This window comes from Schistocerca nitens, chromosome 4, assembly GCF_023898315.1.
Source record: "Schistocerca nitens isolate TAMUIC-IGC-003100 chromosome 4, iqSchNite1.1, whole genome shotgun sequence".
NCBI lineage: Eukaryota > Metazoa > Arthropoda > Insecta > Orthoptera > Acrididae > Schistocerca > Schistocerca nitens.
The window spans coordinates 687,882,891-688,459,606 of NC_064617.1; the positions used below are offsets into that span (position 1 = coordinate 687,882,891).

At 42.9% G+C, this 576,716-nt stretch overlaps 2 protein-coding genes and 1 non-coding gene across 4 annotated transcripts; 1 reads left to right on the forward strand and 2 right to left on the reverse strand.

The window, feature by feature from the left end:
• The first annotated feature begins 25,626 nt into the window (after positions 1-25,626).
• Positions 25,627-25,704, forward strand: Trnat-agu (transfer RNA threonine (anticodon AGU)). The gene has a single exon. It is a non-coding gene; the product is annotated as a tRNA-Thr (tRNA).
• A 68,507-nt stretch (positions 25,705-94,211) lies between these two features.
• LOC126253102 (uncharacterized) lies at positions 94,212-460,015 on the reverse strand. 2 transcript variants are annotated; one of them, XM_049954208.1, is made up of 11 exons: positions 459,825-460,015; positions 306,640-306,739; positions 300,102-300,219; positions 238,387-238,597; positions 214,271-214,470; positions 199,064-199,256; positions 195,764-196,038; positions 176,268-176,430; positions 144,014-144,244; positions 126,585-126,785; positions 94,212-95,801 (listed from the first exon to the last, which is right to left on the reverse strand). In XM_049954208.1, exons 1-11 carry the CDS (start codon positions 459,919-459,921, stop codon positions 95,650-95,652), a joined length of 1,941 nt encoding a protein of 646 aa, XP_049810165.1. In that variant the 5' UTR covers positions 459,922-460,015; the 3' UTR covers positions 94,212-95,649. The 2 variants fall into 2 exon arrangements, with proteins under 2 accessions (XP_049810165.1, XP_049810164.1); XM_049954207.1 differs by having other exon boundaries at positions 300,102-300,222.
• Positions 460,016-510,241: 50,226 nt separating this feature from the next.
• LOC126252369 (survival of motor neuron-related-splicing factor 30) lies at positions 510,242-555,706 on the reverse strand. Its single transcript, XM_049953260.1, has 6 exons — positions 555,498-555,706; positions 555,277-555,415; positions 526,587-526,725; positions 525,399-525,560; positions 513,259-513,385; positions 510,242-511,001 (listed from the first exon to the last, which is right to left on the reverse strand). The coding sequence occupies exons 1-6, from the start codon at positions 555,549-555,551 to the stop codon at positions 510,858-510,860; spliced, it is 765 nt and encodes a 254-aa protein (XP_049809217.1). The 5' UTR covers positions 555,552-555,706; the 3' UTR covers positions 510,242-510,857.
• Positions 555,707-576,716: the final 21,010 nt, after the last annotated feature.

The following is a 576,716-nucleotide window of genomic DNA, read 5'->3' on the forward strand; positions in this document are numbered from 1 at the left end:
CCTCCAAAATGTTAAAGACATTCTACTTGTACATCTACATACATGCTCCGCAAGCCATTGTACGGTGCGTGGCGGAGGGTACCCTGTAACACTATTAGTTACTTCCTTTCCTGTTCCACTCGCAAATAGAACGAGTGAAAAACGACTATCTATATGCCTCAGTATGGGTCATAATTTTTCGTATCTTGTCTTCGTGGCCCTTATGCGAAATGTACGTGTGTGTTGGCGTCATTAGAATCGTTCTGCAGTCAGCTTCAAATGCCAGTTCTCTAAATTTTATCAGAAGCGTTCCTCGAAAAGTACGTCGCTCCAGGGATTCCCGGTTGAGTTCCTGAAGCATCTCTGTTATACTTGCGTGTTGTTTGAACCTACGAGTAACAAATCTAAGTAGCCCGCTTCGGAATTACTTCAATGTCTTCCTTTAATCTGACCTGATGCGCGTCCCAAACATCGAGCAGTACTCGAGGATATGTTGCACTACCATCCTTGTAACCATTGCATAAAATCTCTGTTTTTTGTCGGATCAGAAATACTGGTCCAGTATCACACATTTTTTGAGCAGAAATATGTTTTCCATTATTTGATAGACATCGCAGATAGCCCCTACTACAAATGAGATAAGAACTCAGCCATAGATCCGTCTCCTATGCCTCTCGTCTCTGTATACAGCAGAACCAGATGTTTCCGTGCTAACCAGCGTGGATCCCGAGAGCACGTACCATGGGAAATTCAATTTGTGCTTTTAGTACGAGGTCTCAAAGGCCCACTGATAGAGGTAACCAGGGGGATTCGCTGTTTCTAGACATTCTATAACCTTCAAATTCAGTATCGCATCAATACAAGGTAAAGAAAGTACATTCATATAGGATATCAGGTCAGGTTATGCATCTGGATCGAGGGCCTCTTGAAATGTAAAACGGAGCATGCTATCCTCTATTTTTTGGAACACAGAAGTAATTTGTAGTGTGAAAAGGAAAGTGAGGTAGTGCTACTACTGTCCATGTTATATTATTATGCTATTTTTTTGTATTTCTAATCTTTTCGAAGATGAGGAAGTATTATCAGATAAAAATTATAGCAGCGTCGCGCGCGCGCACGAGTGTGTGTGTGTGTGTGTGTGTGTGTGTGTGTGTGTGTGTGGTGTGTGTCATATCACTTTTCTGACTGTTTGATGCGGTGCGGCGAAACAAGAGCTGTATCATTGTAAGAGATACAGAAGCAAGCGAATGCGCCGGGACTTACCCCAGTTCACTAATATTTGCGCCACGTCATCATACCACACCTCTGCGTACTACACAAAGGATTGCACTTTAATCTAAGAGTGAAATTAAAAATTAAAATAACTTTTCCAAATTTTGTCAGTGTATGCTTCGGTATATTAATGTTAACATTGTGACGTTTCAGAATGATCAAGTGAATATATTTTGTTAAATATATTATTTTAAGAAAAAATAATTAAGCTGGAAAGCTAAAACCCGTTCAGAATATGCAAATGTGTGTCATAATTACAACCTACAAGTCTCGACTTGATCGGAGCCATATTTTGGTCAAAATCGGCGTTTTTACGACGAGTTGAAAGCGCTAAATATTAGATTCATAAAGATGAAAATTCGTACAGTATGTAGTCTTAACTTCATCTAAAAACCTTATATTTTGCCACCAAGAAGCTACCTCTATTACATTTCAAGTTATTTACTAAAAACCAAATTTGGAACGAAAACGTCCTTATTCATAGTAGATTAAGTATCATTTGTGTTTGTTACAGAAAGTTCTAATTACATCACCTCATTATATTGATGAAATAATACAGCTATACCAAGTTTCAAGACTTTATTATACATAACAACCATTACAAGGGATCTTAGAAGCAGTTCAGAGGCCGCGCGGGATTAGCCGAGAGGCCTTGGGCGCTGCAGCCATGGACGGTGCGGCTGGTCCCGGCGGAGATTCGAATCCTCCCTCGGGCATGGGTGTGTGTGTGTGTGTTTGTCCTTAGGGTAATTTAGGTTAAGTAGTGTGTAAGCTTAGGGACTCATGACCTTAGCAGTTATGTCCCATAATATTTCACACACAGTTGAACAGTTTTTGCAGTTCAGGTGTCATGCTCTAATGTCAGTTCCGTTCTAAAAATTCTAGCCCGCAAAGTTTAAATGCAGTCGAGCTAAAACTTTTTCAATAACTAAAGCAAACTTAACTCTACTCATATAAAAATTAAGAAGATGGTAAATTAATAAACGACAGAGATATCAATTACTATGTGTCCGAGAAGTGGCCATTAGATGGTGCTACCTGTGCCTAGGGCGGTTGAGAGCAGATATTCCATTTGGCGGCCCAGTGCGTCCATATACAGGGTGTTACAAAAAGGTACGGCCAATCTTTCAGGATACATTCCTCACACACAAATAAAGAAAAGATGTTATGTGGACATGTGTCCGCAAACGCTTAATTTCCATGTTAGAGCTCATTTTAGTTTCGTTCCACCTGCTCTCAATGGAGCACGTTATCATGATTTCATACGGGATACTCTACCTGTGCTGCTAGCACATGTGCCTTTACAAGTACGACACAACATGTGGTTCATGCACGATGGAGCTCCTGCACATTTCAGTCGAAGTGTTCGTACGCTTCCCAACAACAGATTCGGTGACCGATGGATTGGTAGAGGCGGACCAATTCCATGGCCTCCACGCTCTCCTGACCTCAACCCTCTTGACTTTCATTTATGGGGGCATTTGAAAGCTCTTGTCTACGCAACCCCGGTACCAAATGTAGAGACTCTTCGTGCTCGTATTGTGGACGGCTGTGATACAATACGCCATTCTCCAGGGCTGCATCAGCGTATCAGGGATTCCATGCGACGGAGGGTGGATGCATGTATCCTCGCTAACGGAGGACATTTTGAACATTTCCTGTAACAAAGTGTTTGAAGTCACGCTGGTACGTTCTGTTGCTGTGTGTTTCCATTCCATGATTAATCTGATTTGATGAGAAGTAATAAAATGAGCTGTAACATGGAAAGTAAGCGTTTCCGGACACATTTTCACATAACATATTTTCTTTCTTTGTGTGTGAGGAATGTTTCCTGAAAGTTTGGCGGTACCTTTTTGTAACACCCTGTATAAAGACAGCCAGAGAGCCATTAAGGAGAGAGACTTCGCACCGAGATATCAATCTGTCCGCGTTAGTCAAACGCCCGAGGCCTACGAGAAAGACAGGCAGCGGCGCGTACGTCACGAAGGTAGTCTTGCGCTCGCTCGCTTGCTCAAATCACCAGACAAACTACGTTTCTACAACTGTTAACTCGCAACTCGGCGTGTCCGTACCACCTGAAACTGAATCTTACTCTTATTAGTCCTATAATGATGGGAAGTCCATGGGCCTACTTATAATTTGTTACGGCTGGACTGGCGTACGCCGGCTGGGGTGGCCGATCGGTTCTAGGCGCTACAGTCTGGAATGACATTCATGGCTCTCGGTTTGTTTCAGACGAAGAGGTGCTCGCCTGGGTACAATCATGGTTCCATAAGTAACCGCAAATATTTTTTCATTACATTGACCACCTTGTCTCACAGTTTGACGACTGTGTCTTAACCGTTATGGCGATTATTTTCGAAATAAAAAACAGTTTACTTACTATTTCCATCTACATGAAAGATATTCACAGCTGGGATTACGAACAACCGTCAGCTGTATAACGGAATGAAAATTTGTGCCGGACAGGGACTCGAATCCAGATCTCCCACTTATCGAGAGCGGCCACCTTACCATTTGGCTATCCAAGCACGCTTCAAAGCCAGACCCATAACTTCCATAAGCAGTGAACCATGTGTCTACAACCCACATTTGCACATTCATTGTGTATATTATTGTACAGGGGAGACATTTTTAATTGAAAGTTGCTTGCCCGGTGTCGGCGGATAAATACACTACTGGCCATTAAAATTGCTACACCAAGAAGAAATTCAAATGATAAACGGGTATTCACTGGAAAAAAAAATGTTATACTAGAACTGACTTGTGATTACATTTTCACGCAATTTGGGTGCATAGATCCTGAGAAATCTGTACCCAGAACATCCACCTCTGGCCGTAATAACGGCCATCATACGCCTGGGCATTGAGTCAAACAGTGCTTGGATGGCGTGTACAGGTACAGCTGCCAATGCAGCTTCAACACGATACCACAGTTCATCAAGAGTAGTGACTGGCGTATTGTGACGAGCCAGTTGCCCGGTCACCATTGACCAGACGTTTTCAGTTGGTGAGAGATCTGGAGAATGTGCTGGGCTGGGCAGCAGTCGAACATTTTCTGTATCCAGAAAGGCCCGTACAGGACCTGCAACATGTGGTCGTGCATTATCCTTCTGAAATGTAGGGTTTTGCAGGGATCGAATGAAGGGTAGAGCCACGGGTCGTAAAACATTCGAAATGTAACGTCCACTGTTCAAAGTGCCGTCAATGCGGACAAGAGGTGACCGAGACGTGTAACCCATGGCACCCCATACCATCACGCCGGGTGATACGCCAGTATGGCGATGATGAATAGACGCTTCCAATGTGCGTTCACCGCGATGTCACCAAACACGGATGCGACCATCATGATGCTGTAAACAGAACCTGGATTCATACGAAAAAATGACGTTTTGCCATTCGTGCACCCAGGTTCGTCGTTGAGTACACCATCACAGGCGCTCCTGTCTGTGATGCAGCATGATGCAACGGGAGCAGCAATGTCGCGATGCGATAAACCGCAATCGCGATAGGCTACAATCCGACCTTTATCGAAGTCGGAAACGTGGTGGAACGCATTTCTCCTCCTTACACGAGGCATCACAACAACGTTTCACCAGGTAACGCCGGTCAGCTGCTGTTTGTATATGAGAAATCGGTCGGAAACTTTCCTCATATCAGCACTTTGTAGGTGTCGGCAACGGCACCAACCTTGTGTGAATGCTCTGAAAAGCTAATCATTTGCATATCACAGCGTCTCCTTCCTGTCGGTTAAATTTCGCGTCTGTAGCACGTCATCTTCGTGGTGTAGCAATTTTAATGGCCAGTAGTGTATGATATTGCATCGCCTGTGCCTCCAGAATTGGAAATTTGTGGTAAGGTCTTATGGGACCAAACTACTTAGGTCATCGGTCCCTAAGCCTACACACTACTTAACCTAACTTAAACTAACATACGCTAAGGACAACACAGACCCATATCCGAGGAAGGACTCGAACCGCCGACGGAGGGAGCCGCGCGGACCGTGACGAGGCGCTCAAGACCACGCAGCTACCCCGAGCGGCGTGCCTCCAGACGTGCACGTATTTCCGAAGGAACATTGCTTCGTACATCGGAGCAACACGTGCCCTGCAATATCCTATCTATCTGCCGACATCAGGCAAGCGACTTTCAGTTAAAAATGTCTCCCCTGTAGGGAAATATCCATAACTAATAGATGTAAGAGAGCAGGTTGTAGACACGTGGTTGACGACATACGGAGGTTTGGGCTCTGCCATGAAGTGCGCTCGAGTAGCGTAATGGTAAGGCTACCACTCAAGCTGGAAATCCGGATTCGGGTGCCGGTCCGGCACAAATTTTCATTGGCGTCTTTTCCTTACACAGCTGATAGTTGTTCGTATCCTAAACTGCGAATACATTTCATGTATTTCATAATTTCTGTAGTCGCCACATTGCCTGCTCCTTCGGAACTGCATGCACCTCTGTAGGAACATTGCATCGTGCTTGTGAACAACACAGGCACTGCAATATCGTATTTTCTTGCTTCTGTCTTGTTTTCATTTGACTGCCCTTTATAATTTTCGACATATTTCCCCAAACGCTTGGATTCTCCTCTTTTCCAGCTTCCGTACAACGTACAATGCTGTGCTACAAACATAGATTCTCTGGAGTATCTTCCTCAAATTGTGGCCGATGTTTGATGCTAGCAGATTTCTTCTGGCCAGGAATGCCCTCTTTTCTTGTGCTATTCTTCTATGTATGCTGTCCTTGCTTCTCCAGTCACGATTTATTTTGCTTCAAACGAAGCATAATTCCTTCACTTCGTCTACTTTTGATCCGCAATTTTATTGCTAATCTCATTTCTGCTACTCCTTATTACTTTCGTCATTCATCAGTTTACCCTCAATCTGCAGTGTGGAAGAAAGAAGGAAGATTGGGTGTAATGTACCGTCGACATTGAGATCAGAGACAGAGCATGAGTTCGGATTGTGTCAAGGGTAGGGAAGGAAATCGGCCGTACCCTTTCAAAGGAACCATCCCGACATTTGCCTGGATTGTTTCAGGGAAATCACGGAAAACCTAAATCTGGATCGCCGGACGCAGGGCTGAACAGCCGTCCTCCCAAATGCAAGTCCAGTGTGCTAACCATTGTGCCACCTCCCTCGGTCCGCAGTGTGTTCTCATTGCATTGTTCGTTCCAGTCATTGGGTCCTCCATTTCTTTCTCATTTTCAATTAGGATAGCAATGCCATCAACGAATCTTTCACCCTCATTTTTAATCACACTCTTGAACCTTTCCTTTATTTGCGTCAATGCTTTTTCGGCATATACATTGAACAGTTGGGGCGAAACACCACGTCTGTGTCCCATACCCTTCCTAATCCGAGCACTTGCTTCATGGTCTTCCAGTGAGGTAATGTAGTGCTAAAGTTAGATATTTAACGCCTCACGGAGTAGTATCTGATCACATTGCGTGTGTGAATGGATCAGAAAGATGCTTCCCTACTTGCTACAACAAAAAATAGCTTTCGATGCGCACTTCACAATGATTTATAGCGTATGGTGGCAGATTTTAATTGTAGTGGTGTCAAGTAATGTCTCACATCACCAACATTTACCAAACGATGAGGAAACTGTCCATCAGACGTATTTAATAGTCTTCTATATCTGAGCATATAGATTTAAAATAAGTTTCTCGTGCCAAATCTCGTGCTATGATTTTTTACAAACGAAGACTGCGGAATGCAGCTGGCTGAATTTATGACAAAACATTCTTTGAGCCAATGCACTTGTCGCACGTCTGTGGTGATTGTTATGCGAAGCCATACTATTTAGGTACATATTTGTTCATATAACTTGCAGCCCAGCGCGCTAGTTTTTAAGACAGGGACGTGAGCCAAAACCTAATCGAATCTGCATAGCGGATTGACTACCGCTGATCTGATAAGATGACTCCCCTGAGTGTGGATTTTAGGAAGTCTGCCACGATTGTTAAGGCTGATACAGATACTGGGCTTATGTCCCGTCATCGTCTCAGAAAATACAATACACAAGCAGTTAAAATACGATAGCTCACGGAACGAAATTGACACGATACACAGACAAATGGCGCACACGTTTGTGGCGAAAGGCAGGGCGTCCGACCTCAAAATTAAAATAAATTTTGCAAATCTCGAACACAGCGAATCCAGTACGAGTAAATAAACTTTAGGAAAAAGGAGGATTATCTGCAAGTATACGGCGTTAACTTCAACCAGAGCTGTAAGTGAGACATTACTACAGTTCATGTCCATGGTATTTAATAAAAGATCTAGTCTGTTTTAAGTGCTGTCGAGTTTCTTCTTCCATCAGGTACGAATCTAATTTTCTGCTGGAGGAAGGGGCAGACAGTTTTATTTAAGGATCGTCATTTTACTGTCATGTGGTATATACGGTAGCACGTGACACGCCCCGTGACTCGTGAGCGTGCAAAAGCTCAGGGTCATAACAAGTGGTTCACATGACAAAGCGTTCGTAACGTAACTAACTTGCTCTTGGGTTATCTAAAACCATTTATGGCCTCTGAGCTGCTCTGGCAGATAACGTATCTCGGTCTGCCTCTGTGACGGCTAATTATCTTCTAATCACGCGGCTTTACAAAAACATCTTCCCAGAAGCGGGTGAGGTAGGATCAGTGTTTGCCTCTACGGCATTGAAGCCCTTACAGGCTGGATATTTATTCGGGACCAGTAAGAATCAGACAAGCAATGGTCAAGCTCACACCTAAAAAATCATTTCCGCACCCGTGCGGGACCCGCTCAACACTAACATCATCCAAAGAAAGTTACGATTAAATTTTTGAAAATAAAATACATTCTGCAGGATGTTTTAGCTTCTCCTGTTTTACACACATTTCTTGGCAAGTTTTCTACCTTTATAGGTAACAATTTTACACTCGTATTCGTACTTACAGGGTGATTATAATTAATGTTTCGCTACTTTAGAGGGTACCCATGGAACCCGAATGATTGTAGGACAATGAAACTTTGTCGAAACGTTGTTATGACATGCAGAAAAGAAATGACGAACTCGCCATTGAAAGAAACACATTTTAATTTCCACACGATAGTGTAACATTTGTTGATTGCATACTCCGTTTACGTTACAGGTTACGAATTTTGCTCAGTGTGACGACCATCTGCATCTACGACAGCCTGGAACAGCTTTAGAGATTGCTATACTGCTGCCCGATGAACCTCAGGTGCGATGTTGGCTACCTCCCTCGCTACGCTTTTCTTCAACCTCCAAAGTGTGTTAGTGTCCCGTCGATAAACCGAATCCCTCAGGTAACCCACAGCCAGAAATCATACGTGTTGAAATCTGGTAACCTTAGTGGCAACGCAGTTTGGAACGATCGGCCGATTTTCCGGTTCTCTCCAAATGTATTACGAAGTAACACAGTGTCCTCATGAGCAATTTGAGGTGGAGCTCCACCGTGGATCAAAACAGCTGAATCCGAAGCACCTCTCTCCCATAGAGCAGAGATCACATGTTGGCGAAGCAGTTCACACTAACGTTTACCGTTCGTGCTTGCACGCCCTCGTTCCTTGGAGCCTGAGTTACTCGCTAGGACTGGCGCCTAGCGGCAAGTCGTGGCACTAACACAACTAACAACGCAGTTCCTGCAGTGCCCAGCCTCAACATCATTTCTGTAAAGTTGGGTATCTACACTCCTGGAAATGGAAAAAAGAACACATTGACGCCGGTGTGTCAGACCCACCATACTTGCTCCGGACACTGCGAGAGGGCTGTACAAGCAATGATCACACGCACGGCACAGCGGACACACCAGGAACCGCGGTGTTGGCCGTCGAATGGCGCTAGCTGCGCAGCATTTGTGCACCGCCGCCGTCAGTGTCAGCCAGTTTGCCGTGGCATACGGAGCTCCATCGCAGTCTTTAACACTGGTAGCATGCCGCGACAGCGTGGACGTGAACCGTATGTGCAGTTGACGGACTTTGAGCGAGGGCGTATAGTGGGCATGCGGGAGGCCGGGTGGACGTACCGCCGAATTGCTCAACACGTGGGGCGTGAGGTCTCCACAGTACATCGATGTTGTCGCCAGTGGTCGGCGGAAGGTGCACGTGCCCGTCGACCTGGGACCGGACCGCAGCGACGCACGGATGCACGCCAAGACCGTAGGATCCTACGCAGTGCCGTAGGGGACCGCACCGCCACTTCCCAGCAAATTAGGGACACTGTTGCTCCTGGGGTATCGGCGAGGACCATTCGCAACCGTCTCCATGAAGCTGGGCTACGGTCCCGCACACCGTTAGGCCGTCTTCCGCTCACGCCCCAACATCGTGCAGCCCGCCTCCAGTGGTGTCGCGACAGGCCTGAATGGAGGGACGAATGGAGACGTGTCGTCTTCAGCGATGAGAGTCGCTTCTGCCTTGGTGCCAATGATGGTCGTATGCGTGTTTGGCGCCGTGCATGTGAGCGCCACAATCAGGACTGCATACGACCGAGGCACACAGGGCCAACACCCGGCATCATGGTGTGGGGAGCGATCTCCTACACTGGCCGTACACCACTGGTGATCGTCGAGGGTACACTGAATAGTGCACGGTACATCCAAACCGTCATCGAACCCATCGTTCTACCATTCCTAGACCGGCAAGGGAACTTGCTGTTCCAACAGGACAATGCACGTCCGCATGTATCCCGTGCCACCCAACGTACTCTAGAAGGTGTAAGTCAACTACCCTGGCCAGCAAGATCTCCGGATCTGTCCCCCATTGAGCATGTTTGGGACTGGATGAAGAGTCGTCTCACGCGGTCTGCACGTCCAGCACGAACGCTGGTCCAACTGAGGCGCCAGGTGGAAATGGCATGGCAAGCCGTTCCACAGGACTACATCCAGCATCTCTACGATCGTCTCCATGGGAGAATAGCAGCCTGCATTGCTGCGAAAGGTGGATATACACTGTACTAGTGCCGACATTGTGCATGCTCTGTTGCCTGTGTCTATGTGCCTGTGGTTCTGTCAGTGTGATCATGTGATGTATCTGACCCCAGGAATGTGTCAATAAAGTTTCACCTTCCTAGGACAATGAATTCACGGTGTTCTTATTTCAATTTCCAGGAGTGTATATGAAAAATAGTTTTTTCCGTCTACATCGACTCAAGTAGCGAAAGCTAATTGTATCCACCCCGTGTATTTGCGTGTGTATTGTGTATTGAACCGGGGACCTAGAAACGACGGAGAGGCTTCTTCCCCGCCGTAGCCCTCACTGGTTCACAACCCCACAACAGGCTACCGCAGTCCACTCACCCCAACGCCGCCCCACACCGAACCCCGGGTTATTGTGCGGTTCGGCTCGCGAAGGGCAGTTGCCTTCCCTCTCACGGACATGTTGCACACATAATAGCGCAATTCAGCTAGGAGGAATGTATGACCGGAAATCACGTGACCGCTATTTTGGATATTTAGGGTATAAAAGGATGCATGACAGCCGCAACTGATCAGTCTTCTGTGGTAGTTGAAAGTGTCAACATGGATTCCTCCAAAGTGCTTAAAATGGCTCAGCTATTAGGGAGGAGGACGCGACCAACCGACGAACGCTTTGGTTTGTGGTTACTGCTGGAGAACCTGGACTGTCTTGTTTCTGACATTGGCAACATAAATTACACCGAAAATGGTACGCTCCTTAGCAAGAAGAATTCAAATGTGCTTACTCCTATTATAGAAACTTTTTGCGATAACATTTTGGTAGTTAAAATCTGTGATTAAGGGGACTGTCAGGAGCAGTTAGAGAAGGGACGATCTGTAATGTTAAAGAAGGAGATGTGTGGCTCATTTAACTATTATCTACGTAGTAAATTCTCCAAATGGTTTAATAGGCTCTGAGCATTATGGGACTTAAAATCTGAGATCATCAGTCCCCTAGAACTTAGAACTACTTAAACCTAACTAACCTAAGGACATCACACACGTCCGTGCCCGAGGGAGGATTCGAGCCTGCGACCGCAGCGGTCGCGCGGTTCCAGACTGAAGCGCCTAGAACCGCTCGGCCACACCGGACACCGGCCGGCGTAAATTCTCTAAGTTCGTCACTGAAAGACATGGTGTCAAGGCGAAGCTACCATTTCTCCTAGATGGAAGCGACAGTGTGACAGCGAAAGGAATATTGGGTAAAATCGACAAGGAAGCACTGGAAACCATTTCGAAGAAATATAAAAATCCTGTGGCTATACCATATAAAGTGGAATTAGCCGACGTTAAATTGGATGTTTTAGTGGAAGAGTTGCCTGGAATATTTCAGCAGCTACTTGTAGACGATTATTACCTTTCGGATTTAGACATAAAGCAAGACTTTGCCGGAATTTTTGATAAAATGGATATGTGCGACTATCTAATGTCAACCCACGACTTCTGCATGGAAGGAGACCATCAGGGTATCAGCAATGTGATTGTGGACAACGATAAGACAGCTCGAATAGACTGTTTAAAGTGGATGAGCTCCAATTGTAGAGTAAAGGTATATAACAAATTTATATGTCAGATCACAAGTCCAGGAGTAAACAAAGTTATCGGTAACCATCTTATAGACTTTATAAAGTGTCCAGACACGCGACTAAGAGAAACTTTTACGTCTTCTTTGGCTAAGGAGCATAGCATTACCAGGCTGGAGGCGACTACATACAACTACAGAATGGATCGTGTGTTCGACCCTTTGCAAAGCTGTTTAAGTGTATTAGACACCAACAAGCAGTATTTACAATGTGCTCCACTTTACTCTGTGCCAATTCAGTCCATGTGGTGTCAGCTAACTAATAATTTATAGAACAGTTGCTGTGTAGTGTTTAACAACGTTCTGCAATTTGTCTACTGGGTTAATAAGAACACCCAAAAATTGACTGGTGTGCAAGTAAGTCTGCCGGACTCTCAGGAACAATAAGTTAACAACCAGTCAAACAAAGGAGAACAATAGGTTAAGTACCTGTCAATCAAAGGAGAACAATAGGTTTGCCGCTGAGTGCATATCTGTCCCTGATGTAGGCAAACTGCACTAACAAAATACACTGACACCTGATTTGTCCCCCTACTGACGTAAACAGAGAAAGATGTTGAGTGATCACTGTGAAGGAAACGGATATGCCGCGCACTCGTTTGAGGCAGCGTTATCAGCACCTGAGTTCGAAAGAGGCTTCACTTTGCCTCTTCATTTGGCAGGCTGATCGAATCATGCAATATCCAGATTTGTGGAGCATTTGTATTTGACAGTGGCCCAGTGTTGGACTAAATGAGAATGTGATGACAGGCATACTACTGTTAAAGTTTCTGGTCGACCATGTCTGCCCACTACAAGGGAAGATCGCCATGTAGTCCATGAAACACATCATAACCCCTTCAGATCTGCATCTGTCTTCCATAATCAGGTAATGGAATATCTGAAACATCTCACACCATTGATAGAAGACTGGCAGCAGCTGAGCTGGACTAGGGAAGTACCATACCATGCGTAGGGTGCTGTTAACACAATCACACAAACAGCTGCACCCCGAGTCGTGTTGTGACTGGGAAACATGGACTGCTAATGATTCGCATCGCACTGTGTTCAGAGATGAAGTGCAGTTCTGCTCGAACCTGGGTGACCATGGTCGGCGAGTACGTTGGGGACCTGGGGAGAGGTCCCATTCTTCCATTGTTTTGCAGCGTCCTGGTGTTATTTTGTGGGGAGCCATTGGGTATGACTTCAGATCACAGCTGGTAGTAATTGAAGGAACTGTGATGTTAAAACAACACCTCACCAACATCATGTATTACCTCTCATGTGACACTATTGTGGTGCCTTTTTTCAGCAGGACAATGCCCCTCCTCACACGGCATGTGTCTTTATGAACTGTCTGCGTGATATTGCGCTTCTCTTGTGGCCAACAAGATTCCCTTATGTGTGAGACCAGCTCGAATGTCATCTCCCTCCCCGTGCCAGTAACCAATATCAAGGACCAGTTACAGTAATTGTGGGCCAACTTGCCTCAGGTGAGCATACAACAAATTTATAAAACCTGCCCACACCAATAAATGCACGCATCCAGGCCTGAACTGCTGCACTGTCATACTGATTGGTTTGCTCATAATGCCAAGGTCTTTGAAAATTTGACACAACATTGTAATCAGTCAAATAAAACAACACATATCCTTTTGGCATGCCAAGTGTCACTTCGTTTCCTCTTCCCCCTCTGGCTGCTTCACTTTTTGTTTTATAACCAGTATACATGATTGCTGCTGAGCACCATACAACCGAAATGCTGGTGCCCTTTACCTGCCAGTAGATTTTGCTCTGCTCATTTCGTGGCAGACTCGTTCCCTCAGTATGTCAGCAACTCAAAATGCAAGGACTGAATTGTACAAAGACCAGCCATGCAAGCACCATCGACTTTGTACGCTAACGTTGTGTGGATCTGAATTAAAACAGTCCACCTCACAGGATGAGATCCAGAAGGCTCATTTTGGACATTTCTCGGGTATTCAGCCATGGGGTGTCGTCCAGAAGGCGCGATATATTGGCAAGCCGACTTCTTGTCATCGTCAGGCGTTCGTGATGACGGTGTTTTCTGCTGTGCGCCGCCTTTGTATCCCCTCTCCCCCACCCAATGCTCCAGCAGGCAGGCTGTATACCTTAGCAATGAAGTTGCTGCTGTTACATCAGCGCTGTATTGGCTTCCTTCCTGCCCACTGTAGTTCTGCGACTATGACGAGTCTGAGAATGGTGGCGCCGCCATCACTTTCTACTGGCCGCCATCTTACTGAAAGTGTATAGGCCTGTAAGGCAAGTCGTGACTCAAACGAAGGACATACAAAGTTCGTCCACTGCAAACGAAATGGCTATATTCTTGTTTATCCTGCCTCCACCAAGAAAAAAATGTGTGCTCCATCAAAAGAAAACAGGGTACAGAGCTAGTCATGGCGACTTTTGTTTAGGGCTAACACGAATTTGCAGCTTATCATTCTTTTCTGTAATCTTTTTTAAGACTGCTGTAAATTTGTTTTAATTATTAATCACCATTTACAGAATACACTTCATCCTCGTGTCCTGTTTTCTTGTACTATCGTCACAGACTCGATAACATATCAGAAGTGCATGTATAACAATGTAATTATTTGATGTTGTCTGAATAGAAATTAAATATTAACCTCTTCGTTTCCCGCATTTCGTGAACTATACATGGAACTGGTGACTTTTGTGTGCATACGGATCCCCTGTGAGGACAAAAATACACGTGCGCCAGTACTCTACTCACCTTCTGTAACGTGTCATTACCTATTGCGATACGTTTCAGCGTTCTGTGTCATCAGTTATGGGTAATAGAAACATTAAAGGCCTAAAAAAAATTTCTATTACTGGAAATCAAGGGGTTAATACAAATTTAAGTTTTTATACAAATACATAGATACACAGGTTCATTCACGTGAAATATGCATTTATACACATATATATTTACATATATACATATGTACACATACGTAGATACATACACGTATATATACCTAAATACAAAAAAATGGTTCAAATGGCTCTGAGCACTATGGGACTTAACTTCTGAGGTCATCAGTCGCCTAGAACTTAGAACTAATTAAACCTAACTAACCTAAGGACATCACACACATCCATGCCCGAGGCAGGATTCGAACCTACGACCGGAGGGGTCGCTCGGCTCCGGACTGTAGCGCTCAGAACCGCACGGCCACTCAGGCCGGCACCTAAATACATAAACATAGAGGTAAAGGTGGATAAATGGGCCCCCACTCTGTTTTTTTTATATAACACCTTTTATTTTTAGTATAATCACCTGAAATTAACATAAAACATTTCTCTAGTATGTCCGGCAATAGTTACAACATGTTTTGGTCCAACTTTTTAATATTTAAAACAAAATTTTATTTTTTTTCCTGATACTCTGCATTTTGTTGCGTCAAGAATTTGTGCTGGTAATATGGGCCCCAAGGTAGTTTGAAATAAAAAGAAACAAAAATTTGAAAAATATAATTTTATTTAATTTTTCTGTATAATGAAAGAAAGATTCACTCTGAACATTGTCAATTAGTCTACTGGTGGGAAGATTTTCACAGCCCTCGCCTAGCCTATTTACAATAGTCACACACATAAGCATCTTTTTCGCATCCAGCGCATTCGTTTTGAGCCCACATCTCACAGGCTATACACTGGACCCAAAGTTCACCTTTTGTGTCCTTTGAAGAAATCCCTTCACAAAACAGACATACAGCGTCGTCAACATCAGGGACAGAAAGCTGGTAGGCCATGCGCCTGACGTCATTTCTGGTAAGGCCGTAGAATTTGGATTCCATAATGAGAAGATATTTAACCAGTTCGTCCTCAAGTCCATGTGGTAAAACCGGTGGAAAGCCTTTCGAGCGTAGAACACTTTTTTCAACCCCATTTTTTTCTCTTTAATAGCTACAATAGCATTTGCCATATTTGCTTTGTCCCACGATTGCCGTTTCGAATTTTTTGGGTGTACAAGATGTGTTCGAGGCATCTGAAACATAAAGAGTAGCAATATCTGATAGATTTTACGGGGCCCATAATACCAACAGCAAAAGGGGCCCATATATCCACCGTCGCCATCTTGGGAAAAACGATCTTGCCTACGGTTAGTTTGGTTCGCAACCGACGTTAATTAACGTAAAACGGTATCCCAACAGCGAGCCAAATACGTACCTTACCTTAGTTCTACTAATAACATGTTAGAAAAATTTGAGTTTTATTCAAGTAAACACTAACCTTTCAAACTTTTGATGACAGTGAAAAAATTCACAGCACAACTACTCACAAACCATGACAGCTACTACGTCTGCGCACTGTACAGTGAAGTTTGGCAACTAGTTTTAGTAGTTCATGTGCTCTCCGCTAGAATTCGTGGCCTGTACTTCCAAATATGTAGGGGGCCCATAATACCAGCAGGGGCCCATTTTTCCACCTTTGCCTCTACATGTATACATCACACATACCTATATTAGACAACAATTTAAAACTATACACCAGATACACCAAGTCAAAAAGTATTTAGGAAAGGGTGATAGAAGTCTGGAAATTTGTGGTAAGGTCTTTTATGAGACCAAACTGCTGAGGTCATCGGTCCCTAAGCTTACCCACTACTTAATATAATTTAAACTAACGTACGCTAAGGACGACACACACACACACACACACACACACACACACACATGCCCGAGGGAGGACTCGAACCTCCGACGGGGGGAGGGGGGGAGGGGGCGAGCCGTGCAGACCGTGACAAGAGACGCCTAAGACCGCGCGGCTACCCCGTTCGGCTGATAGAATTCTATCAGAACCTCATGCAGACAAAAAATTATCAAATGGCAAGTACTCTCGCAGAATGAAGTCAGCGCCAGACCGGAGACAGAGTGGCCAGAAAAACAAACATTCCACGCGGAAAAAATTAGAGGGCTGCTTGGAAACTGCGAAGATTAAAACATAATAGCTTTCGTGATCCGATAGGGTCTAATTGCACATAATAATAATAATATACATAACAAAACAATATTCACTGCTAACAAATCAGTCATTATATTCGTGTATTATAATCATCGTGCCCAATGGTTGCTAACGTAGCGGCAATGAAGTGAGTCCTCGGTTATAGCTACAAACCCATGTACTCGCTCTCCTTTCTACAATGGTAGAGTTCACTTGTATCCAACAAGGCTCAAAGCAACGAGTCTACAGCTATAAATGGGTGATGGAAGAGACTCGCGAGATGATGGGGTCATAGGACCCACTGGCGAGTTTATTGCGATTATACGAAGATTGTTTCTGATCTCCATTCTGGGCGCAGGCCAGGTGCGGTATTGGAGGAAACACGACGTCGGGGTACGGTCCAGGGTCTTAGTGGCACTGTAGCCAAGACTGATCGTGGGTTTCTACCAGCATGAAGACAATTCGTCCTTGTGTTCTTCAGTTGTCTTTATAGGATCGGATTTCTAAGCAGATTACCGCTGTTATTCGACTACGCTCTAGTCTGGTAACAGGGCGTTCATAATTGAAAGCCACTGTCTTTATTTATTAGTTTATCTAGTCGGATCTCCAAAACGTCTTCTGGAATACAGTCCCAGTTTTGGTGCCATCGCAATTCATGGCATGCCCTTATGAGATGCAGTTCTCTGCCATAGATGGCTTTGTCGGATGAGCCGGCCGCGGTGGTCGTGCGGTTCTAGGCGCTGCAGTCCGGAACCGCGGGACTGCTACGGTCGCAGGTTCGAATCCTGCCTCGGGCATGGATGTGTGTGATGTCCTTAGGTTAGTTAGGTTTAAGTAGTTCTAAGTTCTAGGGGACTGATGACCTAAGATGTTAAGTCCCATAGTGCTCAGAGCCATTTTGTCGGCTGTACGTTGTCTGTGTGGCGTTTGTGCACAGTGCATGTCTCCTGTACTGCACGGATAGCCTGGCTTACATACATTTTACCGCACTGGCAAAGGATGTGGTAAACTCTCGGTTTCTGGAGAAGTAGGTCATCTTTGACTAATCCCAACAAGGCTTCTTTCATCTTGGCTGTGTGCGGGACACACGTTGACGTTATGTTTCCGGAGTATTCTCCCGATTTTGCTGAAGTGTTCCCGATGTATGAGAAACTACCATCGCAACAGGTTTCTCTTCGTCCTCAGTTTAGCGGGCTATGGTCCAGGCTTCTTCTGTATTTAGGCGTGTAGTATCTGGCGGTTCCTGTAACTATGCATACGGAACATATCCTGTAGGTGCTGCAATTCGACTGCTAGTCAGTCATGGTCTGAGATTTCGCATGCTCGCTATTAACGCAATTTCGACCGATCCATAGAATTCCAAAGACACAGGGTGGACAGGTTGCACACTGCATTATTTAAAAAAAATTTAAGAAATATTGCTATAAAAACTTACGTGGCGTTAATAATAATGAAATAAAATCGTCGTATTTTATTATAATATCGAGAGGGTTTATTTGTATAAATACAGTGTTGTGGCAAGTTAGCAGTAATGCATCACATTTCCACTAGTAAAGTATATATATATATATATATATATATATATATATATATATATATATATATATATATACTTTACTAGTGGAAATGTGATGCATTACTGCTAACTTGCCACAACACTGTATTTATACAAATAAACCCTCTCGATATTATAATAAAATACGACGATTTTATATAGTGCGTTAATTAACAACAAAGTGCATTCCTGTCTGTACGTTCTGTAAGCACACCGACGAATATCTCATCCCTCTATTACTAATAACAAATTAGAATTTAGATGATTCTCCAAAGACAAACCCATAATAGCAATAATTAACTTACCACCAAGAGGATTAAACTTGCAAACACTATTATACTAGCCGGCCGCGGTGGTCTCTCGGTTCTAGGCGCGCAGTCCGGAACCGTGCGACTGCTGCGGTCGCAGGTTCGAATCCTGCCTCGGGCATGGATGTGTGTGATGTCCTTAGGTTAGTTAGGTTTAAGTAGTTCTAAGTTCTAGGGGACTGATGACCACAGCAGTTGAGTCCCATAGTGCTCAGAGCCATTTGAACCACTATTATACTAGCCGTTTAGTCGGGTAAGAACCGCCACTGCCTGAACATGTGGACATTGGTTGACAGTAACTGCTGGATAACGTCCTATGCAAAACTGAGAAAAGGTGGCGAATCAGTGACCTGTATTTCTCTGTAGGTAACAGTGGAGAAAGGCCTTTCCCCACCTGTCCCTACCTTCGATTGCAAACGTCCACAACACAGACGGCCGCTCTCTTACCGGTAACAAAGCGAGGAGGTCCCATGCAGTGGCAGCATTGCAGGAAGCCAACAGTTAATTTTTTTTCTTGTAATACTTCTCTCTAAATACCCAGAATAACGCAAGTAATGACATACTACTAACGGTAACAGAGTTTTATCTTGCAACATGAATTTTCTTTGTAGTAAGTCGATTGTACTACAAGAAACGTTCTGAAACGAATATGCGGTAACATATGTCATGTTCACCGACGCGATGGGCCTATTAAATACAGGACAGGTCTACAGGCTGCTTCCTACGAAGAAGAAAAACAAAGTTCGAAATAAAAAAGTTATAGTTAACCCGAGAGGTTTATAAGGTTGGTGGCTGTATTTCGTAGCAATGGATCTTTTATTGCTTGCGGAAAGGCTGTAACACAACCATTTCTAGGTAGACTTTTTCCAAAACCAATAACCAAATGCTGAACTTGTTACTGGTAAGCTCGATCCACACGCTAGTTTTACGTAAACTCAAACTGGACAACTCTCCGCGATAACACTATTGACAACTGACATCCGCAGTCGACATACAAACTGCATAAGATAAGAGAAATTAGGTCCTGTATAGATAGGAAATAGTCTATCTAGCTTCGTTTTTGCGAGTGTTTTAAAAAAGTTTATGAACAGATGTCATGGTTGCGCGACCCTCTTACAAGCAATAAGCGACCTAGAGTTCGGACAAGCATTAAAAAATGGTGATGAATGTGTGCGTAAGCGTTTGTCTGTATTTGTCCGGAAAAGTACACAAATATGTAACGGTGAAATATGACAGTGAAATAGGCTTTTATGGAAGAGCTACAACATAGTTCTCGGAAAAATTATAGCACACATCTTTTAATCCAATCTGGTAAATGTCCTACACTGACGAGCATATCCCGTATTTTTTCGTAACACACCACGGAAGTCCTAAACATGTTATGCATGTGATAAATAATTATACATTCTATGAGTAATCATAGAACTTTATTTACGACAGCAGCCTGACATTAGCACCGCATGGTAGAGCTATGAGACATTTTTACAAAAAAAAATGGCTCTGAGCACTATGGGACTCAACTGCTGTGGTTATCAGTCCCCTAGAACTTAGAACTACTTAAACCTAACTAACCTAAGGACATCACACACATCCATGCCCGAGGCAGGATTCGAACCTGCGACCGTAGCAGTCGCACGGTTCCGGACTGCGCGCCTAGAACCGCGAGACCACCGCGGCCGGCATTTTTACATGTGCAGCTATCTGCTGTAGAGCGTTACAGCATTAGGTTAGCAACATACCTGAGAAGGTGATGTTTCTGCCTCTCATAGATGCGAGTGCATGATAAAACTTGTTTCTCAGTCTTCGTTCTGTAGGATGTAGCCAGCTCATTAACGTGGTTGGTTCAAATGGCTCTGAGCACTATGGGATTTAACTGCTGAGGTCATCAGTCCCCTAGAACTTAGAACTACTTAAACCGAACTAACCTAAGGACATCACACACATCCATGCCCGAGGCAGGATTCGAACCTGCGACCGTAGCGGTCGCGCAGTTCCAGACTGTAGCGCCTAGAACCGCTCGGCTACTCCGGCCGGCTCCATTAATGTGGCTGACGAATTGATTTCAACCGTACGGCAGAGTAACATTGAATTTAATCAATAGACAGTCTACAAAACAATTGTCAGTAACACTGCTAGAGTAATCGATTTCCACGATATATAATTAAAACTATAGGCATAATTTTATAACCATGTCTCGGGCCTGATCGTTTTTAAGCAGAGTATCGCATCCTGCCATTACGGTATATTCCATTAAGACTACAGACTTCCACATGTACTCATCCAGATAAAATATAACACTTAATGTATTACAATTTTAGAAATCATAACAGGAAAAGACTTCATGGTCACGTGATGAACGTATAAGCTCGTATTACTTCCCAGTAGATAGAATTGCAGAACGACGTTAGGTCTACATATACGAAAAAGTTAAGAGATAGTGGTCTAAGGCTACTCGAAACATTGCCTGCTTACACATCAGGATGTATAATTTGCTCAATGTCATTGTTAGCAAGACAGTCAGGGCCTCTATCAATGTCTAGCTGTTATTTGCATTCTCAGACTTAATGCCACTAGAATTATCCATATTCTTATCACTAGCGAAAAACCGGATGTTGACGTGTGATTTGCTTACGATGAATGGGCATGACCTAAATGTACAACATAGTTCCAGCAAGATATAGTCGATATTAGAACTGTCAGCATCGCTGTTTAGCAGTTCGTGTAATCATTGATTTCTGGGTTCAGTAACAAACTAAAAATATACAGAGCATAGTTAGATAACCAATTATCGGGTCTGATTGCCTGGAATGTGTGTACATCCTCACAAGTCAACAAAATTAACTTCACTTCACCGGAAGATGTTGTTTAGGTTCCACGTCAGTTTGTCTTAGTATTCGTAATTGTATAGGACGAACAATGGAAATCGTTTTAGCATAATAATATAAGAATGACCAACAGAAAATGCTTTTTACTGATTATGTTTGTTCATACTAGTAAAAAAACCTTCAGGTAACAGTAAGTGATGACAACACTTCAAGTCACGTGATCTTCTCGTCATAAATTCTAAATGTGATTCGACTTGCAATCCAATTACATTGTTTTGTGTGTGCTGTGGCGTGGAGATCCCAGGGCCGGGTATAGGAAGGGTGCAACTTTTCTTTCTGTACGCATGGTGCTACTCAACACAACACAATACTTATTAATGGAGAAAATTCACTTTGAAGTTCCCCAGGTCCACTTATAGCAATAATGTAATATATATTTTTTTAAATAATAATAATAATAATAATAATGTATGACGGTGTGATGGGGAGACCCTGGCGATTCAGCCGCAAGAGATGTAAACTACCACACCGCAGCGATGAGATATGAAACAGCAATCAAACTGATTGCATCTTCAGAATGCTCTCTCTAGAGTGTGCGTTAATTCTACTCCAAAACAGTTGATTTTTTTATATGTCAAACGCATTATATAACCCACAACTGATACTGCCAGAGAGAGCTCTCCAAAAAATAGTTAAATGTAGTAAAATATTATTTTAAGAAATTAGACAAACGCCGAGCAATAGTTTTAGGAGCTAATCGAGGCCATGTAGGTAAACTTTGTGCTACCCTCATTGTGCACAGAGCTCCTTTATTCTCTATCAGCCAACTTCTTGCTGTTTCACATCTAGCAGTATCGATGTGTGATCCATATGTATCGCTTTATGCTGCATCCAAATATTTTTACGAGACTCTCGCATGTGCTGGGAGACAATACCACAGCATTCAGAATAAAAAGCATTACTGTTTCCTCATGTACACAGAATTAATGTGAGTATGACAGTTTCATTTTGTCACCATGTGTCTCCAAAATTAAAGTATATGTGTTGTCATTCTCTCACTTATATCTGCTCATTACATTAAAGACCTACAGCCCTCTATACTGCATGTTCCGATTATTCCATCAGTATAACGCTTTTTTTTATTTCTTTGTGTGTGTGTGACGTTGTGTCACTGCCTCCCTCACTGCTTCCCTCTGTATAAATAGCAAATTATTATTAGAATCACAGCTCCATGTGCTCCCAAAACAAGAAAATAACTGAATATCAGTATTAGAGGTTGAGAGAGGGAGAGCGCGCTCGCAATCCTCTCGGATGTATATATATATATATATATATATAGCTTTCTAGCAAAGTATTCAACATATCTCCAGACACTTTGATCTAGTGCTTATGTCACATAAAAATTCGGATACTTCCTATGCATAAACATGGATATCATGTATGACCTTGTAATACCCGGAGTTTTTGACATTTTTTATCGTTTTTCCCACTTTTTCGATGTTTGAATATTTTCCACACTGTTGGATGGTAAAAATGGCAACCCATGTACGGTAAGTAAGCAATTCGTACATATATACGCTTTTGCATTTACATATAGAATACGTGAATATATGGAAAAACATAAAAATGGAAAAAACGTGGAAAAACGGTAAATTATGTCAAAAAACCAGATACAACAGTCATACACGATTTCTATATTTGTACACAGGAAGTATCCAAATTTTATTCTTGACTTACGGACTACATCAAAGTGGCTGGAGATATGGTGGACACTTCCCCAGAAAGCTACAAGGTTGTACCAAAGAAGAGAACTATTAGAATTGCAGCATCATATATTCCCAAAATGACCGGGAAATCTGCGTTAATGGTTGACAGATGTCTCACAGACCCCTTGGGGAAAAAAAATGAATTTGCTATTTGTAAAGAAGGAGGGAGAGATGTGATGTCATAAACTTAGAAATAAAAAAGCATTATGCAGATGAAGTAATTAGAATATGTGGCAGAGATGGGCTATAGGTCCTTAATGTGACGACTAGATATAAAAAATAGAACGACAACACATATGCTTTAATAGCAGAAAGATGGCGCTTTCTAGAGAGAGAGAGAGAGAGAGAGAGAGAGAGAGAGAGAGAGAGAGAGAGAGAGAGAGGTGGTGACAAACTCCCACTAATTATGTGTGTATGAGGATATGGTAATTTTTATTTGAATACTGTGGCATTGTCTCCTAAAACATGCGAGTTGAAAGTCATATGTTTCTGGAATCGTAAAAATATTCGGATGCAGCGTAAAGCAATACCTCTGTATGCTATTACAGATGAAATCATGAGAAGTATGCTGATAGAGGATGAAAGGGCTTTATGCATAACATGGATAATATAAATCTTATCCACTTGACCTAGATTAGCACCTATTACTATTACTTGGAATTTGTCTAATATTTTATACCATTTATTCTAGATTTAACCATTTTTTCGATTTTTCTCTGTTTTTGACATACTGCAAAGCACACTGGAGAAAGAGATTTCTGCAGATGCTGTCAGCTTAGTTGCTGTTTCGCATCTCATCAGTACAATACGACGGTAGGTTACGTTTCTTGCCAGTGAATCACCGGAGTCTCTGATAGCTGCAACTGCCAGCATGCAACATCCTGTCGCAATCCAATTGGTTTTAATGTTTAATATTTTACCGTCATACATTGTCATTTATTTTAAATAAGTAGTTACACCTTTCCAGAAAGAGATTTTCACTCTGCAGCGGAGTGTGCGCTGATATGAAACTTCCTGGCAGATTAAAACTGTGTGCCCGACCGAGACTCGAACTCGGGACCTTTGCAAAGGTCCCGAGTTCGAGTCTCGGTCGGGCACACAGTTTTAATCTGCCAGGAAGTTTCAGTTACACCTTTGCTATAATTGGACTTGTGTGACTTTGAAGTGAATTTGCTGTTGCGGTGTGTTTTGAGTATCATCATACATGCTGGAAAAAAAATCACTTCCACCCTACTCCTGGCCGTCGGATATCCACGTTGCAGCACGCACATAAGACAGAGTAACTACATTTCACACTTAGCATGGTGCCATATTGTGTCTTTACTCAAAGGTTTTTTTTTTGCTACCAATACAAATAATAAACTGAACTGTGTTTGACATTTGGGGTCTAATGCAAAAATTATCTATCTCTAATTTTAATTATTTAACATGGGAATCAATTATACAAACTTGTTTAGTTGGTGTGCTCATATAAAATAAAGTATTCTGGGATGATTATTACTACAGAGGGTGCTTAAGCCCTGGACTGAGGACCAAGTCTAGATTGTGCATATTATTTTATCAAAACACACGTTGTAGCTCTACTCAAAATGATATCAAGTCATCCATTCATTATGACCCTCCATGCTGCGGTAGCACTATAAAGTTCATCCAAACGTTTCATATAGACTTCATTCTCCTCAGAGAGACAGTGCACGCGGACTGGGTGTTTATGTTGTCCTCATCATTCCATCATCATTCATGATAGCGGTTAGATTGGACTGCGTAAAAAATTGGAGCGTGAAAAAATTGGGACTTTGTACGGGCACTGATCACCGCACAGTTGAGCGCCCCACAAACCAATCATCATCATCATCATCATCATCATCATCATCATCATCACCAGAGAGACTGAAGTACATGGTCTGCACGGTGTCGTAGCTATGGGTTAACAGAGGTGGCGTACACTTGAGAAAGAGACAATTACCGAGATGAGAAGAAATAGTTTTCGTGTATGTGTAGAATGCGCTTTTCCAGTAGTCAATGTGCTTGTGTTGTTCGCAAGTTGAAACCCTTTGGGCATAGGTTAATTATTGTTACTATGGGTGCATATTTGTCGCTAATAATGGGGGGATGAGATCTTCATCAGTGTGCTTACAGAACGTACATTAAAGAATATATTTTCTTGTAAATTAGTGCATTGTGCAAAATTATCATATTTTTATAATATTAAGTCACTGTAATTGTTTATAGCGATGTTATGTGAAAGTAATTGATTCGCCTCAGTAGGCAATGGGCCCACAAACCTCACTGCAGATGTAAATATCGCTTGGCCTCCAGTGGGAATCTAAGATTAGAACCACGGAGGACATGGCAGGGAATGTGGATAGGTGGCGCTAAATGGGAATGTGTGTTGGCTGGGGAGCATGCCGAGATAGTCGGTGCATTTGTGATAAGCACTAAGCCCAGATGGTGCAGTGGTTAACACAACTGCCTAGTAAGCTGGAGATCCTGGGTTCGAGTCCCAGTCTGGCAAATGCTCCCGATTGCACATACAATCCTGATTCAGTTGATATCATCAGTTCATTCCCTTTCGTTGCCTTTCTCCCCCTCCACCTTCAGTTAACATAATATCATAGGAATGTGTTGTGGAAAGACAAAGGATTTCTTCCTTGCTATTTACGAGTCTTATAGTATTGTCACTAACTAATAATACTGCAGGATTTATTTGTGTTGTGGCAGGTTGGTAGTAATGCATAATGCATCAACTTCCCACTATTAAAGCAAACATATATATGGGATGTAACTCATTATTAATGACACATAAGTTTTTCATAGCAATAATTTTTTAAATAGTGCAGTGTGCTAGTTGTCCATCTTGTGTCTTTATAATTCTATGGATCAGTCAAAATTCTATTAATAGCGATAGACATATTCAGGTTTTTTCTGTTGTTAATGTACGAGTCTTACAGTAATGTTGCATGTACTAATAATATGGCAGAGTTTATTTGTTTAGATACCTTAATTGTAATTCATGTCTTATATACATGTGGGAGTGCTGACTGGAAATGGTATCTGCTAAACATAAGTGGTAGTTTTGAAAGCAGGATGTTTGGGTGGTGCTTGATTGCGATTGCTCCCCAGAGAAAGGGAGAGAAGAGGGGAGTGCTTGGCGATTATCTCCAATACAGCCCACATATTTCTGCTGACGTCTTGGGGCCTGTTTACCATGTGCCAGATGACTCTGCTTGGAGGGCCTTCTTTCATAAGTCATTTTTCTCACAGCTACGAAATGTGATGCATCACAGATGATTACACTCGCATTGTGCAAATTTATTAGTCATTGCTGGGTTGGAGCTGTGTGTTCATGGCCATACTCCGAATGTCAGTATCTGAGGTGTATCTGCACGCAACTTACTTTTCGCTGGGGGTTGGAGATACTAGTACACTCTCTAGGTGCGTATTCTGTAGCACTGTGCTGATTCTTATACACGCAGTATCTTCGACTGAAAATCAGTAAACCTCAGAATTTTGCTGTAATGTTATCAATGTACTATGACCTCATTATTTCCAACAACACAGTCATTTTAAAACATACCTGTGGTGTCATCCATTCTAGCAATGTTTTGGTGGCTTAGCAAGGATTTATCCATTGTAATGTGGTATTTCTTATACATACAACATCTTTGCTTCGAAATCGGTAGAAATGCAGTGCTTATGGAATTTGCTATGACATCATTAATTTTGCAGAATATGTCATAATGTCATTATTTACCAATAGAGAAACGTGTTCGTTTCTAACACACACACACACACACACACACACACACACAACACACACACACACACACACACACACCCTAGTAATGTAGTTATAGCTTAGCCATGTTAAATAATTCGGACACTTCTGGGTACATAGTACAATGTGATTGGCTGAGAGCATCAAGATGTTAATGTGACACCATGTGATGTTGACATGACATTGAGAGCAGTGAACAAAACTCACATAATTGGATAAAATACTAAAAATTGTGGAAAAAATACGATAACTTGCAAAAGATTTAGAAAAATACTTAAATTTGAGAAAAATATGAAAAAATATTAAAATTATAAACAATGTCGAAAAATACATAAAACTGTAAAGAATGTGGAAAAATGAGTTCTTACATATCTGCTGGGTTTACACTGATGCCTTGCGTGACGAACATTTGTAATATTTAACCTGATTTGTTATTAACAAATAGATCTCAAATGAGGTGACTTAACATACAGTAACATTAATTTGTTATTAACAAATACACCTCGAGTGATGTGATGTAATGTGATTACATTAATTTGTTACTAATAAACCGACAGAGCCTGATCCTCTCCCTGGGCTGCACAGCTCCAGAACGAAGGTACCCAGTAAAATGCCTCAGTTGTAACAGATGAGGAGAGGGAAGAGCTTAAAATTTATTGGCTCAGGATGGAGAGGATGGGAGAAGTAGAGGGGAAGGGGATGTGAGTGGGTTTCCCTGTGGATGAGCTAGATCAATCGCCAGTGATTCCCCAGGGGAACGGGAGGGGGGGGGGGGGTTTCGAGAAGACAATAATAAGTCATGCAAGTGTATAACCTGACACTGGAAGTCCTTACCAGCGACCTTGAGATAAGAGCGTTATCTACCTAGAATGGCCACAAAATAACTACTGCTTGTCACCGGAATCGTGTCCCTTTAAATCGTGTCCCCTTAAATCGTCTCCCTTTAAATCGCGCCCCCTTAAATCTAGAACTAGTACTGCTATCCTACTGTCGTCCTAAGTGATGGTTTACGCATGTAGGAAAAATTGGTCTGTGTTATAGAAGATCCATCCTAGACACTACTGAATTTAGTATCCCAAATTCTTTTGTAATCTCAGATATGGTACGGCCCAAGAGTCTTGCAGTGACTATCATCCCACGATCAAGTTAGATTAAGTCACAATGTTCACTACATAACTGCCTGGAACAGATTTCTCAGATTTTCTGTGAACGTTTGGGCAGGCACTGTTGGTGATGTCTTGATTGGGCCCCACGTTCTTCCACCTACGCTCAATGGAGCACGTTATCATGATTTCATACGGGATACTCTACCTGTGCTACTAGAACATGTGCCTTTACAAGTACGACACAACATGTGGTTCATGCACGATGGAGCTCCTGCACATTTCAGTCGAAGTGTTCGTACGCTTCCCAACAACAGATTCGGTGACCGATGGATTGGTAGAGGCGGACCAATTCCATGGCCTCCACGCTCTCCTGACCTCAACCCTCTTGACTTTCATTTATGGGGGCATTTGAAAGATCTTGTCTACGCAACCCCGGTACCAAATGTAGAGACTCTTCGTATTGTGGACGGCTGTGATACAATACGCCATTCTCGAGGGCTGCATCAGCGCATCAGGGATTCCATGCGACGGAGGGTGGATGCATGTATCCTCGCTAACGGAGGACATTTTGAACATTTCCTGTAACAAAGTGTTTGAAGTCACGCTGGTATGTTCTGTTGCTGTGTGTTTCCATGCCATGATGAATGTGATTTGAAAAAAGTAATAAAATGAGCTGTAACATGGAAAGTAAGCGTTTCCGGACACATTTTCACATAACATATTTTCTTTCTTTGTGTGTGTGGAATGTTTCCTGAAAGTTTGGCCGTACCTTTTTGTAACAGCCTGTAGAATACTTAACTTAGAAATAATCCATGTCACAGGACGACAAAATGTTTTCCTTGGTGTCGCTGTACTCTATAGTTTATCTATTGACACAACACAAAATAAGTCTCACCCCAGTGTACAATAGACTATTAACTTCGATATAATACTGACTTCTAAAAAAACTCGTACTGCTGGATGTGAAGTAAGACGATACTGTCGTCGAAAGCGATGAACTAGATACCGCGATGAATGCAGAGTGGCCCGGGTGGCGCGTGGAACCTCCTAAGGGCGTTTCTAAACCGACGCCTCTCATGCGTCAGGCAGCGACTGTCCTACTTCTGATTCCGCCACGAGGTACCAACTTTGACATGGGACTTCGTTCTTCGGACGACACCACACTGTGTTTACATTCGCGCCGTATGCCACATGGAGGCACAAATCCGGGCACTGCACACGTCACTTCTTCAAATGGAACAACCCTCTCAGTGACTTCTGACCACTTAGTTTATATGCTTTTGGCTTCTGGCTGCTACAGTTGCGAGCAGTAAAACTTTTCTTTTTCATGTTAGTTTCCCACAAAAAAATGTGAAGTGTGTAGCCATAAAAATCTTTGGCCATTTACCTATGATCTGAAGCTTCAACATTTAATGAAAACATTTTAAAGAATAAATTATACTACCAAGTGATCAAAAAGTCAGTATAAATTTGAAAACTTAATAAACCACGGAATAATGTAGATAGAGAGATAAAAATTGATACATATCCTTGAAATGACATGGGGTTTTATTAGAACAAAAAAAACAAAAAAAAAAGTTCACAAAATGTCCGACAGATGGCGCTGGACAGCAAAACGTCAGTGACTGCGCCTTACAATCGTGTATAAAAGGAGCTGTAATGTGAGAGAGAATCAGATGCACCAGCAGACGTAGATGAACTGAAGTATTTATTCTGTTACCCTCGGTTTCTTCGCAGTTACCTTCTTTGTACGACTGGTTGAGTAACGTGTTGTGGACCGACGAAGCTCATTTCACGCTCCGAGGGTCTGTCAATGCCCATAACTGCAGAATTTTGGCTACCGAAAATCCTAGAACTGTCGTGGAGACTCCATTGCACGACGAGAAAGTCACGGTATGGGTTGGGTTTACCACATCTACCGTTATCGGGCCTTTTTCCTTCGACGAAATGCGTGATTCTGGTTTTTTAACTGCTACTGTGACGGGTGAGAGGTACGCCGATATGTTACAGAATCGCATCATCCCCAGTCTGGCTGATAAACACCTGCTGGAACGTACGATGTTTATGCAGGATGGCGCTCCACCCAATATCGCTAGACGCGTGAAAGATCTCTTGCGCGCGTCGTTTGGTGGTGATCGTGTGCTCAGCCGCCACTTTCGTCATGCTTGGCCTCCCAGGTCCCCAGACCTCAGTCCGTGCGATTATTGGCTTTGGGGCCACCTGAAGTCGCAAGTGTATCGTGATCGACCGACATCTCTAGGGATGTTGGAAGACAACATCCGACGCCAATGCCTCACCATAACTCCGGACATGCTTTACAATGCTGTTCACAACATTATTCCTCGCCTACAGCTATTGTTGAGGAATGATGGTGGCCATATTGAGCATTTCCTGGAAAAATCATCATCTTTGCTTTCTCTTTCTTTGTTATGCTAATTCTTGCTATTCTGATCAGATGAAGTGCCGTTTGTCATACATTTTTTTGAACTTTTGTTTTTTTTTGTTCTAATAAAACCACATGTCATATCAAGCATATGTGTCAATTTGTACCTCTCTGTTGTTGTTGTTGTGGTCTTCAGTCCTGAGACTGGTTTGATGCAGCTCTCCATGCTACTCTATCCTGTGCAAGCTTCTTTATCTCCCAGTACCTACTGCAACCTACATCCCTCCGAATATGCTTAGTGTATTCATCTCTTGGTCTCCCTCTACGATTTTTACCCTCCATGCTGCCCTCCAATGCTAAATTTGTGATCCCTTGATGCCTCAAAACATGTCCTACCAACCGATCCCTTCTTCTAGTCAAGTTGTGCCACAAACTTCTCTTCTCCCCAATCCTATTCAATACCTCCTCATTAGTTACGTGATCTACCCACCTTATCTTCAGCATTCTTCTGTAGCACCACATTTCGAAAGCTTCTATTCTCTTCTTGTCCAAACTAGTTATCGTCCATGTCTCACTTCCATACATGGCTACACTCCATACAAATACTTTCAGAAACAACTTCCTGACATTTAAATCTATACTCGATGTTAACAAATTTTTCTTCTTCAGAAACGATTTCCTTGCCATCGCCAGTCTACATTATATATCCTCTCCACTTCGACCATCATCAGTTATTTTGCTCCCCAAATAGCAAAACTCCTTTACTACTTTAAGTGTCTCATTTCCTAATCTAATTCCCTCAGCATCACCTGACTTAATTCGACCACATTCCATTATCCTCGTTTTGCTTTTGTAGATATTCTTCTTCTGCCCTCCTTTCAAGACACTGTCCATTCCGTTCAACTGCTCTTCCAAGTCCTTTGCTGTCTCTGACAGAATTACAATGTCATCGGCGAACCTCAAAGTTCTTATTTCTTCTCCATGGATTTTAATACCTACTCCGAATTTTTCTTTTGTTTCCTTTATTGCTTGCTCAATATACAGATTGAATAACATCGGGGAGAGGCTACAACCCTGTCTCACTCCCTTCCCAACCATTGCTTCCCTTTCATACCCCTCGACTCTTATAACTACCATCTGGTTTCTGTACAAATTGTAAATAGCCTTTCGCTCCCTGTATTTTACCCCTGCCACCTTCAGAATTTGAAAGAGAGTATTCCAATCAACATAGTCAAAAGCTTTCTCTAAGTCTACAAACGGTAGAAACGTAGGTTTGCCTTTCCTTAATCTTTCTTCTAAGGTAAGTCGTAGGGTCAGTATTGCCTCACGTGTTCCAACATTTCTGCGGAATCCAAACTGATCTTCCCTGAGGTCGTCTTTTATCAGTTTTTCCATTCGTCTGTAAAGAATACGTGTTAGTATTTTGCAGCTGTGACTTATTAAACTGATAGTTGGGTAATTTTCACATCTGGCAACACCTGCTTTCTTTGGGATCGGAAGTATTATATTCTTCTTGAAGTCTGAGGGTATTTCGCCTGTCTCATACATCTTGCTCACCAGATGGTAGAGTTTTGTCAGGACTGGCTCTCCCAAGGCTGTCAGTAGTTCTAATGGAATGTTGTCTACTCCGGGGGCCTTGTTTCGACTTAGGTCTTTCAGTGTTCTGTCAAACTCTTCACGCAGTATCATATCTCCCATTTCATCTTCATCTACATCCTCTTCCATTTCCATAATATTGTCATCAAGTACATCGCCCTTGTATAGACCCTCTATATACTCCTTCCACCTTTCTGCCTTCCCTTCTTTGCTTAGAACTGGGTTGCCATCTGAGCTCTTGATATTCATACAAGTGGTTCTCTTCTCTCCAAAGGTCTCTTTAATTTTCCTGTAGGCAGTATCTATCTTACCCCTAGTGAGACAAGCCTCTACATCCTTACATTTGTCCTCTAGCCAGCCCTGCTTAGCCATTTTGCACTTCCTGTCAATCTCATTTTTGAGACGTTTGTATTCCTTTTTGCCCGCTTCATTCACTGCATTTTTGTATTTTCTCCTTTCATCAATTAAATTCAATATTTCTTCTGTTACCCAAGGATTTCCATTAGCCCTCGTCTTTTTACCTACTTGACCCTCTGCTGCCTTCACCACTTCATCCCTCAGAGCTACCCATTCTTCTTCTACTGTATTTCTTTCCCCCATTCCTGTCAATTGTTCCCTTATGCTCTCCCTGAAACTCTCTACAACCTCTGGTTCTTTCAGTTTATCCAGGTCCCATCTCCTTAAATTCCCACCTTTTTGCAGTTTCTTCAGTTTCAATCTACAGTTCATAACCAATAGATTGTGGTCAGAATCCACATCTGCCCCAGGAAATGTCTTACAATTTAAAACATGGTTCCTAAATCTCTGTCTTACCATTATGTAATCTATCTGAAACCTGTCAGTATCTCCAGGCTTCTTCCATGTATACAGCCTCCTTTCATGATTCTTGAACCAAGTGTTAGCTATGATTAAGTTATGCTCTGTGCAAAATTCTACAAGGCGGCTTCCTCTTTCATTCCTTCCCCCCAATCCATATTCACCTACTATGTTTCCTTCTCTCCCTTTTCCTACTGACGAATTCCAGTCACCCAAGACTATTAAATTTTCGTCTCCCTTCACTACCTGAATAATTTCTTTTATCTCGTCATACATTTCATCTATTTCTTCATCATCTGCAGAGCTAGTTGGCATATAAACTTGTACTACTGTAGTAGGCATGGGCTTTGTGTCTATCTTGGCCACAATAATGCTTTCACTATGCTGTTTGTAGTAGCTAACCCGCACTCCTATTTTTTTATTCATTATTAAACCTACTCCTGCATTACCCCTATTTGATTTTGTATTTCTAACCCTGTAATCACCTGACCAAAAGTCTTGTTCCTCCTGCCACCGAACTTCACTAATTCCCACTATATCTAACTTTAACCTATCCATTTCCCTTTTAAAATTTTCTAACCTACCTGCCCGATTAAGGGATCTGACATTCCACGCTCCGATCCGAAGAACGCCATTCTCCTGATAACGACGTCCTCTTGAGTAGTCCCCGCCCGGAGATCCGAATGGGGGACTATTTTACCTCCGGAATATTTTACCCAAGAGGGCGCCATCATCATTTAATCATACAGTAGAGCTGCATGTCCTCGGGAAAAATTACGGCTGTAGTTCCCCTTGCTTTCAGCCGTTCGCAGTACCAGCACAGCAAGGCCGTTTTGGTTAATGTTACAAGGCCAGATCAGTCAATCATCCAGACTGTTGCCCCTGCAACTACTGAAAAGGCTGCTGCCCCTCTTCAGGAACCACATGTTTGTCTGGCCTCTCAACAGATACCCCTCCGTTGTGGTTGCACCTAGGGTACGGCCATCTGTATCGCTGAGGCACGCAAGCCTCCCCACCATTCAGTTTTCAAATTTATACTGACTTTTTGATCACCCGATATATCTGTCTGACAATTCACGCTCCAGTGAAGAATCTTTTTATCATACATCAGTGTGCATAAATGTGTGTGTTTCTTCTGTAGCCGGCCGGAGTGGCCGAGCGGTTCTAGGCGCTACAGTCTGGAGCCGCGCGACCGCTACGGTCTCAGCTTCGAATCCTGCCTCGGGCATGGACGTGTGTGATGTCCTTAGGTTATTTAGGTTTAAGTAGTTCTAAGTTCTAGGGGACTGATGACCTCAGAAGTTAAGTCCCATAATGATCAGAGCAATTTGAACCATTTTTTTTTCTTCTGCAGCCTTCGAATTACTCGTTTTACGGAAAACAGTGAAGGGCATTTATGTAACTGGCCAGTACGTAGCCAAAGCCACATTTTAAAGCTGTAGCTGTGTTGTGACCTTGTAACATATGGGCACATTCCACATCGGAACAGAATGTTGCACATTTTACCCATAGAATAACCGGTAAGTATTGCATCAATACATTTTTTGGAAAGGATGCTCTGAACCAGGACACAATTTTTCTGTTTCACAGGTTAGCTCGTATTCCATCAGTAACATACCACCAATCGATTCTTATTATAATGTAACCAGTTGGCGTTTAGATAAAATGAAAAATAATTTGAATATTGACCAAGAAGACATACATAGGTTCAAGTACAGGATCTCGGTGGCCAACAGATTAATGCACATCTCGAAATAAAATTACCACTGCTTTTGGAACTAAGTAAAACAATAATTGCAACATAAATTATGTAAATTCCAGTGACTCTGTTTTAATTGAAAGTAAAGGATGGAGCGATGGAGGAGGTGATGGTGGTTGTAACTTTTTTTAGTTTTCTACCATATGATGTTTTTATCATTTATTTGAAACAAATCACATGGATGTGACGCCATCGAGACAATAAGTGTCACATTTCTGTTGCAAAAATGGTACTGAAGTCGAAGTTCTGTGACAAGATTATTTCGAGAAACGAAACGGTCAGATGGATTGAAAAAATACTTGACGCTATTTCAATTTTCCTTATTTGACCATGTTAAATATTTATTTTGAACGAGTAAAATAACACATCTTGGTGACGTGAAAAGTCTCGCGAACCGCAAAATGTCGTGTAATTTTGTTCTAAAATTGTTCGAATGAAAATAGGTCAATCGCGCTCTTTCCGTCATTCAGAGGTGATGTCCACTACCGTGTGATTGTGTATTGTATCAGCCGTCTCCAGTCTGTAAAAGCTTGTTATGTGCAATATTCCTTTAGTTTGTATTCTGAATGATTAATGCTTTTCTTATGAATTTATCTGAGCGTTACTTTTCCGTACTTGCCAATATCGGCATCAACAAGTTTTCATATCTGTATTCTCTAAGATTCAGTGCACAGGTCGGGAATCGGACTCTTTAGAGTACAATCTCACAAGACATCAATCGGGATGGCGCAGTCGTATCTCCGTCTGGTTATCCTGATTCTGGTTTTCCTCAATGAACTTCGTCATTTCAGGCGAATGTTTCCTTTGAAAAGACTAAAGTATATTCCTTCCTGCCTCCTTATGGTATCTGAGATTGTACTCCGTCTGCGATGACCTCAACGTCACAAGTCGCTAAAACATAAGCTTAGATTTTGAAATTTTTTTTACGAGCTGAAACTGCTTTCCTCATTTTGCTGTCTAAATTTGAGAAGCTAATGTTTTTCATCGTCAGAATTCAGAATATCCACTTGTATACAGGAAACGTGAAACGTCAGCCAAAGAGGAATGCAAATCCGCAACAAAATCTAATGTGTATGTTTCAGTTTACTTCAGCTCAACGTCCACCTTACGACCTGGAGAATCCAGTCTCAATAAACAGTTAGTCACTTATTATTAAATGAGTAATCACGACCGATTCTCCGTCAATAACTGCGCACCTACTCTGGGACAGATTCCAGTGAACGAACAAGCTACAGTGCTTATCTTCTACCTTGTCACTGTTTTCATCGTTCTTAATTGCATGAGTCGTACTTCTTGTTAACTGAGTCATGTGGCCCAGCAAATAAATATTGACCAGCTGATGAGGCTGCATGTTTACAGGAAACTGAAATCAAGCAACTGTGTGATGACTCGGTGTTTCTCGGTGCGACTGATTTATAATATACAACCTGGTCTTTAACACCAATTACTGTATTCAATTCCTTCCCGTTTACTAAACAGCCTATTGCATTTCCTCATCTCCATCATCCTTCCAGCCCTCTTTGTGTTTTATTGTATTGCTGTCTCTAGAAATACAAATTGGTACTTGCAACTGACGTATTGTGTTGTAACACCAATAACTGTAGAAACAACCTGAGACTGTCAAGTGTCAGTCTAGAATCCTGCAAAACTAGCATAGATGTTAAGCGAAGGAAACTATCAAGTGCGCTAGCAAGTTTTTTGACTGGTTCTCATGGTAATTAGACACCAAATACAGAAATGTAGTTCCTAAGTTTCACTATAATTTTGTTTCAATTATTTCTTTCATTAAATTTTATTTTGTTGTTCAGTCAAACGATCACGGTTTGAAGCAACACACAAAACATTAATTACACATATAGAACACAAGGACATGTAAATTAGTACTCACATTCATTGGTACGTCGCTGAACAATACATAAACTTAAGGAAGCACGGATTCTCGCATAAAAAATACACTGCCGGAAAAATGTTTACACCTGTAAAGATTACGTCGATTTTGGTCCGATGACGGCATATGCCAACTGGGATATGGTAGGTGTACTGAACAAGGAGGAACAAGACTGTTGGTCAGGTAAATAAAGGGTTATAAATACAAAATCATATAGGGGTAATGCAGGAGTAGGTTTAATAATGAATAAAAAAATAGGAGTACGAGTAAACTACTACAAACAGCATACTGAACGCATTATTGTGGCCAAGATAGACACGAAGCCCACGCCTACTGCAGTAGTACAAGTTTATATGCCGACTAGCTCTGCAGATGACGAAGAAATTGATGAAATATATGATGAGATAAAAGAAATTATTCAGGTAGTGAAGGGAGATGAAAATTGAATAGTCATGGGTGACTGGAATTCAAGAGTAGGAAAAGGGAGAGAAGGAAACATGGATTGGGGCTAAGAAATGAAAGAGGAAGCCGCCTGGTAGAATTTTGCGCAGAGCATAACTTAATCATAGCTAACACTTGGTTTAAGAATCATGAAAGAAGGTTGTATACATGGAAGAACCCTGGAGATATTAAGAGGTATCAGATAGATTATATAATGGTAAGACAGAGATTTAGGAACCATGTTTTAAATTGTAAGACATTGCCAGGGGCAGATGTGGACTCTGACCACAATCTATTGGTTATGAACTGTAGATTAAAATTGAAGAAACTGCAAAAAGGTGGGAACTTACGGAGATGGGACCTGGATAAACTGAAAGAACCAGAGGTTGTAGACAGTTTCAGGGAGAGCATAAGGGAACAATTGACAGGAATGGGGGAAAGAAATACAGTAGAAGAAGAATGGGTAGCTTTGAGGGATGAAATAGTGAAGGCAGCAGAGGGTCAAATAGGTAAAAAGACAAGGGCTAGTAGAAACCCTTGGGTAACAGAAGAAATATTGAATTTAATTGATGAAAGGAGAAAATATAAAAATGCAGTTAATGAAGCAGGCAAAAAGGAATACAAACGTCTCAAAAATGAGATCGACAGGAAGTGCAAAATGGCTAAGCAGGGATGGCTAGAGGACAAATATAAGGATGTAGACGCTTATCTCACTAGGGGTAATATAGATACTGCTTACAGGAAAATTAAAGAGACCTTTTGAGAAAGGAGAACCACTTGTATGAATATCAAGAGATCAGATGGAATCCCAGTTCTAAGCAAAGAAGGGAAGGCAGAAAGGTGGAAGGAGTATATAGAGGGTCTATACAAGGGCGATGTACTTGATGACAATATTATGGAAATGGAAGAGGATGTAGATGAAGATGAAATGGGAGATATGATACTGCGTGAAGAGTTTGACAGAACACTGAAAGACCTAAGTCGAAACAAGGCCCCCGGAGTAGACAACATTCCATTAGAACTACTGACAGCCTTGGGAGAGCCAGTCCTGACAAAACTCTACCATCTGGTGAGCAAGATGTATGAGACAGGCGAAATACCCTCAGACTTCAAGAAGAATATAATACTTCCGATCCCAAAGAAAGCAGGTGTTGCCAGATGTGAAAATTACCCAACTATCAGTTTAATAAGTCACAGCTGCAAAATACTAACACGTATTCTTTACAGACGAATGGAAAAACTGATAAAAGACGACCTCAGGGAAGATCAGTTTGGATTCCGCAGAAATGTTGGAACACGTGAGGCAATACTGACCCTACGACTTACCTTAGAAGAAAGATTAAGGAAAGGCAAACCTACGTTTCTACCGTTTGTAGACTTAGAGAAAGCTTTTGACTATGTTGATTGGAATACTCTCTTTCAAATTCTGAAGGTGGCAGGGGTAAAATACAGGGAGCGAAAGGCTATTTACAATTTGTACAGAAACCAGATGGTAGTTATAAGAGTCGAGGGGTATGAAAGGGAAGCAATGGTTGGGAAGGGAGTGAGACAGGGTTGTAGCCTCTCCCCGATGTTATTCAATCTGTATATTGAGCAAGCAATAAAGGAAACAAAAGAAAAATTCGGAGTAGGTATTAAAATCCATGGAGAAGAAATAAGAACTTTGAGGTTCGCCGATGACATTGTAATTCTGTCAGAGACAGCAAAGGACTTGGAAGAGCAGTTGAACGGAATGGACAGTGTCTTGAAAGGAGGGCAGAAGAAGAATATCTACAAAAGCAAAACGAGGATAATGGAATGTGGTCGAATTAAGTCAGGTGATGCTGAGGGAATTAGATTAGGAAATGAGACACTTAAAGTAGTAAAGGAGTTTTGCTATTTGGGGAGCAAAATAACTGATGATGGTCGAAGTAGAGAGGATATATAATGTAGACTGGCGATGGCAAGGAAATCGTTTCTGAAGAAGAAAAATTTGTTAACATCGAGTATAGATTTAAATGTCAGGAAGTTGTTTCTGAAAGTATTTGTATGGAGTGTAGCCATGTATGGAAGTGCAACGTGGACGATAAATAGTTTAGACAAGAAGAGAATATAAGCTTTCGAAATGTGGTGCTACAGAATAATGCTGAAGATTAGATGGGTAGATCACATAACTAATGAGGAGGTATTGAATAGAATTGGGGAGAAGAGGAGCTTGTGGCACAGCTTGAATTAGAAGAAGGGATCGGTTGGTAGGACATGGTCTGAGACATCGAGGGATCACCAATTTAGTTTTGGAGGGCAGCGTGGAGTTTAAAAATCGTAGAGGGAGACCAAGAGATGAATACACTAAGCAGATTCAGAAGGATGTAAGCTGCAGTAGGTACTGGGAGATGAAGAAGGTTGCACAGGATAGAGTAGCATGGAGAGCTGCATCAAACCAGTCTCAGGACTGGAGACCGCAACAACAACCACAACAACACTGATAATGGTTTCAACGTCGTCCGCCAACACATAACATAGTTACAAGGTACCAGAGCGCCATCTATGTCTATCCTTTAATAGGGAATGCTCACAGCCAGAAAGCTCAGTGTCGTGCAAATATTTGAAGCGAGCAGGCAACCATGCCATGGAGACTCACTCGTGCTTGCTACAGCCAACTGAGCGAATTTGATAGGGAGAGTTGCCACGGAAGTTGGAAGTGCTGCGTCAGTTGTGCAGTGATGCTCGTTTCAGTGGTCACATGAGCATTCTCCTACCTATATGTGACGGTAGTATCTGTTCCCGAAAGAACAGTTACCATAGATGACCATGCAGCTTTGCTAGAAATGAAATAATAATTAAATGGACACCCTAGCTGCAAACAGGCATTGATGTACTTCATTGGTGACATGTTGAAAACGTGTGCCCCGACCGGGACTCGAACCCGGGGTCTCCTGCTTACATGGCAGACGCTCTATCCATCTTCTTTTTTTAATCTCATTTTGTTCGCTTTTATTTGTTGCATCTGCTCGGGGCGGACGTCGTAAGACATCCTTTTAAGTTCGTTGTTGCTCGATTAACTCAGTTTTTTTTTTTATTACAGAGGGCAGCTAACCCTCTGACCGAACACGCCGAGCTACCATGCCGGCTATCAGTCTGAGCCACCGAGGGCACAGAGGATAGTGCGCCTGCAGGGACTTATCTTTTACACGCTCCCCATGAGACCCACATTCCCAACATGTCCACACCACTACATTCGTAGTGCGCCTAATAGATGTTTGCCCATCGCACTCATTACTCGTGGCAGATTAATCTACCAAGTCCCGTACGAGTTGGGGCATAGCGTGTGCGTTCGCCAAGAAGGTCAATGGCCGGGAAGCCATATTTTAACTATATGTAACGGTAGTATCTGTTCCTGAAAGAACAGTTACCTTAGATGACCATGCAGCTTTGCTAGAAATGAAATGATAAGCGATCCCCAATGAAGTACATCAATGCCTGTTTGCAGCTAGGGTGTCCATTTAATTCTCATTTCATTCTCGTACCTGTAGACGACGTTCTGGTCGTCCAAGCAGTACAGATCTTCGTATTGTAAGGGCAGCAGTGGCAGATCATACAGCTACCACAGCACAGGTACGAGGACTTGTGAGCCCATATGTGTCACAACGTTCTGTTGCGAACCAGTATTAGAACTGACGCTCTGGACACGCAGCCTCTACCCCGTCTTCCGCTCACGCCACGGAAACAACGTGCATGGCTCGAATGGTGCCCCCAGAGAATCACTTGGAAGATGGAATGGTGCGCTATAGTCTTCAGCGATGAAAGCAGATTCTGCCTGCATGCAAGTGATCGTCGTTTACACGTACTACATAGACCTGGTGTGCGCTGTCTCCTAGAGTGTATTCGGCCAAGACAAACTGGCCCCACCTCAGCAGGCCTTATGGTCTGGGCTGCAATAAGCTGCAACTCGCATTCACCTTTGGTGTTTCTGGAGGGGTCGCTAACCAGCGCTCGGTACTTGCAGAATATTCCTAGACCCGTTTTTTGCCGTTCTTGCAACAGGAAGGTGATGTGTCGTTCCAACAGGATAATGCTTGCCCTCACACTGCCGGTGAAACTCAACGTGCTCTGCAAGACGTGCAGCAGCTTCCCTGGCCAGCACGACCTCCAGACTTGTCTGGAGTCGAGCGTGTGTGGGATATGATACGACGAGAAGTGACTCACGTACATCGTCAGCCGACAACTCTTACGGAACTATATACACTACTGGCCATTAAAATTGCTACACCAAGAAGAAATGCAGATGATAAACGGGTATTCATTGGACAAATATATTATACTAGAACTGACGGGTGATTACATTTTCACGCAATTTGGGTGCATAGATCGTGAGAAGTCAGTACCCAAAACAACCACCTCTGCTCGTAATAACGGCATTGATACACCTGGGCATTGAGTCAAACAGGGCTTGGATGGCGTGTACAGGTACAGCTGCCCATGCAGCTTCAACACGATACCACAGTTCATCAAGAGTAGTGACTGGCGTATTGTGACGAGCCAGTTGCTCGGCCACCATTGACCAGACGTTTTCAATTGGTGACAGATCTGGAGAATGTGCTGGCCAGGACAGCAGTCGAACATTTTCTGTATCCAGAAAGGCCCGTATAGGACCTGCAACATGCGGTCGTGCATTATCCTGCTGAAATGTAGGGTTTCGCAAGGGATCGAATGAAGGGTAGAGCCACGGGTCGTAACACATCTGAAATGTAACGTCCACTGTTCAAAGTGCCGTCAATGCGAACAAGAGGTGACCGAGACGTGTAACCAATGGCACCCCATAGCATCACGCCGGGTGATAAGTCAGTATGGCGATAACGAATACACGCTTCCAACGTGCGTTCACCGCGATGTCGCCAAACACGGATGCGACCATCATGATGCTGTAAACAGAACCTGGATTCATCCGAAAAAGTGACGTTTTGCCATTCGTGCACCCAGGTTCGTCGTTGAGTACACCATCGCAGATGCTCCTGTCTGTGATGCAGAGTCAAGGGTAACCACAGCCATGGTCTCCGAGCTGATAGTCCATGCTGCTGCAAACGTCGTCTAACTGTTCGTGCAGATGGTTGTTGTCTTGCAAACATCCCCATCTGTTGACTCGGGGATCGAGATGTGGCTGCACGATCCGTTACAGCCATGCGGATAAAATGCCTGTCATCTCGACTGCTAGTGATACGAGGCCGTTGGGATCCAGCATGGTGTTCCGTATTGCGCTCCTGAACCCACCGAGTCTATATTCTATTAACAGTCATTGGATCTCGACCAACGCGATACGATAAACCGCAATCGCGATAGTCTACAATCCGACCTTTATCAAAGTCGGAAACGTGATGGTACGCATTTCTCCTCCTTACACGAGGCAACGCCGGTCAACTGCTGTTTGTGTATGAGAAATCGGTTGGAAACTTTCCTCATGTCACCAAGTTGTAGGTGTCGCCACCGGTGAATGCTCTGAAAAGCTAATCATTTGCGTATCACAGCATATTCTTCCTGTCAGTTACATTTCGCGTCTGTAGCACGTCATCTTTGTGGTGTAGCAATTTTAATGGCCAGTAGTGTAAACAGTCGAGCAGGCGTGGCGTAACGTATCCCAGGACAGTATTCTCCATCTATACGATCGACTGAATGCTAGTCAGCTCCTGCGTTGTCGCCCATGGAGACTACACCATGTATGGGTATTTCGGCATGGGTCAATACCTGGTTCCTCAGAATTGATTGTACTCCATATTCACTGTTTCAACAATAAATCTTGAGTGAAGTGGAAACCTCGCAAAGGGTATATTAATTTTTTTACGGTAGTGTATTTCGTACTCAGAAGCGCGTAGAACAAGACGCCACCTCTACCTCTAAGAGATAGGTAGTACCGAAAGAAGTCAGCCGTCATAAAGAAATAAACTGGAAATTATAAAGAAATAACGGGAGAAAATCCATTGTTATCAAATCAAATTGACTTAAAAAAACAGTCACGCTGCTTAGTAACGGCCGCACTATCGGAGTCACAATCGAAGCGCACCGCTCTCAACATTCGGAATTATTTGGATTACTGGGTCGAATGCGTATTGTATTTTACCACCGCCTGCTAGCCAGTTCGCTTTGAGTCGTTGAAATGTGTGGTCTTGCATTAATAAGTAACACTGCATTACCCGTCTCCGTGTGTTGGTGATATGCTGACGTTAAATTAATGTTCTCACCACGTTAAATTAGTGTTCCCGCCCTTCAGCAACCCGCCATATTTGGTGGAATCTATGGGGAGGTGAAAACTTTGAGCTAGGGTTCCTACCCACTGCGAAACCGACTACAGCAAAGCAACAGTCATCGGAAGGAATTAAGTCCAAGAGGGATTTGCGGTACGAGCCGTAGACTTTGACTAGTGACGTAATATGAATGGGTGTTGTGACGTCACTTGTAGATGCGTGTTTTGAATTGCATTACTTTATAGCGTTATTTGCTATCATTCCTCAGAGGTTTCGCGAGAAATTATTTTATCAAATCTCTGCTTTGCGAGAGAAACAAATGCTGTCACTTTTGTATCGTGAGGAATTATAATAATTCGTCACTTTATTAGTCCTTTTTATTGTGGAGGCCGTCACAGGTCCTAGTACTGCGTATGATACCAATCACATTTTTGGAGAGGGCTGAGTGTGAAACTGAAATGCTTTGTGTGCATTTCCCTGTACAGACATTGGCCGAGAAGACTGGGTTCGTAGACGACAATAAATTTCGTGAAAAATAACGGGACTAGCCTTGGTTGTCCTGTTCTGCATAGACCAGCTTGTAAAAATTACTAAATCCCTGCTGCAAGATGAATGTTTTGTAGGATAGAAATTACCGATCGCATCGGCAGAAAAATGGGTTCGCCGTGGTTGTGACCTAGCCTCACCTGTATTCAACCTGTATGCCAATGACCAACCAACACCAAATCACGCGACTCACTTAGCGTACGCCGACGATCTGGCGACTACAGCTCAAGGAGAGAGTTTTGAGGTGGTGAAACAAAACCTGGACGTGCTCTAAGCACTACGTCAGAATACTTGTCCAGCAGTCAGGTACTTTGTACATGGAAAGTGTTTCGAAAGTAATGATATTTTGGTATGTTGTTTGTGCGTACACTGTGGAGTAGAATTTGAGCTTCCAACCTTGAGGACCTTTTGCTAACTTGGAGGAGCCGAAAAACCTCGAAATTTTCTACCTTTTATTTCATTATTTTGGTTACAACTTCTAAACCCTGTGTTTTCAGACCTATTTACAAAGCTGAAGAGTATTAAATTTCCTGAACATTACACTCGTCAAAAGTATGTTTTGACACAGTAGTTACCGAGATATAGTCGCTTAAAAATATAACTTTAATTTGTCGACATTACTGTGACTATTGCGTTAGAAGTCCATGAATATGAAGATGTAGGAACAGTCCCTCAAGATGGCACAGCACCACTGACCTCATGGCCCCATGAGAGAGCCCACCCTAACCCCATCGACTGATACATGATAACTCTGCAGTTCACAATTAAGTGCTTGGCAGACGGATCATTGAACCATCTTCAAGTTATTTCGCTACCCTTCTTGAGGGCATTTTTGTTCTATTGTTGCAACTATAATGTTGCAGTGACGGAACAAAAATACTCTCAAGTATTGTAAAGCAACTATGGACAAACACAAATAGAGAATTTGTTTCTCTACCGTTCCACTCTCGAAGGGTGCATGGGACAAACAAACACTTAAATCTTTCTGTGTGACCTCTGGTTTCTCTTATTTTATGATGATGATCATTCCTCCCTATGTAGGTGGGCACCAACAGAATATTTTCGCAATTGGAGGAGAAGGTTGGTGATTGCAATTTCACAGCTAGATTCTGCAGCAGCGAAAAATGCCTTTCTTTTAATAACTGCCATCCCGATTGACATATTATGTAGGTGGTACTCTCTCCCTTATTTTGCAGTAATGTAAAATGAGCTGCCCGTCTTTGAACTTTCTCGATGTTATCAGTCAGTCCCATCAGATGCTGGTCCCGCACCACACAGCAATACCCCAGAAGAGGGCGGACAAGCGTGGTTTGTCTGAGAACCTGCTCTATGGTCATGTCTCACCAGATTCCTCACCGGATTCTGTCAGTACTGTGAACAGTGAAGTGGCCCTTAGTGGTGCAGTTTTCATGTGCTTGAGAATCCATTTTGTGTTTTAAGGTGATTGTATCCTGATAGTACAAGTGTCTGCTCTTGGCATAGTTTAAATAGCTTTCTGCATGGAAATAGGGTATGATTTCTTGACTGATTTGAGGTGGAGGTCCAGAAATCTGAACGTTTAGTTCTGATGAACTTTTTCATTAGTGTACGCATGTTAAAGTATTAGATCCATAGTGGAGCAGTTGGCTCCTTACATTTAGTTTCCTTCATCACTTTCTTGAATTTGACTTTCACAGCATACAATGCTGGATCCTCAGAATGTATCTTATATTGGTAAGAAGAATTGATAATTGTATCAAGTGTGAACAACTTTTCTTCTTTTTATCCCAAGAGTTCAATGATCAGTCCGCCCAAAGCAGCGTAATCAAGGCTGTGTTAATGTACAGCCCTGGCGTAAGTATGTACAGATAGTATCTTATCAATACTTTTGGTTGAAAACGTCTCACTTAACAGCTCTTAAAAACCAATCCCAGCCATAATCGTTCCTATGGCAGCCATGAATGACTTTAAGAGGTGGAAACCTCCTAGCCTCACAACAACGACGTTGCTCAACTATGGAATGAAGGCAACCACATCACGAGCCTTGGCTAGTCAAAAGTGACGGCATGTGTTTCCTGGTTAATTCACTTACAACCTTCAATTGCAGTGAGGATGAATGTATGTATGTATTGTAATCACTGACCGATGTATTGATGAATAGCAGCCAGTTTTGGAGCATTCTTATTTCTCTCCTCGTGTGAATCCACTCCAACCAAGTACTGATGCTGAATGTTTGTTATTCGCATGCAGTCAGGCAATATCATAAGCAAATGGAATGATATCCTGTGCAGGGCTGATATTTAAGGCAAACAATTTTACAGTTTTTAATCCTTCACTGAGTGATTACAGAAACTGCTCAACTTAAACAGTGCCAACTTTGCCAGTTATGTCTGATACTGAGGTGACTTTCATGAGAAGCTCTTGAATGTCACTGGTCACAGCATCTCTGAGGTGATGGCCTTTATTCCTCCAGTGGTGTGGAATGAGCCTTTTCCATCCAGCATGTTCACATTGAAACCAGCTTTCTCGAAGATGGAGTGGCTGAATGGGTTGGCTGACTCATCACCTATGTCTTTTTTTGCCTGCAGCACATATGCTTCTTCAAGCTTAGAAGCCTCATCATAGGAAGCTGAATGCTAATGTAGCCAGGGGGTATAGAAGAGGTTTTGATCCAAACCTTTTGTAAACATATGTTGCAACCTCAATTAAAATTGGAAACAAGAGTAACTTTTATCGTATGCCTAGTATAATGTTGTGTGCCAGAGCACGATATTTCTTCTTCCACAATTCCTATGAATCACAATTATATTTCAAAATGATTTAATTTTCAACATTGAACAATCAGGTTCATAAATACAAAACATGAAACAGAGGGGACTTTCACAGAGACTCTCACAAGAAAGCTCTTTATCAAAAAACTGTACATTATCAACCCAAAATACTTTTTAGTGCTTTGCCTACTACAATAAAGAAAATGAAAGAATTTCATAAATTCAAAATAGAGCTTAAGGAATTTTTAATAATGCATAGCCAACATTGAAAAAATCTGAATATGAAAAGTAAAATTATTTACATATACTGATGTAAGATGTTTTTATTTTTATGTAAGAAATTTTATTGTAACTAGCCCTGGCTATGAATTGACTGCATCCATACATTTGACATCGTTAACAAATGAATAAAGAAACTGCATTGAATTCTACAACCACCTTCGCTTGTCTACTGTCAACGCATCTCCTGCATATGACTATCAGTGTTGATCTACACTAGAAAACTACATTTAATTTTGATAATTAGAGAAATGTATGTCTCCATATCTGTTATCATTTCTTGCAAGGAAAAAAAGAGAATTCCAGCTATGTGAACAGCCTTTATTGAAAAACTGAGCAGGTCTGTAGCTTTAGTGCAACAGTGTGACCACCCGACTACATTACTGTTAGAAAGGCTTAGTGAACAAAGATACTGATTTCCCTTACATAATCTATTTCAGTTTAAGATGTCTAGGCTGCACTGTAAATATCATGTGTTTGACATAAATTGTTTAATTAGTTGCAGTGATCAGAAGGATGACAAAGATTTAAATAAAATATTATTACACGTTCCCAGTCGTCACTTAACTATACAATAAATCTTATGGTGTTCATATGAGTACATGGAAAACATTATTCAGTTACTTCGAAACTTTCGTAAATAACTTTGCCCTTTATGATCAAACTCTGAAAGTTCTGGGACCTGAATATGAGGAGTAGACATTAAGTTTAATTATCATCCTTCAAAACTAAAGTTACATAATGTAGCCTTTCCCTGATGTTATTCAATCTGTATATTGAGCAAGCAGTAAAGGAAACAAAAGAAAAATTTGGAGTAGGAATTAAAATCCATGGAGAAGAAATAAGAACTCTGAGGTTCATCAATGACATTGTAATTCTGTCAGAGACACCAAAGGACCTGAAAGAGCAGTGGAACGGAATGGACAGTGTCTTGAAAGTAGGATATAAGATGAACATCAACAAAAGCAAAATGAAGATAATGGAATGTAGTCTAGGGTATTAGATTAGGTAATGAGATACTTAAAGTAGTAAATGAGTTTTGCTATTTGGGGAGCAAAATAACTAATGATGATCAAAGTAGAGAGGATATAAAATATAGACTGGCAATGGTAAGAAAAGTGTTTCTGAAGAAGAGAAATCTGTTAACATTGAGTATAGATTTAAGTGTCAGGAAGTCGTTTCTGAAAGTATTTGTATGGAGTGTAGCCATGTATGGAAGTGAAATGTGGATGATAAATAGTTTAGACAAGAAGAGAATAGAAGCTTTCGAAATGTGGTGCTGCAGAAGAATGCTGCAGATTAGATAGGTAGGTCACATAACTAATGAGGAGGTATTGAATAGAATTGGGGAGAAGAGAAATTTGTGGCACAACTTGACTAGAAGAAGGAATCGGTTGGTAGGACATATTCTGAGACATCATGGGATCACCAATTTAGTATTGGAGGGCAGCGTGGAGGATAAAAATTGTAGAGGGAGACCAAGAGATGAATACACTAAGCAGATTCAGAAGGATGTAGGCTGCAGCAGGTACTGGGAGATGAAGCTTGCACAGGATAGCTTGTTAATACTGAACAGGATATAAAATCTGTTAAATCTGAGCTCAAGAGGGTAATCAGTAAGCTAAAAATTGATTATTTTAGGACACTCCTCAGAGACATTCACTGGACTGATGTTTACAGTGCTCATGGCATGAATGAAAAATATAACATTTTTGCTAATAAAGTGCTTACCTTATTCGAACACTGCTTTCCCCGAAAACTTACCAAGGTTAGAGCAAAGTCTACAAAGAAGCCATGGATTACTCGAGGAATAGGGGTATCTTGTAAAACAAAAAGAAAACTGTATCTGTCAATCCGAAACATTTCGAATGTTGATGCTATAGCACATTATAAGAAATACTGCAAAATATTAAAGACTGTAATATGGATGTCAAAGCAAATATATTACAAGGAAAAGATAGTCATATCAGATAACAAAATAAAGACAATATGGGATATAGTGAAGGAGGAGACCAGTAGAACCAGACATGAAGAGGAACAAATAGCATTAAGAGTAAATGATACAATGGTGACAGATGTGTATAGTGTTGCAGAACTTTTTAACAAACATTTTATAACTGTTACTGAAAAGATTGGGTTGTCAGGTTTGGTAGATGCTGCTATGGATCACCTTAGACCAGACATTTCAAGTAACTTCCATAATATGAATTTGACCCTCACTACCCCAACAGAAATAATGTCCATCATAAAATCTTTATAATCAAAAACATCTAGTGGGTATGATGAAATATCAACAAAGTTAATTAAAGAATGTGATTCTGAGCTAAGTAACATATTAAGCTATCTGTGTAACCAGTCGTTTATCAGTGGAATGTTTCCTGAATGGCTGAAATATGCTGAAGTTAAGCCACTGTTTAAGAAGGGAGATAAAGAAATAGCATCAAATTTCCGTCCAATTTCACTGTTGCCAGCATTCTAAAAAATTTTCGAAAAAGTAATGTACAGTTGTCTTTATAACCATCTTATCTCAAATAACATACTGTCAAAGTCACAGTTTGGATTTCTAAAAGGTTCTGATATTGAGAAGGCTATCTACACTTACAGTGAAAATGTGCTTAATTCATTAGACAAAAAATTGCAGGCAACTGGTATATTTTGTGATCTGTCAAAGGCATTTGACTGTGTAAATCACAATATCCTTTTAAGTACATTAGAATATTATAGTGTAACAGGAAATGCTGCAAAATGGTTCAAATCTTATATCTCTGGCAGGAAACAAAGGGTGTTATTAGGAAAGAGACATGTATCAAGCTATCAGGCATCATCCAACTGGGAACTAATTACATGTGAGGTCCCACAATGTTCCATTTTGGGGCCCTTAATTTTTCTTGTGTATATCAATGACCTTTCATCAGTAACATTACCAGATGCCAAGTTTGTTTTGTTTGCCGATGACACAAACATTGCAATAAATAGCAAATCAAGTGTAGTCTTAGAAAGATCAGCCAATAAAATATTTGTGGACGTTAATCACTGGTTCCTAGCCAATTCTTTGTCACTAAACTTTGAAAAAACACACTACATGCAGTTCAGAACTTGTAAGGGGTGTCCCAAGAGTATATGTCTAACATACGATGACAAGAAGATAGAAGAAGTGGACAGTGTTAAATTCTTGGGATTACAGCTTGATAATAAATTCAACTGGGAGGAGCACACCACAGAACTGCTGAAGCGTCTTAACAAATCTCTGTTTGCAATGCGAATTTTGTCAGACATAGGGGATATAAAAATGAAAAAGCTGGCATACTATGCTTACTTTCAGTCCATAATGTCATATGGGATTATTTTTTGGGGTAATTCATCAAGCCAAGCTCAAGTTTTCCGGGCACAAAAACGTGCAGTGAGAGTTATATGTGGTGTGAACTCAAGAACATCCTGCAGAAGCCTGTTTAGGGAACTAGGGATACTAACTACTGCTTCCCAATATATTTATTCCTTAATGAAATTTGTCATTAAAAATATATCACTTTTTCAAACCAACAGCTCAATTCATGGAATCAATACTAGAAATAAGAATAATCTTCACGAAGATTTAAAGTCACTTAGTCTTGTACAAAAAGGTGTGCATTATTCAGGAACACACATTTTCAATAACTTGCCAGCAGCCATAAAAAGCTTAACAACCAATGAAATTCAGTTTAAGAGAAGCCTAAAGGATTTATTGGTGGCCAACTCCTTCTACTCCATTGATGAATTTCTTAGTAAAACCAACTGATTTGTATGTAAGTACAACATAACTTCTACACAATTTCAGTGCAGTAATGTGTTCATTGAAAATATGTGTGTGTGTGTGTGTGTGTGTGTGTGTGTGTGTGTGTGTGTGTGTGTGTGTGTGTGTGTGTGTGTGTGTGTGTGTGTGTGTGTGTGTGTGTGTGTAAGTATAATCTAACTTCTTCACCATTTCAGTGCAGTAATGTGTTCATTGTAAATAAGTATTACAGTAGTTGTATTACATGTTTATTACCTTATAAATAAATAAAAAACTTTTTTATTTTAAATTCAGTGCATTAATATTTGTAAAATGACTCTTAGTGTTCATTAAAAATGACGATCATTCCACTTGGGACCTGTGGAATGGTACATTAGCTTATTTGTTTTAGTTGTAAATATTTGTCATGTATTGTTGTTTTTCTGACATGTTCCACATCCTGGAGGACCTCCTCACTACAGATCAATTGGAATGAAAGTAAATCTAATCTAATCTAGCATGGAGAGCTGCATCAAACCAATCTCTGGACTGAAGACAACAACAACAACAACAACAACAACAACGTCTTTCTTGTAGGTACCTTTCTGCAGTCTTGGTACACACTGAAATCCATGTGCTACATTGCTCTACAGAGATGGGCTGTACCATTTTGTTTTGACTCCTTTAGCACCATGCTGTAGTAATGTGGCATGGAAATTTAATTGTGTATGAGGGCTGCAGACATGTACCCTCAATTACAGACAAAACATTAATAATGGTACATAAATTTATTTTTTTTAGATATGATAATTGAAACCTTGTGACTATCCCTCGTAAGCAAAGTTATAGGCTGCACTGAGATGATTTTCTATGAGTTTGACAAGATGAGGTGGCACCACATCAAATAGAGGTTGTTCTAATTGTGCTATGGGGTTTAATGTGACAAACATAATGTGCTACATTGCTCTACAGAGATGGGCTGTACCATTTTGTTTTGACTCCTTTAGCACCTAGCCACCTAAATGTAGGCACCAGTAAGAAATGTCTCATGGAGTTCAACAACAGTAGGTTCAATGGTGTAATTAATCTGTACATAAGTAGTGGAAAGGTAAAAAAAAAGAGTTTAGTATAAAATTCCTCCATTTAATCATTCAAAGCGATCTGAAATGGGACTTATATGTTAACTCTTTAGCATGCAATTTATTTAAGGATACATTTGTATCCAGTATGATTAGCAAGTTTTGTAAGATACTGTTGTGCTAAAGACTGCATACAATGTTTTATTTTTCTCACACTGAAGGTTGGTTTGTGGGATTAAAGGGACCAGACTGCTACGGTCATCGGTCCCTTTTTCCAAGTACTAAAAACACCCACAGAGAATAAAAACGAGAAACAGAATAGAGCAAAGACAACACAGAACAAGAGAAACTGAGACAAAGACCAGACAAAACAAACTAAAATCACACAGAGTGTGACGGTGGTTGGCCGACCATAGAAATAAAAAAGGAAAAGCCAACCACGTAAAACACATTAAAAAAATCAGTTTAAAACCGGAGGCCAAAGGCCAGAATCAACACAAAACAACAAGATAAAACAGAAACACTCAGATTAAATGATAAAAACCCCCTGCCCGAATAAAACGTAAAACTAAGCCAGCCATAACAGAGTCATCAGATAAAAGGGCAGGGAGCGTGTCAGGCAGTGCGAACGACTGCCTGAGCACAGCTAAAAGCGGACACTCCAATAAAATATGGACCACAGATAAAACGGAGCCGCAGCGACAGAGAGGTGCGTCCTCACGGCGCAATAAGTGGCCGTGCGTCAGCCACGTGTGCCCAATGCGCAGCCGGCAGAGGACAACAGACTCCTTGCGAGAGACCCGCAAGGAGGAGCGCCACACACCGGTAGCCCCTTTGATGGCCCGAAGTTTGTTGCGCGTCGTCAGGTCGCGCCATTCATCGGCCCATAGCGCCAAAATTTTGCGGCGGAAGACTGCCCGCAAATCAGTCTCTGGGAGGCCAACATCAAGAGATGACGTATTTGTGGCCTCTTTCGCCAGACGGTCAACATTCTCATTCCCAGGGATCCCAACATGGCCTGGGGTCCAAACAAAGACCACAGAGCGGCCGCAACGGTCAAGAGTAGACAGGGACTCCTGGATAGCCACCACCAGACGGGAACGAGGAAAACACTGGTCGAGAGCTCGTAAACTGCTCAGGGAATCGCTACAGATAACGAAGGACTCACCTGAGCAGGAGCGGATATACTCTAGGGCACGAAAGATGGCGACCAGCTCAGCAGTGTAAACGCTGCAGCCATCCGGCAAGGAACGTTGTTCGGAATGGTCCCCTGGAGTTAGCGCATACCCGACACGACCAGCAACCATCGAACCGTCGGTGTAAACAATTCCAGAGCCCTCATACGTGGCCAGGATGGAAGAAAAGCGGCGGCGGAAGGCCTCTGGAGGGACCGAGTCCTTCGAGCCCTGTGCCAAGTCGAGCCGAAGGCGAGGGCGAGGACAACACCATGGGGGTGTACGTAAAGTGGCCCGGAAAGGAGGTGGAACAGGGAAAAATCCAAGCCCGGAGAGAAGCTCCTTAACGCGTACAGCGATCGGACAACCCGACCGGGGCCGACGCTCTGGCAGATGGACGACCGACTGTGGGAACAGCACACGGTAATTTGGATGCCCGGGCAAGCTAAAAACATGGACAGTATAAGCAGCCAGTAATTGTTGGCGTCGGAACCGCAGTGGAGGGACACCTGCCTCCACTAGTAAGCTGTCCACAGGGCTGGTGCGGAAAGCACCAGTGGCAAGGCGTATCCCGCTGTGGAGAATTCGGTCCAGCACCCGCAACGCAGACGGGGATGCTGAGCCATATGCCAGGCACCCATAATCCAGACGGGACTGGATTAACGCCTGGTAGAGCCGTAACAGGGTAGAGCGGTCGGCGCCCCAGCGGGTGTGACTCAAACATCGCAGTGCATTGAGATGCCGCCAACACGCCTGTTTGAGCTGCCGAATATGAGGCAGCCAAGTCAACCGGGCATCGAAAACCACCCCCAAAAACCTGTGTGATTCCACCACCGAAAGAAGTTCGCCGTTAAGAGAAAGCTGCGGCTCCGGGTGGACAGTACGTCGCCGGCAGAAATGCATAACGCAGGTCTTGGCTGCCGAAAACTGAAACCCATGCGCTACAGCCCAAGACTGCGCCTTGCGGATAGCGCCCTGTAGCTGACGTTCAACAGCTGCAATGCCAGTAGAGCTGTAGTAAAGGCAAAAGTCGTCAGCATACAGGGAAGCGGAGACAGAATTTCCCACAGCCGCAGCAAGCCAATTAATGGCTATTAAAAACAGACAGACACTTAAAACAGAACCCTGTGGCACACCGTTCTCCTGGACGTGGGAGGAACTATACGAGGCCGCGACTTGCACGCGGAAGGTACGACACGACAGAAAATTGCGGATAAAAATCGGCAGAGGGCCCCGAAGACCCCATCCATGAAGCGTAGAAAGGATGTGATGACGCCATGTCGTATCGTACGCCTTCCGCATGTCGAAAAAGACAGCGACCAGGTGCTGACGGCGGGCAAAGGCAGTACGGATGGCCGAATCCAGGCTCACCAGATTGTCGGTGGCGGCGCGGCCTTTACGGAACCCACCCTGGGACGGAGCCAGAAGGCCCCGAGACTCCAGTACCCAATTCAAGCGCCGGCTCACCATCCGTTCAAGCAACTTGCAAAGAACGTTGGTGAGGCTAATGGGGCGGTAGCTGTCCACCTCCAGAGGGTTCGTTCCAGGTTTCAAAACGGGGATGACAATGCCTTCCCGCCATTGCGACGGAAACTCCCCCTCGACCCAAAGACGGTTGTAAAGATCGAGAAGGCGCCGCTGGCAGTCCACTGAAAGGTGTTTCAGCATCTGACAGTGGATGCCATCTGGCCCAGGAGCGGTATCAGGGCAAGCAGCTAGGGCACTGCGAAATTCCCACTCACTGAATGGAGCATTGTAAGACTCTGGGTGGTTGGTGCGAAACGAAAGGCTCCGACGTTCCATCCGCTCTTTAATGGAGCGGAAGGCCTGGGGGTAATTCGCAGAAGCGGAACTCATAGCAAAATGCTCTGCTAAGCGATTTGCAGTGACGTCGGAGTCAGTACAAACTGCTCCATTCAGTGAGAGCGCAGGGACGCTGACAGGTGGCCGATAGCCGTAGACGCGTCGAATCTTGGCCCAGACCTGCGATGGAGTGACATGGAGGCCAATTGTGGACACATACCGCTCCCAGCACTCCTTCTTGCCTTGGCGGATAATGAGGCGGGCCCGCGCACGCAGCCGTTTTAAGGCGATACGGTGGTCTATGGAGGGATGTCGCTTATGACGCTGGAGCGCCCGCCGGCAATCTTTAATCGCTTCAGCGATCTCAGGCGACCACCAAGGCACAGCCTTCCGCCGAGGGGACCCAGAAGAACGGGGAATGGCAGATTCGGCGGCAGTAACGATGCCGGTGGTGACCGATTGAACCACTGCATCAATGTCATCAGTAGAGAGAGGCGCAAAAGCGGCAGTGGAGGAGAACAAGTCCCAGTCAGCCTTATTCATAGCCCATCTGCTAGGGCGCCCAGAAGAGTGGCGCTGTGGTAGTGACAAAAAGATCGGAAAGTGGTCACTACCACACAGGTCGCCATGCACACTCCATTGGACAGACGGTAAGAGGCTATGGCTACAGATTGAAAGGTCAATGGCGGAGTAGGTGCCATGCGCCACACTGAAGTGTGTGAAGGCACCATCATTTAACAGCGAGAGATCGAGCTGCGACAATAAATTCTCAACGATGGCGCCTCGACCTGTTGCCACTGACCCACCCCACAGAGGGTTATGGGCGTTGAAGTCGCCCAATAGCAAGAAAGGTGGCGGCAATTGGGCGACCAGTGCAGCCAGGACATGCTGCGAGACATCACCATCCGGTGGAAGGTAAAGACTGCAGACGGTAACAGCCTGTGGCGTCCACACCCGTACAGCGACAGCCTCTAAAGGCGTCTGGAGAGGGACAGACTCGCTGTGCAGAGTGTGAAGGACATATATGCAGACGCCACCAGACACCCTTTCATAAGCTGCTCGGTTCTTATAATAACCCCGATAGCCACGGAGGGCGGGGGTTCGCATTGCTGGAAACCAAGTTTCCTGGAGAGCAATGCAGAAGAAAGGGTGAAGGCTGATAAGTTGGCGGAGCTCAGCTAGATGGTGGAAGAAACCGCTGCAGTTCCACTGGAGGATGGTATTGGCCATGTCTGGGAAAGGCGTGACGGGACTGGGAAGGCAGATTACGCCGCCGGGTCACCTGCTGCCTCCGATTGAGCACCCGCGCTAGTGCTATTCATGGCGTCTGAGGGACCGGCGAGATCCATGTCCTCAGCGGACGCCAGAATCTCCACCTCGTCCTCAGACGCAGAGCTGGAAGGTTGCGGTGGGGTGGCTGCCACCGCGAGTTCCTTGGGCTTAGAGCTCTTCTTCTTTGGTTTCTCACGCTGCTCCTTGGGTTTAACTGACTGGGAGGGCTTCACCGATTCAGTCTCTGGGACTGAGGAGGATCGTGAAGCCCTTCGACCAGCTGATTGTGGGCACTTACGCCACTGTCGGTCGTCAGCCTTCCCGCTGGTGGAAACCTGGGAAGGGAGGGACCCAAGGGACCCCTTGCAAGCGTGAGAAGCCGAAGAAGTGGGACACTTCTCCGGCTTAGAAGCAGGGACGGACGTCCCTGATGGGGGGGATGGTGTTGCCCCTGATGTAGGTGGCGCAGGAGGAACCCGGTGGGTAGAGCCCCCCACTGGCAAGGGGGCAGGAGGAGTTGTACCACTCAGCGATCCGGCCGGAAGTCGCGAAACTGATGGGGCGACCACAGGTGTTGTAGCAGCGGCATAGGAAGATGACATTCTCACTGGATGTAATCGGTCGTATTTCCTTTTGGCCTCAGTATAAGTCAGTCTGTCCAGGGTCTTATATTCCATGATTTTGCGCTCTTTCTGGTATATTCTGCAGTCTGGCGAGCAAGGCGAATGGTGCTCCCCACAGATGACGCAGATGGGAGGTGGGGCACATGGAGTATCGGGATGAGATGGGCGTCCGCAATCTCGACATGTGAGGCTGGAAGTGCAGCGGGAAGACATATGGCCGAACTTCCAGCACTTGAAGCACCGCATCGGGGGAGGGATATAGGGCTTGACGTCACATCGGTAGACCATCACCTTGACCTTTTCTGGTAACGTATCACCCTCGAAGGCCAAGATGAAGGCAGCGGTAGCAACCTGATTGTCCCTCGGACCCCGATGAACGCGCCGGACGAAATGAACACCTCTACGTTCTAAGTTGGCGCGCAGCTCGTCATCAGACTGCAAAAGGAGGTCCCTATGGAAAATAACACCCTGGACCATATTCAAACTCTTATGTAGTGTAATAGTAACGTTAACATCCCCCAACTTGTCACAAGCAAGTAATCTGCGTGCCTGGACGGAGGATGCCGTTTGTATCAGTACTGACGCAGAGCGCATTTTAGACAAGCCCTCCACCTCCCCAAACTTGTCCTCTAAATGCTCGACGAAGAACTGAGGCTTTGTGGAGAGAAAAGACTCCCCATCAGCTCTCGTGCAAACTAAGAATCGGGGCGAATAACTGTTACCTCCAGCCTGAGACTTACGCTCTTCCCACGGCGTGGCCAGGGAGGGGAACGTTTTTGGGTCGTACTTCTGAGCGTTAAATTGAGCCTGAGAACACTTAGAGACTGCTGGCGGCTGGCCGCCAGTGAGAGATGATGTACCACGCTTCATTGCGGGTCATCCGCCCTGATGCCACCTACTCCGACCAAGGGCCCTCCCCACGGGCGCCACCCAGCCGCAGCAATAGCCACCTGGCAGGACGGCCATTGCCGGGAGTCCTGATGCCCCAAGGAGATGGGCATCTACTCCTTGGCATACGTGGGGAGTTAACGGCGCAGGCATCAGTAGAGCGATCCCTGTGTTGTCAGGGGGCTACAACCAAGAGGGTACATGGCGGCCCCACCACAACGGGCTGGCTACCGTGCTGGATCTTAGGTGCAAAACTGTCCAAGGTCGTCGTCGCAGTTAAAAGAAACACTGCAGAGGGCAGCGTGGTAAACGCCCAAGAGATCGAAAATGAGCGGGACACCATTGCAACGACGAGAAAGCCGGCTAAAGGTCTAGTTGCACGACGGATACAGTGCACCATGTAAGGCGCCCTTCACCAATTGGCTCGCTCTTCGGAATAATTTAGAAAGATGGAGGTCAAACCCGAGAGGGGCCATCACATAAGGCCGAAACATTTGAGACTCCTTTTAGTCGCCTCTTACGACAGGCAGGAATACCGCGGGCCTATTCTTACCCCAGAACCCGCAGGGGGGTTTCTCACACTGAACTATGGGATAGAAATTTGGTGAGCAATAACCAAAGCAAATCTAAGAAAATTACTTATTCTTCAGAAAAGCACTATAGACATCATCTGTGGAGCTGTATATAATGAATGATGCTGAGGCCTCTTTCCTCTGGTGGGCTGACCATAGTAAACTACTTCTAAAAGCCATACTGCTTGTCAAGAGACTGCATCTCACCATCTATTCTGATTTGCACCAGTACAGTACTAGAAATAAAAGAAACATTTTACACCTGCAGCCATAGAACAGCACCGTACGAAAAGGGTCTGCAGCATACAGAATTAAAATTAGCTTTTGCATTGCCCAGTATTATGACTTGTCCCTCAATGAAGCCTAAATTTAAGCTTAAGAAATTCCTTTTACAAAACCATTTCTACTCATTAGAAGACTGTCATTGTTACAGGCAATTACTTTGTTGTGTATCAGGAAACGTTCACTGTTCTTGTACATATGCAAGCATTATTCATTGTTAAATAAAGTATTGTTGTTGTTCTTATTATTATAATTATAAATTCACTACAAAGGCCACATAGGTGATAAGTGTTCCTGGGTGGAGCGAGATGGATTGTTGAAGAAGGAAACCTTATTTTAGAGTGTGACTTGACGAAATCATAGATTTGTTAAAGTAACTCATTAACATGTTACAAAAGAAGCTAGCAATGACAGCATAATATTTTCCCATGGCATTTATGAGATGAATTTTGGGTCTACTGGGGAAGTGAAGAGATCATTGAAGGTATTTTGGCAACGTTATAAACATGTTATAGGGTATAATTTTTCACAATAACAACTTTTAAAACAAATATGTTGTAGTGTTACACTTTTTGAGTAAAAGCTGTTATCAGTAGCATAGCAGTGCTGAAGATTAGTGAGTTTAATATCTGTAACTAAAGCACACATATGTACTTATATGTTAATGATATAATATATACCAACTGTTTCACCATAACTATAGTTGTATCTTATCCTAAGGGTGGAGTGAGTAATTTGTTTAGACATGTAAATATTCTTTTAGAATTCTTGAGTGCCCATCTGGGTCACATAGTAAGTTCTCTGTGATATTTTGGGAAGCTCATTGCCACCTTCAGGTGGCACCACTCTTGTTAATGTCCTATAAACATTGGCTCTTCCCACTCCACCACTCCACTCCTGTCGGTATCAATGTAGCTGCTGCAGTAGGTAGTGGTGGCAGTGGGTCTTGGCTGTGGACTCTGATCTCCAGTGTATGCACCATTTTTGTTGCGTGCAAAGCTCAGAGCGTGGAAGTGATTTTTTTTTCTAGGCTCAGTGCTGGGTTCCTAGCCTGACTCAGTTGTAGGCCAATATCTTTTTTAATTAGACCATCCATAACTCTAATTTCAATGGCCTGTTTAATCATCCAATTCTAGAAGAAGGAAGACTGCCAAAGTATCTTGGTTTTGTTGTGCTCCATAGTATGGCTACTTTAAATAATATCATCAGCCATGGCTTATGTGGTAGTCCAGCATAATTCTATGTGGCATCTATGTTCATAGGTGTTTCTTCTACTGTTGGTACATTTCCCCACTGTTTGCTTTGCTGCACTGGCAGGGGATTACAGGTCACCTATGGGAGACATTCAAAAATTTCTCTCTTAGCTAGAAACAGTTCTTACTAAACTTTATAGAAACAATAGTAATGTCATCGTATGTGGTGACTTTAACATAAACTTACTCACAAAAAATAACAACCAGAAACTATTAGAATCACTTCTGTTAACCTTCAATCTGCTCCCCATGATCTCATTCCCAACAAGAGTATATGGGCACAGCAAGACCCTGATTGATAATCTGTTCCTAGATCCCACAAATTACAATGAAGTGATGACACAGGCAGTAACAAATGGTCTGTCTGATCACGACGGTCAAATGACAACCCTAAAACTTGCCAGCAGAAAAACAACACATGGCCATTGTAACCTAGTTAAACATGTTTTATCAATAAATGCTGAATCTACTTGCGTGTTCAGAAATAGTTTACCAGTATGCCATGAACAATGGGAGAAAGTATACCAGGCTGACACAGTGAATAAGAAGTTCAACTCATTCCTGAACTTATTCCTTAAACATTTTGAAGCTTCTTTCCCCCAAAGACAGATTAAAATCAAACCAACCTGTAGTAAAAGGAAAGAGTGGGTAACTACTGGCATAAAAATATCATGTAACAAAAAGAGAGATCTGTATGTACAACAGAGGACTAGTACAGACCCAACAGTAGAGTTACATTACAAAAAATACTGTAAAATTCTAACAGGTGTAATCAAGAAGGCCAAACAGTTGCACTATGCACAAAAAATTAGCAATTCAAACAATAAAATGAAAACCATATGGCACATCATAAAAAGTGAGACAAACAGGAACATAAAACCTGACAATAATAAACACAAAGCTGCAGCCTCAGATTTCAACAATTTTTTTCTCTCTGTAGCTGAAAAAACAGTGAACCATAATAAACAGGCTCCCACAGAAGCTATTGAACTACTTAACCACATGCAAATAACATCTAAAGTATCAAATCATTTCAGAAGTACAACCCCGAAAGAAATTGAATAAATCATAAAATTACTCAAAAACTCATATTCCTGTGGATACGATGGCATATCAAGTAGGATTTTAAAATCATGTGCAGACTTAATCAGTTATACATTGTGCTATTTGTGTAACCAGTCTATGGAAACTGGCGTGTTCCCAGATAGATTAAAACATACAGTAGTGATGCCAATCTGCAAAAGTGGAGCAAGGGATGAAATATCCGACTATCGGCCCATCTCCCTGCTGCCAGTATTCTCAAAGGTATTTGAGAGAATAGTGTATGATAGGATTTATAGTCACACTACACAAAATGGCTTACTGGCTCCTACACAGTTCGGCTTTCGTAAGGGCTCCTCCATGGACAGAGCTATATTTTACCTAACAGATGAAATTTTAGGTAAACTAAATTACAAAAGGTATCCAATGGGGATATTTTGTGGCCTTGCCAAGGCATTTGATTGTGTAGATCACAACACGCTCTTAAAAAAGCTTCCACATTATGCCATTAAAGACAAATCTTAGACTTGGTTAGAATCATACTTACAGAACAGGAAGCAAAGGGTTGTCTTAAGGGCGACAGGAACAGCATTAACATCAGACTGGGGAAATCAAAAGTATGGAGTCCCACAGGGCTCAATTCTTGGGCCATTAATTTTCCTGATCTACATGAATGATCTACCAGTCACAATTAACAACAGAGCAAAAATAGTAATGTTTGCCGACGATACAAGTATCCTCATAAAAGGACCCAACTCCACAATGCATGATACAGCCATGACAGTCTCTACTCAAGTACACAAATGGTTCACTGCGAATAGCCTAATCTTACATATTTCAAAAACCAATATGATACAGTTTCTGACAAAAAAAAAAATAAATAAATAAATAAAAATAAATAAATAAATAAATAAAAATAAAAAAATAAACTCCTGAAATACATGTTAACAATCACAAAATTAATGAAACCACACATACAAAATTCCTAGGTATCCAGATAGACAGTCACCTAAGATGGAAAGAGCAAATTGATCAGCTGGTCAAGAAACTTAGCTCATCTTTCTTTGCACTAAGAGCTCTCCATCAGTTAGTAGACAGAGAAATAATCTTGTTGTTATATTTTGCACATTTCCATTCTGTTCTCTCCTATGGCATAATCTTCTGGGGAAATGCTGCAGGTATTGAAAAAGTCTTCAGAATACAAAAACGAGCAGTGAGGCTAATATGTGGGGTCCCTAATGGGACATCTTGCAGAGGTCTCTTCAAATCTCTCAGGATACTTACCATCACAGGTCAGTATATATACTCACTGATGTTATTTGTAGCCAACAACAGAGAACTGTTTCAGAAAAATTGTGAATCCACAACCATGACACAAAACAGATGAAAAATTTTCATCAAGGCTCTGCAACTCTCACTAAAGTACATAAGGGAGTTACTGAGTCAGGTATAGAGGTATTCAATAAGCTCCCCATCAATATAAAAAAGGAAATATATAATGTACAGGTTTTCAAAAGGAAACTAAAATTATTCCTCATCGAACAAACTTTCTATAAAATGAATGAATACTTAAGAGTTATTGAAGTAACACTGTTCTCGTTACGTCGCACTTCACTTAGCGTAGACCGGGACTGTGTCCTAGGCATGCCCGATGTTGACTGACTGGGCACGGCCCGTGCTGCCGGAGTTGTTGTTGCTGTTCTTGTTGTTACGCCGGCAGAGGTTGCGTCCGAATTCTTGCGTGCCCTCTGGTGGACGGGACTCTACTTGGGGCAACTACCGTCCGTGACGCGCCGTGCCAATGTGCGCCTCCCGCGATCTTTCTGGTGGCTACTACACTCCTCCTCCTCCGGGGGGTGAAGCCACTGTGATCCACTGCGTCGGAAGGTGGAGCGTCGGGCAGGAGCGATGACCTCCACATCCATTGGATGGCCGGAGTCGAGGGGATCTGCCAACCCTTGAGCCGGAACCTTTGAATACGGCTGGAAGTGACCCACACGAAGAGGCCCCCGTCGTCCCACAACTGGAGCCCGGGACAGAACGGGCGACAAGCTATCGAACTCCGGATCCTGGTCCACCTCGGGAGGGGCAAGACCCAGTGGTGGGGACGAAGGGGAAGGGACGACCACAGGTGAACTAGCCCCCTGAGAAACCGGGCCTGCTAGGGGGGCTGGCTCTCTCTGGGGCATCTCAAAAGATGGCGATGCCGGTGCTGGAGCTACTGGAGGCTGCCAAGGCTGAGAACCATTGCAGTGCAGCAGAGTCACAGCGGGGAGAGGAGGTAACGTCCCCTGGGAAACCAATACAGATGCCGGCAAAGGGGAAGCCGGTGTCCGAGAGGTCGGAGGGTGGGTGCCCGAACATGGACATAGCTGATTTTGGTGACGACGTACCACCCGAACCCCCGCCTGCAAGGTATACAGCCGGCGGCCATTTCGGCACAGGACCACCGCCGGTATCCAACGTGGATTGCGACCGAACCCACGGGCCCAGACAGACATACCCAGTGGAAAGCCAGGTACTCCGTTTTGTGAAGACTGGCGAGGACCAGTCCGGAGGAGGTGCAGCAGAGTCCTAGGTTGACGCCCATGGAGGAGCTCTGCGGGGTTGCGTTCTCCCATTGGTGTGGTCCGGTATGCCGTCAAGAAAAACGTCAATGCTTCCTCTGCAGGAAATTCGTGCACATACTTTTTCATCTGCGTCTTAAATGTGCGCACCATGCGCTTGGCTTCCCCATTCGATTGTGGATGGAAGGGGGGAGAGCAAACGTGCCGAATGCCGAAGCGCCTACAAAAATCCTGGAAGGTCGGCGAAATAAACTGCGGTCCATTGTCCGAGACCAGGGTGATTGGCAGACCTTCCACAGAAAAGATTTTTGCTAGTGCCTGGATTGCAACGTCTGAAGTGGTTGAGGAGCAGTGAACCACATATGGGAATCGGGAATAAGCATCAATGACAATGAGCCAAAAGCCATTGAGAAACGGGTCCACAAAATCGATGTGAACACGTTCCCATGCTTGGGTTGCCGGCGGCCATGAAGAGAACGCTGCCCTGGGAGATGCTTGTTGGCTCGCACACTGGGAACAGGCGGCCACCAAGTGCTCAATTTCTCTGTCAATACCGGGCCAGTACACATGTCTGCGAGCCAAGGTTTTAGTACGGGAAACACCCCAATGCCCCGCATGTAATAACGTGAGGACCTCCCTGCGTAAACTTGCAGGAACAACCACGCGAGGAGCTGTATCATCGGTAGCCAGAAGGAGAACTCCTTCCAAGACTGAGAGGCGGTCTCGTAGAAGAAAATAATTACGAAGAGGGTCCGAGGCCCGGCCCGGAGGGCGGGATGACCACCCCTGCTGAATGAGCCGAACTACTTGCCAGAGAACCGGGTCAGCCGCCGTTTCCCTGGAGACTCGAGAACTAGTGATCGGGAAGCCATCAACCGCTTGGCGGGACGCCACATCCAATTGAAAACACATAATCTCCTCTCGATCGAACGTAGGATCCGGGCCCACCGGAAGACGGGAAAGAGCGTCGGCGTTGGCATGCTGTCCTGTAGGGCGAAAATGAATGTCATAATGGTACTTAGAGAGGAACAAGGCCCAGCGCTGTATTCTGTGGGCCGCTATATCCGGAATCTGAGAGGCGGGGCCAAATAACGATATTAACAGCTTATGGTCAGTGATTAACTGAAACTTCGTGCCAGACAAGAAAGGGTGAAACTTGGTAACAGCGTAGACAATGGCCAAAGCCTCTTTTTCCACCTGGGAGTAATGGGCCTGCGCGGGACTAAGCGTTTTCGACGCAAACGCCAGTGGTTGCTCGGAACCATCGGCGTTGCGATGGGCCAGGACCGCCCCCACCCTATACTGCGAAGCATCTGTAGCCAGGACCAACGGCTTATGGGAATCAAAAGTAGCCAAACAAGGGGCTGACGTGAGGAGGCCCTTCAACGAGGTGAACGCTCGCTCGCATGCAGGCGACCAATCAAAAGAACACCCTTGTGCAGAAGGCCATACAGGGGGTGGGCTATAGTGGAAGCCCTGGGAATGAACCTGTGGTAATAGGCTATCTTGCCCAAAAAAGCTTGTAACTCTTTCAGCGAAGTGGGCCGAGGAAGGTTGACGATACCTTGGACCAAACTTCCTAGTGGCTGGATGCCATGCCGAGATATGGTGTAGCCCACATACTCAATGGACGGTTGGAAGAAGGTTGACTTATGCAGGTTGCAACGCAAGCCCACAGACCTGAATTTGAGAAAGAGGGTGCGAAGATTGTGCAAGCGTTCCTTCGTGCTGCGGCCTGTGACAATTATGTCATCCAGGTAATTAATACAATGAGGGATTGTCGACGTGACATGCTCAAGATAACGCTGGAATATCGCCGGGGCACTGGATATTCCAAAGGCCAACTGCTGGTATTGGTAAAGGCCAAACGGGGTGTTGACGACCGCCAGCCGTTTGGAGTGCTCATCAAGTGGTATCTGATGATAAGCCTCCGAAAGATCGATTTTAGAAAAATATTGGCCTCCCGCCACGGCGGAGAACAATTCATCAGCACGAGGCAAAGGATAGGTGTCCACCACCAATTGGGAATTAATGGTGGCCTTGAAATCGCCACAAAGACGTAATTTTCCCGAGGGCTTCTTGACAATAACGAGGGGCGAAGCCCACTCACTGGAAGAAACGGGAAGAACGACCCCTAGGGCTGTCAGCTGGTCTAGCTCTTCCTTTACCTGAGGGCGGAGAGCCAAGGGGATCTGTCTCGCGCGTAGAAAACGCGGGCGAGCCGACGCCTTCAACGTTAAGTGAGCTTCAAAATCGGAAACACGCCCCAGGCCCTCCTCAAAAATATCTGGAAAGTCTGAGATCAAAGATTCCAATGAGTGATAGGGAACGTCTTCGGAGACCAACTGTATGGTGTCAGCGATAGAAAAACCGAAAGCTTGAAAGGCATCCAGGCCAAAAAGGTTAGCGGAGCTCGCATCACTGACAACAATAAAAGTAATGGGCCGAGTGACTGATTTGTAAGTCACGTCGGTAGTGAATTGACCCAGTAGGGGAATGAACTGTTTACCATAACCGCGTAGACGCCGGTAAACTGGCGCCAACGGGGGCGATGCAAGGTCGGAATAAGTTTGTGCATTCAACAACGAAACTGCCGCGCCCGTATCTACTTGCAGTTATAACCGGCGCGACCGAACCGACACCTCGATAAAGAGTTTGCGTGCCGATGTGTCGGGAGCCTGGCCCGATGAAACTTCCTGAATGTCAACGTCCAAGTCCTCTGTACTTGCTTCCTTCGATTCTTTGGAGGCTGAGCAGCAAACTTTAGCAATGTGACTTTTATTACATTTGCGACAAACGGCCCAACGCTGGGGGCACTCTGACCGATCATGATGTATATAGCACGACGCACAGGACGGCAACAGGGGCCGGCGGCCGGAATTCTGCTTACGCGCCGTGCGGGAGCGGCCGTAACGGCCGGATTGTACCGCTCGCACGTCGTCCACCCCTGACACAGTGGACGCGGCCGCGTCGCCCTGAACCTCCGCGACGTCGCACCACGCTTCCAGCTGTTGACCTGCTGCGTGAGAGACTTCATACGATTGAGCAATGGACAGGACTTCCTCGAGGGAAGGGTCTTCTAACTGCAGGGCCCGTTGCCGGACCTCCCTATCAGGGGCCGAACGAACAATGACGTCGCGTACCATAACGTGGGCGTACGACTCTCGCGACTGCTCCGTGACAAAATGACACTTGCGACTAAGACCGTGCAGGGTAGCGGCCCACGCCCGGTAAGACTGATGGGGCTGTTTCTTGCATTGATAGAACTCGACCCTAGCCGCCACAACATGCGTGCGGCGGCGATAATATGAAGACAGCAATGAACACAATGCGTCGAAAGACAAGGACGAGGGTTCCTGCAACGGCGCTAGCTGCCGCAAAACTTGATACAGCGAGGGAGATATCCAAGACAAGAAGAGAGCACGACATACCTCCGCATCGGCAACATGAAACGCCTGGAAATGCTGCCGAAGGCGATGTTCATAGGCGTCCCAATCCTCCGCCGTCTCGTCATACGGGGGAAAGGGAGGAGGGAACTGCGCCGGAGCAGACGGCGTGGAGAGCAACGCCGGAAGCACTTGTTTCATGGTGGCCATGAGCTCCGTCTGCTGCGCCACCAAAACCCGTACCAAATCATCCATGCCGTGGAGAAGCTGCGAAATCGGAACAACGACGCAACACGCGAAAGAACGACCTTACTCGTCGCCAATTGTGAAGTAACACTGTTCTCGTTACGTCGCACTTCACTTAGCGTAGACCGGGACTGTGTCCTAGGCATGCCCGATGTTGACTGACTGGGCACGGCCCGTGCTGCCGGAGTTGTTGTTGTTGTTCTTGTTACGCCGGCAGAGGTCGCGTCCGAATTCTCGCGTGCCCTCTGGTGGACGGGACTCTACTTGCGGCAACTACCGTCCGTGACGCGCCGTGCCAATGTGCGCCTCCCGCGATCTTTCTGGTGGCTACTACAGTTATGATGTACAAGAGTGGGGGAAACTAAGAAAAGCACTCCCTTAAAGATAAAGTGTGATGCTGTTACTTGTAGTTTAACTGAAATTGGGGTGATAAAATGTAAATTTATCTGTTTCATTATGAGAAAATGCGAACTCCCATGTATCCCACTCTCTTGAGCATTCACTTAAACCTCTTCTTAAGGAATGCAGCTAAAACTTGTATTCATTCAAACCATGACCATGAAGAAATTTACTTCCTTATATATGTCAGTAGCATAAAAATATGCACTGTCACTTATTCTACTATTTTAAACAATCACTTAAACTGTTTTTGGCATAATGCAGGCTTTAATACTGAATGCAAGTAATTGTTCTTGTAAAATAAACCAATGTCTGTGAAATGTGATGTATAAATGTTAATGTACTACTGTAATTGCATCAATTGACTTGTCATATATTACTTGTACACTGGCTGTATAATATGTAATCAACAGGACCAAATAAATAAATAAATAAATAAAAAACCTGGTTACTGAACGTAGTAGTGTCAATGTCTTGGGTGTGGGCAAAATACATATTTAACACTGTGTCACTCCAAGGTTCTGCTGACTTTCTGGAAGTATTGCTGACAAGTGGGATACACACTAGTGATTTGTACTACTCTGTCTCTTCCTGTTGTTGTCTAGGTACAGTCTGTCTAAATGCAAGTATTGGCTGCTTGTGGCTATACCTATTTCTTCAAAATGTTATCTCCAAGTGCTTGAGCTCAGTTTGAAGGCTGTCTTGATCATTGGTGGATCACACCCATGAACCATTGTGTATAAAATGCCATCATACTGGGTACTGTGGTGATTGCTGGAGGCACATATAGATCACTCTAGTGCAGGCTTTCTGCAGATATTGTACCCCAGATTGTCATCTGGTTCAAATGGCTCTGAGCACTATGGGACTCAACTGCTGTGGTCATAAGTCCCCTAGAACTTAGAACTACTTAAACCTAACTAACCTAAGGACATCACACACATCCATGCCCCAGGCAGGATTCGAACCTGCGACCGTAGCGGTCTCGCGGTTCCAGACTGAAGCGCCTTTAACCGCGCGGCCACTCCGGCCGGCCTATTGTCATCTGGTTCCAGTTCACTGAGATGTCAAAAAACAGGAGTGCACCATCCTGTTGCACCTCAGTAGGAAACTATATGTTGGTGTGAAGCGAGTTCAAGTGATGGAGAAATTCAACTGAGCTGTCCCATCCATGTGGCCAAATAGTGAAATGTAAGTGATGTAAAAGTAGAAACAAGTTGGTTTTCATTGTGATTGCTCCAGGATCATCTTCTCAAAATCTTCTGTCGACAAATTCACCACAAATGGTGATGGGGGCATACCATGGTGATGCTGACTGTGTTTACCTCAGATTATATTCTGTTTGATGGGAATATTACCAACAGCAGTGCCCTCTGTCACCAGTTGTGATGATCTTGTTCAGGAAGATTTTGAGGATGAAGCCCTGGAGCAAGCACAACTACAACCAAGTTTTTCCTATCACGACTTGGATGACACGTTTGTCATTTGGCCACATGGGTGAGATAGCTTAGGTGAATTTCTCCATCATCTCAACTCACTTCACCCTACCACATAGTTTATTATGGAAGTGGAACAGAAACTCTTGTTTCTTGACATTCCAATGAACTGGAACCAGATGACAAACTGGGACACAGTGTTTACAGAAAGCCTACATTACAGTGATCTATATTTACATGTCTCCAGCAGTCACCAAAACCGCAGTGTGAAGGTATTTTATACAAAGTAGTTCACAGGGTGTGATCCACCTGTAATGAAGACAGCCTTCAAACTGAGCTCAGGCACTTCGAGACAACATTTTGAAAAAATATATATTGCAGTAAGCAGCTAATGCTTGTATTGATACAGATTGTACCTAGATAACAGCAAGAAAGAAAAGAGTAGCACAGACCACCAGGGTGTATACCATTTGCTGGCAATACCTCTAGAAATATTCACAGAAACGTGGAGTGACACAATGTTAAATGTGTGTTTCACCTGCCCCAAAGACCTTCATACTACTAAGTTCAGTAAAGGATGATCTAGGCCTTTGAAAACCAGGCACCTACCAGATTCCCTGCCACTGTGACCAAGCATACTTTGAATAAACAGTACATATGGTAGAATAATTCCAATCCCAAAGAAAGCAGGTGTTGACAGATGTGAAAATTACCGAACTATCAGTTTAATAAGTCACAGCTGCAAAATACTAACGTGAATTCTTTACAGACGAATGGAAAAACTAGTAGAAGCCGACCTCGGGGAAGATCAGTCTGGATTCCGTAGAAATGTTGGAACAAGTGAGGCAATACTGACCCTACGTCTTATCTTAGAAGCTAGATTAAGGAAGGGCAAACCTACGTTTCTAGCATTTGTAGACTTAGAGAAAGATTTTGACAATGTTAACTGGAATACTCTTTTTCAAATTCTGAAGGTGGCAGGGGTAAAATATAGGGAGCGAAAGGCTATTTACAATTTGTACAGAAACCAGGTGGCAGTTATAAGAGTCGAGGGTCATGAAAGGGAAGCAGTGGTTGGGAAGGGAGTGAGACAGGGTTGTAGCCTCTCCCCGATGTTATTCAATCTGTATATTGAGCAAGCAATAAAGGAAACAAAAGAAAAATTCGGAGTAGGTATTAAAATCCATGGAGAAGAAATAAAAACTTTGAGGTTCGCCGATGACATTGTAATTCTGTCAGAGACAGCAAAGGACTTGGAAGAGCAGTTGAACGGAATGGACAGTATCTTGAAAGGAGGGTATAAGATGAACATCAACAAAAGCAAAACAAGGATAATGGAATGTAGTCGAATTAAGTCGGGTGATGCTGAGGGAATTAGATTAGGAAATGAGATGCCTAAAGTAGTTAAGGAGTTTTGCTATTTGGGGAGCAAAATAACCGAACTAGGGAGGATATAAAATGTAGACTGGCAATGGCAAGGAAAGCGTTTCTGAAGAAGAGAAATTTGTTAACATCGAGTATAGATTTAAGTGTCAGGAAGTCATTTTTGAAAGTATTTGTATGGAGTGTAGCCATGTATGGAAGTGAAACATGGACGATAAATAGTTTGGACAAGAAGAGAATAGAAGCTTTTGAAATGTGGTGCTACAGAAGAATGCTGAAGATTAGATGGGTAGATCACATAACTAATGAGGAAGTATTGAATAGGATTGGGGAGAAGAGAAGTTTGTGGCACAACTTGACTAGAAGAAGGGATCGGTTGGCAGGACATGTTCTGAGGCATCAAGGGATCACCAATTTAGTATTGGAGGGCAGTGTGGAGGGTAAAAATCGTAGAGGGAGACCCAGAGATGAATACACTAAGCAGATTAGAAGGATGTAGGTTGCAGTAGGTACTGGGATATGAAGAATCTTGCACGGGATAGAGTAGCATGGAGAGCTGCATCAAACCAGTCTCAGGACTGAAGACCACAACAACAACAACATGGTAGAAGAGATGTGTCATGAACATTGATGCCACACTGAATTACATCAGCTGGCCAACCATAATATAAGATATGATGATGATGAGGTCCGATACTCCGCGGAGCATAAGGGGATGATGTGGGAGACCCACACCGCCGACTAGGCAAGCTCCTAGTGGAGGTGGTTTGCCATACTGATATGCCCTTCTGAAAAGGCCCAGTGAGTGCATGCGTTTTATGAGAGATGGTGTGGTGGTATTCCCCATTGCACAAGTGAAGTTATCTTCTTCACAGCAATTTCCTTATTCCTATAGAATTGTTTGCATTTTTCATTGCATGATGGATTCTTCCCACTCAGCATAAAGATGAAGTTACCAGATTTCTTTGTGCAGAAGGTGAGGATGCTTCACAAATTTGTCACAGGATGAAAGAGGTATATGGAGGCCAGTGTCTCACAACGTGCACAATATTCCATTGGTGTCAGTATTATGAAGTGGGGCATGTATTCATCAAGGACATGCCTTGCTCTGAGCAGGCACATGTTGTCACTACCACAATTTTGCCTGTGGAGGAGCTTATATGGACAAACTGTCACATCACCACATGTGACTCTGCTGTTGAACTGTCAATAACTGTGTATCACATGATTTATGAGAAATATCATTTTGACAAAGTTTGTGCACAGTGGATGCCCAAGCATCTTTCAGGAAATCAGAAGATGGTGAGAATTGGTGTTTGCCTGCCCCATATGCTGAGATACATGGAGCAAGAATGGATTTCATTGCTCATATTGTGACATGCAATGAAACATAGTGTCACCACTTCCACCCTGACTCCAAACAGATGAGCATAGAGTGGCGATGCCCTGGCTCCCATCATCCAAAAAATTCCACTGTGCCCCGAAGGCTGGAAAAATGATATCCAGTTTCTTTTTTGAGGGAGAAGGATCTCTACTCATTGACTCACAGCCACATGGTGTAACAATTAATGCTGAGCAGTAATGCAACAAGTGGGTGCGGCTGAAAGAAGCCATCAAGAACAAGCACAGGAGCACGCCCTCAAATGTGAGACACTGCTTCTCTAGGACAATGGTAGACAACATGTGGCCAAAAGATACTCAAGCACCAACAAAACTTTTGATTGGAGGTGCTGAACAGTCACCGTAAAGTCCTGTGACATCCACATTTGACATGCACATCTTGAGCCTTGAAAGGAAATCTCTGAAGGATCAGAGGCTCACCTCTGACTAGGAAGTGCAGCACACCATGGAAAACTGGATACGCCAGCAAGCAAGGAGTTTTTACACTGAAGCCATCTGCTCCCTTCCGATCCATTGGGATCAACGAATAAATATCAGTGCCAATTATATGTAGAGGTACTGATCCACATGAAGTGTGACTACAAAACTGTTATTAAAATTTCCTTATATGTGACTGTAGTCTCCTTTTCATTTGACTGCACCTTTGATAAAGATGGCCATACTCTGCATTACGACAGAATCTAGATACTTAGGCAGTCTTCCTCCTTCTGGGACTGTGTGATTAAAAAGGAAATTGAGTCAGAGTCTGTGATGGTCTAATTAACAAATATAGTGGCCTACAACTGAGTCAAGTGTGAAACACTGCATTGAGCCTATAAAAAGAAAAGTTTTCCCATAGCTCAGACACCGGAGACTAGGCTCTAAAACCCTTACCACCACCACCACCACCACCACCACCACCCACCCCAGCAGCTGCACAGATAGCAACAGGGGTGGGGTGGTGGAGGGGGTAATGGCCCCTCTCTCTCTCTCTCTCTCTCTCTCTCTCTATATATATATATATATATATATATATATATATATAAGATGATGTGACCCACCGAACGAAAGCACCGGCAGTCTGATAGACACACAAACAAACACAAACACACACACAAAATTCAAGCTTTCACAACAAACTGTTGCCAGACGAAAGGTTGTGGGTTTTAAGGGAGAGGGTAAGGAGTCATTCCAATCCTGGGAGCGGAAAGACTTACCGTAGGGGGAAAAAGGGACAGGTATACACTCGCACACACACACACATATCCATCCGCACATATACAGACACAAGCAGACATGTAAAGGCAAAGAGTTTCAGCAGAGATGTCATCGGCGGAAGAGGCAAATATGTTGTTGAATGACAGGTGAGGTATGAGTGGCGGCAACTTGAAATTAACGGAGGTTGAGGCCTGGTGGCTAATGGGAAGAGAGGATATATTGAAGGGCAAGTTCCCATCTCCGGAGTTCTGATAGGTTGGTGTTACGGGAAGTATCCAGATAACCTGGACGGTGTAACACTGTGCCAAGATGTGCTGGACGTGCACCAAGGCATGTTTAGCCACAGGGTGATCCTCATTACCAACAAACACTGTCTGCCTGTGTCCGTTCATACGAATGGACAGTTTGTTGCTGGTCATTCCCACATAGAAAGCTTCACAGTGTAGGTAGGTTAGTTGGTAAATCACGTGGGTTCCTTTCACACATGGCTCTGCCTTTGATCATGTACACCTTCCGGGTTACAGGACTGGAGTAGGTGGTGGTGGGAGGCTGCATGGGACAGGTTGTACACCGGGGCGGTTACAAGGGTAGGAGCCAGAGGGTAGGGAAGGTGGTTTAGGGATTTCATAGGGATGAACCAAGAGGTTACGAAGGTTAGGTGGATGGCTTGGTGGAGTGGGGAGGATTTGATGGAGGATGGATCTCATTTCAGGGCAGGATTTGAGGAAGTCGTATCCCTGCTGGAGAGCCACATTCAGAGTCTTTGTAACCTCTTGGTTCATCCCTATGAAATCCCCAAACCATCTTCCCTACCCTCTGGCTCCTACCCTCGTAACTGCCCCCAGTGTAAAACCTGTCCCATGCACCCTCTCACCACCACCTACTCCAGTCCTGTAACTCGGAAGGTGTACACGATCAAAGGCAGAGCCAAGTGTGAAAGCACCCACGTGATTTACCAACTGATCTACCTACACTGTGAAGCTTTCTCTGTGGGAATGACCAGCAGTAAACTGTCCATTCACATGAACGGACACAGGCAGACAGTGTTTGTTGGTAATGAGGATCACCCTGTGGCTAAACATGCCTTGGTGCACAGCCAGCACATCTTGGCACAGTGTTACGGCGTCCGGGTTATCTGGATACTTCCCACTAACACCAATCTATCAGAACTCCAGAGATGGGAATTTGCCCTTCAATATATCCTCTCTTCCTGTTACTCACCAGGCCTCAACCTCCACTAATTTCAAGTTGCCGCCGCTCATACCTCACCTGTCATTCAACAACATCTTTGCCTCTTCCGCCGACTGACATCTCTGCGAAACTCTTTGCCTTTACATATGTCTGCTTGTGTCTGTATATGTGTGGATGGATATGTGTGTGTGTGTGTGTGTGTGTGTGTGTGTGTGTGTGTGTGTGTGTGCGAGTGTATACCTGTCCCTTTTTCCCCCTAAGGTAAGTTTTCCACTACTGGGATTGGAATGACTCCTTACCCTCTCCCTTAAAACCCACATCCTTTCGTCTTTCCATCTCCTTCCCTCTTTCTTGATGAAGCAACTGTGGGTTGCGAAAGCTTGGATTTTTTGTGTGTGTTTGCGTTTGTTAGTGTCTCTATCAACATACCAACGCTTTCGTTTGGTAAGTTACAAAAACAAATACAAAGATGATGTTACTTACCAAACAAAAGCGTTGTTATGTTGATAGAGACACAAACACACACACAAAATTCAAGTTTTCGCAACCCACGGTTGCTTCATCAAGAAAGAGGGAAGGAGAGGGAAAGACAAAAGGATGTGGGTTTTAAGGGAGAGGGTAAGGAGTCATTCCAATCCCGGGAGCGGAAAGACTTACCTCAGGGGGAAGAAAGGACAGGTATACACTCGCGCACACAAACACACACACACACACACACACACACACACACACACACACACACACATCCATCCGCACATATACAGACATAAGCAGACATATCTTTCCTGATGAAGCAACCATGGGTTGCAAAAGCTTGAATTTTGTGTATGTGTTTGTGTCTCTATCAACATACCAACGTTTTCGTTTGAAGTTACATTGTCTTTGTTTTTAGATATATTTTTCCCAAGTGGAATGTTTCCCTCTATTATATATATATATATATATATATATATATATATATATATATATATATATATATATATATATATATATATATATATATATGGGATGCAGACAAGAGTTAAGCAGCAGTCATTAGTAACCGCCTGAAGATGCCAATGAGGCTGTTTACCAAAATATGGTGCAGAACTTATAACATTACTATGAGGAAATATCTGAGAATTCTCCAAGTTAGAAGTATGCCAGGGAAACATTAGACTGCATACAAATATCTCATTTTTGAATATGCAAGTATTATTGTCATCCTTTGTATTCTTTCAATGATAGTTCATGAAGCAGTATCAGCAGCTTTGAAATCATTTCACTCACTTGCATCATTAATTGCTAACATACATAGAATTCAATATCTTGTTGCTCATTTAATGAGGGGATAAAGAACACTTTTGATGGTGACTAGAAAATAGCCAAAAATGTATTACCTGCTCTCTACTGTTCACTTCTTGGCATCTCAGGTACTGCACTGACAAAAACTAATTTTTCTGTAACATGGAGTGGAATAAGGCTGAACATAGCTTTAAAGATGAGATTAATATTAATTTTCTGAAAGATTCGGTAAAAGAAATAATTTAGAAATATTATGTAACACCTGAATTCTGTTGTTAATTTCACCAGCAGAACTACATAGGAATGTGATACTTAATAGATGATATGTCTGTAAGCTACAATGTTTTAGATGTGCATCAGGTATTTCAAGACTGAATCAAGTCACGTACTGGGTAGCATAACACCTTTTCCCATTGATCAGGCTCCCCACTAAAACTTTCCACACTCCATTGTTGGCATATAAAACTTGTAAATTAAATACTAAACATCAGTATACTATCTTTAATGTCTATACTTGTATAATTTTGTAGCGTCCAACTTGTATTCCCATGATTAATAAAGAAAGAATGATTGCTTCATGAACCATAGTTACAATTATCTTTGCAACATACAAATATCTAAACTTAATAGATTACAAAGCAATTTAGATACAAATATTACTTGAGCTTTGAAAATGACCACAACTTGTATAAGAAACTGAAAAGCCATGTAAACTGGTGCAAAATTTAAAATGGTATGCAATGTAATGAAATTCTTAGCTTCAAAATCCACATATTTATAAACACTCATTAACTTTTGAGAAGTTATAGTTCATCAGAAAGCTCAGAGGATGATGTATTTACAATGCATTTAAAATTTTGTCAGACATGTTCAGTTGAGTTTCTATTCAATCATAAAATATTTAAACTATGTCATAAATCAAAATGCACTTAATATTGATACTAGAATCATACTTGGATTTTTACAACACTGGCAGCCAAGCACAGCACCAAGTAGCAGGCACGTGGTCAGCAGTGAGAATTGCAGTGGGGTGAATGGATGAACTGTTTTGTTTCTACTCCTACTTTTGTGTGCAGAGGATAGGGCATAGATGGGAGTGTCATTGTAACTTGAGAGTAGTTTTTACAAAGTGGAAGGAACCAGCTGATTTTATAACAATTTCATAACAATTCTATGAATCACTGCTTGCAACCAATAAGGTGCTCACAGAGCCATCTAAGCAGAGATCCATAAGCAGATGGTTATTATGAGAGGTGGTAAGGCATTGTACAGTTTATCTAATCCATCAGTGGGTTCAGCCATTGCTAATTTGATGACTCCCTTTTCTAGCAAGCCAGCTGAAGATATATTGTTCCTCCTGAATGATCTGAAGGGAGCAGTGAAGATTGGGTTTTGACAGATAGTTATTTGTTTCAAATGGATAAGCTGCAATTTTTGGAGAAGACAAAAGCATTTGTGATGTACAATGAGGAGTTGAATAATATAATGACATTTGAGCAGTTTGTGCAAGGGCTCAAGCAATTCTATAGGAAACAGAATGGTGTGAGGTTGATTTGGGAGCATTTGAGTGGAATGTCACAAAAGTACATGAGTCAATATTGAAGGCAAAATTGCAGTGTAATGACAGTTTAATCAATAAATCAGACAACAAATTAAAACCATATGGAAAATTGTAAGAAATGAAACTAGTATCATTTGAGAAGAGGAAAGCAGGAAATGGCAAATTATATTAATAACAATTTTTAAATACACCACATTCACTAAATTTTAAATTTAGAAACCAGAAATAATACAGGCTCCAAGGGTTGCCTGTAGCATGATATTAATAACAATTTTTAAATACACCACATTCACTAAATTTTAAATTTAGAAACCAGAAATAATACAGGCTCCAAGGGTTGCCTGTAGCATGAACATATCTTCCACAAATGAACAGGAAGTAATTAGGCTGACTAGAAGTTTAAAACCAAAAATGGCAAAAGGTTTAGATGAAGTACAGTTCCAGTCCTAATAAAGACTGCATATTGCAAAACCTCTAGTACATATTACAAATTTATCCTTTAGTGAAGGTTTGTTTCCTCACTAGCTAAATGTCTCGAATGCGAGACAACTATTTAAAAATGGAGACAGACATTAAATGGAAAACTACTTCCACATCACGTCTTTCTGCATTCTCCAAAATATTAGAGAAACTGATGAAATTGATAGTCACTAGGAACCTAGGCAACAATGAACTTTGGAATCATAATCAACAAAGTTTTTGTGCAAAATGCAGCACAGAAATTGCAGTCATAGACTACACCCAAGAAATAATCAAAAATTAAGAGAAAAATGAAAATGTAGTAGGAATCAATTTAGATCTGTCTAAAATCTTCGGTACTGTCTGCAGTGAAATCCTCCTTGATGAGCTATAGGTACTAGAGGAAGAGCTAAAATATGGTTTCAGTCATATCTCAAAAATAAAAAAATGGTTCAAATGGCTCTGAGCACTATGGGACTCAACTTCTGAGGTCATCAGTCCCCTAAAACTTAGAACTACTTAAACCTAACTAACCTAAGGACATCACACACATCCATGCCCGAGGTAGGATTCGAACCTGCGACTGTAGCGGCCTCGCGGTTCCAGACTGTAGCGCCTATAACCACACGGTCACTCCGGCCGGCCTCAAAAATAGATCTCAGATTTTACAGCTCACCACTGTTAATTCAAATAAAAAATATGTTTAGTTCTGAAAAGCAAAATAAGTTCCCTCAGGAGTACATCAGAGCAGCAAGTTAGGTCCACTACTCGTTCTCATATATGTGAATGATTTACAGTTACAACACCAATGTTGTATTATATGCAGATGACACAAAGCATGTAAGTTACATTGTATTAAGCTCTAAACACATTGCCTCAGGACATTAAAGACTTAAAGGATGTTAAAATTTTAAATTAGAACTTAGAAAATTTTTAGGTGTTAATGTTGCTACTCAAAAAATGAATATATTGAAGATTAAGAAAATGATTTTATAAACTAATCTCCAGTATGTGTGATGCAGTGTGTGACAAATCCTGTGAGCTACATTACTATTTGTTTTCAGAGTAGTTATTACTGGTAAATAAATTATTATACATCATTCATACACAAAGAAACTGTAAATTTACTGGTATATGTTGTAGGCAGTTCCATTTTGTACTTTCCATATTTTTAATTTCTGTGTATGACAAGTGCAGTGCCATTTGTACAATGACATATAAGCTAAATAAATAACTAAATAAATAAATATATAAATAAATAAATAGAAGGTTTCAGTGAAAAAATAAGAAAATTCAATGGGTATACTTACAAGCTAATGGGCTCTAGAATCTTTCCTGAGTGGTGATACCCCACCCCCTTTCAACCCCACCCCATCCCTACCCAATATGTCTAAGAGGGTTTAGGCAGGTACCTACAAAGAATTAAATGCTGCTATTAGAATGGCTACAGAACAGGAGAAGTTAGATATAGTGAATGGGGTAGGCAATAGGTGACATTCTATCTACTGACATGACATGTTACAGGTGTGAGCACTCCCAAAGACAGAGCCATCAACCACAACATATGCCAAAATTGCAATTTTGAAAGAAATAGTCTTTAATCATATGATGTCCCTAAAAAATAAAAAAATTCTTGATCATTACAACTGGTCCTCTGAAAATTGAGTGTACTGCACAAGGTCTAATGATAACATTGGAAATAATTCTGGAGGGTAAATCGGTAAATCAAACGGTATATCCTATGCCATTACATGCTTACTTGATAACAACCTGAATTGGAAACCACATGTTTTTAAATCTTCTGAAACAGCTAAGCCCTGAAATTTCAGATTTTGAAGATGAAAAAGTGACACACACAACTTACTTTTCCTGTTTTCATGCAGTACTATCTTATAGTGTCATATTCTGGGGTAATTCATGACTGGGGAAGAAAGTGCCTGTTTCACAGAAAGGTGTAATAATGATAATGTATGATGTCCACTCCAGAGCCTATTGTAGACAGCTCTTTAAACAGTTGGGCATACTGACAATGTGTTCACTGTATATTTACTCCCTTATGAAGTTTGTTGTTAACAATCAGTTACAGTTCAAAAACAACAGTAACATTTGTAAATAAGATACTAGTAATAATAGAAGGAGAAATGACATACTCTCAGCTATAATGTGGCACAAAATGGAATGATATATTAAACTATGAAAGTCTTTGACCACCTATTCAGTGATATAAAACATTTAATAGGCAATAAAATGAGCTATGTTTACTCAGTTCCTCCTACTCCACAGAAAAAATTCTGGGGGTGTAATAAAATGATGTTTGTGTGTTTGTTTTTAAGAGAGAGAGAGAGAGAGAGAGAGAGAGAGAGAGAGAGAGAGAGAGAGAAGGTGCATTATAATTGTGAAAATTATGAGTTCCTTATCATAGTGGGAGATCACAATTAAAATCCACAGAACATGAAGGTAACAAAAGTTCACTCAGCAAGAATTCATCTTTTGCAGTGGCTGTCAAACATTTTTGCTCAAGAGGAGACATTGACATTATGGAGCAGCACTTCTGGCCACATATGTACCAATCTTATTATTAATAGGTAACCTACATACTTTAGTATATTATGAGCCCTCAATAGACTAGCTATAGCTAACATACAAGTTCTAATAATTATAAGTCAACACCTTTTGGAACACTTCATGTTGAGTGTTCTGTGCTTTAGATTACTGCCTCCCTCACTGATCCCAAAATTGTTACACTGTAATTGCCTGATCAAGTGTTGTTTTCCTGAGTGGATGATTATTTGATTAGTAACAGCAACTGTACTTATATTTAAGTGCAGTACGCAACATGAGACACAATAAAAAACATTCTCTAAATATTTGAATGCCATTTTTTCTTCTACTCATTGCACTGTACAACAGCTGTAATTTTACTTCATATTTCTTGCTATAAATATGTACCACATTTGAAGCTAACCATCTCTATAATGTAGCAGCTCTGGTCCAGTGGCTAATGTTGCTGCTTCTGGATCACAGGATCCCGGGTTTGATTCCCAGCCAGGTTGGGGATTTTCTCTACCTGGGGACTGGATATTTGTGTTGTCCTCATCATTTCATCATCAGCAGCATCATTCATGACAGTGGCTAGATTGGACTGTGTAAAAAGATGGAACTGTGTAAAAATTGGGACATTGTATGGGCACTGATGACCACACAGGTGAGTGTCCCACACACCAAACATCACCATCATCATCATCTTTAATGTGCATTCACAAATCCATGTTGCAGCCATGTTAAAATTTATATTACAACAGCTCACCCGTACAAGTAGCACATGCCCCTGAGTTGTCAGTATTGGAAAACAAACAATAAAATATTCTGCCTATCATATCCTTTAATCCCGGCATGACCACGCTACTTACCTCTCTGTCCATGAGGTAACCAGCCAACTTTACTTATTTCACAGCTGAATGCACCAGTGTCAGTTACAATTAAGCACATCTTAAAATATTACCGTCTGTAACTGTTTTTTTTTTTTTTTTTTTTGTTACTGAGTAGCATATATCTATAATGTTCCTTACTTGCTTCTGTCTGCATGTATGGGCTAATCTCGGAAACTACTGTAGGGATTTTGATCTGGTTTTGACTGATAGATTGATAGCTTGAGGCACAAAAAAGGTTCTTTTATATATTTTATAAATGTGAGGATTTCATGGAATTTGGATGATCTGTGATGAACTAAACCCCACCAAGAAAATGATCACTTTGCCATCTAGTGGTACAGCCAGAGGAACTCCCAACTGCAGTGAAACTTGAGTTGAATCTTAGTTGGACATGCTGGTCTAGCCCATGCCTGACAACTGAAAGGTTGTGGGGTTGAATCCTGGTCAGATCATGGACTTCTCTGTTTAGTGAACTAGCAACACCACTCAATGACACTGGATATTTACCAGAAACTAAAAGTGTTTTGGATCCACGTACAGTTGTAGGTAGCTTTTTGCTGGTTGGCTAACTGGGCAGAGAGGTGCAAGTCATTGAAGTGATACCCGATTGAAAGATCTGCACCAGGCAGTGTGCGATTTGCAGGGGGGGATGGGGGTATTTCCCCCCCCCCCCCCCCCCTTCTGCATCAGACCATCACCTCCTCTGGTTTTAGTTAATGCATCCCAACCTGGGATGTTTATTTCCCACACACTGGAGTAAAACTTCACATATAATTTAAATTTGTTGAGACAAACACTGAAAGTTTTTAATACAGTCTTACTATTAATACTATTAATATGTATGCTTATTAACTTTCAAAAAGTGTTACGTAGTAGGTAAGTATTTCAAAACATTTAGAACTAAACGACATTTCCGTAGCATGCCACAATGTTGCAAGACGTCGCCCCAGCATAAATGAGGCCTTAGAGCCAGGTCTGTATTGTATGGTGGATGTGATGTGTTGCGTAAAAAACTAAAACCTGCAATCAGATCCAAACGTCGTGGAAAACTGCGAAGAGGTGTCATCCTGCAGCAAGATAACGCTCGCCCACATCCTACCAAACGGACAGCCGACGCAATAAAGGAGTTGAGATTTGAGGTGCTGGAACATCCACCATACAGTCCACACCTGGCTCCAATCGATTTTCACATGTTTGGACCCTTAACGGAAGCGCTACAGGGAAGAAGATTTGAAAGTGATGAAGACGTCATTGCTGCGGTGCAAAATTGGTTACAGATGGAACCGATAAACATATTTTCTGATGAAGTAAAAAAAAAACTCGTAAAACATCGGGAAAACTGCATTGAAGTCCAGGGAGGTTATGTAGAAAAATAACGCATGTTTCAGTTTTCTATCATCAGAATAAGTACAGCTTTTCCCAAATGTGCCTTTACTATTTGAATTCCCCTTGTATATCTGTATGTAGATGATTTTGTAAATGAGCTTTACCTATAATGTACTTTTAAAGATATAACAAGGGATGGCTTTTCTGATAGTGCTTATGCGTGAATAGTGAGTTTTGGCATTAACATCTATTTATAAATAACTGTTTAACCATGAGTAATGCCACGGTCCAAGCTAGTAACATATATAATTATACTAACCCCCTAAGACATCCCCCCCCCACTGGTAAAAGCACAAATTGAACACTGGCACCAGGACATTGAGCCACACAAAATTATTACTATTATTACCAAAATCTCAATTTATATACATGCATTATTCCTCTACACATGTTATAAGTTAAAGTTTGCCACCACATTTTTCTGTCTATAAGTGTGTGGGTTTAGTTGCTAGTTGCTATACCCATCTCTTTTCTTCTGTATGTATAAAAATTGAAGTTCCTTGCTCACTTCTGTCTGTATATACTGACTAATCTCATGAACTACTGTAGGGGTGTTAATACTCAGGGCAGACTGGCATCACCACCCTGCTGATAAGTGAGTGGATGAATAGGCACAGCGCTTTTGCATTGTTTGAGGTTCATGGTTGGGCAGTCTGCTCACATCTTAAGCCACTACAGTATGCTGGCACGTGGTGTTGCTGCTTATATTGTTTAATTTATATGAAAGTGATAATATTCATTTGCCTAATGATCTCCACTTTGTAACCATAGCTTTATGCAGTATCCTGCAAACAAAATTACTGTTGTGGCAGACAAATCACCTGGCAGTAGACACTTACAACTACTGCTACCCATGTGCAGCCAGGGCAGGTCACTAACATTACTAAAATATGGCTGAGAACCATGGGCTGCATGAATATTTGATTTGGGCTGCCTGTGGCTCACAGAACGCAGTTTGACACCACTGATATAGCAGCTACAAAATGCCTGTAATTCTTTACTTAATTTCTTATGGCTTTTACATTTGGGATTTTATTAAAGTGACGTACTTTTTTCAGAAAGACACCTATTTCTTATTTAATCTAGAGAAGTACCATCCTTACAGTTAAATAAGCTTTATTAATATAAAACAAAATGAGTGCTAAATAATAGCCAATCACATTAAACAGAATGTGGTTAAAATTCACTTTATCCAAAAATATTAAAGATAAAACTATAGAAGTTGGTACAACTTTTTGATTTGATCAGCTACCTACACTAAAATGACTCAGGAAATACTGCAGATATTCATAAATGATTTTTAGGATGATATTTTCTTGTTAAAACATTCACATTGTGCATATTTCATATCTGTAACTATTGCTTGCAGGGGCCCAAAAATAGATGAAAAGAATCCTTTGAAAATTAGTCAAACTTGGTATCATTTACTTTCACATAGAGCTGCACTGAATGAGATGAAAAAAAAATGATGATGTGTTACTGCACAATCTCTCCCAGCAAATGGCATGTCATGTTTATCATGCCATACTGCAAGAATGCTCAGAGGTCTACGAACCCCTGACTCATTGATAATTCTTCGTATGTCTCTAGAAGAGCTCAACTTCTACCAAAACCAGTATTCATTAACTCTGAAGTGTAGGAAGATTTTTATTGTGCTTCTGATTACAAAATATGATCAGAGGTAAATTATCTAGTTACAACTCATTTTGAACAGACTCCCAACCTCATAAAAACAACAAGAGTTTCATTACATCAGTATATACATTATTGTTATAATCTTCCAGTCATTGGACTCCTTGACCCCATGGTTTGCACAGAACATTCTTTGCTGCCTCTGAGTACTCTGCACACCATACTGAGAAATACAGCTTTAATGCTCTTTGGACAACAAGGACACCATCCAGAATACAGAATACTTCAGACAAATAATGGAATATAAGAAACAAGATTTTCTCCTTAATAAATCCTCTTACATAATAATTAAACTTCTAAGTTCTGTATGATTTTTCAGGACGATAAATGAACAGATCTTCTGCTAATAAAGCATGTTCATTTATATTCCAAATTAGTACAAATTTCACGTTTAGTCAATGAATTTATCTATTTCCAAAAACCTAAGGTACTAGAATGAGAAGATTAATTTCAGTAAATATATTATATGTTATAAATTGTGTCCCAGCCAATACCCCTTTCGTTTTCCTTTTCAGATGAATCAAAGGTCTGTATGCAGCACATACAAAATCATGTATAACCTTAAGTGGTTTTATTAATGTCTAGTATCACCAAATGAACCAGCTAAATCATCAATAAAACGTGTTGTCCTTTTTGTCCAGTACACTGTAGTAGTTCTATGCTGCACTGAAGTGCCAAAGAAACTGGTACAGGCATGCGTATTCAAATACAGAGATATGTAAACAGGCAGAATACGGCACTGCGATCAGCAATGCCTATATAAGACAACAAGTATCTGGTGCAGTTGTTAGATTAGTTACTGCTGGTAGAATGGCAGGTTATGAAGATTTAAGTGAATTTGAATGTAGTGTTAAAGTCGGTGCATGAACAATGGGACACAGGACCTCCAAGGTAGCAATGAAGTGGGGTTTCTCCCATATGACCATTTCACATGTGTACTGTGAATATCAGGAATCCAGAAAAACATCAAATCTCCAAAATGAGATTTTCACTCTGCAGCGGAGTGTGCACTGATATGAAACTTCCTGGCAGATTAAAACTGTGTGCCCGACTGAGACTCGAACTCGGGACCTTTGCCTGGTAGAGCACTTGCCCACAAAGGCAAAGGTCCCGAGTTCGAGTCTCAGTCGGGCACACAGTTTTAATCTGCCAGGAAGTTTCATCAAATCTCCAACATCACTGTGGCTGGAAAAAGATCCTGGAAGAAAGGACCAATAATTTCAATGCTGGGCCATCAAAAAGTGTCAGCGTGCCAACCATTCAACGAAACATCATCAATATGGGCTTTCAGAGTCAAAGGCCCACTTGTGTACCCTTGATGACTGTATGACACAAAGCTTTACACCTCACCTGGGACCATCAACACCAACATTGGAGTGCTGATGACCGGAAACGTGTTGCCTGGTCCCTGGTTGGACGAGTATCAAATTCAAATTGTGTTGAGTGGATGGACGTGTACAGGTATGGAGAGAACCTCATGAATCCATGGACCCTGCATGTCAGCAGGGGACAGTTCAAGCTCATGGAGGCTCTGTCATGGTGTGGGGCATGTGCAGTTGGAGTGATTTGTGATCCCTGATAGGCATAGACACGATTCTGACAGGTGACATGTACGTAAGCATCCTGTCTGATCATCAGCACCCATTCATGTTCATTGTGCATTCTGAAGGACTTGAGCAATTCCAGCAGGACAATGTGACATCCCACACATCGAGAATTCCTACAGAGTGGCTCCAGGAACATGCTTCTGAGTTTAAACACTTCTGCTGGTGACCAAACTCCCCAGACATGAACATTAATGAGCGCATCTGGGATGCTTTGCAACGTGCTGCTCGGAATAGATCTCAACCCCCTCATACTCTTACAGATTCCTGGACAGCCCTCCAGGATACATGGTGTCAATTCCCTCCAGCACTATTTCAGATATTAGTCGAGTCTGTGCCATGTTGTGCTGTAGCACTTCTGCATGCTTGCGGGGGCCCTACATGATATTAGGCAGGTGTACCAGTTTTTTGGCTATTCAGTGTATGTCAGAAGACACGTTACCACACTTGGTCTTGTAAGTTTCATTAATACCATTCCCCTCTACCAAAAGAGAAATCAGACTGGCAAATTTTATATGAATAAGCACAAGATACTGTACTTTCCCCTCACAAAGTTTATTCAAATTCAAATTACCTCGCTGTGGAAAATATACAAATCCTTCCCCAAGATTCAAGAAAGGGTAAAACAACGCCATATAAATTACAACATTTTACAAACTTCAAAGTTACAAATAAGTTTATCTTTTTTGGTAATCCTTTATTAGTTGTAGCCTAATATTTTAGATTATCTCACCAGCTAGGGCAAGACCTCCGTAGATAAGAGACCATGGAATGATTAAAATTTTATCCATATCCATTGCTCACAATTCTTACAACCACACTGGCATTCCTTGTTACCAGGATCCTTGCTCAACATCATGGACAGCCTCTCTCCCAAGTATTGTTATCTCCATGTGCACTCGTCTTGTACCCAACCATTACTCTTCTGGTACATCAATCCCTTCAAACCAATCTCTAAAATAAACATGATCAGTTCACTCCCCAGCACAACATAACATTCAAAAGTTGCCTATGAACACCCAAATTAACATCTTTACATTCATTAGAGAAGGCAACATCTCATAACATTATAATGAAATCAAGTGAAAAAATTATAAGCAAATTCACTCTTTATACGAGGGGCCATTTTTAATAAATTAGATGCCATATTAACTGAACTGGAGGGGAAAGAACAAAGGTATGTACAGAGTTCAAGACTCAAGACCATTCGTTAGAGAACAGTAATAATAATTCACATGTTTGAGAATTGTCTAGTATAATTAGTATGTTGCAAAGCATCAGAAATTTATTAATTTATTAATTATGGGAGAATGTGTTTACTTTTCAGTTGAGTCAAAAGAATGTGTAAGATCATAAATATTCTCATGTTGTACAGTGTGGAAGTATAAGAAGAAAAATAGCCGTAGGGAAGAGTTAATATGTAAAATCATCACCACTGTAGGGATACGAAGAAGGAGTATGTTTTGAAAGTGAGGCCCTTGGAAGCGATGGCATGTGATGTACTGTAAATGTTTGTCAGAAACTGTATCATATTGGTTTTTGAAATATTTAAGATTAGGCTATTCACAGTGAACCATTTGTGTACTTGAGTAGAGACTGTCATGGCTGTATCCTGCATTGTGGAGTTGGGTCCTTTTATGAGGATACTTGTATCGTCGGCAAACATTACTATTTTTGCTCTGTTGTTAATTGTGTCTGGTAGATCATTCATGTAGATCAGGAAAATTAATGGCCCAAGAATTGAGTCCTGTGGGACTCCATACTTTATATTTCCCCAGTCTGATGTTAATGCTGTTCCTGTCCCTCTTAAGACAACCCTTTGCCTCCTGTTCTGTAAGTATGATTCTAACCAAGTCTAAGATTTGTCTTTAATGGCATAATGTGGAAGCTTTTTTAAGAGCGTGTTGTGATCTACACAATCAAATGCCTTGGCAAGGTCACAAAATATCCCCACTGGATACCTTTTGTAATTTAGTTCACCTAAAATTTCATCTGTTAGGTTAAATATAGCTCTGTTTGTGGAGCCCTTACGAAAGCTGAACTGTGTAGGAGCCAGTAAGCCATTTTGTGTAGTGTGACTATAAATCCTATCATACACTATTCTCTCAAATACCTTTGAAAATACTGGCAGGAGGGAGATGGGTCGATAGTTGGATATTTCATCCCTTGCTCCACTTTTGTGGATTGGCATCACTACTGTATGTTTTAATCTATCTGGGAACACACCAGTTTCCATAGATTGGTTACACAAATAGAACAATATATAACTGATTAAGTCTGCACATGATTTTAGAATCCTATTTGATATGCCATCGTATCCACAGGAATCTGAGTTTTTGAGTAATTTTATGGTTTTTTCAATTTCTTTAGGGGTTGTACTTCTGAAATGGAGTGCTACTTTAGATGTTATTTGCATGTGGTTAAGTAGTTCAATAGCTTCAGTGGGAGCCTGTTTATTATGGTCACTGTTTTTTCAGCTACAGAGAGAGAAAAATTTTTGAAATCTGAGGCTGCAGCTTTGTGTTTATTATTGTCAGGTTTTATGTTCCTATTTGTCTCACTTTTTATGATGTGCCATATGGGTTTTATTTTATTGTTTGAATTGCTAATTTCTTGTGCATAGTGCAACTGTTTGGCCTTCTTGATTACACTTGTTAGAATTTTACAGTATTTCTTGTAATGTAACTTTACTGCTGGGTCTGTACTAATCCCCTGTTGTACATACAGATCTCTCTTTTTGTTACATGATATTTTTATGCCTGTGTATCAATGATCATTCATCATTAACATTACCAGATGACAAGGCTGTTTTGTTTGCAGATGATACAAACATTACAATAAACAATAACTCAAGTATAGCCTTAGGTGAGCCACATAATGAAATTTCATGGATGTTTATAAATGGTTCCTAGCCAATTGTTTGTCACTAAACCTTGAAAAAACTATATGTAGTTCAGAACTTGCAATAGGTTTCCTGCAGGCATATGCCAAAAATATGACAACAGGCAGACAGAACAAGTTGACAGTGTTAAATTACAGCTTGATAATAAATTTAATTGGAAGGAGTATACCACACAACTGCTGAAGTGCCTAAACAAATCTCTATTATGCAAATGTTGTCAGACGTAGATAATACAAAAATAAAAAAGCTAGCATACTGTGCTTACTTTCAGTTCCTAAGGTCATATAGGAATATTTTCTAGAGTAACTCATCAACAAAGCTAAAGTTTTCCACACCCAGAAATGCACAATACAAATTATTTGTGGTGTGAACTCAATAACGTCCTGCAGAGGATGTGTAAGGAACAGGGGATGCTAACTACTGCTTCCCCATATTCTTATTCCTTAATGAAATGTCATTAAAACATATTTTTTCCTCAGACCGACAGCTAAGCTCATGGAATCAATACTAGAAATAAGAATAACTTTTACAAAGATCTAAAGTGACTTACTTTGGTTCAGGAAGGTTTCCACTACTCAGCAATACACATTATTTGGTAATATACCAGCAGCGATAAAGAGTTTAACCAATACGGTTTGAGAAGAGTCTAAAGGATTTATCGGTCACCAAGTCCTTCTACTTCATTGATGAATTTCTTAGCAGAACCAATTGATGCATGTATGGTATTAATAATTTCACATAACATAAATAATGCATAGAGTCTAACTTGATATTTGTACAAATTTTATGCAGTAATGTGATCATTGTAAGTAAGTGCTGTTTAATATTGTTTTTATTTTATATTTTTTATTTGACAATGACAATGTATGGCTACAATAGCCTAAGAATTATCATATGCACCTAAGTATATTGAACATTTAATATTTGGTGATAAATTTTATATCCTTTTAAATGTAAATTCACTTAAGATTTAGTTTTTTAAATTTCATTTGGTATTTATGGAAGAATATTAGCATATCTGTTCTGATTTTATAAATATTTATTGTATTCTTGTTTCTGATATGTTCCACATCCCAGAGGATATCCTCACAATGGATCAATTGGAACAAAAAGTATATCTAATCTAATCTAGTCTAATCCAAACTTCATAGAAGCTCTCCAACAAAACGTGCAAGACAAGTGACTAATACTCCTGGAAGAAAGGATATTGCGAATACATGACTACCTGGAGGATGTTTCCAGAATGAGATTTTCATCTTGCAGTGGAGTGTGTACTGGTATGAAACTTCCTGGCAGATTAAAACTGTGTGCTGGACTGAGACTCAAATTCCAATTCTCTGTCTTTCACCTTTCTGTGAAGTCTGGAAGGTAGGAGACAAGGTACTGGTGAAAGTGAAGCTGTGAGGATGGGTCATGAGTTGTGCTTGGGTAGCTCAGTTGTTAGAGCACTTGCCCATGACAGACAAAGGTTGCAAGTTTGAGTCTCAGTCTGCCACTCGGCTTTTATCTGCCAGGAAGTATCATATCAGTGCACCCTCCACTGGAGGATGAAAATCTTATTCTGATAAGTATCTGGCTTTGTTTTGTTCACCCAAGTTTCTACAAAAGTTTTCTGTCTTTCTCATATATATTTACCTTAAGAAAATAAACAGCAAATTTACCTTTTTCCTTTACTTTTTGGTTCAATTTAAGACCTACTGGTAGTCTAGACAGTATTATATTATATTATATTATATTATATTGCCCCTTTATATATTTAATAGTACAGTGAAATTTCTGTAGAAAGAGAGCCCATCTTGTTAGCCTACTGTGTTGAAATTTGCTCTGTAGTAGAAATGTAAACATGCTATCAACCGTAAGTATTACCATCTTGTGTCCCACTAGTAGGTATTTAAATTTCTTGAATGCCCACACTACTGATAATGTTTCCCTTTCTATAATTCTATAAATTTGTTTATGCTGTGCAAGCATTCTACTGGTGAAACCTACTGGTTTTTTCTCCAATTTGCAGTCAATCACGTACTCCTGGAACATGTGACAGCCCATCCCATAATCCAATGTCCAACACCTTATGAAAAGGAATAGCAAAATTCAGGTGAACCAACAGTTGCCATGCTGCCAGTGCCTTTTTTATTCCTGAACATTCTTTATATCTATCTTTATATCCTGTTTTAACAACATTATCAAATGTGGTGCATAAGGCAGCATGCAGTCTTTGTAGATCAGGCTGAATGCCCAAGGTATTTACAATATATCCCAAGAACTTAACCTCATTTCTCACAAATTGTGATTTTGACAATGTAATGGTGACACCTTGGGACTCTAATCCCATGAAAAATTCATCCAATGTTTGCAGATGTTCTCCCATCTTGTGGATATTATTTCTATACTGCTGACATATAACAATACTTTATTTTGTAACTTGTTGCTATTTTTTTATCCAAAGCTCTTATGAAAAGTGAGACTTACATGTTTATGCTGAATGGCAGCACTTGGAACTGATAAGACCTTCCATCAAACAGGAATGCCATATACTTCTGTGAATCTTCATATAAGGCAATCTGCCCCATAACTTCCTGCCAGGCGTATTGTGCTGACTTACTCCCCCAAGCTTCACTACCATTTCCTCTATTATACAGGGCCTATCCCTCCCTGGCTCTATTATTCTATTTCCAGTTCATGCATCCAGCACTGTACATATAACCCCATCCAAAAACCACTACTGGCTTATTACAATTATAGCTTATTATAATTTCTATAATATTCCATTATAATGCCCTAAAATTTCTTTTTGTACTGATGGCTTCATAGATACTGATAGGCAGTAGGGTCTGACATAGGTTGGATTGTGTTCTTTAATCTTAAATCTAAAAACAAAGTCTTTAATAATGCCTTGCCATGTTGAAAATACTTTTTATAAGTCTACATAACAAAGAAATCAAATCCTTCTTTTCATTAATGCTTAGATTATTTGATCTGTTAATGTTATCAACAATTTCCATTTCATTCATTTGTAGGATGTCTGCACCTTATTGGTGCCTGTCGTCCTGCTCTAGTAGCTTCTGTCATTAAAGTGAGTCCTAATCTGGCTGTGTTGCTTTGTTTGAAACATAACAGCCAGTTACTCTTGAGGTCGATATGTGAATATCATTGTCCCAGTTTGGAAGTATAAAGATACATTATTGCCCAACAACCAGTCTATGCCTAAAATTATAGGTACATTTAAACCTTCCACTAAAAACATTGCTCGTTGAAATGTGTTTGTGTTTAATCTAAATTTAATGAACAATTCTGCATACACAAGTATGCCTGTCATGCCTGTTACCCCTGTTATCTGTATTCATGTGACTGATACCTGAGGGAATGCATCCAACAAACTATTTCTCTTGAACAAGCAGTGGTATTGATATGTCACTATCAGAATCTAAACTAACTTATATAGTTACACTACTTACCGTACATGTCAATTTTTGTTTCATATATTCTTTTGTTTGTTCATTATCTTCATGTATTGAGACATCAGTAAAACTTGGTTGTAAGCATACCTAATTAAGCTAGAAGAGATTTGTTGTGGCTCGCTTTGTATTGTTTCAGAAGACTGAAACTCTTCCCAGAAGCACATTAGTTTTCCCTCTCCATGGTAGCAGCACTGTTAAATGTGTTATTGTCATAATTGCTGTTATTGTTGCCTTTTCTGTATCTATTCCCTGAATTGTTATGATAATTCCATTATGTACCCAGTTTCCTCCATTTCTAGCATCCTCTCTAGTGGGGCAAGATTCTCTGTTGACATTACTGACACCACCATACAATTCAAATTGTCTTCAGATAGATAAATAAATAAAAAATAAATAAATCTTCTGGAATAATGATGATGTAGTATTGACACATAATTTCAGCCTCATATGACTTACAGGTTGAGGATTTGTGGATGGTGGGTAGAAAACTGTATCTGTTCCAAATGCTCATCCTAAAGCCAAACAATGAGTGGTTTTACTGTCTTTTATAAAGAATTAATATATTTATTTCACACCTGCTAGTATATTCCAGAATATAATGCAGTTTTATGTAATGTGGAACATGATGTGATATGCTGTGTCTTGCATTAAAAAAATGGGACTTACTATCTAAGCATCCACAGCTATACGCCTAGTTTAAGAAATTAAATTATTGATGTGGTGACTGATTTTTGCTGTCAAAGATAACTCAGTATGCCAAAGTTGATATTTTATTAACACAATTAACTAATATCAGTTTTTAACGACAATAAAGGGGAATGTAACATATTAATAGTGCAGTCAAGTGTGGTATATGCAGACAGATCATTTCTTTTTTCAGTAATATAAAATGCAGTATGATTACATTTAATTACATTCCCATAGTTCTTGTGAGAGTAATGTAAAAATGCTTCAAGAAACTTGACTAAATATACCAAAATCAAACTAATGATTTTGTTTCAGAAACTTTCCAGTAAAACCAGCACTTACAAAACCAGTAAATACCATTTGATATTGGTGTACCTTAAAACTCCAGACAAATAAAAATTTGAATTTCTCTCTGTACATAATTTAAATGTTACTCTGGTACTGAAATGTGTGTCCATCAAATGGAATTTCATAAAGCAAAATGATTTTAAAAACTGATTTAATAGTTAAGTGTCAGTGCAGAATAGTGTCTAATTAAGGAACTGATCAAAGGCCTTCATTCTGGATGCCCACTTATTATAGCAACAACACATTTAATCACATTTCATATTTATGTCCTGCAAAACATACACTATGTGATCAAAAGTATCCAGACACCTGACTGAAAATTACTTAAAAGTTCGTGGCGCACTCCATCGGTAATGCTGAAATTCAATATGGTGCTGGCCCACCCTTAGCCTTGATGACAGCTTCCATTCTCGCAGGCATACTTTCAGTCAGGTGCAGGAAGGTTTCTTGGGGAATGGCAGTCCATTTTCCATGGAGTGCTGCCCTGTGGAGTGGTATCAATGTTGGTTGGTGAGGTCTGACATGAAGTCGGCATTGCAAAACATCACAAAGGTGTTCTGTAGGATTCAGGTCAGGACTCTGTGCAGGCCAGTCCATTACAGGGATGTTATTGTCATGTAACCACTCCCCAAATCGTTCTTCAACAGTGGGAAGCAAAAAGGTGCTTAAAACATGTGCTGTGATAGTGCCACGCAAAACAACAAGGGGTGCAAGCCCCCTCCATGAAAAACACAACCTCACCATAACGCCACCACCTCCGAATTTTACTGTTGGCACCACATATGACATTCACTGGGCATTCGCCATACCCACACCCTGCCATCGATGTATGACACAAGTGACACCCAATCACCTGACCACGTTCAAAGTCCGTGAGTTCCACAGAGCACCCCATTCTGCTCTCTTATGATCTCTAATGACTACTGAGGTCGCTGATGTGGAGTACCTGGCAGTAGGTGGCAGCACAGTGCACCTAATATGAAAAACATATGTTTTTGGGGGTGTCCAGATGCTTTTGATCACTTAGTGTACACCTATAAGTATCCAAAGGAAATCTCTGCAATGAATGTGAAAAAGAAGCATTTTAAAAAAGGTAGCAAGAATACTGGGTGTTTTTTGAAGGAATCAACTAGTAATACCAATGTATGAGGGGAAAGCAGTGTCTAAACTGTGTGTGAATACGATCAGCTGTCAAACAGAATATCAAAACCCATGTGAAACAAAAAGCTATGTACTGTTACTCAAGAGCATCTTCCATTTTCACAATCCTCCAGGACTGAAACGTCACTTACACCATTCTTCATCAAGCCCCTCCGCTCCCCTTGCCACAATTCCTTTTTGTCTTTCCGTCTCTGGTCATTTTGCAACATATTCCTCTCCTGGAAAACACACGCACACACACACACACACACACACACACACACACACACACACACACACACACAGAACTGTAATATGTAACAATGGTAAAATTAAGGAGACCCGAATAAAATATTATTCCTGTTAATGAACAGTGACTACAGATATGGACAAGTAACCATTTGGAAGTCCATATTACCACTTTGGGTATGAGGCAATGTGAGTTATTGGGGAAGGAGTTACACTCTCAGTAGATTTCAAAAGCGTCCGTTTTTCCAAATTTTGATAGTACTCAAATGAAAGTTTTTGTTTTTGTTTTGAGCTTAGTCTTTAACTGACTTTATTTGATTTGGCTGCATATTATTCTGTTGTCACACATTTACGTGATATATTTACAAGGAAACAGTTTCATTTTATTTCTATAAAGTTTAACAGAAGTACAGTTTTCATAATATAAATAACTTAAAACACTGTCAATGAAAATTATTATTGTAATCTACTATGCTACCTGGGAAGCACTGAACACACAAATAACGCACAAACACATTAACAATAACTATCACAGACTTTTTTGTTGTAATATACAATATATAATTTGTATAGGAATAAAATGTGATGTTAGTTTCTGTTAGAACAAAGATAGTTTAAAATTTCCCATATGGAAAATACATAAAATTCTTATTGGTCTTCCATAATAAGCATGAGCAATCATAAATGCAGTTCTCTCTACATTGTCATCATAGTTACATTTCACATTTATATACGTTCTGATCCAAAAAATGTATTTCATTGCAGTTCCTATCTTCAACAACAACTTTCATTATTCATATGCATTGGTTCAATTTGGCTTACAAAAACATCATTATGTGATTGAGCAATGACTGACAAATAATCACAAATTTCATAGAATAATATCCTATGTACCATTATGTATCATTCCACTGATTATCCACTAACATCATGAGCAGGGCAAGACAATGGCATATTTGTCATGGCGCCTCAAAACACCAAGACACTTCAAACAAGGTGGATAGTGTTGACCTATTGAAGTTAAAATCTTTTAATTCAGTTATAGGTATGAAACTGTACTGGTGGTATGAGTTATACTGTTGTACAATTTGTTAAGCACTAAAACTATCTACATATCGAACTGCAGTTTAAATTTGCATTAAAATTTCAGCTGTTTTGACATTAAAATGTTATTTCTTTATAAACATACTGGCCTGCAGTGGGGAAATCATATCTGCACTTATAGTACATTGTGGCTACTAATACAGACCATGTAGCTGTAATAAGTGAAATGTTATCACTTTACTGAAGCTGTTGGTGTATTTCTGTTATAAAATGACCTATGTTCATCATTGTCTCCTGTCCTCAGACATTTAAAAAATTTAATAATGATTTTGGAAGCCATTATAACAAGAAGCAGATACACAGCATATCTTATAGATGTTAGAAATGACTCAGACTTCATTCTGCAGGGACAAGTTTCTCATTCATTTCTAATTAAATTCCATCAAAGCTTTTAATCATTTAACATAAAATCAACAAAAAAGGAATATTTATAGAATCTGAGGTATGGCAGAATGTCAAGTGAGAACCTTTCAAAGAGAACATGTTGACTCAATATTATAGCATAAACTTTAATGGTCATGGGCTAAGCTGCTCAAAACACTAAGTTTCAGATTCAACATCCTTAAAAGGATATGTAAAAGGCAACTGCTTCATGTTGTTGGTGGATGTTCTTCATGTAATTTTACAGGTACACAACAATTACCTTCTGCAGCCTATTACTTTATATAAGCAGGAACTCTGGTCCAACCCAGCTACCACAACGAGGAAAATCTGAGGGGACATTTGTGACATCTGATGATGATCCAACTTGCAGGAGGACTGCAAGACCTGCTGTCCAGTGGGATGGTCGTTGGTCGTGGATGAGCCAGTAACCTGCATGCAGATACATAGTTACTAACATTCTACCAGTTAACAACATACAAGCTATTACTCTCTCACATTGAAATAAATTAATTCCTTTACAAATATTTCTGAACAAAAATCAAATCTTTACATTACAAAATGAAAACACAAAATCCTTGCCGGTATGGCTCTAAGCACTAAGGGGCTTAACATCTGAGGTCATCAGTCCTGTAGACTTAGAACTACTAAAACCTAACTAACCGAAAGACATCACACACATCCAAGCCTGAGGCAGGATTCGAATTTGCGACTGTAGCAGCAGCATGATTCCGGACTGAAGTGCCTAGAACTGCTCGGCCACAGTGGCTGGCTACCTAGCCAGTATACATTGTAAAACTGTGTGTGTGTTCCAAATTTCCTTCTAAACCACTCAACGAATTTCAACAAAACTTGGTTCACATATCTATTATTATCAAGCAACAATCACTGTCAGGTAAGAACCATGTACCTATCGTGGTCCAGGAGATATGGTATCATAAACAGTGAGATGTATAAAAAACTGCCACATTTTGCACGATGTTTAAATTGATTACTTCTCTGCTAATAACTCTATTCACAATGAATCCCACAGACAGTACTCACATATGACGCTAAATGTATCTACAAAATTATATGATGATATGATACATAGATCAGGAGATATGATGTCATAAACCCTGAGATGCATCAAAAACTGCTGCATCATGCATGAAATTTAAATGTAGTACTTCTTTGCTACTTATGTTATTCACAACATATTTCACAGGCGATATCCTCATATGCTGCTGAATATACTTACATGAATATATCGTTATATGAAACAGGTCAAGAGATATGACATCATAAAAACTGAGCCAGCCGCGGTGGCCGTGCGGTTCTGGCGCTGCAGTCCGGAACCGCGGGACTGCTACGGTCGCAGGTTCGAACCCTGCCTCGGGCATGGATGTGTGTGATGTCCTTAGGTTAGTTAGGTTTAAGTAGTTCTAAGTTCTAGGGGACTTATGACCTAAGATGTTGAGTCCCATAGTGCTCAGAGCCATTTGAGCCATAAAAACTGAGATGCATCAAAAAATACATCAAGCATGAAGTTTTAATACATTTATTCTTTACTATTAAGACATTCCTACAGTTGAGTCAACTTAAGGAAATCCCTGACACCTGGCAGCACTTTTGATAGTTTTGAACTGCAAAGTGCAAATGGCTGTAGGTGATAACAATAACTGTCTATAGAGTTATGAAGAGGTGTTGCCATGGAGACATTTACAAAATTGCTTCGTAGACACGCAGAGCTGCTGTGCACAGCATACAGATACTGTTTCATAATTTCAGAGGTAGGTTTGTGTGTTTGTTTGCTACATGCTCCATTGCAATATTTGTAGTTCATGTGTGTGTGTGCATGTGTGCCTGCACGTATGTGTGTAATGTTTGTGTTGGATGATGATGATGATGATGATGACAGAAGGGAGAGGGTGAGACAATGTGGAGAGCTGTGGTGTCTAAACCAGGATATTGGTGCAAAGTGCAGTGATCAGGAACTTTATACCACCACATCTCCTCCCATTGCTGGCCAAATAATGGCAGTGAAAATTTTTTTCACCATCAGGATTCAAACTGGCTTACCCCAGGGTCCAGCACTACTGCAAAAGCATGTGTTAGCAACCTCGGCTATGGAGGCACATTATAATTTCAGTTTTTTTTATATTACACTACAAACAAAGTTCACTTTTTGTTTTTGTTTCTAATACAAAATACACAAAATGAATACATGGGTAATGCTGGGTTTCTCAGTTAGTAAAAAATAAAATTAAAAGCATAAAGCCATTCAGAAAAAGATAACAATGTATGGTTACCAGATTTAACCTGTAATATAATGAGAGGTGTTAGATGGTTCAGGATAGATATGAGAGATGCAAGGTAGGAAACAGTTCAGCCTAAGTCATCAAGACCGTTGTACTTCGTTTAGACACAAGGTTTGAAGCAGTTCATTTGTTGTGGTGGAGACTTAGGTACGTCCCTATTCCATATTTCATATATGAGCATGATTCTGTCTCTCTTTGCAAGTTTTGCCATAACATAGTCTTTGATTGTAGGTGCTGGGTCCTGTGAGACATACTGTGAAGCTTTGGATAATGTTTATGTCAAACTATAACTCTTCCATTAAATTTTATTAAAGAATGTGTTAATTTTATATACATCAACAGTAACCCTCCCACCCCTGATTCCTTACAGAATTAAACTCCCATGTGTAAAACAGACTAAAACACTGGATGAGTACAGTCTGGGTAATTTGTGCTATGTTTTAAAGAAAGCTAGTTTTTCAAGCATCCCAATGTTTATAGCATCACATCCCCTGAACTGTATGTTGCACAATCATAATTTTGCAGGTACATTCCATTGTAGGCTACATGTGGATAGTACACAAAAATTTGCTGTGGAGGGAGTTAGGGGTAAAAGAACACTAAATTAAAACATCATGTCTGATGCTGAAGTTACACTGCATGAACAGTGAAAAGATAGTAAGCGATAAACGTTTTTCCTATTATTATTTTTGGAGGTATCAGCAAGAAAAAATTTCAAAAAAGTTTAAATTATATATAAAGTTTGCTGGAAATCATTATGTGCTCTCATTATTAAGCACTGCATGAGTGAAGTCTGGATAATTTGTGCACCATGAGTTATGTAGCCTCAGGACACACAAACTAGCTTTAATACCTAACTTATTGTGTGAAATCTTTAGCTTACAACTATACATCCTAATGAGTAGATTATGACAGCATTTTTAATTTTTAAATTCGGTCAATAATTGTATGAAATACTGAAAATCAAATTAGTTGCCACTCTTAACCTTTAGATAGGCAAACTGCAACTGGAACTTGGTGACAGTTTGAACTGTTTAGCAGTGTGGAGTGTATAGAGATCAATTTAACATTTCACAAAAATTGTATAAGAACAATATAAAACAGATGTTATAATTTACCAGAGAATTTTTGTCAGAAAGTATATATTGCGAATATCAAACACTATGTGTTATATAAAATTAAGTCAGTTACTAAATCAGTCTGGTGTTATCTTTGGCAAATGCAAGTTTGTAAAGCAGTGGTTCTTTGATGTAAAGTAGTAGGCTTTGAAAGTATGTGGTCTTTGAAGTATGTCCATATTTATAAATTACAGAAATAAACCGAAAAATACTTTAAAAGAACTATTTCAAACCAATGTGGAAATTTTAAGAAAAAGGAAGAAATCTAACATGTAATTATCTTTTCATGTTGTAATGTGCTTCTGGGAGCATCCATATGCATTATTTTAATGTATCTTGTTTTAGATATCTTAGGCAGGCATAGAATTATTCACTGACAAGTCACCAATGTTTCAATCAAATGATTGTATATAACAAGCCATGTGACAATAAAGATTCTATTCTACTCTGGTTCTTTGAGAAAGCTCATGGAGAGTAAATGTAATTGATATACAATAAAGAGAACAGTCAAATGTGTACTGTATCATGCAGATGATAAATAAAAAAAATTACCATGAAAAAGATATTGAGTGAAAATTATTTCTTACAATACCAACAACCTATAGGTCATTCTTGTCATTTAGAGACATTTGCACAGAAAAGGTCTATAGTTAAACACAAAGAATGAAAATCATTCTGAATAAATACAGTAAGTAGTATTATTTTTGAGTTGCAGTAGTTTGGGTTAATGCAAAGTTTTTGCTTATGGAGTGGTTTGTGGCAAATTATGAAGTTACAAGTTCTGTAGGCAAAGAAAGAGAGAGAGAGAGTGAGGGGGGGGGGGGGGGGAGAAGACAGAGAAGAGAAGACTGAGTTTAAGTAAGTACCATATACATATATGGGCTCTCTCTTAAGAGTCAAAAGGGAATTTTCTCTGATGTTTCAGCAGATATTTGCAATTTTGTTATAGCAAAGTGTAGCTGAAGTCAGCCGAAACAAATACTGCTCAGCTGCTCAGTGTCTCCAAAATTAGTCTAGTGAGTTGTTAATTTTATCAATATATATTAACAGAGACAGTAAAATATGAAAAGTATCCAGTACTCCAGCAGCAACAGCACCACTGTGGCAGAGACTGATTGTGTCTGCCAGCAGTACTACTCAGTCACTGCTGGAGAACCCATCTGTTAGTACATATTGATATACTGCCAGCACAGCTGTCACAGCCCTACTTGCACTCATGGGCAGCACTAGTCTCTTCTGTAAATGCACTACTCATCCCAGTAAAGGTCACTGCTCTCCAAATATGCAGTCAGAGTCAGGTATTAGTGCTTGAAGATTGAAAGGAGTGTGAAAGAACTGGTCATATACCATCATGAGATTTAACAGTGCAGTTAGTAAGGCATTGTAAGCCATTTATATTCTTAGAGTTTACTGATAGTTGTCACTGAATAATGAACAGGAGTTGTAGATTAGTCTGTAGACAAAATTTATAGTCCCACAGTTGACCATCTCTGCAGTAATGAATATTTTCCTATGTTGTGGAAAAATGGGGGGGGGGGGGGGGGAGACATAATGGGATTAAATAGTAGTGCATGAACCAAAGATTTATTTTTGCAATAAGTTAGAAAGTAGAAACAGTGGATGTCTGCATCTGACTTATGCTCTACATATACATTATCAGGACAAATATGTAGATAAATGTATTATCAGCAACATATCTTAAGGATTCATTGTACAGTAATATCTGTGATAATTGCATCACCATGAATTATTGAAATGAAATGGATGAAATTTAAGGGGATACGGAATCACCTATCCCCGCAATGTTAATATATGCCTACTATAGGGAACATTTTCTCACAAACTACTGGAGACAGAGAGGTAAAAATTTTACTGTATGTGCATTCATATGTTACAACAATACTGAAACAACAGTTTATTGTCAAAGTATTTTCTTACAGAGATATTGTACATTTATTTTTAAGTAAATTTTTTCCATCGCTTTTTACTAGACTATCACCCCTAAGTCTTTTGTAAATCAAGTAATTAAAAAATCGTTGTTTCAGTATGTAATAGGGACCTATGTCACTACGTCATAAAAATTTCAGACTTCTAGGTTGACCAGTACCTGAGATAATGTTCCTAGATGAAGTAAAAAGTAAACTTACGGGAAACGGAGAAAGAAGATTAAAACATTCCTGATCCGTAGCTAATACCCCCTTCACAGTCTTCATAATCATCTTCAAGTCTTCTTTTGGCACCCCTCTGCACCTGTCTTGCTTTTTTCACTAATGTCTTGATTATATTATCAGCATGCCTTAGTCTGTGCTGATCTAAAAAGAACATAGCACGTACCGTACGGGAACCAACACACATACCCAACTTTTGAAGGACCTGGCATTTAGTTATATTTCCAAGATTGAAGGTTGCCACAGCATCATACACACCAAAATGTAGTGTATTAATTCCGACAAACACTGTTTTTGGGAGACGATGCCATATCACACTATTCAAGCACTCGTTGGGGTTCTGCGTTTTTCCGTGAAGACATTTCATCAGAAGACTTCTGTCAGCCAGATCTCTGAAAATGGGCTTTATTTCTGCCATGATGGCTGATGGTAGACTGTGGTGGTGAATGTATTTCTCTCCTGTTGTTAGTCCCCTATTGTATTTACACCAGCTGTTTTCACCTTTGGGGCACAAACCATGTTGTGGATGCTCATCCGTGGATGCGGTGTGGAAATACAGGGCGTTTCAAAAAGAAAGAGCAGATTTCAAACATTTATTTCTCAAAAACTACAAATGATAGAAACACAATTCCAACGGTCCTTCACTCAATATGAGTACCAAATGTTACACAACAAATATCAAAACTGTACCTCAATATGAGCACCATTTGTTACACGACAAATATCAAACCGGTATCTCATTTCTTGCCACACACGACGCAACTGGTCTTTAGTTACCGAATTCACGGCCGCAACAATTCGATGTCGTACCTCTTGAAGAGTAGCGGGCATAGGTGGGACATAAACACAGTCCTTTATGTACCCCCACAAATAAAAATCGCAGGGAGTAAGGTCTGGTGACCTGGGAGGCCACAGACGATGACATTGATCTTGTGCTCCTGCTCTTCCAATCCACCGTCCTGGAATGGTGTTATTTAGGTACCGTCGTACAGGTTCAGAGAAGTGTGGTGGGGCGCCATCTTGCATGAAGATGAAGTGATTTGAATCTTCCTGAAGTTGAGGAAATAGCCAGTTTTCTAACATGTCCAGGTAAATGGTTCCTGTGATAGTTTTCTCCATGAAAAAGAAAGGTCCATAAACTTTGTTTACCGAAATTGCACAAAAGACGTTAACCTTTGGTGAGTCTCTTTCATGTTGAATAACGTCCCTCGGAGTTTCACTCGCCCAAATTCGTACGTTATGCCGATTAACTTTACCAGAAATGTGAAACGTTGATTCATCTGAAAAAATTAATCGTTCGGCAAAATTGTCCTCTTCCATGTCCTGTAGAATTGCAGTTGAAAATTCGAACCTTTTGTTGTGGTCGTCAGGACGCAATGCTTGCAATAACTGCAGTTTGTACGGCTTCATGTGCAGACGGTTACTCAGAACGCGCCATACCGTTGTTTTAGACATGTTTAGTTCGTGACTTGCCCGTGCCGTGGATTTTCTAGGGCTCCTTTCGTAAGCTGCACGGACACGCTCGACATTTTCATCCGATGTGCGTGGACGACCCGTGCTTTTTCGCTTGCAGATGCAACCATCTTCTACGAATCTGTGATGCCACTCATAAATTTGCTTATGACGAGGCGGCTGTTTGTTGAATTGACGGCGGAATGCACGTTGCACACCAACAATGGACTCTAACTTTGCAAATTGCAGCACACAAAATGATCGTTCCTGTGGTGTCGTCGCCATTTTCCTACAAACAAACGCCAGCGCCACTGCGGATTTGCATGGAACTTCTGCGCGGACCATTGAAAAACTTTGAACCTTTCTCTGACAAGAAACGTTTGAATTGTGTTTCTATCATTTGTAGTTTTTGAGAAATAAATGTTTGAAATCTGCTCTTTCTTTTTGAAACGCCCTGTATAAAGCCCATATAGCTCTCCTCATTTCTTCAAGATTGCCTGTATTTTGCCTGATTGCAAGGCCATAGCAGTTCTGAATGTGGTCTATTATGGAATCAGTCAATCTTCCTCTGCCATCCAAGGTTTTCCCATCATCTAGTTTTTTCCCTTTCATAACTGATTTTAACCTTCTCAGCCTGGCACCCATTCTCTTCTGCACATGTCCTATACATTCAAGTTTGCTTATATTTACACTGTTCCCATATGGTTTGCTTTCCAAAACTTCTTTGAATGCTTTAGAGTCACCATCTCCCAGATATTTGACATAGCGAACATTATACCACTGTGAAGAGCGATGAAAAATTTTCTTCACCCCAGCAACCTCCATGCCACCACTACTACCATAATAATTAGCAATACAGTCATCACTGTGTTCATTTTTCAGCCTGCCTGTGCACCTACAGTATTTAGACATTATTGCAACATCAATAACCTTGCCAGTATCAACACTAGTTGCTGTTACAACACCATTGTTGGAGGTGTGGCCCCTTTTCTGCCACGTGCCATCAAACGCCACTGTGAGGTCACGACTGCCGTCATTTTCTTCCACTGCTTCTTCCACAGCAACCTGCATTGACTTCTGTGCTACATCTTCAACTGCAGATCCTAGTACATAATTGTAAGCTTCAAACTTTGAAGGTGCACTTGGAAGATTTAGAACACCACATAGCATATCACCAGCTGCTTTGCCCTTACCAATTGCTCGCAATCCATAAACTAACCTAATATTTACACTATAAAGTTCAGTTTTCTTGTATCCATTATTTACAGTTACTGAAACCGAACTTGGAAACTTACAGCTGTATTTACAAACACTGCATATTAAATTAAACTGGGCAGCCAGGCCAACATGGGATTCTACTTTCAGAGAAACGTTTCCATGACATTTTTTGCAGCACAAACTGTTTTCAAGAGCTTCACACAATATATTCGTATCAATGAGTTCAAAAACTTCATTCCCTCTATCAAGTAAATTATATTTCTCTTCCAAATCTCTTAGTTTTTTATGAGAAGCACTGTTTTCATTTGGTGTAAGTTCGTTCGGCAAATCAGTAATAAGTGGATTCACATTTTCCAACAGTGATGATGATGAACTGCTTTGCTTTGCTAATGAATCATTATTTCTTTTCTTTTGCCAGTTCACACGCTTTTTAAATACTTTTGCTTTAGCTCTAGGCATTTTCACTGCGAAAAATGAAGCACTAAATACGAAATAACTCAACAACAACTACTTCCTTATATCACACTGTTTACAAAACAGTCCCGCCACAAAGTCAAAGAGTAACTTGAGGAAACCAGAGAGAAACATTTTCGGGCAACTAGTGTATAAATAGTCGCTGGAAACCGGGATATTTGAATTCATGTCACTTTAAAGGTACTGCCAAAAAGTTCATGGTCAGCCACGAGAGACGTGTATAACTAAAGTGCAATACCCGATCTCACAAATATATAAAAATAAAATAGTTATAATTGTAGTAGAGCTATGTATGATACGTCATTTTAAAGAGGAAACATGGCAGAATATAATACGCCAATAAAAAAAATTCGATTTTTTAACCCAAAATCCGATTCCGTATCCCCTTAACCCTCATATGACCTACAGTAATATCAAAGAAACAATCAAATGTCAAGAGCAATAAAACTTTACTGTACTAGTGTACTGAAGAACAGTAGTGTTCTCTGTTATGTCATGTGCAGGAACAAGAGGACATCATGTATTCAAGCTGTCTATGAAATTTGTTAATTAGTTTTCTGTTCCTTGATCGTATTCATGAGAAGTGTCATGATGTGGAAAGCATCAAGTGAACAAACACATAGCACATATTTTTAGAAAATGGAATGTCTGTGCATTGTACATCTAAAGATTTTTTTCTATATAAATGTCTAAGTATTTCTATTCAAGAATTCATCCCTGGTATACAAGGAGATATTAAGTAGAAACTTCCATTCTCTAAATTTGAAAAGAGTGTACTATCTGTCAGACTTTTTATTTCCAAAACGTTTTATAGCTGCATATTTCACCCATTTCTATGGCAAAGATAGATAAGTTAAAGGATAACACAGATCATTTTTCCTTCTAGTGTTATGAATATCTCTATTACTCTAAAATTCAAATGTATATGGGTCACAGCAATGCTGTTTGAGATAGTTTTCTTTGAGATCAAAGTTCAAATATACAGGCTGTTTTTTTTAAGTATCATGTTTCCTACAGGAGATACTCATGGTCAAAAGTAGAAGAAAAGCTTCTATAACTACTTGTCTGAAAAACAATACCTGATGAATTATGGGCTGTTTCACCTATGTTGAGTAATGTCTAGTATTTGTTGATGTAAGCTGTCTTACTGTACAGTTCATTATACGAGGTGTTTCAAAATGAATATACGAGTTTTAAGGCTTTGTAGCATTTATTACGTTCACCTTACAAATATAAATAATAAATCAAGTAAAAGAACAATTTAAACAGTTTTTTTTGTATACCTGTAAGCAATGGGAAGTGACTGGAACGACCAAGAGTTACTGAAGAACATGCTGAACAAGTAAGAGCCTTTCACGCGTAGCACCAAGAAATCAGTTTGGATGGCTAGTTGTGATTTAGTATTTCCAGTGATGTCTCTGTGGAGAACTTTAAGGAGACACTTACAACTACGTCCTTATCATCTGCAGTTGTTACAAGCTGTAAAAAGCCTACAGCGTATGGTTTATGTGTCAACTTTGCAAATGAAACATTGCTGCATAATGATGAAGATATTCTGGAATGTGTCATCTTTGGTGATGACTTGACATTTCACCTACATGAACACTTGTAAGAAAAACTGTTTCAGATGATTTTTCATTTGGTGTATTATTTATAACTGTAAGTTGAATGTAATAAATGCTACAAAGCCTTAGAATTGGTATATTAATTTTGAAATGCCCTGTACAGATCTGAATTGTTGTAATTTGCAAGACATTTATATGCTTATATGTCACAGTAGTGCAACAATCTGCTACTTCAGCTAGTTTAGGTTGTACTGCTGATGCACTATGTTAGCAGAGCAAGATTAGTGGTTCCATGCAATCTGAACAAACTATACTGTAAACAATGAAATGGAGGCATACCATTCTACTCGAAAAATGGCAGACAGTTTATTCTGTTATGAGTTAGCCAATTGCAGTAATTACCAAGCCCATGAACTGTATATCAAATCACACCCACAATGCCCCATTCCATCTGCAATAATGTTCAGCAGGCTGATCTAGCAACTTGCTTATTTACAGCAGACAAAATGGTAGGCTTTGCATAGTTTCCACAATGGAGATGGAGGAGCAGACATTTTAACATGCAGAAAATGATCCTGCTGTAAGTGTGTGAAGGATTGGTGCTGCGTGGTCAATTTTGCATGAGCAGTTGCTTTATCCGTTTCATAAGCAATGTGTGTCTGGTATCGGGTTGTGCAGAAATTGAATGCCCGCTAGAACAAATGGATCTTGGTGGCTGATAGAGGGCAATATTGCTACAGTGCTGTACTCACCTAGTGGATGTGTCAGCGTCTTGCCATTTGAATACACCAACCAATAGTGTCCCTTGCAACTGGCATCAATACTGCTGCATCTCAACCACTCAGCCAGTTGTGTATTTCGTCTGATAGCATTTGCTTTCTATCTCCACTGTACTACTGACTGCTCACTGAAGACTTCGCTTTGATTTTGGTTTTTCTCTATGGTCTCATTTTGGATTGTGGCTGTACTTGATCTGTCGGCAGCATTGTGTTGAAGGTTCATCACACCTTGTTGTAGGCTAGACTGCTTTGCTCTCGTTGTGTTGGGTCTACCATTCACTTGCCCTGTTGCTCAGCTCCAGTGTAGGTTTGAGTCCCAACTGTAGGTGGTCTTTGCACCTTGCGTCATCATTGTTTCTCACCTGTTTGCTGACATATACACCGGTATCCGATGACTTGCAGATATAGCAGTGTGCAAGATCTTTGGCCAGCAGGCCACCATGCCTAATTACAGTTCTACCATTGGCTTCTACAGCAGATTTCTGAAGGTCCGCAGTTCACAGCCTGCATTTCATTTAGATATGAGGCCAGAACCACAAGAGATGGTATGGTAAATTTCCAGAATATGCACATGTGGGCAGACGCGAATCCTCAAGCCACCAGGATGACTTCAGTATCAATGTATGTGCAGAATTGTTGGTGACAGACCCATAGGGCCATACACTTTATGAAATGCATTAACAGCTGCTATGTATCACTGATTTCTGTGTGGTAAATTATCAGCACTCTTGGAGAACATTACCATTGTAGAAAGGCAACTATGGTTTATGCACAATGGAGCACCACCACATTTTCTATGGATCAAGTGACAGTACCTTACTGCAACACTTCATGGGTGAAGGATGGTTTGGAGATTGGCAGCATGGCCTCCCCATTCACTGGACCTGAATCCATTGGATTTCTGACTATGAGGGCACTTAAAGGCATTGGTGTATGCCTAACATATTGACAATGTGCAGATGTTACCGGGGTGCATGTGACACAACCTAAAAGGGCTCAAGTGAACTGAAAGTGTGTGATTCAGTGTGAAGAGAGGCTGAAGGATGTGTCAGGATTTATGGAAACAACATACAGTACTACCTATATTGTCTACTTCTATGTAACAGGTGGAGATCTTCATGTCAACTAATATTTGTTAAGGGACATATTATAAGAACTTTCCTTCTAGGTTTGAGCAATACTATCTCATGTCGGAATATGTGACTTTTCTTTTTAAAAATCCCAAATTATTGTTCCTGGAGGCTCTGAGCAACTATGTTGTTGACACCACAGATATTTAGTGGTTCATATGCCAAATGAATGGATTTGACAGAGAAGAAGAAATATCTATTACACATAGGTTGCCATTCCAGTACTCCACGAAACTTGTGGCTGAGCCTTGTCCTCTTGAAAGACAGCCACAGGAGTATTATGAAGGAAGGGAACCACTTCCCAGATGTAGCAGTTAAGGTTCATTATTTGCATTCGGGATCTGTCAGAATTGTCTGTGATACCATGCCATACCAAATACCAGACCATCATCCCAGCTGCTTGTCCTGTATTGATTGACTGATCTTTATTCACTCCAATCTGACTGAGTGTGTACTTGTACTGTAATATAAATCAGATCTACAGATTTATACTAGATCTTATTGTTAATTAGATACTTTTTCACTTGTGTGATTTCAGCACAGAAATGTATGATATCTACAACAACAACAACAACAACAACATGAATTAGGATAGATTACTAATCACCACATAGAAGAGGCATTCAGCAGCAGACAGGCACATTTAAAAGTAAATATTATCAAGCTGTCACATGAAGTCCTTCATCAGATGAAGGAAGGAAAAAATAAAAAAGTTAAATAAAATAAAGAATGGACATGTATCGTAATTCATTTTGTTGTTATTTCTGCACAGATTTTCCATTGTTTGATACATTGTTTATGAAGAGGTTCAGTAATAGATGATAAAATGTAAATCCCTGAGGCACATCATGTGTAACTAACTTGATTTCAAATCTACATCCAGATTAAGCAGTAACATACTGTTTTGCATTGCCAAATTATCATTTCAGTCATTGCTCTTCATGTGGATGCTGCAGATTTCACATTTTTCTGTCAGTGATGCATGGGTGATTGTGTCAAAAGCTTTAGATACATCCAGAAACATAGAAGATACCAAGTTTTTTTGCCTAATGCATTTATAATAGATTCTCTTAGGCTGGAAATATGTAGATTTCACTTTTGAAACTTGTGTTATTCCAGAATTAGAATACTATGTTCTTTCAGAAATTTAATCAATCTACTATGAGGGTGTGCTGAAAACTAATGCTTCTGAATTTTTTATTCGGTTCTCGATATTGGTTTAGGTGTTGCATAAAGCTTATTACTTAGTCGACTTTCCCACTTTGCTAACACTAGTTGCAACCCTCTACCACTAGAGGGCTCCAAATTGTAACATATGAGGTGATGTGAAATGTAACTATAAAGCTACAGTAGAGACCCTCAGAAAATTGAAAACGTGAATCTAAAGAGTTTGTCCACACATGGATCACCCTCTTAGTCATCCTGACAATGACATACCACACACGAGCACTGTGACATCTGCTACAATATACACCTTGTGTTCACTGTCACTAATTATCCTCTATACAGTCACAACTTAGCTCCATCTGATTTTCATCTGTTCACAAAACTTGTGACTCCATCTACAAAATCAAACATTTTGCAGTGATGATAGCAACAAACTGCTCTCTCATTGGGAAAAATGTACTCATCGCCAGAGGGACTAAGTTGAGAAATAAATATGTAGACATGAAGAATAAAGATGTAGAATGTTAATAAAGCTCATTTTATTTAAAAATCTTTCAGAGTTTTCACATATAATATTCAGGGGCATTACTTTTCAACATACCCTTGTATGTTTAAGCATCTCTAATACTTTTGTGGAATTAGGTATTACTTATTCTGGTCTGTAGTTGTTTGGGTCATCCCTACTATTTTTCTTGTAGATTGGTAATACTGTGCCTATTTTTAATTTCTCTTGAAATACACCTCCTCTGAGTTTAGTAGCTTACTGTCTCATATAGTGGTCAAGTTATTTCCTCATTCACATGCTTTGTTAGATGTAACGAAATTCCATAATCTCTTGCAGATTTTTCGACATTGGATGATGTACTGTGGGAGATCGTTTTCATTTCTGCAGCACACTGCATGAAATTGGCAATCATTGTACTCCAAATGGAAGTAATACTTATAAGTTTGTTTTAAATCAACATGCCACAGTCTATGTAGATGTGCTTATTATCACTCACAAAAGCTTCCATCTGCTGTCAGGGGTACCATGCACTTAAAAATAAGTTGATACAGTCCATGATACTACTCTGACATGTAATTGCACTCCAACATTACATACATACACACACACTCTCTCTCCCTCTCTCTCTCTCTCTCTCTCTCTCTCTCTCTCTCTCTCTCTCTCTAGAAGCATAATTTTATGTGATAGGTAGATTTCAATTTTTGATAAACAATCCCTATTAAAGAAAGTCAACCCATTAATGATTGACAATAAGGCTGTGCTGTGTGGTGTAGCTTAGCTTTGAAGAGTTATTAACTACCAATAGATGACAAAATACCATGGCCATTATTCATGTACTTTGTCTGTTCCAAAGATATACACACTGAGGAGTGGAAAAGACTAATGAGAATTGCTTTTACCTTGCACCAAACATACTGGATAGTCCTTCAGATATAGTATTCAACCTCCCACAGATTGGGACAGAAATTCAGCATGTATGGTGCTCGCTCAAGCTGTCCTGGAATAACTGTAAAATCTGCTAGCCCAGCAAGATGCATGACACGGTACACCAAACTTTCATCAAGTGCTTCATTCTCTGTTCACCATATGGAGGCTAAAATTATTTTCTTCATTGTTCGTCATCAGTGCCCCATTTTTATGTTTTATCTTAAAAGAGACGTTCATTTTTATGTACAAGTAGTATACCTGACAAGCAGTTCAAAATATCTAAATAAAATGTTCAATAGGAGACAGTTCAACAAGTGGCAGGTCATTCAGATAGTGTTGATGAGTTAACAAGAGTGTCATTTTGATTGCATACCTTGCTTTGATTGTCCTGTGGGTTTTATGCCATTTGCATGCTTTGTACATACTATTTTAGCACTGATAATTTAAATACAAGGCCCCATAAGACAAATCTTTAAAGCATGGTGCACACACATCCTGCCACAATCTAAAATCAATATCAGTTTTGCTGGTAAATGAAGGACTGCCTTTCAGAGAATTAAGACAATGAGAGTTTGTATAAATCATCAGTAAAGTGGAACAGTGGTAGCAATGTGGAACACTGGAGAGCAAATGTTTGTAATACGGTGTTTCAATGTACCACAAGTGACCAAGTCACAGACTTAAATTGGACTAGCTGAGTAACAAAATTGGATCATGTCCTGTTCAAAGAAACCATCCCAGAATTATCTTTAATCAGTTTAGGGAACCCAAGGAAAATTTAAATCTGAATGGCCAAATAGAGTTTAAATGTAAATACTGACCATACTGATATCATCTGTTTGATTTTTCTCATGAAATCATCAAAATGATAGACATAAGCTGCTCATCAAAATACAAAATTTTAAAATACACACAATAATAAAAATTACTGTTCCTCTCATTACATGAACTTAGTTGGTTTCAGTAGGTCAAAACAAAATTGTCACCTTACAACTCAACCCAAACCTACAGATCAGTATACCATGACAACTGAGATTTTGTACTTAAAACCAAACTGTTACCTTTTGGAGTAAGAAGGGGGACATGAATGATAATTCATTTGGTTGATCAACTGTAGCGCATCTTAGAAATGCTAAATGACCTAAGTGGCACACAACTGATATTTAACAAGTACATGAGGTGTTTAAACAGTCATACTTCCTGTGCTCCACGCATGGATGGAATGGAAAGAAACATTCATATGTGGTACATGGGAAGTACCCTCTGACATGCACTTTACAGTGGTTTGAGGAGCATAGACATAAATGCAGATGTGGGATCTAGACCTTGGACTACGTTACAGGCCAGTACGTCACAATTAAGAGTTTGTGTTCACAATTGTTGACTTTTCTTACTCATAGCCAGATTATAATATTTCAGCCTAAACTAAACCTAGGGGTTCATTACTAAACAGTATGTGACCAAAGCTGAAAACTTAAAGCTGTCATCAACTCAAAGGATGGCTGGAACACTAAAGTGTTTGACTAGGTTTAGTTCTATTGGATATGGTATGTCCTTGACTCACTCCATCCATAACTGACTTAGCTAGTTGTAGGGAGATCTAATGTTAAACATGGACTCTTAACCATTGTGCATCTCAACTCTTCTCACATTAAAAAAAGTTTCCAGGGGTGTAAGAAGCAGTAAGTGACAAGTAAAACTCCTGTGACTGACTGTGGATCAAAACAAACTTGGCAGGTAACCACTGAACCACACTGCCACAAAATACAGTCCAACCTACATGCCAAAAATAATATGAAAGAAAAATAAATTATTCTGTTGTTCTGTTCTGCCTTATGAAGTCACATGTCACAGCATAATTATGTCACAGATCAAAGTTTGTGTCCTGTATTGGTAGGTTCAACCCACTCAGTTGGAGTTCAACTCTTCCTGAAAGCTGGTCCTGTGACTTAAGCTCTACACCACTTGACTCAGTTATTGGAGATGAGGGTAGGAGGAAAAATAAGGGAACCTTTGCTCATGTTGCATGATCTGTTTGAGATGGAAACTTAGTTTGTAAATACCTGTTCAAAACATATGGAATTTTATTTAAACAATGTGAGTACATTTACCAGTCAGTTGATAAGTGCTGCACAAACAGCTCAGCTCAGTCCAATACCATGGAACAAGGTCAAGACTGAAGTTACATTAACCTACAAAGAATAAATGTAAAACCCCAAACAGAATTTTTTTACCATGAAACAAAATGTACAATAAACTGCCCAAGGAGATTAAACAGAACACTGAAACAAATTTACTTAAAAAGCACACTTATGAAATACATTATTTTCCTTAGAAATCCTTACTCCACAGTTCTGAAATGGAAACCTCTTTCTGAACTCAATACTTGATTCATTATGGAGAGATGGTGACTCAGTTATTCAGAAAAGAAAATAGGAAGTTATGGCATGTAAAATTGAAGAAAAACACCATCACCATGATCTTGACATCAGCTGGTGGTTTGTGTAGCAATACTTTTCAAAATAATCTAAGGTCAGGTGTGTGCATGATAAATTTTGAGAAATAAGGAACAATGTAGCACTAGCTTTAACATTATTAAATGACTTGTTTATAGAACAGTATTGTTAGATGTAAACTGAATGAAGCTGTGGTGTTTAAACAGAACGTCATATTTTTAGGATGGAGTTCCTAATTTCCATTTGGCCATCATTATTTAGATTTTCTGTAGTTTTGTGAAATTACTTAATTACTTCAGGCAAATGTCAGGCACCACGGATTACCTGTCCCATCCTCATCCAACTAGATTTATAAGTTATGTAAATAGTGTGTATATGAATTGTGTGTGTGTTTTATTACATAAACTGTGATATCATGATGCTGTAACCCTCCCAGACTATTGATGGAAGATGTGGAACTATCAGCAATTGTCATTACATCTACATCCAATAAGGGCACCGCCAGCAAGAAAAACACTGCATCACCAGCCAATAATTAATAAGAGATGTGCTAGCCAGCCAATTTTAACCCAAGTGACCACAAGCTGCCTCTGTTTTCCTGTGTCAGTCAATGATATGTTCTGTGTAATAAATAACTGAACTTCCGTAGATGATGACTATTCACGGAGTCTGCTTTTTTTTTTTTTTTGATTGATTGATTGATTTCTTTATTAATCCATGTAACAATTTACATTGTGTTTATTTCGTCAGCAAAATCATATACAATACAATATACCTACAATTATACACATAAAATTTGTATTTACACACATTTTTGAGGTATCTTAAATTAGTTTTATATCCTTGTGTAATTTGAAATTTCTTATACAATTTTTGATTTCCTCAAGTATTACAATGGAGGCTACTTTAATTACACTACATGTTTTAATTCAGATAGTCCATTACTGCGTAATAACTTTTATTTAGTAAAAAAAATTTAGTTTTGTTTTGAACTGTCCGATTGTGTCAATATCTTTTATTTTTTGGGGTAATTTATTATATAATTTAACAGCATTGTACAACAAGCTCTGCTGAGTTTTAACTTTATTTTTCCTCTTTAGATGCAGATTGTATTGGTTTCTAGTTTCATAGCTGTGTACTAAAGAATTTTTCATATAGCAGTCAATATTTTTTTTACATACATAACATTTTGCAAAATGTATTCACAGGGGACAGATAGGATTTCCAGCTTTTGGAAATGTTCAAGGCAGTGAGCCCTACTGCCACTCTTGGTTATTATACGAATTGCTCTTTTCTGTAATTTGAAAACTATTTGAATATTTTTACTGTTGACTCCCCAAAATATTATTCCATAGGTAATAACAGAGTGGATATAAGAAAAATATACAGATCTGACACATGTAGTATCACAAACTGCAGTCAGAATTCTCAGAGCATAGCATGCTGTAGCGATTCTGTTACTAAGTATTTTAATATGTTCTTCCCACTTTAACTGACTGTCAACATGCATACCAAGAAATTTTGTGTGGTCTACACATTCTATAGTTTCATTGTTTAACTTAAAGTTGTTATAGTGTGGTTTTTTGCAGACATAGAAGTTAACAGCATTTGTTTTTTTAAGATTTAGTGTTAGTTTATTATTGGATGCCCACTCACATACACTGTTTAGTGTTTGTTTGGCTTTTTCTTTTAGTGCATCTGGTGATTTGTCACTGATTAGAACATTTGAGTCATCTACAAACAATATTGTTTGTCCATGCTTGATGCTCTGTGGGAAGTCGTTTATGTAAATGAGGAATAGTACTGGGCCAAGGACACTACCCTGTGGGACACCTATATTTACATAATTTGGGTCTGAAGTATACTTTACAATATAGTTTGAGCAACTTGAAATATGTGAGATTTCAGTTATCTGTCTTCTATTTTTTAGATATGACTGGAACCATTTGTTCACAAGTCCCCTTATTCCAAGTTCATCTAACTTATTTAACAATATGTTGTGGTCTACTGTATCAAACGCTTTAGTTAGATCAAGAAATATACCTGTTGTGTAGTTCCCTTTATCTAATGCGTCTAGAATGTGTTTTGTGAGGTGTGCTGTTGCTGATTCTGTGCTTTTCCCTGATCGAAATCCAAACTGGTCAACAGACAGTAAGTTGTATTTATTTAAATAATTCATTAGCCTATCTTTCATAATAGTTTCTAATATTTTTGCAAAGCATGATAGTAGAGAAATTGGCCTATAATTTTCAATTATTCATGCATCACCTTTTTTGAAGAGAGGTAGTAATTTCGCATATTTTAAATAGTCTGGAAAGTAGCCCTGCTTGAAAGATTGATTTAGAATATCAACTAAAGGTGGAAGTAGACTCTTGATACAGTCCTTCATTATAAAAATGGGGACTTCATTCAGACCAGCTGAGTTTTTGTTTCTCAGTTTGCTGACCGCTTTATAGACTTCTTCCTGTGTTGTAGGGAATAACACCATTGAGTGTGATATACCATTATTTGGCTTTTTGACCAGAGGGGCTGTTAGAAAATTTTCCTGTAATTTTACTCCTATGCTACTAAAATAATCATTTATATAGTTTGCCAAATATATTGGGTCTTTTATTAGAGTCCCTTCCTCTTTGATTTTCAAGTTTGACAGATTTATTTTCCTGGTACCAGTTTCCTGCTTCACAATCTTCCATACTGCCTTATTTTTGTTTTCAGCAGAGTGCACTATTTTGGAGTTATGAGCTCTCTTTGCTGCAAGCAATATTTTTCTATATGTTTTCCTATATCTTTTATAAAAGAGTGAGAAAGCAGGATTAGTTTGGCTGTGTTTAATGGAGCTCAGGTACTTTAGTGTTTCAGATGATTTTTTGATTCCTTTTGTGACCCACTTGCTTTTTCCTGCTGTTGATAATGGGCATAATACTTTAGGAAATGTTTCTTCAAAATTTAATTTAAACAATGTCATGAAATTTTTGAATTTTTCATTTGCACCTACTTCTGAGTATACTGAGTCCCATGATTGTCCTGCTATCTGTTTGGCAAACTCATGTCTATTTTTTTTTTAGAAAAAATTCGTCTGTAAATATGCATTTTCTTTGTTTCTTCTGGAGCCACTTTTATATTAATGATTTGAGCTGAGTGATCAGATAATCCTAGCTCTGCTACCACCACCTCACAGTTATCTTTGCCTAAATCTGTTAATACCTGATCAACAGCTGTCTTTGAGTATTTTGTTATTCTGGTTGCACTGTTAACCATTGGAACTAAATTGAAACTTTGAGCAAGACTTTGTAATGAGTCCCATGTAGAATCAGGATTCAGTTTATCAACATTTAGGTCTCCACATATGAGAATGTGGTTCTTTGGAGTGGATATCTTGTTAAGAACATGATTAAGTTTGGAGAAAAAGATATTGAAGTCTCCACTAGGAGATCTGTATATACATAAGATAATCAAATTCCTACACCTGTATTGGTCCCTGATTTCAACTGCTGCCAGTTCAAAATGTTGCTCTTCACTGATTACACATAAATCGCTTCTGGTCTTATACTGATAATTTTGTTTTACGTAAATACAACACCCTCCACACTTCACAGAAGTCCTACAGTATGCACACGCTAAATTATAAGACTGCAAGACTAATTGATTAATTTCAGCCTCATTGCACCAATGCTCAGTGAGACAAACAACTGAGCACTCTGTAGACTCCAGCTCCACTTCTAGCTGTTGGGTCTTATTTGCTAGGGAACATATATTTTGGTGAACAACTGCTAAGTAATTTTTTCCAGCACTATTTGTATTCCCACTTTTTTTCGTTTTAATGTCGTTCTGTTTTGGTTCAACTGCTTCCTTATTATGATTACACTCACGTTTTTTGTTTGCATATGGTATTCTTGGATAGTCACCCCCTGCAGACCGTATTAGTTTCCCTTGTTTTTTATAATTTTACATAAATTGTTCTGCAAGTGAGCCATGCCTGTGTGTTACATTTCTAGGGTGATATTCTGCTTTGGTGACTTAGGATTGGTCTACTTATACAGCCAAGGGAACTAACTACTGCAGTGACTTCCATCACTGTCTGTCAATACTGTCACTCCCCTGTTACTATCCAGCAACTTGCAAGCATTCAGTTAAACCTGTGTGAACAGTGAAATAGTCCTGCAAGTACTTTGGATTTTATTGTGGCTCAGGACTGTTATTTTATTTTGAACTTTATGACGTAAGTGTAATAAATAATTGTTGCCATAGGAGAGCAAGACACAGAACTGGTGATGAGGAAGTTTTATGGTGTTGTCGTTATGGTGGTCTTCAGTCCTGAGACTGGTTTGATGCAGCTCTCCATGCTACTCTATCCTGTGCAAGCTTCTTCATCGGCGAACCTCAAAGTTTTTACTTCTTCTCCATGGATTTTAATACCTACTCCGAGTTTTTCTTTCGTTTCCTTCACTGCTTGCTCACTATACAGATTGAATAACATCGGAGAGAGGATACAACCCTGTCTCATTCCCTTCCCAACCACTGCTTCCCTTTCATGTCCCTCGACTCTTATAACTGCCATCTGGTTTCTGTACAAATTGTAAATAGCTCCCTGTATTTTACCCCTGACATCTTCAGAATTTGAAAGAGAGTATTCCAGTCAACATTGTCAAAAGCTTTTTCTAAGTCTACAAATGCTAGTTACGTAGGTTTGCCTTTCCTTAATCTAGCTTCTAAGATAAGTCGTAGGGTCAGTATTGCCTCACGTGTTCCGATATTTCTACGGAATCCAAAATGATCTTCCCAGAGATCAGCTTCTACTAGTTTTTCCATTCGTCTGTAAAGAATTCGCGTTAGTATTTTGCAGCCGTAACTTATTAAACTGGTAGTTCGGTAATTTTCACATCTGTCAACACCTGCTTTCTTTGGGATTGGAATTATTATATTCTTCTTGAAGTCTGAGGGTATTTTGCCTGTCTCATACATCTTCCTCACCAGTTGGTAGAGTTTTGTCAGGACTGGCTCTCCCAAGGCTGTCAGTAGTTCTAATGGAATGTTGTCTACTCCTGGAGCTTTATTTTGACTTAGGTCTTTCAGTGCTCTGTTAAACTCTCATGCAGTATCATATCTCCCATTTCATCTTCATCTACATCCTCTTCCATTTCCATAATATTGTCCTCAAATACATCGCCCTTGTATAGACCCTCTATATACTCCTTCCACCTTTCTGCTTTTCCTTCTTTGCTTAGAACTGGGTTTCCATCTGAGCTCTAGATATTCATACAAGTGGTTCTCCTTTCTCCAAAGGTCTCTTTAATTTTCCTGTAGGCAGTATCTATCTTACCCCTAGTGAGATTAGCGTCTACATCCTTACATTTGTCCTCTAGCCATCCCTGCTTAGCCATTTTGCACTTCCTGTCAATCTCATTTTTGAGACGTTTGTATTCCTTTTTGCCTGATTCATTTACTGCATTTTTATATTTTCTCCTTTCATCAATTAAATTCTATATTTCTTCTGTTACCCAAAGATTTCTACTAGCCTTCATATTTTTACCTACTTGATCCTCTGCTGCCTTCACTACTTCATCCCTCAAAGCTACCCATTCTTCTTCTACTGTATTTCTTTCCCCCATTCCTGTCAATTGTTCCCTTATGCTCTCCCTGAAACTCTGTACAACCTCTGGTTTAGTCGGTTTATCCAGGTCCCATCTCCTTAAATTCCCACCTTTTTGCAGTTTCTTTAGTTTTAATCTACAGTTCATAACCAATAGATTGTGGTCAGAGTCCACATCTGCCCCTGGAAATGTTTTACAATTTAAAACCTGGTTCCTAAATCTCTGTCTTACCATTATATAATCTATCTGATACCTTTTAGTATTTCCAGGATTCTTCCAGGTATACAACCTTCTTTTATGATTCTTGAACCAAGTGTTAGCTATGATTAAGTCATGCTCTGTGCAAAATTCTACAAGGCGGCTTCCTCTTTCATTTCTTACCCCCAATCCATATTCACCTACTATGTTTCCTTCTCTCCCTTTTCCTACTGACGAATTCCAGTCACCCATGACTATTAAATTTTCGTCTCCCTTCACTACCTGAATAATTTCTTTTATCTCGTCATACATTTCATCTATTTCTTCATCATCTGAAGAGCTAGTTGGCATATATACTTGTACTACTGTAGTAGGCACGGGCTTTGTGTCTATCTTGGCCACAATAATGCGTTCACTATGCTGTTTGTAGTAGCTTACAAGCATTCCTATTTTCCTATTCATTATTAAACCTACTCCTGCATTACCCCTATTTGATTTTGTGTTTATAACCCTGAAGTCACCTGACCAGAAGTCTTGTTCCTCCTGCCACCGAACTTCACTAATTCCCACTATATCTAACTTTAACCTATCCATTGCCCTTTTTAAATTTTCTAACCTACCTGCCCGATTAAGGGATCTGACATTCCACGCTCCGATCCTTAGAACGCCAGTTTTCTTTCTCCTGATAACGACATCCTCTTGAGTAGTCTCCGCCCGGAGATCCGAATGGGGGACTATTTTACCTCCGGAATGTTTTACCCAAGAGGACGCCATCATCATTTAACCATAGAGTAAAGCTGCATGCCCTCGGTAAAAATTACGGCTGTATTTTCCCCTTGCTTTCAGCCGTTCGCAGTACCAGCACAGCAAGGCAGTTTTGGTTGGTGTTATAAGGCCAGATCAGTCAATCATCCAGACTGTTGCCATTGCAACTACTGAAAAGGCTGCTGCCTCTCTTCAGGAACCACACGTTTGTCTGGCCTTTCAACAGATACCCCTCCGTTGTGGTTGCACCTACGGTACGGCGATCTGTATCGTTGAGGCACGCAAGCCTCCCCACCAACGGCAAGGTCCATGGTTCATGGTGGGGAGGAATTTTATAGCAAAGCCTAATGATCATGGTTGCAAAGTTTTTGAATTGTGGCAGTAACAACTCAAGTCATCAGGAACTTGTAAAGTCTTTAACTATTTCACTGCTCCAACAAGTCTTGCTGGCTATTCCAGCCTTTCAAATGCTCAATGACCCACTGAGAGATCGGGAAGGGTATCAGAAAACGTTAGCGTTGCATTTCAGGCAAATAATATCAAGTGTGTAGACCAGGGCCGCACAAACACGGAAAACCGCACGTCGTGCAAATCGAGGTGCAGCGAGTGCCAGCACATTGCATCGGTTCAACTCGGCATACTTCGCCTCACTGGTGCTCTGGCCATATTTCAAAGATTTTTTGAACAAGTTGCCACATGCATTTGCTACTGCATAAACTACCAGGCCTACATTTTGGTAACACAATGTATTAGTGAAGAATACTTACGTAGTTTGTATCTCATTTTTATGGTAACACAAACAAAATTCTCAAGTGTAATTTTTCAAATTTTTCCTTTTCCTTTTTCCAGCTTTCTGTTTGGCTGTGTTCTCAGTAAAGAAGGCCTTCAGCGTGCACAAGAGTATGTTGCAGTGACACAAAATGCTGGTCCCCAAGTCAATAAAAGACCTCCAAGCATTTTTTGGCTAGGCTAGCTGCTATGCCCAGCACATCCCACAGGCAGCTTCTCTTGTCTACTCACTGAATCAGTTATGTTGAAAGAATATTTCTTTTCATTGGCCAGACACTTGCCCTGCAACCTGTTTAATGACGCATCAGCCTTACTTACCATTAATTCTAGCAATGGATGCCAACTGCATAGCATCAGGACTGTCCTGTCTCATAAGCTTGCCAATTACGCTGAAAAATCTATACTGTGTGTGTCCAAAACGAATAAGTAAGGCACACGAACATTACTCCCAAATTGAAAAAGAGGCACTGGCATCCATTTCTGGTATGTAGAAATGTCGTATTTTTTTATATTGCCAGAAGCCATTATCATCACAGTTTGAGCCCAAGGGTAAGCTTCCATAACACACTGTCCATCGCCTGCACTTGTGGGCCTTGTATTTATCAAACTATCACTGTTCTACACACTAGTGGCCATCCACTTAACATTCTGACGTGGATGCCTTGTCTCAACTTCCCATGGGCCAATCCCTGGACCTCAACAGGCGAGAAACAGTGTTTCTGGATGGACACCCAAATCGCTCAATCCTTAGAAGATTTTTCAATCAATTGTAGAGAAGTTGCAGCAGCGACCCACTTCTTGAGCTGGTCCTCCAGCATGTCTGCATGGAGTAGGCTATTGAGCTGTTGGTCACAGCACCACCAGATCTTCACTGCTTCTTTATCTGATGACATCAATTTCAAATTCATCATGGCATCCTGCTACCAACGCAAGAAGATGACAACTGCCAGGCAGTGGTGCTGAAATCCCTGCAGCAACAGGTGTTCTGATACTCTACCAGTCACGCTGAGGGACCACATGGATGAAGCAGGCGCAGCTGTCATGGATGACAATGTAACACGGATAATCCATCACTGTACAGCCTGCCAATATGCCTTTGGCTGCCCACATAGTCTTTTTCTCTGAACCTTCTCCTGGACCTTGGTCTTGGATACTGGACATCAGTCCATGGCAGCCGAGTTCTGGCAGTTGTGCACCCCACCTATTCATCCAGCTTCTAATGTCTTAATGGAAAATATTGTTCACACTTTTAAAATGCAATTAGCAAAAGCTGTGGGGTCAGGTATATCACATTCAAATCTCAATACCTTCATCACTTCTCAAAAAAAAAAAAAAAAAAAAAAAAAAAAGGGTTCAAATGGCTCTGAGAACTATGGGACTTAACCTCTGAGGTCATCAGTCCCCTAGGACTTAGAACTTCTTAAACCTAACTAACCTAAGGACATCACACACATCCATGCCCGAGGCAGGATTCGAACCTGGGACCGTAGCGGTCTCGCGGTTCCAGACTGAAGCGCCTAGAACCGCTCGGCCACAGAGGCCGGCCATCACTTCTCACACATGGTTGAAGTCCAGTAGAAGAATTGCATGGACGTCCTCATTGGACATTGCTGGAACTTTTCTTTCCACCATTTGCGCGAGAAGATGAGGAGGTATGGTCGCCCCCTAGTGCTTGTGCTCTTTGAGGTACATCTTTGGCTGGATTCAGATGCAATCCCATCGCAACAGGGATGCCAGGTTGTCCTCTAAATGATTATGTGTGGGATGCTGTGCAGACACCACAACTAACATCTTTTGCAGAACCCTGGCCAGATGTTTCTATCATCTGGAAGGCCACCACAACAGCGACAACCTCCCAAAACTGTTCCTCAGTTCACCACAGGCAACGAGCATGTGGTTCTTCCATCCCTCCTTCTACAGGAGACCCCAAGGACACTAATCCATCTTCTCCTTTGGAAGAACCGAAAGGGCTGCTGATACCCACATTGATGCATTTTGCTTCTAAAGTTCCCACACTGCAACCGGAGCCTCTAGCTCTGGTTCCAGCATCATTGGAGTGAGTGAGTGAGTGAGTGAGTTAGTTAGTTAGTTAGTTTTGACCTTCTGTGCCGATTTTGATGATGTGGGAGGAGGGTACTTGCACCCTGCAGGACATATTGATGAAGACACAGAACTATTGACAAGTGACATTAAGTCTACATCTGGCGAGGGCACTGCTCATAAGGAAAACACAGCAGCTCCTGCCAACCACTCACGCGAGATCAGCTAGCCAATTGATACTAATTCGGGTGGTCACAAGGTCGCAATCATTCTTTGTAAATCAGCCAATGAAATTCTTTGGTCTTACTGATGCTTCCCTAGATGACATTGCTTTATTTACAGACTCTGCCATGTAAGGAATTGGACTGGTTTTGCTGCTGTGGAATTCAGTTATGCCAAATTTCTACAGTGAAGTTCGACTTCACTATCTACTTACTTATCCCAGCGACGATGTTTTCTGCCACCATGTACCAACATCGTCACGTGTGTTACTATCCGACAACTTGCCTGTATTCATTTAACCTGCAAGCATATTAAGGTGACCAACATTTGATCAAGGTTCTAAGGGAGACTTAGTCACAATAAATTTCAACTGTATAATTATATCGCATTTTCTTGGAATGGGTGACAATGGAGATATAAATAAACTGACATATTCTGCTTTCTACATCTCCATCCTGTCCGGCGTGATAACTGAGTGGTCAGCACCACAGACTGTCATGCCAAGGGGCTCGGGTTTGATTCCTGGCTGGGTCGGAGCTTTTCTCAGCTTAGGGACTGGGTGTTGTGTTGTCCTAATCATCGTCATCATCTCATCCCCATCGACACATAAGTCGCCAAAGTGGCATTAACTCTAAAGACTTGCTCCAGGCGACCGGCCTACCCGACAAGATGTCCTAGCCACACGACATTTCATTTCATCTCCATCTTGACTTCAGGTGAACATGATGAAAATTTATTCACTTTAGAAGCAAATGAATATACATATGAACGCTGAGTAGTATAGTAGGTACTCATACAGGAAGAAGACTACGCAGACTGGAGCATTTTGTGTTGACTGTCCTCTGTTTTCTATTGCTGCCAACTTATGCGATCTATCACTACTCTATCTTTCGAAGCACTGTAAAATGTTCTTGTGTTGTGTGAATCAGTTAGGAAATAAATGATGTAACAAGAATGATTAAACATGAACGTCTATGTGATCCGCTTTCGTGACTCTTTGTTACTTCCTTGTGTTATTTATACTTTGGCTGCTGATCTTTATGAGGCGAGCGCTTCCGTCAGTTACCAGTACTGAGTGAGAAACAAGCACTACTCATGTAAATTAAGTTAATTCTCGTGGCGGTGGCTGATGGGAGTGACGGTAAATAGAAAATGCCTTTTTCGGTCGCTACCATGTCATCGCACCAAATGTCAACTTAGTTTCCACGAATAATAAACATTTCTCCTCTTGTGACCCCTCTAACGCTTATACTATGTTATTCTTTCTCCATTCTATGCATTCCCTTGAACCAAACTGTCTTCTTTCTGGAGGCGCATGAGCAGAGGATTGGTTGGGTTGTTTGGGGGAAGAGATCAAACTGCGAGGTCATCGGTCTCATCGGATTAGGGAAGGATGGGGAAGGAAGTCAGCCGTGCCCTTTCAAAGGAACCATCCCGGCATTTGCCTAGACCGATTTAGGGAAATCATGGAAAACCTAAATCAGGATGGCCAGACGCGGGATTGAACCGCCATCCTCCCGAATGCGAGTCCAGTGTGCTAACCACTGTGCCACCTCGCTCGGTCGCATGAGCAGAAAGACTTTATGTCGACAATAGTATTGATTATTATGAGGGTCACTTCAAAAGAGATACACACTATCTTTTTTAAAATCCATCTTTTATTCTACATGTTTGAAAGTTTTACCGTGTGTAGATACATCCTTTAGGAACAATATTTTCATTTCTACACATAATTTCTATTCTTCTCAATTGTCTTACGCCATCTTGGAACCAGCGCCTGTATACCCGCACGGTAAAATTCTGGACCAACCTGTTGGAGCCACTGTTTGGCAGCGCGCACAAGGGAGTCATCATCTTCAAACCTTGTTCCGTGAAGAGAGTCTTTCAGTTTCCCAAAGAGATGATAGTCACATGGAGCCAGGTCAGGACTGTAAGGCAGGTGTTTCAGTGTTGTCCATCCGAGTTTTGTTCAAAAATGGTTCAAATGGCTCTGAGCAGTATGGGACTTAACTTCTGAGGTCATTAGTCCCATAGAACTTAGAACTACTTAAACCTAACTAACCTAAGGACATCACACACATCCATACCCGAGGCAGGAATCGAACCTGTGACCGTAGCAGTCGCGCGGTTCCAGACTGTAGCATCTAGAACCACTCGTCCATACTGGCCGGCCCGAGTTTTGTGATCGCTTCCATGGTTTTTTGACTGACATGTGGCCGTGAATTGTCGTACAACAGCAAAACATCCTGCTTTTGCCGATGGGGTCGAACATAGCTGAGGTTGAAGTTTCCTCAGTGTTGTCACATATGCATCAGAATTTATGGTGGTTGCACTTGGCATGATGTCCACAAGCAAAGAGTCCTTTGGAATTGAAAAACACCGTAGCCATAACTTTTCCAGCAGAAGGTGTGAATTTTTTTTTTCTTGGGTGAATTTGCATGATGCCACTCCATTGATTGCCTCTTCATCTCTGGTGAAAACTGGTGGAGCCATGTTTCATCACCTGTCACAGTTCTTCCAACAAATTCATCTCCACCATTCTCGTACTGTTCCAAAAGTTCGCTGCATACCGTTTTTCTTGGTTCTTTGTGAGCCACTGTCAACATCCTGGGAACCCACCTGCCACAAACCTTTTTTAACGCCAACAATTTCAGTATTCTGCAAACACTTCCTTCCCCTACCCCAACGTAGCATGACAATTCGTCCACTGTGACGCGTGTGTCAGCAGTCACCAATTCGTTAACTCTCCGCACATTGTCTGGAGTGTGTGCAGTACGAGGCCTGCCGCTGTGAGGACAATCCTCAATATTGCCGTGCCCACTTTCATCAGGTAACCTGCTTGTCCACCGACTAACTGTACTGCACTCGACAGCAGCATCTCCATACACCTTTTTCAACCTCTTGTGGATGTTTCCCACTGTCTCGTTTCCACAGCACAGGAATTCTATTACAGCACGTTGCTTCTGATGAACGTCAAGTGTAGCAGCCATCTTGAAGACATACTGTGACGGCGCCACTCACGGGAACAGGTTGAACTAAGATTGAAAACAAGCAGGAAGGATGTATCTATACACTGTAAAACTTTCACACATGCAGAATGAAAGCTGTATTTTTACAAAAATAGTGTGCATTTCTTTTGGAGTGACCCTCGTATACGAAGACCTTTCGGGATCTACCACTCAGGGAATTTTAACTTCCGATAGTGCTTCACAGGGTTGACATTTATAATAGTGAACATTGACAAAATATACAGGAGACACAGGAGGTCATTAATGAAGACTGGATGAGTTGGTATAAAACGAGAGGTCCCGGGAAATACGGGAGAGTTGGTTATCCTAGAGCACAGTGAGTTAGTTGAGCCAATCTGTTTACAGTGTGTTAACTGTAAGATGGTAGAGTTGTGAGGGGAGTGCGGGGAGAGGAGGAAGCAAGCATTGGCTGGCGAGGGGAGAGGAGCCGTTAATTGCGCGTCATGCTTACACGAAAGCAGACGATTTCAGTTTCGTTTACGAACAACATTTAAAGCGAGTTATACTATTCGCTCACAAACTGTTTGGAAATGTACTGTAATATGAATGTGTTTCGAAATAACACAGTAACCAGTGATGTTTCCATACAAAGCAATACAGTAGCAAGGAAAAATGAAATATAAGGTAATTCGGACGAAATAGGGGGCTCCTTCAAAGTGATCGCAAACAAAATATCTGAAATGGAAACTCAACTTTTCTTGCCAGGCGTTTGTGATGATACGCCAGGATGATTCTTGGAAAACTGTTTGAATCTTCCAATGCTACGCATGCTTTGTCCTGTGTATGTAGCAGCTCTCACTGAAGATTTGTAAATGGGGTGAAGCAATTTTTTCTGCTCGCTTTCCCTTTCGTAGCATTCAATCACACGCAATATAATTTTGCGAGCATCGCTACGTAATACTGGTTTCCTTCTAACCGTAGGCCTACCGGTAGGGGTTGTTGGCGACTCCCGAGATGGGCCAGCAACTGCCTCTTCACGCATTTTGATAATGTTTCGCACAACTGCACAATAAAAACACGCAGAACAGTATAGTGCAAAACAATAACGAAGCAGACAACAATGGCTACCTTGTACAACACAGTCAACTACGTAATGTTGGCAGCAGTCGAAACTGCGTGCCTACCGAAGCCTCCCGACGTTTACCGACTTCTACCGATTCAGGACTAGGGAGAAGTCTGCCATCTAAAAGTTTACACACTAATTTTCCTGTGGCTCTGGATAGTTACTTCATTTTATTGTGAACTTATTGACTTTTATTTCATGTTGCAAATAACTGTTGCTGCTTCTTCTACTACTGCTGCTGCTGCTACCATTAGGTTACCTGGGTTGTCGGCGACGAGTCGCAGCGCGACTGCGCTCCTGGCCGGTACGTGCACGGTGTCCTTGAGCGGCGGCTGCCGCAGCTGCAGGCGCGGCCTCAGCAACTCCGGCACCGACTCAACGGGAGTGCCCACCGGCACCTCGGCCGTCCCCACCACGTACCCGGGATTCCCGTGCACGTGGATCGTGCTGTCCGAGTCGTCTGCAGACACAAGGGGGCGTTCGTTAGTCGCTGTTCATCCAGGTCTATGGAAAGCCAGGATGGGTCCTTGGGTAACTCTCGTCGGACTGCCTGGCTCAACCAGAAAATGTACTCTGTAGGCCTATCTTTGTTAATTTTTTGAAGACCTGTAAGTGGGCTCTGAACCAATAAAAGCCTGTTTTACAACAAAAATTACGTGGACGTCGAACAACTTGCACATTAGAAAAGCATGTAGGATTTGTGGCCTATACTTAATTACATACTATACGAGGTGAAGCAGCTAAGACATGCCTCGCCAAACGTGTACAGACTAAGTAAATACAGGTTGTTACAAAAAGGTACGGCCAAACTTTCAGGAAACATTCCTCACACAAATAAAGAAAAGATGTTATGTGAACATGTGTCCGGAAACGCTTAATTTCCATGTTAGAGCTCATTTTAGTTTCGTCAGTATGTACTGTACATCCTCGATTCTCCGCCAGTTGGCCCAATTGAAGGAAGGTAATGTTGACTTCGGTGCTTGTGTTGACATGCGACTCATTGCTCTACGGTACTAGCATCAAGCACATCAGTACGTTGTATCAACAGATTAGTGTTCATTACGAACGTCGTTTTGCAGTCAGTGCGATGTTTACAAATGCGCAGTTGGCAGATGCCCATTTGATGTATCGATTAGCTCGGGGCAATAGCCGTGGCGCGGTACGTGTGTATCGAGACAGATTTCCAGAACGAAGGTGTCCAGACAGGAAGGCGTTCGAAGCAATTGATGGGCGTCTTAGGGAGCACAGAACATTCCAGCCTATGACTCGCGACTGGGGAAGACCTAGAACGACGAGAGCACCTGCAATGGACGAGGCAATTCTTCGTGCAATTGACGATAACCCTAATGTCAGCGTCAGAGAAGTTGCTGCTGTACAAGGTAACGTTGACCACGTCACTGTATGGAGAGTGATACGGGAGAACCAGTTGTTTCCGTACCATGTACAGCGTGTGCAGGCACTATCAGCAGCTGATTGGCCTCCACGGGTACACTTCTGCGAATGGTTCATCCAACAATGTGTCAATCCTCATTTCAGTGCAAATGTTCTCTTTACGGATGAGCCTTCATTCCAACGTGATCAAATTGTAAATTTTCACAATCAACATGTGTGGGCGGACGAGAATCCGCACGCAATTGTGCAATGACGTCATCAACACAGATTTTCTGTGAACGTTTGGGCAGGCATTGTTGGTGATGTCTTGATTGGGCCCCTTGTTCTTCCACCTACGCTCAATGCAGCACGTTATCATGATTTCATACGGGATACTCTACCTGTGCTGCTAGAACATGTGCCTTTACAAGTACGACACAACATGTGGTTCGTGCACGATGGAGCTCCTGCACATTTCAGTCGAAGGGTTCGTACGCTTCTCAACAACAGATTCGGTGACCGACGGATTGGTAGAGGCGGACCAATTCCATGCCTCCACGCTCTCCTGACCTCAACCCTCTTGACTTTCATTTATGGGGGCATTTGAAAGCTCTTGTCTACGCAACCCCGGTACCAATTGTAGAGACTCTTCGTGCTCGTATTGTGGACGGCTGTGATACAGTACGCCATTCTCCAGGGCTGCATCAGCGCATCAGGGATTCCAAGCGACGGAGGGTGGATGCATGTATCCTCGCTAACGGAGGACATTTTGAACATTTCCTGTAACAAAGTGTTTGAAGTCACGCTGGTACGTTCTGTTGCTGTGTGCTTCCATTCCATGATTATTGTGATTTGAAGAGAAGTAATAAAATGAGCTCTAACATGGAAAGTAAGCGTTTCCGGACATATGTCCACATAACATATTTTCTTTCTTTGTGTGTGAGCAATGTTTCCTGAAAGTTTGGCCGTATCTTTTTGTAACACCCTGTATATCTAGGTGCTGGTTTTGCTAAATTATAGCAGGCAGTGAGCGAATTTTCTGACACATGCAAGTACAGAGTGTTTCAAAAAGAATAACCTGATTTCAAAACTACATATCCTATTGGCCATTAAAATTGCTACTCCACGAAGATAACGTGCTACAGACGCGAAATTTAACCGAAATGGTTCAAATGGCTCTGAGCACTTTGGGACTTAACTGCTGAGATCATCAGTCACCTAAAACTTAGAACTACTTAAACCTAACTAACCCATGGACATCACACACATACATGCCCGAGGCAGTATTCGAACCTGCGAACGTAGCGGTCGCGCGGTTCCAGACTTTAGCGCCTACAACCGCTCGGCTACTCCGGCCGGCGAAATTTAACCGACAGGAAGAAGATGCTGTGATATGCAAATGATTAGCTTTTCAGAGCATCGACACAAGGTTCCCTTCACATACCCCCACAAGAAATAATCGCATGGGGTCATGTCGGGCGATCTGGGAGGGCAAGAATTCCCGTGTGTCCTCTCCAGTGTTGAGGCAGAACGTCATTGAGAAACTAACAACGTTGTGCCAGAGTGACAGAGCTCCATTCTGTTGTAAAATGAAGTCATCGGAGTCTTCCCGAAGTCGCGGAAAAAGTCAATCTGCAGGTGAAGATGGCTCATGACATAGAAGAAGTGAAGAACTGAATAACAGCCGCCATAACTTCTGTGAAAGCGGATACGTTGTGTAAAGTTTATAAGGCATTTAGCTATAGTCTAGATGTTCGTGCTGCTGCTGGTGGACACATAGAGCATTTGTAATAGCATAGTTAAAACTTTAAGATTTTGTGAATATTTTGCGATTAATCCCAACCCTCTAGTATGTGTGTATCAATAAACACGGAGTTCTGAAATCAGGTCATTCTTTTTGAAACACCCTGTAATTTTTAACGTTGATAGCTGCCAAACTATGACACAGCGTTTTTTGAATACTTTTTTCTATGGTATGGGAAGCCCGCCCGGTTAGCCGAGCGGTCTAGGGCACGGCTTCCGGAGTGGGAAGGAGCGCCTGGTTCCCGGCACGAATCCGCCCGGCGGCCTTGTGTCGAGATCCGGTGAGCTGCCCAGTCTGTGGATGGTTTTTAGGCGGTTTTCCATCTGCCTCGGTGAATGCGGGCTGATTCCTCTTATTCCGCCTCAGCTACACTATGTCGGCGATTGCTGCGCAAACAAGTTCTCCACGTACGCGTACACCACCATTACTCTACCACGCAAACATAGGGGTTACATTTGTCTGGTGTGAGACATTCCTGGGAGGGGGAGGGGGGGGGGGGTATGGTCCACCGGGGGCCGAACCGCACAATACCCCTGGGTTCGGTGTGGGACGGCGGAGGGGTGAAGTGGACTGCAGTAGTCGTAGTGGGGTTGTGGACCACTGTGGCTGTGGCGGGGACGGAGCCTCTCCGTCGTTTCTAGGTCCCCGGTTAAAATACAATACAGTACAATACAATGGTATGGGAAAGAAACTCCGGCAAGGACTTGAACGACTTAGCGTGAAATAACAACAAAATAACAGTAGTCGAAACCACTGTCCCAGCATTAGCAGAAGAGGTTCCATATATGAAAGCAAACACAATTCAAGTATGGTTAGTTTTTATACCTGTACGTTTTAAGTTCACCAGACTGTACTCTGCTCTTGTAGCTATCAAACAACTTGCTCGTGAAGCTACTCACACACATTATGTACACCAGTCGAAAATGGGGATATGATTTCCGGTTATGGTGAGGTTCGAAAAAGGTACCCTGATCGTGCTAAGCCCATACGATATGTCGTTGCAAACGTGTAAGAAGGTTTCAATAAACTGGAAATGTAAAGAATAAATCACGCCAAAAAAAAAAAAAAAACAGCAACTCATGAAGGAATGCAACTTACATTTCAGCAGTGTAACACACAATCCACATGTCATTAAAAGGCAGCTTGAATTTATGAGTATTGCTACCAGTACTATGTACTCTCCGACGCATTTCGTCTTCCCCACGTTTCCATTATCTGTAACTTCATGGTAGTGACTCTCAAAAACTGTTACAGTTACCCTATTTGTGTCTTCGAAAAACTGCACAGTGGTATCGCATTAATAAGTAAGATTTTGCTTGCCGATGAAGCATCATCTGCATACAAGTAGCATGCGTGTATCAATGTACGTGATAGGCACTACTGGTCAGCTGAAAACTCACTCCGACTAAAAGAACTAGGTAAATATCGACGTGTGGTGTGGACTATTCGACGTGTGGTGTGGACTATCCAAAAAAAAGCATCGTTGGTCTTTGTTTTATTGGTGGTACTAAACAGTCACAACAAATGTGCTTTCAAAGTTATTGGGTGACATCCTGTTGGACATCTATCTTTGTACATACATCAAAAGAGGTTTTGCATCAACCCTGTTCCCAGAACTCCTGAAGATAGAAGTTGACGGTGGATATTGTGTCACAGACACAGTTCCTTTGACTGTAGAGAAATGTCTCTATACCCGCCCAAAGATGTAAACAACTATGCATGAACAGCGCCTGTTAGACAGAGGGTGTCCGACAGCCGATCAGTTCCAGTCATTCCACCAGGAACGAGGTGCACAGCTCGTGTTGTTTGTAGTTCAACCATGCCTAGACGGTCAATATATAATCCATTAAACAACAGTCAGTTTCACAAAACGGCAACTATATATCAGAAAATTTGCCATATTGTCCGCTATAAGGGGGGGGGGGGGGGGGGGCAAAAACCGCTACTCCATATATTTACTCGTTGTGGCTATTTTGGGATAGGCTGTTTCACCCTGCATTATAACACATACATCGTCAAAGTTTAACTAACGAGCCAAGGTCGATTTGATGGCAATTACTCCTAAATCTCATAATCTGTTTTCCATAAATGTGAATCCTAGAACATTCTTTATTCTTTTTACTGTGCAAAATGATCTTCCAGCCTCGACCACATATATCGAGTGGTTATAGGTAAAGTTCTCCTACTCACAAGGGTCCAGTAATTATCGTATGACAGCAAAACTAGATAGATATTCTGATAGCTTAGTGCGGAACCGATTTACGCTGAAAAATTAGTTCCAGTTTTTGCCACCAGGTGCGAATCTGGCGCTGTGAATTCAATAAAGACGCACAGAAATGTTTCGTTATGGAATCGATTAGAAATGGGATGTGGGCAGAAACGTTCAAACAATTGAGAAAGCATAAAATTGAATTTATTATTAACTGCCACTCACATAATTTGTTCAATATGACCACAGGAGACGTCCAGGAGATGCTACACCCGTAAAACAATGTGATTAACGGTTGAAACATACCACACAATCATATAAGGCGAGTGTCGTGGCTCTTCATGCGCAACTCGCCGTTTAACTGTACCCAAAATTCGGCAGTTCTGTGTATTCGCTGCACCATGTAATGTAAAAAATGCCTCGTCGTTCCATATAATATTCCCCAGTCACATGTGATGAACTTCAATCCATTCCAGAAAGCGAAGAGAAGTTCGAAATGTTGCTGTGGATCAAGAGATTTCAGTTTGTAGGGAAGCAGCCTACTCACACCATAGAGAATTCATGTGCTTTCCATTGTGTGCCAGCCTAGTCCGCTCTAACTAGCTAACACGTCAAGAGTGTTGTGCAATACCTTAAAAGTAAATGATCTGAAAAGTTCATAGCATGTCAGGAATGATGCTAAAATAATAATGTGGTAAGCTTCAGTTTAGTAAATTTAACAGTTTTCGAAACTTGGACTTTTACGTAAAAATCATTGGCGCAACAGGAAGGAGCTATAAACTTCAAAATTAATATTCAGATTCCTTTTCCATTGTAATTTAACGGAAACAGCATGCTGGATCTCACAAACTAATATTTTGGTTGAAATTCATGATTTTTTGTTTTTGTGTCCTAAAAGTACGCAAGCAAGATAGATTAAGTAAGTGATTAGATATAGCTAGGATGTTTAGATTTAGGTAGAATGGTGGTATGCTATAACAAAAAGATGTGAGAAGTTTCAAAAACGTAACTATAAAACTATAGCTGTAGCGTCTCTCCAAAGGGCAAGTTCGGAGCTCATCTACTTCGTGCAGTGCAACTAAAATAATTCTCTCGCCAAAAGTATTTAACCTAGCCACATCAGAATTTTATTACAGATACTTACCTGTGTGCTGATAGCACAATTAAATTGAGAGCTTCACTGGCCTTCAGCGATTGAAGCTATTAATTATTTAGTAACTTGAAGTGGTGTTCTGCTAGCACCAGTGGCTACTCGGGAAGGCAAATGTCAACTGCGCCTTCAGCGGTCCGCACCGCAGCTATATAAATAAGAACGCTGCGAGCTGGATGGAGGCCTTAGATCTCTTCTAGATTCGTATCAGCGCGCACTCCGTGTCGGAAGCCGCGTCGCGTCTGTCCAGTTGCAAGAAACAGCCTTGGATGCCATATTATGTGACTCGGTATGCACGTAACAATGAGTTCGCATTGTGGTGAAGTGTTAATTGCGGAGCTACTTCAGTGATTTATTCTCAGTCTGCGTATATCATATTTTCACGTGTCGCCGCAGGACAGACCTTCTACCACTACTAGCATGGCATTTGATGAGTATTAACATCAAATTTTGGCGAGCATTCACTTTGAACATTTACATCGATAATGATTATTGAACCGTTTCGTTATCTAGGGATAATAGGATCCGTGCAATAGACTCTGAACACCTCTGATAGTACAATAACTGATAGTAGCATTGCTTGAGTAAACATTTTTCTGAACTTTACGCTTTATCGTTTTCAGAATATAGTGAAAATTGTTATAGCAAACTGCATTTTCTATTAATCCCAGACATCATCCTAAATCCTCAGTGTAATGAACTTCAATGATCAACAACTTTATTTCTCCATCAGAGTGGGCACAGTGAACTTTAATTACAGGCATCACGTTTTTACTAATCACTTTCTGGTTGCCAATATTGTAGTCAGAGAGCCTGTGTTGAGAACGGCAACATACAAGAGAAATTTTCCACCCGCTCCCTTCTGGATCTTGTAAGGTTACCAATGTAAAATAACCGCAAAACTTTCTGAGCTGTTGACCATGGGATAGACAATACTCTTGAAACTCCACTAACATTAGCATTACCCGCGCCACGTCCTGCATGGTCAGTTACAACAGCGGCCTAAAACTTCCACCAGAATAAGACGTCTTCCTTTTCCAGGTTCCACACCAAGCTAACCTATGTTTTGGAATTTTATTATCAAATTCTTTAAACCATTTAATGACATTAGGCCTCTTCTCAGGCCTTTCACTCAACGATAATACTCTCTCAAATCAGCGCTGTAATTGCTGTAATTCACAGTTTCATTAACAGTGCACGGTCTCTCTTTTAAATAGTCATACTGTTCACTCACGTCAGGGCTTGTCAATTGACGGCGTGAACCTTATACAAACAGTATACAGAGTACAGAGCCAGATTTGCACCTGGTAGCCACAACTGGAACAATGTTTTTTTCCAGCGTAAATCGGTTCCGCATTAACGCATCAGCGTATCTACCGAGTTTTGCTGCCATACGATACTTAACAGCCCACACTGGGCCTCAATGTGTAGCTGCTCTTTAATTATAACCACCCATTACCAGTTGCTTACTGAGAAGATGGTTTACTTCTCGCTATAAATGTAGACATCTCCTGTTACAGTATAAATGTAGACATCTCCTGTTACAGTCACACTTTAAACAGAAACTTAACAATCTTGCGGTTTGCACAGGCCACTTGCGGCAATCCGAGCCGTGGGGGGTAGTATCTTCGCTCTCTCAACCCCCTATTGGGCTTATGCTCATCAGCTATGGATAGAAGGTCCTTGCCTTATCTAGGTACGAGGGTTGAATGAAAAGTAATGCCCCCACCTTCGTTAATTGGGTTTGGATGGGAATATTTTAACAAGAAATAGTCCTTAGAATGTGATCTTTAATTACCAATATTCACTTTTCCACTAATCACCAGCCAACTGGATACATTTCTGCCAACGATGAACAAATTTTCTGAAGCCTTCAAGGAAGAAGTCGACACTCTGTTTCCGCAACCACAGTATGACATCTCTCTCAGCCTCTTCATCAGAAGCATAATGAGGTCCCTGCAGATCGTCTTTCATTATCGGAACAGATGGAAGTCAGACGGTGCTAAATCTGGACTGTATGGAGGATGCCGTGCGGTGGTGAGATTCAGCCTCTGAAGTTCTGCTGTGGTGGCACGTGACGTGTTTGGTTTCGCATTGTCATGCTGCAGGAAAACATTTCCCTTTTCCTTTCGGATCCTTGTTAGCCGTCGTTTCAGAGTTCGTAGCGTTGTGATGTAACGCTCTCAATTTATTGTTGTTCCACGATCAATGAAATCAACATGGATAACACCATCTGCATCCTAGAACACTGTGGCCATGCAGATGAGGGCTGCATCTTGAATTTCTTTTTCTGGGGCGTGTCTTTGTGTCAATATTCCATAGACTGACGTTTCGTCTCCGGGTCGTAATGGTGTACCAACGGTTCGTCTGCTGTCACAATTGAGTGGCGAAAGGCGTCACCTTCGTTCTCGTAACGCGAGAGGAGTTCCTGGCAAATTTCAAGTCTGTGCACTTTCATTTCAGGAGTCAGCATCCAGGGTACCCATCGTGCACAGATCTTCCGATAGCCAAGCAAAGCAATAATGTGACGCACACGTTCTTGTAAAATGCCGATGGTGCTTGCAGTTTCTCTCTGAGTGATACGACGATCGTCCTGAATCAATCTGTCAACATTTTGATGGTGAAACTCAATGGTTGCTGTCACACGACGTCCAACTCTTTGTTTGTCACGCAGGTCAGATGTTCCCGCCTCAACATCTTTAAACTTACTAGCACAACGACGCACAGTACTCACATCGACACAATCACCATAAACTTCTTTCATTCTCTGATGAATCTCCTTTGGTGTGACACCTTCCGCTGTCAAGAATTCAATGACTGCACGTTGCTTAAATCGCACTGACCGACCGTCTGCGCAGGGTTCCATACTTTACACTGTAACAACACAACCGTTCACTGCTAAGGCTTCCCGCCAACTGGGGCTGTGGAGAAGAGGCTACGGAGCAAGCCAGTATCTGCCACATACCAATGCTGCCAATAGTTGAAGAGTTACGAAGGTGGAGCCATTACTTTTCAGTCAACCCTCGTACTTCGTTTACTCCACTGTGCACCGCATTACCCCACTGTTTCACCCTGTGCTTTCAGCTACTGCTGCGATTGCCTCTTGAATATGTTCAACATGACATATCAAGTGGTTATAATTAAAGTGCAGCTACTCACGAAGGTCCAGTGGGGGCTGTAATTACCATCGACGGCGAAACTTTGTAGATATTCTAATGCGTTAATGCGGAATGTTGGAAAAATTAGCTCCAATTTTGGCCACCAAGTGCAAATCAGGCGCTATACAGCGTTTCCTCAACGGCTCCGGAGCTCATATTCAACGAACTGTGTAAGCGGTGGTTAATAATAAGATCAACAATATGCTTTTCTCACTTTTTTATCTTTTCTGCCCATGTCCGGTTCCTAATCCATTACATATGGAAGCATTTCTACACGTCTTCCTTGCGTATACAAGCACCTCATTTGCACCTTGTTCAAATGGCTCTAAGCACAATGGGACTTAACACCTGAGGTCATCAGTCCCCTACTCTTAGAACTACTCAAACCTAACTAACCTAAGGACATCACACGCATCCATGCTCGACGCAGGATTCGAACCTGCGACCGTAGCAGCAGCGCGGTTCCGGACTGAAGCGCCTAGAACCGCTTGTCCACAGCGGCCGGCTTGCACCTGGTGAAACTAATTTTTCTCCATTGTAAATCGATTCCACATTAACGCATTAGAATATCTACATCTTCATCTACATAGATACTCCGCAAGCCACGGTACGGTGAGTGGCGGAGGGTGCCCCGTACCACTACTAGTCATTTCCCCTCCCGTTCCACTTGCAAATACAGCAAGGGAAAAACGACTGTCTGTATGCCTCCATATGAGTCCTCTCGTATCTTATCATCGTGGTCCTTATGCGCGATGTATGTTGGCTAAAGTAGACTCGTTCGGCAGAAGTCAGCTTCAGTTGCCGGTTCTCTAAATTTTCTCAATCGTGTTTCTCGAACACCACGTCGCTTTCCCTCCAGGGATTCCCATTTGAGTTCCAGAAGCGTCTCTGTAACTCTTACCTGTTGTTCAAACCTATCGGTAACAAATCTAGCCGTCCGCCTCTCAATTGCATCGATGTCTTCCTTCAATCCGACCTGCTGCGGATCCCAAACACTCAAGCACTATTCAAGAATAGGTCGCACCAGCGTCCTATATGCGGTCTCCTTTACAAGTGAACCACTCATTCCTAAAATTCTCCCAATAACCATTTGCCCTCCTTAACACAATTCTTACATGCTCATTCCACCTCATATCGCTTTGCAACGCTACGCCCAGATATTTAAACGACATGACTGTGTAAAGCAGGACACTGGTAATACTTTATTCGAAAATTGCAGGTTTGTTCTTCCCACTCATCCGCATTAATTCACATTTTTTCACATTTAGGGCTAGCTGCCATTCATCGCACCAGCTGTAACTTTTGTTTAAGTGGTCGTGTATCTTCCTATGGTTCAAATGGCTCTGAGCACTATGGGACTTAACATCTGAGGTCATCAGTCCCCTAGAACTTAGAACTACTTAAACCTAACTAACCTAAGGACATCACACACATCCATGCCCGAGGCAGGATTCGAACCTGCGACCGTAGCGGTCGCGCGGTTCCAGACTGAAGCGCCTAGAACCGTTCAACCACCCCGGCCGGCGTATAGTCATTCAACTTCGATACATTACCGTACACCACGGCATCATCAGAAAACAATAGCAGATTGCTGCCCATCCTGTCCGCCAAATCATTTATGAATATAGAGAACAAAGGCGGTCCTATCACACTTCCCTGGGGCAGTCCTGGCGATACCTTTATCTTTGATGAACACTGGCCGTCGGGGTCAACATACTGGGTTCTATTATAAGAAGTCTTCGAGCTATTCACGTATTTGTGAACTTATTCCATATGCTCGTACCTTCGTTAATAGCCTGCCTGGGGGAGGGGTACCGTGTCAAATGCTTTCCGGAAATCAAGAAATATGGAATCTGCCTGCTGCTCTTCATCCATAGTTCTCAGTATATCATGTGAGAATAGGGCAAGCTGAGTTTCGCTCTAGCGATGCTTTCTAAAACCATGCTGATTCGTGGACATAATCTTCTGAGCCTCAAGAAATTTATTGTATTCGAACTCATAATATGTTCAAGGATTCTGCAACAAACAGAACTTTGCGGGTCCGTTTTTTTATGTTTCTTATATGCTGGAGTCACCTGCGCTTTCTTCTAGTCGCTTGGGACTTCGTTCTGGGCGAGAGATTCACTATAAATGCAAGCTAGGTAAGGGGTCAATGCCGTAGAGTATTCTTTGTAAAATCGAACTGGGATCCCATCCGGACCTGGTGATTTATTTGCTTGCAAATCTTTCAGTTGTTTCTCCACGCCAGATATGCTTATTTCTATGTCGCCCATACGGGAGTCTGCCCGATGGTCAAATGACGGTATGTTTGTACGGTTCTCCTGTGTGAACGTTTTCTTGAACGCGAAATTTGAAACTTCGGCTTTCGTTTTGCTATCTTCAACTGCCACACCAGACTGGTCAACAAGGGACTGATTGGAAGCCTTAGCTCCGCTTAACGATTTTACATTCAACAGGAATTTTCTCGGGTTGTCTGCCAGGTGTTTTGCTAAGGTGTGACGGTGCTAGTTGTTGTTTGCTTCGCGCCTAGATCTTTTCACTGACGCACGAATCTCTACTAACCTTCGCCTGTCGTCGTTTGTGCGACCCCTTTTGAACCGAGAGTGCAGCAGCCTCTGCCTTCTCAGCATCCGCCGAATTTCGTTATTAAACCATTCTGGGTCTTATATGGATATGGTGTATGTTCTTTCGGACATGTCCGAAAGAACAGACAACATTGATAATCTGCAGCCGTCTAGAACGAAATTAGTATTATATATTAATACCTTCAGCGGCTGACGGGCGCTGATATACACTACTGGCCATTAAAATTGCTACACCACGAAAATGACGTGCTACAGACGCGAAATTTAACCGACAGGAAGGAGATGCTGTGATATGCAAATGATTAGCTTTTCGGAGCATTCACACAAGGTTGGCGCCGGTGGCGACACCTACAACGTGCTGACATGAGGAAAGTATCCATCTACATCTAAATCTACATGATTACTCTGCAATTCACATTTAAGTGCTTGGCAGAGGGTTCATCGAACCACAATCATACTATCTCTCTACCATTCCACTCCCGAACAGCGCGCGGGAAAAACGAACACCTAAACCTTTCTGTTCGAGCTCTGATTTCTCTTATTTTATTTTGATGATCATTCCTACCTATGTAGGCTGGGCTCAACAAAATATTTTCGCATTCGGAAGAGAAAGTTGGTGACTGAAATTTCGTAAATAGATCTCGCCGCGACGAAAAACGTCTTTGCTTTAATGACTTCCATCCCAACTGGCGTTTCATATCTGCCACAATCTCACCCCTATTACGTGATAATACAAAACGAGCTGCCCTTTTTTGCACCCTTTCGATGTCCTCGGTCAATCCCACCTGGTAAGGATCCCACACCGCGCAGCAATATTCTAACAGAGGACGAACGAGTGTAGTGTAAGCTCTCTTTAGTGGACTTGTTGCATCTTCTAAGTGTTCTGCCAATGAAACGCAACCTTTGGCTCGCCTTCCCCACAATATTATCTATGTGGTCTTTCCAACTGAAGTTGTTCGTAATTTTAACACCCAGGTACTTAGTTGAATTGACAGCCTTGAGAATTGTACTATTTATCGAGTAATCGAATTCCAACGGATTTCTTTTGGAACTCATGCGGATCACCTCACACTTTTCGTTATTTAGCGTCAACTGCCACCTGCCACACCATACAGCAATCTTCTCTAAATCGCTTTGCAACTGATACTGGTCTTCGGATGACCTTACTAGACGGTAAATTACAGCATCATCTGCGAACAACCTAAGAGAACTGCTCAGATTGTCACCCAGGTCATTTCTATAGACCAGGAACAGCAGAGGTCCCAGGACGCTTCCCTGGGAAACACCTGATATCATTTCAGTTTTACTCGATGATTTGCCGTCTATTACTACGAACTGCGACCTTCCTGACAGGAAATCACGAATCCAGTCGCACAACTGAGACGATACCCCATAGGCCCGCAGCTCGATTAGAAGTCGCTTGTGAGGAACGGTGTCAAAAGCTTTCCGGAAATCTAGAAATATGGAATCAACTTGAGATCCCCTGTCGATAACGGCCATTACTTCGTGCGAATAAAGAGCTAGCAGTGTTGCAAAATAAACGATGTTTTCTGAAACCATGCTGATTACGTATCAATAGATCGTTCCCTTCGATGTGATTCATAATGTTTGAATACAGTATATGCTCCAAAACCCTACTGCAAACCGACGTCAATGATATAGGTCTGTAGTTCGATGGATTACTCCTACTACCCTTCTTAAACACTGGTGCGACCTGCGCAATTTTCCAATCTGTAGGTACAGATCTATCGGTGAGCGAGCGGTTGTTTTTGATTGCTAAGTAGGGAGCTATTGTATCAGCGTAATCTGAAAGGAACCTAATCGGTATACAATCTGGACCTGAAGATCTGCCCGTTTCAAGAGATTTGAGTTGCTTCGCAACCCCTAAGGTATCTACTTCTAAGAAACTCATGCTAGCAGCTGTTCGTGTTTCAAATTCTGGAATATTCCTTTCGTCTTCCCTGGTGAAGGAATTTCAGAAAACTGCGTTCAATAACTCCGCTTTAGCGGCACAGTCGTCGGTAACAGTACTCATCGGCACTGCGCAGCGAAGGTATTGACTGTGTCTTGCCGCTTGTGTACTTGACATACGACCAGAATTTCTTCGGATTTTCTACCAAATTTCGAGACAGTGTTTCGCTGTGTAACCTATTAAAGGCATCTCGCATTGAAGTCCGTGCCAAATTTCGCGCGTCTATAAATTTTAGCCAATCTTCGGGATTTCGCGTTCTTCTGAACTTCGCATGCTTTTTCCGTTGCCTCTGCAACAGCGTTCGGACCTGTTTTGTTACCATGGGGGATTTCTCATACACAAACAGCAGTTGACCGGCGTTGCCTGGTGGAACGTTGTTGTGATGCCTCCTGTAAGGAGGAGAAATGCGTACCATCACGTTTCCGTCTTTGATAAAGGTCGGATTGTAGCCTGTCGCGATTGCGGTTTATCGTAACGCGACATTGCTGCTCACGTAGGTCGAGATCCAATGACTGTTAGCAGAATATAGAATCGGTGGGTTGAGGAGGGTAATACGGAACGCCGTGCTGGATCCCAACGGCCTCGTGTCACTAGCATTCGAGATGACAAGCATCTTATTCGCATGGCTGTAACGGATCGTGCAGCCACGTCTCGATCCATGAGTCAACAGATGGGGACGTTTGCAAGACGACAAAAATCTGCACGAACAGTTGGAAGACGTTTGGAACAGCATGAACTATCAGCTCGGAGACCATGGCTGCGGTTACTCTTGACACTGCATCACAGACAGGAGCGCCTGCGATGGTGTACTCAGCGACGAGCCTGTGTGCGCGAATGGCAAAACATTTTTTTCGGATGAATCCAGGTTCTGTTTACAGCATCATGATGGTCGCATCCGTGTTTGGCGACATCGCGGTGAACGCACATTGGAAGCGTGTATTCGTCATCGCCATACTGGTGTATCACCCGGCGTGATGGTATGGGGTGCCACTGGTTACACGTCTCGGTCACCTCTTGTTCATATTGACGGCACTTTGAACAGTGGACGTTACATTTCAGATGTGCTACGACCAGTGGCTCTACCCTTCATTCGATCCCTGCGAAACCCTACATTTCAGCAGGATAATGCACGACCGCATGTTGCAGGTCCTGTACAGGCCTTTCTGGATACAGAAAATGTTCGACTGCTGCCCTGGCCAGCACATTCTCCAGATCTCTCACCAATTGAAAACGTCTGGTCAATGGTGGCCGAGCAACTGGCTCGTCACAATACGCCAGTCACTACTCTTGATGAACTGTGGTATCGTGTTGAAGCTGCATGGGCAACTGTACTTGTACACGCCATCTAAGCTCTGTTTGACTCAATGCCCAGGCGTATCAAGGCCGTTATTACGGCCAGAGGTGGTAGTTCTGGGTACTGATTGCTCAGGACCTATGCACCCAAATTGCGTGAAAATGTAATCACATGTCAGTCCTAGTATAATATATTTGCCCAGTGAATCCCGTTTATCATCTGAATTTCTTCTTGTTGTAGCAATTTTAATGGCCAGTTGTTTATGTCAACGGGGACAGCTGAAAATGTATGGCCCGACCGGGACTCGAACCCGGGATCTCCTGCTCCATGGGAAATTGATTAGGAACGGGACGTGGATAGAAAAGTCAAACAAGAGACAAAGGCATAATGTTGATCTGGTTATTATTTGCCGCTTACACAGTTTGTTCAGTATGAGCACCGGAGACGTCGACAAGATGCTGCATCCGTAGAACGACGTGATCAACAAGAGTTGCTCGCAGAAGTTCCGGTGGAATCTGAGCAGTGTTTCCTGCATATTGACATTCAGATCAGGTAGACACGCTCTTTTAGATATTCACAGAGCCAAAAGTCGCATGGATTCAGGTAAGGTGACCTTGCAGGGCATGCGTCTGGAAAACGTCTGGAGATAACACGTTAAAACAGTTTCACTAAAAGCGTACGGCATCTCTTCTCGATAGCCATACTGTTCACTCACATTATGACTTGTCAAATGGTAGCGTGGATGTCATACCGCTGTACAAACAATGTATAGGCTCTAGATTTGCACCTGCTAATCTGTTTACCAGCGTAAATCAGTTTTTCGTCAGAGCGTTAGCATTCCTACCAAGTTTCGCTTTCGTACGACAATTACAGGTACACTAGACCTCTGTGACCAGCTGCGCTTTAATTATAACATCCCGTTATTATTTAGGACAAATGTCATGAAGGAATGAATTGGGAAGTAGTAGCTAGTATCGCTGCAGTGTTGAATAGGCCTCTGCACAACGCCTTGAGTTCACGCCACAGAAAATTCACATTGGACACGGAAAACTTTATCTTGGTTCAATGAGTTGCCACAAAAACTGAATCCGTTTGACTTGGAATTAAAGTTATCGAAATATGCTAGCTTCTTTATTTTTGCACCACGCGTATCCGATAACACCCGCATTGCGCATAAAGATCTGTTTGGACGCAACACTAGTTCTGTGCTATGCTCCTCCCAGCTGAATTTATAGTCAAGCTGGAATACCAAGAATTTAACACTGTAGGCTTCTTCCGTCTGCTTGTCGCCATATTTTGGACATATGCTGGGAGGAAACCTCTCACAATTTCTGCAATGCAAACTGTGTCTTTTCAGAATTTAGTGAATTGGCTAGCAAAGATATATAATGTCCATAAAAGTTTTACAAACCAATTTTTCCAAAACTATACTTCATTCATTATTTATTGCAATGTTTCTTTTTTTTCTACTGCCTTTATCCCGCATTGTGCGCAGGGTCGGCAGGGTTAACGACGGAATTGGCATGGTTAATTTTTAGGGGTGGCCGGATGCCCTTCCTGCCGCCAGCCCATACCCCCAGGGACGGAATTAGTGTACCCCAGCTGTCTGCATCCAGTGTAAATCGTGAAATAGTGTGAATGTGTTACAAATGTCTGCGAGTCGTGTAACTGAGGCGGGACGTGGGGACCAGCCCGGTATTCAACTAGTAGGATGTGGAAAACCGCCTAAAAACCACATCCAGGCTGGCTGGCACACCGGCCGTCGTCGTTAATCCGCCGGGCGGATTCGATCCGGGGCCAGCGCGTCTACCTGAGCCCAGGAAGCAGCGCGTCAGTGCTCTCGGCTATCCTGGCGGGTATTTATCCAATGTTTGTGTCATCTGAAAAAAAAAAAAATAGCTTGATATCTTACACAAGAAGATGTGTCCTAAAAAGGAATCTTGTGGGACACCACATGTATCGGTAATTAGTTTCACTTCGATGACGACGGATAGCTTAATGCAAGAATCTTTTCTATTGACACCCATTGTTTCTCGTCGAGCATTTCCGTGGCATCTCAAAAACAGTAAGCCAGAGAACGGTGGTGAGATGTTACTGTGTGGCGTTTCCAGGTTGCCGGCACGTGTGGACAGGACTACAGCTTACCCTGGTTGACGAGGACGACCTCGAGGGCACTGCCGAGCGGGACCCGGCGCACGTGCACGCAGCGGCACGGCTGGTCCTGAGGGCAGCCACTGCGCGGCGCTGGTGTCGCCACCGTCGCACCGCTGTCGACGTCTGCGGCGCACACCGCCTCCGTAGGCACGTCCTCGGGCTGCGTCAGCAGCGGCGACGGAGGAGGCGCGAACGACACGCCGCCCACCTGCCGCGTCGCCCCTGCAGCAGCGGGTAGAACGCATTGCACACAAAACTACACTCCATACCATAAAAGGCCACCAGTTTCTCTTTATCGCATCAGCTACAACATCTGCTATAGCTTCGTCACTGTCAATTATTAAGAGAAATCAACTGTTTCCTCGATGAGGCAGGAAGCGCTGCAATAGCTTGAGGAGAATATAGCAAGTGCCATCCTCCAATTTCCCCAGTGGAAGAGGACTCAAAATAAGCGAACAGCTACTCGAGCGTTTCTGTAAAAACGACAGCCAAAGTATCTGGAATGCTTTGACCGTCGTTTTTTCGGAAACGGTCTAGTATCTATGGATAAGCCAAGAAACGTGCTCGCTTATTTTGAGCTATTTTCCATTGAGCAAAGTTTTGGGAAACCGGGTTATGGCACTTGCCGGTTCTCCTCGTTAGCTGTATGACGTGGCATCAAAAAGTTTCTGAAATGTGAATTATGCGCACAAATGGTTATGAACACAGTAAAACACCGCTCCCCATATGTCTTCCCTGCATCAGAGAAGCAAGTGGCTGTGAGATATGACCATGTAAAACAAAGACGCCACAACCGCTTTCGACTGGCATTCGAATCACATGACGTCCCTGTCTTGCTGTGTGGTGCGATCTTTGTTATCTTGACCGGCGATTTTACGAATTCATTGTTAAGGATTCGACTGCAGCTAAACATTTGTGACCAGCAAGAATATAAATGTCAGTGCTGCTACTTTCACTCGCAGCAAATAAGCTGGACTCTTAGGTTCCTGCCTAGCCACATCCTCGGAAATCGCATCTTTGGAAAAACGGCCAAATATTTGAGGTAAGTAAGATGTATAGTGTTGTGGCGTAACAAGACAGCCACGCCACTCGGAAGTAGCCGAAAGGCACGCGTTAACTCACGTAGGCTAGTAGATAGGTCTGAAACAGGATACGTAATGAATGCTATAAAGAAAAGTACGTAGCTCCTGAAATACTTAACTTTAATCCATCATTGTGGTACATCGCTCTTGACGATACAAGTGAGATTCTTTAGATACAAGCTATGTAATGCTAATGGCGCCTTGCTAGGTCGTAGCCATTGACTTAGCTGAAGGCTATTCTAACTATCGGCTCTGCAAATGAGCGAGGCTTCGTCAGTGTGCATCGCTAGCCACGTCGTCCGTACAACTGGGGCGAGTGCTAGTAAGTCTCTCGAGACCTGCCGTGTGGTGGCGCTCGGTCTGCGATCACTGTCAGTGGCGACATGCGGGTCCGACATGTACTAATGGACCGCGGCCGATTTAAAGCTACCACCTAGCAAGTGTGGTGTCTGGCGGTGACACCACATATAGTAAATGTCACAGCTGGTTGTTACACTAATATCAATTTCACTTTTTGTTTTGTAATCAGACTGAAGCCACAAAAGTGAAGAAACCAATTACTGAGAGCGCTCGCTCTTACACAGCGTGATTCTGCTGCCCCTACCCATTTTTTGCAACCCACAACATCTTCAAAAACCACGCGCGAGATTTTCGTATTCGCTCGTTTGCTACATGCAAACTACAGGGTGTATCAAACAGAATCATCCGATTTGGCACATCTATATTTCTGAAACTAATAAACATATACAATCAATTTTGTTTTTTGATGAATGGTAAACTCAAGTTTTTTTTCCATGCCGTTTCATAGGTGTTCAGTAAGCCCCCTTGAGATGTATGGCATATGTCAATGCAGTATTTAGATTGTTTCCACACTGCAGCGTGCATGTCTTGAGCTACAATTTCCACATCTGCTGTTATGCGCTGTCTCAGTTCATTCATTGTTACTGATAACAGAGGCACATAAACAGAGCTTCTTATAAAATCCCACAAGAAATAATCACATACAGCCAGATCCGGTGACCTTGGAGTCCAGTAATTTAAGACTGAATCATCGTTCGGTAATCCTTTGATTTAACAATCCCCGTTCTCCCAGATGCCAGTGTGGTGGTGCCCCATCCCGTCGGTAAATGAAATCGTCCGAATCACTCTACAACTGTGGGACAAGAAAGTTCTTAAGCATATCGTGATATGTGCTTCCTGTAACAGTGTTCTCGGCAAAGAAAAATGGACCATACACCTTTTCCGTGAAACTGCACAAAACACATAAAATTTTGGAGAGTCCCTCTCATGCTGTACAGCTTCATGTGGTTGTTCCGAACCCCATATTGTCACATTATGACGGTTCAACTTTCCACTAAAATGGAATATTGCATCGTCACTGAACACAAAGCTTGGAAGAAAACCGTCATCCTCCATCTTGCCAAAAACGAAATTACAGAACACACGTTGCTGTTTATCACATTCACGAAGCGCTTGCAGTAGCTGAATTTTGTATGGTTTCATTTGTAAACGTCGACGCAACACACGTCAGGCGGACATCGGGGTCATGTTGAGCTATCGACCTGCACAGCGAATTGATTTCTGTGGAATCCTTGTGAAACTATGGCGGATGCATTCGACGTCTGTGTCAGACACTCAGGGACTGCCCGGCGATTTGCCTTTGCACAAACAACCTGTTTCTGGGGATTGTTCATGCCATCGTCTAATGCTCTGTGATGTGGAAGGATTCACATCATACCTAGTACGAAAGTCATGTTGAACAGTTATTACTGACCCGCACTGCACAAAACGTGGAACACAAAACGCTTTCTGTTCTCCCGAAACCATTTTTACTAGAACTGAAGCGGGCACAAGCTGCTGTTACCCAGCGGAAACCATGTAAAACTCGAGAGTTCGCTCTTTCCAACAGGACGTTGTTCAAGCACATATCTCAAACAACATAATAGTTATGATTTTTTAAAAATCGGATGATTCTTTTGATATACCCTGTATATTACAAGTTCCTTCAGTAGTATCGAGTATAGGCCCGAACCAATTCGTCAATAAGATTCATTTTAAGACTGGTTCCTTGGGAAACTGCCGTATGTGAATTACATATAAGTAAATTTATCTTGGCTGTTACAGTTCTTTTGTTATCTAAAAAAGAAAATGGTTCAAATGGCTCTAAGCACTATGGGACTTAACTTCTGAGGTCATCAGCCCCCTAGAACTTAGAACTACTTAAACCTAACTAACCTAAGGACATCACACACATTCATGCCCGAGGCAGGATTCGAACCTGCGACTGTAGCGGTCGCGCGGCTCCAGACTGTAGCGCCTAGAACCGCTCGGCCACTCCGGCCGGCTTTTGTTATCTAACATCTGCCTTATAAACATGTTTGCTCATAGTCACAATACACAATTTTTAAAGTTGGAAACCGACTTTTGCATGGACGCCATCTCAACGCATTTCGTTTTTATAATCTCATCCACTAATTAAATCATAGTTTGCACAGTAAACTTTATAACCTTTAATGCTCCGTTATATGCATTTAATTCGAAAATTGCACTAGAATGCTACTAACACGAGTTAGTTACCACAAAATAACTCCTGTGGTAGGCAGTGCTCCACGGTTTCAGACTTTTTTTTTTGAGTCGTTACTCTTTTCACTGTTTCGATGAGATCCGCCACGAATTCCTCTCTTGTGTCCATCTCTTAAGTTCAGCGTAGCTCTTACACCCTACGTCCTCAACTGTTTTTTTTTTATTTATGCCAATCTCTGTCTTAACCTACAGTTTTTATCCTTTACAATTTCCTCTAGCACCATGGAAGTTATTTCCTGATGTCTTAAAACATGTCATATCATATTGCCCTTCCTTCTTGCCAATGTTTTCGATATGTTCCTCTCTTCGACTGTCCTGTGTAGAACCAGCTCACTCATTATCAGTCCACATACTGGCTTGTAGATCCTAAATACGACCCTTCCGTGTAGTGTTAAAATGTGGTGGTCATCCGTCCCTTGGTCTATGAGATGTAAATTACGAGATATGCCTCCAGGAGACGAAAATTCAGGCCTGGTGCCAATCTACAAGCGGAGCTTCATGGTTAAACAACTATACAAAGTTCAAACAAATTTCGGGCTTCCTGCCGGTCGTCGTCTAATTCATCCGACGATGTTTCGACTGGGCACCTGACAGCCATCTTCAGGTGCCAATTGGAAATATCGTGGGATGAATTCTACATCTACATCATACTCCGCAATCCACCTAATGGTGTGTGACGGAGGGTACTTTCGGTACCACTATCTGATCCCTCCAACCCTGTACCAATCGCGAATAGCGCGTGGGAAGAATGATTGTCGGTAAGCCTCTGTACTGGCTCTAATTTCTCGAATTTTCTCCTCGTGGTCAGGACGCGAAATGTATGTGGTGGTGGTGGTGGTGGGGGGAGGGGGGGAGGGGACAATATGTTGTCCGACTCCTGAAAAGTGCTGTCCCGAAATTTCAGTAGTAAATCTCTCGTGATGCACAACTCCTCTCTTGTAGCGTCTGCCAGTGGAGTTTGTTTAGCGTCTCCGTAATGCTCTCTCGCCAGCTAAACGATCCCGTGACGAGACGCGCCGCTCTTCGTTGAATCTTCTTCTCCACCTCCTCTATCTGTCCTATCCGATAGGGATCCCAGACAGATGAACAATACTCAAGAATCGGGCGAACAAGCGCCTTGTAAGCCAGTACTTTTGTGGATGAGTTTCATTTCCTTAGATTCTTCCGATGAAACTGAGTCTTGTGTCTGTTTTCCCCACTATCTGTTTTATATGGTTATTCCACTTAGGTCACTCTGCAGAGTTACGCCTGGATATTTTACAGCAGACGCTGTCTCCAGCTGTTTGTCATCAATAGTGTAGCTGTACAGTACTGGATTTCTTTTCCTATGAATGCGCAATATGTTACATTTATTTACGTTCGGGGTCAACTGCCAGAGCCTGCACCATTTATCAATTCTCTGCAGGTCGTTCTGTAAATTCTTACAATCTTCTGGGGTAGACAACTGCATCATCTGCGAATAGCCTTAAAGAGCATCCGATACTTTCTACTAGATCATTTATATATTTTGTAAACAGCAACTGTCCTATCACACTTCCCTGTGGTACTCCGGATATTACCTTTATATCCGTCGATTTATTTTCGTTAAGAGCGACGTGTTGAGTTCTATCTGCAAGAAAGTCGCACGTCTGCTCCGATACTCCGTAAGTTCGTATTTTTTTTATTAAACGGCAGTGCGGGACGGTTTCAAATGCCAGACTGAAATGAAGAAACACGGCATCAACCTGAGCGCCGTCGTCGATGTTGAATGATGCCTTTGATTTTTTTTTCGTTTTGTTCTCCACATCCTCGTCCTCATCACCGAATATTTGTTGCTGACTGTTGAGATATTCTGAAATTTGTGTCTTGTCACCCTTGCTGAGCAAATGTATCTTCCTACCTTTCTGAACATTCCTTGTGGGACCCGTCGTCACAGATGATGTCACAGCCTTATGATCACTGATGCCTTCCTCTACGTTAACTGATTCTATAAGTTCAGGTCTATTTGTTGCCAGGAGGTCTAAGACGTTACCCTCACGAGTCGGTTCTCTATCTATCTGCTCAAGGTAATTTTCGGACAAGACATTCAGAACAATGCTGCACGATTCCCTTTCTCTGGCTCCAGTTTTGATGGCATAACACTCCCATTCTATACCTGGTAAGTTGAAGTCACCCCCTGTTACAATGCCATGATCAGGGAAATTACTAATGATATTTTGCAAGTTCTGTCTGAAGCGCTCTACAACTACAGGTCCTGACCCAGGTGGTCTATAAAAGCACCCGATCACCATTTTTGACCGTTCTTTGATACTTAATTTTACCCAGATTAATTCACGTTCGAAATCCGCGATAACCTCGCTACATTTTATCGAATTTTTTACTGCAATAAACACGCCGCCACCATTGGCGACTAACCTATCCTTACGACAAACATTCCAATCTGAACTTAGGATTTCGTTGTCATTGACGTCTAGTTTCAACCAGCTTTCTGTTTACAATACTATCTGTGCATTATAACCTTCAGTAAGCGATACTAATTCTGGGAACTTTCCTTGGATGCTCCTGCAGTTTACTAAGATTCTCAGAGGTCGCTGTGGATGAAGTAACAGGCAAATAGTCTTTTCTCTCAGCTAAAAAAGCCCCATGTGCACGCCACACGTACTCCGCTACCCTAGTAGCCGTTGCCTGCGTGTAGTGCACGCCTGACCTATTAAGGGGAACCCTACAATTCTGCACCCTATGGCGGAGGTCGAGAAATTCGCATCCGATAGCGTCGCAAAGTCGTCTGAGCCTCTTGTTTATACCTTCCACTCTGCTCCAAACCAGAGGACCGCGATCAGCCCCGGGTACGATGCTACAAATAGACAGCTTAGCCTGCACCCGGCGCGCGTTGCTAGTTGCCTTCACCAAATCAGCCAGCCGCCGAAACGAGCCGAGGATGGCCTCAGAATCCAAGCGGCAGGCGTCATTCGTGCCGGCATGTGCCACTACATGCAGCCGCTTGCACCCAGTGAGCTCGACAGCCGCCGGCAGGACCTCCTCCACATCACGGATGAGACCTCCCGGCAAACATACCGAATGCACACTGGAATTCTTTCCCGCCTTGTCTCCTGTCTCCCTGAGGGCCTCCATCACCCGCCTAACATTGACGCTCCCAATGACTAGCATACCCACCCTCTGTAATTGTCAGGACTGGGCAGGAAAATCGACCGCTGGCCCAATAGGAGAGTTATCATCAACACTGGGTACTACCTCGTACCTGTTGCTAAGACGTAGGGAACCAGCCGCACGACCTGCTCCCTCATTCGCCTTCATCCCAGTGACACGCGAACCCACCACTGTCTGCCAGCCACTCTGGAGTCAGGACGGATCGGTCAGATGTTGCGTATCGGAAGCCGCTGCGACGTCCGAGTCACCAGGGGATTCCAATGGTACCAAAGGTGTCGCAGGTCTCGTCACTGGTGCCCCGATGTCACCGCTACTTTGAGCATTAGCTAGAAGCTTGTCGACGGTAGCCAACGCAACTTCCAGCTGTTTATGGACAGCAGCCAACTCTGGTTGTATCCGCTCACAACGAGGATAGTCCCCAGCTGTATCGTACTGTGTGTAATGTAAGGTCTCAAATGTCGCTACTGAGTTTGAAAATATACCAACGGAGAATAAAGTAACACTAAAAATTGCTATGCAGATTTCTCACTGTACTCTGAGACCGCAAGCTATGAAACAGAAACAGATTTCTCTACTGAAGTTGATTTATTTACATATACCTGTTATTAGAAATCCTGTTTGCCGAAAAGTTACTGCGCGAGACAGATTTTCAAACTAGAATGCACTGATCTAAACTGTGTGCTGTCTACTAGCACAAAATTAAAACTTGGTCGCGTGGCGGAGTTTCTGGCGACGGGGAAATTTACACTAGGAAGCAGCCTTGCACAAGGATATTCACAAGACTTACGCAAAAACAAAAACTACGATTAATTTTCTAACCACTAGTCTACACAGTAAAATACACACGTACAGTTCACTTCTTTGAAGAAGCGCGTGAGCCAAAAACAAAGACTAAATTAATTTACAGTTTATCAAACAAGTGTTGCTGCTACTGCTCTGCTGCGTGTCCTCTCGGCTCGGTGGCTGCCGCTTCACAATGACATTCAGTTCGCGGGGAAAATTGTAAAATTTACAAATTTATAATATTTTAATATCCGCAGATACGGGAAAAGGACTTGTGGGTGCAGATAAATGACGTGAATATCATTTTTCTTATAGCTATACGCAGCATACATCTCACACGCCAACATGGCGCCGCTTAGGCAGGAAGTGGAAGTATTGTCGCGTGGGGAATTTACAGGACTCGAAATGGGCCCTCTAGTACGTCTGACATTGTTCCTCACCACCCGCAAACGCTACAAAAATCTGCTGATCGATAATGCGTAACCATGTTTACCTACATCAGTCCTCAGGAATCATATACTTCAACCAAGGGACAATGCGTCACTCTAAAGCTCTGGAATGGCTTCAGAATGTTTTGAGGAACGTTCCACAGGTATGTGGCTGCTCACGTGATCTCCTATAATTTCATTTAAATTAACTGTCATCTTACGTTTAAAGTCCAAAGCAGCAGCATTGCCGCGACAAGTACAGACCCAGATCCATAATCCGATTTTGGAGGGAGTCACAGTTTTTCACCGTCTCCCCAGCCCCCTCCCACCACGATAACAACAACACCAATAAATTATACTATATAATATATTATTATATTTTAGCACACAAATTATATATAATTAAACACTGTCTGACAAGAAATATGAAGCACGCAAAAGACATGGCCGGATGTCACTGTAACTTTGTACACGTACAAACCATCAGTTGGCATGTACCGTAAATAATCAGACTTGGAATTCTCTGTGACAGTTTGAACGACCACCAGAGTACATTAGTGTTGTTACCAGCCTGGTATAGGGTATATGCTATAAGGATCACGGACAGCGTCGATGTCAGGTGATCGCTGAAGGACGCGGAGATGCCTTGTACTCACCTGAAACAGCGTTATCAACACTTGAAAACAATTGGAAGGGGCATCATTGTGGTTCTACATTTGGTCGTTTGGTCTAATAATGCTATCGAGATTCAGGGAGGATTCGGATATGACAGTGGCTCGATGTTGGACGGCACGAGACATGAGGGCAGCGAGGTAGGCCTCACTGGTCTCCTGGAGAGCCATGACATCTACATACACATCTACATCGATACTCTGCAAATCACATTTGAGTGCGTGGCAGAAGGTTCATCGAACCACCTTCACAATTCTCTGTTATTCAAATCCCGTATAGCGCGCGGGAAGAGCGAACACCTATATCTTTCCGCACGAGCTGTGATTTCCCTTATTTTGTCGTGGTGATCGTTTCTCCCAATGTAGATCGGTGTCAACAAAATATTTTCGCATTCGGAGGAGAAAGTTGCTGATTGGAATTTCGTGAGAAGATTCCACTGCAACGAAAAATGCCTTTCTTTTAATGATGTCGAGCCCAAACCCTGTATCATTTCAGTGATACTCTCCCTCATATTTCGCGATAATATAAAACGTGCTGTCCTCCTTTGAACTTTTTCGATGTACTCCGTCAGTCCTATCTGGTAAGGATCCCACACCGCGCAGCAGTATTCTAAAAGAGAACGGACAAGCGTAATGCAGGCAGTCTCCTTAGTAGATCTGTTACAATTTCTAACTGTCCTGCCAGTAAAATGTAGTCTTTGGTTAGCCTTCCCCACAACATTTTCTGTGTGTTCTTTCCAATTTAAGTTGTTCGTAATTGTAATACCTAGGTACTTAGTTGAATTTACGGCTTTTAGATTAGACTGATTTATATTGGTGTGACATGTGGTGCTTTCCAGTCTTTGGGTACGGTTCTTTCTTGAAGCGAACGATTGTAAATGATTGTTAAGTATGGAGCTAATGCATCAGCATACTCTGAAAGGAACCTAATTGGTATACAGTCTGGACCAGAAGACTTGCTTAGGTTTAAGTATTTCTAAGTCTAGGGGACTGATGACCTCAGATGTTAAGTCCCATAGTGCTTGGAGCCATTTTGAACGAGTGTTTTCTCTAGGCATTCTGTGCCAGTATGCAATGGTTCAATATAATCATAATAATTTGTTTGCATCGGTGCTTCTTGTGCTTTTTGTGGATGGGAGAGTCTTGACCCCTACGACCCCGTCCCTCACTGGATCCGCGCCTTAAGACAGCGACCAGAGCTTTTCGCAGCGAGAGAAAATCTCTTTAAAGACTATCTCATACAAATCTCACCTAAAAGATCTGAAATTCACGCGTGGTTAAGATGTACAAAGTGTCTCCGCTATGCGTCTCTCTTAGTGTACATCGTCATGTAAATGACACCAATCTCCTGCTGCAAAGGGTTACTGAGGACTGGCAGGCACAAGCCTTTGCGCTGCGGAAATGAAACACAGTGGGGGCCGACACTGCCGTGTTACTGGTGGGGGCAGTCAGGCGCGCTAGCTGTCAATAACAGCTACTTTGACTCAGACTGTGAGCCACTTGACCTCGATACCGTTGAGCACAACTGGGTCGCCGTCACTGTCTTGGACCCGATTCCGATCAATGTCTGCCGAGGGGCGGTTGAGAGTTCATGTGTCAGGACAGCTCCTTAACGCTTTCAGTGGCTCGTAGAATCAGTTACACAGAACGTAGCCGCTGTCGCTCCACACACACACACACACACACACACACACACACAAACACATACGAACGTATGGATTCAGTATCTTACAAATAAATATATAAATAGATACCGTCTGGGTCACTATTTTTATTTACCGACAGCCGATTTTTAGTCTCCATGCAGATCATCTTCAGGTAGGCCGCCGCATGACGATCTGCAGCGCAGAATGAAACCGGTTGTGAGTAAATAAAAAGTTGTGATCCACACGGGGTTTATTTATTTATTACAACAAAAGGGTCACGGTTCCTGAGACAAGGCATCAATTATGAAATTCGGTGTCTGTCTGAAGGAGGTCAGAATATACTATGTACTGGCAAGTGCACCCCAGCGCTGTAAATCTGTACTTTCAGCCTATCATGTTTTTTGTCGTGTTATCAGCCAATCGTAAACTGAACGTTACCTGCCTGACAGCAACATAATATGTCGAAATGCCATACAAAGAATATCCGCTCAGTTAAGAAAATTCTGTAAGTACCAATTCTGAAGTGTCAGTATCAGTATATTTGGTGATTAATGAACACAGTTTTGATCTTCATTTTCTTGGGAACTGTTCTTCCCCCTTCCATAAAATTAATATATACCTCTCGCCATCCTCAACACTACTTACTGTTTCAAGACGACTGAAGATGCATGTGCATGGTACATTCACATCCATTTCCCAACAGGGGAATAAACTTCTACCTAGTGTTGTAGTTAACGAGACAGGGCACACAGCAATGTCCCCTGGCAATAAGCACCTAGGAACTGTCGATTCGCGTCAGAATAGCCTTTCAGGCAATTACCTAAACCCCAGAGGCGTACAGTCACTGTAATTCAATTCAGTCAGGTAAAGCAGTTTTCACTGTAGGTGAAACTAGCTTCAGGCAAAATACAAGTTATGTGTTAATGATTTGATTGTATTAATCTCAAAATCGTCATCATAATCATAATCATCATCATCATCAGCCAGCATTTTATGAACCATTTGACATTTACTGTTGGATAACGGCTTCTTCTACACTGAAGAGCCAAAGAAACTGGTACACCTGCCTAATATCGTGTAGGGCCCCCGCGAGCAAGCAGAAGTGCCGCATGCACGACGTGGCATGGACTCGACTAATGTCTGAAGTAGTGCTGGAGGGAATTGATACCACGAATCCTGCAGGGCTGTCTATAAATCCGTAAGGGTACGAGCAGTGGAGATCTCTTCTGAACAGCACGTGGCAAGGCATTCCAGATATGCTCAACAATGTGCATGCCTGGAGAGTTTGGTGGCCATCAGAAGTGTTTAAACTCTGTAGAGTGTTCCTGGAGTCACTCTGTAACACTTCCGGACGTGTTGGGTGTCGCATTGCCCTACTGGAATTGCCCTAGTCCGTCGGAATGCACAATGGACATGAAACGACGCAGTTGATCAGACAGGATGCTTACGTACGTGTCACCTGTCAGAGTCGTATCTAGACGTATCAGAGGCCCCATATCACTCCAACTGCACACGCCCCACCATTATAGAGCCTCCACCAACTTGAACAGTTTCCTGCTGACATGCAGGGCTTCATGAGGTTGTCTCCATACCCGTACACGTCCATCAGCTCGGTCCAATTTGAAACGAGACTCGTCCGATCAGGTAACATGTTTCCACTCATCAACAATCCAATGTTGGAGTTGACGGGCCCAGGCGAGGCGTAAAGCTTTGTGTCATGCATTCATCAAGAGTACATGAGTGGGCCTTCGGTCCCGACGGCCTTTATCAATGATGTTTCGTTGAATTGTTCGCACGCTGACACTTGTTGACGGCCCATCATTGAAATCTGCAGCAATTTGCGTAAGGGTTGCACTTCTGTCACTTTGAACGGTTCTCTTCAGTCGTCGTTGGTCCCGTTGTTGCAGGATCTTTCTCCGGCCGCAGCGATGTCGGATATTTGATATTTTACCGGATTCCTGATATTCACCGTACACTCGTGAAATGGCCGTACGGGAAAATCCCCACTTCATCGCTACCTCGGAGATGCTGTGTCCCATCGCTCGCGCGCCGACTGTAACACCACGTTCAAACTCACTTAAATCTTGATAACCTGTCGTCGTAGCAGCAGTAACCGATCCAACAACTGCGCTAGGCTCTTGTTGCCTGATATAGGCGTTGCCGACCGCAGCGCCGTATTCTGCCTGTTTACATATATCTGTATTTAAATACGCGTACTTATACCAGTTTCTTTGGCGCTTCAGTGTAGAATCCTCACTGCGTTTGGCTTTCAGGTATGTGCATCCATGTTGTTTTACAGGTTTTTCTAATGCCATGAACGCATGTCCCATTATACTGTCATCGGTCTCTTCTTATCTCTAGGGGTCCAGTATAGCACTTCTTTGATCCATCTACCATTCATTCGCCTGGTCAAGCTCGATTCTATTACCATTACTGTCAGAATTATGTTTTCCACAAGGATAGCGTGTGCATTCGCTTTTGGCTACCGCGACATGCCGGTGCATGAATGGCAAGAATTAGAATATACATCTGACAGTTTTCAAATACCATAAGACAACCACAATCGACGGTGGGATTCGAAGAGAAGGTGGGGTATGTGTCTATCCATTGATGTACACAGATTTTTTATTTTTTTTGGTTTATAGGCCTACAATTGTAAGGTGGTGTTTCTGAAACCCTAGCGGTAGATGTGAGTAATCCCATGAATCAAGTTTAGTGTGACATTAATGAAAAGCGAATGATGGAAAATTGCTACGGTACTAAGTATTCGGAATTTACAAGGGACTAACTCAAAATTAAATAAATTATAGTAAACGTAACTCGTGACGAATCGCTGTGACGGGTAACACCAGACGGCAGTTTGTGTGTGTGTGAAACTCGCCGTGAGCGGAGAAAGTGGACCTCGTCCTTGCTTGTTACGCAACACCGTGTGTACAGGAGTGGCCCTCTGCCCGTCCGTGAATTGTTTCCCTCCTGTTTCCTCATACACAGGGGCCCTCCGCTAGCACATTCTAACGAAGTCAAAGTTTCAGTGAAATCATGGGTAGTATTTTATAAATCACTTGGCCTCTGAAAGACGATTGTACAAACATGGAAAAAAAGCTCTCGCGTTTCGTGCCTGATGTTTACTGTTGACATATCCTGACGTTTCGACGAGCACCATACTCATCATCTTCTGGCGAAAGAGTCTACTTTCACACGATTATACAAGAATTTTAGAAATGATACGTCTAGTTGCAAAGTCTTCAAAGGGCAGTGCTTACAACAACTATAATTTCTTTGATTTCACTCCGGGTATTTGATGAAACAGTTACAGACAAACCATTTTTTGCCACTTGTTTCACAAAATATATTTTTTCTGCGATCCGGATTTCGGGTTATTAGCCCATTCTCTAGCATTGCTGACAAACATATTGTTGTGCATAATGGTAAAAACTAGGAATGTTCAATGATCACCGATATCTACAAAATATCGATGCAGAGAGTCTAAACATGGATGTTTCAAGTCGATACTGAAGTCATAAAAGATGGTTCTAATGGCTCTGAGCACTATGGGACTTAACATCTGACGTCATCAGTCCCCTAGAACTTAGAACTACTTAAACCTAACTAACCTAAGGATAATACACATCCATGCCCGAGGCAGGATTCGAACTTGCGACCGTAGCGGTCGCGCGGTTCCAGACTGAAGCGCCTAGAACCGCTCGGCCACACCGGCCGGCAATGAAGTCATACAATGAAGGCTTTCACGACCGGATGTTTCAGCTGCCGAGAATTTTTCCGGGATGTATGACCGTGGTCCATGGATCTCTTGTATCCTTGACGTTTCGTTCAAAGCTACGTTGGGCATCTTCGGAGGTGCTCCTGGTTGTGCTTCGTCTTGCCGACTGACGAGTCGGACGTCGAAGAACGGCCTAAATACCGTGGAAAGTGGGCGTGGTCTGGATTTCACGTGATAGCGGAGATAAACCTTGTCAAGTATCAAATATAACTATCGATCATAGTACGTCAAAGATAAAAACTTCTCATCGATTCTGTAACCGCACTGTCCATATGTCGCTGAGTTTCATAGCTTCCTCTTTTCTGTTAAAATATCCCCATATTTATATATTTCGATGGCTTCTCTATATAGCCGTAGATAATAGTTCGTCTTACTACATAAAACTTCAGTTCCCGAAAATTTCACTACTTTATCACCCGACTGAAGAGCATGTTCCTCCAAGGCTGACTTGTCTGTTTTCCCTAGCCGGCAAAGACTTTTATGTTCCTTCAACCGTGTATTCACACTTCTCTTTGTAGTTCCAATGTAGACCTTACCACACGTACACGGAATCTTGTATACATCACTTGCAGACAGAGGGGGACGTTTATCCTTAACGGAACGAAGTGCTTGGTCTATTGTCTTAGTTGGTCTGAAAATCGGTCGAACGTTATGTTTACTTAAAATCTTGCCGATTTGATCCGTTACTTTGTTGATGAAGGGTAGAGAAACAGTGTTCTTCCATCGCCGTGTCCTATCGTTGTCCTTAGGCCTCCTGTTATTCGGTCGCAAAACTATTTCCTTATTAAATTACCCATTCTTCTCAAAAGCCTGCTTTAGATGTTTTAACTCGGCGCACAAATCCTTTTCGCTCTGTCCACTAGACTTTTAATTACTCCTCTTTTCTGTTGTGGGTGATGATTGGAATCCTTATGCAAGTATCTGTCATTATGTGTAACGTTCCGAAAGACTTTATGTTTCAAGCTGCCATCAGTCTGTCTCATAGCGAAGACATCCAAGACGGATATTGCATTGTCTTTCTCCATGTACATGGTAAACTGGATTTTAGGATTTATACTATTTAAATAACAAAAGAATTCCTCTAAAGCTTTTTTTACCATGTCTTCACGAATCCACGTTACTCCCGTTTGAAATTTATACCACGGCAGCTGATCGGTACGAGTCGCGTACACTTATGAGTTAACGGTACTGGGGTACTGGCAGACAAACAATAAAACATTCCCCTTATTCCTCTAACCCTACAGTGGCTATGCTATTTACCCCTCTGCCCCTGCGAAAGAGGCCAACTTTACTCAATCCACAGCAGAATTCATCAATATCAATTAGAAGTAAGCACATCTCAAAATTTTATTGTATTTTCGTTTGTTACAAAGCAGGAAAACCACACCCTTAAGAAGTACTTAACAGCAGTTAACGTTTGTGGATTCGGTTGTCAGTTGCTAGTGCACATTACGAAGGCGTGCTGAAAAGAAATGCCTCTGAATTTGTTAACGTGAAAACACTAAATCTTTTTAAATATTAACATTCTACATCTTTATTCGTATTTCTACATATTTGCAGCCCTCTGCCGCTAGAGGGCTCAGAATTGTAGCGCGTAACATAGCGGTGCGTAACGTAACTACGTAGGTGCGTGAGAAACAGCGTGTTGTAATCGAGATTCGAAATCGAAGAGTTCTTCCACACATGGAGCACCCTCTCCTTCAACATGAAAATACGAGACCACACACGAGCGCTGCAACATCGGCAACAGCCCGACGCCTTAGGTCTGTCATCGACTGGGCCCCATTAGATTCCCATCTGTTTCCAGAACTTACAGAATACCTTCGCGTACTTCACAGTGATAGCGATGAAGTGGTACAAGCAGAGGTGAGGTTGTGGCCCCGTCAACAAAATTAAACAGTCTACAGTGGCAGTATCAACAAACTGGTCTCTCGTTGGGGGAAATGTGTTCGTCACCAGCGTGACTGTTGAGAAATAAAGGTGTAGACATGAAGAATAAAGATGTTTTATTTAAAAAGGTCTAAGTCTTTTCACATAGCAAATTCAGAGGCATACTTTCCCCATGCCCTCGTATTATGAAATAGGAGTATGGCTGAGAACCACGGGCCGAAAGGTTTGGTTGGGGCAGCATGCGGCCCTTAGTCCGCAGTTTGATGATCACTGATCTAGAAGACATTTGTGACTTTCCGCGGCCTATAGAAGTGGCTATTCGTATAATTTGGGTAGGAAACTACGTTGGATGCAATACTATAATCGCAATAACTAGTACCGACGTTGACTATCGAAATACAGTATCTGGCATGCAACCAACGTAGGCTGTCTTTCTTTCTTTCGCTTGTGCCTTTTCCCACAGTTAGGCAGGGTCGGCATGATTAATTGGATTTGGCAATGTCGGTGGAAAGGGTGGCCGGATGCCCTTCCTGCCGCCACCCCGTCCGTACCCCCCCCGGGATGGAATTGGTGTACCCCAACTGTCTGCGACTAGTGTAATCCATGGAATAGTACGAAAGGGTTCAAATGTCTGCGAGCCGTGTAACTGAGTAACTGAGGCGAGTTGTGGGGACCAGCCCGGTATTCACCTAGGGGATGTGGAAAACCGCCTAAAAACCACATCCAGGCTGGCCGGCACACCGGCCGTCGTCGTTAACCCGCCGGGCGGATTCGATCCGGGGCCGGCGTGCCTACCCGAGAGCAGGAAGCAGCGCATTAGCGCTCTCGGCTAACCTGGCGGGTATGCAACCAACCAACATAGGCTATTCGAGAGAATTTGAAGAGCAACATTGTAACAATATTCGTGCCAACAGAATTTTTAACAAATTAGCCATATTAACGTTGTTGATCAAAGTTTCAAGAACATACGCTATTAAGATGCTTTAGCATTTCCGATGGCAATCAAAACTGTCCAGGATTTGCTTGCAGGTGTTCAAACGACTATGAGTGAGGATGAGCAGAATGTTGACACAATACAGCAAAAGAAAAAAAAAAAAAACAAAAACAAATTCGATTAATGTAATGAACATTATAAAATAGTACCAGAAAAGAATACATTGCAAACTGGGACACAACACAGCCAAATGAAAAACCGCCTTCTCGATCTTAAACAAGGTCCATTAGAAGTGTCGAATCACATAATCGGTATTAGCTATCCAAAGCTACAAAACACTACACTTAAATATCTGAATAGTTAAGCCACATCGTCAGCTTGTAAAAGACTGTTCCCAAAAGGAGGATATGCCCTCCGTCAACCACGAAACAGACTGAGGTGGAAACGTTTCTCAAAAGTGGTATTTTTACAGTCTGTATACAAAAACTTGTACGATATGTAATATCAATTATTGATGTGTGTGCCGATTAATAAATATGATATTAGATGTATTTGTATGTGTCGCACACCGATTGTGTTGATGAAATTGAAATAATAATCAGAAACCTAGGCAGTAAAATTATTTAAATAACGAAACAGTTGCGAAAAGTGTGTTTTTTTTTCTTTACAGCAATGAATGATGCACGAAAAGAAGCGGCAGCCTTCTTGGGTTATACAGGACACACCAACCTCAGAGAGCTTCAACCGATGTCTGTCAGTTCACAACTTACAGGATATGTATTGTGAACAGCAACGGTCATATCATAATTGTTTGAAGTACACTGTATACTGCATTCGCTTCTCTCAATGATTCGTCACTAAGAACCAAGTACAGATTTCTGTTTGCTAAGCAGTCTTCAGTCCAAACGTGAATACAGATTTTGTTTGCTAGGCGATGGCATGGACCCTGCCGACACGTTTCTTCTATAAATTTGTTCCCCATTAGCTCCTGAAAGTAAGGAGTAAGCTCAGTTCCATACCAATCGCAAACACAAAATATCTTTCATAACTCTACAACAAACTGACATCAGTGAACTACGTCTATTAGTTCTGTGTATTCGTCCTGAGACCTTTCTTACAGACCCACGACAAACATTTTCGAGAAAACGAGACACTTATTTCGCATATTCGATGTAGAATCTATCTAGTGATTGAAATTATTTTTACGTTTCTACGCCCACTCCCATTTATTTTCCTATACATCGTTTATGTATCTGAAACGCATACGAAAGAAGGAAATGTATTTTCGTCTTCTTCGGTGGAGCAATTTTGGAAGATGGAGACATGCATCCGGAGAGACAACCTTATCCGGATGGAGACAACCTTGATAAATTAAAGTATTTTATTTAGGGCCTGTGACAAAAATATTTAGGTTTTATTGACCACTGAATTAGTAAAATTTGACTTTAATTATGTTTTATTTGTCAGTATGGACTCGAATAGGTTTGCGTCTGCCATGCAATCTGTCTGCTTTCGTAGTAATTTTCGATATTCTTAGTGATCAGTGACGGACTTTACCGTATATCACCATCTCTCATGACCCCAGCGTGTGTACCTCGTGTGTTACATTGCTTCTGGATTTATATTAAAGATCTTCCAGACTCTTCTCGCCAGAAATGCTGTTCAGATAGTGTGCATGTAAGATTGTCTCAGCTAGGCATAATCGTTGTAATAGTGTAGGGCGGCGGGTGAATTAAAAGAAATAAATATAAAAAAAACTTCGCCGTTTACAAGAGCCGGAAAACTATTTTTGCGGCCAGCCAGAAAGCGATGGAGAACATACTATCCATAATTTCCAGTCTGCAAATCCACATTATTCTTCTGCTCACTGAAAGAAAATATTCCTACTTGCTATTTAGTCAGTGGGATCAGGAACTATGACTATAAATAAACGTTTTGAGTTCTAAACGATAGATATATTCTGTAGTAGTTCACAAGCACAAACATAATAGTATTGCTGATAATAACAATAAAAAGGCCACTGCTCCTCTGGCTGTATTTATATATGGGCGCAGCGGACCGCTGAACGGAACATCTGCCATCAACTGCTCAAGGCACAGGTAGCAGCACCTAAATGCCTCCTTTTTCGGACATGTATTAATTAATAAGTCTGTCGTTTAACAGTTTACAATCTCTTTAGTTTTTACATGAATGAAGTTAACTTGGCTTTGGTTACTGAAAAAGTTTTAGCTCGACTGTATTTTACTTTGCCGGCTACAATTTTTAGAACGGAACCAACAGCAGAAAATGACCTCTGAACTGTCTCTTTAAGATTCCCTTTGAGGATTGTTGTTTACATTAAAGTCTTGAAATTTGGTACAACTGCATTTTTCACCAATATAATCGAGTGTTTTAGTTAGAACTTTCTATAACAAACACAGATTATAATTAATCTATTGTGAATAAGGATGTTTATGTTCCAAATTTAGTTTTTAGTGAGTAAGTTGAAAACTAATAGAGGTAGCGTAATGGAGTCACATAGTTAATGTTTTTATATCAAACTGAGGCTACTTACGAATTTTCATCTTTTCGAGTCTAATATTTAGCGCCTTCAAATTTTCGTAAAAATGCCGAATTTGACCAAAATATTGCTCCGATCAACTTGAGACTTGTAACATTTGATTGTGACGTACATTTGCACTCTCTGAACAATTCGTAGCTTTCTAGCTGCATTATTTAGCGCCGCGTATTTTTTGTCTTAAAATAATTTATTTAGTGAAACATATTCATTAGATCATTCTGAGACTTCACAATGTTAACATTACTATACTGAAACATACATTGACAAAGTTTGGAAAAGTTATGTTAATTTTTAATTTCACTCTTAGATTATGGCGCAATACTTCGTATGCTACGTGCAGGCACGTTATGATGACGTGGCGCTCGTAGCAGTGAACAGACGTAAGTTCCGGCACACTTGCTCTCCTCTGGTATATCTCAGTGATACAGTGCTTGTTTCGCCATAATGGGTACATATTTGATGAGTTTTTAACATCGAAGGACATAAATCCTGTAGTAGCTACTGCGTTACTACAGCACAGATTAAAATGAACTCACTTCTATTAAACTTGGGTGCCAAATTCGTCACTAATTTCAAGAGGAATTCATCGAAATCTTTCAGTTAATTGAGGCGATATACACAGCGACCTTTCTATCATAGGGATCATTCCGGGCTTTACGAAAGTGCCACTCAGTGACGCTCTGGAGCACATCGTCTCCATTTTCCCGCAGGACATCAGAAAGCTCTTCCATGCATGTCTCACCACGAGCTATTTCACGTGGAATGGCGATTTCTACGAACAGCTGGAAGGCGTCGCCATGGGTAGTCCTCTCAGTCCAGTGGTGGCCAACTTCTTCATGGAACAATTCGAAGCACACGCACTGGACTCGGCGACTTGCAAACCTAAGGTGTGGTACAGGTACGTCGATGATACTTTCGTGGTGTGGAGCCATGGTTTAGAACAGCTCGGTGACTTCCTAAGACACTTGAACAGCCTCCATGCCAACATAACATTTACCATGGAAGTAGAAAAGGACAAGAAACTGCCATTTCTAGGTGTGCTGGTCACAAGGGACGGCGAAACCCTGGGACACAGCGTGTATCGAAAACCGACACACACGGACCGCTACCTGCACAAACTGTCAAACCACCACCCGAGCCAGAAAAGAGGCATGATTAGTACGCTCGTAACGAGAGCAGGACGAATATGTGAGCCGCAACACCTCAAACGAGAAATGCAACACCTGGAAACTGTCCTGAGGAGCAATGGGTACTCCACAAATTATATTAGAAGTGTAACAGAGCCAAACACTCGGCGAAGTAAGGAACCAGAAAAAGAAAGGTCGGGTACGGCCTTTCTGCCATACATTCCCAGAGTGACGGACAGAATCGGCCGTATATTGCGCAAACATGGCGTAAAGGCGATTTTCAAACCGACAAGGAAGATCAGAGAGTGTCTTAGATCGGCGAAGGAGAAAAGAGACCCACTTGCAATGTCGGGAATATACCGTATACCATGCACATGCGGAAAAGTTTATGTCGGAATGACTGGACGATCCATCAACACCAGGATCAAAGAGCATAAGCGACATTGCAGGTTGGGGCAGGTGGAGAAATCGGCCGTGGCAGAGCACGCACTGAATGAGTCCGACCACGTAATAAAATTCGCCGACACGGAAGTTCTGGCTGTAGAGAAGCATTATCACACGCGCTTGTTCAGAGAAGCTGTAGAAATACAAAAACACGCGAACAGTTTGAACAAGAAAGAGGAAAGCCTTAAGGTCAACGGATCCTGGCTTCCCGTACTGCAGCGAACGACCGTCGCAGGTAGCAAGAGGAGAACCGCACCGGAAATGACCGCGGAGAAGCCCTCGGACGTTGGCGCGCCAGGTACATATAGTCTGCGCCCGCGACCCTCATCCCCCCCCCCCCCCCCCAATCCCATTCATGGCAGTACACCCCAATAGAGAACCCACCAACCTCCTTTTTGTCAACATAGAAGGCATCCACAGCCGCAAAGCCCTCCTCAACGACTGCCTCTGCAGAAACGACATTGACATCCTTGGACTAGCAGAGACCTGGACCAAACCTACCGACAATATGAGACTCAACCGCAACTACGACCACTACGCCAAACACCGACCTGACGGCAGAGGCGGTGTTGCCATATACACCAAGACTACCCTGGCCACCCAAGAAGTCCCACTCCCACCTCAATATCAACATCTAGAGGCAGTCATGATATCCATACCCCGCCCCAGACGTAGACGCCTCATCATAGCCTGCCTATACAACCCACCAAATACACCACTTCCAAGATCCTTCCTCCGCTACCTAACAACCTTTAAAGAATACTTCCTACTAACTGACCTGAACGCAAGACATGAACTACTAGGAGACACCAGACACAACCAAAATGGAACCGACCTACTTGACTTCCTCACCATCGAAAACGCGACAAGACTTCCTATTAATACCTTCACCTTCATTAGGACACAACGGCTGCTCCCTCCCCGATCACATCCTATACAGCCCCTCCCTCTCTGATACCATCACCCAGTACTCAATAGGCGACACCCTCACCAGCCTCCACCTACCCATCCTTTTCAGCACCACTGCCATCAACCCCCCTCCCCCAGCTCCAACATCCCGAACTATAAAACTCCATAGCAAAGCTGACTGGGCAAAGTACAAAGAGACCATTAACAACAACCTACTGGCCCCACTAACCATTACCGACACCGACGACCTTAACCACATCAATGACAGAATAATAGACACCATCAAGACAGCCATCGACGCAGCCATCCCCACCAAAACCATCGCCTCCTTCAAACCGCACCTTCCCCCCGAAATACTCAGACTGATCCGAGAAAAAAGAAAGCTCTACCGCGAAATCAACAAAAACAGAAACCCCGACCTTAAAACAATCTGGAACAGACTAAACAACGAAATTAAACGACTCACCTCTGAGCACCGACAAAAACAATGGGACGAAACCTGCTCCAAACTTGACTACAGACAAGGACGCAAATTCTGGAACAAGTTCAAGACACTCACGGGACAAAATACTGACAGGACATTCAAACTAAACGTAGACGACTCCCCCACCACCGACCCCACACAAGTAGCAGAAGCCTTCAAAACCATCCTAGAAGACACCCACAAATTCCCACAGGACCCCCTCTTTATCGAGCCATTCCACCACACAGTTACTACAGAACTCCCCCTGCTACTCGTCTCCCCCACCGCCCCCACAGAAGAAGAAATTAAACTGCAGAATGTAATTACCGACAGAGAAATTAAAAAGGCCATTTTCTCAGGCAGAAACTCAGCCCCTGGCGAGAACGGGATACAGCGTCTTCACCTCCGCAACTGTCCCCTCAACACCATCATCCCCCTCCTGTCCCTCCTTTTCAACTTCTGCCTCTCCCACAACACCATCCCCACAGCGTGGAAATCCGCCAAAGTCGTCATGATCCCCAAACCAGGCAAACCTAAATCAGACCCCAAATCCTATCGCCCCATATCCCTCCTTGACGTCCTCCGCAAGACCTTCGAAAGAATAATTACAGACAGACTCACACACTTTACTGACAAGCTCCAACTCATCCCTCACCTCCAGTCCGGCTTCCGAAAACTCCACTCCACCAATGATCCCCTTCTCCGACTCACATCAGACATAACAAGACACCAGAACCTTGGACAGTGCACGCTCGCTATCTTTCTGGATATCGAGCGAGCATTCGACAAAATCTGGCATGACGGACTTTTATACAAACTGCTTAAGACAGGCTTCCCACCGCAGACAGTACGACTAATCAAAACCCTATTAAACGACAGATGCTGCCAAATCCACATCAACCAAACCACCTCATCCCCTTTCCGTCCCGAAGCAGAAGTAGCCCAGGGTGGGATTATCTCCCCCCTGCTCTACTCCCTGTACACCATTGACATCCCCACCCTGACAAGAACCACCGAACAACTCCAATTATACGCAGACGACACAGCATACTGGAATTCAGGACCCTCGATAAACACCATCAACAACCAGACAGCGACCTACCTGACAAAACTAGAAGACTGGATGCGACAATGGCGCATCAAACCCAACCCCACCAAAACCCAACTCATCCTATTTAAACATCGCAACATACACAAAAAGAAAAATCAAAATCCCGACCACATCTCCCTCACGCTGTGGGGCACCCAGCTCCTCCCCTCTTCCAACGCAAAATACCTAGGCGTCCACCTTGACAAGTATCTCAACCTAAGCAACCACATCAAGGAGACCCTGAGTAAAGCCCGTCAACGACAACAACTCATACGGCGGGTACAAGGCAAGTTTACAGGCTGCAATGATAAGACAGCCGTAAACACCTATAAAACCTTTGTCCGCCCACTATTTGAATACGCGGCAGCGCCTCTCGCCTGCATCTCCAAGACCCAAGCAGAAAGAATCTTTCGCACCGAAAGGCGAATACTTCGCAGCATACTACGACTCCCACCCTCCACCCCCAGACAAGAGGTCTTTGAGGAAGCAAAAGTCACCCCAGTCCAAACAAGATTAGCCATCCTGAGAGCCCGCTATGGGAAAACCACCCTCACCTCCCGACCTGACCTACACACAATATACACCCACAGACCCAGACACAGAAACAAACCCAAACACAAATACACTTACCCACCAAGAACAATCATAAACAACACCCTCCACACCTTCCCTGACACTATACACCAACACGAACACGCAAGACAATTACACATACAGAACAACGACACTCCTACCCCCCCCCCCCACACCTCCAGGCATTGAACCCCGACCGCCCGCCACCATAAACCTTACCGAATCGATAGCAACAATACGGCACATAAACACGCCTCCACTGTCGCCCTGACTTTTGTATTCTTTTGTATTTTTGTTTTTATTTTTCTATTTTCATTTCTACTACTAGCTCCATCTCCAATTCTATTTGACTTCTACAACTCAAAAATTGTAAAAATTGTAATTAGTCTGTAAGATAACAAAACAATGTAACTAGTCTGTAAGATAACAAAACAATTGTAAACTGCCAAACACTGTTTTGGGAAAACAGTAATTAGTATGTAAGTTAGCAATAAGTACAAAATAAATAAAGAAAAGGAAAAAATGTAATACCCTCATCTCTGGCCCCAATAGAGCAACAAGCTCTCCAGCAGCCCATCCGCCTCCCTTCAGGAGCGGAAATGAATAGTTAAAAAAAAAAAAAAAAAAACAGCTCGGCTCCAGTTCACCACCGGCAATGGAGGGTGAAGCTTTGACAATGCCAGCCACTCGTGCTGGCGAAACGTCAGAAAAATCATTAGATGAACGTCGGCCGAAGAACCCGAGACAGAAGCCAATAGGCAGTTTGTCATACAATACAATACAATAAACTTCTCCTGGTGAACATTGCACCTCTTGTAGGAGCCACGATAGTAGGTGGCCACAGTGTTGGGTATCTCCATAGACTGCCTGCTGCACCAGGGAGCAAATCCCACGTCGTTGAAGACCTCTAGTCTTTGTTTTGATCGTGTCTTTCAGATCTCGCAGTGGCTGTCACTTCTCGGTATTTGATCTACAGGAGTATAGTGAATCAGCAGTCGACATTTCTAATCTCAAAACACTGTCATCATCAATTTCCCCGCAGAAGTTCGGCTTTTGAAAGTTTTTGCTGTAGGTGCAGATGGAAGTTTCCACACAATGTTGAAAATGTTCAAATGTGTGTGAAATCTTATGGGACTTAACTGCTAAGGTCATCAGTCCCTAAGCTTACACACTACTTAACCTGAATTATCCTAAGGACAAACACACACACATGCCCGAGGGAGGACTCGAACCTCCGCACAATGCTCTGCTGTTTACGGTGTGCTTCTTAGCGATGAACCCCAATTTTATCGACTGTTACTGTGCGACTGAGAAAGTCTTCTCCTTCCTTTTCAAAACGCCTTAAATGTAATTTCACCATCTCCAAACATCTTGTTTGTGTTTGCCTGTCAGTTAACTGTGGCCAACGAGGGCAAACTTTGTGATAATTTAGAGATCCGTGGACGATTGTAAATGCTGATTCGTGGCTAACAGTCATTTAACGCAAAATAACATCTGTTCTGGCACACCATTCGATCAGCTGTCTCAATTTCCCGGCCCGTTTTCTAAATGAATGGTCTACTCGAACGCTCTTCGTCACAATCAGATAAACGCCCACTTTCAAATCCATTTAGCTACGCTTAAAATTTTCATTCATTAAGTTATACAGCTGCATTCCACAAATAATGTCCGTAGCCTTACTGCCTTTATGGTGCAGAAAACGAACCAGTCCTTTCATTTTTTCTTTGGTGCATACGGACTACGAATTCGTAATACAGTGTCTTGCAGTCACAATGAACACAGTTTCCAATGAAACTGGGCGTTGTGTTACTTTATTTAGAAGAAAAATTTAATTCATCGTACATTCCCAGTAGCTGACAAAAATTTATCACTTGTGTTGAGGTAATATGTCTGCAATTTCTCACCGCTGTGACACTCTTTATTTACAGTTCTCGTTTAGTTACTTCCGTTTTTATACACACACATTATTCATACAGGACCAGTCTTATATTAATATAACAATTTATTCCAAACATTTCAGTAATAATAATTCTGAACACAAGGCTTTCATGTTACACTGTGTAAGTCTTTTTATAAATATCTCATATTTGAAAATAAGATTTCCAACGAATGTAGAAGCATTACATCATAACGTAATAATAATTCGTAATCTTTCTGTGTTTGTTTGATATCTCATATTTAAAAATTTGTTTTATTCCAAATTTTGTTCACCATTGTCAATTTGCCACTTTTTCTAAACCTCATATTGTGGCTATTTGATGTAAAATAGCGAAGCCATTATTCATTTTTTATTTTAGTTAAACTTTGGAGACTAATTTTTTTCCGTAAAACAAAATAATTAAAATGTAATTAATTTCATTATTTTCAAGTAAGAAATTGGCTTGAGATCAGCTAAAGTCAAAACAAAAAAAATACTATGTAATTATATTTATAATAAAAACGCGAACAGGAATACATAAATCTTTAATGAGACAAAAATTTGGAAGGATGCTTATTACTGTAAAATATTTACATTTAAAGCTGCAAAGCTGTAGGACACTCAGTTTTTCGAAAGTGCTACCTTCTAAACTCACACCATGTGAAAATACTATGTAGTTGCAGGCTCACTGTGGAAAAGATGTGCTTGTCTTGTACTTCGGTTTATTTGATGTTTGTGGTCTTGCGGAATTCGGCAGCAATGCAATTTTGTGATACAAATGAAACGATACTTTCTGGACAAATAAGTCGAAAGAAGATATAACAGAAGATGTTTGAACATTATTTGTAAATGGCGTTGAAAAATGTGAACACGAACTTCCACATAAAACGATACCTCTGAACGACAAAATTCTCAGGGAGTTTGATATAAACAGTTTTTTTAAAAAATATTATACGACTCATTTATATGATTCGTATAACCACAAGCATGGAAATGGTACAGTGACGACAGTTTTATGTGAAGAAGAACTGTTTCGTTGCTAGCATGTCAAATTGCTATTCCCATTGGAATTCCTTTGAAATTGAAGATATACAGTTTTGATGAACCATGGACCTTGCCATTGGTGGGGAGGCTTGCGTGCCTCAACGATACAGATCGCCGTACCGTAGGTGCAACCACAACGGAGGGTTGAGAGGCCAGACAAACGTGTGGTTCCTGAAGAGGGGCAGAGGGGCAGCAGCCTTTTCAGTAGTTGCAGGGGCAACAGTCTGGATGATTGACTGATCTGGCCCTGTAACACTAACCAAAACGGCCTTGCTGTTGTAGTACTGCGAACGGCTGAAAGCAAGGAGAAACTACAGCCGTAATTTTTCCCGAGGGCATGCAGCTTTACTGTATGATTAAATGATGATGGAGTCCTCTTGGGTAAAATATTCCGGAGGTAAAATAGTCCCCCATTCGGATCTCCGGGCGGGGACTACTCAAGAGGACGTCGTTATCAGGAGAAAGAAAACTGGTGTTCTACGGATCGGAGCGTGGAATGTCAGATCCCTTAATCGGGCAGGTAGGTTAGAAAATTTGAAAAGGGAAATGGATAGGTTAAAGTTAGATATAGTGGGAATTAGTGAAGTTCGGTGGCAGGAGGAACAAGACTTTTGGTCAGGTGACTACAGGGTTATAAACACAAAATCAAATAGGGGTAATGCAGGAGTAGGTTTAATAATGAATAAAAAAATAAGAGTGCGGGTAATCTACTAAAAACAGCATAGTGAACGCATTATTGTGGCCAAGATAGAGACGAAGCCCACGATTACTACAGTAGTACAAGTTTATATGCCAACTAGCTCTGCAGATGATGAAGAAATTGATGAAATGTATGATGAGATAAAAGAAATTATTCAGGTAGTGAAGGGAGACGAAAATTTAATAGTCATGAGTGACTGGAATTCGACCGGAGGAAAAGGAAGAGAAGGAAACGTAGTAGGTGAGTATGGATTGGGGCTAAGAAATGAAAGAGGAAGCCGCCTGGTAGAACTTTGCACAGAGCATAACTTAATCATAGCTAACACTTGGTTCAAGAATCATGAAAGAAGGTTGTATACATGGAAGAATCCTGGAGATACTAGAAGGTATCAGATAGATTATACTGTATAATGGTAAGACAGAGATTTAGGAACCAGATTTTAAATTGTAAGACATTTCCAGGGGCAGATGTAGACTCTGACCACAATCTATTGGTTATGAACTGTAGATTAAAACTGAAGAAACTGCAAAAAGGTGGGAATTTAAGGAGATGGTACATGGATAAACTGACTAAATCAGAGATTGTACAGAGTTTCAGGGAGAGCATAAGTGAAAAATTGACAGGAATGGGGGAAAGAAATACAGTAGAAGAAGAATGGATAGCTTTGAGGAATGAAATAGTGAAGGCAGCAGAGGATCAAGTAGGTAAAAAGACGAGGGCTAGTAGAAATCCTTGGGTAATGGAAGAGATACAGAATTTAATTGATGAAAGGAGAAAATACAAAAATGCAGTAAGTGAAGCAGGCAAAAAGGAATATAAACTTCTCAAAAATGAGATCGACAGGAAGTGCAAAATGGCTAAGCAGGGATGTCTAGAGGACAAATTTAAGGATATAGAGGCTTATCTCACTTGGGGTAAGATAGATACTGCCTACAGGAAAATTAAAGAGACCTTTGGAGAAAGGAAAACCACTTGCATGAATATCAAGAGCTCAGATGGAAACCCATATCTAAGCAAATAAGGGAAAGCAGAAAGGTGGAAGGAGTATATAGAGGATCTATACAGGGGCTATGTTCTTGAGGACAATATTATGGAAATGGAAGAGGAGGTAGACGAAGATGAAATGGGAGATATGATACTGCGTGAAGAGTTTGACAGAGCACTGAAAGACCTAAGTCGAAACAAAGCTCCGGGAGTAGACAACATTCCATTAGAACTACTGACAGCCTTGGGAGAGCCAGTCCTGACAAAACTCTACCATCTGGTGAGCAAGATGTATGAGACAGGCGAAATACCCTCAGACTTAAAGAAGAATATAATAATTCCAATCCCAAAGAAAGCAGGTTTTGACAGATGTGAAAATTAGCGAACTATCAGTTTAATAAGTCACAGCTGCAAAATACTAACACGAATTCTTTACAGACGAATGGAAAAACTCGTACAAGCCGACCTCGGAGAAGATCAGTTTGGATTCGGTAGAAAAGTTGGAACACGTGAGGCAATACTGACCCTACGACTTATCTTAGAAGAAAGATTAAGGAAAGGCAAACCTACGTTTCTAGCATTTGTAGACTTACAGAAAGCTTTTGACAATGTTGACTGGAATACTCTGTGGCAGGGGTAAAGTACAGGGAGCGAAAGGCTATTTACAATTTGTGCAGAAACCAGATGGCAGTTATAAGAGTCGAGGGACATGAAAGGGAAGTAGTGGTTGCGAAGGGAGTGAGACAGCGTTGTAGCCTCTCCCCAATGCTATTCAATCTGTATATTGAGCAAGAAGTAAAGGAAACAAAAGTAAAATTCGGAGTAGGTATTAAAATCCATGGAGAAGAAATAAAAACTTTGAGGTTCGCCGATGACATTGTAATTCTGTCAGAGACAGCAAAGGACTTTGAAGAGCAGTTGAACGGAATGGACAATGTCTTGAAAGGAGGGTATAAGATGAACATCAACAAAAGCAAAACGAGGATAATGGTATGTAGTCGAATTAAGTCGGGTGATGCTGAGGGAATTAGATTAGGAAATGAGACACTTAAAGTAGTAAAGGAGTTTTGCTATTTGGGGAACAAAATAACTGATGATGGTCGAAGTAGAGAGGATATAAAATGTAGAGTGGCAATGGCAAGGAAAGCGTTTCTGAAGAAGAGAAGTTTGTTAACATCGAGTATTGATTTAAGTGTCAGGAAGTCGTTTCTGAAACTATTTGTATGGAGTGTAGCCATGTATGGAAGTGAAACATGGACGATAAATAGTTTAGACAAGAAGAGAATATAAGCCTTCGAAATGTGGTGCTACAGAAGAATGCTGAAGATTAGATGGGTAGATCACATAACTAATGAGGAGGTATTGAATAGAATTGGGGAGAAGAGGAGTTTGTGGCACAACTTGACTAGAAGGAGGGATCGGTTGATAGGACATGTTCTGGGGCATCAAGGGATCACCAATTTAGTACTGGAGGGCAGCGTGGATGATAAGAATCGTAGAGGGAGACCAAGAGATGAATACACTAAGCAGATTCAGAAGGATGTAGGCTGCAAGAGGTACTGGGAGATGAAGAAGCTTGCACAGGATAGAGTAGCATGGAGAGCTGCATCAAACCAGTCTCAGGACTGAAGACCACGATAACAACAACAACAACAGTTTTGATGAGAGTACGACGAGGCCTTTTAGCAGTTATTCACTGAACCAGCACAGCTAACACTCAAGAACGGCAATAACATTAAGGTACGCCATTGCTGAGACAGTGCTGTCAATTTGTGGAGCAGAAAATACAGGGCGTCCCATTGTAACCTCCCTGATTTCAAAGACCCAGGAAAAAAACCATAGTAGATACGACAGTGAAAAATGCACCACATTGTGGAGTATCCAAAGAATTTATTTATTTATTTATCATCAATACACCTCCGCATGTGAACCATTTATAACATGAAGAATATCGAGTCTATATACAATTTCTTGGCAAGTTCTCTGTAACATTTCTTCTGTTATTGTTGCAATCGCATTAGTGATACTATGTCACAACGTAGGAATATCGTCCACTTTGGTCACATACACACCGTCCTTCACGAATCCCCACATGAAGAAATCAAGTGGCGAAATGTCGAGTAAACACAGTGGCCAGGCAATGGGTCCTCCGCGTCCGATCCAACGAATGGGAAATTTCCTATCCAGGAACTCGCGAACAGCCGTTGACCGATGCGGAGGAGCTCCATATTGTTGAAAAATGATGTTGGGTTGCAAATCTTGTATCTGAGGGTACACAAACTGCTCCTACATGTCCAGATACACCGACCTACCGACTGCTTGTTCCTCAAAGAAGAACGGTCCGACAAACCTGTAGTGCATTAGCCCTCACGAAACGTTTAGTTTAGAGCTATCAGCAACATGTTCAATGGCAACGTGCGGATTTGCGAACCCCAAATCCTAAAAATTTGCCTATTAACCCTTCCTGCTAGATGATAGGTTGCTTCATCTGAGAATAAACATCTTTCCAGGAAGTTGGCATCCATATCAACACGCCCCAGCATATCCTCAGCAAATTGTTGTCAGCATGGTTTGTCGTTCAGCGCCAGATGTTGCAGAATTTGCACTTTGTAAGCACACATACGAAGACGCTGGTGACTACAAGATGCAGTGTTGATCGAGGTACATCAAGTTGCCTAGATGCCTGACGAATTGACTTACGTAGGCTGCTGAGAAATGTTTGTCTGATGTCCTCAAATGGCTGTGAGCACTATGGGACTTAACTTCTGAGGTCATCAGTCCCCGAAAACTTAGAACTACTTAAACCTAACTAATCTAAGGACATCACAAACATCCATGCCCTAGGCAGGATTCGAACCTGCGACCGCAGCGGTCGTGCGGTTCCAGACTGTAGCGCCTAGAACCGCTCGGCCACTCAGGCCTTCTGTCTGATGTCCTCCACTGTCTCTTCTGAAACTCCGTAACGTGCACCGCTAGAATGTTTCAGAACACATCCTGTTGCCAGAAACTCCCTATACCATTCCTTAATTGTTTTCACATCAGGTGAATCACATTCATACACACGACGATAATTTCTTTGCACAGTAATCGGCGATTTTATTTCTGCAAACCACACTACTGCTTGAGCGCGCTGCTGTGGAGTCGCCATTTCACTTCATGCGACCATGCTGCACTCTGGCGACGATACTTGGCACTTCTGACGCGGGAATTTTAATTCTTTGATATGCTCTACAATGTGGTGCTTTTTTTCAGTGTCGTATCTACTGTGGTTTTTTCTCTCTTGGGTCCTTGGAATAAAGAAGGTTTGAGTGCGACACCCTGTAAATTATATTTTCTTACTGACTTGCGATCGTCGAATCACATGGCTAGGTCAAAAGGAGTCTGAGTCTATCATGTAATCGCACAAGGCACTACACTCAAAAGCTTGTAAAATGCGTGTGAATTCCTTTGGGCCTCTGAAAGCGCAGTTGGTGCGGTGCGGTACTCACCGGTGGCCTGGTCCCTCTGGTCGCGTCCGAAGGGCAACAGCAGCCGCAGCGGCAGCTCAGACGACGCCAGGGGCTTCGGCAGCTCGTGGTCGGCGCGCACCTGCTGCAGGCACACGTGCACGCCGGCGTCGCTCTCGCACTCGGAGCGCGGCCACGTCCACACCTGCGGCACGCACAGGTTCGTCTCAGCCCCGCTCCCTCACTCGCTACCTTCTCTTCTACTCGTTGACGCTCGCTCTCTCCTACCTCTCTCCCTCTCCCTCTTCCTCATCTTCCTTCTCCTCCTTCCATCTCCTCTCCTCTGTTTCCTTCCACCTTTTTCCATCTCAGAAAGCCTCCTGTGCAGCTCCCTGTTTCTTTCCTGTACTTTCCCCACCTCTCCTCTAGTTCTCCAATCCCTCCCTCATCCTCCGATGCTTCCGCCCCCCCCCCTCTCTGCCACGTGCGCACCTGACACAAGCGCTTCTCTCCATCAATCTCACTCTCTCGCTCACTCGTTTCTCCTCTCTTTCTCAACGCTCGCTTTCTGCTACATCTCTCTCTCGCCCTTCTACTCACCTCCCTCTGCCTTCCATTTCTTCTCCCCTATTCCACTTCCCTATCTCTGAGAGCATTCTGAGCATTTCCGTGTCTCCTTCTTGTCATTCTCCCACCTCTTCATCTCTTCCATATCTGTCCAGTATCTTTCTCCACCTCTATCATTTCCTCTTTCTCACCTATTCCTCTCTCTTTCTGCTCCTTCAGCATCCACTCTCACTCTCACACCCACTCTCACTCTCTCCCTTCCAGCTCTTTGGATCTGCTCTTCCACACACCATTCACTTTCCTCCTACACTCTTCCTTCTATCTCTACATCTCCCCCTCCTGCACTCCCCACCTATCGCCCTTCTCTATCTGCCCCGCTTTCCATTGATCTCCCCATTACACTATCACATTCTCAAATTAGTAAAGAAGATACTGTAATTGAACGTAATTAATTTGCATGTTTTGTGTTTTGGTAATCGGACTGGCCACAAGAAACTCGCATCAGAAAATACGATTTCTGTAATTTGTTAGGAGAAAGTTAGCACTACAACTTGGTCACAAGCAGAATCAATACAGTAGTAAGCATGTGTGTAGCAGAAGATTACAGTCGATAGGTTTACTGCTAAACATGTCATGACGAAATCGCAGATCCTGGACGAAAGGCTACATTCTGTGCGCACTTAAAAAGTGCTATCAATGCCATTTTGCATCACTTCTGTGGAGAGTGTTATTGTTTTATCCTCTCTGGAAGTGACAGAGGAGAACCATATGAGAAACAGATCTCACCGAAGAAAAACTGGAAGTTAGTTTAGGATTTAACATCTCGTCGACGACGAGATCATTAGAGATGGAGCGCAAGCTTAGGTTCGAGGACACGAAAGAAAATGGGTCGTGTCATTTCCAAAGTAGCCATACAAGCATGTGCATTAAGCGATTTAGAGAAAGCATGGAAAATCTAAACCAGAACAATCAGGTGCTGCTGAACCGCGGCTCTCCCGAAAGCGAGACCAGTCTTCCCACTACGTTCTCTCAGTGCCGACGCTGAAGTCTAGTGTCAGCAATATAGTATGAGTAGAACTTACAAATCTGCAGGAGGGCAAAGAAACTAGTTCTGTCCATGGTAATGAGTAACGCTACTGTTCTAACCTCACTTGTAGACTACAGCAAGTAGATTTTCGACCTGCTGTGCAAACGTTGCCTACAGACAGACAGACGACTGTCCCACCAAGAAAACTGAAAAGAATATTATGACTCTCCACAGTGCAACAGGCTTGCCATGCAACGTTGACTACGTTTTTGAAATGGAAAAGCCATTTTATGGATTTACAGGAGACGATCTATGGAGATTCGCGTTTTAGCTGGTAGAGTGGAACAAAATACCGCATCGTTTTAATACATAGTCTAAGATGGCACGCAAAGACAGTACCTCAGCGGCTGGAGGACAAGTTTTTAACAAGATCAACGTAGACAAGTTTTTGATATCCTTAAAACATTACATGAAAAATAATTTAATCCTGTTCATTGTGTTTGTAATGGGGCTGACATCGATGACAGTTCAGTCGGAAAACAGCAGTGTGGTTGCCCTTAAAGGAAGACGCCAATCCGGTGGCGTTCCTTCAGCCAAAAGACGGTAGCTGTCCAATTTCGGAGTGTGTATATCCTCACTGGGCACTTTATCCGCTACCCTGAAAAAAGTGACCATTATACACTGAACCACCAGAGGAACTGGCATAGGCATGCGTTTTGAAATACGGATGTACGAGGGGCGTGCAGAAAATAAGCTCCGATCGGTCGCGAAATGGAAACGACTATGAAAATCCGATAAAGCTTTGCACAGATGTGTTGGGTAGTGTCTCTAGTATAACCCCAGTTAGCATCACGTAGCTCTTCTCATTTCTGAGCTCGCAGTGAGTGCGTAAAGATGTCTAGAAAATAGTGTCTGCCGCCAAGTACGAGGGCCTGGTGAGAAATTTCGCCTGAAGCTATGCAGCTAACATTACATAACTGTCGTGCTGTTTATTCTTCAACACAATTCTCAGCCGCATTCTGCAGGGGCAATGAAGATGCTCCTGCATCGTTTTCAAATGGAAATGTGAGATTACCCACAATACAGTCCGCAATTGTCTCCCCCTGAGTTTCATCTCTGGTCACATGAACCGCTGTCTTTGAAGACAACATTTTGACACAGACAACGAGGTGTAGGCCAGCGTGGAGAATTGGCGGAAAGCACTGGCGGCTGCCTTCTATGATGAGGCTATTGAAAAGTTGGTACAACGCTATGACAACAGTCTAAGTCAGAACGGCGACTACGTAGAGAAGTAGCTGAAAGGTGTAGCTAATTGTTACAAGTAAAACATTTCTGATGTTCACTGTGGTTTCAATTTGGCAATCAATAGGAGCTTACTTTCTGAACAGGCCTCGTATAAACAGGCAGAATACGGCGCTGCGGAAGGCAACGCCTACATAAGACAGCAAGTGTCTAGCGCAGTTGTTAGATCGGTTACTGCTGCTACAATGGCAGGTTATCAAGATTTAAGTGAGTTTGAACGTGGTGTTCGGCGCATGAGCGATGGGACACAGCATCTCCGACGTCGCAATGAAGTGGGGATTTTCCCGTACGACCATTTCACGAGTGTACGGTGAATATCAGGAATCCGGTAAAATATCAAATATCCGACATCGCTGCGGCCGGAAAAAGATCCTGCAAGAACGGGACCAACGACGACTGAAGAGAATCGTTCAAAGTGACAGAAGTGCAACCCTTACGCAAATTGCTGCATATTTCAATGCTGGGCCATCAACAAGTATCAGCGTACGAACCATTCAACAAAACATCATCGATATCGGCCTTCGGAGCCGAAGGCCCACTCGTGTACCCTTGATGACTGCACGACACTAAGCTTTACGCCTCGCCTGGGCCCGTCAACTCCGACATTGATCTGTTGATGACTGGAAACATGTTGCCTGATCGGACGAGTCTCGTTTCAAATTGGACCGAGCTGATGGTCGTGTACAGGTATGGAGACAACCTCATGAATCCACGGATCACGCATGTCAGCAGGGGACTGTTCAAGCTGGCGGAGGTTCTGTAATGGTGTGGAGCGTGTGCAGTTGGAGTGATATGCGGCCTCTGATACGTCTAGTTACGTCTCTGATAGGTGCCGCGTACGTAAGCATCCTGTCTGATCACCTGAATTCATTCATGTCCATTGTGCATTCCGACAGACTAGGGCAATTCCAGAAGGATAATGTGATACTCCACACGTCAAGAATTGCTACAGAGTGGCTCCAGGAACACTCTTCTGAGTTTAAACACTTCCGATGGCCACCTAACACCCCAGACATGAACATTGTTGAGCATATCTGGAATGCCTTGGAACGTGCTGTTCAGAAGAGATCTCCACCCTTCGTACTCTTACGGATTTATAGACAGCCCTGCAGGATTCGTGGTGTCAATTTCCTCCAGCACCACTTCAGACATTAGTCGATTCCATGCCACGTCGTGTTGCGGCACTTCCGCGTGCTCGCGGGGGTCCTACACGATATTAGGCAGTTGTACCAGTTTCTTTCGCTCTTCAGTGTATAAGGCTTCAGAAAAATTCATATACGTCCTACTCATTATACACTTTTTTTTGTTAATATTCAGTTTAATACCTTATACATTGATACTTCATGGCAGATTAAAACTATGTGCCGGAGGATCCAGACTAAAACTCGGGACCTCTGGCTTTCTTGGGCAAATGTTCTAGCGACACAGTTTTCATCTGCCAAGAAGTTTCATACATTCGTGAGCGAAAATCTCATCTTGGAAACATCCTCCAGTCTGTGGATAAGCCATGTCTCCGTAGTATCCTTTCTTCCGGCAGTGCTAGTTCTGCATGGTTCGCAGGAGAGCTTCTGTGAAGTTTGGAAAGTAGGCGATGAGGTACTGTCAGAATTAAAGCTGTGAGGACGGGTCGTGAGTCGTGCTTGGGTAGCTCAGTCTATGGAGCACTTGTCCGCGAAAGGGAAATGTCCTGAGTTCGAGTCTCGGTCCGACACACAGTTTTTACCTGCCAAGAAGTTTCGTATCAGCGCACACTCCGCTGCAAAGTGAAAATTTCATTCTGTAACTTATACACTGTACAGTCACTTTACGGATGTTGTATGTATGTACTAGTGTGTGTATGTAACACATATTCTCCTAAACCACTAGACCGACTTCAGCCAAACTTGGTACAATATCCCTTCTTGTCAGACGATAATCTCTGTGGGGGGTAAGAACCACCTACCTATCACAGGTCAGGAGATATGACGTCATAAGCAAATAGGTATGTGAAAAATTTACTACTTCTGTGCTACTTATTATGTTCGCAATAAATTTCGCAGACAGGATCCACGTGTGCCGCTAAATGCACCTACAAAACTATGTCAAATGTCATAAACACTGAGACATGAGAAAAGTTGCCACATTGTGCATGACGTTTAAATTGATTACTTCTTAGCAAATAATTCTATTCGCAACATACACTCCTGGAAATTGAAATAAGAACACCGTGAATTCATTGTCTCAGGAAGGGGAAACTTTATTGACACATTCCTGGGGTCAGATACATCACATGATCACACTGACAGAACCACAGGCACATAGACACAGGCAACAGAGCATGCACAATGTCGGCACTAGTACAGTGTATATCCACCTTTCGCAGCAATGCAGGCTGCTATTCTCCCATGGAGACGATCGTAGAGATGCTGGATGTAGTCCTGTGGAACGGCTTGCCATGCCATTTCCACCTGGCGCCTCCGTTGGACCAGCGTTCGTGCTGGACGTGCAGACCGCGTGAGACGACGCTTCATCCAGTCCCAAACATGCTCAATGGGGGACAGATCCGGAGATCTTGCTGGCCAGGGTAGTTGACTTACACCTTCTAGAGCACGTTGGGTGGCACGGGATACATGCGGACGTGCATTGTCCTGTTGGAACAGCAAGTTCCCTTGCCGGTCTAGGAATGGTAGAACGATGGGTTCGATGACGGTTTGGATGTACCGTGCACTATTCAGTGTCCCCTCGACGATCACCAGTGGTGTACGGCCAGTGTAGGAGATCGCTCCCCACACCATGATGCCGGGTGTTGGCCCTGTGTGCCTCGGTCGTATGCAGTCCTGATTGTGGCGCTCACCTGCACGGCGCCAAACACGCATACGACCATCATTGGCACCAAGGCAGAAGCGACTCTCATCGCTGAAGACGACACGTCTCCATTCGTCCCTCCATTCACGCCTGTCGCGACACCACTGGAGGCGGGCTGCACGATGTTGGGGCGTGAGCGGAAGACGGCCTAACGGTGTGCGGGACCGTAGCCCAGCTTCATGGAGACGGTTGCGAATGGTCCTCGCCGATACCCCAGGAGCAACAGTGTCCCTAATTTGCTGGGAAGTGGCGGTGCGGTCCCCTACGGCACTGCGTAGGATCCTACGGTCTTGGCGTGCATCCGTGCGTCGCTGCGGTCCGGTCCCAGGTCGACGGGCACGTGCACCTTCCGCCGACCACTGGCGACAACATCGATGTACTGTGGAGACCTCACGCCCCACGTGTTGAGCAATTCGGCGGTACGTCCACCCGGCCTCCCGCATGCCCACTATACGCCCTCGCTCAAAGTCCGTCAACTGCACATACGGTTCACGTCCACGCTGTCGCGGCATGCTACCAGTGTTAAAGACTGCGATGGAGCTCCTTATGCCACGGCAAACTGGCTGACACTGACGGCGGCGGTGCACAAATGCTGCGCAGCTAGCGCCATTCGACGGCCAACACCGCGGTTCCTGGTGTGTCCGCTGTGCCGTGCGTGTGATCATTGCTTGTACAGCCCTCTCGCAGTGTCCGGAGCAAGTATGGTGGGTCTGACACACCGGTGTCAATGTGTTCTTTTTTCCATTTCCAGGAGTGTATTTGGCAGACGGTATCGACATATGCCGCTGAATCTACCTTCACAAATATATCATTGCACGATAGACAGTTCAAGAGATATTTCGTAATAAACACTGAGAGCGTGAAAAAATGTTAATCGTGCATGAAGTTACACACATTTATTCTCTAGTAGTATGGCACTCTGACAGTCGAGTCGACTTACGGAAATCTCTGACACCTGGCAGCGCTTTTGACAGCTTTCAACCGCGGACCGCAAACGGCTGTAGGTGAAAACAATAGCCGTCTATGAAGAGGCGTTACCGCAAAGAGTTTACAAAATCCCGTTGTAAACACACGAAGTAGCTGCGCCCAGTTGCCTGTACATGTAACTAGAAATATCGTTTAAAATCTAGTTCTAATTTAAATAAACATTACATTTGTATTTTGCATATTAGGTCTCTTAATTTGGATACTATACTTATACATTTGTACATTATGCATACTTCTTTGTACGACTGTTTCATAATTCCAAAGGTGTTTTCACGAATACATGGAAACGAAATGTTTTCGATAGTACACTAGACATTTCAGTTTCTCTCTTCGTTTCTAACAGAAAATTGAAAAAATGAACACTCGTGCAATGTCGAGTTCGGCAGTTAGTATTAATCATAAATTTGGGACAGTTCACAGCCTGAACTTCGCATAAAAATACACACATCAAAAAAGTTTTGCATCACCTCGGTTCCGAGAGTTCCGGAACCAGTACAGGAAATTGGAACAGAGATCAACATAAAGCTCCTTTCCGCCCTTTTTATTGCTCATGAAAACCACACATTGCATGCTGTACCACCATACAGCGAGACCTTCAGCGGTGGTGGTCCAGATTGCTGTACACACCGGTACCTCTAATACCCAGTAGCACGTCCTCTTGCATCGATGCATGCCTGTATTCGTCGTGGCATACTGTCCGCAATTTCATCAAGGCACTGTTGGTCCAGATTGTCCAACTCCTCAACGGCGATTCGGCGTAGATCCCTCAGATTGGTTGGTGGGTCACGTCGTCCATAAACAGCCCTTTTCAATCTATCCCAGGCATGTTCGATAGGTTTCATGTCTGGAGAACATGCTGGCTACTCTAGTCGGGCGATGTCGTTATCCTGAAGGAATTCATTCACAAGATGTGAACTATGGGTGCGCAAATTGTCCACGAAGACGAATGCCTCGCCAATATGGTGCCGATATGGTTGCACTATCGGTCGAAGATGGCATTCACGTATCGCACAGGCGTTACGGCGCCTTCCATGACCACCACGTCAAAACAGCAGGGAGCCTCCACCTTGCCAATCGCTGCACAGTGTGTCTAATGCGTTCAGACCGACCAGGTTACCTCCAAACACGTCTCCTGCGATTGTCTGGTTGAAGGCATATGCGACACTCATCGGCGAAGAGAACGTGATACCAATCCTGAGCGGTCCATTCGGCATGTTCCTGGGCTGATCTGTAATGCGCTGCATACTGTCAAGGTTGCATAGATGGACCTCGCTATAGACGTCGGGAGTGAAGATGCGCATTTTGGAGCCTACTGCCCACAGTTTAAGTCGTAACACGACGTCCTGTGGCTGCACGAAAAGCATTATTCAACATGCTGGCGTTGCTGTCAGGGTTCCTCCGAGCCATAATCTGTAGGTAGCGGTCATCCACTACAGTAATAGCCCTTGGGCGGCCTGAGCGAGGCATGTCATCGACAGTTCCTCTATGTCTATATCTCCTCCATGTCCGAACAACTTCGCTTTGTTACACTCCGAGACACCAGGACACTTTCCTTGTAGAGAGCCCTTCCTGGCACAAAGTAACAATGCGGACGCGATCGAACCGCGGTGTTGACCGTCTAGGCATGGTTGGACTACAGAAAACTACAGTCGTGTACCTCCTTCCTGGTTTAATGACTGGAACTGATTGAATGTCGGACCACCGGCTAATAGGCGCTGCTCATGAATGGTTGTCTACAACTTGGGGCGGGTTTAGTGACATCTCTGAACAGTCGAAAGGGTTGTGTCTGTGATGCAATATTCACAGTCAACGTCTATCTTCAGGAGTTCTGGGAACCTGGGTGATGCATAAATTTTTTTGATGTGCGTAATTTATTATTTATTACGAGCTCAGTAAAGGTTTTTCTGAATGAATATAGCGTTCGCTGATCAAACTCTGATGAAACAAGAAAGTGACCCATTTCCACGATAATCTGCCGGAATTACTGGCAACAGAAGTGCAATGAAAAAATTCCAGGAAACTCGTCATACATTCCTTTCAGAGAGATGGCAAAACGCGTCACGAATAACAAATGGCAATACTGAAACACGAAAAAGGAATTATATCATAAATATAATCAAACTACCTTCAGACATTGCAACTTACGATTTCAGCTTACGATAGCTAATGCAGCGCAATGCAAAGTCACCAAAATCGTATTCGAGATAACGGCCATATAGAACTAGGTTTTCATGATTTTCCTAAATCGGTTTAGACGAATCCTGGAATGGTTCCTTCGAAAGGAGACGGTTCATAGCCGTACTCAATCTGAATGACCTCTCCGGGGGACTAATAACCTCAGCAGTTGAGTCCCATAGTGCTCAGAGCCATTTGAACCATTTTGACCTCTCCGTTCTTTCGGCTTATGATAAGAACAATGAATAAATTAAAATCCTGCAATCGAATTTTACGCAGATAATACGTTACGAACAAAAATTTCCACTGTTCAGTTTTGATATAACCTTCTCAGTACGACAGCAGCAGTCTTTTTGTGATTTCCAGATGGCAGGGCCGGATAGTGATGGCGGTTATCGCTGAAACAAACAGTTGTCGGTTGTTGTTGTTGTTGTTGTGATCTTCAGCTCAGAGATTGGTTTGCTGCAGCTCTCCACGCTACTCTATCCTGTGCAGCCCACAGCCTTCTGAATCTGCTTAGTGTATTCATCTCTTGGCCTCCCTTTACGATTTTTACCCTCCACGTTTCCATCCAATACTAAATTGGTGATTCCTTGATGCCTCAGAACGTGTTTTACCAACCGATCCCCTCTTTTAGTCATGTTGTGCCACAAATTCCTCTTCTCCCCAATTCTATTCAAATACCTCCTCCTTAGTTATGTGATCTACCCATCTAATCTTCAGCATTCTTGTATAGCACCACATTTCGAAAGCTTCTATTCTTTTCGTGTCTAAACTATTTATTGTCCACGTTTCACTTCCACACATGGCTACACTCCACACAAATACTTTCAGAAAAGACTTCCTAACATTTAAATTATAATCAATGTTAACAAATTTCTGTTTCAGAAACGCTTTGCCGGCCGAAGTGGCCGTGCGGTTAAAGGCGCTGCAGTCTGGAACCGCAAGACCGCTACGGTCGCAGGTTCGAATCCTGCCTCGGGCATGGATGTTTGTGATGTCCTTAGGTTAGTTAGGTTTAACTAGTTCTAAGTTCTAGGGGACTAATGACCTCAGCAGTTGAGTCCCATAGTGCTCAGAGCCATTTGAACCATTTGAACCAGAAACGCTTTCCTTATCATAGCCAGTTTACACTTTATATCTCCTCTACTTCGGCCATCATCAGTTACTTTGCTCCCCAAAAACAAAGGCCCCACGGGGTAGCCGCGCGGTTTAGGACGTCTTGTCACTGTTCGCGCGGTTCCCCCCGTCGGAGGCACGAGTCCTCCCTCGGGCATGGATGTGTGTGTTGTTCTTAGCGCAAGCTACTTCAAGTTCGATTAAGTAGTGTGTAAATTTAGGGACCGATGACCTCAGCAGTTTGGTCCCTCAAGACCTCAGCAAAATTTCCAAAAACAAAACTCATTTACTACTTCATGCGTCTCATTTCCCAATCTAATTCCCTCAGCATCACCAGATTTAATTCGACTACATTTCATTATCCCACTTCCGCTTTTGTTGATGTACATCTTACACTACTGGCCATTAAAGTTGCTACACCACGAAGATGACGTGCTACAAACGTTAAATTTGTTCGACAGGAAGAAAATGTTGTGATATGCAAATGATCAGCTTTTCAGAGCATTCACACAAGGTTGGCGCCGGTGGCGACACCTATAACGTGCTGATATGAGGAAAGTTTCCAACCGCTTTCTCATACACAAACAGCAGTTGACCGGCGTTGCCTGGTGAAACGTTGTTGTGATGCCTCGTGTAAGGCGGAGAAATGCGTACCATCACGTTTCCGACTTTGAGAAAGGTCAGATTGTAGCCTATCGCGATTGCGGTTTATCGTATCGCGACACTGCTGCTCGCGTTGGTCGAGATCCAATGATTGTTAGCAGAATATGGAATCGGCGGCTTCAGGAGGGTAATACGGAACGCCGTGCTGGATCCCAACGGCCTCGTATCACGAGCAGTGAAAATGACTCATCTTATCCGCATGGCTGTAACGGATCGTGCAGCCACGTCTCGATCCATGAGTCAACAGATGGGGACGTTTGCAAGACAACAATCATCTGCACGATCATTTCGACGACGTTTGCAGATATGAAGATATGAACTGGAAAGATGTTTATAATGCTCATGACATGAATGAAAAATATAACACATTCATGAACAATGTCAGTACCGTGTTTGAAAACTGTTTTCCTCAAAGTTACTCAAATTAAACAAAAGGCTATAATAAAACCATGGATTACACAAGGAGGAGGAGGGAGGAGGAGATTAGTGTTTAACGTCCCGTCGACAACGAGGTCATTAGAGACGGAGCACAAGCTCGGGTGAGGGAAGGATGGGGAAGGAAATCGGCCGTGCCCTTTCAAAGGAACCATCCCGGCATTTGCCTGAAGTGATTTAGGGAAATCACGGAAAACCTAAATCAGGATGGCCGGAGACGGGATTGAACCGTCGTCCTCCCGAATGCGAGTCCAGTGTGCTAACCACTGCGATTACACAAGGAATAAAGATTTCCTTTAAGACAAAAAGGAATATGTATCTGTCGACCAAGAATAGCTCCAATGCTGATGATTTAGCTAAATACAAGGAATACTGTAAAATATTAAAAAAAGTAATTCAGACATCTAAGCAAATGCACTACGACAAGAAGATAGCAATGTCTGGGAACAAAATAAAAACAATATGGGATATAGTAAAAGAGGAGACTGGTAGAACCAGAAAGGAACAGGAGCAAATATCAGATGACACATTAGTAACTTTGGGCATAGTGTGGCAAATCTATTTAACAAGTACTTTATATTCGTTACTGATAGAATGGGATTGTCAGGATCAGTAAATAATGCCCTTGAATATCTGAAACTAGCCTTTACAAATAGCTTCAGGTACATGAATATGTCACTCACTTCACCAAAAGAAATAACTTCCAGAATAAAATCTTTAAAAACAAAGCATTCTAGTGGTTACGATGAAATATCAACAAAGTTAAGGCATGTTCTTGTGAGTTTAGTACAATTCTAAGTTACTTGTGTAACCAGTCAATTATAACTGGGACATTTCCTGACTGGATAAAATATGCAGATGTTAAGCCTCTATTCAAGAAAGGGGATAAAGAGATACCATCAAACTACAGACCGATTTCATTTTTGCCAGCATTCTCAAAAATTTTAGAAAAAGTAATGTACAGGCAGCTTCTCAACTATCTGACTACAAATAACATATTATCAAGAACATAGTTTATATTTCTGAAGGGTTCTGATATTGAGAACGATATTTACACCTTCAGTGAAAATGTACTTAATTCATTAAATAACAAATTACAAGCAGCAGGTATTTTCTGTGATTTGTCAAAGGCATTTGATTGTGTGAACCACAACATTCTTTTAAATAAATTAGAATTCTATGGTGTCACGGGCAGTGCTGCAAAGTGGTTCAAGTCATACCTTGCTAACAGGGAACAAAGGGTGTCAGTGCAAGAGACTAGTGAATTAAGTCATCAGTCATCATCAGAATGGGAAGAAATTACATGTGGTGTCCCACAAGGATCCATCTTAGGGCCATTGCTTTTTCTTGTGTACATTAATGATCTCTCATCAGTTACACTGCCAGAAGCAGAGTTCGTTTTGTTTGCAGATGACACAAGTATTGCAATAAATGGTATGTCGAGTGTAGTTCTAGAAAGATCTGCTAATGATATTTTCATGGATATTAATAAATGGTTTAAAGCCAACTCACTGACATTAAACTTCGAAAAGACTCACTATATGCAATTCAGAACATGTGAGAGGTTTCCACCCAGCATATGCATGAAGTATGGAGAGGAGCAGATAGAAGAGGTTGACAGTCTTAAATTCCTCGGATTACTACTTGATAATAAATTCAGTTGGGAGGAGCACACCACAGAATTGTAGAAACGCCTTAAAAAATCTGTATTTGCAATTCGAGTGTTAGCTGACATAGGCGACATAAAAATGAAAAAGCTTAGTATAATAATATTTTGGGGTAACTCTTCAAGTCAAACAAAAGTTTTCAGAGTCCAAAAGCGTGTAATACGTATTATTTGTGGAGTAAATTCACGGACTTAATGTAGAAACCTCTTCAAAGAACTGGATATACTAACTACTGCCTCTCAGTATATTTACTCCATAATGAAATTTGTCCTAAATAATGTATCTTTTTTCCAACAATCAGCTCAGTTCATACATACAATACCAGGAACAAAAATGATCTGCATAAGGACTTCAAAGCACTTACTTTAGTTCAAAAAGGGGTCCACTACTCAGGAATACTCATCTTCAAAAATTTTCCAGAAAACATAAAAAATTTAGTTACAAATAAAGATCAGTTTAAAAGGAGCCTGAAAGACTTACTAGTGGCCAACTCCTTCTACTCCATTGACGAATTTTTTAATAGAAACAAATGATGTATTGTATATATTCATACTATTAGTATTGTTATTTCAGCTTTTTTTAAAAAAATGACATGTTCCACATCCACGAGGATCTCCTCAGCACGGATCTATGGAACGAAAAACTCATCTAATCTAATCTAACATGGACTATCAGTTTGGAGACCATGGCTGCGGTTATCCTTGAAGCTGCATCACAGACAGGAGCGCCTGCTATGGAGTGCTCAACGACGAACCTGGGTGCACGAATGGCAAAACGTCATTTTTTCGGATGAATCCAAGTTCTGTTTACAACATCATGATGGTCGTATCCGTGTTTGGCGACATCTCCGTGAACGCACATTGGAAGCGTGTATTCGTCATCGCCATACTGGCGTATCACCTGGCTTGATGGTATGGGGTGCCATTGGTTACACGTCTCTGTCACCTCTTGTTCGCACTGACGGCACTTTGAACAGTGGACGTTACATTTCAGATGTGTTACGACCCGTGGCTCTACCCTTCATTCGATCCCTGCGAAACCCTACATTTCAGCAGGATAATGCACAACCGCATGTTGCAGGTCCTGTACGGGACTTTGTGGATACAGAAAATGTTCGACCGCTGCCCTGGCCAGCACACTCTCCATATCTCTCACCGATTGAAAACGTCTGGTCAATGGTGGCCGAGCAACTGGCTCGTCACAATACGCCAGTCGCTACTCTTGATGACCTGTGGTATCGTGTTGAAGCTGCATGGGCAGCTGTACCTGTACACGCCATCCAAGCTCTGTTTGACTCAATGCGCAGGCGTATCAAGGCCTTTATTACAGCCAGAGGTAGTTGTTCTGGGTACTGATTTCTCAGGATCTATGCACCCAAATTGCGTGAAAATGTAATCACATGTCAGTTCTAGTATAATATATTTGTCCAATGAATACCTATTTATCAACTGCATTTCTTCTTGGTGTAGCAATTTTAATGGCCAGTAGTGTAGTACCAAACTTAGAACTGGAATCGGATGATTTGTCGTAATATCGGCCAACTTCACTGTCTACAAGTAAGAAAAGTCTTGTAGTGAACCTTCTATTTAAATCTGATATTGTTTTGTTCGGTGTTATTTCTGCCAAACAGGACGTAATGAGTTATATTGACAACTGTCCTGAAATTGTCATGTCACAAACTGTGTAATCTCATGTGCTTCTTTGACAATAATAGAGAAATTAAACCAATTTTACGGCTCAACACCAATGTGCTTTGTCATAGAATAAGGGTCCACTCCTAACTTCAGTCATTTATTCTACTGACGCTAACGCACTCACAGGGTGTTTTTGCTGATGTATGACAAACGTGAAAAGGAGTGGAGTGTCAGATAGTAAGCAGGAGAACCCGGGTTCGAATCCTGGTACGGGGCGTACTCTGATTCCGCATAATGTCCCGATGCAGCTGATGCCAGTAACCCCTTTCCTCCCCCCCCCCCCCGCCAGCTTCAATTTACATATAAAAAGGTTTACTTAAAACGAAAAAAAATTCCACTACTGCTATGGCTAAGTGTTTCGGTTTTATGGTTCAAATGGCTCTGAACACAATGGGACTTAACTTCTGAGGTCATCAGCCCCCTAGAACTTAGAACTACTTAAACCTAACTAACCTAAGGACAGCACACACATCCATGCCCGAGGCAGGATTCGAACCTGCGACCGTAGCGGTCGCGCGGTTCCAGACTGTAGTGCCTAGAACCGCTCGGCCACTCCGGCAGGCATTTCGGTTTTATCAGATTATTAGTAAAACGTAACACGCACTTGTTAGCCTACAAGTGAGATCAAAGCAATACCGAAAAATATTCAGAACTAAAATACCGGTATCGGTTTCAAATAGTCTGTTTTCCCATCCCTGGTGTCGGAGGTCAGTGTTGCCGGCCAAAACTGCTAGCACTTGCGAAACAGGCAGCACAGCGAGCACATCAAACTCGAGGAAGAACCGCGATCCGCTGCCTGCTGGTTCATACCACTCTACCCCCTAAAGGTCAGTCGCAAAGCTACTTGTTTAGGGTAGTGACCACAATCGTACAAAATTTGAGGAAATGTCGTTTTGCGCAATTTAGCCTGTAATTATTACTTATTTTCCGCTACTGGATAGTTTCGGCTGTTATTCCATTTTCGTGGGGTAGCTGACGGGCATGAACACAAGCCAGCAACATGTCCAGCCATATGCGTACAGCTGGGAAACATGAAACTTACGACAAGTATTATTCCTTTTCTTAAGCGTGACCACTTGTCGTAAGTTCTGTATTTGGCGCCCTGTACTAGGATCTGGAGAGCCTGATGGTTTGTGCTCGTGCGTGTGAACTACCGCTTGAAAATATCATGGGAAGTCGTCGACAGGTATATGAGTAACTCCAAGAACGTCTGCTGAGACCCTTGTTGTTCGTGTTGTATATTAACGAGCTTGCAGACAATGCTAACATTAACCTCAATTTTTTGCAAATCCTGCATTTATCTATGAAGAAAAACTGTGCAGTCCCCGTCAGTTGCTGATAAGATTGCCAAGTGCTGTAAAGACTAACAACTTGCTTTAAATGTTCACACGTCGGAAACTGCGGCACTTAGCGGAATAAAGAAAAAGAAAACATACTACATTATCAGGGAATCACAAATGGAATCGGCCAACTCAAATACCCGGGTATAACCACCAGTACAGAGCGAGGTGGCGCAGTGGTTAACACACTGCACTCGCATTCTGGAGGACGACGGTTCAATCCCGCGTCCGGCCATCGTGATTTAGATTCTCCGTGGTTTACCTAAATCGCTTCAGGCAAATGCCGGGATGGTTCCTTTGACAGGGCACGGCCGACTTCCTTCTCTATCCTTCCCTAATCCAATGAGACCGATGACCTCGCTGTTTGATCTCTTCCCCCAAATCAATCCAATCGATTAACCATCAGTAGGGATATGAAATGAAACGGTTAGAAGGGTTCAGTCGTTGATAAAGCAGATGGCAGACTTTAGTTTCTTGAACGGATATTAGGAAAATGTAATTAGTCTACTAAGGATATTCCTTACAAAATACCCATGCGACTCACCCTATACAATTGCTCCAGTGTGTTGGACTTATAGAGAATATGACTAATTGAACGTACACAAAGAAGGGCAGCACAGGTGATCATAGGTTGGTTTTATTCGTGGAAGAACGTCACGGAGGTGCTGAAGAAAGTGAAGTGGCAGACGCTTGAAGATAGACACAAATTATCCAAAGAAAGCCTGCTTACAAAATTTCAAGATCTAAAACGAAACTTCCTGGAAGATTTAAACTGTGTGCCGGACCGAGACTCGAACTCGTGACCTTTGCCTTTCGCGGGCAAGTGCTGTACCATCTGCGCTGCCCAAGCTCGACTCAGGAACCCGTCCTCACAGCTCCAATTCCGCCAGTACCTCGCCTCCTACCTTCCAAACTTAACAGGAGCTCCTCTGCGAACCTTGCAGAACTAGCACTCCTGGGAAAAAGGGTATTGCGGAGACATGGCCTATCCACAGCCTAGGGGATGTTTCCAGAATGAGATTTTCACTCTGCAGCGGAGTGTGCGCTTATATGAAACTTCCTGGCAGATTAAAACTGTGAAGACGGATCGTGAGTCGTGCTTGGGTACCTCACACGGAAGAGCACTTCTCCGCGAAAGGCAAAGGATCCGACTTCGAGTCTCGGTCCGGTACACAGTTTTAAACTGCCAGGAAGTTTCACATCAGCACACACTCCCCTGCAGAGTTAAAATCTCATTTTCAAGATCTAGGTTTAAATGAGTAATGAAGGAGTACACACTATCCAATCATATTTATCCGGACATGCCTATGTAATGTGGAATTGGCCATTAGATGTCACGAGAGTTGAACCCACCAGTTTAATAGAAGGTGGGGAGTATTTTCTTGTCAGTAGAGAAACAGTAAAAGCAGAATGGGTCAATGAAGAGAGCTCAGTGTCTCAGAACCTGAACTAGTCGTCGAATGTTACCTGAGTAACAGTCTGCCCCGATAGCTGAATGGTCAGCGTGACGGATTGCCGTCCTACGGGCCCGGGTTCGATTCCCGGCTGGGTCGGGGATTTTCTCCGCTCAGGGACTGGGTGTTGTCTTCATCATCATTTCATCCCCATCCAGCACGCAGGTTGCCCAATGTGGCGTCGACTGTAAGAAGACCTGCACCAAGGTGGCCGGACCTGCCCCGTAAGGGGCCAAACGCTCATTTCCATTTACCTGAGTAACAAATCCATCAGCGACATTTCAACCCTTCTACAGCTGCCCAGTCGAATGTTGGTCATGTGACTGCGAATTAGAAATGTGAAGAAACGACCACAGCTAAATCAGTAGGAGGCAGACTTCATGTTCTGGTGGACAGGACCCGTCGCGCATCGTGGAGGGTGTTTGTACAGAATTACTTGAAATAAGCGGAAATGATCACTCGTGAGTTCAAGAGTCCTACCAGCAATCTAGCTAACACAACGACTGTGTGTGGGGAGTTAAAAAGAATGTAGTACAATGGTAGAACAGATTCTCCAAAGTCACGCATGCCTGCAGTCAGTGCTTAGCGAAGCTTGAGGTGGTCTAAAGAGCGACGTGACTGGACAACTGATGACTGGAAAAAGAGTGACTTGGAATGATGGATAATGCTATACCCAGTGGCAATCCTACGGAAGGGTTTGGTTTGGCGAATGCCTGGAGAACGTTACCTGCCGTCATGTGTAGTGTCAACAACGGAGCACGGAGTAGACTGTGTTTTGGGTGTTATCCTCATAATGAGCTCAAGAGAACGCTAAATGCTCAAGGATATTAATACATTTTACAGCGCTGTGTGCTGCATACAGCAGAGGAACAGTTTGGAGACGATAACTGATTGTATCAGGATTATAATCCATTCCATCATAAAGCAGCATCAGTGAGGCAATGGTTTGTGGACAATATCATTCCTGAAAACGACTGACCTGCCCAGATTTCCAACGGAAACCCAGTGGAACACTATTGGGGTGAGCTGGAACGTCACCTTCGCTCCAAGCCCCAGCGTCAGACATCACTACTTTCTCCGGTTTCGGCTCTTGAGAAAGCCTGGGCTGCCATTCCTCCACAGACATTCAGACACCTGACGAGAGCGTCCGTACCAGAATTCAAACTGTCATAAAGGCGAAGGGTGGACACAGCTCATATTAATGTCCACTAACAGGTGTCCGGATACTTTTGACCCTATAGCATACTGAAAGACCTTCACATCGGTCCCATAGGGCTCGCGAAGACAAGATTAGACTAGATAGAACACACGCAAAGGCGTTTAAACAATTATTCTTCATGTGCACCATACAGGAATTGACTGTGATGAAGCCCTAATACGAGGGTTGTTCGGAAAGTAAGGAACGATCGGTCGCGAAATGGAAACTACAGTGAAAATCAAAACTGTTTTCTTTGCACATTTAGCTACACCTTCCAGGTACTTCTCTACATAGTCGCCGCTCCGACTTAGACATTTGGTGGAGCTTTATACCAAATTTGCAACACTATTGTCGTAGAAGGCAGCCGCCTGTGGTTTCCGATAATTCTCTATACTGGTCTATAGCGGGTAGCCTGCGCCCAAGTGTTGCCTTCGTATCCAGCACTTCATGTGAACAGAGATGACTCTCAGGACGAGCCAATTAAGGCTGTGTTGTGAGTGATCGAATACTTCCCATCGAAAAGGCTGCAGGAGCGTCTTCACTGCCCCTGCAGAGTGCGGCTGAGAATTGCAATGAAGAAGGAAGTGTGTGGCAGTTGTGATAGGTGGGCTGCATTCATTAAGGCGAAGCCTCTCAGCGGGCCCTCCTACTTGGCGGAAGACATTCTTGTTCTAGGCACCTTCACTTGCTCACAGTGCGCTCACAGCTGAAAAGAGCATCTTGGTGCGATCGACGGGCATATTAGAGATACTGCCCGAAACGTCTGTGAAAAGACTTGTAGGATTTTCACAGTGGTTTCCATTTCGCAACTGATCGTTCCTCACTTTCCGAATAGCCCTCGCAAGTTGGTACAAAGGGACGTACCCTCTGCCATCCACTTCACAATGGTTTGCAGGGTATAGATGCAAATGTAGCTGTGGACAGTCAAAATTACCCGAAAGTGTCAATCAGAGAATTCCGGCAATTGAGGGCACAATATATTTTGTTTTCATAAATCACAGAGGTGTTATAAAGGAAGAGTAGAAGCTAACCGAATGGCGCATTTGCTGGTGCAGGCGACACTAACCGTGACGTTGAAGGGTGCTGTCTCCGGCACCTCGCTGTGTTCGACGGCTAGCTCCGTGGGAGGAGTGGGCGAAGGCTCCTCTAGGCCCACGCCCTCCACGTCGATGCTGTTGGTCTCGACCTCGTCGTGGTCGTGGTCGTCGCTAGCGGGGTCTCTGTACCGCAGCAGGGCGGTGCTGTGCAGCTGTTGGGAGCCACAGCCAGGTACGGTGTTGGCCAGGACGCGGTACGTGCCGTCTGCGTGCTCCGTGCGGATCACCACGTCAGCGCGCTCACCTGCGTCCCAATGAAGAAACACAAATGTAGTTCGCTCACCGTTGTGTACACGTGTCACAATGCTAAGCCAAACATGTCAGTGTCTTTTCTTTCACACCATTTTCTTAGCTTAATAGAGATAGGCGAACTGACTTTTCTTTACCACCAAAATTCAAACTTGGCGCCAGACCCTAGGAAGAGGTGGCGGTCGGGTGACTTAGGTTAGTGAGGGTAGCTCAGGTGACGTATCTTCCTGTGAATTTCTTAGGTTAGTAGAGGTGTGGTGCATTATCCTGTTGGAATTTGAACTTTCCACTGGGGGGGGGGGGGGCGTGGCTGATGAGCATTGCTGGGGGGGCATGACACTTTCCTGCCATCTTGAATAGTGGTACTTTTGTGCAGAAACCGCCTTGGGGTTGGGTGACGTCATGGCGGCCACCTTGGATGATGTCATCAACTGACGTCACAGCTGCCATCTTGGATGACGTCATCAACTGATGTCAGTTGATAACGTCATCGCCGCCATCTTGGATAATGGTACTTTCGCGCAGAACTGGTCTTACCCCAGTACTGTCGGAGAGATCTACCGATTTTTTTACTCGCTTCAGTTATGTCTCAATAAACGTGTTTTTGGCAGTTACGGTTAACACACGCATTGCAAAACCCGTCAAAATGTAACTCAAGAAACAAAATCAAATTTGCAAACAACCGACTTAACCAAGCAAACATCATTAGCAAGCGAGGCACTAGTTAGCAATTGAAGGTAACGGTACATGTTTAACGTTCATATTTCATTTAATCGTTCGAGAAACTTCCTAGGTGAAGACATTTACGTTACCACATTTTACCCTCTAGCGAGACAAAATTAGCGTATCAAGAACGGTTAGTGCTAAAAATAAAGTATCTTTAACAACATCAGACCGTTAGTACTAAATGTCGATTAAGGACGCATCAAAGCATAATAAAGAGATACAAAGGTGGGGAAGGTTTAACCACTCTGTTGATTCCCCTTCCTTGTAAACAGTTATCTGTGGAAACCAACAACTCCCTTAATCCGCCTACACACTGCCATTGGAAACATGTTTCTGTTGGGGATGTTCCATGTGGTGTATTGCAACATGTGTCATACTTTGGTTCTTGTCTCTTTCCACAAAGGGGTTCAAATGGCTCTGAGCACTATGGGACTTAACATCTGAGGTCATCAGTCCCCTAGAACTTAGAACTACTTAAACCTAAGTGACCTAAGGACATCACACACATCCATGCCCGAGGCAGGATTCGAACCTGCGACCGTAGCGGTCGCGCGGTTCCAGACTGAAGCGTGTAGAACCGCTCGACCACACCGGCCGGCTTTCCACAATAGGGGAGGGGGGGGGGGACATTTTCTCGTGGTGTATTCGCATTGTCTGCTACACTCTGTTTAAAGACAAGGAACTGTAATGATATGTCGTGTTGCATTATTAATACCAGAAGGTTCACTAGAACAAAAGAAAGGCGTCGTCGTCGTTGGACTAAGCCACACTACACGATAACTGGCGGGAATAACTTAGTATGGGAGCTGGACAGTGATTCTACTGTTATGATGTATGTGCAGGCTATTTCTCGAGCAGCCACTGTCCGTGTGTTGTCCGCAAGTTAAGTCCTGTTTCTGGAAGATTAACTGTGTATATTTTGTAGCGATGCGCTAATTCTTGTACAAACAGTACCTTTGGTTGGAAACATCAGAATTTTGGTATGATTTGGTTATTATTTCTAACAATGCACTCGTTTTAAAACATAATCTATGACATTTGTGAATCTAAAAACCTGGTGGTGGCTCAGCAGAGTTTTATCTACCGCCATATAGTATTTCTTATACCTTTGTTGGAAATCGACAAAACTGCAATGCCTATAAAATTTGCTGTGGCGTCACTAATATGTCATGATTTCGTTATTTCTACGAATTTATTCGTTTCTAGTGCATATACTATGACATAAAACGCACACACGAACACACACAGTAGTAATGTAATGGCGACTTAAGAATTATAAGCAATTCGGATATTTTGGACACATACTGCACTGTGATTGGCTGTGACTATCATGAAATCGACACAATGTGGTGTTGACGTTACGTCGATAACAATAGGTATCATTCACGTAATTGGATAAAGTAAAATTTGGCAAATATACGAAAAATGTGGAAAAAAGAGAGTACTTATTCTGTCTGGGAGTGTTCTTTGCTGCTGCCTCGAATGACGAAAACCACATCTAATATTAAATAGTTATTAACAAATAGAACTCCAGTGACATGAATTAAAGTAATTACAATAATTTGTTATTAACAAATAGATACAGGCTGGACCTCTCCCCATGCTGCACAGCTCGAGAGTGAAGCTACCTACTCAACTGCCCCAATTGTAAAAGATTAAGGTGGGGTGTGGGTGCTTGAATCTCATTGGTCCGTGGGGAGGAATGGAGGGCTGGGGTTGGGTTGCACTGGATGATCCTGAAAAATTGTCGGTGATTCCCTGGGGGGGGGGGGGCGGAGGAGACTAGGGGGGGGGGGGGAGTGACCTCTGTTGTTAGTTCCCAGCTGTGTTGTTGGGTGGGGTTGGGTTGTGTTGTGTTGTTTGGGGGAAAAAATCAAACAGCGAGGTCATCGGTCTCGTCGGATTAGGGAAGGACAGGGAAGTAAGTCGGCGGTGCCCTTTCACAGGAACCATCCCGGCATTTGCCTGGAGCGATTTAGGGAAATTACGGGAAACCTAAATCAGCATGGCCAAACGCGGAGTTCCCAGCTGTGTAAAGAAGTTCTTATCAGTGACCTTGTGATAAGGTCGCTATCTAAGCTCGTAGAAACGGTGCTAATCTACTGGCGTCCCGTTGCGACGAAGCTAACCGCTTTGTTTCTGTAGGGTACCAATCTGGAGTGACCACGCGTCTGTAGACTGCTCTCAGTCAGCAAATGCTTGTCCGCGTGGTAGCGTGTGAGACCTAACTGCGCTGTCGCCTTCGGCAGTGCTCTAGTGGGTCTGTGTACAGGAGGAGAAGCGAGGCGACTCACCAGAGGCGAGCACGGCGGAGGTGGCGAGCTGCGGCTTGACGGGCGCGCCGTCCAGCGCCACGAGCAGCATGCGGTGGCCCTCGACGGTCACGTTGACCGCGCAGTGACCGCCGCCGCCGGCGTTCACCACGCGGAACCTGTAGCGGCGGCCCGCCGACACCCAGAACGTGTGCAGCGGCAGGTCCCCGGAGCCCTGGTGACACACCCGTTTTGCTGTGTTAGGATGGATAAGTAGCACGGAAACAATATGACAAGTGGCCCGTCAATTACAGTGGAACCTTACTAACGTGGATCATTGGATTTTTAAATTTTTTTTATACAGTAACTATCAGTATTTGTTACTTCGTACGTAACAGCGGCAACAGTTTACAACGAGAGTCACTGAATTAAAACTCATTCAGTCACCACAAACAGATCCTGGAAAGGTGTCAGTCAACAAGTCGACATTAAAGAAAAAATTGTTCAAATGGCTCTGAGCACTATGGGACTCAACTTCTAAGGTTATCAGTCCCCTAGAACTTAGAACTACTTAAACCTAACTAACCTAAGGACAGCACACACATCCATTCCCGAGGCAGGATTCGAACCTGCGACCGTAACGGTCGCGCGGTTCCAGATTGTCGCGCCTAGAACCGCTCGGCCACCCCGGCCGGCTGACATTTAAAGAAACAGTAATATCTGGAATTGAGTCCGCCTTGATGAAAAACACCTTGTTATTCGTTTATTTCTTTATTATCCCAAATTAGTTTCGGCGACAAATATCACCATCATCAGTGATTTTTTTTTTTAAATCTAAAATATGCAGAAAATGGCATGATTATACAAACACAGTAAAACATTATTACATTTTTACAATCCGTCTTTTGAAATTTAGTTTGTGACTGGTACCGATATGTGGATGACATAATCGGTCTTCTGGACGAAACACATAACAGGATAGAAGAGCTACACAGTAACATCAACACAATACACCCACAAATCCACTTCACAATGAAAATAGAAAACAACAACAAACTAAATTTCTTGGATCTTACAATCACAAGAAAGAACTACCAACATGAATTCCCCATCCACAGAAAACCCACATCCACAAGCACTGTTATCCACAGCTCATCCAACCACCGCCGGCCGGAGTGGCCGAGCGGAACTAGGCGCTACAGTCTGGAGCCGAGCGACCGATACGGTCTCAGGTTCGAATCCTGCCTCGGGAATGGATGTGTGTGATGTCCTTAGGTTAGTTAGGTTTAATTAGTTCTAAATTCTAGGCGACTGATGACCTCAGAAGTTAAGTCGCATAGTGCTCAGAGCCATTTGAACCATTTTGAACCATCCAACCACCCGACAGTGTATAAAAATGCCAGTTTCACACACATGCTCCACAGGATAAACAGAACAACTCTTAAACCAGAACACTACACGCAGGAACTAAATATAATCAAACAAATTGCTGTTGAAAACGACTACAAAACAGACATCATAAACAAACCCAACAACAAGGTAAAACGGAAACATGCAGTACACACAGACAACACAGCAGACCACAACACTTCAGAATAAAGAGAAAGATGGCACACACTAACATACAATAACAAAATAGCACATAGAATAGGGAACATCTTGAAAAAGCAAGGGATCCCAATAACATTCAGAATAAACAATACAGTTCAGAAAAGACTAAGACCAGTCAGAAAAACCTGAGATAAATTCAGCAACGGTGGAATAGATCAACTCACTTGCAACTCCTGTCAGGCCCACTACATAGGACAAACAAGCCGAAATTTCCGAATGAGGTACACAGAGCACATGAGAGTGGCAGCACACATTCAACTTTTGCAGAACATCTAATGAACAAAAACCGTAACCCCACTAATATCGAAAACTATCTACGCATTCTGAGAAACAGCAACAGTCTATACCGACAACTAACAATAGAAGAAAATTACTACATACAAAAGGCTACAGTCGAAGGGAAAAATGTAATAAATGAAAACACAACACACTGCAACAACACACTCTTTACCGCTCTGAGAGAACTGACCAAGAACACAGAACAGAAAGCACACACACGCAAAAGAACCACTTCCACATCACACACAGAGACATAAATAATGAACAGGTCGTAATTCGCGCTACAGTTTTTCATAGCCTTTCTCGCCGCATGCGATACGGCTCTCGCGACACATGCGAACAGCAAGATGGCGTAATATTCTGGATCAGAAACAAAGTGCAAAAGTTTTATTTTTCTGTGTATAAAGGCAGCCACATACCATCCAACGAACGTGAGTACACGAATAGCTAAGCAACAGCTCATTACACACCAAATAACTGGTTTCCACACCACCACCACAATCCCAAGTATATACTACTGACTTACGAAGTTCACCTTTTAGTATTTGTTTACTAACAGCCGCTCACATGGTTTGCAGATGACATGATGTTCGCTAAGTAAAAAGACGGCAACAGAAAAAAGAGCACAGAAAAATATGTCGCAAACAGCACCAATACTTGCTTAAAACATGCTGTAACATACAATAAATAAGGTAGTAAGAAAGTATCAATAGAAAACTATATTTCAAACGACGAATTGTGAAAATGTTATACTGTTTTACTGTGTTTGTACAATCATGCCATTTTCTGCATGTTTTAGATTAAAAAAAAAAAACACTGATGATGGTGATATTTGTCGCCGAAACTAGTTTGGGATAATACAGAAATAAACGAATAACAAGGTGTTTTGCATCAAGGCGGACTCAATTCCTGATATTACTGTTTTTCTATGCAAACACGGACCAAATGGAAGAGTTCCAAGATAATATTATTAAGTCGACATTTAACTTTACTGTACCGTACTGCCACGTGTGTTGCGACCGTAAAATGACGTCAAAGAGAAAGAAGGTGATAGTCTCCACGAGAAGGAGGTTAGATGCACTGCGCAGAATAGATGAAGGAGAATTGCTCAAAAACATTGCTGCTGGATCTGGAATTGAAGAGTATGAAAATGATGGTCAATTATAGGTGTTATAGACGTAAACCAGTGGCTGCAAAATGACAATGACGTTGGCTGCAGTTTGATTTTTCATGACGAAATCGAGCCATTTCGTGTCCTGCAGACAGTGACGGTGGTGTGATGGATTAGCTGACGAAGCTGGTACTTAGTCTGAAGACATTGTGATACATACAGAGTCAACAATGCAGCTACCCAAAATAATGGTTCATCTGGAATGCTAGGCAGTAACAGCGTTCGGCCGAATTACTGCAGATGAAACGCGTGCATAATGGTGTCGCACATACATGATGTACGAATCTAACTCATAAGAAAATTACTGATTTTTCAGTGTAGAAACATACGATTATTTCAATATCTGATCAATGTTTGTGTGAAAATTAAGATTAATTTTTGTGCCGTTACGTGAAAGTAAATATATCGTGTGTGTTTATCACATATCATTCTAATTTCTTCTGACCTTCCAGATTATCTGAATGACCTATCGTCCCACCCTAATCCGGATCAACGAGGTTCCCTACAATCAAAAAACAGGCATTAGAGAGAGGGGAAACAAAGAACAGTACTGTGCTTTATTCTCATATACCCATTCAACAAATAAAAGAAATTTCAATAAAGTAAAATAAATTTTTTATTAAATAGTCACTACAATACGTGAGTTCTTAATTCTTTAATACTAAAAGATGGAAAACATGACATTGCTACCAAACCATCGTAAATTTTGCTACTCCAGTTTAATTAAAAGGAAATCATTAATTATAGTTATGCGCTCGTTAGTTAAAATTATTAGATCACCGTTGGCATGTCACATACCAAATTAAGTGCAAAAGGTCCTGTTTTATACCATGCCCCAATCGTAAATTTTATATGGATTTAGTAATCTACGGTTACGTAACATAATACAATACTTTCTTAAATAATAATTCTCAGTTTAACGTCATTCTCCTTCCACGAACAATGGACTTTGAGATGGAATGGTGGTTTGCTTACTTTAACGATACAGATATCCATACTGTAGGTGAAAGCACACCGGCAGATTCTCTTCCATGTTCTGAAGGTAGTAGGAACAAAATAAGGGGAACGAAAGGTTATCTGCAACTTGTACAGAAACTAGGACACAGTTTATGCATTGAAGGATGTGGAAGGGAAATAATAGCTGAGAAGGTGGTGGGAGAGAGTTTTAGCCTATACCCGATGTTATTCAGCTCATACATTGAGAAAGCTGTGAAGGAAACAAATAGGAAATTTGGAAATGGAATTAAAATTCAGGAAGGAGAAATGAAATCTAAGATTAGCGATGACATTGTAATTCTGTCGTACACGGCAAAGGATATGGAAGAGCAGTTAACGGAATGGATAATATCCTGAAAAAAGGTTAAAGGTGAACATCCACAAAAATAAAGTAAGGGTAATGGAATGTAGTCTATTAAATGCTTCGACTATGCTTCGTGGACTCAAATCAGGTGACGCTGGCGGAATTAGGTTAGGAAATGAGACATTAAAAGCAGTAAATGAGTTTTTCTATTTCGGCAGCACCATAAGTGATGACGGTCGAAGTGTAGTGGAAATAAAATGCCGTTTGGCAATGGCAAGAAATGCAATTGCGAAAAGTGAAATTTGTTAAAATAGAATATAAATTTAAGTGCTAGGAAGTGAAGGTATTTGTCTGGAATGTAGCCTTGTTCCGAAGTGGGCCATAAACAGTTTGGACAAGAAGAGGATAGAAGCTTTTGAGATGTGGTACTACAGAAGAATCCTGAAGATTAGATGGCTGGATTGAATAATTAATGAGGAACTGAATCGAACAGGGAAGAAAATTATGGTACAGCTTGACCAAAAGAAGATATCGGTTAAGCGGTCAAGGAATCATTAGTGTTTGGTAACGAAGGGAATAAAGATTAAATATTTTTTCCTAATATGCGTAATATTCTTCCGATCAGTAAATATCGTGTACTACACACATTCTAACGTATTCCATGTTTTCTCTCTGGTTTCAGTCTAACTCCTTACCAAATTTCAGGGAAGTTAGTTCAACGATGTAGTTGTGAGAAGGTAAAAGAGTTACTTTCGCATATCATATAATACACTCCTGGAAAAGGAAAAAAGAACACATTGACACCGGTGTGTCAGACCCACCATACTTGCTCCGGACACTGTGAGAGGGCCGTACAAGCAATGATCACACGCACGGCACAGCGGACACACCAGGAACCGCGGTGTTGGCCGTCGAATGGCGCTAGCTGCGCAGCATTTGTGCACCGCCGCCGTCAGTGTCAGCCAGTTTGCCGTGGCATACGGAGCTCCATCGCAGTCTTTAACACTGGTAGCATGCCGCGACAGCGTGGACGTGAACCGTATGTGCAGTTGACGGACTTTGAGCGAGGGCGTATAGTGGGCATGCGGGAGGCCGGGTGGACGTACCGCCGAATTGCTCAACACGTGGGGCGTGAGGTCTCCACAGTACATCGATGTTGTCGCCAGTGGTCGGCGGAAGGTGCACGTGCCCGTCGACCTGGGACCGGACCGCAGCGACGCACGGATGCACGCCAAGACCGTAGGATCCTACGCAGTGCCGTAGGGGACCGCACCGCCACTTCCCAGCAAATTAGGGACACTGTTGCTCCTGGGGTATCGGCGAGGACCATCCGCAACCGTCTCCATGAAGCTGGGCTACGGTCCCGCACACCGTTAGGCCGTCTTCCGCTCACGCCCCAACATCGTGCAGCCCGCCTCCAGTGGTGTCGCGACAGGCGTGAATGGAGGGACGAATGGAGACGTGTCGTCTTCAGCGATGAGAGTCGCTTCTGTCTTGGTGCCAATGATGGTCGTATGCGTGTTTGGCGCCGTGCAGGTGAGCGCCACAATCAGGACTGCATACGACCGAGGCACACAGGGCCAACACCCGGCATCATGGTGTGGGGAGCGATCTCCTACACTGGCCGTACACCACTGGTGATCGTCGAGGGGACACTGAATAGTGCACGGTACATCCAAACCGTCATCGAACCCATCGTTCTACCATTCCTAGACCGGCAAGGGAACTCGCTGTTCCAACAGGACAATGCACGTCCGCATGTATCCCGTGCCACCCAACGTGCTCTAGAAGGTGTAAGTCAACTACCCTGGCCAGCAAGATCTCCGGATCTGTCCCCCATTGAGCATGTTTGGGACTGGATGAAGCGTCGTCTCACGCGGTCTGCACGTCCAGCACGAACGCTGGTCCAACTGAGGCGCCAGGTGGAAATGGCATGGCAAGCCGTTCCACAGGACTACATCCAGCATCTCTACGATCGTCTCCATGGGAGAATAGCAGCCTGCATTGCTGCGAAAGGTGGGTATACACTGTACTAGTGCCGACATTGTGCATGCTCTGTTGCCTGTGTCTATGTGCCTGTGGTTCTGTCAGTGTGATCATGTGATGTATCTGACCCCAGGAATGTGTCAATAAAGTTTCCCCTTCCTGGGACAATGAATTCACGGTGTTCTTATTTCAATTTCCAGGAGTGTATAATACTGGTACGGATTCTGAGGAGCGAGCAAGAGATCTTTCGTCCTTCATCAAAAATCTGTCTGATTCTGAGGAAGTCAAAGATGACTTATGGCAGCGCAAACCAGTTGTTTGCAACATTGCATGCTCACGATGCAAAGTATACAATGATAAGCCAAAACATTATGATCAGTGCCCACCACGACATTGGATGCTGCCTGGTCGCGTTGAGGGAATGTGACGCGGTAACAAAAGCATGTAAGTAAATCAGACGCGGACAGGGGATCACCCTATCCAAGATATCGGCTGCAAATTGGGAAATCCATTGAAAAACCGACTTTGACAAAGGACAGATTATATCAACCAGCCTGTGAACGAGTATCTCGAAAACGGCGAAGATAGTCGAATATTCACGTGCTACTGTTAAGGATCTATAGAAAGACAGTGGACAGTGAAACTATAACTAGGCGTTAAATGGTTGGACGTCCACGACTCTTCACAGAACGTGAGGTTCGGAGGCTTGTCTGCTCTGTAAAGTAGGATAGATGGCGATCTGTGGCATCACTGTCGAAAGAGCACAGTGCTGGTGTACGCACAAGTGTCTCGGAGCACACCGTTCATCGTACAGGGTAATTCAAAAAGAATACCACAACTTTAAAAATGTGTATTTAATGAAAGAAACATAATATAACCTTCTGTTATACATCATTACAAAGAGTATTTAAAAAGGTTTTTTTTCACTCAAAAACAAGTTCAGAGATGTTCAATATGGCCCCCTCCAGACACTCGAGCAATATCAACCCGATACTGCAACTCGTTCCACACTCTCTGTAGCATATCAGGCGTAACAGTTTGGATAGCTGCTGTTATTTCTCGTTTCAAATCATCAATGGTGGCTGGGAGACGTGGCCGAAACACCATATCCTTAACATACCCCCATAAGAAAAAATCGCAGGGGGTAAGATCAGGGCTTCTTGGAGGCCAGTGATGAAGTGCTCTGTCACGGGCTGCCTGGCGGTGCTTGAACCAATTTCAGACGATAAGGTTTCATAACTAACCTTTTTCGTAGGACTCTCCATACAGTTGATTGTGGAATTTGCATCTCTCTGCTAGCTCTGCGAGTCGATTTTCCTGGGCTGCGAACAAATGCCTGCTGGATGCGTGCTACATTTTCATCACTCGTTGTCGGCCGTCCAGAACTTTTCCCTTTGCACAAACATCCATTCTCTGTAAACTGTTTATACCAACGTTTAATACACCACCCATCAGGAGGTTTAACACCATACTTCGTTCGAAATGCACGCTGAACAACTGTCGTCGATTCACTTCTGCCGTACTCAATAACACAAAAAGCTTTCTGTTGAGCGGTCGCCTTCTTAGCATCAACTGACGCTGACGCCTAGTCAACAGCGCCTCAAGCGAACAAATGTACAACTAAATGAAACTTTATAGCTCCCTTAATTCGCCGACAGATAGTGCTTAGCTCTGCCTTTTGTCGTTGCAGAGTTTTAAATTCCTAAATTTGTGGTATTCTTTTTGAATCACCCTGTATATTGTCGAACATGGAGCTCCGCAGCAGACTACCCTTACGTGTTCACGTGTTGACCCAACGACATCTTCAATTAAGACTGCAGTGGGCACGGGACAATCGGGATTCTACCGTCTATCAATCGAAAGGTGTCGGCTCTAAGGGTGTATCAAATTTTTGCTACACTAGGTAGCTGGTCATCACCACAAACGCCGCCATCGAATGACAGGCGGCTCGAAACGTGCAGCGCGCCACAGACGCGGGCTGATGGGAGCCGTGTTATGCTATGGGAGACATTCTCCTGCCCTTGCATGGGACCTATGTAGTAATCGAAGACGCGCTGACAGCTGCGAAACACCACTCTTCGTGCTTATTTCTTCCCCGACGGCTATGTCATCTTTCAGCACTATAACTGTCTGTGTCACGAAGCCAGAACCGTGCTACAGTAGTTTGAGGGGCACTACTGTAAACTAACGTTGATGTCTCCGCGACCAAATCTGCTGGATGTAAATGCTATGGAACCCATCTGGGTCGCTATCGTGCAACATCACCGTGTACGCCAATCAGCGGCCCTTTACTTATGTGAATTACGAGGAGTGTTTTTTAAGTAAGGTCCATTTGAACATAAGTACACAACGAAAGGTTATTTCAAAAAAGTGAATTTATTTTCAGAAAGTACATACTTCAATCTATTTTTTGACATAATTGCCAAGTCTGTTGAAACACGTATCATACCTCTCAACCAATTTTAAAATACCCTCCGCATAAAAACTTGCCGCCTGTTCCAATAACCAAGAGTTCACTGCCGTTTTCACGTCGTCATCAGTGTAACGGTTGCCACTAACGTGTTGTTCGAGGTGGAGGAACAGATGGTAATCGCTCGTTGCAAGATGAGGAGTGTAGGGGGGGGGGGGGGGGTCTAAAACTTCCCAGCCAAAACTGTCCAATAAATCGCAGGTCTGACCTCCAGTGTGAGGTCTTGCATTGTCAGCATGGCGCATCTTTTGTTTTGAATCGCTCTGCATAGCTTTCTCAGGGTTTGGCAGTACGCTTCTGCATTGATAGTGGTTCCTCGTTGCACGACGTCGACCAACAAAACACCATGCCTATCCCAAAACACCGACGCCATGATTTTGCACTGGGACACAGTCTGTTTGGCCTTCACTTCGACAGGTGAGTGTGTGTCTCCATTCCATGCTCTGTTGCTTCTATTCGGGCGTGATATGCGAAACCCATTTTTCGTCTCCAGTTACGATCTGACTCAAGAAGCCATCATCACCTTCTTCGTGATAACGAGTCAAGAACTTCATCGCACACTCAAATCTTTGGTTTTTGTGATTCTCTGTTAGGAGTTTCGGGACCCAATGGGGGCACAGTTTCCTGAACTTTAGGTGTTCAGAAACAATGTTGTAAAGCACTGATCTCGACACGTCAGGAAATTCGTTTGAGAGACCAGTTATTCTGAAGTGCCTGTTCTCACGAATCCTCGCTTCAACTGAAACCACCAAATCGTCTGTAATCAAAGAAGGGCGACCAGAGCGGTCCTCATCATCGAACGTTCTCACGGCCATCTTTGAATTCTCGTACCCACTTAAGCATTTTTCTTTCACTCATAACAGTATCACCGTACACTTCGCAAATCTGTCGATGAATTTCTACAGCCGACAGGTTCCTTGCTGACAAAAACCGTATCACTGAGCGAACCTCACACACGGCGGGCGAGTTGATAGTCTTAAACATTTTGAAAGCACAGACCAGAGCCGTACAGGTTAGCTACAGAGCTGAAACTGGGCACAGTTGTTCCTGAGGCATGCCGGTACACGACGCACGCGCTCGTTGCGGTATGCGCGCGAACTACTAGTGTCTACAACAAAACGGACCAGACTTAAAAAAACACGCCTCGTACTTGACCTATGCTTAGACATCTAATGCCACACACCTCCACACACTTACCAACAAACTGTCGGATCCCTGACACGCAGAATCAGTGACGTATTTCGTTCCAAAGACGGTCAATCAAGCTATTAAGCAGGTGGACATAATGTTTTGGCTCATCGGTGTACATAGCGCAAACATAGCACACTATTCTGGAGCGTTTTGTTGAACACCGGCGCTGTACTCGCCTCCTCTCAGCCAGCATATCCGCCATCGCACAACTATATTTCTCCTGGTTAGTCAGTGAAAGACAACGCAACAAATATTGTGGTCCATATTTCAAAATTTTGGGACACCAATACCAACGCATCAATGGAAATACGTCTGTCTGGCGGTCTTACAAAGGTTCTGCACGGAATCGTGAAATAGCGTACAGAACATCGTTGTACGACTTTAACATCAGAAGACGATCGATCTGATATCGATGAGGCGAGCCTTCACGACGGAAGATGCACGCAGCAGCGCACAGACTACAGCAGAAACGCATGCGCTCTAGCAACGCATGTGCAACAACAGAGGAATACTTCGCAAAATCTGAATTTGTAGTTGATGTTAGTAAATTTCTCTTCTTCGGAACGCTTTTTCTTGCTATTAACAGATTGAATTTTGTTCCTCTTCTGGTTTCGCGGCACACTCTTGACACTGTGGATGTGATTACTGAATCTCCTAACGATTTTCGAAATGGAATGTCCCGTGCATGTAGCTACAACTACCATTCCGCGTTCAAAGTCTTGTAATTCCCGTCTTGCGGCCATAATGACGTCAGACACCTTTTCACATGAATCACCTGAGTACAAATGACAGGTCTTTTATACCTTGTGCACGTGATACTACCGTCGCCTGTATATGTTCATTTCTCAGTCTCATGACTTACGTCACTTCAGTGTTTTACAGTGTCGCGTTCATCGCTGATGATTTCAACGAAAGTAAATCGGACTAAAGAAATTCGAGAGTGTGATCCAGCTTCGTCTTAAGCCGCGTGCACACACTAGGACTATGAAGGCCAACGAACGACCGCCAACCACTTTGTTGGCCGAGATATGCTTAGTGTGTACGGGCGATAAATCGGGGCTAACGAAGTGGTTGCCCTTCGCTGCGGTTGGGACAGCCCGCGGTAACATTAAAGCGTCCGCGGTGGGTTACTCTTGGGACACGTCTCCTTACGTGGTCACGCTGTCGAATGTTCATTGCTTCGCGCCGGCCGCGGTGGCCGAGCGGTTCTAGGCGCTTCAGTCCGGAACCGCGCGACTACTACGGTCGCAGGTTCGAATCCTGCCTCAGGCATGGACGTGTGTGATGTCCTTAGGTTAGTTAGGTTTAAGTAGTTCTAAGTTCTAGAGGACTGATGACCGCAAATGTTAAGTCCCATAGTGATCAGAGCCATTTTTTGTTCATTGGTTCAGTAGTGATTTTCTGTGTCTGTTAAACAGGTTGTGAATTAGTTGTTTCTAAAAATACATTAAGCTGGCATATGAATCCCGAATAGCTGAGTACTGCCGATCTTTCTCGTCGTATAAGGTGAGTATTGTGGAAAGGAAAGAGGAGTAGTTGAAGATGAGATGGAAGATACGATTCTGCGAGTAGAATTTGACAGAGAACTGAAAGACTTAAGCCGAAACAAGGCGCCTAGCGTGGATGACACACTGTCGGAGTTACTCAGATCCTTGGAAGAACATACCATGAGGAAATTATTTTGGAAATTTGTGGTAAGGTCTATGGGACCGAACTGCTGAGGTCATCGGTCCCTAAGCTTACACACTACTTAATTTAACTTAAATTAAATATGCTAAGGACGACACACAAACCCATGCCCGAGGGAGGAGTCGAACGTCCGCGCGGAGCGTGAGAAGACGCTATAGGCCGCGCGGCTACCCCGCGCGGCAAGGAAACTATTCACTTGGTATTCCAGATATACGAGGCAGGTGCAGTACCCACGTATTTTAAGAACAACGTAATAATTGTACTACCAAAGAACCAAGAGGCTGACGAGTAAAAATATTACCGAACCAACAGTTAAATAACTCGTGGATGAAAAATGCTGTCAAAAATTCATTACAGAACACAGAGGCTGACGAGTAAAAGTATTACCGAACCGACAGTTTAAAAACTCGTGGTTGAAAAATGCTGTCAAAAATACATTACACAAGAATGAAAAGACTGGTAGAAGCAGATCTAGGAAGTAGGTAAGTTTAGGTTCCGCCGAAACATAGGAACATGCGAGGAATATTGACCCTATTATTTATCTTACAAAATAGAAATACGTTTATAGTAAGTGTATATTTAGAGAAAGCTCTTGACAGTATTGATTGGAAAACACTAATCGAAATTTTGAAGGGAAGAGGGATAAAATACAAGCTGAGGAACGTTGTCCCACTAAGGTGACAAAAGTAATGGTGATATATATATATATATATATATATATATATATATATATATATATATATATATATATATAAACGCAGATGATGTGACTTGCCGAACGAAAGTGCTGGCAGGTCGATAGACACACAAACAAACACAAACATACACACAAAATTCAAGCTTTCGCAACAAACTGTTGCCTCATCAGGAAAGAGGGAAAGACGAAAGGATGTGGGTTTTAATGGAGAGGGTAAGGAGTCATTCCAATCCCAGGAGCGGAAAGACTTACCTTATGGGGAAAAAAGGAAAAAAGGACAGGTATACACTCGCACACACACACATATCCATCCGCACATACACAGACACAAGCAGACATTTTTTCAAAAATCGACCTGCCAGCACTTTCGGTCGGTAAGTCACATCATCTGTGTTTTTAGATATATTTTTCCCACGTGGAATGTTTCCCTCTATTATATTCAATCATATATATATATATATATATATATATATATATATATATATATATATATAGCGGCAGTATTGCATACACAAGGTATAAAAAGGGCCTTGCATTGACGGAGCTGCCATTTGTATTCAGGTGATTCATGTGAAAAGTTTTTCGGCATGGTTATGGCCGCACGACGGCAATTAACAGACTTTGAACGCGGAATGGTAGTTGGAGCTAGACCTCTCACCAAGGGCAACGCAGCGGCCGACGGCTTTAACTCAACGACCGAGAGCAGCGGTGTTTGCGTAGAGCTGCCACTGCTAACAGATAAACAACACTGGGACGTACGGCGAACATATCGATTAGGACAGTGCTGCGGAATTCAATGGGAAATGGCAGCAGACGACTGATGCGAGTGCCTTTGCATGCAGCACGACGTTGCCTGCAACGCCTCTGCTGTGCTCGTCACCGATTCGCTTGGAATCTAGACGACTAGAAAACCGTGGCCAGGTTAGAGGAGTCCCGATTACAGTTGGTAAGAGCTGATGGTAGCATTCGAGTGTGGCAGAGAGCTCGTGAAGTCATGGACTCGAGTTGTCAACAAGGCACTGTGAAGACTTGGAGGTGGCTCCATAATGGTGTGTGCTGTGTTTATATGGAATGGACAGGGTCATCAGATCTAACTGAACCGATCATTGACTGGAAATGGTTATGTTCGGATACTTGAAGCCCATCTGCAGCCATTCACGGACTTTATGTTAAACAACGATGGAATTTTTGTGCATCGAAACGAGCTACAATTGTTCGCGATTGGTTTGAGAACGTTTTGGACAGTTCGAGCGAATGGTTTGGACACCCTGTTCGCCAGACATGAATCCCGTCGAACATTCGTGCGACATAATCGAGAGCTCAGTGCGAGTGCAAAATTCTGCACCGGCAACATTTTCACAATTACGGACGGCTACAGAGACAGGCTACAGGCCCCGGGAGTAGACAATATTCCATTGGAACTACTGACAGCCTTGGGAGAGCCAGTCCTGACAAAACTCTACCATCTGGTGAGCAAGATGAATGAGACAGGCGAAACACTCTCACACTTCAAGAAGAATATAATAATTCCAATCCCAAAGAAAGCAGGTGTTGACAGATGTGAAAATCGCCGAACTATCATTTTAATAAGTCACAGCTGCAAAATAACAACGCGAATTCTTTACATACGAATGGAAAAACTGGTACAAGCGGACCTCGGGGAAGATCAGTTTGGATTCCGTAGAAATGTTTGAACACGTGAGGCAATACTAACCTTACGACTTATCTTAGAAGAAAGATTAAGGAAAGACAAACCTACATTTCTAGCATTTGTAGACTTAGAGAAAGCTTTTGACAATGTTGACTTTCAAATTCTGAAGGTGGTAGGGGTAAAATACAGGGAGCGCAAGGCTATTTAGAATATTGAGCAAGCAGTAAAGGAAACAAAAGAAAGATTCGGAGTAGGTATTAAAATCCATGACGAAGAAATAAAAACTTTGAGGTTCGCCGATGACATTGTAATTCTGTCAGAGACAGCAAAGCACCTGGAAGAGCAGTTCAACGGAATGGAAAGTGTATTGAAAGAAGGATATAAGATGAACATCAACAAAAGCAAAACGAGGAAAATGGAATGTAGTCGAATTAAGTCGCGTGATGCTGAGGGAATTAGATTAGGAAATGAGACACTTAAAGTAGTAAAGGAGCAAAATAATCGATGATGGTCGAAGTAGAGAGGATATAAAATGTTGACTGGCAATGGCAAGGAAAGGGTTTCTGAAGAAGAGAAATTTGTTAACATCGAGTATAGATTTAAGTGTCAGGAAGTCGTTTCTGAAAGTATTTGTATGGAGTGTAGCCATGTATGGAAGTGAAACATGGACGATTAACAGTTTGGACAAGAAGAGAATAGAAGCTTTCGAAATGTGGTGCTACAGAAGAATGCTGAAGATTAGATGGGTAGATCACATAACTAATGAGGAGCTATTGAATAGGATTGGGGAGAAGAGGAGTTTGTGGCACAACCTGATAAAAAGAAGGGACCGGTTGGTAGGACATGTTCTGAGGCATCAAGGGATCACAAATTTAGCATTGGAGGGCAGCGTGGAGGGTAGAAATCGAAGAGGGAGACCAAGAGATGAATACACTAAGCAGATTCAGAAGGATGTAGGTTGCAGTAAGTACTGGGAACTGAAAAAGCTTGCACAGGATAGAGTAGCATGGAGAGCTGCATAAAACCAGTCTCAGGACTGAAACCACAACAACAACAACAACAACAACAACAACAGAGACAGACTGGCTCAGTATTTCTGCAGAGGACTTCCAAGGACTTGTCCAATCCATACCACGTGGAGTTGCCGCACTAAGCCGGGCAAGAGGAGGTCCGGCGTGCCCCGTGTCAGCTCGGCGCCGGTTACCTGCTGGCGGCCGTTGATGAGCAGGGCGCGACCGGTGGCGTCTGCGCCGGGCGGCAGCAGCGTGGCGGGCGCCTCGGCCAGCTGAGACACCAGCACCAGGTGTTCGCGCTCGTCGCGGTCGTACAGCGGCCGCAGCGACTCCTTCGACTCCGGGCGGCGCACCACCAGCGCGCCAGACACCGTGTCTGCCGCCGTCAGGCCTGAAACAGCCAGTCCACAGTCAGCGCCGGGGCAAGACCAACCGCTCACTAAGACTACACTCTGGACTACAGTGTGTATTATTGCACACAGAATACCCAAAAGGTAACCGTTTAACTATATATGTAGTATCCCGGACTTTCTGGTCAGCCTGTACATATTTGTAACAGAAACTACACTACCTGACAAAAAGAAGAAAAAGCACCCGGTCGGATGTCAGTATAACTACACACCATCGTCGGGCATGAACTCTTAAGTCATTAGAGTTGCAATGTCCTCTGTCACAGGCAGAACCGCCACCAGAGTGCAATAGCTTTGTTCGTGTTTAGCGTCGTTACCAGGGTTGATAGAGCATATATCGGAAGTGAACGGCTTCATATATTGTGATCACTGTACAGGGTATGGAGAAGCCGCGTACTCGTCTAGGACAGCATTATCAGCACCTGACAGACTTTGAAAGGGGTCTCATTTTGTGTCTCCATTTAGCTAGCCGGTCGAATTGTGCAACATCCAGATTTGTAGGACATTTTCATGCGACAGCGGCACAATGGTGGACTATATGAGAACGCCAGAGCGGGCGTTCTCGTCGTAAAGGTTCTGATAGACAACACTGGACCACCCCAAGAGACTATTGCCATATTGTGCACCAAGAGAAACATAACAAATAGTGAACTCCCTGAAATACTGTGTGTCACCCTGCACCATTTGTCAGAGACTACCAGCAGTCAGCCTAAGGAATTACCATTCCCTGCTTAGGCAGCCATTAATAGCGCAAGACAAACTGCTGCGTTTGAAGCGGAAGCGATGCCGTCACCAGGTCGCTGATCACTAGCGTCACATTGTGTTGGGCGATGAATCAGGGTTCTTCTCTACTCTGGATGACGATCGTCGGAGAGGATGGCGCAGACCTCGTGAGAGGTCCCATTCTTCCAGTTTCTCTCTCTCTCTCTCTCTCTCTCTCTCTTTTTTTTTTTTTTTTTTTTTTTTTTTTTTTGAGAGAGAGGGACAGCGGTGTTACTACTGGCGTCATGGTGTGGGGAGGCATCGAAAATGATTTCAGGACATGATTAGTAGTGAGCCAGGCACAACGGTACATCACAGGCATCCTGCGTCCTTACGTGTTACCTTTCGTGTGATAATATTGTGGTAAATTTTCAGGAGAATCTATGAACTGCCTGTGTGATGTTGAGGCACTCTTGTGGACAACAATGTCCCCAGATCTGTCCCGTATACCGCAGGTGTGGGGCTACCTAGGATGTCCCAGTGCAGTATCTAGGACATCAAGGACCAGTTACAACAAGTCTGGATTAGCTTGCATCAGGAGACGATACAACGGGTTGAATTAGTGCGTGCATCCAGGCCAGAGGGGGTGCCACGTCGTACCATAATTGGGCTCATACTGATAAATTCTTTGTAAATCTGACGTGATTTTGTAATCATTGGAATAACACATATCCTTGTAATCCGTGCCAGGCAGTTTGTATTACGGTGGATTCACACTTTACGGAACGTCAACGTCACCTGCGTCACGTCAAAAGATTCCCCTCTGTAGTTCAAATGGTGCCATTCACACACGCCGTCAACGGAACGTCATCGACACGTCAGTTGACGTCAGCGTTACGTCATGATTTCTCGTAAAAAATGTTTCCACGGGCCACAGTGTAGCCTACTTAGCGAGCAACTGTTACATTAAGTATTCCCCACTGACTGCTATCGCATAGAGGTCTTAATATATACTAGAAGACAATACTAAGTTAAAGTATTTTGCTTTATACAGTGAAGGAATACACTGCAAAATAAACGATACCTTTGTTGTTCAGTGAGCTGGGCTCACGATTTTTCCAGTGGAACAGCGAAAAGGAGAATAGGGAGTAAAGTTGATGCGACATGCAGAAGTTTAAAATAAGATTGGTAATAAATTAATGACGAACAGCAAGTAGCAGAAATATATGGAACATAGTTCAAGACCACTAAAATGGCCCATCTAGACATACCGTAGGCAAACCATCAGCTTCTGTCAAGGTGATATTGGACGTCTAAATCTTGAATTGCTCTTCCTAATTTTTATCGTTATTTTGCTTCACAGGTAAAAAAGAACTTTTGTCTAGATATTATGATATATTTATAAAACGATGACTCCTCATCTTCCGGCCCTTGTAAAGAATGTGGAACTCACCTTCGCAGTCTAGATTTTTTAACATTTCCCTAACCCAGACTCTTTTTGCTCTTTATTCCTCACCATGAAGTGCAACATCAATCATTGCAAACTGCTTTAAAGCGAATTTCGGCATTTTATGACGATTTATTATGAACTACGAAATAGCGCCTCTGCTGGATATTTTTTGAATGAGCTGTAACGTCACGGCGTTCATTCGACGATGACTTGCTGTGTAGTGTCAATGTTCAGGAATTCCTCTGACAATCGACGATCAAAAACGTGACGTTGACCTTCCGGCAAGTGTGAATCAACCTATATTGGGTTCAAATACTGGGAATTGTGCTATGTCGTGGCACATAGCCTATCAGCTTGACACGAGAACACTGCGGGTAGCCGAAACACGAGCTCATAGGAGGCACGGCAGCGAGAACTAAAATACACTACTGGCCATTAAAGTTGCTACACCAAGAAGAAATGCAGATGATAAACGGGTATTCATTGGACAATATATTATATACAACTGACATGTGATTACATTTTCACACAATTTGGGTACATAGATTCTGAGAATCAGTACCCAGAACAACCACCTCTAGCCGTAATAACGGCCTTGCTACGCCTGGGCATTGAGTCAAACTGAGCTTGGATGGCGTGTACTGGTACAGCTGCCCATGCAGCTTCAACACGATACCACAGTTCATCGAGAGTAGTGACTGGCGTATTGTGACGAGCCATTTGCTCGGCCACCATTGACCAGACGTTTCCAATTGATGAGAGATCTGGAGAATGTGCTGACCAGGGCAGCAGTCGAACATTTTCTGTATCCAGAAAGGCCCGTACAAGACCTGCAACATGCGGTCGTCCATTATCCTGCTGAAATGTGGGGTTTCGCAGGAATCGAATGAAGGGTAGAGCCACGGGTTGTAACACATCTGAAATGTAACGTCCACTGTTCAAAGTGCCGTCAATGCGAACAAGAGGTGACCGAGACGTGTAACCAATGGCACCCCATACCATCACGCCGGGTGATACGTCAGTATGGTAATGACGAATACACGCTTCCAATGTGCGTTCACCGCGATGTCGCCAAACACGGATGCGACCATCATGATGCTGTAAACAGAACCTGGATTCATCCGAAAAAATGACGTTTTGCCATTCGTGCACCCAGGTTCGTCGTCGAGTACACCATCGCAGGCGCTCCTGTCTGTAATGAAGCATCAAGGGTAACCGCAGCCACGGTCTCCGAGCTGATAGTCCATGCTGCTGCAAACGTCGTCGAACTGTTCGCGCAGATGGTTGTTGTCTTGCAAAGGTCTCCATCTGTTGACTCAGGGATAGAGACGTGGCTGCACGATCCGTTACAGCTATGCGAATAAGATACCTGTCATCTCGATTGCTAGTGATACGAGGTCGTTGGGATCCAGTACGGCGTTTCGTATTACCCTCCTGAACCCACCGATTCCATATTCTGCTAACAGTCATTGGATCTCGATCAACGCGAGCAGCAATGTCGCGATACGATAAACCACAATCGCGATAGGCTACTATCCAACCTTTATCAACGTCGGAAACGTGATGGTACGCATTTCTCCTCCTTACAGGAGGCATCACAACAACGTTTCACCAGACAACGCAGGTCAACTGCTGTTTTGTGTATGAGAAATCGGTTGGAAACTTTCCTCATGTCAGCACGTTGTAGGTGTCGCCGCCGGCGCCAACCTTCCGTGAATGCTCTGAAAAGCTAATCATTTGCATATCACAGCATATTCTTCCTGTCGGTTAAATTTCGCGTCTGTAGAACGTCATCTTCGTGGTGTAGCAATTTTAATGGCTAATAGTGTAGTAATAGTTCCAGAGCTCAACAGCAACCACGTCAAGGACAACTCTGGACACAGCCGCTGCGACCAGAGGCGCTCACTTCGCTGACAGGAGGCAGCCACATCGCCCCTAGGAGGCACAACCAGTGCGGATCTGTTCGCTTCCGCCTCATTTATAAATCAGGGAAAAACTCTTAATATTAAATTTTACTTTACTAAAGTATTAAAAGCAAAGTGCAGTGTTTCTAACTTTTCGTTTTTTTTAAGTCCAGTTAGAGGAAAGCATTCAGAATAATGGTGTAGCAGTATTTAGCTAGAAGCTGGAAACGGTGTGTGTGACTTTGAACCGAAATTCACTTGTTTGTGTTCGGTATCTTTAGATTTCAATATGTGTGCAAGTACAGTAACATTGTACTATATTGCTTCCATGTTAACATCGTTTTGCGCTTATGATTATGTACTCACGACATCCACTTTGAAGTGTCAGGACTCGCGCTCGGTAAGCAACAACTCACTCCTCGGTAGACGAGGAACAAGAAACCATTTATTGTAAGCAACACCTCACAATTCCGTGAGTTGTTAATAATTCAGTCACTAGAAAAGGTCACGACGACTCTTGTTGGCACGGTAGACTGTCTGTTGTCTATTTGTAAGTAGTCTTCAAAAAGTTTATATTAGTTGTCCGTAACTAAAGTACAATGAACGTCACACGGGCAAAATGTGTGGCCTGATAAGGGCCACTGTTTTGCAGTGACGGCACAATCGTACTAACACGATGGAAAGTCAGCGAATACCACAGACCTGGCACCAGATCTCCATGAGGCAAGTATTTCTTAGCAGTGGACAGACCATGTTGGTCCTGTAAGATCTCCAGGTTGGTGCGTTGGCTTAGACTGCTGGGAACTGACCATGTTCAAAGGTGTGTGAATTCCGAAGTGACCAAACTGCTGAGGTCATCGGTCCCTAGAGAAATTCACTACTTCAACTACCTTACGTTAAGAACAACACACACACTCCCTTGTCCGAGGGAGGACTCGAACCTCCGGTGGGAGCGGCCGCGCAATGTGTGACATGGCGCCATAAACCACGCGGCGACTAGCCATGAAATACGTTAAATGCAGTGCTGATGGAAAAGTGTGTAGTGGTCAGTTACTGAACATGTGATGAGGGGAAAAAAATGGTTGAAATGGTTCTGAGCATTATGGGACTCAACATCTGAGGTCATCAGTCCCCTAGACTTAGAACTACTTAAACCTAACTAACCTAAGGACATCACACACATCAACCGAGCGAGGTGGTGAGTGGTTAGCACACTGGACTCGCATTCGGGAGGACGACGGTTCAACCCCGCGTCCGGCCATCCTGATTTAGGTTTTCCATGATCTCCCTAAAATCGTTCGAGGCAAATGCCGGGATGGTTCCTTTGAAAGGGCACGGCCGACTCCCTTCCCCGTCCTTCCCTAATCCGTGAGACCGATGACCTCGCTGTTTGGTCTCTTCCCCCAAACAACCTAACCTAACCATCATAAACATCCATGCCCGTGGCAGGTTTCGAACCTGCGACCGTAGCAGCAGCGCGGTTCCGAACTGAAGCGCCTAGAACGCTCGGCCAACCCAGCCGGCAAGCCACTACAGATTGTGCCTTTGTGGCTCAATGTATGGCTTCGCACCTACATCTACATGTACATCTACATCTACATGACTACTCTGCAATTCACATTTACGTGTTTGGCAGAGGGTTCGTCGAACCACAATCATACTATCTCTCTACCATTCCACTCCCGAACAGAGCGCGGGAAAAACGAACACCTAAACCTTTCTGTTCGAGCTCTGATTTATCTTATTTTATTTTGATGGTCATTCCTACCTATGTAGGTTGGGCTCAACAAAATATTTTCGCATTCGGAAGAGAAAGTTGGTGACTGAAATTTCGTAAATAGATCTCGCCGCGACGAAAAACGTCTTTGCTGTAATGACTTCCATCCCAATTCGCGTATCATATCTGCCACACTCTCTCCCCTGCTACGTGCTAATACAAAACGAACTGCCCTTTTTTGCACCCTTTCGATGTCCTCCGTCAATCCCACCTGGTAAGGATCCCACACCGCGCAGCAATATTCTAACAGAGGACGAACGAGTGTAGTGTAAGCTGTCTCTTTAGTGGGCTTGTTGCATCTTCTAAGTGTGCTGCCAATGAAACGCAACCTTTGGCTCGCCTTCCCCACAATATTATCTTTGTGGTCTTTCCAACTGAAGTTGTTCATAATTTTAACACCCAGGTACTTAGTTGAATTGACAGCCTTGAGAATTGTACTATTTATCGAGTAATCGAATTCCAACGGATTTCTTTTGGAACTCATGTGGATCACCTCACACTTTTCGTTATTTAGCGTCAACTGCCACCTGCCACACCATACAGCAATCTTTCTAAATCGCTTTGCAACTGATACTGGTCTTCGGATGACCTTACTAGACGGTAAATTACAGCATCATCTGCGAACAACCTAAGAGAACTGCTCAGGTTGTCACCCAGGTCATTTATATAGATCAGGAACAGCGTAGGTCCCAGGACGATTCCCTGGGGAACACCTGATATCACTTCAGTTTTACTCGATCATTTGCCGTCTATTACTACGAACTGCGACCTTCCTGACAGGAAACCACGAATCCAGTCGCACAACTGACACGATACCCCATAGGCCCGCAGCTTGATTAGAAGTCGCTTGTGAGGAACGGTGTCAAAAGCTTTCCGGAAATCTAGAAATACGGAATCAACTTGAGATCCCCTGTCGACAACGGCCATTACTTCGTGCGAATAAAGAGCTAGCTGCATTGCACAAGAACGATGTTTTCTGAAACCATGCTGATTACGTATCAATAGATCGTTCCCTTCGAGGTGATTCAAAATGTTTGAATACAGTATATGCTCCAAACCCTACTGCAAACCGACGTCAATGATATAGGTCTGTAGTTCGATGGATTACTCCTACTACCCTTCTTAAACACTGGTGCGACCTGCGCAATTTTCCAATCTGTAGGTACAGATCTATCGGTGAGCGAGCGGTTGTATGTGATTGCTAAGTAGGGAGCTATTGTATCAGCGTAATCTGAAAGGAACCTAATCGGTATACAATCTGGACCTGAAGACTTGCCCGTATCAAGCGATTTGAGTTGCTTCGCAACCCCTAAGGTATCTACTTCTAAGAAACTCATGCTAGCAGCTGTTCGTGTTTCAAATTCTGGAATATTCCATTCATCTTCCCTGGTGAAGGAATTTCGGAAAACTGCGTTCAATAACTCCGCTTTAGCGGCACAGTCGTCGGTAACAGTACCATCGGCACTGCGCAGCGAAGGTATTGACTGCGTCTTGCCGCTTGTGTACTTTACATACGACCAGAATTTCTTCGGATTTTCTACCAAATTTCGAGACAATGTTTCGTTGTGGAACCTATTAAAGGCATCTCGCATTGAAGTCCGTGCCAAATTTCGCGCGTCTGTAAATTTTAGCCAATCTTCGGGATTTCGCGTTCTTCTGAACTTCGCATGCTTTTTCCGTTGCCTCTGCAACAGAGTTCGGACCTGTTTTGTGTACCACGGGGGATCAGTTCCATCTCTTACCAATTTATGAGGTATGAATCTCTCAATTGCTGTTGCTATTACGAGGGCTGTCCAGAAAGTAAGTTACGATTGATCGCGAAATGAAAATCACAGTGAAAATCAGAAATGTTTCATTTGTAACAGTTAGCTACACCTTTCAGCTACTTCTCTACGTAGTCGCCGTTCTGACTCAGACATTCGTCGTAGCGTTGTACCAACTTTCCAATACCGTCATCATAGAAGGCAGCCGCCAGTGCTTTCCGCCAATTCTCTACGCTGGCCTAAAGCTCGTTGTCTGTGCCAAAATGTTGTCTTCAAAGCCAGCGGTTCGTTTGAGCAGAGATGAAACTCAGTGGGAGACAATTACGAGCTGTATTGTGGGTGACCAAACATTTCCATTTGAAACGATGCAGGAACATCTTCGTTGCCCCTGCAGAATGAGGCTGAGTATTGTCTTGAAGAAGAAACCGCACGACAGTTATGTAATGTTGGTTGCATAGCTTCGGGGGAAAATTCTCACCAGGCCCTCGTACTTGGCGGGAGACACTATTTTCTATAACATCTTTACACGCTCACTCAGATCTCAGGAATGAAAAGAGCGACATAATTCTACCTAGAGTCATACTAGGGACACTGCCCAACACATCTTTGCAAAGCTTTATCGGATTTTCATAGTCGTTTCCATTTCGCGATCAATCGTAACTTACTTTCTGGACAGCCCTCGTATATCTTTGAATTTGAGCCACATCTCGTCTACATTTGCATAGTCAGTTCGGAAGGAATGGAGATTGTCTCTTAGGAAGGTTTCTAGTGACACTTTATCCGCTTTTTTAAATAAAATTATTTTGCGTTTGTTTCTGGTGGATTTGGAAGAAACGGTATTGAGCCTAGCTGCAACAACCTGTATCAGTCATGCTCTCTATCAGCTCTGGATTGTTTGTGGCTAAGAGGTCAAGTGTGTTTTCGCACCCATTTACAATTCGCGTGGGTTCGTGGACTAACTGCTCGAAATAATTTTCGGAGAAAGCATTTAGGACAATCTCGGAAGATGTTTTCTGCCTATCACCGGTTTTGAACAAGTATTTTTGCCAACATATCGAGGGAAGGTTGAAGTCCCCACCAACTATAACCGTATGAGTGGGGTATTTATTTGCTACGAGACTCAAATTTTCTCTGAACTGTTCCGCAACTATATCACCGGAGTCTGGGGGTCGGTAGAAGGAGCCAATTTTTAAGTTAGTTCGGCTGTTAAGTATAACCTCCACCCATACCAATTCGCACGGAGTATCTACTTCGACTTCACTACAAGATAAACCACTACTGACAGACACAAACACTCCACCACCAATTCTGCCTAATCTATCTTTCCTGAACACCGTCTGAGACTTCGTAAAAATTTCAGCAGAACTTATTTCAGGCTTTAGCCAGCTTTCTGTACCTATAACAATTTCATCTTCTGTGCTTTCTATTAGCGTTTGAAGCTCAGGGACTTTCCCAGCACAACTACAACAATTTACAACTACAATTCCGACTGTTCCTTGATCCAAGCACGTCCTGTATTTGCCATGCACCCTTCGAGATTGCAACCCACCCCGTACTTTCACGAGGCCTTCTAAGCTAAAAAACCGCCCAGTCCACGCCACACAGCCTCCGCTACCCGTGTAGCCGCCAGCTGAGTGTAGTGAACTCCTGACCTATTCAGCGGAACTCGAAACCCCACCACCCTATGGCGCAAGTCAAGGAATCTGCAGCCAACACGGTCGCAAAACCGTCTGAGCCTCTGATTCAGACCCTCCACCCGGCTCTGCACCAAAGGTCCGCAGTCGGTTCTGTCAACGATGCTGCAGATGGTGAGCTCTGCCTTCATCTCGTAAGCAAGACCGGCATCCTTCACCACGTGCTCGTTTATCAGCCAAAGTTAAGTAAAATAGTAAAACCACTTTTAAATGCAGTACCGAAGCATTTCACCTTTTCCTGCTCCTACTCACTTCCTACATTCGGCCTTCTCTTCATTTTACAGGAGCAGACCCACGCGCCACCTTCCAGGCGGGATACAAAACAGATTATTTATAGTGTATTTTCAACTGTTCAGTAATTTATATTTCGTTTAAGTGAGCATCGGTCTTATGGGAATAGATAAACATTTTTGTACAGCCAGCTCTATGTTGTATGAAACCGCTCACGGTGTTAACGTCTGTTGCAGTCATAACATGAATGATCGCACTACACAGCACAGTTTTTGTAAAACGATGATGTAAGTGATATTACGGCATGATAAGTGAGGCAAACTGAGAAGCTACTTGATTGAGAGGTGTCCGCAGCTCGTGGTCGTGCGGTAGCGTTCTCGCTTCCAACGCCCGGGTTCCCGGGTTCGATTCCCGGCGGGCTTAGGGATTTTCTCTGCCTCGTGATGACTGGGTGTTGTGTGCTGTCCTTAGGTTAGTTAGGTTTAAGTAGTTCTAAGTTCTAGGGGACTGATGACCATAGATGTTAAGTCCCACAGTGCTCAGAGCCAGTTGATTGAGAGGTAGCGGCTCCGGTCTCGTAAACTGATATACGGCCGAGAGAGCGGTGTGCTGACCACATGCCGCTCCATATCCGCTGTGTAAATAAAGAATTTTATCTACATCTCAGGGTGGGAATATGACATTCACGAATTAAGAGTCTCTCTGAATAGACCTAGTTAAAATCTTTGACCTCACAAAATTCACAGTTACACTCCTGGAAATGGAAAAAAGAACAGATTGACACCGGTGTGTCAGACCCACCATACTTGCTCCGGACACTGCGAGAGGGCTGTACAAGCAATGATCACACGCACGGCACAGCGGACACACCAGGAACCGCGGTGTTGGCCGTCGAATGGCGCTAGCTGCGCAGCATTTGTGCACCGCCGCCGTCAGTGTCAGCCAGTTTGCCGTGGCATACGGAGCTCCATCGCAGTCTTTAACACTGGTAGCATGCCGCGACAGCGTGGACGTGAACCGTATGTGCAGTTGACGGACTTTGAGCGAGGGCGTATAGTGGGCATGCGGGAGGCCGGGTGGACGTACCGCCGAATTGCTCAACACGTGGGGCGTGAGGTCTCCACAGTACATCGATGTTGTCGCCAGTGGTCGGCGGAAGGTGCACGTGCCCGTCGACCTGGGACCGGACCGCAGCGACGCACGGATGCACGCCAAGACCGTAGGATCCTACGCAGTGCCGTAGGGGACCGCACCGCCACTTCCCAGCAAATTAGGGACACTGTTGCTCCTGGGGTATCGGCGAGGACCATTCGCAACCGTCTCCATGAAGCTGGGCTACGGTCCCGCACACCGTTAGGTCGTCTTCCGCTCACGCCCCAACATCGTGCAGCCCACCTCCAGTGGTGTCGCGACAGGCGTGAATGGAGGAACGAATGGAGACGTGTCGTCTTCAGCGATGAGAGTCGCTTCTGCCTTGGTGCCAATGATGGTCGTATGCGTGTTTGGCGCCGTGCAGGTGAGCGCCACAATCAGGACTGCATACGACCGAGGCACACAGGGCCAACACCCGGCATCATGGTGTGGGGAGCGATCTCCTACACTGGCCGTACACCACTGGTGATCGTCGAGGGGACACTGAATAGTGCACGGTACATCCAAACCGTCATCGAACCCATCGTTCTACCATTCCTAGACCGGCAAGGGAACTTGCTGTTCCAACAGGACAATGCACGTCCGCATGTATCCCGTGCCACCCAACGTGCTCTAGAAGGTGTAAGTCAACTACCCTGGCCAGCAAGATCTCCGGATCTGTCCCCCATTGGGCATATTTGGGACTGGATGAAGCGTCGTCTCACGCGGTCTGCACGTCCAGCACGAACGCTGGTCCAACTGAGGCGCCAGGTGGAAATGGCATGGCAAGCCGTTCCACAGGACTACATCCAGCATCTCTACGATCGTCTCCATGGGAGAATAGCAGCCTGCATTGCTGCGAAAGGTGGATATACACTGTACTAGTGCCGACATTGTGCATGCTCTGTTGCCTGTGTCTATGTGCCTGTGGTTCTGTCAGTGTGATCATGTGATGTATCTGACCCCAGGAATGTGTCAATAAAGTTTCCCCTTCCTGGGACAATGAATTCACGGTGTTCTTATTTCAGTTTCCAGGAGTGTACATTTATTTCTCTCTGTGCCTGATGATGTTCTAACAGTCAATAAAGGTTAATTAAATAAGCAGTACATACTGCAGAATATTACACAAATATCGAGTGTTTTTCGTTCAGAAAAAATTAAATATTCATTTCTGAACATTAAATCTTTATCTCTGGGTCTTCTACATGCGTGAAATTTTGACCCTAAAGGTTTTGGACATCTTACATTTAATACCAGTATGAAACTAAGCGAAAAAAAAGGCAAATAAGAATGATAATAATGAAATCGATACTATCACTCGAAACATCGTCTTTGATCTTAAAGTTGTGTGTGTATGTGTGTGTGTGTGTGTGTGTGTGTGTGTGTGTGAGAGAGAGAGAGAGAGAGAGAGAGAGACAGAAGGAAAAGACATTCGATTGATAGGCAGGTTATTATAAAACTTAGTGGCATAAAAGGCCTTTGGCGACTTACCAATGCACGAGATGGCTTGTGGGTTTAAAAGTTAGATTCATGTTATAGACTAATCTAAAGGGTGGTTATAATTAAACTTTAGCTACATGAGCCGATGTAGACGGGTACGCCACTTTAAGGAATGAAGTTCATACTACGCGCTACGAGATTTGCTTTGTTAGTAGTGTTTGTGTCATAACTTGCCGTTAGGCGCCGTTACTGGTACGGCGACATACGTTTGAAACACAGACATCAATGTGGATTACAGATGCTGACAGTCAACATGGGTCTGGACAACCACTTTTAAATGCAGTACCGAAGTATTTCAACTTTTCATGCTCCTACTCACTTCCTACATTCGGCGTACTCTTCAGTTTACAGGAGCAGGGCTTTACTGGTAAAGCAGTTTTATCAAAACAATAGCAATAATGCTGCTGCTTTTCTTTAGCATCGACCCATTAAAGGAATACAGAGAGGACTACTTTGCGTACCAGAGTTTAAGAACAAGATTCGGAAGATCGAATTAACTAGCGATTTGGGAACTGCTCCTGGGAGACAATATTGCGCTACAAATTGTTGAAGAAGTTACTGTTGCCATGGCTAAGAATGCTGGACGCAATGTGTGATTTTCAATGGACACACGAGCTGTGTCTCGACAGCTGAACACGCCACAGTTCGAAAAGGGCTGCGAACAATTGTGAAATGGTATCTCTAGTGCGGTTCCAGGCTGTCGTGGATGCAGATGCTCGTTACACTGAGCAATGTTTGTAACGTGGAACGTAAACATGATACGCAACTAACATTTGGTACCCTCCGATACGAAATTAAAATGTGTTTCTTTCAGTGATTTAGTCTTTATTTCTCTTCTGCGCGTGTTTTCAAATGTTTCCCCAAAATTTCATAGTCCTACGACCACTCGTTTTTCGTGGTACTCCTCTGAAGTAGCGAAAGTTTAATTATAACCGTCCTGTACTTCTAATCTCAGTCTCCACACCTTGATGATCTACGGTCAAGGAAACAGCTGTAGACAGTCACATGGATTCATAATCGATTCCTTTTCTCATTCACGTCCGTCTGAGCAAATGTATTAGTATGTCGTTGTCGATGAGATTATGTCAGCTCTGGCTATACGTCGAATACAGGCATTTGATAGTTGCAAGGGGAAACAGAAAGGCGGTCTGAAGTCGTCACCGACACAGAACGAGAGTTGGACTGCTTGTAAAAAGTAGTTCTGGTGTTGCATGTGGAGCTAATTATGGTTGCCGAGAAACAGGCACGAGAGTAGTTCATTTCACACGCATTCGCCTTCTTCCCACTGCTATTTCTCACACGAGCCCGTTTTCCACGCCACGAGAACAGCGCTCACTGAAGTGCCGACACTTTTGTAAGGCAAGTTAAATACGTTAGTCGTTAATGTATCAAGCAGTCTTCCATTTTTCCAGAACTTATTCAGTTCTGATCAAGTTGTTTTGAAAACTACAAAAAAACTATTTATCAAAATGCAAAAAAGTTTCGCATTCATTTCAGTCATTTCAATTCGTGCAGCTAAAATTTTTGTGTTGAGAAAATAATCTTGAAGGAAATCTGTCTAAAAAAATTTACCCGTTTCTGCTTCATCATTAGGGTTCCTATTCCAATCGGTAAAAATTAAACGTTGTTGTCGGTCTGCCTGTCTGCCCGAAGGTTACGAGCACTTTTTCTCAGGAACAGGTTGACTTATCAAGTTGAAATTTGTCACGTAGTAAGGTCTATGGTCCATTACCGGATTAAAACATTCAAGCTTCTAAGTCGATGCAGTCAAAAGATTTATTTTGAGTCATCAGTCTGGTTTGATGGGGTCCGCTACGAGTTCCTCTCCTATGCCAACATCTTAATCTCAGAATAGCACTTGCAACCTACATCCTGAATTACTTGCTGGATGTATTCCAATATCCATCTTTCTCTACAGTTTTTCCCTCTACAGCTCCCTCTAGTCTGGAACCGCGCGACCGATACGGTCGCAGGTTCGGACCCTTCCTGGGGCATGGATGTGTGTGACGGCCTTAGGTTAGTTAGGTTTAAGTAGTTCTAAGTTCTAGGGGACTGATGACCACAGCTGTTAAGTCCCATAGTGCTCAGAGCCAGTTGAACCATTTAGTCAACTTGGATGCATGAGCTGTTAAGCTGATTGTGCGACAATTCTCGCACTTGTCAGCTCTTGCAGTCTTCGGAATTGCGTTGATTTTTCCGAATGTCAGATGGTATGTCGCAAGACACATACATTCCACACACCAACGTGAATAGTCGTTTTGTTGCCACTTCCCCCAATGATTTTAGTAATTCTGATGGGATGTTATCTATCCCTTCTACCTTATTTGATTTAAGTACTTCAAACCTCTTAAATTCTGAATCAAATACTGAATTCCCTATCTCTTCTAAATCGACTCCTGTTTCTTCTCTTGTAACATCAGATAAATCTTCCCCCTAGTACAGGCCTGCAATGTACTCTTTCCACCTATCCTCTCTGTTCTTTGCATTTAATAGTGGAATTACTGTTGCACTCTTACTATTATCTACCTTGCTTTTAATTTTACTGACGGTTGTTCGACCTTCTTATATGCTGAGTCAGTCCTTCTGACAATCATTTCTTTTTCGATTTCTTCACATTTTTCACGCAGCTATTTCGTCTAAACTTCCCTGCACTTTATATTTATTTCATTACTCAGCGACTTGTATATCTGTATTCCTGAATCTCCCTGAACATTTTTGAAGTTCCTTCTTTCATCGACCAACTGAAATATTTCTTCCGTTACCCACATTTTTTTCGCAGCTACCTTCTTTGTACCTACGTTTCCCTTTCTCACTTCTGTGATTACTCTTTTTAGAGGTGTCCATTTCTCTTCAACTGTACCGCTTACTAAGCCATTCCTCATTTCCGTGTCTATAGCCTTAGAGAACTTCAAGCGGATCTCGTCATTCCTTACTACTTTCGCATCCTACTTCTTTGAGTATAGATTCCTCCTGACTACTCTCTTAAACTTCAGCCTACTGTACAGCACTACTACATTATGACCTGAGCGTATATCTGCTCCTGGGTACGCCTTGCAGTCCAGTGTCTGATTTTGGGAGCTCTGTATGACCATGATGTAATCTAACTGAAATCTTCCCGTACCACCGGCCTTTCCCGATTATACCTCCTCCTCTTGTGATTCTTGAACAGAGTATTCGCTATTACTAGCTGAAATTTATTACAGAACTCAATTAGTCTTTCTCTTCTATCGTTCCTCGTCCCTAGCCTAAGTTCTCCTGTCACTTTTCTTCTGCTACTTCCCCTAAAACTGCATTCAAGTCCCCCATGACTATCAGATTTCCATCCCCGTTTGCATACTGTATTACCTTTACAATATCCTCATATATTTTCCCTATCTCTTCATCTGCAGCTTGCGACGTCGGCATGTTTACCTGAACTATTGTTGTCATTGATGGTTTGCTGTCGATTCTGATAAGAGCAATCCCATCACTGAAGTGTTCACAATAACATACTCTCTGCCACACCTTCCCTATTCATAACGAATCCCACTGCCGTTAGACCATTTTCTGCTGCTGTTGATATTACCCTATACTCATCTGACCAGAATCCCTCTGTCCTGTTTCCGTTTCACTTCACTGACCCCTACTATATATAGAGTGAGGCTTTGCATTCCCCTTTTCAGACCTTCTAGCTTCCCTACCACATTGCTTCTTACATTCCACGCCCCGACTCGTAGGACGTTATCCTTTCGTTGATTATTCAATCTTTTTCTCATGGTCACCTCCCCTTTAGCAGTCCCCTCCCGGAGATCCGAATGGGGGACTAGAAAAACTAAACTCCGGCCGAGCAGGCCTTGGAAGGCCCAACGACACCGACCGGCCGCCATGTCATCCTCACAACCCACAGGCGTCACTAGATGCGGATATGGAGGGGTATGCGGTCAGCACACCGCTCTCCCGGCCGTATGTCAGTTTACGAGACCGAATGGGGAACTACTCTGGAATCTTTTGCCAATGGAGAGATCTCATTACACTTTTTTAATTACGTTCTACACGTCCTGTGGATACTATTTATGTGTCTTTATGCAGTTGTTTCCATTGCCTACTGCATCGTCATTCCGTTGGTCATTGCTGATTCTTCCGCCTTTAGGGGCAGTTTCCCACCCCAAGGACACATGAGTGCCCAGGACCTTTGTCCGGTCTTCCGCCCTTTTGACAAGGCCGTTTGCAGAATTATGGTGACTTTTTTTTATGCCGGAAGACTTTGGCCACCAATGCGAAAGATACCGGCATTTATGTCACATATTTTGATATTCGCAAACTCTTTCACCAAAACCTATAGAGTACTTCTCGTTAACCTAGAATCGCGAAGTTTGGCAAGAAGTAGGGGTTCAGAATACGAGTAAGGCAAAACATCCGAAAATTAATTTGTCATTATATCAAACGAATGTCTTGGGATTTCCGGGTTCGATTTTTTACAAGTATTGCTGTCTATAACAGGTAAAAATCGTAGATATTCCCAATCCCGCGCGGGTGAACTATCTACATACACATTTAAGTCTGTACGGAACCCTCAGAGAGCAAGCCCTACTCGCACTTCACCATTTTTTTTCCTTTTACAGTTTCTCGTTAAATGCTGATAAATACGAGATAATACCTATAACGAAGAGATATAACCTGATAGTGATCAATTACAAGATCAGTGGTAAAGTTCTGGAGCCCATCACATTGTTTGAATAACTAAGAGTAATACAAAAGAGTGATATGAAACACGTGAAAACAGAGGTAGGGAAGCCGACTGTAATACATAGTTTTGTAAGAAAGATTCTGACAGAGTGCGGTGCATCTGTAATATAAACAGCATACAGTAAGCTTTTCCAAAAAAATTCTACAGTCGTGAACAGCCTTTGGAGTCAAGCAGACTCGACAGCAACCACTGAACGAATTCATAGGCTGCTGCGATCTTTTTAGGGTTAGAGGATAGTCTGTTTAAAAGAGGCTGTGAGATGCATATCAAAAAAGTGAAAAATGCTAATGCAATGTAGTCGAATTAAATCAGGCGGCGCTTAAAAAATAGTAGCCGAATTTTGGTATTTAGGCAGAAAAATAACAGACGTTCGTCGAGTTGAGGGGATATAAAATGCAGACTGGCAATACAAGGCAAGTATTTTTTAAAAAGAGAAATTTGTTAATATCGAAACAGTTCAGATAAGAGGAGAACACACACTTTTGAAATGTGGTGTTACAGAAGAATGCTGAAGGGTCTGGTGGCTAACTGGGATAAGTAATGAGAAGTCACTGAATCGAATTGGGACGAAAAGCCAGTTGTGGCGCAGCTTGACCAAATAAAGCGATCAGTTGACAGGACACATTCTGGAGGCATAAAGAAATCGTCGCCTTGGTATTGGCGCTAAGTGCGGGGTTCAAAATTTATACAAGGAGACCAAGGCTTGACTACAATAATCAGGTTGAAATTTATGTACGTTGTAGTAGTTATGCGTACAACTGACTAGCAAGGAAAGCTGCATCAAACCAGTCATCTACATCTACATTTACATTTATACTACGCAAGCCACCCAACGGTGTGTGGCGGAGGGCACTTTACGTGCCATTGTCGTTACCTCCCTTTCCTGTTCCAGTCGCGTATGGTTCGCGGGAAGAACGACTGCCAGAAAGCCTCCGTGCGCGCTCGAATCTCTCTAATTTTACATTCGTGATCTCCTCGGGATGTATAAGCAGGGGGAAGCAATATATTCGATACCTCATCCACAAACGCACCTTCTCGAAACCTGGACAGCAAGCTACACCGCGATGCAAAGCGCCTCACTTGCAGAGTCTGCCACTTGAGTTTGCTAAACATCTCCGTAACGCTATCACGCTTACCAAATAACCCTGTGAAGAAACTCGCCGCTCTTCTTTGGATCTTCTCTATCTCCTCTGTCAACACGATCTGGTACGGATCCCACACTGATGATCAATACTCAAGTATAGGTCGAACGAGTGTTTTGTAAGCCACCTCCTTTGTTGATAGACTACATTTCCTAAGGACTTTCGCAATGAATCTCAACCTGGCACCCGCCTTGCCAACAATTAATTTTATATGATCATTCCATTTCAAATCGTTCCCTACGCATACTCCCAGATATTTTACAGAAGTAACTGCTACCAGTGTTTGTTCCGCTATCATATAATCATACAATAAAGGATCCTTCTTTCTATGTATTCGCAATACATTACATTTGTCTATGTTAAGGGACAGTTGCCACTCCCTGCACCAAGTGCCTATCCGCTGCAGATCTTCCTGCATTTCGCTGCAATTTTCTAATGCTGCAACTTCTCTTTATACTACAGCATCATCCGCGAAAAGCGGCATGGAAGTTCCGACACTATCTACTAGGTCATTTATATATATTGTGAAAAGTAATGGTCCCATAACACTCCCCTGTGGCACACCGGAGGTTAGTTTAACGCCTGTAGATGTCTCTCCATTGAGAACAACATGCTGTGTTCTGTTTGCTAAAATCTCTTCAATCCAGCCACACAGCTGGCCTGATATTTCGTAGGCTCTTACTTTGTTTATCAGGCGACAGTGCGGAACTGTATCGAACGCCTTCCGGAAGTCAAGGTTCAAAAAATGGTTCAAATGGCTCTGAGCACTATGGGACTTAACATCTGTGGTCATCAGTCCCCTAGAACTTAGAACTACTTAAACCTAACTAACCTAAGGACATCACACACATCCATGCCCGAGGCAGGATTCGAACCTGCGACCGTAGCAGTCGCGCGGTTCCGGACTGAACGCCTAGAACCGCTAGACCACCGCGGCCGGCAGGAGGTCAAGGAAAATAGCATCTTCCTGGGAGCCTGTATCTAATATTTTCTGGCTCTCATGAACAAATAAAGCGAGTTTCGTCTCACACGATCGCTGTTTCCGGAATCCATGTTGATTCCTACAGAGTAGATTCTGGGTTTCCAGAAATGACATGATACGCGAGCAAAAAACATGTTCTAAAATTCTACAACAGATCGATGTCAGAGATATAGGCCTATAGTTTTTCGCATCTGCTCGAAGACCCGTCTTGAAAACTGGAACTGCCTGTACTCTTTTCCAATCATTTGGAACCTTCCGTTCCTCTAGAGACTTGCGGTACGTGGCTGTAAGAAGAGGGGCAAGTTCTTTCGCGTACTCTGTGTAGAATCGAATTGGTATCCCGTCAGGTCCAGTGGACTTTCCTCTATTGAGTGATTTCAGATGCTTTTCTTTTCCTTGGACACTTATTTCGATGTCAGCCATTTTTTCGTTCGTGCAAGGATTTAGCGAAGGAACTGCAGTGCGGTCTTCCTCTGTGAAACAGCTTTGGAGAAAGGTGTTTAGTATTTCAGCTTTACGCGTGTTATCCTCTGTTTCAATGCCATTTTCATCCCAGAGTGTCTGGATATGCTGTTTCGATCCACTTACTGATTTAACGTAAGACCAGAATTTCCTAGGATTTTCTGTCAAGTCGGTGCATAGAATTTTACTTTCGAATTCACGGAACGCTTCGCGCATAGCCCTCCTTACGCTAACTTTGACATCGTTTAGCTTCTGTTTGTCTGAGCGGTTTTGACTACGTTTAAACTTGCAGTGAAGCTCTATTTGCTTTCGCAGTAGTTTCCTAACTTTGTTGTTGAACCACGGTGGGTTTTTCCCGTCCCTCACAGTTTTACTCGGCACGTACCTGTCTAAAACGCATTTTACGATTGCCTTGAACTTTTTCCACAAACACTCAACATTGTCAGTGCCGGAACAGAAATTTTCATTTTGATCTGTTAGGTAGTCTGAAATCTGCCTTCTATTACTCTTGCTAAACAGATAAACCTTCCTCCCTTTTTTATATTCCTATTTACTTCCATATTCACGGATGCTGCAACGGCCTTATGATCACTGATTCCCTGTTCTGCGCTTACAGAGTCGAAAACTTCGAGTCTGTTTGTTATCAGTAGGTCGAAGATGTTATCTCCATTAGTCGGTTCTCTGTTTAATTGCTCGAGGTAATTTTCGGACCGAAGATATTTGTACAGCTTTATTCAGACTGTACTTCACTGTAGATAACTGCATCATCTACGGAAAATCTGAGGTTACTGTTAACCTTATCCGCTTCATCATTAACACGCAACATGAACAGTAAGGGACCCAACACGCTTCCCTGGGATACATCCGAAGCTACTACATCTGACGACAACTCTTCACCCAAAATAAGATGCTGCGTCCTCCCCGACCAAGAAATCCTCAGTCTAGTCACAAATTTCGTCTGATACCCCACATTACCGCACTTTTGGTAATAATCTTTGATAAGGTACTGTGTGAAATCGAGAAATACTGCATCTACGTGATTGCCTCGATACGTGCTTTCAGGATGTCAAGTCAGAAAAGTGCAAGTTGGTTTTTGCATGATCTGTGTTTTCGAAATTCATGCTGGTTGATATGGTGGAGGTCATTCCGTTCGAGTTACCTCATTATGTTTGAGCTAAAAATATGTTCCAAGATTCTGCAACATATGGATGTCAAGGATAATAGACGGTACTTTTGTGGATCACTGCAGCTGCCCTTCCTGTAGACAGGTGTCATCTGTGCTTTCTTCCAACTACTGGGCACTGTTTTTTGTTCGAGAAATCTACGACAGATTATACACACATCAAAAAAAGTTTTGCATCACCCCGTTCCCCAGAACACCTGAAGATAGACGTTGACTGTGGATATTGTATCGCAGACACAGTCCCTTTGACTGTACAAAGATGTCACTAAACCTGCCCAAAGATGTTAACAACCATGCATGAGCAGCGCCTATTAGGCGGAAGGGGTCTGACAGCCGATCAGTTCCAGTCATTCCACCAGGAAGGAGGTATACGGCTCGTGTTGTTTGTAGTTCAACCTTACCTAGACGGTCAATACCGCGGTTCGATCGCGTCCGCATTGTTAGTTTGTGCCAGGAAGGGCTCTCAATAAGTGACCTGTCCAGCCGTCTCACAGTGAACCAAAGCGACGTTGTTCGGACATGGAGGATACAGAGAGACAGGAACTGTCGATGACATGCCTCGCTCAGGCCGCCCAAGAGCTTCTGCTGTAGTGGATGACCGCTACCTACGAATTATGGCTCGGAGGAATCCTGACAGCAACGCCTCGATGTTGAATAATGCTTTTCGTGCAGCCACAAGGCATCGTGTTACGATTGAACCATGCGCAATAGGCTGCATGATGCGCAACTTCACTCCCGCCGTCCATGGCGAGGTCCATCTTTGCAACCACGACACCATGCAGTACGGTACAGATGGGCCCAACGACATGCCGAATGGACTGCTCAGAATTTGTATCACGTTCTCTTTACCGATGAGTGTCGCATATGCCTTCAACCAGACAATCGTCGGAGACGTGTTTGCAGGCAACCTGGTCAGGCTGAACGTCTTAGACACACTGTCCATCGAGTGCAACAAGGTGGAGGTTCCCTGCTGTTTTGGGGAGGCATTATGTGCGGTGACGTACGCCGCTGGTGGTCATAGGCGCCGTATCGGCTGTACGATACTTGAATGTTATCCTCCGACCGATAGTGCAACCATATCGGCTGCATATTGGCGAGGCATTCGTCTTCAGGGAAGACAATTCGCGCCCCCAACATGTACATCTTGTGAATGACATCCTTCAGGATAACGACATCGCTCGACTAGAGTGGCCAGCATGTTCTCCAGACATGAGCCCTGTCGAACATGCCTGGGATTGATTGAGAAGGGCTGTTTATGGACGACGTGAACCACCAACCACTCTGAGGGATCCACGGTAAATCGCCGTTGAGGCGTGGGACAATCTGGACCAACAGTGCCTTGCTGAACTTGTGGAGAGTATGCCACGACGAATACCGGCATCCGTCATTGCAAGAGGACGTGGTACTGGGTCTTAGAGGCACCGGTGTGTACAGCAGTCTGGACCGCCACCTCTGAAGGTCTCGCTGTGTAGTGGTACAACATGCAATTGTGGTTTTCATGAGCAATAAAAAGGTCGGAAATAATATTTATGTTGATCTCTACTCTTGTTTCCTGTACAGGTTCCGGAACTCTCGGAACCGAGGTGGTACAAAACTTTTTTAGATGTGTGTAGTTAACAGAGGGGCTAACTCAGCCGCAAATTGTGTGTAGAATCTGATAGGGATTCCATCTGGCCCTACGGCTTTGTTCCGTTTCAACGATTTTAGCAGTTTATCAATGCCACTGACGCTAATATCTGTTTCACTTATACTTTCAGCGGCACGAGAATTACACTACTGGCCATTAAACTTGCTACAACAAGAAGAAATGGAGATGATAAACGGGTATTCATTGGACAATATATTATATACAACTGACATGTGATTACATTTTCACGCAATTTGGATGCATAGATCCTGAGAAATCAGTACCCAGAACAACCATCTCTGGCCGTAATAATGGCCTTGATACGCCTGGGCATTGAGTCAAACAGAGCTTGAATGGCGTGTACTGGTACAGCTGCCCATGCAGCTTCAACACGATAACACAGTTCATCAAGAGTAGTGACTGGCGTATTGTGACGATCCAGTTGCTCGGCCACCATTTACCAGACGTTTTCAGTCGGTGAGAGATCTGGATAATGTGCTGGCCAGGGCAGCAGTCGAACATTTTCTGTATCCAGAAAGGCTGGCACAGGACATGCGGCATGCGTTCGTGCATTATCCTGCTGAAATGTAGGGTTTCGCAGAGATCGAATGAAGGGTAGAGCCACGGGTCGTAACACATCTGAAATGTAACGTCCACTGTTCAAAGTGCCGTCAATGCGAACAAGAGGTGACCGAGACGCGTAACCAATGGCACCCCATACCATCACGCCGGGTGATACGCCAGTATGGAGATGACGAATAAAAGCTTCCAATGTGCGTCCTGCACGATGTCGCCAAACACGGATGCGACCATCGTGATGCTGTAAACAGAACCTGGATTCATCCGAAAAAATGACGTTTTGCCATTCTTGCACCCAGGTTCGTCGTTGAGAACACCATCGCAGGCGCTCCTGTCTGTACTGCAGCGTGAAGGGTAACCGCAGGTACGGTCTCCGAGCTGATAGTCCATGCTGCTGCAAACGTCGTCCAACTGTTTGTGCAGATGGTTGTTGTCTTGCAAACGTCCCCACCTGTTGACTCAGGGATCGAGACGTGCCTGCACGATCCGTTACAGCCATGGGGATAAGACGCCTGTCACCTCAACTGCTAGTGATACGAGGCCGTTGGGATCCAGCAGGGCGTTCCGTATTAGCCTCCTGAACTCACCGATTCCATATTCTGCTAATAGTCATTGGATCTCGACCAACGCGAGCAGCAATGTCGCGATACGATAAACCGCAATCGCGACAGGCTACAATCCGACCTTTATCAATGTCGGAAACGTGATGGTACGCATGTCTCCTCCTTACACGAGGCATCACAACAACGTTTCACCAGGCAACGCCGGTCAACTGCCGTTTGTGTATGAGAAATCGGTTGGAAACTTTCCTCATGTCAGCACGTTGTAGATGTCGCCACCGGCGCCCATCTTGTACGAATGCTCTGAAACGCTAATCATTTGCATATCACAGCATCTTCTTCGTGTCGGTTAAATTTCGCGTCTGTAGCACGTCATCTTCGTGGTGTAGCAATTTTAATGGACAGTAGTGTAGATTGGAAAAATAGTCGTGGGTTTCTTTAAGGAAGGAGCGCTTGCTAGGTGGAGAGGTGGCGCGGCCCTTACCGGTGAAGGCGTGCCAGAGGTGTGTGCCGGGCGCGGCGGCGCGGAACTTGTACTGGAAGGTGGTGTGCGCCGGCACCGCGCACTGCGTCACGCCGGCCACGCCGTCCATGGCGGGCGTCTCGCGCTGCGGCTGGCCGCGCCAGTGCAGCGACAGCTCCACGCCCGGCGCGCGGTTCTCCAGCTCCACCAGCAGGATGTCGTTCTCGCACACCTGCGACACCACCGCGCACTCGCCTCCAACACACACGTCGTACTTTGTTTCACAGTTATATTAGGGACTGACCGCAGTCGGCCAAGGGAATGTTAGTTTCGTGGAATAAAAGCGCAGGCTCTGAGAAACAAATTAGCATCAAAGAGGGCACCTGCTGCCCGAGAGTCGTGTTGGGCTATAAACAGCCGTCCAATAGTGACAATACAGGGTGTCCACAATGAGACTCCAACATTTTAATATCCTATATGTTTCTCATTTCAGATGGTGGACCTGTGAATCCTGAAGGGGCAGACAGAGCAACTCAACAAGTTTGTGGTGTGCAAATTTGATACGCCAAGTGGCCGTAGTGGAGCTGCAATCAATTGTTTTAGCAAAATGGAGGACATGAAGGAGCGTGCACAAGTGGTCTGGTGGTATGCAGAGACAAAATCGGCGACCCAAGTGCAAAGAAGCTTTCGTCGAGTTTACAACAAAGCGCCCCCCTCGTTCAAGACTATAAAGAAGTGGTGTGATCAGTTTTTGGCTACTGGGAGTGTTGCGAAAGGGCATCGTAGTGGTAAGCCTGCGATCAGCGAACATCATGTAGAACAAGTGCGGCGGTCATCCGAACAAAGTCCTCAGAAGTCAGTGCGACAGGAAGCGCGAGTACTTCGTATGAAACGTTCAACATTGCACAAAGTGCTTCATCAGCGATTACGTTTGTACGCATATAAAGTGCAGGTTGTGCAAGAAATCAAGCCTGATGATCGACCAAATCGAGAAGAATTTCCATGTGTCATGTTAGATCGCATTGCCGCGGACGAGACATTTTTATCACGCGTGATGTTTACTGACGAGGCAACCTTTCACGTGTCAGGGGCTGTCAATCGTCACAATGTGCGCATCTGGGGGTCCGAAAATCCACATGCTCCTAGGGAACACATGCGCGACAGTCCGAAAGTTAATGTGTGGTGTGGTTGGATGACAAATCGCATTGTTGGGCCGTTTTTCTTTCAGGAGCCGACTGTGGATGGAACCATCTACCTGGACATGTTGGAACAATTTGCCGTGCCACAGATAACAGACCTGCAGCCAAATGTGATGTTTCAACAGGACGGTGCACCACACCATTGGAGCCTTGATGTCCGAAAATTTTTAAATGACACATTCCCGCAACAATGGATTGGCCGTAGAGATCCAATTCCTTGGCCGCCACGTTCGCCCGACATAACCCCCCCCCCCCCTCGATTTTTTCTGGTGGGGTTATGTGAAAGACCGGGTATACGCTACACCAGTAAAGGGCCTCCAAAACTTGAAATAGTGCATAAGAATTGACATAAACTCTGTCACAGAACAGATGCTCAGCAACACATGGCACGAAATCGATTATAGACTTGGTATTCCTCGCGCTACCAGTGGCGTCCACGTTCAAGTGTACTGAACCGTCCACCTGTGTATGAAAACTTGATAAGCTGCTGTATGATTTGCCTGTATTTGTTCGTCAATAAATTGTGTTTCCTCTCAGATTTTCTGAGTTTCTAATGTCGGAGTCTCATTGTGGAAACCCTGTACTTCCTTCACCAAGCGGCGCCCAATCCTCCGCCACAACATCACTATTGCAGGCGTCCACGTCCCACGGTCCTCCGAGACAAATGTCTAGGTATCCGCATGGATAAAAAACTGCTCTTCCATCGACATCCAGAATATGTCACCCAAAAAGGACAGAAGCCGATAAAAGCGTCGCACCCATTGTTTAACAGCAGCGAACTGAACCTAGAAACAAAGCTGCAACTGTAACGGATGGTTGTCTACCCTTCCCTCACCTATGGCTCCTCCGTGTTGGTCACGATTAGTCCTTCCTGGATGCAGACCCTCCAGCGCCTGCAGAATAAGGTGCTTCGGTGAACCCCGCATGCCCCTCGTCTCACGAGGGTAGTTATCCTCCACGAGGAAACCAACATGCTAACTCTGAAGACGTCCATTAAAGAGAAGGCAAGGCGTCTCCATGACAAAGGGCTCGACACGGTCAGTGGCTTACATAACATTGGCACCACGGCTCCCCGGCACTGGCACCATCCTCGAGGAATCAGATTCAGACCGTGGCTAACGATAACCCTCGTACGGTCACTGATATAGTGTCAGTCTCGGTACGACCACTCCATATGTGTTGACCATCATATGACCACTAATATCAGTACCTATGTAGCTGTGTTACCTATTGCCTGCTACCTTGAACTTCCACAGTCGGAGGGTGCTATGGGACTTCAAATCCCAACGCCACACCTTCAATGTGCACTCCAATGATGTCATTGGAATGACATCATTGGAGGATAGAACAATTTTACCCTTACACTAAGACAGTGAGACCGAGATCCACCTCCCGCGTCCGGCCATCCTGATTTAGGTTTTCCGTGATTTCCCTAAATCGCTCCGGGCAAATGCCGGGATGGTTCCTTTCAAAGGGCACGGCCGACTTCCTTCCCCGTCCTTCCCTAATCCGATGAGACCGATGACCTCGCTGTCTGGTCTCCTCCCCCAAAAACAACCAACCAACCGAGATCCACCGGTGACGCTGTACCTCAACCTACCACAAGGGAAAAAAAAAAACAATACTTTACAGCCTCTTCGGCGTCCAAGGCCAAGCAGCGAGTACGCACAACAAAACACTCCTACGGAAGAAGACGACTGTCTAAGCATCGAGCGTATAACTGGAATCAACAAGTCGGTTGAACATTCGAAAGCACGCCATTAAGAATTATACAGTAGTTATTCTCGTGAGATCACACTCGTTTTCTTCGTTAAGTTATAAGGCTACTGTCACCTTCAAATATTACATAGATATCGGGACGACGCTACTGGTAAGTCTGTTACCACAGGCTACATTCCGAAAGATAATATAGAAGCAAAATAAAAGTTGTCTGTATTAAGGTTTATCTCAGTGTGCACACGAAGGACGCTACACGCCGCAACCTCAGTACGTCCTGTGTCAAAGTCACGTCCGATGTCAGTAGGTTCAGCGCACCCGTCAAATAATGTGATACCACACATGCACTTTGCATACATTTTCTTTCAGTCCCATCCAGTCAGTCGGGGTAACTTTGTACCATTCTTTTGAAAATACTGAAAACAAAATAAATTACACATCGGAACAAACATTGTAATATTTTACAGCTATACTTACTGAATACTTGGAAAAGTGAAAAATGTGTTCTAACTATGCCCTATTAGAGTAAAATTTCAATTTTAATTATCGTACAAAGTTACACGGTCATTCAGCGTAACTTTAGGCCAGTCTTCTAAAACAAAGGATTTGTCCTTTGTCTAGTGCTCTCGGTAAATTTAGATCGTGCCAGAAGGAAATCAAATGTTAATAAGAAGTCAAAACAAACTGTGTTAATTCAGTATTGCAGATTTACTTTGAAATATCAAGATATTCATATTGACCTGGCGTTGTTCAACTTCAATCGCAGTCACCAGAAGCTCACTTCACAGCCAACGCAACTAAAGGATAATTACAAACCTAAGAGCTTGTGGGAAGTTAGAAAGAAACTAAAATACTAGCTAGAGATCACAGAGGTAACGAAACTGTTACTTTTAGTAAAAAATAGTACAAGTAGGTGGAGCACCAGCCATTTTAAACAAAAGTAGTGAGTGGTACAAAGGTACCCTCACTGGTAAAAATTTACTCAAACAAAAATACAGACAAGAAGGAAAGCCCCACCATCGGATTTTTTTCGATTTGGGAAAATGCTTTCAATCATGTGTCTCACAAGGTGATGTGATTTGTTCGGTGGTCACAGTGTTCATAGATATTTTTGACAGGGTTAGGATAGTATACAAAGAGTGAAATGGCCAGTAGGATTATCAGGAAGGTTCCCTGTGAAAGTGATTGTACGTTAGGAATCCGTTGCATCATCTCAATCAAATTAATTCCTTAAGTAAGAAAGCGGAAATGTTCTACCCTCATTCTCACTTTTTGGGATTTCGCTAGCCATGTTGTACAATGTATCGATTGTGAAGAAAAATTACATGAAAAGCGGTCGTTACATATAATTCAATTTCTTTTACTCAATTAACTTACAGCTATTCAAGTAGCACATCTTAGGTACTATGTTGTTTATTTTGAAGTTCGACCATCCAACTGCATTTTAAGAATGTACGACCAACATAAGATTTGACCGTAGATCATTTATGTCCATTTGACAACGTTATATCATACGAAACTTCCTGGCAGATTAAAACTGCGTGCCCGACCGAGACTCGAACTCGGGACCTTTGCCTTTCGCGGGCAAGTGCTCTACCAACTGAGCTACCGAAGCACGACTCACGCCCGGTACTCACAGCTTTACTTCTGCCAGTACCTCGTCTCCTACCTTCCAAACTTTGTTGGTAGAGCACTTGCCCGCGAAAGGCAAAGGTCCCGAGTTCGAGTCTCGGTCGGGCACGCAGTTTTAATCTGCCAGGAAGTTTCATATCAGCGCACACTCAGCTGCAGAGTGAAAATCTCATTCTGGTTATATCATACACCTGGAAATCGCTACACAACCAGAAGTGTGCAACAGGACATTCTAAACCCAGTTTCGACAGCCAGTGCGGCACACTGTCGTTATCCAAAAAATTTTGTATGAGCTGTCGAACCAACTGCAACTTAGATATTTTTAATAAGTTCTTGCTGGCTCAAATATGCTTGCTAGAGCCTATGAAGTGTATGATACGAACGTAAATTAATCAAGATAACAATGCATTTCATTTGACTTGGTTCTTTTTAAAAAGCGCCAATTGCTCTGTTGTAACTGAATCATAAGAAAGGAAGAAATATCAGGCATTAACGTCCCGTCGACGAAGACATTAGAGATGAAGCGCAAACTGAGACTTAAAAAGAAAACCGGCCGTGTACTTTTCAAAGCAGCTTTCCGGCATTCGCCTGGAGGTGTATACGAAAAGCACGAAATCTCTAAATCTGGATGCTAGGGTGAGGACTTGAACCGCCGTTCTCTCAAATGTGAGCCCGGTGTCACAGCTACTACGCCCCCTTATTCGTGCTCTAATTACGAAACGTTAGCTAGACTTCCGATGAATGACGTTAATTTTAGTGTACCAAAAGACAAACTCAGTTTAAAATTTTAAATAATATAGCTCCGCAGACTGATAAAACACGTTTTCATGGAAATAGAGTGGTTTCTAGAGAGTAGGACAGCGACGGAATACCTGGAAAGACACAAGCCGGCGAGATGGCTGCAGTAGAAAGCGGACGCTGCGTCCTATTAGCATACTCCTCCACAAACGGTACATGTGTTTCTCTTCGAGAGACACTCCCGCCTGACAAGTGGGGAGGCCGTGTTCGTGTTTGTGCGAAGCAAACAGTAACAATCCGGATTTATTCGCCTAGACCCAGTAGGTACGTTTTCAAAGATTAGGCTACTAAAGTAGCTGTAAACGCGGATATTGTGAAGCATGACTGCACGGCAGTACTTCAGTAAGCACGCAGTTACGTTGGTTTCTGAATTTTCTTAGATGGCTGACCGCTTCGTGACTCATTGGCGCTATGCGGCTCGAGTGACTGCAGTTTTTAAGCCATAGAAGCATCTGCGTACTGGACTGTCTATCGTGCCAGTGGTTATCAGCTGAAAGCACTGCCAATCGTCCAAATTCTGACATGAATGGGCTCGAGATCCGAAACTTTTTTTTATTGCGCTTACGTATGAGCCGGCCAGGGTGACCGAGCGGTTCTAGGCGCTACAAATGGTTCAAATGGCTCTGAGCACTATGGGACTTAACATCTGTGGTCATCAGCCCCATAGAACTTAGAACTACTTAAACCTAACTAACCTAAGGACATCACACACATCCATGCCCGAGGCAGGATTCGAACCTAGAACCGGACGTCCACACCGGCCGGCTAGGCTCTACAGTCTGGAACCGCGCGACCGCTACGGTCGCAGGTTCGAATCCTGCCTCGGGCATGGATATATGTGGTGTCCTTAGGTTAGTTAGATTTAAGTAGTTCTAAGTTCTAGGGGACTGATGACCTCAGAAGTTGAGTTCCATAGAGCTCAGAGCCATTTGAACCATTTAACTTACGTATGAAGATCGGTTCTTAGACCTGTAAAACTAATTTAAGACGGTAAACCCGTTATCTAGGGAGCCAGCCGTTATGGCAGAGCGGTTCTAGGAGCTTCAGTCCGGAACCGCGCTGCTGCTACGGTCGCAGGTTCGAATTCTGCCTCGGGCATGGATGTGTGTGATGTCCTTAGGTTAGTTAGATTTAAGTAGTTCTAAGTCTAGGGAACTGATGACCTCAGATGTTAAGTCCCATAGTGCTTGGAGCCATTTGAACCATCCTCTTCTCTGTGTGGCAGTGTCTTGACTCGTGAATTCATTCTTCTTCTTGTTTTTCAGCGGTCCTTTCAGGGTTAGCTACTCTCTGTGATAAAAAACTGAGTGAATGGATCAACGAAGAACCTAAACGGGTGTCATTGGATGTCCGCCCCAAACAAATTGCACGAACAATATAGAACAAAATGAGATCAACCAAAAAAAGGGGGTTGGGTTATCGTCTTTGATTAGTAATCAAAACGTCCTCGGTCCCAGGTTCGAATCCAGACACTGCTTAAATTTTGATTAATAATCAGGATTGGGCAGCGGAAGGCTTCCAGCATAAGAAGTCACCTTCATTCTGCCAACGGCCTAGTCAGATAGGGTGGAGGAGCGGACAAAGATTCGGGGCACTCTCTTGTCCTAGGCGTGGAAAACTGCCCCTAGAGCCGGAAGAATCAGCAATGATCAACGGCATGATGATGCGGAAGACAATGGAAACCAATGCATTAAAGGCAAAACGCGTGTATCAACAGGACATGTGGCCTATAATTAAAAAAGTGTCATGATGATCTTCCCATTGGCAAAAGATTCCGCGATAGTCTCCTATGCGGATCTCCAGGAGGGGATTGCCTAGGGGAGGGTACCATGAGGAAAAGATTGAATAACCAACGAAAGGATAACGTTGTACGAGTCCGGGCGTGGAATGTCAGAAGCTTGAACGTGGTAGGGAAGCTGGAAAAGCTGAAAAGGGAAATGCAAAGGCTCAGTCTAGATATAGTAAGGGTCAGTGAAGTGAAATGGGAAGAAGACAAGGATTTCTGGTCAGATGAGTATAAGGTAATATCAACAGCAACAGAAATAGGTGTAACAGGAGTAGGATTCGTTATGAATAGGAAGGTAGGACAAAGTTACTGTGAACAGGTCAGTGATAGGATTTTTTTAATCAGAGTCGACAGCAAACCAACATTGACAAAGATAGTCCAGGTACACATGCCGACGTCGCAAGCTGAAGATGAAGAGAGAGAGAGAAAGTGTATGAGGATATTGAAAGGGTAATACAGTACGTAAAGGGGGACGGAAATCTAATAGTCATGGGGGACTGGAATGCAGTTGTAGGGGAAGTAGCAGAAGAAAAGATCAGTACTGCTGAAGAGGTTAGTAGTGACGACACTCATATGATACTGTAACCTCGAGGCTTAAGGAAATGTACACGTGCTTTATTTCAAGAAGACTTTAAAGAGTCTGCTGTCTTTTGATACTGTAACGTATCGCTAATGTACTCGTTACTTGTCGCTGCCTCCTGAAACTTTCGAAGCCCAGTGCCCCTTTTTCGTGGATGAAGCATTGTCCTACTGTATAATGACAATGCCCAACCGCTAGTGGGCAGTGGCCAGGCGCCGTCTTGGTGTGCCCGGTAGAGTCGTTATTGGGCTTCAGCGCGGATGGTCGCTCGCAGCCACTTCGCCGATGAACACGAGTAATGTGAAGAATTTGGAAGAAAGATAATTAAAATTTGAAAGTGCTTTGTCGTATCGTAGAAGAAAAGTGTTTCGGTAACTAAGTTATTTCGCGGAAAGGCGCGTGGGATTAATTAAGAGATTTATGGTTGAAACAGTGTTGTGTTTGTGTATCAGTAATTCTCTTGGAGAACATGTTGACGATAGAAAGTAAATTAAAACGTTTCCCTGGTCAGTGATTAACTGTTTAATTAATGTGGAAACGCGGCGTAGCGACGGTTACTTCAGAACGAACGAGAAACGAGCTTAACTTTAACAGAAGAATGGGAGAGTTTAGCCCTTAGGGAATTGTGTTACATGCTAAAGGGACAATAAAACAAAGTAATTTGACTTGTACAGTTGTTGTTTCAAAACGACATTTTCCATTTTTCAATTTAATAACTTTATACTTGAGACGTATAAGACACACATGTTCGTATTAGGCACGTGGTCAAGTTTATTTTGTAACGTAGGGTGTTCCCTATGTAAAGACGCAAAAATTAATCTAAAAATAATCAGAAAAGACACGACAGAGATTTACAGACTGGACTCGTATTCTGTGGTGATATCGCTGTAGAACCTGTGAACCTCATACACCGAATTGAGTTTTGCAAAGAGTATCTGTGTCACTTGTATGTGAGCGGCTTGTCGCATTTGAATCAAACAAGTTTCTTATCCCATACTAAGTCAGCTATTCTCTCTGCACAATATCTTTGTCAGTGGTCGAGTACGCAAAAGACTGTCTTTAACAGCTCGCTATCTTTCCTAACACCCATCAAGAACAATTAAGCGATGTATTCATATGCACAAAATAAAAGCCGTCGCTGATCAGTTTGTTTAGGTAGAATTTCGGCAAGTAAATTTTCCATTTTAACAAACGTCGATATTATCAGAGGCAGAGGGCACAGTGAGCTGGAGAAGAAATGGAGATGAAACTGAAGAAACAGGCCTGGTACTTGCCTTCACTGGAGGAGGGAAAAAGATTGAAAGTTGAATCAAAATATTAAGTCATTTCCATGCTTTCTTTCTTTCTTTCTTTCCATAGTTTCTTGTACGTTATTAAAATTATTATCGCCTTCTAAGGGGATTGGTCCGTCAATGCAACTAAATAAAAGACTGTTTTCAGGCCATACACGTTTTACTTCCTTTTATTTACGCATCGAAGGCCTGTAATACATGTTTGTTTTACTTTGTAATAAATGCGTTGTATATTCTCTTATTGTTAAGTAAGGAACAACCTTTTGGAGAGCAAGTTTTGTAAGATTAAATTATTGTTTGATCATACCTACGATTTTTTGGAACGCTGCTATCAGACATGTGTTTCCTTGGATTTTATCTCGCCCTGTGTAATGCAGGACATCTGATTTTCGGAGTTCGTGTGTACGTGTGTACGTTTCATCTAAACACTTGATTTTCACTGTCTATTTTTCTAAAATATGTGTTTTTTATTGTAATTACTGCTTACAGTTTTGCCAACAGTCGCAACACACACTCACTACACACACTGGTGCGAAAGTTGTTACCGTGTCCCGGCTTTGGTGGCCGAGCGGTTCTAGGCGCTACATTCTGGAACCGCGTGACCGCTACGGTCGCAGGTTCGAATCCTGCCTCGGGCATGGATGTGTATGATGTCCTTAGGTTAGTTAGGTTTAAGTAGTTCTAAGTTCTAGGGGACTGATGACCTCAGAAGATAAGTCCCATAGTGGTCAGAGCCATTTTGTTACTGTGTGGCAGCTGGAGCGATGCTAGCGCTCCAAGCGGCGAGAAAGCAGTCACATGAGTCGTAAGGATAATGTTTGTTTTTAATTATTTCTACTTAATTAACGGAATAGTTGTAACTTTTTTGCGTGCCATGCGTTAGTAAGTTACCAAGAGACACGAATTATCGTGAAATACATGTAAAAACAACCCAATCACACTGATTCAGTAACATAAGCTACAATTATTAATTCATAAATAAGTGTTTTCAAATATGTCTATATTTGCAGATTATTCCGCTGAAAGAAAGAAAGTATAAACACATTTCATGCATGAGAAGCATATATTTCTGTTATTGTCTGTTATTATTATCGTAGGCACTTTCCTTTACACTTCAAATTTTTTTATGGATTCCAATGATTCGCCATTTTTTACACTTCGTTTGACTTTCTAATACACGAATAATTTTATAAATGTAATTACGTTTGCTTCAAAAGCGAATGTGATGAAGATTCTTGCCGTTTGTACCTCAGATTTAGTAACATATGTAGAATTAGTTTCTCCTGTGTTGGGAAACAGTTTCTCAGAAACCTAAATAATCACAAATGTGGTGTTATTTTTTTAGTTATTGTCAATTTTTATGATGATACATACATTTCTTATTGTAAAAACTACATTCAAATCAATATAAACATTAGTATTCGCACTCATCCGGTATCGTGTTCAGAATTGTCGCTTGCTGGCTACTTGGGGTGCTGCTATCGGTACTTCTCGGTGGCCAACGTTCTCAGTGAGTTTGGACATTTATTTATGTCTTGCTCATTGCTACGGCTCCTTCTGTGAGAAAATTTTCGAGTAATGTTTGGAATTTTCTGTTGTGATTGTTTATTATAATAATTTTCGTATCTGTTCTATGTTATATTGTTCATGCTTAGGTTTTATTATATATTCAGAAAATGTAGACTGCCTATTTTCATTCTTCCATCTTCTTACTTATTTTTTATATCTAGTTCCGATATTTCTCCCTTATATTCCAAAATACATTGATTTGCATTCTTGACATTAAAACTGTTTCTTTTTTTTTTTACTGGTGTGTGTAAATACACTGCTGGCCACCGTAAATGCAACACCCTGAAGGAAGCATCCGAATCAAGTGAAATTTACACCATGAGTTTGCAGCGATGAGATATGCAACTGATTAGAATTTCAGCGCAGACGCACATCACGCGCGCCTGTGGCGCCACCTCGTAGCGCCATTTAAGGCTTGGCGATTTCGACGAGTGTACGTTCGGCACGTGTGTTTACCTTGTGGTTGTTTCACAACACGATCAGTTAGCCTCGTAGACAACAGCGAACATCTTTTGATCAAGTATCCGAGTTCGACAGAGGAAGGATAGTGGCTTACCGAGATTGTGGATTATCATACAGAGAAATCGCTAGTCGTGTTGGACGAAACCAAACAACTGTAATGCGGATATGTGACCGTTGGATGCAGGAGGGTACGACGGACCGACGTGGTCGATCGCATTCACCTCGGTGCACCACTGCACGTGCTGATAGGCAAATTGTGCGCATGGCAGTGACGGATCGCTCAGTGACATCCCGAACCATAGCACAGCACATTGCGTCTGTAACGCATCATCCAGTGTCTGCGCGTACCATTCGACGCCGTTTACAGCAGAGTGGTCTGTCCGCAAGACGTCCATTGCTTCGTCTACCATTGACGCAGAACCACAGACGTCTCCGTCGCCAATGGTGTAATGACAGACGGATGTGGACGGCAGAATGGAATGACGTTGTCTTTACTGACGAGGCACGCTTCTGTCTGCAGCACCACGATGGTCGGATTCGAGTGTGGAGACACCGTGGAGAGAGGATGCTGGACAGCTGCATTATGCACCGCCACACTGGTCTTGCACCGGGTATTATGGTATGGGGCGGCATTGGATATTACTCTCGCACGCCTCTAGTACGCATTGCCGGTACTTTAAATAGCTGGCGTTACATATCCGAGGTGCTGGAGCCAGTTGTCCTTCCTTACATTCAGGGCTCGGCCACAGCCATATTTCAACAGGATAATGCGCGACCACACGTGGCACGCATTGTCCAAAGGTTCTTCGTCAATAACCAGATTGAATTGCTTCCCTGGCCGGCTCGCTCTCCGGATCTTTCGCCGATAGAAAACATGTTGTCCATGTTGCTCAACGAGTGACCCAGATTACATCCCCAGCTGCCACACCAGATGATCTCTGGCATTGTGTGGAAGCTGCTTGGGCTGCTGTACCCCAGGAACACATCCAACATCTCTTTGACTCAATGCCGAGACGTGTGGCAGCGGTGATCTCCAACAATGGCGGCTACTCTGGCTACTGAATCTGGCAGGAACCACATGTCACAGACGTCTGTAAACGTAATCATTTGATACTTGGTCAACATGTTATCTACAAAATAAATTTTGTTGTGCTACCTCTTGTCTTTCTTGGTGTTGCATTTACGGTGGCCAGCAGTGTATGACTGGAATCTGTCTGCTCTGTATGCTACGTGTAATCCTTTTCTCTTCAATATATTTGCTATCCTGTGTGTGTATACTAACGTGTTCCATTTATTTTTGTTAATCTCAAATGTTTCTGTTCTGTGTGCAGTGTAGTACCTGTATTCGCTGTGGAGTTTTGTGGCGTTTGTGTTCTCTGTTTATTATCAATGTCAGGACTTGGATTAGAAAATTGATTCTCCCAACTTATGAGCCTGGTGTGTTAACTGATAGGCGCTACTGGTCACTGCAAATATTTAAAGTAATTCACGGAGTGAGGGAGTCTTTGGAAATCCCTTGTTTACTTGCTGCACATATTACAAGCAAGGCCACTATCTAGAGCGACTTGGCCTACTTTCCCAGCAGAAGGACGTCTGCGGAGGACAACTGGACTACGCGACGTCTTTGCTCCACATCTCCCGGCTGTGGCTCTGGATGCGCAGTGCGGTAAGTCCGTGCTGCCTGTCCAGCGGAGATCGAGGTCACCCTTTTTGTGGTGGGTCGGTCGTGATTGGCGAGCTCATTTCCTCCGGAGACAATGGAGAGAAAGGAGGCGCAGCTCTCTCAGAGAAGGCAGGGGCAGAGTCTGCACCATCCGCCACTGCGCTTCGGCCATCTTCGCCGCATGCGAGGAAATGCGGCCCCTGGCCGCAGCGCCAGTGAAAGCCTTGACTCCCAAAGTTCACCCGCTGGTCTCTAGTTACTGTAGAGTAAATTAGCGCATTGTCGTCCGCCTCGGTAGCTGCGCTGTCGTCGCAGTGGATGGCTATGCGAAGGCACCCGGTTTAGATTTCCGGCAGGGTCGTAGATTTTCCCCACCTGGGGACTGGATACTGTGCTGTCTTACGTTCGTATCGTTATAATTGACACTAATAGTAAGATGGGTGAATAGGCACGGCCCAAAAGCCAATAAATTGAAAAAAGAACCCTCCCTGTCCCGATTTCGTACTCCAGCTTACAGTAAAGGGTGTTCATTTTTGGAACGCAATCTACGACCAGCTTAGAGACAGAAGTGATGACACTTTCTGCAGGACCTGACCATCATTTTGCAGGACAATGGTCAAGCACGTACAGCGCAAGCTGTTAATAATTTGTCTGACTGATGGGGCTGCTAAGTGTTATACCACCTACTGCACTCCCCTGACTTAAGCCCTCGTAAGTTCAACTCGATTTCTAAAATGAAGGAAACACTTCACGGGATTCGCTTCAGTACTACTACAAATCCGTCGGGCAATAGACCGCGCCGCTCGAACTGTCAACACAACTGGCACTACTAAGAGTATCCTACGACTTCCACATCGCTGGCAACGGGTTATACACAATGCTGGTGACTACTTTGAAGGTCAGTAAAATTTTGAAACACGTATCTATTTTGTACGAGCTGTAAATAAATAGTTGCCACTATTAAAGTTCCAATCCTCGTATTTCAGTAGAGGCTAGCCTTTGCAAAACGTAGTTATTTATACTTATTGTAACGAAATGTCAGAAGATAGAGTCACGAAAGGCAGACCTACATTTATGGCATTTGTAGATTTAGAGAAAGCTTTTGACGATGCTGACTGGACTACAGTCTTTGAAATTCTGGAGGCAGCAGGGATAAAAAAGCAAAGTAACTGATTTTGACCGAAAGTCTGTGAATATATAAAATGCAGACTTGTAGTAGTGAGAAAAGCATTTCTGAAGAAGAGAGATTCTTTAACGTCTTCTCTAAACGTATAAATTCAAGTTCCCTGGTCGCCTCTTCCTATATGTTCGGTATAATCGCAGGAGTCAAGTTCCCTGGTCGCCTCTTCCTATATGTTCGGTATAATCGCAGGAGTTTTGATAAGGTTTTTACTGATAGGTAGACTGATTTATGAAGAATGTTTGTGTATATAATTCATAAATGTTTCGTGCAAATTGGCTGAACTATGATGAATTTGTGAACCGCTGGTGTGTAATGATGCCATTTCATCTAGCGTTGAACCACAGAATTCTTGGATTGAAAGCTCTCCTCATAGGGATTTAGCCATGACCAAACTGAGTGCTCTGCTTTCTCTGATACACTGACAGCCGAAGGACCGCGACATGACACCTTAAAAAAATATAGGATGGATTGTCATTCAGAAACTCATAGCGGGTGACGAGAAAATTTCGGAAGACTACTACAGATGATAAGTGAGCGGGAGAGAGAGAGAGAGAGGGGGGGGGGAGTGCATTTCGCAAAAGACTACATTTTGAGACTGCTTGTCTCACATTATGCAAAACGTAAAGCATTTCCCATAGACTACTTCAGCAAGGGATGCACTTTTGACCCGTTCACATAAAAGATTTTACAGATTTCTGCTTTCCTTCAATCACACGTAGATGCTGATACAATTCTTTGCGTGGCAGTTAGAATAAGTCTGCTGCAAAGAGGCTGGAACAAAGAATATCGGCAGTGAGTCTGAACAATGAATCAGCGCATACTATGGTTTATATGAGGAGTGCTGTCACGGGCTACACATCTACATCGGGCATGTGTCGTTCCGTTTCATTTTGTTTTATTTGAGGCATTCGGACATGATCCACTCAGCCAGCCTACGATACATGATATGCTACAAAAATTCAGACATATTCAATCATACACACGCCCACATTTTCTCATTCTAGATTACTCATCTGTGTTATAGCGACCTTTTGACCCTCTGGTGGGTGTAATCTGAACCTGCCCTGCGCCACCCTAACGTCAACAGTCAGTCGATCCGTCGTGCACGCACGTACACTGAAGAGCCAAGGAAACTGATACACCTGCATAATATCATGTAGGGCCCCAGGGACCACGGAGCACGCAGAAGTGCCGCAACACGACGTGGCTAATGTCTGAAGTAGTGTTGGAGGGAACTGACACAATGAATCCTGCAGTGCTGGCCATAAATCCGCAAGAATACGACGGGATGGAGATCTCTTCTGAATAGCACGTTGCAAGACATCCCAGATATGCTCAATAACGCTCATGTCTCGGACTTCTGGTGGCCAGCGGAAGTGTTTAAAATCAGGAAAGTGTTCCTGGAGCCATTCTGTAGCATTTCTGGACGTGTGGGGTGTGGAATTGCCAAAGTCCGTCAAAATGCACAATGGACATGAATGAATGCAGGTGATCAGACAGGATGCTTACGTACGTGTCACCTGTCAGAGTCGTATCTAGACGTATCAGGGGTTCCACATCACTCCAACTGCACACGGACCACACCATTACAGAGCCTCCAACAGCATGAACAGTCCCCTGCTGACATGCAGGGTCCATGGATTCATGAGGCTGTCTCCATACCCGAACACGTCCATCCGCTCGATAAAATTTGAAATGAGACTCGTCCGACCAGGCAACATGTTTCCAGTCATCAACAGTCCAATGTCGGTGTTGACGGGCCCAGGCGAGGCGTAAAGCTTAGTGTCGTGCAGTCATCAAGGGTACACGAGTGAGCCTTCGGCTCCGAAAGCCCATATCGATTATGTTTCGTTGAATGGTTCGCACGCTGATACCTGTTGATGGCCAACACTGAAATGTTTAGTAATTTGCCTAAGTGTTGCACTTCTGTTACGTTGAACGATTCTCTTCAGCAGTCGTTGGTCCCGTTCTTGCTGGACCTTTTTCCGGCCGCAGGAATGTCGGAGATTTGGTGTTTTACCAGATTTCTGATATTCACGGTACGCTCGTGAAATGGTCATACAGGAAATTCCCCACTTCTTCGCTGCCTCGGAGATTCTGTGGCCCATCGCTCGTGCGCCGACTGTAACATTACGTTAAGTCTCACTTAAAGCTTGATAACCAGCTATTGTAGCAGCTGTAACCGATCTAACAACTGCGCCAGACACTTGTTGTCTTACATAGGAGTTTCTTCAGCAGCGCCGTATTCTGCCTGTTTACGTATATCTGTGTTTGAATACGCATGCCTATACCAGTCTCTTTGTCGCTTCAGTGTAGTTTCTCCATCGGGCGGAGGGAGGTCTCGAAGCTGATTTCTCTCATCGTGTTACGGCGGCGGTGGGCGCAGAGGAGCAGAAAGCAAAAACGTCGCCTGACAATGCGGAAGGGCGGGCCGGCCGGCAAGCGACCTACTCGCTCGCCGACGACAAATGCGCCCGCGGCGGCTTCTGCAGTAGCTCTTCCTGGCGGCGTTTTAAGCACTGACTGTGAGGGCGCAAGTCTGGCGCGGCCTCTGGGTCGACCAGCTGCTCTCCTTGCCAACCACTTTCTCACTCGCTTTACGGGAAACTGGACCCACCTTGACCTCATACAGAACCTGCAAATCAAGCTTAGTGAGCAAAACTAACAGGTATTGCATTTGTCCTTTATGAGGTAACTGCTCACGTAAACTTAGCTATTTCTTCCTGAAGTAAGCAAGGCGAGCCACTTACGCATTATTTTAAAAATTGCTGACAAACCTGGCGCTAAGTGGGTATTAATTTTGCCAATTTTCTCTTAGACACGAAAAGAGTGAACTGTGTTTGTAGCGTAATACCGGAAAAAATTCGTGGTCTAGCGGTTCCAGGCACTACAGTCTGGAACCGCGCGACTGCTACGGTCGCAGGTTCGAATCCTGCCTCGGGCATGGATGTGTGTGATGTCCTTAGGTTAAGTTAGGTTTAAGTAGTTCTAAGTTCTAGGGGACTGATGACCACAGATGTTAAGTCCCATAGTGCTCAGAGCCATTTGAACCGGAAAAAATTCATTATCTACATCTACATTTATACTCCGCAAGCCACCCAACGGTGGCGTATGGTTCGCGGGAAGAACGACTGTCTGAAAGCCTCCGTGCGCGCTCGAATCTCTCTAATTTTACATTCGTGATATTCTATGGAGGTATAATTAGGGGGAAGCAATATATTCGATACCTCATCCACAAACGCACCCTCTCGGAACCTGGCGAGCAAGCTACACCGCAATGCAGAGCGCCTCTCTTGCACAGTCTGCCACTTGAGTTTGCTAAACATCTCCGTAACGCTATCACGGGTACCAAATAACCCTGTGACGAAACGCGCCGCTCTTCTTTGGATCTTCTCTACCTCCTCCGTCAACCCGATCAGGTACGGATCCCACACTGATGAGCAATACTCAAGTATAGGTCGAACGAGTGTTTTGTAAGCCACCTCCTTTGTTAATGAACTACATTTTCTAAGGACTCTTCCAATGAATCTCAACCTGGTACCCGCCTTACCAACAATTAATTTTATATTGTCATGTCTTCGTGAAAACACCTTTGAAAAGATGCAGTAGACTCAGTGTGAGAGATGATCCAGCACCTTTTCTATACTCTGGGCGCCGCTACTTCGGGTGTCTGCAACGCGATTTTGTAAACGTCTCTATGGCAACGCCTCTTCGTAGCTCTATGGGCGGCTGTTATTCTCGCCTACATCGGTTTGCGCTTCGCAGTTGAAAGCTGTCAAAAGCTCTGCTAGGTGTCAGGGATTTCCTAAAGCTGACTCGACTACAGGAGTGTCTTGGTAGTAAAGAATAAATGAATTAAAGATTCTTGCATGATACGACATTTTTCACGCGTATCAGTGTTTATGACGTCATATCTCTTGAGCTATGAGCCATACAATGTTATATTTGTGAAGGTCCGTTCAGCGGCATATGTGGATACCGTCTGCCGAATATGTTGCGAATAGAATCATTAGCAAAGAAGTAATAAATTTCAGCTTCATACACAATGCGGCAGTTTTTCATGCTCCTTAGTGTTTATGCTTCTGAACTATGGCAGGTGGTTCTTAGCCCAACAGCGATTGTTGGCTAACAGTAAGGGATCTTTGTACCAAGTTTTGTTGAAATCGGTCCAGTGGTATAGAAGAGGGAGCCACACATACATACATACGCAACTACATACATCCATTTTCGTAATATGTATGGATGTAAACAATCTAATAAGGTCAGGGCTGGGTAGGGAAGCCGATCCAGTCAAAATTTTTCAGATAACGACAGGTCGGAATTGCATCGTTGTGGATCTGCAGCGATTAAGTGCCGAACTCACAGAGGTGTGTGAATATAAATATGTATAATTCTTCCCAGCTGATGTCTGTCATGCCAAACAGCGCTGAAAATGAATGTTTGCAGCTGACCAGAAAAAAAAACAGATTCTCAAAGATTATGGTAGACTCGCTGGCAATGTCAGGGTCTTTCCACTGTGCAATAACCAAATATTGTCTGGATGGAAGACTACTAGCATCTGTGGTACGTCAGAGCCCGAGATTTGAGTTGCAAGTTAATAGTGAGCTCGTACGAGTAGTAACTGTAAAAGTGCGCGAAAATAAGTGTGTAAATGACATGACGACGGAATGTATGCCAGGGCCTTGTAGATATAACGAGTAAGCAGTCGTATGAGCCACACAGTATGACAGTAAGAGCTCGTCTGCAACATCGAGTTGGCGGAGACGATGACAGAGCGCCCATAGCGTTTCGGGGATAGTACGCCTGTGGCGGCAATGTCCCCATAGATGTTATGTTGTTGAAGTTCTACTCTAAGGCTCTTTCCAACACCACAGAAATAAGCATATAAAACCAAGAAAAGAAACAAAGTTTTTGTCATACTTCGATAGCTATAAACGTTAACAGTTGCGCAAGTCAAAAACATTCCTCACATTTCGAGTAAAAATTAGTGAAAACCGCCCCTCTATGTAACTACTTGTGGAATTTGTATCTGTTGTGTTCAGCTGGAGAAATAATGTCCAACCAGAAGTAAACCAACGAATTCTCAGTGCTTCCAGATCATATAACCAGTCCATATCTACGTATGGGCCAAATGGGCCCGGGCCCAGGGCGGTAAATTCTTAGGGTGGCATATTTTTTACCAAAAAAATTAACGTACGCAAAAAATCATCTGATATTTTGAGGAATTTTTATTAGTGAGAGGGAAATCATAGGGAGAGCGATGGAGATGTATATATCATGCAGCTGGCATCGCTACGCTTCTGCTATGTTTTTGGGGGCTAGGCATGGACAAATAACCAAAAATGGAACGATTACATAGATAATATTGTGGGTAGAGCAAACCAAAGACTGCGATTCATTGGCAGAACACTTAGAAGGTGCAACAGGTCTACCAAAGAGACTTCTTACACTACGCTTGTCCGCCCTATTCTGGAGTACTGCTGTGCGGTGTGGGATCCGCATCAGGTGCGACTGACGGATGACATCGAAAAAGTACAAAGAAGGGCAGCTCGTTTTGTATTATCGCGAAATAGCGGAGGTAGTGTCATAGACATGATACGTGAATTGGAGTGGCAATCATTAAAACAAAGGCGTTTTTCGTTGCGACGGGTTCTTCTCATGAAATTTCAATCACCAATTTTCTCCTCCGATTGCGAAAACATTCTGTTGGCACCCACTTACATAGGGAGAAACGATCATCACGATAAAATAAATCAGGGCTCCCACGGAAAAATGTAAGTGCTCGTTTTTCCCGCATACCGTTCGAGAGTGGAACGGTAGAGAGATAGCATGAAGGTGGTTCATTGAACCCTCTGCTAGGCACTTTATTGTGAATAGCAGAGTAATCACGTAGGTGTAGATGTAGATCAGATGTGGAATCAGAAGCTTTGATGTAGCGCGGTATCTATTTGCTGCTTTTATTATTTTTTGTGTGTATTTACCCCTGTTTTATTAATGTGTCGAAGTTCCCATTTACATTAAACGTCAATATGAACGGTACGAAATGTCTCAGTGGCGCAGGCTGCAGAAAATTAGTTGGACAAAAGAGGAGGGGGAAAGGAAGTGTTAGATCAGACATCAAAGTCACACCCTCTTTCGTTAACAAAGGACTACATTACCTCATGAGAACTTGAAACATACAAATAATTCACAGTGCAGAGGCAATTGTGATGAAAAGCTCGGCGTTAGTATATCTGATATTGATAACCAACTTACGAATACGGAATGTACTCGTATAGCGAATATGAAAAAGCATCAGCTGTATAATGGAATGACGACGCTTATCGCGTGCAGTCGCCCTACCAATAGGCTATCCGAACACGACTCACGGCCAGACTCAAGTTTCCGTATGTCGTCAACCACGTGTCTACAACATGTACTTGTACATCCATTATGTATATTCCCGTACAGGGGAGACATTTTACTTGAAAGGCACTTTCCCGGTGTCGGCGGTTAAATACGAGTACGTACTGTAGACACATGGTTAACGACATATGGAAACTTTAGTCTGGCCGTGAGTCATGTTCGGATGCATAATGGTAAGGCTACTGCTCGCTATAAGCGGGAAATCCGGGTTCGACCAAGGTCCGGCACAAATTTTCCTTACTGTCATTCCATTACACAGCTGATGGTTGTTCATATTTGCAACTGAGAATACATTTCGTGTATTTCATAACGGCTGTAGTCGCCGCAGCGCCTGTTGCTTAGGATATGGATGCATGACCGAAGGAAATTTGCATCCTAATTTGGAATAAAACAAGCACTACAATATCGAACACACGAACAATTCCACTGCAAGTGAACCAGGGTAACACCTAGAGGAAGTTTCGTCAGACTTTATAGTTGATGAAACTCTCTTTTTTTTGGAAATCTGTGAGAACAGATTACTAGTCCAAAACAGAATGAATCAGAATAGAAACGGTGCGAGCATATCCTGTTATTTCCAAGGATTTGTTTGAAACGAAATTGTTGAATGGAAACATCGTGTAACGCGATTACTTCGTTTAGTCTCCCAGCCAGGGCGCACTGCCGGCCGCAGTGGCCGAGCGGTTCTAGGCGCTCAGTCCGGAACCGCGCGACTGCTACGGTCGCATGGATGTGTGTGATGTCCTTAGGTTAGTTATGTTCTAGGGGGATTGATGACCACAGATGTTAAGTCCCATAGTTCTCAGAGCCATTTGAACCATTTTCGGGGCGCACTTTACCGTGTACCATGGAAACTGTTTGGGGGATCATCCCAATTCGCTACAAGTGGCTTTAGTGATTGAAAATACTCCAATCGAAGGGTGACTGAACATAAAAATTCCAGTACACATCGTGATTGGGTTGCAGGTTTTAAAGAAAGGGAAAATACTCTACGTAGAGTTGATAAACAATTTTTACTCAGTTACAAGAAGAAGTAAAGTTTAGGAGATATGTGCTGCAGAGGGTAGTGGCTATAGTTAAAAAACTTTATTCAATGGGATTGTCAGTTCGTGGAGATGAGGAACAATTTGGTTCCTTAAGGAATCGTAATTTTGTTTAGACATGATAACTGAATTTGATACATTCTTAGCAGGACATATAACTAAATATGGAAGAAATTATAAATATTATAGGGAAGACTGTCACAGAAGACATTATAAAGCAGATAGTCGATGCAAAGTAGTTCTCCACTATTGTGGATTGTACCCCTGATGTTTCAGACCGTGATCAGTTAAGTTTCATAACAGGATATGTAAATAAAGGTGGCGTACCACAAGAACGGTTTTTAAGTTTACGAGAAATCTACATCTACATCCATACTCCGCAAGCCACCTGACGGTGTTTCGCGGAGGGTACCCTGAGTACCTCTATGGGTTCTCCCTTCTACTTCAGTCTCGTATTGTTCGTGGAAAGAAGGATTGTCGGTATGCTTCTGTGTGGGCTCGAATCTCTCTGATTTTATCCTCATGGTCTCTTCGCGAGATATACGTAGGAGAGTGCAATATACAGCTTGACTCTTCGGTGAAGGTATGTTCTCGAAACTTTAACAAAAGCCCATACCGAACTACTGAGCGTCTCTCCTGCAGAGTCTTCCACTGGAGTTTATCATCATCTCCGTAACGCTTTCGCGATTACTAAATGATCCTGTAACGAAGCGCGCTGCTCTCCGTTGAATCTTCTCTATCTCTGCTATCAACCCTATCTGGTACGGATCCCACACTGCTGAGCAGTATTCAAGCAGTGGGCGAAAAAGCGTACTGTAACCTACTTCCTTTGTTTTCGGATTGCATTTCCTTAGGATTCTTCCAATGAATCTCAGTCTGGCATCTGCTTTACCGACGATCAACTTTATATGATCATTCCATTTTAAATCACTCCTAATGCGTACTCCCACATAATTTATGGAATTAACTGCTTCCAGTTGCTGACCTGCTATTTTGTAGCTAAATGATAAGTGATCTATCTTTCTATGTATTCGCAGCACATTACACTTGTCTACATTGAGATTCAATTGCCATTCCCTGCACCATGCGTCAATTCGCTGCAGATCCTCATGCATTTCAGTACAATTTTCCGTTGTTGCAACCTCTCGATACACCACAGCATCATCTGCAAAAAGCCTCAGTGAACTTCCGATGTCATCACCCAGGTCATTTATGTATATTGTGAACAGCAACGGTCCTACGACACTCCCCTGCGGCACACCTGAAATCACTCTTACTCGGAAGACTTCTCTCCATTGAGAATGACTTGCTGTGTTCTGTTATCTAGGAACTCTTCAATCCAATCACACAATTGGTCTGATAGTCCATATGCTCTTACTTTGTTCATTAAACGACTGTGGGGAACTGTATCGAACGCCTTGCGGAAGTCAAGAAACACGGCATCTACCTGTGAACCCGTGTCTATGGCCCTCTGAGTCTCGTGGACGAATAGCGCGAGCTGGGTTTCACACGACCGTCTTTTTCGAAACCCATGCTGATTCCTACAGAGTAGATTTCTAGTCTCCAGGAAAGTCATTATACTCGAACATAATACGTGTTCCAAAATTCTACAACTGATCGACGTTAGAGATATAGGTCTATAGTTCTGCACATCTGTTCGACGTCCCTTCTTGAAAACGGGGATGACCTGTGCTCTTTTCCAATCCTTTGGAACGCTACGCTCTTCTAGAGACCTACGGTACACCGCTGCAAGAAGGGGGGCAAGTTCCTTCGCGTACTCTGTGTAAAATCGAACTGGTATCCCATCAGGTCCAGCGGCCTTTCCTCTTTTGAGCGATGTTAATTGTTTCTCTATCCTTCTGTCGTCTATTTCGATATCTACCATTTTGTCATCTGTGCGACAATCTAGAGAAGGAAATACAGTGCAGTCTTCCTCTGTGAAACAGCTTTGGAAAAAAACATTTAGTATTTCGGCCTTTAATCTGTCATCCTCTGTTTCAGTACCATTTTGGTCACAGAGTGTCTGGACATTTTGTTTTGATCCGCCTACCGCTTTGACATAAGACCAAAATTTCTTAGGATTTTCTGCCAAGTCAGTACATAGAACTTTACTTTCGAATTCATTGAACGCCTCTCGCATAGCCCTCCTAACACTACATTTCGCTTCGCGTAATTTTTGTTTGTCTGCAAGGCTTTGGCTATGTTTATGTTTGCTGTGAAGTTCCCTTTGCTTCCGCAGCAGTTTTCTAACTCGGTTGTTGTACCACGGTGGCTCTTTTCCATCTCTTACGATCTTGCTTGGCACATACTCATCTAACGCATATTGTACGATGGTTTTGAACTTTGTCCACTGATCCTCAACACTATCTGTACTTGAGACAAAACTTTTGTGTTGAGCCGTCAGGTACTCTGTAATCTGCTTTTCGTCACTTTTGCTAAACAGAAAAATCTTCCTACCTTTTTTAATATTTCTATTTACGGCTGAAATCATCGATGCAGTAACCGCTTAATGATCGCTGATTTCCTGGTCTGCGTTAACTGTTTCAAATAGTTCGGGTCTGTTTGTCACCAGAAGGTCTAATATGTTATCGCCACGAGTCGGTTCTCTGTTTAACTGCTCAAGGTAGTTTTCAGATAAAGCACTTAAAAAAATTTCACTGGATTCTTTGTCCCTGCCACCCGTTATGAACGTTTGAGTCTCCCAGTCTATATCCGGCAAATTAAAGTCTCCACCCAGAACTATAACATGGTGGGGAAATCTACTCGAAATATTCTCCAAATTATCCTTCAGGTGTTCAGCTAAAACAGCTGCTGAGCCAGGGGGCCTATAGAGACATCCAATTACCATGTCTGAGCCTGCTTTAACAGTGACCTTCACCCAAATTATTTCACATTTCGTATCTCCGTCAATTTCCTTCGATACTATTGCACTTCTTATCGCTATAAACACGCCTCCCCCTTCACTGTCCAGTTGTCTCTGCGGTATACATTCCAATCTGAGTTTAGGATTTCATTACTGTTTACGTCTGGTTTCAGCCAACTTTCTCTCCCTAGTACTATATGGGCGTTGTGACCGTTTATTCATGAGAGCAGTTCTGGGACCTCTCTATAGACGCTCCTGCAGTTTACTATTAGCACATTAATATTGTTATTCCCTGTTGCATTTTGCCTACTCCTACCTTGCCGCGTCTCAGGAGGCGTCTTGTCGGGCCTAGGGAGGGACTTCTCTAACCTAAAAAACCCACATGTGCACTCCACACGTACTCCGCTACCCTTGTAGCCGCTTCCCGCGTGTAGTGCACGCCTGACCTATTCAGGGGGACCCTACATTTCTCCACCCGATAGCGGAGGTCCAGAAATTTGCACCTCAGATCTCCGCAGAATCGTCTGAGCCTCCGGTTTAAGCCTTCCACTCGGCTCCAAACCAGAGGACCGCGATCGGTTCTGGGAACGATACTACAAATAGTTAGCTCTGATTCCACCCCGCGAGCGAGGCTTTCCGCCTTCACCAATTCCGCCAACCGCCTGTACGAACTGAGGATGACCTCTGAACCCAGACGGCAGGAGTCATTGGTGCCGATATGAGCAACAATTTGCAGTCGGGTGCACCCAATGCTCTCTATCGCCGCCGGCAGGGCCTCCTCCACATCTCGGATGAGACCCCCCCGGCAGGCAGAGAGAGTGAACACTGGCCTTCTTCCCCGACCTTTCCGCTATTTCCCTAAGGGGCTCCATCACCCGCCTAACGCTGGAGCTCCCAATAACTAATAACCCCCCCCGTGTGCCTGCTCAGACCTTGCTGAAGGAGCGGCCACATGTCCACTCACAGGCAGAGCGGGCGATGCCACACGGCCAGCCTCCACATTTACCCTCCGCCTCGTGCGCCGCGAACGCCGCTGAACCCGCCACTCCACTTGGGGAGAGGGTGGCCCAACCGCGCCCGGTACCCGCGAAGATGTCTCGACAGCAGGGACAGTGGGTGAAGCATGTAACACCTGGGGCGTACTATGCGACGCACCAGACTCCCCACTGCCGCTACACTCCGAGGCAGCAGCCTGAAGACGGCTGACCGCGGCCATCAACACGTTCAGCTGTTCGCGAACAGTGGCCAGCTCCTCCTGCGTCCGTACACAGCAGTCACACATCCTATCCATCCTAAGAAATCAATTTACTGTAGAGATTTAATCAACTTTTAACTAGACTGCTAATTCACTAAAGGCGGCTGATTGTTGACCAAACTGTGGTTGCTAGCCACTTCTTGCACAAAACAATGAAAATAACACTACCTTTCTCTGGACTGTATTGAAAACAAACACTAGCACTACTGGAACTATGGTTGACTAAAGGGACTCTCTCTGACTGTATTCAAAACAAACACGAAATCTATGGAACACTATTACTAGCACTCGACAATTAAAGCTTCCTAAAAGCAAAAACACACGGAAGAAGAAGTGACAAGTAAGAAAAATACAGTTAATACTTAAATTAAGGTAGCTCGCTGCACAGCAGACGTGAAGCGGACGGCAGTTACGATGACACTGACACTACTGGCACATCGCTAGGAAAGTCGGTTGTACAACTGGGGCTGGACATACCAGGAAAGAATTGATAGATGCAGTTTTTAAGTTCCTCAACTTCCATGAATTTGATATAAGCAACTGCCACGGCCAAAGTTATGATAATGCTACAAATATGGCTGGAATATACTCTGGCCCACGAGCCCGAATCAAGTCCTTCAATGTTTTGGCAGTTTTCATCCATGCTCCACTCATTCGCTCAATCTAGTAGGATCAAGCGCCGCCATAGGCCATATAGTGGCTACAAACATCTTTACAAACATCTTACAGTGCTTTTTCGGCATCTATAGAACACTGGAAAATTGTGTAGTCAATTTTTGGAGATGGAGTCTTGAATTTGAAGTGTGTCTGCAAGGTAGTCATCTCCAGAAGATGCCTGTAAAAGCATAAATACTAAGTGGGATGCAGCCAATAAAGCTCAAAAGACCAGTTCTGAAGACAAAAATGATAAAGCAGTGATTATCAGAAGCAACAGGGATATTGCAAAAGCTGAACTCTAAATATATTACTTTCAGGGTTACAATTAGGGGGAGTATTTTGGAACGTTTCAATGCAGTGAGCACAACACTACAGTCAGAAGAAGTCGACATATCTGCAGTAGTGAAACTTATACTTTACTTCAAACTTTCATAGATGAGATGACACAGTCTTTTGGAGTGTACAAAAATTTGGGGAAGACAAATCTGAAGACTGCACAACTTGTACGAGTCAATGAAACCAAAGAAAAGCGTGTGAGGAAACGGAAGAAGTTCTTTGACGACTCAGACTCTGAGTCAGAAAATAAAACTGTGGTTTGCATATCTGTTGGTGACATACTGAAGACCAGTTATTTAACTATATCGGACAGACTATCCACAGAGCTCAATAAGCATCTTGGTGTCTACAAAGAGTTTTCTTAAAATTTCTCATTTTTATCCAGTTTCACGAAAATGGACCCTCAGAAGTCTGTAACGCTGCATAACAAATGGTTCAAATGGCTCTGAGCACTATGGGACTTAACATCTGAGTTCATCAGTCCCCTAGACTTAGAAGTACTTAAACCTAACTAACCTAAGGACATCACACACACCCATGCCCGATGCAGAATTCGAACCTGCGACCGTAGCGGTCGCGTGGTTCCCGACTGAAGCGCCTAGAACCGATCGGCCACAACGGCCGGCGCTGCATAAAAACTGCAGCATGGGAAGCCAGATGTAGCTTGGAATAGAATGTGTCTTGTCAGAAACTTTCTTTTGTGTTCTGGATAAGAGAACAGTCTTCCTTTGCCTGCTAAAATAAAATGCTAAGAGAGAAGTATCATTTTGATATTTATCCAAACATCAGAATCGCTCTTAGAATCATTTTGTGCATACCAGCAAAGAACTGCTCTACTGAACGATCACTCTCAATTCATGAGAGTCTTATGAACTGCTTGTGTGCTTCTCAGACTCAGGAGTGTTTGAATCCTGTGCCCGTACTAGTTGTTCAAATGTGTGTGAGATCGTATGGGACTTGACTGCTAAGGTCATCAGTCCCTAAGCTTACACCCTACTTAACCTAAATTATCTTAAGGACAAACATACACACCCATGCCCGAAGGAGGACTCGAACCTCCGCCGGGACCAGCCGCAAAGTCCGTGACTGCCGCGCCCCGGACCGCTCGTCTAATCCCGTGCGGCGCCGTACTAGTAATAGGAAATGATCTAACTGTGAAACTGGACTTCGAGAATGTGATAAAATGTGTTTCCCGTTAACGAGGCAAGAAGAAAGCCATGGAATTACTAACGAATCCTTTTTTTCTTTTTGTTTCTACCGAGTTGTGTATATTGTGGGCGGTTAATAACAGTATATGTTTGGCGTCTCCACCATGAAGTCTGGGCACTTTTGCTCTGAACTCAAGGTTAGTCATCGTAATTCGGGACAATATTTTTCTTTTCCGAAGTTTTCTTCTTTAAATATTATATACCTATTTTAAATAATCTGTTTACAATTTTGCTGATCAATGTTTTTCAGAGATTCCCTAGTTTTTTATTGGAGGAGGTGGGGGAGCGAAAAAAATTATTGGGCCCTTGGGCGTAAGATTACCTAAATTCAGGTCTGCACATAACAGTCTAAAACCAATCAAGAAATCAAAGGTAATGTGAACAAAAGTTAAAATGAAGGCATATACTACAATAATTGCCCCAAACCTATTATATGGAATAGAAACGCTGAGTGACGGAGAAAAACTGGTGGTGCTTGAGAGAAAAATCTTGAGAACGATTTTTCAGCCGACGAAGGAAGAAGCAGGATGGAGGAGAATAAAAAATGAAGAAATATACGCTATTATGAACCAGCCCAGTATGGCATCATCTTATTTTCGGGGAGCAATTATTGTTCCACAAAATTTTGGTCGTGCAGCCTCATCATTGTCACTTTTAATGTTTCGGCTGTGTACAGTCCAGCCATTTTCAGAGTGAGCCCGGTGACTGACGCTCCAACACTTGCTCCGTCCTCCTGGGTTCCGTTAAAGATGATTTGGTGCTTCGGCAGCAGCGTAAGTTTAAAGACCCCCTGTGCGTGTGGCCTTTCATACATTGGACAGATGATACGTACAGTCCTGAGAGATACACAGAGCACCGCAGATACACTCGGCTTTTACAGCCTAACAAATCGTCGGCTGTGGCAGAACACTGTTTTCACACTGGGGCTCTATGGTGTACGATAACGTCAAAGTTTTAGCCTCGACTTCATCTTTCTGGGACTCAGTAGTGAAAGAAGCAACTGAAATTCGGGTGGCGACCAAGTTAACTAACAGAGATAGCGGCTTTAGCTTGAGAAAATCATGGAATCCGGCAGTTTCTGCAATAAACTCTCAAAGGCGTCGCAACGGCGCAGCTCACAGTGATACATCGATACCATCATGTGGATCGACTGTGAAGCCATAGACCTAATTTCATGCATATTTTGTGCCTCTTTGCCGCCGATTAACGTCCATGGTGCCTCCTGTATCTATGATCCCCGGGTTTAAAAGAAAGGAGCAGCTACTGGAGCATCAGTCACCCGGCGCACACTGAAGATAGCTGGACGGTGTTCTGCCAAAAAATTAGAAGAAGCAGTCGAATTTACGAGGCTGCATGCCCGCACTTTTATGGAACAGCCGAATACTGTACAATAAGCAAAGGTTAATCAACTACAATGGACTTGGCACGTTGCGAGGATGACAGATGCTATTCCTAGAATAGAGTCGCCAGGAGGGCCAGAAGGGAAGTGCCCCCGGAGAAGGCCATGAACAAGGTGTGAGAATGGACTACGGAAAGACCTGCAACGACTAGGATTCACAGGAAATAGGGTGGAAGTTGCTCAGGAGAGGATCTGCAGAAGACAGATTGTAAAGTAGGCGCACGATGTTCAAGGTCTCCGACCGCCGTTCAAATAAGTAAGCATCTTTGGTGTGACCGGCCATAGCTGCCTCACTATATATGAATGATATCGCGTAACTAGACAGACAAATATTTATGTTGTCGCTTAAACAGCTCTCCCATTTATCACGACAGAGTTCGTGTGAACTGCCTATTGAACATGATTAGCTTGCTAGCTACGACTATGTAAAGAAGCAAGTTAAACTAACCTCTGATGCCTCAGAGATATGTTCATATGAAGTCCAAAACCGACGTCAAACCGTGAGGATACAAGATGGAGGACGTAAATAGTAGAAAGTGCACGCTGGGTCCGCTCTTTCCTAGACACTGTGATTAGCAGGAGAGAGAGAGGAAGATCTCAGAGCCGCTATGATGTTTTACGACTACAGGATGGGCTCTTTCCTCTGGGTTCTGCTTGGGACCGGTTCCCTGCACAGAGGGGTCACGGCGGTGTCGGGATGTAGGCGAAACTGGACCACAGCCTCCATCTTGCGCGCGATATCGGGGTTACTGGGTGGCATTGGTGACCGCTAGCCAACGGGTGGGAAAGCTTCCCCACTACACTGCGACCCATCCGCTAGCGTTCCCCTGCACACGCAGCTCCCAGATCTGTCTTCTGTCTCACTTTCTACTATTTACACTACCATCACGTGTGAAATGGATAGTTCGCGGGACTTATTTCCTAACGACCGCACTTCATCACTGTTTGACAATTGTTAAGAAACGAGAATGTGTTCTGTTGCAGGCCAAATAACATCGAAAGACCATAGAGTCTAGACCAGACCAGAAAATATAGAGGACATGCGAACTTTACATACACGACGAGGCGGAAATAGTGGAACAGAGACCGATACAAGGGGGGGGGGGGGGTTAAAAATCTTCAAGTTTAACAATATCGTGCGATGACGGGAACAGCCATTTCAACATTCATACCAACATATCGATAACCTGAAAGTTCAAAACGCCCAGTACTGCACGAACCACATCTGGGATACATTCTACATGGCAGTGCAGATATTCTGTAGCTAAGCTGCCCCATTCCTTGTTCAATGAGGTTTTTGGTTCCCAAGCGCCTGCATCTACATACACACTCCACAAGCCTTGCGAAGTGCGTGACAGGGGGTACCAAGCACTTCACCACATGTTAGGGTTTCTTCCTGTTCAACTAGCGTCTTGAGCGCAGGAGGAATAATCGGTTAACTGCCTTTGCGCGCTCTGTAATTAGTCTAAGCAGACATGTCGTGTGGTACAGGCAGCGAGTACATGATGGATACAACATGGATACATGAACAAGACGACTAGGTCGGTGATGGAAACGTTGTGCAGATGAATGAAGGTAACAACTTGTCTGAACACTCGAAAGCACGCCATTAATGAAACACACCGATAAATGTCTGAAGATGGCCTTGTAAGCCGAAAACCAGTTAGCAATAAAACTAATATTGAAGAACAAAAGCAAGCTGGTGCTTTTCATTTATTATTATAATGTTGTTCTACCAAGAACCGACGGAAGATTCTGTTAATACCTAATAGACTAGATCACATCAGTGCGTAAGGTATCGACCTTGGGAACATAATTCAGTATCCCCTCTACCTACGAGAGTCATTCAGAAAGAAAGTTCCGATAGCGAACAAAGAAAAGAAAAACATCAATAACTAGTATTTGCAGAAATTCACTGGCTACATTTCAACATAGTCACCTCCGTTGTTAAGGCATTTATCATTCCGGTGCACCAATAATTGTGCGCCAGTATCGCAGGAATCTGCTGACAATAGCTGCAGCCATGAGGTAACTGTGGTCTGTACAGGAGGTGGACAAAAACACGGAAAAACCAAAAAACAACACATTACTATGCCTAATACGGTGTAGGAAATACTGTACATTGGCTTTCAAACAGTTTTCAGTACTTTCGGAATGGATACATTCAAGAGCTGTGTGATTTTCAGTGCAATTTTATACCATTCTTCCTGCACAATAGTGGCAAGTTCAGGTAACAAAAAAGGACGTGGATAGCAATAATACACTCTTCTCTCCAAAGTAGACCACAAAGACCCAATAATATTGAGATCTGGTGAGTGTGCTGGCCAGGGAAGAGGCAACAATTCATCCTCCTCCTCACAAAACCAGTCCTTCATGATGCGAGCTGTGTGAACAGTGGCCTTGAAGTCTCTGAACATAGCATTACCACTGGGGAACAAATATTGTACCACGGTACGGACCTGATAAACCAAAATGATCACATAATCATTGGGAGTAATGCGACCCTGTAAAGTAACCATGGGACCCACGAAATACCGCACAATATGGCTGCCCAAAACACCACCGACACCCCGCCACGTTTCATTATTTGGGACCTAAACTCGGCCAGAAATTGGAAACAGTGTGAAACAAAACTCGTCCGACCAAATGACTTTTTCCATTGCTACATAGTCGAGATTTCACAGCTTCGGCACCACGTTTTCCTATTATGGGCATCTGCATCGCTGATGAGTAGTTTTGGAACTCCATCTAGCAGTACAATTCCCTGCTTACGGAGCTCCCTTCGTATTTTTTTTTTTTTTGCGAGTGCGACATTCAGTTCTGCAGTGACTCTTCCAGCTATCGCCCCTAACTTTTCGAAAGAATCCTCTTCAATGACCGTCTGTCACTATCATTCGACGCACTGTTTCTTTCGCGTTATGACTTAGCGAATGATGTTTTTCCGCTTTCCATGTATGCAGTATAGATCTTCGATATTGTTCCTCTTGAAACACAAAACACTTCGGCAACCTTTGTTATGGAAACACCTATCACACGAGCACCAAGAATTTTTACCATGTTCGAGCTCTCTTAGGTAAGACATAATGATGATGATCATATTTCGTTAGTGGGGCGCTCAACTGCTCGGTCATCAGCGCCCGTACAAAGTCCCAATTTTTACACAGTCCATTTTCTTTTCACAGTCCAATCTAGGCACTCTCACGAATGATGATGATGATGACGATGATGATGAAATGATGAGGACAACACAAACACCCAGTCCCCAGGCAGAGAAGATCCCCAATCCGGCCGGGAATCGAATCCGGGACCCCGTGATCCACAGACAGCAAGGCTAGCTCTTAGACCACGAGCTTCGGACAGCTAAGACATAATGCACTCACAACTAAACAGAGCACTGTTTTGACGATTGACACTTTCAACGTATCGAGAACATTGTACAGATGCCGCTCATGGTCAAATAAGACAGCGCAAGCCGCAGGTTTGGCTATCATCATCTACTTTTATGTCCAAGGGTATAATTCTCGAGGTTTTTCTGTACTTTTGTCTAACCCCTGTATCTCAGCTTCGTCGTGGTAACGCTTTCCTGCCAGAAAGTTCTCCGCCAGCCGGGGTGGCCGAGCGGTTCTAAGCGCTTCAGTCTGGAACCGCGCGACCGCTACGGTCGCAGGTTCGAATCCTGCTCGAGCATGGATGTTTGACATGTCCTTAGGTTAGTTAGGTTTAAGTAGTTCTAAGTTCTAGGGGACTGATGACCTCAGACGTTAAGTCCCATAGTGCTCAGAGCCATTTGAACCAGAAAGTTCTCCTGTAGAAGAAACAGATGAAAATCAACCGGCACGAAATGGGGGGGGGGGGTTAGTGTGGGCGGTCGAAGATCTTCACAAATTAAAACAAGTGATTCATGCGATAGGGAGCGCATGAGGTCACGTATTATGATGAAAAATCGTAATGCCTCCTCTCAGTATTGCAAGTCTTTCGTTTTTCATCGTAATTTGTAGACTTCGCAAGGTCTGATAATACCGATTAGCATTTGCAGCCTTCCCTCACAGTGACAGTGCTTGAGCCTGGACTCATTCCGGAAGAGCGAGGTTCATATCCCCATCTGGCAAGCCTAATCAAGAGTTCTCTTGACTGCCCTGCATCACTTTGGCTTCATCAAGAAGACCACTGACCCGTCCTGGACCAGATTTAGCTCTGTTCCTAATAATGAACGACTCTTACCTCGAGACCCAGAGCCAGGTGGCGCAGCATCCGGAAGGACCTCCTCCTGACCAGCCAGATTTAGAATTATTGAGGTTTCCCTAAATCGTTGAGGACAATCGGTGGTATAGCACCCTTGAAAAAGACATGACCGACTTACTTCGCTATCCTTACCCATTCGATAGATGGATAGATGGACTGAAAATTATTTGGCGCTTAGTACCATGGTCGTTAACGTCCTTTCTCAAAATCGTGGTACTGGTTCGGAAGGAGTTACTCTTGTTAAAATGAAAATCAAAGGCCATAAGCAACACCAACAGTCATAAAAAATTTCGCATGCAGTCTCCAGTATAACTAAATAAATTTCAATTCAATGCGACGGCCTTATGGCACTTTACTGGGTGCGATTGTACATGCGCATGCTACCACTCTACTGGTTAATGTCGAAGCCAACGTCTTACTATATAAATATTCTGCCCATCATCACGTACTGCTTCCCACGAAGTGCATCATCCTTCATTGGGCCGAAACTGCGAGATCCAGGCTGTAGGGCGGATGAGGAATAACAGTCCAATGAAGTTTCGTGAAGTCCTATCGGGTGCACTAGCTTGTGTGAGCCCTTGCGTTGTCGTGGAGAAGGAAAAGTTCTTTTGCATTTTTGTTGCGACGAACTCGCTGAAAACGTTTTTTCAGTTTCCTGAGGGTAGACCTTTGCACTATCAGGGAGAACATCAAACCGAACATCTCCTTCAGAATGCCTGAAGACCGTCGCGATGACTTTACCGGCTGAGCGTGCAGTTTTGAACTTTTTCTTCCGAGGGGCGGTGGAGTGGGACCAGTTCATGGATTGGCGTTTTGTTTCCGATTCGAAGTGATTAACCCATATATTATCACTTGTGACAATTTTAGACAAAGAATTATCACGATCAGCCTCGTAACGCGCAAGTAATTCCGCACAGTTGGTCCTTCGTTGCTCTTTATGGTGTTCTTTAACGGAGCGGGCACACACCTTTCAGCACCCCAACTGGTGGAGAAGTATGTCAGAACGTCCAGTTGCGCAGTGAGATGTTTGATTATGCTGTACTTCTTATCCATAAGGTGATCGGCAAATGTAGAATGACAACTGTTACTTTTTAGTTCTCTTCTCTGTATTTACTATTAAAGTTTTGGTTTGTCTGGCCAACAAATTATTTTGCAGTCCTGACATGTCAGTTGGGTTGGTACATACCACATGTGTTTGTCTGGGCTTGTATTGGTTGTCATTAGTTTTTTTCTGTATTGAGTTATATGTTCTGTAGGTTAGTTATTTAGTCTTTGTTTTCTGAGTATGTTGTCTGTCCAATGGGCTCCGTCCTTGTTGTGAGGGTGTACCATTGCTTGTGGTGGCTACTTCTTGTAAGTGTGTTCTTGTACGTGTGTTCTTGTACGTGTGTTCTTGTACGTGTGTTCTCGTAAGTGTGTTCTCGTAAGTGTGTTCTCGTAAGTGTGTTCTCGTAAGTGTGTTAGTGACGACCCGTGTGTCTTGGCGACGACCCGTGTGTCTTGGTGATGATTTGTTTATTTTTGTCTGCTCGGTGCCCCCTTCTTTTTTTGTTTTAAAGTTGTGATTCAGTTTGTCTATAATATTTGTGTCGTATCCACTCTCCACAGCTTTTTGTTTCATTATCTGCAATTCTTCATGGCTATTTGTTTGATTATCCGTAATTCATTTTTGTAGCTGTCTTCACTGTGTGGAGTTTTATTTAGTATGTGCAACATGTATTGGAAACTGGTTTGTTTGTGTGATTTAAGTCTTTGTGTATGGCTGTGCTTATGGTGGTGACTTTCCTAAACATGGACAATTAGTGTTGGTTATTGTGTCCATGTATTGTGAGGTCAAGGAAATTTAATATTTTGTCATTTCCTGTTTCTATGGTGAATTTTGTTGTTTTCCATGTATTGTGAGGTCAAGGAAATTTAATATTTTGTCATTTCCTGTTTCTATGGTGAATTTTGTTGTTTGATGAACTGCGTCTCTGTCAAGGTAAAGTTGTTGGATGCGGCGGGGTATTTCATTAGAAGGCGTCTGATGTCATCTACATGGCGATGCCAGTATAACTATTCATACCGCTGTGACACAATACCAGTGTTAATAAAGCAGCGGATGGCATTATGATGGCTGGTTGATCACTGAACTACAAGGATAAGGCAGCCACCCAAAAGCACATTACAACCTTCGTCCAATTAAATTGGGCAAGAGTCCTGACGCCACGGAAGCTTGTGCTGTCTCTGCTGACCTCACCGTCGACAGGACGTTAGATCTTAATCTTTCTTACTTGCGTCGAGAAGACATTAAACGCTAACCCTCCCTTTCCTTCTTTGTATTGTGTAAGGGACCGTCAAATGAGAATGAGACAAATGAAAAAAAACGTAAGGAAACTGTTTATTATTTCAAAAGTAATCGTCATAACTTAATACATTTATCCCACTGTCAGACAAAACAGTCAACACCCTCACAGAAGAATGTGGTTGACTATGGAACATGATTGTATCCAGGAGTCCACCTCTTCGTCCAAAGCAAATCGTCGGCCACTAATGTCTTTCTTCAGGGCTCCAAAAATATGGAAATCGCATGGGAGAGACCGGGTCCGTATGGAGGCTTCCCAGCGAAACTTCATCGTAGTCGAAACAACAGGCACGCCAGAGCCGAAAGTCATGACGACTTTGTCTGCAGGAGCGCTCTGTTCTTTGACTGACTTAAAAACATTAACGCACAGCGGTACACGGACCGTTTCCAACTGAAGCGCACCATCAACTCCAACAGCTCTAGAATGTTGACGGACGGCATAATTTTGTTGCACATGTTGCCAATGTTCGACTGTGCTGCAGAAGTTTGTACGGGAAACACCGCCATGAAGTCTCGATCTTTCGCCACGTGGTTCCCATGTTTTTGGAGCTCTGAAAAAAGATATTCGTATCTATATACATTCTTCGGACGAAGAGTTGCCCTCTTGGATACATCTGCGATTCAGTGGACAGCCGCAAACATTTTTCCAGGGAGGCACTGGCCATCTTGTCTCAGAGTAGCATGTATTAATAGTTATGTCGATTACTTTTGAAATAGTAGACAGTCTACTTTTTTCCAAATGTCTTGTCTTCATTTGACTGCCTCTCATATTTATTTTTTCCGTTTTCGACCCTATGGATTCTTCTCGCAGTAAAGGGAATGGCCATCAAAAATTAAATGATAGTCTAAGTATGGCGGCGAAACTTGACTTTAGTCATGTGTTCAGGTTTCAGTTTCCTATTCCATACCTTGGCCTAACTTGTCCGTATTTTCTTTCAGATACTTCATTTGAATGAGTGGTTACTTCACAAGGCAACTTCTAATTCCATTCTTCGTGATTTAAAGACGTTTCTCGTAGCTTTAGTATTTACGAGACGCTAAACATTAGTTAAACAATTTACGCATACATATTAAGAAATTGAAAAGAAGTATACTATAACGTTCAGTAGCTGTTTTCTTAAACAGCCAGAGATGGGCAAATGGAACTACCAAAAGTCAATGAACATTCCAGTCAAGAAAATGTCGAAGTCAAGACATTTCCGCCTGTAAATTATTTCATTAAAACTTTCTCCTTAGTGATAATCTGGAAAGGAGTAATATAGTGGAGGCAACTGTTCAGAGTTCGACATTCGGTTACTTTTACATTACGTACTATTATTTGCATTGCCTTGTGGCAGTTCAGGGATACACTATGTGATCAAAACTATCCGGACACCCCCAAAAACATACGCTTTCCATATTAGGTGCATTGTGCTGCCACCTACTGTCAGGTACTCCATATCAGCGACCTCAGTAGTTATTAGACATCGTGAGAGAGCAGAATGGGGCGCTCCGCGGAATTCACGGACTTCGAACGTGGTCAGGTGATTGGGTGTCACAAGTGTCATACGTGTGTACGTGAGATTTCCACACTCCTAAACATCCCTAGTTCACTGTTTTCAATGTGATGGTGAAGTAGAAACGGGCCACGTACAGCACAAAAGCATACTGGCCAACCTCATCTGTTGACTGGCAGAGACCGCCGACAGTTGAACAGGGTCGTAATGTGTAATAGACAGACATCTATCCAGACCATCACACAGGAATTCCAAACTGCATCAGGATCCACTGCAAGTACTATGACAGTTAGGCGGGAGGTGAGAAAAAGGATTTCAAATGGTTCAAAATGGCTCTGAGCACTATGCGACTTAACATCTGAGGTCATCAGTCCCCTAGAACTTAGAACTACTTAAACCTAACTAACCTAAGGACATCACACACATCCATGCCCGAGGCAGGATTCGAACCTGCGACCTTAGCGGTCGCGCGGTTCCAGACTGAAGCGCCCAGAACCGCTCGGCCACTCCGGCCGGCAAAACGGATTTCATGATTCGAGTGGCTGCTCATAAGCCACACATCACGCCGGTAAAGGTAAAACAACGCCTTTCTTTTGGTATAAGAAGCGCAAACATTAAACGATTGAACAGTGGGGAAATATGGTGTGGAGTGACGAATCACGGTAGACAATGTGGTGATCCCATGGCAGGGTGTGGGTATGGCGAATGCCCAGTGAACGTCACTTGCCAGCGTGTGTACTGCCAACAGTAAAAATTCGGAGGCGGTGGTGTTATGGTGCGGTCGTTTTTTTCATGGAGGGGGCTTGGACCCCTTGTTGTCTTGCGTGGCACTACGACAAAACAGGTCTACATTTATGTTTTAAGCATCTTCTTGCTTCTCACTGTTGAAGAGCAATTCGGGGATGGCGAATTCGTCTTTCAAATCGATCGAGCACCGGTTCATAAGGCACGGCCTGTGGCGAAGCGGTTATACGACAATAAGATCCCTGTAATGGACTGGTCTGCACAGAGTCCTAACCTGAATCCTACAGAACACCTTTGGGATGTTATGGAACGCCTAATTTGTGCCTCGTCTGGCCGACCGACATCGATACCTCTCCTCAGTGCAGCACTCAGTGAAGAATAGGGTGCAATTCCCCAAGAAAGCTTCCAGCATCTGACTGAGCTTCTGTAAAGTTTGGTAGGTAGGAGGCGAGATACTGGCAGAAGTAAAGCTGTGAGGACGGGTCGTGAGTCGTGCTTGGGTAGCTCAGTTGTTAGAGCACTTGCCCGCGAAAGGCAAAGGTCCCGAGTTCGAGTCTCGGTCCGGCACACAGTTTTAATCTGTCAGGAAGTTTCATATCAGCGCACACTCCGCTGCAGAGTGAAAATCTCATTCTGGAAAGTTTAATTAGTTCTAAGTCTATGAGACTGATGACCTCAGACGTTAACTCCCATAGTGCTCCGAGCCATTTCAATTTTGAACCATGTGGATTTGAAAGTCCTCGCCAGTCCTTTCCAGCTGCACTGTGAAAGTTGCATATCACGAAAACCGATGTACGCAAAAGAGTTGCTGGATTACCGACAGCTTTCAATCATTAGGACCTCGCCACTTTTCCTGATTAACTCGGCGTCGTTAGGATAAGCGGAGCGAAAGTTCCATCTCGAATGTCCGGAAAGTAATAACGGAGAACGTCGGTGAAAGTTCGTTTAAAACAGGACATGGCCACAAGGAACCAAGACCTTAAGGCACAAACTAGGAGAATATGAGCAAAGCTAAATAACTTAAACCGCGTCACATCCAAATTGTATTGTATTGTATTGTATGTTAACCGGGGACCTAGAAACGACGTAGACGCTCCGTCCCCGCCGTAACCTCAGTGGTCCACAACCCCACGACGACTACCGCATTCCACTTCACCCCTCCGCCGCCCCACGCCGAACCCATGGTTATTACATCTAAATTACCTTCATGCAGAGTGCTGATTGTTCATTAGTTTTACCTTAAATCAAAAGGCAAAGAGGAAAAATCAATTCTTTTTCAAGGCACCAAATACGATGAACATCGACGTATTTTTTATGTTTTTTGTCTTTATTTTGTACGCGACATTTATTTATACCTTGACTGGGTTAAAAGTAATGTCGTATGGCATTACAGCCGAAAAATCTCAAGGGGCATGAGGTTATCCGGCTAACTGGAAACATTTCCTTCCTTCGCGCACTTTGACACTTTTCCATAGTGAAGCTGTGCGTGTCAATTGTATTCACGTCAGTGCATGTGACGGCATGAACTGTACTGTAGTGTTTATGTTGTTGATACAGAAAGGAGCGGGTGTAACCTCGTGCTAGCATATTATCTACTCATCTCAAATAACCCAAGCTTCACCGCCAAGCTGCACGTCCTCATCCGCCGGGGGTATTACCGTACAGATCCCGACCATTTTATGTCTAGGATTTAACCCAGAATACAGCCAAAGACCTGCGAGTAGGAACTTCACGCATCCGAACCTAAAATATAAACTGCTCAGGGCTGTCGCTCTATGGTGCATTGTGAATCGGCTGTGGTGGCAGGTGTAATAGTGGGCTGTCGTAATAGGATCCTTTAACACGTTTTCATTAAGCCACTTTCTTGTCTGTCTGTCTGGTACAACTTTTGCAATTGATTTTAAGCTAACTTGCCGATGAGATAGAGACTTGAAATTTAAACGAAGCCCAGAAGTGGATGAAAATATAAAATTAACTAGCTTCCTTTTCAGTCTGTTCGGTAGAGGTAGGGCCATGAAAGAGAAAGGTGAGTAATGCCTGTCACGTCGGCTGTTCGCCAGGATCGGGGTGTTACGTGGGTATTATAATGTGATCCGGCTGGTACGCGAGCAGATTGGCGCGGCTGAATGGGTAGAGGGGTGGAGGTGAGGGGGGGGGGGAGGAAGAGAAGACTGACAGAGGGGGGAGAGGGAGGAGGAGGAGGAGGAGGTGGAGGAGATATGTGTGACATATGTGTACACGGGTGAAGCTACAGGAAAGATAATTTATGTATACCGGAAGATTCAAAAAGAAAGACCTCATTTCAACCTTTTATTATGGACAAACTATAAAAGGTAGATACACATTGCACATGTCGCTGGATGGAGGAAGACTCAAAGTTTCGACACAGCTGCGCCATTGTTTGTTCGTAGTAGCACAGTGATTGCACCACAAGAGAGATCATTTTATGTGTTGGAATTTGTGCGAAGTCAATCCACTGTTCAAATGCACCGCGCATTCCGCCTCGATTCAGCAAGAAGGCGCCTCTGCACAGGCAGGTTTATGAGTAGCATATAAAATTCTTGGAAGATGGATGCATATACAAAGGGAAGAGTACTGGTCGACCATGCACGTGTGATGAAGTCGAACGTATCCGAGATGCGTTCAAACGGAGCCCTCGGAAGTCCACAAGACGGGCAAGCCAAGAACTACAAGTTCTTCAAACAAAGTTCGAATTTTGCATTTCAGTTCTCTAGGGTGTGGCAGATGACACTTTTTCCGAAGGATTCATCTTTTCGGACGGATCGACGTTTCATCTATCTGGTAAGTAAACCACCACACTGAAAGAATTTGGAGTCACAAAATCCTGGCGTCGTCATCGAACACGAGGGAGACTCGCCAAAACTGAATGTGTTTTGTGCCGTTTCTGTACACAGCGTTCGTGGACCTTTCAATTTTGCAGAGGAAACGTTGATAGGAATATTATACCTGGACATGCTGCAAAATTGCTTCAAGAAGGTACCGAGGGTTTAATTTTTGTGCATGACAGCGCCCCGCCTCTCTTCCATCTTGAGGTCCGGTGTTATCCTAACACCACCATCCCACAACGTTGGATGTTTCTCATTATCACACATTGTGCTCATGAGTGTATGGCGCGAACATAAACTTTTTGCCTTACTGTAGCCAGTGTCATGAGCAACGTGTTTCAATCTTTCATAGTTTGTCCGTAATACAATTTATATCTCTTCTTTCTTTCAAATCCCCTTGTATATAATAAATATTTAAATAAAAATGTGCTTTCATCAAAATGTTTAAAATCAATTTAGAAATTTCACACGCACAAGGCTAAAAAGCAATTATTTAAATAAACATAAATTTTAATATAACACATTTTTAAAAAGGACTAAAAAGCGTCAAGACTTTCACCCAGCCCCAGAAACGTTACTATCTCCTTACAGGTAGTCCTGAAAATTTGTGCTTGTGAATTTTTAATAGCTATCTCAATATTCGTAATATATGTGGGGGGGGGGGGGAGGGGGCATGCGATAGATAATTTTGATGCATATTCATCATTGTATTATGTATTGCATGAGCCGATATTTCTCGTTGCAAATCTTACAAGTATTGTTATAGCTATCAAAATTCACAACCACAAACTTTCAGGACTGTTTGTATGGGATTATGGGGTTAGGTAAAATTATTTTACGCTTTTTTGTCGAACTGACTGACAATGTGTTACATCAAAAATTAATTTTATTTAAATAATTATTTCCCAACTATAACCAATTAATGGCGCGTCATAAGACTATTTTTTGATATGTCAAGCGATCAGAACGATGCAAGCCTAATCCACAATAAGTAAAATTTACAGGAGAGCAAAAATAAAGATTTGGAAAATCTATAAATCCGGTTAAAAATTTTAATGATTTAAAATATGCTTACATTACTGCACCGTCTATTGAAAAATCAACAAATCATTTCAGTATGAGCTGCACATAGCTATAATCAATCGATACATAGTAAAATCTCATTTTTCGAGACAGTGAGGCTTAGGTTTCAATCATTCTGGCCTCTTCATATGCCTAACAACGAAGTACGAGGGTGGTTTGAGAAGTTCTCGGAATCACCACGACAGGTCCGCGCCAGCACAACGAGTTGTTCATGTGATATTCATTCCACTGTTGCCTATAAACACGTGTCACGTCAGGGCTCTTGGAAGAGAGCTGTGGCGGTGACGTGGCTCTGTTGTTGTTCACACGTAGCGATTTGCGAAGATGGAAAAAAATCGAGATTCGAGCAGTGATTAAGTTCTTCGTAAAGAAAGGTATGAAAGCAAAGGACATTCACGCCGGTTTCCAGAACACACTGGGGTACTCTGCTCTTCATATTCAACTGTTGCCAAGTGGACAAATGAATTTAAATTTGGTCCTGAGAGCTTAGATGATGATCCGCGCAGCGGTCGGCCAAGATGTGTTACTACTCCAGGAATCATTGCAAAAGTGCACAAAATTGTCATGGAGGATCGCCGATTGAAAGTGCGTGAAATTTCTCATCCTTGCTAGATGTCATCTGAAAGGGTGTATCACATTTTAACTGAAGAATTAGAAATGAAAAAAATTATTTGCGAAATGGGTGCCGCGACTCTTGACGTTGGGTCAAAAACGCATGAGAAGGGTATATCGGAACAATGTTTGGCCCGTTTTAGGAGAAATGAACAAGATTTTTGCGCCGGTTTGTGACCACAGACGAAACTTCGGTGCACTACTGTACCCCAGAGACAAAACAACAGTCAAAGCAGTGGAAACATGCTGATTATCCGCCACCAAACAAAGAAAAGACAATTCCTTCGGCGGGAAAGGTCATGGCATCAGTGCTTTGGGATGCGACGGGGATTCTGTTTGTAGGTTATCTCCCCACTGGGAAAACAATTACTGGAGAATACTATGCTAACCTCCTGGACAAATTGCAACAAAAGACATGCGAAAAAAGGCCAGGTTTAGCAAGGAAGAAAGTCATCTTCCATCAAGACAATGCGCGCCTGCACCCATGTGCCGTTGCCGTTGCAAAATTACACGAACTAAGGTATGAATTGTTGCCACAACCGCCTTATTCACCTGATATGACTCCGTCAGACTTCCATGTCTTCCCAAAACTGAAAATTTTTCTTGGTGGACGAAGATTCACTTCAAACGGAGAATTGATACCCGGGGTTGACAACTATTTTGCAGGCCTGGAGGAAACTCATTTTCGAGATGGGATCAAGGCACTGGAAGAACATCGTTGGACCAAGTGCATTAATCTACAAGCAGACTACATTGAAACATTAAAAAAAAATTCAGCGATATAAGTATTTTTTCTATTCCGTTCCGAGAACTTTTCAAACCACCTCGTATCTTCCGATAACTTCAGTAGGAATTTAATGAACATGAAATTATCTTAGTATTTTCGCAAAGCAACATTGTCACAGCAGAAATTAAATGGAATTAATATGAAGATGTCGAATTCTTTGTGTAATGGAGAGCGAGCAATGATTCATTCTAAATGTGCTGAAGTTTACCCATGTCAATAAAGACAGCTCATTGTTACAGACATAGATACAACACAACTTTGTGGGAGCGTTAAAAGAATTAAATTTCCTCGAATAATTGATTATTTTCATAATTAATCAGTGACCTTGTTGATCCTGTGGTAGATGATCTAAGATGAAATAATCCGAAGAAAAATAGGATCTTCAATCAGACAAGACATTCAATAAAGTATTGTTCTGCATGTCGAGTGTTGGCGCAACTCTGAACTCTGCTGGAAGTCCGATATTGCCCACCCACCAGTTCACTATGGACCGTATGCGCGTACCAGTAGGCATAGAAGTCCCTTGACGGCACAATTCAAGCATCCGTCTGCAGTGGATCCTATTGCAATGAGAAAAAAGGTTTATCCCGCTGATTACCACTTCAAGTGGTATAATGATGATCGAGATGTGCGATACATTGCAGATGAGAACTCCATATGCGAGTGTCGTACCAGATCATGTCTCGTCATAGGAGATTGGAGCGTCAATTCGTGGCTTTGTAAGTTCTCTCAAGAGTTACAGCTACGCTATGGATATTCTAGAAGTCACAATGGTGCCCTTCGTTCAGCCCGTTAGCGGAGGTGTATTCCATAAGAACAATACTCCTCCGAATGATTCAAGGAATAGATAAGACACAGCCTTTACATGACATATGTCGCTTCTTTCCTGGCTTCTCCATGTGTTTTGATGCCACACATTGAATGAAGTTGGAATTTCGCCGATCGGGAACTCACTGCAGGTGAACGTAGCTGAAATGACTGACCTGTTTCACTGGCTAGGTCTTACTGCTTCGGAGGAAGCTTCACCAAATAGCGATTCTGGTCACGCAGTACTTACGTGTTTCTTTCAATCACAGTATGTTGCACGTGGGCTAAATCAGTTAATTTAAGATTACTAATTGATTTTGTTTGGAGATATGTTACGGATCTCTACCTATAAAACAGCTAACATGTAAAATCTATTTATGAATGTGATAGAAAAATCGGCTAAAGTAATTTATTTTCTACACGACCGATGCAACTATGAAATCTACCAATAGAACCGGAGAGATGGCAAAATGCTTAAGGCAATGGACCCTCATTCATAAGGAATGAAACTGAAATCTCCGTCCCACTACCCAGATGTAAGGTTTCCGGGTTTCCTTAAATCTATTTAGGCAAAAGCTACCCTCTCCCAACTCTTTGCTCAGCCTCCAATATTATCGCCCGCGATAAGACATTAAGCCTCAATCTTCCTTTTCCTACCATTAGGATACATCTTCATATTATATTCGGAGTCTCATTGTTGGGTCAGTTATCACCTGTCTGTTTTGGCAATGCGTTATCACGAATATTCATCTCTTCTCAACTGCTACTTTGTTTATTGGGATGATGTTGATACTGTTGGTCAAGAGAAGAAGTGTAATCCATGTATACTACATTGTTCAAATGTTCAAATGTGTGTGAAATCTTATGGGACTTAACTGCTAAGGTCATCAATCCCTAAGCTTACACACTACTTAACCTAAACTATCCTATGGACAAACACACACACACCCATGCCCGAGGGAGGACTCGAACCTCCGCCGGGACCAGCCGCACAGTCCATGACTGCAGCGCCCTAGACCGCTCGGCTAATCCCGCGCGGCTACTACATTGTACTGTAGATACAAGTGAATGTACAATGTGGTTCAAAGTCTTTATGACAAACATCTAGGGTTGATAGACCGAAATGTGTCTTTCGTATGTTACGTCTTTCGTATGCTCCATTTAGTTGCATGTGGATTATTGGCATGTGCTTTTACTTTTGTATCGGTAACACAATGATCGATTTCCGCATTTTCTCTGCTGCGTCGGCTACACTTACGAGTAGGTCTTTGTCTGTGGTGTTTCGAGAGAGTTTGGCTCAGCAAATGAATAGCATGAGCGTGGTCGCCTTTCTCGAAACGAGAAAAGGTCAGTTGGAGTGGAGCCGTCAGATGAAGTATGTTTGTTGTTGTGGTTGCAATCAGGCAGACATTGCTGGTCGGGAAGTGGTCGCTAGAAGTTGCATGTGATGGTCAGACAATTGTCTGGTGTAGCCTATTCTGTTTCGATACCGCTGGGAAATTAATGTCGCTACAATAACATGCTCTAAACATAAGTGCAGTAATGAGTTCGTATTATGGACGTTGGAACAACAAGCATATACCGCTGCTCTCTGTTTATCTGTTTACGACTTGGCTTATTACATTGGAGCAGTGTGATTGCTTTGGTCTTCTTGTCGAATGTGCAGGAGACTAGCAACAACGGCTACGATCTGTGTGACAGATTTTGCTCTGTTCATGAACTGAATGTAACTCGTGATCAAATCGAGTAAGTCGATACTTAATTCACCATACAGATCTTGTTCTTCTCATACCGTTTTCAAACGCATATTGGGGAGTCGATCTTTGTATGACTGCTGAGAGCAGCAGGTGTTTGCACATTAATCAGTAAAACGGTGTAACGCTTTCGTAAATTTTGAAGGACAATAATAATTATAAAGTTAGTACAAATTTTATATCTTTATTGAAGATTCGCACTTTATTTAATTTTAATTAGATGAAGGATCAATGTCATCAGGTAATACAAGAGAGCAACTTGAGGTGCAGCCCAGTGGCTACATGGAATTACTTACATTAATTTTTCTCGTACCTAACCCAAGACAGTTTTTCTCAATCTAAAACCCATTTCTGCCCGAAGCAGGTGCTCACAAAGAAAAACTTTTTGTATTAGCAAATTATTTTCAAGTCAGATAAGCTAAGTCACTTCGAGAGCTTAGAGCCGGCGACTACGCGAAATTTTATTCACTTTTCTTGTGGTGTGATGTTGCTAGGTCATTTAGACGAAAAATAACTACTTTGCTCCTGAAAGCATAAATCTGAAGTGGAGAAAATGTACAGCAAGCAATCGTCAAAAATCTGTTCATTGCGGATCTAGATTTCAACCAATGTGTGGGTATCTTCAGTATGTTATGATGCAAGTTAATTCATCACTATCGTTTACCTATACAAATAGCCCCTAGTAGAGTATCCATGTCAGTATTTCAGTTCAGGTGCTGTACATTTTCTCAACTTTAAATGAACACACTCGCTGAGAACACCCGTTCCATATGTACCGAATCGCATAAATATTGAGTGTCAATCTAGGTAATCTACACTACTGGCCATTAAAATTGCTACACCAAGAAGAAATGCAGATGATAAACGGGTATTCATTGGACAAATATATCCTGAGAAATCAGTACCCAGAACAACCACTTCTGGCCGTAATAACAGCCTTGATACGCCTGGGCATTGAATCAAACAGAGCTTGGTTCAAAATGGCTCTGAGCAATATGGGACTCAACTGCTGTGGTCATAAGTCCCCTAGAACTTAGAACTACTTAAACCTAACTAACCTATGGACGACAGCACACAACACCCAGCCATCACGAGGCAGAGAAAATCCCTGACCCCGCCGGGAATCGAACCCGGGAACCCGGGCGTGGGAAGCGAGAACGCTACCGCACGACCACGAGATGCGGGCCAAACAGAGCTTGGATGACGTGTACAGGTACAGCTGCCCATGCAGATTCAACACGATACCACAGTTCATCAAGAGTAGTGACTGGCCTATTGTGACGAGCCAGTTGCCCGGCCACCATTGACCAGACGTTTCCAATTGGTGAGAGATCTTGAGAATGTGCTGGCCAGGGCAGCAGTCGAACATTTTCTGTATCCAGAAAGGCCCGTATAGGACCTGCAACATGCGGTCGTGCATTAACCTGCTGAAATGTAGGGTTTCGCAGGGATCGAATGAAGGGTAGAGCCACGGGTCGTAACACATCTGAAATGTAACGTCCACTGTTCAAAGTGCCGTCAATGCGAACAATAGGTGACCGAGATGTGTAACCAATGGCACCCCATACCATCACGCCGGGTGATACGCCAGTATGGCGATGACGAATACACGCTTCCAATGTGCGTTCACCACGATGTCGTCAAACACGGATGCGACCATCATGATGCTGTAAACAGAACCTGGATTCATCCGAAAAAATGACGTTTTGCCATTCGTGCACCCAGGTTCGTCTTTAAGTACACCATCGCAGGTGCTCCTGTCTGTGATGCAGCGTCAAGGGTAACCGCAGCCACGGTCTCCGCAAACGTCCCCATCTCTTGACCCAGGGATCGAGACGTGGCTGCACAATCCGTTTCAGCCCTGCGGATAAGATGCCTGTCATCTCGACTGCTAGTGATACGAGGCCGTTGGAATCCAGCACGGCGTTCCGTATTACCCTCTTGAACCCACCGATTCCATATTCTGCTAACAGTCATTGGATCTCGACCAACGAAAGCAGCAATGTCGCGGTACGATAAAGCGCAATCGCGATGGGCTACAATCCGACCTTTATCAAAGTCGGAAACGTGATGGTACGCATTTCTCCTCCTTACACGAGACATCACAACAACGTTTCACCAGGCAAGGCCGGTCAACTGCTGTTTGAGTATGAGTAATCGGTTGGAAACTTTCCCCATGTCAGCAAGTTGTAGGTGTCGCCACCGGCGCCAACCTTGTGTAAATGCTCTGAAAAGCTAATCATTTGCATATCACAGCATCTTCTTCCTGTCGGTTAAATATCGCGTCTGTAGTACGTCACCTTCCTGGTGTAGCAATTTTAATGGCCAGTAGTGTATGTTAAATGAAACAAAATATTCCGTTTTTCTGTATGAGTACGGGTGTCTGTAGAACCACAAGTGAGAATAGTCATATAGCATTTTGTTAATTTGGGCCTTCTAATGTTTTAGGAAATTATATGTATAGATCCATATAATTTAACATAAGCTCTACAGAATCATGTTATGGGAAACAACTTTTGTTAGAGAGAAACTATTTGCTAACACTGTGCGGCGATACTCCGCATTTTTAAGACTAGTTATGGCCCTGAAAGGCGGCAGGGCATAGGCACTCTATAGCACTGGTATGCACTGTGTGTTGACTATCATCCAGTTATCTGCTCCCCATGAAAGACAGTAGGCTGGGAAAAATTAAGGTCCTGATTCCTTCTAAAATACCTTCTTCTGCTTAGAGACATCCATTCTTACGGCTTTCTTGTGGAAAATCACTCTAAAAGTCTACAGCGGTAGGTAGCATCGGGTAGGTGTTGTGTGTCGGACATAATTAGAAGTTGGAAAATACCTGCCAAAGCAAAGATCACGGTGGGGGGGGGGGGGGGGCGGTTAGTGGTATACGTCCTGTCGACAACGAGGTCATCAGAGACGGAGCACAAGCTTGGATTTGGGAAAGTTGGGGAAGGAAATCGTTAGAGCCCTTTCAAAGGAACCGTCACGGCGTCTGCATTAAGAAATTTAAGGAAATCACAGAAAACCAAATCAGGATGACCGAGCGCGGATTTGAGCCGTCGCCCTCCCGATTGGAAAGATCATCATGTACAAGTCGCACTATCTGCCAATTTTGACCTATGGATTGGAATGTTGGACTTGGACAAAGAAAGATCTGAGCAGAATACAAGCAACAGAGATGCACTTTCTACGAAGGATCGTGGATAAGACGAGAACAGCCAGGATAAGAAAGGAAACAATTCAAAACACCTTGCAGATGAAGCCCCTAAAAGAAGCTGTGGAGCGTAATGCTACACATCTGGTTAGTAGACGCTGCTAGTTCGGCGAAATCTCCACATTCTAGGACCGGCGCATACTCAAGTGTCAGTGAATTTATTATCTGTAACCCCTGGACATTTCTCGAAAAGACTTTGAAACACCCAGTATCTCTTCGCAGGTGGAAGAGCTAAATAATTCATGATGACGGCATCAAAAACAATCTTCAACAGTGACGGCTGATTTTTTTTTCTCACGAAACTCTCCAAAATGTATGTTATGATACCACCACTTTGCTGTTGAGACCTAGTTTTATGAGGTGCATTCAAACTAACGAATTTCAGTTTTTTTCTATATGAGGATCAGGACGTCCCTTTAACATTGCATGCTACGTCTAAAATTCAATTGGAAACCCACGATAGATTTTAGCTGATGAGATGATTATGGAGAGAGCACAAAAACGTTGAACAGTGCCTGAACTGTTTCCAACAGGATAGCCTAAGGCGGCGGTGCGAGCTTGGTGAAGCACAGGGAGTTACGAAAGTGTTCATCCGATTGCACAAGACTACGTAAGCTACAGAAATGAAGATAGATATGATACTTGCCGTAAATGTTAACTTACGTATCGAAACTGAAAGATCACCTTGGCGCCGGTTTTAAGCTACCGGTTCATGTGGTTGCCGCTAAGGGTCTCCTTGGTGCAGTTAGTTCGTACGCTCGCTTCTTTATGTGACCCATATGCGTCAAGATACAGAAAACACAGCGTTAAAAGACAATTTACGTTCTCCGTTCCAACAGGCGCAACAGAGGAGCACATGCTCACTTCGGTCTATTTTTTATCCAACGATCAGTACACTGAACAGATTGGTGGTGTCTCAATGAGTAGTCCCTTGTTCCCCATTGTGGCTAACCTTTTTTTTATGGATGATTTCGTGGAGAGAGTTCTTCAGACGGCGGAACTGATATCTACGGCTTTTGGTGACATGTGGATGACACCTTTGTAATCGGGCCCCGGCGTACTGCACCGCTGGATATATTTTTACGATATCTAAATGGTCCTCACTTGAACATCAAGTTTACGATGTAGAGAAACTGCGAACTACCGTTCCTGGACGTGTAGGTGCGGAGAAAACAGAATGGAACCTTCGATCGCCGGCCGAAGTGGCCGTGCGGTTCTAGGCGCTGCAGTCTGGAACCGCGAGACCGCTACGGTCGCGGGTTCGAATCCTGCCTCGGGCATGGATGTGTGTGATGTCCTTAGGTTAGTTATGTTTAAGTAGTTCTAAGTTCTAGGGGACTAATGACCTCAGAAGTTGAGTCCCATAGTGCTCAGAGCCATTTGAACCTTCGATCACGCTGCGTCCTGTAAACCTACACGCACGGACTTGTACTTGCAGAACACCAGCTATTAACATCCGGCACAAGGAAGAGGCGTGCTTAGGACAACGGATCATAGAGGGCGAGTCATATCGGGTTTAAATAGCTTATCAGTTGAGCTGTGCTGCCTCCGTACCGTACTGGGCTCTGAGCACTATGGGACTTAACATCTATGGTCATCAGTCCCCTAGAACTTAGAACTACTTAAACCTAACTAACCTAAGGACATCACACAAGACCCAGTCATCACGAGGCAGAGAAAATCCCTGACCCCGCCGGGAATCGAACCCGGGACCCCGTGCTCGGGAAGCGAGAACGCTACCGCGAGACCACGAGCTGCGGACCGTACCGTACTCCTTGGGAATGGATATTTCGAAAGGAAGATTCGTTGTATCTTACACCCGGCGCGTGTGAGACAAAGTGATGAGCCGGAAGGAAGTGAAGAACAAAGAGGAATGACCGTCTTGCCATACGTCTGCGGCATTCCTTCAAAAATAAGAAGATTAGTTGAATGGGTCTGCCATCGACCAACGAAAATCAGAGCTGCTCTAGGGCGAGTGAAAGATCTCTTTGGTTTGAGAAGGTCTGGTGTTTATTTGTCTTATAAGATTCCTTTTAGCTGCGGGATGTCATACACTGCACAAACTTGTCACACAGTGGAAGACAGATGCGTCGAACACTGACGGCACACACGTCTGAACCAGCCATAGAAATCTGCAGTGGTTGAGCACTGTTTGCGTACGGGGTACAAAATGGACAACAAAAATACTAAAATTCTCTCGTCGACGTCGTCTTGGTGCGACAGCATTGTTGAAAAAGCGGTGGAAATTTGCAGCCCGATAGATCTGCTGAACAGCGACACAGGATACCAACTTAGCACTGCAGAGGATACAGCGCTGGCCTTGTTACAGTTACAGAGACAACATAGGGGAACAATTGGTCATACAATGGATGACGCTACCGTGGCGATAGATATTCGGATGACAACGGCGAGAAAGGACACACGCCAGGTCGGACACGTACATCGTCAGGCTGCTCCCGGAGAGTGCTAGGCCAGTGGTCGGCAGCGCACAATACAGGGTGATTCAAAAAGAATACCACAACTTTAGGAATTTAAAACTCTGCAACGACAAAAGGCAGAGCTAAGCACTATCTGTCGGCGAATTAAGGGAGCTATAAAGTTTCATTTAGTTGTACATTTGTTCGCTTGAGGCGCTGTTGACTAGGCGTCAGCGTCAGTTGATGCTAAGATGGCGACCGCTCAACAGAAAGCTTTTTGTGTTATTGAGTACGGCAGAAGTGAATCGACGACAGTTGTTCAGCGTGCATTTCGAACGAAGTATGGTGTTAAACCTCCTGATAGGTGGTGTATTAAACGTTGGTATAAACAGTTTACAGAGAATGGGTGTTTGTGCAAAGGGAAAAGTTCTGGACGGCCGAGAACGAGTGATGAAAATGTAGCACGCATCCAGCAAGCATTTGTTCGCAGCCCAGGAAAATCGACTCGCAGAGCTAGCAGAGAGCTGCAAATTCGACAATCAACTGTATAGAGAGTCCTACGAAAAAGGTTAGTTATGAAACCTTATCGTCTGAAATTGGTTCAAGCACTGTCTGCAGCTGATAAGATTAAAAGAATCGATTTCTGTGATTTTATCCTTGCTCAAATGGAAACAGATGAATCTTTCGTTTCAAAGATTGTGTTTAGTGATGAAGCAACTTTCCACACTAACTGGAAAGCCAACCGTCACAATGTCTGTATATGGGGCACTGAGAATCCGCGGGAAACAACTCAGTATGACGTGACTCGCCTAAGGAGAACGTTTTCTGTGCCATTTCAGCCAATAAAGTTTTTGGTCCCTTTTTCTTCGAAGGTGCTACTGTAACTGGACTACAGTATCTGGAGATGTTAGAGAATTGGCTGTTCCCTCAGCTCGAACAAGAAGCACAACAATTCATATTTCAGCAGGATGGAGCGCCACCACATTGGCACTTATCTGTCCGTAACTACCTGAACGTCAACTACCCGAGGCGATGGATTGGCCGCCAGGCAGCCCGTGACAGAGCACTTCATCACTGGCCTCCAAGAAGCCCTGATCTTACCCCCTGCGATTTTTTCTTATGGGGGTATGTTAAGGATATGGTGTTTCGGCCACCTCTCCCAGCCACCGTTGATGATTTGAAACGATAAATAACAGCAGCTATCCAAACTGTTACGCCTGATATGCTACAGAGAGTGTGGAACGAGTTGGAGTATCGGGTTGATATTGCTCGAGTGTCTGGAGGGGGCCATATTGAACATCTCTGAACTTGTTTTTGAGTGAAAAAAAACCTTTTTAAATACTCTTTGTAATGATGTATAACAGAAGGTTATATTATGTTTCTTCATTAAATACATATTTTTAAAATTGTGGTATTCTTTTTGAATCACCCTGTATAACTGGCAGCTTTTGCGGGTGCGCCGAAGGTCTTGGTTCATCTTCCGACATGTGGCGTGCCGTCTGTCCTCTACCGATCACTATTGCCAACCGAATTTGGCGCGTTGAAGCCTACGAGATTTCTTTTTGTTTTTGTTTTTGACTTGTGTAAGTAGGAGTCTTCGGACACAGCTCAGCTACGTGATAACCGCTCCGAAGATGTCTGTCAGTTGCGCCGTTGAAATATTGTGGGAATTTCAAAACGATAACCGACATCTCGTTCAAGAACCATTTTTGCAGGTACAGTGTAGTTAGAAATGTTCGGCGTGGTTTTCTTCGATAGTACAGTACCGTCCCTCCTAGAACTCGAAGCATTCTAAGATGGTATCAACAGTTTCAAGACACCGGTCATTATGCAAGGGGATACCCAGAGATGGCTCCTGTTTGCTCGTTCAGGACCTAGAGCGCATTCAGAAGAATTATCCATGTTGTCCACAGAAGTCTATTGGCCGTGCCAGCCGAGTCACTCACTTCTAATGTGTCTGTCCGACAGGTTTTGTTTCGACGAGTGTTTAAAACCAGGTAACAATGAGTTGCTGCAAGCCCTTCACGATGGTGATAAACAACAGCGTGTAGAATTTTGTTAATTCACTTTGAGTGTGGAGACGGAAGATAATTTCCTTTCAAGTTTAGTGTTTAGCGATGGGGCTACATTCCATTTAAATGTCAAAGTGAACCGTCAGGACGGAAGAATATGGGAAACACGGCAGCGACATACCACAGTCAAGACTTAAAGACGGATAAAGCAATCCCGTCCCTGGATACGCTGGAAACCTGGAAGAATGTACGAAAACATGAAAAAATTCTGGTTTTTTCAACAGGAGGGAGCACCACCACAATGCCATCTGCATCTAAGACCATTTCTTAACAATGTACTTTTCTCATCGATGGGCATTTTTGACAATGAGTTGCCCCAATGATGGATCGACCATAAGGATTGAAGGAAGATTATGTTTTATTATATCTCGCATTCCAGCATTAGCTTCCAAAATCGCCTTATCTCTCAATTTTTTTCTGTTTTTGGGAGTCTGTGGTAAACTCCGTCTGTGTGTCTCCTCATTCTGACAACTTTGGCGAAATGCGACGCCACATAGCAACGAATGCATTAACTGCAGATACGCTCGCAGTCGTATGGGACGAGTTTGACATCATTTTGGATGTACCTGAAATTTGAGTGTGTTCGCGTGTAAATTTTATGTCTCTCGTAATATCAGATGGTTCTTTTCAAAATACAAGTTCTTTACTCCTATGTGTAAGTTAAAATTTACCCACATTTCCTGTCTTTGTTCATGTTGATTGTATATTTGTTTGTTTTGGTTAGAATAGTTCATGGTCAAAAATGGCTCTGAGCACTATGGGACTTAACATCTGAGGTCATTAGTCCCCTAGAACTTAGAACTACTTAAACCTAACTAACCTAAGGACAGCGCACACATCCATCCCCGAGGCTGGATTCGAACCTGCGACCGTAGCAGTCGCGAAGTTCCAAACTGAAGCGCCTAGAACCGCTCGGCCACAGCGGCAGGCAGTTCGTTGTCGGTTAGACCGTCAGTCAGGAGGCTCCTTGCGTTGCTGCAGCAGCTCAGGCGAGTACACCGCTCGTGTGTGAGTTATTTTTACGAGCTCCAAACAGGAGCCACTTATCTTGAGTTATCTGTGTATTATTACGTTAATTTTTGAATTTATTGTATGTCTGGGTACTTATTAGGCACAGACTAGCGTTTTAATAACTGTGTGGTGTAGAATTTTACTGTATTTGGTATGGACAGGACTCAGAGCTCGTATTCTGGCTGAGCTGAGTTGGTGGCACTTTACTAACAGATACAGGCGGTCACGCAAACTGAGAATGTTGCCAATTGGGGGGGAGGGGGGGGGGTTGATACGGGGATCCAAGTGACATTCAGCACGTCTCAACTGTCAGCCGCTGGTACCAGGGGCCGAATGGGAAGTCATTCGAAGGAGTGGCAACCAGCGAAATCTTTCCTCTGATAAACAGGTTTAAGGCGCTTTCTGTGGCTGATGAAGATCCTGAGCCAGATGCAGTCGCTTGTCCTGTTTTAGGGGAAGCCTTTCAGCCTACAAAATCTCTGCAGTCAGAGAGAGTAGAGTTATTGTTAGTTGGGAGCTCCAATGTTAGGCAAGTAATGGTGGTTCTTAGGGATATGGCTGTAAAAGAGGAGAAGAAATCTGCTGTGCACATATTAAGGAGAGTCATTCAAGATATGGTACGGGTCCTTTCGGATGCAGTTAAGAGTGCAGGGTGCAGCCAACTGCAGGTGGTGGCTCATGTTGGTACATGCGATGTGTGCTGCTTCGGGACGTAACAGGTTCTCTCTGGTTTTAGGCGGCTAGCAGAATTGGTAAGGACTGCCAGTCTTGCTTGCAAGGTGAAGGCAGAGATCATCATCTGTTACATCGTCGACAGTACCGGTTGCGGGTCTTTGGTACAGAGCCGAGTGGAGGATCTGAATCAGAGACACAAACAGTTCTCTGAAAGTGTAGGCTGCAGATTCCTCGAATTGCGCAGGATATCGGGTCCCGCTTAATAGGTAAAGGGTCCACTACACACAGGAAGTTGCTATACAGGTAGTAGAGGCTTTCTGGAGCGAACTGGGCTATATTTTTAGGTTAGAGGGTTTCGGGAAAGATCCTAAATGGTTCCAGTACCAAAAGGAAGGAAGATTGGGATAATGTCCCGTTGACATCGATGTCGTTATAGACGGAGCACAAGTTCGAATTTTGTAAACGATGGCCGGCTGCTGTGGGTGAGCGGTTCTAGGCGCTTCAGTCCGGAACCGCGCTGCTGCTACGGTCGTAGATTCGACTCCTGCCTCGGGCATGGATGTGTGTGATGTCCTTAGGTTAGTTAGGTTTAAGTTGTTCTAAGTCTAGGGGACTGATGAACTCAGATGTTAAGTCCCATAGTGCTTAGAGCCATTCGAACCATTTGTAAACGATGGGGAAGGAAATCGGCCTTGTCCTTTCAAAGGAACCATCCCAGCACCTGTGTGGAGCAATTTAGGGAAATAATGGAAAACCTAAATGTGGATGGGTGGATGCAGGTTTGAACCGTCGTCCTCCCGAATGCGAGTCCAAAGTGCTAACCAATGCGCTACCTCGCTCACTCGCCTTCAGGGTGTACGGAATGAGTTTTTCGATGAAAAAATCGATTTTTGGGTAAATGCATTTTAGAAAAATTTAGACTCTCCCGTTTAATACCATGTATAAAATATTTGGATGACGTGAATAGAACTATTTTAAATAATTTTTTAAAATAATTTCGACACACGATGTTCCGCACCTTGTATATGAGACGCGAAATATACCTGATATAGACAGCCTTGCCAGACATATAATTGAGCACAAGAGAGTTAGATTTTCTGTTGGCTACACTGCTAGACAGTTGACAATAGATTCTGCACCATTTGTATTGTTTCCTTTGTGAGTACATCCATGTCATTGTTGTGAAACTCGTATGTGGAGAAGTCATTGAGTTTTCTTTCCTTCAACATGCCAAGACCTAGTCTGAAGGTATTTAGAAAGCGTGTACATTGGCGCAAGAAAGTAAAGTGTACTAAAAATTCGTCTGATTCATCTTCATCAGTATCTGATGTCCCAGTAGCGACTAACCTCAACACTGGTAGTGATACATTGAGTGATGCTGCTGCCACTACACCGGAAAGTGCTTCAAGAAGAAAACTAGCTGGAATTGAAGAAGAATACAAGAAACTAAATGCTGGGACTACAAAATATGAGGTAATCAACGTCTCTTTATTATCAGACGTTTTGGAGAACAATGTGTGCTACAAACAATGTGGAAAATGTGGTGTTTCATTGAAAACAAACTTACATGTAGGACTTGCTTGTGAATTAGAGTTGATGTGCAGTTATTGCAAACACAGTGTTACTTTCTTCAATTTCTCACATGTTACTGCAGATACAGGTAAACTATACGGTATAAACATTAGACTGGTTTATGGATTACGGTGTATAGGAAAGGGCAGGGCTGCAGGTGCCATGTTGTGTGGTGTGATGAACCTCCCTCCTCCACCTTCAAAATTTAACAAACACATAATTGCAATAGGCTCTGCTGTATTGAAAATAATAATAGCAGAGACTTGTCCATAGCTTTTGATGGAAGCTGGCAGAAGAGAGGCCACACATCTCTGAATGGTGTAGTAACAGCTACAAGTGTGGTTGAAATGGCTCTGAGCACTATGGGACTTAACATCTGTGGTCATCAGTCCCCTAGAACTTAGAACTACTTAAACCTAACTAACCTAAGGACATCACACACATCCATGCCCGAGGCAGGATTCGAACCTGCGACCGTAGCAGTCGCGCGGTTCCGGACTGAGCGCCTAGAACCGCTAGACCACCGCGGCCGGCTACAAGTGTGGACACTGGTAAGGTAGTTGATGTGGCAATACTTTCCAAGCATTGCAGATGCAAGGAGAAAATGAAAAATAAACATGAAGAGGAGTGCATGGCAAATTACTATGGGTCAAGTGGTGGTATGGAAGTTGCTGGTGTAAGAAGTATTTATCAACGCTCAGTAAAATGGTACAACGTTAGATACATAAATTATCTTGTAGATGGTGACTCAAAGGCTTTCAAAGAAATTGAGGAACTGAGACCCTATGGTAACGATGTGAAAATTTCCAAACTGGAGTGTGTTGGCCATGTTCAGAAAAGGATGGCACCAAGACTTCGACGGCACAAGGCTAGCATGAAAGGCAAGAAATTGAGCAATGGAAAAACTTTAGATGGGAAAAATAGACTGACAGATGCTACAATAGATCATATTCAGAAGTGCTATGGTCTAGCAATAAGACAGAATACAGCAGATGCAGAATTAATGAGAAGAGCAGTCTGGGCTCTGTTTTTTCATACAGCTTCAAACAATGAGAATCCCCAACATGGGCTATGTCCAAAAGGAGACGATAGTTGGTGCAAGTACAACAGAGGCAAGATAACTAAGAAACAATACAATCACCCTCATCACCTGCCACCTGCCATAATGGATGAAATAAAACCAATATTCCGAGACCTCGCAGATATTAGTCTACTAAAGAAATGTCTTCATGGCCGGACTCAAAATCCAAATGAGTGTGTGAACCATGTGATATGGAATAGACTATCTAAAACTGTGTTTGTGGGTATAAACACACTTCACTTTGGCGTTTATGATGCTGTTTCATCATTCAATCAGGGCAATATAACAAAGTGAAAAGTTCTGCAGAAGTTGGGGCTCTGTGTAGGACTACGAACTGCCGCAGCTGTGCTTTGTTTGGACAAGGAACGGCTCAGGTCTTCAGATAATGCCATAAAAGTATATTCAAAGATGGCTAGACAGCATAGCAGAGCCATCAAGAGGAAGCTGTTGGACGATTCTGATGATGCAAGCTATGGAGCAGGCTTGTACTGAAGAAAAACTTTGAAGCTAATTTCCCGTAACTTTAGTTTTTTTGTGTATAAGGTACATTTTCTCAGGGCCTATTTATAGTAGAAAGATGAAATTTTCTGTAGTTGTTCCTTAAGACCTTCTAATATATCTGAATTAAAAGATATGTGGAATTATTTTGTATTAATGGATGTAAATTTTAAAATACTTGTTAAAATGCATAACTTTTTTAACTTTTACAAAAAATAAAATATCTGAAAAACTATACATTATTTTTTTCAAAATTAATAATTCAGCATAAAAGCAGAACATATCTCTGCGTTCTGTGAAAAAATCAAGAGTATCGTCCAAATAACAAATGAGAAAATGTTCCTAACTTTTAGCTCAATTTAACATTGTAAGCATAGGGCGTTCCGTATACCCTTCAGTATCGACAGCAGAAGAGAGATTTCTACCAAATAAATTAATAATAGACGGAACAGAGCCCTCGTGGTACACAAAACGGGTTAGAGCACTGTTGTATAAGCAAAGAAAAAAGCATGCCAGATTTTAAAGAACGCAAAATCTCCAAGATCAGAGATATTTTACAGAGGCTCGAAATTTAGCGCGAACTTCAGTGCGAGATGCTTTTAATAGTCTGCACAACGAAGTTCTGTCTAGAAATCTTGGAGAAGATCCGAAGAGATTGTGGTCGAATGTGAAATACGCCAGCTGCCAGGCACAATGGACACCTTCACTGCACGGTAGCGAGGGTAATGTTACGATGACAGTGCCACTAAAGCTGAGTTACTAAATACAAATTTCCGGAATTCCTTCACCAAAGATGACGAAGAAAGTATTCCAGCATTCAAATCAAGAAGTGCTGCCAACTTGAGAACTTAGAAGTAAATATATCCTCGGCGTAGCAAAACAGCTTAAATAACGTCATAAAGGCAAGTTCTCCAGTCCAGATTGTATACCATTCAGTTTTCTTTCAGAATATGCTGTTATAATAGCTCCGTACTTAACGATCATATACAACAGCTCGCTCCACGAAAAATCTGCACATGAAGATTGGATTGTTGCACAGGTCACTCCAATTTTCAAGAAAGATTGTAGGAGTAACCGGATGAGGTATTGAACCATATCACTGGCTTCGATTTGCAGTAGCAAATGTGTTAAAATAGTGTGAATTACTTCGAGGAAAACCGATCTGTTGACGCAGAGTCGGCAAGGATTCAGAAAACATCGTTCTTATGAAATACAGCTGGCTCTTTATTCTCACGAAGTAATGAGTGCTATCGATAGGGGGGCTCAAACTGATTCCATATTTATAGATTTCCGAAAGGCTTTTGATAGCATTCCTCACAAGCGGCTTATAATCAAGTTGCGTGCCTATGGAGAATCGTCTCAGTTGTGCGATTGGATTCGTGATTTCCTGCCGGAAAGATCACACTTTGCAGTAATTGACAGCAAGTGATCGAACACACAAGTGACGTGTGGGGTTCCCCAAGGAACTGTTATAGGCCTTCTGCTGTTCCTGATTTAAATAAACGATTTAGAAGACAATCTGAGCAGCCGTCTTAGGTTGTTTGCAGATGATGCTGTCATTTACCTCACTGACCCTAGACAATGACAAGTGTTTCGCAAATTTGTGGTAAGGGACCAAACAGCTGAGGTCATCGGTCCCTAAGCTTGCACACTGCTCAATCTAACTTAAATTAACTTACACTAAGGACGACACATACGAGGTGTGGCTAGAAAAAAACCGGACTAGTACTGGTGAAACAATAAAACGAATGCAATAAGGCTGAAAGTCGCGTGGCCTGTCACGTGATTCTCGCTCCGCCTACTGCTCGAGTTTCATCCGCCTCCTGCACTCAGTCTGCCCGTGGCGTCTGTTTTAAGTAGTTGACGTTTTGTCTGTGCGTCGGAAAATGTTGAGTGTACAGAAAGAACAGCGTGTTAACATCAAATTTTGTTTCAAACTAGGAAAATCTGCAAGTGAAACGTTTGTAATGTTACAACAAGTGTACGGCGATGATTGTTTATCGCGAACACAAGTATTTGAGTGGTTTAAACGATTTAAAGATGGCAGCGAAGACACCAGTGATGACACTCGCACTGGCAGACCATTGTCAGCAAAAACTGATGCAAACATTGAAAAAATCGGTAAACTTGTTCGACACTTTCCTTGTCAACTCCTGTTAACTCAGACACTGCTCTGATTGTTAAACGGCGATCTTGTCGAACAAGTTTACCGATTTTTTCAGTGTTTGCATCAGTTTTTGCTGACAATGGTCTGCCAGTGCGAGTGTCATCACTGGTGTCTTCGCTGCCATCTTTAAATCGTTTAAACCACTCAAACACTTATGTTCGCGATAAACAATCATCGCCGTACACTTGTTGTAACATTACAAACGTTTCACTTGCAGATTTTCCTAGTTTGAAACAAAATTTGATGTTAACACGCTGTTCTTTCTGTACACTCAACATTTTCCGACGCACAGACAAAACGTCAACTACTTAAAACAGACGCCACGGGCAGACTGAGTGCAGGAGGCAGATGAAACTCGAGCAGTAGGCGGAGCGAGAGTCACGTGACAGGCCACGTGACTTTCAGCCTTATTGCATTCGTTTTATTGTTTCACCAGTACTAGTCCGGTTTTTTTCTAGCCACACCTCGTATACACCCATGCCCGACGGGGGGAGCCGCGCGGACCGTGACAAGGCGCCTAAGACCGCGCGTCTAATGACAAGTGTGAGGTCATTCACATGAGCATCAAAAGGAATCCGTTAAATTACGGGTACGCGATAAATTACACGTATCTAAAGATTGTCAGTTCAACTAAATACCCAGAAATTGCAATTACAAACAACTCCAGTCGAAATGACCACATAGATAATAGTGTGGGGAAGGCAAATCAAAGACTGTGTTTAATTATCAGAAGACTTAGATGATGCAACAGGTTTACTAAAGTGACTGCCTACACTACGCTTGTCTGTCCTCTGCTAGAGTACTGCTGTAGTACTGACGGCGGACACTGAAAAAGTTCAAAGAAGGGCAGTTCGTTTTGTATTATCGCGAAGTAGGGGAGACAGTGTCACGTATTAAAACAAAGGCGTTTTTAATTGCGGCGAGATCTTTTCACGAAATTTCGATTTCCAACGTTCTCCTCCGAATGCAAAAATTTTGTTGATACCCACCTGTACAGTGATAAATGATCATCATGACAAAAGAAGAGAAATCAGAGGTCGCAGGGAAAGATTTAAGATTTTAAGTGCTCGTTTTGCCCGCGGACTGTTCGAGAGTGGAACGGTAGGGAAACAGCTTGAAGGTTGTTCGATGAATCCTTTGATTGTGAATTACTGAGTATGCATGTAGACGTAGGAGATATAATGCTGTGAAATCGGATGAAACCTTTTGACCCTCCCCGTGCCCCCAGGCTTGCGTGCTCTTGTTTGGCGATGGCAGTAACTCACGTGTATGCTGGGTCCGGGCAGCTGTCGGTTGACTGTGAGCATGGGCTGGCGCACGCCGTCCGCCGTGATGCACTGCGGCCGAAAGCAGTCGCTCGCGTTGCTCGGGCACGACCCGCAGCTGCTGCAACAGGAGCACCACCACACCTCAGCACGCTGCATCCGTCTCTAGCATTCATCACGGGCACACGCTGTAAAAGTAGCCACAAAGTAGTCGGCAAGACTTAGCACAACTCGGAGCACCTCCGAAGATGTCCAACGTAGCTTTGGACGAAACGTCAGGGATAGAAGAGATCCATGGACCACGGCCATACAACCCGGAAGAATTCTCGTTAGTCACAAAGAGTATGAACAAATAAGCAAGCTCTTATGATATTTTCAGAACGTGTTTTGGTATGTTGATCATATTAGTTACGCTTCTCAAGTGAACCTGTGACTCAGTTCGTTATTAGTCGCTGATCGATTACAGTGCTAGACTTTTTTTTTCATCTGGCGTACAAAGTGTGTTTAACTACATCTGTCCTCTGAAAGGAGGAGGGTACTTTGGAGACAACTATAATTTCACCTCTTTCTTGTTCTGTTCATGAATGGCATGATAAAAGAAGGACTATCGGTATGACAATTTTTTTTTGCTGATTTTTTCCTGTCACGACAATTTATGCAGTTGCAGTAACATCAAAGTTCTTTGGCATAGTCTTGGCCTGTCTAAATTTGATACTTTTCCACAAGGGAGATAAACACACTGGGGCAAAAAGTACTCAGACGCAACGGATATCACCCTAATACCGTGTAACATCGCCTCTAACCTCGATATGGCCATTCGGCGAGGAGGCGAGTCCGCATGAATCGTGAAGTATACCATTTCCAACTGAAGCTACTATTTGCCACCACCAGAAACAACACGACATGTGAAGTGCAGTGGTATCCAATGTAGCCATCAGGTTTGGACATCTCACTGCTGACTGTGAAACCTTTCTTCCGCTTAGGTTGCATTTGGCAGGCAACAAGCTTTACCAGGATATGCGTTTTTATAGAATAGTTATTTGCAAGCAAGGAGCATCAGAGCATAATACAGGCGCTGTGTGCGAAAGTACTGAAGTGTCGGCGCTAATGAAGCGATGTTCCCAACGACTGAAGAATCGTACAATGCTCTACAAAACTTAAGGACGAGATGGATAAAGCAACGTAACATATTAACTCGGTGGGAATGAATGAAAGTGCTGGAGCATGTTGCCACTGTAGCGCCAAATGGGGCTGTCCCCGCAACGTCAAGCATTTGGATGAACGGGAGAAGACAATGTGTCAATCAGCGAGCAGTGAGAGTGCACTGTCCTGACGCTGCTCATTATAACATGTCCCGAGGACAGTAACTGGATGACATAATACTGTGTGGGCGCACTGACTTACAAAACTCAGAACACAGCACACTATGCGGCCAACTTTAATGACACTGTACTTCTTCCCCATGTGCGTCTTTACAGGCTGCATTCACCCCTGACTTCATTTTTATGAATGACAGTGCGCGCTAACATCGAGCAACTGAAGTGGAGGAGTCCTTGGAACATCTACATCATCTACATCTACATTTATACTCATCAAGCCACCCGACGGTGTGTGGCGGAGGGCACTTTACGTGCCACTGTCATTACCTCCCTTTCCTGTTCCAGTCGCGTATGGTTCGCGGGAAGAACGACTGCCGGAAAGCCTCCGTGCGCGCTCGAATCTCTCTAATTTTACATTCGTGACCTCCTCGGGAGATATAAATAAGCGGAAGCAATATATTCTACATCTACATCTACATCCATACTCCGCAAGCCACCTGACGGGTGTGTGGCGGAGGGTACCTTGAGTACCTCTATGGGTTCTCCCTTCTATTCCAGTCTCGTATTGTTCGTGGAAAGAAGGATTGTCGGTATGCTTCTGTGTGGGCTCTAATCTCTCCGATTTTATCCTCATGGTCTCTTCGCGAGATATACGTAGGAGAGAGCAATATACTGCTTGACTCTTCGGTGAAGGTATGTTCTCGAAACTTCAACAAAAGCCCGTACCGAGCTACTAAGCGACTCGTCTGCAGAGTCTTCCACTGGAGTTTATCTATCATCTCCGTAACGCTTTCGCGATTACTAAATGATCCTGTAACGAAGCGCGCTGCTCTCCGTTGGATCTTCTCTATCTCTTCTATCAACCCTATCTGACACGGATCCCATACTGCTGAGCAGTATTCAAGCAATGGGCGGCGAACAAGCGTACTGTAACCTACTTCATTTGTTTTCGGATTGCATTTCCTTAGGATTCTTCCAATGAATCTCAATCTGGCACCTGCTTTATCAACGGTAACTTTATATGATCATTCCATTTTAAATCACGCCTAATGCGTACTCCCAGATAATTTACGGAATTAACTGCTTCCAGTTGCTGACCTGCTATATTGTAGCTAAATGATAAGGGATCTTTCTTTCTATGTATTCGCAGCACATTACACTTGTCTACATTGAGATTCAATTGCCATTCCCTGCACCATGCGTCAATTCGCTGCAGATCCTCCTGCATTTCAATACAATTTTCCAATGTTAGAACCTCTCGATATACCACTGCATCATCCGCAAAAAGCCTCATTGAACTTCCGATGTCGTCCACAAGGTCATTTATGTATATTGTGAATAGCAACGGTCCAACGACACTCCCCTGCGGCACACCTGAAATCACTCTTACTTCGGAAGACTTCTCTCCATTGAGAATGACATGCTGCGTTCTGTTATCTAGGAACCCTTCAATCCAATCACACAATTGGTCTGATAGTCCATATGCTCTCCAGAAACGCACCCTCTCGAAACCTAGACAGCAAGCTACACCGCGATGCAGAGCGCCTCTCTTGCAGAGTCTGCCACTTGAGTTTGCTAAAAATCTCCGTAACGCTATCACGCTTACCAAATAACCTTGTGATGAAACGCGCCGCTCTTCTTTGGATCTTCTCTATCTCCTCCGTCAACCCGACCTGGTACGGATCCTACACTGACGAGCATTTCTCAAGTATAGGTCGAACGAGTGTTTTGTAAGCCACCTCTTTTGTTGATGGACTACATTTTCTAAGGACTCTCCCAATGAATCTCAACCTGGCACCCGCCTTACCGACAATTAATTTTATATGATCATTCCACTTCAAATCGTTCCGTACACATACTTCCAGATATTTTACACAAGTAACTGTTACCAGTGTTTGTTCCGCTATCATATAATCATACAATAAAGGATCCTTCTTTCTATGTATTCGCAATACATTACATTTGTCTATGTTAAGGGTCAGTTGCCACTCCCTGCACCAAGTGCCTATCCGCTGCAGATTTTCCTGCATTTCGCTGCAATTTTCTAATGCTGCAACTTCTCTGTACACTACAGCATCATCCGCGAAAAGCTGCAAGGAACTGCCGACACTTTCTACTACATCATTTATATATATTGTGAAAAGCAATGGTCCTATAACACTCACCTGTGGCACGCCAGAGGCTACTTTAATGTCTGTAGACGTCTCTCCATTGAGAACAACATGCTGTGTTCTGTTGCAAAAAACTCTTCAATCCAGCCACACAGATGGTCTGATATTCCGTAGGATCTTACTTTGTTTATCAGGCGACAGTGCGGAACTGTACCGAAAGCGTTCCGGAAGTCAAGGAAAATGGCATCTACCTGGGAGCCTGTATCTAATATTTTCTGGGTCTCATGAACAAATAAAGCGAGTTCGGTCTCACACGATCGCTGTTTCCCGAATCCATGTTGATTCCTACAGAGTAGATTCTGGGTTTCCAGAAATGACATGATACGCGAGCAAAAAACATGTTCTAAAATTCTACAACAGATCGACGTCAGAGATTTAGGTCTATAGTTTTGCACATCTGCTCGACGACCCTTCTTGAAGACTGGGACTACCTGTGCTCTTTTCCAATCATTTGGAACCTTCCGTTCCTCTAGAGACTTGCGGTACACGGCTGTTAGAAGGGGGGCAAGTTCTTTCGCGTGCTCTGTGTAGAATCGAATTGGTATCCCGTCAGGTCCAGTGGACTTTCCTCTGTTGAGTGATTTCAGTTGCTTTTCTGTTCCTGGGACACTTATTTTGATGTCAATCATTTTTTCGTTCGTGCGAGGATTTAGAGAAGGAACTGCAGTGTAGTCTTCCTCTGCGAAACAGCTTTGGAAAAAGGTGTTTAGCATTTCAGCTTTACACGTGTTATTCTCTATTTCAATGCCATTATCATCCCAGAGTGTCTGGATATGCTGTTTCGATCCACTTACTGATGTAACGTAAGACCAGAACTTCCTAGTATTTTCTGTCAAGTCGGTACATAGAATTTTACTTTCGAATTCACTGAACGCTTCACTCATAGACCTCCTTATGCTAACTTTGACATCGATTAGCTTCTGTTTATCTGAGAGGTTTTGGCTGCGTTTAAATTTGCAGTGAATCTCTCTTTGCTGTCGCAGTAGTTTCCTAACTTTGTCGTGAATGGACTGCCAGCTCGTTCCCCCTGACTTGTGGAGTACGTAGTGGAGACGTATTGCGGCACATCCAAATGCACCAACGGCCACCCAGCAGCTGTCATCCATGCTGGTGGAGAAATGGAACGCCCTACCACAAGAACTCCTTAGCAAGATTGTGGAGAGCATGTTTCAGAGCGTGCATTGCCGTCCGTGATGATCTCACGCCGTATTAAGAACCTTATCCCATCGTCTGTTATGTCGAGGGGACCATCATGATTCGCGGGACTTGTGTAATTATTGTCTTTGGATAAAAGAGTCATTTCTGCTCGTCTCATTTCGTATTTCACTCAGTTAGCTTCTGTACTATAATATAGCAATTCATTCTGTGCATGGTCCATGTTTCATCGAATTATGTTACTTGGCAGTAACACATTATCTGAAAGTTACTTTCGTCCTTAAGTTTTACACACCAGCCACTATCTCGGAAAAAGAACGATAACTGCGCGGTTATTAGTTGTGACGATCCCTAATAGAGTGAATTAGATGCCAGTATATTTCTATCGTGAGACATTTCGCGATAGAGCGCGCAGTCTCAAAGAATAACTGCGTCGGCCTGCCATTAGTCACTGATACTGATAATGGAGTATACACTGTAAGTTGTAAGATCAGAACTAATCGTAAAACTCCGGAACGCCGTTTAGTAATTAAGTATGACACAGTTAATTTATCTCCGTTTGACAGTAGGAATTGCGCGTCAGGTAACATGCAGCCCACCCTACGGAAACTCGAGTAGTCCAGTACAGAACGAAGAAGGGCTTCCACGATGAGGAACTTTCACTTGATAATAAACCATGGAGAGACTCGTACCATGCACAAAGTATGCTACATCATTTTCGTCATTTTAGGCGGTAAATATCTGGAATAACAAAAGGTATGCTGTTTTTGATAACTTTGTCCATTCATATTAGAGTATCTATCGGAATGTGGCCTCCATTCACAAAATTTCTTTGCCTTAGAGGTACTATAATAAAGTTGCAGAAGTTTCAAGAAGATACAAGGGGGACTCAAATGAAAACCTTAAATATTTTTTAAATATTATTTATTGTGCAGAAGTGGTACAAAGCTGTGTCACTTTTCAACACAATCTCCCCCTCGCTCAATGCAAGTCCTGCAGCGCTTACAAAGTGTATAAATTCCTTTAGAAAAAAATTCTTTTGGTAGTCCGCGCAACCACTCATGCACCATGACTAATCTGTAAACGTGCTGCAATGTCATTCAGTGTCACTCGGCGGTTTTCCTTCACTATGGCTTCAACTGCTGCAATGTTCTGTGCAGTCACAACTCGTTGTGCCTGACCCGGACGAGGAGCATCTTCCACTGTAGTCATACCATTTGTGAACTTCCTACTCCATTCGTAGACTTGTTGCTGTGACAAACATGCAGCACCGTACTGAACCTTCATTCGTCGATGAATTTCAATAGATTTCACACCTTCACTACGCAAAAACCGAACAACAGAACGCTGTTCTTCCCTGGTGCAAGTCGTAAGTGGGGCGGCCATCTTTATACCGATACTGTGACGGTATGTATGCATCTGCACTATGCTGCTACCTAAAAGCCATTCTGCATGCTGTTTGTAGCACGCTTACAAACTTACAGGATAACAGCGCGAAATTTCGATTTGTTATTACAAATTCAAGGTTTTCATTTGACTCACCCTCGAAAAAATGGCTCTGAGCACTATGGGACTCAACTGCTGTGGTCATCAGTCCCCTAGAACTTAGAACTACTTAAACCTAACTAACCTAAGGACATCACACACATCCATGCCCGAGGCAGGATTCGAACCTGCGACCGTAGCAGTCGCACGGTTCCGGACTGCGCGCCTAGAACCGCGAGACCACCGCGGCCGGCGACTCACCCCCGTAAAACTACGAATGGTGATTAGCAAAAGCAAGGACGCGGGACAGATGTCATTATAATTAAACTGAGAGCTGTGTCCAGAACGGAGACATTTTTGAAACAATTGCAATTCAAAGAAGTGTGAGAAGCGGCCCGTAATGCTTACCTTGTAAGAGGTTGGTACACCTCAACAGTCAGCTTCACCCTGCAGATCATCGGCCAGTCCAGCTCGTGGCACGGTCGTTCGCATGATGCGAACTCAATGTCTGTAAACAACAAGAAACGAAGAACAGTTAGGTCACAGAACTAAATAGCGGAATAGGATCAAAGATGTCGACTCCTGTGCGTAAATGCCTCATTACTGGTCTGCGTACTCAGTCCTACGTAATTCATTACTGGTCTTCTTTATGCATGAGTCCACAAACGCCACAGATTTCTTAAAATAAGTCGTTACCCTTCGTTGCCAATGTCTTTTTTCTTCTTTTTAGAAAATAATTTTAAAAAATTCTTTAGAAATCATATTAATGTTTGAAAATGCAAGCAGAGTGAATAAAAACAACGTAAAATCGTAAGTAACACTCTAAATAAACCGATATAGAGATTTTCACTCGTAAATGCAAAATAAACAGAAAAATAAAAAAAAATTATTTGCAGATGACAAGCTGCAGACTGTGTAGTAGATTTAAAGCTACCAGCATAAACAACTAATAGCTTCAGGTTAAGAATGTAGACAAATGTATATAACCACTTAATTTCCAAATTTACAATAAAACTTAAACTTTCATACATATAACGAAGAATGTCTCAGCTCAGTGATATATGTCTCAACTCTGTACTGTATACAAACTAATGTAGAATATTTGACAATAATCGTTCCTTTTACAAATGTAAATATTTTGTGCCAGAGGTTCATATATATTGCAGTCTTTTCATTGTCCCTGTTTGCAGCTCAACGTGTCATCTTTATTAAAGGTTCATATAACCTACAGAAGAGGTTAACATGTAACAACAATTTTACAGAAAGGAAATAAAGAAATAAACCCACTGAAATTAGCGCAAAAAATGCTGAAACAGGTCTGGGTGTAAACAAAACCATAAAACGGTGTCTTACATAAGGCAGAATTCCTCTCCAGTTTATCCAAAAACAACATTATTGCTACAAAATATGCAAACACATCTTGGCGTGACTATCGTAAATTGCTTTAGAAATGCGTTGCTGGCCAGTAAAATTGCAGCAACACGAAAATGGCATGCACCAGACGTCGAATTGTTATAAAGTGTATTACTTGCTTGGATATATACAGGGTATCCCTCCTAACAATTGTCAGGCGAGTTTTCTCTGGTGTTTCGGCAGATATTTGCAATTTCGGTTTTGCAGTGTGTTCCTGGTGTTAGCTTAAGCACTGCTAATCACGTCTTTCATGCGACGCCAGCGTCGACGGAAAGTGTCGGTTTGTTTCCCCTTACGAACAAAATGATTCTTACACCGGCCTTCTTTTTTACGTGCCGATGTGTGTTAACGGGGACAGTTAAATACGAAGAATAACCAGTGCTCTAGCAGTGACAGCACCGTCTTGGTCCACGCTGAATGATACCGCAAAACATCCAGCTTTTTGTTATTCAATGAAAGTGATGTGAGCTCTATTTTTATTCTGTGTGTCATGCTTTATACTTGTATACCGGATATTTTTCCAAACACAGGTCTTCAATAGTTTATATGTTACGCCACAAAGGCTCTCAGTACTATCAATATGATCTTTGGTTGTAGTTGCCAGTAGCGTTCATTGTTAAATGAGGGAGTCGGATATTGGTTAACGCTTTTGTATGGTATCGAAATAACCAGCAGAACCCAGAGATACAAACGCAGAGGATGCTGAATTTTGGAAATGTGATTTGATAAAGACTGAGTTGAGAAGTTGCTTGGTCGTACTTGATTTATGATGATTTTGAAAAAGGCTAATTTTGGGTGATTTTTTTTAATTGGTATGGATTGGTCAGTTTGATTGTTAACAGGTGATTAAATAAAGTCATCTGCTCACCCGGCTAGCTCTGAGAGTTATAGATGCACCAACCTTGTACCATTTTATTAACGAATTTCATGACAGATCATGTTTAAATAAGAAGTGATTTTTGTGAAGATGACTGTAATTGTCAGGGACTGACTTTCATTTACCACAATATAACTTTGGATGCTAGTCTCTTTCAATCACTTAGTAAGACTACTCTCAACCACCTTCTCCTCACGAAAATTTTGTTTTGTAAATGTGTCGCCTCATTGTACTTCGCGAAAGACAGTGGTTTAAACTGAAGCATAATCTGCATAGCATAGTTGCAAGTCCTTGGACTGCACTGCGCAAGGTTTTTTTCTTTCTTTACTGGTTTGGTGCTGCGCTGTCTTTTAATTTTCAACCACTTTAGAGCAGTAACGAGTTCCCATTGCCACACGTAAGCCATGAAAATTTGTGAAGTCCAGTTTAACGTCAGAGCATTGCATTCACTTGTGCAACGTTTAAGGGGAGTTAGAACGGAAAAATATTTTTTCCACGTTTTCGGATTTTTATCTCCTTATAAAATTTGCAATTTTCCGAATAAAACTATATATATATATATATATATATATATATATATATATATATATATATATATATATATATATATCACTTATAAACTCACGTTGAAAATGTTTTACGTGCATTACTTCAAGACCTAATCAAATCGGTAACTTTTTATATAGAAGGCTGTGGATTGCTGTGTTATAAAGGTTAAATTACGTGTTTGTATTGGTAGCGGTGTCAAAAACAGTACCGTATCGTTCCATAGTATAAACACGCGTTGTATGTCTAAGTGTTAACGTTTTTCCGAGGAAAAGTGATGAATAGATTGGTAAATCTCTCAAAAAGTAAAGTATGACGCCAAAACGAAGTTTTTAAGAAACGTGGGTTTCATGGTAAGAGATTTTCGAATAAAGGGAAACACTGTGTTCAACATGTGGCGTGTGAAGTTACAGACAATGAAATACTGGACCTGATTAATGGTGCAATTACCGCAGTGCCCAGTACTCAAACAGTTCATACAGCCATAAACATTCCATCCCAGCAGCAGTCATGGATATCATAAAACCTGTTTACGGACACCTGGCAAATTCTGAATTACTGAAGAAGTGTCTGAATGGTCAGACTCAAAATTCCAATGAGTCGTCCAATAATCTTATATGGACTCGCTTACCAAAAAATGTTTTTGTTGGAATGAAGACACTAAAGTGGTGGATCAGTGATGCTGTTATTGTTTTTAATGATGGCAACATTGGTAAGGTGAAAGTGCTACAGCATATGGGAATTAATCCTGGCGCAAACTGCATCAGAGAACTTGAACGGATGGACAAGGTTCGCATTGATAAAGCAGAGTGTACAGCACAGTTGGCCACTAAGGAGTCCAGAAAGAAGAAAAGAAGAAAAAACTTGGATAAAGGCCAAGAGGATGATATACAGTATGGTGTAAGGTGCTTCTGAGTGATTAAAAATAAAAAATTAAGTATGTATTAAGTGAGTTACAGTCTTTTGAAACTTTAGAAGCCGTTCCTGAAAATTTATATTTTCTGTTGTATTTTTCCCTAAATCTCAGAAACCACTTCGAGTAGAGTATTCATATTTTTAGGGAGTAGTAACATACATATCCTGAGTCTACTGAACTAAAAGAAGAACATAATGTTATGCGTTATTAAAATTATTTAGGATAACGTACAAAAAACACACAAAATTTTAACCGTGTAGTTAAAAAATAGTTTTTCCGAAAGCAGTGAATGAAATGAAATTATTGTAGTTCACTATACTCAGAACATACAGTTTAACGTCCTGTAAAATTTTCATGTCAATGGCTATAGTGGTTCCTGAAATACAGGGAAGCCAAGTCACTAAATTTAACGTTGCCGGGATAGGGCGTTCCAACTCCCTTTAATCTCTGGAATTTTATTTAGTCAGTTTGCTTACGTAAATTGACAGGGCATTTTAATAGAAGTATTTTGGACATTTATTCTTTCAAAATTCGTTTTGTAATTTTATGCAGAATTTTTACTCTCTTGGTCATTCCTCGTAGCATTGCTCACTGCAATGCAGGGTTTCACAGTGTAGCTTCCCTAATACAAAGTTCTACATTTTCTTATCATCGTTGGTAAAAGATAATAACAATACAGTTATGCAGTTTCATTTGAATTTGACGACTCTTTTTGTCAGATGGTGTCTAAGTAATCACGTAACTTGCACTGTATAGGATCACAATACAGACACAAACGATGTTAAGAATAGGAAACCAGTTTCGTTTGCAATACACAACAAGAAACCCCAGAAGTTACAAGCCGTTGTTGAACCACTGATTAGTGTACGTTTCATACTGTCCCTGTTAATACGCACTGATGAAACTAACATCGCACTAGTCTAATTCGCGACCTCTGTATGGAATGGGAACGTAAGTTTCCGCTTAACAAACCATTTTGTTTGCACCGGGAAACAAAAGGACGCTTTCTGTAGACACTGGACGTTGCACGAAGGACTTTAGGAGCAACATTTGTTTGATCTGACTCCAGGGGTTCAGCTGCACCATACTCGACGCCAGCGGATTCAGAGGCGCCTTAGTCGACGTGATGTAGGAATTCCGTAGCCCCGTACGACTAGCGCCCGAGGGGACAGATATATTGCATGCTCTGCTGTGCAGGTTCATACAGCCACATCTCCTACCAAGAGTCAGGTAATGGATTTGTTTGCAGCAAATCACGTATCCACACGGATAGCGCTGGGCCGTCTGGAGCACAGCAGACTATGCCCACGTAGACAATTTGTGGCTTCCCATGAGGCAGCAGCAGAGAGAGGCGCGCCAACAATGGTGCTTTCAACAACAACGAGTACAGGAGTGGAACCGTGTAGAATTTTTAGCCGAGTCCTGGTTCTGAGACCAGCATCGCGTTGGACGTATCCGTTTGTGACGACTCCGGGGAGAATGAATGTTGTCGTACTGCCTTCGTCATCGTCACACGATCCCTGGCTGCAAATGGCTCCCCTGTTCCGAGCGAGCGTTGTTGTTGCTGGTGAGGAGCGCAGCCACATACCGATCCACAGCACCGCGATACTAAAGGCTTATCCAGAAAGAACGCCCCTTTTCAACCGTTTACAAAAATTTATTAAACGCAGGCCCTCCTGATTTACAAGTGCCAACTTCTTAGTGAATCTTCCGAGTTTCTTGCAGTGTATAGCACTCACTTTTTGAAGTTTACATCACTCAGACAAGCGCTGCCTTTATCCGTGCACCCTTGCAGACGAGTTATGAAGCTTCTACGCGATGTGTTCTGCAGCACAGCAACAGGAATACCGCCTTCTCTACGGATGTTGGTACCCAGCACGATTTTCGAACACTCTGGACAAGATATACCCAGAGCAGGAAATTGGCAGCAGCCACACTGGGCGAACGTGCCAGCCAAGCTATATGAGAGAGAGAGAGAGAGAGAGAGAGAAACGTCCAAGCAGCACATTTCGCCCAGTGACAGATGCGCCGTGTGTGCAATTGCACCGTTTTCTTGATACCACGTGACTGGAAGTTCAAATGATTCAAATGGCTCTGAGCACTATGGGACTTAACATCTGAGGTCATTAGTCCCCTAGAACTTAGAACTACTTAAACCTAACTAACCTAAGGACATCACACGACGTCACACGACGAAATTTCGTAACATGGACACGTATCGCTCTGTCACACGGACACTCTTTCACACTCCACTCGTCCATCGTAACTGAATTTCCCACTCCCTTGTAATGCTGCTAGCGTGTCAACGACTGTCTGCGCGCGCATCTGCAGTAACAATAAGCAACTGCAGAGGAAAGTTCTTCCTGATTCGTTCCGTAGTTCCTCGCGTGACGGGTCGAGGCCTATGGTTGCGCTTCCACTCTGGTGATATCATCGACTTGCATGCACTGCTGGCTGTTCGTATGCCGAAACTGTTTTCGTTCGCTGCGCTGCTTCTTGATCTCCCGTCCCAACCACCCGCAGTACAGGAGTAAGTTCGCTTTGCGTTCAATGTACAGAGTTAGAGCGCGAACAGCGACCTTAGCCTGAATACTGTAAGGAGAAAGCAGACACGGCTCGCCAGACAGAGCACTTCCTTCTCCGATATTACTTCCCCACTCCTTCCATCGCTCATTTTGCCAGACTTTCCAACCAAGAGCCGAACTCCTCCCCTCCCTCCACCCATCCCCCCTGCCACCCCCCCCCCCCCCACACACACACACATATGCCCGCGCGCTATTTTCCTATACGATCGTTGTATCCGATACTCTGTTCGAAAGCTGCGGCTTTCATAATCTCTAGCGAGAACAAGTTCTGCCAGGAAGTAGTGTCGCTCCTAGAAATCAGGGACGGGAGAGATTCGGTATGGAATACGTAGCTCTTGTTTTTCGCCCGCCTGCTCACTCTCCAGTGAACAGACAGCCAATAGCATCCAATTTCGTTGCCACAAATAGACTGGAACGGAAACCATGCCGCAGCGCTCCGCAAACGGAATAAAGCCGGCGACTTGCAGTCGGCTTTGTAATACCATATGAAAGAGATTCACGGCGTTGTACCCCCCCCCCCCTCCCGCAGTGTACAGATAATGTACAACGATACTGTAAATTATGATCACAGTGAATGTCACGCCCTGATTCTGTTTAAAACAAAAGGAAACGTAACTTGCTTCCTTCACGAGAAGAAGAAAACTGTTTCTTCTGTTCTGTAAGGCTTACGTTTCAGATCTCTTCTCTGGCGTCCGCATTATATCAGAAGGCGAAGGTGCATATTATTTTTTAAACAATTATTGGGCTACTTGAAAAATATGTTATTGTTAGTTCATAGTACCTACAGAAATTGATCCTGTAACAAGATTTATATATTCTTTCTAGTTTGTTTGAGCCTGGCGAGATTTACGTTGTTCGCTACTAACGAAGTGATGAAACTGAGTGGCTGCCATTATTGCCAGCTTTAATGCATATCGCACAGTCAATGCAGAACCCATCTTCATTTAAATTTAAATGAAGTCCAGTGCCAGTTTTAAGGAGTAAATATTCACGCTCGTACATCACTTTGTTAGAATAGCGACGGCGTCCACGGTAATACATTAACGGAAAGAAAATCGGGAATACATCTCTGTAGGTAATACACGTAAGTGAATAACATTGCACGATCACAGGTTAATGCAAGGGCAAGAAAAGCCATTGAAAATGTGAAATAATAATAATAATAATAATAATCGATGCAACCGCCAGAATGTTGAATGTAAGCAAGAAAACGAGCATGCATTATGACTTGTACAGGTGCCAGATGTCAGTTTGTGCAGTGGAGTGCCACGCCCGTTGCACCTAGAAGGTCAATACAGAGACGGTTAATGCTAGTTGTGGGTGTCGCTGGATTTGTCGTCCCATTAACATATATACAGCTTTTGTCTAAAATCGGTACTCTTGCGACAGCATGTGCTACCTAATTTGTTCCATCTTAGTGTCATTATCCTAAAGTAAAGGATCAAAGTACTGATATTACACAGTACTTCAAGCTTAGGCAAATAGAGCAAATCGGTTGGTTCTTTTTTGCATTTGATGTGGTCTACGGTGGACCTTAAGGGGCTTATGGAGGTGCCATTAGTTCATGGGCGGTTCCTTAGAAAATCCCCAAAAACGTTATCTTTCGCCATTATTTTCGTACCAAAATTGAGCCGTGGATTCCAACAGGCTACGCACAGTAAGTGGCTAAAAGTATTTCCAAGCTGCCGATCTCGAATAACATTGAAAAATTTCTTGCTATCTTCATCAGTTTGCGAGAGTTTCAAAGTTACCCAACCTCTACACGTAAAATATGTACGTAAAATCCGATGTGTAGCGAAAAATTATTTTACAAAACGATATAGGACGGGCAGATATTATGTTAAGTGTCTCCGTTATCATCATAAATTTTTGTCGAAGTAAAATAGATGGAATAAACGCAGAGCTAATTAAATATGGAGGGTTACAATAAGATAAAAGTCTTTTACATTTAATGAATGAATGTTGGTCGAAATGCAAGATCCCAGACGCCTAGTATGCAGCAAAATGTTATCTATTTTCAACAAGGGAAATGTAATGACTGTAAAACCTATCGTGGCATAAACCGCCTAAACACTGGCTATAAACTATATTCAATGATCGTCAATAACCGCATGAGCAAAACCACACAAGTTGTTATTTCTGTCACAGAAAACACAGAGAATTTAATACAGAAACCCATGTGGCCTTTATCGACCTTGAAAAATCATTTGACCCTGATACCCTATGGAAGATTATATAGGAATGTGGATATCACTATCACCTAATAGAGGTAGTGAAAATACTTTAGAAAACTACACGCTTTGTAATAAACACAGGTAGGAATCGATTAGAAGAAGTAATTATTAACCAAGGCGTTAGACAAGGATGTGGACTATCACCTATCCTTCTTAATATCTACATTGACTTCATTCTTCGCAAATGTAAATGTAAAGTAATAAAAGGAATTAAGATAACGAATGAGGAACACGTGAATGTACTTTTGTTTGCTGGTGACATCGTTATTATTCAAAAGAATGAAGATGACCTCCCAATATCAGTATACCAGTTGAACGAAATTTGCAAGAAGTACAGCTTTAAAATTTCCAGTAACAAAACAAAAATACCAACATTCAGAGGAAAATATCCAGTTAGATCAAAAATTATTTTGGGGAATTCAGTTTTAGAACAAGTTTCTCAAATATCTTATTTAGCTGTGCTATAAGTTTTGTTTGGACTTTGAAATGTTTTGTTAGGACCTTGAAATTGAAAATAAAATACACAAATTCCAAGCTGTCTGTGGTAACATTAGCAGAACATTGGGCCATAAAGTACAAAAAGAAACCATCATGAACTTCTATAAAGTAATGGCAGTTCCACTTATCCTACGGAAGCGAAAGCTGGGTTACCACGAAAAACAAGAAAACAAAATTTAAACAGCAGAGATGAGGTTCCTAAGAAAGACGAAGTGCTGCACAAGAAGAGATATGATTAGAAACGAAGATATTAGAACAGAATTAAATATTTTCGGCTTGAGTGAAAAAGTTCAAGCCGGCCGCGGTGGCCGTGCGGTTCTAGGCACTTCAGTCCGGAACCGCGTGACTGCTACGGTCGCAGGTTCGAATCCTGCCTCTGGCATGGATGTGTGTGATGTCTTTAGGTTAGTTAGGTTTAAGTAGTTCTAAGTTCTAGGGGACTGATGACCTCAGATGTTGAGTCCCATGGTGCTCAGAGCCATTTGAACCATTTTTGAAAAAATTCAAAAACATCGTGAAAATCGGAAACACCACCTCGTGAGAACGCCAGATCACAGAATTCTTCAGAATATCTTGAACTACAAGTCAAATGGGAAAAGAGGTATTGGAAGGCCTAAGAGAAAAAGATGGGAAGGATTTTGTTTGTGAGTTCGGAACAGGCAACAGCCTAATCCTTGAAAGGAAGATGATGATGATGATGATGATTATGATGATGTAAAATGCTGTCTGGGGTGTGAAATTAGTTCTGCGTTCTTTCAGTTTCACGTAAGCAAACTATCAAAATTTTACTGATCCATGAAATTACTTTCATATGAATGACATGCCCTGCTGTGGCAGGAGAAAGAAAGGAACCAGCGTAAAAATGCTATACGAGCACAAAAAAGGCGAATAAGCTCCTAATTAAAAGACTGACTGAAAAGTGGGGTACCAGCTGCCTCATTCTGCCTTCCTCAGCACCTTTAAAATCTTCCCAAAAAATCTGGCATATAAACGTACGCCTTTTTATGCTGGGAGGAAAGGAGACAGTGGGAAAGAGATGGAAAAATAATAAATACGGGAGGATAATAGGCAGTGGTTGTGGTACTGAAAGACCGAAGGAGACAATGGCAGTGTGAGAGTAAGCCAGGGACGCCGTGCCAATAGAACATAGCTGACAGTGAGCGAACAGTGCTAGGAAAAGATTGAAGGGGACAGTATCAGTGGGAGAGGAAGAAAGAGAGGGAGAAAGTGGAAGTGGGTGACAGCCAGTGATAGGGAGACGGAGTCTGTCACAATGATTAGGAGGAAGAGAGGGGTAGTGACAATGACAAGAGACAGCAGCAGTGGGAAGGAATGAATGCTACAGTAGGACTAGGAGCGAGGAGGAGACAGTGACAGTGAGCGGAGACTGAAGCAGGACAGAAGGAAGGAGACTGTGGTTGTGATACAGGGTACAATGAAAGAGAGGCACAAAGATAATAACAATGCGTTGGGCTGAATGCATGAGTGAGAATGGTAAAGTGGGACTGGATGGATATGAGCGACTTACAGTTAAGAATGCTTGTGGGAGCAGGGGGTAAACTGCGTGTTAAACAGAGCGCGAATTTGTTTGCATGCCCAAATTTGTCAGCTGACGATTGCAGAGTAATACATTGCGACACTGCGGCACTGTTTCCTGATATCTTTGCAATGAACATGATTTTGAGTATTTAATACATGATTCTATTATTATGATGATGACACTCATTTCATTGAAAGTGCATGGCCAGATGAATGTTTTTAGTGGTATGAATCATATGCAAACGGTAAACGTAAATACGGCTACGTAGATTTACTGTCTGCTTGTATTATTTTATTATAGTGGAGTCTGTTTAATGCTTTGTTCTATTATGCAATGTCTTAAATTTCATATTTTATGCTATTTTTAAATTTTTTAGATATCTTTTACATTGCGACTCTTTTTTTTTAAGAAGCGAAAGCCAGACCCTGTACATAGCGCGCACTCATCGCTCTTGACTGCAATTTGCGTGTTTTTAGAGCTCAGCATTGATCTTAACTTTTAGTGTTTGACACTTACTAATCTAGTAGTGAGTGTGACGACTGCGTGCCAGAGTTAAGAGACTATATTTACATTGTAACGTTGCTCTCTATACGATACGTTTGCTATTATGGTGAAAATTTTCCTTACATTATTATTCTATCTATGTACTGGGATTTTTTTATCGTAGGATGGCCTGAGGATGGTACTATGTAGCGAAACCGGTTGCCAATCGCCAAAATAAAAAAAAAATGCGACTGTAGTCTAAAACATACATTTTTTCAGATGTAGGGGTAATTTCTGGGGCACGCCAAGGAAGTGTTATAGACCTGTTACTGTCTACATTATATATGAATTAAGTTGGTTGGTTGGTTGGTTGTTTCGGGGAAGGAGACCAGACAGCGAGGTCATCGGTCTCATCGGATTAGGGAAGGACGGGGAAGGAAGTCGGCCGTGCCCTTTGAAAGGAACCATCCCGGCATTTGCCTGGAGCGAGTTAGGGAAATCACGGAAAACCTAAATCAGGATGGCCGGACGCGGGATTGAACCGTCGTCCTCCCGAATGCGAGTCCAGTGTCTAACCACTGCGCCACCTCGCTCGGTATGAATTAAGTTCCACGAGGCTGTTGGCAGATGACGCTGTTGTCTATAACGAAGTAACAACGTCGAAAGGCTGTAGCTAACTGTTGGGTAACTTGCAGCGTATTGATGATTGGGAGTGGATTGACAGTTGATTCTGAAGGGTAGACAGATATAACATAACAAGTCATGACAAAAGTAACTACCGTAAAGTGCTTACGAGTAACCGCTCGGAGGGACCTAAAGTGAAATCACCACACAAAACTTAGTGTAAGAAAAATAGACGCCAGATAGAAATTCATTGGAAGAATAAAGGAAACGTAATTCATCCACGAAAGAAGAAGCTTGCAAAGTATTTTTTTCGACCGATTCTTGATTGTTCCTCAACAATTCATCAGTCTGGGACCCTTACCAGGCTGGATTAATAGAAGAGACAAATAAGATCCAACAAAGAGAGGCGGGTTTCATCTGGGGGTTGTTTAGTCAGCGAGAGAGAATTTACGGAGATGCACGGCAAACTCTAATGGCGGAAGCTGCACGAGACGCACTGTGCATCAGTGATAAGTTTACTACTGAAATTCAGAACGTACGTCCTCCTACCTACATCTTGTCAAATGACCACAACGAGGAAATCCGAGAAATAAGAGCTAATACGGAGGTTTGCCGAAAAATATTTTTCCTGCGCGCTAATCGCGAATGGAACAGAGGAGGGCGTAACAGACAGTGGTACCAAAAGCATCCTCCGCCACACACCGAAAGGTGGCCTGCGGAGTATTCATGTAGATATCCTCTACCCTCAGATTTTTTTAGCATTAAAGCGCGTTATGAAGCACTGATTCTGTTCCTTGCTTTCTTTTCTTTGACATACGAAATATGGCTTATATGGCTGCCACCTACAGATGGGCGTACTATTGGTAAATACAGGGTGTTTCAAAATGAACATACCTGTTTTAAGGCGTTGTAGAATTTATTACGTTCAACTTAAAATTGTAAACAATACACCAACTGAAAGAGCAACTAAAACAGTTTTGCTTATACACCTGTGCCCAATAGGAAGGCTATGGAATGACAAAGAGTGACTGAAAAGCGTGCTGAACGAGCGAGTCTTTCACGTTTATTCCCAAGAAATATCCTCGCGGAAAGTTTATGGGCCTCTCTTTTTCGTTGAATCAACTGTAACTGATGTTTGTTATCTTGATGTGCTACAGCTATAGCCCGTCCCTCAATGGAAGAAGCAGAACAACACATCTTTATTTGGGAGGAAGATGGTGCGCCGCCTCATTGGCATAACTCAGTACGCGACTGGTTAAACGACGTTGTACCCGACCGGTGGATTGGGAGCAAGAGGCCGGTTGACACAGCATTTTATGCATGACCTCCACGTTCACATAAGATCTGACACGATCATGTGTATGTGCCTCCGATACCAGCTGATCTATCTGACTTTAGAAAGAGTGTTACTGCAACAGTTACTCCTGACACATTGATCAAGGTTTCTGAACAACTCACCTATCGACTCGATGTGTGATCGGTGTTCACAATGAGTAATTGTAAGAAAAACTGTATGTTTTTCTCTTTTATTTGGTGTATTGTTTGTAATTGTAAGGTCAATGCAATACGTGCTACAAAGCCTTAAAACCCGTATATTCATTTTGAAACACCCTGTATTTCCGCAAATGGAGGTTGCAGTCAAGTGTCACTAAGACAGAAATCTCGACATTTCACCTGAACAACAAAGTGAGCAATAAAGAGCTTGCTGTCCACTTTGAAGGAAGATTAAACAGAACTAAATTCTGTATATCCAGGGGTCATGCTTGATAGAACGCTTAGTTGCAAAAACATCTATTAAGAGCAGCAGCCAAAATCAAAACCCGAAGTAACATCCTCCAGAAACACTGTGGTACATCATGGAGATCAACTTCATTAACATTCAGTACTTTAACTCTGCGATTGGTTTATTCTGTTGCGGAATATCGCTCATTAGTCTTGCTGAGTAATGCTCACACAAAACAGATAGGTATACAGCTCAGCCATATCATGCTTCTTATAACGAGTACCATCACACTCACACCCACTTTCTGGCTACCCATCCTTAGCCACATATCACCTCCATCTCTGCAGCGGGAAACTGCACTTTTACGGGAGCACAAAAAACTACAGAAGAATCCTAGCCTCCGTGTTCACGCAGACATTCCGAGCATCAGCAAAGATAGGTGGCACTCTCGTCACCCACGCCTGGAAATCGTACGAATTTTAGCTGGTAATGGCTTTAATACTGGTGACGCCAGGAGATACACATGGTAGAGTAATGCTACAACAGAACACATTTATCGATCAAGTCACCTGGCTCTAAATTGCCACGCAAGACCTGGTACGTTCTTAACCGAATAACAACTAACACTGGCGAGTGTGCCTACTTTTCGCATAAAAGGAAGAAAATAACTTCACCATGAAGTTCAAGAATATCCTCTGAGAACTTTCAAATGGTCATCCAACGGGATTCCTCGTGATGACGGAGGGATCAATAGACTATATTCGTGGCCTACATAATAGTTTATAGTTTGAGATAACTGTAATAAAAATGGTTCAAATGGCGCAGAGCACTATAGTACTTAACATCTGAGGTCATCAGTCCCCTAGAACTTAGAACTACTTAAACCTAACTAACCTAAGGACATCATACACATCCATGCCCGAGGCAGGATTCGAACCTGAGACCATAACAGTCGCGCGGTTCCAGACTGTAGCGCCTAGAACCGCTCGGCCACACCGGCCGGCATAACTGTAATATTATTTGCGATGTAGCCATACGCTAAATGAAATTTTTCCTAGTCGAACAGCGATTCCCAGAATGTTTGTACTTTAATTCTGAACCTCAACTAATTAGGTTGCAATGTCATATCTAGAGTCTTCCACTAGGATAGTAAGGAAAGAGACTTGCCTGCAGCACTGTAAAAGGCGCTCTAATATGTGCTTCTGCGCACGTCGCATCAGCACACGACGTGGCGGCGGACACAAGCAGGCAAATGTAGGAGGTCACGCAGTTGACCTCTGCACCACTACAACCAGCTCGATTGATTCGAGACGGATCCGACCCCGCAGGCGGCAGCTAGATGGCTCGTGTGCCACCGTGCCAAACATATCTATGGTTCAAATGGCTCTGAGCACTATGGGACTCAACTGCTGTGGTCATCAGTCCCCGAGAACTTAGAACTACTTAAACCTAACTAACCTAAGGACATCACACACAGCCATGCCCGAGGCAGGATTCGAACCTGCGACCGTAGCAGTCGCACGGTTCCGGACTGCGCGCCTAGAACCGCGAGACCACCGCGGCCGGCCAAACATATCTATAGCTTCTGTGACACCACACAGCTACAAAGATTCGAATGACTCGTGTAACCAACTAGCACAACTCATTAGTGATTCAGGACTGGGAACGAGCGGCATGAGATGGCGAAAGTCACAGGATACCTCCCAATATCGTGTCGGACCTCCTTTTGCCTGGGTTCGTGCTGCAGCTCAATATAGCATGGACTCAAACAGTCGTTGGAAGTCCGCTGCGAAAATATTCAGCCATGTTGCCTCTATAGACGTCAATAATTGCGAAAGTGTTGCCGGTGCAGGATTTCTGCACAAACTGACTTCTCGATTATGTCCTACACAAGTTCGATGGGGTTCATGTCGGGCGACCTGGGTGCCCAAATCATCCGCTCCAACTGTCCAGAACGTTCTTCAAACCAGTCGCGAATAATTGTGGCCCGGTGGCGCTTTCTTATTCTTAAAAACTGACAATTGGCATCTTTTATGATACTTAGAACTGTGACCAATAAGCAAAATTTTGACCCTGGAAATGGACCATCTTCTCGTAATGGTCATAATATTTGTAAAAGCAGTTTGCTTTCTCATGCATTATACACAGTTGTTATTATTAAGCTGAATAGGCAAGAATCATGTTTGTTGAAAAAATATTATGAAAATAACTGCAATGAACAACTTGAGATAGCCCGCATCTCGTGGTCGTGCGGTAGCGTTCTCGCTTCCCACGCCCGGGTTCCCGGGTTCGATTCCCGGCGGGGTCAGGGATTTTCTCTGCCTCGTGATGGCTGGGTGTTGTGTGCTGTCCTTAGGTTAGTTAGGTTTAAGTAGTTCTAAGTTCTAGGGGACTTATGACCAAAGCAGTTGAGTCCCATAGTGCTCAGAGCCAACTTGAGATATGGGGCATTTTACTTGTGCGGAGAACGGTCAGAGGGAAATGCCCCGGCTGGAACTGCAAAAACCAGATACAAATTATTTTGAAACACAGATAGGTGGTTGTTCCGCTACTCATCAGTCTCATTTATCCGTAAAAGTTTTTTTCATTTCTGTACAATTGAAGTTAATAATTGTTGTCGTAGTGGCCTTTAGTCATCGCACTGAAGACCAAAACAACGATAAAATTCAGGTAAGAATATACTGATTTTGCCAAATAAGGACAGGTGATAGCATATCTGGGTATACAGCAATGTAAACATTTCAGAAAGATATTTTCACTCAACAGCTGCGTTTGAGCCGATCCTAGCAGATGAAAACTGTGTGCCGGACCGAAACTCGAACTCGAGACCTTTGCCTTTTCCAAGCAAGTGCTCTACCAACTGAGCTACTCAAGAACGATTCACAACTCGTCCACACAGCCCTACTTCCGCTAGTACCTCTTTCCTACCTTTCAAACTTCACAGAAGCTCTCAGAAGCTTCACAGGAGGTTCGCAGAAGAGCTTCTGTGAAGTTTGGAAGGTAGGAGATGAGGAACTAGCAGAAGCAGGGCTATGTTAACGGGTAGTGAGTCGTGCTTGAGTAGCTCAGTTGGTAGAGCACTTGCTTGCGAAAAGCTAAGGACCCGAGGTCGGGACCTGTCTGCACAGAGTTTTCATCGGCCAGGATGTTTCACCGTAAACAATCAGTGAAAAGATGGATAATTTTTATTCTTACCCAAATGTTAAACATAATGGGATTAGCAATTGAGGAAGAGTGGCTGCACATACTAAAAATAAATAAATAAATTGGCTAAATGCGTCACAACTCGCGCACTTAGGGTTCCGTAGTAACTTAATTATGTATGTAGACAGTTCATCCACCCCGGAAATCGAAAATCTAGACGATTTTTGCCTGTTATCGATATCAACACTGCAATGTAAGTTCTCATGGTAAAAAAGATATTTTATGCGATATAATTACAGTTTAACAATTTTTGGATTTTTTTTCCTTTACTTGCGCTATGAAACTTGTTTCTTGCCAAATTTCGTGATTCTAGGTCAACGTACAGGTTCTGATGAGTGAGTTTGCAAGTATCAAAGTACGTGACATAAATGGCCGTATCTTCTCATCGTACTTATTTGGAAGGTTAAATGTTTTACACCACCAAGGGACTGTAGACCTTAGTATATGAAATAAATTTAAACTTGATATGTCTGCTTGTTCCTTGGAAAAAGTCTTCTTAAAAATCGGAAAGACCGACAGACAGACGGACAAGAAAGCGATCCTGTTTCGGTGTCTCAGTACACGATCTTCAGGCCTTAGCTGACGCTGTGTGGGTGAACTCCGATTGTAAACAAGATCACATCTGTGTCCAACATCAATGAAATGGCTTCCGTAGAATGCTATAATAGCGATGTTGTGTCTGCAGCCAACAACTACCAACTCGTGTGTACGATCGGAGTTCACCCCTCCCCCCCCCCCCCCCACGCCCCTCTCAGCGTTCTGGTATCCGCAGCCTCTGGACCACGGAGTCCGGGGTTCGATTTGCGGCCAGATCGGTGATTTTCTCCGTCCGGGGACAGGGTGTTTGTGTTGTTATCATCAGTATCATTCGGGAAAGTGACGAGACGGAACAGTGAAAATATTGGGATTTTGTACGAGCGCTGATAACTGCGCAGCTGAGCGCCCCACAAATGAAATATCATCATCATCGTCACCAGCGAAACTGGTTGTAATATAATAAAATCGAAACGATAGCTGCAGGTGTTTCATTTTATTACGTAAGTGAACGGCCGAAGTCCCATGGACCATCGACCACAAGGATGTACATACAAAAGGTATAAGGGTTCCGTTTTTGCCGATTGAGGTACGGGCAAAGGGAAGAGAGAGGAAGAGAGAGGGAGAGGGAGGGAGAGAGAGAGAGAGAGAGAGAGAGAGAGAGAGAGAGAGAGAGAGGGAGGGAGGGGGGGGGGTGGAGGAAATGTTACAGCATGTAACGTCTCCTGGCAAAACACATATTATATGTGGTAAAAAACGAGAAAAGAATTATTGAACTGGATGATTGTAATTGCGTGGACAATGATTGTGTGGACTTAATGTAATAAAAAGAAACCATTATGTGCCATGTTTCACACTTGTATATAATTATGTACCAATTTTTTTTTAAAGATAATATCTGTCGGCGAGTACTGAAACTGCCACAGACGATACTTATTAAATATCAAACAAAGATGAGAGTATAAATAGTAGTTACCAAGTATTAATTTCTCTGTCGTCTTCTTGGAGTTACGTGAGTAGGAAGAGCCTGTGACGTTATATTGTATGCTTGTGTAGCATTCTTTTGTCAAGATTGAGAAACGTACGCCATTAGGTACTGATTTGTAAAGGTGTGTAATAATTTAATCTTTCTAAATGTTCTGAATAGAGTTACTTAGTGAAAACTTGCATTATGATTTGTAATAAGCTTGCCTGGTATTTTATCCCATCCCTTTAAGACATTTTCAGTTATTTAAATATTATTCGTGGTGCAGAGCTGCGCTACGAACGAACGAGCTTCTGCCGCGGCGCATTCAAACTGCATTAAATGAAACCAATCATGCCGCAAAGAAGCGGACAGGTAATAGTGAACTAAAACTATTTCCTTCAGCTTTCGGGATTGCAGGGTAGAGCAGCAGACTTTATGATGTGTTTTACAGGTGGACGTGGGCTGCGGATGGTGTATTATTAACAGTGCAAAAAGATAATTTACCTTCATAACATAAAAGAAATCTTGCTGTGCGTAGTTCTGGTCTGGCAAACTTTATAGTAAAAACATATTTTTCTCTGATAATAGTCTCATGTTCTCGTGTTAGTCGTGGTACTTATTGGTGTTTTACTGTTAACAAAAATCCACTGCAAAATTTTGATGTTGACCAAACATTGCGTACTGTAACATCAGTATTGATAACGAAAAAATTTTCAGTAACCTTTTCAATAACTATAAAGTAAGGGAGATATGATGAACTTTATAGCGAGTTACAGTAACGAAACAATGTTCCTTTAATAGAAAGCCAGATCCAGAATAATAAGAACATAATACATCTTGTTTTGTTGAAAATTAATGATCCAAAGAAAGTCACAGCACAGCATCCCTAAAAAGTATTTCAGGGCTCTTTTCGTAGCAACATATTTTATCTCATATATTAGTTGTGGCGCGAGCAATAACAAAGCAAAGAGAGCCAGCGAAAAGCAATTCATAGGGATAGTTTGATGTGGGATGAAATGCGTCCGTCGGACTTCAGTAAGCAAAAACACTGACAGGTATCAGTTGACGTCCGTCGCGTGCTAAGCTTCGCAGTTGCAGCTGCAGATGCAACATCGATGCTGGTTGCCGCCCCCCGGCGCTCTGTGCGCCCTTGAACCTGGCCGGCGGCGGAGGCGGAGGTGGCGGCGGGTCGATAGCAGAGCACTGCACCGGCGCTGGCCCGGGCCCGCCTCGCTGAGAGGCTGTCGCCGTATTTTTAGCCTCCCTTCGTCCAATGCAGATCCCTCAGTGAACGGCTGTGCGGTGTTTATAGAATACAAAAACTCCACTTTCCACGAACTGCCATAAAAGTTACGACCTTTGATACAGGAAAGTTTGTGATACTATATTCTCAAGAAGAAAGGCCCCAATGAAACCAAAGTCGAAGAACAAGTGCAGAGAGATGGGAAATGTAGATTTAGCACTTTTGTGTTACTGGAAAAGACACTTTTTTGTTTGTTTATTCACATCCCAAAGAAAGCAGGTGTTGACAGATGTGAAAATTACCGAACTGTCAGTTTAATAAGTCACAGCTGCAAAATACTAACACGAATCCTTTACAGACGAATGGAAAAACTGGTAGAAGCTGACCTCGGGGAAGATCAGTTTGGATTCCGTAGAAATATTGGAACACGTAAGGCAATACTGACCCTACGGCTTATCTTAGAAAATAGATTAATGTAAGGCAAACCTACGTTTCTAGCATTTGTAGACTTAAAGAAAGCTTTTGACAATGTTGACTAGAATACTCTCTTTCAAATTCTGAAGCTGTCAGGGGTGAAATACAGGGAGCGAAAGGCTATTTACAATTTGTACAGAAACCAGAAGGCACTTATAAGAGTCGAGGGACATGAAAGGGAAGCAGTGGTAGGGAAGGGATTGAGACAGAGTTGTAGCCTACCACCGATGTTATTCAATCTGTATGTTGAGCAAGTAGTAAAGGAAGCAAAAGAAAAATTTGGAGTAGGTATTAAAATCCAGGGAGAAGAATAAAAACTTTGAGGTTAGCCGATGACATTGTAATTCTGTCAGAGACAGTTAAGGACTTGCAAGAGCAGTTGAACGGAATGGTCAGTGTCTTGTAAGGAGGATATAAGATGAACATCAACAAAAGCAAAACGAGGATAATGGAATGTAGACGAATTAAGTCGTGCGATGCTGAGGGAATTAGATTAGGAAATGAGATACTTAAAGTGGTAAAGGAGTTTTGCTATTTGGGGAGTAAAATAACTGATAATGGTCGAAGTAGAGAGGATATAAAATGTAGACTGGCAATGGCAAGGAAAGCGTTTCTGAAGAAGAGAAATTTGTTAACATGGAGTATAGATTTAAGTGTCAGGAAGTCAAAAACAAGGTTCAAATGTGTGTGAAATATTATGGGACTTAACTGCTAAGGTCATCAGTCCCTAAGCTTACACACTACTTAACCTCAATTATCCTACGGGCAAACACACACACCCATGCCCGAGGGAGGAGTCGAACCTCCGCCGGGACCAGCCGCACAGTCCATGACTGCAGCGCCTCAGACCGCTCGGCTAATCCCGCACGGCGTCAGGATGTCGTTTCTGAAAGTATTTGTATGGAGTGTAGCCACGTATGGAAGTGAAACATCGACGATAAATAGTTTGGACAAGAAGAGAATAGAAGCTTTCGAAATGTGGTGCTACAGAAGAATGCTGAAGATTAGATGGATAGATCACATAACTAATGAGGAGGTATTGAACAGAATTGGGGAGAAGAGAAATTTATGGCACAACTTGACTAGAAGAAGGGATCCGTTGGTAGGACATGTTCTGAGACATCAAGGGATCACCAATTTAGTATTGGAGGGCAGCGTGGAGTGTAGAAATCCTAAAGGGAAACCATAAGATGAATACACTAAACAGATTCAGACGGATGTAGGTTGCAGTAGGTACTGGGAGATGAAGCTTTCACAGGATAGAGTAGCATGGAGAGCTGCATCAAACCAGTCTCTGGACTGAAGACCACAACAATAACATTGATTTTTACACCTCAGTCTTAACTGGCTTGCTGCTGCTCTCCAGCCGGCCGGTGTGGCCGTGCGGTTAAAGGCGCTTCAGTCTGGAACCGCGTGACCGCTCCGGTCGCAGGTTCGAATCCTGCCTCGGGCATGGATGTGTGTGATGTCCTTAGGTTAGTTAGGTTTAAGTAGTTCTAAGTTCTAGGGGACTGATGACCACAGATGTTAAGTCCCATAGTGCTCAGAGCCATTTGCTGCTCTCCATCTTTTCCCAAGTCGGTTCAAACTTTTATCAGATCGTAACTACTGCATCCAACATCTTCCAAAATCAGTTTGCATGTTATAGCTTTGATCCGCTACTACTATTCTTCCCCTCTACTGCTCCTTCCAGCGCCAAGTTAACTATTCCTGGATGACGCAGCAGCTATCCCAGTAACCTGGTCCAGAAGGGATATCTTTGAGCAAAATAACGCGAGACGCGTCTTGCCCCTGCTACCCTGATGTGCCTCGATGCAGAAGGCGTTTGACTGGTGCCCTGACCAGCACGTTCTTCAGAACTCTGACCCAATGAAAACATTTGCACTATCTCATCAAAAATATCAGAACACCTACTGGCGGACGTTAATATAGGGTTCGGTCACCCTTCGCCTTTCTGATGACTTGAACTATGCTGGGGATAGTATCAATAATGTATCTGAATGTCATAAGCAATGGCAGCCCGTTCTTCCTCAGGGGCCAAAACAGACAAGAAACTAATGTTGGAAGCTGGGGTCTGGAGCGAGATCGACGTTCTAACTCACCCCAAAGGAGTTACGCTGGGTTCAGATGAGGCTTCGGGCAGGCCAGTTCATTTCACGAATGTTATTATCTCACAGATGCTGCTTTATGACAGGGTGCAGTCTCACGGTGACACAAACAACAATCGCCCCTGTACTGTACGCAATACACAGTGTTGTAAAATATATTCATATCTTTTCTCATTTAGCGTTTTCTGAAGCGTCATGAGGGGAACACGCCCGAAACACGAAAACAGCTCTCAGACCGTAACACCATGTCCTCCATATTTCACCGTCGGCACTAAACTCGTTCTCCAGACATTCATCAAATCCAAACTGTTCCATCGGATTGCGACAGTGTGTGGCGCGATTCATCACTACAGACCACTCGTTTGCAGTCATTCACTGTCCAGTGCCGTCGCTCTTTACACAACCTCAACCTTCGCTTAGCTTTAGCTACAGAAACGTGTGGCTTATGCAGAGCTGTTCGACCAGTACAAGAGATCTGCTTGATATACAGGGTGTTTCAAAAATGACCGGTATATTTGAAACGGCAATAAAAACTAAACGAGCAGCGATAGAAATACACCGTTTGTTGCAATATGCTTGGGACAACAGTACATTTTCAGGCGGACAAACTTTTGAAATTACAGTAGTTACAATTTTCAACAACAGATGGCGCTGCAAGTGATGTGAAAGATATAGAAGACAACGCAGTCTGTGGGTGCGCCATTCTGTACGTCGTCTTTCTGCTGTAAGCGTGTGCTGTTCACAACGTGCAAGTGTGCTGTGGACAACATGGTTTATTCCTTAGAACAGAGGATTTTTCTGGTGTTGGAATTCCACCGCCTAGAACACAGTGTTGTTGCAACAAGACGAAGTTTTCAACGGAGGTTTAATGTAACCAAAGGACCGAAAAGCGATACAATAAAGGATCTGTTTGAAAAATTTCAACGGACTGGGAACGTGACGGATGAACGTGCTGGAAAGGTAGGGCGACCGTGTACGGCAACCACAGAGGGCAACGCACAGCTAGTGCAGCAGGTGATCCAACAGCGGCCTCGGGTTTCCGTTCGCCGTGTTGCAGCTGCGGTCCAAATGACGCCAACGTCCACGTATCGTCTCATGCGCCAGAGTTTACACCTCTATCCATACAAAATTCAAACGCGGCAACCCCTCAGCGCCGCTACCATTGCTGCACGAGAGACATTCGCTAACGATATAGTGCACAGGATTGATGACGGCGATATGCATGTGGGCAGCATTTGGTTTACTGACGAAGCTTATTTTTACCTGGACGGCTTCGTCAATAAACAGAACTGGCGCATATGGGGAACCGAAAAGCCCCATGTTGCAGTCCCATCGTCCCTGCATCCTCAAAAAGTACTGGTCTGGGTCGCCATTTCTTCCAAAGGAATCATTGGCCTATTTTTCAGATCCGAAATGATTACTGCATCACGCTATCCGGACATTCTTCGTGAATTTGTGGCGGTACAAACTGCCTTAGACGACACTGCGAACACCTCGTGGTTTATGCAAGATGGTGCCCGGCCACATCGCACGGCCGACGTCTTTAATTTCCTGAATGAATATTTCGATGATCGTGTGATTGCTTTGGGCTATCCGAAACATACAGGAGGCGGCGTGGATTGGCCTCCCTATTCGCCAGACATGAACCCCTGTGACTTCTTTCTGTGGGGACACTTGAAAGACCAGGCGTACCGCCAGAATCCAGAAACAATTGAACAGCTGAAGCAGTACATCTCATCTGCATGTGAAGCCATTCCGCCAGACACGTTGTCAAAGGTTTCGGGTAATTTCATTCAGAGACTACGCCATATTATTGCTACGCATGGTGGATATGTGGAAAATATCGTACTATAGAGTTTCCCAGACCGCAGCGCCATCTGTTGTTGACAATTGTAACTACTGTAATTTCGAAAGTTTGTCTGCCTGAAAATGTACTGTTGTCCCAAGCATATTGCAACAAACGGTGTATTTCTATCGCTGCTCGTTTAGTTTTTATTACCGTTGCAAATATACCGGTCATTTTTGAAACACCCTGTAGGTATACTTGTGGTTGTACTTTCGTCTTCTGCTTTACGATTACATCTGCAGCAGTCATATTGGTTAGCTACAGAATGGTTGAAATGTCCCTGATGGACTTGTTACTCGAGTAGCATGACCCTTCCACGTTCAATATCACTGAGCTCTCCTGGCCGACCCCCTCGGCTGATACAGCCTCTGTACTGGCAACCCAACACTCTCTGCCACCTTTTATAATGGCGGCTCCGCCTTTCATGGCACCTAGTTGTCGATTTCGCATTACACAGCTGTGTCCGGATACTTCTGATCTGTTAGTGTAGTCCTACTTTGCCGAAAAATGTGACACTACGGTTGATGAACTCTGTCGTATATGAGGGCCGTTCAATATATAATGCAACATTTCGGCTGAAAAAATGCAGAATTTGTTTTGGGACATTGTGGAATATTTGCGCTTCAACCCCTATAGTTTCATAAATTTCCGATAGGTGGCGACACTGTGTGTACCCCCCGTAAGATTTTATGTTGACTATGCTACAAATATAGCACTATTCTTATCCTCCATGTATCAGAAATCATTGGAACAGCGAAAAGTTCCACGGGACTGGAAGAAGGCCCAGGTCATAGCAATCTATAAAAAGAGTAGAAAATCGGATGCACATAGTTACCGGCCAATTTCACTGACATCGATTTCTTGTAGAATCATGGAACGTATTTTGTGTTCAAACATAATGACCTTTCTAGACTCTGAGAAGCTCATCTGCAGGAAACAGCGGTCATGCGAGACACAGCTGGCCCTCTTTGTGCATGATGTACAACAGGCTCTAGATACCGGCTCCCTGGTTTATGCCATATTTCTCGACTTTCGAAAGGCGTTCGACTCAGTTCCGCACAGTCGCTTGCTCTAAAAAGTGCGCGCTTACGGTCTATCCGATGACATATGCGGTTGGATAAAAAGTTCTAACAGGCAGTTTTCTAACTTCAGGTGTTCCCCCGGGCAGTGAAGTAGGTCCGCTGCTTTTTATGATTTACGTAAACGATCTGATTGATGGTACTGACAGCGGCATTAGCCTGTTTGCCGATGATGCTGCAGTCTACAGGAAAGTAGCATCACACGAAAGTTGTGAACAAATCAATGAGGATGTGCAGAAATTAAATGCGTGGTGTAATGACTGGCAGTTATCTGTCAATATTTGTAAATGTAACCTACTGCGTATAACAAAGCTAAAATCCCCATTAATGTACGAGTACAAAATAAATGCCCAGTCTTTGGAAACGGTAACATCCGTCAAGTATCTGGATGTGACTATTCGAAATGATCTGAAATGGAATGATCAGATTACACAAGTAACGGGCAAGGTGAACTCTATATTGCGGTTTATTGGTAGAATCCTGAAGCGATGCAGTCCTTCACCGAAAGAAACAGCTTATAACATGTTAGTTCGTCCAGTCTTGTTCGTCTGTATGGGACCATTACCAGCTGGGTCTGATTCAAGAGATTAAGAAGGTCCAAAGAAGAGCGGCAAGATTCGTGACTGGTACATTTAGCCATCGCGAGAGCGTTACAAATCTCGTAGAAAGTTTGAAGTGGGACACACTTGCAGATAGACAGCGCGCTAAGAGGAAGGGGCAGCTCACTAAATCCCAAAGTCCGATCTTCGTCGAGGATGTAGAGCATATATTATTACCGCAAACTTTCAAATCGCGCAATGATCACCATTCAAAGATAAGAGAAATTAGTGATCGTGCTGAGGCGTTCAGACAATCGTTTTTACCTCGCGCTATCCGCGAGTGGAACAGGGGGAAGAGGGGGGGGGGGAATATTACTTTGGCGCGAATTGTGCCCTCCGCCACACACCGCGTAGTGGCTTGAGGAGTATATAAGTAGATGTAGAAATGCCGTCTGCGACGGAGTTGCTTTCCAAGCAGAGTGCTGTTACAGAGTTTCTTCTGGCGGAAAACAAGAGCATCGCAGATATTAATAGGCGTTTGCAGAATATCTTCGGAGACCTAGCAGTCAACAAAAGCACAGTGAGTCGCTGGGCGAGGCGTGTATCCTTACCGCAACAAGGTCACACAAGTCTGTCCGATCTTCAGCGCGCCGGCCAGCCTCACACAGCTGTGCCTCCTGCAACGTTGGAACGTGCAAACATTCTCATTCGAGGTGATTCTTCTCCTTCGCCATGACAACGGCTAATGCTACGCACCCGAGAGCAGCTCACAAAACTTCACTGGAATGTTCTTCCTCATCCATCCTACATCTCGGATCTCGCACCTTCCGACTTAATTTATTTGGTCCAATGAGGGATGCACTCCGCGGGAAGCAGTTTCTGGGTGGCGGGAAGGTTATTGAAACAGCAAGACGTTGGCTCCGACTTCAATCGGAAGAGTGGTACCATGCGGGCATACGGGACCTCCCAGAGAAGAAGGCTTAAGTCCACCGCGTTGAATCTTGAAAAATAGAGTTTTGTAGCCAAAAGAGCGGAGAATAATATGGTGCACAGGGATCGTGAATGAAACCAACTTCCTTAATATTTACTTACTGAACGCCCCTCGTAGTTGAAGCAGTGTAGAATGACGTACCTTTATCTGTCATCACAGCTCAGTTCGATTTGAAGCCGAGCACGATTAGAGTCACTGCTGCTGCCCGAGGTAGCATATCGGTGTGCTGAGTTTCGCTCCTTCTATATCCCAATCACCTACCACTTTAATCATGCGTTCTGTATAATATACCGTATAAGATCAATAAAAAACATGTCCTATTTGCTATATTTTCTGGTGTTGAAATTTTAATGTCCAGAAGTGTAGTATTATTAGCAGTAGTAGTCCAGTCACATTAAGCTGACTACCGCCTACGTTCGACATCAACGTGCAATAACCACTCACAGACGGCAAGTGGCAGCACTAGCAGTGAAGGGCGTATAAAGCGTGTCGGCGGACACGGAAAACAGTGCAGCCGTGGTCATATTACGGAAACGGGGCGATTTATCTGACGTCCGAAAGTACTTGATCGTTAGCTTTCGGTCAAAGGGTGGAAGCATTTTCGATAAAGCTAAGTTTGTAACCTGTTAGAGTGCTGCCTTGGTTAAAATATACCTTGCATGGCAAAACGGCAGTATCGAGACAACTTTGGTGTACCACAGATCGTAGATGACAGGCTGCAGAGAAGTGTACGTGCGAATAGACGGGTAATGACTGAGCAACTAGCCGGCCGGTGTGACCGAGCGGTTCTAGGCTCTTCAGTCCGGAACCGCGCGACTGCTACGGTCGCAGGTTCGAATCCGGCCTCGGGCATGGATGTGTGTGATGTCCTTAGGTTAGTTAGGTTTAAGTAGTTCTATGTTCTAGGGGACTGATGACCTCAGATGTTAAGTCCCATAGTGCTCAGAACCATTTGACTGAGTAACTGTTTGCCCAGATGAAACAAGGTGCTACCAACAGTGAATCCTCAACGATCGTTCAGTGAACTGTTCTGCATATGGTCCTCCGCAACAGATCCTGGTTCTTGCAGCCACGTTGTCCATCGGCGACGAAGGATGGAATTTGCACGCCAGTACCGTAACTGGATGTCCACTTAGTAACGACAGGTGGTCTTTTAAGATGCTCCATCAGACAGACGGGTGTTGGCGTGTACGGCTCTGCAATAATCTTTGGAACGTTCCAGGACGGAGGAGGGAGCGTTATGGTGTGGATAATGTTTTCGAGGCACTCCCAGGGTGATCTCCTCATTCTGGAAGGCACAATGGATGAACACAAGTATGCTTCTATCCTTGGTGATCATGTCTACCAGAACGTGCAGTAGAGGATGCTAACAGCTCGCAGTATACGTGTGTGTTTTGAAGAGCACCAGGATGCGTTTACCATACTCCGCTGCCCATCAAACCCCCCGGATTTGAAACCAGTCGAGACTCTGTCGGAGCACCTCGACTTGGCTGTTCGTGCCATGGATCCACAACCGGCAAACCTAGTGCAGATGGCCAGGGCACTGGAGCGGCATGGCTCCACATCGTAGTCGGTAACTTCCAGAAGCTCATTGACTTTCTTCCTGCACGTCCATTCAGTCTTTCGACAGGTGGTCACTGAGCCGTGGCTGGCTCATGCTATGCGCTGGATTAAACCTTCGTTGCGATTCTGTCTTTAGTCTCCTGCAGTTATCGCGATTATGCTGTTATCCTCTCCTTCTGCAGGTGACAGCAGCGGTGTGTATCGATATTCGCACCTTGGACTATCATTGGCGTGGCGCTTATAGTTTCTGGCTGGGCGGTGTGCGACCAGTCGGTCGGTTGGCGAGGAGCAGCGAGGAATTCTCCGCGGGACGTGGTTTGGCCGGGCCCGCTGGTGGTCTCTACGCGGTTTCGGAGTGTGTGGGGCTGTTCCCATTGCTACGAGGTCTGTGGCTCACCGACCCTGGACACGAAAGTTGAGTTTTGATTTAATCTACCAGCACGTCAAGACTGTTCACATTGTGTCGTTTGGAGTTCGTCGTCGGCTGTTGGGATATTCCTGCGAGCAACAACGTGGTTTTCAAGTTAGAAAATTCTAGGTACCCTCCGGTGGAGTTTCACTTTATTTGGTTATTTGAACTGAAGTGCACCAGCGGAATCTTCTGCCTTTTGGCCGTTAACGTCCCGGTTACCTGCCCTGGCCATTGACGTAAATTTCAGGCAGTGTAGTTTCCTCATCGTGTTGTTGCTGTCCATCACGGTGTGTAGTTTGACAGCTCCATGTATGATTGGTTGTGGGCGCCAATATCTTCTACGTTGTTCCATTGAACTCCTTTTTGTGCCCTGGTCGGGTGAAGTGGAAGTTGTCTTGTCAGTGGGTCCGTTGACTGTATCGGTTGGGTTGCCGTCCAATCGACAATGGTTGGGCCGACTGCCAGTCTCACCTAAGCGAGCGTTAGTGTTCGAATTTCAGGCCGACCCTCGAACATCCGAGCGCCCTTGGGTGTACTGCCTGTTTTTTATTTGTTCTTGTTGTTTGTACGTGTATGGCTTATAGCAGATTTTTTAAAAAAAATTACAGTTGTTTCGCCCTTAACGCGTAAGATTCCTTAGGCCTTCAGCCTAATTTAAAGAACTGTTTCATGTAAGGCCTTTGGAATTTTCAAAACTGTAATGTTGTTGAATTTTAAATCTTGGACCTTCAGCCGATTTTAAGTTTGAGTTGTTTTGCTCTTAAGGCCTTCACTCTAAATTAAAGAACTGCTTCACATAAGGCCTTTGGTATTTTTTTAAAAAAATTAATGTTATGGAGTTTTAAGTCTTGGGCTTTCAGCCGATTTGAATATAACTTGCTTGCCCTTGAAGTGTCTGATTCTTTGGGCCTTCAGCCTAACCAGAGAACTGTTTTACGATAGGCTTTGCCTTTTAAATTCGTTTTGGTTGAGTTTGGCTAATTAAGAACTGTTTTACGTAAGGCCTTTTTTTTAAATTATTGTCATTTAGCCTTAAGTGTTGGGCCTTCAGCCGATTTGAATTCAAATTGTTTGCTCTGAAAATCTCAAATTCTTTGGGCCTTCAGCCTAAATAAAGAACTGTTGTAAGATAAGGTTTGCCTTTTACATTTCTGATTATGCTCGCGTTTTAAGTTATTGGCTTTCAGCCATTTTTAAATTAAAGTGGCTTTCAGCCGGTAATTAAGTCCCAAAGATTAAAACTGTGTGTTTAAAAAAAAATTTTTTGGGCTCTTGTAATGTTTGATCAAATAATAAAGTTGTATGTTCGAGTGTAACTGACAGCCCCTTATTTTGGCCCCTTTCCACAACTTAAACTACCTGTCCTGTCCTGTGGGGTAAGCTGGGCGCCTCAGTAACATTAATGCCACTGGACCGTGTATGAATTTAACGTTTTCATGACTGATATTTCAGATATGTGTTCCGGGTACGTACAGTATGTACTGCTGGCCAGAGATTTTACCTCGTGTGTGTGTGTGTGTGTGTGTGTGTGTGTGTGGTGTGTCAGTGGAGCCTTTGGTTTGACGGTGTCTTAAGTGCGAGCCACTGCGGAATTGTGAAGCGAATCTGGAGAGGGAGTTGGTGGGCAGGCGGTATTCCCGAGCGACACACACAGTGCTGAAACGGCTGCCTGTGATAGGCCGCGTGTATGAAGTTGCAGCGGCTCTTGGCGGAGCGTCGCGGCGAGGTGTGCGTCCGCGGGCTGCATTGGTGACTTTGGAGCGGCCCGTTGCAGGAGCAGCGCCTTGCGTGCCGAAATGGGGTTGACCGGGAAATATGTGACGTCTCACGGAATTGCTTGTAGTACTGAGTCCGTGTGAGTTGCTCCCCTGGTTACTACCCTTATTTGTTAGCCACTTTATTTGAACATTACGAATATGGACGTTATTCTTCGTTTCTCATAATTAGTTGCTACTGTTAAAGCTCCGCTGCCTGCAGTATACTGTATTTTCCTACACTATGTCGGCATAGTTGTGATTGATCTGGCACTCTTGTGCCCGCGTTCTTAGTCCCCTCCAGTGTGTCACCTTCCACGGAACTCCTTGCTTGCTAATCAACAGTTGGAAATTATAATTCTGGAACTTTTGCCACTGAACTGAATGTGATCTGGTAGAGAGGTGTGTTCACTGTCTGAAGGTGGCTCAGTGTAACCTTGCTATTGTGAACTTTAACCAGCTTTGGCTCAATAACGAAGTGTTGTGCACAGCACTGTAAGGAAGGGTAGGAACACAGTTATCAGTTGCAGTCCTGTTAGTTTTCATTATTCTTGAATTTCCAGATTTCAGCTATAAATAGCCATCTTCTGTCCTAAAATACAAGGAAATTCCAGAATCAGAACTGATTTACATAAAACAATGCGTAAAAAACCATATTATCCAAAATCAGTGATCCAGTCTGATCAACGTATCATCTGAAAGAGTTACAGTCCAACAAAATCGCAGCGCTACATGTCACCATAATATGATCTTATTGGTGTAGAGGCAGAAAGAAACAGGTGATTGTTTACAACAGGTACAGCAGCCTCAGTTTGCTTCATGTTGAATAAATAACGTCCTGTATATTAAAAAAAAAATAGCTAAACCAGTTTCACTCAAATATAGTAGTTTAAAACCCCTTCTTGATAAATAAAATGAGCAAGTATATTTGCACATTACTTTTAAATACATTAAAAAATGTCGACTTTATCTTTGTTGTTCATATACGGGGTGAACATTAGTAAAACTGACAAACTGTCCGCCCCCGTTAGCTGAGTGGTCAGCGCGGCGGAATGCCACGCCAAGGGGCCCGGGTTCGATTCCCGGCTGGGGCAGGAGATTTTCTCCGCTCAGGGACTGAGTGTTCTGTTGTCCTTATCATCACTTCATTTCCATCTCCGACGTGCAAGTCGCCCAATGTGGCGTCGAACGTAATAAGTACTTGCCCCCGGCGGCCGAACTTCCCCGAATAGGGGACTCCCGGTCCACAATGCCGTACTCTCATGTCATTGACAAACTGCAGGGGCGGATTCATGACTGTGATTGGAGGAAAAGAGGTCCTATGAACACGTGTCCCAAAATGGACGTTGTGAGTGCAACGACAACACATCGTCCCGGAACACAGTACAGAGTTGCATGGCATGCACGTCGCAACAGATGTTCAACGTGGCCTCCATAGGACTACAGGTGACAGGGATAGCAGCGGTTGTCATGCAGGACACACATAATCGTACTTTGACTTACATCACGTTGGCGGGTCACTTGCCTGGAATTGTACTAAGATGGTCTCAGTATCCTGTAGAACCCGGTCCTCCAAATCTGGTATACGCGCAGTCCGCCGCCTCCCCGCAAGTTTCCTGTCTGAAGGGATCCATAACAACACGAACGCCCAAAAAGGGCTTGAAATGTTGTGTGATGTGATTTGTATCTGTGAGGGTACTTGTTTTGGTATAGCTGTGCTATCTATCCATCGTTTCCATCTGCTTGCCCGTACACAAACACCATATCGGCTTGTTTGCAACATGAAAACCAGACCATTCTGTTCCTTACAACGCATTGCGTCAATCACATAGCCTGCAACACACAAGGAACACACGGCACATGGACAGAGCAACTGTCATTCCTCAGCACCATCTACCGTGGCGATGCATCCCCGGACACAGCATCGTAGGACTCTTTTCCTCCATTTCCAGACAGGAATTCGTCCCTGCAGTTTGTCGGTTTTATTAATGTTCACCCTTTATTAGATGTATGCAAAAGATCATTAATAGGTTCATACAACTGTCCTATACAGAACTGTTACACCAAATAAAAAAAATTTAAAAAATTGAAGATCGTCCTTTTTTTTTTTTTTAATTGTGATTTTAATACCAGTATAACAGGTAGGCTGGCAGCAGCACAATATGCCGCTCTTCAGCCAAAGATAGTACAATGATAAAACAGAGAAGACACATGGTTTGGAACAAAACGGCGGGAGAAAAACAGTAGACACATGAACATAAAAAAACATGAAGCCGTTCACACTCGAAGACAATGCACACTACAAACTGTTGACACGAGGCACAAACACTGAAGATGTCGATGGCACTGGTGAACGATGGAGTGTGACGGTGAACACTGAACACTAAACATGACGGCACACACGAAACACTGATGGCGGTGATCTCCGGCGCGCGAATGTCCACTTAGCGTATGCGAGTCCAGGGACCTGCCAAGAGGCGAACAGGGGTGAGGTGGGGGAGAGGGGAGAAAAAGGGAGAGAAGGGAGGGAGGGTGCCCAGAAGAGTAAGCACAGGAGGAGGGCGGGAGGATCAAAGTTGGTAGGAGGGGTAGATGGAGGGGAGGAGGGCATCATCAGGGAGGGGGAGCTGGCGGAAGCCACCTTGGGAGAGGGCAAGGAGGGTGGAGAGATGGAGACCGGGTGGGACGTGCGAATACAGGCGCGGCAGCGGGTGGGGGTGGGAGAGGATCGGGGAGACGAGTGGGTGAGGAGGATCGAGTTTGCGGGAGGTGTACAGGATCCGTATCCTTTCAAGGAAAAGGAGGAGGTGGGGGAAGGGGATGAGATCGTACAGGATCCGCGTGGGGGAGGGGAGACGGATGCGATAGGCGAGGCGGAGAGCATGACGTTCAAGGATTTGGAGGGATTTATAAAAGGTAAGGGGGGCGGAGATCCAAGCCGGATGGGCATAACAAAGGATAGGGCGGATGAGGGATTTATAGGTGTGGAGGATGGTGGAGGAGTCCAGACCCTATGTACGGCCGGAGAGGAGCTTGAGGAGACTGAGTCGGGAGCGTGCCTTGGCTTGGATTGTCCGGAGGTGGGGAGTCCAGGAGAGGCGACGGTCGAGGGTGACGCCAAGGTACTTAAGGGTGGGAGTGAGGGCGATAGGACGGCCATAGATGGTGAGATAGAAATCAAGGAGGCGGAAGGAAGGGGTGGTTTTGCCTACAATGATCGCCTGGGTTTTGGAGGGATTGACCTTGAGCAACCACTGGTTGCACCAAGCGGTGAACCGGTCAAGATGGGATTGGAGAAGGTGTTGGGAAGATCGTCCTGATAAAATACTATTAAATACCAATCTGAAATTCGACAAATGCTAAAAACGAGCGTAGTCGCCCTAATTAAAGTGGTTCCCAAAATAAATAATATGAAAGGAATATAGAAGTTCATACAAATCGTTTTTATGATGATCACTTAACATCACAGTGAAATATTGAACATCAACAAGAAAAGGCCAATTAATACACGTACATTTAATGAAACATACAAACGCCCTCTATTGACGTAAATTTGGTAGTTAGCGTATGTTTTAGCTCCGATTGGGGTGCGCTACTTCCAGAAACGGGTAAAACAAATTGCCTTATACCTAGCCCCTGAGGCTAATAGTTGAATAGTGATTTACTTTTTTGATGGTAAAACCGATATGGCATTGGACAGTAGCAATGAAGAGCTTTCATATTAAAGGCAGGCCAAAATTTCCATATTATTTATGAACATTTGTCTAAACATTTATCCGGAGTCCCTGTTTTACGATTCAGATTGCTGAGCTTGTCTGCAAAACAATATGTTGCTTAATTCTCATGTGCATGCTACCAGTATATGCTGTTCGAAGAGTCTCGACAGATATAAAAAAAGAGTATATTTTTGGCGTTTCCCGACTTGACTTCAATCCTTCCATTCCAACAGCCCGTGTCCTACTTACCTACCATATCAATAATGATAACGCATGAAAGTACGTGCTTGTTCGACGGCCGACAATCGAGGGCATTTTTTACGTATTAGAAATAGCACAAGACGAAAGAAACACACGGGCAGCTATCACTGAACGGCAATCTAGTTATTGAGATAACAGTAATGTGAGAAATTAAATATATATATACGAATTTCTAGAATAGGTTACATTTCAAAACGCTGGTCGCAAAAGGTTTCTTAAGGAATTCGTGAAGAAAAAGTAGAAATCTCATGTGTCCATTTATCTTAATCGCTAAACCATTTTAAGTATATACACGCAATTCTTCGACTTTCTTGGGTGGAAATATCAAAATTGGTAAGATGAAGTAGAATGAAATAACACGCATTCACTAGCCTCCAGAGCTATATTAAAAAAAAAAAAAAATGAGGTTCAAATGGCTCTGAGCACTATGGGACTTAACATCTGTGGTCATCAGTCCCCTAGAACTTAGAACTACTTAAACCTAACTAACCTAAGGACATCACACGCACCCATGCCCGAGGCAGGATTCGAACCTGCGACCGTAGCGGTCGCGCGGTTCCAGACTGTAGCGCCTAGAACCGCTCAGCCACCCCGGCCGGCCCAGAGCTACAGACTGGAATATTATTAGCGACTGTAGTCCGTATTAAAAATACTTAAGGTGGTATTACACTCTTCATACATCTTTCAAGAGATTGGCACCGTTTCATTAAGGATTGATACAATTTCAATTGGCTGCGATTCAGAATTTGCACTGATTGATCCTCAGCAATATTCAGGTCCAGTGCATTACGAGGAGGTAATATCTCTCCATTCTGGAGATATGGAGGTAGACTCGGACAGTGGCGGCGATATTGCACTCGTGCAAATGGGAAGTGTTACACAAGAACACCGGGACCCAGCACCAGCACACTGATACTCCAGTATTTCCACGCCTCTCTGATACGTTGATTAAAATTTCATCTGTTATGTGAAATTACTTTCAAGACAGAAAAATGTATTTCCCACTGACATAGAATGGTAAGTGCATGATGGCTACTGGCTGTGTCTAACGTTACTGGAACTTTTCAGAAGGAGATCGCAATGCAGTTCACCAGGAGGACGTTCAGGTGGAACTTATCACCAGCTTCCGGGCTTTGAGAAAGGTCGTACCATGGGTGTGAGGGTCATGGGAGCATCGTACCGATAGAACACACTGACAGCTGGCTGTGGTGCAGTGACTGAAGGAAGAGAGGTTACGAAACGGACTTTGCACAAAAGTGAAGTGTTGGCAGAAGTGCTAACACCGTGTTGCTAGAGGAGGCCGAAATGCACGCGTTTAATTACACGCAGACTGGCGTGAGGTCTGGAACAGGACAATGTCTTGATAATTGCAAATAAAGTACTTAGACGATGTAATACTTAACTTTAATCCATAATTGGTGTACATCGCTCTTGACGGTACAGGTTTTATAATAAGCTCAATATAACTGGTAATGGCGCCTTGCTAGGTCGTAGCAAATGACGTAGCTGAAGGCTATGCTAACTATCGTCTCGGCAAATGAGAGCGTAATTTGTCAGTGAACCACTGCTATGAACGTCGGCTGTACAACTGGGGAGTGCTAGTAAGTCTCTCTAGACCTGCCGTGTGGTGGCGCTCGGTCTGCAATCACTGACAGTGGCTACACGCGGGTCCGACGTATACTAATGGACCGCGGCCGATTTAAAGGCTACCACCTAGCAAGTGTGGTGTCTGGCGGTGACACCACAAAAAGTGTGACACGAAGATACGGGTCCTTCCAGGAGAACTGCACCGCGAGAAGGTCGAAGTAGTGCTGGACTGGCTCTAACGATCTGACGGGTGGAAAAGGTGGAATCCACTCAGGCATTGCAGGCAGGCTGTCACTGCAGTCCATCGCCAACAGATTACTGGGAGGCTGGTTGAGGACGCGGTTGTGTGTCGGACCGCTGACACCATACCAGAGACAGAGACATGTCAGCGGAGACATTGAGAGGGCTTCTCGCTGTGATGGTCAGCCAGCATGTTCGTATAAAACCTGATGAATGGTCAGAGAAAGCGGCGAGTCTCGAGAGCCACACTTCTCCAGCTCCCGGAACCACGGGCTTTGGCGCTATTGGATACGACAAGGCTGTATCGGTAACTGTTGAACAGAGACTGAATGATCGCCAGGAGGCAAGCAGAAAGGTAAACCCTGTTGTCGTACGATTTATACCGAGGAACGTTTTCCAGCAGGATATTACCGGTGTCCACACAACAGTTCAGACCACGATCGCCTTGATGAAAGTACGCACTCCTAATTCTCCTGTCTGCTCACCCGTTTCGTCGCCTACAGCCCACGTCTGGGACGCGATGGGAAGACTTACACTCTCATACCAGCCGCCAGCCAGTAATCTGCATGAACTGAAACTTAACGTGTTTCAGGTATGGCAAGGAATTCCTCAGACTGACATTCGGAAGCTTTTTGCTTCCACGTCAGAACGAATACAAACTGTGTTCGTGCCCCTAGGTGTCGCATCTCATACTGATGTTTACGTGGAAAATCAGTTTAAAATGGGATGAAAGGTTAATCATTTTATACCCGTTACGTGAGGAGTATCTGCACAGAATCTGATAAATATCAGACTGGTGTCTCAGGGTGTAACAGTTTCCATTCCTGTCAGTGCCTTTATGTGGTACATAGCTCCACCTTCGGCTGCCGCTGCTCCAGATGTCGCGACGAATACCTGACTAGGCGATGACCACTGGCCCTGTACAGAAAATAAAGGGAGGTGGATCGAAAGTTCATGAGTCGTTACCAAAGCCTCCAACACCGATTTTCGAATTCAAAGATAGTACCTCGCTTTCGAATCTGAACGAAGAACGCTGTGTGTTACTGTTTAAAACCACTGCGGACAGGGGAAGCTCACAACTGGTTAATGTCATATTTTAATTACACACAGCAAAAGGTCATTCGTCACAGTAATGTGGCGTCTGAAAGGGGCACGGTTAGGTGGGCGGTCCCTGAGATGTCACCGCTGTTTCTTACATACACAGTGTCTCTCCTAAGAGTCGTCAGGTCTGGTGTTTCCATAGATATCAGTAATTTAGCTTCTGAAATGTGTAGCTGGAGTCAGCCCAAACAAATACTGCTCATCATGTCTTTCAAAAAATGGTTCAAATGGCTCTAAGCACTATGGGACTTAACATCTGAGGTCAACAGTCCCCTAGACGTAGAACTACTTAAACCTAAGGACATCACACACATCCATGCCCGCGGCAGGATTCGAACCTGCGACCGAAGCAGCAGCGCGATTCCGGACTGAAGCGCCTAGAACCGCTCGGCCAAAATAAATTGTAAATAGCTGCCAAAACACCACAGAAAATGTGCCTGACTACTCTTAGGAGAGACACTCTATATATAAATGAATTGCCTAATATGACTGGTGATTCTAAAATATTTATCTGCTGATGTCATTCGCTAGATAGTGAAGGATGTTGGGTGCAACATAAGCAATGTATCAAATAGTGCAGTTCAGGACAGTATAGAAAATAAACTGATGCTCAATCAGAGGAAGACTGTTTTTACAGTTTCTAACACACAACTCAACTAAAACTGACATTTCGATTACACAGAATGGGCATATGTTTAGTGAGTCTGAACAATTGAAATTCCTAGGTATTCAGAGAAATGGTAAGCAATCATGGAAAGTCAATGTTCAGGATCTTGTCCAAAAACTGAATGCTACTATATTTACCATTAGAACAGTATCTGAAATAAGTGACGATCCAACACTAAAACTTATCTACTTTGCTTACGTTCATTCACTTATCACATACGGCATTATATTCTATGGTAATTCTTTCCATTCTTCCAAAGTGTAGTTTTGGCTCAGAAAGGGGCAGTTCGAGCAGTTCGCGAAACTTTTGTCGACCCCTGTGCTGAAGTCTGTGAGTTCTGTCGTCAGCCTCTCATGTACATGATTTTTTAAATGTCTTCTGTCCAAAGTACTGTATTAGCAGCTTTCACCGCACCTCCTTAGCTCTTGTGCAGAAAGCTTCTTTTCACTAAGCTACCTCAAGAATTAAAAGGTCTTAGTAGTAATCCTCGCACTTTCAACTCTAACCTGAAGAACTTCCACATGGCTCACTTGTTCTGTTCTGTCGGGGAGTCCCTGGAAAAAAAATAAGCTAATTTATGTGTTGCATTGTTGATTATGCTAATGTACCCACTCAGCAGCTTGTCGTCTAGATACGTTTCGTGTAAATTTATTTGATCTATTATTACCTTTCTGATGTATGTTTCATGTACCGATTCATTCAATGACCATGAAATCTGATCGTCAGTTGTGTCCTACGTATCTAGACGCTTAAAACAAAATAAATAAAAAAGATGATACTAGTTTCGCTCATCGGTGTTGATGTTATCTCTTGCTACATGCAACTTTTACTTTCTACTGCGTCTTCAGCCATCGAATTAGCGTCGACTTTGGCTTCCATAAGTTACGTGGGTTCGCGGCAATAATCTACTTTGTTTTTGTCAGGCTCCGTCACAAACTTATTTTTATGAAACCCTGTCAGTGTGATCCTACACAGAGCTCCTTCATTAAATCCGGGTATATTATTTATTTAGTTTATTGCTTTTATTATAATGTGGAATTTTGATATTTCGAAAGTTTTACACTGTTTAACTATTTTCGGTTTCAGCAACTATTGTACGCTTTATACAGGCGTAACTACCCGTGGGAAGACTGAGGTTTTCAGAAGCCATTAACGAGGAAGGGCAAAAACAGGAAGCAGTAACTCAAGGAGTAATCAGGTACAGTTAATGACACTTCTTATCAGTTTAATGAAAACTAGAATAAAAGCTCAAGTCTGATATTGTGGACGTAACGTATGCGATTATGGTTAGGAAGCAGTTTACTGTTCTTCAAGAGAATAAACGCTACAGAATCATAAGTAGATATTCGCGGGCTCATAGCAAAACCAATATGGGATAGGCCATTAGTACCACCATGTACAGCGACACAGTGAAGTGACTCAGGCACTGCACTCGCATTGTAGAGAAGTAAGCTTCAAATCTGTGTCCAGCCATCCAGGGTTATGTTACCTCTGATTTTCGTCGATCAATTAAGGTGAATGTAATGACGATTCCTTTAATAAGGCACGACCAATTATCTTCCCCATCCATGTCCAATCAGAATTTAGTTGCGTCTGTAGAGACTTTATCGTCGACGGGACGTAATGTTTCTACCTTACATGGTAGAAATATTGTATAATTTCGTCAATACGCTGGCAAATCGTAAGGTACAGACAGAATGAAAACTAGTGGTAATTTTAAAAGACGTATTGCTCAACTTGATAGTTGGAAGTTCAGTGGATTTCGGCTGATAACTACTCCGTAACCACGTGACCCTGACATATGGAAACAATTTTCATGCAGGATTTCAACCAACATTCGGATGTACATTCCGCAGGAAGTAGCCATATCGTTGTTGAGCAACTGACCACCGAGGCGAACCAAGAGGCTACCAACATTGGCTCTTCAACGGCCGTCCAGCGAAATTTGCTGCATATGGGCTCTACAGCAGGCGCCCGGTTCACCGGCCCAAGCTGACTGCTGTTCATCAGAGAGGAAGGCTGGATTTTGTACACCAGTAACGCAAATGGACGTGCATTGAGTGGCGAGACGTGGTCTTTCCAGATGAATCACGTTTTATGCTCCATCGGTCAGACGGTCGTCTGAAAACAAACTCCATGCAACAATCGTCGGAAGGCTCCAGGCCAGAGGAGGGAGCGTTATGGTCTGGGGAATGTTTTCATGGCATATGCTGGCTGATATCATCATTCTGGAAGGCACAATGGACCAGCACAAGCATGCATCTGTTCTTGAGGACGTTGTCAACCCCTACGTGCAACTTATTATTCCTCGGCAGCATGGCATCTACCAGCAGCACATCGCACAGTGTCACACAGCTTGCAGTGTACGTGCGCGGCTTCGAAGAGCATCAGGATGAGTTTACTGCACTTCCCTGGCCATCAAACTCCCCAGATTTAAACCTAATCGATAATCTGTGGGCCCAACTCTGTCGATATATTCGCGCCAAACGATCCCGAATTGAGAATAGCTGTCTACGGGAGTGGAGTCTGCATGGCTCCACATCCCTGACGGTACCTTCCAGAACCTCACTGACATTTCCTCGCGTCTCGGAGCGGTCCGCGCTGCAAAAGATGGTTATTCAGACTTCTAACAGGCTGTCACATGAATGTGAGTGGACAGTGTACAATTTACTAATAGTAATTGCGGATCATATTGTCAACCCGATCACCCACGAGAATTTGCGAAAAGACACGAAGTTCAGTTCAAAGTCCTAATGATATCAGTCTTACTACTGTCATTGGAGCGGTGGCCTCAAGAGGTATCGGACTTAGGACGGTGTGGTAGTATAGTAGGAGCCTCATCAAGTAGCAACAGAATTAATTGAATTTTTAAAATTTAGATAGTTCGGTCTGTGATATACGTTGGTCGGGTTGGGTTGTTTTGGGGAAGAGACCAAACTGCGAGGTCATCGGTCTCATGGGATTAGGGAAGGACGGGGAAGGAAGTCGGCCGTGCCCTTTCAAAGGAACCATCCCGGCATTTGCCTGGAGCGATTTAGGGAAATCACGGAAAACCTAAATCGGGATGGCCGGACACGGTATTGAACCGTCGTCCTCCAGAATGCGAGTCCAGTGTGCTAACCACAGCGCAACCTCGCTCGGTTGATATACGTTAAAGGCAGGCGAAGAATAATATACGTTATTTTGATGATGTAATGTAGCGGACTGCGTGCATCTAGTGAATGTTCGTCGATACTGAACTGACTTCAGCGCTAGACTCAAGAACAAAGAAAAGTGTGGTATACAGGATGATTTTGCTACATGGAGGAAAACTGCAGGAAACGATCGTGAGATGATAAAGAGACAGAAAGATAAAATTACCAAATATGCAGCAACCTGTCGCAAAATCATGTTTTATTTATTCACTTTTGCAAATCGATTTCAACTGATTAACAGCCATCATCGGTGCTTTCAATCAATATGTGTCCTGAGTAGTAATACTGTCTTCAGCAGAGGTCAAATCATAATTTTGCGACTCGTTGCTGCATATTTGGTAATTTTATGGTTTACGGTCGCTGCACGATTTGGGAACCACATGGAGCCCACCATTCAGAAAGAAAGATGGCATTGACATACGGCCTAAAATGCGTTCCAAGCGAGTTTTAGCGCCACGCTCAACACGACAGTGAGCCGGAGAATCATCATATAGTAGCCGCATTGCCCTTCATATCACCAAAGGGACCTCCTCCAGCAGGGGACGCAGGGTCACTCGCAGGAAATATAGACATGCCTTGCCTGTGAGGTACTGTGGAAGAGTGACAGGTCCTACGTGACGGTAGCCAACAGTTCCCTCCCACACACTGGTTCGTTGCCATCGTACCATGGAAATTCTCTGTGAAGGTTGAAGATAGCGCGCCTCGTAAGTTCGGAGAATCATCATATAGTAGCCTCATTGCCCTTCATATCACCAAAGGGACCTCCTCCAGCAGGGGACGCAGGGTCACTCGCAGGAAATATAGACATGCCTTGCCTGTGAGGTACTGTGGAAGGATGGCAGGTCCTACGTGACGGTAGCCAACAGTTCCCTCCCACACACTGGTTCGTTGCCATCGTACCATGGAAATTCTCTGTACCCCACAGGTGGGGATGTGAAGGTTGAAGATAGCGCCCCTCGTAAGATCGGGACTGCCTCATCTGCGAATGGGGTTGAAGACAGGCAACCAGCACTGTCGTGACCTGTGCGACGAACGAGCCACAAAAACATCGCCGAGGGGGCTATTTGGAAACTAACAGAGTCAGCACGCGTTGTAAGTGATAGGGATAATTGTGGAGAACGTTCCACAAGATCGTCTGGCTTACCCCATGCTGGAGGTGCACCTGCATGATGCTGGTACTGGAGTCACTGTCAAGGATATTTTATCTCTACCTTTCAGCTGGTGAACCGTCTTTACCGGCCATATGTCGGTATGGTCTTTCATGCTCCTTAAACTCGAGGATTAATTCATTGCACCATTTCCCCACTTAGTAAAGTCACCATCTCTAAAAAAGTTATGTACTAAGTATGGTAGAATACCTGAGTAGTAAGTATTGTAGAATACCCACTAACACAACTGAAGGTACTCTCATACACAGTTTCCAAGCTAGCACAGATCACGGAACCATGAAACAGACGATGCACGGTAGGTGACGACAAACGGTGCAACGCTGCAAATTCAGCAGGAAGTGTCGGCACGTACGCGAAATAATACACAAATTAAAAAAAGTTTTCTGTCACCCCGGTTCACAGAATTACTGAAGATAGACGTTGGCTGTGGATTTTGTATCGCAGACACAGTTCCTTTGACTGTTCAGAGATGTCACTAAACCCGCCCAAAGATATAAACATCCATGAGCAGCGCCTGTTACGCGGAGGGGGTCCGACAGCCGATCAGTTCTAGTCATTCCACCAGGAAGGAGGTACACGACTCGTGTTGTCTGTAGTTTAACCATGCCTAGACGGTCAATATTGAGATTCGATCGCGTCCGCATTGTTACTTTGTGCCAGGAGGGGCTCTCAACAAGGGAAGTGTCCAGGCGTCTCGGATTGAACCAAAGCGATGTTGTTCGGACATGGAAGAGATACAGAGAGACAGGAACTGTCGATGACATGCCTCGCTCAGGCTGCCCAAGGGCTACTACTGCAGTGGATGACGCTACCTAAGAATTGTGTCTCGGAGGAACCCTGACAGCAACGCCACCATGTTGAATTACGCTTTTTGTGTAGCCACAGGACGTCGTGTTATGACTCAAACTGTGCGCGATAGGCTGCATGATGCGCAACATCACTCCCGACGTCCATGGCGAGGTCCATCTTTGCGACCACGACACCATGCAGTGCGGTGCAGATGGGACCAACGACATGCCGAATGGACCGCTCAGGATTGGTATCACGTTCTCTTCACCGATGAGTGTCGCATATGCCTTCAACCAGACAATCGTCGGAGACGTATCTGGAGGCAACCCATCAGGCTGAACGCCTTATGTAACGCCGGAAATGCATATCCTCCTATTTCCATCTATTGTACTACAGATTTTTCCTTATTTTGTTACCTGAAGATATGACGTTTCTGTGTCTTTATATATTGTAATTGTTTTACTATATATATATATATATATATATATATATATATATATATATATATATATATGTGTGTGTGTGTGTGTGTGTGTGTGTGTGTGTGTGTGTGTGTGTGTGTCGATGTATAATTGGTTTGTTTTGTAAATATTGTTTGTATTTTACGCTGGGTCTTGCCTAGGGAAAACTATGCTGTCGAACGAATACATCGATAGGTCGTGTGGAGAACCAAAGTGTTTAGGAACTTTGGTAGTGTTAACTCTGCCGCGTGGAGCGCGGGTAGAGGAGAGTCTGGCTGGAGTAGGGCGGTGGAGCAGGTGTGTCGTGTGACGCTCCCGCGAGTTGCCGCGCTTTCGGGGTTGGGCAGCATGTAATTGCGCTCGACTTGCTATGATAGTTTCTGACACGGTGTCGCGGACGGGAAGCATTAGCTGGCGCACATCAAGAGCCCGTTTCGCCTGGTGACAGTGTCGAGAAGAAGGCGCGCCAACATCCAGCTTCTGCAACAGCGACGGCCGACAATGAGTGACTGTCGCCACCTCCTCGATCGACGACTTCAAACCTTCAATCAACCAACAAGGAAGACAGGAAGCACGTAAAGTTTTAGAACTGCATGGCAGACCTCAGCTTTTCAAACTGTTCAAATCACAAAATTACAGCAACTTAGCATGAACCTTTGTTGCTCTTTGTCCCAATTACATTACCAAGCAGGGTCCCTTCCTTTTCCGGAATGAACCCGAGTGTCGTTGAAATTCATACGCCAGCATTAAAGTAATATCATTCCATTTCACTGCTTTAATTTCAAAGTTCAGTTAAGGTATTCATAGCTGGCTACAATATTTAGATTACACAAGCACAAATTAAGAGTGCGAGTTTTGTTAGCATATTTTAGCTTACCTGTGACTGCAGCTCAGCTTGGTACGTACTAAATTTTACTATTGTTAATTGTTCAGAATCATTTAATTCAAGTTCAAAGTTAAATCTCTTATTTATAAATTGCGTAGATTCAAGTAGCTTTTGAAATGATTGTTGAGGTAGCCCAAGACTAACCTTATTTTATTGAATTTCGTAGTGCTTCAGAAACAAATCTCACTATTAACTTCAGTCACTAAATTAACTTTCAATTTTCCGGTATTATTAATTATTTTGCTAAATTAAGTCAGAATGTAGCGAAATTTATTACTTCTGACAAACTATCAGTTTTCACACAACACGTGTCAACCTTCAGTTGCCACGCTTTTAGTGCTAATTATATGTGCAATAACCTTTCTTTTTAATTATTATAGTAGTTGTCCACAGGACTGGCGACCGTAATTTTCCCCAAATCTCAAATATCTAGTTAACGCCAATTAATTGTTAACGTGACGACCGCACATTTACTTTCTTTATTAATTTTACCCGTTTCTCAAAATTAATTTCCACCAATTTCATTTGCATTTTTCCTTTCATTTAGATGTAACCCTTTCCTCCCTCTTTACCGACAGATTAACTTCGGTGACGATTGCGTTTCCCAAATTTCCATTAGGTACACGCGGTTTAATTTTTCATTGTCATTAAGGTCGATAAGTGAGGGGGAGAGACAGGAACTGTCGATGACATGCCTCGCTCAGGCTGCCCAAGGGCTACTACTGCAGTGGATGACGCTACCTAAGGATTGTGTCTCGGAGGAACCCTGACAGCAACGCCACCATGTTGAATAACGCTTTTTGTGTAGCCACAGGACGTCGTGTTATGACTCAAACTGTGCGCGATAGGCTGCATGATGCGCAACATCACTCCCGACGTCCATGGCGAGGTCCACTTTTGCGACCACGACACCATGCAGCGCGGTGCAGATGGGACCAACGACATGCCGAATGGACCGCTCAGGATTGGTATCACGTTCTCTTCACCGATGAGTGTCGCATATGCTTTCAACCAGACAATCGTCGGAGACGTATCTGGAGGCAACCCATCAGGCTGAACGCCTTAGACACACTGTCCAGCGAGTGCAGCAAGGTGGAGGTTCCCTGCTGTTTTGGGGTGGCATTATGTGGGGCGACGTACGCCGCAAGTGGTCATGGAAGGCGCCGTAACGGCTGTACGATACGTGAATGCCATCCTCCGACGATAGTGCAACCATATCGGCAGAAAATTGGCGAGGCATTCGTCTTCACGGAAGAAAATTCGCGCCCCCATCGTGCACATCTTGTGAATGACTTCCTTCAGGATAATGACATCGCGCGACTACAGTGGCCAGCATGTTCTCCAGACATGAACCCTATCGCACCAGCCCGGGATAGATTGAAAAGGGCTGTTTATGGACGACGTGACCCACCAACCACTCTGAGGGATCTACGTTGAATCGCCGTTGAGGAGTGGGACAATCTGGACCAACAGTGCCTTGATGAATTTTTGGATAGTATGCCACGACGAATACAGACATGCACCAATGCATGAGGACGTGCTACTGGGTATTAGAGGTACAGCAGTCTGGACCACCACCTCTGAAGGTCTCGCTGTATGGTGGTACAACATGCAGTGTGTGGTTTTCATGAGCAATAATGATGTTTATGTTGATCTCTATTCCAATTTTCTGTACAGGTTCCGGAACTCTCTGAACCGAGGTGATGCAAAACTTTTTTTGATGTGTGCATATAGGGCCCAGTCAAATGAAAACGGAATGGCTGGAAGGAAATTAGTCAGGTGCGAAGAGTACTCGCGCACTGATGATAGTTATGTATATAGTTCGTTCATTCCGAGAATCGAAAATTTCGACTGTTTTTGCCTGTTATCGCCATTGATACTGATAAGATATCCGTCCCACGGATTCCAAGACTTTCGAGAGTTTTAATTTCAAGTGGCAAAAGAGATAAATTTTCGTATGATATAATTACAAATTGACTATTTTCGGATTTTTTCCTTTACTTGTACTGTGAAACCTTACTCACTGCCAAAATTAATGATTCTAAGTCAACGGGAACCACGCTATAGGTTTTGATGAGTAAGTTTGCGAGTATCAAACTTCTAAATACGTGACATAAATGGCCGTATCTATTGATTGGATTGACTTAGAAGCTTCAAATATTTACACCACGAACGTACTATAGACCTTAGTAAGTGACATGAATTTCAACTTGATACGTGTACCCGTATTTGAGAAAAAGGGGTTTTAACAAATGGAAAGACAGACAGACAAACAGACAGACAACAAAATGATACTCTAAGGACCCCGTTTTTACAGACTTAATGGAAAAATGTTTGCGATTGCCTGCGGAACCATGATTGTACTCAGGCGTACACCTCGTCGTCCGAAGCAAATCGACGGTCACGAATGTCGTTCTTCGGGGCTCCAAAAGTAAAAAAAATTGCGTGGGTAAAGATCGGGACGGTATGGAGGATGTGTAAGGGCTTCCGAACTAAACTTCTGCAGCGAGGGCAGCGCTACATGTTAGCAAAGTTACACGTTCTCCATACAGTCCCGATCTCTTCCCATGCGATTTCCATATTTTTTGAGCCCTGAAGGAAGACATTCGTGGCCGTTGGCTGAAGAGGTGCACGCCTGGGTCCAGCCACGGTTCCCTAGACAACCGCAAACATCTTCCCTTGAAGGCATTGACCGTCTTGTCTCACAATGGGATAAATGTATTAACAGTTACGGCGATATCTTTTGATATAATAAACACATTGCTTATTTCTTTCCCATCTCTCTAGTTTTCATCTGACTTCCCCTTACAGACTGCTCTCTTGTTCCATACGTCAGTCGGTGGAGAAAAAGTAAATTATTGTAACCGAGGGACGGTATCTTATAGAAAAGACTGATCACAAGCTGGAGGAGCTGATAGAGCAGTCAAAGTATAACAAGTTCGGATGGGAATTCTGAGCCAATAAAAGCTTTGGAATGTCTGGAAGAACAAGGACAATAGTGCACACGGCCTTAAACTCAACAAAGATAATGTCCTGTTTGCTTACCAGCGTTGTAAATCACAAAGTACTGAAATTGGCGACCACCACATTCAGTACAGGCGTAAGATCTTTGTGCAAAATTCTGACGCACTCTATGGGCGCGTACACGCTAGGGCAACGAGCGAAAGTTTCATGATTTTTCCGAAAGCAAGCTATAAATTTCGTATCGTCCTTCCAACGATGACGTCTCTTTTCGGCACCACTCAGCATTATTTTTTTTCTTTTTATCCTTCAGGGAGAAAAGATGGCAATAAAGACAATTGTCTCAATAAGGACTCAATTTTCTTTTTTTAAATCGTGCACATTACTTTCTGGCGTCTCACTTGTTCCCTCCAAAGCGTGTAATCATTTCAATTTGTTTTTATAATCGGGGGTCGTAGGGTACCGTAAACATTACCTCTCATGTTGAAACTCAAACAGCTTTAATACTGTGTCCGTATTCTATTCCAATCTCAATATTTTAAATACAATAAACATACATCCGTTCGACACAGCTAATTGCTACGGGACCATCACACACTCAACCTGCCGTCCACACTACCGGGGGTCGCTAGGCCAGCCAACTGCCAACGGTTTGATGTTAGCGCCAGTTGACCGAACCACAACCAAGGCCTACCGCTTCGTTGGCTCCGATTTATCCGTATACACCAAGCAAATCTGGGCCAGGCAAGCGACTGGCTGCCATTCATCGGCCTTCTTTGGCTAGTGTGTATGCACCTTACGAAGTACACAGGGCGTCGCACGAAGCTCGTCGGTACCCTGGGGAGACGTGTTTCTTAAACGGGAAATGGTATCATGTTCACGAGGCTTTTGATATGCTGCCCAAAAAGACACCAAGAGGCGTCAAATGAGGGATTATCTTTGCTCAAGTTTTGGAGCCTGTGCAATGACTTTTCGTCATCTTCCTGACATTTCAAAGCTTTCACTGGGTCAGGATTACTTCCAAGACTATTCCAAAGTTGTTGTGTTTCATCTCCTCTGTCAGGGCCATTAATTTGTGAGCAGGCTTTTGATTCACTCCTAGAGGCAGCTTGTGAAGTTGATATTAGGTTGATGCAACAGTTCATAGGGTTTTTGTTTTGCATCCATGCTCGAGGCAGGATTCGAACCTGCGACCGTAGCAGTCACGCGGCTCCAGACTGTAGCGCCTAGAACCGCACGGCCACTCCGGCCGGCCATTCGGGGTTTGATGAAAATCTTTTAAGCACATTAATCCACAATGATCCACGTCAGTGTACGCGAGAACTCCTAGATGTGATGAACTGTGATCATTCCACGATTGTGCAACATGTACATGGAATTGGGATGGTTAAAAAAATCTAGTGTATGGGTATTGCATGCTCTAAGCCAAAATCACAAAAATCAGCTTGCTGATCATCACTCGGCTCGTGAACCACACCGACCATTCGTGTCTTATATTGTTACTGGTGATGAGAACGGATGACTGTATGCTAACACAGCCGCGTGGTTTGAGTCGCCTTGCCACGTTTCGCGCGGCTCCCCAGTTGGAGGTTCGAGTCCTCCCTCGGACATGGGTGTGTGTGCGTGTGCGTTGTCCTTAGCGTAAGTTAGTTTAAGTTAGATTACGTAGTGTGCAAGCCTAGGGACCGATGACCTCAGCAGTTTGGTCCCACAGGAACTTACCACAAATTTCCAATTTTATGCTACCATAAGGGAGAAAAAGGAATACTTGAGCCTAAATAAAGCAACAACTCCCAATACAAAGACCTGCACCCACAAGAGATAGTGTTATACATCTAGTGAAAGAGCTACGGTGTGGTGGACTATGAATTGTTTCCCTGAGGTACAATTATAGCATGCCGGCCGCGGTGGTCTCGCGGTTCTAGGCGCGCAGTCCGGAACCGTGGGACTGCTACGGTCGCAGGTTCGAATCCTGCCTCGGGCATGGATGTGTGTGATGTCCTTAGGTTAGTTAGGTTTAAGTAGTTCTAAGTTCTAGGGGACTGATGACCACAGCAGTTGAGTCCCATAGTGCTCAGAGCCATTTGAACCATTTTTGAACAATTATAGCTGCTGACATTTATTGTCAGCAACTGAGGGGTGTAGCAGACGCAGTCCAAGAAACGACGGCCAGCAAGACTACGTGGAGTGATGCTACCCCACTATAACCCCCGCCTGCATTCTGCTATACTGATGAACACTATACAGGAGTTGGGTGGGGACATCATTCAGCACGCACTTTATTCAACTTATCTTGCGCCCTGAAATTTTCAACGTTTCCGCTCTATATCGAACAACCTTCAACGAACTTCCTTGCGGGATGAAAATGGGCTCCAAACATGGCTCATCGAGTTCTTTGCCTCAAAACCATGTGGTTTCTATAGTAGCAGAATCGAAAAGTTTCCCCAGCGTTGCCAGACTGATGTAAATAGTGAATGAGAATATATTATTGTTGACTAAAGTCTGTGTTATGTATATCTGTTGTGTTCAGATATGGCATCCAATAAAAAGGGGCACCATACATTGAAGAGCCAAAGAAGTTGGTACACTTGCCTATACCGTGTAGGGCCCCCGCGAGCACGCAGAAGTGCCGCAACACGACGTGGCATAGACTCGACTAATGTCTGAAGTAGTGCTGGAGGGAACTGACACCATGAATTCTGAAGGGCTGTCCATAAATCCGTAAGAGTACCAGGGTGTGGAGACCTCTTCTGAACAGCACGTTGCAAGGCATTCCTGATATGCTCAATAATGTTCATGTCTAGGGACTTTGGAGGCCGGCAGAAGTGTTTGAACTCAGAAGAGTGTTCCTGAAGTCACTCTGTAGCAATTCTGGACGTTTGGGGTGTTTATTAGAACCAAACGAAAAACAAAGTTCACAAAATGTCCGACAGATGGCGCTGGACAGCAAAACGTCAGTGACTCAGCATTACAATCGTGTATAGAAGGAGCTGCAATCAGTCTGGCTGATAAACACCTGCTAGAACGTACGATGTTTATGCAGGATGGCGCTCCACCCCATACTGCTAGACGCGTGAAAGATCTCTTGCGCGCGTCGTTTGGCGATGATCGTGTGTTCAACCGGCACTTTCGTCACGCTTGGCCTCCCAGGTCCCCAGACGTCAGTCCGTGCGATTATTGGCTTTGGGGTTACCTGCAGTCGCAAGTGTATCGTGATCGACCGACATCTCTAGGGATGCTGAAAGACATCATCCGACGCCAATGCCTCACCATAACTCCGGACATGCTTTACAGTGCTGTTCACAACATTATTCGTCGACTACAGCTGGAATGACGGTGGACATATTGAGCATTTCCTGTAAAGAACATCATATTTGCTTTGTCTTACTTTGTTATGCTAATTACTGCTATTCTGATCAGATGAAGCGCCATCTGTCGGACATTTTTTGAACTTTTGTATTTTTTTGGTTCTAATAAAACCCTATGTCATTCCAAGCATGTGTGTCAATTTGTACCTCTATCTACATTATTCCGTGATTTATTCAGTTTTCAAATTTATACTGACTTTTTCGTTACCCGGTATATGAAATACTTGAATACGCATGCCTATACCAGCTTCTTTGGCGCTTCAGAGTAGTACTGCCAACGTTACAAGGTGATAAGGACCTACATGAAACTGATATATCCCCTAATAGGAAGCTTGTTTAATTCCAAAGAAAGGCAGTGACGAGCATGAGGTTCGTTAGTAACAGGCCGTGGCCCCTAACAGTAACATTCGATCTGGAGGAATGTCGACAGGGTTTGCAGTGGGACAGTACGCAGCTCGTGAGTCTCTGGGAGGATGGAGCTCAGAGGCGTTACTCACCGAGGCGCGGCGTGAAGCAGAGCAGGATGAAGGCGACGGCCGAGGGCAGGCCGGCCAACACTGCGCAGCGCACGGCGAACGGCGCGCTGGTGGGCGGCGAACCGTGGCCGGCGCACGGCGCGGCCGCAGAGCTCGCCTTGGAGCAGCGCGGATCGCGGGACATGGCACGGCGAGCGGGCGGGCAGCGACGAGACGCCAACACGACGTAACGCGACCGCGCGGGCCCGGCACGCCAGCGAAAGTGTTCCGTCGGCGGCGGCGTTCACTTTCACACACGGCGCGACACGCGGGCCCACCGCCGCGGACGAGCCCCGGCACGCCCTCCCGTCACTGGAAGGGGGGCCGGAAAACGCAGCTACTCTTCCGCGTCCGCTCCGCACTTCGAAGCCCGAGGCGCTCCCGACTCTTTCCCCCTCTGCCATCTCGCCAACTTCCGGGCTCTTTCACTTTCTATGCCGCAACGGAGGAGGGGAGAAGCCGCCACTCAGTCAAAAAATCTCGTTCCCCCGTCGAACGCCACTCCGTCAGCTTCCCACCCCTGACCAATCACCGGAGCGAAAGTCGCTGGCGGCAGCGAACCTCCCCAATATACTAGAAATGGAGGCTCGCTTTTTATTGTTTCAACAGCCTTTTTCCGCTTTGGTGTTGCCGAACACAGATCCTAAATCAGAAACAAAATTCATGCGGTTGTCGCTTAGGCCGGTATACACTGTCAAATTTCTTTGCCAAATATCTTTCTCAAAAATCTTTGTCAAAGATATTTGATGGTGTAATAGGGAAGTTTGTCAAATGTCGTCCAATATTTGATCAAATCTAGGGCCTCGCTATAGATTTGACCAAAGAAGTCGCTTGTCTTCTGTTCACTGCAATGTGACATGTTACCACATGGAGCGCTAGCATAGCTGCAGCGCTCTGTCGTCTGTAGTGTTTTTATAAACATTGCCGGTAAATACAATTGGTGTGTGCCGACAACTACGAAATTAATAGAGATGTATGAAGCCGATGAGGCGCTTTACAACGCGAGGCACCCTGAATACAAAAATAGATTAAGAAGATTGGAGACCTGACCTGACCTGACCTGACCTGACCTGACCGAACAGAACCGAAGCTAACCCTCTCCTGTAGCAAGGAATCGGAGTGTTACAGTGAGCCCGTCTTCTGCAGATGTAGCAGTTCTTAAGTGAATATTGTGCTTTGTGATATGAGGATAAACTTCACTGAGCACATACAGAAATGTATGCTCATCCATTCTTAAGTAATTGATGTACGACTTGACGTCCTCCACTATAAGCTCACGTAACAAGTTTTGTTGAAAGCTTTTATCATCTCGTCGTAAAACCGACGGCTTCACCCAGGTATGTTTCCTTTTTTTCCCCCGCTTCTCTTCCGCATGTGCACAGTGCAATTGTGGTACATGCAACTGCTGCGGTTAATAACAAGTTGTTGTTGACGAAAAATATGACGACAGTGTAATACACCTTCTAGCGCTACGTCAAAGATCTTTCTCAAATGTATTTGACGGAATATTTGATCACATCTTTGATCAAATCTTTGACAAAGAAATTTGATAGTGTAGTACCGGCCTTATGTTTGTGTTGTATTCGTCAAATGTACTTGGCGGAAAAGATGTAAACGTGGCATGAAGAGGATCTCTTCCCACCGAAAATATTGCGTTTACGAGGTGGGTTGCTTGCACGCAGAAACTATACAGCCTCGCCACAGGGCTTCATAGTTACTACAACTGTGCCGCTTGCGGCTAGTCGCCGTCCGGCTGTGCTTGCCCCACACCCAAGAAGAGTCACCCCTTTCCCACAATATATGAGGACGACTGATTCCATTCACACCTGTACTCACGTTGGGAGCCTCTACTTGCGTGTGGAGGCAACCACAACCATACGGCAACTAGCCGCAAGCGCGCACTGGTGTAAACGCACTTTTAGCTAACACGTACCGCTAAATGATGGAACTGTGGATCAGCAACAAAAAAAAAATGGTTCAAATGGCTCTAAACACTATGGGACTTAACTTCTGAGGTCATCAGTCCCCTAGAACTTATAACTACTAAAACCTAACTAACCTAAGGACATCACACACATCCATGCCCGAGGCAGGATTCGAACCTGCGACCGTAGCGGTCGCGCGGCTCCAGACTGTAGCGCCTAGAACCGCTCGGTCACTCCGGGCGGCGATCAGCAACAGTTTACAACAATTTCTTGATTGATACTTGGCTTGGTGCACAAGTTCAACGTTCATGCACAAGTTTATATACACAATAGATACACAACACACTTTAGTCATCAGTAATATATTCTCCTTCAGTGTTTACAACAATCTGCCAACGCTGGGGTAACTTTTCGATTCCGTGACTGTAGAAGTCACTTGGTTTTGAGGCGAAGAGCTCATTGCACCTTGTTCGGAGCGCGTTTTCATCCTTCATCCGGAAACAAAGTTCCTTGAAGGTTTTTTGATACACAGCGAAAAAGTTGAGAATCTGAGGACACAAGAGTAGCGTCACTTCACGCAGCCTTCCTGGTCGTCGTTCTTAGACTGCATCCCCAAGACGTTTCAGTTGTTCACAATAAATGTCAGCAGTGATGGTTACACCTCGGGGAAGCAATTCATAGTACACCACACCATGGCTGTTCCACCAGCTGCATGACATTGTAGATGCGCGGAGGTCTTTGTATCCGGAGTTGCTGCTTTGTTTGGCCGGCCGCTGTGAGCGAGCAGTTCAACGCGCTTCAGTCTGGAACCGTGCTGCTGCTACAATCGCAGGTTCGAATCCTGCCTCGGGCACGGATGTGTGTAATATCCTTAGGTTAGTTAGGTTTAAGGGGCTCCGGAACGCCCTATACTTGCAATGTTAAAATAACGCTTATAAATTACATCTTTCCTCACAAAGTATTTGAGGTAGGAAGTTGAACTTTTTACAGATTATTTATTGGAATATGGGCTACAACTTAACACAGGGATTTTACAACATTTTAGTTCAGTTATTAAAGATGATTTTTTTTTCAATTGTAATGAAAATTCACAACATTTTTTTGCAATTTTTTATTTATATATTCAAAAATATACAGTTTTTTGGAAAAAGGCTGTGTTAAATTATGCAGAAGGTACTGTGTAACATTTACTGAAAGTTTGAAACAAATATGTTGGGAAGATCCTTAGAAAACATGTAATTAGTATGAGAAAATAAAAGTTTTGGGAATCGAGCGACAAAGATTGGATTAACTTTTTAGTGCATTCCAGGTCCATAGGATGGATTATCTTCATCCTCTGCAAACTCCTCCTCCAGCCTCCTCTTGTTCCTCCTCCTGTTTACTCTTGCTTGTATTTCTAGACTCTTTACAGCCCTGTCTGCAGCCCGAAGGCGTTCCTTGTCTAAAGCAAGCATCGCTCGTACCATGTTAGAACCTATCTTCATTCCCATATTTCTAAATACCTTGCACCTTACAATGTTGCCATCATTGAAAGTCGCAACAGCATCATACACACCAAAGTGAAGTGTTTCTATTCCAACAAATACAGTCTTGGGGATTCTCGACCATATAACACTATTTACACTTTCATTGGGGTTTTGAGTTTTTCCGTGAATACACTTTTTCAACAGTTCAGGTGCTGCTAAGTCTCTGAAAATAGGTTTTATCACCTCCATTATTGCATAATATTGCATAATAACACCATTTGACAGCAGTTTAACAGCGCCACAGTGGGTCACGCCCATGTAGAACACATTTCAAAAAAAATTTAAAAATAGTTGTAGTCTTCGGAATTGAATAAATTATATTTCTATTAAAAGGTAATAGTCTGCAGATTCAGAAAACGCAAAAAAGTAAAAATTGAACTTTTCATGATTTTGAGCCTTTCCGGAGCCCCTTTAGCAGTTCTAAGTTTAGGGGACTGATGACCTCAGATGTTATATCCCATAGTGCTTAGAGTCATATGAACTTTTTTTTTTGCTGCTTTGTTTGGGCACAACCATTCCATTCTTTTCCTTAAGTTAGCATAAAGACACAATTTTGCGTCACCAGTAACGATATAAAATAGGAATCGTCGGTGTTGTTCACAAGGCAATTGACGACAAGCAAGCAGAGATGCACATACAGGGTGGAGAACAATTGTGTCACGAAATTTTAGCCGGCCAGAGTGGCCATGCAGTTCTAGGCGCTACAGTCTGGAACCGCGTGACCGCTACGGTCGCGGGTTCGAATCCTGCGTCGGGTATGGATGTGTGTGATGTCCTTAGGTTAGTTAGGTTTAAGTAGTTCTAAGTTCTTGGGGACTGATGACCTCAGAAGTTAAGTCCCATAGTGCTCAGAGCCATTTGAACCATTTTTGAACGAAATTTTAACCCTGTATAGCTGATGCCAGCAGGAACAAAAATTACTAATGCTGTGTAGGTCGACAACGCACCATTTTTAAACTATGGAAACTTGGCGCCACGTGCTTCTATTGGCCGTGCGATTGCCCTGTTGCCGTTCGTCGATTGACGGGCAGCGCTATGGTTGTCGGTTCACACGAACAAGCGTCTCTCGCCCCTTCACTGCCGCAACGTGAAACGCACACGTGTCAAATAGGTCGTGCTGTTTTGCAGGGCAGTCCTGTGCCCAATCGGAGCGCGTGGCGCCAAGTTTCCGTCGTTTAAAAATTGCGCATTATCGACCTACACAACATTAGTAATTTTGGTTCCCATCGGCAACAGCTATCCAGGGTCAAAATTTTGTGACAATGTCTCCACCCTGTACAGCTATCCGCTGATTTTTGTAACTGACTTTAAGTATGCGGTACCCCTACATCCGATTTTTGAACCTTCCCCATTGCATACCAATGTTCCAGGATGGAGGAATGGTCACAGTTCATCATATTTGCCACTTTTGGAATACACTGACGTGCATTGTTACGAATTAATTGCTTTAAACGATCTTCATCAAACCTCGAAAATCTTCCTGTAGGTGGAGAGTCGCTAATACCAAAAACATCTTTCTTAAAACGAGAAAACCATTTTCTTGCCGTGCCTTGTCCAATGGCGTTATCCCCATACATGGCGCAAATGTTTCTGGCTGTCTCCCCTACGGTCACCACTATACTGAACTCAAACAGAAGAATACATCGGAAATGTTCCCATTTCTTCACTTGGCACTCCATTTTCTTGTATCCACATCTCCACTCACTATCTCCATACGACCAAATGACAATATGTAAATTTAAGTAGCAACAGTGAACTACAAATGAAGAAAATGACAATCGGCATATAAACACACAGCAACCGGAATATCAACACGCAAAACAAAAACACCACGAACTTATGTACCAACATAAACAGTGATATGAAGATGAGGCATAACAGTCATTCATTGCTCACTTGCACTGATCTCTCTTTAACTCTGGTTTAGTTGTGAATCCAGTGGACAATAACCATGATTACTGATAGAACGTCCTGTTGGACTATTCATGGATTCTAGACACTGTCCTGATGCTGTCGTGAGATAATGTTGGTGCTGTGAGAGTGGAACCATGCGTCGGCTTATATCGACGTTTGTCAGATGGATGTCCACTTGGGAACTATTTGTTGTGATGTAAAGCGAAAGTATAAATTAGTCCTTGCCCCGTCGCGCCCTCTCTGGACGCTAGCCTTAAGACAGTTGCGCCTGAGTTGCATGCTGCTTAGCGCCTATCTTCTAGGGGACACAGCAGCTTATATCTCTGAGGCAGGCCTGAGAGGGTACAGCGACGGACCTCGGTGGTCGCAACGCCATGAATAAGGATCGAGTCAAGCTCTCCCCTGCTGAGATGCTGGCTCGCAGAAATGTTGTGGCCATACGCTGGTCACACGAGTAGGCACAGGTCCACTGAACATTTCTGGTGTGATGAATTGATGAATCTGCAAATGCGCGGCACTGACATTGTGCAGTATTCAGTGTCGAAAATTCCAGAATCGAACTGTCCGAATGACGTTAGCCAATCAGAAGGGTCATCGGCATAGGCGCTGTAGCATTTTTCTGGCAAAGGCACTGTAGCATTTGTCTGAGCCAATGAGTGACGACACAGCATTTATCGTGTACCAACTTTGGGACAGTTAATGGGCGTACTGTTAAGCGATAGTGGAGAAGTTTTGGCAGGCTTTCGTGCGTTTCAGCGTTTTGAGAAGAAGTCTTGATCGTCACCGTGGCGAAAGTTGTAAATCCTCCCCTGCAGGCCGTAGTTCTCTGGGGGCGGAGAGGTGCGTTTATCTGTGTGGAGCCTCGCTCACAGCAACGCTCCTATGACATGCACATTTCAGTTTTTATCAACGCCTGTTTCCAGTGCTTTTTCTTCGTGGAGTCCAGGAAATTGTATTTTTGATCAAGTTTCACTTTCTGAAAATATTAGAAATTAGTTATTTACTGGTTGGTTTTCCAAATCAGGAAAACGGCTTCCAATAAAATTTATTACTCATGGCACATGCAGGCTACTACGACTGGATGAACAGCACCAGAAAAAACAGAACCGTAAAAATTGTCTCATGTTCTTCTGGTGAATTGAATAGCATTATCAAATGAAGCTTTCAGTATGTATGAACTGAAAGTTTACAGACATTGTGTATTATCAGTTCTGACTGTTGGGCGACCTGCGAAAACCACAAACAAGGGGATACTAAGCAGATAATGGAGAGATACATGCTGAGAATTTGGAGCACGGACAAAAAAAAATCATGCAACAGGTTGGCATGGAAGAAGCGGTTATCAGCGCGATTAAATTAGAATGAATGTGGGTAAGAAACGTAAGGAAGCGAATGGGTGCTGCAACGACCAATGAGGTTCTATGCTGGATACGTGATATAAGGAAAGACCCAGATGAAAGAGTAACAGAAGAGGCGTAGATGACATTAAGAAACATGCTGGAACAACATGCATGTGTATCTCTGAAAATCGCAATGCATGGAAATGTATATAGAACGCCTTTAGGCAACGTTGAATTTTACAGGCCTCATGAAGATGTAATAATCAGTCTTACGAAATACTTATGGTACGGATTATATTTTAAAAATACTTACGAGTTGTGGGCGAATCCTTTTTTTTCTTACCCTCAGAAAATTTCATTTTAATCTTTAATCCCCCCTCCCCATAACGGATAATACACTTCTGTTGATTTGATCTACACAGACGAACTTTTTAGCGATAAAGGAAACAGTCTAATTTTCTGTCCGTCACTGAACACCGCGCTGAATAATCTTCCTGTGACGACGCGTTATGTGCCTGAAGGTGTGTAAGTACGGACAAAATGTTTCAACATCGCTACGGGCTGGCTTCGGTCACGTACTTTGAGGCTGTTGTCAGTTGGCATCACTGTGAAGGACTAGACTCTGAGGTCGAAAGGATGTGCAACACATCTCACATGTTACTGAATCCATTAAGGTCGAATGGGAGATCTTTTCTAAGTGTGACAGGAAGCGAAAGATTTCTAGGAGACCGATCGAAATACTTCTTCTGTTTGTCTGACAAACAGGTTCCAGGTCCTTCCAGGGGAAGTAATGAAGTGAAGCAGATGTGAAATCTAGGGGTGCCCAAGGAAGTAGACGACGCACTCTGCTGTTCTCAGTCTATACAAACGTTTTTGAACACAATCTGAGTAACCCTCTCCGCTTGTTTGCAAACGATACTGTCGTTTACCGTCTAGTAATATCATCAGAAGATCAAAATGATCTGAAAAATGGTTTAGACAAGATATCTATAAGGTGCGAAAAGTCGCAGTTCATTCTAAATAATAAATCCGTTAAATTTCGGTTATGTTGTAAATAATACAAATTTAAAGGATGTCAATTGATTAAAATATCTTGGGAATACAATTACGAACAACGTAAATGGAAGCCATTACCCAGAAAATGTTGTGGGTAAGGTAAACTTATGACGTGTTTTATTGGCAAAACGCTTAGAAATGCAACAAATCTACTGGAGAGACTGCCTACGTTACGCTTGTTCGTACTCTTCTGGAGTAATGTTGCACGGAATGTGATCTTTACCTGATAGGACTGACGAACGACATCGACAATGTTCTAAGAAAGAGCAAATTGTTTTGTATTATCACGAAATAACGAGGAATGTGTCATGAATATGACACGAGTTGGGGTGGCAATCATTAAAACAAACGCGTTTTTCGTTGCGGCGAGATCTTTTCACGAGATTTCAGTTTCTAACTTTCTCCTCCGAACGAGAAAATATTTTGTGGACACCCACCAACTTCTAGAAAAATAACCATCGCAACAAAACACGAGAAATCAGAAAATACATAGAATGCCCTAAGGTGTTCATTGTTCTAATGTGCTTTTCGAGAGTATAACTATCGAGAAATACTCAGATTGGAACTATGAACGCTCTGTCAAGCAGTTGAGTGTGAATTGCAAAATAGTCATATAGTTGGAGATTTATAGGGGCAAAATGTTAGAATCAGATATTTTTCTGTCAGAGAAAGGCCGCTCCTGTCAACACCATGTGCTCACCTGGCTCCAAGTAGAAGAATTTCACAGGCTACAGTCAGCACGTCAGTACTTCTCGGAAAGCCACTCCCAATGGCTGAATGCTATGGTAGTAGCAAAAGGAGGACCTACATATTATTAGTTTTCTAGATAGTGTGTTCGGAATGTCTAAAACTAAAATACATTCGAAAAGGCCTTGGAAGGCGCAATGGTACTTCACCCCATAGCATCTGTACGAATCGAAAATCGTTGACTCAGTGAAAGGCAATCATCATACGCCGGAAATAGGCAGTTTAGACGATTCATTGGTAGAATTTTAAAAATTTTGATACCGTATGCTGTTACTGTTCTAGACACGGTAATATTTAATATTCCTTAAAAAATAATCGAAACCAAAATACAGCAAGCACTGTTGGCGTTTTCTCATTTTCTGTATCGGTATGCCCACAAGCTAGTTTTTGACAAGACCTGGAAGTTTGTAAATTTTGTGTATGTGAATAACTCTGTTTTGGTTGTTCTTAAACTGTAATACAAAACATGTCCATCAGCCTTGTAAAAGTGATCTATGGATGGATTAAACAACAACAACAACAACCACCACCACCACCACCACCACCACCACCACTACCACTTCTACTACTACTACTACTACTACTCCTACTACACCTTCAGCAGAACCACATGCGAAAACACGGTGTCCGTATACTCGTTGTCAAAGAAAGTTACGGAAAATGTCCTTTTTCCTCGTGTCACAGGTTCTGCTTTGCAACACTTATCCAACAATTTTCCTCTACGTTCCGCGATATACTACCTTCACAATTTCCCAAGCCCTTAACTGGATGATAAAGAGAGTTTTGAAAAAAAATAAAGAATAATACCAAAAGAGCAACGATCAAGAGGGAAAAATAGCAATACAATGTTGTCGCTACAACTGATTATGTAAATCAGCTCTTGCAATATATTAACGGAATATAGTACAGAGCATCATTAAGATACTTTGGTCGCGGTTACAATATTTTCTTCGTCCAAACCTGAAAAATTATCTGTTTTATCTGTTTATATATACCTAACTAATATACGAAGACTCGAGTGGGAACACAAGAACAGATTCAAATAGTTTGTATTCCATAAGGCTGCGTGTGTCATTTGGATCTTTACAGTCTTATTTTAAAGAAAGGAAGCACTGAATTATAAGATAAAGCTACATTACTCGCCCACTTGATCGTTAGCCGATGAATAAGTTCGGATGGAGCCCCGGTTTAGCCTATATCCGTACCCCTAACCCTCAGTCATTTAAAGTATGGAAAACAGCGTCAGACGCGTGATCATTATACTTTACAAATGAGTTAATGTGTTAAATAACTGATGTTGAGCATGAAAGCGAGAAAAGTTCAGCAAAATTCTCTTTATCAAACACTCGATGAGTATAGTCTGGATAATTTGGGTTCCGTTTTAAGAAAAGCTAGTTTCTCACACATGTTTATGACGTCATATCTCCAGAACTATGTGTCGTACAGTGATATAAGCTGCATGTAAACTCATTGGTATATGTGGAAACCGTTTGGAAAATGTGTTGCGAATGGAGTCAGTAGTAATGAGGTAATAAATTAAAACGCCATGCCCGATGCTGAAATTACTGTCGAAACAGTGGAAACGCAGCAAGCGTTAGACTTTTATCCCTTTCCTGTTTTGTGGGACATGACAGATAGAAAAATTTTCGAAAAGTTTTGAAATTACGTGTAAAGTTTCTTGGAAGTCGGTAGGTGCTCTCATTCTCAAACACTGTATGAATACAGTCCGGGTAATTTGAGCGCCGTGTGCTGTGCTGCCTCAAGACAGTTTCTGACTAATACTTGACTTCTTGTGTTAAATCTTTAATGTAAAAACATACCTCTTAATGAGTAGATTATCATAGCACTGTAAATTTTTAAACTGGCCAATAATTATAGGAAGTACTGGAAATAAAGTTTTTGTTGCCACTGGAAGCCGTTAAATAGGCATCCTCTTCGAAAAAAAAAATAGTAGGAAGACGTAATAAACCACCTCTACCAAAGGTATAGGTTAGAGTGTTACTGAGATTTAGTGGTTGCCCCAGCTGGCGGAAAATAATCAGACCCTAACAGATATTTCCTGACGTGAAGAAACTCACATCGAGCCGGTACAATATAAAACTTATTTTTCAAAACCTAGAGCGCAAATACTCTTCTCTAAAATTCTTTTTTAAAGCAAGTAAATATGGAGTCCTTCATTACGAAGGTAGTTATAAGGAATGTAAAAACCTTAATAACGGACGCTATTCAGTGAAATTACATTTTGCTTCGAAGTTACAACTGTTAGGCGAAATTGGAGAAAAACCTGAACATATAAATGAAACTCGAGATGACAAAAGATAGTATAGAATCATCGCACCGCTTATACATGAAGAGCGGAAGCATCGATAACCGGACTCGTAAACAAGCGGAAAATTCTAAGGTTATTACCATTTTGGTGGGATGAAGAAAACGACGCAGGCTTAAAGGAAATGACAGAAGCCAAAGATGATACGAGAGAATCTCTAAAGTTATTATTTTCATACAGAATCCAAAACACTTTAAGACTTTAAAAAAGAAAAAATCTTGGAAAATGTCATCAAAGAATCACAATTAACACGGATTTGGAATATAACACTGTACACTGAATACAACGTTACGACACGTTAGTCCTATTTCGTATTGGTCCCATAAATTGGAGTTATATTCTACAATGGGCCGCATGAATGTTTTTTAAGCAGACTCCTTTCCAGAATGAGAGCATTTTTCCGGTATCGTGCCAATAAAAACAGCCTGTCGTCTGCTTTACTTTTGTGATGTGCGCATGTGATCATTCCATCTCACGTCCCAATTAATTATTACACTCGGGTATTTCTATGAATTGACTGGTTACAAATGTTTCTCATTAACACTCTACTCACAAGATTCTACTGATTTGTCTTACGTTGAGTGCACAGTTTATTATTTTTAAATTTGTAAAGAAAGTTGCCACTCTTTGCACCACTTTTAAATCTTGTCAAGACTTGCCTGAAAGTCTGAGCAGCTTTTGACAGATAACATTGTTCCAGGGGAAGAGTTCTGCACCTTTCCCGTTCGATAATGACTGCTAGAGAATGAAACATAACCTATATTTGACATTGAACACGAAAGAGAGAAAAAATTTGGAAAAGGATCGAAATTATGTGTAAAGTTTGTTCGAAATCGCTAAGTGCTCTCATTACCAAACAATGGATGACTACGGTAATTTGCGCTCCGTTTTAAGAAAAACTAGTTTTTCACGCTTATAACATCACGTCTTTATACCTCATGAATCGGAAACTATCGTTACTTAAAATCGATAATAGTTCATGGACAAAAATTTTCAAAATTGTTCTAATGAAAGCATGTCGTGTCACGAGTCAACTTCATCCACAGCACAAGAAAGAGAGAGAGGTAGAGTATCCTCTTTCTTTCTGAGCACGCGTTTAAAATGGAAGTGTGCTTCTTTTGTGTTGCTTTTTTTGTGTTTAAGTCAGTAAAAAACGAATTACCACCTAAATTTTTTGAAATAACAGCATTTTTGTCAAGAAATTTCACATGCGTTACCTCGTGGCTTAAAAAGGGCAACTACGCATGTTTTTGTTTAGTCTGTTTAGACAGCAGTTTGTTTATAACAAAAACGTAGATGGATATAATATTGACTCGTCGTTTCTAGTGTACATTATCAATCCGACTTCAAATTTTGTAACAGAACTCCCACTATTTGTAATTAAACGAATTAAAAATATTCAGACAAAACCATTGTGTAAAAATTACACACAGGTCTTTTTTTGATGGTGCAATATGTTTGAAGACAAAGTTAATAATAGTAGTAGAGAGATCTGGACAAGTTGATGACGTTAGCGATTAACCATTTTTAATCTATTTTTTATGGGAATGCTGTGTTTTTTCGGCTTACATTAGAAACTATCGTACTGTGTTATACTTAGCTGTATAAATGTTTATTTTCATACAGTCACAATTTTTTAGCAATTTTAAAAAATAGTCCAAAAATTTCATCTTGTCCCTATACTTACGAACGTAGAATACATTTTTATTCTTATAAAATATAATACAGCATATTAATTAAACATTGCTATGTATTTCTTTTCAACAGCATGTAATTCAAGGATTATTGTGTTGAAAATTGATATAATTCTGTATCAGCACTTTTTATCAACAAAAATCACAAGTAAATTTTGTTCCTACAAAAGCTATCCTCATCCAAATCATATGTACCGTTTGCAGCATTCTATCCTGTCTTGTAGTGGAGAGTGAAAGTAGATCTCATAGCATGTAGGATGTTGCACTACACTTTTGAATTTTTCTTTGTTTGTTGAAATGTTCTTATTCCACCTTGTGTGCTTCCTCATCAATCATCACCAGTTTCATAGATCAGGTAATTAAAACACGAGCACTTTGCGTACATGGGCTTTTTCCGCACAGGGTCTTTCTTTAGACAATGGTTTAAAAACAGAAAATGCGTCGGAAACGTTTTGGCTTCGTGGGAGTTCATGGTTCTTCATTATTCTCTGCGTGATATTCAACAGAAGCTGCTTTGTGAAATAAGCAGCGCTAAACAGATGGCGAGAGCATCGATTTTCCCCAATCTGCTATGCTTAAAGCCTGATTTTTGGAGTAGGATTAACAAGGGCAAGACAAATTAATAGCGACTATGAAACGTGTTTTGTGTGTTTAGTCATCTATAATAAAGAATAATCAAATATCTTCACAGTTTTCCTATAAGAGATTATATTGAACCCTTGCAAATTATAACACGTCTAGGAATTTAACAAACTGAATTGGCAGCAGCAGCTTCACTGTGCGAAGTTTAGAGGATTACCCTGAGAAATGGTAGCAATACCAAGAAATGCCAAATTAACAAAGGGGCCATCAGACCTGTTGATCACGGATTTGGATGATTCTTAGATATTTTGTAGAGAGTCCTGTCCTGAGCACGTGGCTAGAGACTTTTCATACGACGGTCGCTAGTCTCCGAGAAAATCTATGTTGAAGTCTTATGCGCGCCATCTGTATCCGTAACGTTAAATATCTTTCGACAGAGTCATACTCCCCGACATGCAGAAAACTTTTTGAGAAATCGGTTCGAGGGAAAGTTCGATAAAAATACATTCTTTAATTCTGCATCAATTTTGTCCAGCAGCTTCGACAGGAATGATCAAATTCGCGTATTTTGCATCGAAAATGATCAATGATGGAACAGTCTTTTTAAATGTAACCGAAATATGTTTTCAGGTATAGATTCTGAAAAATTCGGGTGCCTGCAAGGCAGTACCCCCCCCCCCCCCCCCCCCCCATCTGCCTTTGGCTCGGGAGTGTCATCTTTGTGCTGCCACTTTCGTGCAGTGTTCTACAGTGAGTGTTCTACAGTGCGTGTTTTACAGTGAGTATTCCGTGTTGTGTTTTTTGGAACCTGTTGCGGACGGCCATCATACTGTCGCTGGGTGTGCCTTTTATCTCTTGCGAACAGAAACCAGACTGTCGCCATGTTTTTTAATTGTCTGATTCCTGTGTATTTTATCTCCATTGCCAACCCCTTTTGCTTTCTGTTTTAACTTTCCGCATTTTTACGCCATTTTACACTTTAAATCACCATTTTACCGCCTGTTTTTCCCTGTTTCTTTCTTCTTCCTTTATTTTAAAAAAGTCTGTAGGCTGTAGAGCAGCGTAGTAAGCTGCTGCCAGCCCGCCCCCTTCGGGGGGAATTGAAAATCAATAAAGAAAAAAAAAACAAGGCAGTAGGTTTCATTACATGTGCGTGGTAATCGACGAATTTGTGTTTCTGTTGCTTCTGCGACAAATAATATCCGGAATTATGTTGCAGCACAGCAAGCGATGGAAGTAATAGCGAGTAAGACGATTCTGCAACTTATTCTGTAACAAACAGAGTCCACGTTTGAAGAAAGTGTGGTGTAATGATTTGTTGATGAAATTACTCCGGCGAAAATGTCTAGTTTTGAATAATTTTGCATGACCGTAACTATTTAATGATATTCTGTACAATGAACACAAACAAGGCATGAACCCCGACCGCCAGCGAGTTAGCTGTAAACCTTAGCTCCTGCAGTACCCTCCCTCGGTCAAAACACTCACCGTTACGGATACATTAGGAACACACAAAACTTCAACATCGATTCCCTCGGAAATTAGGGGCCGTCACATGAAAAACCCCTAACCACTTATTCAGGACATGTCCCTCTAGAACATACCTAAGACTCATCAAAATCCGTGATTAAAAGGTCTGATGGTCTTCTTGTTAGACTTAGTAATTAGTCATCCTGCCTCGCTCGTCACGTTGCCCCTGTTTCCCCTAAATATTTAACTTTATTTCTCACGACGCGAATAGAAACAATCTCTGTGTGGAGCGAATTAAATGGACCATATACACTACTCATACCACAGAAATGCGAATCCTCTGCGGCCTTCTGTCCAATATTTTTACTTGTTCTTCTGAACACCGTAGATCTTTTTAGATCAGTGAAGAGCATTTCCTTTCGTTGTATTTACTAATGGTAAAGGAATGTCTTGTTGTTTTTACTTTTATGGAAATAATGTTGTTCTCCTTATTCATCTTTATTTCTCTCTCGTTCTTTAGCATACCGCTTCCTCTTCTCTTCACCTTCATTCTTGATATTTACTCAATGTAGTTAAATTTTCTGCAAAATTAGGTACATATATCAATCCATTAGCGTTCTTGACGAAGGTAATAGAAAGGCTAATTAAGGATAAATACATAACAACAATACAATCTTGACAAAAAACCAACTGGATTGGGGAAATGGAAGGGAACAGATGAAATCCTGTGATGACTTGCCCCTGACACAGAATTAAACGCTTCTAGGAATAATTATATGATAGTTGCATTAGCGTACTTGAAGAAAGTGCGTTATACTATAGTCTGCTCGATTTTGGGACAAAAAGAGAAAATCATTAACTCCGACAGATAAAATAGTAGGCTTTCTGAGCAACAGGAGAACAATCATTCTGCAAAATGGGAAGATATTGACAACTGGAATAATATTTTATAATTTTAAAATGTTAGAAACGAACTGGAGCATAACAAAAAATAATTTTATGAGCAAATTCCGAAAACCAACAGCATAATAAATCGACACAGTGGGGGCCACTGGGGTACATTAGCGGGGTATATAGGGAGTCCATAATTAAAGTTCCAGTTTCAAAACACTGTAGAAAGACGACCACTGCTCAGAATGACATCAAATTTAACAGCAAATTATGGACTCATGGAGAAACGTCACGGAAAAAAAACGAAAATTTTACCAATAGATGGCGTTGTAAGCGTCTTACCGTAAATGGGATCGGCTGCAAATGACAGACGACGGCTACGGGTTGAGTTGCACATTACCGCATCCGTACTGTTAAATGTACATAACTGCACAAGTTCAGCATTCAACAGTTGTGGCACTGTTTGTTAGGTAAGCCCATCCAAACGCAACGTCGTAGCACAGCGGATGGGAAAAATCTGTTTTTAATTGTCCTGAGGCCAAAAATCTCATAAAAAGGAAACTGACATCGATTTTTATTTGTCCTTAGGCCAAAATCCGCAGAAAAAGCAACAATTAAATCAGTTTCTAACTGAAGTGAGACTGGCGAAAAACATGTTCAGCGTGCTGTTCACAAGTTGAAATCGAGAAACAGCATGTTCCCAAACAGATCGGAGTGGCTCCGGGTAAGTTCTGAATGCGTACCTTCAATTCAGCTACGTTCGTAATTGGCGCACTGAGCACAATATCTTTCAGATAACCCCACACCCAGAAGTCATATGGATTGAGATCAGGTGATCTGGACGGCCAGGCTATAGGAAAATGACGGCTAATAATTTTAGCATTTTCGAAATGCTTTTGCAGCAGCCGCTTCACTAGCTGTGCAATATGCGGAGGAGCGCCATCTTGCATAAAAACATCCACGCTGTTGAAAGGTTGGAATGTCGTTGGTGCGGAAAAGATTCTCATAGAGTATACCAGTGGCGGTGCAGGTAACAGGACCCGCAGGACTCATCGCGAAAAAATACGGCCGTACGATAAACGGTGTCGTCAACCTGCACCACACAGGCATCGTTGCAGAATGATGTGGTACAGGTTGATGTGCGTGCGGATTTTCCGTTGCCCATATTCTGCATGTTGACATGTCCTTGGAGATGGAAATGAGTTTCGTCTGTCCACAGAATTTTCCATAGCCACTCATTTTTCACTTCCACGCGAGCAATAAACTCCAGAGCGAACGTTTGTCTTGCTAGTGGGTCAGCAGGAAGCAATGCCTAAACATGGGTGATTTTGTGTGGATAGCAATGCAGGATGTTTCGCAGGATTTTACGCATCATGCTCGCAGGCGTGTCCAACGTATGGGCAATTCCTCGTGCAATAGATGTTTGTATACCACCGCTCGACCCTCCTGCAACGCTGTAACCACATCTTCGACAGACGTTGGATCAGCTGCTTTCCTCCCTCTGTCTCATTGCACATCAAAAGAATCTGCCTTTTCGAATTCTGTAGTCATATTGTCCAGACCCTTAGCAGACATCGGATCGTTTTTCACACTCTCGAGGGTCCAGGACTTCCCTAGGGCTGCTGGCGCTCAGTCGTTCATAGCAAATAAATTGAAACAATGAACACAGATTAGTGGGAAAGATTAAGGGACCTCCCCCCCCCCCCGAGTGCTTTTAAATTTCTCTCTTCTGCCTTTACCCACTCCCTCTCGCGTCTGCCCAGCCCCCCCCCCCCTCGCCGCCCCTTATGGGTCCTCGTCCACTATCGGCTCCTTCCCCCCCCCCCCAATCATCTTCGTTTTTCCTCTCCTTCCCCCCTTTTCTTTCCCATCATCTGCAGAGGTTCTCCCTGTCTGCCCTCGGCTATGGTGTGTCATATTTGTGCCAGCTTTTTAGTGCAGTGTTGAAGTGAGTGTTCAGTGTTGTGTGTCTTTCCAAAGTGTTGCGAACAGAAATCTTGCTGTTGCTGGGTGTGATTTTTATATCTCTTGCGAACAGAAACCAGATTGTAGCCGTGCTTTTAATTGTCTCTTATTTTACCTGTCCGCTTGCTGTGTATTCTATTAGCACCACCAACCCTTTGTTTTTATGTTTTAAGTTCCACAATTTTCCTCCATTTTTCCCATTTAAGTCACCGATTTTATCTCCTGCTTTTATTATTTATTATCTTCATTTTTTAAACAAATTCTGTAGGCTGAAGAGCGGCGTGCTAAGCTGCTGCCAGCTCGCTCCCCTTCGGGGCGGGGGGAACAAAATTCAATAAAGGAAAAAAAAATTAAGCGACTTGACAACTCAGTAATCAGCTAGTTCCTTTTAAAAATTCAGTCTCCTGGGAATGGTGTGAATGCTACGAGGATTTGTAGGTAAACCAAGGGGAACTTCAGGAAAACCTGGGTCGGAACCGGTAATTTCTTGTCCCAGACAAAAAATTACGTATAACGTAGCTCTCGGACGGCAAGGTAACTACAAAAAACATTTTTAAAAATACGTTATTTTTAATCACGCTATCTTGTGTATACATCTAGTATTGTCAGATACTCCAACATATTTAGCGCTTTCTTTCCCTTAACCTGAATAGAATGACAATGACAGTTTACTTACAGAGTTACATCTTCGTCCTTTTTGGAGTACAACATTTTCACTACGATTTACTTAAACTCCATAGATGTTCCTAGCTCTTGGTTGTACGTATCTGACATACACTATGGGCAGAAGCGCCGTGCGCACCATTACTCTATTCACTATATGGAACACACAATTTTAAAGTAACAGCATTATCAAATAAGTTATTTATAAATAAGTTATAAATATATTTAGCATTATAACGGCCCTAAAGTATTTCCTGGATGAAGTCAGCTTACGTAATTTGTAGCTTAACTATGTAGCGGTGACCGATGGGACTGTGTTCTGTGTGAAAACGGCCTCTACCAATTACACGGATATTCAGATTTATGAAATAGAACAATGTCGATTTATTAAAACGAAAATCCGCTTTATACATTGATAATACGAAGCGGAATCACTACATGTTTTCATTTTGTCGCACATTCACGTCCGTACGTCCGTATTGTGTGCTTCCGTTTACGATTAATATGTCATCGTTCACTGTTACACTCGAACGCAGAATCTGGCCCTTCGAGCACAATACTCATACCGGCTAAGCTATCCAGGCACGATTTACGAACCTTTCTTACAGCTTCAGTTCTGCTGGTGCTGTGAGGTGTTGTGGTTGTACTTTGTGTACCCCTGAGATGCAAAATTAAAGCCCCTATGATCGGAAAATGTAGTGAAGCTCCCTACGCAATCATGCGAAATTACTTTTGAAAGGTAATGAAACAGTCACGCAACTGATAATTTATTATTAAGTCTGAATTTAACAGGGGTATGCCCACTTTTAAAAGCTAATGGTCATGCATAAAATGGACAGGTCAACCACCACAGACAGCACATTTCAGTTAAGGGAGGCATCTAATCATTAAATGAAAATGCACGCTTTTGAAACATGATATTTGTTTCTCTTAGCGAGCACTGAAGTAGGAAAATCTTCAACAAGATAGCAATAAATGCAGGACAAAAGAATAATTATATTTAATTCCGATCTTGATACCAATTTTAGGATCGCGTAATGAAAACTGCCAACGGTCAAGCAAAGAGCATATCAGAAAGCGCTAATGAAAAATGAGCTTGGAAGAACAAAAACCGTTCACAGATGCAAAATGCATCCCGCAAGTCAAACTACTAAATGCAGTCATCAGTTACGAAAAAAGGAAAAATGGTTCAAATGGCTCTCTGTAGTATGGGACTTGACATCTGAGGTCATCAGTCCCCTAGAACTTAGAACTACTTAAACCTAACTAACCTAAGGACATCTCACACTGAAAGGTGGCTACACTGAGCCACAGCGCCAGAGATCGCGCTAGAGAGTATTGTTCCGCCGCCTCCACTGGCAGTGATTATTGAGAACTCGTAGTAGTCAGTGCTTGTTAAGAACTCGTAGCAGAGAGTGTTTGTATTTAAAATTTCTTGTGTTATTGAAGAAGAACCGTGCCAGATGCGTACGTTGAGTCATACTTCCACACACAGAACAGTTACACTTGTGCTTTGGTTTAGTAGGTTTTATAGTTGCTGGGGACTTAATTAATTAATTGTGTTAATGAAAATTTCCATTTCATTCTTTGTTGTTGTTCTATGCAGTCAGATTGCGTAACAAAAACTAGTCAGGGACAACCGTTTACGAGACTTCGTAATCGGACAGACAGCTACTAAATCAAAAAATTAAAATTATTTGCATTTATTTTAATTAAGCCCCCATGCAACACATCCATGCCCGCGGCAGGATTCGAACCTGCGACCGTAGCAGCAGCGCGGTTCCGGACTGAAGCGCCTAGAACCGCTCGGCCATCGCAGCCGGCGAAAAGAATAACTCTGCAAAGTTATCAAATACCGCACCCCACGGAAAATCGTCAGCAATTCTGTATGTTTTAGTTTGTGCACCTCGCGTCCGACTGATACGACAGAAACTGTTCATTAGAGATACTGGCACGGCTAATGCCACTTGCATCACGTAGCTCTACTGTTCGTTTCAACAGCTCTCTTCGATGTTCGGCGTTCCTGCCTGGAGAAAACAGGTTTCGGCTCGCTGTCATTTCTGACAAACACTGTTCGCTGAACGCCGTCGTCAGTTTGGAAACTGTTATGCTCGATAAAGGTAACGCACGGGTACTTTGATTTCTTCTGGTGATTAATCTTCTCCAAAAATGTGTCCTCCATGAAAATGGAAGATCTCCTATTTTGCCAAATCCGCTGGTGAATAATTGTACCGATGAATAACTACACGTAAGAAGCCTGTAGTTTACTACAAAACTAACTACTCCAACTGCAGGCTTTTAATAAAAACAAATAAGCGCATAAACGACATCTAACATCAACTCTCAGACAATCTGTTTTACAGATCACACATGTTTCTATTATTCTAATAATGACAGCAGTATGTTGTTCGCCCTAATCTACTGGTTAAGTGATCTCTAGAACTCGCTGGTCAGCAGTCGCGTGCTTTGTTGCCGCAAACAATTTCCAAGCGATTCAGCAACCCTAGTCGCAAACTTCCGCTTCCGCAGTAGTCAGCTAAAAGGGGAACACTTGCACGTCACTATCGGCTGACCTTGCAATTGTTAACGGAGCGTTTACACAGGCCTCAGTTTACGGCCTTACGTGGCCACAACTGTGTTTCTTATACATGGCCATATTGCGGTATGGCTGGGCAGTATTGATATATAGAATAGGGTGTTGCAGCTAGTTGCCGGCTTACTGTCGAGATATTACCGGTGTTGTTCACCAAGGGTGAAGAATATTTCGTATTGCCGGGCCATAGTTTGGTGGGTGTCTTCTATTCCCTTCTCAGTCACAAACGAAAAACTGGATTTACTAACAAACTCACTCAACTACATGACATTATGCGCGCCTAAAGACCGGGAAAGTAATAAGGAAACCTGCACCCTGGCTAACTGAAGAACTAAAACAGCTCTTAGAAATCTGCACATCGGGCACAATAACTGCGCCTCACACATGAAAATCATATTGATTACAAGCAGAAGCGCAACAGAGTCAGTCAGGCTGTGTGAAATACAAAACTCAGGCATGTCCATACATTAACCGATAACAGAAATAGACCGGCTGTCCTATGGAAAAACCTTCGTTTTCTCGGTATAGCCACAGTAAAAGAGAAAAAACTGAACCGGTACTTCGCTTTACATTCAACCACAATGGAACCACAAACGAAAGAGATTCATTTATCACTTCATTTCACGCAAAATTCTGTCTAAAGCAAGTTACTTGCAATACCGTCAGAAAAGCCATCATGACCGTTAGATCAACATCTATAGGACACTCTGGCATCACAGCCCACATGCTGAAGCTCATTGTTGACCCACTGCTGCCCCGAGAATGTTTTAAGTCTAAAGTCGGATAACAAATGATAAAAGAAATAATTTTTGTGTGATACCGTTACGAATTAACAATTTTCGGGTTTTTTCCGTAGGTGTAGTGTGAAACCTTGATTCTTGCCAAATTTCATGAGTTTAGGCCAACGGGAATTACCATATGGGTTTTAACGTGTGAGTTTGCGAGTATCAAAATATATGACCTAAACGGCCGTATCGTTTGACTGCATTGACTTGGAAGCTTACGTTTACTACACCACCAAGAGACTACATAACTCAGTACGTGACAAATTTCAACGTGATAGTCTATCGCTCCCGAGAAAAAGGTGTCTTAACAGATGGACAGGTGGACAGGTGGATACCATATGACAAAAAAATATTTTTTCGTGTGAGATAATTACAAATTAAAATTTTCGGAGGTTTTCCTTTAGTTGCACTGTGAAAGCTTGCTACGTAGCTGTCAAATTCCATGATTCCAGGTAAACGGAAAGTGCCCTATACAGGACGAAGCATTTAAAACTGTTTGTCGGAATACTTAGCAAAACACACACCGGATTAAACAAAGTGGTAATAAACGTTGTTCACCTAGATGAGCGACATCCACTAACATAATGCTCGACCCTCCTGCACCACCATCAGGGGCGTGAGGGAGTGAGTGAATTTGAAATCTTATATAGAAACCCCAATTTTGTATTGAAGATTTGGATTTCCGTGAAGAAATATGTAACTATTGTATGAAACATTCCTTTCATGATACATGGCGCTATAATCGGCACACATGAAAATGGGGTGGCAATTGTTGCAAAACGGTAATATCTCACAAATACACAACCGATTAGAAAAATGAAAGTCCATTATTTGATTTGGAAAAATGCTATCGTGTGACACCGTCTACCCTCCCGCAGTGCATTCTTAGACTACATTTAGCGTTACCCAGGAACAACGACGTGGACGTAATAGTAATGTGTTCCCTTCGGAGTGCTTGATTTTGGTGAGTCCCTTTGCCGTCTCGGGCGCTGCAGTCATGGACTGTGCGGCTGATCCCGGCGGAGGTTCGAGTCCTCCCTCGGGCATGGGTGTGTGTGTTTGTCATTAGGATAATTTAGGTTAAGTAGTGTGTAAGCTTAGGGACTGATGACCTTAGCAGTTAAGTCCCATAAGATTTCACACACATTTGAACATTTTGAAGTCCCTTTGCCTCTCTCTATCTCGGGGTGTTTGATTACTGTGAGTCCCCTTGCGTCTCACAAATGTTTCAGGGCAGCAAATGTTCGAAATGTCTGTTGTTTCTAATGCACATTGCAACTCTGTGTCTGGACGACAATCCGACATGTATTAGTGTCTCTTCGCTAATGTTTGCATATTCCTTGCGATTTCGCTGGTGCATATCTTAGGATGCTGTTGGTACATCCATGCAAACTCTCTCTTTTAGCCATCCCCACAAGAAAAAGAAGTCAAATTGGGTGAACATGCGGACCACGATTGAGGACTTTCTCGTCCAGTCCATCGGCACGGGTAGTTTCGATTCAGAACTTCTCGAGCTAGGGTGAATAATGCTTTGTGCATCCATAGTGTTGAAACCACATGTCCAGTCTTGTTTGAAGTGGAACATCGTCCGTTAGTATCGATAAAACATTATCCACAATGTCGCTGTACATTTCACCAGTCAGATTACCTTCTCTGAAGTAAGGGGCAATTACCTGCGTACCTGGGTAATTGGCGTACGCAGGTGGACAACACTGCGAAACGTCGTTGCAGGCGTAACATTCCTATCGGGGAACAGAGTAGCATACCTTTGACCAGCTTCGTCAACATTTGTATGAGTCTGCGATAATGATATCGGCCCTCTCTGCAATAGTGAACATCGTGGAACAATTGCGACGTGTACAGTCCGAATCATGGAAGTAACATGCACAGTCTGACCGCGGACTGAGCGCGTGATCACAGGCTGTGCTTCATTCGATGGTGGGAGGTGTCGCATGATAGCATTATCCAAAATATCAAAAAAGTACTTCAATTGTACTAATCGGATGTGTATTTGAGATAATACCGTTTTGTAACAATTGTCACCTCATTTCCATGTTCGGCGATTACAGCCCCATATGTCATGAATCGAAAGAAACGTTTCATACAAAAAGAACATATTTTCCACGGAGAATCTAAATGTGCAATAAAAAATAGGGGTGCCTATTTAAGATTTCCAAGTCACCCCCCCCCCCCATGGTGTAGGAATCGAGAGTTATGTTGGGATGTCCCTCTTCGAGGTGAACAACTTTCATTACCATTTATTTTTAATCCGATGTGTGTTTCGCCAAATATTCCCACAAACAGTTTTAAATGCCTCACCCTTTAGGTTCAAGTGAAAATCCTCAAGTGGGGAACATATTTATAGAATAAAAATCCGCTTCAGTTGCCAGTAATTTCTTAATTTATTACACGACTGTTTTCGAAACATAAAGACGAAATGACACTTTATTCTTCGAAACCGAGCGTGGAATAAATTAAGAAATTACTGGCAGCTGAAGCGGATTTTATTTTACAGATTTCATGAGAGAGTTTGTATCAAAGTAAATGACGAAAATGGCCATATCCTTTTATTGCTTTGACTCAGAAGCTTCAAGTTTTTCCACCACGAAGATACAGTAGATATTAGTACGTGGCTGAACTTTCAACTTAATACGTCTAGGCGTTCCTGAGAAAAAGGATTTTTAACATTCAGACAGACAGACAGCTGGGCAACGAAGTGATGCTATAAGGATTCCGTTTTTACCGGCAGAGTTACGGAAGCCCAAAAAGAATACATCCACGAAGCGCGATTTCTCTTTTTCTTCGCTGATTTTTTTCGTTCTGGAATGCAAACGCAGGAGAGCCGCAGTCACTTCAACCAGTCCGCTTTCGTCAATTTCGCGGCCAAGGTGTAGTAAAAGGGACCGACAATGCGGAGGCATTTAGCGGGGCTACAATGTTGCCGCACAATACTGCCTGTCTATATTGCCGGCAATATGCATTTTGTACGCTTCGTGTAAACGTACCGTTATGGATACTGAAAAGAGTGCAACAAAAATGCGAGGGATGTTAAATAATGAATCAAAAGCTGAAAAGGAAAACTAAAGGGCGGAAAAGAAGGCAAGTCACGGTTATCGTAAAACGAAATTAAAGTTGGAGCTGCAACCGAATACAAAGCGCTGCATTTAAATTTATCTCATAGTGCGGTAGTTCGACTTACTGTGAGCATAAAAACTATTCGGGATACTTGGATGTTCTTACTTTACAGTTCTGCAAAGCTTAGCTGATGTGCTATCAAGTACAAGGCATATAGATTTCAGGTATGATAATGACTTTTTTTCTTTCCTGTATTACAAACAAATTTCAAAATTCAGCAACATATAAAGGTAAATCGTATGCAATTGTCTATTCCTCTTAGGCAAAAAAACTGACAATCATTCTTTTCGAGACTAATTGCTTAAGAATATTTGTTGGGTTAATTCAAAGGAATATCCATTGGTACATGCTCAGAGGTATGAACTTTTAGGCCTTTAAGGGCGTGTAGGAGCAAATAATGTGCTTAAAGCATAACGCAGAAGAACTTCAAAGTTTTGAGACTAATGTAAATTGGACTGTAACGCAAAAATTAAAAATATGCCTTATATAATCTTAAATTGATGGCAGTCACAGATAGCCGTGCATATCTAATATCCAAGAAGTATTAGAATACTCAGAGAAGAAGCTGATAACTGTTCATAACAAAGCAACTTTCCACAACTAATGACACGGCATTTAAGAGAATATCACTGTCTATAGACGTTACGTAATTGGTTGGAATCAATGCCTACGTCGACACACTCCGTAGCCTCTAGACTGAATTTTAAATCGCCAGTCAATGGATGTCTTAAACTTATTGAGAGATTTTTTTGACAACCACCTATTTGTTTTCAAAGCCTTTTGGCATAAGTATATTGTTAGAAAACACACTTTTTACCTGAGTGAACATTTGTCTTCGTTGCGTGACTTTTCCTTGAATGACAACGCATTTCAGAATTTAGGCATAGCTATGTTTTTCTGCCGAAGTACTGAACTCCACCCATACTTTTGTTAGGAAATAAAATGCTTTACCTGTAGTTCTGAATTACAACTGTGCCGCGCTATTAATCTCCTATAAATTCAAGGATAATAATTTTTTAGCCAACAAATACGTTTTTTCAGTATGTTTGGTGGCCTTTGCAGTTCCACAAGGAAAACGAGAAAGATTTTTTTCGATTCATTTCAACTGTTCTCCCTTTCTCACTTGATGATATGTTGGTGTGAACGTACGACATCAAGGTCTTTAGCTCCTGTCCCTTTCTTACAGTGAACATTCTTATAATTCCTTATGCTCTTAGTGCTTCGCTGTTCTGATTCACAGGAGATTGGAAGGTCCAGTCTCTTAACTGAAATTATACTCCTTAGCTCTTGTTTGATGTACTGCCGAGTGTATCATTGGGCGTGTTTACAAGAGGCCACATTCCATCACCTCCTAGTAAATTTTTTAGTGTTTTACAGTTAGAGAACATCTTATGTGGTTATCTGCAAGCAAACGGTAATTTCTGGTGTCACTTTAATAGATTCGTCAAAAACTCCAGAATAGTTCTCCGCTCCACGTCACTGCCCACGGGAACTAGTTGTTAATTTTACGTACGGTCAGTTCCTTGGATTGCGTCACACCAAGAGCTTAGCTGAAGGATGATAACAATGGTGGGTTCGTAGCATCTGTAGCATAGACTCCCAGTGTTGAAGGACTTATCAGTTGTTAAGAATGGGATACCTTAAGCGTGCCCTAAATTCTATTTAGACTTTTGTGCTTAACGCAAGGAACGTGGAACGTCAACAATCCCAGTTTACTAATGTAACCTCCACGTTTATGTTAGCGGAATAATTCGTTCCCCGAATGGCCTTCAGAGTCTAAATGTCTGTATCTCTAAACACACAGCATAGAGAGAATATCACTGGCTACAGACGTTACGTAATTGGTTGGAATCAATGCTTGCGTCGACACACTCCGTAGCCTCTAGACTAAATTGCAGCGGTGTACCGTAGGTCTCTAGAAGAGTGTAGCGTTTCAAAAGATTCAAAAAGGGCACAGGTCATCCCCGTTTTCCAGAAGGGACGTCGAACAGATGTGCACAACTATAGACCTATATCTCTAACGTCGATCAGTTGTAGAATTTTAGAACACGTATTATGTTCAAGTATAATGACTTTTCTGGAGACTAGAAATCTACTGTGTAGGAATCAGCATGGGTTTCGAAAAAGACGATCGTGTGACACCCAGCTCGCGCTATTCGTCCACGAGACTCAGAGGGCCATAGACACTGGTTCCCAGGTAGATGCCGTGTTTCTTGACTTCCGCAAGGCGTTTGATACAATTCCCCACAGTCGTTTAACGAACAAAGTAAGAGCATATGGACTATCAGACCAATTGTGTGATTGGATTGAAGAGTTCCTACGCAGCATGTCATTCTCAATGGAGAGAAGTCTTCCGAAGTAAGAGTGATTTCAGGCGTGCCGCAGGGGAGTGTCGTAGGACCGTTGCTATTCGCAGTATATACACTCCTGGAAACTGAAATAAGAACACCGTGAATTCATTGTCCCAGGAAGGGGAAACTTTATTGACACATTCCTGGGGTCAGATACATCACATGATCACACTGACAGAACCACAGGCACATAGACACAGGCAACAGAGCATGCACAATGTCGGCACTAGTACAGTGTATATCCACCTTTCGCAGCAATGCAGGCTGCTATTCTCCCATGGAGACGATCGTAGAGATACTGGATGTAGTCCTGTGGAACGGCTTGCCATGCCATTTCCACCTGGCGCCTCAGTTGGACCAGCGTTCGTGCTGGACGTGCAGACCGCGTGAGACGACGCTTCATCCAGTCCCAAACATGCTCAATGGGGGACAGATCCGGAAATCTTGCTGGCCAGGGTAGTTGACTTACACCTTCTAGAGCACGTTGGGTGGCACGGGATACATGCGGACGTGCATTGTCCTGTTGGAACAGCAAGTTCCCTTGCCGGTCTAGGAATGGTAGAACGATGGGTTCGATGACGGTTTGGATGTACCGTGCACTATTCAGTGTCCCCTCGACGATCACCAGTGGTGTACGGCCAGTGTAGGAGATCGCTCCCCACACCATGATGCCGGGTGTTGGCCCTGTGTGCCTCGGTCGTATGCAGTCCTGATTGTGGCGCTCACCTGCACGGCGCCAAACACGCATACGACCATCATTGGCACCAAGGCAGAAGCGACTCTCATCGCTGAAGACGACACGTCTCCATTCGTCCCTCCATTCACGCCTGTCGCGACACCACTGGAGGCGGGCTGCACGATGTTGGGGCGTGAGCGGAAGACGGCCTAACGGTGTGCGGGACCGTAGCCCAGCTTCATGGAGACGGTTGCGAATGGTCCTCGCCGATACCCCAGGAGCAACAGTGTCCCTAATTTGCTGGGAAGTGGCGGTGCGGTCCGCTACGGCACTGCGTAGGATCCTACGGTCTTGGCGTGCATCCGTGCGTCGCTGCGGTCCGGTCCCAGGTCGACGGGCACGTGCACCTTCCGCCGACCACTGGCGACAATATCGATGTACTGTGGAGACCTCACGCCCCACGTGTTGAGCAATTCGGCGGTACGTCCACCCGGCCTCCCGCATGCCCACTATACGCCCTCGCTCAAAGTCCGTCAACTGCACATACGGTTCACGTCCACGCTGTCGCGGCATGCTGCCAGTGTTAAAGACTGCGATGGAGCTCCGTATGCCACGGCAAACTGGCTGACACTGACGCCGGCGGTGCACAAATGCTGCGCAGCTAGCGCCATTCGACGGCCAACACCGCGGTTCCTGGTGTGTCCGCTGTGCCGTGCGTGTGATCATTGCTTGTACAGCCCTCTCGCAGTGTCCGGAGCAAGTATGGTGGGTCTGACACACCGGTGTCAATGTGTTCTTTTTTCCATTTCCAGGAGTGTATAAATGACCTTGTGGATAACATCGGAAGTTCACTGAGGCTTTTTGCGGATGATGATGTAGTATATCGAGAGATTGTAACAACGGAAAATTGTACTGAAATGCAGGAGGATCTTCAACGAATTGACGCATGGTGCAGGGAATGGCAATTGAATCTCAATGTAGACAAGTGTAATGTGCTGCGAATACATATAATGAAAGATCCTTCATCATTTAGCTACAATATAGCAGGTCAGCACCTGGAAGCAGTTAATTCCCTAAATTATCTGGGAGTGGCATTAGGAGTGATTTAAAATGGAATGACCATATAAAGTTAATCGTTGGTAAAGCAGATGCCATACTGAGATTCATTGGAAGAATCCTAAGGAAATGCAATCCGAAAATAAAGGAAGTAGGTTACGTACACTTGTTCGCCCACTGCTTGAATACTGCTCACCGGTGTGTGATCCGTACCAGGTAGGGTTGATAGAAGAGAGAGAGAAGATCCAACGGAGAGCAGCGCGCTTCGTTACAGGATCATTTAGTAATCGTGAAAGCGTTACGGAGATGACAGATAAACTCCAGTGGAAGATTCTGCAAGAAAGACGCACAGTAGCTCGGTATGGGCTTTTGTTGAAGTTTCAAGAACATACCTTCACCGAGGAGTCAAGCAGTATATTGCTCCCTCATACGTATATCTCGCAAAGAGACCATGAGGATAAAATCGGAGAGATTAGAGCCCACACAGAGGCATACCGACAATCTTTCTTTCCACGAACAATACGAGACTGGAATAGAAGGGAGAACCTATAGAGGTACTCAAGATACCCTCCGCCGCACACCGTCAGGTAGATTGCGGAGTGTGGATGTGGATGTAGATGTACATGTAGATGTAGTCCTGTGAGCATATTTAGCCATTGGTAGCCCATTGATATGTTTCTGTGTATTTTCTAAACGAAAGGCTTTAATGACCGAATATTTTTTATGTAGCAGAGAATTCTTAACATATCTTACTTTTCTTTATGCTTATGAGGTATTCTATAATTTCTGGTAATTCAAAAAGAAAAAAAAGAATAAATGTTGTTTCTCTATATTTCACAAAAAGTGTTTAAAAACCGACCTTCGATATATATGAGAATTTTGCACTACACTGTTGACGGAAGAGTTGTGTTAACTTCTGCGGCAGACATGACCTTTCGCTCCGACTCAAATATAAACAGTTGAATGTTTTGCAGTCGCGTTTGCAAACAGACGTGACGCGCTGTAAGGTTACTGTACGGAACTATTCGTGCTCCTGATGGAGGCAGACTGTACACAATGATATGAGTTTCCGCTGCAGTTGAAGTGAGTGGAAATGAAGAAGTATCAACATCTGGTACCGAATACAGCAAGAGGCAAACAGCCGACTTCCATGCACGTAAGTCTCGCCAAGACTTCGATTTCATCTTGCGTATGACGAGTAAGACAGCTACGTGTACTGTGACAGGATTACTGGTTGCGAAAAAGTGTAAGAAAAACTAGTTTCATTCTTTATTTTACCACCATCCTCGCCTGCTGTGCTATGCAATACAGTATTTCCGTTCCTTCAGTTTTCGACAGCACTAGCTTCCGCAAGTTCTTTAAATACGTTGTCCATCAATCCGGTGCCAGCAGCACAGTGTTGGTTTTGTCGTAAATCGTTTGGTACCTGTACGTACCGTTTATTTGCTACGTTTTTTTAATCGGATATTCGATGAATTTCTCCTCGACGGTCTTTGGAATGTGCTCTGCACACAACATGCAACACTGGTGTGGTGTGCGAAACGTTACCGGTTTCCTCAGACCTAGATCATGTTTGATGCTACAGAACAAACCAGTTGTCGTCGAATTTGGCCTCAAACAATGAAAAAATGGTTTTCCACAACACCGATATTGCGACTGTAATGATGACTTTTGTAAATCCCCACGTCAACGCCAGTTATGTAATTATGGTTTTTATTAAGGCCTTTCTTTGATAGGTCTAATGAATTATGAATTTCGTTTATTATAAAATATTAGAATGCAGCATGTGCTTTTATTTGTATTAAATAGAGAGACTAGGTACGCCAGCAACAGGAATGTAGGTATAATATCTTACAATTAATTTATTTGCGTAAAATAGCTTTGGGTAATGTATTTCATTTATTCATAAAAACACAATTGTAAAACAACATTTTTCCATGACTATGATTGAAATAGGATGCCGATTATACTGGATGACGCAGTTATGACAGGTAACCCCAGATACACCGCCTAAAAAAAAAATTAAAAAAAAGTGAAGCATCTAGAACAGTTGGTCGGATGTCAGTAGCTTCGTACATGTATAGGGTGGTTGTAATTAAAGTGCAGCTAATCACTGAGGCCCAGTGTGGGCTGTAGTTACTGTATAGCAGCGAGACTTGGTAGGTAGACTAGCGCGTCAATGCAGAACCGATTTACGCTGCAAAAAAATTAGTTCCAATTTTGGCCACCAGGTGCAAACCTGGCGCTGTACACAGTCTGTGTGACGGAATTACATCCACGCTGTCATTTGACAAGCCATATCGACAGTGAACAGTATGGCTATCTAAAAGAGAGACCGTGCGCTGTTAACGAAACTGTGAACGACAGCAATTACAGTGCTGCACTGAGAGAGTATCGCGTACTGAAAGGTCTGAAAAGAGGCCCGATGTCATTAAATGGTTTAAAGAAGATGATAATGAAACTCGAAAACACGAGTGAACTTGGTGTGGCACCTGGAAAAGCTTCCTATCCCTATGAAAGTTATGGATGAAGTGACTGTTCGCTGTAACTGAGCATGTACGATGTGCCCTAGGCAGTGCTAGTGGTCATGTAGTGTCACGAGAATTGTCCATTCAATGGTCAACAGCACTGAAAGTTCTGCTATTTATTTTACATTGATATCCACACAATATCTAGACGGTGCAGCAACTGATACCTCATGATCCGCTGCAAACGTTTTGAATTTGTTCTTCGGTTTCTGGCGCCGATCAAATTTGGTGACATGTGGTTGGCCAATATTCAGTGGAGTGATGACGCACATGTTAGCTACTGAGTGCAGTGAATGAACATAAATGCCAAATTTGGGGTACTACTACCCCGCTTGTTGTACACGAAGAGCGATTGCACTCGCCGTATGTGACCGTGTGGTGTGGATTCACAAGCACCTTTGTTCTCAGTCCGTCGTTCTTTGAAGAGAACACACCCATAGCGCCTATCAGGTCCGTCGTCACGTGTGTACGTTATTGAAACCTCCCTGTACAGCACGTGATTACTGCTTTGGAAGATCGCAACTGTGGTGCAACATCTCATGCACTCGCCCAGTGATAAATATGCTTAGTGCACTCTTCCACGAACAGGTTATTCCCACAGGTTTCCCGGATACATGGCCTGCAAGATCATTTGATCTGAATCCGTGTGACTTTTGATTCTGGGGACATCTAAAAGAACGTGTTTACCAGGAACATCTTCGGTCTCTACCTGACATGAAGGTCGTTACACAAGAACACGTTGAGATCCCACGGGAACTGCTGCGAGCAACTGTTCATCACGTCGTTTTATGGATGCAGCATTTCTTCGACGTCTCCGGTGCTCATATTGAACAAATTTCCTAAGCGCCGGATAATAATAACGTTAATATAATGCCTTTCTGACCTGTGTGATCTTTTCTGCCCACGTCCCGTTCCTAATCCATTACATCTACACCATATTCCGCAAGCCAGCTAATGGTGTGTGGCGCAGGGTACTTTCGGTAACACAATCTGATCCCTCCAACCCTATTCCACTCGCGAATAGTGCGTGGGAAGAATGATTGTCGATAAGCCTCTATATTGGCACCAATTTCTCGAATTTTCTCCTCGCGGAGATGTATGTGGGGGGAAGTACGAGGGCTATTCCGAAAGTAAGGTCCGATAGGTCGCGAAATGGAAACCACGGTAAAAATCAAAAATGTTTTATTTGCAACAGTTAGATACACCTTGCAGCTACTTATCTCCATAGTCGCCGACCCGACTTAGACGTGTATCGTAGCGTTGTACCAACTTTCCCATACCCTCGCTATAGAAGGCAGCCGCCAGTGCTCTCCGCCAATTCTCTACGCTGGCCTACGGCTCGTTGTCTTGTGCCGAAATGTTGTCTTCATAACCAGCGGTTCATGTGACCTGAGCTGAAACTCAGAGGGAGACAATTAAGGGCTGTATTGTGGGTAATCTCACATTTCCATTTGAAAACGATGCAGGAGCATCTTCATTGCCCCTGCAGAATGCGGCTGAGAATTGTCTTGAAGACGAAACAGCACGACAGTTATGTAATGTTAGCTGCATAGCTTCAGGGGAAATTTCTCACCAGGCCCCCGTACTTGGCGGCAGACACTATTTTCTAGACATCTTTACGCACTCACTGCGAGCTCAGAAATGAGAAGAGCGACGTGATGCTAACTGGGGTTATACTAGAGACACTACCCAACACATCTGTGCAAAGCTTTATCGGATTTTCATAGTCGTTTCCATTTCGTGACCGATCGGACCTTACTTTCGGAATAGCCCTCGTAATATGTTGTCCGACTCCTCCTGACAAGTGCTGTCCCGAAATTTCATTAGTAAATCTCTCCGTGATGCACAACGACTCGCTTGTAACGTCTACCAGTGGAGTTTGTTGGCATCTTCGTAACGCTCTCTCGCCAGCCTAACGATCCCGTGACGAAACGCGCCGCTCTTCGTTGGATCTTCTCTACCTCCTCTGTCAGTCCTATCTGATAGGGATCCCAGACAGATGAACAATACTCAAGAATCGGGCGAACAAGCGCCTTGTAAGCTACTACTATTGTGGATGAGTTACATTTCCTTAAGATTTTTCCGATGAAACTGAGTCTTGTGTCTGCTTTCCCCACTATCTGTTTTATATGGTCATTCCACTTAAGGTCGCTCTGGAGAGTTACGCCCAGATACTGGGTGATCAAAAAGTCAGTATAAATTTGAAAACTGAATAAATCACGGAATATGTAGACAGAGAGGTACAAATTGACACACATGCTTGGAATGACATGGGGTTTCATTATAACCAAAAAAATACATAAGTTCAAAAAATGTCCGACAGATGGCGCTTCATCTGATCAGAACAGCAATAATTAGCATAACAAAGTAAGACAAAGCAAATATGATGTTCTTTACATGAAATGCTCAATATGTCCACCATCATTCCTCAACAATAGCTGTAGTCGAGGAATAACGTTGTGAACAGCACTGTACAGCATGTCCGGAGTTATGGTGAGGCAACGGCGTCGGATGTTGTCTTTCAGCATCCCTAGGGATGTCGGTCGTTCACGATACACTTGCGACTTCAGGTATCCCCAAAGCCAATAATCACACGGACTGAGGTCCGGGGACCTGGGAGGCCAAGCATGACGAATGTCGCGGCTGAGCACACGATCATCACCAAATGACGCGCGCAAGAGATCTTTCACGCGTCTAGCAATCTGGGGTGGAGCGCCATCCTGCATAAACATCGTACGTTCCAGCAGGTGTTTATCAGCCAGGCTGGGGATGATGTCATTCTGTAACATATCGGCGTACCTCTCACACGTCACGGTAGCAGTTACAAAACCAGAATGACACATTTCCTCGAAGAAAAAAGGCCCGATAACGGTAGATGTGTTAAATCCAAACCACACCGTGACTTTCTCGTCGTGCAATGGAGTTTCCACGACAGTTCTAGGATTTTCGGTAGCCCAAATTCTGCAGTTGTGGGCGTTGACAGACCCTCGGAGCGTGAAATGAGCTTCGTCGGTCCACAACACGTTACTCAACCAATCGTCATCTTCCGCCATCTTTTCAAACGCCCACACCTAAAATGCCCTCCGCTGCGCTAAATCGCCAGGTAACAGTTCATGATGCCGATGGATTTTGTACGGATAGCATCGGAGGGTACGCCTAAGTGCCAACCAAATACACTCCTGGAAATTGAAATAAGAACACCGTGAATTCATTGTCCCAGGAAGGGGAAACTTTATTGACACATTCCTGGGGTCAGATACATCACATGATCACACTGACAGAACCACAGGCACATAGACACAGGCAACAGAGCATGCACAATGTCGGCACTAGTACAGTGTATATCCACCTTTCGCAGCAATGCAGGCTGCTATTCTCCCATGGAGACGATCGTAGAGATGCTGGATGTAGTCCTGTGGAACGGCTTGCCATGCCATTTCCACCTGGCGCCTCAGTTGGACCAGCGTTCATGCTGGACGTGCAGACCGCGTGAGACGACGCTTCATCCAGTCCCAAACATGCTCAATGGGGGACAGATCCGGAGATCTTGCTAGCCAGGGTAGTTGACTTACACCTTCTAGAGCACGTTGGGTGGCACGGGATACATGTGGACGTGCATTGTCCTGTTGGAACAGCAAGTTCCCTTGCCGGTCTAGGAATGGTAGAACGATGGGTTCGATGACGGTTTGGATGTACCGTGCACTATTCAGTGTCCCCTCGACGATCACCAGTGGTGTACGGCCAGTGTAGGAGATCGCTCCCCACACCATGATGCCGGGTGTTGGCCCTGTGTGCCTCGGTCGTATGCAGTCCTGATTGTGGCGCTCACCTGCACGGCGCCAAACACGCATACGACCATCATTGGCACCAAGGCAGAAGCGACTCTCATCGCTGAAGACGACACGTCTCCATTCGTCCCTCCATTCACGCCTGTCGCGACACCACTGGAGGCGGGCTGCACGATGTTGGGGCGTGAGCGGAAGACAGCCTAACGGTGTGCGGGACCGTAGCCCAGCTTCATGGAGACGGTTGCGAATGGTCCTCGCCGATACCCCAGGAGCAACAGTGTCCCTAATTTGCTGGAAAGTGACGGTACGGTCCCCTACGGCACTGCGTAGGATCCTACGGTCTTGGCGTGCATCCGTGCGTCGCTGCGGTCCGGTCCCAGGTCGACGGGCACGTGCACCTTCCGCCGACCACTGGCAACAACATCGATGTACTGTGGAGACCTCACGCCCCACGTGTTGAGCAATTCGGCGGTACGTCCACCCGGCCTCCCGCATGCCCACTATACGCCCTCGCTCAAAGTCCGTCAACTGCACATACGGTTCACGTCCACGCTGTCGCGGCATGCTACCAGTGTTAGAGACTGCGATGGAGCTCCGTATGCCACGGCAAACTGGCTGACACTGACGGCGGCGGTGCACAAATGCTGCGCAGCAAGCGCCATTCGACGGCCAACACCGCGGTTCCTGGTGTGTCCGCTGTGCCGTGCGTGTGATCATTGCTTGTACAGCCCTCTCGCAGTGTCCGGAGCAAGTATGGTGGGTCTGACACACCGGTGTCAATGTGTTCTTTTTTCCATTTCCAGGAGTGTATATAGTAAGAACAGCAACGGTCTTATCACACTTCCCCGTGGTACTCCGGATATTACCATTACATCTGTCGATTTAGTTTCGTTAAGAGCGACGAGTTGAGTTACATCTGCAAGAAAGTCTTGACTCCAATCGTAGGTCTGCTCCGATACTCCGTAAGCTCGTATTTTTTTCATTAAACGGCAATGCGGGACGGTGTCAAATGCCTTACTGAAATCAAGGAACACGACATCAGCCTGAGCGCCGTTGTCCACTGCCCTGTGGCTCTCATGGAGCAACAGGACGAGCTGAGTTTAGCAGGGTCTCTGTTTGCGGAATCCATGTTGATTTTTATAGAGGAGCTGTTCATTTTCCAAGAACGTAATCCATTACATATGGAAACAGTTCTGTACGTATTTCTTGCATTCACAGTGCTAGATTTTTCCTTTGTTACCAAAATATGAACCAATTTTCTTTTTCAGAGTAAGCCTGTTTCCCCTTAACGCATTAGAATACCTACCAAATATCGTTTTCATATGGTAATTACAGACCACATTGGACCTGTGTGAGTAGTTGCACATTAATTATAAACACTCGGAACATCGGTCTGTATGTAAACGATTAGAGTTGCAACTCTGTCACAGGTAGGAGGAGGAAGGAGATTAGTGTAAACGCCCCGCCAACGAGGACATTAGACACGGAGCATAAGCTCGGATTAGGGAAGGAAATCGGCCCTACTCTTTCAGAGGAACCATCCCAGCATTTGCCTGAAGCGATTTAGGGAAACCACGGAAAACCTATAGCAGGATGACCGGCCGCGGGTTTGAACCGTCGTTCTTCCGAATGCGAGTCCAGCGTGTTAACCACTACGCCACACAGGGAGTAGGGCCGACAGAGTTCGTCAGCGTTGTTCGTCTTGAGTGTTGTTAGCAGACCTGGTAAAGAATATAAGGGGCTGAAGAGAATCAGATGTTGAGTGACCACTGAAGGGCAGGGAGATGTGTAGTCGTGTGAGACAGCGTTATCACCTTATAGTTTGAAAGGTGGCTCACTGTCGACACTGTAGATTACCATTTTTGCGACAGGTCAAATCGTGCACCATCCAGATTTGCGGCCCTTCATATCTGACAGTGGCCCGTTGTTGGACTGCATGGGAACGTCAAGGCAAGTATACTAGTCATCGAGGTTTCGGTCGACCAAGTCTGACAACCACTAGGGAGGGTGGTCGTATTTTGCGCCAAGCACTTCGTAACGCCTTCACATCTGCGCCTGCTATCCGAGAACAAGTAATGGACTCTGTACAACATTCTCTGTCAACTTTCATAAATGATCGGAGACTAGAAGCAGACGCTCTATGGAATTACCGCCCCATGCACAGGCTGCCTTTTACATCACAACACAAACGGCTGCGTTTGTAGTGGTGGACGATTTCCGACGTCAAATTTTTCCCAGTGGCGGTACCCAGGATATAAAAGCCCATTTGCAACAGTTGTGGGCCAGGCTGTCTGAGGACAGGATACAATGGCTGTATTATAACCTCCAGAAACGAATGAGTGCATGCATCAAGGCCAGAGTGGTTGTATAGTAAGTAAATATTTCTATTTTCTTTTGTTCCGGTTTTCCCACAGTCCATATTTAACTACCATACAATGCTATGCTCCAAACAGCCTACTGAAATCTAGTCCCCTGGCGACGATTACGGAGCAAGTGGTCAAAATCTTTAGACTAATTAGTCTGATGCGTCGAGAACTACGTGAAGAATTTATTCAACAATGTCGCCGCGAAGAACCATGTGGTCAGTTTTGTTGCATGTTCAAAATGTTCAACTCTAGTATCAAACGAGATATTGGATGTTTAATGTGTTTAACTCTCGTATCAAACAAGATCTTGATGGAAGTGTCGTTTTTTTTTCAGATTGAACAATTTTAGCAGCATTCGGCTATTGGGAAGACGAGTACAGTGATATAACGGTTGTTAATGTTGGCGTTGAAACTTTTCGTACCGGTGAATTAGTTTCCAAGGATAAACGTGTTTTTCAATCTCTAGCAAGTTGACACTGTAAATTAAGACAGACGGATATGAGTACTGTACTAGTGTAATCCACTTGTGCTTCATCCTTGTGGAAGCTACAGAAGGTAGGCGGGCAGCTGTTACAGCAGAACAAACAGCAAGTGTGTCGGTTCGCGGCGCCTGGAAACGGGGTCCATTAACACCTGTGGCGTCCCGCAACACGGAGAAAGCTGCGATGGCGGCCCAGGGGTCGAATTGCCTAGCGAATGAGCACAGGCCGCTACTCGAGAAAGTTGCCGGCAACACTTACTGACATAGGGAAGTGGCGCACTTGGTGTAACAATGCACTCCTACGCAACAGGAGACGGGTACAGATCCTTATACGAGCAAGTTGATGTAGGATTGCTACGGTTCCCTTAAATAACATGAGGCAAATTTCGGGGTTAGTTCACCGGACAAAGTATTTGTCACCTCTTTAAAAGGGTTCACTGGTCGCCTTGGAATAGAACAAGTACCACATGGTCATGCGATCATTGATGCTGACGGAAGTTGAAGCAGTGGTGCGGTGTGCAAGTGCAGTCGGTTGTATGGAACCAGTGAGGTAAGCTTGATCGACATGAACACATGACAGAATGGCAGAGAAGAGCTATTGTGTTTAGACGTGCCCATGGCCAGGCTGTGATTGGAGTTTCCCGATTTGTTGGTGTATCAACGCGGGCTCTCCAGTATGCCTACAGAATTCGTGTTCCTCTAGAACCGGCACTAGACGGTCATCTAATCCTCCATCGCTGACGCAAGTTGAGGCAGTGAAGTGGTGTGTACGTGCCCGTCGATTACCTCGGATCAGTAAAATGGTTCAAATGGCTCTGAGCAATATGGGACTTAACATTTGTGGTCATCAGTCCCCTAGAACTTAGGACTATTTAAACGTAACTAACCTAAGGACATCACACACATCCATGCTCGAGGCAGGATTCGAACCTGCGACCGTAGCGGTCACGCGGTTCCAGACTGAAGCGCCTAGAACCGCACGGCCACACCAGCCGGCTCGGATCAGTACAATAAGATCTATCGACATGGACACGTGACAGAACGGCAGAGAGGAGCTGCCGCGGTTGGATGCGTCCATGACCAGGATGTGAATGAAGATGCTCGATTTGTTGGTGTATCAACGCGTACCCTCCAGCGTACCTACAAGAATTCGCGATCCAAGTCGCAGCCGTGTTGCGCGGCTAAGAAAAGTGGTCGTAAAAAGATCCTAACCGACTGCGTACGGGCACGGAGTGTCACGCCCCGTCAACGACAGTCGGTTTTAAACCCGGGAGGAATTACTATTGTCAGTGAAGGCAGTTCCATCTCAATCAGTATCCAAGCGAACATCACGGAGGAGACTGCATGTAATGGACGTTGGAAGTAGAGTACCTCTCAAAAGGCCATAGCTCAGAACGGCAAAGCTATACTTCTTCAATTGTCCAAAAAGCGCAGAAAGTGGGCAGTAGCTGACGAAGGTCTTTAGTGTGGTCCGAAGAGTCGCAGTTTTGCCTCTTTTCAAACAATGCACCGACGGGCTAATGAGGGGTTTAATACGCAGTTTATGGGGGATGTAATTCAGATGAAAGATGGTTTGTGAAGGTTTGGGGTGGTTTTCGTACCATCACTTGCGCCCACACATTCAGGTACCAGTGAAGATGAACCAGGATATCAATTTCAACATTCAAACTATCAGGACTAGAGGCAGGGTTACCCGGCATCAGCATGAGGTCTCCTAGAGGTGACTAATTTTTGATCCAGTGAGCTTGCTTAGTCCAGGATCCTCAAAGTGTCTGATCAGGGGAAAATTTTGGGAACCCCTGGTCCAAAGGAACTGAATAGGAGTGTTTTCCTCTCCTCAGAAAATTCTAAGTAGACCGCACAGAATATTCTAATCTCTTTCTGAACTATAGAATTTGTCAAATGTAATCAAGTAGCCTGTGATGCCAATCAATTGTATACCCAGAAGAAACGTTTAATACAACACACTACTAACGAAAAACTGATATAATGAATAATTTCAGGTAATATGCAATAGTTTAATTACTAACGTTTCTTCGTTACTACAACCTTATTTCGGCTATAGCGCCATTCTCAAGTAAACATCTAGTCGGAATAGATGGCCATCCACATCGCTCCAGTGAGTAAACTGTCGACTGTCTGTCTGTTGCTATACTGTTATAATCACGTAAGTTCTATTTGTATAAAAATTTTCGTGAAATACTTTTGACAGCTGGACAGACGTTTTGTGTAAACATAAACACAAAGCATCAACTAGATTGCAATTTCAATCCAGCTGTCAAACGTATTTCACTAAAATATGTTATACAAATGGAACTATTGTGATTATAACAATCTAGCAATAAACTGACAGTCGGCAGTTTACTCGCTGATGCAATATGGACATCTGTTCCAACAAGATGTTTATTTGTGAATGGTGCTATGGCCGAAACAAGTTTGAAGTAAAGAAGAAACTTCACTAATTAAACTACTGCAGCTTACCTGAAATTATTCTTTAGTCATGCTGTGGGCCCGGCCGAAAAGTAAAATTGATGCACTTCTTCATAGATATATTTTTACGATGGTACTTCCAATTTTTATTATCGTATCAAAAATTAAAGTAATGTAGCGCATACATTTCAGTCAGAGCACAGTATATGCGAGTCATCTGTTTTATTTTTTTGGCTCGACAGATTTAGTAAAATAAACCAGCATATTACTTTAGTATCAAACTCATCACACTAATTTGAAGAAGATTTTTCCATTAGAATCGTCTAGATGCAATATTCCTTTTCCAAAAGTGGCTGCATTTGAAATGGCCGAAATGTGCTATGCTATCTGTACGTCCATGTATTTTCCTCTTAGCTGTGTTATTTATTTTTATGTTCCAATTACAAGATACTAAGATTCCATCTTCGTGCACTGAGTAATCGAGAATTTAAAAATTGAAACTCTCTCAAGAAACCAGACAGATGAAGTCATTCACAGATTCTGCAATAAATACCGCCATGTATCAGTATCACAACCCAGTTCCTTTAACCTGATGTCACCTTGATCCCGTTTGGTTCATAAATACTATCTGTCTGCAACTATCATAATAAATGAATGCACGTAATTGACCCGAAAATGGCAACAGCGCAGATGGCCCCGAGAACAAGCGCTACAACATGGCTGAAGCGTCGATTATTTTAGTATTTTACGCGATGACGCGCTAGTACATCCAGTAGGATTTTAATGAAAATACTCTAACCACTGAATCCAACATGTTACTTAGGATTTCTGTCCCCTCGCACCATCCTCGATAATCTAAGCCGATCTTCAAACTCCAATAACTTCTTTGTTGACAGGACTTCAACATCCTGTCGGAAGACCACAAGCCAGATGGATTATAGGTTTTCCCAATGGCAGAAATACGTTACACCATCTCTTTGTGTACTAATAACCAATGTAACAGATACTGACAAGAAACTGCAAACAGATTCAGTGGAAGGTACTACAAGTGTACCGGGTGGTTATAATTAAAGTGCAGCTACTGGCAGAGGTCAAGTGTGGCCTTTTACTATCGTATAGCTGGAAAACTTTGTAGGTATTCTAATGCGTTATGCGGAACCGATATACGCTTGATGCACATGTCAAGTATACACGCAAGAGCAAAGCTTTAGGTCCTGGCACGTACTAAGTATAGTTGTAAGATCGAAATCTCTTCGTGGATTGCTCTTAAGGACGGTTAGTTTTTACACCGGAACGTGACCGATTTCTATAGTTACATCTACAGCTATGTCTATACTCTGCAAGTCTGGTGTGGGGCGGTGAGTATTTAGTGAACGACTATCATTTCTCCACTTTCCTGCTCTAGTTGTAAATGACACGAAGGAAGAACGATCGTTGGTAGGCGTCTGTGTGCACTCTAATCTCTCTGATTACGTGATATGTACGTAGGAGACATCAGTATGCTGCCTGGCTCTTCTACGAACGCGCGCTCGCGGATATTAACTGTGGTATCGATTGCTACGATGCCACGGCACAGGTTGGCACCAAGACAACGACACCGACTACAGCGCCCTCTAGCAGGCGCTGTCTAGGTCTGCGAGCTCCGCTACAGATTCTGCCCATTTGATCAAGAGCAGATGTCCGGGACACTTAGCTTCATCTGTGCAAGTTAGGTATGCCTCTGTATATATATTCAGGCTCCAGTAAACCATTTTTACTTACGTGCAGTACCGACGTACAGGGTGATTCAAAAAGAATACCACAACTTTAAAAATGTGTATTTAATGAAAGAAACGTAATGTAACCTTCTGTTATACATCATTACAAAGAGCATTTAAAAAGGTTTTTTTTCACTCAAAAACAAGTTCAGAGATGTTCAATATGGCCCCCTCCAGACACACGAGCAATATCAACCCGATACTCCAAGTCGTTCCACACTCTCTGTAGCATATCAGGCATAACAGTTTGGATAGCTGCTGTTATTTCTCGTTTCAAATCATCAATGGTGGCTGGGAGAGGTGGCCGAAACACCATATCCTTAACATACCCCCATAAGAAAAAATCGCAGGGGGTAAGATCAGGGCTTCTTGGAGGCCAGTGATTAAGTGCTCTGTCACGGGCTGCCTGGCGGCCGATCCATCGCCTCGGGTAGTTGACGTTCAGGTAGTTACGGACAGATAAGTGCCAATGTGGTGGCGCTCCATCCTGCTGAAATATGAATTGTTGTGCTTCTTGTTCGAGCTGAGGGAACAGCCAATTCTCTAACATCTCCAGATACTGTAGTCCAGTTACAGTAGCACCTTCGAAGAAAAAGGGACCAAAAACTTTATTGGCTGAAATGGCACAGAAAACGTTCACCTTAGGCGAGTCACGTTCATACTGAGTTGTTTCCCGCGGATTCTCAGTGCCCCATATACAGACATTGTGACGGTTGTCTTTCCCGTTAGTGTGGAAAGTTGCTTCATCACTAAACACAATCTTTGAAACGAAAGATTCATCTGTTTCCATTTGAGCAAGGATAAAATCACAGAAATCGATTCTTTTAATCTTATCAGCTGCAGACAGTGCTTGAACCAATTTCAGACGATAAGGTTTCATAACTAACCTTTGTCGTAGGACTCTCCATACAGTTGATTGTGGAATTTGCAGCTCTCTGCTAGCTCTGCGAGTCGATTTTCCTGGGCTGCGAACAAATGCTTGCTGGATGCGTGCTACATTTTCATCACTCGTTCTCGGCCGTCCAGAACTTTTCCCTTTGCACAAACACCCATTCTCTGTAAACTGTTTATACCAACGTTTAATACACCACCTATCAGGAGGTTTAACACCATACTTCGTTCGAAATGCACGCTGAACAACTGTCGTCGATTCACTTCTGCCGTACTCAATAACACAAAAAGCTTTCTGTTGAGCGGTCGCCATCTTAGCATCAACTGACGCTGACGGCTAGTCAACAGCGCCTCAAGCGAACAAATGTACAACTAAATGAAACTTTATAGCTCCCTTAATTCGCCGACAGATAGTGCTTAGCTCTGCCTTTTGTCGTTGCAGAGTTTTAAATTCCTAAAGTTGTGGTATTCTTTTTGAATCACCCTGTATTTTTACTGCTCCTACCCACGCGCAGCCTTCCATGCGGGATACAACATTAACAGTAAACCACACCGTGACACAAATAACTCTCTTGCAGTGTCTGCCACTGAGTACCTGTGGAGTTTTTGCGCTTACAAAACGAACCTACGACCAAATGCTCTGCTGTTCTTGGGATCTTTTCTATTTTGTTTATCAATCCTCTCTGGTAAGCGTCCCAAATTGACAGCAATACTCAGGTAACATTCGAACGTGGCTTTTGTAAGCAGCATTCTCCTTTGGTAGGCTCCTCAAATCCGTCCATTTGGCATCTGCCTTTCCTGCGCTTAGTACCCATACTATCAGACATTTACTGGATGCAGTTGCTTCCTGTGGTTGTTCGGGACTCGGGTTTCATAGGATAACAGAGATTTCTGCCTATTTAATCACAGTATATTACATTTTTCATGTTGATAGGCAACTGCCAACCCCTGCACCTAGCCTTCACCCTCTCCACGTCTTCCAGTATTTCACTATAATTTTCCAGCGTTACAACTTCTCTGTATACAACAGTATCATCCGCGAACCACCTCGTGGAACTTCCAACGTTACTCCACTAAGTCAATGCACATAAATGTGAACCTTGATGGTGCTACATCGCGCCTTTAGGTTGCGCCCAAAGTTACTTTCTCCGTTAAGACTGAGGCTGTTTTACATATCGTTTTTAGACAGACAGCGTGTACGATTTGCATCACCATCTGACTGGAAATACGAGTAGATTAGACTTTTATCTTTAAGAACCGCCATACAGTTTAGACTTAGGTAGCATTTCCGGCTCTGGGAACCATAGCGTTCACTCCCAAACCTCACTTAGTAATTGAGAAGGATAATATTAGCTCATGTAGTATGACGTAAGAGATGGAGTGGGGTATACACGTATTTTCATTTATTAATATCTCTTTAACATATAAGGTGAAGAAAAAATGCCGCACTGAAGGTCTGCATGCGACTCCTCATCCAGATTCAAGACAGAAGTTTATGTAGCAAAATCAGATCGAGTGAATTTTGAAGACATACATATGAAAACGAGGAGCTATCAACGCCATCACATCGTGCAGCGCATCGGAATGTACAGAGGAACGTGTGTCACCCTGAATTACCGTACCAGCCGTCGTAGCTCAGTGAGTAGACTGCTGGGAGCTATGACGCTATGGTTTCTTTTTTAGACATCCGTTCCTTAGGTCTCGTCGTTTATAAGCAGGACATCATTCTGTCACGTGACAGTAGTCTATCACGTGGCAGAGGGATCCATTAAACTGCGTGCATGTGTTTACTAAACGCGCAATGCACGACCATAACTGGTCGTGTAATGTTCACTTAGGACGGCTTCCCGATGATGTACACCGAAGATGAATACGTAGATATGGTTTTGGTTTTGGTTTTGTTTCGCTTTATGGCCCAAAAAACAACTGGGATCATAAGCGCCCGAGTCAAAACTATAGATCACGAAGACAGAGAGGAGATAAAAAAACGACTATACATCGGGCACAATGGACATAATAGAAGACAGCTAAAAACAGGCACGTGGAAAATGCGCTAAAAAAGACACCATACAGAAACGGAGGTCCAAAACTAAAAATTAAATGGCCTTCGCCATATTGCTTTGGCGGATAAAAAGTAAAAAGCGGTCGACAGCCCGCGGGTCATTTGCTAAAACGGCCGATAACTCAAACGGAAAAACCATGCCGGAACGTAAACGGTTAAAAAAGGGCATTCCATCAGGAAGTGGCGGACAGTTAAAACTTGGACGCAATGTGTACAAAGTGGTGGGGTAGCGCCACTTATCAAATGACGATGGCTAAGAAGGCAGTGCCCAATACGCAGCCTAGTTAAGACCTCCTCCCAGAAGGAGGGCCGAGAGGAGGTAGTCCAAGCCGCTGGGAGAGGCTTCACAAGCCTGAGCTTACTCCCGTGAAGGAAGGACCATTGGCGATGCCAAAGGGACACCACCTCCTGACAGACGGCAACACAGCGATCGTCGGAGGGAATATAGGAACTCGCGGGCTGAGGTACGAGGACTGCAGCCTTGGCAGCAGCGTCAGCAGTCTCGTTTCCTGGCAGACCGACATGGCCAGGAACCCACAGAAACGTCACACTGGCTCCACCAAGTGTGAGCAAGTGACAGTTTTCTTGGACCCGCAGCTCTAGGGGATGGGCGGTGTACAGCGCACATAGACTTCGAAGGACACTGAGAGTCTGACCAGAGGACACAATTGAAAAGGCTGTGTCGCCGCATGTACTCCGTGGCCTCAGACAGGGCGAAGAGCTCGGCTGTAAATACCGAGCAGTGTGCGAGAAGCCGACATAGAAAGACACGGGTGCCAATGACGAAGGCACACTCGACCCCACAGTCAGTCCGAGAGCCATCAGTGTATACAAAGATACTATCGCGAAGTTCCATGCGAAGGTCGTGAAACTGTAAGCGATAGACGGAGACTGTAGTAGTTTCCTTAGGAAGCGAACGAAGGCCAACGTTAACATGGGCCGCTTCACGGAGCCGCGGTGGTGAAGGGTACACACCCACCGGGAAAGTTGCAGGTAGTGTGAAGTTAAGCCGCCGTAGCAAGTGCCGAAAGTGGACTCCACGAGTCACAGAGAAGAGGGACGCGCCCCACAGTGTCCATCAAGGGAATCATCAAAGGAGCAGGCATAGAATGGGTGGCCACACATGGCAGACAAACGGCATGCATACCTGCAGAGGAGAAAGTCACGGCGGTAGGACAGTGATAATTCAGAAGCTTCAGCATACAGACTCTCAAGCGAGCTGGAGTAAAAGGCGCCTGTGGCCAAACGGATGCCACGATGGTGGATAATGTTCAGACGTCGTAAGAGGGATGGACGTGCAGACGCATAAACAAAGCAGCCATAGTCAAGTTTCGAACGGACAAGGGACCGGAGGAAGGTGGTTCGTGCGGGACCCTAGGAAGTACCATTGAGGACATGTAGGACATTGAGGAACCGCTTACAGTGGGCTGCCAGGTAAGACACATGGGAGGACCAAGAGAGTTTCCTATCGAGCATGAGCCCCAGGAATTTCGTAGTTTCAACGAACGGAAGGGCAACGGGCCTAAGATGTAAAGATGGTGGGATAAACCAATTGCGTCGCCAGAAATTCATACAGACGGTTTTGTCAGTGGAAGAGCGAAAACCATTGTCGATGCTCCAGGAGTAAAGACGATCAAGACAGCGCTGAAGATGCCGCTCAGTGGAACAGGTCCGTGGAGAACTGCAGTAGATGGCAAAATCGTCAACAAAAAGGGAGCCGGAGATGCCCGGCGGGAGACAGACCATTACAGGGTTAATGGCGACAGCAAAGAGAACGACGCTCAGGACGGAACCCTGAAGCAGACCGTTTTCCTGGATAAAGGTGTCCGACAAGGCAGAACCCACACGCACCTTCAAAACTCGGTCTTTTAAAAATACCTGAAGAAAACAGGGCAGGCGGCCACAGAAGCCCCACGTGTAAAGAGTACGGAGAATACCAGTTTTCCAGCAGGTGTCGTAGGCCTTCTCCAAATCGAAAAACACGGCCACAATCTGGGATTTCCACAAAAACCATTCATGACATGGGTGGACAAAGTAAAGAGATGGTCTACTACAGAACGCCGCGCTCGAAATCCACACTGTGCGAGGCTCGAGCCACCATACCAGTTGGGCATGAATCCCATGTTTCATCACCTTGCAACCGCAGCTGGTAAGAGATGGGGTGGTAGCTAGAAGGAAGGTTTTTGTCCTTACTGGGCTTAGGTATGGGTATGACGGTGGCTTCACGCCAGCGTCCGGAAAATGTGCCCTCAGCCCAGATGCGACTGTACGTGTTAAGTAGAAACCACAAGAGAAAGGTTCTGCAACATCTGAATTTGGATGGCGTCTGGCCCTGAGGCGGAGGGTCGGTATGAACTGAGAGCATGATCTAGCTACCTCATAGTACAGGCGGCATTGTACCACCCACGATTCGGAGAAGAGAAGGGTATCGCCCAAGCCTCCTCTGCTCGATTCCGATGGAGGACGGCAGGGTGATAGTAGGAAGAGCTCGAAGCGCCCACAAAATGGCCACCCAAGATGTTGGAAATGGCAATAGGGTCCACAATGACATTGTCTGCTACTGTCATGCCGGCAATAGCGGAGTGGATCTTGGTCCTAGAGAGCCGTCAGAGGTTAGCCCACACGACAGAGGAAAGAGTGGAACTGTTAAAAGAACTAGTGAATGAAATCCAACTAGCTCTTTTGCTATCCTGAAGAACACGACGACACTTTCCACACATCTGTTTATAATGAATGCAGTTTCCCATCGTAGGATGGCGGTTAAATACGCGAAAAGCACGTCTCTGTGAGCAAATTGCGTCGCAGCATGCCTCAGTTCACCAAGGGACTGGGACACGACATGGTAAAGAGGAAGTCCGAGGAATGGAACGTTCTGCAGCAGTAAGGAAACGTTTGTGAGAAATTCCACCTTGTCATCACAATTGGAGAAACCTTGTTCTTCGAAGGTCGCCAGGGAGGAGTAAAGCTACCAGTCAGCCTTAGTAAGCTGCCATTCGGCAATGCACGTGGATAAGTTAGGATTCAGCAAATGGATAGCACATGGGAAATGGTCGCTCGAGTAGATATAGAAAGAATGGACCACTCAAGACGATGGGCAAGCTGGGCAGTGCAGAAGGATAAGTCCAAATGGGAATAGATGTGCGAGGAGTCGGGAAGGAAAGTGGGTGCTCCAGTGTTAAGGCAGAAAAGGTTAAGTTGGTTAAGAAGGTCAGCCAAGAGGGCATCTCTCTGACAGGTCCTGGGAGAACCCCAAAGAGGATGATGCACATTTAAGTCACCGAGCAGCAAAAATGGGGGAGGTAGGTGCCCAATAAGCTCAAGGAAGTCTGCCCTGGTGACATCGAATGACAGAGGGACATAAAAGGAACAGAGGGAAAAAGTCAGGTGGGGAAGGAAAAGGTGAACTGCAACAGCTTGAAGATGGGTAGTCAGAGAGGTGTGTTGACTATGGATATGATCCCGTATGAGCAGCATGACACTCACATGAGATGGAATGCCGACCTCAGGGAGAAGCTCAAAACGAACTGGGAAGAAATGTGAAAGCTCAAAGCCGTTGTGAGGACGCAATTTCGTTTCCTGAAGGCATAATACAAGAGGACGCTGCAATGCTAAAAGCAGCCATAAATCCTCTTTGTCGGACCGAAGGCCATGAACATTCCATTGGATGAGAGTCAGGATGAGGAAGAGATGTAGGGGTGTCACCTTGGTAGGTACCGAGTGACAGCCGGTGAAGAGTCGCTACTACAGGGCACAGAAGCAGGAGGATCCTGCTCCATGGGGTCCGCAGAAGCATCGGCTTGCTTATGCGGTCGGTCTGTGGAGTCCAACGCTGAAAAACGGTTGATGGTGCGCACCGGCGACACGGAGACTGGCCGGCCGGGCTAAGGTATCACGTGGTGACACCGTCGAAGAGGATCTTCGATTTGGTGAAGGAGAAGACCATTTCCCTGCGGTGGACTTCTTCGAGCCTTTCCGGTTATTGGAAGACTCGGGTGTTGTTTGGCTGGAGGGACAGAGGAAGTCTTCAAGGGAGTCCTCCTTTTGTCCTTTCCAGCTTACCGGTTGTGTAGCTGGTGGCTTCGCCAATTGAGGTGAGAGTTGGACAGCTTGTTGCACAGCTGGATGGGGGATGGCGATGCTACCTTGACATTGGGCGATTTCACAATCTCAGAGCTGAAATGGAGGTCGCATGTCTGTGTGGCCATGTCCTTCATGGAGCGAGGGGTAACAAGAACAGAACTATAGGTGCCAAATGGGAGAATGCAGGGTTTGCGACTAGCCAGTAACTTGCAAGCGACTGGGTAAGACACTTTTTCCTTTACCAAGATCTCTTGGACAGGCCGCTCATCAAGGTACACAGGACAATCCCCAGAGGAGGCAGCATGGCCGCCATTGCAGTTCATACAGCAGGGAGAAGGAGGCAGACAATCGCCCTCATGCTCATCCCTACTATAGGTTACACATGTGGATGGGTGTCGACAAGACGTTCTAGTGTGATTGAATCGAAGACACTGCCAGCAGCGCATCGGGTTCGGTATGTATGGTCGGACTGTGATCATTTCATAGCCTGCTCTGATTTTGGACGGAAGCACCACTCTATCAAAGCTGAAAAAAAGAGTGTGGGTGGGCACTAAGGAGGAATCTACCTTTTTCACACCCGATGGACGGCAATGACACCCTGATCAGAGAAGTAAGACTGGATTCCAGCCTTAGACCATCGAGCAGCCTGATGTAAATTATACCACAGGAAGAATTCAAATTTTTAAAGGCCTTGACACGAACAGGGTACCTGTGGAGAAGCGAGGCAACTATCAGATGTTGTGCTTGAGAATTAGAAGCAGTCTCCAAAAGCAAAGTGCCAAGTGCCATTCTGTAAACGAGAGCAGGATTTCACAGGGCCGGCAACTGCATCAACACCTTTCTGAATAATAAACGGATTTACTGTGGTGAAGGACTGACTGTCTTCAGTACGTGAGACCACGAGGAACCACGGCGCAGCAGGAAGGGTCCTTGAATCGTTAGCCTCATTACATTTACGTTTCGTAGATGTTGATTGGGAAGATGATTGACTCATTGCGAGAAAATCCCCCATGATTGCCAGCATCTCATATGGAGCTTTCCTTCCAACTGGGGCCCCCTTCACAAGGGTTCGCTCTCACCTTATGTGACTGTTCACACCTTAGGTCACTCCTCCTTAACACCTGACAGAGGGACCAATCGGCAAGATGGGAAGGTTGAAGCTCAGGCAACCACCCCTCCCTGGACCTGGCCTCTAGGAGGGGGTTCGTGCGAACTCTGCCTGTTGACCTGGGACTAGGAATTACGCGTTACCCAGTCACTTGTTACGTCAGACGTGTGGACCGGCCTTCAGGAGCGGACAGGGAGGATAAGGAAAAAAGTAACCTCAAACGCCGAAGCGGAGGTACCAGAGAAGAAAGGAAACACAGAAAGGAAAAGGGAGCGAGAAACAAAGTTGAGAGTATCCTTACGTCGGCGACAGACAATGCAGAACATTCGCAATAACACACCCCAGACATGTTCCCCAAGGGAGGGGAAAAAGAATAGCAAGAGGATAGACACGCAGCACGGAAGGGAAAAAATGCTGCAAAGGCTGGGGCCCAATGGTAGCCAAGCACGAACCTGCTAAAGATTGGCGAGCCCCTGGGAGTATATGATTTTGGTGCTGGGTCCATCCGGTACCAAGCTGCTGTTGCTGCTGCTGCTCTTGTTCGTTTGTATGCTGCACGGTACCGTCAAATGCGCAAATCCGATAAGAATGACTTTCGTCGCCTGGAGCAACAGTTTCGGAAAACCGGTAATCTTCGTCCACAAGTAATGGAGAGCGGTCGTCGAAGAACTACGCCTTCTCCAAAAAGGCGATTCTTGAAACCGTTCACCAATCATCCCGGTGAATTAACTGTGATTTTGCAAGGCAGTTGCAGAAATCTCAAAGACTGGTTGTTGAATTGCTGCTCAATGAAGAAATGCATACATATCGTTACACGTTAACTCAACACCAGAGACCAGAAGACCGCATTCGACAAGTGCAGTTTTGTGAACGGCCTCTGCACCAACAGGAAGATAACGAACATTTTATAAATAATGTGATATGAACTGACGAATCTAGCTTTACTCGTGTAGGTATTTTTCAACCTCCTTAGCAGGCATTTTTACACGGAACACAACCCACATGTCATCCGTGAAAGTGGCTTTCTGGCACGATTTGGCGTAAACCTGCTGGCTGGAATCGTGGAAGGAGTGCTTTTAGGACCTTACCTAAGGCCGGACAAATTGAATGCGCGCCTGTACTGTACGTTTCTTTGCAATACTTTGCCTGGTGCATTAGAAACCGTACTACTTGGTGTTCTGTGACAGCTATGGTTTCAGCATGACGGTGCACTACAACACATTGAATGAATGTGCGTAACTATTTAAATGAAGCGTTCCGGGGAAATGGTTTGCTCGTGGATGGCCAAAGTTCTGGCCTCCACGTTCCCCCGAACCTTAATCCACTAGATTTTTATATGTGGGGCTCTTAAACGAACATGTCTGTAGTAGTACACCCCTTGGATGTACACGACTTAACAACCTCGCTCAGCGGTAGCGTTACCGTTTACATGCAAGGGGGTCCGGGTTCGATTCCCGGCAGGGGACTGGGTGTTGTGTGTCCATCATAATTGACACGCAAGTCGCTGAAGTGGCGTCAGCTAAAAAGACTTGCAATACGGCGGCCGAACCCCAAAGGGGATATCCCTCCCAATAAATGCCATACGATCATTTCAACACCCTCGCATACATGCTGCTTCGGCAATTGTGGATGCAGGTGTGTAGTCCAGCAAAGTGTGATCCACCGAGTGACGAAGTGTCTGCAAATGCAAGGTGGTCGCTTTAAACATGATCTCTAAAGTAAACGCTGCTCGTACTTATAAACGTTACTCGTACGTGTACATACCTGGTCTGTAAAGATAAGCCTGGACGTCAAACGTACAGAGTGGAATTATTGCGCGTAGCATAATGTGAATCTAATGTAGTCTACATATTGTGCTCTTGTAACTCATTAGATACAGACGATGTCCTTGTTTTATTTTCTGTTGGATTTATTTGCGTCATGGACGAAACGAAGCGGTCCTCTATGTCTGTAAGAAGTTCATGTTACGTCTTAATGTTTTAAATAAAAGTAACAGTAACAGAAATAAAAACGCAAGATACCGCATTTTGGAGGTGTATTTTGGATACAATGTTCAAGTGAAAAAAAAATGTTGAAGCATCTGCAGGTCTGCATATACGTTCCCCACGACGTTGCCTCGTCGCACTGAGCTAATGGGACAGTTCCGGCACAGCGCTGATTTCATGCTACCTGTTCTTCGCCGCATTGCACGCAGTTACAGCTTTGCCATGGCCACGTTTTTTAAATAGCGTTTCTGTTAAACCTATTGGTGAGGCTAGGGTTTGCTGGATAGATTTTTGTCTCCAATTTGGATGAGGAATCGCATGCTGACCGCAAAGTGCGGCATTTGTTTTTTCACCCTGCATATTCACATTTGATTGACGATGACTGCAGCTACTCTCAATAGTATGCTGTCATACGCAGTATTTAGATTTTTTTCATTATCTGCATTATTTAACAACATTAGTATTAGTTAATGCAGACGAAGCAGTTCATGCATCTTCGTTGCGCCAAGGATAAGAGCAAGCGAAGTGTTTCGGGCTGACAGTAGCAATCGACTTCTGATGGACTGGAGTGAGCGCTGGTTAGCAGCGGCTGCACAGTTCACTGTAGACAAGGGCGCACGTATAACTTCTTATTTGCTCGCCGGTTATTTAAATATTAATGTACCGCGCAAGCCTGCGAGCTCTGCGGAGTAGAATGTGTATAGGAAGTTTTATTGCATCAAGTGCCTGTAACTGACGAAAAGTTTATGAAGAAATGTTATCATTGTTAAGCGATTGATCTGTATTACGTTAATGAAATTATAGGCAAACTATTTTTATATCGCTTGTAAACGGTTTATGACTGTCTTATTTCTCCACAGTCGCGATCTCACTCACAACTGACAGTGAAACGGAATGACGCCCAACTGCCGCGCGAACTCTACCGGCTTTGAAACTTCCTCTTTTAATTGGTATAAAGCTTGTCCATTTTGGGCTTGTACTTGAATACAAACGAATTATTGTAAATGGGTCCATTATTTAGAATAACCCTGTTTATGTACTCACTGTCCTCTACAATCATCATCATCATCATCATCATCATCATTTAAGACTGATTATGCCTTTCAGCGTTCAGTCTGGAGCATAGTCCCCCTTATGAAATTCCTCCATGATCCCCTATTCAGTGCTAACATTGGTGCCTCTTCTGATGTTAAGCCTATTACTTCAAAATCATTCTTAACCGAATCCAGGTACCTTCTCCTTGGTCTGCCCCGACTCCTCCTACCCTCTACTGCTGAACCCATGAGTCTCTCGGGTAACCTTGCTTTTCCCATGCGTGTAACATGACCCCACCATTTAAGCCTGTTCGCCCTGACTGCTACATCTATAGAGCTCATTCCCAGTTTTTCTTTGATTTCCTCATTGTGGACACCCTCCTGTCCTCTACAAGTCCTAGAAATTTGTAACGGGAATTTCCGAACATCCTGTATTTCTGCAGTCAGATTGTACACAGCTTGAACACGAACTATACTTACAATACTTCAGAGGTTGTTCAGAGAGTATTTTCCAGTGGCTCATTACAGAGTAATCATGTAAGTACGACTTATTCAGTTTGTTACCACAATTATGTTTATTCCTGTGAAATTACTTTCACAACAATGTAAAGCCTGTACGATGCTATCACAAAACGTACTGCACCAAGCACAGAGTAGTGCAACAACACTCAGAGGCATAACTACTGTGACGTGGTTTCTGTCGCTGCGACGAAAATTCAGCAAAGCATCATTGTTCAGCTCTTCCATAGCGTTCAGTGGACCAATAGATGAGGTGTATATCGATCAGGTCTCCATCTGTAAAAATATTCGTATTGCTGTTTATCACTGTTGACATACAACTAGCTCTCTAGGAAAACAAACTCAAGGCAGAACGCACCAGTACTAAATGCAAGCTTGAGGGCAGAGAGTTAAGTGGTCATAACTGTTGTCAACAGCAAAAACCGTGAGTGAGTGGACAAGTTTGTTTCCAAACAAGAGACACAGCGTATACCGCCGACATTTGCCCTGTTGTTCAGGTACTTTCAGTGCAATAAAAATTCAATTTTAGCGTTGAGTTGGAAAAGGGGTCATGTCCACCATTTCTTTCATAGTCCGCTCATCGGAGATAACAGATCTTTATATCTGAACGCATCGTTTTCTAAAAAGGGAGTCACGTCCCTGCAACACAAGTGGTTGTTAGAAGAGTACTGAGGTGGAATGTGGCTATGTCCATCTAAATAAGGGTATAGCCGGCCTGTTCCAATCAAAAAAAAAAAAAAAAAGACATAGCTGATGAGTAGGAACCATTTTACAACAGTGCTTGTCAATTGCCAGTGCTTGTCATTGGTCCATCCTTCCTTGTCAGCGAAGAATGGACAAGATAAAAAGATGAAGCACATCCATCATTGTGGTGTATTCTGATTGCGATTGTATTCTGAGTACATTACGAATAAACCTGCAGTCTCTTAACATACTGTTTTATTGCTATAATGAATATGAATAATATAAACTTACATAACACAATACTTTCGCTGCAGACAGAACGGTAGTTGCCTCATCAACATAATCAGATTCGGGAAAGGGTCATCTCCAGTAGAGTCAAACTTCATTACTGACCGCAGTTGATGGGTAAAGTATGTGGCAATGGCGTACATTGTTACACCCTAGGGCCAACTGTTGCAGGTCAACTCCACGAATCCATGCTTAAACCCGTTGTGTAGCAAAACAGTTTTTGTGTCTCCTGAAAAATTTTCTTTCTTGGGACATGACCCGTTTTCCAACTAGCCGATTCAAGTACAAGTGGGATACGAGATCAAACGAAATGCAGATACTCTAGTAATCCTCTGCGACTAAAAGTCCTCTACACCAAAATACTCATAAAAAGTTCCTGAACAACCTCCGATATCTTGTCGGTGGATTTCGAGTTTGGCAGTTATACTAAAAACACATGTTTACTTTGTCCTGGTAAAGACACCTGATGCCTTTACCAATTCAGCTTATTATTTATTAATTTGTACTATTCATAAACTGTTCATCTCTGTAGCGAATCATATCTGCAGTTGCTGTATAACCTTTTTTTAAATTGATGATTCCATCCAGGCTACGACTAAATTCATTTTTTGTCATAGTGGAGAGCCCCGTCACTTCCAACACTATGCCATTCTGGTACTTAAGACAAGTTTAAAGAATACATCTACATCGAGAAGACCTGAGGGTAGTTGTACCACCGTTCTCGACCTGTGTCTTTGCCTGGAACTGCACCAGTTCACAAAACGTACCACCCAACGGCTAGTGGCATTACGCCCTTCGCCTGCGCAACTTTGTCTATGCAACCCGGGAAACTCCTTTCCACTGGTATGCGTACAGAAGCGTCAACGCAGCGACAGAGGATGCTGTTGTACGCTTTTATTGTTTCAAACGCGCCCTTTAAGGGTGAAGACTAAATGATGAAAAGCAAAAATCACACATTAGGTTCGAGTTGTTTTGTACGAGGAGGACAATTAATGCATTCATAACTGTTTCAATGGAGCACTGCCCCCTCCCCCCCCCCCCCCCCTGTAACAAAAGGATAGTTATTTTGAAGTAAAAGTTATCACTAAGGACAAAAATTGCTGACTTTATTCGATTGTTATGCAAAGATACTGTGTAGGTGTGAGGACATAGTGCGATATAAAATCTCGAGTCACAACAAGCGCCGACTTCCGTGCCAAAGTACGGTTTACGTGCGGACAACGAAATCAGAAATATGAGAATTTATTTGAAGTTGAAACAAAGTTGACAGAGCACAAGTCGGCAGAACTGTTTTTTCATAGATACATCGAGCGAGGTGGCGCAGTGGTTAGCACACTGGACTCCCATTTGGGAGGACGACGGTTCAATCCCGCATCCGGCCATCCTGATTTAGGTTTTCCGTGATTTCCCTAAATCGCTTCAGGCAAATGCTGTGATGGTTCCTTTGAAAAGGCACAGCCGACTTCCCCATCCTTCCCTAAGCCGATGAGACCGATGCCCTCGCTGTTTGGTCTTCACCAAATCAACCCCCTCATAGACACACGGTTGTTTTTAAGTTCCTTCCGTGTTCCGTAACATTTAATTGTTTGATTCAGTTGACGAAAGGTACTGAAGGCGATGTGTAGTGTTTGGATGTCAATTTGTTTTTAAAATATGCCGCTTTCAGCTGGAAACGTATTTTTCTTGTTGAACTTTTATTAGATAATGTGATAAATGCACAGATTTAATACAGGAACATTTGCTGAAAAATTCCCGGCAACGCCTCTACCTCATCGTAATGCGGTCCGTCGAGACACAGGTTGAGTGTTGGATGCCGAACGAACTGGAGGACCTCCTAGACTAAACGAACGGAAGTTAGTAGATATTTCTGATTTTATTCAGAAAATCACTGCACAAGTTGCCACAAGAAGAAGATATCGGGCTTGAAACCGAGAATAAAGCGGGACCCTGAAATTGTTTTCAAAAAAATGGTTCAAATGGCTCTGAGCACTATGGGACTTGACTTCTGAGGTCATCAGTCCCCTAGAACTCAGAACTACTTAAATCTAAGTAACCTAAGGACATCACACACATCCTTGCCCGAGACAGGATTCGAACCTGCGACCGTAGCGGTCGCGCGGTTCCAGACTATAGCACCTAGAACCGCTCGGCCACCCCGGCCGGCAAATTGTTTTCGGAAAATACAACTATGCATTTGCGGAGACGGTGACTGATTTATTGCAAGGCATTATTTTTTATTTCTGACACACTTTTTTATGACTGTGTCAAAAGTGATTGAGTCAAAATACAAAAAATTATGTCTCAATGAAATTGTTCCCGTATAAAGTGACACCACTGGAAGAACTGAAAGATGCGTACATGAAAAGCGAATCCGTTACTGTAAATGCTTTTATTAAGAGGAATACCACTGATTTTCTTGAGGTCACCAACAAACGATTATAGTCAACGGAGAATCCTCATGGTGTGCTTCAAACTATATTGCATGCTCAGAAAATTGGAGTGTGGGTGGCAGTATTCAGTCGGTGCATTTATTGGACTTTTATTTTTTGAAGAGACCGTGAACAGTGAACTTTATAATTTAATGACACATGATTTCACTGGCCAGCTAAAGCAAGAAGAAATCAAATATTCACGATTTCAACAAGACAGCACTACTGCACACACAGCTCACAACACCACGCGTCTTCTGGAAGAGCTTTTTGGCACCGTGTCATCTCAAAAAACCTGACCCCTTCATTCGCCGGTCTTTACTCCACCGGTTCAAATGGCTCTGAGCACTATGGGACTTAACATCTGAGGTCATAAGTCCCCTGGACTTAGAACTACTTAAAACGAAGGACATCACACACATCCATGCCCAAGGCAGGATTCGAACTTGCGACCTTAGCAGCAGCGCGGTTCCGGACTGAAGCGCCTAGAACCGCTCGGCCACAGCAGCCGGCTTACTCCACCGGGCTTTTTTCTTTGGGCAGCAGCAAAATCTGTGGTGCCTGCCAATGGCCCACGCACACTGTGACTTAAGAACTGAAATAACTGCATATATGAGAAGAATATCACAATCAGATCTGCAGAAACTGTTTTTCAATCAAATTAAGCTGTTTCAGACCTGTATAGCCAACACAATTATGTTGTAACTGCATAACAACTTTCCTACCACCCTGTAGTTCACCTGTAACCAGGATGATGAAATGTAAAGAAATTTTTTTATAAGATGGCTTTGCGGCATTTAGACGATCGTTTTTCCCTCGGTGAATAAGCGAATGAGATCGAAAAGGAAGTTGTACGATGGACCTATGCCATGCACTGTACAGTGGCTTGCCGAGTATTACGCAGACCTAGAAGCAGCTTTTGACTGCTTCTCTCATCTTGAGACCTTCCCCATTGGAAGTGAGACTCTTGTGCTGGTGATTACGTGTCAGTCACGGTACTAGTTCGCCTGCCTTAGAAAGCCCCGTGCGAATTGCTGGCAGTGGCGTAACGTGTCGCGTAAGAAGGGAGAACTTGCAGGCAACGCTTTCTCCCAAGCTAGACACTTCGCTGCCGAATTACGACTTATGCCACAGATTCTTGGATCAGCGTTCCTCGAAGCCCCGGGACGACGTATCAGCCATCGAGCGGCAGTGCCTTTCTTCTCGGCATACTATAATCATCTTACGTGAAAATATCCGCTGGACGAAATCGTACAGCATTAGCAGCAAGCAGAAGCCACACAAAGTTCTCCTTATTGTAACTACATTCTTTTTTTTTTTTTCACCAACTGCGACATGGTGGCGTAGACAAACAGTGATCCAATACTGTCAAATGTTTTTGTTCCAGTCTTTGATCACAATATGAATTCTTTAGACGATGACCATCCTCAGATCTGTAATATACACCTAGTGAGCAGTGTGTCTTTTCATCATAATACAGCAATACGTTTCACAACATACTATCATACAACCAGGGAGATGTACAGAAAATACGGTAAAACGTACCTTTTTTACACCATGTCCTTAAGTGATAAGGTCATAATGGCATCGTCAAAACATATAATCAGCATAGCATCGTCATATAGATCTCAAATAAGGTGTAGAATAGGCCACATCGTCGTCTTAGGTGTAGTCATCATTTACGCAAAAAAACATAATCTGGTAAAAACACATTATGTAAAATAGATGTAGCAAACTTTTAAAATTGATAACTATCATAGAAACTAAATTGTGATACATTAAAAGACGAATACAGTTACCCATATAAAATTATTAAAAGAAAATATATGAATAGAATAGGACCGATCCTTTTTATGGTGAATTTACGGTCAACAATTAATATACTTATTACATTGCCTGTAGCAACCAATGAATTGCCTGTGAAAGATAAAACGTCTATATGACAGCTGAAATAAGGACTGGTCAATGATCAGCGCCCTCTGTTGGGTCGGCCGCCAGGATGTTATTTAGGCGTGAACCGATCTTAAGAACTTAACCACTAGAGGGCTGTACATACAACGTGATATACCACCCACAGGAAACTTTTAAACAACTTATTAACAGTCAATAAATGAAATTATATAGTCTGGTTATACATTCAATGAATAGGGGACCAGACTTCCTGATGTGGCCAGAACAGCTTCCTCATCCTAATTGTTCCGGTTTTTAGAAATTAAATAAAATCCTCGGTCATGTGAGGTCTCAACATATAACTTTTTTATATTTCCAGCAAGTATCTATACTTTATTTTAATATCGAATCCCTAACCTGGAATACAATGACTCGCCGTATTGTGAAATGCGTTCATACGGCCTGCGTGATAACTCGTTGAAGTTCGAGATCTTCGGTAACATTTGAGCTGAAACTGGTGTTAATGTGCTGGATTTGCTTAGTGCTGGCCCTAATGCTTTCACTTGCATTTCGTTGGCATGAGTGCTGTAGGACATTTCATGAGACAGTATTGAAGGTAGAAGAACCGCATGTTACAGATTTAGAGGTTGGAGAAGCGCTTCATGTTTTAATAATGAATATGACAAAAGGGTAAAAACCAGATACATGCAACATCTGAGGGGTACATAAAGTTCACTGAAACAGTGTGTGAATTTTATTATAGCAATGCACAATACATTAATAATGGACGGATCATTTAACGCATTTTCAGACTACATGGTTTCTTTTGCACTATGGTACCCACATGGGAAGAGTAACATAAATCTCACGAGTCTCTTAAAAATATGTTCCCAGCTGTAAAATTAATGATAATTACTTGTTGCTACAGCGCATTAATATGCAGCAGTTTGTTGCATTCAGCAAATAGAGAAATAGAGCACAGAAAAATAAGTCACTCATTTGCTTTGGGTATAACTGTTCCACAAATATTTTAAGAAAATATTTCTAACATTGTAGAGTCTGCGTAATTTATTCCCGGTACAAATGCAGCATACGAGCTTGTGTTTTCACTGATGAATAAGATACGGAAAACTGATATGGAAGTAGAGACTTTGAAAGCAATAATGATTGAGAAAGTTAATTTTAAATATAATTCTTAGAAATTCTATGACTTAATAAACTTAAACGGCAGCAAATATTTGGTGAGTCAGATTCGTTCATCGCAGAAGTAAGGTGGTATGATTAACTGAGTCTTAAAATCTGTGCTGTGTTCTGTTTACTGACTATTAAGATTTAAGTGTATTATAACTATGAATGTGTGTATGTTTTAGATTGTATTAGTTATTTTATCATTTGACGCCTAATATTTATTTCGTTATAAGATTTAACAATGTTCACAGTTACAGAGCACTGGTGCATTCCATACAGTGAGGATTTATAAAATTGGTCCCAGCTTCGACTCCCAGAAATATGCTCACGTTACCTTTTTGCGTTTCTGCTGCGCTAATGCCAATGTAATGACGACTAAAAACAACAATTATTATTCGCAAAGTGCAGTGTCCCTATCGTACCACCTGACGCGAGGCTCTCCATCGTTACTGAATGTAACCGGTGATTACTACTGCTGTCAGGAGATACCATCTACACCTCTATAGATACTCCGCAAGCCACCCTGTACCACTACTATAGTTGAATTCTTTTATCTTGGCGGCTCGCGCATGCCCGCCCAGACGCGGGAGATTGCTGCGTTGCCAGTTGCACACGACGCACGCGCCAAGAGAAGCAGCTCCATAGTATAGTATAGTTCGCAAGCTTACGTTTAAGGGGGAGCGCGCAGTTTACGAAGTAAAGCCACCACGGCCGCATTAACCCTTTCGCTGCTACAGAGACGTGCTCCCCGCATTCCGCGCTGTGCGCGATTTTGTCATCACTGCACTGCTCGCCTGTGCTGACACATGGTGTTTCCGACTGCTTTGACACACTTATCATTCGATTCCACAAAAACTATTTGGCCCAAAAATTAGATTTTTACACATCTTCTTGACTGATACCTTCCCCCCACTTCCTTTGACTGATTGAAGTGCTTTAAAATAAAGCCAAACGCGCCCGGTGTAAATAAAACTTTTATTACAGTCGCGAAAGACGGAATATTTCTCAATATTACATACGACACCTATGTGGCACTTAAATTAAATGAGATATTGTTATACAGTAAATTTTATATGAAATTTAGGTACCTTGTCCACATTTCATTCTCAACATTGTGGCAACTAAAATCGACCATACGGAAAGTATACGCTATGGACTTTTACCTCTGCAAACTCTTCAAAATTTCGTGCAATGGTTTACTATATTTAATGCTGCACAATAACTGGGTTGAACATCGAAACAAAATTAAGTCATTTATGGGGGGAAGGTATCAGTCAAGAAGATGTGTAAAAATCTAATTTTTGGGCCAAATAGTTTTTGTGAAATTGAATAATAAGTGTTTCAAAGCAGTGGGAACACCATGTGTCTGCACAGGCGAGCAGTGCAGTGATGACAAAATCGCGCACAGCGCGGAATGCGGGGAGCACGTGACTGCAGCAGCGAAAGGGTTAATGAAGAGACAAAGCACTAGAAATTTCAAAAAATTGCATTCAAACGAATAAAATTCGTGAAGTAAGACACTTCGATATTGTTTTTAAATAAAGAAATTATTCGCACAAGGTTTGAACTCGTTACCTTCCGCCTACTAACCCAACGCCTTAACCGTTACGCTAGCGCAGCTCATCGTGCTATTTCGCTCCATAAGGACTCTAACAGGTCACGCAAAATTCTGACAAACACTGTTGGTATGCCTATGAATTACTCGCACTTCGTCGAAGTACAATAGGAAATAAACAATTACCGCTGTTCTTTATTGCGAAAAAGCGATTCGTGAAATTGATACAAACACCTTTCCTTGCTATCGCCTGAATTAGGAGTCTTATTGCTTGTTTGGTTTAATTAATTAATAGAGAATGAAGCAATTGGTATAAAGAATGGTTTTTCCAAACTTTCTATAAAACAAAGTCTGCTATCAAGACATTGCTTTTGTTCTATTACTTTATTTATGATTGAACGTTTCTAAAACTGAAGACACTGGTCCCTGCTCTGCTCTGCAGTCGAGATCTGGCAACGTCGTTCTCTGTTCATTGGCTGACTGTATTTTTTGACGTCAGATGCGCAGAACGAACCTAAACTCGGCCGCCAACATAAATGACGCGCACTTTAGTCATTTCCTTTCCTGTTCCACTCGCAAACAGAGCGAGGGAAAAATGACTATCTATATACCTCCGTATGAGCCCTAATTTTCGAATCTTTTCTTCATTGTCCTTACTCGCAGTGTATGTTGGCTGCAGTAGAATCGTTCTGCAGTCAGCTTCAAATGCCGGTTCTCTAAGTTTTCTCAATAGTGTTTCTCGAAAAGAACGTCGCCTTCCCTCCAGGGATTCCCATTTGAGTTCCTGAAGCATCGCCGTAACATTTGAGTGTTGTTCGAACCTTTCGGTAACAGATCTAGCAGCCCGCCTTTGAATTGCGTCGATGTCTTCCTTCGATCCGACCTGGTACGGATCCGAAACACTCGAGCAGAACTCAAGAATAGGTCGCACTAGCGTCATATATGCGGTCTGCTTTACAGGTGAACCACTCTTTCCTAAAATTCTTCCAATAAACCAAAGTCGACCATTCGCCTTCTCTCACATGTTCGCTCCGTTTCATGTCACTTTGCACTGTTAGGCCCAAATATTTAAACAACTTGAGTGTGTCAAGAAGGACAGTAATAAAACTGTAACCGAACATTACAGGTTTCTTCTTCCTACTTATCCGCATTAACTTATATTTTTCCACATTTAGAGCTAGCTGTCATTCATCACACCAACTAGAAATATTTTCTACGCAGTCTTGCATCTTCCTACAGTCACTCAACTTCAACAGCTTCCCGTACACCATAGCAACACGAGAAAACAACCGCATATTGCTACGCATCCTGTCCGCCATATCATTTATGTATATAGATAACAACAGCGGTTCTATCGCGCTTTCCTGGGGCTTGTCTCTGATAAATATTCGCCGTCGAGGACAACATACTGGGTTCTATTTTTCGTTAACAACATGCAATAGGGCAACGTGTCAAATGTTTCCTGGAAATCTAGAAATATGGAATCTGCCTGTTGCCCATCATCGATAGTTCTCAGTATATCGTGTGAGGAAAGGGCAAGTTGAGTTTCGCATGAGCGATACTTCCTAAAACCACGCTGATTCATAGACATAAGCTTCTCTGTCTCAATATAGTTTATTATATTCGAACTGAGAATATATTCAAGGATTCTACAGCAAACCGAAATTAAGGATATTGGTCTGTAATTTTGCGGGTTCGTTCTTTTACCCTTCTTATACCCTCGAGTCATCTGCGCTTTTTTCCAGTCGCATGGGACTTTGTGCTAGGCGTGAGAATTGAACCCGGGTCTCCTGCTTGATAGGCAGTTGTGTTGACCACTAAGCAGTCTGGGCACAGTAGTCACCACACCATCACGCCTCCCATCAGACCCAAATTCTCAAATTGTACCACACACTACTGATGCTGTACCCCCTGCTCATTAGCACATTGTGGTCAGCGTATCTGCCTAGAAAGCTGAAACCCCGCTTTCGAATACCGTCCCAGCACAAATTTTCAACTTGCCTCACTGATATAAATTCATTCACACTGGCAGCTAATGTCTTTAATTCCTTAGTGTCTTGTTTCACTGTGGATGTAGGATCAAAACGGTGCCTGTTCTTTCGGACATCTCCTTGTGACTGCCTTCTGTAGATATACTCGTGAGAGACTGGCTTCGTCCCTAGTAATGAAGTGGCACGGTTCTTAATGTGCTACCTTTGGCCAATGGAGAGGTGCGCCGAATGATCATCTGTACTTGAGCACGGTAGTTTATTGTATGGGTAGCGAATTGTATTCATCCGAAGCAATCACGGGAGATTCTTGACAGCATACCTTTTGGAAACTTCTCTGTCTGCACGAAATGGGAGATGCCGTATCTACGTGGTCCAGGTGATCACATTCTAGTCGGGTGTGCTGTCTCACTGAGTAATTCCTGGTCACCAAACTACGCATCAAATGCCAAATCTATGCAGTGTTTTCGACATAGGGAGATGATGAAATGAAACGTCGTGTGGCGAGGGCCTCCCGTCGGGTGGACCTGTCGCCTGGTGCAAGACTTTTTAGGTGACGCCACTTCGGCGCCTTGCGTGTCGATGGGGATGACATGATGGTGAAGATAACACAACACCCAGTACCTAAGAGGAGAAAATCTCCTCTCAGCTATCGAGGCGGACAGGGAATATTTAGCCACGAGCATTGTCGGCTATTTCATTAACATTATTAATTTAAACGTGCCAGCGAAGATAATAAAAGAAGAATTACTTTTGCAAACGTTTCGCTAAAACTAATTACAGAGCAAACACCACATATACAACATGATAAAGGCGGCAGCTCACTGGGTGCCGCGACTGCTCACAACCATTCAAGAAACCAACCGAAAGAGTGGCGCAGATGATGTAGCTGTGTCAGGCTAGTCCACCGGGGGCCAAACCGCACAATAACCCAAGGTTCGGTGTGTGGCGGCGGTGGGGTGAAGTGGACTGCGGTAGTCGTCGTGGGGTTGTGGACCACTGCGGCTGCGACGGGGACGGAGCCTCTCCGTCGTTTCTAGGTCCCCAGTTAACATACAATACAATACAACCCAGCGGGTTCACTACTTTTGAGCCGGCCGGTGTGGCCATGCGGTTCTAGGCGCTTCAGTCTGGAACCGCGCGACCGCTACGGTCGCAGGTTCGAATCCTGCCTCCGGCATGGATGTGTTTGATGTCCTTAGGTTAGTTAGGTTTAAGTAGTTCTAAGTTCTAGGGGACTGATGATCTCAGAAGTTAAGTCCCATAGTGCTCAGAGACATTTGAACCATTTGAGCCACTACTTTTGATACCCGAACTGGTGGATAAGTGTCTCAGCACTACCAACAGAGATGTCCAGCTGAGCAGCGAGGTTTTTTTTCTTTTTCCTTTTTTTGTCATCCGTCCTTCATCTCGAATGAGAGTGTCCAGACGTTCCAACATTGTAGCAGTCACAGCTCGGACAGTTTGCGCGACCTCGTTGCGATAATGGCAGACGCCTCGCTGAACGACTCACCGTGCTTTCGTTCACTGCCAGGTCTCCGTAGACATTTTGCAAGCGCCTGTAAGTATCTGCGATGCTGTGGTTTTCCAGCAAAATAAACTCGATAACAGCAGCGCTCTGCTTGTAACGCACTTCCGTCAACATTAGCCATTTTGAAGGCTATGTATAGCGCTGCCACCTATCGGAACTTCATGAAACTGTAGGGGTTGAAACGGAATATTCCACGATGTCCCACAACATATTCCGCGTTTTTTCAACCGAAACTGGCCGACAAAAAAATTGTTGCATTAATTTCTGAACCCACTCGTATATGCCGGATGCTGGGAGGTAATGTACAATGATATGTTATAAATGCGATGAGAAACAGATTTTTTTATTGTGGGGATAGGGAGGGGGCGGGCGGCGGCGATGGACGCATGTCGCCGCTGGGTGTCGTTCAGCCAACGTTGGAATGTTTACGCAAAACTAAACTGTTGGTAAATCAGTTCCATCTCCACCTACGTTTGTACTCCGCAAGCGTGGAGCACGATACTTGTGGCCAGGACAACAATTTTACTTGTCGCACTTTGCATCTTCGTAAATTTTTGTCTTAGGCAGTTCCCTTCTCCCCTTCGTACCACTCTTCATCGCCCTCATCTTAGCTTCGTTAGCCCTTAACTCCTGAGTAGACCGTACAGTCTATTCAATGATGCTTCAAAGACTTATTTACATTCATCCAAAAAGTCTACATAGTGAGTGATTCTTAACATTAGTGTTCCCACTGTCTTTCATACACGTTGTAAATGTTTGAGCACATTATATGCTTTCCTCAGAGGAATGTAATTTGTGTACTGTCAAAGATGTTGTCAAAGAATAACAACTTCTGAAACCGTTCTTTAAAAAAGACTTCCACTATTTCTAGAAACAGAAATTGTATATTTATTGGAATAAGTAGCTAAATGGCGTGTAACACTCTAACATATGCTAACATATGCAATATCCTTCGTTTGTCACTAAAATTACCTTATTCAAAGGGGGCTACTGTGTTGTGCAGGAAGTGCCACATTATATAAAAATCTATAACTTGTCAATGCAGCAACAAAAACTTATTTTCCATTTGTTTTGCACTTTAAACTGAAAAGATCATCTTCAGTCATTTTCGGGGAGTATTTCTGCTTTTTGGTGCTTTCAGTTTGAGTAAGTAGCATTTTGAAACATATTTAGCTCATTCTCTTGTTTTACGTTTTTATACACTGCGCAGTCTTACTAACGTTTCTTAACCAAAGGTTTGCAACAGTTCAGCGACCAGTTTAATACCCAGCGAGATGGCGCAGTGGTTAGCACACTGGACTCGCATTCGGGAGGATGACGGTTCAATCCCGCGTCCGGCCCTCCAGATTTAGGTTTTCCGTGATTTCCCTAAATCGCTCCATGCAAATACCGGGGTGGCTCCTTTGAAAAGGCACGGCCGACTTCATTCCCCGTCCTTCCCTAATCCAATGAGAACGATGACCTCGCTGTCTTGTCTCCTCCCCCAAAACAACCCAACTACCTTCTGTGTTATTACTACTGCTGATTTCTGTTTTTAATTTGTACGCCGCCTATTCGTTTGCGATTTAAAATATTCTTGAACATCGAAAGGGAATATATAAATTGCGTTTTTTCCTGCTTCGCTGCCATTTCGCCAGCAACTAACGTGACCTAGCAGACGGCATCGGTGTTATGGAGCACTAGCGCCATCTATTGGTCACAACTATTAACACTAACCTACGCAACAGCATCAAATGTAACTTATTATGTCAGACGGTTATTCTGTTATAAATTTTTATAATCAGGGCAACACTTTGTGCTCACCGTGTGTGTGTGTGTGTGTGTGTGTGTGTGTGTGTGTGTGTGTGTGTGTGTGTGTGTGTGTGTGTGTGTGTGTGTGTGTGTACTGGGATACTTACAAGGGAACCTCCCCATCGCACCCCATTTAGTTATAAGTTGGCACAGTGGATAGGCCTTGAAAAACTGAACACAGATCAATTGAGAAAACAGGAAGAAGTTGTGTGGAACTGTGAAAAAATAAGCAAAATATACAAACTGAGTAGTTCATGGGAAGATAGGCAACATCAAGGACAGTGGGAGTGCGGGAGCGCCGTGGTCTCGTGGTAACGTGAGCAACTGCGGAACGAAAGATCCTTGGTTCAAATCTTCCATCGAGTGAAAAGTTTAATTTTTTATTTTCAGTTTATGTGACAAACTCTTATGTTTTCATCACTTTTTTGGGAGTGATTATCACATCTACAAGAAAGCCTAAATCGGGCAAGGTAGAAGAATCTTTTTACCCATTCGCCAAGTGTACAAGTTAGGTGGGTCGACAACATATTCCTGTCATGTGACGCACATGCCGTCACCAGTGTCGTATAGAATATATCAGATGTGTTTTCCTGTGGAGGAACCGGTTGACCTATGACCTTGCGATCAAATGTTTTCGGTTCCCATTGGAGAGGCACGTCCTTTCGTCTACTAATCGCACGGTTTTGCGATGCGGTCGCAAAACACAGACACTAAACTTATTACAGTGAACAAAGACGTCAATGAACGAACGGACAGATAGTAACTATGTAAAAATAAAGAAAATAAAATTTTTACTCGAGGGAAGACTTGAACCAAGGACCTCTCGGTCAGCAGCTGCTCACGCTACCACGGGACCACGACGTTCCTGAGCTTATATTATCCATGATGTTACCTATGCGACCCGTGGACTACTCAGTTTGTATATTTTGCTTATTTTTTCACAGTTCCACACAACTTCTTCCTGTTTTCTCAATTGATCTGTGTTCAGTTTATCAAGGCCTATCCACTGTGCCAACTTATAACTAAATCTGAGGGGGGTGCGATGGGGAGGTTCCCTTGTGAGAAGATTCATAGCTTCATAACATGTCACACGTTAGTTATCTGGTAAATATGAATTACAGCTGCTATCCCTATTTGTATAAAGATTTTTTTAAATTCCTATTTATAAGAACTATATTTGTCAAAGTTTTTTGGCAGATCAGTGCGTTACAAACCAATCGAAGATAGAACGTAATATGTTGCAACATCGAAGGATGGAAGGAAGCTAAATCCATAGAGATTTTCATAAAGCGGAATTTCTATATCAGACTCTCCAATTTCTCTTTGCGAGCACAGAAATCAAAAGCTACCCAAGACGTGCTGGCCAGCTGGCAATGTATCAGTTATAGTGTGACTAACAGAAATGGCTGCTACGGTGAAAAACATGATTCAACAATTTCGCGATAGGAGCGCAGAGTAACTGCGTTCCGTAATTCGGTATGAGAGAAAGCTGGATATGACGCAACACACGCACTCGCCGTCGTCGTTCTCTCAAAGAGCAGACAGGCGCGCCGTTACCAATGCAATGAGGCCGGTTCCGCCGTTTCTCGTCCTGTGACGAGGTAACTCAACGAAGGTAATTAGTAGCTTATTCTATGCAACCAGAGTAAGTCAACAGAAACTAAGCAGTTAGCCGTCATGAGAAGGAAGGTTAGCGTTTGGCGTGTCGTGGTTAACGAGATCATTAGAGACGGAACAAAAGCTCATACAGGATAAGGATCGGGCTCGTCATTTGCAGGGGAACGATCCCAGCATTGGAGAAACCTCGAGATACGTACAGAGATGTTGAACATAAATGCGGATGCTAGCGAAGCTTGTGGGTTGCGCTGTTGTGTTTGATCACTGACGGCACCTGCGTGTTGTCCTCAAAACGTTGAAAGTTCCAGTCACGGTCAGAACAGCGTTATGTGTAGTTGTGAGTGCATTATGTCGGAGCTAAGTGAATTCCAACGTGGGAAAATTGTTGGTGCTCTTGTGATGGATGTTTCCGTAATGAAGGTAATTGAAATGTTTCATGAAACTTCCTGGCAGATTCAGCGCACACTCCGCTGCAGAGTGAAAATCTCATTCTGGAAATGTTTCATGTTTCAAGAGGCACCGTACAGGGAAAGCGGGAAAACAACATCCGGACGGAAGTTCGTGTTGAGTGATGGCCATGGACGATCATAGCAGAGGATTGTGAGGAAAAATATGAGGAAGACAGCTGCAAAGTAAATGCAGAACTGACTGTCGCACTAGCGAAGCCCGTCAACACCAACACGACGCGAAGAGAACTTCATAAGCTGGGGATTATAGGGCTGGCTGGAATTTCAAACCCACGCATCATTTTATCAAATGTCCTTAACGGAAAAACGCGATGCAAAACTCATTAAAACTGGATTGTGGAGCACTGGAAGAATGTCTTTTCTTCGTATGACTCTCGATGCATTCTGTTTGCAACTTCTTGCCGAGTTTACATCCCAATATTGAATCAATACAAATTTTGTATGATGATTTGGACAGTCATATCATGGTATTCCACGGACGCTATTGGTTACCATTCAAGGTCGCATTACTGCAAGGATTACGTGACCATTCTAGTTGATCAGGTCCATCGCATGGTAGGATGCTTGTTCCCCAATGCTGATGATGTGTCCCAAGACGATAGGGCCACTGTTCACCTATTTTGTGAACACGAGGATGAATTGTCGCACTTCCCCTGGCCACCACAGTCATTAGATCTCATTATTACTGTGCCTCTTGGTCTACTTTGAAGACAACGGTGGGTGATCGTTATCCACCTCCATCATTGTTGTCTGAACTTGCCAGTATTTTGCAGGTAGAATGGTATACGATTACCTTGAATCTCATACCGAGATTGTATTTACCCATTCCGAGAAGACTGGAAGCCGTTTTGAATGCCAATGACTTTCCTACACTGTATTAGGCATCGTAATGTGTTGTGTTTTTGCTGTATCCATACTTTTCTCACACCCCCTCTTCCCTTGTACTTCTCAGTCCCCTAGAACTTAGAACTACTTTAAACTAACTAAGGACATCATACACATCCATGTCCTAGGCAGGATTCGAACCTGCGACCGTAGCAGCCGCGCGGCTCCAGACTGTAACTCCTAGAACCGCTCGGTCACTCCGGCCGGCTATTCATCTAAAACCATAGCCTGTGAACCACTGTAAAGGGAATGACGGAGGGTACTTTCCATTGTACCGTGTGTTAGGGTTCCTTCCCGTTCCATTCTCATATGTAGCGTGGGGACAACGAATGCATAGATGCCTCTGTGCGTGTGGTAATAAGTTTAATCGTGATCTCTACGGGGGCCATACGTAGTATGTAGCTAGATTCGTCACTTAATACTGTGTAACACTACCTTTTTCTTTATGTGAAAACTCATAAAAAATATGCATAACTCAGAATGTAATACTCAATTATGTAAAGTCAAGAAATTATAATGCAGAGACTATTTTGTACATTCTAAGATGCTGCTTGTATATCTTTATCTTTTATCTTTCATAATAGTGAAATTCTACTTTTCTTCTTCTGTCACGACATTTGTATCACTTGATTCTCTGACATCATTTTCCTTAGTACTGTATTGTAAGCGTCAATAATTTAAAACCGTTTTGAACAATTACTTAATAAATTGTGTAGACAAATTTGAAACACCCACTTTTATACATCACCAACCAGTCACAGGAGACCGATTTCAACAGGATTGCAACCGCCATTGTTCAATAACGAAATGATTTGCGTTTCATGTTGGATCTTTAGCTGAACATTGCATCAAAGAAAGATACTACCTTTGTAGAGACAAAGTCCAACAATTTAATTTTCTTTATTTTCTTACATTTTCGGTGTGTGAGAATAGTATCGCAATAACACGCCCAATCAGTCTATGAACGACGGAAGCCATCCACAACGCGTTGGTCTGAACATCCAGCAATGGGAGAAAAGGAGTGAAGTTATTTAAGCATCTAATAATTAAGTTTTTCTTTTATCAGCAACTACGCAGATAATGAGAATCAATCCTATTGATATCTGACTGTGCGTTAATGACGCTGCAAAATGTGTAGGCGAAACTTTTGAATTACTCGTATCTTTAAATGTCGCATAACTGAAGGATCTTTCCTTTGATGCAATTTATTCTAACTTAAAGGCACATTTCAACCGGTTCCCGAAAATTTGTAAGTAGGCTTTTGCGGGATGTTTGAGTCTATCCTGAAGCGTCTACCAGTCCAGATTTGTCAGCATTTCAATACACTTCGGTCTGGACCAAGCAAACCTTACCACTCGCTCTGCTCTTCTTTGCATACGTCCAATATCTCCTGTCAGTCCTATTTGGTATGAATGCCACAAACTTGAACAATATTCTAGAATTCTTCGCACGAGTGTTTTGCAAGAAATCTCCTTTGTAGATTTACTGCATTTCCCCAATGGTCCGAGGTACAGAGATACCAATGAAACTTTGTTTTTGTTTCATTCAGATGTGTCGATCGACAAAGTAAAACTAGTGACACTTATTTGCGAAATGGTCTCTTTTATCCAGCTTTTTAATTACTGGTGTGTGTGTGTGTGTGTGTTCCTTTCAAGTGGGTATTATTGAAAGTTGTGTTTTCTTTAATCCTTTGATCTAAACGGTTTATTACGAACGAAAAGTTATTCAAATATGGTGAGAAATTTACACGCATTAGTAAGGGTATCATGTCTTCCACACCGATAGATAACTATCCACGCGAGACTTCTTTATCTCGAGGAAGTATTAAGATGTGTAGGTGCGAATATGTGGCAAGGAGAAGCACTGACAACCTATTGCACGACAGTGAATGTGCGCATGTAGCACAAAAATGACAGTCAAACTGGCTTTAAAGTGAACATCACACAAATATCCATCGTTAATATTTCGTGTGATACGATTTATATTCTCACAGCGGTCGTACATGAGTGGAAGTGAGCAATTATTAGCTGCCACGTTTTATTGAGTTCATCATGGGAACTATGATCTGCATGTTTTGAATAAAAATTTTAAAAAGTTGCACTATAAAGTATATTTTAACTATAAAGTTAATTTCAATTGCTTAATCCTGTTGGTTATATTTAAGCTAAGCAACAGTACAAATACATTCAATATCGTCAAACCAAGTAGTGTTATAATGCTTCATATGAACTATGGTTAATCTCCCCACTCCAAATTTAATGTGATGCGGCTTAGGCGGAAAATCATGGACAAAAAACTGAAATAAATGAGATATAATTAATAAGGTATAAAAATAGGAAGGAGCTCACAGTCTTCTTCTTGAATTTCAGTAGTTAATGAGTGGACGACTGAAGTCAAAATGATTGTATTTCTTTGTAGAAAGATAGACCCTCATGTTGAGAATGCCGCGAAACTGCATCCTTCATAAATACATCGAGAAAAGGCCAAGATAAAAGCGGCGTCGCTCAGTATTCCTGCAAAAAGTAATATTAAAAAAGTGGATAACAAAGTGGCGATCCAGTGGGGATGACTAATCCTAAGTGTGCTTGTGATTACGGACTTTCTGCAGAAAATTACTGATAGCCCAAAAGCTCTGTCAGACGGTCTTCGCAAGATACGGATGTTACACGTATATCTTATCGTTCTGAACTAAGTTCTTGTACCTGAAACCTTACCGCGTTTCATGTGTTCAGCTATTACTTCAAGCTGAGAAAGAAACGAGGGTTAAGTGTTACACGCGGTTGCTTAAGAAGATTGTGGATCGCGGACTTGACCAGACATTTATGAGAGATGAAGCTTTGTTTCACCATTCTCGTTGCGCGAGTAGTTAGACAAATCGTTACTGGGCCACTGAAAACCGAAAACTGAAACATGCGATGTTACAGACCTCCGTCTATTGAGTCTGAATGTGATTTCACGAGCGCAAACATACATAGAGGTACAGGGCGAACATCTTCAGCTTATGATGCAAGTTTTAAATTATTGTAATTTTTAACATATTTTCATTATTTTGAATAAAATGATGTTTTTCTGTAACAATATGCGTTTTATTGTTGTTGGGCCGCTATTATCGTGGCCATACTGAGTTATTGGTCAAATTTTAGAGCAAAGCGAAAACAGGACTTACTGGAAATTACACAATGGATTTTTGTCCAAATTGTCGTAGCACGAAAGAAAAGTGGGAAATTATGAAACGGGGTATCAAATTGACCAACGTGAAGCCTAGGTTTAGAAAAAAAAAAAAAAGATCTTTAACTTCTTGAAAGTAAAAACTTAATTAGTAATTTGAAGAAAATTACGCGACGGATTTTTGTCCAAATTTTCATAGTCAGATGAAGAGAGTGAAATGGGCAATTGTAGTATCAAACTGACCACCTTGATGTCTAGTTTCGCAAAAAAAAAAAAAAAAAAAAAAAAAAAAAAAAAAATTACTGTATGAAAGTAATCAGAATAGCTATATACTCTTAACGGTAACAGAATACCGACCGATATTTAAATTATTATGTTTCGTGCTTTCTGAAGAAAACTTGAAATAAAAAATGGATAAAAAGCAGTCAAATGCTCTGTGGAATGATGATACGTCTAAAAGTAAGAAATGAAACAAATTAGAGAAACATATGGAGAGACCCTGAATAGTGTTCGAAATGATGTGTATCAAACGAGGTGCTGACTGAGAATTTAGATTTGGATGTTTATCTTCAAATTTTTTTATTTTAAAGAGTACTATAGGGTAACTGTCTGGTGTAATTTCACTCAGTGGTCTCCTTACGTCACTAACGTATGAGCATCTCGGTTGCTGTACGTAATTTCGAGCTCAGGCACTAAAAATAGTTCTGTAATCTATTTTATTTCTTACTTTTAGACAAATTGTTTCACAAAACATTTGAATGCTATTTTTTTCGGAAATTATTTGGTCGGCTGGCGGTTATAGATGTGCGACATCCATTCCTCTGGTGATTTTGATCTCTCAGAGAGAATATTTGGCTGTTTGTCCGGAAAAATCAGAGAAATGCATACATTGAGTTGACAAGTCATGGGATACCTCCTAATATCGTGTCGGACTCCTGCTTTCTCCCCGGCATAGTGCAGCAACTGGACGTGGCACAGTCTCAACAGGGCGTTGGAAGTCCCCTGCAGAAATATTGAGCCATGCTGTCTCTATAGCCGTCCATAATTGCGAAAGTGTTGCCAGGGCAGGATTTTGTACTCGAACTGACTTCTCCATTATGTACCATAAATGTTCGATGGGATTCTTGTCGGTCGACCTGGGTGGCCAAATGATTCACTCGAATTTTGCAGAATGTTCTTCAAATCAATCGCGAGCAATTGTCGCCTGCTGACATGGTGACTTGTTATCGATAAAAATTACATCGTGTTTGGGCCCATGCAGCCATTCATGAACATGAAGTCCACGAATGGCTGCAAATGGTCCCGATGTAATCTTTTCCAGTCAATAAGCGGTGCATTCCATGTAAACACCGCCCACATCAATATGGAGTCACCACCAGCTTGCACAATACCTTATTGAAAATCTGGGCCCATGGCTTCATGGGTGTGTCCCACACTCTAATCCTACTATCAGCTCTTACCAAATTAAATCGGCACTCACATGAGCAGGCCACGGTTTTCCTGTCGTCTAGGGCCCAACCGATATGGACACGAGCCCAGGGGGTGGCGCTGCAGGCTATGTCGTGCTGTTAGCAAAGGCACTGGCGTCGATCGTCTGGTGCCATAGCCCATTAACGCCAAATTCTGCGCCTCTTCCCGAACAGATACGTTCGTCGAACGTGCCATATTGCTTTCTACAGTTATTTAACGCAAAGTCACTTATCTGTTGGCCGCCCCCGGTAGCTGAGTGGTGTCCGCCTCCATAGCGTAGCGGTAGCCTTACCGCCTACCACGCAGGGGGCCCGGGTTCGATTCCCGGCAGGGTGTAACGTCCCCACAGAAAATACCCTCTACCACGCACCAATTAATCATTGTCAATCAAACCATCCACATTCATTCACTTTGGAAAAGTATCTGATCTGATTTTCTCGTAATATATGCGGCGACAACTCGTCGACGCCAAAGTATTTTCTAGTACGTTTATTCTTTGAAATAACAGAGATGCATATATGCATTCTCCATGGTTGTTAGAGGGGTAACTAGGACAGCTTGTGGAGTAGGGATTGAGGGATTGACGTGTTTCTGAGAGATACATATTCTGATTTTCTTCTCGCTAAATCGAGCGAATTAACTTTTGTGCCACTAGCGGTTTGTTTGAATAGAAAGAGAGTGTGCCGGCCGAAGTGGCCGTGCGGTTAAAGGCGCTGCAGTCTGGAACCGCAAGACCGCTACGGTCGCAGGTTCGAATCCTGCCTCGGGCATGGATGTTTGTGATGTCCTTAGGTTGGTTAGGTTTAACTAGTTCTAAGTTCTAGGGGACTAATGACCTCAGCAGTTGAGTCCCATAGTGCTCAGAGCCATTTGAACCATTTTTAGAAAGAGAGTGTAAACGGAAAATAATTAAGACGTGGAATCACCGGAGATCTGGACATGTAATGGAGATGGATTTAATACACAATTTCCTTCATAAATAAGGTTTGTGACTTTTTGTTCCGGAGTGAATGAACGAATGAGTTTTTTCTGAACCATTCGATGATCACGTTGGCCCTGTAATTAGTGGGGAAGTTTCAGCTGTGTCGAAGAGAGCCTGCAATCACTGAGTCTGTGTTAAATCGTCCAAAAAGGCTTCGTACACAACTGGAATTCGCAATCTTTCGTAAAAGGAACAAATTGTCCACACGATTGATTCTCCCGACTGAATACAGTGTTTAACAGTAATAATAAATGTAAAGATCTCTTACAGCAAGCCAGCCGCTGATTGCCAAGACGAAGGACTCCACCAAAGATCCTATTTGGCTAATTTCACGTAATGAAATATTATATTAAAAACTGTACATAGATAAAGGAGAGAAAGAGAGAGAGCGAATGAAAATAGAGATAATACTAATAATCCTCCATTAGTCTAACTTTTCGCCTGTCTTATCACGGATCAGCCAAGACACGGGAGGCCCTTACATTACTGTATAGATTTATGTGTGAAGGTGAAAGGGTCTTAAAGGCAACAGATACACGTCTATACAGACAAGACATTACACAAAGTTAGCGGCTAGCTGCATTCATCATCTATTCATAGAGGAAGAGACGACAAATTATTATTCTTGTTAAAAGGGGACTGGGCGTTGTGTGTCCATCATCATCTAATAAGGCCGGACGTTGTGGCCGAGTGGTTCTAGGCGCTTCAGTCTAGGCGCTTCAGACCGCTACGGTCGCAGGTTCGAATTCTGCCTCGGGCATGGATGTGTGTGATGTCCTTAGGTTAGTTAGGTTTTAGTTGTTCTAAGTTTTAGGGGACTGATGAACTCAGATCTTAAGTCCCATACTACTCAGAGCCATTTGAACCATTTAAAAATAGCCAGCACGGTAGCTCAGTGTGTTCTGTCAGAGGGTTTAGCTACCCTCTGTAATAAAAAATATATATAAAAAACGAGAGAACGGCTCAACGAACAACCTGAACGGGTGTCATCGGATGTCCACCACGAACAAATTCAACGAACAGTATAGAACAAAATGAGATTTTAAAAAAGTGGTCAGCGCGACAGAACGTCAATCCTAAGCGCCCGGGTTTGATTCCCGGCTCGGTCGGAGATTTTCTCCGCTCAGGGACTGGATGTTTTGTTGTCCTGGTCATCATTTCATCCCCACTGACGCGCAAGTCGCCGAAGTGGCGTCAAATCGAAAGACTTGCACCCGGCGAACGGTCTACCCGACGGGAGGCCCTAGTCACACGACCTTTACGATCGTTTTTACTTATCTGTTAGCACTGACAGCGTTGTCGGTAGTGAGAGGTGGTGCCTAAAAGTTGGTATTCTCGGTACACTCTCGACACTGTGGCTCGTGGAATGCTGAATTCCGAAATGGAATGTCCCATGCGTCTAGCTCCAGCTACCATTCCGCGTTCAAAGTCTTAATTCCCGTAGTGCGGCCATAATCATATCCGAAAAACTTTTCACATGAATCATCTGAGTACAAATGACAGCTCGGCCAGTGTAGTGACCTTTCACACTCTGTGTACGAGATACTGCCGCCATCCGTATATGTGCATATCGGTATCCGATGACTTTTGTCACCTCAGTGTAAGTGATATTACAGGCCTGGATTCGCCCAGGAGGTGTGCTCTGAGTAGTAGCCTGTTTATGTGCCACTTGGGGACCTACATCCAGTCATATCTTCCATTTATGATTATTGAGGAAGCGGTTAAGTTGTAAATTTCATCATTTCCTGGTTGTGTGCCAGACCTGGCCTGTAGTAGAAATCATAGCCTTGAGCAGCCAACACTAGGACATCCCGCAGAAAAGGTGGCAGCGAGGTAACTGAAGGTTGTTGCTTTGAATCAGTATGTGTGGCGTGCTCAGATGCGTAACTGGTCCTGCGTGACGCCCGAAAGTCAGAGATCTGATTTCGAGTCCTGGCTCGAATTTTAGTTTATTGTATGTGTATGCATCTCAGCGAATGCTCAGACGCACAACGTAAGATTCACATCTTATTTTCTGCACTGAGAAGCGTTTTTCTTTTTTTTTAATTTTTGAGACTCATTTTGCCAGTACAGTAGGCGTCTTTCACAGAAAATCTGACAGTTTCGATTTTACACGCTTCACTCTCACTGAGAAAGAAGTAAATCGCCAGTGAAGTTAATCTCATGTGGCTACATTTCATTATCCAACACGTCAGACATCATCCACACCCGACACCACATCCACTCAGTTAAGATATATGCTGTACTGTAAAATTCGCAGGCGTAAATATTCTTATTTGACTTAATTATCGAATTTTTAACCTGTGAGCCATTTAGTTGTGCTATAGCGTGGTACGGAACTTTCCTCTAACAATTTTACATCGCCATTTCATTCATCATTTAAATAACTCATGTGGTCATTTTATTGTTTTTACCAGCGTTGCAACTCGTTCGTACTCACACTCCTCATCAATTCACTCACATCATAGACTGTTTATTATCATGTTGGAATAAGGCAATAATCCCAGTTCCAAAGAAGGTAGTGTGAATTTTACCGAACCATTAATTTAATTAGTCATGGTTACAAAGTACAAATAAGAGTTATTTACAGAGGAGTAGGAAGACTGGCAGAATCCGACCTCATGGGGAATCAGTTTGGGTTCCGAACAAATTTTCGAACCCGCGAGACACTACGACTTATCTTAGAAGACAGGTTAAGGAAAGTACGTCTACATTTATTTGCATCTGTAGATTTAGAGGAAGCTTAGATTTAAAGGAAGCTTTTGACACTATTGATTGCACTACATTCTGAAATTTTGAAGGCATCAAGGATAAAATACAAAGAGCAAAAAATTATCTACATCTTAAACATAAATCAGACCGTAGTAATGAGAAGCATGAAAGGCAAGTAGTGGTTGAGAAGGAGAATGAGACAGGGTTGTAGCCTATCCCTGATGTATATTGAGCAAGCAGTTAGCGAAACGAAGGAGAAATTTGGAAAGGGAGAATAAACAATAACTTTGAGTTTTGCCTGTGGTATTATAATTCTGACAGAATTGTCAAAGGAATTGGAAGATAGGTTGAACAGAATGGACAGTGGCTTGAAAAGAGTTTGTAAGCTGAATGTCAGCAAAAGTAAGACAAGGATTATTGAAAATAGTCGAATCAAATCTGGCAACACTAAAGGATTAGAGACTAAAAGTAGTAGATAAGTCTTCCTACTTGAGCAGCATAATAACTGACAATGGATAAAGTAGAAATGATGTAACATGCAGACTGGCAATAGCGAGCAAAATAAGTCCGAAAAAGAACAAAATGTTAACATCGAATATAAATTTAAGTGTTGGGAAGAAATTGTCTGGAATGTAGCTTTGTAAGGAAGTGAAACGTGGACGATAAAGAGTTCAGACAAGAAGAAAACAGAAGCATTTGTAATGTGTTACAAAAGAATGCTGAAGATTAAATGGGTAGATGGGAAAACTGATAAGGAGATAGTGAATTGAACTGGGGAGAAAAGAATTTTATGCCAGAACATGACCAAAGGCAGGGCTCAGTTGATAGGACAAAACATGATACATGAAGACATGGTCAGTTTTGGTAAGTAGGGAAGTGAGAAGGAAGGTTGAGGAGGGTTAAAAATTGGAGAAGGAGACGAAGCTTTGACTATAATAAGAAAAGTGAAAGGGATGTAGGTTGGCTTGCACAGAGGTGAAGAGGCCTGCACAGGACACACTAACACGGAGATCTGCTTCACTAGTTGCGAACATTCAACTACTAATATGTAGCTCTCGTCCAGTGCTGGGAACAGCTTGCTTTTCCCAGTATATTCTTTCGTGACTGAACGTTCGTGCTGTCGTTAATCATCGCTTGCCTTGGCGCTCCCTCTTCTGGGAAGTGAGGTTAACTCGAGACGTCCTCTGGCGTCAATGTTCGACTCGGCACTAAGTAAAAATGGTGGCCGCCGATCTACTTTGCTCCATTGCCAAAAACAGAACAAATTGAGTTACTGAGATCACTTAAATTGTCTGTCTTGAGTATGTGTGCAAACATTGTATTTAGAGTTTTTCCTCGACTTTTAGCCTAAGGGCTGCGGTAATGGCTTAAATTTAATGAAGATATTAGTGCAATGGCATACTGATAGGTAGGGGAGGCCAGCTGCCCTCTTCTCAGGCAAAAAAAAAAAAAAAAGTTTACGCCGACCGAACTCGTGTTCTGCCCTGTCGGACGGGTGTACTAACTCAGTATGTTTGAAGAAAGCGAGAACACAGTAGCTAGTGAATCCATAGGCATTTATTGTGTCGTGAAATCTCAAAACTATTTTGTCATTCACCGTGAAACCAACATGAGCCCCTACGCACCGTCTGGCTCATACCCTGGGCACGCTCTTACAGCAGTGATGCATTGTATGGAAAACGAATGCCTTTCTTTGTAGCTTGTTCTACTTGTTTGATGAACTTTCCGTTTTCATAGCATGTGGCTTTTTTTATTTATGCTAAACTTTTGATCAACATCCATCTAACTTCACGAAGGTACGTTCCATCCCTACAACTAAATGAAAGGCAGTTTGTTTTTGCCATACGGGTGTCGCTTCTTTTATTTATGAAGTATCTTCAGTGCTCTGTAATACAGGGTCTTTTAACACATGTGATAAATGTATTATGCGGTAGTTACAATATGTCTATGTACATTTTCTCATGTTTTTCCTCTTTTTTTCAGATTAGAACCAACTTTTATAGCACAAATTTCGGGAAGTTAATTAATCGTTTGGTGTTACGATTTCCAATGTTGCTAGTCCATATGTGAGGTCCTGGAGATGTGTTCCTTCGGTTCCCATGTTCCAGCTAGGCAATTCCTGGTTTTTATCATCCTCACTGATCATAACACATCACTTGCACTTTTGGCTTTGTGATCAAATGTGTGTGTTTACAATGTGTAATGGTGCCAACTGTCGGTGTGTGTTATCTTTCGTCTTTTGTTGTGTGTGTGTGTGTATGTGTGTGTGTGTGTGTGTGTGTGTGTGTGTGTGCGTGCGTGCGTATTTTGTTGTGTGTGAATGTGTCTTTCCTTGTGAGAGCTTTGTGATAAATGTGGGTGAAAGAAGCCAGAAATCGGTCAGTTGGAGCATGGAGGCCGAGTGAAAACATCCCCAGGACCGCGTATGTGGACTAACAACATTGGAAATCGTAAGTAATACGAAACGATAATTTAATTTCCCTTCCCGAAATTTGAGCTACAAAAGTTTCTAATCTGAAAAACAAGAGATAAACGCCGTAAAATGTACATAGTAACATACTGTAATGTGTATTACAGGCCACTGAAAATACTTCATAAAGCCGGCAGCTGTAGCCGAGCGTTTCTAGGCGCTTCAGTCCGGAACCGTGCTGCTGCTACGGTCGCAAGTTCGAATCCTGCCTCGGGCATGGATGTGTATGATGTCCTTAGGTTAGTTAGGTTTAAGTAGTTCTAAGTCTAGGGGACTGATGACCACAGATGTTAAGTCCCATAGTGCTTAGAGTCATTTTTTGGATCCTGTGAAGAAATAGAAACTGAATTACAAGTACAAATAAATATTCATCAGTTTCTTTTTCTCAAACACCGAAAGCTAATGTGGCCAAACAATCAGGACCACAAATATTAAGGTCACTGTTGGTGATACTGCGTAGCATTGATTTAGTGTCCGAATCGTGTGTCACCGGCAACTAGGTACGCGATGGTAAAGTCACTAGACCCCTATTCGTGAGGAGCAGAGTTCATATCTGACCTTTCTGCAGTTTTCTTGGATGGTTCCAACGAAAAGGCCTCAACTGACTTCTTGTCTCCCCCTTCTTCAGTCTGAGGTTGTGTACCGCCCCCAGTGTCGATAGGGTGTTAAAACGCAATCTTCTATCACTTATAAAATGTGCGCTGGCATGTTAGATAACTTTTATGAACATCATTAACTAACAAGAGATACCGAGATCGGATAGTCAAAAAAGCTAACAACAACTATCTTGAAAAATGTTCGGATATGAGCGATCTGTGTGTGGCCGTGCGTTAACGTCTAGAGGTACCCACTGTATTGCTGATAGCACCAGTTTCTGAATGATATGTATTTTATATCGTTTGCATTATTCAAATTTTCCTCAAAGATAAATCGAAGGTGACAAGAGTTTGATCTGTAATCTGATGGAAATGCAGATGCTGTTGAAGATAAAACGATCTTAAATATGTACGAGTATAAGTAAGAAATATGGCACTACTTCAAATTAAGTAGTATTACTCATCACGTCCTCGAACACGTAAAGAAATATTTTGATATGTTTTGCGGCCATCAGAAAGGTATACTACATTGACCTAAATTCATTTGAATTTCGATTTTGGGCTCCCATAAAACCTTTAAACAATGCTCTAACCAATTCCTAAAATTACTGCCAGCACTCTCCAGGCAAACCTAGTGCATTTCAAATTGTACGCCGTTTTCTAAATCACATGATAGCAGACTACGTTAGAGAGAAGTGAAATCACGCTGATCATCTTCTATTAGAACCGTAATTTCTTCTGGAATATTTTCGTAATTAAACCTACGCCGAAATACTGAACTAATATTATTCAACACATTGTAATTCCCATGAGGTCTTAATACTGACAACGGTTGACAAAGTTACAGATAAAACAAGTCATTCAAAGGTTAGCAGGTGCACGGAAAGTACTTATTGCAGCGTTTTAAGTTAAAGTAAAAGTTAAATTCCGTTTTCAGAAGTCCCCAGTTCATGTCAGTGAACTTATTTTCCCTGTGACATTATGCGAAGATCATCTGCGGTTGCCTTGCCGGGGCTTTTTATTTATTATTTTTTAAAATTAAAATAGTAGGGTTCACAATAAATGCTGCCTTCTGTCACTCTTAGTTACAGTAATTTCCAGATGCAAACATGTAACGGAGTAAAATCCACAGACCTTTATAGCTAATAAAAGTATCCGCCGTCGCTGACCATATTCTCAAGCCTAACATGTGTAAGACGCCACCAGTACTGAAAGAACGGGCCAGTCACATAGTTAAATAAGAGCTTTCAGATCTCCCTCTATTCAAACTGTTTCAGCTTCTTCGTGGTTTCTGTAAATAGATTACGGGTGAAGACGAACATCATGGCAGCATTAATATGACCGGTTTCCTCCCCATGCAAAACATGGGAGATATATAGCGTGCATCTACGGAACAGGGTGTCGACATGTTAAGCTAATACGAGGGCTACTCGGAAAGTAAGGAACGATAGGTCGCGAAATGGAAACCACAGTGAAAATCAAAACTGTTTTATTTGCAACGGTTAGCTACACCTTCCAGCTATTTCTCTGCACAGTCGCAGCTCAGACTTAGACATCTGTCGTAGCGTTGTACCAAATTTTCAATTCCCTCGTTATAGAAGACAGCCGCCAGTGCTTTTCGACAATTTTCTACTCTGGACTGCAGCTCGTTGTCTGTGTCAAAATATTGTCTTCATAGCCAGCGGTTCATATGGGCAGAGATGAACCTCAGGGGTAGCCAATTACGGGCTGTATTGTTGGTGATCAAACACTGCCCATCGAAAACGCTGCACGAGCATCTTCATTGCCCCTGCAGAGTGCGGCCGAGAATTGTCGTGTAGAACGAACCGCACGACAGTTATGTTACGTGGATTGCATAGCTTCAGGCGAAATCTTTCGCCAGGCCCCCATACTTGGCAGGAGATGCTAATTTCTAGCCATCTTTACGTTCTCACTGTGAGCTCAGAATTGAAAAGAGCGACATGATGCGATCGACGGGCCTACTAGACACAGTTCCCAACGCATCTGTGCAAAGCTTCATCATATTTTCAAATTTGGCTCAAAGATTCCAACTACCTTCCTCTAATGTGCAAAAGCTTGGCGCCCTGCGACGTCACCCAGGGCTCAGCGACACTTCAGTCAGCGAGGTTTCGACATATGAGAATAAAGGCCACATCTCACAAGTTTGTGTGAGCTTTAAGCTGGATTAATGATGTCACATTGACACCAAATTTCACCACAAGTCTACCTAACGCCACTGTGGATGTGTCACACGATGAGAAGGCTGCTACATCCCTCTTAACCACATTTCACCTCTTTCTCCGTCTCTGCGATGGAGGTCAGAACTGCGACACTCAGCGTTGAAATCATGCGGTTCTCTGGTAGGAGGCCAACGGAAACATTTGAGACACACTGCCACTCAGAATTGACACTAAAAGGCCTCAGGGGTTGACATAAAGGGCGTCAATAAAACTACCCCTGCCCTTGGCGTGTAGATTCCTACACACTTTGCCATCGAAAACGACAGTTCACAGTGCTATAAGCAACAGGACAGCGTTCTTGGCAACGTTAGACACTGCTGCTACCACCTAGACGTTTCAACCCTAGTGTAAGCACATCATGGGACTGCAATCCCATTGAATGTGATGTAACTCATTTGAAGTGCAGTGTGACCGAAATTTTTCTGTGGTGTACAGAATGAAACCTCTAGGGATCGTTAAAAAACATTCGAGGAAATTAGATCATGGTCCGAGGCAGCAAATGGGTTTTGTGCTTCTTCAGCGCTTCTGTTTTGCGCGGTCTCCTGTGGCGTGATCACGACTGGGGAAGGGGGTGCTATAAAATGACGAATGGTCCCCAGTTCAACTAATACCCTCGATGGACCCACGCACCTTTGCTGAGCACTTTACCTGTTGGAAATTTCGACAAAAATTTAGTCTCACGGCTGCTCTACACCTGAGGGTTAGTCAACCCCGTCAACATCCCTTAGGTGGTGTTTGCCTACCTTTGTACCCATGTACCTGATTATTTGCCTAGTGAAACTGACTTCATTTATAACGAGGATTAGAGCAATTAATAAACAATTAGTAATACTGTAAGATCGCAAGAACTATGCCGCTTACATGAAGTCATTAAAGATCACCTAACTCACATTGAGCGAACAGTAGGGCTGAACAAAATGACTGACAAGGCACAATGCATCTTGTAGAGGGTATAGTATGGACGTAGTGGAATAATTAATGTCGGGTGATGGTTTTAAAGTAATTCACATCACATAAAAACTTTGTGGAAACGAGTCGATTTACTGGACACTAGTTTACCATAGGGAAGTATTTAGAGTTGACCGTGGCCGGCCGGGGGAGCGGCTAAGGGAAGCAACAAGAGGCAGCTTAGGGCGGCTCAAGCTCTGAGAAAGCGGTAATGGTGCGCAGCCTCCAGCCGCCTTAAGATGAGTGACAGTGAGTGGGTGGTTGACCCCGACTCCATGCTGGTGTACCGGGAAACAGACGGAGAACTTGTACGCCTGTTGATAAATGTTGGTCGTCCCATTTTCTGTGAAACATGCGAGAAAGCTGTGCAAAGCTACAGTGGAGCGGTCAACAGAGGTCAAAATATGCGTGTTCGTGACTATAGCAACTTCACGTTGAATTCACGGTCTGCAGATTCTGAAGTAAATCAGATGAAGAGCGACAGAATGAAATATGCCGGCCTCCGATGGGAATGTAGGACCAAGGAATTTGAAGTACTCTCCTGGGAGTCAGAATTCCGGAAAACTTGGTGTTTGTGCAGACGCTAACCTTGATGGGTGGCCTGGGGGAAGCTAAATAGAAGAAGTTGAGAGGAAGGGAAATTTTGTGGGAATTTGTTCACTTCCCAGAGCAGGAATTGGTTGGCGCTGGGAATTGACGCATAATTAATGCGACTTGCACTGCAATTGGCGCAAGTGATTTTGCTGGAGAGGAAACCGAGGCAAAGAGCGGACTGGTAGAAGTCTCAGTAGAGGTCTTCCGTTCCCAGCTTGCCTAGAGTGTGGACGTGGCGTTCTTTACTCAGCTTGTCTGAGAAAGAGTGAGCATCTCTGCAGTTTAGGACTTAGCAAATGGAACGATTGACCTTGGAGATAGGAAGTTTTGGTTCAGCTATGTACTGAGCAAGATAGCTAGGAGTGAATAGACGAGCGCAGCCTTGCAGCACCACGAGGTCGGCTGACATCCGCATAACAACGCCGCTCCGCCACGCTGAATTCGGTGATATTGCGCCCGCTCGGGCCACTGATTAATTTGTTGGATCACGTCGGCAAAGTTTCCACGAGGGTTTCATGGGCTGTGTATTGTAGAATTCTTCTTGCACTTCGCATTACGCCTGGGTCAGTCGATAGGAATTACTTTTGATTTATCGCACTTTTCTCCACGCAAACGCAATTTATTACCACTGCCTGTTAGGAGAGTCATGTAATGTGATGATTGAAGGTCGTGAGTTAAAAATAAATCTGTGCTAATCGACTCCATCTGTTTTCAATCAAGTAGTTGAAATCCCAAGTCACTTTCTTAATTAATTTTATGTTCAACGTTTGCATCTGGTGTTCAATAGCTGAATATAACATCAATGTGCACCCCTTTTTAATCAAAAGGGATCAATTCTGAATCAATTAATGTCAACACTGCCACCGCAGTTCAATCAGGAGTCACAGTGCCTTATTACTTTCTTTGCGTTATCCGACATTGCGGCAGTTTTGCACTCTCTGTTGATCTGTTAGTCAATTACCTGGGGTGAACACACACCAAAACCAGATAAGTGACGGGTGGGTTGTTACAATACCCAGCCACAAAATATCTTTCAAGCAAAGTATTGTGCCAATCGCGGACGCAAAAGATTCAGCCGAAATAACGCAGTGTTCATCACTGTTCTTCACTATTTACTACGGAGTGGTCAATAGAATCTTTGCGAGCTTATCGTTGATCTATTGAGTCGGTGCTGTCTACTACATCATCACTTTATTCATTCGCAACATCTATCTATATCTATATAGATAATCCGCAAACCAACGTAGGGTTCGTGGTAAAGGGTACCCACTACCACTACTAGCCATACCTTTCCTGTTCCATTCGCAAACAAAGCGAGGTAAAAATCTATGTGCCTCCGTAGAAGCCCTAATTACTCGAATATTATCTTCCTGGTCTTTATGCGCAATCTATGTTGACGGCAGTAGAATCGTTCGGTATTCACCTTCAAATGCCGATTCCCTAAATTTTCTCAGCAGTGTTTTTCGAAAAGAACATCGCCTTCCCTCCATGGGTTCCCATTTGAGTTCCTAAAGCATCTCTGTAACAGTTATGCATTGTTCAAACCTACCGGTACCAAATCTAGCAGCCCGCCTCTGAATTGCTTCGATGTTTTCCTTCAATCCGACCTGGTACAGGTCCCAAACATTCGACCAGTACTCAATAATAGGTTGCACCAGTGTCCTATAAGCGGTCCTTTACAGGTGAACCACTCTTTCCTAAAATTCTCCCAATAAACCGAAGTCGCCCATTCGCCTTCCCTACCACAGTTCTGACATGGGCGTTACATCTCAAAATGAGGTATGAGAGGTCTCGAACCGTCTACCGACCTAACCTCCATTCCATAACGTGGTGCTTCAACACACTACGCCACGCTAGAGTGATGTCACATGAGAACGAAACCAGATTCATGAAGCTCGTTGAAACTAGAGAGTAAACTCTAATGAATCCGATCTGCGTCCTTGATTCAATCTAGGGTACTCGTCACGAGTAGCAACAAATATTTTATCTTAACAATTGTAAACAAATAGCATGTAACACTAATGTAAACAAATAGCATGTAGCACTAACTTGCCTAATGCCTATGTGATTAAGCGACACTTCACACTTAAGTGTTGGGCGGAGGGTGCATAGAACCATTTTAGAACTATTTATCTACGATTCCACACTAACAGCACATGGGGAAAATGAACACGAACACCTTTCCTTGCGAGCTCTGATTTCTCATTTTGTCGTGGCGGTCATTTCTCTCTATGTAAGTGGGAATCAGCAACATATTTTGGTATTCAGAAGGAAAAGTTGGCGATTGAAATTTCGAAATTTTCGCTCTGTTTGCGAGTGGAACAGGAAAGGAATGGCTAGTAGTGGTAGTGGGTACCCTTTACCACGAACCCTATGTTGGCTTGCGGATTATCTATATAGATATAGATGTAGATACCTCCCTTTCCATGTTGCGAATGAATAAAGTGGTGATGTAGTAGACAGCACCGACTCAATAGATCAACGATAAGCTCACAAAGATTCTATTGACCACTCCGTAGTAAATAGTGAAGAACAGCGATGAACACTGCGTTATTTCGGCTGAATCTTTTGCGTTCGCGATTGGCACAATACTTTGCTCGAAAGATATTTTGTGGCTGGGTATTGTAACAACCCACCCGTCACTTATCTGGTTTTGGTGTGTGTTCACCCCAGGTAATTGACTAACAGATCAACAGAGAGTGCAAAACTGCTGCAATGTCGGAACACGCAAAGAAAGTAGTAAGGCCCTGAGACTCCTGATTGAACTGCGGTGACAGTGTTGACATTAATTGATTCAGAATTGATCCCTTTTAATTAAAAAGGGGTGCACATTGATGTTATATTCAGCTTTTGAACACCAGATGCAAACGTTGAACATAAAATTAATTAAGAAAGTGACTTGGGATTTCAACTACTTGATTGAAAACAGATGGAGTCGATTAGCACAGATTTATTTTTAACTCACGACCTTCAATCATCACATTACATGACTCTCCTAACAGGCAGTGGTAATAAATTGCGTTTGCGTGGAGAAAAGTGCGATAAATCAAAAGTAATTCCTATCGACTGACCCAGGCGTAATGCGAAGTGCGAGAAGAATTCTACAATACACAGCCCATGAAACCCTCGTGGAAACTTTGCCGACGTGATCCAACAAATTAATCAGTGGCCCGAGCGGGCGCAATATCACCGAATTCAGCGTGGCGGAGCGGCGTCGTTATGCGGGCGTCGGCCGACCTCGTGGTGCTGCAAGGCTGCGCTCGTCTATTCACTCCTAGCTATCTTGCTCAGTACATAGCTGAACCAAAACTTCCTATCTCCAAGGTCAATCGTTCCATTTGCTAAGTCCTAAACTGCAGAGATGCTCACTCTTTCTCAGACAAGCTGAGTAAAGAACGCCACATCCACACTCTAGGCAAGCTGGGAACGGAAGACCTCTACTGAGACTTCTGCCAGTCCGCTCTTCGCCTCGGTTTCCTCTCCAGCAAAATCACTTACGCCAATTGCAGCGCAAGTCGCATTAATTATGCGTCAATTCCCAGCGCCAACCAATGCCTGCTCTGGGAAGTGAACAAATTCCCACAAAATTTCCCTTCCTCTCAACTTCTTCTATTTAGCTTCCCCCAGGCCACCCATCAAGGTTAGCGTCTGCACAAACACCAAGTTTTCCGGAATTCTGACTCCCAGGAGAGTACTTCAAATTCCTTGGTCCTACATTCCCATCGGAGGCCGGCGTATTTCATTCTGTCGCTCTTCATCTGATTTACTTCAGAATCTGCAGACCGTGAATTCAACGTGAAGTTGCTATAGTAACGAACACGCATATTTTGACCTCTGTTGACTGCTCCACTGTAGCTTTGCGCAGCTTTCTCGCATGTTTCACAGAAAACGGGACGACCAACATTTATCAACAGGCGTACAAGTTCTCCGTCTGTTTCCCGGTACACCAGCATGGAGTCGGGGTCATCCACCCACTCACTGTCACTCATCTTAAGGCAGCTGGAGGCTGCGCACCGTTACTGCTATCTCAGAGCTTGAGCTGCCCTAAGCTGCCTATTGTTGCTTCCCTTAGCCGCTCCCCCGGCCGGCCACGGTCAACTCTAAATACTTCCCTATGGTAAACTAGTGTCCAGTAAATCGACTCGTTTCCACAAAGTGTTCATGTCGTGTGAATTACTTTAAAACCATCATCCGACATTAATTATTCCACTACGTCCATCTACACCCTCTACAAGATGCATTGTGCCTTGTCAGTCATTTTGTTCAGCCCTACTGTTCACTCAACGTGAGTTAGGTGATCTTTAATGACTTCATGTAAGCGGCATAGTTCTTGCGATCTTACAGTATTACTAATTGTTTATTAATTGCTCTAATCCTCATTATAAATGAAATCAGTTTCACTAGGCAAATAATCAGGTACATGGGTACAAAGGTAGGCAAACACCACCTAAGGGATGTTGACAGGGTTGACTAACCCTCAGGCGTAGAGCAGCCGTGAGACTAAATTTTTGTCGAAATTTCCAACAGGTAAAGTGCTCAGCAAAGGTGCGTGGGTCCATCGAGGGTATTAGTTGAACTGGGGACCATTCGTCATTTTATAGCACCCCTTCCCTAGTCGTGATCACGCCACAGGAGACCGCGCAAAACAGAAGCGCTGAAGAAACACAAAACCCATTTGCTACCTCGGACCATGATCTAATTTCCTCGAATGTTTTTAACGATCCCTAGAGGTTTCATTCTGTACACCACAGCAAAAATTTCGGTCACACTACACTTCAAATGAGTTACATCACGTTCAATGGGGTTGCAGTCCCATGATGTGCTTACACTAGGGTTGAAACGTCTAGGTGGTGGCAGCAGTGTCTAACGTTGCCAAGAACGCTGTCCTGTTGCTTATAGCACTGTGAACTGTCGTTTTCGATGGCAAAGTGTGTAGGAATCTACACGCCAAGGGCAGGGGTAGTTTTATTGACGCCCTTTATGTCAACCCCTGAGGCCTTTTAGTGTCAATTCTGAGTGGCAGTGTGTCTCAAATGTTTCCGTTGGCCTCCTACCAGAGAACCGCATGATTTCAACGCTGAGTGTCGCAGTTCTGACCTCCATCGCAGAGACGGAGAAAGAGATGAAATGTGGTTAAGAGGGATGTAGCAGCCTTCTCATCGTGTGACACATCCACAGTGGCGTTAGGTAGACTTGTGGTGAAATTTGGTGTCAATGTGACATCATTAATCCAGCTTAAAGCTCACACAAACTTGTGAGATGTGGCCTTTATTCTCATATGTCGAAACCTCGTGACTGAAGTGTCACTGAGCCCTGGGTGACGTCGCAGGGCGCCAAGCTTTTGCACATTAGAGGAAGGTAGTTGGAATCTTTGAGCCAAATTTGAAAATATGATGAAGCTTTGCACAGATGCGTTGGGCGCACTGTGTCTAGTAGGCCCGTCGATCGCATCATGTCACTCTTTTCAATTCTGAGCTCACAGTGAGAACGTAAAGATGGCTAGAAATTAGCATCTCCTGCCAAGTATGGGGGCCTGGCGAAAGATTTCGCCTGAAGCTAAGCAATCCACATAACATAACTGTCGTGCGGTTCGTTCTACACGACAATTCTCGGCCGCACTCTGCAGGGGCAATGAAGATGTTCGTGCAGCGTTTTCGATGGGCAGTGTTTGATCACCAACAATACAGCCCGTAATTGGCTACCCCTGAGGTTCATCTCTGCCCAAATCAACCGCTGGCTATGAAGACAATATTTTGACGCAGACAACGAGCTGCAGTCCAGAGTAGAAAATTGTCGAAAAGCACTGGCGGCTGTCTTCTATAACGAGGGAATTGAAAATTTGGTACAACGCTACGACAGATGTCTAAGTCTGAGCTGCGACTGTGCAGAGAAATAGCTGGAAGGTGTAGCTAACCGTTGCAAATAAAACAGTTTTGATTTTCACTGTGGTTTCCATTTCGCGACCTATCGTTCCTTACTTTCCGAGTAGCCCTCGTATTAGCTTAACATGTCGACACCCTGTTCCGTAGATGCACGCTATATATCTCCCATGTTTTGCATGGGGAGGAAACCGGTCATATTAATGCTGCCATGATGTTCGTCTTCACCCGTAATCTATTTACAGAAACCACGAAGAAGCCGAAACAGGTTGAATAGCGGGAGATCTGAAAGCTCTTATTTAACTATGTGACTGGCCCGTTCTTTCAGTATTGGTGGCGTCTTACACATGTTAGGCTTGAGAATATGGTCAGCGACGGCGGATACTTTTATTAGCTATAAAGGTCTGTGGATTTTACTCCGTTACATGTTTGCATCTGGAAATTACTGTAACTAAGAGTCACAGAAGGCAGCATTAATGTGTGCTCTATTGAATTGGAGATTAATTGGTCCAAATCGCTTTGTAATACGACCTTTGGATCGGCAGACAGTTAAATTTTAATTGAGCGCTGGCATCAGATGTGAGTGAGGTGCGCTGGCCGAGTACGACCATTGCTGCGCGGAAGGCCGATAAGGGCCTAGAAACATTCAAGTTACTCGGGACATCGAAAGGGTTCTGAAGCCTTGGCGGAAGGGTACGATGTGATGTGCAGAGGACCGGCGATTGTTGCAGGGACTGGAAGGTGACCCCGAACGTAAATGTATGTAACGTATTGCCCGTAAACAGACGAAATGATCCACTACAGTTTCATTAGACTACTTACGACACATCAATAGATGCAGTAACTACCGTAAAATATCTCGTAGCCATCCGGAGCGACCTAAAGTGGGATGACCATATGATATACACTACTGGCCATTAAAATTGCTACACGACGAAGATGACGTGCTACAGACGCGAAATTTAACCGACAGGAAGAAGATGCTGTGATATGCAAATGATTAGCTTTTCAGAGCATTCACACAAGGTTGGCGCCGGTGGCGGCACCTACAACGTGCTGACATGAGGAAAGTTTCCAACCGATTTCTCATACACAAACAGCAGTTGACCGGCGTTGCCCGGTGAAACGTTGTTGTGATGACTCGTGTAAGAAGGAGAAATGCGTACCATCACGTTTCCGACTTTGATAAAGGTCGGATTGTAGACTATCGCGATTGCGGTTTATCGTATCGCGGTACTGCTGCTCGCGTTGGCCGAGATCCAATGACTGTTAGCGGAATATGGAATCGGTGGGTTCAGGAGGGTAATACGGAACGCCGTGCTGGATCCCAATGGCCTCGTATCACTAGCAGTCGAAATGACAGGCATCTTATCCGCATGGCTGTAACGGATCTTGCCGCCACGTCTCGATCCCTGAGTCAACAGTTGGGGTCGTTTGCAAGACAACAACCATCTGCACGAACAATTCGACGAAGTTTGCAGCAGCATGGACTATCAGCTCGGAGACCATGGCTGCGGTTACCCTTGACGCTGCATCACAGACAAGAGCGCCTGCAATGGTGTACTCAACGACGAACCTGGGTGCACAAATGGCAAAATGTTATTTTTTCGGATAAATCCAGGTTCTGTTTACAGCATCATGATGGTCGCATCCGTGTTTGACGTCATCGCAGTGAACGCACATTGGAAGCGTGTATTCGTCATCGCCATACTGGCGTATCACCCGGCGTGATTGTATGGGTTGCCATTGGTTACACGTCTCGGTCACCTCTTGTTCGCATTGACGATACTTTGAACAGTACATTTCAGATGTGTTACGACCCATGGTTCTACCCTTCATTCGATCCCTGCGAAACCCTACATTTCAGCAGGATAATGCACTACCGCATGTTGCAGGTCCTGTACGGGCCTTTCTGGATACAGAAAATGTTCGACTGCTGCCCTGGCCAGCACATTCTCCAGATCTGTCACCAATTGAAAACGTCTGGTCAATGGTGGCCGAGCAACTAGCTCGTCACAATAGGCCAGTCACTACTCTTGATGAACTGTGGTATCGTGTTGAAGCTGCAAGGGCAGCTGTACCTGTACACGCCATCCAAGCTCTGTTTGACTCAATGCCCAGGCGTATCAAGGCCGTTATTACGGCCAGAGGTGGTTGTTCTGGGTACTGATTTCTCAGGATCTATGCACCCAAATTGCGTGAAAATGTAATCACATGTCAGTTCTAGTATAATATATTTGTCCAATGAATACCCATTAATCATCTGCATTTCTTCTTGGTGTAGCAATTTTAATGGCCAGTAGTGTAGTTGGAAAAACAGATACCACGCTAAAATTCAATGGGAGAATCTTATGGAAATGGAATCCATTGACGAAGGAAATGGCTTACAAAACGCTCGTTCGGACGATTCTTTTCTGCTCATCAGTCTGGGTCCCTTACCAAGTAGGATTAACAGAGGAGAGAGAAAAGATCCAACGACGGGCGGCGCGTTTCGTCAGAGGATCGTTTAGCGCCGCGAAAGCGTTACGAAGACGCTCAACGAACTCAGGTGTCACACGCTACAAGAAAGGCGCTGACATAACATAGCGACAATGAGCGTAAGGTGAGCAATGAGAGGAGAGTTCAGTGACTCTGAAAGTAAAATTTTGTCAAACGATCTGAGTAATAGTTCAGAATGGTTCAAATGGGTCTGAGCAATATGGGACTTAACATCTGAGGTCATTAGTCCCCTAGAACTTAGAACTACTTAAACCTAACTAACCTAAGGACATCACACACATCCATGCCCGGGGCAGGATTCGAACCTGCAACCGTAGCGGTCACGCGTTTCCAAACTAAAGCGCCTAGAACCGCTCGGCCACCACAGCCGGCTTGAGTAATTGTCCTAAGAAGTTTCGGTCGTACGTAAAATCAGTAAGCCGTTCCTGAAATCATCTATTCATTCACACAGTGAAACTGAAGATAACAGAGAGACGGCCAAAATACTGAATTCGGTCTTCTGAAAATGTTTCGCAGCCGAAGATCGTAAGACGGTCCCTCCTTGAAATCATTGTACTGACGCCAAAATGATAGATATTGAGATAACAGATCGTGGAATAGAAAAGGAACTACAGCCGCTTAGTAGTGGAACGTCATCAGGACCCGGTGGGATACCTATGAGGTTCTGCAAAGCTTATGCGAAACAACTTGCTGCCCTTCTAGCAGCGGTTTATCGTAGATAGATGGAGCACCGACGGGTACCTAGCGAGGTCATTTCTATTTTCAAGAACGGAATTATAGGCCTATATCGCTGACGTCAATCTGTTATAGAATTTAGGGACATTTTTGTTTAAGGATTATGATTTTTGGGGGAGAGCGAAAATCTCCTCAATAAAATCAACATGGATTCCACAAATAGAGATCTTGCGAAATTCAGGTCTTACTGTTCCTCAGTGAGATCCATAGCGCTCAGGTTGATGCAGCGTTCCTTGTCTTCAGGAAGGCATTTGACAGGTTCCGCACTGTCATTTAGTGAAAAAAATACGAGCTTACCGAGTATCGGACCAGAGGTGCGACTAGATTCAGAACTTCCTTGCAGATAAAACTCAACACGTCGCTCTTAACGAAACAAAAGCGGCAGATGTAAAGGTAATTTCCCAAGGAAGTGTGACAGGACCGTTACTGTTTAAAGTGTACATGAATGATACAGTAGAAAGCACCGGAAGCTCCTTAAGACTGTTCACCGATGGTGCGGTTCTGTACAACAAAGCAGCAACGCCAGAAGACAGTATCGATTTGCAGAACGACCCGTAGAGAACTGATGAGTGGTGTAGGCTCTCAACTTAAATAAATGCAACATGTTGCGCATAGAGAGGAAAAGAAATCCACTGCTGCACAACGATACTATTGGTGACAAATTGCTGGAAACAGTATCTAACGTAAAATATCTAGAACAAACTATCTAGAGTGACCTTAAGTGGAATGACACATAAAACAAATAGTAGGAAAAGCAATTGCCGAATTGAGATTCGTAGGAAAAATCTGAAGAAAATGTAACTGATCCGCGAAGGATGGGGCTTACAAGGCGTTTGTTCGATCGATACTTGAGTATTGTTCATCAGTCTGGGGCCCTTAACAGTTAGGACTGGTAGAAGAAGTAAGAGAGAGAGAGAGAAGATCCAACGAAGAGCGGCGCGTTCCACCATGGGATCGTTTCGAAGAGAAGCGTTGTGCGTCACGAAGAGGTTTAGTATTGAAATTTCGACAGAGGATTTTTGGGGAAGAGTAGGACAACATATTACTTCCTCCCAAATACATCTTTCTAAATGACCACGATGAGAAAATACAAGAAATTAGAGCTAATATGGAGGCTTACCGACAGTCGTTCTTCCCACGCGCCATTCCTACATGGAACAGGGAAGGGGGAGGGGGGAAGAAGAGGTAGCAGAAGTACCGTCCACCACATACTGCAGTGTTTCTTACGGGGTGTAGGTATAGATATTGTATAGAACTAGAACTAACACATTCTACCAAAGTCTTCTGAACCACTCAGATTAGAATAAGTTAGAAGAGGCCAGGAATACAAGAGACATTTTTCACTGGTTACATTAATCTGGCCACAATTATGCTTTCCAAATGATAAAACTGGCGCTTTTGAAGTAAGAATCCTTATAAAATCCACTTCTTTCACCGGATTTAGCACACACTGAATTCCATAAAGTCGGATATCTTAAGAAATTTATGGCTGGATAACATTTTGAGCCAAATGAAGGAGTTATGCAGAACTTCTAGAATCGTAGTTGGAGGATTGAGCATGCTCATCGGACAAAAGTTGGGCATTGTTGAGTGTCGTCAACTGGGCCGATCACTGCCGCGACCCAGCATGTGGAAACCGAGACTGACGCCAGGCCGATAGCTGAAAATGCAAAGAGTGTGAATCGGTACCAACGAACGAAGACAGAATCGTCTATCACAACAAAACACACAATCCAACAGAGCCTCAAATCCAAGTACAAATCCAGATAGCGATGTAATTTCTGTAGCCAAGTGTCTGTGTGAATTTGGCTTTAGTACCGAAACCCGAAAAGTTCGATCCGAATGACTTGCCGGGTATGTATTTCAACCCACGTAACGTAGTTTCCGTGGCTACTAGAATTGCAGCTGCCTTAGGCTGATCCATGAGTCATCCAAAAGATGTCGTCGCCACTCTGACTCCGTCTCCATATCGCTGGAGTGGCTGGTATTAGATTAAGTACATGTATTGACTTAAGCGGGAACTACATCGACTACAGGTACTTTTGTACCTAAACTTTCGCTGCTATTTCTGAACTTCTCACCCTACCCTCATGATATACAGGGTGTACATAAAGTCGGGGAACACTTTCCATTATTTATTGCACAAGAACCAAACATTGTGCAGATATACATATGTCATTTTGAAGAGAAACCCTGAAAGTTTTTTTTTTTTTTCATGTATTCTGCCACAGCGTAGATTGGTAATTTGCCGATAGTCAGGGCTAGTCGCAAACATGGCGAGTTCAGGTGCGGAGCGAGCTTTCTGTGTGTTGGAGTTCCACAAAACCAAGTGTGCTACAGCTTTTCAACGGATGTTTAGAACCAAGTACGGTAAGAAGCCACCAACAAGGAAGGCCATTTACCACTGGCACAACAAATTCGTTACGACGGGTTGCTTGTGCCCGGCAAAGAGAAGCGGACGTCCCAGTGTGAGTGAAGTGAATGTGGAGCGCGTACGACAGACATACATAAGGAGTCCTAAGAAATCGGTGCGTCGTGGATCCCATGAACTCGAAATGGCTCCAATGATAGTGAGGAAAGTCCTGCCACAGAAGCTGCCTATGAAATCATTCAAATTGGAGCTACTGCTGAAGCTCAATGACGATGACAAAGACAAGCGTTGTGAGTTTTGTTCGCAGCTGCAACAATTGAATGAGGATGGAGATGGCACTGTTGGTCGCTTAATTTTGAGCGACGAAGCCACTTTTCACACGAATGGGAAAGTGAACAGGCATAATTGTCGAATCTGGAATACAAAGCACCCATTCGAATGCACTGAATTTGAGCTTGATTCCCCAAAGGTAAATGTTTTTCGTGCCTTGTGACGTCGAAAACTGTAGTGGCCATTCTTCTTCGCCGAGAGCACTGTCACTGGATATTCCTACCCGGACGTGTTGCAGCAATGGCTGATGCCTCAAATGCAGTCGGACTCTCCGTTCATCTTTCAACAGGATGGGGCTCCACCCCATTTTCATTGTGAAGTTCGTGGGTACCTGAACACGGAGCTGCCGCATCGATGGATCCGCCGTGCTACAGAAGGGGACAACTGGTTCATGAAATGGCCTCCCCGATCACCAGATCTCTCTCCGTTCGGCTTTTTTCTGTGGGAACACATTAAAGATCTGGTGTATGCATCGCCTCTAGAATACGGGAAGCGACTGCCACAGTCAACGATGCCATGCTGGGATGGGTATGGCAAGAATTCGAATACCGTATTGACGTCTGCCGGGTCACTCATGGTTCACATATCGAATGTTTGTAAAAAAAATCTTTCAGAGTTTCTCTTCAAAATGCAATATGTATGACACCTGTACAATGTTTAGTTCTTTAGCAATAAATAATTGGAAGTGTTCCCGGACTTTACGTACACCCTGTAGATATATTTGCTGTTTCCTAGACGATAATGTCATTGAAATTTCGGTCTTAATTTCAGAGTTAGCAGTAAACTCAGTCCTTAACTATGTTATTGTATGTGTAATCAAAGTGCACAAAGTATTCTCACAATATTCAGACTACATAAAAGGACCTCAAGACAATAACAAAAGCAATAATTGAGGCCAATGTAAAAATCTGCTTAAAAAATTGGGAATACGAATGCACTATTATCTGAACACATCTCCCCATTATGCTCATCAACAAAACATTAGTAATTATTACGGTATGAACTCCATTCATCGTCATGGAACAAGGATCAGAAATTAAACAAAAAAACTTAACACACTTTTCTACTAGACAATCCAATTGTAGAATAAATGCCCCAAGAAAATGAAAAAGATAACTAAAACCAAAATATAAAAAAACGGAATTGAAGCAGGCTACGTAACACTACACACCATACAATAAATGATTATTTAAATAACACAGATTAGGTATCTAATGTTTTATCAGACGACCCTCAGTCAGTTAAATTGACGTTATACATCCCATCTGATAAAAAGTATCCGGACCCCCCCCCCCCCCTATGTAACGGGAAATTACCACTATATGTCACGAGAGGAGGACTCGCCAGTATAAAAGGAAGGCCGGGGGGGGGGGGGGTACTGTGTTCTCAGTAGAGCAGCAGATTGGGTCGCTCAGAAGATCTCAGACACTTCGAACGTGGACCAGTCACTCGTGTAAAGTTGCCCAAGAAGACTGCTGGTGATGTGATTGTGAAGAGGGAATGCGAAGGAGCATCCGAAGCTAAACCATGACCAGTCAGACCTCATGTACACACAGCCAGGGACCTTCGATCATTGTGGATAATGGTTGTAAAATGTGGCGCGAAATCTGTGGAAGTGAATTCCCAAATGCTACCAGGAGTTCAGCTAGCACAATGACCGTGCGTGGGGAGTGAAGAAGACTGGGATACAATTGTGGAGCAGCTCATCATAAGCTCCAAATTTCTGTAGTCAGTGCAAATTAACACTTGAGATGATCTAAACAGCGACACCACTGGACAGCTCGATAGCTGAGTCGTCAGCGCGACGGAATGCCATGCTAAGGGGCCTGTGTTCGATTCCCGGCTGGGTCGGCGATTTTCTCCGCTCAGGGACTGGGTGTTTCGTCTTCATCGTCATCTCATCCCCATGACACGCAAGTGGCCGAAGTGGCGTCAGCTCAAAAGACTTACACCAGGCGACTGGTCTACCCGACGAGAGGCCCTATGCCCGCAGCTCGTGGTCGTGCGGTAGCGTTCTCGCTTCCCACGCCCGGGTTCCCGGGTTCGTTTCCCGGCGGGTCAGGGATTTTCTCTGCCTCGTGATGGCTGGGTGTTGTGTGATGTCCTTAGGTTAGTTAGGTTTAAGTAGTTCTAAGTTCTAGGGGACTGATGACCATAGATGTTAAGTCCCATAGTGCTCAGAGCCATTTGAACCATTTTTAGAGGCCCTAGTCACACGAAATTTCATTTCACTGGACAGTGGATGACCAGAAATGACTGACATGGTATGATGGATCACCCTATACTGTGGGGCGATCCACATCATGTGTAGTGCCAACAGTGAAGTACGGAGGAAGTTTTTACGGTATTGGGGGAGGGGGGGGGGAGTGTTGGGAAACGCTAAATGCGGAAATATATGAACATATTTGACAGTAAAAGAAAACATTGCCCGTTGTAGACTGTATCGTTAGATCTTGTATAAAGTCTACAACGGACAACCTTTTTTTTTTTAAGGACATTTTTGGAAGCACATACACAAAATTTGATACTATTGTGTACTGCGTACAGTGTAGGAACACTTCGGAGGCGATTATTGCTGGTATCAGCTTGACCATGCGTCCTCTTGTAAAGTAGCATGTGTGAGGCAATTGTTAGTGGACAGTAATTTTCCTGAAGTGGACTGTCCTGCTCAAAGTCTCAATCCCCAATTCAACAGCTTTGGGATGAGTTAGACCGTTGACTTCACTCCAGACGCCAGCGTCAAACATCACTGCCTTCTCTGGTTTCGGCTCTTGAGGAGGAATAGGCTGCCATTTCTCCACAGACATTCAGGCTCCTCGTTGAAAGTGTCCCCAGTAGAGTTCAAGCCGTCACAAAGGCGAAGGGTAGGCACATCCCATATTCGCTTCCGCTAATAGGTGTCAGGATACTTGTGATTAGATAGTGGACGTTTCTCAATATTCCATCAGCACATGCAGTAATATACAAAGAAGTTCGATTAGCTGCACTGCCTCGTACGAGATATCCTTAATTGTATACGCTCAATTCCCCTGTTAGTCTTATTTGATACGAGTCCCACTCACTTGAGTAATATTCTAAAAAGGGTTGCACGAGTGTTCTGTAAGCATTATCTTTTGTAGATTGATTGCTTATTCCTAGTATCTTACAAATTTACCGAAGTCTGACTACAACTTAGCCCATTTAATCGTTCCATCTCATGTTCTTACAAACTGACACTCAAGGTTTTGTATGAGTTCACTGATTCCGAGAATTGCGATTCATTGATACTGTAGTCATATTGTGGTACGTTTTTTCGTTTTGTGAAGCGTGCGACGTTTACACTATAAAAAGTTATAAACAGTCCGATAGGTGCTAAGGATTATAGACTTATGGGTAAGGACTGAGAGGATTCTCTTAGGGACCTACGAGATGATTTTCTCGATGTACTCGAAAGAACAGATATCACACATTCATACAAAAGTATTGTTTTATCATACGCCATTGAAATCCCGGTCGACATACGTTTTGCAGTAGCAGACTTGGCTGCAAACTGCGAGTACAGCGTTAATGTTCGAGGCAGCATTCTTCCACACTGGCAAGGTAATTTGTAAATTCCACTATTACTCAGTAAAAATTTGTCCTTTACTGACCCCAGAAAATCTGTAATCTCAGATAGTGGCGAAAAACCACGTTCCTCTTAAATTTATGGAGAATTCTTGCTGTTTCAAACGAAATATTGTCAATAAAAGGAACAAAAGCTAGAGATTTTGCCGGTGTTTTATCCTCTTCGTCCATTTCCTGCTTCTTGGTTTTAACTGGTGGTGTCCCGTTGATCTGCTGGGTAGCATATCCATTTTCCCTGAATATTGTCTTTAGGTGAGTAGCTCTTGGTAAGCAAACTATCTGGATCAGAGACTGTGAGTTCTGCGTGCAGGTGTTTTAAGTACAGTCACAGTTCGTGACGGGTGATGTCAACTCGATTGCAAGTCTAAACCGTTATGAGTAGGCTTACGATAAACTGAATACCCGAGAGAGCCATCATTCTTCCACCTAATCAAAACATCCAGGAAAGGGAGACGTCATCTTTCTGTATCTATATTATGAACCGGATGTTCCTGCGAATGGAGCTGGGGATATTTTAAAATTCACAATATAGTTTCTTTCAAAAATTGTTTTTCTCGCAGTCGGAAATATCGGCAGAGCTTGTTGCAAGCGAACGACAGACACGTGGATTCTGATACAAAAAGTTTGCTGTTGACAGAACGCTAAAGCAACGCAAGAAAGGGGAGAAAAAGAAAACGACTTGTAACCGGTATTCTGTCTGCATCGGGATAACCCGGCAACTCACAACATTGCGCGCTCGTCCGCAGTCACACGCAGATACCGCAGGAAGTGACAAGGACGCCCACGTCAGAAGGAAGATTTGCAGGTACTGGAGAACAGGCTCGGCTCACAGATTCACGTTCAGGAGCAGACTATCACAGATACGAGTAACCCTGCTCAGTGGTATAGCACAGACAAGTGGAACCAACAGTTTAAAGAGGCTAGTGTCACAAATGCATCGTGCAAACTTTACGAAGGAAAGCTCTGCATTAGTTTTCAGCTTTGTGCCTAACGCAGACTCGTCGACATTCGCCATTCTCACACATATTAGTAGTTACTAAAATATGAAGCATATTAGAGTAAAAATTCTTGAAACAATAAGTGATCGAGATTTATCAGCGGTACTTTCCGACTTATAAGACAATTAACTGCGATTGGAACAAAAGTTGGCATCTTCACCAAAATTTTGGGCGAAAGAAGATTCACTTTTTGCACTATTAATGCAATTGTAAAAACGTTTCTGGTGCTCGAGCAAAAATTTTACCCTGGACCATGTGCAGTTCCCGAATAACAAGGTAAAAGAATGGGGGGCTATTGCACTTTACTTTTGTTGTTAGTCCATTCGCTCGCATTAACAAAGTGCGGAGTCGCACAATGCGCGTTATATTTGGCGCCTTTATTAAAAATAGTTGTGGAGCAACAGTCACATTTACAAGCCCTGCGCTTTGAGTGCGTCATTTATATCTTAGCTGTCACACAGGTAATTTAACTTTTCATGCTCACGAACAGTTCCAAAAACAAATGAGTGAATTTCAAAATAAAATGTATTTGCTGCTGCCTTGCTTTAAAGCGCATTTCAGAATGTTATTCAACGTGCATGGAAAAAAATTATTCTGCAGGTTAAAATTAATTATACAACATATTTCCGGACGTGAAGCCGTACTGTGTGTGACCAATTCAAGTGTCAGATTTAGTAACCAGTTTTTAATATGTACGTACTTTATATTACGAAAATCATCGTACTAAAAATAGTCTAACTTTTGTGGTAATTACGACTTTTAGTGTACTTTCCTTAAAAGAAACAGACATACTGACAACTATAATGAATGTAATAGCCTGAACACTCAGTGAAGAACAAGCACACAGGCGTCCAAGTTCTGGACAACAGTCAAGTCATTTCGATGTGTCTCACCTGGTACAGGCGTGAAGTAAATGATCGTCGTCACCACTGACGCCAGTCCAACGAAAACTGCAGAACGCAGGAAGAAAGTCTTGCCCTCGGCTATCATTTTGCTGCTGTTGTCGCTTCGGATAGTCGTGTCACAGCACTGCACTGGTCACTGACATCGGAGCGCAAGCCACACTGCTCTGTTTCCGCGCACGGTTGCGGATCGACTGAAGCTTAATGACCGCGCCGAAGCGCACGGCGTCCATGATGGACAGCGGCGCGCTCTCGTGGCCGTATTTTGAAACACGCACAAGCGCGTAGCAAGCCGTTTGCACCTGTACGAGGGCAATGTGTAGTTACGAGGAGCTGTGACGGAAGGTTGTCTTTAATCTTTATAGGATCGTTAAACAAGGCTCTAAAATTAATGAATCTGCTACCGAAACTCCTATGCTAGTAAAAGTCGATTCCCTGTCTAACACACAAAAAGCTATAAAGAGCTAATTTCATATTTCTTCTTTTCATCTGGAACACATAGACCAACTAGTCGCCCAATGATGTAACAAAACTTTGTTACAGTATTCAAATGGTTCAAATGGCTCTGAGCACTATGGGACTCAACTGCTGAGGTCATAAGTCCCCTAGAACTTAGAACTACTTAAACCTAACTAACCTAAGGACAACACACACATCCATGCCCGAGGCAGGATTCGAACCTGCGAGCGTAGCGGTCGCGCGGTTCCAGACGTATTCATCGTTCTATGAAAGTTATGGTGATAGAATCTGAATCATTTAATAAAACACGTAGAAGCAACGAGCATGCATGTAGTCGAAGACTAATGTACACAGATGAGCCAAAACCTTATGACTACCTGTTTAATAGAATGTTGTTCCATTTTTCAAACACATTACAATAGAGATTCTGCTTGGCGTGGATTCTATAAGTAAATTTCCTTTACTTTACGTCTATGGTTACAAACTTTTTGTCAACAGATTACCGGTTTCGGTCTATAATGGCAATCTTCAGATCTGTTTTGTAAACCGAAACCGGTCATCTGTTGACAAAAAGTTTGTGACCATAGACGTAAAGTAAAGGAAATTTATTCTCTATTCAGGTCACTGTTTTATTCGCGACAATGTCGCAGCTTATTATTCTCTTAAGTCCTTGACAGGATTCCTGAAGTATGATGTCTACGGCCGGCCGCGGTGACCGAGCGGTTCTAGGCGCTTCAGTCTGGAACCGCGCGACCGCTACGGTCGCAGGTTCGAATCCTGCCTCAGGCATGAATGTGTGTGATGTCCTTAGGTTAGTTAGGTTTAAGTAGTTGTAAGTTCTGGGGGACTGATGACCTCAGAAGTTAAGTCCCATAGTGCTCAGAGCCATTTGAACCATTTTATGATGTCTACGCACAGGTCAAGCAATTCCCACAAGTTACAGTATGGTGGTTTATGTCCAGTCGATACAGATCAGACATACTTGCTGGCCAAGACATCAATTTGAGTTCACCCTAACGCCCCTCAAACCACTGTGACACGTTTATGACCACGCAGCACGGACAGTTATGCTCCTGGAAGATGCCATCGCAGTAAGGGGAGACTTCCAGCATTAAGCGATGCAGGTGATCCGCAATAACATTCACGCAGTTCACTGCTGTCATAATGTCCTGGATTACCACCACAGGCCCCATGGAAGCCCAACTCAGTGTATCACATAGCATAATCCTGCCCTCACTCGTCTGCATCTGTGGCGCGGTGCATGTTTGCTGCAGCCATTCGCCTGGATGACAGCATATGAGACCCAACAATCGACCTGTTGTTACAAGAAATACGATTCATTCGACAGGCAACACGTTTGTATTGGTCGACGGTGAAAACTCAGTGTTGCTGTGCCCACTGACGATGTCGATGGGTCAACATGGGAACATGTAAAGGTCGTGTGATGAGGAGCTCGATGCTCCGAAACACTTGTGTCTGCACCAGCATTGTATTCTGTCGACAGATATGTCACAGATCGCTGCCTATTCTGGATTACACAGAGGGGAATCCTCCGACCTCAACGTTTTGTACAGGGTTATTACAAATGATCGAAGCGATTTCACAGCTCTGCAATAACTTTATTATTTGAGATTTTTCACAATGCTTTGCACACACATACAAAAACTCATAAAGTTTTTTTAGGCATTTACAAATGTTCGATATGTGCCCCTTTAGTGATTCGGCAGACATCAAGCCGATAATCAAGTTCCTCCCACACTCGGCGCAGCATGTCCCCATCAGTGAGTTCGAAAGCATTGTTGATACGAGCTCGCAGTTCTGGCACGTTTCTTGGTAGAGGAGGTTTAAATACTGAATCTTTCACATCACTATGCTTGAAACTTGCCCGCACGCGTTCAACCGTTTCTTCGCTCACTGCAGGCCGACCCGTTGATATCCCCTTACAGAGGCATCCAGAAGCTTTAAACTGCGCATACCATCGCCGAATGGAGTTAGCAGTTGGTGGATCTTTGTTGAACTTCGTCCTGAAGTGTCGTTGCACTGTTACGACTGATTGATGTGAGTGCATTTCAAGCACGACATACGCTTTCTCGGCTCCTGTCGCCATTTTGTCTCACTGCACTCTCGAGCGCTCTGGCGGCAGAAACCTGAAGTGCGGCTTCAGCCGAACAAAACTTTATGAGTTTTTCTACGTATCTGTAGTGTGTCGTGACCATATATCAATGAATGGAGCTACAGTGAATTTATGAAATCGCTTCAACCATTTCTAATAGCCCTGTAATGAGACGTGATCGTCCAATACCATTCGACCTACTCGTTATTTCACCAACCTTCAACCACTTTCCATAGCTGGTCACGACAGTAGTGCGCCAATAGGCGACCAACTTCGCCGTTTCAGAGGTTATCATTTCCAGCCGTAGCGCCACAACAATACCCTTTGTCAAAACCAATCTCCTCTATAATGACTGTCCATTCGACTCTCTTCGGTTCTTTCCCGACTGAGTCATGTGCCCTCAACCCCACTAGGAGGCATTTAACCTCGCGGTGAACAGAAGTCATAATGTTTTGGCTCTTTAGTGCATGTAAAAGTATAGTCCTGACCCAGAGTTGAATGGGAACCTACAAAAGAACTTCCCTAGTCCACCTATCATCCATTTGCATTTGACCACATCCACTTCGACTCCATCGTGATCACAAGTTCGTCTTCCACTCCAGTTCACTGACCGCTTCTTTCCTTTTCAGATACACAGAAAGCTTGGTTTGAAAATCCTGTTCCGTTAAAAAATTGTACTCCATATTTCGACAGTACGGACCAGAGAAGAACAAAATGCCCAGTAAACATGGAATCCCAGTCATTTGAACAACACTCAAGAATGGGTCGCTTTAGCGTTCTATATGCTGTCTTCTTTATAGGTGATCTACACTTTCCTAGAATTCTCCCAATAAATCGAAGTCGACTATTCGTCTTCCCTACAGCCAACCTTACGCGCTCGTCGCTTTGCAACGTTACGCCTAGGTGTATGGTTGGTGTTACTGTGTCAAGCAGCGCACCATTAATACTATATTCGAGCACTACAGAACTGTTCTACCTATTCACCTCCATTAACTTACATTTTTCGACATTCAGAGCAAACTTCCTTTACCCAAACTTAATAGAAACCCTATTAAAATCATCCTGTTTTCTCCTACAGTTACCCAACGTCGACACTTTCCCATACACTACAGTGTCACCAACAAACAGTAGCAGGACGCTACTGCAGATCGTTCATTTACACAGAGAACAAGATGGGTCCTACCATATTTCCCTGGGGCACCTCTGAGGGTGCCTTTGTCTCCGATGAACTTTAGTCGCCCGGGTCAACGAACTACGAGTTACTCACACATTTGGGAACTGCTTCGTTAATAGTGTGCATTGCAGCATAGTGTCAAATGCTTTCCGGAAATCTAGGAATGTGGACTCTACCTTTTGTCCTTCATGAATACTTCGCAGTACACCGAGCGAATAAAGGACAAGCTGAATTTAGATACGTAATAAATGCAAGCTCAGTAAGTTGCCAACCCCAAAGAGTACTCTCTGTAAAACCAAATGTCGGGATTTCATCCGTACCAGGCAGCTTATTTATTTTATGCTTTTTCAGCTGCTTTTCAACGTCAGGGAGGCCTATTTCTATGTTCTCTATTAAGAAGTTTATGCGGCCGTCAAAGGATGGTATGTTTGTACGATCCTTCTACGTGAGTGATTCTGTTAACGCGGATTTTAAAATTTCGGCTTCCCTTGTGCGGTCTCCTATTGCCGCTTCAGACTGGTAAGCAGTGACTGAATAGAAGCCTTCTACCAGCTTTGCGATTTTACTCGGGACCAGGTTTTTCTAGGATTCTCGGCAAAAAGTTTCGATAACGTATGACGTTGGAAGTTGTAGTATGCTTTGCACATCGATTTTTCTATAAATACTCGAATTTCTATTAACTTTTAGCAGTCGATGTTTCTGTTTCCTCAGTATTTTCTGAATTTTGTTACTAAACCAAGGCGGATCTTTTCCGTCAATAATCCGCTTACTAGGCATATACTTCTACCGAACGCGATCTATAATCACTTAAAACTTTTTCTGTAACCCCTCTAAGTCCATCAAATTGGAACTAAATGATGTCCATTCATTGACTAAATAGGCTGCTAACAACTACTTATCGCATGTTTCCAGTATTAAAAGTCTTCTAGCCTTTTTGATCTATTTATTAACTTCAGTAACCACTGTCGCTAAGATGACATGATTACCAATTCATGTCTCTATACCGACACTGTCGGTAATGTAGGGCCCGTTTATAGCTGCGAAGTCGAAAATATTTCCATTGCATGTGAGTTGTTGGAGTTGTTGAATTAGCTGCTCAAGGCAGTTTACGGAGAGGGTATCCAGAAGCACTTTACAAGACTATCTGTATCATCGGTAATTATTCAATAATCCTCCCAAACCACACTCGGTACGTTAAAGACGTTTCCAACTTACATTGCATGACTAGGGTACTTCCACGCTACTGAGCGGTGACTTTCTTTGAATAGTCCTGCAACTGTTAAAGCGGAAATGGGTGGCTGAAAAAAATCTGACGATTAAATTTGAGATCACCTAAACCGATTACTAGCGTTCAGATAATTTCGCAGACTCATTTTCGACCTCGATAGACATAACATTTTTGTCGACTGCAATGAACGCTGTCCCTCCTATTACGTCTAACCTCTCTTTTCGATTTAAATTCCATGCTACGTTAATTTATATTTCTGAGCTTTCTACTTCGGGTTTCATGCAGCTCTCGGTACAATTTTAGAGCGATAGTTTTCCTGGAGGCTGGTAAATTCAGGCATTGTGTTACAAATGCTTCGGAAGTTTCCTGTTATAATATTGACATTCGAAGTGGCTCTACTTTGTACGTGATCTGATTTCGCTTCCTGTATATCGACTGGTGAACGTTCATCAGAGGAACTCGAACTATTGCCTAGCCTAAAAAAACAAGTGCACTCCAGATGTACTCTGCTACCCGAGAGCAGGAGGGAAAAGGGCTTCAGCGACAAATATGCACACTTGCCAATCTTTGGACAGTGGCGGTTGGAGCTGCACCCCCTTCCAAAGCCACGCTCCTTTTATATGATATCATGATACATCACCCCTCTCCTCCAATCAGAGTACAGTATTTTACCAGACATTAAAATAAAACAGCCAATCAGCATGTACCCCATAACCGCTATCTTGTTCGACGTACCCCACTTTGGCGATTTTTCAACTACATTTTAAGCCATGCATCTTTCTTGGAAATACACTCATGCTCATAAATTAAGAATAATTGCAGAATGTGGTGCCACACAACGTGGCACTGCACAAAACTGGCGCTAATAGCATAGTCACATAGGGAACACAAACGGCACAGATCTGTAAGTCCACGGTATAGGTGATAAGTTGAGAAAACCGTCCCGAAACACACGAGCTACAAAACGCCATTATTTCCCGCTCATGTACCCCGACATCAATATGGGATACGATCACCATGCACACGTACACAGGCCGCACAACGGGTTGGCATACTCTGGATCACGTGGTCGAGTAGCTGCTGGGGTATAGCCTCCCATTCTTGCACCAGTGCCTGTCGGAGCTCCTGAAGTGTCGTAGGGGTTTGAAGAGGTGCAGCGTTACGTCGACCGAGAGCATCCGAAACGTGCTCGATGGGGTTTAGGTCTGGTGAACAGGCAGGCCACTCCATTCGCCTGATATCTTCTATTTCAAGGTACTCCTCCACAGTGGCAGCTCGGTGGGGCCGTGCGTTATCATCCATCAGGAGGAAGGTGGGACCCACTGCACCCCTGAAAAGGCGGACATACCTGACCTATTACAGTTCCTCTGTCAAAGACATGCAGGGGTGTACGTGCACCAATCATAACCCCACCCCACGCCATCAAACCACGACCTCCATACAGGTCCCTTTCAAGCACATTATGGGGTTGGTATCTGGTTCCTGGTTCACGGAAGATGAAAACGCGGCGAGAATCGCTGTTCAGACTATACCTGGAGTCGTCCGTGAATATAACCTGGGACTACTGTTCCAATGACCATGTACTGTTTTCTTGACACCAGGCTTTACGGGCTCTCCTGTGACCAGGGGTCAGTGGAATGCACCTTGCAGGTCTCTGGGCGAATAAACCATGTCTGTTCAGTCGTCTGTAGACTGTGTGTCTGGAGACAACTGTTCCAGCGGCTGCGGTAAGGTCCCGAGCAAGGCTACCAGCAGTACTCCGTGACCGTCTGCGGGCACTGATGGTGAGATATCGGTCTTCTTGTGGTGTTGTACACTGTGGACGTCCCGTACTGTAGCGCCCGGAGACGTTTCCTGTCCGCTGGAATCGTTGCTATAATCTCGAGATCACACTTTGTGGCACACGGAGGGCCCTTGCTACGACCTGCTGTGTCTGACCAGCCTCCAGTCGCCCTAGTATTCTACTCATCATAACGTCATCAGTATGTGTTCTTTGAGTTATTTTCAACACACAGTCACCATTAGCACGTCTGAAAACGTCTGCACACTTACTCACTGCACCGTTCTCTGACATGCACCAACACACCTCTGCATATGTGGACTGCTGCCAGCGCCACCGTACGACGACCACAGGTAAAATGCACCGCATGGTCATACCCCGAGGTGATTTAAACCCACAAACCTCCCATTACACCGAGCGAGGTGGCGCAGTGGTTAAACAATGGACTCGCATTCGGGAGGACGACGGTTCAATCCCGCGTCCGGCCATCCTGATTTAGGTTTTCCGTGATTTCCCTAAATCGCTCGAGGCAAATGCCGGGATGGTTCCTTTCAAAGGGCATGGCCGACTTCCTTCCCCGTCCTTCCATAATCCGATGAGACCGATGACCTCGCTGTCTGGTCTCCTTCCCCAAAACAACCCAACCCCACCCATCAGAGCGTTGTTTCACAATGTGTCAGCATTATCCTTAATTTATGAGCATGAGTGTAGATCAATCATAGTTCTAAGCCAACAAATATTTTGTGTGCTTTTGACGTTCAGACAGGTATGACAGGTATAGATCACAAGAAAATCTCTGAAATATGTAGCTCAATACATTATAGATCATTACACTTTCAGATTACAACATACAGATTATAATTTCAGTTTCATAATACATTTACAATCAGTAGGTTACAACCAGATTTTCGTAATACATCTTCCACACACAGATTCCAATATCAGTTTCAAAGCCCATATACAACTGTGAAGCAGGTTACATCAACAATGTACAGTTTCCATTACCAGTTTACATATTTTTTCATACCTACAACACATAGGTTACAACTACATTTGCTAACAGTAGCTCCCTGATACATTAACTGCTGTACAAACAGCAGTGGCCCCTCACAACTGTGTGCGCTTTACCATCTACTATGAAAATCTATCTTTTGCCAACAGTGGTCATTTACGTCACTTTATTGTCGACACTGTATGCAGTTTAGACCGAATTATATATTGCAAAGTCAGTTTATCAACATCATTTAACATTCATTCCCGGTAATCATCAATGCTTAGTTCTTTTGCTGATGAGCGTTCCACATCTTTCGCTCCATGCAGTTCACACTGCGCCGCAGCCGTGCGGCTCTAGGCGCTACAGTATGGAGCCGAGCGACCGCTACGGCCGCAGGTTCGAATCCTGCTTCGGGCACGGATGTGTGTGATGTCCTTAGGTTAGTTAGGTTTAATTAGTTCTAAGTTCTAGGCGACTGATGACCTCAGACGTTAAGTCGCATAGTGCTCAGAGCCATTTGAACACTGTGCCGCAGCTTCGCGAGTGTACAGTGTTGCTCAGTCCTAAGAATTCTGAAATAGTCTCTCCTTATAAATCTTTTTCATTAACCCTACTTCCTTTTTATTAACACATGGGATGCTGTAAATGTTAACATTGGGATAATCTAAAGTATCGAGCTCCACATGCACACCGCTTTTAATAACATCATAAGTATTTGAGATAGTTACATGATACATTAGGTCATCTGTGACTGCGTAGCATATGTTAACATTTTTTGGCTCAAATTTCTTTAACACATGCCCCTTATGGAAATCTGCAAGCAAAATCTTAGAACTATCTAAAATAGCCATTACTGCTTTAGGTTTATCAAAGACAATGACAAGTCTGCCTAATTCAATAGCAACCAAACTTTCATTAAATACAACATTGTGCTTGAAATTTGGTCTTTCAATCAGAGCAGCAGCTCCGTATTTACCTTCCCAACTTGTTACTTGCTGCACATCATTCATTTTCCACGCATTATAAATAATTTTGCCAAAAACAGTTTTTCTTAAGCTTGAAGAAATTCTTTTCAAAATCATTTGTCGCATTCATGTGTTTCACAGAATTAATGTCGATATATAATTTCATCCAGGGAGCTTGTTGGAAATGACAATATCCAGGGAGTTTTCCTTAGAATAAGATTATTTTCCAGACATTACTTCAAATTTCTATACTGAATCTCGTACTTTTTATTGTGTGTGTATAATGTGGAAACCAGCTACTTTGGAACTCCTGGCCTTTTGGTGCTAGGTAATGATACTATTTTCTCTCGTCTGAATCATCGGGTATGCTCATAACATCAAAACCGTCCAAAGACATAAATACAAAATCAGAGAGTTTTAGGCGTTATGACCCAGCTGTAGACACTATTTACATCGAGGTATATAAGAGCCATAGTTATTTTCAATATAATCAGTACCAACACTGGTGCCAAGCTCAACAAATTATAATTGTTCTATGTATGTAATAAGTTGCAGATTTACATTAGTAGTTTTCAGCAAATCCAGGCTCCATCTGTTTTGAGGCAGACTGCGTGTAAGTTTTCAAACACATAGGCTCAAAGCAAGACATCGGTGGCTGATGAATGAGTTTGCAAGTATCGAAATATGTGACATACATGGACGTTTTTTGAGTACGCTTACTTAGAAATTTAAATTGTTTGCACCACCAAGGGAGCCCAGACCTTAGGGTTTGACACAAATTTCAACTTGATTCCTCTGCCCATTACTGCGAAGAAGCGGTCTTAGCAGACGGCCAGTGAAACTGGCAACAAAGTGACTCTACATGGGTTTCGTTTTTACTGACTGACTTGCGGAATCCTGCAACAGATCTTGATTTACCTCTACAATGCTACCAGTCTTTCCCCGTTGCAACAAGCGGCTCCCAAAACGTTTGATTCCATGCAGGGCTACCAAACGACAGAAGCCAAAGCATGGGACGTATTCACTGACTGGAAATTTCCAACGCCACTGACTTACATATGGATGTGGCGTGCTCGCAAGAACGTTGCATATGCAGACCGCTGCTCTGTAGCAGCTGACGAATAAACCAGTGTAGATCGTGTTTCCAAAAGACAAGAACCTCGTACTCTGTAGTGTAGCTATTCTCATCTCGTCAAAGTTTCGCGTCTTTAATCACTGTTAAAGAACTGTTCCTATGCACGGAAAATGTCTTATAATCTTCAGATCGACACTCTTGCACTCTGAATGATAGAACCGTTCCCCTTCAATGATTTTCATCTTCACTTTCAATTAATTCTCTCTTTTTTCACTATTTTTCATTGCTTGTGGTATAACATCCATTTTGTACGAAGATTTTGCATGGTCTGGAATGCTTATTTATACTGTTTCTATGTCTAAAACTGACATTTCCTGCTCAAACAGAAATTCGTAAAACAAATATAAACTGTTCAAAAATACACTGCCTAACAGAATTAAAGGATTGCTTTTTCAAAACCACTTAATTGTCTCCCACTGTGACGCTTAAATTCTAAATTTAGCTCAAAGGTGCCTACAACCTTCAAGAAGCGTGGCGGCCTGCGAACGTCACCCTCGGGCTCAACAATGCTTCAAACAGAAAGGTATCTACATACGTGAAAGAAAGGCCAGAGCTCATAAGTTCATGTGATGTGTAAAGTGGGTTAATTATGTCATGTTAGCACCAAATTTCACCATAATTCTGCCCAACACCACCGTGATACGTCTCACACAAAGGGAAGGATGTCACGGCCCCTCTTACCCACATTTCACCCCTTCTTTTGACACCTCCGCGAAGGAAGTCAGAATCGCAACGCCCAGAGTTGAAATCATGCGGTTTTCTTATAAGGGCCAACGAAAACATTTCAGACATACTGCCGCTCATAATCGACACGAGCCGCGCGGAGTGGCCGCGTGGTTTGAGGCGCCATGTCACGGATTGTGCTGCCCCTCCCGCCGGAGGTTCGAGTCCTCCCTCGGACATGTGTGTGTGTGTGTGTGTGTGTGTTGTTCTTAGCGTAAGTTAGTTTAAGTAGTGTGTAAGTCTAGGGACCGATGACCTCAGCAGTTTGGTATGTTAGGAATTCACACAGATTTGAACAATCGACACGAAAAGGCCTCGGGGGTGGCATAAAGGTCGTCGATGAAACCATCCTTTTCCTTGGGACGTGGATTCGCACTTATTTCGTGGTCGAAAACGACAATTTGCAGTGTGATGAGCTATTTTGACGATATTCTTGACAACCTTTGGCACTGTTGACACCTCCGTGGCGATTCAACCCTTCTTGATGGACATCACAGAGCTGCAACATTATTTGATGTGATCTCACCCCTTTAAAGAGCAGTGTAGCTGCTATACCTGCTCTGCTGTACAGAGTGGAATCATTAGAGACCATTCAAAACTATTCGACGAAATGAAACTTCATGGCAGATTAAAACTGTGTGCTGGACCGAGACTCGAACTCGGGACCTTTGCCTTTCGCGGGCAAGTGCTCCACCAGCTGAGCTACCCAGAGCACTTGCCCGCGAAAGGCAAATGTCCCGATTTCGAGTCTCGGTCCGGCACACAGTTTTAATCTGCCAGGAAGTTTCATATCAGCGCACACTCCGCTGCAGAGTGAAAATCTCATTCTGGAAACATCCCCCAGGCTGTGGCTAAACCATGTCTCCGCAATATCCTTTCTTTCAGGAGTCCTAGTTCTGCAAGGTTCGCAGGAGAGCTTCTGTAAAGTTTGGAAGGTAGGAGATAAGGTACTGGCAGAAGTAAAGCTGTGTGGTAGAGCACTTGCCCGCGAAAGCAAAGGTCCCGAGTTCGAGTTTCGGTGCAGCACACAGTTTTAATCTGCCAGGAAGTTTCATATCAGCGCACACTCCGCTGCAGAGTGAAAATCTCATTCTATTCGACGAAATCTTAATGTGATCTGAAGCAGAAAATAGTGCTTGTGCTGTTTCAGCCCTCCTGTTTCATACTCTTCTCTGGCATGATCATGGAAGTGTGCAGTATTGACACTTGCGTGAATACAATGGCACAGGTCCATGTGAGGTCCCCCGAGCTTGGCAACACGCTATGTAGCACCCACCCATATTTACTGAGAATTTTAAAAATGTGCCTTTACAAAGAAAACCTTAAAGTAGTCCTAGGCACCTGCACATAGGAAGCTGGCATTGGACAAGTGTCAACTGGTTGCCCACCTGCAGGCATCAAGGACTTCTTTGCAGGTTCTCTCTGTAAAGACACATTTTTTTTTAAATTCACAGTAAATTTGGACAGGGTATTGGTAAACAGGGGGGCCTTAGAGGGACCCATTTCCGTTGTATTCGTGCATGTGTCAATATGCACTCCTCCATGATCATGCCAGAGGAGGGCGTGAAGCAGGACGGCTGAAAAATCATAAGCACTTCTTGCTGCTTTGGATCTCTTTCAACTTTCGTAAATGGTTTTGAACGGTCCCTTGGGGTTCCACCCTGTAAACCAGAGCAAAAATTGCAGTCGCACGGTACTCCAAAGGGGTGAGATCAATTTCAATGGGGTTGCAGACCCGCGACGTCCATCGAGAAGGATTGAATCGCCCAGGAGGTGTCAGGAGTCGTAAACGTTGCCAAAAACGTCGTTCTGTTGCTCTTTGTACTGCAAACTGTCATTTTAGACCGCAAATTGTGTGGGAATCAGCGTCCCAAGGAAAAGGGTGGTTTCATCGACGCCCTTTATGCTACCACCTGAGGCGTTTCCGTGTCGATTCTGAGCGCCGGTGTGTTTGAAATGTTTTCCTCTGCCACTCGTAAAAAAACCGCATTAATTCAACGCTGGGCGTCGAGGTTCTGATCTCCATTGGAGAGTCGTCAAAGGAAGGGGTGAAATGAGGGCAAGAGAGGCTGTGGCAACCTTCCCATCGTGTGACACGTCCTCTGTGGTGTTGAGCAGAGTTATGGTGATTTTTGGTACCAATGTGACATCATTAACCCACTTTACACGCCACGTGAACTTTTGTGTTTTGTCGACACCTTCTGTTTGAAGTGTTGTTGAGCCCGAGGGTAACGCCGCTTTTGCACAATTACAGAGGAACGTTGTAGGGACCTTTGAGCCAAATTTCAAACTTATGCGTCGCAATGGGAGACAATTACGGAGTTTCGGAAAAAATTATTCTTTAATACTCCTGCGCAGTGTGGTTTTGGACTACCTGCATATCTGCGTGTGTGGACGTGAATTCAAAGCGAGCAAGAATTGTACTGTAAGTCTTAAGAAACTAAGATAATAACATTTCTGTAAAATAACAATAGCGCAATAACCAGAACAAAAGCGGTTTGTTCTAATGTGTACATCTGTAAAATCTAAAGCTGCTGCTGGGTAACATTTAAATCTATGTTCCTTGTAATCGTTTGCCCTTGACATGTTATACATAAAGTGGTCGAGGTGTTGTTACTCAAGCCTGTCTCAGTCTTCGATGGCGACCGTTCTGAGTTAATTCATAGTGAAAATAGGTTCCTTGCAACGATGCTCTGCAACATTCGGGCTATCACATGCATGCTCAGTCGGATTCGTGTCAACAGATACCAGAGGTCATTCCTCTCCATTGATGCCTGCCTTCCGGACGCAGGTGTCCACAAGGTGATTTGGCAAAACACCTGTGGCCTCTTTTGTTTATCTACATCTACATCTACATCTACGTCCATACTCCGCAAGCCACCTGACGGTGTGTGGCGGAAGGTACCCTGAGTACCTCTATCGGTTCTCCCTTCTATTCCAGTCTCGTATTGTTCGTCGAAAGAAGGATTGTCTGTATGCTTCTGTGTGGGCTGGAATCTCTCTGATTTTATCCTCATGGTCTCTTCGCGAGATATACGTAGGAGGGAGCAATAAACTGCTGGACTCTTCGGTGAAGGTATGTTCTCGAAACTTTAACAAAAGCCCATACCGAGCTACTGAGCGTCTCTCTTGCAGAGTCTTCCACTGGAGTTTATCTATCATCTCCGTAACGCTTTCGCGATTACTAAATGATCCTGTAACGAAGCGCGCTGCTCTCCGTTGGATCTTCTCTCTCTCTTCTATCAACCCTGTCTGGTACGGATCCCACACCGCTGAGCAGTATTCACGCAGTGGGCGAACAAGCGTACTGTAACCTACTTCCTTTGTTTTCGGATTGCATTTCCTTAGGATTCTTCCAATGAATCTCAGTCTGGCATCTGCTGTACCGACGATCAACTTTATATGATCATTCCATTTTAAATCACTCCTAATGCGTACTCCCAGATAATTTATGGAATTAACTGCTTCCAGTTGCTGACCTGCTATTTTGTAGCTAAATGATAAGGGATCTATCTTTCTATGTATTCGTAGCATATTACACTTGTCTACATTGAGATTCAATTGCCATTCCCTGCACCATGCGTCAATTCGCTGCAGATCCTCCTGCATTTCAGTACAATTTTCCATTGTTACAACCTCTCGATACACCACAGCATCATCTGCAAAAAGCCTCAGTGAACTTCCGATGTCATCACCCAGGTCATTTATGCATATTGTGAACAGCAACGGTCCCATGACACTCCCCTGTGGCACACCTGAAATCACTCTTACTTCGGAAGACTTCTCTCCATTGATAATGACATGCTGCCTTCTGTTATCTAGGAACTCCTCAATCCAATCACACAATTGGTCTTATAGTCCATATGCTCTTACTTTGTTCATTAAACGACTGTGTGGAACTGTATCGAACGCCTTGCGGAAGTCAACAAACACGGCATTTACCTGTGAACCCGTGTCTATGGCCGTCTGAGTCTCGTGGGCGAATAGCGCGAGCTGGGTTTCACACGATCGTCTTCTTCGAAACCCATGCTGATTCCTACAGAGTAGATTTCTAGTCTCCAGGAAAGTCATTATACTCGAACATCATACGTGTTCCAAAATTCTACAACTGATCGACGTTAGAGATATAGGTCTATAGTTCTGCACATCTGTTCGACGTCCCTTCTTGAAAACGGGGATGACCTGTGCCCTTTTCCAATCCTTTGGAACGCTACGCTCTTCTAGAGACCTACGGTACACCGCTGCAAGAAGGGGGGCAAGTTCCTTCGCGTACTCTGTGTAAAATAGAACTGGTATCCCATCAGGTCCAGCGGCCTTTCCTCTTTTGAGCGATTTTAATTGTTTCTCTATCCCTCTGTCGTCTATTTCGATATCCACCATTTTGTCATCTGTGCGACAATCTAGAGAAGGAACTACAGTGCAGTCTTCCTCTGTGAAACAGCTTTGGAAAAAAACATTTAGTATTTCGGCCTTTAGTCTGTCATCCTCTTTTGCAGTACCATTTTGGTCACAGAGTGTCTGGACATTTTGTTTTGATCCACCTACCGCTTTGACATAAGACCAGAATTTCTTAGGATTTTCTGCCAAGTCAGTACATAGAACTTTACTTTCGAATTCATTGAACGACTCTCGCATAGCCCTCCTCACACTACATTTCGCTTCGCGTAATTTTTGTTTGTCTGCAAGGCTTTGGCTATGTTTATATTTGCTGTGAAGTTCCCTTTGCTTCCGCAGCAGTTTTCTAACTCGGTTGTTGTACCACGGTGGCTCTTTTCCATCTCTTACGTTCTTGCTTGGCACATACTCATCTAACGCATATTGTACGATGGTTTTGAACTTTGTCCACTGATCCTCAACACTATCTGTACTTGAGACAAAACTTTTGTGTTGAGCCGTCGGGTACTCTGTAATCTGCTTTTTGTCACTTTTGCTAAACAGAAAAATCTTCCTACCTTTTTTAATATTTCTATTTACGGCTGAAATCATCGATGCCGTAACCGCTTTATGATCGCTGATTCCCTGTTCTGCGTTAACTGTTTCAAATAGTTCGGGTCTGTTTGTCACCAGAAGGTCTAATATGTTATCGCCACGAGTCGGTTCTCTGTTTAACTGCTCAAGGTAGTTTTCAGATAAAGCACTTAAAAAAATTTCACTGGATTCTTTGTCCCTGCCACCCGTTATGAACGTTTGAGTCTCCCGGTCTATATCCGGCAAATTAAAATCTCCACCCAGAACTATAACATGGTGGGGAAATATACTCGAAATATTTTCCAAATTATACTTCAGGTGCTCAGCCACAACAGCTGCTGAGCCAGGGGGGCCTATAAAGACATCCAATTACCATGTCTGAGCCTGCTTTAACCGTGACCTTCACCCAAATCATTTCACATTTCGGATCTCCGTCAATTTCCTTCGATACTATTGCACTTCTTATCGCTATAAACACGCCTCCCCCTTCACTGTCCAGCCTGTCTCTGCGGTATACATTCCAATCTGAGTTTAGGATTTCATTACTGTTTACGTCTGGTTTCAGCCAACTTTCTGTCCCTAGAACTATATGGGCGTTGTGGCCGTTTATTAATGAGAGCAGTTCTGGGACCTTTCTATAGACGCTCCTGCAGTTTACTATTAGCACATTAATATTGTTATTCCCTGTTGCATTTTGCCTACTCCTACCCTGCCGCGTCTCCGGAGGCGTCTTGTCGGGCCTAGGGAGGGAATTCTCTAACCTAAAAACCCCCATGTGCACTCCACATGTACTCCGCTACCCTTGTAGCCGCTTCCGGCGTGTAGTGCACGCCTGACCTATTCAGGGGGACCCTACATTTCTCCACCCGATAGCGGAGGTCAAGAAATTTGCACCCCAGATCTCCGCAGAATCGTCTGACCCTCTGGTTTAAGCTTTCCACTCGGCTCCAAACCAGAGGACCGCGATCGGTTCTGGGAACGATACTACAAATAGTTGGATCAGATTCCACCCCGTAAGCGAGGCTTTCCGCCTTCACCAATTCCGCCAACTGCCCGTACGAACTGAGGATGACCTCTGAACCCAGATGGCAGGAGTCACTGGTGCCGACATGAGCAACAATTTGCAGTCGGGTGCACCCAGTGCTCTCTATCGCCGCCGGTATGGCCTCCTCCACATCTCGGATGAGACCCCCCGGCAAGCAGACAGAGTGAACACTGGCCTTCTTCCCCGGCCTTTTCGCTATTTCCCTAAGGGGCTCCATCACCCGCCTAACGTTGGAACTCCCAATAACTAATAAACCCCTCCCCCTGTGTGCCTGCTCGGACCTTGCTGAAGGAGCGGCCACATGTCCACTCACAGGCAGAGCGGGCGATGCCACACGGCCAACCTCCACATTTGCCTTCCGCCTCGTGCGCCGCGAACGCTGCTGAACCCGCCACTCCACTTGGGGAGAGGGTGGCCCAACCGCGCCCGGTACCCGCGAAGATGTCTCGACAGCAGGGACAGTGGGTGAAGCATGTAACACCTGGGGTGTACCTTGCGACGCACCAGACTCCCCACTGCCGCTACACTCCGAGGCAGCAGCCTGAAGACGGCTGACCGCGCCCATCAACACGCTCAGCTGTTCGCGAACAGTGGCCAGCTCGTCCTGCGTCTGTACACAGCAGTCACACATCCTATCCATCCTAAGGAATCAATTTACTGAAGAGAGTTAATCAACTTTTAACTAGACTGCTAATTCACTAAAGGCGGCTGACTATTGACAAAACTGTGATTGCTAGCCACTTCCTGTAGAAAACAAAGAAAATAGCACTACCTGTCTCTGGACTGTATTGAAAACAAACACTAGCACTACTGGCACTATGGCTGACTAAAGGGACGACTCTCTCTGGCCTGTATTCAATACAAACACGACATCTATGGAACACTATTAATAGCACTCGACAAATAAAGCTTCCTAAAAGCAAAAACACTCGGGAGAAGAAGTGACAAGTAAGAAAAATACAGTTAATACTTAAATTAAGGTAGCTCGCTGCACAGCAGACGTGAAGCAGACGGCGGTACTGAAGGAATATTTTTCCCTGTGTTTCTGGGTGGATCGTTCACTCCCGCAACAGGACTGGTCATCTGGTAACCGAAGTGTGATGGGCTTAGGCACTCAGACCATTGTCGGCCGGAGTGGCCGAGCGGTTCTAGGCGCTACAGTCTGGAACTGCGAGACCGTTACGGTTGCAGGTTCGAATCCTGCGTCGGGCATGGATGCGCGTGATGTCCTTAGGTTACTTAGGTTTAAGTAGTTCTAAGTTCTAGGGAACTGATGACCTCAGAAGTTAAATCCCATAGTGCTCAGAGCCATTTGAACTCAGACTGTTGATCACTGTGTTGGTCGGCCGCCGCGACAATTTGCAAAAAAGGTGCGTCGTCTACATGAGTATGTCCTGCAACTGAGGGATGCCTGTCAGCTCATGAAACTCTTCTGTGCTGAAGTTCCTCGGAACATGGATGTTAGGCTTTAGAGCTAGGTTCTACACCCACTGGAGGCGGGTCACACCACTCTTGCTGGCATTGTACCTGCCTACTCAAGTGCAGGCATGATGCTGTAGCATGAGGACAGCGTCGACGACGGACTGAAGAGGGGCTAGACGGCACATAGACGTCCCAATGCCGTACCCTTTCTCTCCTCGATGTGTTACTTCCATGTGGGTCGACTGTCCAGGGTCACCCCTAATACTTTCCCTTCTTGGCCCAGGCTATGGGGTCTTACCGCATTCTTCTTGGCTACACATTCGCTGGAATCTCTTGACACACGAAGTAGATAACTTGGCTATCCACCCTGCCGCGTTGTCGACATACCAACCTTGGTGCAGATGTGGAATGTCCTGCCCTCGAGGTAGCTGTTGATGAGCTTCATGTGTGACACGTGGGATTCTCTCTATGAGGCGTTTATGCAGGAGGCTGTGGTGTGTCACATGCATTTGAATGCCTTTCTGATACCAAGGAGCACTGCCCCAAGTCACTCCCGCCAATCCGTGGCAGTCATAGTGGCCTCCAAGAGCTGGAGAAGCCGACAGGTAGTCGAGTGGCCAGTCCAGAACCCAAAGTACTCCTGTGGGGTCACGCCCTGAGTGGTGATGTGCTGGAGCAGCCTTAGCATGTGTATACGCTCGAACACCTTGGGAGTCAATGCTAGGAGACTGATGGATCAGTATTTCTGAGCCAGGGGCAGATTCTTCCCTGTTTATGGTATTGCCACCACAACTATGTGTTTCTATATGGTTGGGTAGCATACGGTGCGCAGAATGACATGAAATATTACTTTGAGTAAGTGAATCGCATTTAGTGACAGTTGTTTCAGAACATTTTCGTTTGTCGTGCCCTCCTTCCATCTTCTTGTTGAGGTGACATACCTGAAATGCCACTTTATTCTCCGTTATCTCTCTATGTGGCCTTCGTCCGCCCCGGCAGCCGTGAACCACAGCAGTCGCTATTCGATGAGGCTAACATAGGTGTCGTCCACTGGGTCTTCCACATGCATGAAGTTGTTCCTAAAATCCTCTGCCAAGACAGTGCGATGAAGTATGGGTCAGTGACGATGTTCCTGCCCACCTGCAGATGCGTAATTCCATGGCCACAGCGCAGGTAATGCTTCGTTATTACCCGCGCACCGCCGTTATCTTTATTGAGGGAGACTATCTTGCCCTCCCACTAGCGATAGCAATGATCTTTCACTGCAGCCTTGATGTCTCTTCACAGCCTGTTCAGCAGCCCCTGGTGGGCGAGTGCTTTGTTAGCTACCAGTCAAGGAAGAACTGGTTCTTGTGTACGACTGCCTCCTTAATGTACATTTGCATCTACTACGAGAAGTGGCATGGCTGTTGCGACCTTCTTGGCATCCACTGCTTGCACTGACTGGTGAGCGAAGCGGCAGAGTGCGGCACCCGCACCCACAACGTTTGGGTTGGGCTTCGTTTCGAGGGTACTGACCAAATCCTCCTGAAACTCCTCCAATTTAACTCCTTCAGGCTTCATCAATGTTTTGGTTGGGCTGTACCCCCTAGCTCGAGATGCATACTACTGATATCTGATCCGATTACAAGGTGCAGCAGGTCGACATTTTGGTGTTGCGTCAAACTCTTTTCAGAACGGCGACGTCTAGCGTGTGATGACCGCCGTTATTGTTCGGAAAGATAACAGTGTCATATGATTCCACGATTATGGCGTCATGCTGGCGGGCGACACACAGAAGGCACTGACCACTGATGTTCGTCACTTTGGAAAACCACTCCAAGTCCTTTATGTTACAATCTCCTCCTTGGAAGATCTAACAACCCTACCACAACAAAGGTCAAAATTTAATGATTGTGGTGTTGCTCACGCTGCTAAATACTGCATTTTGGGGCAACAACTAAGTTATTATGTGGCAGGTGTCTTTAGAGCACAGTTAATAAAGTCATTTCATGTAATAATGAATAAACTAGGCACTCATCTTTTCGTGTTTCCCACGCTGGTCTCGTTGTAAAATCATGGCTCAATCGTCGAAAATCTAGGTGGTGATGATTCCAAGGTCGGATGCAAAGAGGCCTAGGTTTTATTCTGCTATATTCAAAAGTTTTGTAGATGCGCTTCACAAACCATTCTTGAAGATTAAACCTTTCAAAGTTAGCACAATGGTGATGTAAAAAAATAATCAACTCTCCGAATTTAAGTTACGCTTCTTTTTTATTGCTTTTGTTGCGATAGCATGTAACATACAAAACATCACTTCACAATAACCGAGCGAGGTGGCGCAGTGGTTAGCACACTGGACTCGCATTCGGAGGGAACGACGGTTCAATCCCGCGTCCTGCCATCCTGATTTAGGTTTTCCGTGATTTCCCTAGATCGCTCCAGGGAAATGCTGGGATGGTTCCTCTGAAAGGGCACGGCCGACTTCCTTCCCCATCCTTCCCTAATCCGATGAGACCGATGACCTCGCTGTTTGGTCTCTTTCTCCCAAACAACCCAACCCCAACCCAACTTCACAATACAAAACATACTTGAAAACATCTTCCTCACTGTTAAAGTTCACATTTAATAAACTGGCTACAATATGCGTCTTTCCAACATGACGTCCAAGACTTGACCTTTTTCAAGGTCCGACTCTCTAACAACTAACTAATAATCGCTTACGCGCCCAAAAATCAGGAGATACAAGCACGTCAAAGATCATAGTGATAAAAGAAAGAATACACATACGAATAATATCATTGCAATATAAACATATCGATGTATCACAAATGAAATCAAATCTGAATGTTGTCTCAGAAATATGTCAACTACTTTACAGAAACACAGTAAAATATTGCTGGTATCGAAAGGTTCAGGTGAGGTACCATAAAGGTTACGTAATTCAAGTACCATTACAAAGAGTTTGTCATGGAATGGCAACAGCGCCATGCCGTCTTCAAAAAGTGGTAGACCGCCCACAAATGAACAGACTGTGACTCTCGTCGCTTCCATCATTTCGAAAGGAAAGAGAAGATTGATAAGGAAGCTCAAACATATACTCTAGCTCCTTCTTCTGTAAACAACCTATCTCCGTGATAGCAGCAATAGTTCGCTGCTCGTACAGTGATACCTGGCTTTAAGTGAGCTTCAGTGACAAAGATGATGTCTACTGCCTCATAATGGAGAAACTTTAAACTCAACAGCCTGCTTAGATATGTCGCTTGCATTACAGCTGCAAACAGTCATGCCTGATATGTGTCGTTCAGCTATGGTGGGCTGTCTTCATTGCTGCTCTTTTTGTCTGGATGGCCGCCGTCACTGCAAGGTTGTCCACAGGCCACTTCACTTCGTGTACTGCAGCACCATTTGTTGGTTATCTGTGTCACTGCAGGCGACAGTCTGAGTTCGTGTTGGCTGCTGGGCTTGTTTAGTGAGTTCCTGCTTCGGGTTCTGGCACTTGTCTCAGGGCTTGACGGCAATTCATGATCTGACTGCTGTAGTGTTGCTTCTTGGACGGGTCTTCGGTTGTGTTCCCACTCGTTTTAGCCGCAAAGGTGGTGTCTCGTCGCACTGCCTTGGACAGCGCAACCTTATTGCTCTGTTTGGCGGAACGCTGCTTAAAAATCTTGCAGCCAGAGTAACTCGATATTTGCTTCTCCAGCTAATTTGAACAATGCGGCGGCTAATCACTCCACCTTTTGCAGGTGCGGCTCTGGTGTTACCCTACAAATTTGATGCTGTGGTGAGGCTTGATGCAATTTTGCAGTTGCATGATCCTGCCTTTGACACAAGTAGCACCTGTGTGAATCCTCATTTGGCGGGCTTCTTCTCGACTTTGACTCGTATGTTCACCACTGTATTGAGCTGGATGGTCCTACTGTTTTCAATGTTGTTCACGAGCACCAAATCTTCCCCCACGTAGAGGCCACCTATCTGCTTTCTCGTCTGCATTTGACAATGGAATTCCTGTTGCACTCTTAATGTTATCACTCTTGCTTTTAATTTCACCGAATGTTGCTTTGACTTTCTTATATGCTGAGTCAGTCCTTCCAACAATCGTTTCTTTTTCGATTTCTTCACATTTTTCATGTAGTCATTTTATCTTAGTTTCCCTGCACTTCCTATTTATTTCATTCCTCAGCGACTTGTGATTCTGTACTCCTAAATTTCTCTGAACATTTTGTACTTCCTTCTGTCATCGATCAACTGAAGTATTTCTTCTGCTACCCGTGGTTTCTTCGCAGTTACCTTCTTGTACTTGTTTTTTCTTTCCAAGTTCTGTGACTGCCCTTTTAGAGATGTCCATTCCACCTCAACTGTACAGCCTACTGAGCTATTCCTTGTTGCAGATTCTATAGCCTTATTGAAGTTCAAGCATATCTCTTCACTCCTTAGTACTTCCATAATCAGCTTCTTTGCAAACCGATTCTTCCTGACTGATTTCTTAAACTTCAGCTTACTCTTCATCACTACTACATTGTGATCTGAGTCTATATATGCTCCTGGATATGCCTTACAATCCTGTATCTGATTGCGGAATCCTGTTGTATTGTTGTTGTTGTTGTGGTCTTCAGTCCTGAGACTGGTTTGATGCAGCTCTCCATGCTACTCTATCCTGTGCAAGCTTCTTCATCTCCCAGTACCTACTGCAACCTACATCCTTCTGAATCTGCTTAGTGTATTCATCTCTTGGTCTCCCTCTACGATTTTTACCCTCCACACTGCCCTCCAATGCTAAATTTGTGATCCCTTGATGCCTCAAAACATGTCCTACAAACCAATCCCTTCTTCTAGTCAAGTTGTGCCACAAACTTCTCTTCTCCCCAATCCTATTCAATACCTCCTCATTAGTTACGTGATCTACCCACCTTATCTTCAGCATTCTTCTGTAGCACCACATTTCGAAAGCTTCTATTCTCTTCTTGTCCAAACTGGTTATCGTCCATGTTTCACTTCCACACATGGCTACACTCCATACAAATACTTTCAGAAACGACTTCCTGACACTTAAATCTATACTCGATGTTAACAAATTTCTCTTCTTCAGAAACGATTTCCTTGCCATTGCCAGTCTACATTTTATATCCTCTCTACTTCGACCATCATCAGTTATTTTGCTCCCTAAATAGCAAAACTCCTTTACTACTTTAAGTGTCTCATTTCCTAATCTAATCCCCTCAGCATCACCCGATTTAATTTGACTACATTCCATTATCCTCGTTTTGCTTTTGTTGATGTTCATCTTATATCCTCCTTTCAAGACACTGTCCATTCCGTTCAACTGCTCTTCCAAGTCCTTTGCTGTCTCTGACAGAATTACAATGTCATCGGCGAACCTCAAAGTTTTTACTTCTTCTCCATGAATTTTAATACCTACTCCGAATTTTTCTTTTGTTTCCTTTACTGCTTGCTCAATATACAGATTGAATAACATCGGGGAGAGGCTACAACCCTGTCTCACTCCTTTCCCAACCACTGCTTCCCTTTCATGCCCCTCGACTCTTATAACTGCCATCTGGTTTCTGGTTTCTGTACAAATTGTAAATAGCCTTTCGCGCCCTGTATTTTACCCCTGCCACCTTCAGAATTTGAAAGAGAGTATTCCAGTTAACATTGTCAAAAGCTTTCTCTAAGTCTACAAATGCTAGAAACGTAGGTTTGCCTTTTCTTAATCTTTCTTCTAAGATAAGTCGTAAGGTTAGTATTGCCTCACGTGTTCCAACATTTCTACGGAATCCAAACTGATCTTCCCCGAGGTCCGCTTCTACCAGTTTTTCCATTCGTCTGTAAAGAATTCGCGTTAGTATTTTGCAGCTGTGACTTATTAAACCGATAGTTCGGTAATTTTCACATCTGTCAACACCTGCTTTCTTTGGGATTGGAATTATTATATTCTTCTTGAAGTCTGTGGGTATTTCGGCAGTCTCATACATCTTGCTCACCAGATGGTAGAGTTTTGTCATTACTGGCTCTCCCAAGGCCATCAGTAGTTCTAATGGAATGTTCTCTACTCCCGGGGCCTTGTTTCGACTCAGGTCTTTCAGTGCTCTGTCAAACTCTTCACGCAGTATCGTATCTCCCATTTCATCTTCATCTACATCCTCTTCCATTTCCATAATATTGTCCTCAAGTACATCGCCCTTCTACAAACCCTCTATATACTCCTTCCACCTTTCTGCCTTCCCTTCTTTGCTTAGAACTGGGTTGCCATCTGAGCTCTTGATATTCATACAAGTGGTTCTCTTCTCTCCAAAGGTCTCTTTAATTTTCTTGTAGGCAGTATCTATCTTACCCCTAGTGAGACAAGTCTCTACATCCTTACATTTGTCCTCTAGCCATCCCTGCTTAGCCATTTTGCACTTCCTGTCAATCTCATTTTTGAGACGTTTGTATTCCTTTTTGCCTGCTTCATTTACTGCATTTTTATATTTTCTCCTTTCATCAATTAAATTCAATATTTCTTCTGTTACCCAAGGATTTCTATTAGCCCTCGTCTTTTTACCTACTTGATCCTCTGCTGCCTTCACTACTTCATCCCTCAGAGCTACCCATTCTTCTTCTACTGTATTTCTTTCCCCCATTCCTGTCAATTGTTCCCTTATGCTCTCCCTGAAGCTCTCTACAACCTCTGGTTCTTTCAGTTTATCCAGGTCCCATCTCCTTAAATTCTCACCTTTTTGCAGTTTCTTCAGTTTCAATCTGCAGTTCATAACCAATAGATTGTGGTCAGAATCCACATCTGCCCCTGGAAATGTCTTACAATTTAAAACCTGGTTCCTAAATCTCTGTCTTACCATTATATAATCTATCTGATACCTTTTAGTATCTCCAGGATTCTTCCAGGTATACAACCTTCTTTTATGATTCTTGAACCAAGTGTTAGCTATGATTAAGTTATGCTCTGTGCAAAATTCTACAAGGCAGCTTCCTCTTTCATTTCTTCCCCCCAATCCATATTCACCTACTATGTTTCCTTCTCTCCCTTTTCCTACTGACGAATTCCAGTCACCCATGACTATTAAATTTTCGTCTCCCTTCACTACCTGAATAATTTCTTTTATCTCGTCATACATTTCATCAATTTCTTCATCATCTGCAGAGCTAGTTGGCATATAAACTTGTACTACTGCAGTGGACATGGGCTTTGTGTCTATCTTGGCCACAATAATGCGTTCACTATGCTGTTTGTAGTAGCTAACCCGCACTCCTATTTTTTTATTCATTATTAAACCTACTCCTGCATTACCCCTATTTGATTTTGTATTTATAACCCTGTAATCACCTGACCAAATGTCTTGTTCCTCCTGCCACCGAACTTCACTAATTCCCACTATATCTAACTTTAACCTATCCATTTCCCTTTTTAAATTTTCTAACCTACCTGCCCGATTAAGGGATCTGACATTCCACGCTCCGATCCGTAGAATGCCCGTTTTCTTTCTCCTGATAACGACGTCCACTTGAGTAGTCCCCGCCCGGAGATCCGAATGGGGGACTATTTTACCTCCGGAATATTTTACCCAAGAGGACACCATCATCATTTAATCATACAGTAAAGCTACATGTCCTCGGGAAAAATTACGGCTGTAGTTACCCCTTGCTTTCAGCCGTTCGCAGTACCAGCACAGCAAGGCCGTTTTGGTTAATGTTACAAGGCCAGATCAGTCAATCATCCAGACTGTTGCCCCTGCAACTACTGAAAAGGCTGCTGCCCCTCTTCAGGAACCACGTGTTTGTCTGGCCTCTCAACAGATACCCCTCCGTTGTGGTTGCACCTACAGTACGGCTATCTGTATCGCTGAGGCACGCAAGCCTCCCCACCAACGGCAAGGTCCATGGTTCATGGGGGGCCTGTTGTGTTAGCACTTCTGGAGCATTTTTTATCTCTAACCTGTTGTGTTAGAGATACAAATGCTCCGGAAGTGTTAAAATGCAGTTTACGGTATTGGAATGGGATGAGCTGTGTGATGCAGAACCCTACATCAATAAACAGATGACCAACTAGAACTATCCATCCCTATCCCCCTGGATATTTGATGTGCTGGCCTGACAGTATCTATGACATCACTGTACGACGGCACTGCACTCAGGCTGCAAACTACCTGCATACATATACTGTGCTTGTAGACGATTTAGAACAGTGCACCAACACAATGCCAAAAGGAGCACTTAAAGGGATACTCCTCACTTTGAGGGAAACACACAGTGTATTCTGTGCATTCTAGAAAGCTTTACTTGCTAAATTATGTACAGGTGTGAAGACAAAGAAAGAACCATGTGATTTCTCTTTATGTAGTGCATACTGTACATAATTATTGAACAAAATATGTGCTATACAGCAAACCATGTTTTATTTTTTTCTGTACCTTTTTTAATAATAATAATAATAATAATAATAATAATCAAACAACAAGTACAACAAATACTGGAACAAAATAATGTGCAATCAGAAGAAGAAGAAAATACAGTAATGGACTCAAACATCCCAGAGCAAACAAACAAAACCAGCATGGCAACACAGGCTACAGATCAGAATAGAAAAACTGAGAAAAGACATCGGACAGCTAACACAATTTATAAGAAATGAAATCTCGGAAAAAAAAACGAAAAAGGTTGGGTAAAATCTCACAACAAGAAGCGACAGAGCAATTAGACGAAAAGAAGCAGAAATTACAAGCATTAGCCAAACGACTCAGAAGATACAAAAAAAGTGAAAATAGAAGGAAACAAAACCAAACATTCAACACAAACCAAAAGAAATTTTACCAGACAATAGATAACACACACATTAAAATAAACAATCCACCAAACATAACAGACATGGAACACTTCTGGAGCAACATATGGTCTAACCCGGTACAACATAACAGGCATGCACGGTGGATACAAGCAGAAACAGACACATACAAGATGATACCACAAATGCCTGAAGTGATAATTTTGCAACATGAAGTCACCCAAGCAATTAATTCTACTCACAATTGGAAAGCCCCTGGAAAAGATAAAATAGCAAATTTCTGGTTAAAGAAGTTCACCTCAACACATTCACATCTAACTAAATTATTTAACAGTTACATTGCAGACCCATACACATTCCCTGATACACTTACGCATGGAATAACTTATCTGAAACCTAAAGATCAAGCAGACACAGCGAACCCAGCTAAATATCGCCCCATAACATGCCTACCAACAATATACAAAATATTAACTTCAATCATTAAACAGAAATTAATGACACACACAACACAGAACAAAATTATAAATGAAGAACAAAAATGCTGTTGCAAAGGAGCACGAGGATGTAAAGAGCAACTGATAATAGATGCAGAGGTGACATATCAAGCTAAAACTAAACAAAGGTCGCTACACTACGCATACATTGATTACCAAAAAGCTTTTGATAGTGTACCCCACTCATGGTTACTACAAATATTGGAAATATACAAAGTAGATCCTAAATTGATACAGTTCCTAAACATAGTAATGAAAAATTGGAAAACCACACTTAATATCCAAACAAATTCAAATAATATCACATCACAGCCAATACAGATTAAGCGTGGAATATACCAAGGAGACTCATTAAGTCCTTTCTGGTTCTGCCTTGCTCTGAACCCACTATCCAACATGCTAAATAATACAAATTATGGATACAATATTACTGGAACATACCCACACAAAATCACACATTTGCTATACATGGATGATCTAAAACTACTGGCAGCAACAAATCAACAACTCAACCAATTACTAAAGATAACAGAAGTAGTCAGCAATGATATAAGTATGGCTTTTGGAACAGACAAATGTAAGAAAAATAGCATAGTCAAGGGAAAACACACTAAACAAGAAGATTACATATTGGATAACCACAGCGACTGCATAGAAGCGATGGAAAAAACGGATGCCTATAAATATCTAGGATACAGACAAAAAATAGGAATAGATAATACAAATATTAAAGAAGAAATAAAAGAAAAATATAGACAAAGACTAACAAAAATACTGAAAACAGAATTGACAGCAAGGAACAAGACCAAAGCTATAAATACTTATGCCATACCAATATTGACCTACTTATTTGGAGTAGTGAAATGGAGTAACACAGACCTAGAAGCACTCAATACACTTACACGATCACAATGCCATAAATATAGAATACATCACATACATTCAGCAACAGAAAGATTCACATTAAGCAGAAAGGAAGGAGGAAGGGGATTTATCAATATAAAAAACCTACATTATGGACAGGTAGACAATTTAAGAAAATTCTTTATAGAACGAGCAGAAACTAGCAAAATACACAAAGCAATCACTCATATAAATACATCAGCTACACCACTACAATTTCATAATCACCTCTACAACCCTTTAGACCACATAACATCAACAGATACGAAGAAAGTAAATTGGAAAAAGAAAACACTTCATGGCAAGCACCCGTATCATCTAACACAGCCACACATCGATCAAGACGCATCCAACACATGGCTAAGAAAAGGCAATATATACAGTGAGACAGAAGGATTCATGATTGCAATACAGGATCAAACAATAAACACCAGGTATTACAGCAAGCATATTATTAAAGATCCCAATACCACAACAGATAAATGCAGACTTTGTAAACAACAAATAGAAACAGTAGATCACATCACAAGCGGATGTACAATACTAGCAAATACAGAATACCCCAGAAGACATGACAATGTCGCAAAAATAATACATCAACAGCTTGCCTTACAACATAAACTTTTAAAACAACAAGTTCCTACATACAAGTATGCACCACAAAATGTACTGGAGAATGATGAATACAAATTGTACTGGAACAGAACCATTATAACAGATAAAACAACGCCACATAACAAACCTGACATCATACTCACCAATAAAAAGAAGAAATTAACACAACTAATCGAAATATCCATACCCAATACAACAAATATACAAAAGAAAACAGGAGAAAAAATCGAAAAATACATCCAACTGGCTGAGGAAGTCAAAGACATGTGGCATCAGGATAAAGTTGACATCATACCAATTATAGTATCAACTACAGGAGTCATACCACACAATATCCACCAGTACATCAATGCAATACAGCTACATCCCAACACATATATACAACTACAGAAATCCGTAATTATTGATACATGTTCAATTACCCGAAAGTTCCTAAATGCAATATAACACATACCGTACAGTTAATAGGAAGTGACGCTTGATCAAGGTCCACGTCACTTTCCATTCTCAACCAGACTTAACGTCTGAGAAAGTAAAGAAATAATAATAATAATGTTAGCATTCTTAGTATTTTCAATGGAATGTCAACAGTAGCAGGAAGCTGTCTGAATCATATCATCACCACAGTCAACTTCTGCAGTCAAACAGAATGATAGATGAAACTTCTCAGGTTTATGTATATTCTGTCATGGCAGGGCCGGTTCACAATCCTCATTTCATTACATGGACTTTGTTGTGAGTGACTGGTCCTGTGATGGTGTAGAGGACCAAAAGAAGAAGAAGAAGAAGAAGAAGAAGAAGAAGAAGAAGAAAAATGGGATACTCCTTCCCGATAATATATGTGCGATAGTTGTTAAGTCCATCCAACTGCAGTAAGACAAATGTCCTCAAGTCACTGCCAACACACCCAGATGGAGTCTGATTTGGGCACGATATCAGCGGGAGGAATGTGGGACATAAGATGCTGCACCAACAATCAGCGTGGTCTTATAGCCGCCTGTTGAGTGCAGCTGAGACGGTCAATACAGTGTGGATCATAAGTAGAGCATCTAGTAGGGTTTGTAAGGTGACAAGAGAAACACAGGAAATAAGAGAAAGAAAGATGGACATTGAGTATAGTAATGCATTAGAAAATAGTAAAAAAGGAAAACAGCCTGGGCTAGGGTCAAAGAAAAGGTAAAAATCATACAGTGAAAAATCCAGGATCAAATTAACAATAAGTGAAAAGGAAAGTCACTACTCACCATATAGTGTAGATGCTGAGTCACAGATAGGTACAATGAAAGACTGTCACAATATAAGCTGTCTGCCCGCATGAATGGCCACCAACAAACTGTGGCCAGAAGACAGCTGGACTACCCTGTTGCTGAGCATGCTGCCCAAAACAACATCCTTTATTTCAGTGACTGTTTCACAGGCTGTGCCATATGGATCCTTCCCATCAGTACCAGCTTTTCTGAACTGTGCAGGTGGGAACTCTCCCTGCATCCTGTGTTCCCTCCTGGTCTCAACTTTTGTTAGTCATTTTTCTCACCTTTCCAACCCCTTCCCTGTTCCCATTCCAGCACTACACAGCCCTCATTCCATCAACATACCAACTCTTTTTACTTCTCTCTTTTTCCACTATCCTCCTCCCCCCTACCTCTTCCCTGCCCTTCGTCTAACCTCCCAACTGCACCTAGCTACCCTACCCTCTCTCCACCTTGTTCTTGCACACTCCCCAGCAGCACTTTACTGTCCTCCACCCCTACCTTGTTATCCCTCTCCCTCCCTGCCCCGCTGCCCCTGTGTGTGTGTGTGTGTGTGTGTGTGTGTGTGTGTGTGTGTTTTTTGACAAAGGCCATGTTGGCCAAAAGCTTATATTGTGACGGTCTTTTTGCTATGGAATATCTTTGCTATTTGGTGAGCAGCAACTTTCCTTTTGATATATTCAGTACTGGATTTTCCATTGTTTCATTTTCTGTACTCAACTGCTGAGTGTCCTGGCACGTGATGGGCTTGACAAATTGCAAAGAAATAGGGGTAGCATCTCCTCTCCTGTAATGATCAGCAAGACCTGCTGCATCTGTTGGGACGAGTCCAGCAGTGTCCACCCCAATGGTGTGGTAGCTAAACCTTGAATAGCCTCCAATGGGAACCTGAACCACTGGAGTGACTTTTCATGTTTAGCCACCTGCTAATCATCTGAAAAGCATTTTGTACTGCCTCAATCAACTCCTTCATCTCTGTAAATTGTGCTACCTCATCTAACACTAGACAAGAATGTGCTTACACTTTTGACCATACAACCATGCCATGGTGCCAGTCACACCAATCTATCATGAACTACATAGTCTGCATGGGAACTGCTACAATGTTTATACTAAAAAATATTTGTATGTCCTAACTCCAGTAAGTCAATTCCCGAAAGTCAGCTATTCACACGGCACACAACTTCCCTGATACTTATGATGATTAAACTGCTAGCGAGCATCTATCACATGCATTTTTTGACCATAGTAGTGTGTTACTGACACAGCTCTGCAAATTCTACCTTCCACAATTTCTGTACTATCTCATACAAATAACACTAAAAAAGTGCTCCAATTAACAGGGTTGGTGATGTACTTTACTTGGAAGTACAGCTTAAAACGGATAAACAATTTTCCCACTTTTCTGTGGTCTTATTAAAGCCTGCAAATAGGGCTGGTGATGGCAGTGGAAGTTGCACCACCTGCGCTCATGTTACCAGCTGTTGCTGCAAACTTTCGTTGTGATTTTAGCTGTTCCTCCCGCATCTTGATTTGATGGCTTATATGGGCACCACTGCTGGGAAAGGGGGGGGGGCGATGGGGAGGGAGTGGGAGATGTGATCCCCCCCCCCCCCCCCCCAACATTCTTTGTAAAATAATTTCAATTTTTTAACCTTAGTTCATAAAAAATGATGTCATTGAACAAATATATCCAAATTTAACTAATTAATCATACTAAAAGCTCTTGTGCAGTAAGAACTAATGGTTTGCAGGATTTACTAATGTGCCAGTAAATGAAGACAATATTCCAAATTTTATTGAATTGTGTTGGTGTGACTATGATTGGGGTAGATAAGCACAAATCTGCTTGGTTTTGCTGTAAGTTTATAGTACAGGTGGCCAGGAGGCAAAAGGCTAACAACTGAATGTCATGTGACAGTCTCTTTCAGTCTCGTGTTGGTATAATAATAAAACTATAGCCAGTACATGTGTCACGAGGAATTGTTATAAAGATAGTTCACAACAATTCATCAGTACTGTCTTTTTTAAGAAGGTAAATGAATGTTGGTAAGTAAATATGTACTGAAAAATCTGTTCCCATTTACTCATTTTTACCATTGCAATGTAGCAGAACACCTAGTTTATATGAATCTATCTACTTTTTTAAAACTGATTTAAATGTAGCATATATGCTCTTATGTTCTGTACATATTATTTTTCCTTGATTCTTCACAACAAAACTGTTTACAATAAACTTGCAGTATAACTGTAATGGCTATGTCTGAGTTACTCAGTAAAAGAATGTGAATTTTTGGAGAGTGTTTTTGTAAAGTAAAAGGTTTCTAGTGTTCTGCATGTTTTATAAGTGTAGGTCTGTACTTTAAACTACAAAATACATTGTGTTTTCTGACTGATTATTTTCACTTTCTTATTCTGGCTTTAACAATAAAACTAATACAGTATTTAAAAATGTGGAGGTCTTCATCTGTCATTGTTTCTCTCAACCGACAGAGCTGAAATTTTGCATGAACAAAGCTACATATGGAAATATCTTAGGACTATTGCTGTTCCAAAATATTCCACTATTTCATGGTAATAGCCAGTTCAATGATTTGCACTGTCATTAACAATATGTGGGTAGCTGCTCAATTGTTTCCATTGAGAATAGTGCACAAATATAAACTCAAGGCACAAAAAGTATAAATATTGCACTCAAGTTCAATCATTAGTGATTATGTCCTTCACAAAGTATTCCACAAAATTACAACAAGTTTTTCAAGAATAGAAATGACATGTGGTTACATACTCATAGTCTTTGTCAAGTAATTTTGGAAACTGTAAAAAATACTCTTTTTACTTGTACTAAGGATGAGTAACAAGCTAGTTAACCATAACAACACAGAATATTTCCTATTACTGTGTTTCATGTGAAAGAAAATCTGGAAAGCAGATTCTACCATTGACATGTTCTTCAACAACTGAGAGATCAAAACTCATTGTTGAAGCTGTGGAAGAGTTGGTTATGCCTGATGCTAGCTTTGTTTGCTCACCCTCTCCACAACAGCCTGAAACTCAACCGAATGGTTTTCCTGTTCAGCATCTTCTACACTGAGTGCTTAGCTTCCAGAAAAGTCAGTACAGGCTCTTTCCTTGGCTTCAAATAGTTGGCCTTGGATTTGAAGGATTATGCTGTTTTTATTGCACAGAATATACCAAGTTACACCCAAGCAAAACTCTTACACCTAAAACTGATTAAGCATTTCAAAAAATGATTTAAGAACTGGAGAAAGGCTATTGAAAAATTTAAAACTCATGAGAAAAGTTCTGCTCATTCTCATTCTGTATTGGGCCACACGCAATTACAAGGATCTATGGTATGAAAGGGAAACCATCTCAGCTGAAATTTGAACAAGAAATGACTTTAATATTATTGATGATCATCATTAGTAGTTTTAAATATATTATCTGCAAGGATTGGCTATTACAGAGCACATAACTTAGAAGGAAACTTAATGGAACAGTTGAAACTCTACAGAGGATGATCAGGCTATCTTTACATTATGGCTTCTAAAACAATGAAGTTACACTGATCGAAAGTTACAAAATGTATTAATTGAAATTCTTAATAAGGAAATTGTTTGTAGTTCAAAAAATTAGGTCAGTGAATCCTTCAAATTATTCAGTGATTTGTGATGGCATAAGGGGTTATCAGGTGATAAGCAAATTAGTTTTTTATAAGATGGCGTGATGACGATTTTGATCATCATGAAAGTTTTTTGAGATTCTATAAAACTCATTATGTATGTTGTAGTGGCACACGTTGCTAGAAAGCATAGCAACATGTCTCACTTTCCTTTTACTAGACCGATGAAAGATGTGCCTGTGAAAAAAATGACTTTAATTAGTAGTAGCATGAAGAGCATCCATTGTGCCCAGGTTTGTTGGAATTTATGTGTATATAAGAGACAGAACAATGTAGGCACAGGCCAGACAGTGATGATGGATGTGTAATTTGGACTGGCCAGAGAGAGGTCACGTGTACTTTGCAGTTGTGCTTTGGGAGTGTTGTGGACTCCAGAGAAGAAAGGGGCCTGACGACAATGGTCAAGCATCAAAGAAAATTGGATGTTGTTGTGTAGACTCTATGGCATGCTATCTGGAGTTAAGTACTTATGGAAAGGGTGAAGCATTAGCATTGTGTATGAACATGTTGCCTGAAAAGCATTATAAATTATCAATTTTGTGAGTTGGTTATTTATTTGAATATAGAATAATTATGGAAACAGTGTTTTGTGATTTTGTAGTGAGTTATTTAAATGTAGAAGCTCTTTTATAGCCCTTGCCCTTTTGCATTCAGAAACTAAGTCAATGGTTAAATATGTGGCACTGTATAGCAGGACAACAACAACTAGGGAAACCAAGACAGCAATCTTATGTATATACAGATTTCCTAGTGGAGACTTTAACATCTTTTTCTCCAAACTTAATCATGTTCTTGACAAGATCTCCACTCCAAAGAACAACATTCTCATACGTGGAGACCTAAATGTAGATAAACTGAATCCTGATTCTACATGGGACTCATTACAAAGTCTTGCCCAAAGTTTCAATCTAGTTCCAATGGTTAACAGTGCAACCAGAATAACAAAATACTCAAAGACAGCTGTTGATCAGGTATTAACAGATTTAGGCAAAGAAAACTATGAGGTGGTGTTAGCAGAGCTAGGATTATCTGATCACTCAGGTCAAATCATTAATATAAAAGTGGCTCCAGAAGAAACAAAGAAAATGCATATTTACAGACAAATTTTTTCTAAACAAAATAGATATGAATTTGGAAACAGGTAGCAGGACAAACATGGGACTCGGTATACTCACAAGGGAACCTCCCCATCGCACCCCCCTCAGATTTAGTTATAAAGTGACACAGTGGATAGGCCTTGAAAAACTGAACACAGATCAATCGAGAAAACAGGAAGAAGTTGTGTGGAACTATGAAAAAATAAGCAAATTATACAAACTGAGTAGTCCAAGTGTAAGATATGCAACATCAAGGACTGTGTAAGCTGAGCAGTGCCGTGGTCCCGTGGTTAAAGTGAGTAACTGCGGAACGAGAGGTGCTTGGTTCGAGTCCTCCCTCGAGTAAAAATTTTACTTACTTTATTTTCGCAAAGTTACGATCTGACCGTTCATTCATTGACGTCTCTGTTCACTGTAATAAGTTTAGTGTCTGTGTTTTGCGACCGCACCGCAAAACCGTGTGATTAGTAGACAAAAGGACGTGCCTCTCCAATAGGAACCGAAAACATTTGATCGCAAATTCATAGGTCAACCGATTCCTCCACAGGAAAACACGTCTGAAATATTCTATACGACACTGGTGACGGCATGTGCTTCACATTACAGGAATATGTTGTCGACCCACATAACTTGCACACTTGGCGAATGGGTAAAAAGTTTCTTCTACTTTGCCCGATTTAGGTTTTCTTGTGGATGTGATAATCACTCCCAAAAAAGTGATGAAAACATAAGAGTTTGTCACATAAACGGCAACAAATGAATGCAAGTTTCACAGTCGCACAGTTTTCCCTGTGCTCTGTCAAAACATACGTTTTTAACGTTTTCAAGTTTTTCCGTGTGTAGACCGTCAAATCCTGCATGTGTCCAAGCAAATCTGAACATGTCCTGGAATTTTGGAGAGCGAAGTTACTTTGATAATTGTCTGAAAATAAAAAATTAAAACTTTTCACTCGAGGGAGGATTGAACCAGGGACCTTCCGTTCTGTAGCTGCTCGCGGTAACCACGGTGCTCCTCAGTGTACACGTACCTTGATGTGGCTTATCTTGGACACGGACTACTCAGTTTGTATATTTTGCTTATTTTTTTCATAGTTCCATACAACTTCTTCCTGTTTTCTTGACTGATCCGTGTTCAGTTTTTCATGGCCTATCCCTGTGCCAACTTATAACTAAATCTGAGGGGGGTGCGATGGGGAGGTTCCCTTGTCAGAAGTAGATGCAAATGAAAAATTCAAAAATTTCATGACATTTTTTAAATTAAATTTTGAAGAAACATTCCCTAAAGTATTATGTCCATTATCAACAGCAGGAAAAAACAAGTGGGTTACAAAAGGCATCAAAAAATTGTCTGAAATACTAAAGTACCTGAGCTCCATTAAACACAGCCAAACTAATCCTGCTTTCTCACTGTTTCATAAAAGATATAGGAAAACATATAGGAAAATATTGCTTGCAGCAAAGAGAGCTCATAACTCCAAACTGGTGCTCTCTGCTGAAAACAAAAATAAGGCAGTATGGAAGATTGTGAAGCAAGAAACTGGTACCAGGAAAATGAATCTGTCAAACTTGAAAATCAAAGAGGAAGGGACTCTAATAAAAGACCCAATATATTTGGCAAACTATATAAATGATTATTTTAGTAGCATAGGAGTAAAATTACAGGAAAATTTTCTAACAGCCCCTCAGGTCAAAAAGCCAAATAATGCTGTATCACACTCAGTGGTGTTATTCCCTACAACACAGGAAGAAGTCTATAAAGCAGTCAGCAAACTGAAAAACAAAAACTCAGCTGGTCTGGATGAAGTCCCCATTTTTATAATTAAGGACTGTATCAAGAGCCTACTTCCACCTTTAGTTGATATTATAAATCAATCTCTCAAGCAGGGCTACTTTCCAGACTATTTAAAATATGCTAAATTACTACCTATCTTCAAAAAAGGTGATGCAGGAAAAACTGAAAATTATAGGCCAATTTATCTATTCTCATGCTTTGCAAAAATATTAGAAACAATTATGAAAGATAGGCTAATGAATTATTTAAATAAATACAACTTACTGTCTGTTGACCAGTTTCAGTTTTGATCAGGGAAAAGCACAGAATCAGCAACAGCACACCTCACAAAACACATTCTAGAAGCATTAGATAAAGGGAACTACACAACAGGTATATTTCTTGATCTAACTAAAGCGTTTGATACAGTAGACCACAACATATTGTTAAATAAGTTAGATGAACTGGGAATAAGGGGGTTGTGAAAAAGTGGTTCCAGTCATATCTAAAAAATAGAAGACAGATAACTGAAATCTCACATATTTCAAGTTGCTCAAACTATATTGTAAAGTATACTTCAGACCCAAATTATGTAAATATAGGTGTCCCACAGGGTAGTGTCCTTCACCCAATACTATTCCTCATTTACATAAATGACTTCCCACAGAGCATCAAGCATGGACAAACAATATTGTTTGCAGATGACTCAAATGTTCTAATGAGTGACAAATCACCAGAAGCACTGAAAGAAAAAGCCGAACAAACACTAAACAGTGTACGTGAGTGGGCATCCAATAATAAACTAACACTAAATTAAAAAAAAAAAAAAAAAAAAAAAAAAAAACATATGCTGTTAACTTCTATGTCTGCAAAAAACCACACTATAACAACTTTAAGTTAAATGATGAAACTATAGAATGTGTAGACTACACAAAATTTCTTGGTATGCATGTTGACAGTCAGTTAAAGTGGGAAGAACATATTAAAATACTTGGTAACAGAATCGCTACAGCATGCTATGCTCTTAGAATTCTGACTGCAGTGTGTGATACTACATGTGTCAGATCTGTATATTTTTCTTATATCCACTCTGTTATTAGCTATGGAATAATATTTTGGGGAGTCAACAGTAAAAATATTCAAATAGTTTTCAAATTACAGAAAAGAGCAATTCGTATAATAACCAAAGGTGGCAGTAGGGCTCACTGACTTGAACATTTCCAAAAGCTGGAAATCCTAACTGACCCCTGTGAATACATTTTTCCAAGTATTATGTATGTAAAAAAAATATTGACTGCTATATGAAAAATACTTTAGTACACGGCTATGAAACTAGAAACCAATACAATCTGCATCTAGAGAGGAAAAATAAAGTTAAAACTCAGCAGAGCTTGTTGTACAATGCCGTTAAATTATATAATAAATTACCCCAAAATATAAAAGATATTGACACAATTGGACAACTCAAAACAAAACTAAAAATTTTTTTATTAAATAAATGTTGTTGTTGTTGTTGTCTTCAGCCCTGAGACTGGTTTGATGCAGCTCTCCATGCTACTGTATCCTGTGCAAGCTTCTTCATCTCCCAGTACTTACTGCAACCTACATCCTTCTGAATCTGCTTAGTGTATTCATCTCTTGGTCTCCCTCTACGATTTTTACCCTCCACGCTGCCCTCCAATGCTAAATTTGTGATCCCTTGATGCCTCAGAACATGTCCTACAAACCAATCCCTTCTTCTTGTCAAGTTGTGCCACAAACTCCCCTTCTCCCCAATTCTATTCAAAACCTCCTCATTAGTTATGTGATCTACCCATCTAATCTTCAGCATTCTTCTGTAGCACCACATTTCGAAAGCTTCTATTCTCTTCTTGTCCAAACTATTTATCGTCCATGTTTCACTTCCGTACATGGCTACACTCCGTACAAATACTTTCAGAAACGACTTCCTGACACTTAAATCAATACTCGATGTTAATAAATTTCTCTTCTTCAGAAACACTTTCCTTGCCATTGCCAGTCTACATTTTATATCCTCTCTACTTCGACCATCATCAGTTATTTTGCTCCCCAAATAGCAAAACTCCTTTACTACTTTAAGTGTCTCATTTCCTAATCTAATTCCCTCAGCATCACCCGACTTAACTCGACTACATTCCATTATCCTTGTTTTGCTTTTGTTGTTGTTCATCTTATATCCTCCTTTCAAGACACTGTCCATTCCGTTCAACTGCTCTTCCAAGTCCATTGCTGTCTCTGATAGAATTACAATGTCATCGGCAAACCTCAAAGTTTTTACTTCTTCTCCATGAATTTTAATACCTACTCCGAATTTTTCTTTTATTTCCTTTACTGCTTGCTCAATATACAGATTGAATAACATCGGGGACAGGCTACAACCTTGTCTCACTCCCTTCCCGACCACTGCTTCCCTTTCATGTCCCTCGACTCTTATAACTGTCTTCTGGTTTCTGTACAAATTGTAAATAGCTTTTCGCTCCATGTATTTTACCCCTGCCACCTTTAGAATAGTAATAGACTATTGGAATTAAAACATGTAGTGTAATTAAAGTAGCATGCATTGTAATACATGAGGAAATAATTATAATATGAAATCCAGAATTGTACAGTACTATAAGAAAATTACATAAGGATATAAAACTAACATAAGATACCTCAACAATGTGTGTAAATACTAATTTTATGTGTATAAATTGTAGGTATATTGTATTGTATATGATTTCACTGACAAAATCCACACAATGTAAATTGTGACATGGATTAATAAAGAAATCAATCAATCAATCAATCAATCGGGAAATTCGGAAAAGAGGGTAGCTGTTATTACACTACACAATCGCTTAGTCAACCCATGACAAGAGAAACACCTCAATGTGGAGCAGATGTAGCTGCACTCATTTGTAATGTACCTCTTAGACTGCAGCCGAATGTAAGCAAGTTTTGTTGGCAGACATATGATGGAGCAGGAAACATGAGTTGGCTTCATTCATTTATAGCTGACAAGCAGCCTTTGGCAGATTTCATACACTGTGGAGCCAACAGCTGTAATTCGTTATGAAAACAAGCTGTGAAATTTCAGAAATTGTTTAAAAACTCCATACAGTCAGCTCATCAAGCATGAATACTGCTATCAAACACAAAAGCAAATGACAGGTTTTTGTGTATCATTGAAGATGCAGCTGGAGGACCTGTAGACATGATCAAGCCCTTACGTCACAAATGTATATACTGACAGTTACAAGTCAATGAAATTTTGAAAAAATATCCTTTAGTTCTAAAATCACTGAATGAACTAACAGAGGCTGGCAAAACATTTCTTAGTTTCATGATGGGGAAAGAAGTGATTGAGCTTCTAGGAATCTTGAACAAGAGTTTCCAAGAAGAATAAAAGAAGTCTCAGGACATGAATGAAAACTTTTCTTTCTTATACGAGGAATATAATGTTAAGATATCCAAGTATGGCTTAGAAAAGCTGCAACTTCCACCAAAAAAAGGAATTCATCAGTGGTTGTCTGGAGGCTCATATCCACGCGAATATCTCTTGCTTGACGAACTTTAAAAGGAGGAATATTCTCAAATCTATGATACGGCTGTCCAAGGACATACATATTGACTACTTGACCAACCTGATATGAATAAACAGGTTTCTTTTCAAGTGTTATTGGGGAAAAAAGGACATGGTTTGGAAGCACCATACTTGGAAATCGATGTTCAATCTTTGAAAGCAAAACTTGAACTCTTCCATCTACAACACAATGTAAAATGTCTTAAAGACATAAATGTTGTTTTGATATCTTGGAAAAAAGAAGTTTGAGAATTATCCACTAATTTTGAAGCACTGGTAAGACATATGCTTGTTTGTCCAGCATTGAGCTGCGAAGCATATGAGGATTGAAGAAATACGTATTCAGCAATTACACAGACGAGGCTCAATCACTTAGCAGTTTGCGGCGTGCACAAGATGCTGTTGGATCAAATAGACTTAAGAAACATTGCTAGAGTATAGAGTGGTTACAATTAAAGTGCAGCTACTCATGGAGGTCCTGTGTGGGCTGTAATTATCATATGACAGCAAAATTGGATAGATAGATATACTAATGCATGAATGTAGAACCAATTTATGCTAGAAAAGAAATTAGTTCAGATTTTGGCCAATAGGTGCAAATCTGGCACTGTACAGCATCTCGTCATCACCTCTGGTGCTCATATTGAACAAACTGTTAATAATACAATCAACATTATGCTTTTCTCATTTGTTTGACATATTCTACCCATTCTTAATCCATTATGTAGGGAAACATTTCTACATATCTTTCTCAGTACCATATTTGCACCCGATGGCCAAAATTGGAACTATTTTTTCCCAGCATAAATCGGTTCCACATTAACACATTAGAATATCTATCAAGTTTTGCTGTTGTACTGGACCTCTGTAAGTAGCTGCACTCTGATTACAACCACCTGGCATCTATATCCAATGTTGACAATAGGAGACATGTACGAGTGCTGTTCAAAAAGTAGGTGACTTTTCAAATTGCATGGGCAATGTACATTTGATTATCAATCTCTCTCTCTCTCTCTCTCTCTCTCTCTCTTTCTCTTTTACACATGTCCTGAACATATGTACACAGTTTCAAGCGTACAGCATATTTCGTTTGTTTTTAACAGATAGAAGGGTTAGATTTGTTTTAGTGTGCTCAGCGATTTTAGATTATAATAAAAAGTGGAGCAGAGAATTTGCATCAAATTTTGTGTGAAAAATGGAATCAAGTGCTGTAAAACATTTGAAATGTTGACAGTGGCATACAGTGAGTCTGGCCTAATTTTAAAAAATGTGTACAAATGGTAGAAGCTTTTCCAAGATGACCGAGAAGATGCCAATGATGGACCTTGCTCTCTACGCCCCAAGCAAATCAATAACAGATGATAATGTCGAAGCTGAGAAGGAAATTGTTTTGGAAAATTATCGAATTACCATACGAGAACTTGCTGAGGATGTTGGCATATCGGTCAGCTTGAGTCATGCAATTTTTCAGATGTTTTGGGCATGAGACGTGTGTTAGCAAAGTTTGTTCCACAATTCTCAGTTTTGATCAGAAGAAACATCATATGAGCATCACTCAGGAGCTCTTTAATGATATCAATGATGACCCCGATTTGCTCAAAAGGGTCATAACTGGTGACAAAACATGGGTTTATGGTTACAATGTCAAAACCAAAGCCCAGTCATCCCAATGGAAGCATCCCGGAGAGCCAAGATCTAAGAAAGCACGCCAAGTTCAATCAAATTTCAAAGTTTTGCTCACTGTTTTTTTTTTTTTTTTTTTTTCAATTACTGTGGCAAAGTGCATCATGAATATTTGCCTCAAGGTAGTACAGTCAATCAGGAGTATTACCTTGACGTTAAGTGCCGTTTGCGAGAAGCAGTACGCAAAAAAGTCCGGAATTGTGGAAAAACAATTCATGGCTTTTGCATCCTGACAATGCACCTGCTCATTCATTGTTGCTTATGAGAGATTTTTTGGTCAGAAACAACACAACAATTCACCAAATTTGGCCCCCTGCAACTTTCTCCTGTTCCCAGACCTGAAGAGACCTATGAAAGGACAAAGACTTTCAGTGACTGAGGAAATAAAAACTGCATCGCTGGAAGTACTGAAGGCTGCATCAAAAAGTGCTTATGTGAAGTGCTTCAAGGATTGGAAGAAGCGTTGGCACAAGTGTATTGTATCTGAGTGGGAATACTTTAAAGTGGACAATCTGAATATTGATGAATAAATAAATATTTTTCATAAAAATATAGTCACCTTACTTTTTGAACACTCTTCGTATTTGGATCACTAGGATAAACTTAATAAAATTATTTTACCTTATGTTTTTGACATTGTATTTAATTGTCATTTCTGATTTTTTAACTACTTCAGCTTCTGTCATTATCGTGCTTACATTTTTACTACTAGTCTTTGGTTTGTGTTTTTATGTGCCTATTTAATGTCTGAAAAATAAACTAAATAAAACTGAATAGGTAAGAGGCTATTTATTTCTGTTTCCACTAAAAGTCAAGCAGAATTTAGATTGAGAAACTTTTCTATTTGAAATGGATTCCATGGCTGTTTAGAACATAATACATAATAGTTATATACACACACAGTCAATAAATGAAAAAGTTAATATTATATAACTTTTTGCACTCTGTAATTGCAAAATATATTTTAATGCATGCTTACATTGATGTGCTTTAGCAGTTTTCAGTGCTGCTGAAATACATTGTCCAAGACATTCAGAAGTCTCCAAAAACTGATTTTAGGTCCCAATGTTTTCAAGGGGATCTTGAACCCCTTGTGATCTACATCCTACCAATTGAGTGCCCATCCCCCCCACCCCCACCCATCCCCTCGCAGAAATTTAGTGCCAGTGATGCCTGGGTTGCCTGTTGCCTCCAACACTCCAAAAATGTTGTGTCCATGGTGGCCACAATATACAACAACTAACAAAAAAATCAATGTACAAGTGAGAGCGGGAGAGCAAGGTTTTGCCACCAACTGTTACATCTCACAAGCAAGATGATAATGTTCATGTAAATACTCAGAATGAATACACTGTACCAGGATGAGTGGCATGCCTGTATAAACACTGAGTGTCAACTTAACTGGTGAGCAAAGAGTACAAAAGTGAGATCAGGGACAAATGCAGAACACAGAGAGCGTGATAGTGTGAAGAATTAACAACATTAAAAGTAAGCGAGCATAGCCCAAGTAAACAAGAATCCAGTTAGAGTTAGCCTGTGACTCACACTGGAGTCCAAACAAGGGAAGTTATGACTAGAAGCACTGCCCAATGTACGCGATATTCATGCATCTTACAGTGGAGCCAAGAATCATACTGACTTGCGACTGAAAACAACTTAAAGCTTAATTTAAAACTTACTTATTGTAATATTAATTGCTATACACATTAAAAAAAATTAGCATTGGAAAACTCTGCATTTTGAACATATTTTTTTTTTTTAATTTTATTTTTTAAATTTGTCTCTATTTGCTGTTGGCCCCACAGTCATGTATAAATTTACTTTTACAAGTTTCTATTCATTATAAGTCACTAGAGTTATTATTAAAAAAATACTGTAAAAAACACGCAGTCTCATTAAGCTATGTAAGGGCTGATATTACACCAATCATGAGAGTAGTTTTTGTTGTTGTGGTGAGAGTTGTTACGTGTTTGTATGGTTGTAGTTATTTCGACACAGTATTATGACTAAAGAAAATTAATAAGTCGTGTGTTTGGGATTTTTTACCAAACAATAAAAACCTGAAATTTACATAAGAATCCAGAGCACCAAAAGAGCAAGCCTTGGGCTTTTGCAGGGAATGAGAATTATATAATAGTTTGATCAACAATCATAGAAACCTTTAGTATGTCAAGATCAGTATTAACACAATAGTGTATCATTTTATGGTCAAAAAACTATTTTACCATCACTTGCTGATAACCATTTCATATTTAAGGCACAATGCAATATGTGAAATGATATAATTTCCATCATGCGAGCAGGGGTATTACAGTTGATAGGAAAGCATGAAAGAATTGTCGACTTGGCACGAAGGGAAGTAGTTGTTGTGGTCTTCAGTCCTGAGACTGGTTTGATGCAGCTCTCCATGCTACTCTATCCTGTGCAAGCTTCTTCATCTCCCAGTACCTACTGCAACCTACATCCTTCTGAATCTGCTTAGTGTATTCATCTCTTGGTCTCCCTCTACGATTTTTACCCTCCACGCTGCCCTCCAATGCTAAATTTGTGATCCCTTGATGCCTCAAAACATGTCCTACCAACCGATCCCTTCTTCTAGTCAAGTTGAGCCACAAACTTCTCTTCTCCCCAATCCTATTCAATACCTCCTCATTAGTTACGTGATCTACCCACCTTATCTTCAGCATTCTTCTGTAGCACCACATTTCGAAAGCTTCTATTCTCTTCTTGTCCAAACTGTTTATCGTCCATGTTTCACTTCCATACATGGCTACACTCAATACAAATACTTTCAGAAACGACTTCCTGACACTTAAATCTATACTCGATGTTAACAAATTTCTCTTCTTCAGAAACGATTTCCTTGCCATTGCCAGTCTACATTTTATATCCTCTCTACTTCGACCTTCATCAGTTATTTTGCTCCCTAAATAGCAAAACTCCTTTACTACTTTAAGTGTCTCATTTCCTAATCTAATCCCCTCAGCATCACCCGATTTAATTTGACTACATTCCATTATCCTCGTTTTGTTGTTGTTGATGTTCATCTTATATCCTCCTTTCAAGACACTGTCCATTCCGTTCAACGGCTCTTCCAAGTCCTTTGCTGTCTCTGACAATTACAATGTCATCGGCGAACCTCAAAGTTTTTACTTCTTCTCCATGAATTTTAATACCTACTCCGAATTTTTCTTTTGTTTCCTTTACTGCTTGCTCAATATACAGATTGAATAACATCGGGGAGAGGCTACAACCCTGTCTCACTCCCTTCCCAACCACTGCTTCCCTTTCATGCCCCTCGACTCTTATCACTGCCATCTGGTTTCTGTACAAATTGTAAATAGCCTTTCGCTCCCTGTATTTTACCCCTGCCACCTTCAGAATTTGAACGAGAGTATTCCAGTTAACGTTGTCAAAAGCTTTCTCTAAGTCTACAAATGCTAGAAACGTAGGTTTGCCTTTTCTTAATCTTTCTTCTAAGATAAGTCGTAAGGTTAGTATTGCCTCACGTGTTCCAACATTTCTATGGAATCCAAACTGATCTTCCCCGAGGTCAGCTTCTACCAGTTTTTCCATTCGTCTGTAAAGAATTCGCGTTAGTATTTTGCAGCTGTGACTTATTAAACTGATAGTTCGGTAATTTTCACATCTGTCAACACCTGCTTTCTTTGGTATTGGAATTATTATATTCTTCTTGAAGTCTGTGGGTATTTCGCCTGTCTCATACATCTTGCTCACCAGATGGTAGAGTTTTGTCATGACTGGCTCTCCTAAGGCCATCAGTAGTTCTAATGGAATGTTGTCTACTCCCGGGGCCTTGTTTCGACTCAGGTCTTTCAGTGCTCTGTCAAACTCTTCACGCAGTATCTTCTCTCCCATTTCATCTTCATCTACATCCTCTTCCATTTCCATAATACTGTCCTCAAGTACATCCCCCTTGTATAAACCCTCTATATACTCCTTCCACCTTTCTGCCTTCCCATCTTTGCTTAGAACTGGGTTGCCATCTGAGCTCTTGATATTCATACAAGTGGTTCTCTTCTCTCCAAAGGTCTCTTTAATTTTCCTGTAGGCAGTATCTATCTTACCACTAGTGAGACAAGCCTCTACATCCTTACATTTGTCCTCTAGCCATCCCTGCTTAGCCATTCTGCACTTTCTGTCGATCTCACTTTTGAGACGTTTGTATTCCCTTTTGCCTGCTTCATTTACTGCATTTTTATATTTTCTCCTTTCATCAATTAAATTCAATATTTCTTCTGTTACCCAAGGATTTCTATTAGCCCTCGTCTTTTTACCTACTAGATCGTCTGCTGCCTTCACTACTTCATCCCTCAGAGCTACCCATTCTTCTTCTACTGTATTTCTTTCCCCCATTCCTGTCAATTGTTCCCTTATGCTCTCCCTGAAACTCTGTACAATCTCTGGTTTTTTCAGTTTATCCAGGTCCCATCTCCTTAAATTCCCACCTTTTTGCAGTTTCTTCAGTTTCAATCTGCAGTTCATAACCAATAGATTGTGGTCAGAATCCACATCTGCCCCTGGAAATGTCTTACAATTTAAAACCTGGTTCCTAAATCTCTGTCTTACCATTATATAATCTATCTGGTACCTTTTAGTATCTCCAGGATTCTTCCAGGTATACAACCTTCTTTTATGATTCTTGAACCAAGTGTTAGCTATGATCAAGTTATGCTCTGTGCAAAATTCTACGAGGCGGCTTCCTCTTTCATTTCTTCCCCCCAATCCATATTCACCTACTATGTTTCCTTCTCTCCCTTTTCCTACTGACGAATTCCAGTCACCCATGACTATTAAATTTTCGTCTCCCTTCACTACCTGAATAATTTCTTTTATCTCGTCATACATTTCATCAATTTCTTCATCATCTGCAGAGCTAGTTGGCATATAAACTTGTACTACTGTAGTAGGCATGGGCTTTGTGTCTATCTTGGCCACAATAATGCGTTCACTATGCTGTTTGCAGTAGCTAACCCGCACTCCTATTTTTTTATTCATTATTAAACCTACTCCTGCATTACCCCTATTTGATTTTGTATTTATAACCCTGTAATCACCTGACCAAAAGTCTTGTTCCTCCTGCCACCGAACTTCACTAATTCCCACTATATCTAACTTTAACCTATCCATTTCCCTTTTTAAATTTTCTAACCTACCAGCCCGATTAAGGGATCTGACATTCCACGCTCCGATCCGTAGAACGCCAGTTTTCTTTCTCCTGATAACGACGTCCTCAGATAAGTTGTTGGAAATGTGGCTCAAGAGGCAAGTGTTTTTGTTTTCTTTTGAACAGGTTGGGACCCCCATTTTTTTATTTTATGTAAGATGGAAGCTTGTACAATACCACTGCCAATGAGTTACAGAAAGTATTGTTTACTTTTCAATAGAAATGGTGATAGTACAAACGTCCCTTGACTGTAGTCATTAGCATAATCTCTGGCACTATGTGCAAATCACGCTGACAAAATTCACAGACAGGTGTCTGAAACACTTTACTGAAATAAAACATTTACACACTTGATCTCTCAAAGTAATCCTGAGCACTGGCACACTTCCCTATTCACTTTTTCCAATCTTTGAAGTACTTGCAAAATTGTCCATTCACAACCCATGACAGTGCCTGTTGCACTAACTTCGTACCATGTTTCTTGTGACAGAAGCATCACCATTAGCCACTGTATTATTCAATTTAGTTTTGCCCTTATGTGCACATATTTATACATGCAACCAATGAAAACACAAATGACATTTTTCTGCCTCTCCCCTCCACTTTTTACTTAGTGGTGTACATTATTTGTACCATCTATGGTGAGGAAAGTGGAAAGAACAATATTTTTTGGCTGTGGTGAGTTGCTGATAGTATCAAAAGAGTGGTTATAGCTAGTATTCTGAACCTGCAAATACCTAGCATAAAAGTAATACTGTTGAAGTGGAATTTACAAATATTTATAAAGAGTTTGCATATTCCAATGATATCAGCGATAAGTTATGAAGATCAACAATCAGCACTGACAGCAAAAAACAGTGCACTGAATACTCTAGGATGGTTAACAATGTCGTCTTCAGTTCGAAGACTAGTTTGATTCAGCTCCCAATGCAAGTCTATCCTCTGAAAGCCACTTCATTTCTGCATAACTATTCCAATCCACCTGTTTTATCTCCAGAATTCTTCTGTAGCAACACATTTCAAAAGTTTGTATTTCCTTCTCATCTGAACTGTTCACCACTGAAGCTGCACTTCCATACAAGGCTACATTCCAGACAAATATCCCCCCCCCCCCCACACACACACACACGATGTTAAAATATTTATCCATTTATCCCTTTTTTTCCAGAAATGCTGTTCTTACTACCGTCTGCCTGTATTTTATACCCTCTCTACTTCTGCCATCACTGGTTATTATTCTCCCTAAACAAATTTTGTCTACTACTTTCAGTGTCACTACCGAACCTCAGCATTGCTTTAATTCTACTACACTCACTACCTTTGTCAATATCTGTCTTGTAACATCTTTGCAATACACTATCCATCCTGTTCAACTTATGTTCCAAGTCATTTGCAGTCTCTGATATTTGCAGCAGTCATCAGCAAACCTCCAAGTTCTTATTTTTTCGCCCTCCACTTTGAAATTTCTCTTGGTTTCATTTATTGCTAGCTCAATGCACAGACTGAATATGATGGAGGATAGGCTACAACCTTCACTCACTGTCTTCCCAAATACTGCTTCCCTTTCATGGACTGACTCTTTAACTCGACACCATAAGGGAGAAAGATCACACTATCAATGTAATTTGTTTGAAGAAAACTTCACTAAGAAAATGAAATTCTATTCAGTAATATTTGTAAGACACATTAACACACGACTGAAGAGATGAAATATTTCTCAGCATTTATCAATACAATGCTTGCGAGCAAATCATTTCAAAACCACAGTAAAAAAAGGTAGTATACATGGCTGACTGACAAGTAGGATCATAAGAAGAACTATCTGTGTCGTAACGGCCCCTTATTGTTAGAGGGCCCACAGAACCGACACACAAGATGGGTTGCTGACCCCCTTTCAGAATTGCAGAGACACATCAGCTGACAAACAATAACAGACTTTCCAAATAAACACAGAACTACTTTGTCAGACAACATGTGACAGTGTTCCACCAATCAGAACTCATGACTGACTTAGCACTCCACTGACCTGGCTTTATAACCGTGCCTAGATCGTCATTGTTTACCAACCACTAGGAACAGCTCCGGCCAGTACTTACGCTGGCCCTAGCATTGTATTCAGTCACTGTAGCACTGTAGTAGTATGTCATATTAGGTACTATCTTGAGCAGATTATGGTCAGTATTTTTCTTCCATTGTCTTGTTTTCTTATTTGGTTTGTAACCACAAGAATTGTGGGTTTTCTTGCTGTTCTTGCATTTACAACTCAGTATATGCCAAGGAGGCATTTTTTCTTTTATTATAATAAAGTGTGTTCAAATTGACTGTTAGTTCTTTTTCCTGCCGACCCCAGGATACAACAATCTGCAATCCCCCCCCCAACCCACCGCCGAAAAGCTTACTTCATCCCATTTAACATGATTATTTTCTATTTGCATTATCTTCATAACAATGGCTCAGAGAATATGCTACACAGAAAATAGACTGTTGCCAGCATAGAGGAGTCCAAGAACTACGTGAAAGACAGCTTGTGAAGAAACAACAGTACAACAGTGAGAAGCACAAGATGCAAAGATACTAGCAACAAGAAAGAGTTAAAAAGTGTGAACAGACAAAAACATATGGACAATTTATGAGAGCAGAAAAATCCCACATTCACTTTGAACTACTGTACCACACCTCATTACTAAAAATTTCATGTTATAATGTGAATACTTTAAATTGATAGAAAAATGGCTGTTCTTTAGTGTATATAACATTCATTCCTGTCCGATGTATCTGATAATTGATTTTGAAGCCCTTTTCCCCCCTACCACGCATAGGTTTTTTCTTGTATAAATTGCATTTTGTTTGTATTCTGAAAGAAATATTAAATCAGATGTGATTTGAAATTTTGAATATCGTGTATTATGCTTACAAGACAAGACAATCTGCAAGCTTTATTATAGGCTCTCAGTTTGGTAGAGAATTTTAACCATTTTTGCACAAAGAACTTTCTGTACAATTTTACAAGTAATAGTTTCTTCCGGAAGGCTGCACATGCTTTTATCAGTTGTACAGACTCATACCTCACACTGGCACTCACAATGATTGTGCTACTGGCATTTACAGTTTACAAATGATGCTGCAACCGTAAGTGGGCGCATTTGAGTGGCTACAGGTACAAGTTACGTAGACAAATAACTCAAAAGCTAGCTAAGTCACTGCTGTTACACATGTCTATGTGCCACACATTGAGCAGCTACTGGTAAATGGTTGCTTCTCACCCTTATTTGTTGTAACAAATAATTGCTAATATTGATAATATTTTGTATGCAGGAAGAGAAAGTACACTACATATCTTGAAGGCACTGTAAAAAAACACTAAAGATGTTGGCAATTTAAAAAAGAAATTTAATTAACAACTTTTGGTGTGACTGCAGTATATGAACTACCACACTTTTTCTGAATTGAAAGTCTTGTCTCTTATAAAGGACTGTGAGCAAATCAAGTGACTACCAGAAATACTTTTGTGACAACCTGGGAAGGAGCACATATACATACTTTAGGTGACAAATTTACACAATAAATTACAACACAATTAAAATCACTGTACAACATTTCTTATACTTTTTATGAAATGTAAAATACTTCTGATGAGTGCATAGATAGCAACAAAAAATTTTACATTTTGAGTAAATGGTCCATCATCTACACGGCATAAATTATACATGAAATGCATTTTACACTGTGTTTAATCACCAACACTTCTGTATCACAATAGAAAACCAGTCAAAATGCTGTGGTTTCCAAAAAAGACATTCCATTCATTATGAAACGGCAATTTAGTCCATTGTGGAATTTAAATACCACCATTTGTTTCATCTTCACAAACAGCTCATCACACGAACATGCACTAGATGACGCACATTATCTGACTACTCCATAAACAGCTCTATGGAGAAAGAAAGTCAGTACCAGAATTTCACAGACACAATTCCTAAAATTGTCACATGCCCTTTCTCCATTTTTCAGCTGTAGTAAATTCAGTCATAGGTCTTCCACTCATACCACATGTCCCAATGCCAACACGTCCATTTACATTATCTGGTGATGCAAAAATACTTTTTCTTGTCATGCCCTTTTTGGAGGTCTGAAACAAAGTTGTAAAATTAGAAGAAAACATTTGAAAACACAAAATACATCCATGTGTAAGTCTGTTTATTATTAATAAATGGAAAATCCAGGATGGAATGATGTAACAATATTATGAGAAGGAAAGCTGCCAGTGCTGGAGATATAAAAAGCATGACTGACAAAGAGTAAAAGCACATCAAATTCATGTAATATATCACACACTCTGATAATTCAGTAACTGAACAGCAGTATCTCAGTCTTCCAAAATAATTTTGTACAGTCTTCTTAGTACTTGTTGTTGTCTTCTTCTTCTTCTTCTTCTTCTTCTTCTTCTTCTTCAGTGCAAAGACTGGTTTGATGCAGCTCTCCATGCTATTCTATCCTGTACAAGCTTTTTCGTCTCCAAGTACCTACTGCAACATACATCCTTTTGAATCTGCTTAGTGTATTCGTCTCTTGGTCTCCCTCTACAATTTTTACACTCCACGTTGCCCTGCAGTATTAAATTGGTGATCCCTTTATGCCGCAGAACATGTCCTACCAACAGATCCCATCTTCTACTCAACTTGTGCCACCAATTCGTCTTCTCCCTAATTCTATTCAGTACCTCCTCATTAGTTACCTGATCTACCCAACTAAGCTTCAGCATTCTTTTCTAGCACCACATTTCGAAAGCTTCTATTCTCTTTTTGTCTAATCTATTTATCATCCATGTGTCACTTCCATACAGTGCTACACTCCAGACAAATACTTTCAGAAACGACTTCCTGGCAATTCTCTTCTTCAGAAATGCTTTCCATGTCATTTCCAGTCTACATTTTACATCCTCTCTACTTCGACCATCATCAGTTATTTTGCTCCCCAATAGCAAAACTCATCTGCTACTTTAAGTGTCTCATTTCCGAATCTAATTCCCACTGCATCATCTGATTTTATTCGACTAAATTCCATTATCCATATTTTGTTTTTGTTCATGTTCATCTTTTATCCTCTTTTCAAGACACTGTCCATTCCGTTCACCTGCTCTTCCAGGTCCTTTGTTGTCTCTGACAGAATTACAATGTCATCGACAAACCTCAAAGTTTTTATTTCTTCTCCATGAATTTTAATACCTACTCTGAATTTTTCTTTTGTTTCCTTTACAGCTTGCTCAATATACAGATTGCACAACATTGGGGATAGGCTACAACCCTGTCTCACTCCCTTCCCAACCACTACATCCCCTTCATGCCCCTTGACTTTTAACTACCATCTAGTTTCTGCAAAAACTGTAAACAGCTTTAGTACTTACTGAAGAAAATGTCATGCAAAACACAGGGTAGGGGAAATGTTTTCATTCATTTTTCTGTCACTTGGTTCAAATGTGTGTGAATTCCAAAGGGACCAATTCTATCACTTGGTCTGGCAGCTTGCCAGCAACAGACTCATCTTACAAAGCAAAACTAAATAACCTACCAAGATGCAATAAAGAAGATATGCAACTGGCTGAATATGAGACCTATAAACATTCAGTGGACTATGAAGACTACATCAATACTGTAGTAATACAAGGTAACTCCATAGTTTCTTTCATTGTCTCTATGGTCATTCAAATTCCATTCCACAGAGAACTCACAAAAAACTTTAATCATCTCTTAGTACAGAAAGTTCTGGCAGAACAGAAATAATATAGGAGTGAAGGCGACAAATCAGTTAACATATAGTAGAGGTGCTGAGTTGTCAACAAGTTCATAAACAAAGACAGGAAACTTTGCTAACTTTGGAATCCTTTTTAGAGTATTCAACCGGAACAATAAAGCCATACAATGCTAGTGAAGTTTCCAGCATTTTTTACATTCCCGTCAATGAACCAATGCGGCTACTATATTGCGAGTTGTTACCTTCGGTCCAAAATTAATTATCTGTTGATTTCTTCAAACATTAATTTTCTAGTCAGCACACTTATTCCTAGTCAGCACAAAATAAACCTAATGGAGTACCTAATTGTTTCCTGAGTTTGGTGTACACTAACTCAATAAAAACTCATACTAAAAATTAAAATTCATGCCCTCACATACAAGCAGTTCAGTTAACTCAGTGCAACAATGTCACATGAAGCAGCAGCTATGAACTCTGGCTTTGAATTATACAATGTTGGTAATTTTAATTCCAATTAGATCAACTCTCAAAATCAATAATATTGTTAAATTTCCATTTGAAAATTGGACGAAGATTAACGTACGCACAGCATCAGCATTTGCTGTGCAATAAAGGTGTGAACACAGGGCAGTTACCTTTGAATTAAATGCGAGCCACTTATTCTTCTCACCCTCACGTTCCTCTTCCAATTGCTTGTACCTCTGCAACTTCTTTTGCTTTTTCTTCTTCTGATATTCTCTCTGTTTTGATAATGCCAGTTTCCTGAAATGAAAAAAAGTGTCACTTTATTTGAAGTTCAAGAGATTACATTTATTTAAGATATGCAACTAGCTATTTGTATCAATGTTACCTAGCATCTCTAAAAAGAAATTACTTAATTCTGAAAGGTGTCCATAGTCTTTATAACAAGGTTAAACTGCCAAAAAAACCTAATAAAACCCTATTATATGTAAGTATGAATATTTAATCAACATATAAAATGTTACCTAGTTGGTCTTACATAAATTAAGAAGAGATATCATATTTATTGAAGGCAAATACTTACTGGCATAAGAATTTATTTTATTGCCTTAGCTTTTTTGCAATATTAGAAGCACAGTTAACAATACTAAACTTCCACAAAAAAGCTTTAACTTAATGTAGAAGTGTAATGACTGAACTACAATTTAGTCCTTTTCAGAAATCTGCAGAAATTTATTGATCTGAACTAACTTTTCAGCTCTTTTCTCTCCTAAATTATTTCTTAATATTGACCAAACAATCCCACAATGGGAGAAGGTTCTCTCAATGTTTGGTTGCAGTGCTGACAGACCAAGAAATGAGGCTTTTCACAAAAGTAATAAATTCTATTGGTAAGCTTCCCTTTCTCTCCCATTTTCATTATATAAATTAAAGCCGACTTATGACTCCTGCAATTTTGAACATCAAAAACGCCATTAATACTGCCAAACATAAACTCAAAACCCGATCGAACTTCCTGTAAATACTTTTTAACTTTAAGCTTAATATAACAATGCAAGTGCATCAAATTACCTTGCGCAAAAGGTTCTTCAGACACACAATACTCCAAAATAGACCAAACAGATAGAATAGTATCAACAAAGTGTTGTTTTCCACCAACAGAAGAAGCATCAACTGTGATAAGAAACGAATCGCTACTCTTTTTATACCCACGGCGGCGCAAAGGTGTTGCGTCACGGTCTGGAACATGTCCAAGCCAGTCAGGCACGTCCTCGCCTGCACGCGGCCTTGAGGATGTTGCGCAAGACCTAAATCGCGGAATCGTGCCACTAGTAATACTAGGTGGCAACAATTGACTTTCTAATGGGGCTCCCACAGGGTTTTCACTCGCAGCGGATGCCCCTGCAGTTCCGAGTAGGTACGCTGGCATGCGCGACAGCGACATTTCCCATCCGTCGTTAAATTCAGATTGTGTAGAGTCTTCACTCGTCCCATGCTGCGGTGGAGACTTAACTGTGTTATGTTCATCACTTTGGGTTTGTTCATGATTATTGGTAAGGCTTTCATAGTCTGCTCTTCTGAATCCCACAGCGGAACGCAGGTTGTACGCCATCCTGCAATATCCAACAAATAATACAAACGTTGCAACAATTGCCACCTAAGATGTAAACAAATTTCATATGAACATTTACAATGCCAATGCAACTTCTCTTTTGATAACTTGTGTACAAGCCTATATTTAATTCTACCCTGATCAGGAGACCTCACTACCCGTGAGGCCATTTTCTAGGATGGCCTTCGGCTGTGCGTCTGAGGTATGACTGTGAGGTTAATTTATTGAGGTTCTAACAATTGTACCGCAATGGCCTATAGCGACCTTGCCTAAAATCAAAATACCTATTAGCACACCTTATACCATTAGGCATAAATACATATTCTCTGTATGTGTCCCTAAATTGATGAATTAAATCGTCCAAATTAGGCTGATAATACCACAATTCTTCTAAAACAATAACAGCTGCTGAATAATTAATCCTGTTGCCATAGAATGTTATAGCTAATTCATCAATCCTCTGTTGACTGTTGGGAACAAGGAAAGCCAGGCGTAGGTCGTCCGGATAATTTCGGATATGGTCCCAGTTGGCATAAAAAAACTCTAACGCAGACATTAGCTGTAAACAGTAACCTTTATTCAGAAAGTAACATTACCTTTCCTTTTACAAAATGTCATATACACTATTTCTTACTACATAGGTTACATATTTAACTTCGCTTTGAACATTGTCTGACTTGTCAGGTTCATCTCCAGCTATTTGCAGTCCAATATAAAATGGATTACTACCTTGAAAAAGCCGATTCTTAACTTTACATTCTTTCTCTAGATCTGTCCAGGATTTAACTTTAGATATATCTGCACTAGTTTCGGGTTTACAATATGTTAGAAACTTAAACCTATTCTTCCTAGTATATTTACGCCATGGCATACCTGTAGAACTCTGTGGATTAAGGTTAAACGCACCCATTTTATTACTACAAGCTATACGCACTTTCTCTAGTGCTCCCTGATCTTCAAATATCGGACACATCGGACGTGGAAACCCAGCAGGAAATTGTCTGTATATCGTCGGATGAGGATGTACCGGACATTTCGCGCTGCACGACCGAGGCATTGGATACGCCGACGGACGAATCTGACTAGGCCTATATTTGGTCGTATGTGTAGATGGCGTACTGAATTCACACAGACCGATGGTGTTAGGTTTGAATATGGTAAAATGGCTGCCCTTGAAAAGCATGACGAGTAGGCTAAGAATTTTGGAAGGCTTCAGCATTATGACATAACAGATGAATTTAAGTTTTTTGGTAATAAGTATGCCTCTGTAATTATTAATAAGATGGTAACATATGTTTATAGAATTAATGTTAGGATTGAGCGACTAACTTTGGATGATAAAGCTAATAAGAAGATATTTGAAGATCAGGGAGCACTAGAGAAAGTGCGTATAGCCTGTAGTAATAAAATGGGTGCACAGGTGTGCCATGGCGTAAATATACTAGGAAGAATAGGTTTAAGTTTCTAACATATTGTAAACCCGAAACTAGTGCAGATATATCTAAAGTTAAATCCTGGACAGATCTAGAGAAAGAATGTAAAGTTAAGAATCGGCATAAATATTAGAACCTCAATAAATTAACCTCACAAGTCATATCTCAGATGCACAGCCGAAGGCCATCCTAGAAAATGGCCTCACGGGTAGTGAGGTCTCCTGATCAGGGTAGAAATAAGTATAGGCTTGTATACAACTTATCAAAAGAGAAGTTGCATTGGCATTGTAAATGTTCATATGAAATTTGTTTACATCTTAGGTGGCAATTGTTGCGACATTTGTAGTATTTGTTGGATATTGCAGGATGGCGTACAACCTGCGTTCCACTGTGGGATTCAGAAGAGCAGACTATGAAAGCCTTACCAATAATTATCAACAAACCCAAAGTGATGAACATAACACAGTTAAGTCTCCACCGTAGCACGGGACGAGTGAAGACTCTACACAATCTGAATTTAACAACGGATGGGAAGTGTCGCTGTCGCGCATGCCAGCGTACCTACTCGGAACTGCAGGGGCATCCGCTGCGAGTGAAAACCATGTGGGAGCCCCATTAGAAAGTCAATTGTTGCCACCTAGTATTACTAGTGGCACGATTCCGCGATTTAGGTCTTGCGCAACATCCTCAAGGCCGCGTGCAGGCCAGGACGTGCCTGACCGGATTGGACATGTTCCAGACCGTGACGCAACTCCTTTGCACCACCATGGGTATAAGAGGATTGATGAATTAGCTATAACATTCTATGGCAACAGGATTAATTATGCAGCAGCTGTTATTGTTTTCAGTCTTCCACCAACTGTTTTGATGGAACTGTGTTACAATTGCATCAGGAAAAATATTGGCAGGAAAATAATTAGACATAACACTTGCAATCCACTCTGGATGCATCTCTATGAGCTAGTTTTCTGCACTTTCTTCTTGATCAGCAGTTTATCTTTCCCTCTGAATCTTGGGCTGTTACTTACTAGCATTATACTGAATGGGTTCTAGTGTTTCTTCCTTTCTTTTTCATTATGTTCTTATAGGGTTCCATGTCAGGGCTTTTTGAAAGACTAATCCACAGTTCAATGACTTTTTCGATGTTTGTGCTGTCTGCTTCAAGCAGATCCAGGACTCTAGAAACCTCTGACAATTGTCAGAGAAGATGAGTGGCATCTTCACAAATTGTAACACCATCTCCAAGATTTTGCTAATGTTAGCAGGGACTTCTTCAGAGTGCTCTGTTACAATTTCTACATATTTAGAATCAAGCAGTTGTAAGAACAAGTTAGTGTTTCAATAAATTAAATTGAAGTGTTTAACTATAAAAAAAATCCCAAAAATCCAATACAACCCCATTTAAACCACTGGGTCTTTTTTAGAACCCAGATTTTTCCAAACCCTGGTCTTTAGTGCTTTTGTTAAAACATTAAAAGATGAGTTTGGTGAGTATCCCATACAACTATTTAAAATCTCCTTTTTACTAAAAGTATTGGACAATCGAAGGTAACGCAAAAGTAATATTTTAAGTATTTTTCTGATCACTAGGGTAAAAAAAATCGATACTTTAAAACTCTATCCTAAAAGCTCCAGTACAACTGACGTCACACTTCCAAAAAGGAAACTGCTTGTTATCTGAAATTCATCCCATGACTGCAACTTATTGTACTCTAACTTCAAATGTGCCAATCTTGCAACAAAAAACTTAACAACTTGGAACCTCCTACCTCCCCCGTCATTCCATTCAACTGCCAATTTCACAAAACAACTGATAATTCAAGGACAGTGTCAAAAATCTCTTCCGTCTATCCTGGATAATAGGACGGCATTGCATAACCACAAGGCTATGATGTTCTCTGTAGGTGGTCCATACGTTAACACCAGCACTCCTACACTTCTGCCCTGATTACAAATCAGAATTTTCTCTTGTCACAAGGGAACAAATTGTCTTCATACATTATATATAGATTTGAATGAATGCTACAGCATACACAATCTGCCCGCTCCTTCTTCATGCTACTTTGATGTTCAAACAGCAAGCTAACTGGATAACATTTGTTTGACAGCTTGCTTTCAGTTACTGATCTATCTAAAAGGCAAGTCCTAATTTGGAATTCCTGGAGGGCAGATCATTATCCACTTCCTCCTGAGCACTACCTCCAAGTGGGTAATGAAAAATTAAAGGCAGGAAAGCTCTCCACAATACAACTTTGTAAGACTTTAGAACCTCGAGAGAAAATATTCATTACTCTCTCTGCCAAAGAGAAATGTGCAGAGTAGATGTGCTGCAAAATTTGAAACAGGATAATAAGGTATCCAAAGAACACAGGTAAGAAACATATTACACAGACATTCAGTAAGTAAAGCAATACTTTTTTTTCTGAAAGCAGATTGGATTGATTCATTTCCCTCCATGGAACACTATTTTCCAACATAATTTCCATTCAATATGACAGTCTTACATCATTACTTGAAGGGCATGTATACCTCATGGTATCACTCAACTGCATCAATAACATCTCCATCATCCACATACCCTTCCCATGCAGTGTGTCCTTCACTGGGCCAAACGGATGGAAGTCTGAGATGGTGCACAATCTGGGCTGTAAGATGGACAAGGAAGAGCAGTCCAATGAAATTTGGTGAGCTCCTGTAGAGTGTACAGACTTTTATGATGATGATTAACAAAAAATTTTCACGAGCAGCTTCATAACCCACAAGCAATTCTGCACAGACTGTCCTTCATTGTTCTTTATGGTCTTCTGTTAGACAAAAGGAACCCAGCGAGCACACACCTTTAAATCTCCAACAGCTGGATGTGTGCATCAGTACTACCATAATGTCCAGTTGTGCAGTGAGGTGTTTGTTAATTGTCCATACCACGAATGTGTATGGTGCTCTGGTTTCCTGCTGAAAGAAACTCCGTGCCCTAACTATCACCTTCCCTTACCCTCAACAGCTCTCTCCTAACTTGATGCAACTGTGCTTGAAGTGCACTAATCTAGCCTTCCTGCTCCTCTATTGACCTACTGCTGCTGCTTCTTTTAGAGTTCCACGAAAGGACCTATGTGATTTCCTCAGTCTTCCCCACTGCGTGGTATTGATAACTATGTACTTACAGACAGAATCAATTCAATTTTACATAGTTTGTTAGTGAAATGTGGTATCACAGTGAACAGTAGTTGAAATTAAAAATTGTCAGTTTTATAATTTATCACTGCTTGAGAGTTGTGAAAGAAAACAGTTCCTTTGCAGTAATGAGATTCTTGTGTCTTTAATTACAGTAGACTAATACGTTTATTTGCTACATTCATACTGTCTATAGTACTTTCTTCTAAAATACGTCTCTGGAGGGGGATGTACATGTTCCTCTGTTAAAGTATATTCCTCATAAAGAGGAGGATTAAGTAGGGAAATTGCTGATGGTCTAGTGGCTCTCTGTTACTAACCAGTAATGTAAAATGTAAACCCCCATCCACAGGCCCTGGCGGACCCAATGGTAATGAGCGGCCACCGTGTCATCCTCAGCCCACAGGCATCACTGGATGTGGATATGGATATGGATGGGCATGTGGTCAGAACACTGCTCTCCTGGCCATATGTCAGTTTCCGAGACTGGAGCCGCTACTTCTCAATCAAGCAGCTCCTTAGTTTGCCTCACAAGAGCTGAGTGCACCCCACTTGCCAACAGCGCTTAGCAGACTGGATGGCCAAACATCCAAGTGCTAGCCCAGCCCGACAGTGCTTTACTTCGGTGATCTGATGGGACCCGGTGTTACAACTGCAGCAAGGCCGTTGGCATTGCTAACCAGTACCATTCCTAATATCTTATTCTCACTAGCAGCTAACACAATCTGATGACAGTTTTTTTGCTCAACAGAGAAGTACGAGGTGCATTCAAGTTCTAAGGCCTCCGATTTTTTTTCTCCGGGCTGGAAAGATGTGCATTGTTTTAAAATGAGGCCGCATTCATTGTCAATACGTCCCAGAGATGGCAGCACCGTACGGCAGATGGAATTTTACCGCCAGCGGCGAGAATGAGAACTGTTTTAAATACTTAAAATGGCGACGTTTTCCTTACTTGAACAGCATGCAATCATTCGTTTTCTGAATTTGTGTGGTGTGAAACCAACTGAAATTCATCGACAGTTGAAGGAGACATGTGGTGATGGAGTTATGGATGTGTTGAAAGTGCGTTCGTGGGTGCGACAGTTTAATGAAGGCAGAACATCATGTGACAACAAACTGAAACAACCTCGGGCTCGCACAAGCCGGTCTGACGACATGATCGAGAAAGTGTAGAGAACTGTTTTGGGGGATCGCCGAATGACTGTTGAACAGATCGTCTCCAGAGTTGGCATTTCTGTGGGTTCTGTGCACACAATCCTGCTTGACGACCTGAAAATGCGAAAAGTGTCATCCAGATGGGTGCCACGAATGCCGACGGACGACCACATGGCTGCCCGTGTGGCATGTTGCCAAGCAATGTTGACGCGCAATGACAGCATGAATGGAACTTTCTTTTCGTCGGTTGTGACAATGGATGAGAAGTGGATGCCATTTTTCAATCCAGAAACAAAGCGCCAGTCAGCTCAATGGAAGCACACAGATTCACCGCCACCAAAAAGATTTTTGGTAACCGCCAGTGCTGAAAAAATGATGGTGTCCCTGTTCTGGGGACAGCGAGGGCGTAATCCTTACCCATTGCATTCCAAAGGGCACTACGGTAACAGGTGCATCCTATGAAAATGTTTTGAAGAACAAATTCCTTCCTGCACTGCAACAAAAAGTCCAGGAAGGGCTGCGCGAGTGCTGTTTCACCAAGACAACGCACCCACACATCGAGCTAACGTTACGCAACAGTTTCTTCATGATAACTCTGAAGTGATTGCTCATGCTCCCTACTCACCTGACCTGGCTCCTAGTGACTTTTGGCTTTTTCCAACAATGAAAGACACTCTCCGTGGCCGCACATTCACCAGCCATGCTGCTATTGCCTCAACGATTTTCCAGTGGTCAAAACAGACTCATAAAGAAGCCTTCGTCGCTGCCATGGAATCATGGCGTCAGCGTTGTGAAAAATGTGTACGTCTGCAGGGCGATTACGTCGAGAAGTAACACCAGTTTCATCGATTTCGGGTGAGTAGTTACTTACAAAAAAAAAAATCTGAGGCCTTAGAACTTGAATGCACCTCATATTAGGGGTGTTCAATAAGTAATGTAACACATTTTTTTCCTCGGCTAGTTTCGGTTGAAAACATAGAATTTGTTTTGGGACGTTGTGGAACATTCCCACTTCAGGCCTTGTAGTTTAAGTTAGACAGGTGGTGGCGCTATATGTAGCCTTCCAGATGGCTCCTGTAATGGAAGTGTGTTTCAAGTAGAGTGGTCATCGAGTTTCTTTCAGTGGGAACCAGAGTGCCACAGATATTCATAAGCAGCGAAAGAAAGCACTACGAGTCTTTGGGCGAGGTATCTGTCATTATCGCAAGGTATCGCAAACCTGTCTGATATCTCACATGCTGGCTGTCCGACACAGCTGCAATGTTGAAACGTGCAGTCACTGTCATTTGAGGTGATCAATGGAAACAATCAAACACCTTGCTGCACAACTGGGAGCACAGTGAGTGCACTCATTTAAATACTCCCAACTGTTGGACACTTGTGTCAGCATTATGACAGCTCTACTTGAACACACACCTCTGATTCAGATGCCATCTTGAAGGCTACGTATATAGCAGCCACCTATCAAACTTAATGAAACGACAAGAGCTGAAGTGGGATGGGGCTACACTAAGCATGATCTGCACTTCAATAGGTTTGAGAGAGGGTGGTTGGTGGAGTTCATTGGTGAAAATGTAGGGAGTGGGTGTGAGGTCACCCACTGTCAAATATCTGTTGTCAGGGGTAGGAGAACTAGGCCTTTTTTTATATATATAAACCATGACAAGGAGCTCCCCTATTTTAAAACGATCTCTGCACGGTTTATGTGAGAAATAGACTGTATCACACTGGAGTATTTTGTTTTGTTTTAGGGCGCAAAAACAACTGAGTTATATACACCCATGTCAGAACCAGAAGATAAAAAAAGGAGTTAAAAGTGACTACACATTTAGCCTAACTGATGGAAGGAAAGAGAGCTGAAAACAAGTACTTCCTCTTGGAGAAATGTCCACAAAGTATGCCATACAGACAAAGGAGGTCCCGACCTAAAGATTAAATGTCCTCCGCCACATTGCTGAAGTAAAACTTTGTCAACAGCCTGGACGTCATTCACTAAAATTGTCGATAACTCAGACAGCAAACATACATTACAATGTAAGTGGTTAAAAAAATGGCATTCGGTCAGGAAATGGTGAACAGTCAAAGGTTGATGACAATGAGCACAAATTGGAGGGGGTTCATCACTTAACAAATGGTGATGGCAAAAAAAAACAGTGCCCGATACACAACCTAGCTAAAATGATCTCCTCGTGACAAGGGCTGAGAGGAAGTCGGCCAAGCAGTGGGGAGAGGTTTAATTCCCTGGAGTTGTTCCAATGAAGGAAGATCAATGGTGATGCCAAAGTGACACTACCTGTTGACAGACAGCAACACGGAGGTCAGAAGAAATGGAAAACTAGCAGGCTCAGGTATGATGACTGTAGGCTTGGCAGCTTCAACAGCAGCCTCTTTTCCCATCAGACAGACATGACCAGGGACCCACATAAACATCACAGAGGCTCCCCCAAGAGTAAGCAAGTGGAAGCTTTCTTGGACTCGTTGCACAGGGATGGACTTTGTACAGTACACAGAGGCTCTGACAGGCAGAGAGAATCGGAGCAGATGATACACTTGAAGAGCCTGTGTCATCTGATGTATAGTGTGGCCTGATATAGCCGGCACGGTAACTCAGCATGTTCGGTCAGAGGGTTAGCTGCCCTCTGTAATTAAAAAAAAACACCTGAGTCAATTTATCAACGATGAACTGAAACGGGTGTCTTGGGACGTCCGCCCCGAGCAGATACAATGAACGAAAATGAACAAAATTAGATTGAAAATAATACAAGGCACAGAGCTTTGCTATAATTACTGAGCAGTGTTCCGGAAGCCCAGACCTAGAATGGTTGGTGCCATAGATGAATGCACACCTGACACCATGGTCAGTCTGAGAGCTAAGTTCCGTGCAAATATTGTGAAACTTACAGTGGTAGATCAAATCTGGAGTCGTGTCCTCAGGAAGCTAAAGAAAATCCAATGAAGCTAGATTAGTGAAGGATTCACATCCATTGGGAACATGGAAGGTAGGGTGGAGTTAATCTGCCACAGCAATAGCGGAAATGAACTCAAGGAGGTATCAGAGAAGAGTGACTGTCAGTCGAAGTAGTCACCAAAGAAGAAGGCATAGGATGGGTGGCAAGGCAAGGAAGAGAAACGATATGCGTATCAGCTGAGGAGGATGTCACATCGGTATGACAGCAGTAGTTTGGCAGCTCCTGCATAGAAACTTTCAACTGGGCTAGTGTAAAAGATGCCAGTGATCAAACATATGCCACAATGGTGGATTGTATTTAAATGGCATAAGATGGACAGACATGCAGATGCGTAAATGAAACACCCATAGTGTAGTTTCGAATGGACAAGGGATCAATACAAATGGAGGAGGGTGGTCTAATCCATTCCCCAGGAAGTACCACTGAGGACACTTAGGACACTGAGGGATCAGGTTCAGTGGGCAGCCAGGTGAGACACATGGGAGGACCAAGAAAGTTTTTTATCAAGCATGAGCCCCAGAATTTTGTAGTTTCAGCGAATGGAAGAGCAACAGGTCCACAGTGTAAAGATGGCAGAAGAAACTGACTGTGCTGCCATAAATTCATGCAAACAGTTTTGTCAGTGGAAAAGTGAAAGTCACAGTCGATTCTCCACAAGTAACTACGATCGAGACATTGCGCACGACACCACTCAAGGAGACAAGTCCGTGGAAAACTGCAACAGATCACAAAATGATCAACAGAAAGGGAGCCGGAGATGCCCGGCAGGAGAAAGGCTATAATAGGGTTAATGATGATAGAGATCAACGCTCAGGACGGAACCCTGAAGCATCCTGCTTTCCTAGATAAAATTGTCTGACGAGGCAGAGCTCACACGTACCTTGAAAACTATGTCTTTTAAAAATTCCTGAAGAAAATGGGGCAGGCAGCCTCAGAAGCCCCAAGTGTAAAGAATACGGAGGATACCAGTCCTCCAGCAAGTGTCCTAGGCTTTCTGCAAATCAAAAAACATGGTCATGATAGTAATGCAAGAGGGCTTAATTTTTCAGGTGGGCAGTAGCACATAGTTGAATATGGAGTCTCAAATTGAGGCTAGAGGCACATCATCACCTTCTCAGACCAGGAATCATCAGTGTGTCTCAGTATGATTGTCCTTAGTGTGTGAGCAGTGAAGAAGGAAACTGTCTCAAATTACAAGTTACCTGAAACAATGTGTGCGTAGGTAAGGCACTGCAGCTGTTAGGGCACTGACCTCATATTCACGGGGACGGAGCTGTGTCCAGCCAACCTGATTTGAGTTTTTCGCGATTCTCCTAGATCGCTAGGCAAATGCCACGATGGTTCCTTAATAAAGGCCACAACTGACCATCTGTCCCGCCCTCTTAAAGCATGTTATGTATGCTGTGTTGTATTTTGGCCTACTTGTTGCCATTACATTATATTGGCAAATCCTATATCACTGCAAGATAATCCATGGATGAATAAAGATATACAGATAAAATGTTCAGAATATAATTGGCCCACTTGCTATTTCAGAGTAACAAACAACTGTACTGAAAGTGTTATTTTATTGGTAAAAGTTACGAAGAACACTCCCCTTGCAACAACAAGTTACGAAGAACGCTCACCTTTCAACACTATGTACATTATATGAATCAAAACATTTGTCAAAGACTTACCATTTCTCTACTACGTTTTCTGAATTTACCGTGCAGGTTTAGTTTTTATGATGAAAAGTGTATTAAATATGGCACAAAAGTAAACATTAGGCTACATCATAGACCAATCTGTTGCCACAATGTATATTCCGTAATCAAATTTGCCAACTCACAATCAAATTACGACTTTACAACCTAGCATTAGACCTTGAAAACACTACAGATCACTCTGTCACCACAACCAACATATCAGGGGATGACACATACCACATTCTAGCCATTTAATGGTATAAATCATTCCTTAAGCTCACATACTTAGCTTTACTATCAGCTCCATCTTCTGCTGGTCTCTTTGCACCAGCCTTCAATTCTTTCAACAGCGCCACTGACGTAACTTCTGAATTTTTGTAATTGTCGAACACAACGGAGACTTCATCTCCATCTTCTGTTATGTCTTCAATTGTTGCCTCGTAATATCTGTGAACAGATCACACAAAATATGAATGTTTGTTGGGTACAAATACAAGCTGACACCAATTAAAAGTCGTTCGTGTACTGTACAGTATAGTGATGAGTCCTACCAATATCACACTTACAAAAACATGACATTTTTCATGGCAAATTTTTAAAAGCAATCAAATTAAATGGGGATTAATTTTAAATGAAGATAAATGCCTGCAACTAAATTTTCGATGACAAAATATATAGAAAAACTGCCTGATACATTTATAAAATGTTTGTCACCTGTGGAACAGGTCGAGAATCACATTTCTCAACAGTGATTTCTATGCAGAGAGGAAAAATGGGAAGTTGTGGAAAGGACCTGAATATTTCTTGTTTCATTAGTACCAGTTTCTGATCTCACCTTCAATATTAGGATGTCACTTAGGTCTGGCACATTATATGGCCGAAATGCAAATCAAGCTGACAAAATGACCTCCTGCAAAAGTATAAATTAATTCATAACAAGTGCATGGAACAATAAATATACTGACTGTACATCAGATACTGACATTTGGTCGGAATGCATACCATTTCAAACGTTCATTAAACAGTCTCATTTTAGCAGGCAATACTGGAACTGGCTGATAGCATCTTTTTCAATCATCTTCACCAGCAGACTCCCCTATTTCAGGTTTTTACCCACATTTAAATAACAAGACAATATTTTACACAACTAAACCTATAATTGAAATATGACTGATTATACATTACTAATTTTTTTCGCACTTACATAAAGCCAACAGTTTGTCTATTGATAACATTACCACTACTTAAAAAACACACATAATTTGGCATAAGAGCTGTAGATTTGACTACAATACTATAAAAATGCTGTCATAAATTCAGTGGACCATTTTTTAGTTTATAACAACAATTAATCTAGGTCCCACTCCAATTCCATTCCTGTTACTATAAGACTTAACACAATAAGTAAATAGAACCACAATATTTCCTAATTTTAAGGACTTTAGAACAACAGAATTTTAAGTTTAAACTTACTGCCCATCTCCACTCCAAATTGCAAGACACCTATCTCCAACTTTCCAGTCCTTTCGAACAGGTACAATTCTGCTAACATTTGGTTCTTCAGCAGCCAAGAGCTTTGCTGTAAGTTCAGCTTCCTCTATACTTGAACTTGCTGTAAAAAAAAAAATGTTATTTTTCATATAAAACTCGATAATAAAATAGGCACAGGCCTTTTTCTGAAGACATATTAATATATGAAAATGGAGGAAAGCATTAAAATTTTAATTCCTTTGTGGAATGTATGTGGTCATGAAACTTCTTGACATATTACATCTGTGTGGCACACTGGGACATCAGATCATACTCTTTGTTGCAGAGTCACAGTTTTTTTATTTGAAACAACTTTGGACAGCAAAGCAGCAATTTTCCCACTTTTATTTCAGCTGTTCATGTATAGCAATGTATCCAGAGGATTACCTGTGGAGTTTAGAAATGTAGCGCAGATACTGACGGACTGAAGCTTTGTGTCTGTTACCTAGAACACTCAACTGGCACCTTAGACTTGTCCATAAAATACAAAGTTTTCATCGTGCCCCCTTACACAGTTTATAAAGACACAAAGTTACATTAAATTGTATTCTGTATTACAGATTGAACGATTTCATTCAACAGTAATATTCAGTAGCATTCCGAGATGTCTACCATAAATTGTCTTAAGGGTGGTTGTGGCTTAAGTGTGCCACCCACTTTGCCCCTTAAATCTTAGGATTGTGGTGACAGCTTGATCTGCAGCACAGCCCAAGGTGTATCTTTGCCTAGAAAGTGATAATTCGGTTGCGAGTTGGCACAGCCAACAAATGTGAATTCAAAACACAGGTTGTGATGACAACTGAAGTGTAATGGAGCCTCAAGTCTGTGTTAGGGTCACTTCAATTCATGTTACCATATTTAACATGCTTTTCATTATAGAAATTAAAACTCTGAGATAAATATGGAAAACTTATATGACGGCCAAATTTCGGATGAGTATTTTGAGGCATTATGTACATACAAGGGGGACCCAAAAGTAACGAAAATTTTTCTCTGGTAGTTGGTGTAATATTACTTCTGCATTCTCCCGCTAGATGCCTTTGCTAAATACCAAAAGTATCGGTTGCCATAGCAAACTGATGTGGAAATCTTATTGCGATCAGTGTGTTTTTGTACGTACAGTTTCACATGTCTGGCAATTTTTCACCGTCTGACATTAAATAACTACATGCTAAAATCAGGTGCTATTTCCCTTTAGGAAATCAACAGCAGAAACTATTTCAGTGCTTCAGATAGCTTACGGGGAATCAGCTTTGAGCCAGTTAAGGGTTTATGAGTGGTTTACTTTTCTTAAAGGTGGTCAAATGTCAACTGAGGAAGAATTATGATCGAGAAGTCCCTCGACTTCCAGAATGGATGAAAACATTGAAAACATCTGTGTTGCTATCATGTTTAATCACTGTAGAACAGTCAGTGAATTGGGGGAAACAACTTTAATATTCTGGAGTTCATGCCAACGAATGCAGACTGAACAAGAAACACGTTGCAGTAAAATTCGTTTCACATATTTTTCCCTTTTTTTGTGGTTTTAGGGCGCACAACGTCAACAGTCATTAGCACCCAGACTACTTTAGGAATGCACCGTGAGTCACAAGTTTAAAACAGCAACGAAACGGAAAACACGATGAAAGACATACTGACAGGCATAGGATTAAAAAAGAAAACAGCATAATCAAATGTCCTTTGAGAGGGTTGTCAAATTGATAAAATGAAGAACGCGAGCAGCTGCTCGTGGGTCATCCGCTAAAATGGCTTCTACAGTACATGGCAGGCCAAGATCGAGACGCAGGGTGTTAAAATCCGGACACGACGTTAAAATGTGGCGGACCGTCAGCAATTGCCCACATGGGCAGAATAGCGACGGCGCAGCCGTCAGCAGGTGGCGATGGCTGAACCGGCAGTGGCCAATTCGCAACTGGGCCAAAACTACCTCCTCCCGCCGAGAAGGGTGTGAGGAGGACGTCCAAGCCACGGGAAGAGCTTTCAAGGCCCAAAGCTTGTTGTCTGGAAGTGCAGCCCAATCGGCATGCCACAGCGATACAATGCGCCGACAAATTACCCTGCTACAATCTGACGAAGGGACACAACAAGAAGCTGTCCGAGGCTGGAGGACCGCAGCCTTGGCCACGGCATCTGCAGCTTCGTTCCCAGGGATACCGACATGGCCAGGAACCCACATAAAGCTAACCGGAGAACCGACGTCCACCAGCTGCTGAAGAGAGCGTTGGATCCGGTGCACGAAAGGGTGAACCGGGTACGGATCACCGAGGCTCTGGATAACGCTCAGGGAATCGGAGCAGATGACATATGCAGAATGTCGGTGGCGGCAGATGTAAAGGACAGCCTGGTAGAGGGCAAAGAGCTCAGCTGTGAAGACCGAACAATGGCCATGGAGCCGATATTGGAAACTTTGTGCCCCGACAATAAAAGAACACCCGACCCCGTCATTGGTCTTAGAGCCATCTGTATAAATGAAGGTCATATTAATGAACTTCGAACGAAGTTCGACAAAACGGGAGTGGTAGACTGAACCGGGGGTAACCTCCTTCGGGAGCGAGCAGAGGTCAAGGTGGACGCGAACCTGAGCCTGGAGCCAAGGTGGCGTGTGGCTCTCGCCCACTCGAAAGGTGGCAGGGAGTGAAAAATTAAGGTGTTGAAGGAGGCGACGAAAGCGAACTCCAGGGGGTAGCAGGGCGGAGACATACAACCCGTATTGACTGTCGAGAGAGTCATCAAAAAAGGAACGATAAGATGGGTGGTCGGGCATTGCCAGTAGCCGACAGGCATACCGACAAAGCAGTATATCGCGCCGGTAGGTGAGTGGCAACTCACCAGCGTCAGCATGAAGACTCTCGACGGGACTAGTATAAAACACTCCGATCGCAAGTCGTAAACCCCGATGTTGTATGGAGTTGAGGCGGCGTAAGATGGATGGCCATGCAGAGGAGTATACGAAGCTCCCATAATCCAGCTTGGAGCGGACGATCGACCGATATAGGCGAAGTAGGACGGTTCGATCCGCTCCCCACGACATACCACTGAGAACACGGAGGACATTGAGAGAACGGGTACAACGGGCAGCCAAATAAGACACATGTGGAGACCAACTAAGTTTCCTGTCAAATGTAAGACCTAAAAATTTTGTTGTCTCCACGAATGGGAGAGCAACGGGACCGAGTCGTAAGGACAGTGGGAGAAACTCTTTGTAGCGCCAGAAGTTAATACAGACCGTCTTCTCGGCAGAAAAACGGAAGCCATTGGCGACACTCCAGGAGTAAAGACGGTCAAGAGAAAGCTGAAGACAGCGCTCCAGGAAACACGTACGCTGCGCACTGCAATAGATGGTAAAATCGTCCACGAAAAGGGAGCCTGATACATCAGCTGGGAGGCAATCCATTATTGGATTGATCGCTATGGCGAAGAGAGCGACGCTCAAAACTGAGCCCTGTGGCACCCCATTCTCCTGGCGAAAGGTGTCTCACAGGACAGAACCCACACGTACCCTCAACTGTCGATCCATTAAAAAGGAACGAATAAAAAGAGGGAAGCGACCGCGAAGGCCCCATGTATGCATGGTGCGGAGAATGCCCGCCCTCCAACAGGTGTCGTAAGCCTTCTCCTAATCAAAGAACACAGCCGCGGTCGCGCGCTTCCGCAAGAAGTTATTCATAATGAAGGTCGACAAGGTAACCAGATGGTCAACAGCAGACCGGCGCCTACGAAATCCACATTGTACATTGGTAAGAAGGCGTCAAGACTCGAGCAGCCAAACCAATCGAGAGTTAACCATTCGCTCCATCACTTTACAGACACAGCTGGTAAGCGAGATGGGTCGATAACTGGAAGGCAAGTGCTTGTCCTTCCCCGGCTTAGGAATCGGGACAACAATAGACTCGCGCCAGCATGCGGGAACATGTCCCTCAATCCAGATGCGATTGTAAGTACGAAGAAGAAAACCTTTACCCACAGGAGAAAGGTTCTTCAGCATCTGAATATGAATAGAATCAGGCCCTGGAGCGGAGGACCGTGATCGGCCAAGTGCGTTTTCGAGTTCCCGCATGGTGAATGGGGCATTATAACTTTCACGATTCGAGGAGCGGAAATTAGGTGGCCTAGCCTCCTCTGCCTGTTTGCGGGGGAGGAAGGCAGGGTGGTAATGAGCGGAGCTCGAAACCTCTGCGAAAAAGCGGCCGAAGGCATTGGAGACAGCCTCAGGGGCCACAAGGACGTCATTCGCGACCATCAAGCCAGAAACTGGTGAGTGGACCTTAGTGCCAGATAGCCGGCGCAGGCTTCCCCAGACAACAGAAGAAGGAGTAAAACTGTTGAAGGTGCTTGTGAAAGCAGCCCAGCTGGCTTTCTTGCTTTCTTTAATAATACGACGACACTGTGCACGTAATCGTTTATAATTGATACAATTCGCCACTGTAGCGTGGCGTTTAAAGGTGCGTAAAGCAAGTCGACGAGCACATAAAGCGTCTCTACATGCTGCGGTCCACCAGGGGACTGGTACGCGACGTGGAGAAGAAGTAGGGTGAGGGATGGAATATTCAGCAGCAGTGAGAATGACTTCCGTGAGGTGTGCGACCTGACTATCGCAGCTTGGGAATGTTTGATCCTGAAAGGTCGCCCTGGAAGAGAAGAGCCCCCAGTCTGCTTTGGAGATGTTCCAACTAGATGAGCACGGAGAGGGGGTATGCTGCAGGAGATGGATAACACACGGGAAGTGATCGCTCGAATATGTATCAGAATGTGCATACCACTCAAACCGGCGTGCAAGTTGGGGAGTACATATAGAGAGGTCTAAATGGGAATAGGTGTGAGATGTGTCCGAAAGAAAAGTAGGGGCGCCAGTATTGAGGCAGACAAGATTGAGCTGGTTGAAAAGGTCTGCTAACAGGGAGCCCCTCGGGCAGGATGCTGGAGAGCCCCAAAGGGGATGGTGGGCATTGAAGTCTCCAGTTAACAAAAATGGTGCAGGTAGCTGAGCAATAAGTTGCATCATGTCTGCCCTGGTAACGGCAGACGACAATGGAGTGTAAACGGTACAAATGGAAAATGTAAAAGTGGGGAGAGTAATGCGGATGGCAACTGCCTGCAGGCCGGTGTGCAACGTGATGGGATCGTAGTAAATATCATCCCGGACCAGCAACATAACCCCTCCATGAGCTGGGATACCTACCACAGGGGGTAGGTCAAAACGCACAGAGGTGTAGTGTGCCAAGGCAATTTGATCGCATGGGCGTAGCTTCGTTTCCTGGAGGGCTACGACGAGCGGACGGTGCAAGCGGAGCAGCAACTTCAAGTCCTCTCGGTTGGAGCGAATGCTGCGAATATTCCAGTGAATAAGTGCCATCATAAGAAAAAAAAAAAGGGGAAGATGAAAGAAGGGGTCACCTCGAAGGCCACTGAGGGCCTGGCTTCGAGCAAGCACTGCCGCCGCTATCAGTAGGCGGACAGTCAGCGTCCATTGGGTCTATAGGTTCATCGGCCATCTTGGGAAGATGGCCGGGAGGGGGAGCTTCCTCCGCCGGTGAACGGCCAGATGTTCGGCTACCAGCGGTGCGGCCAGGCGAAACGGATGACGGCCTGGGGCGGCAACCGCTGGGTAGCGCAGGAGAAGAAATGCGCCGTGGCGGAGAAGGAGAACTGTGCTTCCTATTAGCCTTCTTGGAAGGTCGTTTGGTGGAAGTACCGGTTGAAGGCTGGGAGGTCGAGGTACGTAGGAAGTCTGCACGGGACGGTTCCTTCTTGAAGGCCCGTGCATCTGACTTCTGGGTCTTCGTCTTAGCAGAAGCTGATGAAGGGGCTGGTGTCTGTGGGGTGATGGGAGGAAGAGGAGACGTCGACCGCGCGATCTTAGCACTGGCCGAACGGACGACCGTGGTGCTGAAGGTCAGATCGCATGTCTGGGTTGCCACCTCCCTGGTAGTCCGAGGAGAGGCGAGGACAGTACTGTATTTCCCCGCTGGGAGCAGCGTGGGCTTCCTACTAGCCAATAGCTTGCGAGCAGCCGAGGTGGACACTTTCTCTTTGACCCGAATTTCTTGGATACAGCGTTCTTCCTTATAGACAGGACAGTCGCGGGAGGATGCGGCATGGTCACCCTGACAGTTCACACAACGAGGAGACGGAGGTGGACAGTCACCCTCACGGGCATCCCTGCCACAAGTGACACATTTAGCCGCATTGGAACAAGACCGGCGAGTGTGATTGAAACGCTGACACTGGTAGCAGCGCGTAGGTGTCGGGACATAGGGGCGAACAGAAATAACCTCGTAGCCCGCTTTGATGCGCGATGGCAGCTGAACACTATCGAAGGTCAAGAAAAGTGTCCGGGTCGGTACAAGGTCATTGTTGACCTTTTTCATGACCCTATGGACAGCCGTCACGCCCTGCTCAGCGAGGAAAGATTGAATCTCCTCATCAGTCAAGCCGTCGAGGGATCTAGTATAGACCACACCACGAGACAAATTCAAAGTTCGGTGAGCCTCCACCCGGACAGGGAATGTGTACAGGAGTGTGGCCCGAAGCAGTTTTTGTGCCTGAAAGGTGCTCTCAGTTTCGAGTAATAAGGTACCGTTACGCAACCTGGTACAAGATTTGACAGATCCGGCTATGGCATCGACGCCCTTCTGGATAACGAAAGGGTTGACAGAGGAAAAATCCTTTCCGTCCTCAGATCGAGAAACGACGAGGAACTGTGGGGCAGGCGGTAGTACTTTTGTCACTGGTAGCTGGTCACATTTCCGTTTTTGGGCAGAAGTCGAGAGAGATGGAGTGAAATCCATTGCGGAGGAATCCCCCATGATTGCCAGCGTCTCCGATGGCGCGCTCCTTCCTTGTGGGGACCCTCTCAGAGGGCACTCCCGCCTTAGGTGAATGTTTACACCTCAGGTCACACCTCCCGAGAAACAGATGGAGGGACCAATCGGCATGGTCAGAAGGTATCAGCTCAGGCAATCACCCCTCCCCGGGCCTGGCCTTTACCAGGGGGTACGCGCGTGCCTTACATGTCTACCCAGGGCAGGGAATTACGCATTACCCCGTCACCGGCTACGCGTGCGAACGCGTGGGTCGGCCTTCAGGCGCGCACAGGGAGGAAGGAAGAAGAGGAAAAAGGAGAGAGAGAGAGAGAGAGAGAGAGAGAGAGAGAGAGAGAGAGAGAGAGAGGACAGTGTCTCAAACGCCGAGGCGGAGACCAGAGAAGGCAAGGAGAAGAAGGCAATGAGAAGGCAAGGAGAAGAAGGCAATGAGAAGGCAAGGAGAAGAAGGCAATGAGATGGCAAGGAGAAGAAGGCAATGAGAAGGCAAGGAGATTATGCAGGGGAAAGAGTAAGGAAGACAGTGAGGTGGAGAAGAGCAAAGAAAGGAACCAACCAAAGGAAGGAAGAAACAAGTGAAAAAGCAAAATGACCGCAAATAGAGGTCGTGGAACCGTCCGTCTCCGGACGCAGGCGCTAACTACCCCCTTGAGGGGGAGGGACTCCTTTTAGTCGCCTCTTACGACAGGCAGGAATACCTCGGGCCTATTCTTACCCCGGACCCGCAGGGGGGACATATTTTTCCTGACAACCAGGGAGAGAATCATTTGTACAGGTGCTGTGTATTGACAGAACAGTCAGAGGTTGAGCTAGATTTTTATGCAAAAGTCATCATGTTATGGATATATCCCGAAAACCAACCAACAACCAGTCAAAGACTCCATCACCAAGAGCATAAGAAGCAAGTCAGGAGAAATCCTGCGTGAAGACAATGTCTGTTTGCTTTTCGGCATCAAGGGTATCATCCATGATGAATTTGTTCTCCAAGATACCATGGTTAACCCACATTATTACTCTGTCCAGTCAGATTAGTGTGACCACCTGTTAAACGCCTCAATAATCACCACCTTTTGCAGCATCAATCACTCTGAGATGGGCAGGAAGAGTCAGTGAGATTCTGCAAGGTAGTGACAGCGATGTGGGGCCATGCTGACTCTAGTGCCATGGTCACCTGCACTAGATTTCTCAGTTGAGGTTCCACGGCACAAAAAGCTCGATCGAGGTGGTCCCACAAGATTCTTGATGGCTTTAAACCTGAGAAGATCAGTGGCCAAGGGAGTATGGTAAACTCATTCTGGTGCTCCTCAGAACATGCTCATACACTGCAAGCTGCGTGACACATTGCACTCCCTGCTGACAGGTGACATTGTGCCAAGGGAAAACCAACTGCATGTAGGTTAACTGGATAGATAAAAGAAGATCTGCTCACCAAGCGGCAGCAGGAGAACATACATAAAGAAAGCTTTTATTTATGCAAGCTTTTGGAGCCAGTGGCGGCTCCTGGTAGAAGCGTAGAAGGAGAAGGAAGGGGGGAGGGGGGGGGGGGGGGGTGAAGGAAGACTCGATAGGTTTAGTAACTGGGATACATTTTGGAAAAGGGTCAGGGAGACTGACTGCATGGGATGAGAAAGATTCCTTCTCATCCCGTCCACTAAGCCTCCCTTCACTGGGGCCTGCACGATTTTTCCAAACTGTACCCCTGTTCCTAAACCTCACCAGTCCTCCTTTTCACCCCTCTTGCTTCCCTTTCAACAATTCTGCCAGAAGGAAACATTGGCTCCCAAAGCGTGGACAAGTAAAACCGTTTGTGTGTGTGTTCCCCTGCCACCACTTGGTGAGTAGATTTTTTTGTATCTATCTAATTACATTATACTTCCAAAAATTGACTATTTTCATTGTTATAAACTGCATGTAGGGATGGACATGGTCTCCAAGGATAGATGCATGCTTGTATTGATCCACTGTGCCTTCCCGAATAGCAACATCACCTAGTGAATGCCACGGAAACATTCGCCAGACCATAACGCTCCCTCCTTGGGCCTGGACCCTTTGTTTTCAGACATTTCACAAGCAGCAAGCACTGGTGCTGTAGTGCTTCAAGAATTTCGTGGTAAATTCTAGAAACACTTGGCTCTCCACCAGCTTGAACACCTGATATTTTAATGACAAGGGTGAGAGAGCCTTTTTACTGTGCCACATGTCTGTGTGTGCAGGAAGGGCAGCTGTCACGAGGAGCCAGGAGCTGTGTCAGATGAGCGGCCACGACAAGTAGTTACAAGCAGTGGCCTAGAAGTTATATCAAAAAGTCAAAGAGTATTTGGATAATGTTCCATGGTGTGTGTGTGATGTCATGAGGATTGTTACAGAGACAGATGAAGCGTGTTTTATATAGAGACTTTTACTTTATGTCTTGACTCTGACTGAGGCAGAACGTATGTAACTTTATGAATGTTTAGTAGATTCTGACATTTATCTTGGAACCAGTTGGTTTGCTGGAGCTTGTTGAGAATAATTGTTACTTTGGGACGAGTCGAAAATATATTATTGTTGAACTGACAAGAGCCTACAAGTGCATAATTTATTTCAAGAATATGGAGATGGTTAATAATATTCCCCTTAACCTCATACAATCTTCGGAGCTGAATTAAACAGTGAGGGCAACGTAGCTGATAACCCAAAGAAGAGGATCAGCTGCACGCACAATGTGTAAGTCAACTGGAAGAGACGTGCGAGTCGTGCAACCCAACACAGCATTGTCTCTTGTCGTCCAAGAAAGCATTAGAATGTGGCAACCGAAGTGACAGGACAAGAAAAAAGCGGGAATTTTACGACAGAAATCGAGATAAGAACATACTGTGTTGCCATAGCAACCAGAAGTAACAAGACAGAGAAACTGTTTCGAGTAATTGCATGGTGTCCTATAAACCAAAGGAATAAAGTTGTGAATGCAACACAATATAAGACGGGAAAAGTAACAATGTCAAGAGAATGGAGAGAAGATCTCAACTTTTTGACTAAGGAGTTTTTAGTGTGGGGAGGAAGTATTTCTCACCCACACACATCATGCCTACGCCGACACAGCAGCTAACCGACGTCGACGCAGTAACCCGCCACCATTGCCAACTTCGCATCCCCTCGCCGATGCCGCAACTAATGTTTGATGCTGCCGGCGCCCTTGCTATTCACGGGCGCTGATTCTACACCTGCTCACCAATGCAGCGTAAAATTCTACGGCAGGCAAGTGTGAAATAAAAAAACTTTATTATTCTCGTAAGAAGTGTTACAAAATACTGTGGGGTGAACTTTTACTGTGTAATTGGTATAACTGAAATTAGTATTAGATCCTCACAAGAGCTGAAGTCTATAGAAATATGGATAGCTTAAAACAGGTCGAGGAGAATCAAGAACCAGCTACGACCATGGAAATAAGTAAAGAGGTGCCTGATGGGCCGGAGTTGGTAAAGGCTGATTTGATAAAGTTATTAAAAGCCCAGGACAAGTGTTTTAATGCTTTTAGTAAAGATTTAGATGATCATTTCAAAGCCCAGAAGGAATTTTTTAAAGCTTTTAGAAAAGATTTAGACAATAGTTTTAAGAAAAACCTAGACTTGATACACTCAATAGCTACTAAAATAGATACCCAGACTGAAGCTATAAAAGCCTAGACTACAGTTTTATGTGCAACTATGTAAAGAGGTAGACTCTAAGTTCTCAGTTACATGCTCTGAATGAAATTCGAAAAAGCCAAACAACAAACAGATTCATTGTACGTCAAAGTAGACACTCAGAGCAAAGAATCTAGTAATCTGTGCGAAGGCATGATTGCTTTGGAAACTAAATTTGACGCTGAATGTAACAATAAAGAACCCGATCTCAATGAAAAATTAGAATCTTGTGAAAATGTATGTAGCCTAATATTAAATTTAATTCTGTATGTCAGGAACTAAATATCTCGAAAGTGCACAGATCGACCTAAGGAGTTAATATTGATTATTCAATCGAAAATTCTAGGTGTTAGTATACGAGCTGTTACTACATGAGCTGTCAGTTCGCAAATAAATAATGCAGAACAAAATTTCAAAGAAAAGATAGTCAACTTTAACATTATAAATGTAAGTAGTCTGGCAGAACTTTTGAGCTAATTATAGATCGAGAAATTTCCGAGAGTATAATCTCCGGAAACATTGTGACTGTTGCTTTTTCCAAACCTGATGATATTGACAAGGTTATGGATGAAGAATTCAAACTTGTCCATGACAAAGTAGAATTTAGAATAGCTTTACCTAATGTTGTGTTACCTAGTACAGTGGTGATTGTTTTGTTGTGGGGAGACTTTCACACAAAATGTAACAAGAGGTACGGGTATGGACTTGCTCAAGTGAGCTTAGTATCAGACCCATGGGATATGGGTGGAGTCATATCTGTTCCCCAGGGATGTTAACATTCTGTGTTAACGGGCGGAGTGAGGACCGTCGGATCCTGAGTTGTTTTCGGTGTTACTTCCACATTAGTTTTCCTACACCAAATTCCCTTCAAATTTTCTATAATCTATTCATAACCTCTTGAACTATCCCATCATGTTAGCATTTAAGTGACCGAATATGACTGCCAGATAGTGACTAATTTAAGAGGATCACAAATGAACCATGATCTCTAAACATGGAATGAAATGAATAGAAGATAGGACTAGTACAAAGATAATATCATGATACTATTCAAGCAAAGTAATATCTAGACATAAAATGAACAGAGTACTTTATGTGTGTATGAAAAATAGTTTAAACTGAATGACTAAACAATTATGTTAGCGTAGTGTTTAGTTTTCTACTTTTACAGAGTAATTTTATACCTTTTGTGAGATTTAAAATAAATGGGAGGTTTTGTATCATTTTTGGAAAGGGTGGGTAGTTTAGGTACAAACATGACTAACACTACTCTCTCTCTCTCTCTCTCTCTCTCTCTCTCTCTCTCTCTCTCACACACACTCACACACACACACACACACACACCTTTCAGACAACCCTCGCAGACAAGTGTTTCTGATTCTTCACCATTTGCCGTTCCATAGAAGTTGCTAAGATCTTTCTTCAGGGACTTCAAAGGTGAAGGTGAGAATGTCCGTTCTGTAGGAGACGTTCAACATCATATCTCCTCCGGCTTCTCACTCAAGTACCGGCAAAGTAGGGATCCTGGGAAAGGGGGGTGGGAAGAGTTTCCTGTCTTTGGGGCTATCTTCTTTCACTTCTTCGATCTTAGCAACTGTTTCTATTTTTTTCCTTTCTTACTTCTCATCTGAGTACCGGTCTATCTTTCCCTCTTTCCATATGCATACATTTGTATCGCTGAAGTCCTCATTCTGCGTGGTTTCCTATAACCTTCAACTTATTTCAAATAAGTAGGCTGAAGAATCAGGCTACACACAAAGCTACACTTAGACACAAACATGAAAATTATGGGTTACAAACTTGAAAGCGATGTCAGAACCTCCAAGAGATGTAGGGGAATAAAGACCTACATACATCTGGGTAGATGCACATATTGTATGGTTGATACATGACAGTTCTACATCACCCCCTTTCGTTCCTTTTGTCACTTCTTATATATTTATACATAGGTATACGAACAGAGACAGTTCTATATCGCACAAGGAAATGTGAGAAATGACGAGCTAATGAGCATCAGCCAGGGAGGAACTAATGGTGATAATTATGTAGGAATATCAGTCAAATATTTGTTCCGACGATTTGTACAACAGCAGAACAAGTCTAGAATAAGGAAAGGTATGATATAGTGAATTCTATATAAATATGAGGTCTACTGAAAGCTTAGAAGTTGAAAAGTAGTGGAGGACTCTAGGGGATCAAATAAGGTACCAAGAAGTAAGATAGAAGTGTGAAGTGGAATTGACTTTCGCCAAGTAATATTTAGCAACAGTATACATAAAGACGTATACTAGGGCAGTGAACTATGAAGCCTACTCAGGAAGGAGGAGGAGGGTGAACCCAGCATTTATTGGATGAAAAGGGCAGATAGGCAGACCCAAGAGAGGCTGACCTGAGCTAAGGAGAGGGATATGTAGTGCTTTGAGAATTTCAGGGTGAATTCTAGAAACACTTGGCGCTCCAACATCTCGAACACCTGTTATTTTAATGACAAGGGTGAGAGAGCCTTTCTTCTGTGCCACACAGGCCTGTGTGTGCAGATGGGACAGCTGTCACAAGGAGCCAGGAGCTGTGTCAGACAAGCGGCCCCGACAAGTGGTTACAAGCAGCGCCCTAGAAGTTATATCAAGAAGTCAAAGAGTATTTGGATAATGTTCCATGGTGTGTGTGGTGTCATGAGGATTGTTACAGAGACAGATGAAGCGTGTGTTATATAGAGACTTTTACTTTATATATTGGGTCTGCCTGAGGCAGAACATATGTAACTTTATGAATGTTTAGTAGATTCTGACATTTATCTTGGAACCAGTTGGTTTGCTGGAGTTTGTAGAGAATAATTGTTACTTTGGGACGAGAGTCGAAAATATATTGTTGAACTGACATGAGCCTACGAGTGCATAATTTATTTCAAGAATATAGAGCTAGTTAATAACATTCCCCTTAACCTCGTACAGTCTTCGGAGATGAATTAAATGGTAAGAGCAACATAGCAGATAAACCAAAGAAGAGGATCGGCTGCATGCACAATGTTTAAGTCAACTGGAAGAGATGTTTGAGTCATGCAACCAAACACCACACTGTCTCTTGTCGTCCAAGAATGCAGAAACACAAAGACACAAACAGGAAAAGTACAGTTTGAGAGCTTGTAAGAACCATCAAGTGTTGTAGGGGGAAGTGCGTGCACATGGTAAAGCATGAGCACATGGTATTATAGGTGATGGTTCTACATTGACTAATTCTAAAAATATATATGTATATAAATAAGAATGACTTTACAACTTGTTGAATAGTGGGGCTCTCTGATGACCTAAGTAAAGATGGTGTACCCTTTGATAACCTAAGTATAGAGGTATGGTAGGGAGGTTGAAAAGTAAAGGAGGACTCTAGGATACGAAATGAAGTATTAATGAGCAATACTGAAGAATGAAGTAGATTTTGTAATTTTACTGGATAATATTTAGTGATAGTATACAAAAAGATGTATACTAGGGCGATGAACCATGGGGCCTACTCACAAAGGATAAAGGGGGGTGCACCCAGCTTTTAGCAAATGGAAAAAAAAGGAAGATAGGCAGACCAATGAGAGGCTGACCTATACTTTGTGGGCAGGGGTACCATAGAATATAGGAAGAAGAAAGGGGTGTACCTACCAGAACAGCAGGAGAAAAGTTACCAATACGTAAGGGATAAGTACTGTTCCCAAGGGAAAAAAGGCAGCATAGTGATAGAAATCACATATTTGGTAGGAATTATTCTGGTAAGTTTGAATTCTTACTGCCTCTAGCTTTATTAAGATTTATGGATGTTGGAAAGAACAGGCAGACAAATTTTGTTCCTCCAGACTACAGAAAGTTGTATAGGATAGTACTAGTCCATATGAACAAAGGAAGGAGTAACATGAAGGATTAAAGGTAAAGGGTAAAATGTTTAAGGGTCCACGATAACTGGAATTCACAAGTGGAATTGAAAGAGGGAGCTTATCCTGTGAAGTTCAAGAATTTATCAAAAATACATATATATCTAGAATTATGAAGTAACTGAATATCTCAAAGAAGTGGATTGTTATTAAGTATGATGTCAATGTACATATTGAATATGTATAAAATATCGTGTGTTCGAGGTAAGGGGAGGGGTATGTGGTGCCTCAAGAATTTCGGTGCAAATTTCGGTGCAATACAGACCCTCCGCTGTCCACCATCTCGAACACCCGATGTTTTAGGTAAGAGTGTGAGAAACAGGAGAGTGTCTACCACGCGCTGGTTTTCTGTCTGCGCAGGGTGGACATGCGTCAAGAGAATGCCACAAGGTGAATGGCTGATCGTTGTGGGCAAGAGGTTGCCTCACTCGTCACAGAAGTTACATGACCAGCACTAGGAGCAAGCGTATCTTACTCTGTGACAGTGCTATATCAGTCATTATTGTGAACAGTTGAATGGTGTAAGAGAAAAGAAAAGACACTTACTTACTTACTTACTTACTTACTTACTTACTTACTGACACACTAAAGTTGCGGATGGTGGACTTGTGAGAACCTTGAGAGATTTTTGGAACTATATTTATTGTAAAAGTAATAAATGGTTTCTGATGGACCGGGAGTCACTGGATTTACGAAATAAGATTCATTCATGTGAAACATATGTCGTGTTCTGTTTGTCTAAGTGAAATATAGTAGGGTTGGTTTAAAAGTATCCTGATTGTACGCAATCATTTTAAGAGTAGAGCAAATTCCTCCAAACAGTATCATATCTTTGGAGAAGAAGTTGGGCAGATCGTCGCAGCCAGCTATCCTGAGAAGAAGATCAGCAAAGCACCTCCAAGTAAGTCCAATGATGAAGGGGATGTGTCGAGTCTTGCACACCAGTACCACACTGCTTCCTCTAGTCACCGGAAACCGCCACAGTACATGAACGAAGTGCCTGCTGCAGAGGCCTATACCAAACAACATTCGCTTAGCAGTCACTAAGGAGATACTATTGGTAGCACCTTTAGTTTATCTGCATAGTTAGTTGCTCAATAGTTGCACATATGTTCGCTGATACACATCTCTACAGCTGTCGTTCACCCCTGCCATCTGTGGCCCATGGTGCAGCACAATTGCATAGGCAATGGTTTTGGATAGTTCCATTTTGCCATGCGCCGAATACTTTAACAATGGCAGCATGCAAACAGTTTACAAGCTTAGCCATTCTGTAAATGCTTCCACTCTTTGCCCAAAAGCGAATGATCATTCCCTTTCAAACGTTAGATAAATCACTCCTTTTCCACGTTACGACAACAACTGCACAGTTTACTGCACCCGCTTGACACGCTTTATATATACTTCACTGCTAATGCTGCCAAGAGCTGTCTGTGAGTGGTTATTTCACGGTGACATCGAACTCTAAGTGATGGTTACATTAATGTGATTGGTCCATGTACCTTCGAAGTGCTAAAATGATTAAGTGAAGCAGAGAGATAAGAAGAGCAGCCCACATTGTACAGGAGACAGGCTTTTTCACCACAACAATGCCCCTATATACGAAGCATTGAGCCTAAGGCAGTTTACAGTCAAAAACCAAATGAGAATGGTTTCTCACTTACCCTACCTACTGGACTTGGCCCCATCTGAATTTTATTCCCAAAAAATAAGAGAAACCTAAAAGCCAAGAATTTTCAACATGAAAGGTCAATGGAAGCAGTAAACAGTGAAACTTCAGATGAGTTTGAAAACTGTTTCCACCAACAGAAAAAAATGTTGGGACAAGTGTTTTATTTCTTATGGACGCTCTTTGGAAGATGTTTGAAGTTCTGAAATGTTCTGTCGAGTACACGATTGCATATTGGACACAAACAATGAAAGATTGAAGCAGGGGGTAGACTAAGTACCATGGTTCTTGGAACTTGCCTAAATCTAGAGAAAGTACGATTCTAGTAGAAAATGTTTTAAGATGTGGCGGTCATTTTCTGCACTATGATAGTCCGCCCCCGGTAGCTGAGTGGTCACCGCGACAGACTGTCAATCCAAAGGGCCCGGGTTCGATTCCCGGCTGGGTCGGAGATTTTCTCCGCTCAGGGACTGGGTGTTGTGTTGTCCTAATCATCATCATTTCATCCCCATCCACGTGCAAGTCGCCGAAGTGGCGTCAAATCGAAAGACTTGCACCAGGCAAACGGTCTACCCGACGGGAGGCCCTCGTCACACGACATTTCATTTCATTTTGCACTATGATAAAACTTTAGCCTTGACCAAATTTCTTTATTAACAGGGTTGCCACTAGTTTCTTGAAGTGAAAGTCCCTGATTTCTAGGTAAGTTCTAGCATTTTCCCGACAAACTGAGATCTCAAAGATAAGTAAAGACAAATATATATATATATATATATATACATAAAAAGAAAGATGATGAGACTTACCAAACAAAAGCGCTGGCAGGTCGATAGACACACAAACAAACACAAATATACACACAAAATTCAAGCTTTCGCAACAAACTGTTGCCTCATCAGGAAAGAGGGAAGGAGAGGGAAAGACGAAAGGATGTGGGTTTTAAGGGAGAGGGTAAGGAGTCATTCCAATCCCGGGAGCGGAAAGACTTACCTTAGGGGGAAAAAAGGACAGGTATACACTCGCGCACACACACACATATCCATCCACACATACAGACACAAGCAGACATATTTAAAGACAAAGAGTTTGGGCAGAGATGTCAGTCGAGGTGGAAGAGTAGAGGCAAAGAAGTTGTTGAGAGACAGGTGAGGTATGAGTGGCGGCAACTGGAAATTAGCGGAGATTGAGGCCTGGCGGATAACGAGAAGAGAGGATATACTGAAGGGCAAGTTCCCATCTCCGGAGTTCGGATAGGTTGGTGTTGGTGGGAAGTATCCAGATAACTCCAGATAACTCACAGTGAAGAAGAACTCCAGAATTTCCTCTCCAACCTCAACTCCTTTGGTTCCATCAGATTCACCTGGTCCTACTCCAAATCCCATGCCACTTTCCTTGACGTTGACCTCCACCTGTCCAATGGCCAACTTCACACGTCCGTCCACATCAAACCCACCAACAAGCAACAGTACCTCCATTATGACAGCTGCCACCCATTCCACATCAAACGGTCCCTTCCCTACAGCCTAGGTCTTCGTGGCAAACGAATCTGCTCCAGTCCGGAATCCCTGAAACATTACACCAACAACCTGACAACAGCTTTCGCATCCCGCAACTACCCTCCCGGCCTGGTACAGAAGCAAATAACCAGAGCCACTTCCTCATCCCCTCAAACCCAGAATCCCCCACAGAAGAACCACAAAAGTGCCCCACTTGTGACAGGATACTTTCCGGGACTGGACCAGACTCTGAATGTGGCTCTCCAGCAGGGATACGACTTCCTCAAATCCTGCCCTGAAATGAGATCCATCCTTCATGAAATCCTCCCCACTCCGCCAAGAGTGTCTTTCCGCCGTCCACCTAACCTTCGTAACCTGTTAGTTCATCCCTATGAAATCCCCAAACCACCTTCCCTACCCTCTGGCTCCTATCCTTGTAACCGCCCCCGGTGCAAAACCTGTCCCATGCACCCTCCCACCACCACCTACTCCAGTCCTGTAACCCGGAAGGTGTACACGATCAAAGGCAGAGCCACGTGTGAAAGCACCCACGTGATTTACCAACTGACCTGCCTACACTGTGATGCATTCTATGTGGGAATGACCAGCAACAAACTGTCCATTCGCATGAATGGACACAGGCAGACAGTGTTTGTTGGTAATGAGGATCACCCTGTGGCTAAACATGCCTTGGTGCACAGCCAGCACATCTTGGCACAGTGTTACACCATCCGGGTTATCTGGATACTTCCCACCAACACCAACCTATCCGAACTCCGGAGATGGGAACTTGCCCTTCAGTATATCCTCTCTTCTCGTTATCCGCCAGGCCTCAATCTCCGCTAATTTCCAGTTGCCGCCACTCATACCTCACCTGTCTCTCAACAACTTCTTTGCCTCTACTCTTCCACCTCGACTGACATCTCTGCCCAAACTCTTTGTCTTTAAATATGTCTGCTTGTGTCTGTATGTGTGGATGGATATGTGTGTGTGTGCGCGAGTGTATACCTGTCCTTTTTTCCCCCTAAGGTAAGTCTTTCCGCTCCCGGGATTGGAATGACTCCTTACCCTCTCCCTTAAAACCCACATCCTTTCGTCTTTCCCTCTCCTTCCCTCTTTCCTGATGAGGCAACAGTTTGTTGCGAAAGCTTGAATTTTGTGTGTATATTTGTGTTTGTTTGTGTGTCTATCGACCTGCCAGCGCTTTTGTTTGGTAAGTCTCATCATCTTTCTTTTTAGATATATTTTTTCCACGTGGAATGTTTCCCTCTGTTATATATATATATAGACTTCTTTTTTCTCCCCCGTGTGAGCAAAAATCTTACGTACTAACATCAACATCTTTTATAATGAACTAGTTGGAGATAGCAAGCCAAATAGTGTGTGTGTTTCATTAACACCAATGTTATTTCAATAAAAACTAAACACATCTGGTAACAAAAGTATGTATTTCCTTGGAATTGCAAGACAAATTTAAAATACCTTCACTGATTTCAGAAATAACTTCAGAAAAGAAGTAGGCCTCTTGAAAGAAGTGTAGAAGACAGTGAAGAGTTGGGAAAACCAACACTATGGATGGCTGCCAATAAAATGTTGCTGCTATTATGTTTGTTATTGTCTGTTATTACCCACTGTGTTATGTCTATTATTTTAGAAGTACTGTGTGATTTTTATTTAGAGAAATATACTATTACATAGCGTACAAACTGTCAGCGACTGCCACAATATTCTTCTTCTTATCATCCATATTTTCTAACATATAAACTATTTTCGAAGTGCCAAAATGTACTACAATAAATAAAATGTCTATAAAATACCGCACTGTACAGTCAGAGTTGCCCCAAGTTTCCCTAAGTGAAATTCCCTTATTTCCAGACAAGTCTCAGCATTTTTCCTGACAAATTTTGAGATCACAGGGGTAAGTTAAGACATAAATTGACAATCTGTCTTTGCAGCTACAGTACAAGAAACAATAGTGCAAAGGGGAAATATCTAAAGATGGCACTTCCTGATGTGGGCAAAAATCTTAAATACTAACATCAGCTTCTTTTGTAATGAACTGCTTTTAGAAGGAGGAAACAAGTCAAATGGTATGTGTTTCATTCAAACCACTGCTGTTATTTTATCCCAATAAAATGAAACATGTTCTGTGACAAAGATAAGCATCTCCTTGGAGTCGCAAGACAGATTTAAAATATTCCCAAAATATTTCAGAAATAACCTCAGAAAAAAGTAGGAGATTATAAGGTGGGGAATAATTGTGTAAAGCAACACTGTAGGTGACAGCCCATAAAATTTGGTTCTACAATGTTCATTATTCTCAGTTATTACCCACTATATTATATCTATTATTTTACAGGTATTTTCTGATTTTTCTTTCTAGAAACACATGATTATATAGTGTACAAACCACCAGTGACTGACAATTTTCTTCTTCTTGTCATCCATACTAACACATGTAAGTGGCAAAATGTACTAGAACAAATAAAACATCTATAAAACGGCACACTGTACAATGTACTTGCGGTGAGACAGTCGCAATACCTGAAATCCATTGCCCCCGGTTCTGGCCTGCTGAGAAGCACCGCAGTCCTGGGCCCATGGGTGAACCGTGAAAATCTGCTGCATTACGCCACACACAAACTGACTCACCCTGTGGGCAGATCGGTGAGACTAGATCCAACAGGCAGGGCCTGCACAATTAGTGGGAACCAAATGGCTTTAGATCAGCAGGCCCGATCCATTACAGACACCCACAAAAATGGCCTGTGGTTTTGGCCCGTCATGGAAATTCACACATGTGGCCAGGTATTCATGAGCCACAGGCAGCATATTGATGAAATGAGACCACAGTGATCAATCCATGAAACAGATCATGTGTTCAAACACAATGAGAATCAATAATACAGATAGTCAGCAACTCACCGTAAAGACGATTGCTGAGCCGGAGACAGGCACAAAGAAAAGACAATCATACTCTCATAGCTAAATGTTCAGTCATAGCATTTGTCAGAAAATGAGCACATATTCACATAATCACTCACACACAACTCATGCACAGACGACCGCTATCTCCGGCCATTGCGTCTACAGTCTCAGAATCAGATCCAAGCAATCCACTCCTCGTGTCTCCCTGCCTCTCATCGGCAGCCGCTAGGCTAGCAGTAAGAGGTGGTGGCAGCACCGACTGCAAGATGAGGGGAGTGGTAGGAAGGGGAGAAGCGGTACTAACGAGGGAATAGGGAAGTGGTGCATGTACTCAGCTGCACCCAGCCAATGACAATGCATGACACTTCAGTAAAAAAAAATCATTTAATCTATTGAGACAAAAAAACAAGACTTTCCCAGTGTTTTACTTTCTGATTTCCCTGACATGTTTGAAATTCCCTGATTTCCAGAACCTGTGGCAATACTGACGATGTACTTGCGCCGAGTCAGTCGTGATTCCTGAAATCCATAAACGGTGGTCTCTAGCCTGCCGAGAAGCACCTCGGTCCTGGGTCCATGGATAAACCACGAAAATCCATCCCACTGCGGCACACACAAATAGACCTGGCCTGCAAGCAGATAGGTGAGACTAGATCCGACAGGCAGGGCCTGCGCATTACTGGGAAACAATGGGCTTCAGATCGGCAGGCCCGATTCATTAGAAATGGCATGCGGTTTTGGGTCATCACAGATATCAATTCATGTGGCCAGCTATTCATGTGTCACAGACACCATGCTGATAAAATGAGACAGCGGCAATCAATCCATGCAATAGACACCTTTTGCAAATAACCCGAGAATCAATACTAATGAGAATAAGTAGCAGCTCACCATAAGGATGATCGCTGACCTGCCGACGGGCATGTAGAAAAGACAATCACACACTCACAACTAAACCTTTGTAAGAAAACAAGAGCACACATGGATTCACGCAATCACTCAGACACAACTCATCCACACATGACCACCGTCTCCAGCTGCTGCATTAACAATCTCTGAGAATAAGATCCGAACAAACCTCTCCTCACGCCAGCCTGCCTCTCTTCGGCAGCTGCTAGGCACTAACTGCAAGCTGAGGGGAGTGGGAGGAAGAGGAGAAGCAGTACACGTTCTAAACTGCCCCAACCAGTGACGATGCTTGACATCTCAGTAAACAAACCATTTCATCTACTGAGATTTTTCCTGTTTCTCTTTTTTTCAAATTTCTCTGACACGTTTGAAATTCCCCGATTTCCAGAACTTGTGGTAACCCTGATTAACTTTCACTAATCCTTACGTGTTTTGGCATTACACCACTTTCAAAGGCTCTAAAAAAGATGTAGCACAAATGAGAAATGAAGCACTGGCTTCAATGATGTATGTCAAGCATACATCAAGAACTACCAAATAGAATACAACATGAGTGTAACAGAACTCACACCTACCCAAAACTCTATTGGAATGCACTCATCTTGGAAGTAAGAGCTATGCCACATGCCACTAATCTCTACGGCTGTTCTAATACGCAAGAATACATATTCTTATGTTACAAAAATAATTTAACATTTTACTAATCCATTTTACTAACCTATAACATATGTTTGATGTCTTATTTGTATTTTTTATGTTTAAAGTACAGAAGGCTACCACCTGTTATATGTTTTTTGTGTGCAATTTATATTATAGATGGCACTGACCTACAATGATGCCTGCCCTTACAATGAATATATTACATTTCAACAGTTCAAAAAGTTATAAGAATACATTCTACAACACTTCATTTAAACACAAAAACAGCACATTTTGCTGTACGAACTGTGTGCACAAATTACATACATAAAAAATAAAAATAAACAGAGCATGAAAATGTGAAAAATAAAAAAGCTAAAGCTAATCTATTTAAGCACAATTGGAAGGCCCATAAGGACATTTTTCACCGTGTCACATTGCACATCGATATGTCACAAAAGAGGCAAACTGTCAAGTGCCTCTAATCTAGAATGATGTCATTATGAAAATAATGAGCATATAGACAGCCAAAATCTTAAATCACTCTCCTATTACATTAGTAGATCTTTTCCATACAAAAAACATGGTGCTGGATGCATTTGGATAAAATTCATGTAAAACAATAAAACAAAACCTAAAGCATTTTACATCAACACAGCTAAAAAACAAGGGTGAAGTAAATCATGCAGAAAATGATAAGGATAGTTTCAAATATTATGTAAAAACCTCAGTGTGTGTTATATTGCACTACCTGAATGCACATAGATCATAACAGCAAAGCAATGTAAAATGTGTTCTGGGAGACCATCTCAGATGAGCGTGGGATAGACACTACTGGTGCATACCATGGTGACTCAGACCTGAAGTTGGAATGTATAAAGGTGTATTACAAGAAAGCATCAGACGGAAAATATGATCGTGACATTGTTGCTGTCCTGAAGCCAGGCACAAGGACTCTGTATGATCTGGGTCACTGGGCCAGCCCTGATAATTTTTTGTTTGTACAGAATGGAACAGGCAACAACTGGCCAAAAGGACACTAAGTGGACTGTGCCGAACTGCAGACACTGTGTTCGATGTTCTGTGCAAGGAAGCAAAGAACTGAGATTGCCTACATGGCATCTATGACCCATTCATTATGAAGTGGCACAGGATTTGAAACTGGAACTCCCTTTATTTTAAAACTATGTGAAGAATACCCTGACAGGATTATGAACACTTACTGAGTTGTCCCTTCACCTACAGTTTCACACAGATGATACATTTAATAAACACTGTCTTTCGCACCCTAAAACTTGCAATGCCAACATATCACTTTTTACCTCTTTCGGTGTCTGGTGTTAAGACTTGACTGAGGTTTCCTGGTAAGCTGAATTCTGACATTCATAAGCTAGCTGTCAACTTGACACCTTTCCCTAGCCTGCCTTAATGCCAGACTACCCCTTATTTCCTAGAGTTCCCAACAGTACCATGCTCTTCCTGCACATGAGCCTACCTAGTAAATGTTTGTTGCAGAAACATGATGGCTACTGGGCATTCCTTATCATAGTACATTACCTCATTCTGTCTGCAGTGTTCTGTGGTCACATATCCATGAAAGAAGATGATGATGATCAGATGCTGGACATCCACAACAAGGACAGCAGTTATGTTTAGACTGTATCCCCAACAATGTGAAAACAGTAGTCTGTGACATTCCACCTAGACGACAAAACGGCTGCTACATTTGTTGGTAATTTTACAGCAATTTGTGGTGTCTTGTGTGTCAAACTCATGGGTAGGAGTTTGATAGTATTAATGCTATACTTTGTATCCACACTATTTTAGCCACCAGCTTAAAGGCACCTAGCTAACCCAATTCTCTGTAACTCTTCTTTATACAACTATTTTTGGTAAGTAATTGCTTATATTTGTGTGTTGAACACATACAAGTCTACGTATAATGTAACTTTAAATTGAAATAGAATATTCCATGTTTTACAGACAAATTTCTGTGTGGTTAGTGCTGCTAACCACCGCCCTTCTGCTCCACCCAGTACATTTTCTTTGTCTCCATCGAATATGTCTAGCCGAAAAGGAATAACTGAGGACGAATGTTACCGAATTTTATTTGAAGAAATATCTTCTAGTGAGAGCAGTGTTGACAGTGATGGAAATGACCCCACATTCCTGACAAGCTGTGCAAGTACTAGTCTTGTGTGCAATTGTGTGGTTCTAAATTTAACCAGTTGTCTTCATGGAAAGAATCATATTATTTTCATGGACAATTATTTTAAATCATATGATCTGTTCAAGGACCTAAAATCCAATGGTGTGTACGCTTGTGGAACAATAAATCCCAGAAGGAAAAACATACCCAAACTCAAGGAGGAAAAGGAACTGGAAAGAGGGGGAATTCGATTACAAAATAAGCAATGATGGCATAGTAATCTATAGATGGAAAGATAACAGGGCAATCAACTTGATTTCAACATGTCATTCACCATCAGATGTGTCCACAGTAACTCGAAAAATGAAAGATGGAAGTCTTTCAATATCACTTGTCCAATTGTATTGAAAGACTACAATTCCAGTATGAACTATGTGGATAAATTTGATCGACTAAAGTCAGACTATGCTATTGACAGAAAAAGCAAGAAAGTGTGGATGACATAGTTTCTTCACTTTTTAGACTGCAGTGTGACAAACACATTCATTATGCAGAAAGAAATCAAAATGGAGCAGTTCTCCAATAAAGACTTCCGTCTAGAGGTGTACAAAATATTGTTGGCTCCAAAAATAGCTTCAGTGGCAGCTAATTTTGCTTCTGTATCCCAAAGTAGTATAGCAACCCAGATCAAATCTCTCAAACCATATGTAGACAAATGTATTCACAACGAAAGCCGTAAACAACAACCAATTCATTCATCATCTAGAATATGAGAAGTTTGCAGTTGAAAGAAAAACCCAGTGCAAACAGTGTGGATGTGTTCAGTGTGCAAAGTACGTTCGTGTCTGAGAGCAAGAAAGAACTGTTTTAAGAGATACCAAGAAAATTAAAAACTAGTTATTTCAAAGTTCAACCACCAAATATCGAATTTCTATACTGTAATGGGGTGGTGGTACCTGTAGTGACCACATTGAATGTTAATATTTTGTTGTTCTTTAAGTGAATTTTTACAAACTCAATGTATAAAACATGTCAAGACACTAAAACAAATGTGTTACAAGTAAAAGAAATTTGAAATTTGCAAATAATTTTTCTTGCCCCTCTACGGTAAATTTTAGTGGTGCCCCTCAAAGAGTTAAACATACTGACGACATCGCAGAGATGCCATTTGTGATCAAATACAACAGCGGATTGTGCAGGCTTGCCTAGCATCTATGTTTTTCTCCAAGCATGCACTTTGCACAATTTTTCTGATTTTTGTCCAACCACTATATTTTCATGCTCTAAGCATTTTATATTATTATGTATGTAATTTCACACACAATTTGTACAACAAAAATGTTCTGTGTTTTCATTTAAACAAAATATTGTAGAATGCATTCTTATAACTTTTAAAACTATTGAAATAATATATGTTCATTGTGGGGGCAGGTGTCATTGTACATCAACACCTTCTATTATGCAAACTGCACACAAAAATCATACAATAAATGTTAGCCTAAAGCAATGTCTTCTGTAGTTTTTTAAAAACCACAAACTTAAATAGGACACTAAATGTATAAGTTAATGTGCTTGGATTCATAAACTGTTAAATAATTTTGTTAACAATAATATGTATTCATTGCATATCATAACAGCTATGTACTTTAAGCTATGTACTTTAAAGCGCCATCTGCTCTCCTTACGTCGTCATAAGTGCATTCCACGCAGTTTGCAGTACCTCTTCATGAAAGTGACTGACGAGCTACTTCGCAGCAATATGTTTTGGGCTACACGCATAAGTTCTGCTTATTTTATTTGATTGTTCCCAGTGTATGCTGCACCTTTCTTAGAGCATTTGATAATAGTGTAATGCCTAAACATGTACAGATTAGTAAAAGTTAATAAGGAATCATGGTCAAGAACAAACTTTAACTGCAGCCTGACACAACTGCAATACTTCCATGACAGGATTTGTCACTTCCTTGGACTGAAATGGTGAGGCCACATTTAATTTCCAATGGCCATATTAATGTACAGTGCTTGTGACAGTAATTCATAAAGACACCTAGTCTATATCGAAGTTCCGATTTTTAAATACTGTAACTTGATAAAATACTGTGGATACACAGTGTTCCCACAAGACGTACAAATCTTATTGACTAATACGAAAGTCAAAGTAAAGAAATAACTAAAAACGCATTTTAGCTTTATTCAGTTTCATTTTAGATTTTTCATAAATGCCAACTACAAGGACTTCCAGAGCATGCACTGTGGAGCATCTTCATTTTATCTGCACATAAATTGTAATATGCAGCTGCAAAACGGCATTTACAACAACTCCATGGTGCGTCTTGTGAACAAAGTAAGCCAACAATATATCTTACAAGTGGGACCTCAGATCTTATGCAGATGGAATCTAGTTATTTTTGTTTGCCCTTTTCAGTTACAGACATAATTTTGTTTTGTTTATAACACACCATTTAGGTCTTGTGCACAGCAGCTTAGGTCATGTTGTTCACTATATCAATAAAGGTCTAGTGGAGATGGTGAATTTATTGAAGATACTGTTGTTTTGCATTCCTGACTCCATTTTTTATCAAGATAGTTGTAGCAATCTGATCAATTACATTGTGATTGTAATTGTTTGTTGGCCTTCTGCACAGTTCACTGCACTTACAAACATTGGTAATGTAGTTCAATGTCTACGTTAGACTCAATGATGCAATTTGGTAAAAGTGCTCTAATGGGGTCTACCACTATTGAGTTTGTGTTGATGTTGGTAACAACTTGTATGATGAACGATGGGATTGGGATGCAACGAATCACGAGATGACTGTTGCTGCGAATCAGAAAGCCCATTCATAATTTCCTATGGTTCCTAAATGACATGAGCTGGTATTTCGATCTATTACGTTAGAATTTACCGCATCGTCAGAATATTTGACAGATTCGGAAAATGATTTCATGCAATGATGAATGTGTATCTTGAGATATTAAATGTCAGTCTATTACAGCACTCTTATCTTTGTGCTGAGATTTGTTGTCTCCGCCAAATCACAATGAAATTGTCGCTTCCACCAAACCTAGGGTTTGGGCGTTGCTCAGGTCAGTCTGTCAGCACATGAAGTTTTGTTATCACACTTCACAATGCAAACAAATTTCTTCAGTTTTTACCATCCTCCCCTCCCCCCCCCCCCAAAAAAAAAACACAGATTAGTTAGATTCAATTATCCGTACTAGCCACCATAAATGATCACGTGATTGTCTGCGAATATCATCAACAAACTGCCAACAACAGCATGCCACACAAGAACTGCATACACCATCAAGTGCACTTTAGCCAACATTTTGGTTGTGATTTGACAAGAGCCAATGAATTTGAATATGTAATGAATGTTGTAAGAAACAGATCTGTAGCATAATCTTGCATTGAAGAGCACCCTATAGTAAATGCAATTTTCATAGTAAAATCTAAAACTGCTAGCCAAAATCAGATAACCTGTATTAGATAATGGACGAGTCTCAATGGCGTTTCAATGCATATTATGTACATAAGCTAGGATATGAAACATGAAGAGATAGATCCACTACCTGATTTATATCATATCATCTGCAGCACAACCCAGACTTAGGTTGCCATGTCCATTCTTTTTTTTATGCAAATGCACATTCCATAGTTACATGTACACTCATTTTGAAAAATCCTTATTTTCCAACTGGTGTCATACATTTTTAAGATGTTTAGAATAAGAATGAACCTGCCCAAATGCCCTCTGTCCTTGGAAGGGACCGATAGTTGGTCTGGTTTTCTTCTTTTTTGCTAATGTTTTCATGCAGTTACTGACATCATCCCCTAGTTGCTACCTGAAGTTTGAATTTCTGCAGGATCGCATTTCTTATTAACCCCTAAAATACACTATGTGAACTCCGATTTCTGTACGCAGGGGGTGAAACCACGCAATTTCTTGGGTCAATATTAAGGATCGTCAAACAAAGGTTTTTTTTTACAAAAAAAAAAAAAAAAAAAAAAAAAAAAAAAAAAAAAAAAAAAAAAAAAAAAAACACCCACACAACTTCATCACCAATGTTCCGATACGACAAAATACTATACATCATGAACGTACACCAACATGGCAGAGCAATCAGCAGTATTTACTGTGATAGTCTCATGCGAGACATGGCAGCTCTCTCCAAATGGCATCACTTTAGTAAAACTTGCTCAGCTTAAAGTGTCAAAAAAAGTGTATCTGAGTCCACCTATATTAACGACTGGAACGATACTAGGGAAGGCTACAACTCACTAATGACGACAGAAGCCAATTGTCAATTGCCAGTTGCCACTTCATGAAATGTCATGCAGCACACGTTCGTGCCACAATCAATCAATACACTAATCGTGTCCCTATACAAAGATAGTTTTAAAAATCCACTCTGTTTCAAAATACAATAAAGAACTTACCAGCTGATTCTTGGGCAGCTTTTAGTTCGATCAGCTGAGTTTTAATTAGATCTCTAGTTAGTTCTATAACCTCCTCTAAATCGACTTTCAACTTCTTAAGTTCTTCATTATCAGGATCTGTAGTCAGAGCAGCTTCCACCTACAAACAAAATTTATGCTCAAGCAATAGCAACTACACTACATTCTGTATGATTATACACTCATCAATGCGATCAACACACCTGCTGCAGTTGCAACTTGTAATTCTGGAGATTTCCTTGCAGGTCGTCCGCCATTTTACGGCTTAATTGTACGCAAAACTTAAGAACTGACCACAGGTATTTCTAAAAGCATTCGGCAAATATTAATATCAGCACACAGTGCTATGCTTACTATACACCTTCTGATAAAATTTTCCCTTTACTTTTATTATTATTTTTTTTTTTTTCAAAGACGTTTCACTTCACTTCCAAATGTTATTTTTTCGTAGTCAGAGATCCCGTCGACTACATATAGGCAAAGGTTATATACACTGTCCACAAATCCAAAGTAGTTGCAATCCGGAAGACCTGACTAGAAAATATGTATCATTTATTACAGCATATTATTCAGATCTATCAACTGATTGCAAATATTGCGTTACTAATATCTCCATTGTTGATTGGTTTTTATTTAGTGATTTCCATAACCTTCCGATGAAAATCAAATAAGCACAGTCGTAGGAAAAGATTTTTTCGTTTCATTTATTTGGTCCATTTGATTCATTAGATACTTAGAAATTTTTGGAAATTTGTGGTAAGGACTATGGAGCCAAAATGCTTCGGTCATCGGTCCCCATTACTTACTTGAATAGTATCTTCAGTATAAGGCAAGTCAAGTTTGAGAAAGAAGAAGACAGTGAGAGAGAGAGAGAGAGAAAGAGCGAAAAAGACAAAATTCAGTTTACAGACAATCGTAAGTTACAAGTCATCAAAACATCACAATTTGAATTTAGCCATTATTACATGTTCAATTTACAAGGCAGTTTTTTACCATTTGAAAATTCTTTTATTGTATAAATACACTTCTATCAGAAATGACGCAAGTTAAACTTAAAAGTTTGTGGTACCTGGTAAAACTGAACATTTATTTCCTTATAAAACACGTCTATACAGCACAGCTCACAAGCTTGGAAGGCTTAAAAGTTAGCTGTAAAGAGCAGTATGGAATCCCTGGTGTGTGGATAGCTTTTGTGTTGCTATGGGCAACTACAGACGCTATGATTTTTTTTTTATTCCCTGTATTGAGCTTTATGTGTGTAATTCATGTATCTTGCTTAATGTATTAATAAATTGTTCCAACCTGAAACCGCCCGTAAATTACTCTGATAACACCCTGCCCCCTATTGTTGACGATATCCGAGATTAAACTTCACATGTCGCCCTGCATGCATTACCACTGCTTTCTTAAAATCTGGAATTGTGCCACTGGAATTGGTGGTTTCGAGCGCGACGTGAGATACCATTCTCCGGCGTCGTTACCTTCTCCGAGGCTCCTTGCGTCCGTAGCGTCTCGTGGTGCCTTTTGAGCGTGGGGACATTTTCTGGTGCCATATTCATATCTTCTCGTTCGCCTCCCGCAGCCTTTGCTGTGTCCAGTGCTTCGAAAAACAAGGACTAGAGTCGGTTAGTGCCAAAGGGGTAGGAGTGCCATTTATTCTAATGTGGAATGTGTGGCTACCTCTGCCAATCACCAGATGTATTCCTTCAGTTGGTGGCTGCAACAGCTTGCATAGTGCATCACTGCTTAAGAAAACTTGTGTGCAATTCTCAAGATTTGCGAAGACAAACGAGTGTCTCTCACCCCGACTTCTGGGCACTGTTGGTCTAAGCTGGCGTACATGCTTTCGTTAATCTAGCGGCAAAGTCTGTTGCATCGATTGTATCGTCTGCCATGCTGTGCAAGAATTCTCCTGGCAGACGTAACGTTTGCCCATACACTAGCTCCCGCTGCCATAACTTTTAGATCGCTTTTGAATGATATCCATAGTCCGAGGAGTACAATAGGTAGTGCCTCCATTCAATTCTGCGTCACATGACATCAAAGAGCTACTTTCAGTTGGCGATGCAGGCATTCAGCTATACCATTTGATGCAGGATGATGGGCTGTGGTGTGTATACATTTCATGCCTGATAATGTAGTTAATGCTCTGATAAGGTAGGCTTCGTACCGGTACACCGAATCGGGATATTCAACCGCGAAAAAATGTCTGCGCCACGGTTTCGACTGAAATATCTTTCATAGGGAATGTTTCAGGCTACCTGGCAAAGCGGTCTGCAACTGTAAGGCAATAATTATAACCTTCTGAGACTGTGAGCGGGCCTACGAATGTCGACATATTCGAAACGTTGATTCGACGGCAGATATGCGCCTAGCGGTGCTCTGACATGCTGCGTGATCTTGTTCCTCTGACACGCAATGCATTGTTTGACAAATGTTTTGCAATCTGCGTGCATTCCAGGCGAGACGAGACGTTTTTTGACCAAACTAATAGTGGCTTGCACTCCTGGAAGTGCCAGTTGTGTCCTGATGCAACTGCTTGTACTCAAAAGTGTTGCGGAACAAGTGGAAGGACTTTCAGTCCAGATAGGTCACAATACAATTCAACATATGCTTCAGGTATCGCGACACGTTGTAACTTCAGTCGTCCTGGCTGTTTCAACAGATCTTGTAACTCATCACCACGTTGTTGGGCCTGAGCGAGAGCATCAAAATCAATGGCAGCCTTTACAGCTTCAATGTGGAACTCTTCCATTTTGGTCCGTGTTTGCACAGGAAAAGAGTAATATCAGAAACTGCATCCGCCTTGCTAAAAACCACCTTGTTATTATCAGCGACAAATATCACCATCATCAGTGGGGTTTTTAACTCTAAAACATGTAGAAAATAGCATGGTTATACAAACACATTAAAACATTATTACATTTTTACTATTCATTCCAAGAAACTAAATTTCTTGGATCTTACAATCACAAGAAACAACCATCAACATGAATTCTCCATCTACAGAAAACCCACATCCACAAGCACTGTTATCCACAGCTCATCCAACCACCCGACAGTGCATAAATATGCTAGTTTCACACACATGCTCTACAGGATAAACAGAACACCTCTTAAACCAGAAAACTACGCACAGGAACTAAATATAATCAAACAAATTGCTGTTGAAAACGACTACAAAACAGACATCATAAACAAACTCAAAAACAAGGTAAAACGGAAACATGCAGTACACACAGACAACACAGCAGACTTCAGAAAAAAGAGAATCAGAAAAGGCTAAGACCAGTCAGAAAAACCTCAGACAAATTGAGCAACGCTGGAATATATCGACTCACTTGCAACTCCTGTCAGACCCAATACATAGGACAAATAAGCAGAAATTTCCGAACGAGGTACACAGAGCACATGAGAGCTCTAAAAAGTAATAGCACACATTCAACTTTTCCAGAACATCTAATGAACGAAAACCATAACCCCACTAATATCGAAAACAATCTACACATTCTGAGAAACAGCAACAGTCTATACCGACAACTAACGATGGAAGAAAATTACTACATACCAAAGGCTATAGTCGAAGGGAAAAATGTAATAAATGAAAACTCAACACGTTGCAACAACACACTCTTTACCACTCTGAGAGAACTGACCAAGAACACAGAACAGAAAGCACACACACGCAAAAGAACCACTTCGCCGTCATACACAGAGACACAAATAATGAACAGAAGTCGTCGAAATTCGCGCTACAATTTTCATTGCCTTTCTCGCCGCATGCGATACACCTCTCGCGCGCGAACAGCAAGATGGTGTAACATTCTGGATCAGAAACAAAGTGGAAAAGTTTTGTTTTTCTGTGTGTAAAAGCAGCCAGATACCATCCAACGAACGTGAGTACAAGTATAGCTAAGTAACAGCTCAGTACACACCAAATAAATGGGTTTCTACTACACTACCACAACCCCAGGTATATACTGCTGACATACGAAGTTTACCTTTTAGTATTTTGTTTAATAACAGCCGCTCACGTGGTTGCAGATGACATGATGTTCGCTAAGTAAAAAACGGCAATGGAAAAAAAGAGCACAGAAAACATGTCGCAAACAGCGCCAATAATTGCTTAAAACATGCTGTATCATACAATAAGTAAGGTACAGTAGTATGAAAATATCCCGAAAACTATATTTCAAAAGACAAATAGTAAAAATGTAATAATGGTTTACTGTGTGTTGTATAACCATGCTATTTTCTACATGTTTTAGATTTCAAAACCCCACTGACGATGGTGATATTTGTTGCAGAAACTAGTTTGGGATAATAAAGAAATAAACGAATAACAAGGTGTTTTGCATCAAGGCAGACTCAATTTCTGATATTAATGTGAGCATGTGTCTGCTGCCACGTTCACAACCTCTATACGTGATAGTGCATCAGATTAACTTTTGTATAAACAATGCATGTGGTGCATTGGCTAATGTAATCTAAAGGGCACAGATGCCTCAGCGATGCTTTCGCTGGTTTTAGAGCGAAGGCGTACATTAGCGGCTTATGTTCTGTATAAATAGTGAACTGTCGGCCCGCTAGTAAATGCCCGAATTTCTTGACTGTGGCTTAAGCTGCATACAACTCCCGATCATAGATTGTCCAACACTGCTGTGAAAGTGACAGCTTCTGACTGAAGAATGTTACGTGCTGCCAAGAATGCTCGACCTGTTGTTGCAGTACAGCGCCAACGGCTGTAGACGAGGCATCAACCAAGTGGAGCCTGTGCCTCGCACTGTGCTAAATGTGCAGCCCCTACAACTGCTGTTTTTATGACTTGGAAAGCGTCGTCTGCTTCGCTTGTCCAATGCAACTTGTCGTTTGGCTTTGATGTGCCTTTAACAAATTCATTCAGGGGCGCCGTTATCGATGTGTAACTCTATATAGATGTTTGGTAAAAATTTATGTCCCCTGAAAACCGGAGTAGCTCTCCTATTCTAATGGGGCTAGGGTACTTGTTTATGGCTTCCATTTTATCTAGCGGAGGTCAAATACCACCCGCGCCTACCGTCAAACCCAGAAATTGCACTTCCTTCGCTCTAAAAGTACATTTTGAAGGATTAATCACTAAGCCTTGCGTGTGTAAACGATTAAATAAGTGAGCCAGGTGATGTAAATATTCTTCTTCCGTCGCAGACGTCATCAAATTATCATCTATGTAAACACAACAGAAGTCTAAGTCTCTAGTGATCTCATCCATGAAACGCTGAAACGTCTGTGCAGTGTTGCACAGAGCATAAGGCATCCTAGTGAACTCGAATAGACAGAAAGGTGTTGTCACTGCTGTATTGGGGATATCTTTTACGGTAATGGGGATTTGATAATACACCCGGACTACATCAATATTGGAAAATATAGTGTTACCATGACTGTTGGCAGAGAAGTCTCCTACATGTGGCACTGGTTACCAATTCGGGATGGTCGTCGTATTGAGCTACCGCAACCGCCACATGGACGTCATCTGTTCTTTGGTACAACGTGGACTGGAACTGCCCAACTGCTACTCGAAACACTGCGAGTGTCCATTGACAGCATGCTTTGTAATTCCTGCTTCACCACTCGCATCGTCTCTGGCGTCAAACGTCTAGGCTTGACGTGAAATGGTGGTCACGGCGTGGTCATAATTTGAAGTACCAATGTGTGTTTAACTGGCGGAAGAGTAGGCGAGTGCTACATGATTTCGGTAATTCTTTAAGTAACTGTGTATACGGTGTATCTCCTACAACCGTGTGTACTGTCATCGGAGTGATGCAACACACCTTCCCTGGAGTATGCAACATTGTAGTGGAATCGATCAGCTACTTGCGTTGGAGGTCAAATACAAGATCAAATGGTTCAAATGGCTCTGAGCACTTTCGGACTTAACATCTATGGTCATCAGTCCCCTAGAACTTAGAACTACTTAAACCTAACTAACCTAAGGACAGCACACAACACCCAGTCATCACGAGGCAGAGAAATCAAGTACAAGATCATAAAAGGATAAAAAATCAGATCCTATGATAGGCTGCGATGTATCCGCTACTGTGAAACGCCACTCAAATATACAGCGTAGTCCCAGGTTAAAGGAACAGTGTGACCTGACCGTATGTTTTAATGTTAGGGTTGTTAGCGGCAAACAGACAACAATTGTCGCATCTCCATCGTGGTACACGAGTTACCAGATACACGGACACTTCTACCCCTGTATCCACTAGATACTGTACTTTCGTGCTGCGATCTGTGACAAAAAGGTGACATGCATTACCGGTATGGGTAGTTGCTGGTGATACGTTTTCCGCTTCATGTTTTCACTTTCACGCATAGCTGCCAAATTTCTTGTGGTACCAGCAACTCGTATTTAGATAATGTTATGCCTATGGACACAACAACTTTTTTCGCCTCCCCCCTCCCAGCAACAAACTTTGTCAATTTTGTATATATATATATAGTAATTGATTATTATATCAACAAAGGATGTTATCAGTTAAATGGCCTTCTTCTTGCCTTGTATCAGCAAGCAGATTTATCACATTTTTCAAAGTCCATTTTCACCGTCAGATCACTTTCTATTGCTGAAGCGACTCAATTGATCTTGAGTCTGAGAAGCACACAAGTAGTTCTTAACCCTTCCAAGAACTGAGAAGGACCGTTCAGCAGAGCAGTTCGTTGCTGGTGAGGTCAAATAAATTTACAGAGCGATTCTGATATTTGGAAAATATTAGAGAGATACTTCTCTCTTCACATTTTTTAAAGACTGGTATGAAGGACCATTCTCATATCAAGAACTCAAAAGGAAGCTTTTGAGATGGACATATTCTGTTCCCAAAGAATCCTCTGTATCCCTTGAGTACGAGGGTATTTCGAAAAGTTCTCAGAATGGAATAGAAAAAAGTACTTACATCACTGAAACTTTTTTAATTTTTCAATGTAGTCTGCTTGTAGATTAATGCACTTGGTTCAACGATGTTCGAGTGCCTTGATCCCATCTCGAAAACGAGTTTCCTCCAGACCTGCAAAATAGTTGTCAATTCCAGCTATCAATTCTTCATTTGAAGTGAATCTTCGTCCACCAAGAATAATTTTCAGTTTTGGGAAGCGATGGAAGCCTGAAAGAGCCATATCAGGTGACTAAGGCGGGTGTGGCAATAATTCATAGCTAGGGCACCCAAGTTTCATCTGCGGTCACAAATTGGTGCAAAAAATCTCGTTCGTTTCTCCTAAAAGGGGCCAAACATTGTTCCGATATGTCCATTCTCATACGTTTTTGATCCAGTATCAAGAGTCACGGCACCCATCTTGCAGATAATTTTTTCATTTCTAATTCTTCAGTTAAAATGTGATATACCCTTTCAAATGACATATAGCAAGCATGAGCAATTTCACGCAATTTCAATTGGCAATCATTCATGACCATTTTGTGCACTTTAGCAATGATTTCTGTAGTAGTGACACATCTTGGCTGACCACTGAGCAGATCATCATCTAAGCTCTCCCGACCAAATTTAAATTCATTTGTCCACTTGGCAACAGTTGAATATGAAGGAGCAGAGTCCCACAGTGCATTCTGAAAATTGGCATTAATGTCCTTTGCTTTCATACCTTTCATTACGAAGTAGTTAATCACTACTCAAATCTCAATTTTTTCAATCTTCACAAATCACTATGTGGGAACAACAACAGAACCACGTCTCCGCCACAGCTCTCTTCCAAGAGCACTGACGTGACACGTGTTTACAGGCAACAGTCCAATGAATATCACGTGAACAACTCGTTGTGCAAGTGCTGACCTCTTGTGGTGATTCCGAGAACTTTTCAAACCTCCCTCATTATAGACTTCATCAGGGTCCATATCCATCAAACTGGATAAGAAAGAGAACTTTTCAGAAGACTCTCTGTAGACACTAAGACGATTATTGAGTTCTGCAGATAGTCTGTTCAGTACAATTAAATAATTGGTCTTCAATATGTCACCTACAGATTTGCAACCCACTGTTTCATTTTCCAACTCTGAGTCTGAGTCATCAAAGAACTTCTTTCGTTTCTTCAGACCCTTTTCTTGAGTTTCATTGACTCACAGAAGATGTTTCATGGTCAGTTTTCTCTCTGCCAACTTTTTGTACACTTCAAAAGACTTAGGCATCTCATCTATGAAAGTCAGAAGTAAAGTATAAAGTTTCACTACTGTAGATATGTCACCTTCTTCTGACTGTAGTGTTGTACTCACTCCACCAAAACGTTAGAAAATACTTCCCCATATTGAGACCGAGCGAGGTGGTGCAGTGGTTAGACACTGGACTCGCATTCGGGAGGACGACGGTTCAATCCCGCGTCCGGCCATCCTGATTTACGTTTTCCGTGATTTCCCTAAATCGCTCCAGGCAAATGCCAGGATCGTTAACCTCGCTGTCTGGTCTCCTTCCCCAAACAACCCAACCCCAACTTTCCCATATTGTAGCAATGAATGCAATATTTTTAGAGTTAAGCTCTTGCAATATCCCTGTTGCTTCTGATCTAATAACAGCTTTATCGCTTTTCTCTTCAGAAATGCATTTAAGAGCTTTATTGACTGCATCCCAACTTGCTTTTAAGCTTTTGCAGTCACTCTCTCGAACTGACCATCTTGTAATGCAGAGAGACTTTAAATTCAGGTTTCCATCTTAGAAAACTGTCTGTAGAATTTTCCAGCATTGTGTAGAAGCCGAAAAAAATGTAAATCGTTTGTAGCAGGTCAAAAAATGTTGTAGCCATTTTACAGACGGTGTCTGCCCTTGATCTTGCCAGATTCAGGGAATGAGTGGAGCAGGGGATGAAAAATGCCAAGGGATTGAATGACTTGATTTGGGCTTGTAGGACGTAGTAGATCCCTGCCATATTTGTAGCATTATCACACCTTTGGCCACGGCAATTGCTTCTACCTAGTCCATGGAAGTTGAGGAACATAAATACAGCATCTGCCAATTCTTTCCCAATATGTCCAGGATTTCTCATAAATTCTACAAAACGTTCTTGTGGTTGTCCATCTTTATTTATATATCGTATAATGAAGTTTAACTGATAACAGTGTGAAACAACAGGTGTAGAATCCACAATAATGGAGAAATACTTTGCATCAGCTATCTCCTATATGATCTTTTCTGTGACAGTCTTCCCCATAATATGATAATTTCTTCATAAGTGCTAAATGATAAATATGAGGTGCTTCCTTTACCCTGGTTTCCATCTTTAGCTATATGGGCTGCTAAGAATGGATCAACTTTAGCTGTCAGCTCTAAACAGGTCATAAAATCGCCATTCCTTAAGGAACCAAAATGTTCTTCATTTCCATGAAATGGCAATCCCCTTGAACAAAGTTTTTTCACTACAGCTACCACCCTCTGTAGTACATTTCTGCAATACTTTGCTTCTTCTTGTAGCTGAGTAATAAATTGTTTATCGTCTCTACATTGAGTATTTCCCCTTTGTCTGAAACTTACAACACAATCGCGGTGTGCACTGGAATTTTCATGTCCAGTTACCCTATGATTAGCGTGTTCCCAATCAGTAAAGCCACTTGAGATGAACCCCCAAACAGTTTACATGGTGCACAGCAAAGTGATCCCTGACTGGGTGAGTAATTCAAGTAATCGTGGTGCACAATGTCTCCATTCAACAATTTCCTTTCAAACAAATCCTTGGAAATAAATCTTCGTTTATCAGAATATGCACGATCTGACTTCACAAAATCACGGTTTCTGTTCTAATTCGTGTTTTATCACTGATTTCTCCAAATAAAGGATCTTTATCAACAGCAGAAAATTCAAATGGCTCTGAGCACTATGGGACTTAACATCTGAGGTCATCAGTCCCCTAGAACTTAGAACTATTTAAACCTAACTAACCTAAGGACATCACACACATCCATGCCCAAGGCAGGATTCGAACCTGCGATCGCAGCGATCGCGCGGTTCCAGACTGAAGCGCCTAGAACAGCTCGGCCACATCGGACGGCTCAACAGTAGAGTCTGATGAAACTTGCCCATGCCCCAACTCTGGTTCACTTGCTGTGGAATTGTTCGTATGTTTGTTATCAATTTCAGAGTCACTATCGTCGAGCCTTTTCCACAATTGCTGCTGCACTGCGAATCATTTGTAGGTGTCAAGTTCACAAGAGAGGAAGAACTTGCAGGTACAGAATCTAGTCCTTTGTTAACGAAAAATGTTTGTATCTTTGGTGTTTGACCTAATACTCCCTTTTCCCTCTCCCTCCTTTGTTCAACTAATTTTCTGTAGCCTGCGCCACTGAGCGTTTCCTACCATCCATATTCACGATTACATTATGTCAAAACTTCACCAGATTAATGAAATGGGGGAAAATACACACAAACAATAATAAAAACACCAAACTAAAATCATCCCACATCATCGCTACATGTGACGCGTTTGTGCCTTGCCACATAAAAACAATGTGTAGGCAGTGCTGCCAATGGCATGATGTCGAGATCCCACCCGTCTACCTACGATTTCCCCCTCAGGTTCATTCGAATTAAGGTACCACAAACTATCGAAACTGTTGCGCTCGTTTCGATTCCTTTGCAAACTCTAACGCTTTTTGCGTGTCCATAGTTTGGCCACTCGTAGCGCTAGCTGACACCTTTGCTCGCTTCAGAAAACTATGCTACGTGCATGTGCGATGATCTTTTTGGGAACATTTTTAAACGCTTTGGAACCATCAGAAGAAAATCCTCTCATCAGTGGGAGACAAAATGTTCAAATGTTTGAATTCCTAAAGGACCAAACTGCTGAGGCCATCGGTCCCTAGTGGGAGACAATTTCGGCTGTCCATAGGTCACAAATCGAATAGCAAATGGCCCGTCAGAAACGATGGCAACTGCTGAAAAGATGCAATCTAATGGATTGGCGCTGTCGAAAGGGTTTCGACCTAACTGGAATGAACCTAATAATAATTCCTGCAACCAATGCTACTTTTTTTCGTTTCTTTCTCTGCACACATAAATTTGTGTGCTACTTTGCCGCCCTGGGTTCGGGCCCCGTGCATGGGGCTTGGTACCAGCACAAATTTTGTGCCAAAGGCGAACGGTTACGCTGACGTGTGTATGTCATTCGTAATACGGTTAGAGCTCATATATAAGAGGCTGAATCGTCTGCCATGTTTTCCCCATCTCTGCGGATTCAGCAGTGTTTACCTTCTGTGTGTTTAACATATTCACGGAACTTCTTACAGTATTTCTTATAAAATACTTGATATTGCATGTATGAAGTGAACCAATCAGTAATTAATGTTTATAGAGATATTTAGAATGCCATTTTCATATAACAGAAAATTTGAGATGTAATATTACACAGCTATAGAAATGTAGGCTCGGAACTTGCGTGATAGTTGTAAATATTAAGTGTAATAAGATAAGAGCTCATTAACAATGTCTTCAGATGTGGGTGTTATACAGTGACAATCTTTGGCTATTTATTAGTTTAGTTTCCTCTGTCTATAGCCAGTTGTAACACAGGTGTTCATTTTTTATTCAAATTGTAAGGAATGCCGTATTTTATTGTGTAGAGGTGGGGGAAAGTATAGTTTCATCTTACGGTGAAACGAATTTTTATTAATAGTTACATCTCTCATTTAACCATTATTCGTTTTATGAACTTCATGTTAGGTTTGTTGCTTGCTGAGTCATGGTAAAATCTTTATCCTTTGAAGGTTATGTTCCATACCAATGACCAATCTGCCATAAAAATATCTTAATTATCACTTGTTCTACTGTGCCTGTATAATATATGGGGTTAAGTATAATTCAGTTTGTATATGTATGTTTATGATAAGACGTATAAATACATCCAGAATATTCCTCTCCACTTTTCCTATTCCGAAAATATTGCAGGAATTGAAAAATTTGGAGACAAACTGCTTCAGTGCAGTTTTCGCTGTGAAGAAACGCAACTGCATACAACTGGTTTCATGTTTATAGCTACTTTTATTAAAGTATATTGACAACAGAGTCCACCCGGTTGGCCGTGCGGTCTAAGGCGCAAATTGAGACGCGTATAGCACGTGTGACTTGACACGACACTACAGCGCGACACGCACGTGCAGCACGAGTCGCGCGGGTGCAGCCTATATTGCGACGCGTACACCATACATCGCACGCGCCGAGTGGCGACGCTCTGCGCTGACAGAACCGAAGCGCACTCACCCTGTTATCTTCCTCAAACGATTTTACAGAAACTATTCACTGAAAATATATGATTTTTGCCTTACTTGTAGCGTTATATGTCAGCTTCGTGGCGAAGTGCCCATGATCTTGCTATTGACCATTTTTATTGTGATGTACACATTTTAGTAAGACACTACGCAAAAGTCAAAAAGATTGCAACGAAAATTAGGGGTCGCTATGATTTTGCGTTTGGTGCGTATTACACCATATGTTGCTGCGTATGAAATTTAGCTAACACGCTTAATTTTTGTTTAAATTTGGGAGAAGGTCTCTATCTGCCTCCGATCTCGAGAAAATGGATCCCATGTAGCGCGCTCACTTCCGATCTCACGCCCGCGAGACTGAATTACTCTCCTAAACCGCTCGAGACATCCAAACGAAAGTTTGGCGAATGATAGCCCACAAGGAGGAGAGTGTTTTGTCAATTCTTAAACACACGGAACTTTCTTATCTATGGCGATATATCAGTACTTATACTTCCCTTTTTATTTATTTCGCTTCACTGACTGTAATTTTTTAAGAGTTATCGACAGCTAGCGAAACAAGAACTTCCTAGTATGAAAATAAACATGAAATTTCTTCTTTTATGTTACTGGAAACCGACACTATGAGGTTTTTGGTAAGCTATTGAGCTCTTTGATTGCCAATTACTTGTTTAATGAGGGCCTCCATTTCGGAATTCTGTCGCAATAGCTGCTGTGACATGAGCTTGGCAAATTACACTGTGACAAAGGAAGTACAATTAAACCATTCACCAAGAGAAATGTGGCCATTACTCACAAACGGTGATGCTTCTTCGAATGAGAAAAGATTAACAACTCAAACAAAAATATATTGCCAATTCCGTCGGAATTTTGGTGGAATCCATGTAACCCATCGAATTTGTAACACTGAGCGACTGGAATGGAAACTTGCCAAAGGATTTTATTCCTTCTCTTGATCTGAGCAGTATTAAAATAATGATGAGCATTCCTTCAGGCCGAATGATGGGCACATGCCAGATACTGGTTACTCACCTAAGCTTGCCAAACTGACAATGTGTGATCGCGAATAAAATAGTTATTGAGAAAAATAAACAATTGATCTGTCGCACAACACAATGGTCAGTGTATTGTCAGCAGCGAGGATAATGGGCGCGACAGGAATGCACAAGCTAGCCATGTGTGCTTTGTGAGTTGGGGTTTGAGAAACATTGTCATGAAAGTAGATCTGCCTTTGTCAGCAGTACATTTCAACAAATTAAATATATTTAATCATAACAGTCCTTTAGGATATTCCTACTTTCGTAATAATAGCGACCATTTTCTACATTTGTGTAGCCTATTTTATAATTATTTTATTAATGCTGATAATGTTCATACAACAATTAAAATGCTTTTTCTCATCACGGCGAACCAATTAAAATATTGTTATTTATAACTGTTTTTCGACTGTTTCTAGCTTGCAGTGGAAATGTGATGTTCACTTGCATGTAGTACAGCATGTCGTATTACATTATTACGAGTACATCCATATCAGAGTAATCACAGTGAGCCTTCTATACTTCTGATCTTGGACTCTTTATACCAGGAACACAAAGGGAACAGACCTGTGGAGATTATCACTTTCTAAATTTTTTGTAACATATTGTACAGATACGGCAGCATACTAGGCAGCGAGAAGATAACCTTGTTTTACTTTCCTACCTTGATTCTTAATCACATGATTTTATAATATTCCTTGCTTCCTTATTCACTACCCTCTGTCCCTTCTTGCGATCTGAAAACTTCGCAGAGGCATATGACACAATTCCAGCGGCCAATGGCTCATCAGTTACTGAAGTATGCATTTTTCTTGACAGAAGAAAAACAAAACAAAACAAAACTATACAGATATAAATAACAGAAAAGTGTAATGTACTAACGAAGAAAGCCGGAGCGTTTAAATGGCGAAAAACGAAACACTACACAAAGGCAATAAAACTTAGTACACAGTAAGGCAAAATTTATCGTATGGACAATACTATCACTGCTCATTTGCGCCATTCCGATGTGAGCATATGGCCGGGCTACTTTTCCGCTCCCCGCCTCAAATTTCCCACGGTGCTAGAGAGGCACACGCGACGCGCGGCGCGAGAAACTGTGCCTCAACCACAAGGTCGCGCGACCTGGCGCAGGCACGTGTCGCGTCCCAGTCGCGTCACGTCGCAATTTGCGCGGTCCCATTTGAACCTATGATGTTACAAAAACGCGCGCTGTGCTGCGTCGCGCCACACGCGCTATACGCGTCTCAATTTGCGCCTAGCCTAACGCTCGGCTTTCCGGGCGGAAAGGAGCGCCGGTCCCTGCACGAATCCGCCCGGCGGATTTGTCTCGAGGTCCGGTGAGCCGGCCAGTCTGTGGATGGTTTTTAGGTGGTTTTCCATCTGCTTCGGCAAATGCGGGATGGTTCCCCTTTATCTGCCTCAGCTACAGTGTGTTGGCGATTGCTGCGCAAACAAGTTCTCCACGTATGCGTACACCACGTATGCGTACACCACGCAAACATAGGGGTTACACTCCTCTGGTGTGAGACGTTCCCTGGAGGGTCCACCGGGGGCCGAACCGCACAATAACCCTGGGTTCGATGTGGGGCGGCGGAGGGGTGAAGTGGACTGCAGTAGTCGTCGTGGGGTTGCGGACCACTGCGGCTGCGGCGGGGATGGAGCGTCTCCGTCGTTCCTACGTCCCCGGTTAACATAACATAACATAACATAACATATTGATAATACATAACTGAGTGCTTGGTAGTTCCCAGTTGTCTTCCCGGGCAAGCTATGGCCCATCTTTTTCTTCATTTAGGATCACTAGGTAATATAAAAGCACGAGAACCATTTTTGCAATCGTTACTGCAATTCACAGCTGACAGCTACCCATATTTCTGACGAATTCTTCAATTCATGAAATTACACATCTCCTCTCATATCGTGACTAATAAGTATACAAGTATGAACATCCTATACTTTGGAGAAAACATGGCGGACAGTTCAGTTCAGGTTATACTAGTCTTAAATGCGACTACTTGCGTGGTAAGCTCCACTAATTGCGACTGGATCGATTCTAGTGTCACTACAGACATATTCCCTTGCCGTGGTTTCAGTGATGACACATTTGTTGCTGGATACATCTTGATGATCCTATCCGCTGTTCGCTCTAGTGCGTTTAAATCACCCTCACACACTGTCATAATTTTTTGTGTGTCCTAGGGTAATCGGGACAACCAAATATTGCGCAGTACGTCGTCGCTCAGTGTGTTGCTTGCCAGTGTGCTCAAATCGCGTAAAAGTTGTGACGCGGTTCGATCGCCTAGCTCCTCAGACCGTAAAAGCTTCTCCAGTCGCTTCTCTTCCGATTGTGACATTGTGACAGGTGCGTCACTAGCACGTTCTTAGTTCACACATACACATGCCGTGTGGCTAGGGCCTCCCGTCGGGTAGACCGTCTGCCTGTTGCAAATCTTTCGGGTTGAAAACACTTCGCGACTTGCGTGTCGATGGGGATGAAATGATGATGATAAGAACAACACAACACCCAGTCCCTGAGCGGAGAAAATCTCTGACCCAGCCGCAAATCGAACCCAGGCCCGTGGAGGTATGACATTCCGTCGCGCTGACCACTCAGCTACCAGGGGCAGACGCGTTCATAATTGACGCATAACGTTCGGTGTTGGGCGGTGCAGCGAGTATATCTTGCACCTGAGCGGCTAAGTCTTCTGTTAGTGCTGTGACTACACAGCTACACCTCGTTTCGTCTGCTGATATCTGTGCAAGGACGAACTGGCTTTTAAGCTGCTCAAACCATATCAATAACGTCAAAGACAACTGTAATGACAAATATTAGACATATGGAATGTTTATACACTACTGTCCACTCGTGTTTTCGGTGACAGAATGAGATGCCACAAGTATTTCTACGTAGCTGCAGTTTACACTCACTAAATAGATGGGTTGTTGAATAATTTAACTGTTATTTGCGGAACACTTTCCTGATACAATACTGTTACGCTCTGAGACATTTGGATATTACTAACGTTTCTTGAGTTGTGGCTATGAACATGCCTATTTTGTCGTAGATGACCAGTACTGTTTAAAATATACTTCTTTCCAAACAGGATACACAGCTTGGCAGGCTCATTATTTTCAGCTGTATGGAATGTTGTCTACATGTTTTCAATTTCTTTAGGTTTCAGGTAGCTCATACTACTCTTTTATGCATCCTAAAGATTTTTTGTTTGTGTCTGAGTTTCCCCAAAAGATTAGCCCACACCAGAGTAATGAATGGAAGTGTGCATAATATGAATGAATGACTGTTGACCTGCTTACACGCATGGAGAGTGCAACAAACTTTTGAAAGCTTTTTGCTAAGTTCCTTTTCATGACAGTTTCATTTCAAATTGTCTTGTATCCATGTCCCTAGAATTCTAGTGCCAGTAACTGATTTCATTAATGCATGGCATATTTTGATTCATTGGTAAGACACTAGGAAAATTCCATCAGTCTACAAAGAAAAGTTTTCTCAGAACTCTAGGGCAACCCATACTGCAATATTATTCAAGTTTACAATACAGTATAGGACTAATGGGGCACAGAATAGCTGTTTGAACAGTGATAGGGTCCTTTGCCCCTCAAGAGACTATCGCGGAAACTGAGAAAATCCGTAATTGGCAGACGCTTGAAGACAGAAGCTAACTGTGAGAAATGTAAGAAAATACTAAAACCCCTTCAAAGATCAGATTACACTAATTACAGCTCGCAAAGAGGCATTTAAGCGGCCATTTTTTCTTTACTCAACACTGTAGGTAAATGGAACAAGAAGAAACCATAATTTCTTAAACAATGCTTGTACACTTTTCGTTTGTTAGTATACAATAGATGTAGATCATCTCTTGCATGTTCAGCATGTCTGCTGCACAGTTTCTGGTTGAATAAATTTTCAGTTGCGACCTCACTGTAAAATTTAGATTTAATAAAAAGAGCGTAAATGTACCATCATTGTTCTTGAGTAAAAAAACTCTTAAAAATTTCAAAGTGTAACAAAAGTGTGATCCTCAGATGGTCTATACATAACTTTACAAAAAGGGTGGCCCCTGTAAATCATGTTGTGTTAACAGTAATTACTGATGAATGCTAATTGTCAAAGGTGAAAATAAGATTTCCGTTTCCTACACAGTAAAGTTTGTGTTAACCATTTACAAAGTATTTAGTTACTTTACATATCTGAAAATTGTGCAGAAGAGAGTAAAGTGACAGATTAGAATAATGTATATTTATTTAATTGTGTGGTAGTAGAAAATACAAGGACATGCCGTTGAAGGGAAAAATTAAAACATTGTGAAGGAAAGTTCAATCATGTGTATGTCTTGTCTTGTCCACTTCTCTTTCAGAAGTGAAGAAAATTATGTATTCATTCAAAAGTAAAAACTTCTCATTCTAACACATTACTACATATTTGTTCCCCTAAAATAAGTGATCTCTTTTCTGAAATATGTAATGGGTCTCTAACTCAGGGTATTTACAGAGAGATCGAAATATGTATAAAATGTATGTTTTAACGATCAGCTGTTTTTATTTTAAAACAACTGATCGTTTCAGTCTTGGACCAGGATGAAGGCTTAAAATGGTTTAAGCCACTATATTGCATTAGTCATTACTTAAAATGTGTGGTTTATGCCATGAATGAATGTGTAAGTAGGCTGTTTAATGTCCCTTAGTTTAGCATCTGAGCTCAGTAGATTTAAGTTCGCTTAAGAGGGAGTAGGCTATATAAGAGAATGAGTTGTGATGAATTGGAAGAAATGGATTGACAAGGTATTAAAAAAAGGGTGAAATAAGAGGAAACATCTATGAAATGAAGTTTTGGGTTGGACTGCAGACTGCAGACGTTTCACTGAAAACAAACCCTGGCCTTTCCTTTTCTGTTATTCCGTTATGTGTGTATGTACCCTTGTGTATTTGTGTTTCTCCTGTCTTTATGTGTTTAGCTAATAAGACTTATGTTGTAGAATTTTTCTAATACTCAGCTACATTCACTATGATGAGGAATACTGTTATCCTCAAACATAATTTGCATTTATGTTATTTAATTTGTAAAGATGTTTAGACATTATGTATTCTGTTTTGTTTTAATGCTCACGTGTGAAGTTGATGTTTAGAAAGTTATTCAGACCTTTTATGTATTTACTTATGTCATAATTCCTGTAACACTGATGTATTTGTTTATTTCTATTCTTTTGTAAAGTCCCTATTACTACAAATGTTATCGGTATTGTTATGTTCTTTAATGATGTATTTATTACCTTTGTCATTGTATTCTCATGTTATAAAATTGTAATTGACACCAGTTCATCAAATTAAGTAACTTGTAAGCATTCATTTCACTGCACACATTTCTGTTGGTCATAGTATATGCACAGTATGTGAGAAGTTGGAACTGTTAGTGCTCGCATGTGTGTTGATAATTCAGCAAGGGACTGGTTAACAGCATTGCTGGTTCTAAGAACAATTCCAAAAACTTTGTGAGTGCACAATTGGTGGTTCATGGACTTGCTATATTGTCCGCAAGACTCTTCAATGGTGATTGTGCACCTGCACAGTTGCAACAGATGGATGCTGGCAGTCTCTACAAGGACTACAGTGGGTCTGCACCTTTGATGACCCACCAATACCATTATTTATACAAGGACTGCAATGGGTCTGCACCACTGGTGGCCCACCAATACCATAATCTCTACCAGGACTACAGTGGGTCTACTCTGTGATGACCTACCTACCAATATTCTTGAACTTCGACTGACTCTGCTGTGGGTTTGCTCTGTTGTGGCCCATTACCTGTCTGCATGTCAAGAGTCAGCACTGTCGTTCCATTGGAAGGACAACACTACTTCTTCAAGACTGCATGGATATCCACTACTTCCGTGTGCATTTTCTTTTACTGCTCAGACTTTGAGAAAAAAAACACTGCAATTTTACTGTGATGAATGATCAGGACTGTCTTTATGGACTGCTTTTGACCAACATTGTATCAATAAGTGTGTGCATTCGTTTTCTTTGTTATTGTAATTATGTAAAATTTTTTTCAAATCTGTATTGGCCACTGCCCAAAGCAATTTGTAAAATTTTTTGTGGGGAGCATGGGGGCTATGTAAGTAGGCTGTTTAAGTTTTTATATTGGCAACGCCACGTAGCGCTCTGTATGAAAATCACTGGCTGTGCTGTGTGCAGTCTGTGGCTGGTTTGCATTGTTGTTTGCTATTGTAGTGTTGGGCAGCTAGATGTTAACAGCGCGTAGCGTTGCACAGTTGGAGGTGAGTCGCCCGCAGTGGTGGATGTGGGGAGAGAAATGGCGGAGTTTTCAGAGCAGATGATCTGGACGTGTGCCCATCAGTGACAGTAAATTTGTAAGACTGGATGTCATGAACTGCTATATATATTATGACTTTTGAACACTATTAAGGTAAATACATTGTTTGTTCTCTATCAAAATCTTTCATTTGCTAACTATGCCTATCATTAGTTAGTGCCTTCAGTAGTTTGAATCTTTTATTTAGCTGGCAGTAGTGGCGCTCGCTGTATTGCAGTAGTTCGAGTAACGAAGATTTTTGTGAGGTAAGTGATTTGTGAAAGGTATAGGTTAATGTTAGTCAGGGCCATTATTTGTAGGGATTATTGAAAGCCAGATTGCATTGCGCTAAAAATATTGTGTGTCAGTTTAGTGTTGATCAGAATAGGTAAAGAGTAAAATGTCTGAGTACGTTCAGTTCTGCTCAGCTGTTTGAAAATCAAATAATGTAAGAGGTTGATCAGCACAGTCATTCATAAATTTTTCTAAGGGGACGTTTCAAATGTAAATGTATGACACAGCACTTTACAAGAAAGCATGTGAATAATAAATGTATACAGAGCAGGCAGATTGAAATACGCCATTGGTAATATCCTTTGTAAGAAAGGTGAGCAAAGAGGTATCAATAATTACCAATAGTTTACACTACTTGCACTATTTTCCAAAACCCATTAGAAGATGATGTATTCTATCTGAGGACCATAATATCCTCACTAAATCACAGTTGGGATGTCAGAAGAGTTGCACAAATGAGAATGGCATTTACACATTCACTTAAATTTTAGAAGCATTACATAACAGAAGAGTGCCATTTGCTATTCTCTGTGACTCATCTAAGGCAGTTTCCTGTGTGGAACACAATATTCTCCTAGATAAACAGAGGTTTTACAGAACTGTTGGTATAGCCAGACAATGAATAATCTACATCTGCACCTACATCTACATCTATACTCTGCAAAGCATAATGAAGTGGATGGCAGAGGATAAGTCCTATTGTACCAGTTATGAGGGTTTCTTCCTGTTCCAGTCTTGTATGGAGTAGGGGTGAATGATTGTCTGAATGCTGCTGTACATGCTGTCATTATTCGAATCTTATCCCCATGACAACTATATGAGCAATACATAGGGGGTTGTAGTATATTCCTAGAGTCATTATTTAAAGCCAGTTCCTGAAACTTTGGTAGTATGTTTTCTTAGGCTAGTTTACATCTATCTTCAAGAGTCTGGCAGTTGAGTTTTTTCTGTACCTCTGTGACACTCTCCCATGGATCAAACGAACCTGTAACATTTTGTGCTGCTCTTCTCGGTAGGTGTTCAATACTACTGTATCCGTTAATAATACTACAATAATGTCTCCCCTAGACAATCTTCATAAAACCAACCATTGTCCATAAAATTTTATTGGTAAATGTTGAGAAAAAGCCCCCCATATGAAATCTTAAAATCAAATTCATCATTAAAACTTATTCATGTGTCTATAACCTGATAATAACCAAACGAATGCTGAAAGTTGTATTTCTTAGTTTAACCAATGTAAGCAAGGGAGATTCCTCCGATGACAGAAATCACTTTTATAGTTGCACATGGCTCAGTCTTAAGTCCACTTGAAAGGTCAGTGCTATCCACTTTCGTATTGGTTAACGAAATGTATCGTCTGTGTGTCAAGCCAGTGACACTGCACTGAGTGTGACATCCAAATTTTGTATGGGGGAGATGCCACCAAAAGCCTTCTAGAAGGAAGATAGCACATGTAATCGATTTAATTCAAATAAATTTCCTTTTTTTCCTCGCTCCATGGGCAACTGCCGTTAGATGAGAGTGAGGG

Coding starts and splice junctions, on each gene's coding strand:
- LOC126253102 (XM_049954207.1), bottom strand. CDS start 459,921: ATGATAGCCGAGGGCAAGACTTTCTTCCTGCGTTCTGCAGTTTTCGTT. Junction 306,740..459,824: donor TTACTTCACGCCTGTACCAG/GTGAGACACATC, acceptor TGTTGTTTACAG/ACATTGAGTTCGCATCATGC. Junction 176,431..195,763: donor CAGCACCCTTCAACGTCACG/GTTAGTGTCGCC, acceptor TGCGTGCCGCAG/GTGTGGACGTGGCCGCGCTC.
- LOC126252369 (XM_049953260.1), bottom strand. CDS start 555,551: ATGGCGGACGACCTGCAAGGAAATCTCCAGAATTACAAGTTGCAACTG. Junction 526,726..555,276: donor AGCTGCCCAAGAATCAGCTG/GTAAGTTCTTTA, acceptor TTTTTTTTACAG/CAAGTTCAAGTATAGAGGAA. Junction 513,386..525,398: donor GGAGCTGATAGTAAAGCTAA/GTATGTGAGCTT, acceptor TTTTCATTTCAG/GAAACTGGCATTATCAAAAC.